The 574,340-nt window shown below is 47.3% G+C and overlaps 8 protein-coding genes and 3 pseudogenes across 17 annotated transcripts; 3 read left to right on the plus strand and 8 right to left on the minus strand.

The window, feature by feature from the left end:
- The first annotated feature begins 7,348 nt into the window (after positions 1-7,348).
- Positions 7,349-149,888, plus strand: CARD11 (caspase recruitment domain family member 11). Of its 3 annotated transcripts, none has more exons than XM_012455591.3 (25): positions 7,349-7,429; positions 97,763-97,893; positions 108,756-108,968; positions 110,583-110,720; positions 112,296-112,621; positions 117,027-117,206; positions 118,161-118,313; positions 118,928-119,053; positions 119,699-119,896; positions 122,086-122,262; positions 123,886-123,937; positions 126,320-126,402; positions 127,948-128,048; positions 129,824-129,876; positions 131,875-132,007; positions 132,884-133,085; positions 133,476-133,602; positions 136,518-136,758; positions 137,548-137,644; positions 138,438-138,533; positions 140,704-140,839; positions 142,243-142,422; positions 144,027-144,151; positions 146,102-146,217; positions 149,132-149,888. In XM_012455591.3, exons 2-25 carry the CDS (start codon positions 97,887-97,889, stop codon positions 149,334-149,336), a joined length of 3,465 nt encoding a protein of 1,154 aa, XP_012311014.1. In that variant the 5' UTR covers positions 7,349-7,429; positions 97,763-97,886; the 3' UTR covers positions 149,337-149,888. The 3 variants fall into 3 exon arrangements, with proteins under 3 accessions (XP_012311014.1, XP_021531654.1, XP_012311015.1); XM_021675979.2 differs by having other exon boundaries at positions 127,951-128,048; XM_012455592.3 differs by lacking the exon at positions 7,349-7,429 and adding an exon at positions 75,305-75,431.
- A 68,131-nt stretch (positions 149,889-218,019) lies between these two features.
- On the plus strand, positions 218,020-346,281 carry GNA12 (G protein subunit alpha 12). The gene is made up of 4 exons (XM_012455593.3): positions 218,020-218,490; positions 270,722-270,937; positions 335,488-335,538; positions 337,527-346,281. Exons 1-4 carry the CDS (start codon positions 218,182-218,184, stop codon positions 338,094-338,096), a joined length of 1,146 nt encoding a protein of 381 aa, XP_012311016.3. The 5' UTR covers positions 218,020-218,181; the 3' UTR covers positions 338,097-346,281.
- On the minus strand, positions 225,951-226,353 carry LOC105719503 (prefoldin subunit 4-like; annotated as a pseudogene).
- Positions 346,282-352,978: 6,697 nt separating the features above from the next.
- AMZ1 (archaelysin family metallopeptidase 1) lies at positions 352,979-392,546 on the minus strand. Of its 3 annotated transcripts, none has more exons than XM_012455595.2 (7): positions 392,500-392,546; positions 367,883-368,404; positions 365,502-365,669; positions 359,826-359,954; positions 359,370-359,539; positions 358,754-358,930; positions 352,979-356,103 (listed from the first exon to the last, which is right to left on the minus strand). In XM_012455595.2, the coding sequence occupies exons 2-7, from the start codon at positions 368,184-368,186 to the stop codon at positions 355,546-355,548; spliced, it is 1,506 nt and encodes a 501-aa protein (XP_012311018.2). In that variant the 5' UTR covers positions 368,187-368,404; positions 392,500-392,546; the 3' UTR covers positions 352,979-355,545. The 3 variants fall into 3 exon arrangements, with proteins under 3 accessions (XP_012311018.2, XP_012311017.2, XP_064232547.1); XM_012455594.3 differs by lacking the exon at positions 392,500-392,546 and adding an exon at positions 392,162-392,474; XM_064376477.1 differs by lacking the exon at positions 392,500-392,546 and having other exon boundaries at positions 367,883-368,453.
- Positions 392,547-398,817: 6,271 nt separating this feature from the next.
- BRAT1 (BRCA1 associated ATM activator 1) lies at positions 398,818-417,785 on the minus strand. 3 transcript variants are annotated; one of them, XM_012455597.2, is made up of 14 exons: positions 417,711-417,785; positions 416,624-416,766; positions 408,245-408,399; positions 406,510-406,654; positions 405,202-405,574; positions 404,815-404,934; positions 403,412-403,503; positions 403,016-403,134; positions 402,435-402,621; positions 402,120-402,193; positions 400,928-401,030; positions 400,686-400,784; positions 400,211-400,383; positions 398,818-399,729 (listed from the first exon to the last, which is right to left on the minus strand). In XM_012455597.2, the coding sequence occupies exons 2-14, from the start codon at positions 416,748-416,750 to the stop codon at positions 399,040-399,042; spliced, it is 2,457 nt and encodes an 818-aa protein (XP_012311020.2). In that variant the 5' UTR covers positions 416,751-416,766; positions 417,711-417,785; the 3' UTR covers positions 398,818-399,039. The 3 variants fall into 3 exon arrangements, with proteins under 3 accessions (XP_012311020.2, XP_012311019.2, XP_021531644.2); XM_012455596.2 differs by having other exon boundaries at positions 406,510-406,657; XM_021675969.2 differs by lacking the exon at positions 417,711-417,785 and adding an exon at positions 417,626-417,654 and having other exon boundaries at positions 406,510-406,657.
- LOC135275085 (uncharacterized) lies at positions 403,510-404,539 on the minus strand (annotated as a pseudogene).
- LOC135275143 (small nucleolar RNA U13) lies at positions 412,152-412,243 on the minus strand (annotated as a pseudogene).
- A 4,931-nt stretch (positions 417,786-422,716) lies between the features above and the next one.
- IQCE (IQ motif containing E) lies at positions 422,717-468,413 on the plus strand. Of its 3 annotated transcripts, XM_012455600.3 has the most exons (22): positions 422,717-422,948; positions 429,153-429,200; positions 430,974-431,019; positions 433,109-433,237; positions 433,789-433,923; positions 435,006-435,076; positions 438,993-439,106; positions 439,216-439,266; positions 442,764-442,834; positions 443,855-443,927; positions 444,198-444,247; positions 446,126-446,289; positions 447,742-447,797; positions 449,554-449,753; positions 452,344-452,448; positions 454,612-454,702; positions 457,906-458,073; positions 461,027-461,050; positions 464,418-464,528; positions 465,034-465,155; positions 466,275-466,378; positions 467,878-468,413. In XM_012455600.3, the coding sequence occupies exons 1-22, from the start codon at positions 422,727-422,729 to the stop codon at positions 467,991-467,993; spliced, it is 2,271 nt and encodes a 756-aa protein (XP_012311023.2). In that variant the 5' UTR covers positions 422,717-422,726; the 3' UTR covers positions 467,994-468,413. The 3 variants fall into 3 exon arrangements, with proteins under 3 accessions (XP_012311023.2, XP_012311022.2, XP_012311024.2); XM_012455599.2 differs by lacking the exon at positions 467,878-468,413 and having other exon boundaries at positions 466,275-466,824; XM_012455601.3 differs by lacking the exon at positions 433,789-433,923 and having other exon boundaries at positions 422,843-422,948.
- A 106-nt stretch (positions 468,414-468,519) lies between these two features.
- Positions 468,520-475,816, minus strand: HAVCR1 (hepatitis A virus cellular receptor 1). Its single transcript, XM_064376346.1, is given in 5 exon segments — positions 468,520-469,374; positions 471,971-472,014; positions 472,535-472,713; positions 472,715-472,854; positions 475,196-475,816. Coding segments are annotated over 5 exon segments (588 nt in total). The 5' UTR covers positions 475,242-475,816; the 3' UTR covers positions 468,520-469,195.
- Positions 475,817-500,378: 24,562 nt separating this feature from the next.
- On the minus strand, positions 500,379-525,214 carry HAVCR2 (hepatitis A virus cellular receptor 2). Of its 2 annotated transcripts, XM_064376480.1 has the most exons (8): positions 524,870-525,214; positions 522,152-522,490; positions 519,867-519,950; positions 515,228-515,271; positions 511,989-512,115; positions 506,412-506,448; positions 503,734-503,852; positions 500,379-502,476 (listed from the first exon to the last, which is right to left on the minus strand). In XM_064376480.1, the coding sequence occupies exons 1-8, from the start codon at positions 524,922-524,924 to the stop codon at positions 502,472-502,474; spliced, it is 810 nt and encodes a 269-aa protein (XP_064232550.1). In that variant the 5' UTR covers positions 524,925-525,214; the 3' UTR covers positions 500,379-502,471. The 2 variants fall into 2 exon arrangements, with proteins under 2 accessions (XP_064232550.1, XP_064232549.1); XM_064376479.1 differs by having other exon boundaries at positions 500,379-503,852.
- Positions 525,215-556,579: 31,365 nt separating this feature from the next.
- On the minus strand, positions 556,580-559,902 carry MED7 (mediator complex subunit 7). The gene is made up of 2 exons (XM_012455603.2): positions 559,808-559,902; positions 556,580-557,300 (listed from the first exon to the last, which is right to left on the minus strand). Exon 2 carries the CDS (start codon positions 557,281-557,283, stop codon positions 556,582-556,584), a length of 702 nt encoding a protein of 233 aa, XP_012311026.1. The 5' UTR covers positions 557,284-557,300; positions 559,808-559,902; the 3' UTR covers positions 556,580-556,581.
- Between the last annotated feature and the right edge of the window lie 14,438 nt (positions 559,903-574,340).

The raw sequence follows: 574,340 nt of genomic DNA on the forward strand, positions 1-574,340 counted from the left end.
ATTTTTTTTCTTTCCTGAAATTTCATGAGGCTATATCTAGGTACAGATCTTTTTCATTCATCCTGCTTGGCCCTCTGTGGTCTCTCTCCTCATGAAGAATCATGTCATTCTTCACCTCTGAAAAATATTATTGTTATCTCATGATTCATTCCATCCTCCACCTTCTCTCTTCCTGCTGGAACTCTTACTAAGTGGACATTGGTCTTCTGAATTGATCATTTATGTCTCAACTTTTCTCTGAAACTTTTTGGATTTTATTTTGTTCTCGCTTTCAAGCCCAGGAGATAGACTTCACAGACATCTCTTTCAAGCCCTTCTTTTGAAATTAAGATTTATTTTATTATTCAGACAACTGTATATTTAATTTCCATGACCTGTTCCTTTATTCAGGCAGCCTGTTTCATAGTAATTTGTTCTTATTTTATGGGTGTGATCCCTGCTTGAATCTCTCTGAGGATTCTTATTAGAGGATCTTTTTGGATCATTATGTTTCATTCCCTTCTCATCATTCTTCCCTTCCTACCCTTGGGAGATGATTGTCCAATTTGTTCATCTAAGTCCCATGTTTTCAAGCTGCTGATCTCTATCCATGTTTGGGAAGGTCCATGTTGACTCACGTGAAGTTTTCCTTGCCTTTTCCAACCTCTGTATGGAGGAGTGGCCAGCTGGGATATGGGGGGCAGGCGTGTTGTGTCAGCAGACAGCATTGCCTGCAAGGCTATGCTCTGGGAAATCCCACATCCTTCACTGCACCAGTCTGTACTGAGATAAGAGCAGAAATTGAGACTAAGCATTTAGAAACTTTTATAGCACTTTTGACATTGACACAATAACCAACCGTGATCAGCCAGCTTGTGTCTTGAGTATCTTTTTAAAAATTCTATTTCCTAGTAATTAATTTTTATTGTATTTCACAAAAGTATCAGTCTGTAACAGAATTTTTTTTTTAAAGGCAGGTGGGAGTAACAGATTAGAATTTTTTTTTTTAAAGGCAGGTGGGAGTGAGGTGTCTTTCACTGCAGATGGTTACAGAAGCCCTGCTTTTGGGAACCCAGGCAGGGAGGGGCTATCCTGGCTGCCCCTCTGCTACCACATGAGGAAGGGCTTTTTGGGCCCATGCCCCCATTCTAAGAGCACTTGCCCCTCTGAGCAGCTTTTCAAAAATTGATACATAATATTTTATATATTTATGGCGTATGTATGATTTTTTTTCTTTTGAGACAGGATCTCATTTTTGTTGCCTAGGCTGGAGTACAATGGCATGATCACGACTCACTGCAGCCTCAACTTCCTGGGCTCAAGCGATTCCGCCCCTCTCAGCCTCCTGAGTAGCTGGAACCACAGGTGTGTGCCACCACATCCAACTAATTTTTTTATATTTTTGTAGAGATGGGGTCTTGCTATGTTGCCCAGGCTGGCCTCTTAACTCCTGGGCTCAAGTGATCCTCCCACCTCAGCCTCCTGAGTAGCTGGAACCATAGGCACATGCCACCACACCCAGCTAATTTTTTAAAATTTTTTATGGAGATGGGGTCTTGCTATGCTGCCCAGGCTGGTCTCTAACTCCTGGGCTCAAGTGATTCTCCCACCTCGGCCTCCCAAAGTGCTTGGATTATAGGCGTGAGCCACCATGCTCAGCCTTTTGTTACATGCATAGAATGTGAAATGATCAGATCAGGGTATTTGGGGTATCCATCACCTTTAGTATTTATCATTTCTCCATGCTGGGAATAATTCAAGTCCTCTCTTCTAACTAATTTGAAATATACAAGACATTGTTGCTAGCTACAATCACCCTACTCGGCTGTCCAGCATTAGAACTTGTACCTTCCATCTAACTGCATGTCTGTACCCATCAAACCAAGAGTTTTCACTGGAAAGATCTCTCTGGCTTCAGCCTGGGGGAGAAGCTGAAGCACCACAGTGGAGGGCTGGGGGAGGGAAGTGGGGCGGCCATACCTGCCCCAGCAATTCTACAGATGATGCTCCTATCAGTCACTCAGTGTCTGCCCTTCCTCTGAGCCTGCCTTAGTTCAATCCTGGCAGATTTGAGGGATTCTACAGTGGGAGAGCCACTCCCAGCCTTGCTGCTGACTTCCTGCTGCAGGTTCTGAGCTGGGGCTCCTGTCCACTGCCTTCTGCCCCCAGAAATGCTTCACACCACTTATCTGCATTCTTCCCAGGCACCTTTTTATAACCTATCCCTTACTTTCTTGGCAGGTAAATTTTGTGTTTAGTTCACTATCTTTTTTTCTTAGACACAGGGTCTCACTCTGTCACTCAGGCTGGAGTACAGTGGTGGGATCATGATTCACTGCAGCCTTGACTTCCTGGGCTCAAGCAGTCCTCCCACCTCAGCCTCCCGAGTAGCTGGGACTACAGGCAACTGCCACCATGTCTAGCTAATTTTCTTGTATTTTTGGTAGAGTTAGGGTCTCCCTATGCTGGCCAGGCTGGTCTCAAACTCCTGACCTCAAGTGATCCGTCCGCCTCGGCCTCCCAAAGTGCTGGGATTACAGGCGTGAGCCACCCTGCCTGGCCTCTTGTTCCCGTCTTTGTATCTGTGATTCAAGAACTTTGGAATCAACTTCTCTCTGAGATCACAGAGGAATCAAGATACAAACTGTGTCTAGGCATAAAGGAACTCAGTGAGGTAATGGTAATGTTCTATATCATACCAGCTCCGCCCAATAGAAATAAAATGTGTAATTTTAAATTTCCTACTGGTAATACCAAAAAGAAACCAGGGAAATGCATGTTAATAATATATTTCATTTAACCCAACTTATCAAAATTATTATTTCAGCATGCAGTCAATATAAAAATTATTAATGAGACATTTTGCATTCTTTTTTACATACGAAGTCTTCAAAATCTGGTTTCCTTTACACTCTCAGCACATCAATGCAGACATTACATTTTCCTCGGAAATACTTGACCTGTATTTAGATTTCATTAACTTTACAGTTGAAAAAGTAGATGAACATGCTCAAATTCCTCCAGATGTACTTAAAAGCTTTTCAATAACAGAATCAAGTGTTAGTTTTTGGATTTAGGTTAAAAATAATTAAAATTAGCCAGGCGCGGTGGCTTATGCCTGTAATCCCAGCACTTTGGGAGGCCGAGGCAGGCAGATCACTTGAGGTCAGGAGTTTGAGACCAGCCTGGCCATCATAGTAAAACACCGTCTCTACTAAAAATACAAAAATTTGCAAGGCATGGTGTCAGGTGCCTGTAATCCCAGCTACTCAGGAGGCTGAGGCAGGAGAATCCCTTGAACCTGGGAGGTGGAGGTTGCAGTGAGCCAACATTGCACCACTGCACTCCAGCCTGGGCTATAGAGTGACACTCCATCTCAACTAATAATAATAATAATAATAATAATAATAATAATAGTGGATGAGAATTTAAATCTTACTTCCTATTCTCTCCAGCCTCCTGTCAAAGCACTCAACAGTCGAATGTGGCTAGTGGCTGTCACATTGGACCACACAGTTCTATGTCCTCATAAGGGCTTGGGTTACACAATATATACATTTGTCAAAACTCATTGCATCATATAATTTTTAAATCATTTATTTATGTGTGTATGTATTTATTTGAGATGGGGTTTTGCTCTGTCACCCAGGCTGGAGTACAGTGGTGCAATCACAGCTCACTGCAGCCATGAACTCTTGGGCTCAAGCAATCCTCCAGCCTCAGCCTCAGGAGCAGCTGAGACTACAAGCACCTGCCACCGTGCCCAGCTTCATTGCATCATATGGTTAAAATCTGTTTGTAAATTTCACCTAAACAAACCTCTTTAGTTAATGAGATGCATGATGGAATGTTTAACAGTGACATATACTGATGATGTCTGCAACTTACTTTGAAATACACTCCCCCCAAAAAAGACAGGAGGACTGATGGGGAGATAGATGGATAGATCTGTGATAAAGCCAATATAGCAAAATGCCCGTTGTAGAATCAAGTGGTGGTGTATATGGGGATCGTCATTAGATGATTTTTCTAAGAGCCTTGTCTTAATGAACTAGACCCTCATGCAATCCCATCCATAAAACTCGGAAACATAATGCTGAGTGAAAGGGACCAGGCTCCAAAAAGAACCCATACATGCTGCCATTACATACAGTTCACAAACAGGCAAATTGACTGATGCTGTCAGAGGCAGGAATGTGGCTACCCTTGGTTGGGGGGTGACTGGGACGAGAACCAAAAGGGCTTTCTGGGTAGCAGATGAAGTTCCATGTTTTGATAGCATGAAGTGCGGGTGTGGGTTACACTCACACTTAGGATAATGGCCTCCAGTTCCATCCAAGTTGCTGCAAAAATTCATCAGACTTTGCCGAATTTGTGTACTTTACTGCATACATGTCTTAATGGACATGTTTTGTTGTTTTGAGGCATTGACTACATTTCATATCTTGCAGGAGGGAAGTCTGAGCTTTCTTTCTGTCTTTCTTTCTTTCTTTCTTTTTCTTTCTTCTCTTCCTTCCTTCTCTCTTTCTTCCTTCCTTCCTTCTTTCTTTCTTTCAGACAGAGTCTCGCTCTGTCACTCAGGCTGGAGTGCAGTGGCACAATCTTGGCTCACTGCAACCTCCCTCCTGGGTTCAAGTGATTCACCTGCCTCAGCCTCCCAAGTAGCTTCGACTACAGGTGTGCGCCACCACATCCGGCTAATTTTTTGTATTTTTAGTAGAGACGGGGTTTCACCGTGTTAACTAGGATGGTCTTAATCTCCTGACCTCGTGATATGCCCACCTAAACCTCCCAAAGTGCTGGGATTACAGGCGTGAGGCACTGAGCCCTGCCCAGCTCTTCTTTAAAATGGCAGGCCAGATGCTATGACCCATGTCTGTAAATCCAGACACTTTGGGAGGCCTGAGCAAGAGGATTACTTGAGGTCAGGAGTTCAAGACCAGCCTGAGCAATGTAGTGAGACCTTGTCCCTACAAAAGATTAAAAAATCAGCCAACTGTGGTGGTGTGCACCTGTGGTCCCAGCTTCTCAGGAAGCCAGAGCGGGAGGATGGCTTGAGCCCAGGAGGTCAAAGCTGCAGTGAGCCATGATCAAGCCACTGCACTACAGCCTGGGTGGCAGAGCGAGACCCTGTCTCAAAAATAATAAAATAAAATAAAGTAAAATAAAATGCCACTGCCTGATTTAGAGGTTTCATGGAGTACAAGCAGCGTGCTTCCCTGGTCCGGGGTACACAGTGAGATGTGTCATTAGGGACCAAGGCCTAGAAGGCTGTGCGTCTTGGTGTTTATTTTAGAAGGTTTCTCTCTTTACGACCCTTACTTGCATTTCTGAATACACTTTACAGGAAGCAAAACTCGTGTCTTCCTTCATCCCCAGTGCATGTGCGCCAGTGCAAACATACTCCTCACTAGTATTTCAGGTTCTCGTGTGCTTGGACAAAATCCCATTTTTTATTTATCATCTTACTGAAAGTTTAATTTATTGAAGGCCTTTCCTTCTAGCAGCTCAAGGAACTTTTCTCAGAACACTTTAAACATGAAACAGAAGCCTTCATTCTCTAGCTGTAATGAGGGGATCAAAGAGAGGGAGAGAGATGAGAGGAGGGTGGTAAACTGAGGCAGCATAGAATGGGAGGTGCAGAGGCTGAGGAAACGGGGCGGGCAGCGGGAGGCAGTGGTCAATTGCAGCAAGAATAGAGAAACTAAGGTTTTCTGGATATGCACCATTCATCCAGACTTTTTTTCTATAGCTTTAGGGATTCATGCGGTTTTTGGTTACATGGACGAATTGTGTAGTGGTGAAGTCTGGGCTTTTAGTGCACGCTCACCAAATTAGCGTACATTGTACAGTGTAGGTTGTACCTAATAGGTGATTTTTCATCCCCAATCCCTCCTAATCTTTCGCTTCTGAGTCTCCAATGTCCATTATCCCACTCTGCCTGCCTTTGCATACCCATAGCTTAGCTCCCACTTTAAAGTAAGAACATGTGGTATTTGATTTTCCTCTCCTGAATGACTTTATTTAGGATAATGGCCTCCAGTTCCATCCAAGTTACTGCAAAAAACATTATTTCGTTCCTTTTTATGGCTGAGTAATATTCCATGGTGTGTGTGTGTGTGTGTGTGTGTGTGTGTGTGTGTGTGTGTGTGTCACATTTTCTTTCATCACGATTTTTGAGTCCACAAACCATGTAAACCCTGGGACCATCCCACCCACCACGATGACCTTTTGGGGTAAATTATTAAATTATGACATCCAGCTGGGCACGGTGGCTCATGCCTGTAATCCCAGCACTTTGGGAGGCTGAGACTGGCGGATCACTTGAAGTCAGGAGTTCAAGGCCAGCCTGGCCATCATGGTGAAACTCCATTTCTACTAAAAATACAAAAATTAGCCGGGTTTGGTGGTGGGTGCACGCCTGTAGTCCCAGCTACTCAGGAAGCTGAGATTGGAGAATCCCTTGAACCCGGGAGGTGAAGCTTGCAGTGAGCTGAGATTGCGCCACTGCACTCCAACCTGGGTGACAAAGCAAGACTCCATCTCAAAAAATAAAATCAAAGTAAAATGATGACATCCAAATCACAGTTTCTCTTACAAGTATAGTTCACTGGAATGTTGACCACACAAGTTGATTGTGAGTGTCTTGGGGCCCAAAGCGGGGGGGGGGGGGGGTGGTGGTGGTGAGGAAGGCTTTTGCAGGGGTGCTGACCACCGGGATGCCCAGGAAGCTTCCAGATCAAGGGCTGAGGGAAGAAAGAAGCTTGGGCTGTAGGAGGCTGCAGGATTTGATGTGGGGCACCCCATCCCCGCATTGCAGTGACAGGGCCTGGAATTTCTTCAGAAATTCGCCTTGACCTCTGGAGCCAGAGCCCTGGAGAACCTAGAAAGGGGATAGCCCCTCCCAAGGCCCCACCTGGATTCTGCCTGGGGTCACAGCTGGGTGGGCACTGATGCCCAGGCTGGTCCACCCTCACCTAGAGGGATGCGGGTGGCTTGGCCCCCTGAGACTGACCTTGGTCTCCCCATCCAGGGCTCCCTGATCTGTCCCCAAGCACCTCCGCCCCAGGCCATGTCCCCACTCCCACCCCCACCTCCTTACCTCCCTCCTCCCTGAAGCACGGACTCCGCCCCCTCCTTCTCTTCCTTATCTTTTTCTAACCTTTCGCATTTTTTAGTCTCATTTCCTGTCGGGTTTTGCATTTCCCTCCCTCGCCCCTCCCAGCCTATGACATACTTTCTCTGCTTTTTTCTCTCCTGCCTTCTCTGGCCTTCGGACTCCTGTCCGCGCCACCCGCAGCTCCCTCCCGCCCTGCAGCCCCTGGGCGGGCGGCGCCCCTCGGCGGACGGGTCTGGGCCCCCGGGGACTGAGGGCCCGGTCGCCTGGAGGAAGCCAGAAGCCTGCATGGAGGAGACGCCCCGCGCAGCTGGCGGAGCATGAGCGCCCCAGGTAGGCACAGCGGGGATGGGGGGCTGGCGGAGGGGGAGCACGAGGCAGGGAGTTGGGGAAAGAGAGGAGGACACTGGGAGGAGATGAGGGGCATCATTGAGATGACAGAGTGGAGGGGGCGTTCAGGGATGGGAGTGGCTCCTGCTGGCTCCAAGATGGGATGCTGGGGGCATCCTTCCCTCTCCATCTCTGTCCCCCTGTCCCCCTTCTCTCTCTCACTCTCCTCTCCCCTTTTTCCTTCCAACTCTTTTTCTTCCTCACTTTCCACCTCGTGTACCTCTCCTCCGTGTCTCTCTGAGCGTCTCTGAGTGTCACCGCTGATCAAAGCCCCCACCTCCTCCTACTGGACAGGAAAGAATCGGGGGTCAGGAGGCTGGAGCCCCGGAGGGCGCCCCTCGGTGCACCTGCCCCAGAGGGAGGAAGAGAAACTGTTCTGACACCTGACAGGCCCGGAAGTTTGCAGACCACAGCCCAGCCTGACTCAGAGGCTCCTGGGAAGGTGGGGCCTGGCTCAGGGAGGAAGGGCAACCCCACCAAAAGGGGGTGGGGAGCTGGGAGAGGACAGCCCCCCGCGGGGATTCTATTAGGAAGCGGATGGCAGGGGCACAGGATGGGGCCCAGGTTCCCCACTGAAGCCCGGAGCAGGCCCCTGAGAGCCGCCTTCCCCAGAAGGTCCCCCAGGCCCGATGGGGCCACCAGGCCTTCTGCTGAACCCCCTCTGCAGAGAGGGGCAGAGAGGGCGTTTCTGTCCCTGGGGGGCTCTGAGCACCGCTGGAGGCTGTCATGGGGACCCAGGTTCATGGACAGTGATCTCACTGAGAGCTTCGGGGCCACCCACACAAACTTGGTCTTGGACCAAACTGACCTCTCTCTGCCCAGCCTGCTCTCAGAGCCTTTGATTTGCAGTTCAAAAAATTTTCTCCTGGCATTCGTGACTCATCTTGAAGGTATAAGGTTACCAACCTACCAGAAAGGGGAGAAAAATAGTTGATCGGTCATTCCACGTTTATTGAGTGCTCAGCCTGTGCATAATACGTGCCAGAAATCCCGGGAGCTCGGAATTAATGTGAGGACAGGAATTTCTCCGCAAGTGTCCATTTCTGTGCTTTCCCCGAAACTCCAGTTCTCTCCCCAGCAAGGCATCTATAAAGAGATGATAGCCCTGCCTCAGGCCAGGGGTGCCCCGAGGGTATCAGTGACCAGGACTCAACGTAGTCAATCAAGGCTAGAGAATGCTTGGACCCGTGGAGATTTTACTTGTCTGGCTATCAGGCAGGCTGTGGCTCTACTGGCCCCAGCAGGCTTCGTTTCATGCATGAATGATCCTTTATGTGATTTTTAAAAAATCGTGGTGAAATACACATGACATAAAATTAGCTCATTGAACCCTTTTGAAGTGCACAGCTGAGTGGCGTCAAGCACATTCACCTTGTCTTTCAGCTGTCACTGCCATCCAGCTCCAGAACTTTCTCGTCATTCCAAATTGAAACTGTGTTCCCCGTTAAACGACAACTCCCTGCCTCCCTCCTCAGCCCCTGGCAGCCACCCTTCTACATTCTGCCTCTAGGAATCCGGTGACTCTCGGAAGCCCATCTAAGTGGGCTCATACAATTTATGTCCTTCCTGTGCTTGGTTTATTTCTCTGAGCCTCGTGTCCTCAGGGTTCATCTGTGTTGTAGCTTGTGACCAAATCTCCTTCCTTTTTCAGGATGAATAATGGTCTATCGTGCAAATAGACCATATTTTGTGTATCTGCTCATCCTTTATATGATTTTAAAAAGTGACTTCTGGCCAGGAGCGGTGGCTCACGCCTGTAATCCCAGCACTTTGAGAGGCCAAGGCGGGCAGGTCACCTGAGGTCAGGAGTTCTAGACCAGCCAGCCAAAGTGGCGACACCCTAATCTCTACTAAAAATACACATACAAAATTAGCTGGGTGTGATGGCATGCACCTGTAGTCCCAATTACTTGGGAGGCTGAGGCAGGAGAATCGTTTTGAACCCTGGAGGCGGAGGTTGCAGTGAGCTGAGATGGTGCCACTGCACTCCAGCCTGGGCCACAGAGTAAGACTCCATCTCAAAAAAAAAAAAAAGACTTCTAAACCTAACTCTTTAAAGATGACGATACTTGTTTGAATCCATCAGTGGGCGTGTGTGGGTGGCTTTGTACTTGGTGCCATAGGGGACGAAGGACGGATGTGAGAAACAGTGCTCCACCCCGAGTAGATTCATCACACAGTCTGTGTTCAGAGTGTTGCTGAGATCCACATGAGAAGGAAAAGAATTAGGAGGAGCAGGAGGGCAACAGGGAGTGAGGTTGGGAGAGGAGGACTCAGAAGGTCCAGAGATTCCTGGAAGGTTCCAGGCTGTGATGGTGCTGAAAATCTCAGGGAAGAAGGGCAGCCCCACCAAAAGGGGGTGTGGAGCTGTGAGATGAGACAGGACAGTCACCACAGTGGACACTATACTAGGAAGGGGGCAGCAGAGTCACAGGAGGGGCCCAGGTTCTAGGAGTCCAGGAGTTCAAGACCAGCCTGGGCAACATGGTGAAACCCTGCCTCTACTAAAAATACAAAAATTAGCCGGGCATGGTGGTGGGTGCCTGTGATCCCAGCTACTCGGGAGGCTGAGGAAGGAGAATTGCTTGAACCCAGCCGGAGGCTGCAGTGAGCCAAGATTGAGCCACTGCACTCCAGTCTGGACAACAGAGCAAGACTCCATCTCCAAAAAAAAAAACAAAACACCTTCCATTCCCTCTTGCCCAGTGCCTGCACTCTCTGCTTAGCAGGCAGTGCCCACAGTGGCATTCCATCTTTTGGGTTGGTGCCCGTGAAGGCATGGGTTTGAGGCATGACTACTGATCGGTGCTAGCCGTGTGACCTTGGGCAGGCTTCCTGTCACTGAAGCTCTCTGAGAGTCATTTCTCTAATGAAATCAGGATATCAATACTGATTATTTTCAGTATTGTCAGTTACACCAAGCATAACATGAGAAAGTACAACATATGACATAGGATTACCTTTGCTGCGATGACTGATATCTGGGGCAGATCAAAGGTTGGACTCTGGAGTCCAGACTCAGGGCTGCAGCGCCAGCCTCCCAACAAAGACCAGCTGGGTAGATCTCGTTACTTTTTTCTGGTACAGCATCACTTTCCTTGTCTGTAATCCCAATCTTACCGGGGAATTATGAGGCCCAAGGAAATCATAGACCGAGATGATGCTCCATCAATCTACCCTGTAGAAAAACCCTCACTCTTGGTGGTTGCAGTACCCAGTCAGTCTAGGAAATATCTTGATTGGCCAGGCACGGTGGCTCCTGCATGTAATCCCAGTACTTTGGGAGACCAAGGTGGGTGGATCCCTTGAGCCCAGGAGTTCCAGATCAGCCAGCCTTGGCGACATGGTGAGGAAAAAAAAAAAAAAAAAAAACCTAAAAAATTAGGCAGGGATAGTGGTCCCTCCTTACTTGGGAGGCTGAGGCAGGAGGATCATTTGAGCAGGGTTACAGAAGCTGCAGTGAGCCGAGATCGTGCCACTGTGCTCCAGCTTGGGCAACAGAGTGAGACCCTGTCTCAAACAAAAAAAAAGAAAAAAGAAAAAATATTTTGATCGACGGATCAAAATACAGAAACAAAAAGAGAAGGAAAAGGCAACTTCAAGGAAGCCCCTTCAACATGGTCTTCTGCTAAAGAAAAATTACAAGGCACAGATTCCAGATGCCAGCCTCATCCTGTGGCAGGCCACCCAAGATGAGCACGGCCAGGGCACTGCACGCTACATACAAAGAAAACGCCCCGTCCTTGTCCTCACTCTCTCCTTGAGGGACTGCCACTCTCTGGGTCAGTAGTTTTAATGGGGTGATTATTTTCGGGAGGGTAACCTTTCAGGTTGTGATTTGTTCAAGGGCTCAGAGATTATAATGGTCGCTGTCACATTTGTGTAATGGGTGTTGGTGGCCGAGAGCCAGAGGGTGATAAAAGTCCTCCCAGCCCTGCCCGTGTGGCTGTCACTTCTTCCCCTCTCCTGCTCCTCCAAGCACACTTTTGTTCCTCCAGAGTGCTGGGTTCCTCCTGGCTCAGCCAGGGCCATTCCTCCGTGGGCGTTATTCCTTGCAAGTGTGGGAGTCAGAAAGGGGCGTGTGCAGTATCCATACCCACAAACAGGGCTCCATCCTCCTTGGTGTTCTAGCAAGTCATCTTCCTCCCTGCTCCTCTGAGACTCAGGAATTTGCTCTCTTTGTACCCAAGTCTGATAGCAGCAGGGTAGGGGCTGTCCCATGCCACATCCTCGATCCTGGTGGTGTCAAAGGCAACACCTGCCAGGACAGTGCTGGTTACAATTGCTGCCGTCTCCTGGGACTGGCCTCATTCATTAAGAGGGAAGATTAAAAAAAAAAAAAAAAGCCAGGCACAGGGGTTCACACCTGTAATCCCAGCACTCCAGCACTTTGGGAGGCCAAAGCAGGAGGATTGCTTAGACTCAGGAGTTAGAAACCAGCCTGGGCAACACAGCAAGACCCCATCTCTATAAAAAATACAAAAATTAGCCGGGTATGGTGGTATGCACCTGTGGTTCCAGCTACTCAGGAAGCTGAGGTGGGAGGATTGCTGGAGCCCAGGAGGTTGAGGCTGCAGTGAGCCGTGATTGTGCCACTGCACTCCAGGATGGGCAACAGAGTAAGACCCCATCTCAAAAAAAAAAAAAGGCAAAGCGGCTTTCGGAAGAGATCTGCAGATTTAGAGCCCCGCAGACAGGGCGTCCATCCTGGCTCCACTGCCTGCAATCTCTGTGACCCCAACAAAGTCATCTGATGACTTTCAGCCTCAACTGCCACACGTGTAAAATGGGTATAAAATTACCACTCCTAGCCGGGCGTGGTGGCTCACACCTGTAATCCCAGCACTTTGGGAGGCCAAGGTGGGTGGATCACCTAAGGTCAGGGTTTCAAGGCCAGCCTGGCCAACATGGCAAAATCCTGTCTCTACTAAAAATACAAAAATTAGCCAGGTGTGGTGGCGGGCACCTGTAGTCCCAGCCACTCAGGAGGCTGAGGCAGGAGAATCTCTTGACCCGGGAGGCGGAGGTTGCAGTGAGCCGAGATTGAGCCACTGCACTCCAGTCTGGGTGACAGAGTGAGACTTCATCTCACACACACACATACACACAATACCACCCCTAGATTAGCACAGACCAAAGTGTTTCTGAACACCCCAAATGTGTCAAGGGGTTCTTCGGGCTTCTGCTTTTAAGTTTTACTTCTGACTTGGTTATTCAGAGGGCAGGAGGGAGAACAGAGAGAGATGAGTTAAATGCAAAACAGATTGTATGTGGCAAAGAGCTATTTCCTTAATTTACTAAGAACTCCTGTAACCCAATTAGACACAGGAACTGGCACACTTTTTCTTGAAAGCTCCAAATAGTAAATATTTTAGGACTTGTGAGCCAGAGAGTCTCTGTCAAAGCTACCAACTCTGTCATTGTGCGGTGGAGGCAGCTGCAGGTGGCAGTGAGCATGGCCACCTTTGGCACAGTGGATGATACAGGACAGGACCCTCAGTGGGAGTTTCCAGACCCCAGAATTAGAGAATTCAACACAATGGAAAAAACGGTGAAAGGGTACAAACACACTGAATATGAACAGGTCAGTCAACACGCTTCATTTATAATTAAATAAATGTGAAGTAATATAACAGGGACATAACGTTTTTCACCTGTCAGACTGGCAAACATCAAAAAGTTTGATAGGCCAGGCGTGGCAGCTCTCACCTGTGATCCTAACACTTTCGGAAGTCCAGGTGGGAGGATCACTTCAGCCTAGGAGTTCAAGACCAGCCTGGGCAACATAGTGAGACCCCACCTCTACAAAAAAATTTTTAAAAATTAGCCAGGCATGGTGACAAGCACCTGCTGTAGCCCCAGCTCCTCCAGAGGCTAAGATGGGAGGATTACTTGAGCCTAGGAGTTTGAGGCTGCAGTGAGCTATGATTGCAGCACTGCACTCCAGCCTGGGCAACAGAGCAAGACCCCATCTCTAAAAATAAAATAAAATAAAAAGAAAGGCAAAACTGTAAAAATAATCAGTAAAAATAATAATAATAATAATTTTTTAAAAGTAAGGCATAACACACACACAGCTTAAGCATACATACTGCGTGATGCGCTTTTACCTGCACTTCTGCAGCCAATTACCCAGATCAAGATTTGGGTCCTTTCTAGGTTCTAAGAAAGTCTCATATCCCCTTCCAGTCATTACCCCTCCGCTATCCCCTAAGTGAGAACGCTTCCAACCTCTATCACCATCCCTGTCCTTGAACTTCACATGGACAGAGTCGCATTCAATGTTTCTTTTTCGTTGCTACACAGTATCGCATGGTACAAATTTACTGCAATGGGGCTGGGTGCTATGGCTCATGCCTATGATCCCAGCACTTTGGAAGGCCAATGCAGGCAGATTGCTTTGAGCTCAGGAGTTCGAGACCATCCTGGGCAACATGGTGAAATCGTCTCTACAAAAATTCAAACATTAGCCTAGAATTTGTGGCTTGCACCTATAATCCCAGCTACTCAGGAGGCTGAGGCTGGAGAATTGCTTGAGCCCAGGAAAGCGGAGTTACAGTGAGCCAAGATGGTGCCACTGCACTCCAGCCTGGGTGACAGAGTGAGACCTGTCTCAAAAAAAAAAAAAACAAAAAAAACCGCAATTTACTTATTCAGCAGACCATTGATAAACATTTCTGTTGCCTGCAGTTCAGGACTATTATGATGAAAACACTGTGGCAATCGTTTTGTCTTTCTTTTTAGTTCTTATACATGTCTTGGTAGTGATGCCCTTTTAAAAAAAAAAAAATCTGGAGGCAGTCTGGGCACAATGGTTCCTGCCTATCATCCCAGCATTTTGGGAGGCTGAGGCAGGAGGATCACTTGAGCCTAGTTGTTTGAGACCAACCTGGGCAACATAGCAAGACACCATGTCTACAAAAAATGGAAAAATTAGCCAGGTGTAGTGGTAGAGAGAGAGTAGTAGAGAGAGACCTTGTCTCTGAAATATAACGGGCCTGTGCTAGCATTATTTGCAGTTTAGTAAATTGCTATGTCAGTGGATAAATGTTGGTGTGAAGTAAAACTGCATGTTGTTGGCATTAATGCTTCGTTGCCTGTCTCTGCATAAGGATGATGTGATTCGTTGAAGTCTTTTAAGAAGAAATGGCCTACTTTTAAAGGAATTCAAGTATGGTGGGTTCAGGGGGAAACACTCAGCAGAAAAATAATGATACATCACACTGCTTTCCGAGCCTCCTGACTTCCATTCTCAGATGCATTTGAAAAGCCAACTTGTTAACCTGCGGAGCGCCTCTGGGAGCTGACTCAGTCATCCCTGTTTGCTGATGAACAGGCACCGTGATCTCAGTTTGCTACCCTGAGGCACACAGAGGTTCCTGGCTCTTCGTGGGAAAGTTCTCGATCTTTGAAAAATATTTCTCCCCCTTCTTCTTAAAGGATATTCTTTTACAGGGCCCTGTTCCAAGTGTTCTGAACTTAGGGAGGTCTTAGATTGGTGAAGAATATGACCTAGAAGGGAAATGACCCAGCTACGGTACAAGCAGAAGGCTGTGCCGGGACGGATCACCCTGTCTCCTCCTTCTTTTTTTTTTTTTTTTTTTTTGAGAAGGAGTCTAGCTCTGCTGTCAGGCTGGAGTGCAGTGGTGTGATCTCGGTTCACTGCAACCACCCCTTCCTGGGTTCAAGAGATTCTCCTGCCTCAGCCTCCCAAGTAGCTGGGACTACAGTATATGATACCATGACCAGCTAATTTTTTTAATTTTTTGTAGAGGTGAGGATCTTGCTATGTTGCCCAGGCTGGTCTCGAATTCCTAGGCTCAAACTATCCTCCTGTCTCGGCCTCTCAAAGTTCTGAGATTACAGACATGAGCCACTGTGCCCAGCCCTGTATCTTTCTTAACTAATTTATACATATATACATATTATTTTAAAAAAATTATATATATGTAATTATATGTATAATTATATATTTATATATAATTATGTATGTACATGTAATTATGTATAATTATATTTGTATATATAATTATACAATTTACAATACAATAATAATTATATAATTTTTTTATAATTTAATAATTTTATATACATACTCTTTGTTTTGAGACAGAGTCTCATTCTTGTTGCCCAGGCTGGAGTGCAGTGGCATGATCTCAGCTCACTGCAACCTCCGCCTCCTGGGTTCAGGCAATTCTCCTGCCTCAGCCTCCTGAGTAGCTGGAATTACAGGTGTGTGCCACCACCCCTGGCTAATTTTGTATTTTTAGTAGAGACAGGGTGTCACCATGTTGGCCAGGCTGGTCTCGAACTCCTGACCTCAGGTGATCTGCCTGCTTCAGCCTCCCAGAGTGCTGGGATGACAAGTGTCAGTCACTGTGCCCAGCCGTAATTTTAAAATATATTTTAAAATCCAGGCAGAGTCAGACTAATGGGCCTCAGAGGCCCTCCCCGCCCTGCCCTGGTGGCCCCACTTCCTCCTCCCACCTGCCTGGTGCCTCCTACCCCTGCGCCTGGCACCTCCCCCTGTCCTGTGCCTGCCAAGGCCCACTCTGCACAGGCACCAGTGCCCACCTCTCTCCAGTCAAAGATGCTTCTCCAGCAACTGTCTTCTCTCTCTGCTGCATCATCCATTCTGCATTCCCTCTCTACGGGGACCATTCCTATCAGAGTGCTGCTGGTTTACTGCAATTTCACCCACTTTCAAACAAATGACAACCCTGGCTCTATTTTACATTCCCCTGCAGCCATCACGGCCTTTCTCTGCACCCCTTTTGTATTAATTTGCTGGGGCTGTCATAACAAAATCCCACAGACTGGGCAGCTGCAGCCACAGACATTTATTGCCTTGCATTTCTGGAGGCTGGAAGTCCGAGATCAAGGTGCTGGCTGGGCCAGTTCCTTCTGAGGCCTCTCTGCACAACTCACAGGTGACATCTTCTCCCTGTGTCCTCGCCTGGCTTTTTCTCTTGGGTGTGTGTCCCCTGGGTCTCTGTGCCTCCAATTCCCTCTTTGTATAAAGACACAGGTCACGGCCAGGCAAGGTAGCTCAGGCCTGTAATCCCAGCACTTTGGGAAGCCAAGGCAGGTGGATCATGAGGTCAAGAGATCGAGACTATCCTGGCCACCTGGGACTACAGGTGGTGGCACGCACCTGTAGTCCCAGCTACTCAGGAGGCTGAAGTAGGAGGATGGCTTGAACCTGGGAGGTGGAGGTTGCAGTGAGCTGAGATTGCACCACTGCACTCCAGCCTGGCGGCAGAGTGAGACTCCATCTCTAAAAAAAATAAGACACAGGTCAGATTGGATTAGAGCCTACTCCAATAGCTCCACTTTAATTTCATCACCTCTTTAAATACCCTGTCTTCAAATATCATTTGGTATTTGGGCTGAATCCTGTCCCTCTAAATTCCTATGTGGACATCCTAACCCCCAGGACCTCAGAATGGGACTGTATTTGAAGGCAGGTTCTTTAAAGAGGTGATGAAACTAAAGTGGAGCTTTGAATGTAATCTCAGCACTTTGGGAGGCTGAGGCAGGAGGATCACTTGAGGCTATGAATTTGAGGCCAGTCTGGGCAACATAGGAGACCCTGTCTCTACAGGAAAATATTAAAAAGCCATGTATTGTGGTGTGTGCCTGTGGTCCCAGCTACTCGGGAGGCTGAGATGAGAGGATCACTCAAACTCAGGAGGCTGAGGCTGTAGGGAGCTATGATTACAAGACTGCATTCCAGCCTGGGTGACAGAGTAAGACCCTGTCTCAAAAAAATAAATAAATAAATAAAACAAAAACACAACGTCACCAATGCTTTTATCTGATAGTCCATTCTCAGTCCTTATCAATCTTGACCTCAGCAGCATGGCATAAGGCCCATTCTTCTCTTTGAAACACATGTTCCTTTGTTTTGGGGGCCTCTCCCCCTTGGTTTTTTTCCCTCTTTACTGTCTTCTTCACCTCTGAGGTCAAACTGCCCGGAGCTCAGTCCATGGGCCTCTTCCCCTGGATGGTCTCCTCCCACCTCTCGATTTAAAAGTCATCTATATACCAATGACTCCCAAGTTTATACCTTCTGCCCAGGCTCTCCTCTTGAACTTAGACTTTAATATCCGACTGTCTTGACATGTCTGCCTGGACATAGATGAATCCAAAATCAAACTTGTGATTTTCCAAACCCTTTCTTCCTTCCTGCCTGAGGCTTGGGCTGAAGATCCTCGGAACTGTCTTTCACTTAGCTCTTGGTACTTTGTCCGCTTGCTGGGCACAGAAAAGAAAATGGACTCTGGCTAGGTCATGAAGAATGCCATTCTCATGCATCTTTTGATAGGGAAATCTTTTTGTTTTTTTGTTTTTTTTTTTGAGACACGTCTCACTCTTGCCCAGGCTGTAGTATAGCAGCATGGTCGCGGCTCACGGCAACTTCCGCGTCCTGGGCTCAAGCGATCCTCCTGCCTCAGCCTCCCAAGTAGCTGAGACTATAGGTGTGTACCAACATGCCCAGCTAATTTTTGTACTTTTTGTAGAGACAGGATTTTTCCATGTCACCCAGGCTGGTCTCAAACTCCTGGATTCAAGGTATCTGCCAACCTCGGCCTCCCAAAGTGCCGGGATTATAGGCGTGAGCCACCTTGCCCCGCCTTGATGGGGGGCTTCTTTCTGCTGCAGATGGGGCACCGCACAGTGCATTGGAGAGGCCACTGGGCTCAGAAAGATGGGATTTGGGTTTCAGACCACTGACTCACTGGGCAGTCTGAGACAAGTTCCCTTTCACTTCTGGGGCTTGGTTTTCTCATAAGTCAATTGAGAAGATGGACAGGGATTGGTGTGGTAAATAGGTTGTATCTGGCAGGCCAATTCCAATCAACTAGTAATGGCTTGCTGGAAGCACTGCGTTGAGGACACAAGCTCAGTGGTTGACAGCCGATGTTTGCCATGGGTGTGAATCTGAATGTGGAAGCCGGGCTGCCCCATTAGTCATCTGCACTTGCTCTGCATGACTAAGAGCCCTTCCAGCCTTGAAAATCCATGCTATAAAGACACATGCATGAGAATGTTCATTGCAGCACTCACTATTCATCATAGAAAAGACCTGGAATCAACCTAAATGTCCATCAGTGACAGATTGGATATAGAAAGTGTGGTATATATGTACACCATGGAATACTATGCAGCCATAAAAAAGAATGAGATCATGTCTTTTGCAGGAACATGGATACAGCTGGAGGCCATTATCCTAAGTGAATTAATGCAGATACAGAAAAACAAATACTGCATGTTCTCAGTTATAAGTGGGAGCTAAATGATGAGAGCACATGGACACAAAGAAAGGAACAATACACACTGGAGCCTCCTTGAGGGTGGAGGTTGGGAAGAGGGAGAGGATCAGAAAAAAAGTAACTATTGGGGGCTGCGCACAGTGACTCATACCTGTAATCTCAGCACTTTGGGAGGCCAAGGTGGGTGGATCACTTGATGTCAGGAGTTCAAGATCAGCCTGGCCAACGTGGCAAAATCCCATCTCTACTAGAAATACAAATTTAGCTGGGCATGGTGGCAGGCGCCTGTAGTCCCAGCTACTCGGGAGGCTGAGGCAGGAGAATCACTTGAACCAGGGAGGTGGAGGTTGCAGTGAGCCAAGATCGTGCCACTCTAGTCCAGCCTGGGTAACAGAGTGAGACTCCATCTCAGAAAAAAAAAACAAAAACAAAAACAAAAAAACTAACTATTGAGTACTAGGCTTAGTACCTGGCTGATGAAATAATCTGTACAACAACCCCCCATGACAATAGTTTACCTATATAGCAAACCTGCAGGTATACCCCAGAACCTAAAATAAAAGCTAAAAAAAAAAAAAATCCATGATGACCTTGTGACCTTGAGCAAACTGCTTCACTGTCCCAAGATTTTGCTTCTTCATGAATAAGATGGAAATAAATAATCCCTGTCTTGCCACTACCCAGAATTGCTCTCAGGACAATGTAAGTAGATGAAAAATGGCACTGGAGGTTTATATGCATCATTATATAAAGGGGAAGTTTTATTTTTATTAATTGACCTCTCTAGTTGTGGATTCCTATTGGTCATGCACTCCTCTGAGCCATCTGACTGGGTGGGTTGAAAGCCCTTGCTTTCCTTGTTAATGTATTACGTTTGCTACCTCCCACTCTAGCAAGACAATGTTAGTTGGATTTCCCTAGTGCAGAGGAGAAAGGAATTGATATAGATGTGGGTTGCGGGATGTGATCCTTCCATGCTTGGAAGATCTCAGCACACTTATTTTTTTTTCTTTAAGTTCTAGGATACATGTGCAGAACGTGCAGGTTTGTTATATAGGCATACGTGTGCCATGGTGGTTTGCTGCACCCATCAACCCGTCATTTGTTTTTTGAGACCAAGTCTTGCTCTGTCCTCAGGCTGGAGTGCAGTGGCGCATTCGTGGCTCACTGCAACCTCCAATTCCCTGGTTCAAGTGATTCTCCTGCCTCAACCCCCCGAGTAGCTAGGATTACAGGCACCCGCCATTGCTCCCAGCTAATTTTTTTGTATTTTTAGTAGAGACAGGGTTTCACCATGTAAGCCATGATGGTCTCGATCTCCTAACTTCATGATCCATCCTCCTCGGCCTCCCAAAGTGCTGGGATTACAGGCATGAGCCACCGCACCCGGCCCCGTCATCTAGGTTTTAAGTCCTGCATGTATTAGGTATGTATCCTAATGCTCTCTCTTCCCTTTCGCTCCACCCCTCAACAGGCCCTGATGTGTGATGTTCCCCTCCCTGTGTCCATGGATCCCAGCATTCTTAACACCCCCAGGCAGGTGGCAGCCTGGAGGGTTTCTTCAGGGTCACTCAGCTAATCAGTGACCAGAGGGTCTTGCACCACAGAACCCAGAGCTTCAAGTTCCCACCTACTGTTCCCACCACTTCTGTACAACGGGTGGGGACAAAAATCTTCCCAAAGTAAATTTTTAACTCCCTTAAGGGTTCTTTCTTGTTATCTAAATCTCTGGAGTTAAATTAATTCTCCAGTTGGGCAGCTAGGAGCAGTCGGTCTCCCTGGTGTGCTGCAGAGTGCAGCCCTGGTTAATTTCTGGAGTGGGGACATGCCCTGCAGCCTGTGAGAACCCAGCGGGGATATCCAGACGTATCTCTTTTTGTTATCTGATGAAAATGTCCCTGTCCCTAAATCTACAAGCCCTCTGTCTTTCACCTTGAATGTTGTTAATGCCTGTGTTTTCTGCCCAAATCCCAAACAGAGCCTCTCTCTGCAGCCTCCTGTATGTATTAACTTTTCCCAGAGACCCAGAGGAGCCATCTGTTCTTCTATTATTTGGTTTAAGCAAACCTTTGGGGCATTTCTTCTTGCCAGTGGTATATTCCGAGCTGGATTCATTACTCAGGCCCTTATTTATTAGCGTGTGTGTTTTATTGTAATGCGTTTCATTTCCTTCTGTCTTTTAGTCTGGGCTTCATCCTGGAGCCTCTGTCATGAACAGTGTTTGGTGCTGTATGAATTGAGATGCATTCAAAACCCTTGTAAGACATAAAGGGCTTTTTTTTCTGGTTTGATGATTTTTTTTTTCTTCTTCTTTTTTTAGTGGCAGATAAATAAAGGACTTGAGTTTCCTGTAGGACTGGAAACAGTGAATCAGATTTTTGTTTTGTTTAAAACCTGAAAATCTCAGGCAGGAGTTGAGAGTCTCTGGACGGAGCTGAACGCTGTGTTTAGGTATCTGAGGTGTTACCCCGTTCCCGACGGGCCATTCCATGGGAGAGGGGGTGTCCACCCACAGGGACTGATTTGACAGGTACCAGAAAGGTTGCCTGAGTCAAAAGGTGGCCTAGGGAAGAGTGGGCACTTCCTCTGTTGACTTGCTGTCCCAGGAGGGTATTTTAGTGATTCAGCGTCTGCTGTGATTCACAGAACAGCCAGTGCCATGAGTGCGTGGTCTGCTATGTGCCAGCCATGTGGCCTTGGAGGAGCCACTGAGTTGCTCAGCACTTCTCTTCCTATCTGTGACATGAGGATAGGACCAGCACCCTTCTCTTGGGAAATTAAATAAGACACTGGCCACTCATTAGCAGAGTGACTTAGAGCATCCTTTCCAATTCTTTCTTTTTTCCTTTTTTTTTTTTTTTTTTTTTTGAGACTGACTTTCACTCTTGTTGTCCAAGCTGGAGTGCAGTGGCACCATCTTGGCTCACTGCTACCTCCGCCTCTCAGTTTCAAGTGATCCTCCTGCCTCAGCCTCTCGAGTAGCTGGGATTACAGGTGTGTACCACCATGCCCGGCTAATTTTTTGTATTTTTAGTAGAACTGGGTTTCACCATGTTAGCCAGGCTGGTCTTGAACTCCTGACCTCAGGTGATCTACTTGCCTCGGCCTCCCAAAGTACTGGGATTACAGGTGTGAGCCGCTGCACCAGGCCTTTACAAAAAAATTTTTTTTTAATTTTTTTTAGATGGAGTCTCACTCTGTCTCCCAGCCTGGAATGCAAAGATAGGATCATAGCTCCCTGCAGCCTCCACCTCCTGGGCTCAAGTGATCCTCTCAATACAGCCTCCTGAGTAACTGGGACTACAGACATGCACCACCATGTCCAGCTAATTTTCAGTTTTTGTTTTGTTTGTAGAGACAGGGTTTTTGCCATCTCCAATTCTAAAATTAAGTGTGAACCCTTTACAAAGCCCTTAAACCTCTCTGCTAGTCCCCATTCATTAACACCCATTACTGTCATGACCCACTTAACACATACCCAGAGTCTACCATGTGCAGACAGTCTGTGAGTTGCTAGGGATAAAAAGAAAGACAAGGTCCCCACCCCAGCAAGCCTGTCCTCTGAGGAGGAAACAGACGTATAAACAGTCAGTTGCGAAGTAATGGAGTTGCTATAACGGTTGCTTGAAATGAAGACAGACCCTGGGGAAAGGAACAGACAGGTCTGCCTGAAGGAGTCAGGAAAGACCTCCCAGAGCCGACTGAAGCTGAAATGAGACTGGGAAAATAAATAGGTTTTTGCCTGGCAGGGCAGTCGGCGAAACGGCAGGCACAGAGCTGTGGTGGTGTGGTTACTGTCAGCGCTGGAAAAAAGATGTGAGGATGTGGAAATAGGGCAGGGGAGGCCACAGGAGCCCTGGGGTGCTGTGCCAAGGAGGGCAGATGCTGTCCTGCGGACAAGGGTGCGCCGCCGGGGTGTTCTGAGCAGCGGCTGCAAGCAGGATGGATGCACGAGTTACAGAGATCACAGACAGCAGAGACCACAACAGATGGGACCCTCAAGGCAAGAGGCAAGCCCTCCTTTAATGGGACTCGGGCCAGGGATAGTTTCATTGTGATTTTAGATAAACTTTGTGTTGAAGTATCGTGTGCACGCAAGAGACACACACACATCCTCAATGTGTAACTCAGTGGATTTTCACAAAATGAGCGCACCCGTGTCCCCCAGTGACACCCAGCTCAAGGAACAGAACACGACCAGCTAAAAAATAATATTGTAATATAATAATAATAACATCGAATAGCATAAGAATTTTTTAGTATAAGTACATCCCAAATATTGGATAGGACATTCTTGTGCTAAAAAAAAAAATTATTTGTGCTGGGCGCGGTGGCTCACGGATGTAATCCCAACAACAAGTTGAGTTGTTTCCAATTTTCAGCTACAATGAATGATGCTGCTACAAGCATTCATTCATTCATTCTTCTTCTTCTTTTTTGTTGGGGGTGGTAGAGTTGGGGGGTTCTCACTATGTTGCCCAGGTTGGTCTCGACCTCCTGGGCTCAGATGATCCTCCTGCCTTGGCCTCCCAAAGTGCTGAGACTAAAGGGATGAGCCGCCATGCCCAGCCAAGCGTGCATTCTTTTGTGATTTTTGGAAACATGTATTTGGCCACTCAAGAGCGGATGTGCTGCATCTTAGACAGGCAGATCACATAAGGTTGGGTGTTCGAGCCCAGCCTGGCCAACATGGTGAAACTCTGTCTCTACTAAAAATAAAAAAAGCCTGGCATGGTGGTGGATGCCTGTAATTCCAGCTACTCGGAAGGCTGAGGCAGGAGAATCGATTGAACCTGGGAGGTAGAAGTTGCAGTGAGCGGAGATCGTATCACTTCACTCCAGTCTGGCTTGGGCAACAGAGTGAGACTCTGTCTCAAATTAAAAAAAATCATTTGTTTTTAATTCAAAATTTAAATGTAATTGATTGTCCTCTATTTCTTCTGGCAACCCTAGCTTAATCCATGTTGTTGCTTGGAGCAGTAGTGCCTTCATTTTTTATTGCCAATAAGTAGTATAACGTTTTATTTATACTACTATTAATGGATATTTGAGTTGTTTCCAATTTTTGGCTACAGTGAATAATGCTGCCGTAAACATTCATTCTTCTTCTTCTTCTTTTTATTTTCTTTTGGATAGAGTTGGAGGGGGGTCTTATTATGTTGCCCAGGCTGATCTCAACCTCCTGGGCTCAGGTGATCCTCCTGCCTTGACCTCCCAAAGTGCTAAGATTAAAGGCATTAGCCACCATGCCCAGCCAAGCATTCATTCTTATGTGTCTTTTTGAAGCATGTGTTTGGCCATTCAAGAGTGGATTTGCTGGATCTCAGAATATGTTTATATTCTGCTCTAATAAATACTACCAAATAGTTTTTCAAGGATGTTGTTTCAATCTACACTCCCATTAGTAATGGATGACAGTTCAAGTTGCTCCTCACTCTTACTCACACACAGTATTATCTGTCTCTTAATTTTAGCCATTCTGGAAGGCGTTTAGTCAAAAAAATAATAATTTTGTGGCTTTAATTTGCATTTTGCTTATGACTACTTAGGGTGTATTTTCATGTGTTTATCGGCCACTTCAGTTAGCCTCCTTTGCAAAATGCCTGTTTAAGTGTTTTGCCCATTTTTCTATTGAGTTGTCTTTTTCTTATTGAATTGTAGTAGTTTTTTATGTATGATAGACATGAGTTCTTTGTTGGATATTGTATTTTAGATTTTTTTTTCAGTTTATGACTCACCTTTTTGCTCTCTTAATAATCTGCTGATGAACAGAAGTTCTTAATTTCAATGCAGTCCAATTCATGTATGTATTTTTTTCTTATAATTTGTTTTGAGTCCTGTTTAAGAAGCATTCACCTATCCCAAGGCTTATGTTTCCTTCTAAAAGCCTTATTGTTTCATCTTTCACATTTACATCTGTAATTCATCTAGAATGAGTTTTTTTCCTTTAAACTCAACTTTATTGAGGTATAATTTACATACAGTAAACTCACTGAGTTTTTATCAATGTATATATTCCACGTAACCACAATCAAGATTTAGAGCATTTCCATCACCCTCAAAAAGTTGCCTCATGTCCTGTTGCTACTCAGAGTATATTCCAGGGACCAGCATTAGACTCCCCTTGCAGCAGCTACCCTGCAGCAGCCCCACCCCAGACCTAGCATTTTAACTAGGTTCCCAGGTACACAGTATGCACACTAAAGGTTTAGAGACAATCTGTGCTCCTTTGGAGAAAGGTGACAAGCCAAAAATGCTGCTTCCATTGTTATAAATAGTGTAGCCTGAAGCAAGTCCAAGGTAAATGATAGATGATTGCATTTAGGGGGGAAAATGAAAGAAGAACTAAGTTGGGGAGAAATAGTGAAGTCATTACAAGGGGAATACCCTTTATTCCCTGCCAAACACCTATCCTCCCTGAGGCCTGGCCCCACTGACATGGCAGGGTGTGACACCTGCAGATTTGAGGGACAAGACTTTCCCCTGGAGAGACTATGGGCTCCCAGGGAAGCTGCTTCCTAGTCTTCGTTCTGGACCATGGTGTAGAAAGCCATTTCAGTGACCACATCCAGAAGAGACTTAATTTTAGGTTGCGGTTGTTTTCTTTAAGTTTGCTTCATATTTTTATCTAAACAATATGTGTACTTGGTTTACAAAAGTCAAACACAGCTAAGTGTGGTGGCTCCTGCCTGTAATCCCAGCACTTTGGGAGGCCAAGACGGTTGGATCACCTGAGCTCAGGAGTTCGAGACCAGCCTGGGCAACATGGCAAAACCCTGTTTCTACCAAAAATATACAAAAAAATTAGCCAGGTGCGGTGGCACACACCTGTAGTCCCAGTTACTCAGGAGGCTGAGGTGAGAGGATCACCTGAGCCTGGGAAGTTGAGGCTACAGTAAGCCATGATCATGCTACTGTACTCTAGCCTAAGCAACAGAGTGAGACCTTGTCTAAAAATAAAAATAGAAATAAAACATCAAATACTATCACATGGCTTAAAATAAAAAATAGTAGTCCTCTAGCCTGCCCCTCCCTACTTCTGAATCCCGTTCTTCCAACATTTTAATCACCTACCCTTCCAGATGGCACCTTATCCCCACACCTGTTGTCCCCATAATTTTCTGATGAGTAAACCTATCTTCTCCTATCAGGGTTGGGGAGGGAATCAGGTGGCTCACCTGCTCCTTTTACATTTCCTCCACTCATCTGCTGGCCTCAGCCCTGCCCTGCACACCACCTCCTGTAATACAAAGTGCTTCCATTTTCTGAGCCCTTCTGGGGTTCTGCAGAGAAAACTGTCTCTCTCCTCAGCTCTTCCACCGTTAGGCACTCAGGTTTCATCCTTCTGTAATGTTAAGTCTGTAAACGTTTTTAAATTATAAATTAGATTTCTTGAAAATTTCAGACAAATATATATACAGATACTCCTTGACTTATGATAGGGTTATATCCCAATGAACTCACATATTTTCACATATAAGTTGAAAATATATGAGTCAAAAATGCATTTAGTAGGCCGGGCACGGTGGCTCACACCTGTTACCAAGCACTTTGGGAGGGTGAGGTGGGTGGATCACCTGAGGTCAGGAGTTCAAGACCCCCAGCCTGGCCAACATGTTGAAACCCTGTCTCTACTAAAAAATACAAAAATTAGCCAGGCATGGTGGCAGGCACCTGTAATCCTGGCTACTCAAGAGGCTGAGACAGGAGAATTGCTTGAACCCGGGAGGCGGAGGCTGCAGTGAGCTGAGATCACTTCATTGCACTCCAGCCTGGGCGACAAGAGCAAAACTCTGCCTCAAAAAAAAAAAAAAATGCATTTAGTACACCTGCTGAACATCCCAGAGTAGCCTGGCATACCTTAAACATGCTCAAAACACTTACATTAGCCTACAGTTGGGCAAAATCTTCTCACAGGAAGCCTATTTTCTAATAAAGTGTTGAATATCTCTTGGCATTTATTGGATACCGGCCATACTGAAAGTGAAAAACAAAATGGTTATTTGGGTACTCGAGAGAGTTTTTACTAAATGCCTATCACTTTGCACCATTGTAAAGTCAAAGAATTGTAGGTCAAGCCATTATAAATTTGGGATGATCTGTATATAGATCAATACATCATAGGAAATGGTAGCAATAAGATTTCACATTAAAGTATAGGTATTTATTTATGTGAATGGCTTATGGGAGAAATCCAGTTAAATTTATTTCCAAAGAAATATCCAGTTGTTTTTTCAGCTGATCTTTTCCCCACTGATCTGCAATGTCAAGTTTCTTATATATCAACATTTCCAAATAATCATGATTTGAGATCTGAACCCAAGATCTGTTTTGTTCCTTAGATCTACTTATCCTTCTCTGAAAAAATACAAAGCTATCTTCCCCCAGCCTCGTTTTGTGACCTCTCAGGTGTTTTGTTGTTCTTTTCTTTTCTTTCTTTCTTTCTTTTTTGAGACAGGGTCTCACTCTGTCACCCAGGTTGGAGTGCATTGGTGCCATCACAGCTCACTGCAGCCTCAACCTCCTGTATTGAAGCCATCCTCCCACCTTAGCCTCCCAAGTAACTAGGACTACAGGCACACAACACCTAACCTGACTAATTTTTAATTTTTTACTTATTTATGTTATTTGAGACAGAGTTTCACTCTTGTTGCCCAGGTTGGAGTACAGTGTCACGATCTCAGCCCACCTCAACCTCTGCCTCCTGAGTTCAAGCGATTCTCCTGCCTCAGCCTCCCAAGTAGCTAGAATTACAGGCATGTGCCACCACACCCAGCTAATTTTGTATTTTTAGTAGAGATGGGGAATCTCCATGTTGTCAGGCTGGTCTTGAACTCCCGACCTCAGGTGATCTACCTGCCTCAGTCTCCCAAAGTGCTAGGATTACAGGCATGAGCCACCGCACCTGGCCTAATTTTTGTATTTTTTGTAGAGACACAGTCTCAATATACTACCAGGCTGGCCTCAAACTCCTGGTCTCAAGGATCCTCCAGCCTCAGCCTTCTAAAATGTTGGGATTACAGGTGTGAGCTACTAACCCAGCCAACTTCTCAGGTTTTAAGTGAGCATTTTATGTTCTCTCTTACCATATCAACTATATTTCTATTTAAATATTTTCAGTGGTTATCCTAGAACTTAGAAAATGCATTTTTAGCTAATCCAAGTTCACCATCAAATAACACTTTACTGTTTTACATGTAGTTAAGATACCTTGTAACAGAATTCCCAATTCCTCCTTCCTGACTCTGAGATGGCTGCCAATCACGTCACTGATCCATATGCTATAATTACCTACTATATCATTACTGTTACTACTTTAAAAATCGTTATCTTTTAGACCAGTTAAGAATTTTAAAAAAGATCTTATTTTACTCTTACTTATTTCTTCATTGTTATTCCTTTCTTTATATCATTTTTCTTCTGCTGAAAACCTTTTAACATTTCTTACAGACCAAGTCTGCTATGAATTCTCTCCATTTTTGCTTATCTTAGAAAGTCTTTATTTCTCCTTCATGTTTGAGGACCACTTCACAGAATTCTATTCTAAGTCAGTGGTTTTTTTCTGTCAATATTTTACTCCACTTCCTTCTTGCTCATATGGTTTCTGATGAGATGTCTGCAGTAATTCTTATCATTATTCACTTACAGATAAGGTAGGGTATTTTCCCTCTTTGACTCCTTTTGAGATTTTTCTCCTTATCTTTGGTTTTCTGCAGCTGGACAGGATATGCCTCAAGGTGTTTTGTTTTTTTTATCCTGTTTGTTGTTCTCTGAACTTCCTGGATTTGTGTCATTCATTTTGCAAAATTCTTGGTCGTTACTACTTGAAGTATTTCTTTTGCTTTCTTCTCTTTTCTTCTCCCTCTTCTTATCCAAGTATCCCTTACACATTTTTGATATTATTCACTATTTCTTGGATGTTCTGCTTTGACTTTTTTTTTATTTTTAGTTCTGGGGTACATGTGCAGGATGTGCAGGTTTGTTCCATAGGTAAACATGTGCCATGGTGGTTTGCTGTGCCTATCAATCCATCACCTAGGTATTAAGTCTGGCATGCATTAGCTATTTTCCTAATGCTCTCCCTCCACTTACCCCACCACCCAACAGGCCCCAGTGTGTGTTGTTCCCCTCCCTGTGTCCATGTGTTTTCATTGTTCAACTCCCACTTATAAGTGAAAACATGCAGTGTTTGGTTTTCTGTTCCTGCATTAGTTTGTTGAGGATAATGGCTTCCGTCTTCATCCATGGCCCTGCAAAGGATACGATCTCATGCCTTTTTATGGCTGCATAATATTCCATGGTTTATATGTACCACATTTCCTTAATCCAGTCTAACATTGATGGGCATTTGGGTTGATTCCATGTCTTTGCTATTGTGAACAGTGCTGAAATGAACATATGCATGTATATATCTTTGTAATAGAATAATTTACATCCCTTTGGGTATATACCCAGTAATTGGATTCCTGGGTCAAATGGTATTCTGGTTCTAAGTCTGAGGAATTGCCACACTGTCTCCACAATGGTTGAACTAATTTACATTCTACCAACAGTGTAAAAGTGTTCCTATTTCTCCACAACCTCACCAGCATCTGTTGTTTCCTGACTTTTTCATCATAGCCATTCTGACTGGCATGAGATGGTATCTCACTGTGGTTTTGATTTGCACTTCTCTAATGATCAGTGATGTTGAGCTTTGTTTCATGTTTGTTGGCTGCATGAATGTCTTCTTTGGAGAAATGTCTGTTCACGTCCTTTGCCCACTTTTTAATGGGGTTGTTTGTTTTTTTTTCTTGTAAATTTGTTTGAGTTTCTTGTAGATTCTGGATTCTGATTTTTTTTAAATTCTTTTTTCTCTTTGCATTTCAGTTTGGGACATTATATGAACCTGTATTCAAGCTCACTGATTCCTTGGCCATATGTAGTCTACTGATGAACTTATTGAAGGCATCCTTCATTTCTATTCTGTGATTTTTATTTCTAGCATGTCCTTCTGATTCCTTCATAGAGTTTCCGTTTATCTGCTTACTTTATTCATCTGTTCTTATATACTAATTTTTTTCCATTTGAGCCCTCAACATATTAGTCATACTTATTTTAAATTCCCTATCTGTGTCCTGTCTGAGTCTGGTTCTGATCATCAATTTGTCTTTTCAGAGTGTGGTCTGTTGCCTTTTGGTATACCTTGTAGTTTTTTGTTGACAGCCATACATGCCATATCGGGTAATATGATCTGAGAAAAATGAGCCATTAGTGTGAGGATTCTGTTAATCTTACTAAGATTGAGGTTCTGTTTAATGTTTGTTGTATTTCAAGGTGCTAGGAGCTTCAAACTCCTCAAATGTCCTTGCTTTTGTCTAGTCTCTTGACTTTGGGCTTCCCTGTATATTTCTCCTTGGAGCAAGTCTGTGATTTGCAGCTCTTTCAGCACTAATCCACTGTTATTATACTGGAGCCCTCTCAGTGTAGTGGTAAAGTGTGGGGGAGGGGAAATGTTTTATAATCTGTGATTACATTTAATTCTTTTAATGGGCCTGAGTTTCAGAGCCGTGTCCTCACATGGTGGAAGGGGTGGAAGAACTCTCTGGAATACCTTCTATAAAGGCACTAATCTCGTTTGTAAGGGCCCCACCCTCATGAACTAATCACCTCCCAAAGGTCTCTTCACCTGACACCATCGCCTTGAGGGAGAGGAATTCAAGCATATGAATTTGGGGGAAGACACCGGCATTGAGACCACAATAGTAGTCTCCCCAGAAATGGTAGTCTCTTATCTGTTTTCCATCTTCCAAAGTTTTGTCAACATCGCTCATCTACTGTAGTCTTTTCTGTTCTTTATGTTCATATGAAAACACACACACATTTCGTTTCTTAACTGGTGAATTGCTACATTTTCAGGAGGAAGCAGATATAAATGTATATGCATTTCACTGGAAATCCAGCTGGAAGCATTTTCTCCTGGTGTCCCTTTCTCTTACTCTTCAAAGTGTGGTCCTCAGACCAGCAGCACTGATGCCTCTTGAGCATGGGTCAGAAATGCAGACCCCCAGGCCCCACCCCAGACCTTGTGAATGACTTCAGCAAGAGCCCAGAGGGTTCCTACACGCAGTAAACCTGGAGAAGCTCTGCTCAATCCACAAGCTTCACCTGGGCCTCCTTTCACCTCCACTGCCTCTCCTCTCACCCTTCATGTGGGTCCTTGTTAAAGCCGGGGGCTCTGGTGGGGTGGTTTCCGGCCCTGCCTGCTGGTCAGAATCCTCTTTTAAAATTGCCATCGCCTGGGCCCTACCACAACTAATTGCTTCATTATCTGGGGCAATGGGTTTTTAAAAGCTCCACAAGTGTCTAACACATGCCAAGGAGACGCAAAGATAGCACAAAACAGGCTCTGTCCTTAAAAAGGTACCAGCCTGAATGTGGGAAAACATTCTGGAGATTAGGAACAGCCCTTTAGGGCAAAGAATAGATTTCTGCACATTTAACATAAATGACTTGTAGTTCCAGGAGCACAGAATTTTTTTTTCTTTTTTTGAGATAGAGTTTCACTCTTGTTGCCCAGGCTGGAGTGCAGTGGAGCAATCTCAGCTTACTGCAGCCTCCGCCTCTTGGGTTCAAGTGATTCTCCTCCCTCAGCCTCCCATGTAGCTGGGACTACAGATGCACACCATCATGACTAGCTAATTTTTGTATTTTTAGTAGAGACAGGGTTTCACCACGTTGGCTAGGCTGTTCTCGAACTCCTAACCTCAGATGATCCACCTGCCTCGGCCTCCCAAAGTGCTGGGATTATAGGTGTGAACCAGTGCACCCGGCCGCACAGAATTATTTTGCATTCAAATACTTGGACTTCTGGTAAAAGTCCCAGAACCTTGTTTTCCTGGGACCTCGGATTCAGCTCAAGCTCTCTATGTTTTGGGTCACCTGATGGGTTGCCAGGAGTTTCCAGGTTTGATGTGACTTCATGGTGCTCAGAGAGGAAGGGTCTCCCCTGTGCCCCCCACAGGTTCTCCCCCTGTGTTTCGTGTGCACCTGAGTCACAGTGTCTGAGGAGAGCCATGTTGTGTTCTCAGCCAGGAGCCTGCCCTGGTCACACACATTCATTTCCTCCCATGCCGTCATCCTCACTGGCAAGCTGATGATGTTACAGGAAAGGAGTCCCGATCCAGACCCCAAGAGAGGGTTCTTGGATCTCACGCAAGAAAGAATTCAGGGTGAGTCCACGGTGCAAAGCACAATCAAGTTCATTAAGTAAAGTGGTGAAAGAACAGCTACCTCCATAGACAGAGTAGGGAGGTCCCGAAATTAAGAGGAGGGATGCATCTGCCTAGGTACAATACTTATTTATATGTAGGATAAAAAAGCATCATGGAGAAATGTGCTCTGCTACAGGGGTTTGTGATAAAGGATTAATTTTCTTAGTTACTATCTTTTGCAAGAATTGATATTATCTTTAAAGCAAAATTAGGGATGCTTCTGTTCTCCAGATATCAGGGCCAGGTGCAGTGGCTCAAGCCTGTAATCCCAGCACTTTGGGAGGCCGAGGCTGGAGGATCACCTGAGCCCAGGAGATCAAGACCAGCCTGGCCAACATGGCAAAACTCCGTATCTACTAAACACATGAAAATTAGCCAGATGTGGTAGCATATGCTGTAGTATCAGCTAGTTCGGAGGTTGAGGCAGAAGAATCGATTGAATCTGGGAGGTGGAGGTTGCAGTGAGCTGAGATTGCTCCACTGCACTCCAGCCTGGGCAACAGAGTGAGACTATGTCTCAAAAAATAAATAAAAGTATATCAGCGGGCCAGGCACGGTGGCTTACGCTTGTAATAACAGCACTTTGAGAGGCTGAGACGGGTGGATCATGAGATCAGGCATCCGAGATCAACCTGGCCAACATGGTGAAACCCTGTCTCTTCTAAAGATACAAAAATATTAGCTGGGCCTGGTGGTGGGCCCCTATAATCCCAGCTACTCAGGAGGCTGAGGCAGGAGAATCACTTGAATCCAGGAGGCAGAGGTTGCAGTGAGCCAGGATTGCGCCACTGCACTACAGATTGGGCGACAGAGCTAGACTCCATCTCAGAAAAAAATACATAGATAGATCGATACATAGATAGATAGATAGATAGATAGATAGATAGATAGATAGATAGATAGATAGATGGATATCTCAGAATATCAGGACACTCCCAAGTCTGGGTCTGTTTAGTAAACGTTATCACTCTGTTCTCTTAACCGTAAATATCTAGAGGCTAGGAACACTTCAGTTTCTGGGAATGCAGCTAAGCAAGTCCCAGCCTCATTTTCCTTGGCCTCACTCAAGATGGAGTTGCTATGGTTCAAACACCTCAGAAAACAATACTGTCAAACCAAAATCAATCATTCCAGGAGACTTAGTGGGACCCAGGACTTATGTGGGAAGAAACATAAGAGCCCTGTTTCCTCCTGATGTTTCTCCTGGGCACTCATGGCTTGGCACCTCCAGCGTCCGGTTTAATCTACAGGGTCCAGGTCGTCCACATCCTGGGCAGCCTGAGCCAGGTGGCCAGTTCCCATCGGAGATAAAGCAGGACTCCACTGCCCACCCATCCCGCTGGCTTTGCATCCAATTTCTACCTTTTTCTACGAACCTTGTGGCATCCAGTAAAGAGGTAGAAGATGGGGGGTACTCGGAGTCTGGTTCTCCAGGACCATTTCTCGCCTGCTGATTGGATGCTCACCTAAATTTCCACTGAGATGCTGTGAGATTTCATGGAGGGTGCAGCGAGGATAGTTTTGTTTCCAGAAAGGAATCCAGATCCAGACTTCAAAGGAGGTTTTTTGGATCTCGTGCAAGAAAGAACTCAGGGTGAGTCCATAGAATAAAGCTAAAGCAAGTTTATTAAGAAAGTGGAGGAATAGGCCCGGCGCAGTGGCTCACGCCTCCCAAAGTAATCCTGGCACTTTGGGAGGCCAAGGCGGGTAGATCACTTGAGGTCAGGAGTTCAAGATCAACCTGGCCAACATGGTGAAACTCTGTCTCTACTAAAAAAAACAAAAAATTAGCCAGGCGTGGTGGCGGGTACCTGTAATCCCAGCTACTCAGGAGGCTGAGGCAGAAAAGTGCTTGAACCCAGGAGGCAGAGGTCGCAGTAAGCCGAGATCATGCCACTGCACTCTGGCCTGGGCAACAAGAGTGAAACTCTGTCTCAAAAACGAAGTTGAGGAATAAAAGAATGACTACTCCATAGACAGAGCAGCCCCAAGGGGTACTGGGTGCCCATTTTTATTATTTCTTGATGATATGCTAAACAAGGGGTGGATTATTCATGCCTCCCCTTTTTATACCATATAGGGTAACTTCTTGGTGTTGCCATAGCATTTGTAAACTGTCATGAGGTGGGAGGATCTCATGCAATAAAGAATTCAGGGTGAGTCCACAGTGCAAAGCAAAATCAAGTTTATTAAGCAAAGTGGTGAAAGAACAGCTACCTCCACAGAGAGTGTGGTGGGAGTGTAGCAATGAGGATGACCAGAAGTGACTCTCATCGCCATGTTGGCTTTGGTGGGTTTTAGCTGGCCTCTTTACTGCAAGCTGTTTTATCAGCAAGGTCTTTATGCCAACCTCCTATCTCATCCTGTGACTTAGAATGCCTAACCATCTGGGAATGCAGCCCAGTAGGTTTCAGCCTTACTTTATCCAGCTCCTATTCAAGATGGAGTTGCTCTGGTTCAAATGCCTCTGATAGTTTGAGATTCCTGGACACAGCCCCAGGGGAAGCATCAAGTGCCTAATGCTGCTATCTTTCCTTGTATTAGAGACAGGGTCTGGCTCTGACACTCAGGCTGGAACACATGTGTCATAGCCCATGCAGCCTCAGATTCCTGGGCTCAAGTGATCCTCCTGCCTCAGCCTCCTGAGTAGCTGGGACCACAGGTGTGTGCCACTACACCTGGCTAATTTTAAAATTTTTGGCAGAGATGAAGTCTCACTTTGTTGCCCAAGCTGGTCTCGAACTCCTGGTGTAAGCGATCCTCCTGCCTCAGCCTCCCAAAGTTCACAGTCATGGGCCACCACATGTAGCCAGCTGCTATCACAAGTAAGAGTCTCAACACATTCTGTTATTTCCCTGCATGGTTCTGGAATGAGAGTCTGGAAGTGCTGCCAGCCAGAGTTACCTGATGCAGCCAGGTGAGAAGGCAGGCCTGGGGCCACTCCAGTGCCAAAGGCCCTATGAGGGTGTCATGGGCTGGTGTCTCCCCAGATCCATATGTTGCAGACCTAACACCCAGGACCTCACCATGTGACTGTATTTGAAGACAGGGTCTTTAAATGAGGTCATGGGGGTGAGCCCTAATCCTGTGGGACTGGTGTCCTTATAAGAAGAGAAAATGAGGCCTGTAATCCCAGCACTTTGGGAGGCCAAGGAGAGTGGATCACCTGAGGTCAGGAGTTTGAGATCAGCCTGACCAACATGGTGAAACCTCGTATGTATCGAGATTAGCCTGGCCAACATGGTGAAACCTCATCTGTATCAAGACCAGCCTGGCCAACATGATGAAACCCCATCTCTACTAAAAATACAAAAATTAGCCGAGTGTCATGGCACATGCCTGTAATCCCAGCTACTTGGGAGGCTGAGGCAGGAGAATCACTGGAACCTGGGAGGCAGAGGCTGCAGTGAGCCAAGATCATACCACTTCGCTCCAGCCTGGGCGACAGAGCAAGACTCTGTCTCAAAAAAGAAAAAGAAAAAAAAATCAGAGAGAGATGCTCTCAGAATGACAGCCCTGTGAGGTCATAGAGAGAAGATGCCGTCTCCAGGCCCAGGAGAGAGGCCTCCTGAGAAGCCTACTGTGCTGCCTCGTTGATCTTGGACACCAGCCTGCAGGACCCTGAGATGATCAATGTCTGTTGTTGAAGCCGCCCTGTCTATGGCACTTTATTACTAACAGATGAATCCCAGGAAACTCCTCATCTAGGGGCTTGCTGGTCCCTCCCTGCTCTGGAGTGACTCCTGCCTCCACCTCTGTGTGAGTCCCGAGGATGGGAAGCAGACCCTGCGACTTGCTACCAGAAGTGCCGTTGCAAAGTTCCGTTTTCCCGCTTGCTGCAGTGCAGGCTTCGGGGGCTCAGCAGAGATGTTTCTGATGTGTGTGCAGCCGGCGGGTCTCCAGGGCAGCACAGAAGGGCCTGCCATTCCATCCTGTGCCCTCGCCACCGCCGCTGTTATCCCCCTTATTATCGAGTTCCTCTGTGGGCACAGTGCTGAGTTAATTTTTTTTAAATTGGCTCTGCCCGACCCACCGCGGGAGCTTCCGAGAGTTCATTTTAAAGTCAGAGAAAGAAGACACAGGAGCTGGCTGAGTCCCTGGTTCAATTGCATGTGAAACCTAGTTTGATATCCTCCCCACTCACCACATCGCTTTTATGACAGTTGGAAGCAGATGATGACAGTTCTGGGCACCCTGCCGCTGCACCGCAGGGTCAGGGCGACCAGCAACCTCATTACCTGGCCTCTCACCCGCCTGCGTTTTCCAGCAGATTCCAGGATGCACCCTAAAGGGAAGGGGCATGAGGTCTTCTGCAGGTGACCAGATGGTGGGCTGGGCCGGTGCCTGAGGCTGGCCTCTGCATAAAGGAATTCAACACCCCTCCCTGGCCGCCGTTATGTAGACTTCCCCGTGACTTTATGCACTCAAGCCCAGCTCTTTGCCCAGACATGGGTCGGCCCTTGCCCTCCCCAGGTCCTGCCTGGCTCTGCTCCTGTCTGACCACTGACCTGCCTGCCTTCCTCTCCACCCCGGCAGATTCCACCCTCCTGCACTCTCACTGACACCCGACGAACTTTTCCTTTCCTGGCTGCTTCCTCCGGCATTCCTGCTCCCTTCCTGGAATTTCTCTTGCATTTTGTGATTGAAGAAAAAATCATGGTATGAATGTAATATGGTTCGGCTGCCATGGAAAATAGCTGGACAGTTTCGGCAAAAGTTAAACACAAAATTACCATATGAGGCCAAGCATGGTGTCTCATACCTGTAATCCCAGCACTTTGGGAGACCAAGGCAGATGGACCACCTGAGGTCAGGAGTTCGAGACCAGCCTGGCCAACATGGTGAAACCCTGGGTCTATTAAAAATACAAAAATTGGGCCAGGCACAGTGGTTCACACCTGTAATCTGAGCACTTTGGGGCGCCAAGACGGGCGGATCACAAGGTCCGGGGTTCAAGACCAGCCTGGCCAACACAGTGAAACCCCATCTCTACTAAAACTACAAAAATTATCCGGGTATGGTGGTACATGCCTGTAGTCCCAGCTACTCAGGAGGCTGAGGCAGGAGAATCGCTTGAACCTAGGAGGTGGAGGTTGCAGTGAGCCGAGACCATACCATTGCACTCCAGCCTGGGTGACAGAGTGAGCTCTGTCTCAAAAAAATAAAATAAAATAAAATACAAAAATTAGCCGGGCATGGTGGCATGTGCCTGTAATCCAGCTACTTGGGGTGCTGAGGCAGGAGAATCACTGGAACTCAGGAGGCAGAGGCTGCAGTGAGCCAAGATTGTACCACTGCACTTCAGCCTGGGCGACAGAGACCCCATCTCCAAAGAAAAAAGTGCCGTGTCTCCTATGACGGGTATTTAAGATGGTGCCCAACCTTTTGCTGTCCTTTGTATGTCCATGGGAGTGCAGAGGGGTGAATGTTTCTCTAGGTTGGGTGCCAAATAGCAATTACCGGGCATCTTAGTCCATTCAGACTGCTATAACAGAATATTATAGACTAGGCAGCTTACAAACAACTCACATTTATTTCTTATGGTCCTAGAGGATGAGAAGTCCAAGATCAAGGCGCCAGTAGATTTAGTGTCTGATGAGAGCTCGCTTCATCATAGACAGTGCCTTCTGGCCGTGTCCTCCCAGGTGAAATGGGCAAGGGGACTCTCTAGGATGCCTCTCTGGGGCCTCTCTTGTAGGTGTCCTAATCCCCTTCCTGAGGGTTCAGCTCCTCGGACCTAATCGACTCCCAAAGGTGAGGAACTCTACGTCATCTCCTAAGACCACCTCCTTGGGGTTAGGATCTCAAAACAAGATTTTGGGGAGACACAACCACACAGCAGCACCTGGTGTCAGATGTGTGGTGGCGTGTATTCATGGATATTGCCAAATTGCCCTCAGAAACTGCTGGACCCATTTAGATTCCACCCAAGACAGTGGGAGAGTACTTTTTTTCCCTGCACCCTTGCTAAATATATATCCAGCTTGAAAACGTTTGTCACTCAGATGGTGGAAACATGCTGATGATGACAGCAACTACCTATGGCTTACTGGCCATCAATCCTGTCATTCACTTATTCACACAACAACCCTGTGAAATGATTTTTTTTGTTTTTAATTTTGAGACAGGGTCTCACTTCCATTACCCAGGCAGGCTAGAGTGCAATGGCGCAATCACTGCTCATTACTGCCTCAACCTCCCGGGCTCAAGCCATCTTCTCGTCTCATTCTTTGACTTTTTTTTTTTTTTTTTTTGGTAGAGATGGGGGTCTCCCTATGTTGCCCAGGCTGGTCTCAAACTCCTGGGCTCCAGCGATCCTCTGCCTCAGCCTCCCAAAGTGCTGGGATTACAGGCATGAGCCCCTGTGCCTGGTGGAGGTGAGCTCTTTTATCACTCCTGTTTGGCAGCTGCAACTCAAGTGCAGAATATTCAATATTCCAATTCTTTTCCTTATTAGTGAGTCTAATTATCACTGTCATGTTTAATGGTCATGTAAAGTTCTGTGAATTCCTGCTCAGTTTCCTTCTTTTCTTTCCCACTAGGTGCCTTGTCTCTCTCTTATTGACAGTCTGCACATTAATCTCTATATCATATATTACAAATGTTTTCCTGGACCATAACTTACATTTTAACTTTGTTGTGCTATTTTTCACCACATAGAAGTTATAAATTACAATGTACATGAAGGCATCAATCTTTTCCTAAATGACATTAGCACACAATGCCTTCTTTAGGAAGGCCTTTTCTATCCCAAGGTTATTGGCGTATTTAACAATTTTTTTCTTCTAATACTTGGGAATTTATTATTTCATTTGTAAGTCATTCATCTTTTTGCAAATTATGCAAAGGGGCAGAAAAAATTATGTTCCTACCTAATTTTTTCTGAATCGTTAGCAAATTATCCATCAGCTCTTGAATCCTCCTATTTTCCACCTTGGTTCGAAATGTCACCCTAATCATACACTAAATTTTTACACCTACACTGGTTGTCTGCTAGACTTTTGTTCATGATCTAATTATCTGTTTCTGTACCACTGTGGTCTGTAGTCTTATAACATGTTTTCATATCTGGAGAGATATAAGTTGACCTTGGATTTAGCCACCTTACTGCACTCTCTTATTGGTTCTAGCAGTTTCTGCTCTCATTATGGTTCATTTTTACATAATTTTAAATATTCTGGTTTATAGATTAGAGGGGCTATTCTTTTGTCATTTCAAAAATGTTATTATGTCTTTGTAAGCAAATATACCATGTGTTATTTTTGCTTTTCGTTATTGCTTGAAATTTCCTCTGTGGCTAATCCATGTTGAATTTTTGTAGAATTTCCATGTGTAATTGAAAAGAGTTTTTTTCTCCTATGTGTTGGGTACAGAGTTCTGTAGCTTTATTAGAGCAAACATATGAATTATTTTTATCATCTCTTCCCTGTACTTGCCATCCCTGTCTCAGGCGACTGCAGAAAGTCTCTTTACTGTGGCAATGTCTTACCGAGTTCTTCCTGTATTTCTATCGGTTTTTGCTTTATGTGCTTCAAAGACAGATTGTGAGGCATGCAAGCATTCATGGTTGTTAATAGGTTCCTCTTAATAGCATGAGAAGTGGCCAGGCACAGTGGCTCACACTTGTAATCCAGCATTTTGGGAGGCTGAGGCGGGAGGATTGCTTAAGCCCAGTAATTTGAGACCAGCCTGGGCAACACGGTAAGACCCTGTCTCTACAAAAGATTAAACAATTAGCTGGGCATGGTGGTGCACACCTGTAGTCCCAGCTATTCAGGAGGCTGAGGCAGGAGGATTGCTTGAACCCAGGAGGTCAAGGCTGCAGTGAGCCATGGTTGTACCACTACACTCCAGCCTAGGAAACAGAGCAAGACCTTGTCTCAAAAATAGCATAAAAATCTTACTTGTTAATTTTTCCTCAAATTCTGTTAGGTTGGTACAAAAGTGCTTTTTTTCCTCAAATTCTATTAGGTTGGTGCAAAAGTAATTAGGTGCTTTTTTTTCCTCAAAAGTACCTAAAATTAGCTGCTTTTTTTCCTCAAATTCTGTTAGGTTGGTGCAAAAGTAATTGTGGTTCTTACCATTACTTTAATGGAAAAAATTGCAATTACTTTTGTACCAACCTAATATATTCTCATAGAAGGGCAGCAGGGATATTGGATTAGGACCCCACTTAACTCTCATTTTAGCTTAGTCACCTCTTTAGAAACCTTATCTCCAATGACAGTCACATTCTGAGGAATGGAAGGTTAGGATTTCAACCAAAGATTTTAGGGGGATGCTGTGCAGCCCATAACAGGCAACTACGATTGTTCCTTATATGCTATTTCTTCCCCTGGAGTCTTTCTTCCTCCTTGCTGATGTACACTTTTGGTGATTGTTTCATTAAACGTCTATGGATGGGAAACTTTTTCAGTCCCTGAATGTGTGAAATTGTTTTTCTATGTTTATACTTGAAGTCATTGTCAAGCTCAATATAGAATTCTATTTTCAAAATTGTTCTTCCTTAGAATGTTAAGGATATTGTCTTCTTGGACCTTGTATGGCCAGTTGATCCATCTTATTCTATAGCTTTGCAGGTAACAGATGCCTGCAAGCTTTCAAGACTTTTTCTTGCAAGCCTGGTGTCTTTAGACTTCAGCATCATGTGAATCACTGTGGTTTTTTTCTCCTCATTCTTCCAGGCACTTTGTGCATCTTTTTGAGCTCAGGATTCATATCTTTTTTCAATTCTGGGAGCTTTTCTTCTAGAGTTGTGTTTTTTGTTGTTGTTGTTGTTTTTTTTTAGTTTATTTTCCTCTCTGTTTTTTTCATTTTCTCCTGCTGGGTCACCTGTAAGACAACTGTGGGAACTCCTGGATCTATCTTCCATGCCTCTTAACTTTTCTTTTATCCTGTCCAGGCCACCCCCAATGCCTTTTTTTCTCTTGATCGTGGAAGAATTCCTCAAATCTATCTTCTAGCTCAGTGATTTGGTTCTGCAAATTCAGTCCATCTACTGTTGGTTTTGTTATTGTTGTTTTGGTGATGTTTTGTTTTAATTTCTATTAGTGGAACCAATGCTCTCTTGCATCTTTCTGAGGACATGAAGCATGCACATTTTAATGCCTTGTTCTGCTGGCCCTGTGAACGCTTCCCTTGACTGCACTTGATTGTTTCTCTTATGGCATTGACTTTCCTCCAGTGTCTAGTGTTTCCTGGTGAGAGGACCATGTTCATGTTGGACATCTTCTTTAACTGATTTGCTCTGACTGCATTTGTGCCTGCAACCCTTTTGTGAGCATGAGACAATCCCTGCTGTGTTGTAGGGAACGATGCTTCAGAGACTCCTTTTCTAGTTTCTGAGGCTTCCTGTTCCTCCTGGGTCTCACCTGCACAGCCCAGCCCTTCCCCCCAGCACTGTCCTGCCTCTCTGACCACCAGGCTCACAGTCTGTCTTCGGGAAGGAAGACATCTCCCTGGGGTGCTGCTTGGCCCTGGAATAGAGGAGGGGAGTTTGCAGACAGTTCAACCCAGGTGGCTGTCCCTGTCTCAGGCAGAGCTCTAACTCGTCACCCTAGAGCTATCCTTTTTTTCTGGGATTTCCAGTCTTGAAGTTGATGTTTCCTGCAGCCTCCTGGACTTGGGTTTTCTCTCTCAACTTGATCCTGTCTCCTAGTGATAAAATTATTTCTCATAATTTTGAATCCACTGGGTTGGGAGTGGGAGAGAAGGGAAAAATTACAGCATCTACAGTTTGCCTTCTTCATATAATCTTGCCTTATGGTTTAAGTGTCTCTATTTAATTACCAGATCACATTGAACATTTAGTTAATTAAAAGCTAATTAATTAAACATTTAGTTAATTAACACATTTCTTTTTTCTTCCCTTTCCTTCCTTCCTTCCTTATTCTTTCTTTCTTTTCCTTCCTGTTTTCCTTCCTTCTTTATTATATGAACCATCTTTCCCAATTTTGTGTGACCTGTAAATCTGATAAAGTTGGTCCTTCCTTCCTTCCTTCCCTCCCTCCCTCCCTCCCTCCCTTCCTTCCTTCCTTCCTTCCTTGCCTCCCAGGCCTTTGCCATGCCAATTCTCCCCCATCCCCTCCTTGGGCAAATTTTTAAGGCAAAATTTAGCACTTTACATTTATTTCTGTTGAATTCCATCTTGTGGTTTGGGCCCTATCTTCTTGACTGTCAAGTCTTTTTGAATATTGATGAGTGCATTTATCATATTAACCATTTTTCCCAACTTTATGTGACCTGCAAATCTGATAAGGTTTCCTTTATGTCATCACACACATCATTGCCAAAGGTGTTGAACAAAACAGGGTCCAGAAATGAGCTCTTTGGTCTAACCCCTTAGACCTTCTCCAAGGTTTTTAAAATGTATTCAGCACAAAGATAACACTATTATCAATACTATTTAGGTAATGCTGTTCAACTGCCTGTGAGTTCACCCATCAGGAAAACCAGTCAGTCCCAATTCTATCATCTTGTTCTCAAGGTTATCATAGAAAATTGGCCAGAGGCTAAAATCAAGATGTATGATTGTCTTATTTTATGATTCTCTGGTGTATTGATTTGTGTTCCAAGCCCAAGTAAGAGTTTTTCAGAGGCAGGTATCAATGTCATTTCGTTCAATGTTGTTTCATTAAACATCAATGAGAAAAAAAAGTTGATTCCTGGCTGGGACCACTGCCTGCGTGGAGTCTGCAAGTCTCCCTATGTCTGTGTGGGTTTTCTCTGGGTATTGCGATTTCCTCTCATATCCCAAAGGTGGGCAATTAGGTTCATTCGTGTGTCTATATGGTTCCTGTCTGAGTGAGTGTGGGGTGTGAGGGTTGCCCTGTGATGGTGTCCTATCCTGGGCTGGTGCCCATCTTGTGTCTTGAGCTGCTGGGATGGGCTCTGGCCACCGAAGACCCTGAACTGCAATAAATGGGTAAATCATTACTTACTGTTTTTAATGAATCTTTCTTTGGCTCACATGTATTGCATGTATAATGCACATGGATTTCCATGTTTAATGCTAGAAGTGTTTCGGTCTTCAGACGTTTGGCAGGCCAGGTGCAATGGCTGATGCCTGAAATCCCAGCATGTTGGGAGCATAAGGCAGGAGGATTGCTTGAGCCTGGGAGGTCAAAGCTACAGTGAGTGAGCCATGGTTGCACCACTGCATTCCAGCTTGTGTTAACAGTGAGACCCTGTCTTAAGAAAAAAAAAAAAAAAGTTTGGCGATGTTTTTGTGAGTAGGAACTTAATTCCTGTTTGCATTCATTAGCCTATGGTAAAATTGGTTTCCTTACAGGTTGTTTTGCTAAGTTGCAGTTTCCAAGAACCAGTGGGTAATGCCATTTAAGAACTTACCGCATACCTATGCACATGCACTCACTGACATGGAAACCATTGCATTATTTGCACTCAGGACTCATATATTTTTCAATTCTGGGAATTTTTTTCTAGAGTATCTTTGAATGTATCTTCCTCTCCATTCTTTTAACTGTCTCCATCTGTGTTACCTGTAAGACAACTGTTGCAACTTCTCAATCTATCTTCCACTTCTCTTAACTTTTCTTTCATCCTATCCAGTTCCTCCCACCATCAAATTTTTCCTCTGGATTCTAGGAGAGTTCCTCAGTTTCCCCTTCTAGAATAAATCTATATAATATATAAATATTAACTCACCACCCACAGTGGAGGAGCTGTTATGGTTTTGATTTTATAGGCAGGGAAATGGTTGATGGTTTATTGTGCTCTGGGCCAGGCCACCCTACTGGTTGTGATAGAGCTTATTTGACCGTCTCATCCCAAGCCCTCTGCGCTTCCACCCACTCTTTTCCTCTTTTAGAATTTGGGAGCAGGCTCGGAAAATGCCATCCCCTGAAATTCCACCTGATAGGAATTGAAAAGAAATGAACGAGCAATTCCCAGAAGGGATCACTTGCCCTAAAAGATGAATTGAGCTGAGTTTATGCAGTGATTGGGTCCTTCCCACGCCTCATCAGTAGACTCCAAGCCAGAATGTAACTGAATGCAAAATGATCTCATTCATTGAGCTCATCCGTCATGGATATTGGCACCATGACAGAAGGGGCTGTTCTTGTCCAAGAGTAAGACTTGTGCATGTGCTTTTTACCTCCATTCTGCTGGGGAGGGAATGGCCTGATGTTACCGACCAGTCCTCATTCTCTGAACAGATGCATCCCCAGAGTGTACATGAGTTTACCTGTCTTCTCCAGGTTGATGGACACATGGCCTGTGATGATGTTTCTCAAAGTGTGTCACAGAACACTAGTTTGTGAGTTGCTCCCTGCCAAGGGTGCCATGGTCACATAAGCTAGGAAATGCTGCATGCTGCACCTCCCTTGGTGAGATACATGTGCTAAGGCTCTGAGACGTCTCCACAGGCTTACCAATCTATTTGGCCACACCACACACCCCACTCCTCACTGTTTTTTATCTAAACACAATGTCTCCTAGGGACAGAGTTCTGTGTAGTTAACAGGATATATTTATTTTCTATGTGGCAGGCCCTGAACTAAGCTTTCCTACGCATGATTTCATTTGCTTCTTAAAGCAACCCTATGAAGTTTATATATTGTCATGATTCCTATTCGACAGGTAGAGCATTCAAGGCTTGGAGCGTTCAAGCCACTTTCCCTCCTCACTCAGCCAATAAGTGGTAAAGCCACGTTCAGACCCAGGCCTGCCTCCCTCCAAAGTCCATTTTATCATGCTTCCCCAGAAGACAATGACCACTTACAATAAAAAAGTAAATTAGGGCCAGGTGCAGTGGCTCATGCCTGTAATCCCAGTGCTATGACACCAAGGCAGGAGGATCACTTGTGCCCAGGAGTTCAAGACCAGCCTAGGTAATATAGTAAGACCCCATCTCTACAAAAACAAATAATAATTGTTTTAAATTACCCAGGCATGGTGGTGACCACCTGTAGTCCTAGCTACTCAGGAGGCTGAGGTGGGAGGATTGCTTGAGCTCAGGAGGTCAAGGCTGCAATAAGCCATGATTGTGCCACTGCACTCCAGCTTGGGTGATAGAGCAAGACCCTGTCTCAAATAAATAAGCATTATGGTTTATGAGTCACCCTCTTAAGCATTCAGTGACCAGAAAGAAGGAGGAAGTAGTAAATTCCGTGAGCTTGCAAAACTGAGCCCCGTATCCTGAGTGTAGGGTGACCCCACTAAGGTGCAGCCAGGTTCCTGGACATTTTACTTACCTTCCTATGGCCATCCTCTGTTGTCAAAAGAAATCCAGCATGCTGCTAGGTTCATTAGAGTCCTACGTTAAGCCAAATGTGGTGGTGCCTTCCTGTAAGCCCAGCTACTCAGGAGGCTGAGGCAGGAGGATTGCTTGAGCCCAGGAGTTCAAGACCAGCCTGGGCAACACAGCGAGACCCTGTCTCATAATAAAATAATAATAATAAATTAAATATATATTTACATAATATTGATATATGTCAATGTTATGATATATATCAATATTATATATATTGAGTTCCTGTGTGGCAGGCCCTACACTAAGCTTTCCTATGCATGCTATCATTTGCTCCTTAAAACAATCCTATGAAGTTTATATATTGTCATGATATATATATACATGATATATAATATATCACGACTATATATAATATATAGATATATATCATGACAATTATATAGATATAGTATATATAATATATTATCATATATATATGAAGGCATGTCTTAGATAGCTGCAGAAGTGACTATTGAGGTTATCCGATGTGTCCCTACCCAGGAAGGCATGTGGGGTCTTTGCAGTGGGCTGTGGACTTAGGAGCTGGTGACCTCTTGGCTGAACCAGACCTCTGTGTTCTAGTCAAGGTCTGGTTTCTTTAGCTCACCAGAGTTCTGCTGTTGGTCTGGTCCTCCAAACGCTCAAAGATGCTACCCTTAGTTCTGTGCACGTCCAGCAGTTTTTCCCAGCTGCCTCCTTTCCCCTTGGCCTCTCTTGCGATTTCCTTCCCAGCCTGCGTGAACCTGTGTGTGGCCCCACTCTGGGTGGTCCTGGGTCTCACAGCCTCCCTTTGCCCTTGAATACTCCCTCACCCAGGGACTCTGTCCCATCCCAGTGGGGTCACCACATTCCGTCTCCCTGGTAACTGGCAGGAAGCTGGTGATGGATGGGGACCTGGCGTGGAGCATATTGCAGGCCTCAAATACCATCACTTCCCACGGAGTGAGTCCAGGCAGGGAAAAAGTGATTCGGGGAGTGGGGAAGAAGAGGTCACAGCAGCACCTTCTGGGGCTGATCAGACATGGAGACATCATTCCCATGCCCTTCTTGACTTTGGGTTCTTGCCAAAATCCCCGAGTAAGCTGATGCAGCCATGGAGTAAGGCTAGAGAAAGGCCCTTCTGGCAAGGAATTGTTCTTAATAGGCCAGGCTGTGATGATTAGTTAGGCAGGAGACTAGCAGAGCACCTTATGCCATCTGCTTCAGTGTTCATGGCCTCCAAATGACTGTGGGTGGCTCCTTTACCGTGGGGTTAGAATCATACCAGATTTCCACCCAGTTGGTGGTTTTTTTATTGAGCTCTGGGCCAGCCACTGGGAATATAAGAGTTGTCGATGTCAAATAAATTATAGAGATGAGAAGTTTTATTTGGGAAGTAAGAACTGCAATTCGGTCTGGGCATGGTGGCTCACACCTGTAACCCCAACACTTTGGGAGACCAAGCGGGGAGGATTGCTTGATCCTGGGAGTTTGAGACCAGCCTGGGCAACATAGTGAGATCCTATCTCTTAAAAAAAAATTAATTTAATTAGCCAAGTGTGGTGGCACACACCTGTGGTCCCAGCTACTTGGAGGGCTTAGGTGGGAGGCTCTCTTGAGCTTGGGAGGTCAAGGCTGCAGTGAGCTATGATGAGGCCACTGCACTTCAGCCTGAGCAACAGAGCAAGACCCCTCAAAAAAAAAAAAAAAGAAAAAGAATTGCAATTTTGGACACACACACAGACCGGGACAGTCTTTGTTATGTCCAAAGAATAAAGGTTAGAGGTTTTATTTTAAAAACCGAAGTGTTACATATCATTCTTTAAGTTCATTGTCAACAGTAAAGTTTCGGGGAGCTGGCAAGCTCCAATTGCTGAGTGATAGTGGTGGGTAAAACTAGTCTTAGAGACATAGCAGGTTGTTTCAGTAGCTGTTAGAGAAATCTGGGCCGGGCGCGGTGGCTCACGCCTATAATCCCAGCACTTTGGGAGGCCGAGGCAGGCAGATGATGAGGTCAGGAGATCCAGACCATCCTGGCCAACACGGTGAAACCCCATCTCTACTAAAATACAAAAAAATTAGCCAGGCATGGTGGCATGCACCTGCAGTCCTAGCTACGCAGGAAGCTGAGGCAGGAGAATCGCTTGAACCTGGGAGGCGGAGGCTGCATTGAGCCGAGTTGACTGCACTCCAACCTGTCAACAGAGCAAGACTCCATCTCAAAAAAAAGAGAGAGAGAGAAAAAACTGCTTTCAGGCTTGCAGAGAATTACATTTTTCAGAGCCATGTTATGTGTCCTGGGTGCTTTTTACCTCCTGGCCTCCCAGCTCTGTTTTAGGCGGGTGTGATAGGAATGACCTGCTTTGCGAGGCATGGGGGCTCACATTATTTTGGGAGGCCGAGTGATATGGCTTGGCGCTGTTTCTCCACCCAAATCTCAGGTGGAGTTGTGACTCTCAGTGCTGGAGGAGGGGCCTGGTGGAAGGCGACTGGATGAAGGGGGTGGACATCCCCCTTGCTGTTTCCTGAGAGTGAGTGCGCTCTCACAAGATCTGGTTGTGTAAAAGTATGTAGCACCTTCCCCTTCTCTCTCTTCCTCCTGCTCCTGACATAAATGGGCTGGCTTCCCCTTCGCCCTTCCACCATGGTTGTACGTCTCCTGAGGCCTCCACAAATGCTTTTTTTTTTTTTCTTTTTTGAGATGGAGTTCCACTCTTGTTGCCAGGCTGTGGTGCAGTGTCATTATCTTGGCTCACTGAAACCTCCACCTCCTAGGTTCAAGGGATTCTCCTGCCTCAGCCTCCTGAGTAACTGGGACTACAGGACTGTGCCATCATGCCCAGCTAATTTTTGTATTTTTAGTAGAGACAGGGTTTCACCATGTTGGCCAGGCTGGTCTCGAACTCTTAACCTCAAGTGATCCACCTGCCTCGGCCTCCCAAAGTGCTGGGATTACAGGCATGAGCCACCGTACCCAGCCTATATGTGATTTTATGTATTTAAAAACATTATTCTGAGCTAGGCACAGTGGCACACACCCATTGTCCCAGCTATTCAGGAGGCTGAGGCAGGAGGATTGCTTGAGCCTAGGAATTTGAGACTGTAGTGTGATATGATCACGCCTATGAATAGCCAGTGCACTTCACCCTGGGCAAGGTAGCAAGACCCCATCTCTTAAAAACAAAAATACCACTTTATTCTGGAAGTAGTCCCGGATGAGTTCAAGAAAATTACAAAGTGCTGCCCCTGAGAAAGGGCTTGCTCTGTTGGAAACACCCTGGGTGGTTCCTGAAGCGGAATGAGCGGCCCAGCCTGGGAGGCAGAGGACTGACCCATGGGAGTCCAGGTGGCCAAGGGAGGTGGCTGCCCAGAGGCCCAGGAGTGATGCTGCTGTTCTCAGGGCAGCCACAGAGCAGGACGAGGATGGTCATGTTCAGTCCTCAGTGGACCTGGAGGAACTTGAGTCGCCCTGGGGAAGAACAAGGGGAACAGGATAGCCAGAGAGTTCTTGGATTGCAGGAGATGGAAGGAATTCTGTTAGCCTGAATTTCTGGTGGTGAGCTGTCCCTTTCTCTACTTGAAAATCACTGGGAGGGAGAGTAGATGGAGAAAGTTCCAAGGAACTTTCTGAAATACACAGCCTGGCGGGTGGAGGGAGTGGGAGGGGTGACAAGCCATTCTTATCCCAGTGTAAGAAGGGAGCGCTTGATGTCAGAAAGGTGATTGAATAGATGCGAATTTCTATTGCAGAAACAAGCCGGGAAGGCACATTAAGAATGGCGTGTCAGCCTTCTCTATGCGTTCCCTGGTTTTATTGGTCTGTGTCATAACCTCGGTGTTACTTAAATGTAGTTTGGTGGTGGTTTTTATTACAGCCTCCCCTTTCTTTCCCCACGGCTGCCAATATTTCGTGTGGCAGCTCCTCACTCTCTCTTTACCCGTTATCTGTTACTGTCACCGCCCCGCCAGGGTGTCCTTGCAAGGGACTCTTAATGGAGCTGTCCTGGTTAAGGAAATTCAATGTGATTGAGCTGCAGTGAAGAATCAAAATCCAAGTATCTGGAAGGGATGAATAATAACTAGGTATTAAAGCATATTGGTTATTTATTATGGGCAGAAGGCAGGAAAACATTAGCATGTAAAAAGCTGTAAATTAATCACGGCTGGAGCTGGGGAACCTGAAGTCACCTCTATCTTTGTTAACTCTGTCTTGTCATTCCCGTGTGTAACTGAGTCTCCATTTCTGTCCTGTGATAGATTTTCATCCCCAGCTGCCTCGCTGCAGGCATGAAGGGGTGAGATTTTTAAAAATATGGTTGATCTACATCACCTAGTGCTCAGAAGAGGGCGGCAGGGGATTGAACGTGGAGGAGCTGACTTCCGTGCAAATCCTGGCCATTACACTCACCAGCTGTGGCCATGGGCACAATCCCGGACCTCTCCAGATGCTGTGTTTCCAATCTGTAAAGTACACGTGATTCTAGAGCCTTCCTTGAGAGTTGTTCTAGGATTAAACGAGATACCACCAGCCAGGCACAGTGATTCACACCCGTAGGCCCAGCACCTTGGGAGGCCAAGGTGGGCGGATCACTTGAGCAAGCCCAGGAGTTCAAGACCAGCCTGGGCGACATGGTGAAACCCCATCTCTGCTAAAAATACAAAAAATTAGCTAGGCAGGCATGGTGGTGCACAACTGTAGTCCTAGTTACTCAGGAGGCCAAGGCAGGAGGATCGCTTGAACCCAGGAGGTTGAGGCTGCAGTGAGTCATTATTGCGCCACTGACTCCAGCCTGGGTGACAGAGTGAGACCCTGTCTAAAAAAAAAAAAAAAAGATACTGCCTTTACATGTTTAATCCTGTGGGTAAGGGTGGCTGTTGGTAACAGACAAAGAGGCTTTGCTACTCAAAATACTATCAGTGCCACTCAGGAGGCTGAGGCAGGAGAATTGCTTGAACCCTGGAGGCAGAGGTAGCAGTGAGCTGAGATAGCACCACTGCACTCAGCCTGGGGGAAAGTGTGAGACTCTGTCTCAGAAAATTAAAAGAAAAATATGATCAGTGACTGGGTGCAGTAGCTCACGTCTGGAATCCCAGCACTTCAGAGGCCAAGGCAGAAGGATCACTTGAGTCCAGTTCAGGACCAGCCTGGGTAACAACAACAGAAACATTAGCTGGTGTGGCGGTACACACCTGTAGTCCTAGCTACTTAGGAGCCTGAGGCAGGACGATCACTTGAGCTCAGGTGTTCGAGGCTGCAGTAAGATACAATTGCACCGCTACACTCCAGCCTAGACTAGCAAATGAGACCCCATGTAGTTAGAAAAACAAAAACTCTGCGCTGGTGGCTCACACCACCAGTAATCCTGGGCTGGATCACACCCATAATCCCAGAATTTTCAGAGGCTGAGGCAAGAAGACTGCTTGAGCCCAGGAGTTCAAGAACAGCCTGAGTAGCATAGCGAGACCTTGTCTCCACAAATAATTTGTTTTAATTAGCTAGGTGTGGTAGGTGTGCGCCTGTCATCCCAGCTACTCAGGATCTGAAGGGAGAGGGTCACTCGAGCCCAGGGAGGTTGAGGCTGCAGTGAGCTGTGGTGGCACCAGTGCAGCGCTCTAGCCCGGGCATCAGAGTGAGACTCTGTCCTAAGTCACTGCAGCGCTCTAGCCCAGGCAACAGAGTGAGACTCTGTCCTAAGTCACTGCAGCACTCTAGCCCGGGCAACAGAGTGAGACTCTGTCCTAAGTCACTGCAGCGCTCTAGCCCGGGCAACAGAGTGAGACTCTGTCCTAAGTCACTGCAGCGCTCTAGCCCGGGCAACAGAGTGAGACTCTGTCCTAAGTCACTGCAGCGCTCTAGCCCGGGCAACAGAGTGAGACTCTGTCCTAAGTCACTGCAGCGCTCTAGCCCGGGCAACAGAGTGAGACTCTGTCCTAAGTCACTGCAGCGCTCTAGCCCGGGCAACAGAGTGAGACTCTGTCCTAAGTCACTGCAGCGCTCTAGCCTGGGCAACAGAGTGAGACTCTGTCCTAAGTCACTGCAGCGCTCTAGCCCGGGCAACAGAGTGAGACTCTGTCCTAAGTCACTGCAGCACTCTAGCCCGGGCAACAGAGTGAGACTCTGTCCTAAGTCAAAGAAAAAAGAAAAATCACATTAAAATGCAGATTTCCAGGCCCCGCCTCTCACCTCCTGCATTAGAATCTGCATCGAACAGGATCTCCAGCTGAGTCACGTAGACAGATGTTTAAGAAGGGCTGACAAAGCGTTCTTGTCCTTTTAGGGAATTTTTTGATAAACTAGAGAAATGGCCTTACATGTTACCATCAAACAAGGAAAATGATTCACTAATGTTGAAAGAATGCATTGACTATTTGAGCTGAAATGCATTTTGCACCTTGAGAGTTTGTTTGGAGGTTCTAGCAGGGAAGCACGCCTACCTGTGTACCCTTGACGGAAGACCAGTCCTCCTTTCTTGGGGATGGTTGTCCTCTTTGACCAAACATGCAGCCTCAGGAGGGATGCACGCGGAGTAGTTAGGGAGGAAGGGGACACCCTCCTAGCCAGCCAGATCAGCTGAATCAACCCTGGCAATCAGTGGGATGACAGCTGTCACAACCAGATCACCCTCACATCCTAAAGTGCACTTTGGAAGGGTTTAAATCCTGCTCCCTTTAACAGATGAGGAAACTGAGGCCCAGAGAGGTGAAGCATTTGCCCCAGGCCACAGAGAGGGTGTTCTGGTTGTGTGTTGTGTAAAAGCCACCCCAAAACTTAATGACTTCAAACAACAACAATGTATTGAGCTCATGGATTCTGCAGTTCAGGCAGAGCCTAGCAGGGAAAGCTTGTCTCTGCCCTATGTGGGGTCAACTAGGGCAGCTCAGCTGGGGCTATGGGATCCACTTCCGCTTTCACATAGCTGCAAAGTTCTGCTGGCTATTGGCTGGGATCCCAGCCAGGGAGGACTGGGAACCTTGATTTTTGTCCATGTGGCCTCTGCACAGGCTGCTTGACCTTCCTCACAGCATGGTGTCTGGGCTTTCTTTTTTTAGAGACAGGGTCTTGCTCTGTTGCCCAGGCTGCAGTGCAGTGGCACCGTCATGGCTCACTGCAGCCTCAACCTCCCAGGCTCAAGCGATCTTCCTGCCTGAGCCTCCTAAGTAGCTGGGACTACAGGTGTGCACCACCACACCCAGATAATTTTTTTTTTAGAGAGTGTGTCTTGCTATGTTGCCCAGGCGGGAGTGCAGTGGTACCATCACAGCTCACTGCAGCCTCAGCCTCCATAGCTGGGACTGCAGGTGTGCACCACCATACCCAGATAATTTTTTTTTTTTAGAGATTGGGTCTTGCTATGTTGCCCAGGTTGTTCTCAAACTCCTGAGCTCAAGTGATCCTCCCACCTCAGCCTCCCAAAGTGCTGGGATTACAGGTGTGAGCCACTGCGCCCAGCCAGGAAGCTGCAGTTTCTTAGACCCTGAGTTCAGTCACTGGTACAGTTACAGTATCACTTCCAGCTTTTTCTGTAGGTCAAGCAGTTACAGGGCCCGAATTCAAGGGAGGAGACAAGCCCCACCTATCAACGGGAAGTCATGTTTTTGGGAGTCGTGTTTTAAAACTGCCACAGATAGACTTTAAGACAGCTGGGATCTAAACATAGATTTTCCAGCACAGAGTTTGTTCTACTATCCCAATTTCAAACTCCTCCCTTAATCATTCTTTGGGGAAAGAATTGAACCCTATCAGCTTGATTCTGCATCAAACTCAAAAGACATCCATGATTTCACTTTAGAGTGTGAGCTGAGAGCCCAGGGCCAGGGCCACCATCCTGTTCCCCAGATCCCCTGGGAGCTGCCAGGTGGGACATCTCATTTCTGGACAGCTTGTTTTTAAACAGTCTCATTTCTGGCAGCCACTGCTGTCCCTGCTGTGGGCCTGAGCATCTCAGGACTGCCTCTCAGCTAACTCAAGCCCACAATAAGACTTAGAACTGAGCCATGCCTGGGGCCACTCGCCCACAACCACCAGCCTCCATCCTCGCCTGCCTCCCCAGTGGCTGAACTGAAAGGAGCTTCAGGATGACCCTAGCTTTCCCTCTCCTGAGAAACAGTGCACTGTCCATCTGCACCATCTGAGGCTCTCATTTGAGATTTGTTGGGGTGGGGTGGGGGTGGGGGGCCTTTTGTTTGTTGTTTGCTTTGAATCGGGCCAGCTCCAATGAGCTTTCATCAGATCTGAGATCTGCACTCCACACCACGTCTGCCACCCCAGACTGCGTCTTCATTTGCTTGCCCCGCCCCAAAGCAGTCGCTGAGATGAGGAGTTGAATTCAGCTAGTTCATTTGGGTGTTGCAGGGGATGAGGATCTTGGGGTGGGGAAGTGGGACAGGGACGAGGGGCAGCTGATAAAGGGTATGTTATAGAGCCCGTTGCTATGGTGAATGACAGGGACTCCCTTGGGGAGGCTGGGCAGATGGGCAAAACTCATGCCCAGGGATTCCCCCTGAGACTGAGGTACCAGGGTGTTACTCAACCCCAAGCAACCTTAATTGTTGCACTCTGGGCTTCGTGGTCTAAGATAGTCCCAGAAGGCCGGGCATGGTGGCTCACACCTGTAATCCCAGCACTTGGGAGGTTGAGGTGGGCAGATCACTTGAGGTTGGGAGATCAAGACCAGCCTGGCCAACACAGTGAAACCCTGTCTCTACTAATAATATAAAAATTAGCCAGGCATGGTGGTGCACACCTGTAATCACAGCTACTTGGAAGGCTGAGGCAGGAGAATTGCTTGAACCCAGGAGATGGAGATTGCAGTAAGCCGAGATCGTGTCACTGCACTCCAGCCTGGGCAACAAAGCAAGACTCTGTCTCAAAAAAAAAAAGATAGTCTTGAAAGAAAGGCCTCAGGCACAGAGATGGGAATAGTGGCAGCAGGTCTGCTGGTGTCACTTATGTCACTTAATTCCCTGTTTTTCTGTGCAACGAAACCAGGCAGTGGCAGCTTTGGGTGTGTGTGGGGTTGAGGGGAGCTGGGTAGAACATCACCTTGACAAGATTTGACAGACATCTGCAGAGCACCTTGATGACTGAGGCGCTCCTGGTGGCAAGACGGGTCTCCTGGTTTCAAGGGCAAATTGCCTAGTGAAGTAGACGAAAAAGCACAATCCCAAGTGACAAGTGCTAGTCTGAAAGTCACAGCTTGGGAGCGGTGGAGGAAGGAGGCGTGGAGCTGCCACAGAGTTCGGGCAGCAATGGCCCTGAGCCCCAAGGGGTGTGCCGTGTAATGGACATGATGGGTAGGGCATTCCCGGTGTGTGGAACAGCATGGGCGCGTGCACAGAGGCTGGGAAATGCTAGGTCATTCGGTGTGGCCGCTGTTTGAGCTCTGGGCCTATACCAGCAACAGTGTCACTGCATGAGGAAGAATGTAGATTCTCACCCTCTGTAACTGTTTCTCAAGCTTTAGAATTATAGCAATTCAGAGGAGGAAATTCCAGAAAACATGTGAAGCGATTGTCAAATTGTTGGAAATATTGTCTTAAAGGACTGTATGTTTGGATATTATCAGGTCAAGTCTCCTTTCTTAAAAAAGTCCACTTTGGCCCGGGCACAGTGGCTCATGCCTGCAATCCAGCACTTCGGGAGGCCGAGGCAGGTGAATCACAAAGTCAAGAGATTGAGACCATACTGACTAACACGGTGAAACCCCGTCTCTACTAAAAAATACAAAAAGTTAGCCAGGCATGGTGGCGACACCTGTAATCCCAGCTACTTGGGAAGCTGAGGCAGGAGAATCACTTGAACCCAGGAGGCGGAGGTTGCGGTGAGTTGAGATAGCATCACTGCACTCCAGCCTGGGCCACAGAGGAAGACTCCATCTCAAAAAAAAAAAAAAAAAAAAACTACTTTGGTTCGCACATCCCATCAGGACAGGGAGGGAACAGCAGGCTTGGTTACTGTGATGGACTGAGTAGTGTCCCCCAAATTCACATGTTGAAGCCCTAACTCTCAACGTGATTTTATTTGGAGACGGGCCTTTTTTTTTTTTTTGAGACGGTCTTTGTCGCCCAGGCTGGAGTGCAGTGGTGCATCTCAGCTCATTGCAACTTCTGCTTCCTGGGTTCAAGCAATTCTCCTGCCTCAGTCTCCCAAGTAGCTGGGACTACAGGCACCTGCCACCATGCCTGGCTAATTTTTATATTTTTAGTAGAGATGGGCTTTCACCATATTGGCCAGGCCTGTCTCGATCTCCTGACCTCGTGATCCACCCACCTTGGCCTCCCAAAGTGCTAGGATTACAGGTGTGAACCACCGTGCCCAGCCACATGGGGCTTTTTAAGGGGGAAGTGATTGTTTTCTTTTGGGAAATATTAGATTCAGGGGGTATATGTGCAGGTTTGTGACATGGGGATATTGTGTAATGCTCGGGCTTGGAATTCTATTGAACCCATCACCCAAAGAGCGAATATTGTATCCAATAGGTAGTTGTATTAGTCTGTTCTCATGTTGCTATGAAGAAATACCGGAGACTGGGTAATTTATCAAGAAAAGAGGTTTAACTGACTCACGGGTCCACATGGCCGGGGAGGCCTCAGGAAACTTAACAGTTATGGCAGAAGGCACCTCTTCTGCAAGGAGAAAAAATGCCAGATACTTACAAAACCATCAGATCTTGCGAGAACTCACTCACTATCACAAAAACAGCTTGGTGGAAATAGTCCCTGTGATTCAGTTACCTCCACCTGGTCCCACCCTTGACACATGGGGATTATTACAACTAGGTGAGATCTGGGTGGGGACAGAGCCAAACCATATCAGTCAGTAGTTTTTCAACCCTTGCCCTCCTCCTTCACTCCCTGATTTTGGAGACCCCAGAGTCTGTTGTTCCCATTTTTATGTCCATGCACTCTCATCATTTAGCTCCCACTTATAAGTGAGAACATGCAGTATTTGGTTTTCTGTTCCTCTATTAATTCACTTAGGATTATGGCCTCCAGCTGTATCCATGCTGCTACAAAGGATACGATTTTGTTCTTTTTGGTGATTGTGTAGTATCCCATGGTGTATATGTGCCACATTTTCTTTATCCAGTCCACCCTTGATGTGTAGCTACGTTGATTCCATGTCTTTGCTTTGTGATTAGCACTGCCATGAACATAAGAGTGTGGGTGTCTTTTTGGTAGAATGATTCCTTTTCCTTTGGGTAGACACCCAATAGTGGGATTGCTGGGTCAAATAATAGTTAAATTTTTATTTATCAATCTTAAGGAGGCAATTTTAAATAAGACCATAAAGGCGGGGATCTACTCCCACAGCACCAGTGTCCTTGTAAGAAGAGGGAGAGACACCAGGTTCACATGCATGGAGGTAAAGGCCATTTGAGGACACAGCCAGGAGGTGGCCACCTGCAAGTCAGGTAGAAGGGCCTCACTAGAAACCTGCTGGCCCCTGGATCTCAGACTTCCAGTCTCCAGCACCATGAGAAAATGAATTTCTCTTGGGTAGGCCACCCGGTGTGTGGTTAAGGCAGGCTGAGCAGACCAGCACTGTTACCAACACATAACCACTTTTAATGGGGCATCTTTATAAACGTTTTTGAAGTCTTCTGAGCCACTGTCTGGCAAGGCATTCCGATGTGTGGCCCATTCCAGTCAAGCCTCTAAATGCATCTTTTCTCATCTATAAACGGCGCTATGTTTTGAGGCCCCCTTTTCCAGAAATGTTCTACCCCACTCTCCCCAATACACACGCAGATCCCTGGAGCTTGCAGTTCCTGTGTTAGGAATAGCTATTTTCACTGTTCAGAACAGGTGTTTGTAGAAAAGGTGACAGCTTTAACACAGCCAGGCACTGAAACCCTAGTGGGAGGATTTAGAGGCCACCAGCCCTGCCTTGGGATCCGATGTGCATGAGTGAACGGGGCTGGGACAGTCCCTGCTGTGTGACCTTGGGCAGGAATCCAGGGCCCGGGGCCTAAGAACAGAAACACCTGCATCCCAGGTGAGGTGTGGGCATGCTCCACCTAGAGAAGGCAGCTGCTCACCATGCGCTTCGGCTCTTCGCGCCATTCCTGAAAGCAGAGTTGGACGGGACAAGATTTTTTCTTTTTTCTTTTTTTTCTTTGTTTAAATATTTATTTATTATACTTTAAGTTCTGGGGTACATATGCAGATCGTGCAGGTTTGTTACACAGGTATACATGTGCCATGGTGGTTTGCTGCATCCATCACCCCGTCATCTACATTAGCTATTTCTCCTAATGCTATCTCCCCACTCCCCCAACCCCCTGCTATCTCTCCCCCAGCTACCCCCCGACAGGCCCTGATGTGTGATGTTGCCCTCCCTGTGTCCATGTGTTCTCATTGTTCAACACCCGCCTATGAGTGAGAACACGAGATGTTTGGTTTTCTGTTCTTGTGTTAGTTCGCTGAGAATGATGGTTTCCAGCTTCATCCATATCCCTGCGAAGGACATGAATTCATCCTTTTTTATGGCTGCATAGTATTCCATGATGTATATGTGCCACATTTTCTTTATCCAGTCTATCATTGATGGGATTTTTTAAAACATAACGACCCTGAGCATTTGGTGAGCTAGAATGGAGACACCTCCAGACAAGAGGAGGCGGGGGCGGGAGCTTTGCAGGGAATGTCAGGGACAGGTTTACTGAGGCCAGTTCTGCATCAAAACCTGCCAGACGTTTCCGCTGCTGAAGATCAATTACCCATCCTGCTAAAGGTTCATTCTTCTGCAGAGAAAGCTAAATGGCCTAGACTCCTTCGTGCAGGAAAGGCAAAGGCAATTAAAAGCAGCTCCGACCTGGAGCACAGGGCCCACCTTCTGCTCTGTCCCTGGCTACAAGCTTCCCCCTGGCAAGTCCCCTGCCTCTCTTTCCCATAGACTTCACACGTGTCACAGGTGTGTTCTCAAAGCTTTTCGGGGCCTTGAGATTTTAGTGATGCCTCTGAGTGGATCAGATGCCATGGTGGTCACTAGAAATGCACTTTCTTCCCAAGAACCTCCAGAAATGCCTTCTCCATCCCTCATCTGGCGGGATCCTGGCCCCACACGCACATACGTCGTGTTCTTTCAGATTCTAATTTATGAGCTGCGTTTCCATGGCCCAGGCCTCCCTGTCCCAGACCCACACATGGGCTATTGAAGGCTCCCTTGAAGACCCAGGCCCTGTGCTCTGTTTTCACCTTCATTGAAACTTACCTGTGTTTTGGCCAGAGGGTGGACAGCAGTGGAGTGAATAATGTTGCCCAGATTTCATGCCCACCTGGAACCTCAGAATGCAGCCTTACTTGGAAATGGGGTCTTGCACATGTGGTTAGTTAATTTAAAAACAGATTATACTGGATAAGGGGATGGGGGCTGAATCTAATGACTGGCCTCCTTACAAAAAGGAGAATGAGAGGAGAGAGACTGGGCAGGCCTGGTGGTTCACACCTGTAATCAAAACACTTTGGGATACCAAAGTGGGAGGATGACTTGAGCCCAAGAGTTCAAGATCAAACTGAGCAACACAGCAAGACCCTATCTCTACCCCCCAAAAAATGTAAATTAGCTGGGAATGGTGGTGTGCACCTGTAGTCTCAGCTACTTAGGAGGCTGAGGTGAGAGGATTACTTGAGCCTGGGAGGTCAAGGCTGCAGTGAACCATATTTTCAACACTGCACTCCAGCTGGATGGCCGAGTGAGACCCTGTCTCTAAATATTTATTTTTAAAAAAATAAAAAAGAAATCAAAAGGGCTAGATGAGGTGGCTCAGGCCTGTGGTCCCAGCACTTTGGGAGGCCAAAGTGGGTGGATCACGAAGTCAGGAGTTCAAGACCAGCCTGGCCAAGATGGTGAAACCCCGTCTCTACTAAAAATACAAAAATTAGCTGGGCGTGGTGGCACGTGCCTATAATCCCAGCTACTCGGGAGGCTGAGGCAAAGAATTGCCTGAACCTGGGAGGCAGAAGTTGTAGTGAGCCAAGATCATGTCACTGCACTTCAGCCTGGGCTACAGAGCGAGACTCCATCTCAAAAAAAAAAAAAAAAGAAAAAGAAATGAAAGAAGAGAGGCTGTGCCACTCCCAGTCTGGCTTCATAATGCAGAAACTTAGATCATTAATTTTAAATTATTTCTCTTTTCTGATATGATCATCGAAAGTTATCAAGTCTTCCCTAAGCATTGCTTTAGCAGCATTCCACAAATTCTGATATTTTGTTTTTATTTCCATTCAGTTCAAAACATCTTCATACGTTCCTTCTGGTTTCTTCTCTAACCAATGGGTTATTTAGGACTGTGTCATTTTATTTCCAAACATCTAGAGAATTTCTAGGTTCCTTTTTATTGTACGTTTCTACTTCAGTTCCATTGTGTCAAAGAACATATTCTATATAATTTTAGTCCTTTTAAAGTTATTGAGACTTGTTTTATGAACCAACATAAGATCTTGGTGAATGTTCCACATACACTTGAAAAGAATATTTATGGAAGGGCACGGTGGCTCATGCCTGTAATCCCAGCACTTTGGGAGGCTGAGGCAGGTGGATCATGAGGTCAGGAGTTCAAGACCAGCCTGGCCAACATGGTGTAACCCCTCCTCAACTGAAAATACAAAAAAATTGGCTGGGCGTGGTGGTGGGCACCTGTAATCCCAGCTACTCAGGAGGCTGAGGCAGGAGAATCTCTTGAACCCAGGAGGCAGAGGTTGCAGTGAGCTGAGATCGGGCCACTACACTCCACCCCAGGCAACAGTGCAAGACTCCATCTCAAAAAAAAAAAAAAAAAAAGTATGTATTTTTCAACTGTTAACTGTAGTGTTTTGTAAACATCAATTAGGCCAAATTGGTTGATAGTATTATTCAAATCTTCTATAGCCTTCATTTTTATCTACTGGCTCTAACAGTTGGTGAAAAAGGACTGTCGAAATCAACAACCATCATTGTGGATTTGCCCAAATCTCCTGGTTTTATTTCTTTTGGCCTCATGTGTTTTGAAGCTTTAGAATTGGTGCATACACATTTAAGATGGTTGTATCTTCTTGATGAACTGACTCTATTTTCATTATGAAATGTCCCTCTTTGTCCCTGGTAATACACCTCTTCCTGAAGTCTACTCTTCTGATGTTAATATTGCCTTTTCAGTTTTTATGAATAGTGTCTCCATCTTTTTACTGTTGTTACCTCATCTACGTCTTTATGTTTAAAGTGTGTCTGTTATCGATGGCATAGAATTGAGTCATCTTTAATCCACACTGATCGCCTCTGCCTTTTCATTGAAGTGTTCGGTTCATTACCCTTTGCCATGTTTTCTTTCTGTTATATTCGCTCTTTGTTTTACTTTTCCTCCTTTCTTTGCCTTCCTTTGGATTAATCTTTTTTAGAAATTCCATTTTCTCCCCTCCACTGACTTGTTAGCCTGACTCTCTCTCTTATTTGTATATGTGTGTGGTTGCCCTGTGGCTTATCAAATGCATCTTTTAACTTATCACAGACTAGTTTGTATTAATATTATGTCACTTCACATATACTGTAAGAATCCTATAATCATGTTCTTTCACTTAGGCCTCTCTCATCGCTTGTGCAATTACTGTCATATACATGTTAAATATATATATGCCAAATATACATGTCAAATATATGTCATGTATATGTCAAATATGTGTGTGTGTGTATATGTATATATCTATCTTCAAATATACCTACACACACACACATATTTCTTTTCAAGACAAGGTCTCACTCTGTTGCTCAGGCTGGAGTGCAGTGGTGCAATCACTGCTCACTGCCGCCTCCATCTCCTGGACTCAGGCGATCCTCCCACCACTATCTCCCAAATAGGTGGGACTACAGGCACACGCCACCACATCCAGTTAATTTTTTGGTTTTTTGTAGGGATGGGGGTCTCACTATGTTGCCCAGGCTGGTCTCGAACTCCTGAGCTCAAGCAATCCTCCTACCTTGGCTTCCCAAAGTGCTGGGATTACAGGTGTGAGCCAACGCACCTGGCCTATCACCATATGTTTTATACCTATGTCAAAACTGCACAATAGACTTATTATTTTTGCTTTAGGTCATTATCTTTGAAAGACATTAAGAATGAGAAAAGTGGCCGGGCGTGGTGGCTCACACCTGTAATCCAAACACTTTGAAGGCCAAGGCGGGCAGATCACCTGAGGTCAGGAGTTCAAGACCAGCCTGACCAACATGGTGAAAGCCTGTCTTTATTTAAAAAAAAGAATGAGAAAAGTATGTTATTGACTCAGGCATCTACTGTTTCTGGTACTCTTCGGTCACTCACGCAGATCCATTCCGTCTGGTGTCATTTCCTTTAGTCTGAAAATTGTCCTTTAACATTTCTTATATTGCAGGTCTGCTGGTAGTACATTTTTTTGGTTTCTGGTTTATCAAAGAAAGGGCCTTTATCTCATCTTATTTTTGAAAGATATTTCACTGGATCAAGAATTCCAGCCGGGCGTGGTGGCTCACGCCTCTAATCCCAGCATTTAGGGAGGCTGAGGCGGGTGGATCACTTGAGGTCAGGAGTTCGAGACCAGCCTGGCCAATATAGTAAAACTCCATCTCTACTAAAAATACAAAAATTAGCCAGGCATGGTGGCGCATGCCTGTAATCCCAGCTACTCAGGAGGCTGAGGCAAGAGAATCACTTGAGCCCAGGAGGTGGAGGTTGCAGTGAGCTGAGATCGCACCACTGCACTCCAGTCTGGTGACAGAGCAAGACTCTGTCTCAAAAGAAACAAAGAGAATCCTAAGCTGACTTGTTTGCCATTTTGTTTCAGCACATTAATAATTTTTTTTTCATTTGCACTGTTTCATATTAAGAGTGAACAGTGATTCTTATCACTCTTCTGTTGTATATGTTTTTTCTCCTCTGTCTGCTTTTAGATTTTCTCTTTAGATTTGGTTTTCAGCAGCTTAATGAATATCTACCTATGGACGGTTTTACGTTTATTTTTCTTAGAGTTCATTGAGTTTCTTAGATCTGTGGTTAATATTTTTCATCGAATCTGGAAAAATTAGGTTGTTTCTTTTCTTATTTGGTCTTTTTTTTTTTTCCTTTTAGTTGTTTCTCTTCCAGAACGTGTCTGTCTTCTCCATCTGGGACTTTAATTACACGCCTATTAGACCACTGGATATTATCCCACAATTCACTGACTCCCTGTTTATGCTTTTCAGCCTTTTGTTCCTTCTGTGCCTTGGTTATATAGCTCCTGCTGCCCTGTTGTCAAACTCACTGGTACTTTCTCCTACAGTGGTCAGTGATTAAGTCCATCCATTGAATTTGTACCACAGGTATTCTGATTTTTAGTTACAGAATTTCCCTTTGGGCTGGGCACAGTGGCCCAAACCTGTAATCCCAGTGCTTTGGGAGGCCAAAGCAGGAGGATTGCTTGAGCCCAGGAGTTCAAGACCAGCCTGGGCAACATAGTGAGACCATGTCTCTTCCAAAATATCAAAAACTTAGCTGGGTGTGGTGGTGCACACCTGTAGTCCCGGCTACTCATGAGGCTGAGATGGGAGGATCACTTGAGCCTGGGAGGTCGAGGCTGCAGTGAGCTATGATTGCACCACTGCATTCAGCTGGACTGGCCGAGTGAGACCCTGTCTCAAAAAAAAAAAAGAATTTCCATTTGAGAATTTCATTTCTGCCCCTTTATTATGTTCATGTTTTCACTAAATCTTAGACATATTTATAATAGCTGTTTTAAAGTCTTTGCTGAAAACTCCAATATTTCTGTAATTTCTGGATTTCTTTCTGTCATCTGGCACTTCTGATTATGGGTCAAATTTGCCAGCTTATGATATGTCCAGTAACAAAACTGATTCTGTTCTGGTCATGGTGGATATCAAATTGCTGAGTTTCTGGATTTTGTTGTCTTTCCCTACGTTGTGAGAAGTCTTGATCTGGCTAATAGTTAATTTGGAGATGAATAGCGTTGATCCTCTTGAAACTTCTTTCTAAGCTTTGTCAGGTACATCTGGACTAATCCTTCTTCTAGAGTTAGAGTCACCCTGCTCCTAAGCTATAGACTTTTGGGGTCTTTGAATTCCAGGAAATTTAGAGAGGTCTCCCCAGCTTGGCTAGAGGGAACACCAACGCTTCTCAGTCGCGTGTGTCATCTGAAATCTCTTCTGTTCACAGTCCCTGGATAGTTGCTGTTTGCCAGGCTATGGAGTCTTGCCTGTGCCTGGATAGTTTAGTATGTAGCCAAACAGTCTATCTCTGTGCAGTTCCCAAATGCCAGCCACCTCCGCTGCCCTGATTGCTAATCTCTGTCCCCTTGGTTCTGCAAAGCTGCCTTGCTCTGTTTGGGCTGCATTGCTCTGTCTTGTGATGTCTAAAGTGGATCAGGGACACCGTGCTTATGCCTGGAATTCCAGCACTTTGGGAGGCCAAGGCGAGCAGATAGCTTGAGGTCAGGAGTTCAAGACCAGCCTGGCCAACATGATGAAACCCTGTCTCTACTAAAAACACAAAAATTAGCTAGGCCATGGTGGCATGCCTATAATCCCAGCTACTTAGAAGCCTGAGGCACAAGAATCACTTGAACCCGGGAGGCAGAGGTTGCAGTGAGCCAAGATCACACCACTGCACTCCACCCTGGGCAACAGTGAGACTCCATCTCAAAAAGAAAAAAAAAGAATAATTGATTTAAAGTTATTTAAGTTAAATGACTTTAATTTTTTAAAAAATCAAGTAACAGGCCAGGCGCGGTGGCTCATGCCTGTAATCCCAGCACTTTGGGGGGCCGAGGCGGGTAGATCACGAGGTCAAGAGATCGAGACCATCCTGGTCAACATGGTGAAACCCCGTCTCTACTAAAAATACAAAAAATTAGCTGGGCATGGTGGCGCATGCCTGTAATCCCAGCTACTCAGGAGGCTGAGGCAGGAGAATTGCCTGAAACCAGGAGGCGGAGGTTGCAGTGAGCCGAGATGGCGCCATTGCACTCCAGCCTCGGTAACAAGAGTGAAACTCCATCTCAAAAAAAAAAAAAAAAAAAAAAATCAAGTAACAGTCCAGGTGTGGTGGCATACACCTGTAGTCACAGCACTTTGGGAGGCCTAGGCAGGTGGATCACTTGAGGTCAGGAGTTCGAGATCAGCCTGGCCAACATGGTAAAAATCCCATCTCTACAAAAAATACAAACAATAGCCGGGCCTGGTGGTGCGCACCTGTAATCCCAGCTGCTCAGGAGGCTGAGGCATGAGAATCACGTGAACCAGGAGGCGGAGGTTGCAGTGGACCAAGATTGTGCCACTGCACTCCAGGCTGGGCAACAGAGTGAGACTCCATCTCAAAAAAAACAAAAGACTGGGCATAGTGGCTCATGCCTATAATCCTAGCACTTTGGGAGGCTGAGGTGGGTGGATCACTGGAGGTCGGGAGTTCGAGACCAGCCTGAACAACATGGAGAAACCCCATCTTTACTAAAAATACAAAATTAGTCTGGCACGGTGGCTCATGCCTGTAATCTCAGCTACTCTGGAGCTAAGGCCGGGTGTGGTGACTCATGCCTGTAATCCCAGGACTTTGGGAGGCTGAGGCGGGTGGATCACTTGAGGTCAGGAGTTTGAGACCAGACTGGCCAACATGGTGAAACCCTGTCTTTACTAAAAATACAAAATTAGCCAGGTGTGGTGGCATGTGCCTGTAATTCCAGCTACTTGGGAGGCTGAGGCAGGAGAATCGCTTGAACCCGGGAGGCTGAGGTTGTAGTGAGCCGAGATCGCGCCATTGCACTCCAGCCTGGGCAAGAAGAGTGAAACTCCGACTCAAAAACAAACAAACAAACAAACAAACAAAAACCAACAATAAAGTGGATGAGGTGAGAAGCCACAGTGCTGGCAGGGCTGATTATGTGGATTTATTAGATCTTCCATCAGGATCCGTCCTGAGCTAGCTGTCAGGCAATGTCTGCCAACAGCTGTTTTAAATGCCTGTCCCATTTTATAATTGCTGAATACTCTCACCTGTTACTTTCCGCATACCTCATGACTGATCTGAATTTATTAGGAAGCGGGTGTTACACAAGGTTAGCCGTGAGGTGGGATGTGTGGAGGGTTGGATTCACTGGGTATCCCGATCCCAAAGAAGACTGAGTACTGAAAAATCTTGTATGAAATATTACTCGATTTTTATTTTTTTAATTTATTTTTTTTTTGAATTTTTCAAATTTTTTTATTTTTAAGAAAATAACCAGCCAGGAATCATTTCATTTCTACTGTGGAAGAATTATGAATTCTTCAAGATCAATCTTTAATTGTTCAATGTAAATTAAGGTTTCACATGATTTGGATATAAAGCATCTTTGAGAAGCTAAATAATCATACTAACTGCTTGCCTGAACCTGGAACACAGAGGTTGCAGTGAGCCGAGATCACACCACTGGACAGCCTGGGCAACAGAGGGAGACTACCTCAAAAAAAAAATCTTACTAACTGCTGAATCTTTTACATTAACTAAGTTTAATTCTCACGTTGCCAGTTGTTTTTATTGCTTATATAATACTCGAACCGTTTTTTCAAAATCATTTGTAATGACTGAAAGATGAAGGTCTCCAATGTCAGATAAGTAAAATTATAGCAATTTAAACTAGAACACTTACCTTCTTCAAAAAAGTACGTTAATGGCTTAATCATCATTGTTCACTTTGACCATAGAATTGAGAAAATAAATTCACTTGCAATTTTTGTTTCTCTCACCTTCAATGTTGCTAGCAAATCTGCCTAGCAGCTACTCATCAGCCTTACACCTTAAGCATACATCCTGATCTTACTCTTCGGGGGGAGGTTTTACCATCTTGACATTGGGTAGCAGTGCTTCCCTGAGGCTACAGATTAAGAGAAGTCACCAACTCACTCCCTCCACTCTCATCTTGGCAGAGCAGGCCTACAGGTCATTTCCATCCATTTGCATATTCATCTGATCTGTAACAGTAACAAGGCCTGGATGAAAAGATCATTGAAAAAACAAACAAGAAATATTCCAAAATAGTTGTCCTTTACCTTCCATAGACTATCAGAGAGTTTGTATCTTTGAGACAGAACCCACACAGACTCAGATTTCTAAATATTTAATTTGTTTGGGGTTTTTAAAGAATTTTTTTTTTAATTTCTGTTGCTTTTGGGATACTAGTGGCTTTTGGTTACATGGACCAATTCTATTCTCTAGTGGGGGATTCTGAGATTTTGATAAACCTACCACCCGAGCAGCGTACACTGTTATCCTATGCGTGACCTTGTATCCCTCACCCCTTCCCACCCTCCTCTCCCCAAATCCCCAAAGTCCATTATATTACTCTGTATGTCTTTGTGGTCTTACAGCTTAGCTCCTGCTTAATGTTTTCTTTTCTTTAAGACAGAGTCTCACTCTGTCACCCAGGCTGGAGTGCCATGGCATGATCTCAGCTCACTGCAATCTCTGCCTCCTGCGTTCAAGTGATTCTTGTGCCTCAGCATCCCAAGTAGCTGGAATTACAGCCACATGACACCACACCTGGCTAATTTTGTATTTTTAGTAAAGACAGGATTTCACCATGTTGGCCAGACTGATCTCAAACTCCTGACCTCAAGTGACCCACCCGCCTTGTCATCCCAAAGTACTGGGATTACAGGCATGAGCCATCGCACCCGGCCTTAGCTCCTACTTATAAGTGAGAATTTGCAGTATTTGGCATTCTGATCCTGAGTTACTTCACTTAGAATAATGGCCTCCAGCTCCGTGCAAGTTGCTGCAAAAGACATGATTTCTTTTTTTTTTTTATGGCTAAGTAGTATTCCATGGTGTATCTATACCACGCTTTCTTTATCCACTTATCAGTTGATGGGCACTTAGGTTGGTTCCACAGCTTTGCAATTGTGAATCGTGCTGCTATAAACATGCGTGTGTGAGTGTCTTTTTGATATAATGACTCATTTTCCTTTGGGTAGATACCCAGTAGTGGGATTGCTAGAATGAATGGTAGATTTCCTTTTCGTTTGTTTGTTTGGTTTTTTGGTTTTGTTTTGTTTCACTTTGAGACAGAGTCTTGCTCTGTCACCCAGGCTGGAGTGCAGCGGCACAATCTCAGCTCACTGCAACCTCTGCCTCCCAGGCTCTAGCGATTCTCCTGCCTCAGCCTCCTGAGTAGCTGGGATTACAGGCTCACGACACCAGGCCTGGCTAATTTTTGTACTTTTAGTAGAGGATGGGGCTCCACCATGTTGGCCAGGCTGGTCTTGAACTCCCAACCTTAGGTGATCCGCCCACCTCAGCCTCCCAAAGTGCCGGGGTGACAGGCGTGAGCCACCGCACCTGGCCAGTGGGTCTACTTTCAGTTCTTTATACTCTTCAATTTTTTCCAAGAAACAATTGTTGGGCTTAGTCCTTATTTTGCACCTCACTTTGTAAAAGGAGAAGGACTAGCTACAAGTCAACTGTGCTCTTTCTTAACCCACTTAAGAGCTGGGAAGATGAGTTGGAAATCAGCGACAGATCTCAGAGCCCCAAGTCCAGGAAGTGGTTTCCAGGTGGAGCTGGCAGTTAGGCATGAAGCTAATGTTCCATGGAAGGTTTGCAGTGTGTCCGAGCATCTGCCACGTGAGGACCTGGGTAGCCTGGGGCTCAGTCACCCAGAGGAATCTCAGGTGTGTGGAGCTACATTGGGAAATCAGAAACACCATCAGTAGGCCGGGCGCAGTGGTCCACGCCTGTCATCCCAGCACTTTAGGAGGCTGAGGCAGAAGGATCGCTTGAGGTCAGGAGTTCAAGATCAGCCTGGGCAACATAGCAAGTTTCTATATCTACAAAAAATTCAAAAAAAATTAGCCAGCAGTGGTGGTGTGCACCTGTAGTCCCAGCTACTTGGGAGGCTGAGGCAAAAAAGATAGCTTGTGCCAGGGAGGTCAAGGCTGTAGTGAGCCATGACTGTGCCACTGCACTTCAGCCTGGGCAGCAGAGCAGGACCCTGTCTCTAAGAAAGAAAAAGAAACACCATCAAAGACCAGGCAGAGGTATGAGCCAAGAGGGATGGGCATGTGTTTCAAATCAAAGTCCTAAAACACTCAGGCAGGGTGCAAACCGGGAAGTCGACGTGTCTCTGCGCACGGGGACGGGTGAGTTGGAGCAGCGCTTATCGGTGTGTGTGAGTCACCTGGGGAACGTGTGAAACCGCGGGCTTTGTTCTGCAGGGCTGAGGTGAGGCTTGAAATGAGGCAGGTGAAGCACAGGCTCATGCTGACGCTGCGGCCGACGGGCGACACTTTGAGTGAGGAATTTGAGGCTGTGAGCAGGGGCGCGTGGAGGGTGGTTGCGTGTATGGGGAGTCAGCTCTAAACCCAGTCAATCGGGAGAAGAGAGTTTGATTTACACAAACTCAGCTTACCCGTAACATTTAATCCTGGAAGCCAGCCGCACCTGTTGGGGCTGATAGAGATACGTGAGGGGTTCCGACTCCAGCATCCCCAAAACCTCAGCCGTGATCCTAGGAGGATTCCCTGCAGAGGTTCCAGCAGCAAAACCTGAGCTGCTCCTACTCGTTCAGGAGCTGGGACCCAAATGCCTGCAGAATTGCAATACGCTTCTGAAAAAAAAAAAAAGCAAGCTGGCAAGAAAAAATTCCTCGAAAACTCTACTACCTTCTGTCGTAAACTTTTTACTAGAATATAATCCTGTGCTCCTTGACCACAGACTAAATCTAAAGTTTACATTGCAGGCTCTATCGGGGGGAGCGTGGCTCCCTGTCACGTCTGACAGGTATTGTGTTTTGTGGGGAGGGGTCTGGGTACCAGCTCCTGTGTGCACTACGAGTGCAGGCTGTCTGCACAGGTGTGACCTCTGTGCAGGGAGATGCCACGTCCCCACACCATCCACACACGCTGAGACTGTCAACCCTGTGTTGCACACACGGACACTCTTAAGTACATATTAACATTTGTTGGCACCGACCAGAGGCACTGGGTTTTTCCTGGCATGTTTGGGAAATTAACAGTCACGTTCTAACTTCAGCCTCCTGGATCATAGTCCGTGTCTTCTGCGTAGGACTTCAGATGTTACTGAGTTCGGGATCTGGGATTTAACTCATAAACTTGTGCAAGATGATGATAATAAAAGCTCCCGTTTATGGAGCTCCTACTGTAGGCCAGGCATGTTCTTGAGAAGTTTGTTTAATCATCACTAAAATCCTGCAAATTGGCCAGGCACAGTGGCTCACACCTATAAACCCAGCACTTTGGGAGGCCAAGGTGGGCAGATCACAAGGTCAGGAGTTCAAGACCAGCCTGGCAAACATGGTGAAACCCCATCTCTACTAAAGATACAAAATCTTAGCCAGCTAATTGGGAGGCTGAGGCAGGAGAATCATTTGAACCCGGGAGGCGGAGGTTGCAGTGAGCCAAGATCGTGCCATCACACTCCAGCCTGGGTGACAGGGTGAGATACCATCTCAAAAAAAAAAAAAAATTCCTGCAAACTATCAGCATTACTATTCCTGCATTCTAGGAAGAGAAAATGAAGCCAGGAGTATCGGGAGGAACAGGGTGGTCCTGAGGGTTGTGTGTTTTGTGAAGTGTGAAGGAGGAGCTATAGGGCTCTTCTGACCTTCTTGGGTTGTTAGCAGACTGGAAGTGACTACCAGGTAGACTGGCTGGTGGCGAGAAGGACTCCATAGCATCCTGTCCATTGTAAGGCAGAGTGGACTACGCTGTGTGCCCCCAGCTCACGGCCAGCATGGAGCAGAGGCACTGGGCGCTTTCTAAGCTACAGTGGCTTTCCCTTAAGCTCCTAAGCAGAGCCCCATATTATTCCCAGTGCTTCCCTTCTGCTGTGGACAGTGTTCCATCAGAGGGTTTTATTATTATCATTAAAGACAGGGTCTGGTTCTGTCGCCCAGGCTGGAGTATAGTGACGTGATCATGGCTCACTGCACCTTGAACTCCTGGGCTCAAGTGATCTTCCCACCTCAGTCTCCTGAGCAGCTGGGACCACAGGTACACACACCTGACTAATGTTTTACAATTTTTTATAGAGAGGTTTCACTGTGTTGCCCCACCTGGTCTTGAACTCTTGGGCTCAAGTGGTCCTCCCACCTCAGCCTCCCAAATCGCTGGGATTTCAGGTGTGAGCCACTGGGCCCAGCCTATCAGAGGGTTTTAAAGAGAAGACAGAAGCTGGGTCTCTGATCTGGGGCAGAGTATATTAGTCAGAGATGTGGAAACAATAGGATACATAGAGACATATATAAAAGGGGAGTTATGGGAATTGGATCACGTGATTATGGAGGCCAAGAAGCCCCGTGATTTGCTATATGCCAACTGGAGAATCACAGAAGCCAGGGCTGGAAGCAGTGGCTTCCACCTATGATCCCAACACTTTCAGAGGTCAAGGCAGGAGGATCACTTGAGCCTAGGAGTTCAAGACCAGCCTGAGCAACATAATGAGTCCCCATCTCTAAATAATTTTAAAAATAAGCCAAGTATGATGATGCACACCTGTAGTTCCAGCTACTCAGGAGGCTGAGGTGGGAGAATCAGTTGAGTTCAGGAGTTCAAGGCTGCAATGAGTCATGATCGTGCCACTGCACTCCAGCCTGGGCAACACAGCAAGACCCTGTCTCAAAAAAAGAAGAAGGAATAAAAGAAGGAAGGAAGGAAAGAAAAGGAAAGAGAGAGAAAAAGAAAAAGACAGGAAGGAAGGGAGGGAGAAAGAGTGAGAAAGGAAAGGAAGAGGGAGGGAGAGAGGAAAGGAGGGAGGAAAGAGGGAAGGGAGGGAGGGAAGGAAAGAAGGGGGAGGGAAGGAGGAAGGAAAGAAAGAAAGAAGAGAAAGAAAGAGAAAGAGAAAGAAAGAAAAGAAAAGAAAGAAAGGAGGGAGGAAGGAAGGAAGGGAAGAGAGAAAAACAGGAGAGAGAAAAAAAGAAACCCAGTGGTGTCATTCAGTCCTAGTTTAAAGGTCCCAGAACCAGGGGAGTCCACAGTATAAGTCCCAGAGTTCAAAGGCCCAGAACCAAGAGCTCCAGTGTCAGGCGGCAGGAGAAGATGGAGAGGAGAATTCTCAAAAGGAGAATTTTTCCTTCCTGTGACCGTTTGTTCTATCAGGACCCCTCGACAGATTGGATGGTGCCCACCCATACTGGGGAGGGCGGATCTTCATAACTCAGTCCACTGATTCAAATGCTGATCTCCTCCAGAAACATCCCCACTGACACACCCAGATGTTTCACCTGCTATCTGGACATCCCTTAGCCCAGTCAAGTTGACACAGAAAATTAACCGTCACACAGCGTGCACAGCTGCTGTGCCCACAGCTTCCTGGAGACCCAAAGAGGGCACATCTGAGCTGCATCCCACTCTACCTGAATGAGCAGCCCCTCCTTGTCCTTCCAGGCCAGAGGTTGCCCCTCTGCAGCTGGGCCCATGTGGCCTGGGAAGGACCCAGTGAGGGGCAGCGGGAGAGGAAGGGTTAAGGGGGCAGTGGCTTCCATTGCCTGCAGGTGTTCAGTTCCCTCTGCCTCTCCAGGCTGGCTTCCACGGTGACTTCATTAGCAGCAGGCTGCTAATTAAATTTCATATTTATGATCAGAAAATAAAATCACTGGACCTTTTTGAAAGAGGATTTTATGAGTTTTGGCTCCGGCAGCTGAGTCAGCAGTCAAGGGCCTGCCTGTTTGGTACTACAGCTTCAAGGCGGAGATAAAGAAAACAAATAGTGCCAGGGAGGATGTGGGATCCCAAGTGCTTAGATGGGCCTAGGCCTGAACTGGTCTGGGGGCCTCAGGAGGACAGGCCTGGCTTCACTGAAGGAGCATTAGGAAAGAGGACTCCTGGCCGGGCACGGCAGCTCACACCTGTATTCCCAGCATTTTGGGAGGCCAAGGTGGGTAGATCACCTCAGGCTGGGAGTTCGAGACCAGCCTGGCCAACATGGTGAAACCCCGTCTCTACTAAAAATACAAAAAATTAGCTGGGCATGGTGGTGCGTGCCTGTAATCCCAACTACTCAGGAGGCTGAGGCAGGAGAATTGCCTGAACCCAGGAGGCAGACGTTGCAGTGAGCTGAGATCGTGCCATTGCACTCCAGCTTGAGTAACAAGAGCAAAACTCCGTCTCAAAAAAAAAAAAAAAAAAATTCAAAAATTAGCTGAGCGTGACGGTGCACTCTTATAATCCCAGCTACTCAGGAGGCTGAGGTGGGAGAAATTGCTTGAACCTGGGAGGCAGAGGTTGCAGTGAGCTGAGGTTGTATCACTGCACTGCACTCCAGCCTGGGCAACACAATGAGACTCTATCGTCTCAAAAAAAAGGAAAGAGGGCTGCCTCCCAGCCCCTTTGTTGAGGCTCAGGAGTCCAGGCTAGGGCTCAAACCCCAAAGCCCCTAAGTCCACATCGTGTCTGCCCCATCTCCAGGGCTGCCAAGCTCTTCTGGGGCTGGCTTATTGCAGAACCAGCTGTTTTGTATTTCATGTTTCTTGCCATACTAGAAAAATCACTCCTCACCCACAAGCTCAGGCTTGTACCTCGCTGGGCATGCGTGCTGGAAGCTCTCAGATGCCACTTCCTTTTTGTGTGTGACTTAGTTACTGCCACCTCCTCCGAGGAGCCCTCTCCTCTGTGGCCTCAGGTGACCCCTCTTCCCCGTGCTGCCCATGGGAGGACTCATCTCCTCCCACCCCATGGCGCTGGTGATCCTGGCCACCCTCCCTGGACAGCCCAGCAGGAATCTTCTCACCCTCTTGCGGAGAGATGGGAATCAAGCCTGAATTCTACCAGCCATGTTTTTTGTCTCTCTGATGGGATGTGTTTCAGAATCCAAAGTTGGAAGGGACTTACCTCCAGGGAGTCTGTCCCCACCTTTGAAGGTGTTGACATCTTTTTCTCCTGAAATTGCCAGCCCCGGGTTGAATCGGCTGCCTTCCGCTTCTTTCTGATGGGTTTCAGCCTCCCGATGTCACCATCACTACCTCTCCCGTCTAAACCAGGAAGGATGGGTTCTCCCAGAGGGTAAGAGGAGACAGTGCTAGTGCTGGAATGATCGGAGCACAGGTGTGAGGAGATCAGCGTCATCCCTGCTGCCCCCCTAATTCTCCGTGGTGGCCCTGGGCTGGGGGCACCCTGTCTTTCTTCCCCAGACAGTCCTACTCCAGGATGTTTACTCAAAAGAAATGACAAGATGTCCACATGAAGACCTCCTGTACAAGAAGGTCCCAGTCAAACAGGAAACAACCCACATGTCCAGCGACAGACACACAAGTCAAGAAAATATGGGGCACACATCGATGGGATACTGGCCAGTAACAGACAGGACCACGTGACTGACACCAGCCCCAAAACGCTGTGTGGAAGGAACCAGACCCTAAAGAAGATGAATGTCCCAGCTCAAGAGGGAGAATTCTTCCTTCCTCCAACTTTCGGTTCTATCAGGGCAGATTGGATGGCACCCACCCACACTGGGGAGGGTGGGTCTTCTTGACTCAATGCACTGATTCAAATGCTGAAAAACAACCTCAAGGACATGCCCAGAAATGTTTTTCCAGCTATCTGGGCATCCCTTAGCCCAGTCAAGTTGACGCAGAAAATTAACCATCACACAGAGCACACAGCTATGGTGTCCAGCTTCCTGGAGACCCAAGGAGGGGACGTCTGAGTACAACAGCATTATTCTCCTCTCCTAAGGCTCAAGAAATGGCAAAGCTGATGAAAATCACAGTAACAGTTGCCTTTAGGGGCCACAGGGGGATGGAAAGGGCCATAAAGAACTTCTTGTCGGGGAGGATCACCATGCTCTGTATCATGATTGGGGTTTTGGTTACGTGGGCATCTTCCTAACTCATTGAACTGTGTACTAAAGATCCATGCAGCTCACTGATTGCACCTCAATTTTTTGGAAGAAAAGAGGGGGAACACAAGCATTCTTGCGAATCCTATAGGCTGGGAAATAAGGAGGAAGCTAAGATAGTAGATTTGGGTGCTATTGCCCAGGGCCAGGAAGCAAGGGCCGAGAAACTGGAGTTCACTTGTATAGGAGCGGAGGGTACGTTGACAGCTTTGGGGAAGGAATCACTCACCTGCATGCACAGGACACTGAGATGGGTGGTTTTCATGCATTGCCTCCATTCATTCCCGCAACTCTTGTTGCCGCCATTCGCTGGTGAAGACACGATGTTCCAGCCCATCTGCCCCTCCAGGCGTCTACACCACAGGACCTCCCAGGGAAATGAGGCCGTCAGAGTTCTACAGGTAGCCTGCCAGGCAAAGACACAAAGAGAAGACACAGGTTGTCAGAGTAGGTTAGGGTTCAAGGTAGATTCCAGGTAGGGGCAGCAGATGGTGGGGGTGTCCAAAGCACTTTAGGTCCACACCCACTAACAAACTTCAAAGAGAGAGAGGAGAAAAGGGTATGTATCATGTGATGCATGCTCATAGAAGAGTGTTCCCTGGGATGTCCGAAGCCCCACGCTTCCTGCTGACCAGTCTTCCTCCTCTGTGGAATTGAGGAACCTTCTCAGATGCCTTTAAGGGATCCCGGGGGGAGGGGAACGTCCCCTTTGGGGTCCCCAGTCCTACTGTCTCCTTGGAAAGCTCCTTGCCCCACAATCACCTGTTTGTGGGCAGGGGCTGGGCCTTGGGTGCCCTGGTGGACACCAGCAAGCCCACAGGCTCATTTCTCAGCATTTGCAATCTCAAGAGATCCCAGAGGAACCATCTGGAAGGTGCAGAGGAGGCCAGAGAGGCCCCCTAGGTGAGGTCTGGTGTGGCCTGGGGCCCAGTGGGGAGAGCAGAGCAGAGCAGAGGTGCGCACGGTGACTGACGATGCTGGGCTCCCACCCTGTGCCCCCCAACCTGCCCTCCTGGCCCTGATGACAGACGCACCCCTTTCCCTGCAGTTCCTGCCTGCCCTGCACAGCATGGGTCCCTTTCTGCTCTCAGCCTCCCCGTCTTGTGAGTGGAAAGTCACCCACAGATTCTGCTCAGAACAAAAAAAAAAAAAGAGGGAAGTAAGGCAGCCCACCCCCAGCCCCCACTTCTGCCCCTGCTAAAAATAGAAGCAGCCTCTGAGTGGGGTGTCAGCGTGGGCTTCCGGGGAAGGTGGCTGCTCTCCCGCAGCCCTGGTATTTTCTGGGGAACCAACAGGAGGAGAGAGAATTTGAGAGGGACGCGAGAGACCCCCAGGACCTAGCGGGCTCACCACCACGTGAGTACGTTTCCCAACTGGCCGGACCCCTGATGGAGGCCCACAGGTGCAGAGCTGGTGAAGCCCTGTCCCGGGGGGCTGCCATGGGACCCCCTCTCCCCAGCACCTGGCCCCCTTGTCCTGTCCATGCCCGTGTGTTCTCACGGCTTCATGCATGCCCCTTTGCATCTCCTAATTTCCTAAACCAGATGTGGAGTCCCAGTAGCAGGTGCTGGGGCGACTGTTTGATGCCGTGGCTTGGATTGCACAGAGCTCCATGCATCCGGCCCGCAGGTGCTCTCTATACGTGCCAGGTGACCCACACGGGCCGGGATACTCCCACTGTCATATAGCACTGGGTCTTATTTTCTTCTGACTGGGACAGTGCCAGAGGCTGGAGAGTGGGGCTCAGTGCACAGAGTGTGACTCAAGGTCTCTGATGCCCGTGGTCCCCAGCCAGGTGGAGAGGAAGTGTGTACGGGGTCTGTTTCCAAGCCACTGGAGTCTCTGGTTCTGGGAAGTGTTCGTGTTCCCCACCCCTCAATGCCACAAGCACCTTTCAGCTGGTTCCTGTGGGATCTCTTGAGATTACAAATGCCAAAGAATGAGCCTGTGGCTTGCTGGTATCCACCAGGGCACCCAAGGCCCAGCCCCTGCCCACAAATGTGATTGTGGGGTAAGGAGCTTTCCAAAGAGATAGTAGGACTGGTGACCCCAAAGGGGATGTTCCTCTCCCCCAGGATCCCTTAAAGGCATCTGAGTAGGTTCCTCATTCCTGGTGAAACACTTTGGGAATTCATTCCTTAAGTCACGGGCTTGAAGAACCTCTGCAGCCCCTTGGGAACTTTTGCTTGTGAGAGACTACGGCCTTTTATGGGGCGTCACTGACTTCAGTGGTTTGCAAATGTCAGCCAGACCTCAGAGGCCTCCTTTAAAATGAGAAACGGAATGATAGGCTCTTGGTCTCTCGTTCATGCAGTGTGTAACATCCCCAGGTGCAGCGATTTCAGGGTCATCCCCGGCCATCACTGCCTGGTGGGTGGAGCCCTACCTGCAACACGTTCCTGTCACCTCGAAGCCTGGCTTCTTAAGTGGGCTTCTCCAGAGCTCTCTGCACACAGGGAAGAAGAGACAGATGATCAGAGAGCAGCCAGTCACTTCCTCTCCGCTGCTGCGGAAACTCATTCTAACAACCTCACGTCCAGACTGATGGACAGTTTCTGGGTGCAGTTTTGACGGCTGCCTTATTTCATTAGTGGTGATTGTATCATTTGGCACAAACGTTAAAACGACTTCCCTGTTTCCAACTCATTTATCATCTCCCACTTACACGGCAGGAAGGTAGAGATGATCTCTGTGCCTGAAGAATCCCATGGTCTTCTCGCTGTTGCTGGGGAATGGATTTCCATCACCACCATGCTGGGAGAGGGATAAACATTGGAAAAACATGGCCTCTTGTTTGCAGGTCTTGTGTTTTCATAGAGAAAGTAAAAAGAAATGCCCAATCCAGCCACCAAGCCCAACAAATTCATTTAAAGACATTTTTACACAATAGAAGCATTAAAAGAGAGGGTGGAGGCACACCATGGGAGCCTGCCCCCTTAGAAGAAGAAAAACCGGTGCATTTTGAGATGTGTTTGGCTCCTCTTACCTTGCATGGATAGGCGGAAAGTGTGAGTCTGAGTATTTTTAAGTTTCAAGATCACTGATGGGTTGGAAACAGGTGAGCCAGCCTCTGGGAAATTAGTCAAGTTCCTGAACAAGTTGCTTGCAGTCCCGGGAGCTCTCAGGAGAAGGGGTGTGACCCGAGAAGGTGACAGCCCCCCCACCCACACCCGACCAGACTGCCTTCTCACTTTCTCACCCTGCACCCTGTGCCCCCACCACCGCCCCCCCCACCTCCTCCAAGTTGCCATTCTTCATTTCTCTTTCCTTTTCTCAGCTCTGCACCTGTGGGTACAACATAAAACCCTGAGTTCTTGTTCCCTTTTCTGTCACAAGGCCCCTGCCCTGCCGTCCTCTCTTCTCCCACTCACCCTACCTTCTTTCTCCCCCTCTGTTTCTATCCGCTCTTTTCCTCTACCCAGCGTCCTGTAAGGGCAGGTCACGAGGTCAGGAGTTCAAGACCATCCTGACCAAATGGTAAAACCCTGTCTCTGCTAAAAATACAAAAATTAGCCAGGTATGGTGGCGTGCACCTGTAATCTCAGCTACTCAGGAGGCTGAGGAGGGAGAATCACTTGATCCTGGGAGGCAGAGGTTGCAGTGAGCCGAGATGGCACCACTGCACTCCAGCCTAGCGATAGAGCAAGTCTCCATCTCAAAAAAAAAAAAAAAAGTCATTCCTGCAATTCCCATGTGGACTGTCACCTCCCATGACAAGTACACAGACTCCCCTCCAGGGCTCAAGTCCCAGCTTCCCCAAAACCTGTCTCATCCCTTGATATCCCCTCTACAAGACTGGGAAGCCTCAGGTCTTCACCAGAGATGATCATAGCCTCCTGCCCAGGCTGATTGGGGCTTGGAGTCACTGAGGGTTTAGGGCCTGGCCCCTGCTCAACTCAGCTCAAGAAATTGTAGCTGTTTTGGGTTTAGTTTAGTTTAGGTTTGAGACAGGGTCTTGCTCTGCTGCCCATACTAGAGTGTCGTGGTGCAATCACAGCTCACTGCAGCCTCAAACTCTTGAGCCAAGCAATCCTCCCGCCTCAGCCTCCTGAGTAGCTGAGACTATAACACGCTCCACTACACCTGCCCAGTCTTTATTTTTGCCGAGATGGGGTCTTGCTATGTTGCCCAGACTGGTCTCAGACTCCTGGGTTCAAGTAATCCTCCTGCCTCAGCCTCCCAAAGTGCTGGGACTACAGGCATGAGCCACTGCACCCGCCTGTTTCTATTTATTTATTGAGATAAGGTTCACATAACATAAAAGTCACCATTTTAAAATCAATAATCTGGTGGCATCTAGTACATTCACAATGCTATGCAGCCACCACCTCTATCCACTTCCAGGACACTTTCATCACCCCAGAAGGAAACCTCGTCCCATTACCACTCACCCCCTCCTCCATTCTTCTCTCCCCACAGCCCCTGGCACTCACCGGCCTGCCTTCTATCTCTATGGATTTGCTTATTCTGAGCATTTCATCTAAATGGCATTCTACGTAAAATACCACACAAAAAGTGGCCTTGTGCGTCTGGCTTCTTGCACTGAGCGTAGTGTTTGCAAGGCTCATCCGTGCCGTAGTGTATGCCAGTCCTGCCTCATCCCTCTGTATGGATGAATACTATTCCATTCTATGGATAAGATGTCGTGTGTGTGTGTGTGTGTGTGTGTGTGTGTGTGTGTGAGAGAGACATAGTTTTACTCTGTCACCAAGACTGGAATGCAGTGGCGCAGTCTCAGCTCACTACAACTTCCACCTCCCAGGTTCAAGCAATTCTCCTGCCTTAGCCTCCCAAGTAACTGGGATTATAGGGGTGCATCACCACACCCGGCTAATTTTTGTGGTTGTTTCTTTGTTTGAGACAGAGTCTTGCTCTTGTCACCAGGCTGGAGTGCGGTGGTGCAATCTCAGCTCACTGCAACCTCCACCTCCTGGGTTCAAGCAATTCTCCTACTTCAGCCTCCCGAGTAACTGGGATTACAGGAGTGCGTTATGGCACCCAGCTAATTTTTGTAGTTTTCATAGAGACAGGGTTACACCGTGTTGGCCAAGCTGTTCTCGAACTCCTGACCTCAGGTGATACACCCACTTCCACCTCCCAAAGTGCTGGGATTACAGGCATGAGCCACCGTGCCCAGTCTGGTGTCTTCTATTTTAAATGTCACTGGCAGGAAGGGTTCAGGGCTTCAGGGACTAGTGAAGGGAGTGGGGCAGAGAGAGAAGGAGATGCCTTTACAGCACCAAATGCGGCAGAAAAAGCAGACTCCAAATATCTCAGCCCCTCTCCCTCATCATCCCACAGAGCGGCTCTGTCTTATTGATGAAGGCTGAGTTCCAAGCCAACCCTTCCAGGAGGCCCGTTAGAGGAATGCAGCAGCTTCAACCACCCTTCCCAAGCTGCAGCTTGGCTCTGCTCCTGAGTACATTATAACAATTAATTACAGCCAGTCCTGGGTTATCTAGAGTAATAGGGGACCCGAATAACAGAGCTAATTGAAACGTGGACCACAGGGGTGGCAGGAACAGAGAGGGCCCCGTTTCATGACAGAGCGGTTTATTTTGTAGTTAATTGTAAGTAAAGAGACCGTTTTGTAATCCCCCCTCTCTCTTCGTCTTTCTCCGTCTCAGATGCCCCACATTTAATTGGATGCACAAACCTGTTTTGCTCCTAACATAGTGGTGCTCAATTAATGCATTTTAACTCACTTGCTCCCCTGGCATCTCTTTGGCAGAATGCTCTGAGATAGAAAATCCGAGTGGTTTGAATTCCGTTTCTGTGCCCGCCTAACCTCAGATGGAGACACTCATTGTTAAAATAATCGTGGTAATAAGAGCGCCAGATGTAGGCTTCATGCTTTATTCTAGAAATGCCTCCTCCTGTAAATGGTGATGTTATCATAAGACACACAGCAGAGGCTGGGTGCCGTGGCTCACGCTTATAATCCCTGCACTTTGGGAGGCCGAGGCAGGCGGATCCTGAGATGAGGAGATCAAGACCAGCCTGGCCAACATGGTGAAACCCCATCTCTACTAAAAATACAAAAATTAGCCAGATGTGGTGGCAGGTGCCTGTAATCCCAGTACTTGGGAGGCTGAGGCAGGAGAATCACTTGAACCCAGGAAGTGGAGGTTGCAGTGAGCCAAGATCGTGCCACTGCACTCCAGCCTGGGTGACAGAGCAAGACTCTGTCTCAAAAAAAAAAAAAAAAAGACACACAGCAGAAGGTGAAATTGGACAAATCAGAAATCTGGGACCTACCCCACTGGGTCGCCAGTCCCTGGGGATTGAGAGGTGATGGGGTTACTCTTTGAGGTCTCTTGAGAGCCCTTTCCTGAATGGGCACATGTGCTTAAACATTGAGATGCTGCTTTTATTTTATATTTATTTTATTTTATTTGAGATAGGATCTCGCTTTGTTACCCAGGCTGGAGTGCAGTGGTGCAATCACAGCTCACTGCAGCCTCAACCTCCTGGGCTCAAGTGATCCTCTCACCTCAGCCTCCTCAAGTAGCTGGGACTACAGGTGTGCACCACCACACCCAGCTTATTTTTGTATGTTTTGTAGGGACGGGGTCTCCCTATGTTGCTGAGGCTGGTCTCAAAACTCCTGGATTAAGCTCTGTGCCCACCTTGGCCACCCAAAGTGCTGAGATTGTAGGTGTGAGCCACCTCGACTGGCCTCAGACATTTATTTTCCTGCCTAGTTAAAAACTAAAAATCTCTATCATGTCCTGAAGCTTTCCATCTCCAGCATCTTAATTATTCATTTTCCTTCCTGGAAGCCCAGCTACGGCCTAGAGTAATCCTAGTGAGGTCACAGACAGCCCAAGCAGGACCATCCAGAACACGGGATGGGGGCTTCCCAGCTGTCTGCACGATGACAGTCTCCTCTTAGAGGCTGTGAGTGTCCACCTGTGTGTCTGTCTAGTGGGTTTGGTTACTGAGACATTCTGTTCTCTTGCTCCGAGGTTGACTGAGTGCCCACTGTGTGCAGACACCCACTGCACAGATAAATTGCGTCCTGGTTGTCTGGGAATATGTCCTCCGAAAGTCACCTGGTGATGAAATTATACCCTCACTCCCTTACACAATGACAGAGTGATGTGTTGAGTATCATCCCAAAAGTGATGGCTGGTATGGGGTTCTCAGTATCCCACAAACATAGCTGAACTCCAGATACACCCCAGTGGACAGAATGGACTTCCTTGCTTTTGGGACAGGATTGCAGTGGAGCAATCGTGGCTCACTGCAGCCTCTACCTCCTGGGCTCAAGTGATCCTCCCACCTCAGCCTCCTGAGTAGCTGAGACCACAGGTACATGCCACCATGCCTGCCTACTTTTTTATTTATTTTATTTTATTTTATTTTATTTATTTATTTATTGAGACAGAGATTTGCTCTTGTTGCCTAGGATGGAGTGCAGTGGCGTGATCTCGGCTCACTGCAATCTCCGCCTCCCAGGTTCAAGCCATTCTCCTGCCTCAGCCTCCTGAGTAGCTGGGATTACAGGCATCAGCCACCACACCAAGCTAATTTTTGTATTTTTAGTAGAGACGAGGTTTCATCATATTGGCCAGGCTGGTCTTGAACTCCTGACCTCAGGTGATTTATCCGCCTCGGCCTCCCAAATACTTTTTAAATTTTTCTGTAGAGACAAGTTCTCACTATGTGGTCCAAGCTGGTCTCCAACTCCTGGGCTGAAGCAATCCTCCCACCTCAGACCCCCAAAGTGCTGGAGTTACACGCGTGAGCCACAGTGTCCGGCAGAATAGACTTGCTTTGATGGGGAAGAAGACCTTTCAGATTCTGGAAGTTGCCCAGGGTGGAAGCAGGTGGCAAATATGTTCGTTGTTGCCATAACACTGATGTTTGGGGACCCTGGCAAATGAAGAGCTCTCCTGGTGGGACGTAGGGCCAGCTGGCCTGTCTACATCTCACCCGGTAAAGACAGTTTGTGCCTTGGAGGTCAGAAATCAGAAGGCCATCTATTCTATGCTTCTAACCCATGAAAATTGAGAGTGCAAATGGATTGGGGCGTACCTCCAAACCTCAGGCACAGTGGAACCATCTAGGTGGGAACAGCAAGCGCCGGAAAGCAGTCACGGTGAAAACTCTCCCCACACAAGGGGAGGTAAAGGTCTGATCGACTGAAGGGAGGGAGAAAGCCAGCATTCAGCCATTGGAAATCAATTACTTGATAAATATGAAATGCCGATTTATGGAAGACACTTGCTAAGTCAGGGTATACAAGGAAATACGAAGTATCTCCCTGCCCAGAGGTACGTGGCAGACACAGAAAGATGCCAACACCACCGGCTGGGTGAGTTTCTAACCCTTCCAGATGGAAGGGTTGAGGGTAAATCGTTGAACTTTTTCTCTAAATTCTGCTTGGTATGGAGGTAATTATACAGGAAGAGGATGTAGTGACTTCTTATTTCTATCCTGAGTTTGCTGCTAGCTTCTGACGGGGGGGGGCGGAGCAGCTACGTAGCATTTGCCCACTGTACGTGCCACAGTGGCCTTAAAATGTTACCGCTATGTGTGGTTGGACGCAGTGGCTCACGCCTGGAATCCCAGCCTTTTAGGAGGTCGAGACCAGTGGATCATTTGCAGTCAGGAGTTTGAGACCAGCCTGGCCATCATGAAAAAAACCCATCTCTACTAAAAATACAAAACAAAGAAAAATGAACCAGGCATGGTGGCACATGCCTGTCATCCCAGCTACTCTGGAGGCTGAAGTGGGAGGATCACTTGAGCCTGTGAGGTGGAGGTTGCAGTGAGCCAAGATAGTGCCACTGCACTCCAGCCTGTGCAACAGAACCAGACTCCATCTCAAAAAAAAAAAAAAGTTAATGCTACTCATCCAATAAAAAGGGGTTCAGAGAGGGTAAGCCACATGCCCAAGGCCACACAGCAAGAAATGGCAGAACTGAAGTTTAAACCCAGGGCTCTCTAATGGCTGGACCACATCCTTCCCACTAGACCACAGAGGGGAACTGCCATTTTTATCTCTTTATGCAAATTGTTTTGTTTGTTTGTTTGACTTTTTGTTTGATTAGAATTCTTGCAATCCTTTTCCCTACACCCCCTGCCCTTTTTGGAGGGAACAATGTCACTTCATGCCAACAAGCGCAACTTACAATATGTTAACCTCCTGAGTTCAGGAGTCATGGCTTCCTTATTTGTAGGAGCCCTGCCCATGAAACCCCGGCCACCCAACTCTCTAAATCTACAACAGAAGGCATCCTCAGAGCCTGCTCATTTTAACAAAGGCACTCAAGCCTAGCCCTCAGAAACCACCCCACTTCTTTTTCTTCTGCTGCCTGGAAATCTGCCCACTGAACCTGATACATGAGAAAATGCAGTGTTGACCTCAAGGCTTGAACACCTCGGGTTAAAATAAGGAAGTCCAAGACCTAAATAAAACCCAGATCTGGCAGGGCATGGTGGCTCACACCTGTAGTCCCAGCATTTTGGGAAGCTGAGGCTTGAGACCAGGAGTTCAAGACCAGCCTGGACAATGTAGTGAGAGCCCCATCTTTAAAAACTAAAAATTTTTTAAAGTAGCCCAGTGTAGTGGTGTACACCTGTAGTCCCAGCTTCTGGGGAGGCTTCAGGTGGGAGTATCACTTGGCCCCAGGAGGTCAAGGCTGCAGTGAGCTCTGATTGCACCACTGCATTCCAGCCTGGGTGCAAAGTAAGACATTGACACACACACACACACACACACACACACACACGTGGTTGGTTGGTTGGTTGGTTGTTTTGAGATGGAGTTTTTCTCTTGTTGCCCAGGCTGGAGTAAAATGATGTGATCTCGACTCACTGCAACCCTACCTCCCGGGTTCAAGCGACTCTCCTGCCTCAGCTTCACTAGTAGCTGGATTACAGGTGCACACCACCATGCCTGGCTAATTTTTTGTATTTTTAGTAGAAACAGTGTTTCACCATGTTGGCCAGGCTGGTCTCAAACTCCTGACCTCACGTGATCCACCCACCTTGGCTTCCCAAAGTGCTGGGATTACAGGTGTGAGCCACCATGCCAGGCCAAAAAAATGCTGCTTACAGAACCCTCAGGTTGACCAGACCTGAAGGACTTTCTAGAAGGAAGAGCTGGGAGCCCCATGAAGCTCCAGGGAAAGACACACAGACCCCTCCTCGGGCTCCTCTGCTGTGGTTGAAGTGACTTTCCCTGACTGCACATCATGGTGGAGCCTGGGACGAGAATGAGGGTTAGAAAGCTGGAGGCAGAAGCCTCCCCCACCACATCCCCGTCACCATGGAAGAAAACCTGAAATCTGTATTTTTTTTAAAAAATGCTAACCTTCTAGCTGATGGGAAAAGTTGGCAGAGTTACTTTCAAACACTTGGAAATGTGTTTCCAAGCCTGGCTGCATTTTTCCGTTTGCAGGGTATTTCATAAAATAGATGGCCCCACAACTAGAAATGCATTTTAAATTGATCACTGCATCAATTCTCAGTGTATTTCCAGTGTGTCTTATAAATGCAGAAGGCAGCAACAGGTGCCTGGTGTGTGTCCTGCTGCCTGCTGACTCCTCAAAGGAAGCTTGCGATGCAGCCGGGGCCAGCTCTGGGCCCTGGATATAACTTCATTTGAGCTGCAGGTGGTGACCCGAGTGATCACGCTGCATTCCCTGGGTAAATCACTGTGCTATAGCTCTGATTTGCATTCTTTGAGCTAATGCCTGACTTTAAAATACAGGCCAGACTGGGGTGGGATCCAGGCTTCCTTCTTTCCTTCTATCTCCTTCTCATTGCTCCTCAGCACCAGTCTTTCTGGCTGCTTCTTTCCTCTTCCAGTGAGTCTGGGGTCTCTTTTGAACACCTTTCCTCCAAGTTTCTGTTTCTCTGCCTCTTTTTCTTGGCTCTGAACCTCCCATATTTGTCATGTGTGGTGTATTCTTACCTGTCATTTTTTTGTTCCCTGAATCTTGTCATAGTCAAAGTTTCTTCTTATCTTTTGCCTTCTGCATTTAGGAATGGTTTTTGAATTAAATGAGTGAGTCAGTGAGTGAGTGACCAAATGAATGAATGAATAAATGAATTAGTGAATGAATGAGTGAATGAGCAGATGAGTGAGTGAATGAATGAGTGGATGAGTGAGTGATTGAGTGAATGAAAGAGTGAGTGAGTGGATGAGTAAGTATATGCATGAGTGAGTGGATGAGTGACTGAGGGAGTGAATGAGTGGATGGATGAGTGAGTGAATAGATGAATGAATGAGTGGATGCATGAGTGAGTGAATGAATGAGTGAGTGAACAAGTGAATGTGCAAGCGAGTGGACATGTGGATGAATGAATGGGTGAATTAGTGAGTGCATGGGTGAATGGGTGAGTGGATGAGTAAATGAATGAGTGAGTGGATGAGTGAGTGAATGGGTGCATGAGTGAGTAAGTGAATAAGTGAATGAATGAGTGGGAGTGAAAGTGTGAGTAAATGAATGAGTGAATGTGTGAGTGAAGGCATGAGTGAGTGAATGAGTGAGTGAATAAGTGAATGAGTGAGTGAGTGAGTGGATAAGTGAGTGAGTGAATGATGTATGAGCAATTGGATGTGTGAGTGGATAATAAGTGGGTGAATGAGTAAGTGCATGGGTGAGTGAGTGAGTGGATGAGTGAGTGAAAGAGTGAGAGGATGAGTGAGTGAATGGGCGAGTGAGTAAATGAGTGAGTGAGTGAATAAATGAATGAGTGAATGAATGAGTGAGTGGGCATGAATTCACGAGTGAGTGAATATGCGAGTGAGTGGGGCCCCCCTCCCCGCAGTCTCTCTAGAATATCCTCATTACTACGCTTTTCAGACTTTCCCTGGGGTTGACATCCAAAGGCATCCGGCCTGGCCTGGCCTAACCCTGTCGCAGGCTCCCTGGGGATTCTAGTGCCAGCGAGTGAGATGAGAAGAAGATAATAATGAAGATTTAAGGTCTGACTGTGGCTCCCACAGAGTCTTCCACCTCTGGTTCTTGGTCGTTCTCAGAGCGGGACTCATTTGATGATAACTGGTGACCTTTTCTACAAAACTCAAGGGCCCATCTCTTTCACTGAGAAGATTCTCGGGGCCGCTGGGCCCACCCCACACAGTCACGTGTCAGCCCCAAGGGCTCCCCAGGGGCAGGATTCTGCTTGCTAATGTCCAGGTCTCCCGCAGTGCCTGTCCTGTGTCTGATTTTGCGCCTTCCAAACTGTCTCTTAAATTCCCAAAACCAAAGAGTAACACAATTTCCTCCCACCTCTCTTCTTCCCAAATTTAATGTATGCACAAAAACACACACTCTGTACCCCACCTTGCAGTTGCTTTTGTGTCAAATCTCCAGGCTAGACGCTGGAAGGAGACTTGTTTATTCAGTCACTCTACAAAGGAGGGCCAGGCACTGTGCTGGAAGGCGCCGATGCGTACATGTGAGGCCTCTTCCGAGGAATTCACAGCAGGTTGTAGGAACAAGCAACGGCAAAGAGAGTAAGAAGCACAAACCGGGCCCAGCAGGCTGCCTCATGCCGGAAACCCCAGCACTTTGGGAGGCCAAGGCAGAAGGATCCCTTGAAGCCAGGAGTTCAAGGCCAGCCTGGGCAACACAGCGAGACTCCCATCTCTTAGTGGCATGCACTTGTAACACCAGCGCTCTGGGAGGCTGTGGTGGAATGATCACTTGAGTCCAGGAGTTGGAGGCTACAGTGAGCTATGATCACGCCACTGCACTCCAGCCTGGATGACACAGCAAGACCCCATCTGTAAAAAAATTAAAAATTTTCAAAAGAAGTAGTACAAAAGTTTGGCCTGTGCCCAGCATGGCACACAGGTGGCACGAAGGGAGGGTCCTCACTCTGCTGGAGCAGTCAGACGAAACTGCAGAGCGGCCATCCTGGGCCCATCACAGCACTTAAGCTCACTACGTTCTTCTTGGTGGACTGATATTGAATGTAATTCTGTGACGAGGGAGTGTTTTTGTTTTTTTGTTTGTTTTTGAGATGGAGTCTTGCTCTGTTACCAGGCTGGAGTGCAGTGGCACGATCTCAGCTCACTGCAACCTCTGCCTCTCAGGTTCAAGCTATGTCCCCTGCCTCAGCCTCCTGAGTAATTGGGACTACAGGTGCATGCCACCACGTCTGGCTAATTTTTTGTATTTTAGTAGAGATGGGATTTCACCATGTTGGCCAGGATGGTCTCAATCTCCTGACCTTGTGATTCGCCTGCCTCAGCCTCCCAAAATGCTGGGATTACAGGAGTGAGCCACCACGCCTGGCCAACAGAATGTTTTTATCACAAAACATCACAGCACTCAATTTAGCAAATATTTATTAAAAACTCACCCCATGCCAGATAGTGTGGCCCTAACAAGTCACGACGCTGACATACAGAACCCAAAGAGGGACAATGGACACCTCAAGTTGCTTCCAACCCAGACAATGAAATGACAGCCAAGACGCTGAAGTACACAACAGTGAAAAAAATTCCATCCAGTGCACAGATGAAGCCAAGGGCCCATCTTTGAAAGCACAGAGACGTCTTGAATTGGAATCAGCTGGTCTTCTCAATTGCTTGTCAGTCTCCTGTGGGGAAGGCAGATTTGCTGACCAGGCTTCGAAGGCAACAGCAGGAAAGAAGAGTATTTCCTTATCAAGGTCAGGGTATCCCCCTAGCCAGTCCTGTAGTAAGTCTGACTTGACAGGCATCCGCGAGGGTGACCTCACTCTGGGATTTGGGTCTGACTGAGTGGGTCCCGTCATGGCTCCTGGTGGCCATCAGAGCTGTCAATCAGCCCCGTGCACAGACCTGAAATCCAGATGGGGCCAATGCTCATAAAAAGTGGACGTGATGAATTGATGCACATTTCAGAACCATTTGAATCTGTCACTTCTAATTGGGCTTTTATCAAAAGCTTTTCTGCAGTGGTGTTAGAAAAAAGGGGACCCAGGAAGCAGTGTCCTCTGGTAATACAAGGGTTGCGTGCCCTTCCACACTTCACTGTCTTGGTACAAATCTGAAGCCACTGCAGAATAAGCGTGGATTTATTCCGGGGGACTGATGTTGGGTGGTGCTCTTGGTCCCTGGGTTCAGGAAACACCAGCCCCTCCTAACTTCCTACTGCTGCTCTTGCCTTTCCTAAAAGGTATCAGACTGAGACTTTTTTAAATTTTTTTTGAGATGGAGTCTTGCTCTGTCACCCAGGCTGGAGTGCAGTGGCGCTGTCTCAGTTCAGTGCAACCCCCACCTCCCAGGTTCAAGCAATTCTCCTGCCTCAGCCTCTTGAGTAGCTGGGATTACAGGTGTGCACCACCACGCCTGGCTAATTTTTTGGCATTTTTAGTAGAGACAGGGTTTCACCATGTTGGTCAGGCTGGTCTCGAACTCCTGACCTCATGATCTACCTGCCTCAGCCTCCCAAAGTGCTGGGATTACAGGCGTGCGCCACCATGCCTGGCAAGCATAGACATTTATATCTTCAGGAGCCACTGACCTGTTGCTTGCGTCAGCTAAAAATGATATTGCCTCTTGGGGAGTTTCAGGTATGAATATTAGAGGCAGGCTGGTACCCGAAGGGATGCTTGGAGTGGCGGGCAGTGCTGTGGACCAAGGGGCTAGGCCTTGCTGGGGACAGTGGCCAGGAAGCTCAGTTGTGATGAGATGTGGGGAGGAGATTGGGTGCATATGAAAGAGTGAGAGTTGATGCGAGGAGAAACGCAGCCCAGGGGACAAGGCATAGGCTGGAGAAGTGACGCCATTGACTGCACAGTGAGGAGCATGCTGGGGATTTGAAGTGGGGCACAGCAGGCAGGTGAGATAAATCGTCCTGCCTACACGCCAAAAGCCTGGAATGGCTAAACCAATAGATGAGGGTGTCGTCCATGAGTTACAGTTTCCTGGGCGATCCTTATCTTCTTGTGGTACTGCTCACCCCTCAGAGCCGCGCCACTTGTTTCTGTCCACTGCAGCACTTTAGACATGGGTAGTATTAAATGCGTAGTCCTTATTGACCACTTGCCAACTCTGGTTTTGTCTCTGGGAGAAAGGAATGGGAAGGAATAGATCGATAAGAGAGTTTCTGTGATTTCAGGGCCCAGGGGTCTGTGGCCATAACCAATAGGACTTAGAAAGTGTGGGTTGTATGTGGTACTTGTCTCTGTTAGGACTGTTTCCAGCTGCAAATAATAGAAATAGAATCAGATTTCTTACGTACTAGGGATTTTACTCTTCTCATGGACCAAGAACTCAAAGGTTAGCTGTCCAGGGCTGCCATCAATGACCTAGGTTCTTGTAGCATCCTAGTGAGTCATCCTTAGAGTATGGCCCTGTCTTCACAGTCACAAAATAGCTGCTATCCCTCCAGGCATCACACCCACATTCCAGGTGGGAAGAGAAGGACAAATAAAAGATTATTCTCCTCTGAATCTGCCTCCTTTTAAAGAGCCTTCCTAGATGTCTCATCCAGAAACTTCCACCTACATCTCATTGGCCAGAGTGGTGTCATGTAGCCACCTAGCTGTAAGGGATGCTGGAAATACAGGTTTTTGAATGGACACAGTAATGCCCCCAAACAAAACTGGTGATCTGTCAATAAGTAAGAGAGAATGGGGGGGCTGGCAGCTGGCAGTGTCTGCCACTCTACTGTGAATTTAAAATGGTAATTGTTACTTTCAAAATATGTATCAGTGAAGCTCTGCTGATTGCTCTACACATGTTAATTGATGGGAAATATTATCTCACAATTTCAGTTGAACGAGCTGAGAGATACAGAGGTTAAAAAGTTAACTGGGATACCAGGCAGTAGTCTTGCAGGAGGAATTTTCTATCTGCTTCTGCAAGTGCCCTCTTTGTAGGAATGAAGGGGATGGGGCAGATGGTATATGAAGGGACGGTTCTGGCTCTTCTCCATCAAGCTTTCATTTCAGGGCTGTAAACACTGAGGATGACTGGAGTCTGGGCATGTATTCATGTCTCCTTAGTCCTTTCTCATGTGCGGTAGATCATCCTTTTAAATCATCTCTTTCCCTTTTTTTGCTAGAAGCCCTTTCAATTAAGTGGAGGTTTCATTGGAATAATTAAACCCTGCATTGCAAGCCGTTCACTCCAATCATGCAGACAAATCAATTAACCAGAGATGCATTTATCTAACTGTTTATCACCTCCTGGTCCCAGAGCTTTTGCACTGGGACAGCTCTTGGAAAAAAGAGGGGTCTATCCCCCAAAAACAACTCATTTCCAGAGGGCTCCCTGGGTTTGAAGCAATGGAAACCTTAATGTTTATTTTATTCAAGATTTGATATTTATTTGTATTTATCCGCTTAACAAATATATATATTGAACACCTACTAAGAGTGTTAGCTGCATCCTAAGTTCTACTAGGGATACAGAGATGAGATAGACATGTGGCTAGTTGCTGGAACTCTCTGTGAGTGCCTCAGTTTCCTCTTCTATAAAATGAGGAGTGTAGGAGTATCTACCTCATAGAGTTGTTTTGTATATTAAATGAGATAATCCACATGGAGCATTTAGCAAGATATCTGGCAAATAGCTACTCCATATGCCTTTTCAGAGGCAGCTATTCAAGTATACATTCCAGCAAAATGAGGGCTTAAATTAATAAAGAGGCTGGGCACAGCAGCTCACATCTGTAATCCCAGCACTTTGGGAGGCTACAGCGGGAAGCTCACTTGAGGCCAGGAGTTTGAGACCAGGCTGAGTAACATAGTGAGACCCTGTCTCTACACACACACACACACACACACACACACACACACACACACACACGGTAATAAAGAGGAAGATTTGAAGCTCAAGAAGCAGGGAATATAATTGGTTCCATTAGATGCTATGCTTATCAAACATTAGCTGGGATGACTGCTAGTTTAATTAAGATCAGACAATGTTGAGTTCAGGGAGCTGAGTAGGAATCTCTGCTCTTCCACTTATTGGCCGTGAGTTCTCACCCCATTATTGAACTCTCTGATTCTACCTTCTCATCCATAAAATGGGAGTAATAAAACCCACCTAACTGAGCTTCTGCGAAGATTAATCAAGGTGATGTCTGTGAAGAGGCAGGTACACAGTCAGCAGTTTCAGTTTAGGAAGCGGTGAGCTGACTCACAAGCATTGCAAAGGATGGAACATAGCGTGTATGCAAAGACTGAAGATAACTATTTTGTTCTTCATACTGAAATGCATTATCCATATTTCCAATGACTGACATGTGTTTTTTAAATGTTTTATTTTTTAATCAAAGTAATACATGAGTCATGCAGAGGAGCAAAATACCTTGCCAGGCATGTAATTCCAGCACTTTGGGAGGTCAAGTCAGGTAGATCACTTGAGTCAGGAATTCAAGACCAGCCTGGGCAACATGACAAAAGTCCATCTCTATTATATTTTTTAATTAAAAAATTAAAAATAAGAAAGCAAAATGGGCTTGTAAGGAAAACATTAGTCCCCAACCCAGCCAACATCATCCCCTATCCTGATCCCCAGATGACAATCACTTTAAACTCTTCTTCAGGCCAGATGCAGTGGCTCATGCCTATAATCCCAGCACTTTGGGAAGCCCAGGCGGGTGGATGGATCACTTAAGGTCGGGAGTTTAAGGCCAGCCTGGCCAATATGGTGAAACCCCATCTCTACTGAAAATACAGAAATTAACCACACATGGCACATATGTAATTTCAGCTACTCGGGAGGCTAAGGCAGGAGAATTGCTTGAACCTGGGAGGTAGAGGTTGCAGTGAGCTGAAATCATGCCCCTGCACTTCAGCCTGGGCAATAGAATGAGTGAGACTCCATCTCAAAAAAAGAAAAAAAAAAGCCAGGCACGGTGGCTCACACCTGTAATCCCAGCACTTTGGGAGGCCAGGGTGGGCAGATCACGAGATCAGGAGTTCAAGACCAGCCTGGCCAACATAGTGAAACCCCATCTCTACTAAAAATACAAAAATTAGCTGGGCATGGTTGCAGGAGCCTATAATCCCAGCTACTTGGGAAGCTGAGGCATAAGAATCGTTTGAACCTGGGAGGCAGAGGTTGCAGTGAGCCAAGATTGTGCCACTGCACTCTAGCCTGGGCAACAGTGCGAGACTGTCTAAAAAAAAAAAAAATAGTAAGTGTTGTTTTCTTCTATTATTTCTTCTGTTGTTTACCCACTAGGCCTAAATAATGTTTGCCTTGCTATTTGTTGATACATTAGTTTTAAGACATCATTGATTCACATATTGTTAGGTAGATGAGAATTTAGCTCTTTTTTACTAATAACCCATTCAAAGCACTTCCCCTTCCTCTATTCTCTCATTACATTAGGTCACAATCTGTTGTGTTGACTCATCTGTGGTGGTTATATTATTATAACTAGGTAAATATTGTTAACATTAAGGCAAGTTGTGTGCTGTGATTTTCTTTCTTGTCTGTGCTTTTGTTTTTTCCTGGAGTTAATATTGCCTCTATTTTTTTTCTTTGCACTTGTTCAGGATTTCTTTTAAATGTACCTATTCTTCATTTTCTCCCATCTGACTCTCAGATCTGTTATTTGCCTAACAATGTGATTTCCTAAATTATCAAATATATCAGAAAATTATTCTGTTTTTGCCCTGGCAACCTCTCACTTGTGGACCCTCCATAATCTTGCTGCAATCTTGGCCAATTGCTCCTGGCCACTTTGCCTTCATCCTGGGACTTTTCTTGCTGCTTCCCCAAGTAGATTCCTTGCTTTGCGAGCTCCATACCCTCCTCTTTATTGCTTACTCCCTCATTTTGCTGGATCATATCCCCTAGTAGCTTTCAATGAAAAGGTGCATAGGAGACAAATATTCAGAGTTCTTGCTTTTCTGAAAATAATTTTATTCTATTTTCACACATAAAAATTTGGGTGGATATAGGATCCTAGGTAAAAAAGTATTTTCCATCAAAAATGTGAAGGCACTGCTTCATTTTCTCCCAGCTTCCAGTTGTTGTTTGAGAAGTTTGGTGCCACATATGCTTCCATTCGTCTTCACATGGCCTGAGGTTTTCTCTCTGGAAGTTTGTAGAGTTTTTTTCTTATTCCCTGGTGGCCAGAGTTTTTGAAACAATGTGCAATGAGAAGGTTCTTTTCCACTGATTGTACAAATATTCAGAGGGCCAATTAAGTCAGAAGTGTTATGTTCTTACATTCAGAGAATTCTCTAATATTAGTTTCTCTGATAATTTCATCCCTCGCTTTATATTCTATCCCCAGAAGATATATAACAAGAAGACACAGTCTTTGTAATCTCTTTTTAGGATTTCTATTTATTGGATATTAGACCTTCTAAATTGATCTCGTTCCCTCCCTTCTTTTCTTTCTTCTCTTTAACTTTTTATTTAACTTCACGGGAAATTTCCTCAAGTTTACCTTCCAAGACTTCTATTGATTTTAAATTTCTGCTGTCTTTTTTTCAATTGCCAAGAATTTCTTGTTCTTTGATTGTTCCTCTTCTTAGCACCCTACCTTTGCTTTATGGATGCAATGCTTCATTTCATCTCTCAATGATTCTTAATTATCAGTTTATATTTTGGGGATTTCTTTTGAGAAAGGGTCTCACTCTGTTGCTCGGGCTGGAGTGCAGTAGTGCAAACATGGCTCACTGCAGCCTCCATCTCCTGGGCTCAAGCAGTCCACCTGCCTCAGCCTCCTGTGTAGCCAGGACTACAGGTGTACATCACCATGCCCAGCTAGTTTTTTTATTTTTTGGAGAGACAGTGTCTGGCTATGTTGCCCAAACTGGCCTCAAATCCCTGGGCTCAAGCAATCTTCCCACCTTGGCCTTCTTGGTTTTTTCTTTGGAAGCTTCTAGGGTCTTTTCTTATTCCCTGGTGGTCAGAATTTTTGCAACAATGTGCACTGAAAAGGCTCTTTTCCAGTGATTGTACTAATCATCAAAGGGCTGATTAAGTCTAAAGTCTCATGTTCTTACATTCAGAGAATTCTCTAATATTATTTCTCTGATAATTTCTGGGATTCCCAGAGTACTGGGATTATAGGTGTGAGCCACGGCACCAGGCCAGGTTATGTTTTTAAAATTTTTCTCTTATTCTATTCATTGTCTGCTTCTAGTAGGTTCCTTGTGTCCATGTGACCCTTTTGATCTCTGCCTTTCATGTGGAGACTTTCCTCAACCATCAATTGATCCTTGGCTCTCTATTTATTCTTAAGTGAGGGGCAACAAAAACCAGCATTTTCCAGCTCGGTGCGGTGGCCCAGCCCTTTGGGAGGCTGAGGCAGGCAGATCACGAGGTCATGAGTTCAAGACCAGCCTAGTCAAATGGTGAAACCCCATCTCTATTAAAAATACAAAAATTAGCCAAGCATGGTGTTGCATGCCTGTAATATCAGCTACTCAGGAGGCTGAGGCAGGAGATTCACTTGAACCTAGGAGGCAGAGGTTGCAGAGAGCCGAGATCACACCACTGCACTCCAGCCTGGGCAACAAGAGCAAGACTCCATCTCAAGGAAAAAAAAAAAAAAAGGCCAGGCTCAGTGGCTAACATCTGTAATCCCAGCACTTTGGGAGGCCGAGGCAGATGGATCATGAGGTCAGGAGATCGAGACCATCCTGGCTAACATGGTGAAACCTTGTCTCTGCTAAAATACAAAAAACTAGCCAGGCATGGTGGCATGCACCTGTGGTCCCAGCTACTTGAGAGGCTGAGGGAGGGGAATCACTTGAACCCAGGGGACGGAGGTTGCAGTGAGCCAAGATCATGCCACTGCACTCCAGCCTGCGCAACAGAGCAAGGCTCCACCTCCAAAAAAAAGAAAAAAAAAGGAAAACTAGCATTTTGTTTGTCAAAATGGGCATTGTGGGGTGAATGGGCATTGATTGTGCTTGGAAAACACCAACACGAGGCGTCTACAGTGCACTAAGCAATTGATTCCTCTTTTGAGAAGCAATAGTTGTTCTTTTTAACCTTGAGCCAATGTCTGCCAACTTAGAGCGCAGTTTTCACTCTGTCTTAAGCTCGTATGTTAAATGACATTTCAGGGAGCTTTTGCACATATACTTTCTACTTACAGTCCTTTAAAAAGGTAAACTTGAAAAAGATGCTATATAGTAGCGATCAAGGGGAAGTCAGAGAACCTTGGGTCCAAATCCTACCTTTATACTAGTTATGTGAACTTCAACCTCCTCTTTAACCTTTTTTTTTTTTTTTTTTTTGAGACAGGATCTCCCTCTGTCACCCAGGTTGGAGTGCAGTGGTACAATCTTGGCTTAGCCTTGACCTCCCAAGCTTAAGTGATCCTCCTGCCTCAGTCTCCCAAGTAGCTGGGACCACAGGCATGTGCTACCACACTGCTACTTTTCTGTATTTTTTATGAAGACAGAGTTTCACCGTGTTGCCCAGGCTGGTCTTGAACCCCTGAGCTCAAGTGATCCGCCCGCCTCAACCTCCCAAAATGCTGGCATTACAGGCATGAGCCACCACGCCCGGCCCTCTCTAAGCTTATGTTTTCTTGGTTGTAAGGTGGTGGTGGTGATGATGATGATGATGATGATGATATCACCTACCTCAAAGAGTTCTGAAGGTTCATCACTGGTGCCTAACAAAGTGTCTGGCACACAGCGGATAGTCTGTAAGCAGGAGGGTTGCTGTTTGGTCAGTTGCATGTTATACCTATGAGCCAGTCTTGCAAGTGGTCAAGAAATTGACTTTTAATCCTAGAAATCTTCCCTGACCTGAGGACCAAGTTCCCAAATGCGGTCCTCAAAATTCTAAGGGCAGAAATAGCCCAGCCTCAGTATTGGTTTTCTTGTGCCTCAGTTTTCCCAACCCATTGACATAGTGAGTGGAGGGTGGAGTAGAAGAACAAGAGTAGTTGTCCAAGCCTGTTTCTCCTTTCTTGTAATGAAAATCTTTCTTTTCTTTCTCTTGGAGACAGAGTCTTGCTCTGTCATCCAGGCTGGAGTGCAGTGGCGCAATCATAGTTCACCGCAGCCTCAACCTCCTGGGCTCAAGCCATCCTCCCACCTCAGCCTCTTGAGTAGCTGAAACTACAGGTATATGCTACCAGGCCCAGATAATTTTTTTTATTATTTTTTGTACGTTGCCCCAAGCTGGTCTTGAACTCCTGGTCTCAAGTGATCCTCCCATCTCAGCTTCTCAAAGTGCTGGGATTACAGGCATGAGCCACCATGCCTGGCCACAATTAAAACCTTCCTTACTATTTTTTCTTTTTTTTGGAGTCGGAGTCTTGCTCTGTCGCCAGGCTGGAGTGCAGTGGTGCAATCTCAGCTCACTGCAACCTCCGCCTCCTGGGTTCAAGCGATTCTTCCGCCTCAGCCTCCCAAGTAGCTGGGACCATAGGCGCGTGCCACCACGCCCAGCTAATTTTTGTATTTTTAGTAAAGACAGGGTTTCACCATGTTGGCCAGGATGGTCTCGATCTCTTGACCTTGTGATCCGCCCACCTCGGCCTCCCAGAGTGCTGGGATTACAGACGTGAGCCCCTGTGCCCGGCCCCTTACATTATTTTTTTAAAGCCTTTTTTTTTCTGATGATAGACACATTCTCTTTTTTAAAAAATGCAGATGGTATAATTTCCCTTTGTGTTTGCTGACTAGCCTGTGGACGGCTCTGCCGCCTTTGCAGAGGCCCTTGGCTCTGTGATTCCCCTCCCTACCCAGCTCCAGCCCACGGCCCTGTCCCAGCCACAAAGCAGAGAGCCCATGAGAAGACCAAGGAGATGGTGTCCTCTGGAGATGCCTCCCTGGGGCTGAGGGCGTCTGACAGTTCACTCCAGCCCCAGCCAATGCCCAACAGGAACAGCTCCTGGCAGCCCCGGGAGACCTCATGTCACCTGTGATTAGTCTTCAAAGCTAAAACCAAGCAAGCCCCCGATTAAACATCAGTGTTCCAGGGTCCCTGTCACTCCTGAATGGAGCCGTCCTAGAGCAGCAGCCTGAGGCCCCCCCACCAGGTTCCAAGCATCTTTGGGGATGGGTGTAAGGCTCCTTCCACCATACCAGGGTTTAAACCCCACCTTTCCCTCTTACCATGATTGTGCCACCTCACTGCAGCCTGGGCAACAGAGTGAAATCCTGGTCTCCTTTCTCCTGAAGGAGAACTGAGCCTCCCCAAAAAATGCAAACCCTTAGCTGGACTCCTGGATGGCTGAGCAGGGCATTAGCGGTGGCCTTGTCAGTTACTATAAGGAACACCGCCCTTGGGAAATTACAGCGTGTATAGGCTATGGCGTGTTCCTGCCCAAACCCATGGCAGGCTGGAGGCTAAAGACATAATTCATAGTGAAGGAAACTCTTTGGGGTTTGGGAATGGGGTTTACTGCTTTTGACCTAATGAATTAGCAGCTGATTAGGGCAGTTCCAGTCCGCAGAGGTTTCCATCAAAGCCTTTTCCATCAAAGATCTTCCACACTGACCACGAGCAAGCCCAAGGCTGCCATCTTCTCTCCTCCCCACCATCCCCAGGGGTCTCAGGACCTGTGTCAGTGGCTTCCCAGGCTGTCTGCTGCACTGGGTGGAATAGAAGCCCTTCTCCCTCTCCAGGCCCCTGGTGTGGTCCACTCTGCCAGTGTCATCTAGGGTGACATGCCCCTCAGGACTTCGTGGCCTTTTCTTCCAAAGCAGAGCATCCCTTTGATCCCAGAACGATTCCCTTTCTCTCCAACCTCTGCCTCCTGCTCCAAGGCATATTATCTTTTCCTTTTCAGGTTCCAGGCATTGCAAGTCCAGATGCAACGGGAGCCTGGCTCGAGGGAAGACAAGATCCGGCTGGAAGGCGTAAAAGTCACATCCCAATGACAGGATAGCAACCCCTGTTGTGAGCACTCCTCCATGCCAGGTACTTGGCATCTGTTACCCCTCTGTACTTCTCTATATATTATGTAGAGACAGGGTCTTGTTCTATCACCTGGGCTGGAGGGCAGTGATGTGATCATAACTCACTGCAGCCTCCACCTCCTTGGCTCAAGTGATCCTCCCACTTTAGCCTCACAAGTAGCTGGGACCACAGGCATATACAACCACATCTGGTGAATTTTTAATTTTTTTGTAGAGATAGGTTGTTGCTATGTTGCCCAGACTGGTCTCAAACTCCTGGGCTCAAGTAGTCCCCCTGCCTCCACCGCCCAAAGCCCTGAGATTACAGGCATGAGACACTGTACCTGGCCATTCCTTTATATTGGGAAAAAAGCAAATGAGGGTGACCTGAGACTTGGCAGAGGGGCGAGGGTGGTGGGGGGAGGGAAGAGCAAGAATCAGACTGACAACAGTTAGAGCTTGGGAGATAATCAGAGAAAATGCTGGCGGGCCGGGGATGCAGTTGTGATAAGATTGTGGGACTGGCAGAAGACAAACCTCACAGGGCCTGAAGATCAAGATCAAGATGTTGAACAGGGGCCAGGCATGGTGGCTCACACCTGTCAATTCCAACATTTTGGGAGACCAAGGCGGGCGGATCATCTGAGGTCGGGAGTTTGAGACCAGCCTGGCCAGCATGGCGAAACCCCGTCTCTACAAAAACTACAAAAATTAGCCAGGCGTGGTGGTGGGCATCTGTAACCCCATCTACTCAGGAGGCTGAGGCAGGAGAATCTCTTGAACTCAGAAGGCAGAGGCTGCAGTGAGCCGAGATCATGCCACTGCACTCCAGCCTGTGCAAAAGAGCAAGACTGTCTCAAAATATATATATATATATATTGACCATGGCTTGGTATGGTGGTCATGCCTGTAATCCCAACACTTTGGGAGTCCAAGGTGAGAAGATCACTCGAGCCCAGGAGTTTGAGACCAGCCTGGGCAACATAGCAAGACCCCATCTCTATAAAAATAACTTTTAAAATATTAGTTGGGCATGGTGGTGTGTGCCTGTGGTCCCAGCTATTCAGTAGGCAGAGGCAGGCAGGACTGCTTGAGCTCGGGAGGCAGAGGCTGCAGTAAGCTGAGATCAGGCCACTGCATTCCAGCCTGGGCAACAGAGCAAGGCTCTATCTCAAAAAAACAAAAAAAGATTGGAACTTTATGATAACAGCAAGAGGAAGCCACACTAGAGGCCTTGAATGAGTGAGTAGGGACATGAGGCCAGCAGCTCTCATGGAACTCATCCTCGGGTGGGTCATCTCCTGGTCCTTTGCTTCCCAGGAAAGGTGAGCAACATAGCACTCCTGTGGAGCCTGGCCTAGGGGCCTGGCACTTGCTTTTCAGCTGTTTGCAAAGAGACTGGTGTGGCCTAGGGCCTGCCTCACACTGGAAGTCAAACCCTGCCAAAAGCTGGGTCCAGGTTGAGACAAGCTCCAGGTAAGACAGGTAGGGAGGGACCATCCAATCTGCAAGCCTGTTAAAAGTTCAGAGCCTCGAGGTCTCCAGGCGCATCTCTGAGAAAAATGCTTTCAAAGAAACTGCCTAGAGCTTGCCACCGCAACTGGGTTCAACCCCAGTGATAGGGCTGGGTCAGGCTGAGTTATAGGGAAGTGTTAGAAGGGAAAATACATTTCAAATCGCGTCTGAGACTTTTTTTTCTTTTGAGGCTAGCTACACTCTCTGTAGATTTTTTCCATGAATTATTTCATATATATAAATACATATATATAATGTGTATCTGTGAGACAGAGAACAATGAAACAGACACTCATGTCCTCAGTTGAAACATAATTCCCTGTATCACCAGTGTCCCCAGGGGACCTTCCGAGGTCATATCTGTCTGGCTGCCCCTCCCCAGGAGAAGCTACCAATCTGATCTTTATCAGTTCCTTGCTTCTTAGTATAGTTTTGCTGTATATTCTTAACAGTAGAGTTTCATTTCCTATGTTTTAAAAAAAAATTTTTTTTGAGACAGGGTTTTACTCTGTCTCCCAGGCTGGAATGCAGTGGTATGATCATAGCTCCCTGCAGTCTTGACCTCCTGGTCTTAAGCAATCCTTCCACCTCAACCTTCTGGGTATCAAGGACTACAAGCATGCAACCCCACACCCAGCTAAGTTTTTATTTTTTGTAGAGATGGGGTCTCGCTATATTGCCCAGGCTGGCCTCAAACTCCCAGTTTCCCATCTCGGCCTCCCAGAGTGCTGGAATTCAGGCATGAGCCATCTCATTAGCCTTGTTTTATTTATTTATTTATTTATTTTTTGAGACAGAGTTTTGCTCTTGTTGCCCAGGCTGGAGGGCAATGGCATGATCTTGGCTCACTGCAACCTCCACCTACTGGGTTCAAACAATTCTCCTGCCTCAGCCTCCCAAGTAAGTGGGATTACAGGCACCCGCCACCACGCCCAACTAATTTTTTGTACTTATAATAGAGACAGGGTTTCACCATGTTGGCTAGGCTGGTCTTGAACTCCTGACCTCAGGTGATCCACCCACCTCGGCCTCCCAAAGTGCTGGGATTACAGGTGTGAGCCACCGCGCCTGGCCTTTTTAAAGTTTTTTAGAGACTGGGTCTCGCTGTTTCCTAGGCTGGAGTACAGTGGCACCATCATAGTTCACTGCTTCCTTGACCTCCTAGGCTCAAGTGACCCTCCTGCCTCAAGAGTAGCTGGGACTACAGGCATGTGCCACCATGCCCAGCTAATTTATTTTTATTTTTTGTAGAGATGGGGTTTTGCTGTGTTTTCCAGGCTGGTCTCAAATTTCTGGCCTCAAGCAATCCCACATGGGGCTCCCAAAGTGCTGAGATTATAGTCATGAGCCTGTTTTTGAAGTATTTATAGACAGTTTTTTTTGTTTTTTTTTTTTTAAGAGATGGGGTTTCACCATGTTGGCCAGGATGGTCTCGATCTCTTGACCTCGTGATCCACCTGCCTCGCCTCCCAAGGTGCTGGGATTATAGGCATGAGCCACCACGCCTGGCCTATAGACAGTTTTATATCATGCATCTTCTGTAGCTTGCTTTTTCATTCAACATCATGTTCCTGAAGTCCCCTTGTACTAATGCACATGGTCATATTTCTTTCCATTTTCACAGCTGTGGAGTGTGCCAGCATTGAATACACAGGTTATTTACCCATGCTGTTGCACTAGATCTGTGTGTGGTTTCTGGTTTTGGATACATGGTGCTGCTGTTGAACATTCTTGCACAGGTGGCTGGATGCACACGGGTAGAATTTCTCTAGGGATCATATCTAGAAGGAACTCCTGGCTTGTGTGGTCTGCATGTTCAACCCTACTAGGTGAAGCCAACTTGTTTTCCAGTTCTTGCGTTCTTTTCATCCAGTAACAAATGTCTGCAGGTGAGCCCCTGTTGGGGACAGAGGTGCAATAGCATCCTTATTCTGTCCCTCCAAGTGAGAACAGATGCTCCCGGATCGTGGCTTTGGATCTTTGTGATATGAACTCATCCTTCACCTGCCTGCTATATCTTGCCTCTCCCTCTGCAAAGCAAACTCCCATTCAAAATGCTCCCTGCTGTCCAAGAAGGGGAACCTCAGGGAGATCTTTACGTGGAGGAGGCCTGGGCTGGAATCCCTGACTTGCTGTGTGGCCCTCAGCAAGTTGCTAGGGCTCTCTGCTTCTTGGTTTCCTTGTCTACAAAACAAGGGTGAGCGTGTCCACCTCTCAGAGCCACTGTGATCCTTAAATGAGATGATTTCTTTCTCTTTTTTTTTTTTGGAAACAGAGTCTTGCTCTGTTGCCAGGGCTGAAGTGTAGTGGTACGATCGGGGCTCACTGCAAGCTCTGCCTCCTGGGTTCAAGTGATTCTCCTGCCTCTGCCTCCCAAGTAGCTGGGACTACAGGCGCCCACCATCATGCTCAGCTGATGTTTTGTCTTTTTAGTAGAGACGGATTTCACCATGTTGGCCAGGCTGGTGTCGAACTCCTGACCTCAAGTGATCTGCCTGCCTCGGCCTCCCAAAGTGCTGGGATTACAGGCATAATCACCACACCCAGCCAAATGAGATAATTTCTATAAAGAGTCAGGCACGGTGCCTGGTGCAGCAGCCCAGAGAAGCAGAGGGGAAGCACTTCCTGTTCTGCAGCAGGGTGTGTGGCTGCCCTCTCTGCAGGGTTCCAGAGGATGCTGTTCCTCCCACCGGGGCTTGTGTGGGCGGCTGACTCTTACCACCAAACTCTGAGCAGCTCACTCAGGGGCTGTGTGGGAAATGTCTTTGCACCCTCTGTACCCAGCACAGTGCTCAGCACAGAGCCAGTTCTCACCCAAGTCAGCTGAGGATGAAGAGGCTCTTTCACTCCAGGCACCCACTAACTGGTCTGCATTCCCAAGTTCACCTTCACCTCTGGTTGCTAAGCAACTGTGCTGCACAGGGGCATTAATGATGGGGCAGGTTTCAACGAGATCCAGGGTCTGTGATTTCATTGCATCTGAGGTAGGAGGATCCCTTAGCTGGGCACGGAGGTGTGGACCTGTAGTCCCAGCTGCTTAGGAGACTGAGGTGGGAGCATCGCTGGAGCCTGGGAGGTCAAGGCCGCAGAGAGCTACAGTGAGGTAGGAGGGTCCCTTTCATCTCTGCTTTGGAAAGAAGATTTTGCCCAGTTATTTCCTGCTTAGCTGACAGGCTGCTGAGGTGGCTGCACCGGGTCACCCTAGTCCCTGGAGAAAGGCTATGTCCCTGAGCACTCTTATAACAGGTGGTTGGCAGGTGCCAACTACAACCTCCTTGTCCATGAAGGCTGGTAAGAAGTGCTTCTTGGTCCATCCAGACCTGCCTGTCTTCCTGCCTTGAGCTGCTGTTTAATTCCTAGGCACGTGCCTTCTCCTTAACACCTGACTTTCGGCTCTCTTGTGCATTCACGGTGCTGAGCAAATCTTTGTACTAAGTAGATGCTTTCATTAGTTAGGAGGCTTCGGGCTGCAAATCACAGTAGGTCCAACTTCACAAGGCTTGGGACAAAGAGCATTTATATCTTGAGGGTGAATCCTCAGGATGGCAGAGCAGAGAGCTGGAAAGACCTTCAGTGTTTAATGTCACCAGAGGGCTACAGGCTGAGGTGCAGTGACCCAAACCACCACATCTACCTTTACACACTCACAACTAAAAGCCAAAGGACAAGGAGTCCCTTCCTGGGGTTCCTGTTAAAGATCAAGGAAAATCTCCAGAGCCACCTCCAGTGCATGTCTGCAGGTTGCATGGCCAAAAGCACTTGACATGCTTGTTCCCAGACCACTGGTACAGACCAAATGAGGGCTGCTCTGTGCAACTCAAAAGATATGCAGCCTCGCTGAAGCATCAGACTGCCTGGTTCCTGCGGGGGCAGGGCGGGGAAGGATTCTGTTAGCAGGAAGTCAGGGCGTAGTGTGGAGAGACACCAGCAATGCCTGCCACCTAGTCAATAAATAATTCATTGAATAAAATTCTTAGGCTGTCCACTTCTTGAAAATAAGAAAAGCAAGTACATTTTTCTTTGTGAATGCAAATGATCACGTGGTCATGTTGTCAGAATGAGCAGTTGTCATGGCATGTCTATGGTGTTGCTGGCTGTGACTCAGGTAGCTAGTGCCATGTGTTAGCAAAAGGCTCATAGAGGTCAGGACTTAAGGCAGTGAAGCAAAGAGGTTGTCATCTATGCAAAGTTCATTGGATTGAATGGAGACCAAATCCTCATTTTTGATTACTTTAAATCTAGTTTTGTTCATAACAGCAAATAGGTATTTTTACTCAAGGCACTTTGGTTGCAGGGAAGAAAATCCCACTTGAAATACCTCAAATTGGCTAGGCGTGGTGGCTCATGCCTGTAATTCCAGCACTTTGAGAGGTTGAGGTGGGAAGATCATTTGAGGCCAGGAGTTTGAGACTAGCCTAGGCAAACTACAGCATGGTGGCACATGCCTGTAGTAAGACCCTGTCTCTATAAAAAATGTTTAAAATAGCCAGGCATGGAGGCACACACCTGTAGTCCTAGCCACTCAGGAGGCTGAGGTGGGAGGACTGCTTGAGCCAAGGAGTTTGAGGCTACCATGAGCTATGATTGCCCCCCTGCATCCCAGTGTGGGTGGCAGAGTGAAACCTTGTCTCTAAAATAATAATTTAAAAAAAAATTTTTAATAGCTCAAATTAATGGGGAAGGTGGAGGTATGTTGAAAGCCTACAACAAAGACCACACACCACAGAAGCCCAAGGCTCATGAGGATGGGAACGGAGTTATGCACCAAGAGAGGTGACCCTGGCCATCCACTTCTCATGGAACCTCATGGTCTCGCCATGGCGCCACTCAGCAGACCAGCTTCCTCCACTTGCTTATTTCTTCTCTGCCCTGATAGTCTTGACCTGCCTGCACGTCTCTTCACCCTGGCTCAGCTCCAACATCCGTGGCTACATCAATGCCACCTTTTAGCTCAATTGCCCCCAGCACACTCACCCATCCCACCATATACGAAATCTCCAGGTCCAGGAATTTGTCTGTGGCTAAAGAAGAACATCTCATATTAATAAAATGGTCAATCCACTGGGAAGCTATAAGAGTTATAAGCATATGTACCTAGCAGAGCCCCAGATACATGAAGCAAAGACTGACAGAACTAGAGGGATAGACAATTCAACAATAAGAGTTGAAGACATTATTACTCTATTTTCAATAATGGATAGAACAACTAGGCAGAAGATCAACAAAAAAGAGACTTGCACAACACTATAAACAAACCAGACCTGGCTGGGCGCAGTGGCTCACACCTGTAATTCCAGCACTTTGAGGGGCCGAGGCAGGCAGATCACTTGAGATCAGGAATTTGAGACCAGCCTGACCAACATGGTGAAACTCTGTCTCTACTAAAAATACAAAAATTAGCCAGATATGCTTGCTGGAACCCAGGAAGCGGAAGTTGCAGTGAGCCAAGATTGCACCACTGCACTCCAGCCTGGGCGACAGAGGGAGGCTCTGTCTCAAAAAAAAAAAAACAAAAAACACACACACACACACACACACACACACACTAGACCTAACAGACATCTGTAGTACATGCCATCTGACAGCAGCAGAATAATACATTAATCCATGAACTACGTTCCTCCCCAAGTTAGTTTGGCCTCTGCCCAGGAATGAACAAGGACAGCCTGGAGGTTAGAAGCAAGATGGAGTTGGTTAGGTCAGATCTCTTTCACTGTCAGAATTTTCTGCTATAATTTTTGCAAATTATATATTTTGCAAATATATTAAAAAAGGGAGGAGATATAATTTTACCTACTCCCTTACAAATGTAGAAAAAGAAGAGCTAACTAAACCTAAAGCAAGGAAAAGAAAGGAATAATCAAGACTAGAGCAGAAGCAAATGAACCTGAGAAAAGGAATACCGAAAATTAATGAAACCAAAAGTTGGTTCTTTGATATAGCAACAAAATAAGAGAGAAGATGCCAATTACTAGAATCAGAAATGAAAGAGGGGAAATTATAACTGAACTTACAGATATAAAAAGAATTATGAAGGGAACTATGAGCAATTGCCAATAAATTAGATAACTTAGATATAATGATATAATGGACAAATTCCTGGAAACACACAAACTACTGCAACTGGCTCAAGACTGACAGAAAATATGAACAGACCTGTAATAAGTAAGGAGACTGAATTTATAAAAATAATAATCCTCAAAGAAAACCCACACCCAGATGTCTTCATTTGTAAGTTCTACCAAACAAATGAAAAATACCAATTCTTAAAAGCCTCTTCCAAAAAGCAGAAGAGGAAGAAACACTTCCTAATTCATTCTGTGAAGCCAATATTAAAACCAGACAATGACATTACAGGAAAAGAAATACCCTGATACACCCTGATAGCAAAACCAGACAATGACATCACAGGAAAACAAAACTCCAGACCAATATCTCTTATGAATATGAATGCAAAAATCCTATTTTTTAAAACTAGCTAATTGAATCCAGCAGCACATCAAAAGAATTATACACCATGACTATGTGGGATTTATGCCAGGAATACAAGGTTGGTTTAACATCTGAAAGTCAGGTAATGTAACCATATCAATAGAATAAAAAACAAAAACCACATGGCAGCCTTAATAAATGCAGGAAAAGCATCTGACAAAATCAAGAACGCTTTCAGGACAAAAACATTCAATAAACCAAGAAGATAAGAAAACTTCCTCAACCTGATAAAGGACATCTATTTTACAAACAAAAGCAAAAGCCTACAGTTAATGTCATACTTGACAGTGAAAGATTGGATGCTTTCCGTTAACATCAGTAACAAAACAAGGATTCCTGCTGTCAACACTTCTATCCAACATTATACTGGAGGTTTTAGCAAGAGCAATTAGACAAGGAAGAGAAATAAAAGGCACCCAGATTGGAAAGATAGAAGTGAAACTATCTTCATCTGCAAATGACATGATCTTATATCTAGGATATAGTAAGATATCTACTAATAAACTATCAGAACTAATAAATGATTTCACAAGGTTGCACAACACAAGATCAATACACAAAAATAAATTATGTATCTATAGACCAGCAATGAATATTCCACAGATGAAATTAAGAAAACAACTCCCATTTATAATGTCATCAAAAATAATGAAATACTTAGGAATATATTTAACAAAAAAAGTGTAAGACTTGTACACTGAGAACTATGAAACATTGCTGAAAGAAATTAAAGATTTAAAGAAAGACATCCCTACATTCATAGATCAGAAGATCTAATATTGTTAGGTAGCAGTACTCCCTAAATTGATCTACATATTCAGCAGATTCACTACGAAAATACCAACTGCCTTTTTTGCAGAAATTCACAGCCTAATCCTAAAATTCATAAGAATTGTAAAAGGCACCTAATAGCCAAAACATTCTTGAAAAAGAATAAGGTTGGGAGACTCATACTTCCCAATTTCAAGACTACTACAAATCTACAAATCTTCAGTAATCAAGACAGTGTAGTACTAGCATGAGGATAGACATGTAGATCAATGAAATAGAATTCATAGTGCAAAACCAAATGTTTACATTTATGGTCAGTTGATTGTCAACAAGGGTAGCAAGATCAATCAATGGGGAAAGAATAATCTTTTCAAACAAACTGTGCTTGGACAACTGTACATCCACACATAAAAGAATTCAGTTGGACCCCTACCTCACACCATACACAAGAATTAACTCAAAATGGATCATAATCCTCAATGTAAGAGCTAAGGTAAAATATTCAAAGGAAAAAAACAGGAGTAAGTCTTCATCATCTTGAGGTAGACAATGGTGTTTTAGACACATGCCATGAGCACAAATGGAAAGAAAGAAAAAATAAATAAATTACCTCAAAATTTAAAGCTTTTGTGCTACAAACAATGCCTTTAAGAAAGTGAAAAGACACCTGACAGAATGGGAGAAAATATTTGCAAGTCATATATCTGATGAGCAGCTTTCATCCAGAATACATAACAAAATCCTACAACTCAATAATAAAAAAACAAACAACACAATTTTAAAATGGGCAAAGGGTTTGTATAGACATCTCTCAATACACAAATGGCCAATATACACATGAAAAGATGCTCAACATCGTTTGTCATTAGGGAAATGCAAATCAAAACCACAATGAGATGCTACTTCACACTCAGTAGGAGAGCAGTAATAAAAAAAGACAGACAATAACAAGTGTTAGCAAGAATATGGAGAAATTAAAATCCTCATGGCTTGCTGGTGGCAATGTAAAATGATGCAGCTGCTTTGGAAAACAGTTTGGCAGTTCCTCAAAATGTTAAATATAGAGTTGCCATATGGCCTAGCAATTCCACTCCTATGTATCTACCCAAGGGAAATAAAAACATACAGTCACACAAAAACTGGTGTATGAATGTTCATAGCAGCATCATTCATAATAGACAAAAAGTAGAAACAACGCAAATGTCCGTTAGTCAGTGAATAAACAGACAAGCAATATGTGGCGTGTCCACGCAATGAAAAATCATTGAGCAATTTAAAATAAATGAAGTTCTGATACGTGTTACAACAGGAAAAACCTTGAAAACTTGCTAAGTGAAAGAAGCCAGCCATGAAAGACCATAAATTGTAGTATTTCACTTGTATAAAATGTACAGAAAAGGCAGATCTATACAGACAGAAGGTAGATGAGTGGTTGTACAGGGCTGGTGGGGCAGGTATTAAAGGGAAATTGAGAGTGGCTAATAAAGGGTGAGAAACTTCTTTTTGAAATGATGGAAATATTTTTAAATTGATGGTGGTGATGGCTGCACAACTCTGTGAATATACTAAAATCATTGAATTGTACACATTAAAAACATAACTTGTATAGTACATGAATTATATCACAATAAAGCTGTTTTTTAAAAATGAATGAGTTAGATCTACATGTATCCACATAGATAAATCTCAAAAAAAAAAAAGTGTGGTAGAAAAGGAAACATACAGCAAGACCCCATTTATGTGAAATTTTAAAACAAAAACGAGTAGTATATATTGTTTAGGGAACTATATATTTTTAGTAAGACATAAAAACTTGGATGGAAAGGGTAGACTCCAACCGCAGGATTTTCCCTCTCTGCCCTATAAATAATCTTTTAAAAATTTTATGGCTTAAACTTCCATTGTTTATGTTTAGTATATAAGAAAACACATATTTTTATATTCATACCCTCTTTCTTAGATAAAAGGTAAAATGCCATATATACTTTACTGTACAGGACTTTTTTTTTAACTTAACAATATATTCTAGAGATCACTCCAGAGGAGTTTATGGAGCTGTTCCGGTGAGACTCTTTTATTAAGCTTGTTGGGGTTTATGTCTAAAAGGAGGAGGGCCAGAGATGGATGACTACATGGAGACGCTGAAGGATGAGGAGGACGCCTTGTGGGAGAATGTGGAGTGTAACCGGCACATGCTCAGCCGCTACATCAACCCCGCCAAGCTCACGCCCTACCTGCGTCAGTGTAAGGTCATTGATGAGCAGGATGAAGATGAAGTGCTTAATGCTCCCATGCTACCGTCCAAGATCAACCGGGCAGGTAACCTTAGGACCTCTTTGTGGGAGTGGGAGGGCTACCACACATGGCAACTTCCAGACATATCCTTTGGTAGCTACTCTAGGTCAGGGATTTTTCAACTGAGGTCCACAGACCCACCCATCTGTGTATAGAATTCAAACTGTCTCTGTATATGATTCAAAGGATCCATAAACTGGGAGGGGAAAGAAATGACATCTTTATTTTACCAACCTCAACTGCAATTTAGCATTGCCTTCAACTGCAAATGTCAGGAAGCCACAAATCACAGTCGTGATTAGTAATTCCTCTGACTTAGGCAACAATGAAAATTACAGATCTCTCCATATCACTACAGCGATTGCAGATCTCTCAAAATACCATTTACACTCATCTCTCTTTGAAAATTACAGTGCTAATTAGACCTGCCAAGGGGGGGTCTTATTATTTAATGCATTGATGAAGAAGTATGCTTATTACTGAAACACAAATTTATTTAACATTTGATAACTGGATTTTATTACAATTGTCTTCTTTTGTAATCTGATATACTTTATCTGTTTAAAAATATTATTCTGAGAAGGGGTCCACAGGCTTTTCTAGCCTGACTTTGGGGGTGGGGGGCAGTGGGTATGACACTTTATCATATTCAGTAAAGGTAATAAACATGATTTGTGAAGCTTGTTTTAATTCTATATCATGTACATGTGTGTACACGTGTATTTGTAGACATATCTTTGTTTATGGTCACTAGGCCACGATGTTAAATGTTTTTCTTTCTGTGGATTAGTTTAAAAGGTTTGAGAATCGCTGTCCCCCAGTGTGGCTGGTGGTAAGTAGCTCATCAGCTGCGACTCTCTGGCATCCATGGCAGACATCACTAATCAGCACGCTTTCCCACTGAGCCCGGATGTAACTTTGGAATGTTTCTCAAAAACAGTGCTCCAGACAGCTTCACCAAACAATCAGGGTTGATATATAATTTTTATTTCTTCAGTCCGTCCTAGGGAAAAGGTAGAGTTTTAAGACCTACCTTTCTTCTTCTATATTTCAGAAGAAATATCCAAAAATAAAATGTTTAAGAAAGGACCCAACAATGTAAGCAATAAGTGGAATTGGTAGTAGAGAAAGTGGAACCTGCTGGAAGAATTACATTTAGGTTAAAGATGTTTCCAGGTTGTGTAGTAATCCCAAAGAAAAATTTAGAACTATTCCTGCTTCCTATTTTCCTAGCCCTTCACCCAAATATGTCTTCCTGTTCTCACTCCCAGATAACCATATATTATTCCATAATTTTTGTCATGCTTCCAAGCTCCCTGTCACAGAAGAGCTGGTGCCTACATGGTTCATTTTGGCCGTGGTCAGTTGGGAAGCTCTTCAAAATTGGGGTGGCAATTCCATTTATCTTGGCTCTACCAATTTATTAAAAAAAGAAAACAAACGCTCACCAAATCCCTGCAGAGGGCCTGGCACTTCGATTTCTGTCATCTGGGCTCCAAGATACAACTCAGATGTGATAGAATGTGGGGAGACTGTCTTAGAGTTGATTGAGGGACACAAGTCCAGGATGAGACCAGCCACAGAGACTTGCATTCCATCAGGTATGTATTCTCACAGAGTGATCTGCTCTTTCCCCAGGCCGCTTGTTGGACATTCTGCATACCAAGGGGCAAAGGGGCTATGTGGTCTTCTTGGAGAGCCTGGAATTTTATTACCCAGAGCTGTACAAACTGGTGACTGGGAAAGAGCCCACCCGGAGATTCTCCACCATTGTGGGTAAGTGCTTTTGCCATTGGGAACATCTGGACGCTAATAGGAGGGTGTGTGTGTGTCTGTGTGTTTGTGTGTGTGTGTGTGTGTGTGTGTGTATGTAGTGGCATTGTTCTAACACTATGAATCCATGACATTTAGAACTGGGGTCTGTCAACTGTCAACAACTTATTTTGCTTGATGATGAAAGACAGTTGACGGGGGCAAAGTGAAGCAGGAGCCAAGAGAAGTGGGTGTTCACGGATCATCCCCCATTAATGGCGCCAGGGTGGAATAGAAGTTCACCCTACCCTGTAGATCCTGTCCTTGCCTTGGCCACATTCTTTCAAGTGTCTCATGGACCAGAGCCCTTGAGCATCTTGCCTTCTTCATCTTCTTTTCTAAACATTCTTGAATCAGTCTTCTCTCCCTCCCCAACACTTCCTACAGCCCAGACCCCCACAACCCTGTCAACTCCCTATATCCATTCCCGATCTGTATCAGTCAGTGCTTTCTCCATTCTTCCTCCCCTATTTAAAACCCTCTGGTGGTTTTTCATTGTTTCTTTGTAAACACCCAGGTCTTGGCCAGGCACAGTGGCTCATGCCTGAAATTCCAATGCTTTTGGAAGCTGCAGCCATAGAATTGCTTGGGCCCAGGAGTTCGAGGCTGCAATAAGCTATGATCATGCCCCTGTACAACTCCAGCCTGGGTGACAGAGCTAGACCCTGTCTCAAAAAATTTAAAAATAAATTTTTTTTTTTGAGACAAACTCTCGCTCTGTCGCCAGACTGGAGTACAGTTGTGCAATCTCGGCTCACTGCAACCTCTGCCTCCCAAGTTTAAGTGATTCTCCTGCCTCAGCCTCCCAAGTAGCTGGGACTACAGGTGCACAACACCACGTCCAGCAAACTTTTTTTATTTTTAGTAGAGATGGGATTTCACCACGTTGGCCAGGATGTTCTCTACCTCCTGACCTCGTGATCCACCCATGCTGGCCTCCCAAAGTGCTGGGATTACAGACGTGAGCCACTGCACCCGGCCAAGACCCAGGACCCTTCATGGTCCAGTCCCTGCTGACACCTCCAACATCGCCTTTCTCTTCTATCTCTCTCCTTCAGCCACCTTGGTCTTCCTTCAGTTCCTGAAATATGCCAAGTTCGTCCCGCCTCCCCATATGGCCTTAGCAATGCTGTTCTTTCCTAGAATGCCCTTTCCCTCTCGAACTTAACATTTTAGCTCAACCATCAGGAGCCTTCTCCAACCCCTTCCGCCCATGAGGCTGCATCTGGGCCCCTGCTACACACTCTCATAGCCCCATCTACCTTTACTTTGTGAAATTATCACAGTCTGTAATTCTGTTTGTGATAATCGTTTGATTTTTTTTTAATGTCTTTCTCTTATTACACCATAAGCTCTCCCGGGGCCAAGGCTGTGAGTCTTGCTCCCTCTGAATCCCCAGTGCCTCGTGGGGAGAGTGAGTAAGAGCTCGGTACAACGTTGGTGAGTGAGTGAGTGAATGAATGGCACTTGCCCTGCGTCTGGAACCTCCTTTTTCCCCTTCCCAGCCCTCAGGCCTGACTGGGTACCCCCTCTCCACAGTGGAGGAGGGCCACGAGGGCCTCACGCACTTCCTGATGAACGAGGTGATCAAGCTGCAGCAACAGATGAAGGCCAAGGACCTGCAGCGATGCGAGCTGCTGGCCAGGTTGCGGCAGCTGGAGGATGAAAAGAAGCAGATGACGCTGACGCGCATGGAGCTGCTGACCTTCCAGGAGCGGTACTACAAGATGAAGGAAGAGCGGGACAGCTACAATGACGAGCTGGTCAAGGTGAAAGATGACAATTACAACTTAGCCATGCGTTACGCACAGCTCAGTGAGGAGAAGAACATGGCGGTCATGAGGAGCCGAGACCTCCAACTCGAGGTGAGGGGTGCCCAAGGGTTACTTCGCCAGGGTGAGCCGGGGAAAACAAATGTCACCGGGGCTCAAGTCCCCTATAAAGCAGATGCAGGCACGTGCACATAGTCTGCCGGAGCTCTGTGCCCAGCCAGGTGAGAGGGAATAAAGGACACAGGGCCTCTGGAGGTCCTAGGTCCGCCATGCGCCTGTGCATGTACCCACAGTGCTTAGCGCTACCGGTTCGGCTGCCTACATCCCCTATGTGCATGGGCAGACATGCGCACAAGGACTGAACCAGTGCGGCTTTCCACCACCGGCTGGGGCCCAGACCCACCTTGCGCATGAGCAGGCAGACCCGGTAGGGCTACCAGAATGGCTCGAGATCCGTGAATGAGTTAAAGAGATCTGCATCTTTCTTTTTTCATTTCTTTTTTTTTCTTTTCTCTTCTTTTCTTTTCTTTTCCTTTCTTTTCTTTAATTTTTCTTTCTTTCCTTTTCTTTCCCTCCCTCCCTTCCTTCCTCCCTCCTTCCTTCCTATCTTTTCCTTCCTTCCTCTCGCTCTCTCTTTTCCTTCCTTCCTCCTTCCTTCCTTCCTTTCTTTTCTTTCTTTCTATTTTTTTTTTTGAGACAGGGCCTTCCACTGCCCAGGCAGCAATGTTGCAATCATGGTTTACTGCAGCCTTGACCTCCTAGACTCAAGCTATTCTCCTGTCTCAGTCTCCAAAGTAACTGGGACTGCAGGTACCAGGCTGTTCTTCTAATTTTTTTGCAGAAAAGTGGTCTCGCTATTTTGCCCAGGCTGGTCTGGAACTCCTGGGCTCAAGCGATCCACCTGACTTGGCATCCCAAGATGGTGAGATTATAGGTATGAGCCACTGCACCCGGCCTTATTCATTCTTTCTGTTTATTGAATGCCAGCATGTACCAGTCTTTTTTTTTTTTTTTTTTTGACAGAGTCTCAGTCTGTCACCCAGGCTGGAGTGCAGTGGTGCAATCACAGCTCACTGTAGCTTTGGCCTTGCAGGCTCAGGTGATCCTCCCACCTCAGCCTCCCAAGTAGCTGGGACTACAGGTATGTGCCATGCCAGCTATTTTTTTCTATTTTTTCCTACCTCCCGCTCCTTTTTCTATTTTTAGTTGAAACATGTTGCCCGGACACATGTAGACCCAGTAGGGCTCCCAGAAAGGCTCACTCCACAAATGAGTTAAGGATATTTGCATCTTTCTTTTTCAAGTTCAAGACCTCCTGGGCTCAGGCGATCTGCCCACCTTGGCCTCCCAAAGTGTTGGGATTACAGGTATAAGCCACCACACCTGGACCCCAGGCTCTTTTCCAGGGATACATAGCTCAATACTAAAACCCTACTGTCGTGGAGCTAACATTGTAATCAGAAAACAAATGCATAAATAGTTAGTAGTAATGAGTGCTATCAAAAAGAGAAGACAGAGTGTGAGAACAGAACCTGAGGGGTGCTACTTTAACTAGGGTGGCCAGGAAAGATCTCCGAGAAGGAGACACATGAACAGAGATCTGAAGAGATGAAAGGAACCAACCATGCCAGTCTCAGGGGGAAAACACAAAGGCCACAAGTAGGGGCATGTTTTGTTTTTGTTTTTGAAGAAGTAGCAGGAAAGCTGGGCTCAATGGCTCACACCTGTAATCCCAGCACTTTGGGAGGCCAAGGCAGGAGGATCGCTTCAGTCCAGGAGTTTGAGACCAGCATGGGCAACATGGCAAAACCCCATCGCTACAAAAATTAGCCAGGCGTGGAGATATGAGCCTGGAGTCCCAGCTGCTTGGGAGGATAAGGCAGGACGATCGCCTGAGCCCAGGAGGTTGAGGCTGCAGTGAGCTATGCCTGATGAGAGAGAGAGAGAGAAGAAAAGAAAGAGAGGAAGGGAAGGGAAAGGAGGGGGATGGGAAAAGGGAGGAAAAGAAAAGAAAGAGAAAATAAATGGTAGGAGTCAGTGGGTCCAGAGCCAAATAAGCAACTGGTGCAGAGGGAGTGGAAGGGATGGCCGGGGTCCAGATCCTGAGGGCATGGTAAGAACTCTGGGATTTATTCTAGTTGTGATGAGAAGCCTCTGAAGGATTGAGAGCTGAAGAGTGACAATTGATTTATATCTGAGAAGGATCACTCTGGCTGCTGGGTGGAAAATAGACTCTCAGAATATTTATTAAGCACCTGCCACGTGTGAGGCACTGTGCTAAGCACTGTGGGAGACACGGGGATAAATAACGCAAGCTGTGCTCAGGTCACTTACAATTTAGTGAAGCAGACAGATCTGTAAACAATCCACCGGAATTCAGGTGAATTGAGTCAGTGGCGTAGCAGGCAGCAGTGTTTTGGTTAAGGGCATGAGCTTTTTAAGTCCTGTAGTTTGGAGTTGAAATTCTGGCTTTCTGCTTTACTACTTACTTAGCTGTTGGCCTCAGTTTCCTCCTTTGCAGATGGCAATAATGAAAGTAATACCTATGCCACAGGATTGCTGGGATACTGAACCGTAAGTCTTGGGCAGAGTGGCTGACCCAGTAAGCACCCCGCCATGCTAGCACCCCATGCCTGCTTGTGTGGAACTCGGGAATTAGCACAGGACTGGATGCTTGGGTTGAGCTTTGAAGATGTGGAGGAGCATTTTTTTTTTTTTTTTTTTTTAATGAGCAGGAAGAGAGGTTTCTATGCTGTTTTTACCTGGGATTTGGGGAAGTTACCCTGTGGCAGGGACTTACAAGTTTCTCTCCTGGAACTTTCTCCTGTGTTATGTTTCCCTGGGGATATATGAACAGTGAGAAAGTGTAAGTAGAATTTGGAAGAACATCTGGCCAGCAGAGTCCCTGGCTGGTTTTCTTGGCTTCAGGCTGTTTCCTGCATGCCCATTTCTTCACTGTCTCAGGCTAATCACGGGTGCAGCAGCCATTCTTTTCTTGCTGAAGCCACTGCTCTCTACCTGCCAGATTCCTTTTTTAAATTATTATTATGCTTTAAGTTCTGGGGTACATGTGCAGAACATGCAGGTTTGTTACATAGGTATACATGTGCCATGGTGGTTTGCTGAGTCTATCACCCCGTCATCTGCATTAGAGAGGGGAACATCATACACAAGGGCCTGTTGGGGGGTGGGGCACTAGGGGAGGGGTAGCATTAGGAGAAACACCTGCCAGATTTATTGAGACAATTCTCCCTCCAAGACTAAGATTTGAAAGTGACACCCTCCCCTCTGGTGACTCCTTTCTTTATAGCCCTTGAATGCAACCTTCTTGTTTGGGGTATTTTAGCAAGGCCAGTGTGTTTGGGGAAGCACACAGGCTTAGCCACACAGGTTGAAGAAGTCTTCTGCTGGTTGCAGTTCCTGACACTAAACTCTTGAGTGTGAAGATCAGCACATCCTTACTTGTCTTATTTCCAGATGCAATAGCTGCCTCCTCCAAGAAGCCACTCTTTTTGCAACTAAGTCCAGGAAGTTCTTTAAGCCAAAGATCCTGTGAAATTACAGTTCAGTGGCTTTCAGGCTGTCTTCTTCATCTTCTCCTCCTCCTTCTTCCTCTTCTTTTTCTTCTTTCTTCTCCTCCTCTTCCTCCTCCTCCTTCTTCCTCTTCTGCTTCTTCCTCCTCCTCCCCCTCCTCCTTTCTCTTCTTTCTTCTCCTCTTCCCCTCCTTTTTCTGCTTCTTTTCTTCTTCTCTTCCTCCTCCTTCTTCCTCTTCTCCCTCTTTATCTTCCTCTCTCCCTCTCCTTCTTCCCCCTCCTCTTCTTCCTTTTCCTCTTCTTTCCCTTTCTCTTCTTCCCCTTCCTCTTCTTCCACTTCTTTTTTTCTTCTCTTCCTTCTTCTGCTTTTTCTTCTTTCTTTTTCCTCTTCCTCCTCCTCCTCTTCCTTTTTAGCAACAATGCTAGTTATCCAAATAAAATCTTGTGTGAAACCCAAAAGAACAAACCATACAAGCAGAGCTGTTCTGGGATGTGAAGTCAGGGTGGACACCCAGAGCCCCGATTTCTCAACCATCTCCTCCTTCCCCCTGGATAACCCTGGGATTCTTCAGGGGAATCCTTGGTTCTGAGGGTCAGAATTTGAAACCCATCAGACAAGGGCGTTGAAGTGGAAAACACCAGCTTGGATCTCTTTTATCCTAATCCGTAACCTGTTCCACCTGAAAAAGTTTGAGGGAATTTTCTCTGAGACCCGTAGCCCCTTTAAAGCTACTCTAAATAGACTAATAGCTTTAAAGCTATTCTAATAGACTCTCCCTCAACAGGGAGATAACGGTTTGTTTTACTGGAGACGGCTTCCTGGAGCCCTTCTCTGCCCCGGAAGAAGGAGAGACGGGCATACCTCGGGTTATGCTGCAAACCCAGTGGGCTCTGGGGAAGCGTTGCCTTTTCTGAGTGTTTCTTACTACCTGCCTTCTCCCCTCGGCACCCTTGGGGTGTTTCAGATCGATCAGCTGAAGCACCGGTTGAATAAGATGGAGGAGGAATGTAAGCTGGAGAGAAATCAGTCTCTGAAACTGAAGAATGACATTGAAAATCGGCCCAAGAAGGAGCAGGTTCTGGAGCTGGAGCGGGAGAATGAGATGCTGAAGACCAAAAACCAGGAGCTGCAGTCCATCATCCAGGTGAGGGCCTGGGGGCGGGGACAGCGTGGGCAGCAGGAGGATGAGGGCTTGGGGTTGCGGAGACAGATGCACCTGCCGGGGTGTGAGTCCCAGAGCCTCACCTACACCGTGGTGACCGCAGGATCATAGACATGCGTGCCCCCCTTGGGCACCTGTGCCTCCTCCTCTGTAAAGCAGTGACCTCCACCACCCCTGTGTCATCGACATGAGATAATACTTGAGAAAACATGTCCTTATTTGAAGCACTCCAGGAAAACCACCATCCACGCGGAAATCGATGCTCTGGGCACTGTGGAAGGAGAAAAGGACATCCAGGAAACCTACATGCCCTTAAAGATTCCAAGAAACTCAACTCTAAGCTCCTCACCACTTGTTGCAACCTCAGATGCCTCCCCACACTAGTCATCATGGAATCATTTATGGGCACAGAGGAGGAAGTTGCTGAGGAGTGACATCCCAAAACATATCTGCAGAGCAAGAGAAAAAAAAACACTCTCTTCCTCCCTCCAGAACAATTCCCCCCAGGAGCAGCTGCCTGGTGTTTAAGGCTGTTTCGGAGCAGAGGATGAACCCAGCTTTACCAGAACACATTCCTGGGTATTTCAGGGGCGGCATCTAAAAAGCACATCCACCATCCCTTTGCTGTCGCCTGTGAAGTGTTTAGGGTCCAACAGTTGCTTCTCTGGGCTCTGATAAGTGCCAGGGAGAACAAAAGGCCCAGGATACTCCCAAGCAGAAGCCAGTTTTATGCTTCTTTCCAGGTGATAAACTTCTTAAATGGTAAGCTTCTTAGAGACCCCAGGGGACATAGGTCTCTTCTTGCCTCTATCTTCCAGGCACAAAACCTTCTTCTCTGTCCGTGTCTGTTGCTGGCTCTTCTGTCCCCTGCCTTCCCAGACCACCTGGCTCCCCACCCCCACCCTGACCCTGTTAAACCCTCTCCCTCCCACCCAGGCCGGGAAGCGCAGCCTGCCGGACTCAGACAAAGCCATCCTGGACATCCTGGAACACGACCGCAAGGAGGCCCTGGAGGACCGGCAGGAGCTAGTCAACAGGATCTACAATTTGCAGGAGGAGGCCCGCCAGGCGGAGGAGCTGCGGGACAAGGTGGGAGCGGGTCCCCTTCATACCAGGGGGCAGTGATGTGTGTCAGCAGGACCTCCCTGACCCCACACTCCTTTCGGGGGACTAGGTCAGACCCCTGGCACAGATCCCCTGCACTTCCCAGTATTCAGCCCCTTGTAGGAGCTACAGTTTACCAACCAGGTGAGGGCCTGGGGGCGGGGCAGTGTGGCAGAGGGGAGGCTGAGGGCTTGGGATTGGGAAAACCAACATACCAGCCAAGGTGTGAGTCCCAGAGCCTCACCCACACCTTGCAAACTGCAGGATCCCAGATGTGCAGGCCACGCTTGGGCATTTACGAGCTATTGCACCAGCTTAGCACCTGTGTCCCCCTCCTGATTGAGGCCACGCTGTCCTCCCCTGTGTTTCCTGGTGTGTAGTGGTTTCACGACAATGCTGGGTTGATTGGTCTCCTACCTTGAGCCCCTGTGGTCAGATAGCCAGTTCTCAGAAGGACAGGCTGTGTCCTGACCATGCCAGCTCAGGGAGGGACAGGCCAGCTCCAGCCAGCTGGCGGGAAGGCATGAGCAGAGAACAGCTGTCAGCCCTGACCTATTGATTGCTTGATGCATGTATTGATTTCTCTGTGTTGCTCACAGTACCTGGAGGAGAAGGAGGACCTCGAGCTCAAGTGCTCGACCCTGGGGAAGGACTGTGAAATGTACAAGCACCGCATGAACACGGTCATGCTGCAGCTGGAGGAGGTGGAGCGGGAGCGGGACCAGGTACAGGCACCACCTGCAGCGTGCAGGCGGCAAGGCTGCACCGTGGGGCCCACGCCCCAGACCACTGGGTCTTTCGGAGAGTTTTGTCCAGTGCAACATCACTGACGATGCAGGGATTACTCTGAATCCATCTTTTCCATTTCTGTTCCAAAGATGAGTTCTATCCCACAGGCATTTGGGTATCGAGGGTCTCTGAGCTGGGCTCCAGCAGCTCCCACAACCAAGCATGGTTCTTAAATGTTGTCTGGTCTCTCGGGTGAGAGGGAGGGGTTCAGATCCAGCCCTGTCATTCCTAAGATGTATGCCCATAGGCAAACTGCCACCCCTGTGGAACCTCAGTGCCCTCCCCTGTAAGATGGAAATAATTACAGTAGCGCCACCTCACAGGGGCAGGCTGCGGCCTTCAAGGGATACCGCATCAAAGTTCTCAATACAGAGCCTGCCACTAGCAAGGGTCGGACCAACGGCTCTGTGACCATGTTAATGAAGATGGTAGTGACTGACACGCCCAGGAGTCAGGCTCCAGACTAGAGCCTCAGGTGACGTGGCTGGCCCCTGGGATGAGGACGATGCCTGTCCCTGGGCCCAACCAGATTCGGCCGAGGTGCAGCCCCAAGCAGCCTTTGTCCCGCTTCTCCCCGGCAGGCTTTCCACTCCCGAGACGAAGCCCAGACACAGTACTCGCAGTGCTTAATCGAAAAAGACAAGTACAGGAAGCAGATCCGCGAGCTGGAGGAGAAGAACGACGAGATGAGGATCGAGATGGTGCGGCGGGAGGCCTGCATCGTCAACCTGGAGAGCAAGCTCCGGCGCCTCTCCAAGGACAGCAGCAACCTGGACCAGGTGGGGCAGGACGGGCAGGGCCGCGCCTGAAGTCAGCTGTCCCCTGGCGCCCGCTGAGGGCTCTGGCCAGTCGCTGCCTCCACCTGAAATGAACGGCTCCCTGTCCTTTGCTTTTCTTTTTTTTTTGAGACAGAGTATCACTCTTACCAGGTTGGAGTGCAGTGGCACCATCTCGGCTCACTGCATCCTCTACCTCCTGGGTTCAGGCAATTGTCCTGTCTCAGCCTCCCGAGTAGCTGGGACTGCAGTCATGAGCCACCATGCCCAGCTAATTTTTGTATTTTTAGTAGAGATGGGGTTTCACCACGTTGGCCAGGATGGTCTTGATTTCTTGACCTCGTGGTCTGCCTGCCTCGGCCTCCCAAAGTGCTAGGATTAGAGGCATGAGCCACCGTGTCTGGCCTTGTTTTTTGTTTTTTTGTCTTTTTTTGAGTTAGGGTCTTGCTCTGTCACCCAGGCTGCAGTGCAGTGGCACCATCACAGCTCACTGCAGCCTCAAACTCCTGTGCTCAAAAGATCCTCCCACCTCAGCCTCCTAGGTAGCAGGACTAAGGGCACACACCACCATGCCTGGCTAATTTTGTATTTTTTTGTACAAGGTCTCACTATTTCCCAGGCTGGTCTTGAACTTGGTCCTCAAGCAATCCTCCCACCTTGGCCTCCCAAAGTGCTGGAATTACAGGCGTAAGCCACTGTGCCTGGTCGGCTCTTCATCTACTTGAAGCCAGAAGTTCCCTCCCACACCCAGAATAATCCACATCTTTCAGCCTTGTGTTTGTGTCTGGTTAGTGATGAGTAGAAACCACTCATTTTGAAGTTGGTAGGGCTGGGCCCAGTGGCTCTTGCCTGTAATCTCAGCATTTTGGGAGGCTGACGTGGGAGGATCGCTTTAGGACAGGAGTTCAAGACCAGTCTGGGCAACAGAGTGAAAATTTTTTAAAATTTAAAAAATTAAAATTAAAAGTGTAAATAAGAAGATTTAGGGTCAAGCCTGACCCGGCCACTTCCTTGCTGGGCAGCCTTCCACTTAGGATCCTCAGCGCCCTCTCAGTTGACTACACACAGCTGCTGGCCTCCCACTGGGGTTCCTCCGCACACCTGAACCGTCACTGGGTTTAAGATGCCCGTGTGAATTGCAGAGTGTATTTCCCAGCAGGGCCCCAGGCACTGAGAAATGAAGGAATGCTGCCACCAAGGTAGATCTTATCACTATGGTAGCTCTGGGTTTACCGAGCGCTGTCACGGGCAGGTGCCACGCAACGTGTCCTCTGTGCATTACCTCATTGACCCCACAGAACTGTCCTGCAAGGAAAGCATGCTTAGTGTCCTCATTTACAAAGGAAAGGACCGTGACCAGGCGCCTTGGCCTACGCATGTAATCTCAGCACTTCGGGAGGATCCATATTCCCTACCGCAGTTACAGCATGAACATGGCCTGGCATGCAGCCTACCAGCAGCCCATGACTGGCGCTTCCACCCACCCGCAGAGTGGGAGTCAAGGAGCAGCGGCGGGAGGGTAACGGGGCACACCAAGGTGGGCTGTGCACACCAGTGAGCTCTCTTGTTGTCTGAGCCCCTGAAGGATTTTGCACTGGGAGTGAGACAAGAAGCTTTGAGTTTGGAGGCAGCACAGCATGAGTGAGGGTACTGTGTGGCTTCGTGGGCCACAGAGAAGCTCCATCATGCCACGGCACTCCGCTTCCTATTTTGTAAAAGGTGATTATCAACAACCATCTTACTTGTCAGGAAGGATTCAATGAGGTGGCGGCTATGAAGCACTCCAGACAGTACCTAGCACTGTTGTTGTTGTTTTTAGCATCATCTAGTCATTCTGAATATTTTTTCTACTTTTAGCGCAGGCACAGGGCTAGAAATTGGAAATGTAATGGCAGCAGATGAGATATAAGGGGCTGAGAGCCGTTAGGAGGCAATGCCTTTACCATGGTACAAGAAGACCGGGGCTTGCTTAGGAGACTGGCCCAGAAGCCTGTGAGGAGGAGGCGTCATTAGGCTGGAATGATGGGGCTCAGCATCTGGGGGTATGGTCAGGGTCAGGAAAGAAGAATGGCTGAAGTGAGCTTCAAGCTCGAATGGCCGACGGAACGATGGCACCATCAGCCCAGCCATCCTGTCCACTGGTGGCTCGTCGCCAAGCGTCATCACTAACGCCGGCTTCTCTCTGTCCCCAGAGTCTGCCCAGGAACCTGCCAGTAACCATCATCTCTCAGAACTTTGGGGACGCCAGCCCCAGGACCAATGGTCAAGAAGCTGACGATTCTTCCACCTCGGAGGAGTCACCCGAAGACAGCAAGTACTTCCTGCCCTACCACCCACCCCAGCGCAGGATGAACCTGAAGGGCATCCAGGTGCATGGGTGTGGAGGGAGGGGGCGCAGGTGCAGGGCAGGAGGACTGGGAGGCGGGGGCCCCTGCAGGCGGCAACAGGGCAGCACCACCACGCCCACTTCTGGGTAGGTCTTGGGTGCCCAGACTGTGACTCAACCTATTTCAACCCTGTAAGTTGGAAATCATGCCCACTCACTCATTTGTATGTTTTTACTGATTCCTTCTCTCTTATAAATGTAATATAAGTTAAAAGAGAGAGAAAGAAAGAGAGGCTGGGCATGGTGGCTCACGCCTGTAATCCCAGCACTTTGGGAGGCCAACGCAGGAGGATTGCTTGAGGTCAGGAGTTCTAGACCAGTCTGGGCAACATAGAAAGACCCAATGTCTCAAAAAAATAAATAAAGGAAAAAATTAGCCAGGCATAGTGGTACACACCTGTAGTCCCAGCTACTCAGGAGGCTGAGGCAGGAGGATCATGAGCCCAAGAGTTAAGAGGCTGCAGTGAGCTATGATCGCACTACTGCACTCCAACCTGGGCAACAGAGCAAGACCCTGTCTCAATAACAAAAGAAAAATAGAGAGAGAGAGAATGAAATAAGCATTATTTCAAAATTCAGGCTGGGCACAGTGGCTTATGCCTGTAATCCCAGCACTTTGGGAGGCTGAAGTGGATGAATCACCTGAGGTCAGGAGTTTGATACCAGCCTGGCCAACATGGCAAAATCCCATGTCTACTAAAAATACAAAAATTAGCCAGGCGTGGTGGTGAGCACCTGTAGTCCCAGCTACTCGGGAGGGTGAGGCAGGAGAATCACTTGAACCCAGGGGATTGGAGGTTGCGGTGAACCAAGATCATATCACGGCACTCCAGCCTGGGTGATAGAGCAAGACTCCATCTCAAAAAAAAAAAAAAAACAAAAAGCACCAATTTATTTGTTTATTCATCACATATGTACTGAGTACCAATCACATGCCCATCACGTGTCAGGCATCATCCTGGGAGCTGGAGCTAGCAGTAATCCTGTCACTTTGCTCAGAATCTCATGCAACCCGAAGCCCATGACAGCTCTTGATGGGGAGCGAATGGGTGAATGAATGAAGTGAGTGAAGGAGTAAATGAATGAGACAGCACAGCAGAGCCTGACAGTGCCTCCGTCTCTCCCAGCCTTGTACACGCTGAGCCTGAAGGCCTGAGGCAGCACATCTGAGCTGATTGGGCCCCCGTTAGCACCCTGGGCCGAGGCACCTGCCCAAGCAGCCTCACCCTCTTCTGAAACCCCCTCCGTGTCATGTACCCAGCTCTGCTCAGCCTCACACTCCCCGCGAATCGTGCAGTCCGCTCTGCCGCTCTTGGCTCCTGTCCTGTCTTCTGCCAAGAGCCATATTGCACGGCCGCCCTGGGAGGAGAGCTTGTCTGTACCAGCAGTTGCCTGATTTGAGCCCAGGGGAGCTGCATTGTCTTTTAGTCTCGGCCAAGGGAGATGCGCGTTGGTCCATGTGCGCTCCGGGCCAACCCAGGCGGCTGTGTGACAAGGGGCAGGATGGTTGGCCTCGCTTTATTTTTTTCTAAGCTCCGGTGACATGCGTCTAGGGTCTTGTTTGATTTGTGTCCTGTCTTGTTTCTTCCCCTCCCCTCCCTGTTAGCTGCAGAGAGCCAAATCCCCCATCAGCCTGAAGCGAGCATCAGATTTTCAAGGTTAGTGAGACGCCCGGATCTCTCTCGGCCTGTCTCATCTGTCACTCTGTCTCTCTCGGTCCATCTGCTTCTCCCACTGTATCGATCAATCCTGCGGGGTAAACATGGCAGGGCCTCAGGGGTCTCGGGTTGGTGGGGGTCCATCCATACAGCAGTTAACGTTCGTTGTCATTCAAAGCGGGCAGGAGCCCCGATCGCTGAAATGTCCCTTCTGTGGTTCCTTCCACGCCTCCCTGCCTCTCCCGGTGGGTCTGTCCGGAACCTCTGGTGCATCAGCTGAACGTTGTGCCCATGGCTTCTCAGTGAGAGGACTGTTTGACCCTCTTCCAAGACTTTTGGCCAAGTGGTCCCCGACAGGACCTCACGGGAGGCTGGTTCATCCATCAGTCCCTGGTTCTCCGAGACACACTGCCTTCAGAATCTTCTCTTTAGTTCTCACCATGTCTCTGGGAGTGACAGATCAGCTAGTAGGGTTTGCCTAAGCAAATCAAGCACCTACTGTGTGCCAAGTGCTGGAAGGCCAAGTAGACACCCATAGAGACCACACACTCAGGCAGGGCCATAGTCAGGAGGTAGAAAGTTCATGGATCCCAAGAGTGATTGGAGAAGGATCCATCAAGAAGGGCACATTTCCTGGGTGTAGTGGCTCGAGCCTGTAATCCCAGGACTCTGGGAGGCCGAGGTAGGTGGATCACCTGAGGTCAGGAGTTCAAGACCAGCCTGGCCAACATGGTGAAACCCTGTCTCTACTAAAAATAGAAAAATTTGCCTGGCATGGTGGCAGCCGCCTGTAATCCTAGCTACTCAGGAAGCTGAGCCAGGAGAATCACTTGAGCCCGGGAGACGGAGGTTGCAGTGAGCCAAGATCGCACCATTGCATGCCAGCCTGAGTCACAGAGTGAGACCTTGTCTCAAAATTTAAAAGTAGTGGGGGAATATTTAAACTGGAACTGGAAACGGGAGCCTTTTGGTGGAGGGACACAGTGTCCGGACGGACTCCTCAGGTCAGAGAAGGGCCCATAACACAGGTGTGGAGACCAGGAGGTGCACGGTATGAAAGCCACGCTGGTGCCCCAGAGCACAGAGGATAGCCCTGGGCTGAGGCAGTGGGTGCTCGCTGAAGACATGGACTAAATCCTGCATGGCGAGGATGAAGCCTCCCCCAGGTGGCTTTGGGGAGGGCAGGAGAGTGAAGAGTGCAGACCCATGCCTAAGGATGTTCTCTCTGGTCACAGAGGGGAGGGGAGGGAGGTCAGGGCAGCAGGTGGCAGGGACATCCAGCTCCTTCATGGCCACATCTGCTGTCTCAATGGCCTTCTTTATCAGAAGGGAGGTGCAAAGGGCCTGGGGCCTGCAGGAAGCAGAGAAGGGGGTTGCACCAAAGGGAAGGGAAAGGACGTAGTGGCCATGGGGTTTCTTTGCTCCTCATCAGACCTTAACAGGCTGCCCAGTGCCAGGTGCTGGGGGCCCAGGGAAGGACAGCGTATGGTTCCTCCCTGAAAGGCGTCCACTGATGGGGGTGCATGTACGCATAGCTATCTGTGCACACAACACAGGCACACGAAGCAAGGGTGGGAGCAAGGAGGGGACACAGATGGCAAAGCCATCACAGCAGGGCTGAGAGGATGAGCACACGGTCCCCAGGCAACCCACAACAGAGCCAGGGCTTGGGGTGGAGACACCAAGGGAGGCTTCACTGAGGAGGTGGCAGACTTGGCCCCCAGTTTGCCAGCCCTCTTGTCAGGGAGAGGCAGAGTCCATTCTGATGGCAGAGAATTGGACAGGAAGACTCATGCCCGGTTGTCCATGGTTCACAGAAAATGCCAGCCAGGGACCCCACACAAGTCCTCAGAGACACATGACATTGTCCAGCTTTGACCCAGGCTGCCCGGGGGTTGACCCTCACTGGGAGCTGGGATATGTTGGCAAATGAGACCCACCCCCCAGGAGCCTACTGTGGTGGGGGGAGATGGGAAAAGAAGAGATAGTTTTATGCCTGTGATACCAGCACTTTGGGAGGCCAAGGTAGGAGGATTGCTTGAGGCCAGGAGTTCAAGACCAGCCTGGGCAATATAGCAAGACACCATCTCTATAAAAAACTAAATTTAACAAAAAACAAGAGGAGGTTTTTGAGGGCTCTTTCCCCAGCAGATGCCACAGAGAGGAGAGTGAGCCCCAAGGGGGAGAAGAGGCCCTATACCCCCTTGTTCGGAGGAGGTTTGGGAGATGTCAGACAGAAAGCCCCATACGCCTATTGACCACAGGGCTCTGACTTCACTTGCCCCCCTTTTCGTTCCCTCCGCTCTCTCTCTTCCACCTCAAACCCTCCCTGGCTCCCTTCTCCTTTCTCTATCTCTCCCGCCTCGTCTCCCGTGAGAACAGCCAAAGGACACGAGGAAGAAGGCACGGACGCCAGCCCCAGCTCCTGCGGCTCTCTGCCTATCACCAACTCCTTCACCAAGATGGTGAGCTGCGGCCTCCCCCTACCTGGGGTCCCCTCCATTGTCTCCCCTGCAGAACAGCATCCTGGCCCTAGCTCATCCCAACCACCCGCTCTCCCTCCAGAGTGTCATCCCAAGAACCCCCAGCTCATCACCACCACCCAGTCCCCCTGCAGAACACCATCCAGGGCCCCAGCTGTCCCCTGGATTTTTTTGTCCATTTTTGATGGCAGAGAATTGGACAGGAGAATTTGGGAGGCCAAGGCAAGAAGATTGCTTAAGGCCAGGAGTACGCCATCCAGGGCCCCAAATGGTCCCCACCACCCAGTACCCCTGCAGAATACCATCTGGGACCCCGGCTCATCCTCACCACCCAGTCTCCCTCGAAAGTGCTGTCCCAGGGCCCCCAGCTCATCCCCACCACTCTCTCTCCCCACAGAATGCCGTGCAGGGCCTCAGCTAGTCCCCACCACCCTCTCCTGCTGCAGAACACCGTCCTGGGCCCAGCCTTGTCCACCCCACCAGCCCCAACCCACCTCACCTTCCTCCCCCAGTCCCAGGCTCTGAGCAGCACTGCTGCCTGCTCTGAGCTGCAGCCCCAGCCTCCTTTATGTTTATTTAGAGCGGTTTCCACAGCCTCACAATGTATTTACACCTTCCTGCCATCTCCTTTCCCAATTTAACACTTGGTGGGAGGAGGAACTGGGCCTCCCAGGGGCTGTTGCGCACATGGCACAGGCGGTGAAAATTCTGCCGCAACTTCTCAGCCCCTGGCAACTCCCGCAGCCTGGGGAGCGGATGGCAGGCAGGGCAGGGGGCGGTGAGCAGCTGGAACCACCGCAAAACTGAAGCTCAGGGCACCCCCAAGCCCAGAACCCCCACTGGGGCAGAGCCGGGCAGGGTCCCAGCCACTGCATCCAGAGCTGCCCACCTCCCGCCAGGCAGCAGAAGGCCCAGGATTAGAAGTTCTAACCCCAGGGGAAGCCCTGGGAAGCTTATCAGCTCAGCTTCCAGAATCAGGCCCTGGGGGAGGCAGAGATTTTATGATGAATGATTCCTGTCTGATGGTGGCTCTGGGTGGCAGAATCCCAGGCTCTTATTAAGGGCAGCCCTGGCCAGGAGCCAGCAGGCCTGGTTTCAAAGGTCACCCTCCAGCAGCTGTGCCATCCAGGGACACGGTTGCCCTCCCCCTGCCCCAGGCCCACACTGTTCACCATGTCCAGAGCAGGTGCCCACACCACGTGGAGCCCGGAGGCCTCTAGCTCAGCCTGTGCACCATGGCGAGGCAGCGCCCCAGTCCCCCAGCCGGCCGGCTCCCGCCTGTGTCCTCCCTGTGAGCAGATGTGAGAACAGATGCGCTCCAAACTCAGCGGCTGCGGCCGCTCCAGGCTGAGCATGAGCCTGCTTCAGCCAAGGTCGCCGCTGAGAGCCGGCTCACTGCCTCCACGCTGCCTAAGCAGGAGGCGGGCATGATTTTGCATTGAATGTAGTCCCTGCATGTGTAATATTTATGCACCCGTAACGTGTGTGTGTGTGCGCGCGCGCGCGTGCGTGTGTGTCTGTCTGCAGCAGCCCCCCCGGAGCCGCAGCAGCATCATGTCAATCACCGCCGAGCCCCCAGGAAACGACTCCATCGTCAGACGCTACAAGGAGGATGCACCCCATCGCAGGTGGGTGGCAGGTGAGGGAGGACTGGGCATCTGCCCCATCCCATCAGCCTCCTTACCCTGTCTCCGAGCCAGTCCAAGTTTGCTGACTCAGCCGTCCTCAAAGCAACCTTGAAAGGCAGGGTGCTGCTCACTGTACAGATGAGAGGCTGAGGCTCGGAGGAGGGAAGTGGCCTCCCCAGGTTCACCAGCTACCTATACAAGGATAAAACCCATGACCCGTGGCCCCATGCTGCCCAGAAATCAGGTTCCCAGGCCCCACGACCCCAGAGCTTGGCTTTTTCTGCCAAAAAATAAGAAACTCATGGCCAAGCACAGTGGCTCACACCTGTAATCCCAGCTGTTTGGGAGGCTGAGACAGGAGGATCACCTGAGGTCAGGAGTTTGAGATCATCCTGACCAATATGGTGAAACCTCGTCTCTACTAAAATTACAAAAAATTAGCCAGACATGGTGGCATGCACTTGTAATCCCAGCTACTTGGGAGGCTGAGGCAGGAGAATCCTTTGAACCTGGGAGGCAGAAATTGCAGTGAGCTGAGATTGCGCCACTGCACTCCAGCCTGGGCAACAGAGCAAGACTCTGTCTCCAAAAAAAAAAAAAAAAAAAAAAAGAAACTCAAGAATGGCTTCTCCACTCTCCTCTCCCACCTTCCTTACTTCCTGAAAACCATTAGTGTCCTCACAAGGAGAACCGCAGTAGAGGTATGCCTAGGCTACAGTTGTTTCCAGTCTGCCAGGATTTGGCACATCACCTACAAAGTCAGAGGTTGTTGGGCAGTTTCCAGAAGGACAGATAGCAAGCAGTGTCCAAGGAGGCTGGATTCACACCCCTAGTCCCTCTGGGGCCTGGGTTTGGGTTTCTCTGTATGGCCTTCCCTGGCTGACTCCAGAGATCAGCCGCAAAGACCCACGCCAGGCCAGGTGCAGTGGGTCACGCCCGCAGTGGGTCACGCCTGTAATCCCAACACTTTGAGAGGTTGAGGTGGGCAGATCACCTGAGGTCAGGAGTTCAAGACCAGACTGGCCAACAAGGCAAAACTCCATCTCTACTAAAAATACAAAAATAAATAATTAGCTGGGCATGGTGGCACACGCCTGTAATCCTAGGTACTGGGGAGGCTGAGGCAGGAGAATTGCTTGAACCGGGAGGCAGAGGTTACAGTGAGCCGAGATCACACCATTGCACTCCAGCCTAGGTGACAGGAGCGAAACTCCATCTCAAAAAAAAAGACCCATGCCAGCCCTTCCACCAGCAGCTGTGTTGGGGGGACTCCCTCTGGCCAGCTGGGGACAGGTGTTGAAAGCAGCTTTTGGAAACCGTTATGGTGTCTGCACCAAAGCCACCTCTGCCTTGAAGCACTACTGCAAGAACCACACACAGACAATTGCCTGTCCGCTCCAGCTGAGGGGCGCTCAGCTCCCAGACCATCACACAGGGTAGATGGATCTCAGTCCTGCACTGTGTCAGAGAAGAGTGAGAGAGAAGTGAATGGCAGGTGGGGCCCACAGGGTCTCTCTTCACCTGCCCTAGCTTTCCTCCTCCCCTGCTGGAGGACACAACCTCCAAGACCTCCGGGCCGCCCACCCTCCCCAGGAGCCTCCTGCCTCCTCCACGCCTCCTTGTCCCAACCTCTTCCACCCACATTGTCCTCTCAGAAGCAAGGCCGTTTGGAAACCCAGAACTTTCTGGAAGCTTCCCCCTCCTCTGCCTGCATACACACACACACAGTCACACTCACATGCATGCTTTCCCCATCCCTCCCTTGTATCTTGCAGCACAGTCGAAGAAGACAATGACAGTGGCGGGTTTGACGCCTTAGACCTGGACGGTACGTGCCTCTCAGATCCGGGAGGGTCATGGGTAGGACAGGTCACAGAGGGCCACAGGTGGAGGGTCACCGGTGCCGTTCTGTGAGAACAGGGCCACCGCACACATGCCTCTGACCAACAGCTTTGTACATAGTAGATCCTTAAGACCTACTGTGTGGAATGGACTCAGAGTCGCTCTTGAGCACAGAAGATAAGCCTCTGTCCCTGGTGGGATGCCCATGGCCAAGAGACACCCTGCAAGCTTGTTCTTTAACTTGTAGGTAATGGGGGTCTATCCACCTGATGTGCAGAGAGCCCAAGCCAGGTCTGGGCTTTTAAAAAGAGTAGCTCTCACTTACTGCAGCCAGGCACGTGGAGGGGCTCAACCTGCATACCTGATCCAGTTTAATGTCAGCAACCACTCTCAGAAATGTTACTGTTACCCTCATTTTATAGATGAAGAAAGGAGCCTCAGCGATGGGAACAAACAGGAGGGCAGAGTAGGCTGGGAGCAGGGAGTCCTCATAAGAAATTCATGTATTAAGCTGTTAACCAGCCTGTGCGAAAGGAGTACAGAATGCAGATGGAGAGGACGGCATTGGAGGGGCAAGACAGGAGGGGGAGAAATAGGGAGGGTGAAGGCGGGCTTGCAGGATCACTGCCTACGAGCCTGTCTCAGCACCATGGGAGCATGGCAGCATCCCCTGGCCCCAACAGAGCTGGCAGCAGTAGAGACTGTGGCTCAGAACCCTCCAGGTGTGCCCTGCCAGCCCCCTCTATTCCAGGGCTCCCCCAGCCCTTGCCAGCTAAGGCTGCCAGCCGATGAAACTAAAGATGAGCGGTCCTCCTTAATGGGGCACCATCAGAGCTATCAAGTGTTAAAGAGAGGTTAGCACCTAATCGAGGCTGGGTAATGAGAAGAATTGAAAGAGTTTTGGAAAGGGGAGAGAATCCTGGGCAACCGTCCAAAGTATTTTGCAGTGTCGGGAAAAATTCGCTTTGCAGAGAAGCCTTTGTTATCAGCCCCCAGCAGCGTCTGCAGTTCCTCCCGTCCCAGCCACGTCGAGTTCTGCGCAGTGGGTGTCTTTCCCCCAGGTGTTTTGGGTCCACCTGGGGTGAGAAGATAGGGAGGGGTCTCTTATCGGGGCCAGACCCTCCTCTCCCAACCCTGCTTCAGGCCTCTGCAGGCTGGGAAGCTGATGGATGATGGTGAGACTTTAGGGTCCCAAAATGAAAATCTGGGGTTCCAATTCAAAAACAGAATGAGGCTGGCCATAGTGCCTCATGCCTGTAATCCCAGCACTTTGAGAGGCCGAGGCAGGTGGATCACTTGAGGCCAGGAGGGGAGACATAGCAAGACCCCCCCCTAAAAAAAAATTAACCAGGCATGGTGGCATACGCCTGTAGTCCCAGCTCCTTGGGAAGCCAAGACAGGAGGATGGCTTGAGCCCAGAAGTTCAAAACCAGCCTGGACAGCATAGTGAGACCCTGTCTCTATAAAAAAAAAATCTTTTTTTTTTAATTATCCGGACATGGTGGCACACACCTGTAGTCCCAGCTACTCCAGAAGCTGAGGTGGGAGGATCACTTGAGCCCAGGAGATGAAGCTACAGTGAGCTGTGATCACACCACTGCACCCCAACCTGGGCAACAGAGCAAGACCCTCTTTCAAAAAAAAAAAAAAAACTAGAACAAGTAACTGCTAATGGAAGGCTCCCCTTTCCAGATACAGAAAAAAAAAAACAGGAATCTTAAAAACCAGATGCCTGATAAGGCTTCCTACGACAAGGAAACTCCTGGAGGCTGGGGGACGTCTGTGTTGGAGACGTTAAGTGCAGGGACTCAGCCATCTGCGCCAGACAACCTCAGAGACCCATCTCCCGGGAGGCTGGCTGGGAGGAGCAGGGCAGGAGGGCTCTGAGCCTGCCCCCAGTGCCGGGGCCACCCCAGCAGGTCTCGGGACTGTCTCTGGATCTCCCCGTCACCCCTGGTGCTTACGGGCCCTCATGCCTCTGCAGATGACAGTCACGAACGCTACTCCTTCGGACCCCCCTCCGTTCATTCCTCCTCCTCCTCCCACCAGTCTGAGGGCCTGGATGCCTACGACCTGGAGCAAGTCAACCTCATGTTCAGGAAGTTCTCTCTGGAAAGGTACCCTGGTGAAGGGAAAGCCGGGGTTGAAGGTGGGATGGGATAAAGACCCCTCGCCTCCTCACCCCTTTGCTCACCTGTTCTCCTAGAGCCGGTCCCACAATCCTGGCATTTCTCAGTCAGAAATCACTTCCTGGCCGGGCGTGTTGCTCACACCTGTAATCCCAGCACTTTGGGAGGCTGAGCCAGGAGGGTTGCTTGAACCCAGGAGTTCCAGACCAGCCTGGGCAACATGCAAGACCCCATCTCTACAAAATAATTTAAACATTAGCCAGGCATGGTGGCACACACCTGTAGCCTCAGCTACTCAGGAGGCTGAGGCAGGAGGATCACTTGAGCCCAAGAGGTTGAGACTGCAGTGAGCTATGATTACACCACTGCACTCCAGCCTGGATGACGGAGCAAGACCCCATCTCAAAAAAAAGAAAAAACAAAATCACTTTCTCTGACCCTCTAATTGTTCAGGTGCAAAAATCGAGGCCCACAGAGGGAGGGGCTTGCCCACGCAGCAGAGGCAAAGAAACGGGACTCAGATACCCAGGAGGCCCCGTCCATGACACTGGAGCCTTCTGGGCCATGCTCAAGGAGCCCCTTTTAACATTGCCCACACCAGTCCTAGCACAGCCGCTGCAGGCCAGGGAAGGCACCTCCGCTCCTCTCCTCATCTGCGTTTCTCACAGCAGCAGCCGCTTGTGAGCTCTCACTTCCCTTAGCCATTAAGGGTCATTCTCGGAGCCACGACACCCAGGTGCCTGACGACCACAGAAGGCCATGCCACTGGGGTCCCCGTGCGCGCCACCAGCCCCCGGTGTGTCCCAGTAGGGCTTTTCTCTTTTCAGCCCAGCTGCCTAACTGCCATTCTGTCTCCCGCTGCAGACCCTTCCGGCCTTCGGTCACCTCCGTGGGGCACGTGCGGGGCCCAGGGCCCTCAGTGCAGCACACGACGCTGAACGGCGACAGCCTCATCTCCCAGCTCACCCTGGTGGGGGGCAACGCACGAGGGAGCTTCGTGCACTCGGTCAAGCCTGGCTCCCTAGCCGAGAAAGCCGGCCTCCGAGAGGGCCACCAGCTGCTGCTGGTGAGGGGCTGGCGGCAGGGGAGGTGGCTGCAATTGTAGTGTCAGTGGTGACATTTAGGAGCCCCTAAGCCTTGCATTCAGCCACAGATCCCTGAGCGGGAGGAGGGAGCTGGAAGGTGGTCAGGCCATCAGCATCTTGGGGGGCCCTTCTCTCCCCAGCTCCCTGCCCGTGTTTCTGCAGCCTGTGCAGAGGCACTGACTCCTGTAAGCTCCCAGGGTGCAGGCAGGAGGCAGGTTCACCCCCAAGCGAGATGCTTTCTCCCCTCATTGCCACTGAGCTGGTCTTTGTTCGGGGAGAGATACTTTTTTCCCAATGTAGAGAGAGCGGTCTCGCCCCTGCGGCTCTGCTGCCCTTGGAGCCGGGAGATGAACGTTGTCTCTGCTCTCCAGCTAGAAGGCTGCATCCGAGGCGAGAGGCAGAGTGTCCCCTTGGACACATGCACCAAAGAGGAAGCCCACTGGACCATCCAGAGGTGCAGCGGCCCCATCACGCTGCACTACAAGGTCAACCACGAAGGTGAGACCTCCCTCGGCCGTCTGGAGCAACCCCTGGCCAGGGAGGCAAGTCCCTGACCTGGACGAGTGACCTCACCACTTAGAGCCTCCACTTGCTCATCTGTTCAGTGGAAGGCATGGGCCCCTCCCGGCAGCATCGCAAGGTGCAGAGGGCAGGTCTGAGAGAGCAGGCAGGGATGGCAACGGCCGTGAGCAGGGCTCTGCTGTCTCACACTGGCGCCTTGGCCACATCTGCACACACCTGCCCAGGTACCTCAGCCGCCGGACGGCATCCCTAGCCTCCAGCACACTATTGGAGCCCTGGCGAGCCCAGCTCAGCCCTCTCCCTGGCAGGTGAAAGTTGCTTCCTCTCTCAGGCTTCCCGTCCCTGATGTACATAGGCAGTAGCTCTGGCATCAGTCTTCCCACAGACTGGGCATGGAGAAACAGAGTTTCCCTGTCGGGTCCTGCTGGGGGATTCCTGGCTTTGCTCAGCCCATCTCAGAAGCCTGCCCACCCACCAGGCCAGGGACCCTAGCAAGGGCTACCTGAGCTCTCTGCCTCCTGTGAGAACAGAACCTACAAACAGGACCTGCCGAAGTGAACATTCTTTCCCTGGAATTGCAGACTGCAGGACTGTGCTGCTGTACAACTCTGGGGGGCGCTGCTCACACCATATTCTGTGCCACTGCTGGCCAGGGGCCCAGAGATTTCTCCACCCAGGAGCAAGACCATGGAACCACACTCTGGGCCCCAGGCTTCTTGCTCTGTGATCCCCAGCTGCGGGGCAGGCCGGCCTCACCCTCCCTTCTCACCAGGCCCCCAGCATCCTTTGAATGGGATCTCCTCCTTCTCGGCCTGGGCGGTGAGCTCTGAGCTTTGTTTTCTGCTCTGAAGGAGTCTGAGTTCTTGTTCTCACCTCTGGGTTTTTCTACATGATTATCTCTGTGGCTGGATCTTATTTTTAACCTCCAGGGCTCATGAATGTTTCAGCAGAGCATAAATAGCCAGTTTCTCTCTATCCGCTCTCCAGAGCTGCCTGCTCGAGCTCCTTCCCGGCAGTGCCCTGCCCGTGCAAAGACAATGATGATGCTCCATTCCTACTTGCAGGACAGGCTCCTCCCCAGTCCTGCACCCTGATCTCCCAGCCCAGCAGGAAATCTGTGGGTCCGCAGACTAGGATAAGCGCCCACCAGAGTTGTGCAGCAGCACAACCCTGCAGTCTGGAATTCCAGGGAAAGAAGTTCATTCCGGCAGAGTCCTGTGTGTGCAGGTTCTGTTTTTATAGGAGGCAGAGAACTCAGATGGTGATCACAGCAGCCCCTGGCCAGGTAGATAGCCAGGATCCCGCAGATGGACCCGGCATGGAATCCCTGTTTCTCCATGCGCAGTGGGTGGGAACATTCATCAGGTAATCCAGCTGGCTGGTATGGCCCTGGAATGTGGTGTGGACATTTGACAAGCTGCTCTGGCTGTTAGAACCATTTTAGCTTCTGCAGTATTATACAGGCCTCAGCATGTGAAGCTGATTTGAGGGTGTATATTATGGTTTTATATCATAGCAGAGCTTGCTGCATTTATTGTGTTCATGGTTCATGCCCCACTCCCTCACAAAGTATTTGCAAAACTTTACTTGGGAGGATGATGACATTTAAATAAGGTGAAAACAACGTGTACCATGGTCTCTTTGGGAAACCATTTGGCAGGAAAGGAAAGAGAAAGAAAGGAAGGAAGGGTGAGAAAGAAAGAAAATTGATAGATGAGATGATAGATAATTGATAGATGGATGATAAGATAGATAGATAGATAGATATTCTATGACCAAGTAATTCCACTTCTGTGTGTGCACCCAAGAGAAATGAGCACATATATCCACAGAGCAATAGATGATTGATTGATAGATGGATAGATGATTGATCGATGATAGGTAGATAGATCATAGATGAATAGATAGAAGATAGATAAATGATAATGGATGGATGATAGGTAGATAGAAGATAGACAAAAATTTAGATAGATACATAGATACATAGATATGACATGACCAAGTAATTCCACTTCTGTGTGTGTACCCAAGAGAAATGGGCACATATATCCACAGATAGATAGATAATAGGTGTGTAGATAATAGATGATAGATAGATAGATATTCTATGACCAAGTAATTCCACTTCTGTGTGTGTACCCAAGAGAAATGGGCACATATATCCACAGAAAGTAATGTGTACAAATAACTCATAGCAAAGTTGTTCATAGTAGCCCAAAGCTGCAAACAATGCAAATTACAAGTGGGAGAATGGATAAAGCCACAAACCGTGGAATACTATACAGCAGTGAAAAGGAGTGCCCTCCTGCTACATTGCAGCATCACAGACAAATCTCACAGGCAGAATGTTGAACAGTGGAAGCCGGAAGTGAAGAGAGCACATACTGCTTGGTTCCGTTTACATGAAGTGAGATTCGGCTCATTTACAGCAATGTCAGTTAGGATGGTGGTTCCCCTTGGGAAAGGTACTGACAAAGGGGCCTCTGGTCGTTGCCGCCCACACATACACATTTGTGAAAATTGACTGAGCTGAGTACTTAAGAATGTATGCAGTTTACTATATGTGTGTTATGCATTAGTGAAAAAAATGAAAAACAGCCATATAATGGTGGGAAAATATGAAGATTGTATCAGGAATGCTAGTAAAGGTGATCATTGCAACTTGGCAAAAAATTTAGCTCTGAGCTTCCTGGCAGCCAAGACAAAGAGGAAAACTGGTAAACGACATGGCTACCCTTCATTGGGGAGGTAGAGCTTTCCCTTAGGTATGAGCTCTAAGAGGAGCGTATTGCACAGGCACATTGGTGGTGAGGTAAGGTACTCTAGGAGGTGCTCTGATGGTCGGGGTGGCCCCACGCCAGTAGACAGCTGGTGCATCTATCCCTCCACAGGGTACCGGAAGCTACTGAAGGACATGGAGGATGGCCTGATCACGTCGGGGGACTCGTTCTACATCCGGCTGAACCTGAACATCTCGAGCCAGCTGGACGCCTGCACCATGTCCCTGAAGTGTGACGATGTTGTGCACGTCCGTGACACCATGTACCAGGACAGGCACGAGTGGCTGTGTGCACGGGTCGACCCTTTCACAGACCATGACCTGGACATGGGCACCATACCCAGCTACAGCCGGTGAGGACAGAACTGGGTGGGGTCTCTGTTTCCCTGAGTGTATGACGGACCAGGCAGGGGGGCTGCAGATGCCATGAACGTCAGCAGAGGGGCTTATAGAGAAGCCCAGGCCAAAGAAGGCCACCGTGTTCCCTGTTTCACAGCGAGGTCCCCCAGGCCCTCCTCCTCCAGGAAGCCCTTCCCGCCTCCCCAAGGACCTTTCTCTCGACCTTCACGAGAATCCCATAGAATCCCCTTCTGTCTGGTAGAGACCAGACCACTTGGCACTCAGTTCTATGCTCTCTTGCTGGGTTCACTCGTCGTTCCTTTTCCATAGACCCCATCCCGACAGCAACGTTGTCATTATAACAGCACCAGCCCCCGAGGACTGGGCACAGGTAGTGTGTCAGGCACACAGCAGGCATCCACAGCTTCTGTAAGACTGTGCAATTACATGTCCATATCGCGACATCTGTAAGACCATAACACCACACCTCAGGCCACTCCTCCAAGGAGTGCATCATCACACCAGATTTACAGGGGAGGAGACTGAGGCTCAGAGAGGTTCACCCACTTTGCTGCAGCCTCACAGTGAGCCAGTGCTGGAGGTAGGATCCAAACACAGATACGAGGAGCCACATCTTCTCCCTGGGTGCCCCTTGGGCTCAGAGCTCACACCAGCCACAGGGCCATCCTTACGCAGAGTCGGACCCACACCCCACCCATGCCGGTGTGGTGCTGCGGCCCTGCTGGCTTCCAGTGCTTGGCCTTTGAATTTCAGCCCCTGAGGCTCCTCTCTTCACTCCCCAGAGCCCAGCAGCTTCTCCTGGTCAAACTGCAGCGCCTGATGCACCGGGGCAGCCGGGAGGAGGTGGACGGCACCCACCACACCCTGCGGGCACTCCGGGTAGGTCTGCCAAGCTCCCTGTGGTGGTAGCAGGGGCAGGGACCTCGCCAGCTTCAAACCTCACTCCTGGGTCTTTTTTAGAGGCAGTAACAAATGCGAGCCATCTGTACTGGGATGATGAATGCCAGGGGACTCGGTTCCTTAGGAATGGAATGCTGCCTGTAGGAGCCCTGACCTCTCATGCCCTCCCACAGGTCCTGAGTTTCCAGGACAAGGGGTTGGTGTCTGGCCGGGTGCGGTGGCTCATGCCTGTAATCCTAGCACTTTGGGACACCAAGGTGGGCAGATCACTTGAGGTCAGGCGTTCGAGACCAGCCTGGCCATCATGTTGAAACCTTGTCTCTACTAAAAATACAAAAATTAGCCAGGTGTGGTGGTGGGCGCCTGTAGTCCCACCTACTCAGGAGGCTGTGGCAGGAGAATCGCTTGAACCTGGGAGGCAAAGGTTGCAGTGAGCCGAGATCGCGCCGTTGCACTGCAGCCTGGGTGACAGAGCAAGACCCTGTCTCAAAAAAACAAAAAGGAGGGTGAGCCTAGGTTTCTGGCTCCGGCTAGACTGTAGGCCTTTGCTCTACCATTCCTGGTCTCTGTTGAAGCAAGTCACCAATCTCCCAAGTCTCCAGGACTCCTCTCCCCTACCCCACCTCGCCCCTTGCCTGCAGCCCTTTGATTTCCCTATGGAAGTGTTAGCACAGAGGGGCTTGAGGACAAGTCTCCAGTTCTGACCAGCATCACTGTGTTCCCGCCTCCTGTAACCCCAGCAGGGCCTGACTGATTGATAAATCCATTTCAGAACACCCTGCAGCCGGAAGAGGCACTTTCAACCAGCGATCCCCGGGTCAGTCCCCGTCTCTCTCGAGCAAGCTTCCTTTTTGGCCAGCTCCTTCAGGTAAGGCTCTCCGGAGTGCCTGCTGACTTTTCAGTCATATTCCGCTATGGCCCTGCCCTCTCCCCACTGAGAAGAGACACCCGAATCAAAATAACCATGCTTTGTGTTTGTACACCACTTGCAACTCTTCACAGTGCCTCACATCTCCTGTCCCATTTCATCCTTTCAGTGACAGGCTAGAAGACAGTCTCTGTGCCTGTGGGAATCAAATCCCACTTTCATTAAAGATTGAGGAAACTTATGGTGAAAAGAGACTTAAGTTATCTGTTCAGATACTAATAGAAGGATCAGAAGCAGTGTATCAGGAGATGAAAACAAACATCCTAAATGTCTAGGCCAGTTTAGGTCCTCATTAATTGAGCATTCAACTTATCTGAGCATCCCAGCAGTCTAAGGAAAAAGGGAACCCAGCAGATTCTTTCAATCTTATCCGTCTTAAGAAACATTTTAGCCATCAGGAACAGAAAGGACTTTTCTACTTAATTCTAAAAGGGATTTTTTTTTGCATGGATCATTGTACAAAAAACATTGACTAGCATTGTGTGTGGTATCTTCAGAAATGATTTCTCACAAGTGCAGAAGCACACTTTGTGATCATTTCTTGCATCACCAGTTGACAAAAACCAAGGGAGTTATATGAAATGTAGCGCCATGGGCTTGTTCCTGTGTAGCTGCCTCACTCGTTAGACCCGAGTGGAGACAATGTTATTATCCGCTGCTCTATCTTGATAGTGGAACAGGGAAACCCAGAGAAACTGTGAGCAGCGTGACCCTAAAATCCAGGTAGACAAGAACAAGTGGCAGAGAGACACCCAGGTGGGAAGGAGCCCTGGCAAAGCCTGAGGGCTTGGCAAAGGCAGGGCCATTTGAGATGACGCATTTTTACACCCAAATGTCATGTAAGCGTGAAATCTTGGGGCCAGACACGGTGGCTCACGCCTGTAATCCCAGCACTTTGGGAGGCTGAGGTGGGCGGATCACCTGAGGTCAGGAGTTCGAGACCAGCCTGGTCAACATGGCGAAACCCCGTCTCTACTAAAAATAGAAAAATTAGCCAGGTGCAGTGGCAGGCACCTGTAATCCCAGCTACTCAGGAGGCTGAGGCAGGAGAATCGCTTGAACCCGGAGGCGGAGGTTGCAGTGAGCCAAGATCACACCACTGTACTCCAGCCTGGGCCACAGAGCAAGACTCTATCTCAAAAAAAAAAAAAAGCGAAATCTAAAGCCCTGCAGCTGGTTAACAGAGAGTCGGCTGACTTCCCAGATGCCATGCATTTTCCTTCCTGCAGAAGGAGGGGTGTGGACAGGCTCAAAGTAGCCCATTCTGTGCCCACTGCTGGGGCATCCATTTCTGCCCTTCAAGACTCACCTCTGAATTGTAGAAAAAAGTGGGTGTCCCCCAGAAAACTTAGGGATACTGAGGCAGAAAGTCATGATGAGCACAGTGTCAGAGGGAGGTGACATTGTCCAGCACATGCCCACCAGGGGGGCAGTCTGTGGGCTGTCCCTGCCCACAGGGTCTGCCAGGGCAGCTCAGGTCCCACAGTGCCCACAGAGCTGTGCCTGAGGCTCCCATGGGGGTGCAGATGGGCTTGACATGAGACTCATCCAGGGCCTGGCCAGGGAAGACAGCCTGGCCACTGATTCACTCATCTCCCGACTCAGGACTTCTCTCCAGTGGCTAAAGGGCTCGAACCACCAGCTAGGAGTCTCCTGCTTTTGTAGGGGAAGTGACTGGCCCAGGAACCCCCATGGGCAGAGTGGGTTGAACAAAAATCTGGCTTTCCCTGGGTTGAAGGCAGCACCCGGTCTGTTTAGAAGTGGAAGCAGGGCTGGGCACAGTGGCTCATGCCTGTAATCCCAACACTTTGGGAGGCCAAGGTGGGTGGATCATGAGATCAGGAGTTCAGTACCATCCTGGCCAATATGGTGAAACCCCATCTCTACTAAAAAATACAAAAAATTAGCCGGGTGTGGTGGTTCATGCCTGTAGTCCCAGCTACTCGGGAGGCTGAGGCAGGAGAATCGCTTGAACTCGGGAGGTGGAGGTTGCAGTGAGCTGAGGTTGTACCACTGCACTCCTGCCTGGGCAACAGAGCAGGACTCCATCTCAAAAAAAGAGAACGGGAAGCAGCACAATCCTCCCCCGACCCTCCCTCTGCTCCTCCAGTTTGTCAGCAGGTCCGAGAACAAGTACAAGCGGATGAACAGCAATGAGCGGGTCCGCATCATCTCGGGGAGCCCGCTGGGGAGCCTGGCACGGTCCTCGCTGGATGCCACCAAGCTCTTGACTGAGAAGCAGGAAGGTACATGGGGACCGCCCGGCCCCTCCCACCACCCTCAGCCACAGTCACACGTGCCTCACCCTCACCTGGGGGCACATCGGTCCTCGTGAGGGGGCCTGGAAGTCCTCAAAAGGGAGAGGAGGGTGGACACAGGTGGCTCGTGCCTGTAATCCCAGTGCTTTGGGAGGCCAAGGCAGGAGGACTGCTTGAGGCCAGGAGTTCAAGACCAGCCACGGCAACATAGTAAGCCCCCATCTCTATGAGAAACATAACTATATAAAATATATAAAAACATTAAAAATAAATTTTTAAATATATAAATAAATAAATAGGTACGCATGGTGTCACATGCCTGTGGTCCCAGCTACTCGGGATGCTGAGGTGGGAGGATCACTGGAGCAGGAGGTTGAGGCTGCAGTGAGCCCAGATCACATCACTGCAGAGTCACTCTTGTCTGGGCCATACAGCAAGACCCCTAGCTCTAAAAATAAAAATGAAAGACAAAATTAAATTAAAAGGGTGAGGGAGCCTGGCCTTGGCTGTGAGGACCAGGCTGCCTCGGGGCGACGTCCCGCCAAGCTCACACGCTAACGACCTCGTTGTGGTTGCTTCACGCCCGGGTGCCCGTGTTAATTGGGGCTGTTTGCTGTGAAGTGTTCATTTTATTGATTTCTCTACCCACTGAGTGCCTCTTGCCATTTATCAAGCCGGTGAGGAGCCGCCGTCCCCCACCCCGCTGGCCCCAGCTGGCCCTGCTGAGGGAAAGGGAGGCCACAGCCTGGACTAGATCTCAGAGGAGGCCCCGGGGCGGCTCCCCAGGCTGGCCTTTGGGAGTTGGAGCAGCCGGGACAGGAGATGATAAAAGGCACATGGGACAAGGGACAGGCTGCCCGTTTCTGGGAAGTGTCTCCTCAGGCCGCCTGTGGGTAGCTTCATCAGAACCCCGGGCTTCTGTGTGGCTCCCCAACCCCAGCCAGAGAGGGACTAAGAAGGCCAAGCTGTCCCTCCCAGTGCTCCTGGGAGATGCCCAGGGCCTTGCCCACTGACCCTGGTGCCTTGTGGGTACCCACCAGCATTTGTTTTCCTTGCCCTTGCCCTCCGCTCTGTTAGGCTGTACCCAGTCCATGCCCTTCCTCTGAGAAGCCCTCCTTGATCGTCTGCCAAGGCAACCTTTCCCTCCAGAGCTCAGTCAAGGTTCCTGCATTTGCCACACACTCTGCCTGCCTCCCACCATGCCTCCCCTCCCCGGCACACGAACCCCAAGCAGTGCCAGCCCGAGGTGACCTCAGAAACCAATGCCTGGGGTGGCAGCCAGGCCTCCACACTGATGGTGGCCTCCAGGACCCAGTCCAGGGGTCCCAGCCTCCCTGGAAGGCCTTCAGAGCCTCAGGGCTCTGACCACTGCCCTCTCCTGCCCCTGCCAGAGCTGGACCCTGAGAGCGAGCTGGGCAAGAACCTCAGCCTCATCCCCTACAGCCTGGTGCGTGCCTTCTACTGCGAGCGCCGCCGGCCCGTGCTCTTCACGCCCACTGCACTGGCCAAGACACTGGTGCAGAGGCTGCTCAACTCGGGGGGCGCCATGGAGTTCACCATCTGCAAGTCAGGTGAGCGGTGAGCCGCCCCGTGGGAGCCATGGACAAGGATGACTTCCCCTCTTCTCTTCCCTCCTCCCTTTCCCCCTCTTCCCTCTTTCCTTTCCTTCCTCCTCCCTTCTCCCTCTTCCCTTCTCCCTCCTCCATCTTCTCACTCCTCCCCTCCCCCTCCTCACTTCCATCCTCCCCTCCTTTTCTTCCTCCTCATCCTCCACTTCCTCTCTTCCCTCCTTCTCCTCCTCCTCCCTCCTCCCTATCTCTCCTCCTCCCCCTGGATGGGTGGATGCATGGATGATGGGTGAATGGGTAGGTGAACAGATTGATGGATAGATGGGTGAGTGGGTGAATGGATGGATGGGTAGATGAATGAGTGGATGGATGGATGGATGGATGGATATGTAGATGGGTGAGTAGATGGATGAGTGGGTGGGTGAATGGATGGATGGGTAGATGAATGAGTGGATGGATGGATGGATATGTAGATGGGTGGGTAGATGGATGAGTGGGTGGGTGAATGGATGGATGGGTAGATGAATGAGTGGGTGGATGGATTGGTGGATGGATGGACAGATGAATGAGTGAGTGGGTAGATAGTAGATGGATGGGTGGATGAATGAGTGGATAGGTGGTTGGGTAGATAAGTAGGTGGGTGAACAGAGGAGTGGGTGGGTGGATGGATGAGTAGATGGATGGATGGATGAGTGGATGGATGGATGGATGGATGAGTGGGTGTGTGGATCAGTGTGTAGGTGGATGGGTGGGTGGGTAGATGGATTGGTGGATGGATGGATGAATGAGTGGGTGAGTGAGTGGATAGTAGATCGATGGGTGGACGGATGAGTGGATGGATGGATGGATGGATGAGTGGGTGTGTGGATCAGTGTGTAGGTGGATGGGTGGGTGGGTGGATGGATGGATGAATGAGTGGGTAAGTGGGTGGATAGTAGATGGATGGGTGGATGGATGAGTGGATAGGTGGTTGGGTAAATGAGTAGGTGGGTGAACAGATGAGTAGGTGGGTGGATGGATGAGTGGACGGATAGATGGATGGATAAGTGGGTGTGTGGATTGATGAGTGGGTAGATAGATTGGTGGATGGATGGATGGATGAGTGGGTGAGTGGGCGGATGAGTGGATGGATGGATAAGTGCATGTGTGAATGGGTGTGGGTGGATTGGTGGGTGGGTGGATGGATTGGTGGATGGAGGAGTGGATAGGTGGTTGGGTAGATGAGTAGGTGGGTGAACAGATGAGTGGGTGGGTGGATGCATGAGTGGATGGATGGATGGATGGGTGGGTTAAACAGGAGATTTATTCATGATTGGTGCCCAAGCTGCTTTGTCCAGTGAAAGGTATTGCTGAGAAGCCAAACCATGAGTATTCGCCAAGCACCTGCTCTATGAGCTGCTGTGGGGAGCATGAAGAAGGTTCACTTCAGCCCTGCCCTCAAAGAGCTTCACAGTCTAGTAGAGGAGAGACGAGATTCATTTAAACATAGCTGGAAGCGGATGGACATTGAGTTGTGTAGAGATCAGAAGGTGGCAAGCAGGGCCTGGGTGGGATGGCCAACTCAAGGCCACCCATACTGCCCTCAGGACTGGCCCCTCTCTCTGCAGATATCGTCACAAGAGATGAGTTCCTCAGAAAGCAGAAGACGGAGACCATCATCTACTCCCGCGAGAAGAACCCCAACACGTTCGAATGCATTTCCCCTGCCAACATCGAAGCTGTGGCTGCCAAGGTGAGGCGAGGGCTGGGAGGTTGGACGGGGCCGGGACCTTCCATGATGATCCTCATGAGACCACCTGGGCCAAGGACAAGGGTGGGATGAAGAGCCACTTTCGCCTCCACGTGGCCAGACCTTTCCTCCTTGTCCCAGCAGCTGCCCCGTGTCAACTCCCTCTCCGCCCCTTTGTCCCCTGGGCTCCGACGTGAGTTTTTATTTTGGAGCTGCTTTCTATTTGTGGTGGCTTCCTGAGCTGGTGTGTGTTTGCATTGTTTAGGTGTGTGTGTGTGTCTGGTTGTGATAACAAGGGCCAGAGATAGAGAACGAGCTCATCAGGGCGAGAGGCAGAATGAACGTGAAGGTGACAGGTATCCCATTCACCAAACAAGGGGAAAATGGGACGTCACAAGCGTTATTGGCGACGATGCAGAGATTGTCTGTGTGCATTATAGAGTCTTTGAGGCAGACGACGTGACCTAAGCATTGAGTTCTTCCTCATCCCAGCGCCGGATGAAGGAAGGGCTGTCACTCTGCATCAGTGGCGTGCTCCCCCAGCTGCCAGGGGCTGGCTCCGTGGTGGACGCTGACCTTGGGAACGCCAAGAGCAGGTGGTGGTGTTTTGTTTTTTAAAGTCTGGGCCACAGCAATTTAGGAAATTCTGACAGCTGGAGTGGATAGAAAGCGAGCAGGCAGGGCTGGAGCCGAGATTGTTTTTAGTCGAAAAGAAGATCCGACGGCTGTCCCACGGATCTGTGCTATTAGAAATGTAGGCCATGGTCCTGCTGGCAGGGAATGGAGGGCAATGGTCTGCAGGAGGCTCAGCGGGGCTCTGGGCTGGCCATTCCCGCCTCCAGACACGGATGCTAGTTCCAGGCTGTGTTCAGTGTGCGAAATTCATTGAGCTGCGCACTTAGAACGCTCTATTTATGTTCCACTCCAATGCAAAGTTTCATGTTTTATTGATTTAGAGACAGTCTCGCTCTGTTGCCCAGGCTGGAGTGCAGTGGCACGATTACAGCTTACTGCAGCCGCGACTTCCTAGACTCAAGCAACCCTCCCACCCCTGCCTCCCGAGCAGCTAGGACTACAGTTATGCACCACCATGCCCAGCTAACGATTTTTTAATTTTTTTAGAGATAGGGTCTTGTTATGTTGCCCAGGTCTCAAACTCCTAGTGTCAAGCCATCCTCCCACCTCCCAAAGTGCTGGGATTGCTGGCATGAACCATTGTGCCCAGCCAACGTTTGGTGGAATTTTTTTTAAGCAATGCCTTCAGCAAAACATAGATGGTCCTTTCTCAAAATGACGAGCTCCTGGTTGAGGACCCTTGCAGATATTCTTGGGACTGGCCAGCCTGGCTGCCTCACCCATGTGTTCCCTACCCTCTTACTTGAAGGCTGGCTAGGGTAGCAGGTGTTTAGGGGGTTTCATGTCTGTGTGTGTGTGTGGAGGGGGGGCACCATCTCAGCTCATTGCAACCTCCGCCTCCTGGGTTCAAGCGATCCTCATGCCTCAGCCTCCTGACTAGCTGGGATTACAGGTGCACACCACCACGCCTGGCTAATTTTTGTACTTTTAATAGAGACGGGGTTTCGCCATGTTGATCAGGCTGGTCTCAAACTCCTGACCTCAAGTGATCCGCTCGCCTCGGCCTCCCAAAGTGCTGTGATTACAGGCGTGAGCCACCATGCCAGACTGGTAGCAGGTGTTTCATTCAAACTCATTCACACCACCTGGTTCACCCCAGCCGGGGCCTCGTCTCTGCCCATGAACAGCACTGTGGTCAGCAGAGTCCTGGAGTATCCAGACTCATGGAGAGTCTTATCTCCTGGATCAGTGGCAGGTGGCTTTCAGGGCTCCCACCCCACTATCGACCCCAACCCTGCATCCAGGCCCCGCCACAGGCACCTTCACAGGAGCAGGAGGTGGGTGGGCTGCTGCTGACTGAAGCCACTGTGCCCGCAGAACAAGCACTGCCTGCTGGAGGCCGGGATCAGCTGCACGAGAGCCTTGATCAAGGCCAACATCTACCCCATCGTGCTCTTCATCCGGGTGTGTGAGAAGAACATCAAGAGGTTCAGGTAGGGCTCCGAGACCCCTAGGGGCTGCCCCTCCTGTCCCTAGCACCCCACAAAGCCTCAGTGGAGGGCAGGATGCCTGTGTGCCCCACCTCATGCACCCCTTAGTAAACCTCACCAAGTACGGGACTGTCCTTGCAGAGCTGATGCTGAGGGCAGCGGCCAAGGTGGTGACTCACACACATGGGACACATCATGGGGGACAAGAGCTAGGAGGGATGGGGCAGAGTACACATCACCCGGGGTGGTCAGGGAAGGCCTTCGGGATGCATCAGCGAGACCCATGGCAGTGAGTGAGGATCCTGTCTGGGAGGCGATGAGAGGCAGTCCAACTCTGGACCCGTGTTCAGGGCCGAGCCTGCAGGATTCAGGAAAGGGTTCACTCTGGGGTTCCAAAGAACGAGAGGCCGGGCACAGTGGCTCACACCTGTCATCTCACATTTTGGAAGGCCAAGATGGGCGGATCAGCTGAAGTTGAGAATTTGAGACAAGCGTGGCCAAGATGGTGAAACCCCATCTCTACCAAAAATACAAAAATTAAGCTGGGCACGGTGGCTCACGCCTGTAATCCCAGCACTCTGGGAGGCCGATGCAGGTGGATCACGAAGTCAGGAGTTTGAGACCAGCCTGGCCAATACGGTAAAACCGCGTCTCTACTGAAAAATACAAAAATAAGCCAGGTGTGGTGGCACACGCCTGTAATCCCATCTACACTTGAATCCAGGAGGTGGAGGTTGCAGTGAGCCGAGATTGTGCCACTGCACTCCAGCCTGGGTATCAGAGTGAGACTCTATCTAGAAAAAAAAATACAAAAATTAGCTGGATGTGGTGGTGCACACCTGTAGTCCCAGCTATTTAGGAGGCTGAGGCAGGAGAATCACTTGAATATGGGAGGTGGAGGTTGCTGTGAGCTGAGATTGCACCACTGCACTCCAGCCTAGGCAACAGAGAGAGACTCCATCTCAAAAAAAAAAAAGGATGGTGCTGAGGTTTGGAACCCGGGTGCTGAGGACAGACTGGCCCCTCCTCACACACACCTGCAAAATAAATGTCCTGCTGCCACTTTACAGAGGGAATAACTGAGACTGGGAGGGTTAGGCCTCTTCATTCCTTTTCACCAGATACTTACTGAGCTCATGTGAAGGGTTAGACTCTGGGGAGCCCAGCAGTAAGCAAAAGAGACAGACATCCCTACTCAATACCTCACACCCTTTAGGCTGGCCAAGACCGAAAATGCAGAAACTGACAAGTGTTGGTGAGGAGGTTAGACGTCAGAACCCAGCGCACTGCTGCTGGAAATGCAAAATACAGCGGCCCCTGTGGAGGACGGCATGGCGGTTCCTCAAAAATTAGAAATAGAAGACCACAGGATCCATCAACCCCACCTGTGGGCATATCCCCGAGAGAATTGAAAGCAGGGTCTCTAAGAGATGTTTCCACACCGGCATTCACACCAGCGTCACTCCCAATAGCCAAAACCTGGAAGTCACCTAAGGATCCATCAGTGGGGAGTGAATACACACAATGGGGCCCGTCCACACAGGTTAGGAAGGTGGTAAGAGCTGAAAACCTTGCAAACTGTTAAACAAAAAGAGTTGAAACAAGGAAATCATAATACATGTTAATGTAAGAGAAATCATAGCCTGGTACATACCCCCTTCCCCATCCGTCCTGCCTGGAAATGTGTTTGTGCTGCAGTGTGTACTGCACCAAAAATGCTGTATGATTTTTTGGGTTTTTTTTTTTTTTGAGATGGAGTCTTGCTCTGTCACCCAGGCTGGAGTGCAGTGGCGACATCTCAGCTCACTGCAGCCTCCACCTCCCAGGTTCAAGTGATTCTCCTGTCTCAGCCTCCCAAGTAGCTGGGATAACAGGTGCCCACCACTATGTCTGGCCAATTTGTGTATTTTTACTAGAGATGGGGTTTCACCATGTTGCCCGGGCTGGTCTCGAACTCCTGACTTCAAGTGATCCTCTCGCCTCAGCCTCCCAGAGTGCTAGGATTACAGAACGTGAGCCACCATGCCCAGCCCATACAGTGGAATATTATTCAGCCTTCAAAAGGAAGGAGATTCTGACACCCACGTCAACATGGATGAAACTTGAGGACGTTATTCCCAGTGAAATAAGCCAGGCACAAAAACACACATGCTGTGTCTGATTCCGCTTATATAAGGTCTCTAGAGCAGTCAGATTCCTGGAGACAGGAAGTAGAAGGGTGGTTCCCAGGGACTGCAGGAGGGAAGATGGGGAGTGAGTATTTTATTGGTCCAGAGTTGCAGTTTGGGAAGATGAGGAAGTCTGGAGATTGGTTGCACAGCAGTGTGAACATACCTCATGCTACTGAATTATTCACTTAAAGAATAGGTAAAATGGTCAATTTTATTTTATGCATATCTTAGCACAATTAAAAATTAAAAGGATGTGGCCAGGCGCGGTGGCTCACACCTGTAATCCCAAGTTTGGGAGGCTGAGGCGGGTGAATGATTTGAGGTCAGTAGTTCGAGACCAGCCTGGCTAACATGGTGAAACCCTGTCTCTACTAAAAATACAAAAATTAGCCAGACATGGTGGTGCATGCCTATAGTCCCAGGTACTCAGGAGGCTGAGGCATGAGAATTGCTTGGACCTGGGTGACGGAGGTTGCAGTGAGCTGAGATCACGCCACTGCACTCCAGCCTGGGCAACAGAGCAAGACTCCATCTCAAAATAAAAATAAAAATAAAAAGGATGGGTTTGGAATTTCCAGTGAACAACATGAAGGGGCACAGTCCCTAGCATTAAGAGGCATGGATGATATAAGGGAGAAGCAAGGCAGGGAAGGAACGGGGACTGCGGCAGTGAGGGGTGGCCAGGCAGGTGGTGCCACACCAGTGCCACGGCAGCCTCCCCACAGCCCGTGCATGTCTCCTCCCAGAAAGCTGCTGCCCCGGCCTGAGACGGAGGAGGAGTTCCTGCGCGTGTGCCGGCTGAAGGAGAAGGAGCTGGAGGCCCTGCCGTGCCTGTACGCCACGGTGGAACCTGACATGTGGGGCAGCGTGGAGGAGCTGCTCCGCGTGGTCAAGGACAAGATCGGCGAGGAGCAGCGCAAGACCATCTGGGTGGACGAAGACCAGCTGTGAGGCGGGCACCCCTGGCAGAAATGCTGTGGGCATGGGTCATTCTGTGAGGCGGGCACCCCTGGCAGAGACGCTGTGGGCGTGGGTCATCCTGTGAGGCGGGCATCCCTGGCAGAGAGAAGCGGTGGGTGCGGGGGCATCCTGCAGCCCACAGAGCTGCCCTGGCGGATGCTCTGCCCCTCGCAGTGATGGAGCCTGGGGGGACAGATGTGCCCGGGGAAGAGCAGGGCACAGTCCATTCCCCCAGCCCCGGCTGACCTGGCCCAGCGGTTTGGCCCTGCCGGCCTTCGCAGGGAGACAGAGCCGAGCAAAGGACACCAAGCCAGAGCCCCGGGGCCAGCCGGCCTCTGGAGAACCAGAGCAGCAGTTGAATGTAATGTGTGGGACAGGTGTGCTGCCACCAGTAGAGCAGGGACCCTGATAGCCAGGCGTCCACCAGTCTTGGGGACACACTCACCCTAAACACACTCCCAGACAGGACAGATCGGGGAAGCCGGTGTGTACCAGGCTATGATTTCTCTTGCATTAAAATGTATTATTATTTCTTTGTTTCAACCCTTTTTCTTTGTTAACAGCTTGCAAGGGTTTCAGCTCTTGCCACCTTCCTAACCTGAAAACTATGTCCAGCAAGCTTAGCTGGGGACTCAGGCCCCATGTTTCTGTGTAGGGTGAAGGTAGGGTGACCATACACCCCAGGGTCCCAGGACAGGTCTGATTTATCCCTGGGATTAGGGTGACACTTGCTAATTGTACCCCATGGACTCAAATGCATCCTGATTTGGAAGATCAATAAATTGTCTTGTCACCTTGGGAAGGGCCCATCCTCTCACAGACCCTGGGGACCCTTGCGGTCTATACCTGGCCTGCCCCGTAACTCCAGCCCTGAGGCCAGGCCCCCATCACTCAGCTCTTCCCTACATGTCATTACCCCTGCCACAGTACATTCAATGTCCCTAGAGGGCAGCCTGACTTCCTCCTGCAGGTCAAGAGCAAGCATGTGGGGTACAGCCCTCTGTGGGGTTCATATCTCACTGCCCAGGAGTTTGGGGGTGCAGGAAAGCCATTCCCACTCCCCAGCAGGTAGCAAAGGCCCTAGGAGTTCTAGAACCATTCTTCTCCTTCACCCTCTTGTTGCAAACTTGCCAAGTATGGACCCGACAGACACAGCCAAACCAGGCCAGGTTGCACCCTTGGCAGGGCACCACGGTGCATGTGCAGGAAGCTGCTAGGTGGCAGGCTCGGATTCAAACCCAGGCCTGTGTGTCTGTGGGAACTCTGGGAGCAACTGCTCGCTGACAACCTAATACTCAGACTTCCTTCCTTCCTAAGAGCACCTTGACTTATCCTGGGAATCTACATGCACAACTCAAAGACCATATGTCCCAGCTCCCTTGCAATCAGGGAAATATAAGGGGAGGTTTGGGGAGAGACAAATGGTGCTTCCTGCAGTTTTCTGCTGGGATGCAGATACAATGGCTGGAGCATCAGCAGTATTCTTGCATCTTGAGGTGACCATGAGGATGGAAACCCCACTCGGAGGATGGTAGAGCAGAAAGAGAAGGAGCCACAGTCACTAATGACACTTGGGGGCCTAAGACTACTCCTTGGGTTTCTTTTACATGAGACAGAAAGAAATTTGTATCTTGTGTTAAATGACTGTTATTTCAATTCTCTGTTCCTTGCAGCCAAGAGCAATTCCTAACAGATACAGGGAAAAACTTTATTCTTCATAGTTTCAAATACCGTGGGCATGGGTTGATCCTCTGCTAGGTTTCCCCACCCAGACGAGGTATGAATTATTAATAAAAGAATTCTATTAATAAAGATCTCTTCTAAAAAACCAAAAATACCGTGTGGCCTGTAGCGTTTTCTGGCATTTTGACCCACAGAACACAAATTAGCACCAGAAATCTCTGGGAGGTGGGAGTGGATGGATGGGGGTCCTAAGAGGACGCCTTGTTCTCACCTCCTCCCTGACAGTCCATCTCTGCACCACCGGCTCTGGGTCTGTCAGGGAGTGTGACACCTTGAAAAACAGAATGTCTCCCTCCAAGAGCCCGTGAGCAATGCTGCTTTTTCCAAGACAGCCCCCAGAAACAAGCTAGATGCGCTGGGTTTAGAGAGCCGAGGTGCAGCTGCCGTTATTTAGGGCCAAATAAACCAGCACAGGAGGCAATGCTCTGGCCGGAAGGCCTCCTGCTTCCATCTTGTGAAAGCCTTAAGTTAAACTGTAAATTCCCCCAAGCCGAGGCCTTCGTGTTTCCGCCTGGAAGCTGTGCTTCCTTGTAAAGCACCCTGTGCTGAGTGGACAGACGTGACCGGGAAGGAGTCTTGGATAAAAGGCCAGTTGATTGATTTATATCTAGTTATTTGACTTCAGAACTCTCCGGCAGCTGAGCAGAGTAAGCAAACGTGTGGCTTGTATACCCTTTGGGAGGGCAAGTGGGGTGAAGGTAGGCAGAGCATGAGGAAAGATATCTGAAAAGAATTTGTGGTGGGGTTTCTTTTCCCCCTTGCCATGCCCACGTGATTTTAAGCAGGTTCTAGACTGCAGGGCTGCGGGGTAGATATTTGCTAATAAGCTGGAGGAGACGGGGGCCGGCCGAGGACTGGAGTGAGGTTCCCTGTTCCCGTCCCTTCTCTGATGAAACAGTGAAGTCAGCAGGGGAATGGGGTTGGCACCCCGAGGACTGGTCCACGTGAGGATTTCCAAGGAGACCCCTGGCATCATCGGCTTCAGCCCCCAGGTCCTGCCTTCAGCTGCCACCAACCCCTGTGTCTGCCTGGAGAGCCGAGTGGGGCCTGCGAGGCCAGGGATGGGCAGCATGGAGCTCCCTGCCCCGTCTGGCTACAGCTCCAAGTGTGTATTGCACAAGGGTCTGCAAGCTGAGTTTTGACTGCAGAGCCAGCCCAGGGCTCAGCGAAGCTCCCCACACAGCAAAACCTGGAGCCCGAGGCTCTGGAAGCCTATGCCAGGCTGATAATGCCATAACAATGCTTGGTTCACACCACGGGCACCAGCCACGCAGCCCAGAGCCACCGGAAATCATGTCATATGTGTAGACGCACACCTTTCTGGGGAGAAAGTCCGGGCTTTCTCAGATTCCCAAAGGGTTCTGCAACCCCAAAAAGGTGAAGAACCATTGCTCTGGGATTCGGCAAATATGAGCAAATGTTTTTTGAGCTTCTGCTCTGTGCCAAGCACCTTGTAAATGTTATTTTACTTATCCCCAAACCCTTCTCCGTGTTATACAGGAGAAAATTAAGGCTCAGAGAGGTTAAGTGACTTGTCCAAGGTCACACAGCTGGTAAACTGGAACTTCACCCAGGTCTGGTGATTTGCAACTGCAAATCTGGGCTGGATTTTCCAATTCTGAGGTGCTGTTTGGGGTCCTGGTACCTTTGGTTATGTGTCCCCTCTGCTTTTCTAGGAACCAAGGAAGTGGTTGGTGTCCCAGGCAGTGGCTGGCTGGGGGCTGAGTGGCTGGGTGACACAATGACCACATTGAGAGGATGTGAATTTCCCCTCTTGTTTGTGGTTTTTTGTTTGGGTGATTTTCTATTTTTTGAGACAGATTCTCATTCTGTCAAGGCTGGAGTGCAGTGGCATGGTCTTGGCTCACTGCAACTTCTGCCTCCCGGGTTCAAATGATTCTCATGCCTTGGCCTCCTGAGTAGCTGGGATTACAGGTACGCACCACCACCATGCCTGGCTAACTTTTATATTTTCAGTACAGACAGGGTTTCGCCATGTTGGCCAGGCTGGTCTCGAACTGCTGACCTCAGTTGATCCACCTGCCTCAGCCTCGCAAAGTGCTGGGATTACAGAATTTCTTCTCTTGGAAGAGTCCATCTGTTCACCAATGCGTAGTGCTGGCCCAGCTGCCCTTGGCTTCTACCTAACCAGGTCACAATTCTGGGAAATGCTGGCTTTCTCACCCAACCCAGGAAGAGGGCTGCTTTGGGGAGAGACTGAATGGAGGAGAGAGATGTCTTTGAGTCCCAGCATCATGCCACCATTCTGTTCTCAGAAGCCATCACAGGCTGGGTGTGGTGGCTCACACCTGTAATTCCAGCAATTTGGGAGGCCAAGCATATCACTTGAGCTAACACCCCGGCTGGAGTGCAGTGGTATGAACATGGCCCACTGCAGCCTCAACCTCCTGGGCTCAATCCTCCAGCCTCAGCCTCCCTCGTAGCTAGGACTACAGGCACGCAACACCATGCTCAGCTAATTTTTAAACATTCTTTTTAGAGACGAGGTCTCACTACATTGGCCAGGCTGGTCTGGAACTCCTGACCTCAAGGGATCCTCCCGTCTAGGATTCCCAAAATGCTGAGATTCCAGGCGCGAGCCACTGCACAGCCTCTCGAATTCCTTTTGACGGCCATGTGATGCTCTGCCAGTGCTGGCCTGTCCTTCTGTCACCAGTCCTTGCTGGTAGACAGCCAGTCAATTCCAGGGCATCACTACTGAGCATCATTTTGCCCAGTTCTCTGCAGGATAAACCCCAAGAGGGGCCATGCACTGATTTCCTTGAAGGGAGCCCCACAGCCCTCCCCTGAGGGTGCATGCACACAGACAGCGGCTTTGTGATGGCTACAGCAGGCTTGCAGCCCTGGCATGGGACATTCCATGTCAGCCCGTCCGACCATAGGGATGGGGTCCATGTGGATGGTGGACTCACCTATCTCCGTTACAGCTCTGGGAACCTGGCCCCAGGGCTACTGTAAAGGTTCTTTACTGTAGAGCAGTGCATGTGGTTTGTGAATCGTGGTGGTTCTCCCCAAGGAGGATCTGGGGAGACGTTTGGTGCTGGGACCCCACCACCTCTGCTACAGACTGATCCCCACCCTCCATCCTATGGGAGACAGTGCTGGGACCCCACCACCTCTGCTACAGACTGATCCCCACCCTCCATCCTATGGGAGACACTGGTCCAGTCCACACAAGGCCTAAAACCCACTCACCCTGTTACCCCCACACCAGCCCCTCTCCTCCCCACCCCACCCCTAACTCAGTCACTCAGCCAGAAACCTGGGTAACACAGGCATTCTCTCTGTCCCCTCCCCTCTCCTCTCAGTCTGTACAGGCAACTGTACACACACATTTACAGCAGCACTATTCACAACAGCCAAGTGTCCATCAAGTGGTGGATGGATACACAAATTATAGTCCATCCATATAATGGAATACTACTCAGTCATGAAAAGGAATGAGGCTGGGCATGGTGGCTCACGCCTGTAATCCCAATGCTTTGGGAAGCCAAGATGGGGGATCACTTGGGCCCAGGCATTCATAACAAGACCCTATCTCTACTAAAAATAACAGGCAGGACACAGTAGCACACACCTGTAATCCCAGTACTTTGTGAGGCTGAGGCAGGCAGATCACCTGAGGTCAGGAGTTTGAGACCAACCTGACCAACACAGTAAAACCCTGTCTCTACTAAAAATACAAAAATTAGCTGGGTGTGATGGTGCATGCCTGTAATCCTAGTTACTCAGGAGTCTGAGGCAGGAGAATGCCTTGAACCCAGGAGGCGGAGGTTGCAGTGAGCCGAGATCGCACCATTGCACTCCAGCCTGGGTGACACTCCATCTCAAAAATAAAAATAAATCTAACTGGGCGTGGGGGTGCATGACTATAGTTCCAGCAACTGGGAGGCTGAGGCAGGAGAATAGCTTGAGCCTAGGAGTTCAAGGATGCAGTGAGCTATAATTGTGTGTCACTGCACTCCAGTCTGGGCAACAGATCCTGTCTCAAAAAAGAAAACAAAGGAATGAAACACTGATATGCACTGCAACCTAGATGAACCTAGATGAACCTGGATGAACCTAGATGAACCTGGATGAACCTAGATGAACCTAGATGAACCTGGATGAACCTGGATGAACCTGGATGAACCTGGATGAACCTGGATGAACCTTGAAAACATTGTGTTCAGTGAAGCCAGCCACAAAAAACAAACATCGTAGGATTTCGTTTATATGAAATATCCAGAATAGGCAAATCCCTAGAGACAAAAAGGAAAAAAAACAAGACTACCAGTTAGCAGGAGTCAGGAAGGGAGGAATGGGGAGTGACTGCTTAAGAAATTCGGGGTCCTGCTGGGCGCAGTGGCTAACACCTGTAATCTGAGCATTTTAGGGGGCCGAGGAGGGTGGATCACCTGAGATCAAGAATAGCCTGACCAACATGGTAAAACCCTGTCTCTACTAATAATACAAAAATTAGCCGGGAATGGTGGTGGGTGCCTATAGTCCCAGCTACTCAGGGGCTGAGGCACAAGAATCACTTGAACCCAGGAGGTGGAGGTTGCAGTGAGCCAAGATCGCGCCACTGCACTCCAGCCTGGACAACAGAGCGAGACTCTGTCTCAAAATAATTAACTAATTAATTAAAAGAAGTGTGGAGTCTCTTTCTAGGGTGATGAAATTATTTTGGAACCAGACAGTGATAGTGACTGCACAGCATTGTGAATGTACTGTGTTGTACCCTTTAAAATGGCTAAAATGGTGCAGTTGATGTTATGTGTATTTTTGCACAACTTTTTAAAAAAAGAAAAGGCATGAGCAAGTGCAAATCTTTCCTCTCCTGCTGGCTGCAGGAGGTAGAAGGCTGTCAGAGGGGCAGCCTGCAGGGCCCCCATGAACTTTTCTTCGCTTGCTCTAACAGTCACTCAACAACCAATTTCAGGGCATCCTCAGGGTGGACACGCCCCATGAAAAGGGGTTCTAGTGAAAGTGTAGGAAAGGAACGATCAATTCTGCCAGGGGATCAAAGCGGGAGGGTCAGAGGCGAGGCCTGAAGGCTGTGTTGGTTCTAGCTGAGTGTGTCCTCGCAGACTCTGTGGGTAGAGGAAAAGCAGAAGCTGAGGTGTGACGCCTAGAGAGAGTGGTCAGGGACCAGCCAGGGATTCAGCCGCTCATGGCCTTGGCAGAGCTGATCCATTGGGAAAAATACTGGATTCTTTCAAGCCACTATCTGCCTCCCTGGCTCTGTAACCCTAATAGGTTTGTGGCCTGATGCACACAGCAGGTCAATATACAGAGACACCAGGTCACAGCAGAGAAAGGGGTTTAGTCACAGGGTCGCCCAATGTCAAATCCAGCTCCCGGAGGAATTTGGGGTTTGGGTTTTCAAGGGTTTGGGTGTGGGCTGAAATGTGGAGATCACTGATTGGTTGAAAAGTGCAGGGTGAAGTCCTGGGATAGGGAGAGGAAGAAGCTATATTCTCATTGCTGATCCCAGCCCTTGTGGGGGCCTCCAGGTTGGTTGCTGGAATTCGGGGTCTTAAAAACATCTTGCCGGGTGTGGTGGCTCACATCTGTAATCCCAGCACTTTGAGAGGCCAAGGCAGGTGGATCACCCAAGGCCGAGAGTTCAGGACCAGCCTGACCAACATGGTGAAACCCCATCTCTACTAAAAATACAAAATTAGCCAGACATGGTGGCACACGTCTGTAATCCCAGCTACTAGGGAGTCTGAGGCAGGAGAATCACTTGAACCTGGTGTAAGGTCTGTTTTCACCGAAGACGAAACGGAGAAACTGAGGCCAGCACGAAAATAATCCAATGCAAGGGAATTTATTCAGGCTCCCGGACAAGGTTCTGCAGTCCGGACAGGAAGGGCCGGAGAAGTCGCACGGACTCCTCTCAGGCACGGGATTTTATAGGGAGTGGAGGCATCCGATTGGCTGTGGCCAAGGTGGGTGGGACAAAATGGAGGGGAGTGGGACCCGGATGGAAGGAGGCGTGTCTGAACTCCCGGCGAGGGGAGGGGGCGTGTCCGAACTCTCCACGATGTGGCCAACCTTACACCTGGGAGGCGAAGGTTGCAGTGAGGCAAGATCGTGCCATTGCACTCTAGCCTGGCAACAAGAGCAAAACTATCTCAAAAAAAAAAAAAACTTAAGCAATTTAAGTCTTACTTTGTCGCCCAGGATGGAGTATAGTGGCATGATCTCAGCTTACTGCAACCTCCACCTCCCCAGTTCAAGCAACCCTCCCTGCCTCAGCTTCCTGAGTAGCTGGGACTACAGGCACCTGCCACCCCACCCGGCTACTTTTTATATTTTTAGTAAAGACAGGATGTTGCCATGTTGGCCAGGCTGGTCTTGAACACCTCAGGTGATCCACCCACCTTGGCCTCCCAAAGTGCTAGGATTACAGGCATGAACCACCACACCCAGCTGCCTTAAGGCAATTGCTAAACAAAAGCCTTCTGATTCAAATGTCACAAATCCTGCCTATGGGAACAATGGGGATGCAAGTCAATTCTTAAACAGTCTATGATCCTGATGTCAGAGACTCCATCTGTAGGATCACTGGTGATGCAATGGTCAGGATTTAGTGGCACGTGACCTTTAGCAACAAGGAAATGGGTCAGAGTTCAGCCTGACATTTGCTTAATTATATCTATATTTCTCCCCAGAACCCGGCATGCAATTCTTGTCAACCCTACAGGGATGATTTCAGCTTTGCACCTCCTACAATCCAGCAACTGAAGTGTGAAACCCTGGGCAAGTGTCCCTTCTGCCCAGTAGAAGCCTGGTAGGTACCTGTTATAAATGTTCTGTTATATTGTTGACCGAGAATAGCATAGAAAAAAAAAGAGAGAGAGAGAGAGAAAGAAAAAAGAAAAAGAAAAAGAAATGTTCTGAACATCGCCCCAGAAATAACCTGATAAATTACCTGTAAGTGTCTCTGTGGGATAACCTGCAATTTGACTGTGTCCAGCTGTGAGTCAGTGACTGCTGGAGCAGAGGGTATGGGTAGGCATGGAGGAGGTGCCACGTGAGCCCTGTCTGGTTATCAGTTGCTGCATGATATGGTTTGGCTGTGTCCCCACCCAAATCTCACCTTGAATCATAATAATCCCCACATGTCAAGGGAGGGACCGGGTGGAGATAATTGAATCATGTGGGTCATTTCCCTCATACTGTTCTCGTGGTAGTGAATAAGTGTTATGAAATCTGATGGTTTTATAAATGGGAGTTCCCCTGCACACTGTCTTGCCTGCTGCTGTGTAAGACATCACTTTATCCCTTATTCGTCTTCTAACATGATTGTAAGGTCTCCCTAGCCATGTGGAACTGTGAGTCAATTAAGCCTCTTTCCTTTGTAAATTACCCAGTTTGAGATATATCTTTATTAGCAGCATGAGAACAAACTAATACACTGCATAACAAACTACCCCCAAAGCTAGTGGCTTAAAACAGCATCCATTTTATTAAATCTCCCTATTCAGTAGGTCAGGTATGCAGGCAGGACTCAGCTGGGTGACTCTTCTGTTTATTGTGTCTACAGAGGTCACTGGGTGGTTATCTATGGTGCTGCCGTGGGGATGACTGACAGGCTGGGCTCAGTGGGGGCTGTGGATGGGGGTACCCATAAATGGTCTCTCCAGCATTGTGGCTTCAGGGTATTGGATTTCTCACATGGCAGCTCAGGCATCCAGAAATGGTGTCCCAAGAAGCTACTTATGACCTAGCTTTGGGAGTCCCAGAACATGTTCATAAGTGAGTCATGAAGACTAGCCAGCCCAGATTCAGGAAAAAGGAAATCAATTCTGCCTGTAGTGGAGGAGTCCCAAAGAATTTACAGCCTCATCCCCAAACCCCATACTCTGGGAACTCATAGCTAAAACAACAGTAAATGTCCTCAGCCAGTTACAGAGCCAACAGAGTGTCCTCTACAAACCTCTCCCTGGCCCCTGCTCTAGTTGCTCGGGATAAAATTTTACCTGGACGACAAGAGGTCTCCTTTTGCTCATAAAGGCCAGCGGAGGAGGGAAGAGAAAACACCCTCGGTGTCTAGGATCACGTCTATCCACCACCTTCTCCACCAAACAGCTCTGAAAACAGGATCAGGAAACAGCTCTGGAAGCTACAGAGAGATGGACTTGGTTCTCTACCACACTAATGGTAGCCATTAGCCACAAATGGCATTTAAATTTAAATCAATTAAAAGTCAATAAAAATCCAGTTCCTCAGCCACATGAGCCACATCTCAAATGTTGAAGAGCCTCATGGGGCTAGTGGCTACTCTACAGGGCAGAGCAGATTACAAAACATTTCCATCATTGCAGGCAGTTCTATGGGCCTGCCCTGCCTTGGACAGTTGCTGAGTTCCTGCCATGTACCTGGAACCACAGGGATGGGTCCAAGAGCCCAGAGACCTATCAGCCCCAGTCCCTATTCTCAAGGTGCTGGCAGCTTGTTGGGATAGGCATGCAATTAAACAAGTTATTACATTATAACTGGAGTTGCCCAGGTGCCAGCAATAATGTAAATGAGTGAAATGGACCAGAGTAATGCAACAGGGACCGGGGGTGGGGGGGACCATGGCAAATTGGAGAGCTCATGATCCAGCTAAACCGGGGCAGCTGGTACTCGGCCTCAATTGCTTGGTGCCATGCAGGAAACAGGCTATTTCCGGCTAGAACTGATTGTTCAAGAAAACTGTTGGTTTTCTTTGTCAGGTAGGTTGCCTCATATCACAAAATAGCTGCCACCAATCCAAATATCGCATCCTCACATGCTGGTGCCCAAAGCAAAAATGGAGGACTTCCTCCTCAGGTAGCTTTTCAGAGACAGGGTCTTACTCTGTCACCCAGGCTGGAGTGCAGTGACACAATCACGGCTCACTGCAGGCTGTAACTCCTGGGCTCAAGCAGCCTCCCACCTCAGTCTCCAGAGTAGCTGGTACTACGGGCACCTGCCACCACACCTGGCTAATTTTTAAAAAATATTTTATACAGATTCTCACTATGCTGCCCAAGCTGGTCTCAAACTCCTGGCCTCAAATGATCCTCCTGCCCTGGCCTCCCAAAGTGCTGGGATTACCAGTATGCACCACCATGACTGGCCAAGAAGCAAAAGCCTTAGAGTTCCTTTTCTTGGTTGCTGGGCTGTGTTTCTTAGCTTCAGACACTTCTGAGAGACTGGCCTTGGGTCACATCTTTGGAGGGGCAGGTAAGATTCATGGCCAGAACTTCTTCACCTCGGGCCAGCCAGACTTCTCCCTGCAGCAGCCACTGTTTCTTGAGGAAGAAAGACATGCAGTGTGGTAGAGTGGGAAGGGCTTGGTGTGAACCAGGTGAACTAGGTCCTGGTCCTAGCTGCAGCCCTGTGTCATTTCTATTTTATTTATTTGTGAGACAGAGTCTCGCTCTGTCACCCAGGCTGGAGTGCAGTGGCAGGATCATAGCTCACTGCAGCTTCGATCTCCTGGGCTCAAGCCATCCAACTCCCTCAGCCTGCCTCCTGAGAAGCTGGGACTATAGGTGTGAGCCACCGTGCCCAGTCCTATGTCACTTTAAATGAGACTTTCCTTTTCTAAGCCCCAGTATCTTCATCTGCAAAAGAGAGGGGTGGGATAGATTATTTATAAGATCCCTTTCTGCTGAGGACTCTATGCGGCTAAGTCCCTTCTGGCTGAGTTCTACAGATAATTCCCAAGTCCCAAGCACTCTTTGTGCCTTGCTAGGGTTTCTCACTCTGAATCAAGTTCCTCGCATACAGCCTCTCTAACCAGTCCCTTCCTCAGTCCAGGTTCCGCCCAGCCGAACTTCTGTGCCAAAACTGGTTGCCTGTAATTTGCTTGTCAGTATAGTTTGTGCCCTGCTATTCCTGTTACTGTATGAACAAACTCACACGATGATGTGCTGTGGATTAGAGTAACTACAGAAGGTGAGTGCAGGTTGGGGCCATACAGACCATTGGTCTAGGTCTAAAGTATGACAGCTCCACACATCCTCACCCACCGACCCATTACAGCAATCAAGGCCACAGCACAGGAACAGACCCGGGCACTCCACAGAATGGCGATGTTGCTGATGATTTCTTGGCAAGAGATGCTCTCCTGGAGGGCTGGGGCCTTGAATTAGTCGCCTATATATTCCTAGCCCTTAGCAAAGTGGCACGTGATAACAAATGGTACTTAATACATACAGGTGGTTGAGTGGGTGAGTGAGTGAATGAAAAAATACCCACGGAGGTACGTCATCTCAGTCATGACTTCACAGTGGCCTTAATCTTCATCTCCTTTCTGATCTTGGCTTTAGATCCAGAACAGGAAGTGCCCCATGGTGGTGCTGACTTGACTCCCTCCCCAAAAAATATGACAAATCATGTATTCCCTCATTTATCTTTTGTAAGTCAACATCCAAAAGCTTATATCAAAAGTTTACATAGTTAATATAGATATACTTTTCAATTGTTATAAATATTAAATTTTTACAATAAAATTATTCAGTCACATGTTTACATCATATATCCAATGGTAAATAGTTGCCATAAATATTTGATACACAACATCTCACATTAAAAAATTATTTAAAAAAAAATCATGGCCAGAAAGTGGACAGCTGCCAGGCCCCAGGGGGATGGTGAAACCATCAGAACTCTAGACTACACCCAGCCCAGACCAGCAAGAGCCAATTGTGGGCACATCTTCCCAAGTCCCTATTCAGTGACTTTACAGGGACAGCTTGATATTGACGTGATGGGGGTGTTTACACCAGGGAGTTGGCAAAAGCCATGAATCGGGATGCTTCCCGGGAGAGCAGGGAACCTTTACTAGCACGTCTGTCTACACCTGTCTCCCAGACTGGGGACACCTGTTTCTTCTCATCTCTGCCTTTCGCTCAATGGGATCTCTCTCTCCTCCTCTCCGAGTCGGCTTCAAGTGACTGTTTTTATATTTGGCCCCCATATCCATATCCACGTGGCTTCCAGCCCAGTACTGCAGAAGGAATCTAATTGGACCAGCTGGCTTCCAGCTTGACCCACTGCAGCCCGGGCAGGGTCACATGGCAGACAGGTGGCCGCCCAGACCTGTGTGTTCAGCTGGGTTGTGGGGACTGGCCATCCTCAGGAAAGAGGTCAGCAGTGGGGGACACACCAGGGACACCCACTCCCGAGAGCCCACAGGGCCCACCAGCTCTGTGATCCAGCCTTTTCTCAAGGCCCGTTTCATTCCCCCAGGCCTTCACCGACCAGTATGCTGAGAAGGAAAACAAAATCAAATTTGAGAAACACCAGAGGGCTCATAGGGACCTTTAGGCAGGTTGGAGACACAATTAGGAGACAGAGGAGGGGCCAAGAGAACTGTCAGACAGTTCCCTGGGCAACCCTTCCTCCGGTCATACCTAACTCTTCTCCCGATCCAAGGATTTCATTGAATTTGTATGCATTAAAAATAATTGGCCGGACGTGGTGGCTCACGCCTCTAATCCCAGCACTTTGGGAGGCCGAGGCGGGTGGATCACCTGAGGTCCAGAGTTCAAGACCAGCCTGGCCAACATGGTGAAATCCTGTCTCTACTAAACATATAAATATTAGCCTGGCATGGTGGTGCATGCCTGTAATCCCAGCTATTCAGGAGGCTGAGGCAGGAGAATCACTTGAACCCAGGAGGCAGAGGTTGCAGTGAGCCGAGATTGCACCACTGCACTCCCAACTGAGTAACAAGAGTGAAACTTCGTCTCAAAAAAAAAGAATAATAATAATCAGAAACTGAAAGCAGAGCTCACTTTTGCTGATGACCAGCTCATGGGGGCCTCTGGGGAGGTGGGTCTAGCGGTGCTTCGCCTAAGAGGTCAGAGGGCCTCCCCTCTCCACGGGACTGGGTCCTTTGCCATCAGCAGCTCCCCTCTCGCCCCAGCACCTGGCCTGGCCTCTTGTTATCAGATCTCTGTTTATGCATCAGAGCAGCAACCCTAGGGCTGGGGCAGCCACGGCCCTGAGCAGGCAGCTGCCCGTGTTCCCATTGATCTCCCATCACATCTCATTACCATCACTGCCTCGCGAATGCCCCTGAGCGCCTGCTTCAGGGGAGCGGAGTGGGGATTGCAGCTCCTTTTGCTTGAGGCCTCTGGGTCTTCTAACCTTGAAGGTGACCTCCAAAGTAGGCCAAGAGAACTGTCTCCTCCAGCAGATGAGGGTACCTACTGTGCGCCCAGCCCATTTATACCTGGTATTTCCAAACCTGGCATGGTCGTGCTGCCCTGGTGATGGTCACTGCCACTTTACGGATGGGTAAACTGAAGCTCAGAGGGGTCTCATATCTGGAAACAGAGCTGAGATTTTAAGAGGTAAAACTCCAGCTGGGCACGGTGGCTCACACCTGTCATTCCAGCACTTTGGGAGGCCAAGGTGGGAGAATCACTTGAGGCCAGTTCAAGACCAGCCTAGGCAACATAGTAAGACCCTGTCTCGGGAGGGGAGCGTCACACATTGGGGTCTGTTGGGGGGAACTAAAGGAGGGACAGCGGGGGGGCAGGGAGTTGGGGAGGGATAACATGGGGAGAAATGCCAGATATAGGTGACGGGGATTCAGGCAGCAAACCACATTGCCATGTATGTACCTATGCAACAATCCTGCATGTTCTTTGTATGTACCCCAGAACCTAAAGTGCGATAAAAATACACACACACACACACGCACGCACACACACATATATATATATATAAAAGACCCTGTCTCTACAAAAAAAAATTAGCCAGCATGGTGACACACACCTGTAGTCCCTGCTACTCAGGAGGCTGAGGTGAAGGGATCACTTGAGCACGGGAGTTCAAGGCTGCAATGAGCCATGATGGTACAATCCAGCCTGAGTGACAGAGTGAGATACTGTCTCTAAAAATAATAATAATTATAATAATGAACAGGGGTTCGAGGGCTTCTCACAGCCACCTCGGGGCTTACTTGATATAGGCATCACTAGGGTATGCATCAGGTCCAAGGACAGAGGTCAATGTCAGGCAAAATTCAGGAAGACTGGAGTTCCTGGAGGCTCAGGAGGCAGTGCTGAAGAATGAGAAGGGTGGGGGGTCTCAGGCAGATACCTGAGGTTGGGAGTTTGAGACCAGCCTGGCCAACATAGTGAAACCGCATCTCTACTAAAAATACAAAAATTAGCCCAGTGTGGTGGTGGGCACCTGTAGTCCCAGCTACTCGGGAGGCTGAGGCGGGAGAATTGCTTGAACCTAGGAGGCAGAGATTACAGTGAGCCGAAATCTTGCCACTACACTCCAGCCTGGGTGACGGAGTGAGACTCTGTCTCAAAAAAATATTTATTTTAAAAAAAGTTTAAATTTTTTTTAAAAAGAATGAAGGTCGGGCTTGGTAGCTCACGCCTGTAATCCCAACACTTTGGGAGGCTGAGGAGGGTGGATCATATGGTCAGGAGTTCAAGACCAGCCTGGCCAATATGGTGAAACCCCATCTCTACTAAAAATACAAAAATTAGCTGGGCATGATGGCGCGCACCTGTAGTCCCAGCTACTGAGAAGGCTGAGGCAGAAGAATCACTTGAACCCAGGAGGTGGAAGTTGCAGTGAGCAGAGATCAGGCCACTGCACTCCAGCCTGGGCAACAGAGGGAGACTCTGTCTCAAAAAAAAAAAATGAGATGGGTGGACCAGCAATATTGGGTCATAGGCAGGGGCTTGGCTCGAAGTCCTGGTGCCTCTTCCCTGCAGACTCAGGTATGGAAAGGTTGGTCCTGGCTGAGGGTCCCTAGCATGGCCCACTTCCTGCATTGCCCCTGGGGTCAACAAGACCTCTGGTGCCAATAAGGCCCTCTGCCCACAGGAGCACCCCAGCCTGGGTCCCTGAACTCCCCGGCCTCATCCTTCCCCAGCAGCCGAACAGCATAACAGCCAGGGCCCTTGGCAGGAAGCTGGGGCTCACAGTGTGGGCAGGAGCTGCAGCTGCATCTGGGAGCGGGTGAGTGACGAGGGGGTGTGGAGAAGAGAGAGGAGAGAGGACTGGGGGCTCTCTGGTTTGTTTGGTTGTTTATGAACAGAGGGCCAAAGGCTCACACCCTCTCCTCTCAGCATGGTCTGCTTTGAAACCCCAGGTGCCTGGCTAAAAATTGTATTGAAAGTTTCCATGCGGCTTGGGGTGACTGGAAATGAGTCTCTGATACAGGAATGTCTGTCTTAATCACATGTCACATTCGGTTCTGATCTTGTTTTGACTGACGCTGTGTGCCTCCCCTAGCTCATCTGATGGGTGGGATATGAACGTAGGTATGAGGCTATAAAATTGCATTTGCTTCCGTGTGTGTGTGTAAGACAGAGAGAAAGAGGAGCAGGGGAGGAGGGAGGGAGGAAGGGAGGGAGGAGGGAGGGAGGAAGGGAGGGAGAAGGGAAGAAGAAGGAGACACAGAGAGAAAGGAAGGAAGAAGGAAGGGAGAGAAGACGAGGAGGTAGGGAGGGGAGAGAGGGAGAGACAGACAGAAACAGGAAGAGGGGAAAGAGAACAGAGAGAAAAAGAGAAATAGAAAGAAACACACACACAGAGGCTTTGAGACCCACTAGCTGCTTGGCTATTACCAGCCCAGGCCCAGCACGGAGTGGACATTAGGTGTCTGGTTTTTTTCTTTTTTCTTTTTTTTTTTTTTTTGAGACAAGGTCTTGCTCTATCACCCAGGCTGGTGACATCACAGCTTACTGCCAGCTTGACCTCCTGGGCTCAGTCTCCTGCCTCAGCCTCCTGAGTAGGTGGAACCACACACATCCACAACCATACCCCGATAATTTTCTTTTTTCTTTTCTTTCTTTTTTTCTCTTTTTAAGAAATAGGGTCTCACTATGTTGCCCAAGCTGGTCTCAAACTCCTGGGCTCCAGCGGTCCTCCACCTCGGCCTCCCAAAGTGCTGGGATGACAGGCATGAGCCACTGTGCCTGGCCTGGAGTCTTGGTGGCAGAATAATCGGGCCCCCAGCTGTGCTGTCCTGTGTAATTTCATGGGGAGGAGTCCTAGGGTGTCTGTGGGCTGGGAGATCCCTGTGACGTGGGATGACATGGAGCCCCAGGAATGGAAATGGGCACGTCTGAGCTCTCAGACAGCTTTCTGTAACCCCAGGGAGGTAACATGAGACTAGAAAGCATGAGCGATGAGACACAAAGTCGCTGTGAGGACCCAATAAGGCCATGCCAGGGGACCCCCACCTAGGCCCCTCCAGCCCGCCTGTTAAATGGCCAGCCTAGTAGAGACAAGTCCCTTTGGCTTATCCGCTCGGATTTCCCCAAAGTCAGTGTCCAAATTCAAACAAACCAGCTGGGCGCAGTGACTCACACCTCTAATCCCAGCAGTTTGGGAGGCCAAGGTGGGCAGATCACCTGAGGTCAGGAGTTTGAGACCAGCTTGGCCAACATGGCCAAACCCCATCTCTACTAAAAATACAAAAAAAAAAAAAAATTAGCCAGGTGTGGTGGTGGGCCTCTGTAATCCCAGCTACTTGGAGAGGCTGAGGCAGGAGAATCGCTTGAACCCGGGAGGCGGAGGTCATAGTTAGCCAAGATAGTACCACTGCACTCCAGCCTGGGCGACAGAGGGAGACTCCATCTCAAAAACCAACAAATCCAACACTTTCTCCCTGGAAAGAGGAAACCTGTCCCTCTTCCCTCTTGGCCAATGGCATCCCCACCTGCTGGTCACTCAGGCTAGAAGCCCAAGCCTCAGCCCCGGTTCCCAGCTGAACCCCAGCAGACACCTCAAATCCCCTACTTTTCTCCAGTCCCACCCTCTGCCCCATCTGAACCATGAACACCCTGAACCTCTGAAAGCCCAGAGACCCCCTTCTCAAAATAACATTTTTAAATGCATAAAATCAAACACACAGGATTGCAAAGGAAGCCAAAAATATTTTGGCGTTCTTATCAAAATATTTAAAGGGCAAATGGGTAATCCGGTAATTTGCATGATTTTTTTTTGTGAATGCATTAAATCACAGGATTGAGTAACAAGCTCCAGCAGCGGAGCCAACAGTTTCATTATTCCGGAGTCCTGACAGGCATGCGCGGTGCTTCGCGCTACCTGCGGCAGTTGCCGCGGGATAGGAAGACCCACGTGTTTCTACCGGTGACCCTGTCCCAGAGCCGCGACACGCCCCTGCCGTTTATGTTTTTGTTTTTGTTTTTCTTCCATTCATTCATAATGCAATGAAATGCTCACTTTCCATTAGGGAGTAGGGAAAATAAAGATGTCATTTTTTTTCCCCATTCAACATTCACAGATTCTCTGAATTCTCTATCCATGGATTTGAGTGACGAACATCCTGATGAAGGGATCTTTCTGGAACACAAATTGGAATATCACTCTGATAATTGAGACCTTCCCATTGGAAGTTACTTTTTTTTTTTTTAGATGGAGTCTTGCTCTGTCACCCAGGCTGGAGTGCACTGGCGCCATCTCAGCTCACTGCAACTTCTGCCTCCCAGGTTCAAGCAATTCCCATGCCTCAGCCACCTGAGTAGCTGGAATTACAGGCTAACACCACCATGCCTGGCGAATTTTTGTATTTTTTTTTTAGTAGAGATGGGGTGTCACCATGTTGGCCAGGCTGGTGGTCTCAAACTACTGACCTCAAGTGATCTGCCCATCTCAGTCTCCCAAAGTGCTGGGATTACAGGCATGAGCCACTGCACCCAGCCTGGAATTACTATTTATTTATTTATTTAGTAGAGAGGAGGTCTCACTATGTTGCCCAGGCTAGTCTTGAACTCCTAAGATCAGGTAACCCTCCTACCTGGGCCTCCCAAAGGAGGGATAAGAGGCGAGAGCCACAGAGTCCAATCCCCTGCTGTTGGAAATAAATGAGAACAATTTGCCCTGCCTACATGGCCTGGCCCCTTCCAGAACCTTCTTCCTCCTACTGGCTACATTCAGCCATACTAACCCCCTGTTGGTCCCCAAAACTCTTTCTGTGCAAGGCCTTTATGGTAGCATTCCCTCTGCTGCCCCTTCCCTTGCCCACCCCTTCTCAGCCTGTCTCCCACTTCCCTCCCCTCCTCCCCCGGTTGGGAGCTCAGGCCCTCCTCGGCCTGTGCATTTTCTCCCTTTGCTGCTGCTGCGTGGTTTTCTTGGACTAACTGGTCTACATCCCCCTGAAAGATGTGCTCAAGTCCCCAGTGCCTGCGACTCTGGCCTTATCTGGAAATAGGGTCTTTGCTGACATGATCAGGTTAAGATGAGGTCATACAGGATTCGGGTGGGCCCCAAATCCAGTGATGGTGTCCACATAAGAGAAAGAGAAGGGAGTGGGGTGCAGTGGCTCACTCCTGTAATCCCAGCACTTTGGGAGGCCAAGACAGAATGATAGATTAAGGCCAAGAGTTCAAGACCAGCCTGGGCAACATAGCAAGACCCCATCTCTACAAAAAATACAAAAATTAGCTGGGCATGGTGGTGCCCACCTGTGGTCCCAGCTACTCAGGAGGCTGAGGCAGGAGGATTACTTAAGCCCAGGAGTTGGAGGGGTCAGTGAGCTGTTATCACACCACTGCACTCCAACCTGGGCAATGGAGCAAGACCCTGTATAAAAAAAAAAAAAAACAGAGGAGGGAGATTTGGATACAGAGACACAGAGAAGGCCAGAGGAAAGATGGAGGCAGAGGCTGGAGTGATGCAGCCAGGAGCCAAGCAGCACCAGGAGCCACCAGAGGCTGGAAGAGGCAGGAAGGACCCTCCCTGAAGCCTTCGTAGGGAATGAGGGCTGGCAGACACCTTGCCCTCAGCCTCCTGGCTTCTGAAACTGTGAGGAAATACACATCTGTTGTTTAAGTCACATGGTTTTCAGTGATTGCTTATGGCAGTCACGGGAAACTCCTATCAGAATGTAAACATCAGAGAGCAGGGGCCCTGTCTTCCTAGGAACTGCTATACATAGGCCTGGTACCCAGTTGGTGCCTAATAAGTGTTGTTGAAAGAATGAATGTGTTCTCAAAACTGCAAACCTGTGTCCAGGCATGAAGCACTGTTTTTCTCTTCCTGGGCCCCAGTGCTGACCACTGCCAGCTGCTCTGTCCACCTCATTACTGGTGTCTGCAGGCAAGGTAGTCTTAGCGGCCCCCACTCCGTCGGAACCCCCTCCTGAATCTCTTGCATCCACAGAACCTGGAGGGTGTAGGAAGTGCTTGATCAAAGAATGTTGCAGATACGGGGTCCTGGATGGGCAGACAATGAGGCCAGAAAGCCTGGCCCTGCCTCCACCATAGACCATAGGATCAGGGTCTAGTGCGGGAAAAGCCCTGAGCAGCCAGGACCCAACGTGGACATGCTCTGGATACAAGGCCTGGTGACAGCTGAGGGTTCCATGGCAGCGTCCCCTCCAGCTATCTCACAGGCAGCCCTGACCTTGAGAATGCCCGGATATAGGCTGCTCCAGAGCCCAGGGTAGTGAGGAACAAGGACCCTCAAACAAAACTGGGCCTGGGCAGTCTGGCCCAGAAGTCACCTCCAAAACAAGCCCATCTGGCATAGCTTGCAAATACTTTCTCCAGATGCGCTTGTTTTGGAGGTGACTAATATCCAGGATCTATAAGGAACTTAATAAGAAAATAAAACAAGGCCAGGTACAGTGGCTCACACCTGTAATCCCAGCACTTTGGGAGGCCAAGGCAGGTAGACTGCTGGAGACCAGGAGTTCGAGACCAGCCTGGCCAACACGGTGAAACCCTATCTCTACTAAAAATACAAAAATTAGCCAGGTGTGGTGGCTGGCTACTCGGGAAGCTGAGGCAGGAGAATCACTTGAACCCAGGAAGTGGAGGTTGCAGTGAGCCAAGATCGCACCACTGCCCTCCAGCTTGGGTCACAGAGTGAGACTCTGTCTCGGAAAAAAAGAAAAAAAAGAAAAACTCCATTAAAAAGTGAGCAAAGGAAATGAACAGACACTTCTCCAAAGAAGACATACAAGCGGCCAAGAAACATATGAGAAAATGCTCAACGTCACTAATCATCAGAAAAATGTGAATCAAAACTGCAACGAGGTAGCGTCTGACCAGTCAGAATGGCCATTACTAAAAAGTTAAAATGCAGTTGCAGGCAAGGCTTCGGAGAAAAAGGAACACTTATACACGGCCGGCGGCGGGGGTGGGAGGGTGGGATGTAAATTAGTTCAGCCCCTGTGGAAAACAGTTTGGGGATTTCTCAAGGAACTAAAAATAGATCGGGCAGACACGGTGGATCAGGCCTGTAATCCCAGCATTTTGGGAGGCCGAGGCAGGAGGTCAGGACCTGGAGACCAGCCTGGCCAACATGGCAAAACCCACCTCTACTAAAAATACAAAAAATAAAAATAGATCTATAATTCAACACAGCAGTCCCACTATTGGGCGTCTGTGCCAAAGGGAAAAGAAATCGTTCAATCAAAAAAAAAAAAAAAAAACAGCACCTGCAATTGTATGTTTATTGCAGCACTATTTACAATAGCTAAGACACAGAGTCAGCCTAAGCTCCCATCAATAATGGATTGGATAAAGAAAATGCAGTGCATATACACCATGGAATACTATGCAGCCATGAAAACAAATGAAATCGTGTCCTTTGCAGCAGCTTGGATGCAACTGGAGGTCTTTATCCTAAGTGAATTAATGCAAAAACAGAAAAGCAAATACTTTGTGTTCTCCCTTGTAAGTGGGAGCTCAACAGTGGGTACACACAGACACAAACGGAAACAACAGATGCTGGGATTCCAGAGGCGAGGAGGAAGGGAGTGGGGGAAGGGTTGAAAAATGACCTGTTAGGTACAATGTTCACTGTTTGTGTGATGGGTTCAGTAGGACCCCAGACCTCAGCATCATACAATATACCCGAGTCACAAACCTGGACATAGGTCTCCTGAATCTAAAAATTTTTTTTTCAAATGAGTCTCGCTCTGTCACCCAGGCTGGAGTGTAATGGTGTGATCTCGGCTCACTGCAACCTTCGCCTCATGGGTTCAAGCAATTCTTCTGCCTCAGCCTCCCAAGTAGCTGGGATTACAGGTGCATACCACCACACCCAGCTAATTTTTTGTATTTTTGTTAGAGACGGGATTTCACCATGTTGGCCAGGCTAGTGTTGAACTTCTGACCTAAGGTGGTCCACCTGCCTCGGCCTCCCAAAGTGCTGGGATTACAGGCATGAGCCACCACACCTAGCCTAAATTTTCTTTTCAGATGAGTCTCCCTCTGTCACCCAGGCTGGAGTACAGTGGTGGGATCTCAGTTCATTGCAACCTCTGCCTCACGGGTTCAAGTGATTCTGCTGCCTTGACCTCCCAAGTAGCTGGGATTACAGATGTGCACCACCCTGTCCGGCTAATTTTTTTGTATTTTTAGTAGAGATGGGGTTTCACCATATTGGTCAGGCTGGTCTCGAACTTCTGACCTCAGGTGAGCCACCTGCCTCAGCCTTCCAAAGTGCTGGGATTACAGGCATGAGCCACCTCACCTGGCCTGAAATAACTTTTAAAAGTTAAAATTTAAAAGCCCATCTTTTCCTGTCCTTGGAGACCCTGACAGCGAAAAATAACTGCACAGACACCCACATTTGCCATTGGCCGTGAATGAGAACAAAGGAAGCTACCTTGCAAACAGGAGCCAACTGAAATCAGCTGGTGCTGGTCCTGGCTCCCCATGAGCAAAGGTTGGGGGTATAGGGTGGGGTCCCTTGCTGCAATTGTCCCTGCTGGGACTGAGCAGCAGACCCCAAGCAGGGGAGGGGCCAGCAGCCCAGCCATGGCTGGGATACCAGTGGGGCTTCTGGCCTAGCAGAAAGAGACTCTGGCAGGCCCAATTCCCTGCTGCAATTCGGGTCACCATTGGAGAACCTGGGACAGCTAAGATCCAGGGGTGTCACCATCAGAAATGTGATTTCTCACCCAACCCCCGCCCCGTGCAGCTCTTAGTGGTGCAGAAAGAAGTTAAAAGAGGGGTTTGGAGGCCGGATGCAGTGGTTCACACCTATAATCCCAGCACTTTGGGAGGCTGAGGTGGGCAGATCACTTGAGGTCAGGAGTTCAAGACCAGCCTGGTCAACATGGTGAAACCCCATCTCTACTAAAAATACAAAAATCAACTGGGCGAGGCGGCACGTGCCTGTAATTAGCTGGGTGTGGTGGTGCTCGCCTGCAATCCCAGCTACTCAGGAGGCTGAGGCACAAGAAGCGCTTGAACCCAGGAGGCAGAGGTTGCAGTGAGCTGAGATCATGCTACTGCACTCCAGCCCGGGCAACAGAGTAAGACTCTGTCTCAAAAAAAAAAAAAAAAAAAAAAAAAAAAAAAAAAAAAAAAGAGTTGGGACAGAGGTGAACATGATACCCACAAACCTACAGCAGGGGCCAGCTCGGGGTGCGAATGTCGGGAAAAAGTCTCAGTGTGGCTTGTTGATCCGGGAGGCAATATCTCGGTTAATCTGGCACCGTTCTGTTCATATTTTATTATTATTGTTATCAGCCTCCAGGATTTACGGGTGTCGTCAACTTGAATTACTATCAAGGGCTGTATTTTTCTAGAGATTTGCTTTTCTTTTTCTTTCTTCCCTTTTTTTTTTTTTTTTTTTTTTTTCCGCCTCTGTCTTGAGTGTCCATCCATTTCAGCCAGTGAATTTCTGCTGGGAAGACTTCTAGCACCCTCTAGCGGTGGGAAGGACTCCCCGTCTCTCCGTGTGAGCACGTGTGTGTCCGCTTCTGTGTGCGTGTGTGATACATGTGGAGAGGTATACACGTGTGTGTGCACATGCACCATGTCTGTGCACAGCAGGGGGTGTCAGGTCTGTGGTGAGGCACACATGAGTGCAGGATCCTCACTGTGGTCCCACGCACTTGCACGTGGAGACCCCACCCCTGACTGTCCTCCCCACCCTGGCCCCACTGGTGGCCTTGTTCCCTGCAGGCTGTGACAGCCAGCTGTCTTCCAGCTGTACCCCACCACCATCTTCACATCCCCTCAGACAGGCCTAAAGCCAGTTGGGCAAACCCAGCCCTGTGGCAGACCCTCCCTCTCATGCCCATTACCCCACCTTTCAGCCAGAGCAACAAGGAGGGGTGACCAGGACCTCCTTTTCCTCACCTATAGTTCTGCGATCCTTGGTGACATAATTCTCCCAGGATTAAGCTGTTCCCTGCTCTGCAGAGAAGGTGCCCCCCTCCCCCGCCCTGCCCCAGTCACCTCATGGGCCATAGCGTCATGGCCCAGCCTGCTGGAGCAGGGAGGTATTGATTTCCTTTCTGCAAAAGAACAGGGAGTCACAGGGCAGGCTCCTTGCACATTCTCCCCTCCCGCCCCATGTGACCCTGGCCCCCACAGTCATGGAACCATCCAGCAAGTCCCCAGGCCGTAAGTCATTCCGATAAATCCAAATGTCCTTATCCCTGACTCAGGGCAGCCTTTGTGGAGAAGGAATGTATCGCTGGGGCACCACCACCCACGGCCACTGAATTCCCCCATGAGAGGGACTTCAGAGGGAGGATCCCAGGGTCTGAGCCCAGCTCTGCCACTCACAACCAGTGCACATGAGCAAGTGGCTCAGCCCCCTGGGCCGCAGGGTTTCCAACTACAAAATGGGCACAGATCTATGAAGTTGAAAAACAATACTGCATATGTTATTTATGGTTATGTACATATGCAATAACAGTATAAATTCATGCAAGGAAAAATGAATAATCAACTGAGAACATGGCTCTTCTTCAGGAGGGAGGGAAGGGGAAAGGACTGGGCTGGAGCGTGTAGGGAGTGGGGCTTCAGTAACATCTGTCATGGTCTGTTTCTTCATAAGATACCAAGAAAGTACCTGCATACTGGGACTGGATGGGGCTGGAAGGCAGGTACCTGGCGGATTCATTCTGTTACTCTGCAGTGTTCTGTATGTTTGAATTATTTTATAAGAAGATACAGCTGGGCTCGGTGGCTCACGCCTGTAATCCCAGCACTTTGGGAGGCCGAGACAGGTGGATCACCTGAGGTCAGGAGTTCAAGAGCAGCCTGGGCAACATGGCAAGACCCCGTCTCTACTACAAATACAAAAATTAGTCAGGCGTGGTGGCGGGCACCTATAATTCCAGCTGCTAGGGAGGCTGAGGCAGGAGAATCACTCCAGCCTGGAAGTCAGAGGTTACAGTGAGCAGAGATCAAGCCACTGCACTCCAGCCTGGATGACAGAGTAAGACCCTGTCTCCAAAAAATAAAAATTAAAAAATTCTTGCAGGGCGTTGAGCTCAGTGCCTGGTGCTCAGCCAGAGCTTGTTCCACCCCATCCCTGCCACCTGCTGCCAGCACCCCACCTCGTGGCACCTGCCCAGCCCCAACCCCCAGCCACAGTCACCATCAGAACTCAGCTATCCACCATTCCACCTCCAAATCTCAGGAGAGCAACCTGATCAGTTAATCCTCATGAGCAGGTTTGCTTGCACTTCAGGTTTGCACTTTTTTTTTTTTTTTTTGAGACAGGGTCTGTGTTGCCCAGGCTGGTCATGAACTCCTGGTCTCAAACAGTCCTCCCACCTCGGCCTCCCAAAGTTCTGGGATTACAAACCTTTTACAATAATGTTATACAAATATAAAGTATGTATATCCAAATATGCATATACATCATACATATTTATGTCATAAATGTTATAATAATATAAGATGGGGCTGAGCATGGTGACTCACACCCATAATCCCAGCACTTTCGGAGGCCTGGGTGAGAGAATCGCTTGAGCCCAGGAGTTCAAGACCAGCCCGTGAAACCCCATCTCTACAAAAACACAAAAAGATCAGTGGGGCACGGTGATGCATGCCTGTAGTGTCAGCTACTCAGGAGGCTGACGTGGGAGGATCGCTTGAGCCCAGGAGTGGGAGATAGTTATGATTGCACCAGTAGATTCCAGCCTGGGCCACGGGGACCCTGTGTCTGGGGGGGAAAAAAGTGCAAAATGTATTGGAGACGTATTTATTTTTGTGTTATCATCTATGTTTGGCAAGCAGTGCCGGCTGCCCATAAATCATGGCCATAAAATTTCCTTTTATAATCTGTTTGTTTAAGTTGGGGTCAGGAATGGCACATTGGTGTCAGTCAGGGCCCTTTGCACACAGCCAGGGGTCCCAGCGGGCTAAACCCGGCCTGTGCCTGCTAACTGTCCATACACCCTAGTGCTGGATCAGTCCACCCAGAGGATGCGGCGTCTTTTTCCATGTGCAGAGGCATCGCCTGCTCACTAAAAATCATAAGGGTAGAATTTGAAGTCTAGGAAAGAAGAGAGGGATGGCTAGACACCCAGCCTCCTTTCTGAGGACCCAGGAGCAACCTGCGTCTTCCATATCCTCCTCCTTTCAACTCTCCCACTCCCTTGCTGTGTGACCTCAACCAAATGCCTGTCCCTTTCTGGGCCTGGGTAGTCTCTCCACCTGGAAATTGAAAGGTAGGAGCGAAAGATTTCTCACGGGTTCTAAATGCATCCCCGGCATAGTCAGTCTGGGAGTCTCTCTTTCCCCCAGTCTCTCTCCTGCGCACACACCCTGCGTCTAAACCGATGGATTCACTTGACAGATCCGCCAGCAGAAAACAATTTCCACCAGCAGCTGAAGGATTTATGCCTTGCTCATCAGCCGCAGCCTGATCAACCTGTCCTAAGTCACTGAGGGAGGCAGCTGCCTTCCAGCCCCGCCACAGGCCCCACCACGGTGCACATGGGCAGGGCTGGGAGCAGTACTGGCCAGGAGGCCCCCAAGAGCCATGGGCCCCAAACTTGGATGCCAGGGCTTGTGGGTGGCACAACAGGCACAGCACGGGGTGGGGAGGGGTCCACAGGTCCTCAGGAGCCAGAACAACCCCCCACTTTACTAACGAGGTACCTACAGCCCTCAGATGACACCAGGCATCCAGGGTCACACAGGAAGGCACGAGAGGGTCCAGAGACATGTCCGGGGCCCTGCTGGGGCCACCACAGTGGGGAAGGCAGAGAACAAGCCCTAGATATTGTTCCCAGTCTCCCAGGCAAGTTGGGAGAGGTCTGCAGCACCCCCCTTGCCTGCCTCCTCGGCCCATCCATTCAGCCACAAGGGAGACCCTGGCCCTCCCAGCCCCTGCACCGGCAGGCACAACCCTCGCACGGGAACCCTGCTCCCAGGATGCCCTGATGCCCCTGGCCCCTCTGTGAGGCCCCCTCCTCACTGGACCCTAAGGAGACCACTGTTCTGCTGTGGCCGTGGGCATGGTGTCCTGGTAACCATCACCCCCACCCCCAGCTGGCCCCCAGCCCATTGCACCGTGAGCTCAGAACAGGGTCTGGAAAAGCACCACTGCAGAACTGCGGCTCCTGCAAACTTCCTGTCCCCCTTCAGATGCTCTGGGCGAAGGTGTGCGCCTCATCTCCAGCTTGCAGATGCAGAAACTGAGGCTCAGAGGTGGGAAGTGGCTTTCCAAGGCCAGGAAACATGCAGCTGGGATTGGCAGCCGGGCCAGCCCACCCCCGAGCTATGGCCCCTCCGTGACCACCCAGAGCAGGTGCACACAGACAGGAGGCAAAGGCCACACAGATGCCCATGGAGCATCACCCGGCACTTGGCAAGCCTTTGAAAGCCCCATGCTATGTGTGGAAATCGGGGCTGGGCGCAGTGGCTCACGCCTATAATCCCAGCACTTTGGGAGGCCAAGGCGGGTGGATCACCTGAGGTCAGGAGTTCAAGACCAGCCTGACCAACATGGAGAAACCCCGTCTCTACTAAAAATATAAAATGAGCTGGGCGTGGTAGTATGCACCTGTGTTCCCAGCTACTTGGGAGGCTGAGGCAGGAGAATCTCTTGAATTCGGGAGGTGGAGGTTGCAGTGAGCTGAGATCATGCCATTGCACTCCAGCCTGGGCGACAGGAACAAAACTCCGTCTCAAAAAAAAAAATAGAAAAATGTGGAAATCAGGTGCAGCAGGTTTTCATGTGTCATCTGGGAAACTTGGAGAGGTGAAGGAGCTGGGGGCTCCCAATAAACCCCACAAATCATTACTCACCCCCTCTCCCAACCCTCCCCCAACCTGTCAGATCTCCTAGACCCACAAGGAAGAGCCAGGGACTCCCCTTCACTGAGCACCTGAGCAAGGCAGGAATAACCAGACAGGGGCTGCACCCTGACCAGAGCCCACACTGCCAGGACCTTGAAACTCTGGGGTGCAGATGCCCTCCTGGGTGCCCAGCCTGCCCTCCTGTAGGAGTTGGCTGGAAACTCCTCTTGCAGAAGGAGTCCCCATCCTGGGGCTGAGCCCACCTCTGCTTGGGCACACCCTTGCCCCCCACCTTGGACTGAGATATAAATTAAAATTCAATTTCATTAAAGGCAGTGAGCAATCAATCCCTGGCTGGGGCTAACAATGCCAGGCAGGGGACCTCCGCTTTCTCTCAGGCTGTAATTCACTCGGCCTCCCCCGCTCTTGTTCGCAAACTGCTAGAGCTGCACTTTCCGCCCAAATTTATGGCGCTGGCAGCGTCTGGGGCCTGAGTTACAGCTGCAGGTTTGATCGGGGACTGCATTATTCTGCATCTAATCCTCACGCCTTGACAGCCCGGGAAGGGCCTGTTGTTCCCTGGAGCCGGGCATTGTCCTCTGGTTGGCCAGGCTGGGATGTGGAGGCCGGGTTCTGGGCTCGTGCCCTGAGCCACCCACACCCAGGTGGGACCTCGAAATCAGAGAACTCAACCCACATCTCACCAGCACTCTTTCTCCTTTGATCCTGCAAAGGAGGAAGGGCTGGAATCCATCTCACAGATCAGCAAACGGAGACACAGAGGGGTCATCTCAGGACCCAGCAAGTGACTCTAAGCCTCTGCACCTAGAACTCCGCCCCCAAGGGCTCAGCGATGGTGCCCCAGGTACCCCCTGCAGTGTGCCTTGTAATAGCCCAACATTAGAAAAAAAGGACAGACCAGGTGCGGTGGCTCATGCCTGTAATCCCAGCACTTTGTGAGGCCGAGGCAGGCAGATCACTTGTGGTCAGGAGTTTGAGACCAGCCTGAACAACATGGCGAAACCCTGTCTCCAGTTAAAATACAAAAATTAGCCGGACATGGTGCCAGGCCTCAGCTACTTACTTGGAAGTCTGAGGCAGGAGAATCGCTTGAACCTGGGAGGTAGAGGTTGTGATGGGCCGAGACTGCTCCATTGCACTCCAGCCTGGGCAATAGAGCAAAACTCCATCTCAAAAAAAAAGAAAAAAAGGAAGGCCAGGCTCAGTGGCTCACACCTGTTATCCCAGCACTTTAAGAGGCCAAGGCAGGTGGATCACGAGGTCAGGAGTTCGAGACCTTCCTGACCAACATGGTGAAACCCTATCATTACTAAAAATACAAACATTAGCTGGGCGTGGTGGTGGTGGGCCTCAGCTACTTACTTGGAAGGCTGAGGCAGGAGAATCGCTTGAAACTGGGAGGTGGAGGTTGTGATGGGCTGAAATCATGCCACTGCACTCCAGCCTGGGCAACAGAGCAAAACTCCATCTAAAAAAAAAAAAAAAAAAAAAAGCCAGGCACAGTGCACAGTGGTTCACGCCTGTAATCCCAGTAATCCCAGCACTTTGGGAGGCCGAGGCAGGTGGATCACCAGGTCAGGAGTTCGAGACCATCCTGACTAACATGGTGAAACCCTTTCTCTACTAAAAATACAAAAATTAGCTGGGCATGGTGGCGGGTGCCTGTAATCTCAGCTACTCGGGAGGCTGAGGCAAAGAATTGCTTGAACCCAGGAGGCGGAGGTTGCACTCCAGCCTGGGTGGCAGAGAAAGACTCTGTCTCAAAAAAAAAAAAAGGACAAATGACCACCAATAGGTCACAGAGCAACTGGATATGGGACCCATGGAATTCTGGGCTCATGGAAAACAGCAAAGCAGCCCTGAGGTAGTGGCTCGAGAGGCAGCTGAGTGTAACAGTATGGGCGGTCCACGTGGGAAACTCAGACGGTAACTGCACAGGCTGAGTGTGCACAGAAACGCTTGCAAATGTGGACTCCACGCTGCTACTTCTGGGAACCATAACGATTTTTCAAGACCCATATTTCTCTCCACTGCAGAGCAGCTGGCTGCATCTAGAAGTTTCTGCACCTCCATCTGGGCATCAGATGTTTACCTCTGGTCTGGGGGTAGGAGGATGAGCTGTCTGCCTGCCACTCCCACGTGGACTGGGGCAGCCAGCCCAGACTCCTCAACCTCTGACCTCCTTGGCAGGCTTGTGGGAGGAGCTGCGGGGTAGAGAGGAGGGCAAGACCAAGAGAAGCTGGGATTCGTCCCAAGTGCAGCCCCAAGGCAGCACCTCCCACCCTCTTTCAGAGCCACTGTGGATCCTGAGCCATTTCTGGTTCTGACTGATGGGGCTAGTCCTCCACTGTTGCCTGCAGCCTCCATGACATGGGGCTGAACTAGGTATCTTCCCCCTGTAAGGATCAATAGAAGGCAGTTCCCTCCCATTTAGCATTTTTTCTTTTTTGACTACTGGTATCATTTCAAGCCTCTTTGGTATCCCCAAGGGCTACAAGCAATTTTCAGACACCATCCATGCCTCATGGGCTTGGAAGAGAAGCAGGATCAACATGTGTGGGAGAGTCCGACGGGGACCCAGGGCAAGCTCATGCCAGCCTGGCCAGAGGCCCAGCCCAGGAGCCCAAGGGACAGTGGCCACTTGAGGGGGACCCTGGCCAGCCTCTTGTCTGAATGCACCTCACAGCCCCTTTCTCTCCATCATCGCCCCACCCGCAAGGCCAGGCCACGATCACCTCCCACTGGATACAGCCTGGGTCTCCTCCTGTCCACTCTGGCTCCCTCCAACCCACTCTCCCCTCTGTTCCCAGAGGGGTCTTTATGCAAATGTGGGCAGGAAACTTCCAGCGCTCCCTGCTGCCCTCTGTAGCCTGGTTTCCAACGCTCTGCAGTCTGGTCTCTGCTTCCTGTGCTGGCTTTACCACCTTATCCCTACACACACACAAATGCATGCACACACATGCATACGTATGCGCACACTCACATATACATGTACAAATACGCATGTGCTGCACACATGCATATGCCCACATGTGTGCACACATTCACAGACACATGCATATGCAAATGCATGTAAACATGCACATGTGTAAATGCACTCATGCAGATGCACACATGTACACTCACAAGCTCACATAGACATGTACAAGTACACTTGTGTGCTGCACACAGGCACATGGTCACATATGCCCACATACACACATACACACACATATACCTATGCACGTGCAAATGCACTCAAGTCACACGTGAATACATGCACACATGCACATGGTCACATATGCCCACATGCACACACATATGCATATGCATGTGCAAATGCACTCAAGTCACACACGGATACATGCGCACATGCACATGGTCACATATGTCCACATGCAGACACATCCACACATATATGCATCAACCATGTGCAAATGCACTCGTCATGCAGACACATGCACACTCACATACATGTGCATATACACATACATGCTGCACGCCAGCATGCACACATGCACATAGGCCCACATGCACACACATTCACACACATATGCATATGCACGTGCAAATGCACTCAAGTCACACATGGATACATGCACACATGCACATGGTCACATATGTCCACATGCACACACATGCACATGTATGTGCAAATGCACTCAAATTGCACGCGTATGTATGCACACATGCACATGGTCATATATGTCCACATGCACACACATATGCACGTGCAAATGCACTCAAGTCACGCACAGATACATGCACATTCACACATACATGTGCATATACACATATGTGCTGCAAACAGGGATGCACACATGCAGATGGCCACATATGTCCACATGCACACACATTCACACACATATGCATGTGCTAATGCACTCAAGCCACATGCAGATACATTCACGTATGCACATGGTCACATATGTCCACATGTGTTGGAAACATGCTCAGTGCTGCAAAGAAAAATTAGCACTGAGACAAAGGATCTCTCAGCAAAGCAATTTTTACTTCCTGCAGGAAGGGTGCCCTTGCTAGCCGTCTTGCCACAAGAGTACAACAACTAAAGGAAATGCAAACATATTTATCCCTTATGCATTTGGGGTTGTCCTTACTGCTGTGTCTGATCTCCATTGGTTGGAGCCAGACCTCACAATTTAAACTAAGACCTGATTGGCTAACAACTTAAAACTTTTCTAAACAGGTAAAAGCAACAGAGAAGTCCAGATAAGGAAGGGGCATAAGCTGCTAGCTGGGACATGTCTGTGAGCACGTGTAGCACAGATATCTTAAGGTACAAGGACACAGAATGTATACGTGCCTATAAGCATGTCTAACAGCTACATAGGATAGGGTCTAACAAAAAATTATTAGCAAAAAGCAAGAAGGATTTATTCTTTTACAAAGGAAATTTTGAAGAGAAACTTTTCTACTTCCCACAGCATGCACACACACATATGCATCATCCACATGTAAATGCACTCAAGTCATACACAGACACATGCATACTCACAGACATACATGTGCATATACACATGTGCTGCGCACAGACATGCACACATGCACATGGTCACATATGTCCACATGCACACACATTCACACATATGCACATGCATGTGCTAATGCACCCAAGTCACATACAGATACATGCACACTCCCAAGCACTCACATATACATGTACTATACACATGTGCTACGCACCAGCCTGCACACAGCCACACATGCACATGTGCACACACAATCAAGTCACACAGATGCACACATGCCAGATCAAGGTGGAATTGGCCATGAGGGACCCTCCAGTGCCGGCTCCCCTTTCACAGACTGGTCCACACCAAGAGGGGGCACTAAAAACCGAAGGACAGCTGCCCCAGGGCTTTGCACGGACCCACAGCTAGGCTGTGTGACCAAGAAATGAAGCTTTGACATTCTAAGAGACTTTGACTTCAGAGCATTTTTTACTGTGTCCACCCCCACCACAAAAAAAGGCTAGATCACCATCCTCTGGTGCCCAAAACCCTATACTCCTCCATGAGCAACCTCCCCTCATCATCCTAGGACCTCCTGCACACACATCACACCTCCACCCTGAACAGCACTAAGCTGTAAATTCATGAAGAGCAGAGGCTAGTCTTGTTGGACATAGAACCTCTGGCAGGGCCCAGCAGGGAGGAGGAGTTCAGTAAGTGATGTGGAATGAATGCATGAATGAATTAAGAGTTGGAAATAGAGTTCGGGTACAGTGGCTCATGCCTGTAATCCCAGCACTCTGGGAGGCCAAGGTGGGAGGATCGCCTGAGGCCAAGAGTTTGAGACCAGCCTGGTCAACATGATGAAACTCCATCTCTACAAAAACACAAAAAGATTAGCCGGGGCTGGGTGTGGTGGCTCACGCCTGCAATCCCAGCACTTTAGGAGGCCAAGGCGGGTGGGTCACTTGCAGTCAGGAGTTCGAGACCAGCCTGGCCAACATGGTGAAGCCCCATCTCTACTAAAAATTTTAAAATTAGCCAGGCATGGTGGTGTGTGCCTGTAATCCCAGCTACTTGGAAGGCTGATGCAGGAGAATCACTTGAACCTGGGAGGCAGAGGTTGCAGTGAGCCGAGATCGCTCACTGCACTCCAGCATGAGCAACAGAGCAAAACTGTGTCTCAAAAAAAAAAAAAAAAAAAAAAGATTATCTATGGTGGCATGTACCTGTAGTCCCAGCTACTCAAGAGGCTGAGGTGGGAGGATCACTTGATTTCAGGAATTCCAGGCTTCTGTGAGCTATGATTGCACCACTACACTCCAGCCTGGGCAACAGAGCAAGACCCTGTCTAGGAAGGAAGGAAGGAAGGAAGGAAGGAAAGAAGGAAGGAAGGGCAGAGGGGAGGGGAGGGGAGGGAGGAGGGAGGTGGGAGGAGGGAAGGAAAGAAGGAAGGAAGGAAGGAAGGAAAGAAGGAAGGAAGGAAAGAAGGAAGGGGAAATAGATAGAACTGGACTTTGAACAATGGCTGGAAGAAAGTGTCTATACAGAGATCCCCTCACAAGCAAAGGCAAGGGGCAGAGAGGAGACAAAGAAGGAAGGTGCTGGGGGCCACCTGGCTGGGTGGGGCATGCAAGAGGTGAGCCCGGGGGACTTAGGGCGAAGGTCTTTGCTCCATATTTCTTTCTTTTTTTTTTTTTTTTTTAGTTGAGATAGAGTCTCACCATCTCCCAGGCTGGAGTGCAGTGGTACAATCTCAGCTCACTGCAACCTCCACCTCCTGGGTTCAAGAGCTCCTTCTGCCTCAGCCTCCCTAGTAGCTGGGATTACAGGCATCCACCACCACACCCAGCTAATTTTTGTGTTTTTAGTAGAGATGGGGTTTCACCATGTTGGTCAGGCTGGTCTCAAACTCCTGACCTCAAGTGATTTGCCTGCCTCAGCTTCCCACAGTGCTGGGATTACAGGCGTGAGCCACCATGCCCGGCCCTCCATGAGTATTTCTGAGAACTCATTGAATGTGACCTGTGATGCCTACTCCTGCATCAGGATGCAATCCCAGGACCTGGTCCCCAGCCTGGAAGTTCAGGACCCATCTCACTGCATTGGCAGGGCGCAGGCCATGACCAGCCAGAACACAGACCAGGCTCAGCTCCACGGGGCAACCAGCAGTCTCACCCTCTTGCACTGGGCCCTGGCACTTCCAAGGTGACATCCTTCCCAGTCCTGTATGCCCTTTGGTGGGATGAGGGAAGGCAGCCTCTCCCTGAGGGTGACCCCTGGAGGGGCCGGGCTATTCTCTGCTCTCTGCTAGCTCACTGGGCTTCTTTGTGAGTTGAAATGTATTTTTTTTTCTCTTTCCTAATTAACTCCCTGCCACCCCACTTGCAGTAAAGGCTGATTTATTTCTGGTTCTCTGCATTCCGGGGACGGGCTATTTAATCTCAGCCACGTGGACTCCAACCCACTGTCTCAATGAAATGCAGATCCTTCATCCTGCCAGCATCCTGCCAGCCCTACTCCATTCTCTGCTGCCCACAGGCTCGGCCAACACAAGCTGCCGCTGCAGTAAATCACATGAGCTCTCTTTTATAATAACACCCTTTGCCCTTTGGCCACACCTATCAGCACGGCTTGGGACTCTGCCGGGCCACAGCCAACTGCTCGCTTCTATGGGCAAAGCGGGCCTCAGGCAGGCCCCCACTGGGAAGCCAGCAGCTGCCCCAAGGCATCCACCTGCCTGGTCCCCTGAGGCCCACGCTCTTGGTGCTCAGCCAAGCCGAGAGGTCACCTGCAGGCAGTCCCCACATGACCCTGCCGGGGTGTCCTCAGACCAGGACCACACACAGCCCGTTCACAAGACAGGCCAGACCCATCTTTCCTCCCATGAATCGGCTCACTCTACTGCTCCCGCACCACGGGAGACTGATTGACGTGGAGAAAGAAGCCTGATTCGTAACATCCACCGATGTCTGTGGTGTCAATACTCCTGCCATGGCTGATGGCCAGGCAGCGATGTGATGACAGCGAATGCCACGTAGGGAGGAGAACCCCACAGGTCCAGGACACCGCCGAGCAGGAGGGGGTGGGTCATGCTGCAGCTCCTCACTCCTCACGGGGGTGATTCTCAGGCACGTTCCACACAGCCTCTCGGAGGGAAGGGTGCCACCAAGACTGAGCCCCAAGTGCCTGTATCTACAACCCTCTCTTGTGAGTTGAATTATGTTCACCAAAAGATATGCATAACTCCTAACCCCTGGTAACAGCAAACATGACTTTATCTGGAAATAGGGTCGTTGCAGGTGTAATCGGTTAAGATGAGTTTACACTGGAGTAGGGAGGGCCCTGGCCCTATGACTGGAGTCCTTACCAGAAGAAGGAAATTAGCCAGGTGCGGTGGCTCACGCCTGTAATTCCAGCACTTTGGGAGGCCCAGGAGGGCGGATCACTTGAGACCAGGAGTTCAAGACCAGCCTGAAAAACATGGTGAAACCCTGTCTCTACTAAAAATACAAAAATTAGCCAGGTGTGGTGTTACACCCAAGCGAGTTAGACAGAACAGCACCACGCTGTGAGTTTGAATCATGAGTCCTTTATTAATTAGCCAGCAACTGAGAGACAGCTGATGCTTAAAATTCTCTCGGCTCTGAGGAAGAGGCTGGATTCCTTTTTAAACCTTGCTTAAGGTAGGGGAGGGGGAGCCTAGCTGGAGCAGAGTGTACAGAAGCAGAACAAGCAAGTTAGATAAGGTGGCTGGTAACTAGCAGGCAGTAGGTTCTCATGATTGTTGATTTTTTAAGGAGGATGTACACAAGCAGTTCCCATGATTGCTGGTTACCAAGGAGGGTATTTGGTACGTGTCATATAATCAATCAAGGGGGGGCATTCACAATGGCAAGTGCACTTGCCAAGCAGGCCATGGTTACGAAGGTTATATGTTTCTGTAGTTCTAAGTACAGCATGACCCAGCACAGTAGCAAGACCTGGGTATGCACTTAAGGGAGGAGTGGCAGGAGGAGTGAGGCAGAGGTCAAGATGGAGTCTATCTGGCTCTCAGCAAAATGGAGTCTGTCTGGCTAACACAGGGTAGGTTAGCACAGTGTTGGCAGGCGCCTGTAGTCCCAGCTGCTCAGGAGGCTGAGGCAGGAGAATCGCTTGATCTGAGGTTGCAGTGAGCTAAGATTGCACCACAGCACTCCAAGCTGGGTGACAGAGTATTAAGTATTAAGTATTAATATTGTGTCTTAAAAAGAAGAAGAAGAAAATGTAGACCCAGACACACAGAGAGAATGCCTTGTGAAGACACAGACACACCCATGCATGGGGTAAACGGCCACATGTTGACAGGGGCAGAGACTGGAGCGAGACATTCTCAAGCCAAGGAATGCTGGGAGCTGCCAGAAGCAGGAAGAGGCAGGACAGATCTCCCCTAGAGCTTCCGGGAGGACGGGGACCTGCAGAGACCTTGAGTTTGGGCTTCTGGCCTCTAGAACAGTAAGAAAACAAACTATGCTTGTTTGCAGCCACTGCATTTTGATTTGTTACAGCAGTATAAGGAAGTTCACATGCCTTCCATGTATTACCCTTAATAGTCTTCCTCCCGCCCTGTCTCAGCTCTCACGCCTTTACGGTGTTCCTGGGGTCCACCTCCCAAATAAACCACTTGCCTTGGCTGGGGAGTCAAGGAGCACCCTGGACTCACAATCTGAAAGTCCTGCTCCAGGTCCAGCCTCACCAAGCCAGGGTGTGGCACCATGGACAAATCACCCACCACACCTCACCCCTACCTCATCGTCTGTTAAGTGGGACATGAAGGACACCAGTATGAGAAGGTCGCTGTGTTGGGGGGTGCAGTGGCTCACGCCTGTAATCCAGCACTTTGGGAGGTCAAAGTGGGAGGATCACTTGAGGCCAGGAGTTTGAGACCAACTGGACAACACAGGGAAACCCCATCTCTACAAAACTTTAAAAATTAGATAGGGGTCCAGGCACAGTGGCTCACTCATGTAATCCCAGCTCTTTGGGAGGCCAAGGCAGGTGGATTGCTTGAGGTTAGGAGCTCAAGACCAGCCTGGACAACATGGTGAAACCCCGTCTCTACTAAAAATATAAAAAAATTATCTGGGCATGTTGGCGGAAGCCTGTAATCCCAGCTACTTGGGAGGCTGAGGCAGGAGAATCGCTTGAGCACTGGAGCTGGAGGTTGCAGTGAGCCGAGATTGCACCACTGCACTCTAGCCTGGACAACAGAGCAAGACACCATCTCAAACAACAACAACAAAAAATTAGACAGGGGTGCTGGTGCGAGCTTGTGGTCCCAGCTACTTGGGAGGCTGATGCAGGAGGATCATTTGAGCCCAGGAGTTTTAGGCTGCAGTAAGCCACGATGATGCCACTGCACCCCAGCCTGGGTGTCAGAATGAGACAGTCTCAAAAAGCAAAACAAAATTAAAAAAACAAAAAAGGTCACTGTGAATGAAAGTGTTGTGACCTAAACAGACATGCAGTTGTGCTGATAGCCTGTCCCAGCAAAGCTTGCATCAAAAGCTCACCAGCCAAGTAAACTTGACCCTCCGTTCTCCTGTGGTCCTCTGAGTCCCTAAAGGATGACCGCCATATGTGCCTCCCAAGTCCCCACCCAACATTGCCATTGGCCTGCCCTTGACCTCTGATGGCCTTTGGGGTGTCCTCCTATAGAAAGGGGACTTGATCAGCCTTGGCCAGGTAAGCTGTGTCACTCCCTGAGAAGGGAATGTCCTGTACTTCACTCCCACAGAAGGAAGGGCAAAGCAAGGGTGGAAAAGAAGGTCTCAGTCCAGCCTGCTGTCATCATCAAAGTCATTGTTCCATCTTCCACAAAGTGCTTCCTGAGTTTTCCCATGATGCCCAACTCTTAATTATCGTGACTTATTTTTTTTTTCCTTGAGGGGCCTTTTGCTCCTCCCTACATTTGTCTTCCATTGCCTGTACTTCTCTACCCCATCTGACACATCTGCATATGTTGAAAGCCTGTTCGGACGTGTGGTTTAAAATTCTTTCCCTGAGACTCCTGGGACATTGCAAATCAGAGGCATGTGGCTAAAGGCAGGAGGAGCAAACAGGAAAACAACAGAGGATTTTCTAAGTCCATAGGCCAGTCAAGACCCTGCACATCAGTCAGCTTTGGCTGCATAACAAAGAGCTGCAAAAACCTCAGCTGCAGAAAACAATATGTATTTCTTGTATCCTGGTGATTTAGACTGAACTCCCTAGGCTTGGCTCCAAACTGCAGGTGAGGCTCACACCTGTGGCCTGGCAGGCTAGCCCAGGGACATTCTTCTTGTGGCAAAAAAAAGGTGGGCAAGGAGGCAAGGCCCACTAAGAAGTGCGTGTCAAGCCTCTGCTCCTGCTACATTTCCCTTAACAGCCCACTGCCCAAAGCAAGTCTCTTCGCAGCCCAAACTCAAGGTACAAGGAAGAGAATTGTCATGAGTGATAAAACTACCTGCCACTCCCCACAACATATGCACATCACAGAATTTGGTGCTCCAATTCTCATCAAAGCATAAACTTGCTGACTGAGTTTGCAACAGTTGAGACCAGACGTGATTGACTTTGCAGGAAGAAAGCCTGGCTTCTCTCTACAGAAGTGTCACTCCAGTCTGGCTTCTTGCCAGGATAATGGAGGTCATCCCTGCTGTCACTGTGATGATCAGCGTCTCTCAGCCCCAGTCCCTGCTGACATATCCTGAGAACCATACTATACTGGACCTCCCAGTGAATAATCAGGCGATGAATAATCAGACCTCTTCCCGCCATGACTACAGCCTAACTGAGGAGACTGGTAAATCCTGCCATCCATGCAGAAACAAAAATGAGCACTAGAACAAGGTACAGGCCAAGTGTCCTGTACACATAAGGATGGGATAAGCACACAAATGGGAAGGAGAGGACATTTGGGCTGGGTATCAAAGGGTGAATAGGAGTCTGACAAACAGGAGAGGAAGGACACATCCTGAAGAGAGCAAGAACAAGGCCTGAGCGTGGACAACTTATATGGCGTTTTTGGGTTTTTTTTGTCTGTTTCAGGAACTGTGTGCAGAGCAGGACCATCTTGCCGGAAACATGCTGTTACCATGGCACCCAACACAGCATCTGGTGTTACGCGAACATCCTCATCTGACTGCAAACAGATGGGTGGATTGTTTTTCCAGAAGGATGAGCTCTATTTCATGATGAGCTCTATTTCATGATGAGCTCTATTTCACCCAGGTGTTTTTTCACAAATCATAAGTTGAGTACCCCAGATGCATTTTTTACTGAAGGCTCTGGCCACATTCCTCACAGCCTAGAGGCCTGATATGCTCTCTGTCCCCATTCAGCCACTTTTTGGGTGTGGGACTCAGAGTGAGCCTCATCCCAAGTCCCCACCCATGTAGAATGAGGAGATTGCACTAGACCAGTGGTGCTGCTGGCTTACAGTTCACTCCAGACTGTGACCTGGAAACCTTGCACTGGAGAGAAGGTTCTTCAACCTCATCCTAGGGCATGCACCCATTCTCTCAGGGGAGAATCTCACTCTGCCAGACCTGACAATGAATAATCAGGCAATGAATAACCTGGTCCCTCCCACCATGGCCACAGCCTAACTGTAGAGACAGGGGAGCCTGCTCTCCATGCAGGAACAAATATCAGTGCTAGAACAAAGGCACGGGTCACGCTGTATGTGGCAGGAGTCGACAGAATACCAGAGGGAGCTCAGGCAGCATTCCCAAGGCAGGCGGTAGACCCAGGGCCCAGTTGTGTGCTCAGTCAGTGGCAGGGGTTTGCTTTGAGCTGGAATGAAAGTGGGCTGGTACACGGGGCCAAAATCCCACATACATCCCTCGGGCTCTCCAGCTTGGCCCATGCCACATTCACTGCTCCCGCAAGCCACGACTCTTACCCTCAACTTGCTCTGGGATACTGCCCTCATCCAGTCCCCGAGAAATGATCAGCCTCAGGGCCCCTGCGTAAGCCCTGCCCTCTGACACTCAGGCCCCATCTCCTTTTCCCTGGGAGTGTCTCAGGTGTCAGCCCCTCTCCAGGAAGGCCCCTGGTCAGTGCTTTTCTTTTTTGGTGGAGTTTCACTCTGTAGTCCAGGCTGGCATGCAGTGGTGTGATCTCAGCTCACTGCAACCTCCGCCTCCCAGGTTCAAGCGATTCTCCTGCCTCAGCCTCCCAAGTAGCTGGGACTGCAGGCATGCACCACCACACATGGCTAATGTTTGTATTTCTAGTAGAGACAGGGTTTCAACATGTCGGCCAGGCTGGTCTCAAACTCCTGACCTCAGGTGATCCACCCATCTTGGCCTCCCAAAGTGCTGGGATTACAGGCGTGAGCCACCACGCCCAGCACCTTGGTGAGTTCTTTGATGCATGTGCCACATCAGCCTTTGTGACACCATCAGGGTGGCCCTGGCAATGCACAGCTCCACTTTCCCTCTCAGAATCACTCTCCGTGGGAATGCAGTAGCACCTGGGGCCTGGCAGCACCTGCCCCACGCAGGACCTTGCTAGAGCTCCCCATGGGCCTGGAGAGGACTTTCTTACAGCTGCACTGCAGCCTGGGGCCCCTCCCACTTAACCCTCCTTCCTTCCCCTTCTCCTCTTGCAGACACACCAGGCCCGCGTTGCGCTCTGAAGGGGGTCCTGGCCTACCCTCCACCCTCTCCCTGTATCCTGCCCCAGCATTGTGTTTCGTCAGTCTCTTGCACATTTCCTCTGTTTCAGTGTCTGCTTCCCAGATGACCAAACTGACATAAGTAACAAAATGAGTCTCTAATGAGCTCCCTCAAGTCCTCCTCCTCCAAGGACTGCCAGCTCCACAAAGGCAGGCCCTGCATCTCTCACTCATCACTGACTCCAGGCACCTGGCAGGGCCTCACAGGTGCTCCATAGCGTCCTGTCCCGCCCAGGCAGAGAGGAGCAGGCAGGGAGGGTCTCACACTCTGGGGAAGGGGTGCTGCTGCCTTTGCAGAGTTGAAGCAGAGAATGTAGGGGGTGCTAGGGGAGTCCTGGGAGACCATCAGCCACTCCCTGTGCAAGAGGGAAAGGGGGGCCCAGAGAGGACGGGAGGACACAGGGTGCGAACAGCATCGGAACCCACAAAGCACTCCTGGCCCACAAAGGTAAGGTCTGCTGGCTTAAATATCGCTAAAAGCCATGGAGTGGGCCGGGCATGGTGGCTCATGCCTGTAATCCCAGCACTTTGGGAGGCCAAGGCAGGCGGATCACCTGAGGTCAGGAGTTTGAGATCATCAGCCTGACCAGCACAGAGAAACTCCATCTCTACTTAAAAAAAAAAAAAAATGCCGGGCACGGTGGTGCATGCCTGTAGTCTCAGCTACTCGGAAGGCTGGGGCAGGAGAATTGTTTGAACCTGGGAGAAGGGGGTTGCAGTGAGCTGAGATCATACCATTTGCACTCCAGCCTAGGCAACAAGAGCAAAACTCCGGCTCAGAAAAGAAAAATAAAAGCCACAGAGTGGATCACTGAGTCCAACAGGGCCCGGACCAGGTGCTCAGCTCTCCCTGGGTCCGAGTTCCACCTTGCCTCTGCCGAAGCTGTAGCCCTCTGTTGGGGGTGGGCAGGCGGGGGGCGGGGGGGCAGGCAGCCAGGTGCCTCCACTGGGACACACAGGACTTCCACAGCCCAGCGCCCTCTTTCTACTCCAGGCAGGGTGGACTCTCCTGGGTGGAGACCAACATGGCGAGGCCTTGTGCCTCACCCAAATATCATCTTTTTTATTTGAGACTGAGTCTGGCTCTGTCGCCCAGGCTGGAGTTCAGTGGTGTCATCTCAGCTCACTGCAGACTCCGCCTCCCCAGTTCAAGCGAGTCTCCTGCCTCAGCCTCCCAAGTAGCAGGGATTACAGGCGTGCACCACTACTTCTGGCTAATTTTTATATTTTTAGTAGCAACGAGTTTTCGCCATGTTGACCAGGCAAGTCTCAAACTCCTGACCTCAAGTGATCTCCCCGCCTCGGCCTCTCAGTGTGCTGGGATTACAGGCTTGAGCCACCCCTCCTGGTCCCAAATCTCATCTTGAATCATGATCCCCATAATCCCCATGCATCAAGGGAGAGACAAGGTGGAGGTAACTGAGTCATGGGAGTGGTTTTCCCCATGCTCTTCTCCCAACAGTGACTGAGTTTTCATGAGATCTGATGGTTTTATAAGAGGCTCTTCCTCCTTCGCTCAGCACTTCACTTTCCTGCCACTTTGTGAAGAAGTCCTTCACCTTCTGCCGTGATTGTAAGTTTCCTGAGGCTCCCACAGCCATGCTGAACAGTGAGTCACTTAAATCTCTTTCCTTTATAAATTACCCAGTCTTGGGCAGTTCTTTATAGCAGGGTGAAAGCGGACTAACAGACCTACCCTTTGAGCCACATTACTGTTGCCAAAGATGTGAAGAGGTCCAGGTTACAGGACCACACCCCTGTGTGTGTGTGTGTGTGTGTGTGTGTGTGTGTGTGTGTGTGTGTACTCGCATGTGCATGTGTGACTCCATGTAGTACATCCGTGTGTATGTACATATTTGTGTATGGCTTCAAAAGGCCCCACCAGAACTGGAACAGGGCATGGGGAATTCCCTAAAGGAAATTGGAAGCCTCTGCTTTAAGAGTTATGATATGTTGGCCGGGCACGGTAGCTCATGCCTGTAATCCTAGCACTTTGGGAGGCCGAGGCAGGCAGATCAAGAGGTCAGGAGATCAAAACCATCCTGGCCAATATGGTGAAATCCCATCTCTACTAAAAATACAAAAATTAGCTGGGCGTGGTAGCGCATAGCTGTAATCCTAGCTACTCGGGAGACTGAGGCAGGAGAATCATTTGAACCCGGGAGTTGGAGGTTGCAGTGAGCTGATATTGAGCCACTGCACCCCAACATGGCTACAGAGTGAGACTCTGTCTCAAAAAAAAAAAGAGTTAGGATATGTTAATTCATATGTGTTTAATCATTCTACAATGTATACATGGATCAAAGCATCACACAGTATCCCATAAATAGGCATAATTATTATTTGTCAATTACTGAAAGAAAGACTTGCCCAAAATTAATTAACGAATGCAGCATTTGCTAGCGAACTAGGAAATAATGTGGAGAAAACAAAATTTAACCCTTATTTAGATTGAGACATCTTGTATTTTGAAAATGCAATCAAGTATTGTATTTTTAGTAGAGATGGGGGTTTCACCATGCAGAGAGTAGATTTTAAGTGTTCTCACCACAAAAAATAATAAGCATGGGAGGAATGCATATGTTAATTCACTTGATTGAACCATTCCACAGGTATGCATATTTCAAAACATGTTATACATGGTAAACATATCAATTGTTATTTGTCCATTTAAAATAATATAAATAGCTGGACATAGTGGGTCACACCTGTAATCACAACACTTCGGGAAGCCAAGGCAGGAAGATCACTTGAGCCCAGTAGAACAACATCAACTTGGGCTACATAGTGAGACCCCATCTCTACAAAAGAATAAAAAAAAAACAAGGCCGGGCACAGTGGCTCACACCTGTAATCCCAGCACTGTGGGAGGCTGTAGCAGGGGGATCACCTGAGGTCAGGTGTTCAAGACCAGCCTGGCGAACATGGTGAAACCCCTCCTTTACTAAAAATACAAAAATTAGTGGGGCATGGTGGTGCATGGCTGTAATCCCAGCTACTCGTGGGGCTGAGGGAGGAGAATCACTTGAACCCAGAAAGCAGAGGTTGCAGTGAGCTAAGATAACACCACTGCACTCCAGCCCAGGCAACAGAGCAAGATTCTGTCTCAAAAAGAGAAAAAAAAAGTGTGTGTGTATGTATATATATCTATACATATATATACACACACACATATATATTTTAAATATTTCACAAATTTTTCATATATGTATATATAAAATACACACATATCTGTACATATATACATATATGCACACATATATACATATACACACACAATTTTAATGTATATGTGTATATATATATACGTGTTGGGGTGTGTGTGTGTGTATAGAGAGAGAGGGTGGGCACGTGGCTGACGTCTGTAATCCCAGCACTTTCGGAGGCTGAGGCGGGTGGATCACCTGAGCTCAGGAGTTCAAGACCAGCCTGGCCAACATGGTGAAACCCCGTCTCTAGTAAAAATACAAAAATTAATCCTAGCTACTTGGGAGACTGAGGCAGGATAATCACTTGAACCAAGGAATCAGAGGTTGCAGTGAGCCAAGATCGTGCCACTGCACTCCAGCCTAGGCGACAGAGCAAGACCCCATCTCAAAAAATAAATAAATACATAATTTTAAAAATAAATATGCATACACACACACACACACACACACACACATAACATAGAGAGAGAGAGAGGCATTTAACAGGAAGAAAAAGAATGCAAAATTGTGACCACTATGTTAAAAAAGAAAATGTGGTTCCAGAAAGATTTAGGAAGAAAGTGAGGTCTGGAGAACCAACTGTCCTTCCTTCCAAGTGGAGGATGAGAGAGGGGACAGGCAGGAGGCACCTGGTGCTAATGGGGGCTTGAATGTGGGTGGAAGAAGCCCACAAGGGCTGGAGCCCTGGGGACAGGTGGTGATATGGCTTGGATGTATGTCCCCTCCAAATCTCATGTTGAAATGTGATCCCCGGCATTGGAGGCAGGGCCTGGTGGGAGGTGTTGGATCATGGGGGGCAGACCCCTCATGGGTGGCTTGGCGGCATCCGCTTGGTGATGAGTGAGTTCTTGCTCAGTTAGTTTACATGAGATCCGGTTGTTTAAGAGTCTAGGGCCTCAGCCGGGTGCGGTCACTCATGCTTGTAATCCCAGCTCTTTGGGAGGCCAAGGCGGGCAGATCACGAGGTCAGGAGTTTGAGACCAGCCTGTCCAATATAATGAAACCCTGTTTCTACTAAAAAATACAAAAATTAGCTGGGTGTGGTGGTGCTCGCCTGTAGTCCCAGCTACTCGGGAAGCTGAGGCAGGAGAATTGCTTGAACCTGGAAGGCGGAGGTTGCAGTGAGCCGAGATTGTGCCACTGCACTCCAGCCTGGGTGACAGAGCAAGACTCTGTCTCAAAAAAAAAAAAGAGTCCGAGGCCTCCCCTTTCTCTCTCTCCTGCCTCCCGTCCCTCCCACCATGACTGGAAGCGTTCGGAGACCTCACCAGAAGCAGAGGGCAGCACGGCACTTCCTGTACAGCCTGTAGAATTGTGAGCCAATTAAACCCCTTTTCTTTATCAATTACCCAGTCTCAGGTACTCCTTTATAGCAATGTAAGAACAAACTAACACAGATGACACCCTGGGAAATGGTAAGTCAACGGCACCTCTCACTAACACAGGAGGCACCTAGCAGGGGGGCCAGGGAAGACAGTCCCCAAGTTTCCCACAGCCCCCAGAGGAGCACGGGAAGATGAAAGGCAGGGAAATTAGTCAGGGACTGCTATCAGGTTGCAGAGAAAATGCCCTCTACAGAGAACCATGCATCTCTGGGACAACCAGCATGGAGGGTGGGGGACAGCATGTGACAATGTCCCTCCAAGAGATGCGGGTGTCAGAGGGGAAACTGGAGCCTCCCTAGGACCATAAGTTTATCCCACCCCCTAGAGTATACCTGCTACCTCAGGTGAGCAAAGGAATGCTCTGAATTGAGCTTAAATGACCAAGTTCACCTGGAATTGGCCAAGATGATATTTTCTGCCATCAGTCAGAAAAGGAGCTAGAAATAGCGGTTACGTTGAGTTATAGAAAAACACAGTCCTGGCTGGGTGCAGTGGCTCATGCCTGTAATCCCAACACTTTGGGAGGCCAAGCTGGGTGAATCATGGGGTCAGGAGTTTAAGACCAGCCTGACCAACATGGCGAAACCCTGTCTCTACTAAAAACACAAAAATTAGCTGGGCATGGTGGTGTGGGCCTGTAATCCCAGCTATTTGGGAGGCTGAGGCAGGAGAATCGCTTTAACCCAGGAGACAGAGGTTGCAGTGAGCCAAGCTCATGCCACTGCACTTCAGCCTGGGTAACAGAGTGAAACTCCATCTCAGAAAAGACAGAAAAAAGAAAAACAGTCCTGGCCGGGCACAGTGGCTCACGCCTGTAATCCCACTTTGGGAGGCTAAAGTAGGAGGATCCTTTGAGCTCAGGAGTTCAAGACCAGCCTGAGCAATATGGCAAAACCCTGTCTCTACCAAAAAAAAAAAACACAAAAAATTAATAAGCTGGGCATGGTGGCATGTGCCTGTGGTGCCAGCTACTGAAGAGGCTGAGGTAAGAGGATCACTTGAGCCCTGGAGGTTGAAGCTACAGTGAGCTGTGATCGTACCACTGCACTGGGCAACAAAGTGTGTGGATCACTTGAGGTCAGGAGTTCAAGACCATCCTGGCCAACATGGTGAAACCCTGTCTCTACTAAAAATACAAAAATTAGCTGAGCGTGGTGGCGGGTGCCTGTTATCTCCAGCCTGGGTGACAGAGCGAGACTTGGTTTCAAAAAAAAAAAAAAAAAAAAAACGCAGTCCTGGTTTTGCTTCACCCAAGTACATGGAGTGAGAAATGTGTGCCCACTGGCCGAGTGACCCTCCCACAGAGGTCAGGAAGCTTCTAGAACCCAGTTATGTAAGCTGAAGGCAGGAAGGGCCATGTCAACCTCAGTGTGATATTGAGAGGGCCCCTGGGGCTGGAAGCATGCACCCCAAACTTAGACCCTGGCAAAAGGAGTAGGGCAGATCCCCATGCAGTGCAGGCAGGAAGCTGAGTTTGCTGCTGGGGGCATGCGAGTGTTCCTGGAGGACGGGTGACCTGGGAGGGGCGTCTGGTGGCTGACGCTGATGAATGGCTATGCCAGGCCAGCCTTACCTGGGCAGCCAAGGCCAAAGGTGGGGAGCGGCAAGGGGAGTGGCAGTGACAAGGCTGCAGCTGAATGGACTCCAGGGCCTCAGCCCCAGCGTCCCCTCCCGGACACCGTACAAGCTGCCCATGTTGGGGTGGGGGGGCCTTCAGTCCACAATGCTGCTCACATCTGTCTGGCTTGGTGGGAGGAAATCCAGAGCCTAATGAGAACAAATGGCAGCCTGGAGAACTCATTTGTGGTCACAGATGAGATTTCCCCACCCCTGTACCCCTAATTCAGCAAAACACATCCATGGGTTTCCTTATGTGGCGTGAGCGACACCTGGTGGTAACAGGTGGGAATTTCAAGTCATGTTCTTCAGACTACTTGGGACAGCCCACCTGGACCCCATCCCACTCTGGGCAAAGGAAGACCACCGCTGAGCTCAGGGTGCACCTGAGACTTGGCTGCAGCAAGGAGGTTATAGATACAGGAGCGACAGCTTCCAGACAGAAGGTGTTTCATTCATTCATTCATTCATTCCCCCAAGCATTTAGAGAGTGCATACCAGGTATTAGGGAGAGATGAACAAAACGGTTTTGTGAAGGTTGCATCCTAATGGGGAAGGCAGATAGCAAGCATGTAAATATCAGATAATTCCTCACTGTTAAGTGCTGTGAGCATTCACAAAGTTGAGAAATTGAGTCCAGAATCTTTCTCAGCATGCTCAATAAGCCTCATCTCAAGCCAGCACAGTGGCTCACACCTGTAATCCCAGCACTTCAGGAGGTCGAGGTGGGCTGATCGCTTGAGGTCAGGAGTTTGAGACCAGCATGGTCAACAGTGAAACCCTGTCTCTACCAAAAAATACAAAAATTAGCCAGGGGTGGTGACATGTGTCTGTAGTCCCAACTACTCGGCTGAGGTGAGAGAATCATTTTAACCTAGGAGGTGGTGGTTGCAGTGAGCTGAGATCTTGCCACTGCACTCCATCCTGGGTGACAGAGTGAGACCCTGTCTCAAAAAAAGAAAAGAAAACAGGCACGGTGTCTCATGCCTGTAATCCCAGCACTTTGGGAGGCATAGGCAGGTAGATCACTTGAGGTCAGGAGTTTGAGACCAGCCTGGCCGACATAGCGAAACCCTGTCTCTACTAAAAATACAAAAAAAAAAAAAAAGCTGAGCATGGTGGCAGGCACCTGTAATCCCAGCTACTCAATAGGCTGAGGCAGGAGAATCGCTTGAACCGGGGAAGTGGAGGTTACAGTGAACTGAGATCACTCCACTGCACTCCAGCTGGGTGACAGAGTAAGACTCCATCAAAACAAAACAAAACAAAACCTGTAAGCCTCATCTCAGCTGCATCTCTGGACACTCTCCTTGCCACAGGTTGTAGGCCCCAACCTCAGGTACTTTATATGGACTTTTACGAAAGTGAGGAGGTGGAGTATGACTAAGGATGATGAATGTGGAATCAGGAAGACTCTGGGTTCCAATCCTGACTCTGCCACCTCCTAATTTGGTGGCCTTGGGCACCTCACCTAGCTTGTCTCAGTCTCAGTTTCCTCAACAGAGAAAAACGAATTACAACAGGACCTACCTCCTACTTACAACACTTAATACCATAATGTCAGAAAAGTGCTGGGAGCATCTTCAGACAGAGAACCACTCACAGTAAATATTAGCTGCTATTGTTATTGATATTACTATTGTTCCGATACTCCAGCCCTTCTCCTCCTCCTTCTCCTCCTTCTCTTCCCCACTCCGCACACCAGAATCGAGGGAGGAAGAGGAAGGATCGCAGCCAGTTCCCCCACAGCCCCCCTCCTTACCCAGGGCTCTCTGGCCAAGGCTCAGCCAGCCCTACAGCGGTAGACAAAATGAGTGTGAAATTGCATGTGAGATGGGAGTTTTAGACTCAACCAAACTGGCCTTTCTATTGCCCAAAAGTGTGGCTAAGGGACAGGAAGCAGAGATTGGAAAGGGCAGGGCTGACGGGAGTGAGTCACGGATGGGGAGAAAATGAACCACTTCCTGTGTGTTCCCATAGCGGTCAGAGCCCTCAGCAAACAGCTACAGACTCGTTTCCGGGTCTGGAGGAGGCTGGGTGCCCAGCGTCTCTGGAGGACTGGCTCTGCCCTCTGCCTGGGGAGTTTGTGAGCCCCAGACACGGTCCCCAGGGAGGGACCTCTTGGCCTCTTGCCCCAGATTCCCCCAGCACTCACGCTCTCGGGAGGCTCAGGGTCTACACTGAGAAGGGGCCTTGCTTGGCGTGATGCTCTCCTGTGGCTGTTTTGAAAGTCGTAATACTTTTTGGACAAGAGGCCGCCCATTTTCATTTTGTGCAAGTTATGTAGCCAGTCCTGGAATCATTCCTTACTTTGCAAGGTCACAGCCAGCAAATGGAGCCAACTCCAGGACTCCTGCACCTCTGTGCCCCACAAGTACCTCCTGGGGGTCTCTGAAGGCAGGCACCCTCAGCCTCCTCCTTCCCCGGGACACAGGCCACTCCTGCCCACTTTGCCACTGCTGCACCCTGAGTGCCATGGTCTGTGCAGACCACCAGACGAGGGCTCTCGGGAGCCAGGACAGGGCACGGAGGATTCTTGTTGGGGGCAGGAACATGGTTACTGGTCCCCTAGAGCAGAGAAGCCTGCAGGAAGTGGGGAAACCTACCAGACAGCCACCCTCAGCAAGGAGGGAGACAGACCTGTCATCCAGTAGCAATAAATGCAAGTTCCCTGGTGGGCCAGTAGTTAGGGAGGGAAAAAATGCCAGCACTTAGCAAGCACTGCCAAGGTGCCTGGCACGTTCTGAGTTCCTTCTGTGCATTTACCCCTTTATCTTCATGGAAGTTCTAGGCTCCACTCATTAGCTTTCATTTTACAGAATAGAAAACCTGAGGACTGGGTGTAGTGACTCACGTCTACGATCCCAGAACTTTGGAAGGCCGAGGATCATGAGATCAGGAGTTCAAGACCAGCCTGGCCAACATAGTGAAACCTCATCTTTACTAAAAATACAAAAATTAGCCAGCCGTGGTGGCAGGTGCCTGTAATCCCAGCTACTCGGGAGGCTGAGGCAGGAGAATTGCTTGTACCTGGGAGGTGAGATTGTGGTGAGCCAAGATCCCTTCACTGTACTTCAGCCTGGGTGACAGAGTGAGACTGTCTCAGGGAAAACAAAACAAAACAAAACAAAACACCGAGGCACAGGGAGGTAAGGAAGTTGTCCAGGAGCCCACAGAGCTAGTGCTTGGCATAGCTGGGGTCTACCCAGGATGCACTTTGTGCTCTGTCTGTTCTCCATACATTAATCTATCCAATAACCCTACAGCACTTATTAGCACTGATCAAATATCTGGGATGTCTTCAGGGTAAGTGGTAGGGTGGTACTTCCCGGGGCCTTAGTTGGGAGAGGCACAACTAATACTGCATTAGTTGGGGTTGGGGTTTTCCAGAGAAATGAAACCAGTGGGAGATTTTTTTTTTTTTTGAGACTGAGTCTTGCTGTTTTGCCAGGCTGGAGTGCAGTGGCAGGATCTCAGCTCACTGCAACCTCTGTCTCCCGGATTCAAGAGATTCCCAGCCTCAGCCTCCTGAGTAGCTGGGACTACACACGTGCAACCACACCTGGCTAATTTTTTGTATTTTAGTAGAGACAGGGTTTCACCATGGCCAGCATGGTCTAGATATCCTGACCTCATGATCTGCCTGCCTCAGCCTCCCAAACTGCTGGGATTCAGGCATGAGCCACCACGCCCGACCCAAGATTTTATATATATATAATTAATAAGTTATGTATGCACACACACACACACACACACACACAGCCCCTCATAGCTGCAAGTTCTACACCTACAGATTCAATCGACCAGGGATGGAAAATATTTCTTAAAATAACAATACAACAATAAAAAATAAACACCTTACAAATACAGTTTAACAACTATAGTTATTTATTTATTTTCAAGACAGAGTCTTGCTCTGTTGCTCAGGCTGGAGTACATTGGTGTGATCTCAGCTCACTGCAGGCTCCACCTCCTGGGTTCAAGCGATCCTCCCACCTCAGCTTCCCAAGTAGCTGGGATATAAGTAAGCATCACCACAACTGGCTCCATTTTTTTTCTTTCTTTTTTTTGAGACAGGATATTGCTCTGTGGTGGCATGTGCCACCACACCCAGCTAATTATTTTGCATTTGTATTTTTATTAAAAACAGGGTTTCGTCACGTTGGCCAGGCCAATCTCAAACTGTGACCTCAAGTGATCCGCCTGCCTCGGCTTCCCAAAATGCTGGAATTACAGGCGTGAGCCACTGCACCCAGCTGCTGTTATCTTTTTGTTTTTTTTGTATATTTTTCTTTAGTGGAGATGGAGGGGTCTCACTATGTTGCTCAGGCTGGTCTCCAACAGCATTTACATTGTATTGGGTATTATAAGTAATCCAGAGATGATGTAAAGTGTACAGGAGGATGTGCGTAGGTTATATGCAAATACTACACCATTTTATATTAGGGACATGAGCATTCAGGGATTTTGGTACCCATGGGGGGTTCTGGAACCAATTCCCCATAAATACTAAGGGACAACTGTAATGTATTTATAGTTATTCTATAACATATAATACAATACCTAATATGTTAATGATATTATATATTTATACACACGTAAAGGGATTTATTTTAAGAAATTGGCTCAGCCGAGCATGGTGGCTCACACGTGTAATCCCAGCACTTTGGGAGGCCAAGGCAGGCAGATCACCCGCGGTCAGGAGTTAGAGACCAGCAGCCTGACCAACATGGAGAAACCCCGTCTCTACTAAAAATCCAAAATTAGCCAGGCATGGTGGTGCATGCCTATAATCCCAGGTACTCGGGAGGCTGAGGCAGGAGAATCGCTTGAACCTGGGAGGTAGAGGTTGCGGTGAGCCGAGATCACTCCACTGCACTCCAGCCTGGGCAACAAGAGCGAAACTCCATCTCATAAAAAAGACAAGAAATTGAGAAATTGGTTTACACCATCTTGGAGGCAGGCCAGTCTGTAGTCCGCAGGGTCGGATGGCAAGCCAGACACCCAGGCAGGAGCTGGCACCACAGTCTTTATCTGGAGGCAAAATTTCTTCTCCAGTAAGCCTTAGTGTTTGCTCTCAAGGCCTTTTGATGAATCAGATAAGGGCCACCCACGTTATTGAGGGCAACGTCCTTTACATAAAGTCAAGTGATTATGGATATTAACCAGCCCTCGCAGACACCTTCACCACAATGCCTCGATTGGTATGTGATTAAATAATTGGGTAGGGGGGCCTAGCCAAGAAGACACACGAAATTACTCAGCTTCACTCTGTCCAGTACACTGGGTGTGGAACTCGAATGTCACTTGCAGGCCGTGCACCTGTCCATGCAAAACCTTCCTGAGCTCTTTCCTTCCCTCGGCTCAGTGGCTAATGACATTCAAGATAGTAGCTGCTGCGTCAGCCTGGATCCTGGGGTGAGATGACATGGAAGAGAGTCCCCAAACCAGAAATAAATCTTGGGTGTTCAAAGCCATGAAAAGGGTCAAACGGGATAGCTCATGTCTGCAATCCCAGCAGTTTAGGAGGCCGAGGCTGGCGGATCACTTGAGGTCAGGAGTTCGAGACCAGCTTGGGCAACACGGTAAGACCTTATCTCTACTAAAAATACAAAAAATTAGCTGGCATGATGGAGGGGCACCTGAAATCCCAGCTACTCAGGAGGCTGAGGCAGGAGAATAGCTTGAACCTGGGAGGAAGAGGCTGCAGTAAGCTGAGATTGTGCCACTACACTCCAGCCTGGGCAACACAGCAAGACTCTGTCTCAGGAAAAAAAAAAAAAAAAAAGCCATGAAAGGCAGCTCCCTCCTTCGTCACCACCTAGCTGATCTTACTCACACCACTCCCACGTGGCACGGAGTATCACAGTTCAGAACATGGACTCAGCGCCGCCTGTCTGTCTTTGAATCCCGACTCTGCCCAAAACTGGCTATATGATCCTAAGCACATTCCTTAACCTCCTCATCTGTAAAATGGGAACAATAATAATACATACAATAGCAGAAAAGGACTGAAACCAAGATCCAAGGAAATAATTCCCATAAAATCCTAAGGAGAACGCCTGGCACAAAGTAAGCTCTTGAAAGATGTTAATTATTATCACTATTATGATCTTCATATCACACGAGATACAAATGACACAACAATATGAAATCTCTCGCTCAAAATCACACTTTCCATTGGACGCAGTGGCTCATGCCTATAATCCCAGCACTTTGGGAGGCTGAGGTGGGCAGATCTCCTGAGGTCAGGAGTTCGAGACCAGCTTGGCCCACATGGTGAAACCCTATCTCTACTAAAAATACAAAAATTAGCCAGATGTGGTGGTGGGTCCCTGTAATCCCAGCCACTTGGGGAACTGAGGCAGGAGAATCTCTTGAACCCAGGAGACGGACATTGCAGTAAGCCAAGATTGTGCCACTGCACCCCAGCCTGGCCGATACAGCAAGATTCTGTCTCCAAATACATATATATATGAGGTGATTGAGCCAGAAGGCTCTGCCCCACAGGTGGGATTATAAAAGGGTGAGTTCAGCTCCTTCTGACTCTCTTTGTCCCTCTGCCATGGGAGGTTCCAGCAAGAAGTCCCTTGCCAGATGCTGCTGTTTTATTTTATTTTACTTTATTTTTTGTGAGATGGAGTCTCGCTCTGTCACACAGGCTGGAGTGCAGTGGCACAATCTTGGCTCACTGCAACCTCCACCTCCTGGGTTCAAGCAATTCTCCTGCCTCAGCCTCCCACATAGCTGAGACTACAGACACATGCTACTGCACTCGACTAATTTTTTGTATTTTTAGTAGAGACGGAATTTCACCATGTTAGCCAGGATGGTTTCGATCTCTGAACTTTGCGATCCACCTGCCTTGGCCTCCCAAAGTGCTGAGATTACAGGCATAAGCCATCACACCCGGCCCATTTTTTAATTTTTCTTTTTCTTTTTTTTTTTTTTTGAGACAGAGTCTTGCTCTGTCACCCAGGCTGTAGTGCAGTAGCACAATCTTGGCTCACGGCATCCTCCGCCACCCGGGTTCAAGCGATTCCCCTGCCTCAGCCTCCTGAGTAGCTGGGACTACAGGCAAGCGCCACCACACCTGGCTAATTTTTTGTATTTTTGGTAGAGACGAGGTTTCACCATTTTGGGGCCAGGATGGTCTCTAACTCCTGATCTCGTGATCCACCTGCCTCGGCCTTTATTTTTATTTTTTTAGAGACAGGGTCTCACTCTGTTGTCCAGGCTGGAATGCAGTGATGTGATCATAGCTCACTGCAGCCTCAGGCTCCTGGCTTTAAGCAATCCTCCAGCCTCAGCCTCCTGAGTAGCTGGGACTCTGGGCACATGCTACCACCCCTGTTTTTTGTTCTTGTTGTTGATTGTTTGTTTAATTTTTTGTAGAGACTGGGTCTCACTATGTTGGCTAGGCTGGTCTTGAAATTACTGGCCTCAAGGAATCCTCTCACTTCAGCCTCCCAAAGCACTGTGATCATAGGTGGGAATCATCATGCCCAGTCAGATGCTGGCGTTTTAATCTTGGACTTCCCGGCCTCCAGAACTGTGAGGAAATGCATTTCTATTCATTATAAATTCCCCAGTCTCGGGTATCCTTTTGTAGCTTCACAAATGGACTAAGACACTGGCCATGAGCATGACAGGTGGGACCGGCCCCCTTGGCATCTCCTTCTCAGTTAATAGGCTCCTCTTCATACTTCTTTCCTTCATGGCTGAAGCAGGTATTTGTTGAGGGGCATCTGCCGGGGATAGTGGAGTGCTTCTGAGATGCTCCTATCCCCTGCCTGTCCTCATGCCAGCTCAACTGTGCACTAATGCATGTGCCTTTTAAAGGGACCGAACACAGATCTGGCACTTAAAAGAGATTCAAGGGCTTTGCATATTACAGATGACGAAACTGAGGCTCTGTTTCTGACAAAGGGCTTTGAAGGGGTGCAGCATCCATTCTTTGGGGTTGTTTTTGTTGTTGTTGTTTTGGTTTTTTGGGTTTTTATTTAAAACGGAGTCTAGCTCTTGTCACCCAGGTTGGAGTGCAATGGCGCTATCTCGGCTCACTGCAACCTCTGCCTCCTGGGTTCAAGTGATTCTGCTGCCTCAGCCTCCCAAGTAGCTAGGATTACAGGCCCCTATCACCACGCCCAGCTAATTTTTGTATTTTTAGTAGAGACAGGGTTTCACCATGTTGGCCAGGCTGGTCTTGAACTCCTGACTTCAGGTGATCCACCCACCTGGGCCTCCCACAGTGCTGGGATTACAGGTGTGAGTCACCACCCCCTGGCCTCTAGGGGTTTTTTTTTTTTGGCTTTAGGATGAACCAGACAGAGGCAGTGCACAGGGATGAAGAGCCACAGTGGCAAACACACAGGGGACGCAGACAGTCAGGGGACGCTGCAAATATCCATGGAACACAGCAGATCTCAGCAAGGGGCCTGGCTAGCAGTGAGCACAGTCTCCCTGGAGACACTCAGCTATCCTGAGTGCACCTTGCAGGGGCTGAGGCCCCTCAATTATCTAGGTGCTGGTTTCCATGGCAACAGAAATCAGGAGGTAAAGTCAACAGGACTTTGTTTATTCTTGCAACCTGTGAATCCAGGGAGAATGCAGGCAACACCAGGGTATTTGATTCAAAACAACATCCCATTCCCCAGACAGGCTAGATAACAAAGCAGCTCCTGGGCTGCCACCTTTAACACAGGGAAAGCCTTTCACCCTAGAACTACAATTGCAAAGAAATCAGGTGATAGATTGTGTATTCATCAGGCCAGGCGTGGTGGCTCACATCACACCTGTAATCCCAACACTTTGGGAGGCTGAGGCAGGCGGATCACAAGGTCAGGAGATCAAGACCATCCTGGCTAACACAGTGACACCCCATCTCTTCTAAAAATACAAAAAATTAGCCAGTGTGGTGGCTCGCGCCTATAGTCCCAGCTACTCAAGAGGCTGAGGCAGGAGAATCATTTGAACCCAGGAGGCAGAGGTTGCAGTGAGCTGAGATTGCGCCACTGCACTCCAGCCTGGGCAGCAGAGCGAGACTCCATCTAAAAAAAATAAAATTAGATTATTAAGGATAATTCCAGAGCTGGGCTAGCCAAGCAAAAAGGGGGCCAGCCATCCAGTCATGGAGCTGGCAGGCTGGAAACATAGCTCAGCTTCCATGAGTTATTCTGCTTGCCCTTAGTTAGTCCTAGCGTTGGCCAACACCCTGCAAAGGGTTTGGTTTGCACCTACCTGGTGCTGACATCATTAGAGATCTCACACCTGACTCACTACGTACTCCTGAGCCTCTTGTACCCTGTTAGCCTTTTTTCTTCATAAGTTTGTTTTGCCGTTCTTTTCTTTTCTTTTCTTTTTCCAAGACAGAGTTTTGCTCTTGTGGCCCAGGCTGGAGTGCAATGGCGCGATCTTGGCTCACTGCAACCTCCACTTTCTGGGTTCAAGCAATTCTCCTGCCTCAGCCTCCCAAAGCTGAGATTACAGGCATGCATCACCACACCCGGCTTATTTTTTGTGTTTTCAGTAGAGATGGGGTTTCCTCAGGTGGGGCAGGCTAGTCTCATACTCCCAACCTCAGGTGACCCACCTGCCTTGGCCTCCCAAAGTACTGGGATTACAAGTGTGAGACACTGTGCCTGGTCTGTTTTGCTGTTCTTTTTTTTTTTTTTTTTTTTTTTTTGAGACTATCTCACTCCGTCACCCAGGCTGGAGTGCAGTGGCATGATCATAGCTCACTGCAGCTTCAACCTCCCCAGCTCAATAGATCCTCACACCTCAGCCTCCCAAGTAGCTGGGACTATAGGCATGCACCACCTTGCCCAACTTAAGTCCTTATTTTGCATGCTGAGCTCAATAATATGCAACCTTTCTTCTTTTATAATATAAATCTGTAAGCCTATGAATTTCCCACTAATTTCAGCCTTAGCTGCATCATGCATGTTTTGATATGTAGCAATTTCATTGTTGTTCCTTCTTAAATACATCAAATTGTCTTTACATTTCATCTTTGCTTGATGAATTTATTTAGAAGTGTATTTTTAATTTCTGTATCTGTCGAGTTTTTAGAAGATATCTTTTTGTTAATGGTTTCAGATGTAATTGCGACATGGTCAGAGAATGTGGCCTTTATGATGCCATTCCTTTAAAATGTATTGAAACTTGCTTCATGTCCTAGTATTTGGTCAGTGTTTGAAAATGTTTCTTGTATTTGAACAGAACATGTATTCTCTAATTCTTGGATACTGTATTAATCTGTTATCACACTGCTAATAAAGATATACTGAGACTGGGTAATTTATAAAGGAAAGAGGTTTAATTGATTCACAGTTCCACATGACTGGGGAGGCCTTACAATCATGGTGAAAGAGGAAGGGACATCTTATATGGTGGCAGGCAAGAAGAACTTGCATAAAGAAACTCCTCTTCATAAACTAAACCATAGAGCTAGTGAGACTTATTCACTATCATGAGAACAGCATAGGAAAGACTCACTTCCATGATTAAATTACCTCCCACCGAGTCCCTCCCATAATACATTGGAATCATGGGAGCTATAATTCAAGATGAGATTTGGGTAGGGAGGCAGCCAAACCATATCAGATACACAGTTCAAAATGTATTTATTAGGCCAAAATTGTTCACTGTTGCTTCAGTTATCCATTGGTGTGTAACAAACCACTACAAATTTTAGTAGCTTAAAACATTTTATTTTGTCCTGAATCTGCACCCTGGACTGGGCTCAGTTGGGCGGTTCTGCTAGTCTTTCATATGACTGTATTCAGCTAGCAGATTGAATGAAGGCTTGGCTCAGCTGGGACATTGGAATGGGTAGACTCTCTCCTTCCCCAAGTACTCTCAGGCCCTTTACCTTTTCCCATGATCTCTCCAAAAGGGTAGCTGAACTTCCTACATGGCTTACAGGGCTCCAGGAACACAAAAACGGAAGCTCTCAGGCTTTCTTAAGCCTTAGACTCGGAACTGGTAGAATATTACCTCTAACACACTCTATTTGTCAAAACAAATTCCAACCCAATCCAGATTTAAGTGGATGGGCTACTCAAGGGAATGGATACCAGGAGAAGCGGTTCATTTGGGGACTACTAATATAATAGACTGCTACAATTGTAATTTTCAACTGTTTGAACTATTAATTATTAGAAGAGGTATACTTAACCCACACTTACACCCCAGCAATGAGGATGAATTCCTCAGTTTCTCCTTGATGTTCTCTTATTTTTTGGCTTTAAATTTTTCTTTCTTTCTTTCTTTTTTTTTTTTTTCTTCAGATAGGGTCTTGCTCTGTCTCCCAGACTGGAGTACAGTGACACAATCACAGCTCACTGTAGCCTCAACCTCCCCAGTTCAAGTGATCATCCCACCTCAGCCACCCAAGTAGCTGGGACACAAGCATGCACCACTATGCTTGACTAATTTTTTAAATTTTTGTAGAGACAGAGTGTCACTATATTTCCTGGGCTGGTCTGAAACTCCTGAGCTCAAGCAATCTTCCTGCCTTGGCCTCCCAATGTACTAGGATTATAGGCATAAGCTACTGTAGCCAGACTGCCCTAAAATATTTGGGGCTATATTATTAGGTACATACAAGTTTAGAATGGTTATACCTTGCTTATGAATTAAACCTTTTATTGTATATATCACCCTCTCTATCACTAGTAATTCTAATTCTTTTAGACTTAAAATCTATTTTGCCTTCTATTAATATTGATATGCCATACTTATTATAGTTAATATTTGCATGGTAAATCTTTCTCCCTTCTTTTACTTTGATCTTTTCTGGATCCTTAAATGTGTCTCTTTTTTCCTTTCCTTTCTTTCTTTTTTTCCTTTTTTTTTTTTTTGAGACCAAGCCTTACTCTGTCACCAGGCTAAAGTGCACCAGGCTAATGTAGCTGGACTTTGTGGGGTTTTTTGGTTTTTTGGTTTTTAATTTTTTGAGATAGAGTCTCTCTTTGTCACCCAGGCTGGAGTGAAGTGGTGCAATGTCGGCTCACTGCAACAACCACCTCCAGGGTTCAAGAGATTCTCCTGCCTTAGATTCCCAAGTAGCTGGGATTACAGACATGCGCCACCATGCCCAGCTAATTTTTGTATTTTTAGTAGAGACAGGGTTTCACCATATTGGTCAGGCTGGTCTTGAACTCCTGACATCAGGTGATCTGCTCACCTCAGCCTCCCAAAGTGCTGGGATTACAGGTGTGGGCCACTATGCCTGGCCAGAAGGTCAGATTTACAAGAGTTCTGCAGATCCCCTCAAGGCAGCTAGAGGCCTCACAATGTGTCAGTTTAACTCTGAATCTCTGCTTTCACTTTGATTTTGGTCTTTGAGGCTTTCTTATTCAGCTCAGTAACACTTAAAAAAAAAAACTTTTGAGTGGTTTGTACAGCATTTTAAATTGTTGCTGCAGAAGGGTTGATCTGACTGTTTTGCTCACTACACTGTTAGAAAAGAGAATCTATTATTTCTTTAAATACTTCCTCTCTTGGCCAGGCACAGTGGCTCATGCCTGTAATCCCAGCACTTTGAGAGGCTAAGGCGGGCAGATCACAAGGTCAAGAGATCCAGACCATCCTGGCCAACATGGTGAAACCCCGTCTCTACTAAAAAATATAAAAATTGGCTGGGCGTGGTGGCAGTCGCCTGTAGTCCCAGCTACTAAGGTGGCTGAGGCAGGAGAATTGCCTGAACTCGGGAGGCGGAAGTTGCAGTTGAGCTGAGATTATGTCAGTGCACTCCAGCCTGGCGCCTGGCAACAGAGCAAGACTCTGTCTCAAAAAAAAAAAAAAAATTCCTCTTCTCCATCTCTTTTCCCTTCCTCCTTCTGGAACTCATAGTTCACACATTAGAACTCCTGGATCTCTCCTCTAACTGTCCTCTCCTTCCTCTTACAATTCTTATCTCTTTATACTTTTCCTCTGGGTTTTGAGATTTTTTTTCATTTTATCTTCTAGGTCTCTCATTTTATTGCCAATGTTTACCATTCTCTCTTCTATTAATTTTTTAAAATTATGATTTGCTGTTGTTATACAATGTCTTTTTTTTCTTTATTTTTTTTTTTTGAGACAGATTCTTGCTCTGTCACCCAGGCTGGAGTGCAGTTGTGCAATCTCAGCTCACTGCAACATCCATCTCCCAGGTTCGAGCAATTCTACTGCCTCCGCCTTATGAGTCGCTGGGATTACAGGTGCGCACCACCACAGCCAGCTAATTTTTATATTTTTAGTAGAGACAGGGTTTTGCCATGTTGGCCAGGCTGGTCTTGAACTCCTAACCTCAGGTGATCCACCCACCTCAGCCTCCCAAAGTGCTGAGATTACAGGCATGAGCCACTGGACCCAGCCAAATACAATGTATTTTTATGCCATTAACAATTCTCCTAAGGTGAAAACGTGATAGTGATGGTGGTAATAATAGTGATAGTGGTGATATGATGATGGTGATGGTGATAGTGATGGTGATATGATGGTGGTGATAATAGAGCTGATAGTAATCATAGTGATATTGATGATGGTGATGATGATGATGTTGGTGATGGTAATAATGATATGATCATGGTGATGATAGTGATGGTGATAGTGATGGTAGTGGTGATGGTGATCATGATAGTGATGGTGATAATGGTGGTGGTGGTGGTGGTTATATGATGGTGATGATGATGGTGATAGTGATGGTGGTGATTAGTGATGATGATAGTGATGGCGGTGATGGTGTTGGTGATGGTGATGATGATGGTGATAGTGATGGTGGTGATAATAGTGATGGTGATAGTAAAGGTGGTGATGATGGTGGTGTGGTGATGATAATGATGGTGATGGTGATGATGCTGATAGTGATGGTGATGATGATGATGGTGATGATGATAGTGATGGTGATCATGGTGATGGTGACGATAGTGATGGTGATAGTGATGGTGGTGATGATGGTGGTGATGGTGATAGCGATGGTGGTGATGGTGACAGTGATGGTGGTGATGATGATGGTGATAGTGATGATGATGGTGATGATGGTGATGGTGATGGTGGTGATGATGGTGGTGATGGTGACAGTGATGGTGGTGATGATGGTGATGGTGATGATAGTGATGGTGGTGATGATGGTGATGGTGATAGTGATAGTGATGATGATGATGGTGTTGGTGATAGTGATGGTGGTGACGATGATCATGATGGTGATAATGACAGTGATGGTGGTGATGATGATAGTGATGGGGATAGTGATGATGGTAATGGTGATGATGATAGTGATGATGGTGATGGTGATAGTGATGGTGATGATGATGATGGTGTTGGTGATAGTGATGGTGGTGATGATCATCATCATGGTGATAATGACAGTGATGGTGGTGATGATGATGGTGATGGTGATGATGATAGTGATGATGGTGGTGATAATGATGCTAATAGTGATGGTGATGATGATGGTGATGGTGATGATGGTGATAGTGATGGTGTTGATAGTGACGGTGGTGATGATGATGATCATAATCATGATGGTGATAGTGATGGTGGTGGTGACAATGATGGTGATGGTGATAGTGATGGTGGTGATGATGATGGTGATGGGGATAGTGATGGTGATGATAATGATGATGATGGCAATATAAAGTTTCCATCCATTTACCATTATGTGAGATATCCTACTTTCTCTTCTTCTTCTCTGGCACCTCGGTTTCCTTAAGTATATTGACATTCTCTTTTTCTCACTCATAGCTCTTTGGCTTCCAGGGGAAGCCTTTAGGGTCTCCTATGCAGTGGAGAAAGATAAGGTAATAGATAGGATGCTATTGCTATGATGAGCACCAGAAGGAAGTCTCCAGGTCTCAGAGCTGAAGTTGTTGACAGCTCCCATGTTCAGGGATGGGGGAAATCTCCCAGTCCTCTCACCCCCCAGAGCTCTCACACTGTATTAGTCCATTTTCACACTGCTGATAAAGATATTCCTGAGACTGGGCAATTTACAAAAGAAAAAGGATTAATGGGCTCACAGTTCTACATGGCTGGAGAGGCCTCACAACCATGGTGGAAGGTGAAAGGCGCTTCTTACATGGTGGCAGACAAGAGAATGAGAGCCAAGTGAAAGGGGTTTCCCCTGATAAAACCATCATATCTCATGAGACTTATTCACTACCACAAGAACACTCTGGGGGAATCATGGGGGAAATCACCCCCATGATTCAATTATCTCCCACTGGGTCCCTCCCACAATATGAGGGAATTATGGGAGCTACAATTCAAGATGAGATTTGGGTGGGGACACAGCCTAACCATATCACCTACATTCTCCCCAGGCCAGAGAAGCCCTACTAGGACCTCATAAGGAGACCACATGCATGGGACCCAAGGAGATCCTGTCCTTCTAGGGAATCCCAGAGGCCTGGGCCCTATACCGGACCTCTGAGTTCCTGAACCCCTCACTGCCACCCTGCAGGAGAGTGAGAGTCCCTGTGGCTGTTTCCTTTCCTAGGGATTTCAGGTGAGCTCACTGTGTCACATATATGTTTCAGGCCCTGCCATCAGACTCCCTCTTCCTGGCTGCTGCTTAGCTCAGGAGGTGGAACTAAATACAAGCTGGGAGGAACTTTCAGTCTACTCCTCCTTCTCTCTACCAATTTTTTAACAGCTGGTAGACCAAGAAAGCATGTCTGTGGGCCATCTGTTTGCATATTTTAATCTTGCATATTCTTTTAAGGAATAATATGTTATTTTGTTTGTTTGTTTGTTTGTTTGTTTTTTGAGACAGAGTCTTGCCCTGTTGCCCAGGCTGGAGTGCAGTGGTGCGATCTCAGCTCACTACAACCTCTGTGTCCAGGGTTCAAGCAATTCTCCTGCCTCAGCCTCTCGAGTAGCATGTGCCACCATGCCTGACTAATTTTTGTATTTTTAGTGGAGACAGGGTTTTACCATGTTAACCTGGCTGGTCTCAAACTCCTGACCTCAGGTGATCTGTCCACCTTGGCCTCCCAAAGTGCTACAATTACAGGCCTGAGCCACCATGACTGACCAGGAATAATATGTTATTGCACCTATATGGATGTACCTTAATTTATTTAACCAGACCACCTCCCAGGTTTTAATTTTTAATATCAAGCCATACAATGTATTGTCCTTACAGATTCTTATTATTCTTACTTTGTAACACCTGATTCCCAAAGCTCCACAATGATAATAATAACAACAATAATACTACTTACTGAGTGCCTGTTATGTGCTAAGGCCTAGTGCTAGGACCTTATAGGTATTAACATATTTAATGTGTCATACAACCTTATTTTCATCCTGATTTTACAGACAAAGAAACTAAGTCTCAGAGATATTGAATGACTTGTTCATGGTCACACAGCTGGTAGGCGATGGAGCCAAACATCAAAGTTCTCATGTTTTTCTCCATCTCATTATACAGAGAATGCCCTGTGTCAGGCTTCCAGTTTGGGGTTTGCAATGTACTAACCATACTTCCCTCACCAAGCGAGGTTAGCTGCCTGGATTCAGATACTTCTATGACAGTCACCTCTGCTTTACCTCCCTACCAGTAGTGTAGAGAGGACAAATGAGATATTGTACGTGTAAGCACTTTAAAACTTTTAGCATGCCATACAAACATAAGGGATATTGCAGAGTATGCAGGCAACCTTGTTTATTTCAAGCACCTTAGCCCACATGTGGAGATGTCCAGAGGTCAAATCCTCAAATCAAATATTGCTAACAGCACAATAATTTCTCCTATAAAATGCTATAATGTGTCATTTAAAAATGTAACTAACTCTTGGCCTGGCACGGACACTTTGGGAGGCTAAGGCAGGTGGATCACTTGAGGTTAGGAGTTTGAGACCAGCCCAGCCAACATGGTGAAACCCCATCTCTACTAAAATACAAAAATTACACAGGCATGGTGGCGTGCACCTGTAATCCCAGCTACTTGGCAGGCTGAGGCAGGAGAATTGCTTGAACCTGGGAAGCAGAGGTTGTAGTGAGCCAGGATCACACCACTGTACTCCAGCCTGGGCAACAGAGCAAGACTCCATCTCAAAAACAAAAAAAAAAACTAAATAACTCTTTTAAATGTTTAATGAATACGTAAACACAATGCTTAAAGTCATTTATAACGATTTTTTTAAAAAACAGAAACAGAGTATTGCTCTGTCATTCAGGCTGGTGTACAGTGGTACAATCAGAGCTCACTGCAGCCTCAAACTCCTGGACTCAGCCCTCCCACCTCAGCTTCCCATCATGCCTGGCTTATTTATAAGGATTTAAAGTTACGTGTGAATGTTGTCTGGAGCACTTGCTGAAACTGTTTTGTGAATCTGTTTCTTCAAATTTCTTGAAACTGAATGAGGAATGAACCCTGCATGAACTGAATGAACTAGTCCACTCTTCAGTGGTTCAAAATTCCCTATTTCTGCTGCAGAAACATTGTTTTCTTTGGATTCTCCAATTTCTCCTCACTTCTATTTCAATACTAGTGTTTAGCCTTTTACTTTTTTTTTTTTTTTTCCTTTTTGAGAGAGTCTCGCTCTGTTGCCCAGGCTGGAGTGCAGCGGTGTGGTCTCAGCTCACTGCCACCTCAGCCTCCCGGGTTCAAGTAATTCTCATGCCTCATCCTCTCAAGTAACTGGAATTATAGGTGCCCACCATCACACCTGTCTAATTTTGGTATTTTTAATAAAGATAGAGGTTTTACCATGTTGACCAGGCTGGTCTCAAACTCCTGGCCTCAAGTGATCCACCCACCTCAGCCTCCCAAAGTGCTAGGATTACAGGTGTGAGCTACCATGCCAGGCCTAGTATTTGGCCCTTTTTTTTCTTGTTTTGAGACAGAGTTTCACTCTTGTCATCCAGGCTGGAGTGCAATGGCGTGATCTCAGCTCACTGCAACCTCTGCCTCCCCGGTTCAAGCAGTTTTCCTGTCTCAGCCTCCCGCGTAGCTGGGATTACAGGCACCTGCCACCATGCCCAGCTAATTTTTGTATTTTTTAGTAGAGATGAGTTTTTACCATGTTGGACAGGCTGGTCCTGAACTCCTGACCTCAGGTAATCTGCCTGCCTCAGCCTTCCAAAGGGCTGGGATTACAGGCATGAGCCACCAAATCCAGCCGTATTTGGCCTTCTATGGGAGGTCATTTCCACAAACAAGCAAGACTTTCTAGTCATTTTTCAAGGATTACAAAGTCTTGACTCATAAGTAATACAAATTCATGCCATGATTTGTAGTATTTGTAGCAAATGACAAGTGATACATATTATGTGCATTCAAGGTCCCCAGGAAGTTGATTTTTGTTTCGTTTTGTTTTGTTTTTGAAGCAGGGTCTTGCTCTGTTGCCTAGGCTGGTGTACAATGGCATGATCATAGCTCACTGCAATTTTGACCTCCTTGGTTCAAGTGATCCTCCCACTTCAGCCTCCCAAAGTGCTGGGATTGTAGGTGTGAGCCACTGTGCCCAGCCTTCCAGGGAGTTTAGATATGTGACTCAGCAAAAAGAACAAATCTGGAGGTATCACATTATGTGGCTTCAAACTATACTATAAGGCTATAGTCACCCAAACAGCATGGTACTAGTATAAACATAGGCACATAGACCAATGGAACAGAATAGAGAACCCAGAAATAAAGCCAAATACAGCCAACTGATCTTCAACAAAGCACACTAAAACATAAAGTGGGGAAAGGACAGCCTATTCAACAAATAGTGCTGAGATAATTGGCAAGTCACATGTAGCAGAATTAAACTAGATCCTCATCTCTCACCTTATACAAAAATCAACTCAGCATAGGTCAAAGACTTGAATCTACCACCTGAAACCATAAACATTCTAGAAGATAACATCGGGAAAAACCCTTCTAGACATTGGCTTAGGCAAAAACTTCGTGATCAAGAACCCAAAAGCAAATGCAACAAAAACAAAGATAAATAGATGGGACTTAATTAAACTAAAAAGCTTTTGCACAGCAAAAGAAATAATCAGCAGAGTTAACAGACACCACACCGAGTGGGAGAAAAACCTTCACAGTCTGTACATCCGACAAAGGAGTAGTATCCAGAATCTACAAAGAACTCAAAGAAATCAGCAAGAAAACAAACAATCTCATCAAAAAGCGGGCTAAGGACATGAATATACAATTCTCAAAGGAAGATATACAAATGGCCAAAAAGCATATGGAAAAAATGTTCAACATCACTAATTATCAGGGAAATACAAATCAAAATCACAATACCACTTCACTCCTGCAAGAATGGCCATAATCAAAAAAAATTTTTTAAAAATAGATGTTGGTGTGGATGTGGTGAAAGGGAACACTTTTTTTTTTTTTCTTTAAGTTTCACTCTTGTTGCCCAGGCTGGAATGCAATGGCGTGATCTCAGCTCACTGTAACTTCCACCTCCCTCACCCGCCTCGGCCTCCCAAAATGCTGGGATTACAGGCATGAACCACCGCACCTGGCTGAGAACACTTTTATGCTGTTGGTGAGAATGTAAACTAGTACAACCACTATGGAAAACAAAGCGGAGATTCCTTAAAGAACTAAAAGTAGATCTACCATTTGATCCAGCAATCCCACTACTAGATTTCTACCCAGAGGATAACAAGTCATTATATGAAAAAGATACTTGCACACACATGTTTATAGCAGCACCGTTTGCAATTGCAAAAAGATGGAACCAGCCCAAATGCCCAACAATCAATGAATGGAAAAAGAAAATTCTATTATATATAGAGAGAGATCATAGAATACTATTCAGCCATAAAAAGGAACGAAATAATGGCATTCACAGCAACCTGGATGGAATTGGAGACCGTTATTCTAAATGAAGTAACTCGGGAATGGAAAACCAAACATCCTATGTTCTCACTCATAAGTGGGAGCTAAGCTATGAGAACACAAAGACATAAGAATGATACATTGGACTTAGGGGACTCCGGAAAAGGTCGGGGGTGGCGACAGAGAAAAGACTACATATTGGTTTCAGTGTACACTGCTCGGGTGATGGGTGCACCTAAGTCGCAGAAATCACCACTAAAGATCTTTTTCATGGAACCAAACACCATCTGTTCCCCAAAAACCTATTGAAATAAACAAATAAAAATAAATAAATCCTTGAATACCGTGATTCTATGGCAGAAAGCAAGTGTTTAGTAAGAAGTATTTCATCTCCACTTTGCCCAGTGATTTGAGCAGTCTGGCCCCCTAATGTGTAAGTTTCGTGATGCAAAGTTTGCAGCTTTTCCATCTTCAGATTCCTCTCCAGAAATCCCCCGTGACTGGCGTTTTAATGATGATTCAAAAATTATGTATATAATTGAATGGAATCACATTCACTAATCACTTTTTCTATTGAGTGTAGCTAGTTAGAAGGAGGATATAGTAAAAGAGCAGAATTCTGGTTGGCCCTTAGGTGATGTTGTTTTTCTGCTAGTCTTCATTGTATCCACCTGTAGATGGTAGCAAGGGAACTTGGGGCAGGATAATCCTTAAAACCATGATTCTTCAGTCTGGCCAATCAGTTGGAGCTCTTAAGGGATACCTGAACTCCTTCTAGGAGGTTCTGATTCAGTAGATATGGGACAGGCAAGAATGTGTAATCAGGTGATCTTTATCAAGAGCTGATTTTGGGCTGGCTCACATGCTGTTTTGCAAGTTCATGTTTTCAGTTTATATCTCCATGACGATTTGAGCAATGCCAAGCCTGACCAATGTCGTTATTAACACCTCCGTTTTACAGGTGAGGAAATTGAAGCTAGGAACACCAAAAAGATGGGGAAAGCTGCTTAAAACGTTATGCAACTAGTACAACTAGTAACTGGTCGACTGGAGATTCCAACTCAGGCCCAGCAACTCCAGACCCCACTACCTCAATCACTGGGCGGCATAAGACTTTTGGGGCAGCTTCTGGTGATTTAGGTGATTAGTCAGTTAGCTTTTGGGAAAGCCTCCTAGAGGCCCATGCAACTATCAAAGGGTGCATGTGATTGAAATTTGTGGCCCATCCCCCTCCAGTGTTTCTGGAAGACCATCGGAGAGAACCCGACGAGCAGCTGAACCTCTTATCAGTATTTCCCAGCCTTAGGGGAACTCCGCGAGGTCCTGGTCTCACAGGCAGACCCAATCTGGGAACCAAGCGAGACTCTTTCTGTACACCTGGCACTTCTGGTCACGCCCCGTTCCGCGAACACCCAATCACACCTCAGTTTTCCATGATTGACGTCCACTCAGAGCAATTATAATCGACCATGGCGGACGGTCGCTCCGCCTCCCGGGCGACCCCGCCTCCCTTTCATTCTGAAAGAAAGAACCTCGGCCTGGGGGTCCAATGAGAAGCGCCTTCACCTCAAAGATCCTGCCTCTTTCGGCGTCGACCCCGCCCCGAGGCCGGAAAGGCCGCCCGCCTCCCTTGGCAGGATGAGCCAATCGGAGGGCTCTCATGGCCGGATGGACGGCAGCCGACCCAATCCGCCGGGCCTCACGCGGCGCCGCCCCGCCCCTCCGCCGGGCCCGAGTGGCAGCCGGGCGACGAGTGCGGGCCTCGGAGCGACTGCAACGGCGGCGGCGGCGGCGGCGGCGGCGGACGCGGCCTGAGGCGAGCGGCGGGGCGTGGGGCGGCGCCTCGGCCCGGGCTCGCCCTCGCCGGCGGGAGCGTCCATGGCCCCCGGGCGCCGGCGGGGCGCGGCCGCGGCCTGAGGGGCCATGTCCGGGGTGGTGCGGACCCTCAGCCGCTGCCTGCTGCCGGCCGAGGCCGGCGGGGCCCGCGAGCGCAGGGCGGGCGGCGGCGCGCGCGACGCGGAGCGAGAGGCCCGGAGGCGCAGCCGCGACATCGACGCGCTGCTGGCCCGAGAGCGGCGCGCTGTGCGGCGCCTGGTGAAAATCCTGCTGCTGGGCGCTGGCGAGAGCGGCAAGTCCACGTTCCTCAAGCAGATGCGCATCATCCACGGCCGCGAGTTCGATCAGAAGGCGCTGCTGGAGTTCCGCGACACCATCTTCGACAACATTCTCAAGGTGACGCGCGCCCCCTCCCCCAGCACCTGCACCCAGGTGTGCCGGGCGCTAACCCCCGCCCGGGCCCCTCCGTGGTCCGGGCCGCCGCTCGGGCGGGGACCCCCGGGGCGAGGATGCTGGATCCAGCCCCGCCTGCACTCCACTCCCCCACCCGTTCCCCGGGGCCTGCTGGCGTCGCCTCTGCCCACCCCCCCAGCGTTTTTTGAGATGGAGGTCTCACCCTGTGTTGCCTAGGCTGGAGTGCAGTGGCGCTATCACAGCTCTTTAGAGCTTCTACCTCCTGGGCCCAAGCCCTCCTCAGCCTCCCATAGTAATGGGATTACAGGTGTGCACCAGCAGCCCAGCTAATTTTTAAGTTTTTTTGTAGAAATAGGGTCTTGCTGTGTTGCCCAGGTTGGTGTCGGTCTCCTGGCCTCAAGTGACCCTCCTGCCTTGGCCTCCCCCAAGTGCTGAGATTACAGGCATGAGTCATGGCACGCGGCCTACCTCTGCCCTCTCTAGGGTGCCTGTGCACTACGGGAGTGGGAACTCGGGCCAGCTTCTGGGATTGGGGCGTGGGGGGCTTGGCACTTAGCCCCTTCCTGGATGTGCCTTAGCAGAATGGCATCTGCCCGTTTCCCACTGGAAGCTTTCTGGGGTAGGAGTGCAGCTTGCCCTGCCCTCCAGCTGAGCTTCGAATAAGAGCAGTGGAGACTGGACGGGGAACCAGTTCCTTTTTGTTTGTTTTTAAGAAAGGCTCTCACTGTTGCCCAGGCGGGTCTCAAGCTAATGGGCTCAAGCGATCCTCCCACCTCAGTCTCCCAAAGTGCTGAGATAACAGGTGTGAGCCACAGTTTCTAGTAGGAAAACTTAAAATATTTGCAGAAGTAGAGAAAATAGTAGAATGACTGTGAAGTACCCACCCCCCAACTAAAGCAGTTATCAATTCTGTGCCAATCCTATTCACCTGTGTCCTCCCCCGTGGTCTCCAAGCAAATCCAACTTTGTGTAATTGCATCAGGAAACTGCAGTACAATTAGCAAACCAAAAATTAGTAATAGCTCAATATCACCGGATATCCAGTGTTCAGAATTCCTCCACTGTGGAATAATTGTTTTGTTTGAATCGATATAGATTGTAATCTCCAGATTCTCCTTGTATCTCTTGCTTCCTTTTTTCTCTTTGCCATATTTGTGAAAGAAACTGTAGAAGTCAGCCAGGTGTCATGGCTCATGCCTATAATCCCTGCAGTTTGGGAAGCTGAGGCAGGAGGATCACTGAGACCAGAAGTTTGAGACCAGCCTGGGCAACATAGTGAGACCCCAGTGCCACAAAAATGAACACATTAATTGGGCATGGTGGAGTGCACCTGTAGTCCCAGCTATTTGAGAGCTGAGGTAGGAGAATCGCTTAAGCCTGGGAGGTCAAGGCTACAGTGAGCTGTGTTTGGGCCACTGCACTCCAGCCTGAGTGTCAGTGAAAAAATAAAGAACTATAGCATTGATAAAGTCAGGGTTCTAGTTTGAGTACTGTCAGCCTGTGTTAAAGGGCCCCAAAGAAGGAAATCTGGAGAAAACAGATGATGAGGGAATAGTGGAACCTTGCTTACACCTAAATAGCGTCGTCTTCTCCTTCCCTCCCTTTTTCCTTCCTCCCTTCCTTTCTTTTCTTCCTTTCTTCCTTCCTTTCTTCCTTTCCTTCCCCTCCCTCCCTTTTTTCCTCCCTTCCTTTTCTTCCTTCCCTTTCTTCTTTCCCTTTCTTTCTTCCCTTCTTTTCTTCCTTCCCTTTCTTCCTTTTTTTTCTTTCTCCCCTCCCTCTCTACCCTTTCCTTATCCCCTCACCGCTTTTTTCCCAAGCCCAAGTTAGAGGCAAAGAAAATTATCTCAAAGCAGAGACGGAGAGAAGTTTGCCATGCCAGAAAAGTTACCTGGAGACTAGGTTTTCTGGTGCCTGGGAGATTTTAAATTTAGCAAAGCCCTGTGGAAACCTATTCGGTACATTTCTCTCACTTCACCCATAAGGACCCTTGCCTCAGCCCTAGAGATGAAGTAACTCCTTACTGGGTCTCTGTGCTGGAGTCCAGACTTCCAGGCCAGTATTCCCACTTGACGGATTCTCACGGAAATATTTCATTTTAATAGAAATAGCTCCTTTAGGATTGTGAAGGGAAGAAAATAATTTGATAAAACCCCCTTTTTCATATTACCTCTTTGCAAAGCCTTGGTGAGTCAGAGCTCTGGTCAGATTCTTCCTGAACTTGAAAGACTAGGTGCTCAGCGTAGCTCACTGGGATCGATTTTTTGAAAATTCCCCACAGCGTCTGTGACAAAGTGTGTTTGGTTGTCTCAGGTCCTTCCCTTTAACTTCTCTGTTAAAGATCCTGATTTTATTTTTGCTGATTGCCCAGACCTCAAAACCAGGCAAGCAAAAAAGTATAGCAGTTTGGCTATCTGGTTTCTTTCAACTCAGGAGGTGGACAAAGTATTTAGAAACATAGAATCTTCAGTCTAAATCAGTGTATGAAGTGCATTTTAGAAAACTCAACCTGGTCGGGTGCGGTGGCTCACGTGTAATCCTAGCCTTGGTCAGGAGTTTGAGACCAGCCTGGCCAACATGATGAAACCCCATCTCTACTAAAAGTGCAAAAAATTAGCTGGGCGTGGTGGCGGGCACCTGTAATCCCAGCTACTTGGGAGGCTGAGGCTTGAGAATCACTTGAACCTGGGAGGTGGATGTTCCAGTGAGCCGAGATCTCGCTACTGCACTGCAGTTGGGGCGACAGTGGGAGATTCCATCTCAAAAAAAAAAAAGAAAATTCAACCTTAACCTTCTCCTGATGCATAGAAAGATTAACTTTCACTGACTTTCTTATCAACAGAAACAAAATGTGTTAACTAGTGTCCTATCTTCCTTTCCAACTTCATTTTTTTACTGATTATAGTTCCATATTAAACTCACTTTATCTGTTGTGACCATTTCAAAAACAAGTTAGAAATTCATCTTTCAAAAATCCTTTCCTCCTCTTCACCCCCCACCCACGGATTTTTCTTTGAACAGATCACTTTGGAAAGAGACTATTTTATTTTTTAATTTTTATTTTTTGAACAGAGTCTCATTTTGTCACCCAGGCTGGAGTGCAGTGGCATGATCATGGCTCACTGTGGTCTTGCCTCGTGGACTCAAGCAGTCTTCCCACCGCAGCCTCCTGAGTAGCTGGGACTGCAGGTGTGCACCACCACACCCAGCTAATTTTTGTAGACATGGGGGTCTCACTAGGTTGCCCAGGCTAGTCATGAGCTCTTGGACTCAAGCGATCCACCTGCCTCAGCCTACCAAAGTGCTGGGATTACAGGTGTGAATGCCTACATCCGGCCAGGGAAGAGACTTTTAAATAGATTGCTCTGCAGTGGTTTTAGTACTGGACATTTGAATGATGCTGTTTAGAATAATATTTGTGTCTATGTAGAGGTTTAGTGTTGACAGGCCCGTTTTAAAATACCGACTGTGTGTTATGCACATTGTGCCTGACCCTTTCAGATATGGTGTTTAATTTTCATAATGTTTCAGATGGTATTACCTCATTTAGTGAATGAGGAAATTGAGGATAGAGAGTTTAAAATCTCTTCAAGGTCAGCTACCTAGTTAGAAGATGGCAGAGCTAGGAACTAAACATGTTTTTTTAAAAAATTAAACTTTTGGATTTTGAGATAATTATAGGGTCCTATGCAGTTCCAAGAAATACTAGAGATCCCATGTACCCTCTGCCAGCTTTCTCTCAATGGTAATGTCCTGCGAAACTATAGCACAATCTTACAACCAGGATATTGACGTCAGTGCAGTCAAGATACAGAGCATTTCCATCAGAAGAGTCCCTCAAGCTGCTCTTTTGTAGCCTTTCTCCCCTCCCGTCCCAGACCCTGGCAATGAATATTCTTTAATTCTATAATTTTGTCATTTTAAGAATGTCATATGGCCTGACACAGTGGCTCATGCCTGTAATCCCAGCACTTTGGGAGGCCAAGGCAGCAGACTGCTTGAACCCAGGAGTTCAAGACCAACCTGGGCAACGTGGTGAAACCCCGTCTTTACAAAAAATACAAAAATTGGCCAGGTGCGGTAGCAGGTGCCTGTAATCCCAGCTACTCAGGAGGCTGAGGCAAGAGAATCACTTGAACCTAGGAGGCTGAGATTGCAGTGAGCAGAGATGTGCCACTGCACTCCAACCTGGGTGACAGAGCAAGACTCCATTTCACAAACAAATTAGCCAGGTGTGGTGGTGCATGCTTGAACCTGGGAGGCAGAGGTTGCAGTGAGCCAACATTGTGCCACTTGCACTTCAGCCTGGGTGGCAGAGTGAGACCCCTCCTCAAAAAGAAAAGATTTTCCTCTTATCTTTCTTTTGTTGATTTCTGGTTTGACTTCACTATGGACAGAGATATACTGTGTATGATTTCACTTCTTTTAAATTTGTTGGTTTGTTTTGTGGCCTAGGATATGTAGTCTTTTTGGCAGATGTTCTGTGGTCTTGTGTTGATGAATGTTCCATAAGTACATGAAAAACGCGTATTCTCTTGTTTGGTGGAATGTTCCACGTATGTTGGATCTTGTTGATTGATAGTGGTGTTGAGTTCTGTATCTTTGCTGATTGTTCAGTAGTTATGTCAGTTAAGAGTCCTCAACTATAATTGTGGATTTGTCTATTTCTCCTTGAGCTTTATCAGTTTTTGCTTCATATATTTTGAGGTTCTGTTGTGTGGTGCATAAATGTTTAGGATTATTATATCATCTTGATAGATTAACCTTTTTTTATTATCCGTAATGTCCTTTTTTTTCCAGCAATTTTCTTTGCTCTGAAGTCTCCTTTATCAGATGTTTTAATACAGCCACTTCTATTTTTATTAATGTTTTCGTAGTATATATTTTTCCATTCTTTTAATACCCTTGTTTTGAAGTGAGTTTCATGTAGACAGCATATTGTTGCATCATATTTGTTAATCCACTCTACATTTAAGGTAAAGTCATTATTATCATTGTTAACTGTTATTATCTTCAAGACAGGGTCTTACGCTATTGCCTAGGCTGAAGTGCAGTGGCATGATCATGGCTCACTGTAGCCTTGACCTCCTGGACTCAAGCCGTCCTCCCACCTCAGCCTCCCTAGTAGCTGGGACTACAGATGTGCACCACCACACCCAGCTAATTTTTAATCTATTTTTATTTTCTGTAGAGACAGGGTCCCACTATGTTGCACAGGCTGCTCTTGAACTACCGGCCTTAGCAATCCTCCTGCCTCAGCCTCTCAAAGTGCCAAGATTACAGACATGAGCAGTCCTCCCTGGCTGATTGATTTGTTTTGTGTTTTTAGTATAATGCTTTGTATTATTTTCTTGGTAGTTGCTTTAGGTTTACAGTGTACATATGTAACTTATCCCAGTCTACTGGCCCTGGTGTTTTACAACTTTAGGTGAAGTGTAGAAACTTGACTTCCACTTAGGTCCATTTACCCTCCCCACTTAACTATAAATGTCGTAGCATTTCTAACAGACTTTGAATGCCACCTCAGGTGCTTTACTTCAGTCATCAACTGGGATTTTAAAAACTCATTAGAAGTAGGATATTATATTTATATCATCTTTTCCACTTTTTACTGAATAAAATTGTCCCTCTTTTTACCTATTCTGGTGGTCTTCTTTTCTTTCCGAAGTTCTAAGCCTTCTTCTGTTATCGTTTCCTTTCTGTTGAGAGACCTTTCTTTAGCCATTCTTTAAGGATCAGTTTGCTTGCTCAGATTCTCTTCGCTTTCTTTTGTCCGAGAACATCTATTTCCTCTTCCTTCTTGAAGGACGTCTTCACATTGTTTCAGAAGAGAAATCTGTCGTTTGAATTGGTCTTCCTCTCCAAGTGAATGCATTGCTTCTGTCTGGCTGCTTTGAAGATTCTTTGTTTTTAGTTTTCAGAAGTCGAATTATGATTTGTCTTGGCATAGGCTTCATTCAGTTTATTATATTTGGGGTTTGCTTAGCTTCTTGAATCTGTACATTTATGTCTCTTGCCAAATTTGGGAAGTTTTCAGCCATTACTTCTTAAATGACTGTTTCAGCCCCTCTCCTCTCTTCTCCTTCTGGGACTCTGCTCACTTTTGTTAATGACCTCTGGGTCCCTGATGCCCTGTTGCCTTGTTGCGTGGGGTTGTAACATCAACTCCTCTCTGGGCCTTGCTGATTCTAGGGAATGGGAGAGGGTAGCAAAGCGACAATTAGTCTAGCCTCCCACCCTCCCACCTCCTCTTTCTGCCTCATGGTGGGAGCGCACTTCCCTGCTGGGCCCTACTGACACCTCCCCAGTGAGGAAATTGGAGCACCTCCTGCTTCTTCCAGGTAGAGAATAGGAGGTGAGATTCCTGTTTCATTCAGGCAGAGAATGGGAGGTGAGGTCCCTGCTTGGCCCAGCCAGCACTGCTAGAGGCGCCACTTGGAGCATGTCACCTGGTTCCTTGAGGGCAGGAAGGGGGTAGAGGAACAATTTTCCACTCAACCCCACTGAAACCTCAGTGAGTGGTATATGCAGTTTCTCTGCTGATGTTTTCCTTGTGTTTGTTTGTTTGAGTCGGAGTTTTGTTCTTGTTGCCCAGGCTGGAATGCTATGGTGCAATCGCGGCTCACTGCAACCTCTGCCACCTGGGTTCAAGCAATTCTCCTGCCCTAGCCTGCTGAGTAGCTGGGATTACAGGCGTGCGCCACCACTCCCAGCTAATATTTGTATTTTTAGTAGAGACAGGGTCTCACCATGTTGGCCAGGCTGGTCTTGAACTCCTGACCTCAGGCAATCCACCCACCTTGGCCTCCCAAAGTGCTGGGATTACAGGCGTGAGCCACCGTACCCGGCCTTCTCGTTATTTGGAATAGGGTGGGCATTGCCAAAAAGGTCTGCTGTTGTAAGATCATCCTCTTCCGGGTCCTTTGGCCAAGAACAGCCTCTTCTTGGAGCTGTTTTTCTTTGTAGCTTGTGGCCGTTCCAGCTTGGAGGCTTCTGCAGCACCCAGCCTGGACAGGTAGGAGGCAATAAAGACACCCAGGGAACTCACTGCCTTGTCATTCCTCAAGTCCTGAGGGTGCTAGGTAGCCTGCCTTCTTTCCACTTTCTTTCTACGCTTGATAGTTGTGTTACATTCAGAGCTTTCTTTTTAGCTGTGAGGGGCTGACCTGGGAGGGGCGGAGCTGTTACCTCATGGAAGTCTCCATCATCCTGGTCTTTTTCCTCAGTGTCTGGCGCTTTTCCCTCTTGATCACAGTTGTGCCTGAATTTGAACATAGGATTTCTGTGACTTCATTGCCTCACAATATCCTCTGTAGCCTATGATTTGAATCTACTAGTTGCTTTAATTCCCTGTAAAAATTGCCAGCAAGACTTTCTAGTTTATTCTTTTTTCTTAAACAATATTCAAGTCTGTTAAACAAATTTTTTTAAGTATTATAAAATGTTTAACTTTCATCAGCCTCAAGGTTTATGTGGCTCCCAAATTTTGATACAACTGAACTTTCAAATCTGGTAACACCCGCTGATTTGCTTCCACTTTGGATTCTAAGGTGTCAGTTTCTTCTTGCAAATTTTTATTTGCTGCTTCTAACATTTCCTGTGTTTCTTCTTGAGAATGGCTAATGGAGACATCACCAATTTGATAAGGCATCTTTAAGTAGTCATCATCTGCAAACATGCTATCATCATAAGCATCTTCTAAGTTTTGGAGTTGTCTCTTTTTTACACCTATTTCTTCCTTCAGCTCTGTGATTCTGCTTGTATTCTGTGCAAACTTATTTTCTTTTGTTGATCTTCAAAAGTAACATTGACATCTTCTGCAGCCATCGTCTTCATGGTGACTGCCATCTTGGGACTGGAGTACAGCATGAGGCAACGGTGCACTTTGCCCCTGAGCGCGCGCTTGCTCCCCGTTGGCCCAGAATTCCCCGGCAAATATAACCCTGTCTCTGCATTCCCTTCCCTTGGACCTATGTCCTGTGATCCCTAAAAGCTGGGACACAGGGAGGAAATGTCACCTGGAAGGACTTGGTACGTGTCAGTTAAAGGGACAGGCAACCCCCTTGGGCTGACACAAACGAGGCAACAGCCTAGTTTATTCTTTTTATTTTTCTAGTTCTACAGATGATGTTCTCTCGCTTCCTGACTGGGCTGTCCTTAAAGTTTATGTACTTGGTGTTTCCGAAGTTGTGTAATAATGTCTCTGGTGGTGGTGTGTGCCTCAACTGATGAAGGCATCAAGCCAGCTTAGATTTATCTCACAGTGGTTCCCTGATGCATGTATGATGCATCAGGGAATGGAACATGAATCAGGGAATGGAACCACTAATGCATCAATCCAAGAGCATTTTAATTACTAAATTTCACATCCAGTCAGGAGTGAATAAAATGTTAGCTGTCTGAAGGTTCCTCGTTATATGGACTCGAAGTCCTAACCATCCACATAATAGCATTGGTGCAGCCTTAAGCAGCCCCAAGGTAGACTTGCCTTATATGTAAATGCATAGTCATGCATCGCTTAACGACTGGGATACATTCAAGAAACGCATAGTTAGGTGAGATCCTTATGCAAACATCCTAGAGTGGACCTACACAAACCTAGATAATACAGCCGACTGTACACCTAGGCCTATTGCTCCCAGACTGCAAACCTGTTACTGTACTGAATACTATGGACCATTGTAGCACATGGCCCATAAAACATAGAAAATGTGCAGTAAAAATCAGGTGTTATAATCTTATGAGACCACCGTCGTATATGCGGTTCCTCTTTTACCAAAACATCATTATGCAGTGCGGGACTATTTTGCTGAGTTTAGAAACTTTTTGAAGAATTAGATGATTAGAATGGGTAGTCTCTTGTTGCCACTGAAAAAAAAGATCAAGTTCAACAAAATATCCAAGGCATTGTGCTAGATGCTGGTGCAGAAGGGATATTCAGTGAGTACTGCACAGTCCCTATTCTCCACTCACACTCTCAAGCTGGGGAGACAGTGGCACAAGTGACTTTAACATACAACGTGAATGGATACTGTGTTAAACGCCACTGTGGAGGTAGAGAGGTGATGCAGTAGGGCAGTAGGGAAGATGAGTTCTGGCTGAGGTATCTGAAAAAGCCTTGTCTAATTGTGATTTGAGCTGGCCTTTGAAGGCTCAGTAGGATTTCAGCAAGTGGAGAAGAATACACAAATGAGAACCATCTTAATGCCTCTGCGATTGTCTGTCAGCTAAGACAGAACATTCTGTTGGTAGAGAGATTTAAAAAAATCAGGAGCTAGCTGGAACTCTAGTCCACAGGAGTGGTCATAATGTGGTGGCTTGCTTTGGACTGCAGTCATAGCACTCTAGCTGAAGGCTGCGGGCCTTCTCCCCACAAAATTCATATATCTGCATATAGTTCCAGGGAGGTTTTTTGGATATCCTAAATCCCAAGAGTGGGCCTACTAGTGGCCTGTGGACTGCAGATTAACAACTGTTATTGTAGAATATCTAAGATTATGTAAAAATTTTGGAAATTAAATTTTTTTTTGAAAGAATTGTTTGCTGTATCACATGTACTTTTTGCCAAGGTATATGCAACTTTGAAGAAGCTGCCACTGCTGTTTTGGCCTTTGAGTCTCTGTTTCGGGGGTTCAGAAGCACCTCTTAGGGCTTGATGCCACAATGGGTTTGCGTGACGCTGGAAGCATATGTTTGCTTTCGGGATCTGGAAGCACAGTTGGATTTTTATTTAAATTACATTTAACAAGTTTACCTTACATTTGGACATACGGGGTTGGTCCTTTTGTAATACCAAAAAACAAATGCAAAAACATATTTTTTCATCAGCTAAATAGATCCAGAGAGACCCCTCTGGCCATTTTGGGGGATTCAGAGCACATGAATGATTGGTCTTGTCCCACACCTTTCAAGTTTACTTGTTGATCATTTTAACCAAAGCAATTAGGGAGAGCAGGGTTTGACCTTCAGTCATCTGTCATGAGAGATTTGGAGTCTAGCTGTGCTTGATGTGAGATAGTGTTCTGTTGACAGCTCATAATTATTTTCTGTTCTTACTCAGTTGAGAGTGGGTTCATGGATTGTATTGGTTTTAAATGGAACTGAAGATTTAAACTTCGGGCTTATCTAGAGATGTAATTATAGGGTGAGGTTCAAACCAAAGACGCTGATGTTGTGTAATGGACCTAAGGCTTAAAACTTGCATCACCTGAAGGACAGAGCCATCCCATAAGGACAGGCCGGCTCATTTCATGCTGTAACTATTATGGTTTGTTTGTTCTTAAAAGAAATGGAGGCTTCAAGTGGGCTGGGTAGAGCAGCTGCTCAGCACCACCGGCTTGCCTTTTAATCCTAAAAGCTGAGTAAGAATATTAGTTGCTGATGATGTGATGGGTTGGTCTTTCTCTGTGTTAGCATAAGTGTTCAGGTGTGTCCCAGGCTTTGCAGAATGGCAAACATGACTTGTATCCTGTGTTAGCATATCCATTAGAGAAGCCCATACTTCTAGTTGGTTCAGTTGGCCAAATGTGTTTGGAACTTCACGTTTGGAAATGCAGCATCCAGAAGACAGAGAAGCAGCAATGGTTACCCTTGGGAGTGCTTGCAAGCAGATAGAAAGGTGCTGGAGAGCAGCACATCCGGCCACTCTGGATGTCAAGGGGAAGAAAACGTCCCTGATCCCCGCTGCTTAAAGAAGCAGCGGTCACGTAGATGGCAACTCTCTCTGAACGTCAGCCTCTTTTTTCCTGTCTAGTCTGAAATCCACAGCACCAACTTTGGCACATGGTCCTGTTACATCAGACCCTGGCAGCAGAGAACCAGCAGCCTTAGTGGGTATTTGCTGGTGGTAGTGCACCAGGCCCTAGTAATCAAATCGCCACTTGACCTGAGCTGAGCAGAAACTAAGCCCAAGGAGCACTGAGACCCAAAGAATCTGTGTTAATTCTCTTGTCACCGTGGTGGAGCATTCCAGTGACAGTGCGTGGTATGGACTCCTCACAGCCCTAGAGTTCCTGTTTGAGGCAATCAGTGGGGGTTCCCTGGTCACACCTGGGAAAGGCCAGGCTAGATGCCAGGTCCACAAGAGGAACTGCTCTTCGTTCAGAGCTAGGCTTTGTGCTGTGCTGTGTGTATGGTAGTGAGTAGAAGAGACACAGTCCTGGCCTTGTGGGGCTGATTCTTAGTTGGCTTCTCTGGGGACAGGAAACACAACGAACGGGAGGTCAGGGCGTGAGCTGGGACATCACTGGGAAGGTGACTTGGAGGACAGGGAAGCCCTTGTCTAGCGTAAGAGGCCATTCGACTGTCTATAAGATACATGAAGACATCCATCTGGACTAGTGTAGCTGTTTCCCGAGGCCAAAATCAGTGATTCAGGCTGCAAAGGAATTTGTTACAAAGCAGTTCGATGCTCAATCAAGGTGAGATACCAGCAGTCACTGACAACTCCATGGGATGCAAATTGCATTCATCTTGTCTACTGTGTAGACAAGATACACAGTATTCCAAGCCAAACCCTTGAGATAACCAGGGAAGGAAGGGAGTCATTACTTAAAGTCTCACCTGCCTTCCGGTTTCCATCACAAGTGAGAGGGAATAGCTGGTTCAGATGTTTATTTGTATAATACTTGTTAACAGGACTTTTCATCTGTGTTTTCCACTCATACTCAGTTTTATATCTACAGTTCTTGGTGCACATGAGATGACTAATAACTATTTATACTTTTGTGACCACTTGTGTTTTTTTAACAAAATGAAGTTCCATAATTTTAGTTTTAGAGTGGGGAGGGGAACTTTTTCCCTAAGGTTCTGATGACTTGATTAGATACAGATCGAAAACTCTATTAAAAGTATGGAGTGATGTGGAACAGGAGGTGAAACTCTCTGGGAGATGAGCTGGTCAGAATTGAGAAATAGAGAACTAGTCATTTACCTTCTTATCAGTACTTATTTGGTATGACTGTAACACAGTTCGACTGTTTTTAAACATGCCAGGACTACCAGAATGTACTAGTTAAAGTAGATGTCTCATTAAAAGTAATCATCTTGGGACACCAAGTCAACAAATGCCTATTAAGTGGGTGTTTATGTGCTAGGCACTGTGGAAGCTGAGGAGATGAGAAGATCGTCAACCTGAAAGGAGTGATACTTTCTCTGAGCATTGGGAGCTTTTGGTTTTTGTTTCATTGGGGTTTTTTATTTAATTTTTTTAATTTTTTTATTTTTTTAGACAGCATCTTGCTCTGTCACTTAGGCTAAAGTGCGGTGGCGCAATCACAGCTCACTGCAGCTTGGACCTCCTGGGCTCAAGTGATCTTCTGACCTCAGCCTCCTGGGTAGCTAGGACACAGGTGCACACCGCCACATCCCGCCTGGCTTGTGTTTTTGAAGCACCTTATCTGTTATGTCTTTGATTCTCCGAGTAAGCCTGCAAGATCAGGGTGGGATTTACTTTGATGGGAGTGATTCTCACTTTCCTAGCCTCATGTTTCCTTGCAGAGAGATCTCGGCTACCATGATTCTCTTTCCTTCTCCTGCCATCCCTTATCCCCCTTTGCTTGGGGAAGGAGTGACTTGCTTGACTGGTTGGTTTTGGAGAATGGTGGGTTTTGGAGAAGGTAGTAAGCAGGCAGGGCTCAAGCCCTGTAGATTCCCTCCATCTTTGGAAGCTGCCCTGCCCACAGGGAGCATATCTTCCTCCTGCCAGAGCTGTAGGGGCCACCTCCCTTGCGTTTGTCCCACTATGGCAGTGGTCAAGAGCCTTCTTGGCTGCAAACCCAAAACCAAACTCTTTAGTCAGAAGGCCAGTATTTTCATCTCTATCCACCTGACTCCTGTTTTGATATCCAAATATATTCTAGACTTGGGAGCACAGGAAGAAACACTGTGACTTGTATGAGCATGAACACAGCAGCTGAAGCAAAAAAAGATTCTAGGGTGTGTAGTGCATTTCCTGACCTCAGCCCCAGCCCTCAAAAGTAGTATGGAGGAAAGAAAGAGCTGTTGCAGCCCTAAACATTCTGATACCTTCCATCTATAGAGAAACAGACCCAGAGTTGGGAATAGAAGCCCAGGGAAAAGTTCCGGGAGAACACTTGAAAGGGCCCTTGGTGGAGGCAGGAAGTGTGGAGGCATCCAGAGCTCTGTACTGACCACAGCTCAAGGCGGGAGTCCACTGGAGGTCGGGGCACTTTCCAGCTAGCAGGAGAAAATCCACTAGCCCCAGACCAAGTTCCCAGCTGTCATCACCTTCCTTTCCTCAGACAAGGATTGAAAGCAGCGTCCATCTGTCAAACTCTAGCTTTGGTCTGAGAAGACAAAGAAGGTAGAAATAGAATCAGGGAAAATTGGCCTCAAGCTCGTCTGAGAACAGGCTGGTGGAGGGCTAGCATGGGGACCCAGGAAAGGGACGACATGGCAGCTCCGAAGCACTGTGTCCCAAAAGAAAAGAGGGTGGGAGGAAAAATAGCACCAAAAGACAGATGAAAAACAGGAGAAGGGAAACTATGACAGAGAAGTAGCCTGCCCAAGAGTGCTTTATGTTGTATAAGAATAATAAGCATGTAGATTATATAAAACAAGAGCTCCAGGATATGAGAAAGCATTAAGAGGAGATGCAGAGGGAAATGGCAGAGTTGATGAGATAAATGGAAAACTCAGATAGCATCGCCACAGATCTCATAAGTACGTGGGAGACAGGAAGGAACCGAATAGTCGAATAGTAATTAACGACAATGCCTGGGGATGTGTCTGAATCCTGCCCACTGTCAGCATACCCCCCAAGCCCTCGGCTACTGTAGAGTTAGGAGTTAGAGAGACACTGGACTCCTTCAGGCATTTGCCCAAAATACATGTACCTAAACGTCAGTGTTCAAAGAAGCCTTAGTGTTTCTTATCTATCCCTGCAGAGGGAATAAAGGTGGAGTATTTCGCAATTCTAAGACTTTCTCCTCTCCAGTCCCTGATTTTAAACTGCTTGGGGCAGGGACCTGTTTGTCAGGGCCGATGGCTGCAAAGGGCCTCTTGTACAAATAGCGTCTCTGCTCTCACTGTGGTGAACCCTTTGTACTTCATATAATGAGCAGACCATTTTCTTTTTTCTTTTCTTTTCTCTTTTCTTTACTTTTTTTGAGACAGGATCTGGCTCTGTTGCGCCAGCTGGAGTGCAGTGGTGTGATCTTGGCTTACTGCAACCTCCACCTCCTAGGCCCAAGCCATCCTCTCACCTCAGCCTCCCAAGCAGCTGGGACTACAGACACACCACCACATCTGGCTAACTTTTAAAAACTCTTTGTAGAGAAAAATTAAGATTTTTGTAGATTTTGCCATGTTCCCCAGACTGGTCTCAAACTCCTGAGCTCAAGCAACCCACCCACCTCAGCCTCCCAAAATACTCGGATTACAGGCATGAGCCACCATGCCTGGTCAAGCGGGCCATTTTCCTGTGGGTGTATCCACTAAAGAACACGCCTTTGGAGTAGAGGGAAGTTTATTTCTTTGGCCACCTGCTAAACTGAAGTCCCTAAAGCAGGAATCCTTTTGTTTGTTTTCCTGGTGTTGAATGTAGCGCATTCAGGTAATGTGAGTTAGAAGACTTGGGGGCAGGCACCTACAGCCAGCTTGGTAGGCAACACTTTGATCTTTCTCCAGCTGCCTCCCTGTACCATATTACAAAACTGGCTGGATGTGAAGGCTCACACCTGTAATCCCAGCAGTTTGGGAAGCTGAGGCAGGAGGATTGTTTGATTGCAGCAGTTCAAGATTACAATAAGCTATGATCGTGCCACTGCACTCCAGCCTGGGCGACAGAGTGACACCCTATCTCTAAAAAAATAAAAACAAATATATTTTCTGCAGCAAACATTAGTTTAGAAACTGCATTGGTGATAGTGATATTATAGTACAAATCCTTAGGAATATAATTTAGCTGTCCAGTAGTGATTATTTAAAGCCTTTTCTCCTTGTGTGAATTCCTCTGCAGTTTTCAGGAAGTTTTCATTTTGAATTGCAGGTGTTTTAACTGAATTTCTGGTTTGACTCTTGCTTTAACATTTTTGTAATCTTGAATATTTTTAGAATGTGTAACTATCTGCCAAGGAGACCACAACATCTTCGGCATTTTCTTTTTTTAATTGGAAACTTGTCTTGTTTCTTCATTTTTGGTAACTTCAGGAAAAGAGCCACCAACTTGCCTGAGTTCTTTCCTGTTATCTGGAGCAAAGTAGAACTCTCCTGGCAAAGTAAGATGCCCTATCTAGTCTTTCATTAATTAAAAAAATTAACAGGCCGGGCGCGGTGGCTCATGCCTGGAATTCTAGTACTTTAAGAGGCTGAGATAGGGGGATCACGAGATCAGGAGTTCGAGAGCAGCCTGACTAACATGGTGAAACCCTGTCTCTACTAAAATTACAAAAATTAGCTGGGCGTGGTGGCGGGTGCCTGTAGTCCCAGCTACTCAGGAGGCTGAGGCAGGAGAATCGCTTGAACCCAGGAGGCAGAGGTTGGAGTGAGCCGAGATCACGTCACTGCACTCCAGCCTGGGCAACAACAGAGGAAGACTCCATCACAAAAAAAAAAAACGCCAAGCAAACAAAAAATATTGGGGGTAGGGAGAATGTTTTAAATGTAGGTGTTTTTGAAGTAGGTTAAAAGATTTTCTTGAGTCTTCTGCAAAAATGTGCACGATGCTTTTGTAGTTAATAAGCAATACCTCATGATAGATATACATGGATATTTATTTTCTTTGGTATTTTTTACAATAAATAGGTTGTTTCCTTCATTATAACTCCTGTTTCTGAGTGGTTTTGACATTGATCCTGCCATCTGGCCTGTTCTAAATCTAGTCCTGGTGTCACTGCAATCGGGAGTCCTCTTCTCTCCTCTGCACTGCTGACCGGCCAGCCCAGCCCCACTGTCCCCTCTTGGTTATGCAGAAGCCCCTGTGGTTCTCTCACGGCAGTTGGTTTGGTGGTTATTCCCTCAGTTTAGGTGCCATCAGTCTGGCCCACAGTGTTTGAATTGCTATGAGACATTATAAGCTTCACTTGACCAGTGGAAGTTTCATTAATAAGACCTTTTTGTTTTTACTCTGCTTTTTAAAATAATCGAGGTAAAATTCACATACCACAACGTTAATGATTTTGAAGTATACATTCAGTAGCATTTAGTACATGCACTGTGTCGTTTACTCACCACCTCTATCAAGTTCCAAAACAGTCTCATCACCCCAGAAGGAGATCTGGACACGGAAGCAGTCACTCCCCATTCCCTCCCGCTCTCAGTCCCCGGCAGCCACTCATCTGCTTTCTGTCTCTGTGGATTTGCCTATTCTGAATATTTCATGTAAACTGAATCTTATAACATGTGATCTTTTGTGTCTGGATTCTTTCATTTATTTTATTTTATTTTTTATTGCATTTTAGGTTTTGGGGTACATGTGAAGAACATGCAAGATTGTTGCATAGGTGCATACGTGGCAGTGTGATTTGCTGCCTTCCTCCCCTTCACCTATATGTGGCATTTCTCCCCATGCCATCTCTCCCCAACTCCCCACCCCCGACTGTCCCTCCCCTATTTCCCCCTAACAGACCCCAGTGTGTAGTGCTCCTCTTCCTGTGTCCATGTGTTCTCATTGTTCAACACCTGCCTATGAATGAGAACGTGCGGTGTTTGATTTTGTGTTCTTGTGTCAGTTTGCTGAGAATGATGGTTTCCAGGTTCATCCATGTCCCTACAAAAGACGCAAACTCATCGTTTTTGATGGCTGCCTAATATTCCATGGTGTATATGTGCCACATTTTCCCTGTCCAGTCTGTCATTGATGGGCATTTGGGTTGGTTCCAGGTCTTTGCTATTGTAAACTGTGCTGCTATGAACATTCGTGTGCAAGTGTCCTTATAGTAGAACGATTTATAATCCTTTGGATATATACCCAGTAATGGGATTGCTGGGTCAAATGGAATTTCTATTTCTAGGTCCTTGAGGAATTGCCACACTGTCTTCCACAATGGTTGAACTAATTTACACTCCCACCTACAATGTAAGAGTGTTCCTATTTCTCCATATCCTCTCCAGCATCTCTTGTCTCCAGATTTTTTAATGATCGCCATTCTAACTGGTGTGAGATGGTATCTCAATGTAGTTTTGATTTGCATTTCTCTAATGACCAGTGATGATGAGCATTTTTTCATATGTTTGTTGGCCTCATGTATGTCTTCTTTTGTAAAGTATCTGTTCATATCCTTCGCCCACTTTTGAATGGGCTTGTTTGTTTTTTTTCTTGTAAATCTGTTTTAGTTCTTTGTAAATTCTGGATATCAGCCCTTTGTCAGATGGGTAAGCTGCAAAAATTTTTTCCCATTCTGTTGGTTGCTGATTCACTCTGATGACTGTTTCTTTTGCCGTGCAGAAGCTGTGGAGTTTGATTAGGTCCCATTTGTCTATTTTGGCTTTTGTTGCCAATGCTTTTGGTGTTTTGGTCATGAAGTCCTTGCCTACACCTATGTCCTGATGGTTTTGCCTAGATTTTCTTATATGGTTTTTATGGTGTTAGGTCTTATGTTTAAGTCTTTAATCCATCTTGAGTTAATTTTAGTGTAAGGTGTCAGGAAGGGGTCCAGTTTCTTCTTTCTGCATATGGCTAGCCAGTTTTCCCAACATCACTTATTAAACAGGGAATCATTTCTCCATTGCTTGTTTTTGTCAGGTTTGTCAAAGATCGGATGGTTGTAGATATGTTGTGTTGCCTCCGAGGCCTCTGTTCTGTTCCATTGGTCTATATCTCTGTTTTGGTACCAGTACCATGCTGTTTTGATTACTGTAGCCTTGTAGTATAGTTTGATGTCCGGTAGTGTGATGCCTCCAGCTTTGTTCTTTTTGCTTAGAATTGACTTGGCTATGCGGGCTCTCTTTTGGTTCTCTTTCAGTTATTTTAAATTAATATACTTTATTTAGAGTAATTTTAGGTTTACAGAAAAACTGAGCAGAAAATACAGATTTCTCACATACTCCATCTCCTCCACACCCGCTTTCCCCTATGAGTACATCTTGCATTAGTGCGGTACACTTCTGAAAATTGTGAGTGAATATTAATATTATTAACTAAAGTCCATAGTTTGCATTAGGATTTACTCATTGTGTCGTAGAGTTCTATGAGTTTTGACAAATGTCTCTAATATTACAGCATCATTCAAAATAGTTTCATTGCCCCTAAAAATCCCCCGTGTTCTACCAGTTCATCGCTCCTTCCCTGTCTCCCCTCAACCGCTGACAACCACTGAGCATTTACTATATCCATCACTTTTCCTTTTCCAGAATGTCCTAGAGTTGAAATCAGGCAATGTGTAGCCTTTTCACACTGGCTTCTTTCACTTAGCAATACATTTTCAAGGTCTCTGTGTCTTTTCATGGCGTGCTAGTTTATTTCTTTTCATTATGGAGTTGTATACCTTTGTCTGGATGTACCATACTTTGTTTATCCGTTTACCTGCTGAAGGACATTTCAGTGGCTTCTAAGTTTTGGCAATTATAAATAAAACTGTGGTAAACACCTCTGTGCAGGCTTTTGTGTAGACACGTTTTCAACTCATTTGAAATGCAGTTAATTGCTGAACCATATGGTACAAGTATGTTTTTTTTTATTTTGTTTGTTTTTTTGAGAGAGTCTTGCTCTGTCGCCCAGGCTGGAGTGCAATGGCGCAGTCTCAGCTCACTGCAACCTTTGCCTCCCAGGTTCAAGCGATTCTCCTGTGTCGGCCTCCTAAGTAGCTGGGATTACAGGTGTTCACCACACCACACCTGGCTAATTTTTTGTATTTTTAGTAGAAATGAGGTTTCACCATGTTGACCAGGCTGATTTCGAACTCCTGACCTTAAGTGATCCGTCCACCTCAGCCTCCCAAAGTACTAGGATTACAGGCATGAGCCACCATGCCCGGCCTGAGTATGTTTAGTGTTATAAGAAACTGCCCAACTGTCTTCAGAGTTTCATTCCCAGAGCAGGGAATGAGAGTTCTTATTGCTTCACGTCCTTGCTACCATGTGGCATTGTCTGTTTTGGATTTTAGCCACTCCAAGAGGTGAGGAATGGCATCTCATTGTTTTAATTAGCAGTGCCCTCGTGACATATGGTGTGGAACATCTTTTTATATGCTTATTATCACCTGGGTGGTGGGAATGTCAGGATGAACATTGGAATGAACGTGCTCTAAAGACTTGTTCTTTTTAGCTGCCGCAATTGCTTTGTGTCCGCAGTTCCACCACAGCCATTTCCCTGGCTTCTCTGCCCTGCATACTTCTTCCTTCAGTGTCCTGGACACAGACGCCAACACACGCTTTCTCAGGCATTTTTCGTAAGGCTGCTTTCCTGTTTACAAAATTACAACAGCCCTCAACCTCCCATCAGCTCAAATACCTTCTCAGCCAGAAACGACCACAGCAGCTGTATGCTGGCACAAACGCACTTCTCCTTTCTAAGATAGCTCCCTTTCTCCAGCACGCCCTTCCCTAGTTTACATTTTCTTCCTGGCATCTTAATATTATCCTGTCAAATGAAAACACCCTGCTTTTGGGAAGAGAAAAAGCATCTTCATACACTGCTAGGGGTGCACATGCTGGAGAGCTTCTCTCCGCCCCTTTCCACCCTCTCTCACCGCCTCTGGCCTTCCTCTGGCCTTGGGACTGACCTGTGTAGATTGTAGCAGCACGTGTTGTGCTTTCTGGCTTCTGGTTGGCCAGTGGGGAGTCCTAGCAACAGCTCGGAGGGAGTGAGGGAAGAGAGTGAGGTTCAGTATCCCCTCCACTCCCCTCTCCTCCACTCCCCTCTCCTCCCCTCCCCTCCCCTTCTTGTGCTTACCCCACACCTTTGTGAATAGTTCCTAATTTGAGTGTGCTGTTTGTTTCCTGTTGAGTACCTGGATTTAGGGTGTAGATTGTCGTAACCTCTCTTCTGGGGGCAATCTGATGTTTAGAGTTGGTCATGGAGTCTTGGGTACTGCCCAGGATGAGGTCTAGAAGGAGACAAGCCAGGTGTCTGTCCACCCGCAGGTGCAGACCTCACCCTTACAGGACCTGAGGGAGAGGGGCCTTCTTGCTTGTCATTCATCGGAAAGTGCTTCTTGGACTTGCTGTCCTGTTAAAATGCAGGTTCTATTCAGCAGGCCTGGGATAGGGCCTACAATGCTGCCAGTCTGTAAGCTCCTAGGTGATGGCCATGCTGCTGTCGGTCCTTAGTCACACTTTGAGCAGCAGGGATTTTTACTGCAGTTTGGTTTGCATTGTTAAAATTCTGGAACGACCCAATTGTCAACTGTCAGGGATAACTGATTGAATTGTGGTGTGTGACAGACACTACACAGCTTTTAATAAGTCAGTTAATCAACTATATTTATTGAGCACCTTCTCTGTGTCAGGTGCCCAGGATACATTATTAGAAACAAATCCTTGCTGCTAGAGCTTACTTTCTAGTGTGGGAAACATCCATAGGGTAAACAGGCATGTCTTAGGAAATATTAGAAGGCAACAAGTGCTGGGGGCAGGAGAAAGCAGGATGAGAGTGTGTCCATGTCAGGGGTGGCAGGGAGTCACCTGCAGAGGTATCGGGGAGAGCACTCCAAGTGCAAAGGCCTCAGCAGACCCAGAGGAGCCAGTGTGGTGGCTGTGCAGTGAGGGAGGAGACCCCCACCCCGAACGGGCAGAGGCCGGTGCAGACCCCGTGGGCCTTGATTGTGTATAGGGGGCTCTTTGTCCCTGAGGATTTCTGCAGAGGAGTGGCAGGATCTGATTTGGACATTCACAGGGTGGCTCTGGCTATTGCCTGCTGAGGGAGACCAGGTGGACGTAGGGACGGTGAGAGGCCGTCAGTGATCTATGGGACCAGCGTGTTAGGAGTGGAGATGCTGGGAAGCGGTCAGATCCTGGAAATGTTTTGAAAGCGCTGATGTTGAAAATACCATTTTTGAGACAGGTGGACGTGGGTGTGATACGTTTAACTGGAAAAGGAATCAACAGTCTTTTAGGAACCATGTTTTGAATGTGAACAAAAAAATTATGGTGCTGGCGTATGGTAATGATACTAACATGTGATGAGCATTTCTCTGTAAAGGGGATTTGTTTTTATTACCCTTATCTCTATGTCCTAGAATGCACATTATTTTTACAGGAAAAAGAGTCTTAGACTCTGCTTCTTTCTTTCTCTATGTAATTTTACTGCATATTCTTTATTCCATGAAGATTACTCATTTGCATTGGGTTTTATAGATAACTAATGTGTAGTTTGTGCTTTATTATGTCTACAGCATGCTTTTTTAATTTTTAATTGTTTTTCGTTAGTTTTGTTTGCCTAGCCAACTGGAATGCAAGATCCTTTGACGTTGAGGATTGCATTTTTTTTTACTGTATTCCAGCTTGTAACAGACTCTTCCTAAATGCTTATTGAACGAATTGTTCTAATTCTTTTAAGTAATGACTGGCCTCTTCCAAAACAGTTTTATTTTGCTAAATCTGCAGAGGGTTATTATTAGCATGCTTGAAAGACCAAAGAATGATCGTCTAATTCTTTAAGGTTCTCGTTTATTCTACCTTATACCGTACGTTCCTGTTACCTTCCCCAAGCACTCTTCCTGCAGGCCATCATAAAGTTCTGAATTGGGGCTGCAGTAGAAGTTGGAGTGTCAGAACACACTTTTGCCTGACTACTATCTTCAGTCAAATAAGTAGCCTTTTATATAAATAGTTCCTTCCCTCTTGTCTCTGTGGAGCTGGGGAAAGCAGGTCCCTCGGGTTTGTGTGTGTGCTGGATGAAGCTGAGAGGAGGGTTCTTAGGGGCATGAGGCTGTCTCTGGACTACACCAGGAAGTGTGGAAAAGGCCCTCCAACAAAGCCTGCCATAGATGGCTTGGACCCCACATTTTTGGTTACAAATAATGTACGAATAGTTACTGATAATTAAAGTTATTTTTTTCAAGGCCATCAGAGTGGTTGGTAACTAGTGTCCCTGAAAGACTTGACGTCTTTAATCTCTTAAACCATGTTGAATTCCAGCAATGGGAGGCCGGGGCATGGGCACAGGACTCTGATAGTGAATCCATGGTGCACCTTTTTGTCACGTTTAGGAGTGGGCTTAGCAGACACTCTCAGGGACTGGGGGAGTTGAGTATCATCTCATTCAACACCTTTGCAACTCATTGTCTTTAAATCTTTCTTTTGCAAACAGAGTCTCACTCTGCCACTCAAGCTGGAGTGCAGTGGTGTGATCATAGATCGCTGCAGCCTTGACTTTCTGGGTTCAAGTGATCCTCTCAATTCAGCCTCCTGTGTAGCTGGGAACACAGGCACATATCACTACGCCCAGCTAAGCTTTTGGAGCAACGAGGACTCACTATATTGTCCAGCCCGCTCTCAAACTCCTGGACTAATGCAATCCTCCTGCCTTGGCCTTTCAGTCTTTTTTCTTTTTATTTTGATTGATTGATTGAGGCTGGTCTCACACTCTTGAGCTCAAGCAGTCCTCCCACCTTGGCCTCACATAGTGCTGGGATTGCAAGTGAGAGCCACCGTTCTTGGCCCTTCAATCTTTATCAGGGTTTAAGAAAGAGACTTCCATAAGATGTATATTGGATTGGGGAGGCGAGAGGGTGCCAGGTCTCAGGCCCACATAACTCAGAACTACCACTCTTGGTTACTGGACAGTCTACAGATACTAGTTCCAGTAGGTAGATCTCTGAATTCCGAAGAAATTTCCCCCAGTGAAACCTGATTCATAGGTTTTTCAACCATACAGCGATAGCATTCCAATTACTATCGCTGTATAGTTGAAAAACCTATGAAGAAGAACATCTCAAAGGAAGCATAGCTTCCAATAGAAACTTCAGAATTGTAGGTTTAGGTAAAAAGTTAAAAGACAGAATGGGAAGGCTGAGTAAAATACATTCTAACATTTTTTAGCTGGATTTGTTAAGAAATGTTCATGTTAATCTGAATCACCCTTGTTTATGTGGATATCACATTTACATAGTTCTAGTCATCACATCCTGGAATGTCAGCCTAGGCGGGCATGCAGGGGCCTGGTCCAATTCCCCCCTGTGTCCCTAGGGCCTGGCACCATGCCAGCACATAGTAGACACTTGAATATTGTTGGATATATAAATAAATTCTTGTAATAAATACAGGAAAAAGGTCTTAGAGAACTTGAAAGCCAAATTTTAATATTGATGCTCTTGTCAACAAAATATTTTTCATGTTTTAGTAACATGAAGGTCAGGATTCCACTGAGCAGGCATATAGTGTAGCTTCGTGTTTTCTTGGCAATTAGCCCTTCACTGCTAGACTTACCTTACCACAAGAATCTAAGGAGCTTACTAAGTTCATCGCTGTCTTGCTAAGGTGGAGGGAAACAAGGAGCAGGGAGCTGAGAAAATAGAATAACTGGAGGAATTTCCATTGTCCATAGGGGACACCGTTTGGGGTGAATTGTTTTGCTTGGGGCCACCCAGTGAGTTAGTTTGGAGTTGCAAGCCGCATTTCCTTATATAGAGTCATTGATAGAATTTGAGAGTTTCCTGAGTAGATGATTAAAGCAGTTCTGTATTCATTCTTCTCTGTAAGTGCCAACACCTGGGTATGATTTCTCTGCGGTCAGCTGGAGACTGACATCCATTTTCTCACACTATCTCTATCTACGATGGAAGGGAACCTTGGTTGGTTAATTCATTCTTGTGGTCTTTCTGCCTGGGTCAGCAGCAAGACAGTCACCTAGCCCCAGGAGGCAGCACATCCCCACTGGTAAAGAAGCAGGGAGTCTCCCCTTAGGATGCAGTGGGAGTGATCGGAATGATTCTGTTTCTCAGCCTGTCATGCAGTACATCTGTAATCTAAGCAATATCATACAGATTCTTAAGCCAAGAATAAGCAGAATGTTAACCAGAGAATAATTGATTGGCATCTTTCACCTAGACAACATTTTTGTAAAATGAGAGTGATTCCTGTGGAGTTTTGTCCATGTTGATGAAAACATGGATGCAAGCTGGGTATGGTGGCTTGTGCCTATAATCCTGGCACTTTGGGTGTCCAAGGCAGGAGGTTTCCTGAGGCCAGCAATTGAAGACCAGCCTGAGCAACATAGTGGGATCCATCTCTACTAAAAGTTTTTTAAAAATTAGCTGGGTATGGTGGTGCACACCTGTAATCCCAGCTACGTGGGAGGCTGAGGCAAGAGGATGGCTTGAGGCTGCAGAGAGCTATGATTGCACCACTTCACTCTAGCCTGGTGACAGAGTGATTCTGTTTCTAAAGTGAAAAATTTTTAAAGACATAGTGGAGTTTCCTGTTTGGAAGGTTACAAGGCAGAGGCCAGAGGGGTCAGTGAACCAGGAGCTGGTGACTGGCTGGTGGATCAGGTCTGGAAAACAAGCAGCTGGCACACTTAGTGTCGCTTCGATGCTCCGTGCTTTACGGCACTGGGGACTTTCTTTTTCAACTTTTTAACTTCTTAAGTTTATTTTTTATTTTTTTGTAGAAATAGGGTTTTGCATGTTTCCTGGGCTAGTGTCAAGTGATCCTCTCACCTCAGCCTCCCAAAGTGCTGGAATTACAGGCATGATCCACCATGCCTGGCCTCAACTTAAAAAAAAAAAAAAACAGCTTTATTGAGCTGTAACTCACATAATCATACTATGCACTCATTTAAAGCCTACAATTCAGTAGATTATAGTCTATTTACAGAGTTGTGCAACCATCACCACAGTCAATTTTAAAGCATTTTCATCACCCCAAAAAGAAACCCTGCATCCACTGGCAGCCACTGCACTTTTTCCACCCACTTCCTTCCCCAGCCCCAGGTGACCACCAGCCTACTCTCCATGCCAGTGTTTTGCCTTTTCCAAACATTTTATGTAAGTGGAATCGTACGGTAAGTCGTCTTTTGTGACTGATTTCTTAGCATAGTTTCTTCAAAGTTCATCCATGCTTTTGTTTATCTGCGCCTCAGTCAGTGGACATCTAGGTTCTTTCCATCTTTTGTCTGTTATGATGTTGCTATAAACATCCGTGTGCAGGTTTTTGTGCAAACATGTTTTCATTTCTCTTGGGTATATACCTAGGAGTGGAATTGCTAGGTCAAATGGTTATTGTGTGTTCAACATTTTGACAAGCTACCCAAGTGTTTTCTGAATTGGCCAGACCATTTCTGTTCACACCAATAACGTCTGTGGGGTCGAACAGCGCTTGTGTTTGTCTCTCCTTTGGATTCCAGCCATCCTGGTTTCAATTTGCATTTCCTTGATGGCTGATGAGGTATACCATCTTTTCATGTGCTTATGGACCAAATGGGTATATCTTCTTCGGAGATATGGCTATAAAGATACTTTGCCCATTTGTTTATTTGGATCATTTGTGTTTTATTATGCAGACTAGGGAATTTCTTCAGGGGACTGCTTTTGATTATTGAGTTTCTCACTTATAAACTCACCTTTCAGTAATGAGGCACAGCTGTTTTGGTTTTCTATTGCTGCTGTAACAAATTGCCACAAGCTTAGGGCCTTAAAACATTTATTTGTTAGCTACTAGTTGCTTGGGTCAGAGCATGGCTCCTAGTTGCTCTGGGCACAGCATGGCTCAGTTGGATGCTCTGAGAGTCGTGAGACTGACAGGAAGGTGCCAGCCAGACCGTGTTCCTTTTTGGAGGCTCTGGGAATGCATCAGCATCCGAGGTCATTCAGGTTGTGGCAGAGTTCAGGTCCTTGCAGCTGTAGGACTGAGGTCCGGTTTCCTTTCTGGCCTCCCTTGGCTCCTAGAGGCCTCCCTCTGGTCTTGCTTGCAGCCCCTGCATCTCGGAACTGGCAGCAGGTCACTAGGAACCTGCCAGACTTTTCCACTTTCCGCGTCTGCTTGTAAGGACTGGTGACTCCATCAGACCCACGGGGTAATCCAGGAAAATCTCCCCATTTTAAGGTCAGCTGATTGGTAACCTTAATTACCTCTGCAAAAGCCTTTCACCTAGATTTCTGATTGATGAATACCCAGGATCATCTTTAGAATTCTGCCCATCCCAGGGGCTTGTGGCCCTCCTTACAGCCTTCCAGTTACAGGGGACCACAAAAGGGTTGTGAGGCTGATCAGAAAGAACAAATGGAAACAGAAAATGAAACCTGTAGGAAAGGCTGGTTTGATCCACCTCCCTTTTATTCGCTCGTCCTTTTCTTTTCTTTTCTTTTTGAGACAAGATCTCACTCTGTCACCCACGCTGGAGTGAGGTCTCAGCTTACTGCAACCTCTACCTCTTGGGTTCAAGTGATTCTTACACCTCAGCCACCTGAGGAGCTGGGACTGTAGGGGTGCGCCACCATGCCCAGATAATTTTTGCATTTTTAGTAGAGACGGGGTTTCAACATGTTGCTCAGGTTGGTCTCGAACTCCTAACCTCAGGTAATCTGCCTACCTTGGCCTCCCAAAGTGCTGAGATTACAGGCGTGAGCCACTGTGCGAGGCCTCTTGTTCTTTCTTTATTATAAGTTGTATTTTCTTTATTACAAGCTGTAGTTTGTCTAGCCTCTAATAGTGGTTCTCAGCTGGGGAGACTGTGCTCCCCAGGGGGACATTTAGCAGCGTCTGCAGACGTGTTTGGTTGTGACACTGATGGGTGCTGCCAGCATTGATGGGTAAAGATGCTGCTGACCATCCTGCAGTGCGCGAGATGCCCCAAAACAGAATTCCCCAGCCCCAGAGGTCAGTACCGATGGGGTAAAGAAAGTTTGTTCTATGTCAGATGGCCAGTTTTTTAAAGGCAGAATTACACTATTATGGAAATAATTGATGTTCTTAATGATAGCTGTGTAGAGAGTCATTCTGTGTTCATTGAATTAATTTTAATATGTTATAGTGAACTGTAGTCCCATTTGAAACATTAAGAGCAATCTTACAGTGTTCTAGTACTTTTTTTTTTGTTTAGTTTCCTAACTATGAAAGCAGGTGTTCTAGTACATTTGAAGCTAATTAATGTATAGTGTACGTATGGAGACTTAAAAATAAAACTAAAGAGGCTGGATGTCGTGGCTCACGCCTGTAATCCCAGCACTTGGGAGGCTGAGGTGGGCGGATCACGAGGTCAGGAGTTCGAAACCAGCCTAGCCAATATGGTGAAACCCCATCTCTACTAAAAATACAAAAAAAAAAAAAAATTAGCCAGACATGGTGGTGCACGCCTGTAGTCCTAGCCACTTGGGAGACTGAAGCAGAAGAATCCCTTGAACCCGGGAGGCGAAGGTTGCAGTGAGCCCAGATCACACCATTGCACTCCAGTCTAGGTGACAGAGTGAGACTCCATCTCAGAAATAAATAAATAAATAAATAAAACTAAAGAAAGGAAGGGAGGGAGGGAAAGGAGAGAATAAGGAGGGAAGGAAGAGATAATTAACAACAAAGTATTCCTTATTCATAATGAATAGGACAACATTTGTCATACTTTAGATATTTCTTCTATATTCCATTTTCCTCCCCAGTCCTAATACTGGAACCAGACTGCTTGGACTGGAATCCTGACTTCACCCTTCCTGGCTCACTGACCTTGGATCAGCTGCTTTCATTCATTTGTTCCACATCTGAGTGCCAAAGCGCTCTTTTCAGTATTGGGAATAACAGCAGTGGCCAAAACAGACAGAGATCCTTGTCTGTGTGATGGTCAGGTTAGGGACAAATAATGAATAAGTGAAGAAATACATAATGTCTCCACAGAGACAGCGGAGCGGCTGAGATGTGGGCAGAGCAGAGTGAACGAGGGCGAGAAAGCAGGTGGACATGCAGTGGCCAGGGTCGGGGAGGATATGCAGTCTTGCAGGTTGTATAAGGGCTTCTCATTTAAAGTGGAGTATGGGCTAGGTATGGTGGCTCATGCCTGTAATCCTAGCACTTTGGAAGGCCAAGGCAGGTGGATCATCTGAAGTCAGGTTCAAGACCAGCCTGGCCAACGTGGTAAAACCCTGTCTCTACTAAAAATTCAAAAAATGAGCTGGGCATGGTGGTGGGTACCTATAATCCCTGCTACCAAGAGGCTGAGGCAGGAGAATCGCTTGAACCTGGGAGGCAGAGGTTGTAGTGAGCTGAGGTCACACCATTGTGCTCCAGCCTGGGCAACAGAGTGAGACTCCATCTCAAAAATAAATAAATAAATAAAAATAGTGGAGTATGATAGGAAGCCATTGGAAGGTTTAAGTAGAGAGGTGAACTGACCCAACTGTGTTTTTAAAAGGACCACTGTGTGCTAAGTGGGGACTGTAGACCAAAGTGTAGACCTCCTTCAGGGTTAGGAGGTGGAAGTGGGCAAGAATGAGAGCAGGGGCATCAGTGGAGAGTGGCAAAGACCAGACTGACTCAGCTGGGACCGAGGAGATGGTAAGAAGTACTGGGGTGCATTGCACTTTCTCGATCATTTCTCTAGCCTGAGTTTTCTCATCTGTGAAATGGGGACAGTAATCATGCCTATCTTCTGGCTGCTTTAAGAATTGAAAGAGTTGCCGGGCGCAGTGGCTCAAGCCTGTAATCCCAGCACTTTGGGAGGCCGAGGCGGGTGGATCACGAGGTCAAGAGATTGAGACCATCCTGGTCAACATGGTGAAACCCCGTCTCTACTAAAAATACAAAAATTAACTGGGCATGGTGGCGCGTGCCTGTAATCCCAGCTACTCAGGAGGCTGAGGCAGGAGAATTGCCTGAACCCAGGAGGCGGAGGTTGCGGTGAGCCGAGATCGTGCCATTGCACTCCAGCCTGGGTAACAAGAGCGAAACTCCGTCTCAAAAAAGAAAAGAAAAAAAAAGAAAATGAAGAATTGAAAGAGTTAATGTGTGCTAGACTTGTGCCTGGACAGAGGAGGTGTTTAGTGAATATTAGCCTCAATATCATTCTCACTGCCACTGCTGCTACTGCCATTCCTGCTGAAGAAACCCTGGCGTGAGCTGGATATGTATGTATTCAGTTTGTGTTCTGTGCATGTTTTGAGTCCATAATCAATATATACTTTACTTGTTTTTAAGAATTTATAAGAAATGATATCATTTTGAATATATCGTTTAAAAAATGGATTTGCTAGGCTGGGCACAGTGGCTCACACCTGTAATCCCAGCACTTTTGAGAGGCCAAGATTGGTGGATTACCTGAGGTCAGGAGTTCGAGACCAGCCTGGCTAACATGATGAAACCATGTCTCTACTAAAAAATACAAAAATCAGCCAGGCATGGTGGCAGGCACCTGTAATCCCAGCTACTCGGGAGGCTGAGGCAGGAGAACTGTTTGAACTAGGGAAGTGGAGGTTGTAGTGAGCCGAGACCGGGCCATTGCACAACTGCAGCATAAGTGGCAAGATTAAGACTCCATCTCAAAAAACAACAAAAAAATAGATTTGCTGAGCAGCACATGTGTGTGCTGTCCGTGTGGGTACATGAAGATCTAGTTCACTCCTTTCCACCATCAGATCACTTACCATAATTGCTGATCCATTCCCTGCGAATGCATATTTAGGTTGTTTACCATTTTCACTGCAGCCAACAGTGCTACACTGTGTGTTCATGTCCACACCTCCATGCATGGCAGCCAGGGTCTCTCTGGGATGTGTACTTAGACGTGGAGTCGCTGGGTCAGTTCCACGCAGGCCCAGTTTTGCCAGGGGCTGTCAATTGTTGCTTCTCATGGAAAGTCTCGGTTAGCAAGGCTATTAAATTAACTAAAAACTATCTCCCTTATTTTCAGATGGATGAAAAATTGACTGTGTAGATGGAGAGGAGCAGAGGAGTAATGGGAAATGTCTCTGGGATTTGACATCATCAGGTGACTGTTGTGAGGAAGGAGCTTGTGCTCACAGATCCCTAGAAACAGGAGGCCCAGCACATGGGGCCCGACGGGGAGCACCAGGCTGGGTCAGGAGACAGAGGGAAATGGACTGGTGGGCAAGAGTCTTGATTGTGGTTTCTGAAAAGAAATGGACAAGGCAGCATCTGCGGTTTAGAATTGGCTGGTTTGAATAATTTCCCCAGGCTATGGACTATCAGGGTGGTCCCTGGTTGTCCAGTGTTTGGTCCCGCAGTAGTTGGCAGAGGCATATGGCTGCCTGCAGCATGGAGCCTGGGCCTCCAATATAGTCCTGCACTCTAAGCTGCACCAAGAGTCACCTCTCCCACACGTTTCAGCCTCTCCCATGTTTTCTTTAGTGTTTCAAAATTGTGAAGCTTAGGGCCTTGCTGTGCAGTTGGCCCCTCCTTAATGCCGCCTCCTGAGCTGCCTTCCCCAACAGCCCTCACAGAAGCAGCCCCCTTTACTGTTGGTCTGCTGACTGGCTTCCTCCTTGAGACCACAGACACAGTGCTGCACTGCAGACACTTCGCCGATTTGCCTGTCAACTTGCTTTTTGTATTGCTCCTTCCCCAGTGAATGTGGAAGCCTCATGAGGGCACAGCCTTGTCTGTCTGGTTCTCTGTTGTGTTCTTGGAGCCTGCCACAGTGCCAGGCACATAGTGGCTTTGACAGAGGGACCGGATTGGGTTGAAGGGGCAAGATTAGACATGGATATGGTGATTTTCTTGTCGGCCTCGCTGAGTGAGGCGCGCCTACTGTATTTTAGCCACTAGAAATGAAACAGAGAATGTGTCCCAGGCCATGCCTAGCAAGGATGCCTGGCAGTTGTTTCAGTGCTGTGGAGGGGAGCGGTGCACACCTGGTGCTGTTGGGACCAGGGGAAGGGTGCTTGGGAGCAGCGCGGGGCCCAGTCCAGGAACCCTTTCTAGGACGTGTGTCAGACAGGCTGATAAACTTCTGAGGAAGGCTATTATATACAAGGAGTTCACATCTAGAGGGTTACTGGCCCAGCCTTTTAGAGTTCCTTCCAGTTCTGAGATTCTGTGCCACGGAAAAAAAAAAAAAAAAAACCAGGAAAAGGAAATAAGGAATTTTTTGGTGGGGGTTGCAATTTTAAACAGGGTGGTCCGGTAAGGCTGCATTGAGAAGTCTTTCAAGTAAAGACTTCATGGGTACAAAATAAATTTCCTAAAAGTCTTGGGTTGTGCCTTTGATTTTATTTGTGAGCTTGGAGGAACTTGAGAAGGGCTTTATTCCGATGTCTTTAACTGTCTTTAATTCAGGTTATAGGAATTCTTAAATGTTGACTTGCAGGGTTCAGGAAGCATACCAGATGGAAACTGAAAGTGCGGCCATTTTGAGCACATACTTGTTGCACACCTGGGGTCCAGGGTGAGTCTTACTCAGTTCAGTGCCTCAGCCACAGGTCTCCTTGATCTCAGTCAGGGTTCTGCAAGGAAGCGCAGCCAACAGGATATATAGATGTATAAAAGGAGATTTATGATGGGGAATTTCATTCACGTGATTCTGGAGGCTGAGAAGTCCCACAATCTGTGTGGCAAGCCAGAGACCCAGGGAAGCCCGAGGTGTGATTGAAACTCAGCTCAAGTCCGAAGGCCTGAGAACCAGGGCAGCTGATGGTGGACATCCAGAGCCAGAGCAAGAGAGGATGAGCTGTCCCAGCTCCAGCAGCGAGGCAGGAAATGAGGGGTGAGTCCTCCTCCCTCTGCCATTCTGTTTAGCCCCTTGAGGGACTGGAAGATGCCAAGCCACTTGGAGAAAGCAGGCCACCTTTTGAACCCACAGTCCTAATCCTAACCTCATCACGAGCACCCCTACAGATAGGCCCAGGAACAGTGTTGCATCAGGCACACTGTGGCCCAGTTAAGTGAAATTAACATGAAATTAACATCACAATCTCTGTGTTCCAACACCTTCTGGACAAGGGGTCTTTGCAGATGGGCAGACGGAGGCATGGCCCCAGATTCCCAGATCTTGTAACATATGTGCTGTTTCCTGCTTCTCCAGCTGCACCCTGGCAGCTCACATGGGGGGATTACCTCCATTTCCATCTTCGTTTCCTTCACAGATTGGTCTGCTCATCATCCGGCATGTTTTGTTTTTTTCCCACCTGAGAGCTCTCCCAAATGACTGTCGCTTTGTCCCCAGCCTCTCCTACTGGAGGTATAGCAGATATTGTAGTGCCTTCCTGCAAGGAGTGCTGTGCTAGCATCACTCAGTGATAGCTCCTTACACAAACTCCACTGCTGGGGAAGGGAAGGTAGGGGGAGACTCTTTCCTGGATACCCCTTAATACCCTGTGAAATTTCTACTATGGGCATGAATTCATCTATTTTTAAAAATAATCTAAAAAAAGGAAAACATGACTGTGGAGAAAGCCATTCAGTTTCCTCAAAGCTCAAAAACGTTTACAGTTGGAAACTTTGTTTCATTTTAGAGCTTGAAAACATAAACTGTAACCTTTTGTTATAGAAGGGGAAGCAATTACCTTTTAAAGGTTGCTGGAATCTTGGGGAGGCCAGGCAGGACGATCGCTTGAGGCCAGGAGTTCAAGACCAGCCTGGGCAGCATAGCAAGACCCTGTCTCTACAAAAAATAAAATGAGCTAGGTGTGGTGGTGGATGCTGGTAGCTCCCAGCTACTCAGGAGGCTGAGCCTGGGAATTTGAGGCTACAGTGAGCCATGATCACACCACAGCACTCCAGCTTGGGCAACAGAGCAAGACGCTGTCTCTAAAAATAAAATTTTTAAAAAAATTAAAAAGTAAAGGTCTCTGGATTATTTTGATTTTTATATATGTGTTTATCCTTAAACCCATCAAAAAAGTCCAAATATGCTTTGTTTACCAATTTTCTCATTAGAGGTAGGGTTTCCTAGGCATCTAGACAGATGCTGAGTCTGATAAATGTCTACATCTTCACGCGGGCCAGGTGCGGTGTCTCATGCCTATAATCCCAGCACTTTGGGAGGCCAAGGCGGGCGGATCATGAAGTCAGGAGATTGAGACCATCCTGGCTAACACAGTGAAACCTCATCTGTACTAAAAATACAAATATATAAATATATATATATATAAAAATATATATATATGTTTTTTTATATATATAAAAATATATATATAAAAGCTGGGCGTGGTGGCATGTACCTGTAGTCCCAACTACTGGGGAGGCTGAGGCAGGAAAATCGCTTGAACCTGGGAGTCATAGGTTGCGGTGAGCCCAGATCGCGCCATTGCACTCCAGCCTGGGCGACAGATTGAGACTCTGTCTAAAAATAAAATGGCTGTGACCGATAGGAGCACAAACCCTCTGATTTTATTTATTTGTGAGATGGGGTTTCGCTTTGTTGCCCAGGCTAGAATGCAGTGGCACAATTTCAGCTCACTGCAACCTCTGCCTCTTGAGTTCAAGTGATTCTCCCACCTTAGCTTACCAAGTAGCTGGGATTACAGGCATGTGCCACCACACCCAGCTAATTTTGTATTTTTAGTAGAATTGGGGATTCATCATGTTAGGCTGGTCTTGAACTCCTGACCTCAGGTGATCCACCCACTTTGGTCTCCCAAGGTGGTGGGATTACAGGCGTGAGCCACCATGCCTGGCCCACCAAGCCCCTGATATTAGCAAATCACCAAGGCCTTAGGACTCTGCCCGTGTCTTAGCAGCTTTAGAAGAAAAAGCAAGCCAAGAAAAGCACTAAGTTATTTACCATAATTCTGAGGAAAAGCAAATGAGAGTCTTTAAGGGAAGAATTCAGACTTTCTTGAAACAAATTAGTTTTTTCATGGAATTAGTAACACAGGGACTCACTTGCCCGGTTTTCAGGGTTTTGGTGAGGAGTAGCCTGAAACTGATTCTGTTAAGAGATTTTTCATGAAATTAGTAACACAGGGACTCACTTTCCCAGTTTTCAGGGTTTCGGTGAGGAGTAGCCTGAAGTGCGGGTTTTGGTGAGGAGTAGCCTGAAGTGCGGATTCTGTTGAGCACTCACAGTCCCTTCCCACTATCCCTGAGGAAGCCGTGGTGCTGCCTCTCTTGGGAGACAAATAATGGCTGCTCTGTACATGAAAAAACAGATTTCCTTTCGTTTTATAAGATGGATGGAAAATGGGACTTTTCACCTGGTTCTTAATGGAGGGGCTTTTTGAGAAGTGGACACTGGTTTCCTACATGGCCTGCCGGACTGTATTTTCAGCTGTCAACAGAATCCCTCTGAAGGGAGCACCAATTTCGGCAATGTCTGTGCCACAGGGAAGACGTGGCTACATCAGAGGCCAGCACGGCTGCAGATCAGACTGAGCAGAGCCCTTGGGCAGTGTTGGTGGCTAGGGTTTAACGGAGCCTGTCGGTGGAAGTTGTTCTGGTTTTGCAATCCTTCTTTACTCCTTTGCCACCTTAAGAAATCTGTGCAGTGTGGTTTCAAGTAAATGGATTTCACTTCGAGGCCTCTTCTCAAATGATTTTTTTAGAAAGTCTATATAGTAAACAAAAATGTGATAAAAGTTACTTAATTGTTCATGACATAAAGTTTATCTGGGTAAGAAGCAGCAGCGCGCTTACTCTTCCACACTTCTGGAACGTGTCAGCACTCTAGTTGTCCTGGGCTTTCTCTGCCAAGGCTGAGAAACCAGAGTTCTGGTAGCTTTGTTTCTCCTTTGTCTTCCGTTTAAGTTGTGGTGACATCAGCCAGCTCACCCCGCTTGCAGCACAGTCACTGTGCTATGGGCACCCGGTGGAGTGGGGAGCTCTGGTTGTGCGCAGAGAGCCAGGCGTAGATGCCGTGCACCTGCAGTTAGGCTGAGCCATCCTTCCTGGACCTGAAATGGTTCCCCTGGAGCCCACCTGTGCCCAGCCCGGGGGCTCTGGGCCAGGGTTTCTTACAGTCTGTATTTTCTTTCCAATTCTGATCTCCTTTTTGCTGTTGGGAGATGAAATCCCCTCACTTGGTGACTCAGGAAGCATCTGTTTTTTCTGATTCTTGGGACTTGCCATCTCCAAAGGCTGAGCTGCGTATCCCTGTTGAATGAGACCATTTCAGGGCCTCCTTCCACAGATTTTCTCATTATCGGGTTTTTTTTTTTTTGTCGCTGTTGTTGTTGTTGTTGTTGTTGTTGTTGTTGTTGTTGTTTTTGTGAGGCGGAGTTTCCTCTGGTCACCCAGGCTGGAGTGCAATGGCGTAATCTTGGCTCACTGCAACCTCCGCCTCTGGGTTCAAGCAGTTCTCCAGCCTCAGCCTCCCAAGTAGCTGGAATTATAGGCATCTGCCACCATGCCCACACCTGCCTAATTTTGTGCTTTTAGTAGAGACAGGATTTCATCATGTGAAATTCTGAGGTAATCCACCCACCTCAGCCTCCCAAAGTGCTGGGATTACAGACATGAGCTACTGCGCCCAGCCTTTTCTCATTATCTTGCCAGTGACCGTGGGGTCTGTCATTTGGAATCCAACTTAAAAATATTAACAAAACCCAAGAAATAAGTTCCTTCTAAAGGATGTAGCATGGTTTTTATTAGCAGTAGTACTAATACTGTTATTATTTTACTCATTTGCAGTGCTGTGGTCTGAATGCTTGTGTCCATACCAAAATTCCTATGTTGAAATCCTAACTCCCAAGGTGATGGTGTTAGGAGGTGGGGGCTTTGGGGAGTGATTAGGTCACAAGGGCAGAGCCCTCATGAATGTGATGTGTCCTTATAAAAGGGACCTTACTGAGCTTGTGTACCCCTTCTGCCATCTAAGGACACAGTGAGAAGTCACCATCTAGAAGCCAGAAAGTGGGTCCTCACCAGACACCACATCGGCCAGGGCCTCCATCTTAGACTTCCCAGCCTCCGGAACTGTGAGAGAGAAATCTCTGCTATTCAAGCCACTCATCTGTGAGGTTTTGTTATAGCAGCCCAGACTGATATGTGCAGCAAACCCTGAAAAATTCAGCTATGTACCTCATAAGTGATCCTCTCCCCTCTTGGAGTTGACCCCTTTCTAATGTCAAACGATTTTCCTCTAAGAAGGTGACTGTAATGATAATAACTGTTGACTGGGAGAATGTATGATGCTAGAAGACTGTTCCAAATTCAGTAATGCTTTTAAAGGAGTATCTGTATTGTATTAATCATAGAAATTTTTACTATGAATTTATTGCTAAGTAATATTTACATAGAAAGTATTAAATTTTTGAATTGAAGATAAGTAATACACAGATGTGTGAAAATTGCTTCTTCTATTAAACTCTGTCAGTTGCTTGCAGTTTTAATTTACCTGCCACAATAAATTAAGCTGTTGTGTTTTTGCTTGATTTTTTCCTGTCAATAGGCTTTTTCATTTTTACTTTACCTGCTCCTCAGGGAGCAGGGCTACCCCAAAGGCAGTGTACCCAGAGTAGCTAGCTTTTTAATTTTGTCTTTGACATATGAAAAGGAGGTAGTTTTAAGAGGAATTTTCAGACCCATTGTACAACTAATTTTTTTTTTTTTTTCAAATAAAGTATGGGCCAATATTTATGTATTAACCTCAATAATGGGTCATCATAGGGTGGGGTTTCCAGTGAAAAATACATTGAAATGTTTGGTTTGTATATTTTTGATCAACTTTGGTACAAGGCAGATCTAATTAATATCTAATATAAAATGCCTGCTACTTCAGTGTTTTTCACTGCGGCCTGTGAGGTAGAAGGACTGTTGCCCTTACTTTGCGGATGAGGAGCCTGGGGTCCCTTAGTTCATCCTGCCTGTAACAGGGAGAGCCTCTGTTGTGTGCTGGCCCTGGGGACATGGGCATGAACAGAGCAGAGTCCTGTCCTCGTGGGGCGTACACTCCTGGGGAGAGAAGCGTACAGGAGATGCTGAGTAGACCGAAGGCGGGTAGCTAGCCGGAAGTGGCCAAGGAAGTAAAGCAAGGATGGAGCGTGGGAAGGATGGGCCTGGGGTGCAGTTTGGGATAAGATGGCCAAGCCTGAGAAGCTCCCCTGCCCCAGTCCTGGCTGAGCATTGAGGAAGTAAGCCCTGCAGCTGTCTGGGGTAAAGGGTTTCAGTTGTCAGGAACCAGAAGTGCAAAGGCCCGAGGCAGAAGTGAGGAGGCTGGTTCTGCGCCTCTGAGGACTGTGTTTTGTGAATGAGATGGGAGCCTTGCAGGGTTTTGAACAAAGCGGATGATAAGAGCTAACTTAGGCTTAGCAGGCTGACGTGGCCGCTGGTTTTGAGAATAGACAAGTGTGGACATGAAGGAACCAATTAGAAGGCTTGCCATAATCCAGTGAGAGAGGGTGGTGGCCAGACCCAAGTGAGAACCATGGGAGCAGTAGGAAGTAGGCAAATTCTAGCTATATCTGGAAGGTGGGGCCACAGCATTGGCTGTCAGTCCAGGCCAGAGTTCAGGAGGGTGCACCTCCCCTAGCTGCAGGCTGCTGCACTCCAGCCTATGGGGAGTGAGGTCCTCCTGTCCAGCCCAGGCCCCGCTCCATCCCATCTGAATTCAGGACCACAGCGTGGTCCAGGGTAACCCAGAGCACCTGGGTGCTCCCTTACTACAGCCAGTGGCCAGCCCACAGGGACAGACAGGCTCCAAGGCCACAGTCAGCTCGGCCCCCGCCCTTGCTGATCTGCAGAGGGTACAGAAGCAACTTTTCCAGGCAGCATGGGAGCAGCGCCCATGTAGGCCAGCTGTGGCTTAACCCAAGCGCAGGCCATAAGCACTGAAGGCACTGCTCTAGGTGGGTGTCAGCACTGCCTGTGGTGGTCACTGTTTACAGGAGGGAGTGGGGTATGCGTGAGAAGGAAACATGTTCACAGATTCCCAGAATAGATACTGAAAATTGCAGAGACCAACTCTGTAATTGCAAATTAAGCATAAATTGGGATTTTCCTTTTAGTTATCTAAATAGTTACCCAACCAGTCCATAGAAGAGATGGGTGCCTGAAGAGCAGGACTTCATTAAGCAGCAGCCTGAGTCCTGTGAAGAAAGTGCCCAAAATGATCATAGAGCTGTTGGTACTTTCACCTAAGAATTCATCGTAGCTCCTCCACGGGGCATAGAGCAGTTTCTGCTACTACGAGTTTATCAGAGCCTGCTCTTCTGGTTGTGTTTGTGCCTAAGGCTGGCCCCTTAATTTAAAATGCGAGAGCGTCTTGTTTAGTGAGGCTGCCTGATGCTGATGTTTAATTTATTGCCCCGTCCAAGTGCATTTTTGGTGCTGTTTGTTACCATTGAGTTTATTTTCTGCAGTAGTAATTTACTACTTAAATTAACTTTCAGCTTTTTTCCAGTTGGTCTTATCGCCAAGTTTGAACTTTCCTCCAGATAGTTTTAGAGGCATGGGATGAAAACAGCGAGCAGGCTGCTGTGTTATCCTGGCTAGTTTTTTTGTTTTTTTCTGTCTTATAGCTTATTTTAATGCTCATTAATTCAAGGATATTTCTGTTTACGTAGACAGTAATTAATAGTAAATCTCCCATCCAATTCAAGGCTCTTCTGATTTTGAAACTTCTAAGAACTCAGACTAAATGTTTTAAATTGTTCTTTATACCTTCATGTGAAAAGTTTTATTCGAAGTGTTGACAGCCTAGTTTTCTTGTTAGAAACAAGAGACTAGAAATTCAAATATGCTTGTGAAATTTAAGCATTTTTATTACTAATTGTTACTTTATTTTATTATAATGGGACTTACAGGAAAATAAATATAAAAATCAGTATAAAAGCTTATTTGGGCCAGGTACAATGGCTTATGCCTGTAATCCCAGCACTTTGGGAGGCTGAGGCATGCAGATCACGAGGTCAGGAGTTCAAGACTAGCTTGACCAACATGGTGAAACCCTGTCTCTACTAAAAATATAAAAAAATTAGTGGGACATGGTGGCATGCACCTGTAATCCCAGCTACTCAGGATGCTGAGGCAGGTGAATTGCTTGAACCAGGGAGGTGGAGGTTGCAGTGAGCCGAGATCATGGCACTGCATTCCAGCCTGTTCAACAGAGCGAGACGCCATCTCAAAAAAAAAAAAAAAAAGAAACTTAAGCTAAATGTCTATTCATTTTCCATTTTTTTCCAACCTCGGGTTGTCAGTATACATACAATAAATTTGCCTCATTTTCAATTGCTAATTATCATGATTTCTCTTAGAACTGTTGTTTGAGGATATGACTGCTTAGATATTTTTGGAGAACAATTTTCATGAAGCAAATAGATCAACTAAAAAATAAGTTGGGGAAAATTAAGTTACTAAACAGAAATGTGTAAATTGGCACAACCTTTCTGGAGAACAGTTTAGTAATATTTATCAAAAGCCTCAAAAATGTGTGTATACGTTTTTTGACACAGCAGTTTTATAATTCAACATCTAGGAATTTGTCACAAGAAAATAGCCATATATGTGAAAATAGGGATATATCAAGGAGTTCCTTGCATTGTTGTTTATATTCTCCATACACTGGAAAGAATTCCGACATCCAGCCATAGGGGTTACCTTAAGCTCAGCGTGTCCCACAGGTTGGACTACTATGCAGCCATTACAGATCTTGGAATCTTGAAATATTTAATGACATAGGAAAGTGTTTATGTTGCATTGCTAGAAAATTTTTTAAGTGTTAAAAAATATTCTGTAAAGAATAAGACATAACATTACTGGATGTTAATTTATTTCTAGGTAGTAATATTTTTAAGGATTTAATTTTCTTCTTTATGCATTTCTAAATTTTGTCTATTTTCTGCACTAAACAATACACATTTTTATAATCAGAAAGACATTCTTTTTTTTTTCTTTTTTTTTTTTTTTTTTGAAGACAGAGTCTCACTCTATCCCCCAGGCTGGAGTGCTGCAGTGGTACGATCTCAGCTCACTACAACCTCTGCCTCCCCAGTTCAAGCAATTCTCTTCCCTCATTCTCCTGAGTAGCTGGGATTACAGGCGTGTGCCACCACGCCTGGGTAATTTTTGTATTTTTAGTAGAGATAGGGTTTCACCATACTGGCCACGTTGGTCTTGAACTCCTGACCTCAGGTGATCCGCCCGCCTTGGCCTCCCAAAGTGCTGGGATTACAGGTGTGAGCCACCGTGCCCGGCTGCACTTCAAATTTTCTAGTAGTCACATTAAGGAAAAAAGATGAAAGAAAATTGATTTTAATAATATATTTAATCCAGTATATCCCAAATATTACAATTTCAACATGTTATCAATATAAACAGAAGAAGTTTACATGTTCTTTTCGTGCTAAGTCTTTGAGATCCAATATGTATTTATAATACATCTCAATTCAGCCGGGCCACATGTCCACTGCTCAGTAGCCCTCGTGGCTGGGACAGAGCCACCATTAGATGTTCTCTTGCTGGGCTGCTGAGATAGTGTAGATGAGTGAGGTGTTTTCAGTGTCTGGAGAGATTAGACTCAAGTTGTGTCTGAATTCACAAAATTTCTTCTAAAGTAGCCAGGCTTAGCAGCATATCCCATACTTTCAGATTTTAATTACTATTTAAAAAAAAAATCTTCTAGAGAATATCAGAAATGTTGGGTCCTCAGAGGTCAACTGAGCTCTGGCTCTAGTCTCCATGTCTGCTGTAAGCTGCGTGAGAGCAGGCAGCAGCCCAGACATCTTCTGCCTGCTGCCCATTTCTCCACTCCCTTATCTCTCCAGATGCTCTCATAGCATATAGAACAGAGCTGAAAAATCTCTAGCTTGAGCCTACGAGGTCAAGGCTGCAGTGAGCTTTGATTGCGCCACTGCACTCCAGCCTGTGGGATACAGTGTAACCCTGTCTCTATTAAAAAAAAAAAAAATCTCTAGCTTAAACTCAGTCAGCCTTGATAGCTGTGTGATTTTTTTAGCTTTCGTTTTCTCATTTGTAAAATGGGCATAATACTATCCCTCGCAGAGTTATAAAGACTAAATGAGCTAATGGACGGTGAGCACTTAACACAGTATCCTTCATGTGGCAGGCGCTTAGTCCCATGAACAATGCATATTGTTATGACTTCTCTGAAGCAGCCTTTTGGTTGATAGACTGGCATGAATTTTACGCATGTCTACCTCTGTTCATTTATTTGGCACCTTGGTCAGTATTTAAAGGCTTTGTGGAAAGGCTCTGAGCCTTTATTTACCACAGTGTGCTGAGGGCCCCAGCTGGATCAGGTTGGATCAGGAGGAGCATTCTAAAGAACACTGCATGGGGGTGCCACAACTACCACGCACTGCACACATCATGTTTGATCACCAAAAGTCAGTGTTTCTAAAATGAACATTAGCTGTGTATGCTCTTCAATGTCCTTTATTTATTTATTTATTTTAATAGAGACAGGGTCTCCCTAAATTTCCCAGGCTGGTCTCCAACTCCTGGGCTCAAGGGATCCTCCTGCCTCAGCCTCCCAAAGTGCTAGGATTACAGGCATGAGCCATCACGTGCAACCCTCCTCCATGTGTTTCTTTAGTGGTGGAAAATGTTGAGTGGTAGCTCTGTGGTTCCCAGACGTCACCGTGCAATCCAAGATGGCCCCAACAAATGGACCAAGAATATGTTTAATCAAAACCAACCTAATGCCACTACCCACAAATGATGGAAAATGTTGAGTGGTAGCTCTGTGGTTCCCAGACGTCACAGTGCAATCCAAGATGGCCCCAACAAATGGACCAAGAATATGTTTAATCAAAACCAACCTAATGCCACTACCCCCAAATGACAAAGATTTCACCATTTTCTCACACCTCCTCACACAGCTTCTTTGCAGTCTGTTATCAGTTCTTCACAAAACTCAACTTGTTACTGTTTGGACTTTTGACACTCAGCCCAGTCCTATTGGCTTTGAAGTGGTGGGACACGAGAAAGCCAGCCTTGTAGCAGGCTCATCTACAAGGGTCTGGCCCAGTGGCACTCAGACCATAGCCCACTGGAACCAAACCCAGTGTGTGTACGTGTATATGGCTGTCCCTCCATATATATGGACATCAATTTTACCTAAAACAAATTCTGTGGAACACTTACCTTTATTATTTGCAGTCTATTTAGTTATTTACCAGTATATTCTTTTCCTTTTTAAAATGTCTACTAAATTATTTCACAGTGCAGATCCTGACTTGAGTTTCGAAAACACTGAATTAGCATATGAAGCTGTTACCTGTTTGTAGTGTGTGCAGGCTTCCCCCCCTTAGAATGATATTTAGTGTTTGTTCTCAAGTTTTGCTAATATTTTCTGTACTTAACAGGACGATTTTGTTTCCCCTTGTACTGGTGCTTGTCGTGTAGTGAAATTTTTTTTTTTTTTTTTTTTTTTTTGAGACGGAGTCTTGCTCTGTTGCCAAGCTGGAGCACAGTGGCGCAGTCTTGGCTCACTGCAATCTCTGCCTCCCGGATTCAAGCGATTCTTCCACCTCAGCCTCCCAAGTAGCTGGGACTACAGGCGCGTGCCAAACGTCCGGCTAATTTTTGTATTTTTAGTGGAGACAGGGTTTCACCATGTTGGCCAGGATGGTCTTGATCTCTTGACCTCGTGATCCACCCGCCTCGGCCTCCCAAAGTGCTGGGATTACAGGCGTGAACCACCACGCCTGGCCGTGAAATTTTTAGTGAAAGAAGATTCAGAGGTTTATCCTGACCCCCGGAAGAACAGGAGAGGAAGAAGGTCTGTCCATGGCCATGGCTCCAGGGGAGACGGGGCTGGGGGAGGATGATTTCAGAAGTTTCCAGCCTGCTGGCACTTGAGTTTTGAAACAGACTGGGGATTCACTTTCCAGTTCAGGAGATCTGGGGAAATCTGGGTTGGTTTGGAGTTCTTTTTTTTTTTTTTTTAATTGACTTTCAGGAAAACCTTTTCAAGCCAGCTGAAAAAAGCTAATGATGATAGTTTGCTTCTCCTGTGCCCTTCCCAGAGTTTTCTCTACAGTTCCATCTCTTCTTGAAAAGCTTAGCTTGGATTTCCCACTGTCCCATTGAAATTAAATTTGTTGAAAACCTACCTAAATGTCACCCCTTCCAAGCCATTCCCTCCTGTGGACCTGACTCGGGGTCAGGGGGAATGGTTGGTATTGTGCTTACATGACACGGCCCTCACTGCTCTCCCAGCTCTGCAGGTTTGGTGAATTCCTGGTTTGGGATCTCACCATCTTTTGTTGAGAGCACTTGGAGTGAGAGCACTTGGGGACTCCTGATCACTCTCCTGCTTTAGCTGCTCCTTCTCTGCCGCCCATCCCACCCACCCTGGGACCTGCAGGCAGCCTCTCACCTTGCCATTCTCCTTTTCCAGAGCCTTTGATTATCCTGTTTCTTACAGTGTAAATTCCAGATTTCTTTTTTTGAGATGGAGTTTCGCTCTTGTTACCCAGGCTGGAGTGCAATGGCACAATCTGAGCTCACCGTAACCTCCGCCTCCTGGGTTCAAGCAATTCTCCTGCCTTAGTCTCCTGAGTAGCTGGGACTACAGGCATGCACCACCATGCCCAGCTAACTTTTGTATTTTTTTAGTAGATACGGGGTTTCACCATGTTGACCAGGATGGTCTCGATCTCTTGACCTTGTGGTCCACCCACCTCAGCCTCCCAAAGTGCTGGGATTATAGGCATGAGCCACCACGCCTGGCTCTAAATTCCAGATTTACTAGCTCTCCACAGCCTGTGAGCGAGGCCTCATCAGCAGTGGCGATTCTGGCTGTCCTCTGACGGTCCTCTCCTTCCGGTTATGGGGCTGGCCTCTGGCCTTTGCATCTGAAGCTGTCGCCTATCTGCTTGGACCCTATAATGCTGCTGCGCTTGTTTCGAAAGTTCTCCCAGAGCAGGAGCCAAGTTTACCACCTTTTGGGTTTTTCCTCATTTGTTACCCAGCACTTTTCTTTGCGTGAGGTGAGCCCTCAGTATAGTCACTGGTAGAGCGAAGAGTAGGCTTTCTTAGAGAAGTAATGCGCCTGACCCGGTACAACAGTGCACTTGTTCCAAAAGGCAAACCTGCAGAGTTATGGTGGGGGCAGGGCCGTGCTGTGAAATAGCAGAGGCTCTGACGACTACTTCCCCGGCTTCCTGCCTCCCTTCTTCAGTTTCTCTCTGACCTTTACATTAAAAGGTATCCTGCACTTCAGTTTTCCAGAGGAACTAAGAGGCGCTGTCTTTGCTCGCTGGATTCATCAACATAAAGAAATGCATCCTGTTTACGCTTCTGGCAGCGTTTCTTTTATTTGGATGGTGGCCAAAGGCAAACAACTCAGCTGAGTGGGTTTTTAAAAAACAGCTTTCCAAGTCTACATGCCTTTGCCTGAGTGAACATCCAAAACCTTCCATTTGTCTTAATGTAACTGTTTCATCTTGTAGAAAAGGCTCATATTATCTTACAGCATTTTGCATCTATCCTAGCTTTGATATTTATTATGAGAAGATTTCACTAAGGAATGACTAATCTTAAAAGATTTAGTTCGATTAGGGGCTAAACTAACATAATCTGTTTTGAAATGAGATAACAGGATTTGCAGTTTTTGGTCTTCAGCAAAAAAAAACTGAACCCCACCTCCCCCAAAAAATCTAAATCCCCAGCAGACAGGGAATCTGTTCTTTGACTAGAAGTTTAAATTGCTGGATTTATTTAAGTTGTCTTAAATATGTGCTCTCTGAACAGTTTGAAGTGTGACATTGTATTGAGATGAAGTCATCCAACTGCTTGAGACTTGAACTGTTTATATTTGGGGAACCGAGTAAAATGTATGGTTGTTCAAACAATTAATACTTCAGTAACATCATTACTGAAAGAGGATTTTTCTCTTAGCCATTAAAGAGACTTAAGTAAGTTGTCTTTGTTCTTGTTTTTTTTTTTAAGTGTATGTGAGTCTTAGGATTTTCTTGGCTTTTGTGTTTTAGAAAGTTGGTCTTTTATTAGAAAAGGATAGGTGTACAAGGTTTATTATTACAATATGCCTCCTATCCTAGTATTTTACTTGTAAGACTTTAGCAACTCTATGTAATGATGGCAAAATGTGTATCTATCAGTTCTACAGAAGTACGGTAAATACATTGTTACTATAGGCTTTAAACTCCACAGAGAGCTTACATCTCTAAAAAGGAAAAAAGGGGGACTCAGAATTTAAGCAGATGTCCCCAAGTAGAAAACTTCCCTGGAACTCAGATTTGGATTTTCAGAACAAAGCTGGCAGAGAGCAGTTTTTGACTAGAATAAATGTAAAAGGGCAAAAGAGAGACATCTTTTTTTATGCCTTTTTTCCTTCAAATGAAGGGGAAAAGATATAGAAAATAACCTGTAGTTAACTCTTGTAATTCAAAGCTCATCAGCAGTTTAGCCACCTTTCTTGGGTTTTGAAAAGGAGAAATAAGGAGTCTTTTCTCGTGGTTGGGTGCAACAGTTCGTTTGGATCAGCTCCAGCCTGCTTGGGCAGATTGTGCGGTGGGAATACAGACTACTGTTGCGTGGGCTGGTTTTGCCTGTGTGTGTTTTTAAGCTAAGTCTATCTATGCTCACCCCGATAGTTGGGAAAGGCCTGGTTTGCATAGTGCTGCAGTCTTCATAAATGACCTTTGGCCTTCCAAGTCTCCCTTGGCCCCCAGACTTCGTCTTTGACATATAAAAATGAAACTTCCTAGGGGTTATTGATTTGATTTAACTTCTGAGTAAGGTTGTATTCCTTGTGAAGCTAAACATTTAATTTGTAAAAGAGCCCCCAATTTCTGTATTTGAGTTGGATGAGCAGGGCCTTCCCGGATAGCGGGAGGGTTGGTGACCCGATTGGGAGGGCAGTGGAGGCTGAAACCCATCCAAGCCACCGTTGCCAGGCTTAGCCGCGTCTGCCTGGATGAAGGAGAGGCTTTTTTCTGATTTTACAAAGGCACTGAGATCCTTTGCCTGAGACCTTGTAGAAAGCACGTGGGGTGAGAGCACTTAGGGGTTCCTGATCGCACTCCTGCTTTAACCACTCCTTCCCTGCTAAATCCCTGTGCTGCCTTCCCTGTGCTTAGAAAGTTTTTGTTGTGCATAGTAGGGAAAAGAGGAATTGCCTTTGTTTCCTTGGGTTCTTGAACCTTTTTGGTTTTGTCCTTTTAGAAAGGCAAGAGTTTAGTGTGATGTAGTCAAAGAAAGTGGGGAGGTAAGGAAGACTCAGGAGGAATCAAAGTGGGAGAAAGGAAAGTGGAGAGTTTATTTAAGTCACATTTTCCCTCTAGGGAAAATAGAGACTAGGAGATTCTAGTCCACCGTTGACACTTGGTCAGATGAACCCACACTTCTGAAAGTTCAGTTTGAGACCATCTCCAGTTAGGATTTTAGCAAACCTCACCTTTTCCTACTCATCTCTTTCCTTTGGCCTCTGCTAACCTTCCCTCCCCATATCACATAGTTGGAACTTATATTGCCGTGGTTGCTAGTTAACTTTTTTAAAACTTTTTATTTTTAAATAAGTATAGGTTCACAGGAGGTTGCAAAGATAGTGCAGAGAGATATGCAGTTTTTCCCAAAGTTAGGACACACATAATTTCAGTATGATATTGAAGTCAGGAAATGGACTTTGGAACTATGTGTTTATGGTTCTGTGCCTTTTCATCACCTATGTAGATTTCTGTAACCACCATCACAGTTGAGACCACAAAGATCTCTTTCTAGATGCTGCCCCTTTTAGTCACTTCTCCCCGTCTTTCCCATTACTAACCCCTGACAACTGTGAATCTGTTGTCCATCTCTATAATTTTGTCACTTCAAGAATTTATATAAACAGAATCACATAGTGCACGATCTTTTGAGATGCACTTTTTGTTTAACATAATGTCCTAGAGCTTCATGCAGGTTGCTGCATTTCAGCAGTGAATTCCTTTTTATTGCTGAGTGATAGTCCATGGTATGGGGTATCACAGTTTGTTTCCAGTTTGGAGCTATGATGAATAGAGCTGCTATGAACATTACAGGCTTTTGTGTGGACTCAGCTTTTATATTTCTGAGATAAATACCCCAGAGTACATCTGCTAGACTGTATGGGAGTTGCATTTTTAGTAACTAACTCAACAGACCAGGTGCAGTGGCTCATGCCTGTAATCCCAAGACTATTTACAAACACAATAGTTTGTAAATTACAAACTATTGTAATTTATAATAGTTAACTACAGTGCATATACAGTTGGGTATAAATCCACCCAATTGTTTTCTAGTTTGTACCATTTGACATTCCCACCAGCAGTGTATGGGAGTTCTGGTATGTCTGCATCCTCACCTCCATTTGCCTCCATTTGGTGGTGTTGCTGTTTTTTGTTTTGTTTTTAAGCTGTTTTAATAGGTGTAGAGCAATATCTTACTGAAGTCTCGATCTGCTTTTTCCTGACGTCTGGTGATCTTGAACATCTTTTCACTTGGGTATTTGCTGTTTGGTTCTCAGTAAAATATCTCATCATGTCTTTTGCCCATTTTCTTTTTAAAATTTCTCTTTTTTCCTCTCTTTATTCATTTCATTCCGTGACCTGCTGAATTTTGCCCATTTTCTAACTGGATTGTTTGCTTTTTAAACTATTGAGTATGTATGTATTTATATTTGTATGTCAGGATCTTGCTCTGTCACCCAGGCTGGAGTACAGTGACACAGTCATAGCTGTAACCTCAAACTCTTGGGCTCAAGCAGTCTTTCCGTCTCAGCCTCCTGCGTAGCTGGAACTGTCGGCATGTACCACCATGCCTGGCTAATTTTTTTATTTTTTCTTAGAGACGAGATCTCACTGTGTTGCCCAGGATGGTCTCGAACTTCCGGCCCCAAGTGATCCTCTCCCCTTAGCCTCCCAAAATGTTAGGATTACAGTTGTGAGCCACTGCACCTGGCCTAACTGTTGAGTTTTGAATGTTCTTTATATATTCTAAATGAGTCCTTTGTCAGATATGGCAGATGTATGGTTGGCAAATATTTTCTCCCAGTTCATAGCTTCCTTTCAGCCTCTTAAGAGGGTCTTTGGCAGAGCAAAAGATCTTAGTTTTGATAAAGTTCAGTTTATTGATATTTTTCTCTTATGAATCATGCACTTGGAGTCACATCTGAGAACTCTGACCATACCCTACATCCGGAAGATATTCTCCTATGTTATAGTTTTACATTGTGATTTGATTTTGTATAAGCTGTGAGGTTCAGGTCAAGGTTCTTTTCTTTTTCTTTCTTTTCTTTTTTTTCCTGATTTTCTTTGCCTATGGAAGTTCAGTTTCTCCAATAGCATTTGTTGAAGACCAGTCTTCCTCTTTTTAATTGCTTTTGCAACTTTACAAAAGTCAGCTAACTATATCAGGGGCTATCCCTGGGTTCTCTATTACGTGCCATTGATCTGTGTGTCTGTCATCTCACCAGTACCACCCAGTCTTGATTATCATAGCGATATAGTAAGTCTTAACATTAGATAGACTGATTGTTCCCACTTTTTTTTTTCAGACTAGCTTTGGCTAATTCAGTGCTTTTTCATATAAATTTTGGAATAAACATATTTCTATCTACAAAAGATCTGGCTAGGATTTTATGGAAATTGTACTAAACCTGTTTGTCAATGTAAGGATATTGCTACTGTGTTAAATCTTCCAATTCATGACCATGGTATATCTCTCTATTAGATTTTAAAAATTTCTTTCATCAATATTTTGCGGTTTTCAGCACACAGTCCTATACATATTTTGTTAGATTTATACCTATTTCATTTTTTTAGTGATTGTTAATGGTATTGCATTTTTCATTTCACTTTCCACATGTTCATTGCTGTTGTATAGAAAGACAATTGAATTTTGTGTGTTGACTTTATATTCTATAACCATGCTGGATTCATTTGTTTATTCTAGGAGTTTTTTTTGTAGATTACTTTGGGATTTTCTACATAGATCATCTTTTTATCTGCAAATAGGTTTAGTTGTGCGTTTTCCTTTTTTTTTTTTTTCTGTCTCATCTGTAATTTCTTTTTTTTTTCCCTCCTACTTTTCCTGAGTTGTATGATCTTTTATTTCATTTTCCTACCTTATCACACTGGCTAGAACTTCCAGTACCATGTTAGATAGCAGTGGCAGAAGTAGGCGTCTTTGTCTTTTTCTAGTGTTGGAGGGAAAGCATTCAATCTTTCACCATTAATTATGAGGTTAGCTGTATGATTTTTGTCAGTGTTCTTTATCAAGTTGAAGAATTTCTCTATTCCTAGTTTGCTGAGGTTTTTTTTTTGTTTTTTTTTTAAATCATGAGTAAGTGATATTTTTTAATCCATATATTTGTCTTTCTACCCAGACTCTGAGTTTCTGGGTGTCAGATACTTCTTAAAGTTTGTTTCTCCCACAGTGCCTGGTCCAGTGTTTTGCCATGAATAAGCATTGGACAGATATTTGTGAATTGGTAGAACTAGGCACGATCTCCAATGGCAGACAGACGAGGTCCTGAGGCAGAAATTATGAGAACAACTCTAACCAGACCATCCTGGTCAGCTGGGTCTGGAGGGGAGAAGTTTAACTACTCTTTGGTCATCGTTACACTGACTCAGTGGTTCAAGGCAGAAGCAGAAGTTAAGGCACCAAATTGATGCTGCAGCAGAGAGATGACAGAGGCAGAATGGATTCATCTACTCTGCCCTTAGAAATGAAGCTTTTTAGGATGAGTGCCAACTAAAAGTTAAAAATGAAGCTTTTTAGGATAAGTGAATTGTATACTTTAAATCAATGAGTTCTATGATACATGGATTATAGCACAGTAAAACTGTTACTTTAAAAAAAAAAAAGGCTGGATGCAATGTCTTACACCTGTAATTCCTAGCACTTTGGAAGGCTAAGGCCAGAGGATCACTTGAGTCCAGGAGTTTGAGACCAGCCTGGGCAACATAGTGAGACCCTGACTCTACAAAAATTTAAAAACTAGCCAGGCATAGTGAGGCATGCCTGTGGTCCCAGCTCCTTGAGAGGCTGAGACGCGAGGATCACTTGAGCCCAGGAGGTCCAGATTGCAGTGAACCATGTTCATGCCACTGTACTCCAGCCTGGGTGACAGAGCAAGACCCTGTCTCCAAAAAAAAGAAAAACATAGGTAAGTGCCTAGTGGGCAGTTGACCCTGGTGCTCTCTGTACTGGCGGACAGGGTGCCGCTCTCAGCTGGGAACTCAGGTTCCCCAGATTGCTGTGAGATGAGAAGCCTTTTCCAAATGGACAGACATGCCTTTGGTCGCCTTCTCAGGGCCCTTGACCACTCTGCACACACCCCAGTGTGGACCATGCAAAGAAGTATGCAGTGTGCCCCTCAGAAGAACGCAGAAGTTCCAATAGACACTGCCTTGCTGATTTTGAAGCCTTAGTCTAAGAATGGTAAAATAGACCTCCTGACTGCTCGTGGGGGCTGTTTTAGCTGAGACAATATTTTCCAAAGGCTGGCTGCATTCCCTAATACTATTTTAGTTTAGGTTATTTCTTCATCCCCTTGACCCTGTCAGGTAAGAAAGGGAAGAAAAATATTAACTTTATTTTTAACAATGAGGAAATGAGCAAAAGAATGAAAAGTAGTTTCTCATCATCACAAACAATGGTGGCGTTAAAACTAGAACATGATCCCCTGGCTCCCGTTTTGGTGGGCGGGCTACTTGGCTTGTCGTATTTTAGTCTTTTCCTGTCTCATGACTGCTGACTGCCTGGATTTGTGTTTTTCCCACCCGTTTGAAGCTGGAAGAAGCAGTTGTATCTTCTGGAATAGAAGAGCTGCCAGATTTCGGTAATGATGACAGTGTAGCATGGGTAGGACTCAAAGCAGTACAGTAATCCCCCTCATCTGCAGCAGCCACCAACTGAAAATAGGTGAGAACAGTAGTACCACATTTGAGAGAGAAGGAGAGGCCACATTTACATAATTTTCATGACAGCATATTGTTATAATTGTTGTATTTTATTTTTAGCTATTGTTAATCTCTTACTGTGCCTAGTTTATAAATTAAACTTTAAAAACAATACAGATGGGGTTTGGTACCATTCAAGGTTTCGACATCCACTAAGGGTCTTGGAACCTATGCCCCAGATAAAGGGTGGGGCTTACTATAGTTGTTGTTAAAGTGTTGGTTTTTGGTGGGAGGCTGAGGCAGGCGGATCAGCTGAGGTCAGGAGTTTGAGACCAGCCTGAACCACATGGTAAAACCCTATCTCTACTAAAAATACCAAAATTAGCTGTGCATGGTGGTAGGTGCTTATAATCTCAGCTAAAAAGACAAAAATTAGCCAGGCGTGGTGGCAGGTGCCTATAATCCCCACTACTTGGGAGGCTGAGGCAGGAGAATCACTTAAACCCAGGAGGCAGAGGTTGTGGTGAGTCAAGGTAACGCCATTGCACTCCAGCCTGGGTGACAAGAATGAAACTCCATCTCAAAAAAAAAAAAAAAGTTGGTTTTTTACTGATACACTTCATTGTCCAGTGAAATTTTCTGAATTTGTTGCCACCACCTCCTCCCTCAGTTGTCTCTTTTCCAGTAACTTTGCAAACGAGTGATAGTAAAAGGCAGACTTCTTTCTATGGTGCTTAGGTACATATGTTTTCTTTTCTTTCTTTCTTTCTTTCTTTTTTTTTTTTTTTTTTGGAGACAGGGTCTGGCTCTGTTGCTCAGGCTAGAATATAGTGCTGCAAAGGCTAGACATGGCGGCTCATGCCTGTCATTCCAACACTTTGGGAGGCTGAGGCAGGCAGATCACCTGAGGTCAGGAGTTTGAGACCAGCCTGACCAACAAGGAGAAACCCTATCTCTACTAAAAATACAAAATTAGCCTGGTGTGGTGGTGCATGCCTGTAATTCCAGCTACTCAGGAGGCTGAGACAAGAGAATTGCTTAAACCCGGGTGGTGGAGGTTGCGGTGAGCCGAGATCTCGCCATTGTACTCCAGCCTGGGCAACAAGAGTGAAACTCTGTCTCAAAATGTATGTGTGTGTATATATATATATATATTTAGAGAGAGAGAGAGAGCATGAGAGCGAGCTGCAATCATAGATGACTGCAGCCTTGACCGCCTGGGCTCAAGCAATCCTCCCCACTCAGCCTTCCCACTCAGCCTCCAGAGTAGCTGGGACTACAGGTAAGCCACAACCACGCCCAGCTAAGTTTTTAATTTAATTTAATTTTTTTGTAGAAGCAGGGTCTTGCCCTGTTGCCCAAGCTAGTCTCAAATTCCTGTGCTCAATCGATCCTCCCTCCTTGGCCTCCCCAAGTGTTGGGATCACAGTGTGAGCCACTGCCTTCGGCCATGTTGTCTGTCTTGGTGATGCTATGTTCCTAGGAGTTAAGGCATTTCACACCAAAACAAACCAAGAGACAAACTCTGGCTGCACATTGGCTAGCTTGTGAGGTTTCTGCGTTATGACAATTGATGCCCATTTTGAGGTTTTCTGCTGTGGTTTAGTCTTTGGAACGCAATTAAATCCTCTATTTCTTTTATTTTCTAGGGCTCCAGGGTTCTTGTTGATGCACGAGATAAGCTTGGCATTCCTTGGCAGTATTCTGAAAATGAGAAGCATGGGATGTTCCTGATGGCCTTTGAGAACAAGGCGGGGCTGCCCGTGGAGCCTGCCACCTTCCAGCTGTATGTCCCAGCCCTGAGCGCACTCTGGAGGGATTCTGGCATCAGGGAGGCTTTCAGCCGGAGGAGCGAGTTTCAGCTGGTGAGTGAGTGAGCTCTCTTTCTGGGCAGCTGATGGTGTGTTTTTTACACGACTACTTTGGACCTTTAGTTGAATTTCCTTAAAAACCGTGTAGCAGTCCAAGCAGGCTCTAAATCACCGTAAGTTGTAATGATCAATAACTAAAACACAGGACGGAGGCAGACGCTATATAAAAGGCTCAAGAGGGAGCAAGAGCCACTTGGGCAAGATCAATAGCTTTCTTCTGAGAATATTGAGGGTTCTTAGAAAAGTCAGGACTGGTGCAACCCAAGGAATTTGAGTTTTTTAGAGAGCTTTGTTCATGGTAGGAAATAACACCCCCTCACTACAGCTTCCCAGCTTTGGACCTGTGGATATGGGCAAATCACAAACGTTTTCAGAACAACACCTCAGAAGCAAATCCGACCCCGCCCAGTTGTTCCCTTCAGATTTCTTCCCTTTTTTTTTAAGGGTTAAAAACTTCACAAAGGCCAGTTATTGAGACTCATTTAGGGTCTGAATCTGTAACCAGAAAATTTGGGGGGTTTTGCCTGTTTGCCTTCTGTGTTTTTCCTACCTTTCAACATTAACCATAAAGTAAAATGTACAATGTTTCCTATAACCAGCATAAATGTGCACAGATGAAATTAATATATACCCAGGGTATCTGGAAATGCCTCTGACTCTCACAGCCCTTTGCCCCCTGAGCACCCAGAGTCAAGTTGAAGTCTTTAATTCTTTGCCCTTCTTATGATTTTGCCATAACTACTATTTGTAAACATGACGGTCTTGAGTTTTACTGATTCTTAAACTGTATATAAATTGTTTCATACTATATATATGCTTCTGTGACTTACCTTTTTCACTCAACATGTTGGAATTTCTTCAGGCGATGCACATAGCCATGGTTCTTTCCTTTTCACTGCCCTCTGATGCTCCATTTTAGAAAGATACTGGGATCCATTCCTTCTTTCATTGAGGTACCTTTGAATTGATTTTCATGTTTTGCTATTGAAAACATCTTTTTTTTGAGATGGAGTCTCGCTCTGTCATCCAGGCTGGAGTGCAGTGGTGCCATCTCAGCTCACTGCAACCTCCGCCTGCGGATTCAAGTGATGCTCCCACCTCAGCCTCCTGAGTAGGTGGAACTACAGGCACCTGCCACCACACTGGCTAACATTTTTTTAGTACAAATGGGGTTTCACCATGTTGGCCAGGCTGTCCCTGCCCTATTCATATCTTTTACCCATCTTTGTTCTGCAGAGTAATTTTTATTTTTCCTCATTCATCTGAGAGGTGCTACATAGTCTGCTAATAGTCCTCTCAATTCAGTTTCCTTATATTCTTCCCCCAATTCCCTCTAATGTTAACATGCAGGGTGTCAGTGCTGGAAGGGACCTCCCAATTTAGGAAGTCAAGCCCTTGTATTGTCACCACATGGAAATAAGCCCACACCAGTTATGATGTGCCTCAGGCCACATCTTGATAATCATGGTGAGAAATTTGGGCCTGAAAGTCGTCTGCTTGTTTCTCCCTTTGTTCACTCATTCACTCATTCATTCATTCATGGAGCATCTACTGTGTGAGACACTGTGCTACATGCTGGGATATAGCCGTGAAGAAGACCAACAATGAGCCTGTCCCCAGAGCACGAGCTTTTAATCTAGACGTGAGCTTGGTGTATGATTAGGGTAAAGTGGACGCAGGTAGGTCAGTAGTCATATCTTTGTTTCGATCTTAAGCTTCAGACCATGAGACTTTGAAGATACAAAAAATATACAGTTGAAGTCATTAATGCATTTGTAAAGTCTATGTTAACCAAATGCAAAGATGATGATAAATTCTTGTTTATTGGGTAGTGGGTACATGACTGTTATTACTATGCTTCATACATTTGTGCTTCTTTTTATTCAGAAGAAAAATGGAGCATTTTATTAAAATAGCTAGATAGTAGGACCCTAATAGTCATTTTTGTCAAAATACACAATTACAGCAAAATTTGAAGAACACACTCACTAAGTTCACTGTTACCAGGGCTCCCCTCCCTCACCCCTTCAGTAGAGCCTTGTTTCTCTTGGAATTTTTTCCTGAGTGTCAAAAGCTTTTCTTTGACTTGGAAGAAAAGTCAAAGAAAAGTGAAAGATCCACGTGGTTGTGGTAGAAAGGAAATTTTAATCTCCTAAAGAGCAGGGATATAAGAAACAATTTGGAAATACATGTCAGTATCTCAGTGTGAAATTGAGGTTTACACCTTTTCCCCATAAACTCACAGAGTCTGGGAAAGAAGATTCTCGTTCATTTAGAACTTGGATAGAAATTGAGGATTTTCCAAAGAATGAAACAGAAACATGAGGGGCCTTGTTTTTTGCTTTTTTTCTTTCCCTGCTAACACCCATGACAGTCTCCTGTGAAGAGCTGTAGCTGCTTTGAGAATTGCTGTCGGCCAGGTACTAGGCATCTCCCTGTCCCCTCTGCTGTCTTGCTGTTTCTTTCCATTCCAGTCAGAGACAGAAACAAAAAGTGGAGGAAAAGCCTGTGTCTGGTGCTCACCTTGTGATGGCCCTTTCTCCTCTGAGAGGAGCAGGGTGGGCCGTGGTTGGGGGCAGGCGGGGGTGGAAATACTCCCTTTCCTAAGACTAGGCAGCCTGGCCTTCTTTTCCACTGGCCTCTTGCCATGCATGGCCACTGCTGTCCACTGCTGGTCACAGGCAACAGACACCCCATGGCCATCACTTCTGTGGCTCAGTGCAAAGGAAAGGAAGATGACCTTGACACATTAGACCTCATCTTCCAAAACACAGTTAAGTAAGATGTGGTAGGATGCTCAACAGAAAGGCTTTGGCCATCAGTATAACTAATATGGATATTATCTTCTTGTCTGTCCTCCTTTTTAATAAAATACAATTTAGTATTTTTAAATATAGCTTGCACATTAACTAATGTGCTTATAATAGAGTATGTGGATGGTATTGCCGTGAGTTATCTGCTTTCAAGTATACCTTTTATTTCTTTTTTTTTAGAGGCTGCCTTGCTCTGTCCTCCAGGCTGGAGTGCAATAGTGTGGCCATAGCTCACTGAAGCCTCGAACTCCTGAGCTCAGGTGAACCACCCACCTCAGCCTCCTGAGTAGCTGGGAATACAGGTGTGCACCACCATACCTGGCTAATTTTTACTTTTTTTTTTTTTCATAGCATTGATATCTAACTATGTTGCCCAGGCTTGTCTCAAACTCCTGGGCTCAAGCGATCCTCTTGCCTTGGGATCCCAAAGTGCTGAGATTACAAGTGTGTGCCACCAGGCCCAGCCTTAGTGTACCATTTAATTTTAGGATCTCGTTAATTAGAATGGTGTGGCATAGATACATGAGTGTCTTTGATGTGAAGCTTGTGACCTGGATTTGTGTGTCATAGTCCTTCTGTGCCACGTCGGGGGTATTCTTTCAGTGAGCCCTTTCTGTGTGCCAGGCCCTGTGCTGAGGTCAGGACTCATTTCCTCATGTAGCTGGTAGGACACATAGACATGCAAGCAAATCATTGTAATAAATGTGATAAATATAATTGAAGCCAGGCAAGGTGGTATGTGCCTGTAGTCCCAGTTGTTTGGTGGCTGAGGTGGGAAGTTTGCTGGAGCCCAGGGTTCAAGGCTACAGTGAGCTGAGATTGTGCCACTGCACTGATTGCAGCCTGGGCAACAAAGCAAGACCCTGTCTCCAAAAAAAAGTATAATTGAAAAATAATCAGACTATATTAAGCATAAAGGAAAAAAGCAGACAATTCTACCTGGTGGGTGGAGGTCAGAGGTGCTTTGGAGGAGACTTCTGAAGGCAGGTAGGGTGACCCAGGGGCTGATCATGCTGAGTGAGACAGTGCAGAGTAAGGTGGCAGAGGGAGCAGACAGAGGCAGAGACTGGGAAAGCAGCCAGCAGGGCAGACATTCGTGCAGCCAAGGGCTGACCTGCAGAGTCGGGCAGGCTTTAGGCAGGAAGGGTGTGCATCAGTTGGCATGCTTGTAGATGCAAGCGCAGAAATCCCAACTCAAGTGGCTTCACCAAAGGGGCTTTGTGAGCCGAAAACTGACACAGGTGGGAGCTTTCTGTGCAGTGTGAGCTGTTTCTCTGCCTTTTCCTGGGCTTTCTCGGGCTTCTCTGTGCTGGTTCCTTTTGGGCCTGGCCTCCTCTGCAGTTGCAAAATGATGGCAGCAGAATAAGTCCTCACAGTCACACGTCACCACCAGGAGCAAGGAGGGGACCTGGCACGTGGCCCAGGAGATGCTGCGCGTGGTCAGTTTAGGCATGGATGAACTCTGCATCCCTGTCCTCACCGCTGGAGAAGTGGGGGCCGCCCAACTAGAGCGGTGGGTGGGATGTTCCCACCCAGTTTGTGTGCTGCACACTGGGTACAGGCGGGTCTTGGAGGTCACAGACAGCGTTCTCTGTAGCCACATGTACCACACCAAGCAGTTTAAACTCACCTGTGACAGTGAGGCACAACTGAGGTGTCAGAGCAGTCAATCACAGATCTGAGTTGTTATTTTTTCCGAAACTACTGTGAGTCATGTAAAAGGGACTGGGCACAGTGGCTCACACCTGTAATCCCAGTGCTTTGGGAGGCCAAGGCAGGTGGATCACCTGAGGTCAGTTTAAGACCAGCCTGGCCAACGTGGCAAAACCCCATCTCTACCAAAAATACGAAAGTTATCCATGCATGGTGGTGGGCGCCTATAATCCCAGCTATTCTGGAGGCTGAGGCAGGAGAATTGCTTGAGCCCAGGAGTCGAGGTTGCAGTGAGCAGAGATTGCACCACTGCACTCTAGCCTGTGCAACAGAACAAGACCCTGCCTCAAAAGAAAAAAAAAAAAAAGAGAGAGAGATGAGACAGGGCGAGGCCGGCTGCTGGGCTCTCCCGGGCTCCGCAGAGAAGCAGTGTGATAATCGAGGGCAGAGGTGGTCTTGGTCCTTAGCCTCATGTCCTACTGTTCACCCCCACTGGTTGCTTCTTGACTAATCTTGTGCACAGCTCTTTGCTTCTTATCTCGTTAATAATAATCCTCACTACTTAACTTTCCTCTAAACATGGCCTATGAGCAGGCCAGTAACATCTCTAGGTACAGAATTGCCTGAATAAGTAGAACTACTTTTTGTTGTTCATAACTTACTCTTGAAATTGTGGCCAGTCAATTAAATGTGGTAATGAAGTTGTGAATATAGGTTGTGTCTTTTCTTGCTCTGTCCAGACTTCTCCCAGTGTCCAGGTGTGCACTCCTGTTCTCGGCTGCATTACAGCCCAGGAGGGTGGGGAGGGAGAGCTCCCCTCTTCCTTTTAGAGGGACTTCCTAGAAGTGCCATCCAGCACGTCCTCAGAAGTCTCCTGAACAGGAACGCAGTCACCTGGCCACAGCAACAAGGCAGGCTGTGCGGTGTGGACTCACAGCCAGCAAACTGTCCCTCCTGGGAGGAGGTGTCGAGCAGCTTGGGGGAGCCTGGATGGATCCGTGGGGCGGCCATGGGAGGCGGCTTCCACACATTCTTGGCTCTCCTGGTATTCGTTTTTTTGGTTGTTTTTGAGACTCGCCCTGTTGCCCAGGCTGGAGTACAGTGGCACAATCTTGGCTCACTGCAACCTCAGCCTCCCCCAAGCAGCTGGGATTACAGGTGCCTGCCACCATGCCTAGCTAATTTTTATATTTTTAGTAGAGATGGGGTTTCACCACATTGCCCAGGCTGGTCTTAAACTCCCGACCTCAGGTGATCTGCCCACCTCGGCTTCCCAAAGCACTGGGATTACAGGCATGGACCACTACGCCCGGCCCTGGCATTTGTTTTCTCTCTGCCATGGTAACAGAGTTGAGCCAATGACTACAAATCTAGATGACATTTTCTGTCTTCTTGTGGTTTAGCATAGCCATGGGACTAAGTGCTGGGTCTTGCTCTACAGGCAAAATGACCCTTACCCCCAGCCACTCCCCCTTCCCAGTGGCTGGCCAGTGTCAAGAATCTGAGCAGAGTGGACCCACAAGCAGAAGTGGCCTTCCGCCTGTCTTGTTCAAGCCTCTGTGTCGACGGCTTTAGCTCTCACTAACGTAGCTTCCCAGAGTGGCACTTACCAGAAAGCTCAGGCAGTAGGTGTGTAGGGGAAGGGAGAAGAGTTTTCTAGCTGGAAGAGTGGCAAGTGCAGAGGCTCTGAGGTGGGAGCAGCCTTCGTGCTCCAAAGTGCAGCAGGAAGGCCGACAGGAGGCGGGCCAGAGTGGTGGGTGGCAGGCGACAGCTCTCGGTGCCTGTGGAGGGACCCCTGAGGGCTGCCGGAAGGACTTAGGAATTGGCCAGAGACGTACTATGGTTTGACTTACACTTAAATAGGACTGCCTTGGCAGCCATGTTGATAATAAAAGTGGGGGACCCGTGGAGGCTCTTGAAGTACATGTAAGTGACTGGGATGGAGGCGATGATCTGTGGTCATTTCTGGATACCCTAGAACCGGGATGGATTCGCAGGCCGCTTTGCCGACTGCTCATGCAGCTTCAGGGTTCCTGGTGCATCTGCCCTGAGGGAGAGTGAGCTCCAGGATTGTTGGTTCTGTCTGTAGATTTGGGGTGCTTGCTGGGGAGCCCATTGCTTGTCTTTTTGTGTATGCCCTGCTGCCTCTTTGTGTCTGGACCCTGTCCCTGGGGGACAAAGCATGCAGAGTTGAACCCTGTGCTCATGGTGTCACCCACAATGGCATCTGGTGTCTTCCTTCCCTGGGGCCTTGCTCTCTGCCAAGAAACATGTTTCAGACCCATAGTCCCCAGTCTCCCTATGAAGTCCATCACCTCTCATTCCTTCAGGTGTCGAGATGGATATGCTGGGTCGGGGTTGCCTAGAGTCGCCATCTTGAGTGGAGTAGAGAGAGGTTATAGCAGCTCAGAGACACCCACCCCAGGGACAGCATCAGTCCCGGTTTCTGCTGGTCAGGGACTAGCCGACTTCTCAAGCGTTCAGTTAGTGTTTAATTAGTGAAAGCTGAAGTCAGCAAATTGCACCAGCCCCTACCAGGTGTGTGAGAGGATTTTCCCCTTGCCCTAGCCATATGGCTTTAAACTTCTATATGTTTAGTCTTAGACAGATAGATTGAGAGAGATATATAATACGTTTAGTTTATATGTTTAGTTTTCTATAAGTTTTGCCAGCTTGGTAAGTCAAACTTTTCATACTTATTGGTTCTCTTCATGTTTTTGGCCATTTACATTTATTCTCTTGTGAGTTGGCTATTGACATTCTTTGCTGCTTTTTTCTCTGACAATAAACATCTTTTGATTCATACCACTCTATCACTAGGTGCCCATTTTTTCCAACTCCCTTTTCCTTTTTTTTCAAATTTTCATTTTGACCTAATTATTGATTCACAGGAAGTTACACAGATAGTCCCCTGTATGCATCACCGGGTCTCCCCTAGTGGTTACATCCTACAGGATTATAGCAGAGGATGAAAACCAGGAGACTGACATCGGTGAGTGAGTGCTTGTAGTTTTGTGTCGCTTTATTACATGTAACACCACAGTCAAAATACAGAACCACCTCCCATGGCCTCCCTCATGCTACCCCTTTCCAGTGTACATTCTTTTTAGACCAAGTGTCACTCTGTCGCCCAGGCTGGAGTGCAGTGGTGCCGTCTCAGCTCACTGCAACCTTCACCTCCTGGGTTCAAGCAGTTCTGCCTCAGCCTTCCAAGTAGCTGGAATTATAGGAGCCTGCCACCTGGCTAAGTTTTTTTTTTTTGGTATTTTTAGTAGAGACAGGGTTTCACCATGTTGGCCAGGCTGGTCTTGAACTCCTGACCTCAGGTGATCCTGCGCCTCAGCCTCCCAGAGTGCTGGGATTACAGGCATGAGCCAGGGTACCTTTTTATTTCTGAGTAGTAATCACAGGTATGGAGGTACCACAGCTTGTTTATCTGAAAAATATATTTCTGTATGTACACACACGCACAGGTACAATGCACATACTTAAACATGAAGACTGCATCATTTTTTAGCTCGTAGGATAAGTCACAATGTCAGAAATGGTGAATAATTTCTAGAGAAAATAGAGTTATTTCAGATACTAAACCATCAGAAATGACTTTCTTAGTTTTGGTTTGGTAATGTGTGTATGTGTGAGTTTTTAACCTTCCACACTAAATTAACTTCTATAGTGTGATTCAGAGCTTTCTTAGAACTATTAAAGTCAGAAGGACCTGAGAAATTCCCTTACCAAGTCCTATTTGGTATTGACACCATTTGAGGCCTGAGACTTGAAGAAATTTGCCTGACGTGACAAAGTTAATGAATGACCCAGACAGGCGTGAGAAGAACTTAGGGTAGCCTGGGTAGTCTAATGCTTATTTGGGTGCTGATCCCAGCTCTGGAGCGGGTGGGACACTTGCTTTTCCTCTGGGGTGGCTCTTGCCTGAGGACACAGAAGCAGGAAGCTGAGGTATTTGCTATTCTTGGATCCTGCACTGGTGAGAAATGTAATGTGTTTCTGCCTGTGATGTTGGCCTTTCCCCTTCATTTCATTAATCATGAAGAGTATTATATACTTATAAACCTCTAAAAATCTACTCCTCTAGGGAAAGAAAATGAAGTGTGAAGTTTTTTAACGTTGGTAGCCCAGGGTAGAAATTTGTGATGTAACAGAGTTAATAATGAAACACTTTGCATGGCAGTAAGACCAGAAACCCCAAAGGAAAATAACGATGAATTTCATTACGTAAACGTTTTTAACATCTCTATGGCAAAAGTCAACATAAATAAAATTCAGAGTCAAATGACAAATTAGGAGAAAACTGCGACTTGCAACAGAGTGTTTTCTGGACGCTAAAGGAGTGAGAGAGCGCTTGCAAATCGGTACATGAGGGATGCATCCCCAAGATAAAGCGGAGGAAAGAAGGAATAGAGTCATCAGCCATACCACTAATTGTGGAAATGCAGATTAAAGTCATGCTGAAAGAACTTTGTCAGCTAGGTTGAGTGATTTTAAAGAATAATGCTTTGGGCTGATCGGGTGTCAGGAAATAGGTACTATCATACATAAAAGGTGGGAGTATACAGTGATGAAATTCCACAGTATGTCAGAACATCAAGTGTTATTCTATTCTTTGGCAGTAATTCATCATCCCAGAAATTTATACTAACACAGTAATTTTAGGATTTCTAGCTTGGCTGGGCATGGTGGCTCACAGTTGTAATCCCAGCCCTTTGGTAGCTGAGGCCAGCATATCGCTTGAGCCCAGAGTTCAAGATCAGCCTAGACAACAGGGCAAAACCCTTTCTCTACCAAAAGTACAAAAAGATTATCCAGGTGTGGTGGCACATGCGTGTAGTTCCACCTACTCAGGAAGCTGAGGTGGAAGGATCCCATGAGCCTGGGAAGCTGAGATGGAAAGATCCCATGAGCCTGGGAAGCTGAGGTGGAAGGATCCTATGAGCCTGGGAAGTTGAGGCTCCAGTAAGCCATGATCACGCCACTGCACCTCAGCCTCAGTGACAAGGCAAGACCCTGTCTCAAAATAATAAATTTAAAATTTTTAATTAATGAGTTAAAATAACATAAAATTATTTCCAGCTTCTAGTTACAGTTATCTAAAATAATAGATAACTGCTGAAAACAATTTAAAATGCTAGATAGAATGTTAAAAATAAATTTATTAGGCCAGGCGTGGTGGCTCACACCTATAATCATAGAGCACTTTGGGAGGCTGAGAAAGGTGGATTGCTTAAGGTCAGTAGTTTGAGACCAGCCTGGCCAACATGATGATATGCCATCTCTACTAAAAATAAAAAAAAATTAGCTAGGCATGGTGGCGGGTGCCTGTAATACCAACTACTCTGGAAGCTAAGGCAGGAGAATCGCTTGAACCCGGGAGGCAGGGGTTGCAGTGAGCTGAGATTGCCCCACTGCACTCCAGCCTGGGTGACAGAGCAAGACTCTGCCTCAGTCAATCAATCAATATTAAAGCCTCTAAGTACTGACAGGATTGTAAAGCATCACCAGGAGAAACCCCTAAGAGAGCCTTGTGGGAGAAGCAGAGCCTGAGCTGCGGTTTCTGACAGATCTTTTGCGGTCTCAAAGTGGAGGTGGAAGCTTAAGATTGTTAAAGTTGGGGGATCTGATAGGAGACTCCCCTGTAATGAGTAGGGACCTCAGAGGGTGAGGATGAATGGAAAGAATACACATAAAGAGGGGACAGCAGAGAAGCAAAGCAGGGAGAGGGAGGAGACAAACTAAATCCCACCCATCGGCCAGCTCCCTGGGGACCTGTCACTCACATACCCAGCACCATGGCAGTCCAGGCAACCCCTGTGCGGTGGATCCAATTTAAAGTGACATCAAACAGGTAACGTACCCAAGTACTGGTAGAAGCCAGCAAAAGCCACTTTAACCCTCATCCGTGAAGATTCCCCACAGATAGTTTCTTAAGGACAGGGGCATCACAGAGACAGCCAGACTCCCAGGGACACAGCACAGCATCTGGAATCAAAGGCTGCAGCACACAGTGGTGTCAGACCCACACGCTTCAGATACTGGACTCAGGCACAGATCTTCAAACAGCTGCTCTGTTTAAAGAGAAAAGTTAGAAAACTGGATGCTACTTAAAGTGACATGGCATATGTTTAAAAGAAGAAACTAGACATTCTAGAATTGAGCATTTAAAATTTAAAAACTCTGCCGGGCACGGTGGCTCACGCCTGTAATCCCAGCACTTTGAGAGGCTGAGGCGGGTGGATCACGAGCTCAAGAGATCGAGACCATCCCAGTCAACATGGTGAAACCCCGTCTCTACTAAAAATACAAAAATTAACCAGGCATGGTGGCGCGTGCCTGTAATCCCAGCTACTCAGGGGGCTGAGGCAGGAGAATTGCCTGAACTCAAGAGGCGGAGGTTGTGGTGAGCCGAGATCGCGCCATTGCACTCCAGCCTGGGTAACAAGAGCGAAACTCCGTCTCAAAAAAAAAAAAACTCAATGGCTATGTTAGACAACAAAGTATTAGTAAACTAGAAGAATTAGTGGAAGAAAGTATCAAGAATATAGAACTGAGAGACAAAAAGAAGGAGAATATGAAAGGTCAGGAGGATGGAGGATGGGGTCAGAAGGTGTAATGCACGTTTAACACAGAGTCACAGGAAGAAAAGTCTGGGGGTTGCACCATGTTTGAAGTGATGGTGGCTAGTAAATCACATCAAACACAGAGTGAGGACACCCAGTGAATCCCAAGCAAGATTATATATGTGTACAGAGTGAAGACACCCAGTGAATCCCAAGCAAGATTAAAAATATATATGTGTGTGTGTGTGTGTGTGTGTGTATACACATATATATATAACTAGACAAAACTGCAGAAAACCAAACACAAGGAGGAAAATCTTAAAAGCAGCTACAGAAAAGGTAGACGTGAACTTTCAAGGAGTGACAGTTTGACAGCTTTCTTCCCAAAAGCTACAGCAGATGCCAGAAAGAGTGGAATGTTAACTCAAGGTGTTGTCTTCAAGAGAGCTTAACTCTCAGTTTGGAATTTTGTAAAACTGAGGGCAGAACAGAGACATTTTCAAACACAGAGAGTTGATGGGTAGCAAATCCTGACAACAGGAATCATAGGAACTATACTTCAAACAGGAAGAAAGTGATACCAGATGAAGGTTTGAAACATAAGAAATAATATGAAGACTAACATCTCTTTTTTTCTTTTGTTTTTACTTTTGGTGTCAAAGCTAAGAATTCATTGCCAAATCCAAGGTCATTAAGATTTACACTTACATTTTCTTTTGTTTAAGTTATTCTTTTCTATTTAGGTTGTTGGTACATTTTGAGTTAATTTTTGTATATGGTTTGAGGTAGGGGTCCAAATCCATTCTTCTACATGTGGACAGTCAGTTGTTCTAGCACAATTTGTTAAATGTCTCTTCTTTCCCCAGTTAGAATAGAATTCTATTCTGTTCTCTAAATTCTATCTATGCTTATGCCAGGAACACACTACTTTGTTTACCGTAGCTTTGTAGTAAGTTTTCAAAGTGGCAAGGGTGAGTCTTTGAGCTTTGTTTTCCTTTCCTCATTGTGGTTTTAATTTGCATTCCTTTGAGGAGTGATGATGTCAAGTTGTTACTGATCAAAAATAAAATGGAAGGGATTTGCTCTATCACAGAGATTAGCAAAACTTTGGCCTGGAAGCTAAATTTCACATAGCTTTTTTTTGTGTGTTCCCACCCATGAAATAAGAATTCTTTTACGTTTTTCAAGGCTTGAGAAAAAAGAATATGCAGTAAAGACAGCTACATGTCTTTAGACCCACAAAGCCTGAAATATTTATCATTCGGCCCTTTACTGAAAAAGTTTACTAACCCTTTCTCTGATTATCAGATATTAAGATTTATCTTTTTAAAAACTTCAATACAGTGGAGGTATTGGTGTAGAATTAGATAAGTAGAGTGGACAAACCACATTGAGAACAGTGAAAATGGACCACACACAAACACACAATTTCAAATGGATTAGAGACCAAATTTGAAAGGCAAAACCATGTATTTAACATGTATATATATGAGAATCTTCGTGATCTTGATATAGAAGAGAATTTATTAAGGAACTAAAAGTACAAATGCAAGAGGAAAAGATTATTAATTTGACTCCTATCAAATTAAGAACTTCTGGGCTGGGCGCGGTGGCTCACGCCTGTAATCCCAGCACTTTGGGAGGCCAAGGCAGGCAGATCGCAAGGTCCGGAGATTGAGACCATCCTGGCCAACATGGTAAAACCCCATCTCTACTAAAAAATACAAAAAAATTAGCCAGGCATGGTGGTGCACACCTATAGTCCCACCTACTCCAGAGGCTGAGGCAGGAGAATCGCTTGAACCTGGGAGGCAGAGGTTGCAGTGAGCCAAGATCGCGCCACTGCACTCCAGCCTGGCGACAGAGCGAGACTCCATCTCAAAAAATAAATAAAATAACTTCTGTATATCCAAACATAGCACCAGCTGTGACAGTGAAGTTGTTTGCCATCTGTAACCTACAGAGGTGTGAGTATCCAGAATATTTAATGAACTTCCACAAATCTGCAAGAAATAGGCAATTCAATATGAGTTAAGGGTTTCAATGGGCATTTCTGAGAAAAGAAAATGATATTACGATATACTCACAGATTTGCAAAAACTAAAATATCTGACAATTCCAAGAATTGGCAAAGATGTGGAATAACAGAAATGCTCATACATTGCAGTGCTGGTGGGAACGTAAGTTGGTTTCTTCAGTTTGGAAAACAGTTGGATATTATTTACTAATGTTAATATATGTGTTCCCTGTGGCTCAGCAGTCCCACTCCTAGGTATGAAAAGCCATGTAGGTAAATGTTCATAGCATTATATACAATTGGAAACAATCCAAATGTTCCTCAACAGTAAAATGAGTGAGTAAATTGTTTTTTTTTTTTTTATTTCTGAGCACTGCAGTAAAAATGAACAGAGGACAGCGCTCAGCAATATGATCAATCTCACAAACATTGAGATGTTGAACCAAAGACATCAGACACGAAAGAATAGATATAGTGTGTTTACATTCATACACGAGCACATGCATAGTATGATTACATTGAAAACTCAGCCACATTGTTGAAGAGTACACACACACGAGATCAAACTACTAGACAGGGTACCACCAGCATCAAGACGGTGGTTGCTTCTAGAAGAAGGAGCCAGTGTTTTGATAAGGGCACTTCTGAGGTGCTGGATGCAGTCTATTTCTTGACCTTGATGATTGCTACTTTATCTTAGTGCATGTATCATTTATGCATTTTTTTCTGTATTATAATTTACAATAATTTAAAGGGAAATAATCATGAATATGCAAAGATTATTTATAAAGATGTTAATTGTATTGCTTATAAAAGCAGAAAACAAAAAGGAAACCTAATTATTCACCAGTAGGGATTGGTTGACTAAATTAGAATACTGACCATATGATCGAATATTATCCAGCAGTTAGAAATGCTAAGAGAACTATATATTGACGTGGCAAGAAGTCCCTGGCACATCAAGTGAAAAAGCCAGTTAAATAGCAAAATATATATCCTGTTTCTGTTTAGAAAGAAAAACAGGCATATATATATATAAATGCATAAAAAGTCAATACCTGGTATAAATACATCCACTGAGTTATCTCAGTTGTTCTATTTCTTTTTCGTATTTTTATGTATGTTTATGAAAACATTCACTTTCTGAATTATTTTTAATTGTGGTCAAAACATGTATTATTGGCCAAGCGCACTGCCTCACTCCTATAATCCCAACACTGTGGGTGGATCACTTGAGGCCAGGAGTTCGAGACTAGCCTGGCCAGCACGGCAAAATTCCATCTCTACTAAAAGTACAAAAGTTAGCCAGGCATGGTGGTACATATCTGTAATCCAGCTACTCAGGAGGCTGAGGAATGAGAATCACGTGAACCCAGGAGGCTGAGGTTGTAGTGAGCCAAGATCACACCACTGCATTCCAACCTGGGTGACAGAGCAAGGCTCTGTCTCAAAAAATTTCAAAAATTTAAAAAATTAAGTGTTTTTGTAATCAGAAAAGGCCATGAAAATAATTTTAGAGTGAATTATAAAAATTAATGTTGACAGGAAATTTATTTATTTTTTTGAGACAGGGTCTCACTGTGTTTCCCAGGCTGGAGTGTAGTAGCATGATCTTGGCTCACTGCAGCCTCAAACTCCCAGATTCAAGCAATTCTCCCACCTCAGCCTCTCGAGTAACTAGAACTACAGGTGTGCACCACCACATCCAACTAATTTAATTATCTATTTATGAGAAACCAATTTAATTATTTATGAGGATCTGGCTCTGTCACCCAAGCTGGATTATAGTGGCTTGATCTTGTTTCACTGCAACCTCCTGGGCTCAAGGAATCCTCTCACCTCAGCCTCCTGACTAGAAGGGACTACATGCATGCCACCACACCAGGCTATTTTTTTTTTTTTTTTTTTTAATTTTTTTGTAGAGAAACAGCATTTCACTGTGGTGCCCAGGCTGGACTTGAACTCCTGGTCTCAAGTGATTCGGCTGCCTCGGCCTCCCAAAATGCTAGCATTACAGGCAGGAGCTGCCACGCCCAGCCTCAGCTAATTTATTTTTACTTTTTGTAGAGACAGTCTCACTGTGTTGCCCTGGCTGGTCTCAAACTCGGACTGAAGCAGTCCTCCTGCCTCGGCCACCCATAAAGTTTATGTATTATTCCTGAAAGAAGACTTATAGCTGAAATAATTCTGGTTAAATATAATATACTATTCATCTGAAAGTTTCAAAGGGTAGTAGTATCAACCCCATTCCCCACCCACTTGTACCAGATTTCAACAAATGTAATCAGCTTCCACAAGAACTGAGTAAAGCCCAGTGAATGGGAAGAGCCCTGGACTCCCACCATTTTGACTACATATTATTGAAGCTTCAGTCCTTAGCTACCAAAGAAGGCAGTATTATTACCCTCCTTTTACACTGACTCTGAGAGAGATGAACACATTTAGCACCATGTGTAGCAAGTAGTATTTGTCCACCTGCCTGGCTCCCTGATTGAGAATTTCTTTTGTGCTCAGCAGTGGGCTATGAGCTATAGAAAGGAGCAATTTTCTTCCTTTCATCTCCCTGAGAGCCAGGGGTCTGGACTCCTAAAGTGGGGGCCTGTATTATACAACTTGTGGAGAGATGATCAGAATTTAGCCTCCAACCCCATGTGAATGGGGAGCTGTTGGTGTGAGTGTCATGGAGGAAGTTAGACTTTAACTGGGTGGTTTTGAAAGATAGATGAAATTCTCAAAAGAGATAGCGGGGAGGTGGCACAGATGGGCTGATACAATCCGTAAGTCATGATCAGACATTGGAAAGCCGGGCTGCTCTTGTGAAAAAGCAAGGCCCATCCTATTCTGGCTGTTCTTAGGAGAGCTTTTCTGAGAATTTTGCATTTAAGCCAAATGAAATGGTTGATTTATTAACTTGTTATGACTTTTTCTTTCTTTCTTTTTTTTTTTTTGAAAAAAAAATGTGGTGAAATATGCTTTTTTTCTTTTTTAAGTCTCTTCTCACTAAACCTTGTAGCAGACCAGTATAACAATTGGACACATGTGTCCCAGCAAGTCTTGGAAAAAGCTCAGGCTAAAGCGGCATAGTGTAGCTGGTGTGAGCATTTCTCTGAGACATTCCTGTGTTGTGAGTGCAGTTGTGATTTGCCATTTGGTAAATAAGAGATTGAAAGGGCCCTCCTCTTCTGAAATTAGAAGACATCTTTGCTAGGATCACCAGGGACACCTCAAGTTTTAATTATCTTTTAAAAATTTCCTTGTTTATGAGTTCAAGGTTTAGAAACAAAGCTGAGTTGTTACTTCTGAGCCTTATCTGAGTGGGCAAATTCCACAGGAATAGTAGTATCATCATGTTTTCTCTCTCAGCTGGGGCGGCCATAACAGAGTTCCACAGACTGGGTGGCTTGAATAATAGACATTTATTGTTCACAGTTCGGAGACTGGGAACTCAAGATCAAGGTGCTGGCCGGTGGGGTTCCTGATAAGGGCTCTCTTCCTGGCTTGCAGACGGCTGCCTTCCTGCTGTGTCCTCATGTGGTGGAGAGAGAGAAGCTCTGGTGTCTCTCCCTTTTCTTATAAGGGCACTAATCACATCATGCTCCCTCCCATGATCTCTTCTAATTGTAATTACCTCCCGAAGACCCTGCCTCCAAATACCATCCTACTGGGGATTAGGGATTGAACATGGGAATTTGGGGAGGACACAGACATTCCATTCATAAGTGTTGTGATATTGTGAAGTATACATTTGGTCTTCATTTCCATTTCCAAACGTGTAGCTTTGCCCTTTCAGGCATCTGGTATAATTGAAGTAAGAGACAATATCATCTCTTGTTCTGAAGCTTCTTTTGAGGTATTGCTATACCATTAGATTTGTCTCATATGGCCCATTTATTCATTCCTTTACCCTCTGCTACTGGTCCTCCTTCTCTTCATTTATACCCAAGCTTCCACCTTTGAAAGGAGCATTAGGTTCAGTCACTGTGCTGGTCTGGATTGCAAGCAGCAATAACCCAGCCAGTGTCTCCCCTCAGTCCACTCCCGTTCAGATAAGGCAGGGCTACACAGGTGCAGGACTAGGGGGCTGTATTTACCACCAGGCACTACAGCTGCAGTCACTGTGAACCCCAGTTTTGCCAGATGGGGTGAAGGCACAACCCATCCCCATCAGGTCCTTGGAATTCCAGTATAAGGTTCATTATTATTTTATTATTGAGACAGAGCTTCTGTCACCTAGGCTGAAGTGCAATGGCGCCATCACGGCTCACTGCAGCCTTGAACTTTTAGGTTCAAGTGATCCTCCCACCTCAGCCTCCCAAAGTCCTAGGATTACAGGCATGAGCCACCTCTTCTGGCCCCAACATAAAGTTTAAAAATAGTTACGATTTCTTACTTAGGAACCAGCTCTGCTTCCAGCACTGGGGTTGCAAGACCTGGTCCTAGGACCACTGCACCAAATGGGAGCAGGGTGGCCGAGCAGAGGCAATTCGAGGAAGGAAGAAAAAGGGTAATCCTTATGCCAGCCTGCTCCTCTCTCAGCAAGAATTATGTAGTCACAGCAACCTCCCCAGCCCCTCTTTCCCTGACCCAGAAAACAGGAATGTCGAGTGGGGGTGTCTTGTAGCCACACTCATGTTGAATGTGGGTCAGCCCTTCATGCTTTCATCTCTCCTGTCTTAGACAGCAGGGTTGTAACCTCCCATTCCACTGCTCTGTCAGACTCTCACTCCGAGGAGAACACCTCTCTCTGCTTGTTGTTGGACACGGTGGGATGCACAGTGTGTCCCCTGATCTGAGGAAATGATGGTCAGTGTCCAGATCCAGGCAGTGTCTTCTGTTCTATTCTTTCTATAACACTCTGAGCACTGGCCTCTTCTGCCAGGCAAGCAAAGCCCAGTCCAGAGTCAGGGTTCACTCTGCTTAAGTCTCATTTGTTGCCTGGGCGCTGTGGCTCACACCTATAATCCTAGCACTTTGGGAGGCTGAGATGGGAGGATCACTTGAGCCCAGGAATTCAAGACCCACCTGAGCAAGAATCACTTAAGCCCAGGAGGTCTAGGCTGCCATGAGCTGTCCAACCCGGATGACAGAGTGAAACCTTGTCTCTAAAAAAAAAAAAAAAAACAAAAAGACCCCTTGTTAGCCCCCAGGTCGGTGGGGGCGGAGGAGGTGGAGGGCTCTGCCAGCTCTGTGTGGGAGGCTCGTTAGGTGATTCTGAGAGCCACTGACAGGCCTCTGAGGTCTCTTCCACTCCTGATGTGATTTGGAGCCTGGTCCCTCTACTTTAATTCATAGGCAGAGTTTGATGGCAGTTGTCTTCTCCTAAGAAAGCCCACCACTTTAGAACAGGCTGTTGGATAGGACACAGGCATTTAGTGTCCAAGTTTCTCAGATGCCCATAGACCAGGCAGCTCTGTTCTCTGCTGCTGCGTTTATGAATACAGCTGGCAGAATGTGTCAGCTCCAGGCCTGTTTGAGACACTGGGCACGACGGTCCTCCTGAGCTTCTGTGGCTAAGATAGAAGGGATTGGGAATTGAGGCTTTATTTGCAGATGATTTTCTTCCACTCTGTTCTTCCTTCCCACTCTTCATCTTCCAGAACCTTTTTAGACCCCATGACTTCAATTCTCATTCAGGCTGGCGGTGTCTCATTCCATCAACTTAATATGACCGTATCTAACCCTAAATGAGGTTGCAAAATAAAAAGCAGCATACTAGCACCACAGAAAGGGTAACTGAAGCCTATTCAAATAAAACCTAAACACCCTGGAAGCTAGCTGCAGCAGCTACCTACAGAGAGTAGAACTGGGGAGCTGAGACACTGGTTTCTCTAGCATCTTCCTCCCCTCTTACCAATTTTGTATTCTCTGCATATATTAGCTATTCAAAAACTTTGATTTAAAAATGTTAGGAATCTATAATAGAGGGGAAGTAACTCATAACATAGTGAAAAGTCCAAATTGTTTAACTCTTTAAGCCAAGTCTGTTACCACCAAATTTGGAAGGGATGTCAGTAAATTGTGCAATTGATACTCTTCTTAGAATATTATTACTGGTTCTTATATCTTGACTACCTGCTGTGCCAACCACTGTGCATGAATAAACCCAACCCCAGGAAAGAAGGTGGCTCAGTCACACAGATAGCTGCATAAATATGTAGGACGTGTTTAAAAGGGCGGAAAAACTAGTAGCCTGGGCTTTATGCATAGTTTTGTTCTTACACATGCTTGGTTTTATTCACCTTTGAAAGAAGTTACATAAAAAGGAAGACAAATCTGTAAGTCTAAAAGGAATAAATATTCAGTGACGTGTTGATTGTAGGTTCTCAAACCTTGTCCTTTTTTGACCCTGACATCATTAAAGCATCCAACACAGCAGTGGCCTGGACTCCCCTTTGTCTCGGCAAGCCCATCTCCCATTCCCCCTCTTCTCCATCACTGCTGCCAGCACACAGGTTTCCTGCTGCTGCTCACACAGTCTGGGCCTCCCGGTGCCATCAGGGCCCTTGCACTTGCCGTCCTTTCTGCCTGGAATGCACTTCCTCCTTTATCTCATAAAGGTTTTCACTCAGATGTTATCTTCATGAAATCTTACCTGGCAATCTTGATTAAAGTCAAAACCCCACCCATCACTGCCTGTTACCTTTCCCTATATCATTTAAAAAATGTTTTCGTTGGAGAAATATATGTATACACACCCATATATATATGCAGGCATATGTGTATATATACATATACATGTATAGAAATAGCACATATATATTAATTGGTTTTCACAAACTGAGTACGTTGTGTGACCTGCAGCTAGCTCAGGAAACAAGGACTGTGCCCCAGAACCCCTTTCATCTTCATTCATACCACCTTCTGCCCTCCAGAAGTAACCAGTTCTGACAGTGAACAGCATAGAGTGGCTGTTTCTGTGTTGCTCCTTAATCTGTGGCATCACATGGTATTTATTCCTGTGGAACTGGCTCCTTTCCTTTGCCGTTTTGTTTTGTGCTGTTCATCTGTTCTGCGGCACCTTTGTCCTTGTTGCTGCATGCTGTTCCATTTTGTCAATGTCCCACAATTTAGTTCCCTGCACTTGTGATGGGTATCTGGGTAGACACCAGCTCAGAGTCATTACAAAAGCGTTACCGTAGATATTCGAGAACTTTTGGTGAAGAGATGTAGACATTTCCCACAGGTATATCCAGAGTAGAATCGCTGGGGCATCCAGGTGTGCCTGTGTTCAGTGGTCGTGGATTTTTCAAAGTGGTTGCATTTGTGCCCCACCAGCAGAGAACAAGTTCCCATTGCTCTACCTTGCCACCAACAATTGTTCTATTTTTCAAGTAGCCATCTGGTGACTGTGTAGAAGTATCTCACAGTCTATTTTTCAAGTAGCCATCTGGTGACTGTTTTTCTATTGTTATCTATTTTCAAGTAGCCATCTGGTGACTGTGTAGAAGTATTTGAGACAATCTTGCTCTGTCGCCAGGCTGGAGTGCAGTGGCACAATCTTGGCTCACTGCAACCGCCACCTCCCGGGTTCAAGCGATTCTCCTGCCTCAGCCTTCCCAAGTAGCTGGGATTACAAGCGCCCGCCACCACACCCAGCTAATTTTTGTATTTTTAGTAGAGACGTGGTTTCGCCATGTTGGACAGGCTGGTCTGGAACTCCTGACCTCAGGTGATCTGCCCGCCTCGGCCTCCCAAAGTGCTGGGATTAGAGCTGTGAGTCACTGTATCCAGCCTTGTTTGTTTTTTTTTTTTTTGAGACGGAGTTTCGCTCTTGATACCCAGGCTGGAGCGCAATGGCGCGATCTCGGCTCACCGCAATCTCCGCCTCCTGGGTTCAGGCAATTCTCCTGCCTCAGTCTCCTGAGTAGCTGGGATTACAGGCACGCGCCACCATGCCCAGCTAATTTTTTGTATTAGTAGAGACGGGGTTTCACCATGTTGACCAAGATGGTCTCGATCTCTTGACCTTGTGATCCACCCGCCTCGGCCTCCCAAAGTGCTGGGATTACAGGCTTGAGCCACCGCGCCCGGCCTGTTTGTTTTAATTGAAGTATAATTTCCATGTGCAAAATGCACAAATCTCAGGTGTATACAACACAATGAGATTTACATGTGTATCGACTCACACAACCTCCACCCACATCAAGAGAAAGAACATCTCAGCATCCCACAAAGTCCCTCCCACTGCCTTCCCATTGATACCACGCCTGGTGATTGCACTGGTTTGACTTCCATCACTGTAGATGAGTGTTTTGCCTGTTTCTGAAGTTTATTTAAATGGAATTGTTTAGTATGTGGTCTTCTATCTGGCTTCTTGGTTAATGTAATGACTGTGAGATTAATCTGTGTTCCTACATGTATTGGTATTTTGTTCTTTTTTCTGTATAGCCTTCCATTAAATGAATGCACCATAATTTAACTATTCCTTCTCCTGTTCACAGACATGGTGTTTGTCTCTCGTTTTTGGCTATTGTGAGGAAAGCTGCTTTGAACATTCTTGTACACATCTCTTAATGGATGTATGCACTGATGTCTCTTGGGAACATACCTAGGAGTAGGGATTGCTGGGTTTGTAGGGAAATGTGGAATATTTCTCCACACTGGCTGTCCTGATTTATAGTCTCTCCAGCAGTGTGGGAGTTAGTCTACATTCTAGCCAACACTTGGCATTGTCCTCCTAGTTTTAAGCCTCCTCGTAGGTATCCCATTGATGTTTTACTTTGCACTTCTAAGTAAGAACTTTCCTGACTAAAGTTCGGCACCTTTTGTACATCTGTTGGCCAGTGGGATATCCTCTTCTGTAACAGGTTTGTGCAAATCTTTTGCCCTGTTGAGTTGTTGGTCATTTTTTTGGGAATTCTCGATATGAGTCCTTTGTCAGATTATCCAGAATATGTAAAGAACTCTCAAAACTCAAGAAAACAATTTTTTTAAGAGGACAAAAGATTTGAACAAAGAAGAGATTCCTATAGCAAGCAGCACATGAAAAGATGCTCAGTCAGCGTTATCAGTCATGATGCATGTGCAGATGAACGCCACAGTGAGACACCACACACTCTCCTAGGAGGCTGCCCTTTGGAAGGCAACCACACATGGCACAGTAAGGGCACAGGGGAACTCAGGCCCTCAGGAACACTACCCTGGCAGAAATGTTAAATGGGACTGCTGCTTTGGAAAAGCGGGCACTTTCTTAAAAGTTAAACATACACATAGAAAAATTAGCTGGGCGTGGTGGCGTGCACGTGTAGTCCCAGCTACTTGGGAGGCTGAGGCAGGAGCATTGCTTGAACCTGGGAGGCGGAGGTTGCAGTGAGCTGAGCTCACGGCACTGCACTCCAGCCTGGCCCCTGGTGACAGAGCAAGACTCTGTCTCAAAAAAAAAAAAAAAAAAAAGTTAAACATACACTTAGCACATGAGCTAGCCCTTTCCCATGTAGATATTGACCAAAGAGAAGTGAACGTGAACATATTTGTCCACACAAAGACTTGCACACACGTTTATGGCAACTGAACATGAGGAACATGGCCATCAACAAGTGGATGGATGAACAGGCCAGGGTACACCCTTCTGTGGGGGTACTGCTCAGCCAGGAAAGGGAGCACACTGTGACCTGCAGTGTGCAGGTGAGTCTCAAAAGAATTATGCTGAGTGCAGGAGGCCACACAAAGAAGGGAGCGTCCTATAAGATCTGACTTACGTAAGAATCTGGAACATGCAGACCTCGGGTTGCCTGGGCAGGAAGAGTGCAGGGGAGGGGAAGGGCTGATCACAGAACAGCGGGAGCTATTTGGGTATCTGCTTATGATCTTGGTAGTCCTGATGGTCCCAAAGCTGAATGCGTATGTCAAAAGTCATCAGATCGGGCAAGTTCACTATGTGTAGTTTCTTTTTTTTTTTTCCTTGAGATGGAGTCTCACTCTGTCGCCCAGTCTGGAGTATAATGACTCAGTCTCAGCTCACTGCAACCTCCGCCTCCTGGGTTCAAGTGATTCTTCTGCCTCAGCTTCCTGAGTAGCTGGGATTACAGGCACCTGCCACCACGCCTGGCTAATTTTTGTGTTTTCATTAGAGACAAGGTTTCACCATGTTGTCCAGACTGGTCTTGAACGCCTGACCTCAAATGATCCACCCGCCCCGGCCTCCCAAAGTGTTGAGATTATAGGCATGAGCCACAGCACTTAGCCTATGTGTGGTTTCTTGTATGTCATATATACCTCAATAAAGCTCTTTGGTTTATATATAAAAATATATATGTATATAATAGATTAAATAGATTAAATATATATTTTTTTATTGCATTTTAGGTTCTGGGGTACATGTGAAGGTCATGCAGGATTGTTACATGGCTACATACATGGTGGTGTGGTTTGTTGCCTCCATCCCCATCACCTATACCTGGCATTTCTCCCCATGTTATCCCTCCCCAACTCACTACCCCCCACTGTCCCTCCGCTAGTCTCCCCCAACAGACCTCAGTGTGTGATGCTCCCCTCCCTGTGTCCATGTGTTCTCATTGTTCAACACTCGCCTACGAGTGAGAACATGCAGTGTTTGATTTTCTGTTCTTGTGTCAGTTTGCTGAGAGTGATGGTTTCCAGGTTCATCCATGTCCCTACAAAGGACATGAACTCATTATTTTTGATGGCAGCATAGTATTCCATGGTGTATATGTGCCACATTTTCCCTCTCCAGTCTATCATCGATGGGCATTTGGGTTGGTTCCAAGTCTTTGCTGTTGTAAACAGTGCTGCAGTGAACATACGTGTGCATGTATCCTTATAATAGAACAATTTATAATCCTTTGGACATATACCCAGTAATAGGATTAGTGGGTCAAATGGAATTTCTATTTCTAGGTCCTTGAGGAATCGCCACACTGTCTTCCATGAATGGTTGAACTAATTTACACTCTCACCAGCAGTGTAAAAGTGTTCCTATTTCTCCACATCCTCTCCAGCATCTGTCTCCAGATTTTTTAATGATCACCATTCTAACTGGTGTGAGATGGTATCTCAATGTAGTTTTGATTTGCATTTCTCTAATGACCAGTGATAATAAGCATTTTTTCATATGTTTGTTGGCCTCATATATGTCTTCTTTTGAAAAGTGTCTGCTCATCCTTTGCCCACTTTTGAATGGGCTTGTTTTTTTTTTTTCTTGTAAATCTGTGTTCTTTGTAGATTTTGGATATAAGTCCTTCGTCAGATGGGTAGATTACAAAAATGTTTTCCCATTCTGTTGGTTGCCGCTTCACTCTAATGGTGGTTTCTTTTGCTATGCAGAAGCTCTGGAGTTTAATTAGATCCCGTTTGTCTATTTTGGCTTTTGTTGCCAGTGCTTTTGATATTTTAGTCATGAAGTCCTTGCCTATGCCTATGTCCTGAATGGTTTTGCCTAGGTTTTCTTCTAAGGTTTTTATGGTGTTAGGTCTTATGTTTAAGTCTTTAATCGATCCAGAGTTAATTTTAGTGTAAGGTGTCAGGAAGGGGTCCAGTTTCTGCTTTCTGCACATGGCTAGCCAGTTTTCCCAACACCATTTATTAAACAGGGAATCATTTCCCCATTGCTTGTTTTTGTGAGGTTTGTCAAAGATCAGATAATTGTAGATGTGTGACGTTGCCTTCGAGGCCTCTGTTCTGTTCCATTGGTCTATATCTCTGTTTTTGGTACCAGTACCATGCTGTTTCAATTACTGTAGCTTTGTAGTATGGTTTGAAGTCAGGTAACATGATGCCTCCAGCTTTGTTCTTTTTGCTTAGAATCGACTTGGCTATGCGGGCTCTCTTTGGTCCCATATGAAGTTTAAGGTGGCTTTTTTCCAGTTCTGTGAAGAAAGTCATTGGTAGCTTGATGGGGTTAGCGTTGAATCTATAAATTACTTTGGGCAGTATGGCCATTTTCACGATATTGATTCTTCCTAACCATGAGCATGGAATGTTTCTCCATCTGTTTGTGTCCTCTCTTATTTCCTTGAGCAGTCGTTTGTAGTTCTCCTTGAAGAGGTCCTTTACGTTCCTTGTTAGTTGTATTCCTAGGTACTTTATTCTCTTTGTAGCAGTTGTGAATGGCAGTTCGTTCTTGATTTGGGCTCTCTTTAAGTCTGTTATTGGCGTATAGGAATGCTTGTGATTTTGCACATTGATTTTGTATCCTTCAGCAGTTTTGCTGAAGTTGCTTATCAGTTTAAGGAGATTTTGGGCTGAGACGATAGGGTCTTCTAAATATACAATCATGTTATCTGCAAATAGAGACAATTCGACTTCCTCCTTTCCTAATTGAATACCTTTATTTTTTTTTTCTTGCCTGATTGCTCTGGCTAGAACTTTCAATACTATATTGAATAGGAGTGGTGAGAGAGGGCATCCTTGTCTAGCGCCAGATTTCAAAGGGAATGCTTCCAGTTGTTGCCTATTCAGTATGATATTGGCTGTGGGTTTGTCATAAATAGCTTTTATTATTTTGAGATACATTCTGTCAATACCTAGTTTATTGAGAGTTTTTAGCATAAAGGGCTGTTGAATTTTATTGAAGGCTTTCTTTGCATCTATTGACATAATCATGTGGTTTTTGCCTTTGGTTCTGTTTATGTGGTGAATTACATTTATAGACTTGCATGTGCTGAACCAGCCTTGCATCCCTGGGATGAAGCCTACTTGATCATGATGGATAAGCTTTCTGATGTGCTGTTGCAATCGGTTTGCCAGTATTTTATTGAAGATTTTTGCATCTATATTCATCATGGATATTGGCCTGAGGTTTTCTTTTCTTGTTAAGTGTCTGCCGGGTTTTGGTATCAGGATGGTGTTGGTCTCATAAAATGATTTGGGAAGGATTCCCTCTTTTTGTATTGTTTGGAATAGTTTCAGAAGGAGTGGTACCAGCTCCTCTTTCTATGTCTGGTAGAATTCTGCTGTGAACCCATCTGGACCTGGGCTTTTTTTGGTTGGTAGGCTATTAATTGCTGCCTCAACTTCAGACCTTATTATTGGTCTACTCAGGGTTTCAACATCTTCCTGGTTTAGGCTTGGGAGGGTATAAGTGTCCAGAAATTTATCCGTTTCTTCCAGGTTTACTGGTTTATGTGCATAGAGTTGTTTGTAGTAATCTCTGATGGTGGTTTGTATTTCTGTGGAATCTGTGGTGATATCCCCTTTATTGTTTTTTATTGCATCTATTTGATTATTCTCTCTTTTTTTTTAATCTGGCCTAGTGGTCTATTTTGTTGATCTTTTCAAAAAACCAGCTCCTGGATTTGTTGATTTTTTTTTGAAGGGTTTTTTGTGTCTCTCTCCTTCAGTTCTGCTCTCATCTTACTTAGAAATTTCTTGTCTTCTGCTAGCTTTTGAGTTTTATCTTGCTCCTCTAGCTCTTTCAATTTTGATGATAGGGTGTCAGTTTTAGATCTTTCCTTGCTTCTCATGTGGGCATTTATTGCTATAAATTTTCCTCTAGACACTGCTTTTAATGTGTCCCAGAGATTCTGGTACATTGTGTCTTCGTTCTTATTGGTTTCGAAGAACATCTTTATTTCTGCCTTCATTTCATTGTTTATCCCGTCAACATTCAAGAGCCAGTTGTTCAGTTTCCATGAAGTTGTGTGGTTCTGAGTTAGTTTCTGAATTCTGAGTTCTAATTTGATTGCACTGTGGTCTGAGAGACTGTTCGTTATGATTTCCGTTCTTTTGCATTTGCTGAGGAGTGATTTACTGCCAATTATGTGGTCAGTTTTAGAGTAGGTGTGATGTGGTGCTGAGAAGAATGTATGTTCTGTGGATTTGGGGTGAAGAGTTCTGTAAATGTCTATTAGGTTTGCTTGGTCCAGGTCTGAGTTCAAGTCCTGGATATCCTTGTTAATTTTCTGTCTCGTTGATCTGTCTAATATTGACAGTGGAGTGTGAAAGTCTCCCACTATTACTGTGCAGGAGTCTAAGTCTCTCTGTAGGTCATTAAGAACTTGGTTTGTGTATCTGGGTGCTCCTATATTGGGTGCATATATATTTAGGATCATTAGCTCTTCTTTTTGCATTGATCCTTTTACCATGATGTAATACCTCTTCTTTTTCTCTTTTGATCTTTGTTGGTTTAAAAGTCTATTTTATCAGAGACTAGGATTGCAACTCCTGCTTTTTTTTGCTCTCCATTTGCTTGGTAGATCTTCCTCCATCCCTTTGTTTTGAGCCTGTGTGTATCCTTGCATGTGAGATGGGTTTCCTGGATACAGCACACTGATGATTTTGACTTTTTTGCCAGCCTGTATCTTTTGATTGGGGCATTTAGCCCATTTCATTTAAGGTTAGTATTGTTATGTGTGAATTTGATTCTGCCATTTTGATGCCAGCTGGTTGTTTTGCCCATTAGTTGATGCAGTTTCTTCATTGTGTCGATGCTCTTTACCATTTGGTATGTTTTTGGAGTGGCTGGTACTGGTTGTTCCTTTCTATGTTTAGTGCTTCTTTCAGGAGTTCTTGTAAAGCAGGCCTGGTGGTGATGAAGTCTCTGAGCAATTGCTTGTTCATAAAGGATTTTATTTCTCCTTCGCTTATGAAGCTTAGTTTGGCTGGATATGAAATCCTAGGCTGAAAGTTCTTTTCTTTAAGGATGTTGAATATTGGCCTCCACTCTCTTCTGGCTTGTAGGGTTTCTGCCGAGATATCCGCTGTGAGTCTGATGGGCTTTCCTTTGTAGGTAACCCGACCTTTCTCTCTGGCTGCCCTTAGCATTTTCTCCTTCATTTCAACCCTGGTGAATCTGACGATTATGTGCCTTGGGGTTGCTCTTCTTGAGGAATATCTTTGTGGTGTTCTCTGTATTTCCTGGACTTGAATGTTGACCTGCCTTGCTAGGTTGGGGAAGTTCTCCTGGATAATATCCTGAAGAGTGTTTTTCCAGCTTGGATTCTTTCTCTCCATCACATTCAGATACATCTATCAAACGTAGATTAGGTCTTTTTACATAATCCCATATTTCTTGGAGGCTTTGTTCATTTCTTTTTACTCTTTTTTCTCTAATCTTGCCTTTTTGTTTTATTTCATTAAGTTGATCTTCAACTTCTGATATCCTTTCTTCTGCTTGGTCAGTTCAGCTATTGAAACTTGTGTATGCTTCGCAAAGTTCTCGTGTTATGTTTTTCAGCTCCATAAATTCATTTATATTCCTCTCTAAGCTGTTTATTCTCGTTAGCATTTCATCAAACCTTTTTTCAAGGTTCTTAGTTTCTTTGTATTGGGTTAGAACATTATCTTTTAGCTCAGAGAAGTTTGTTATTACCCACCTTCTGAAGCCTGTTTCTGTCAATTCATCAGACTCATTCTCCATCCAGCCTTGTTTCCTTGCTGGTGAGGAGTTGTGATCCCTTGGAGGAGAAGAGGCCTTCTGGTTTGGGGTATTTTCATCCTTTTTGCACTGGTTTCTTCCCATCTTTGTGGATTTATCTACCTGTGGTCTTTGTGGTTGGTGACTTTCAGATGGGGTCTGAGTGGACGTCCTTTTTGTTGCTGATGAAGTTATTTCTTTCTGTTTCTTAGTTTTCCTTCTAACAGTCAGGCCCTCCTGCTGTAGGACTGCTGGAGGTCCACTCCAGACCCTGCTTGCCTGGGGATCACCTGCAGCAGCTGCAGAACAGTAAGGGTTGCTGCCAGTTTCTTCTTCTGTTATCTTTGTCCCAGAAGGATACCTGCCAGATGTCAACCTGAGCTCTCCTTTATGAGGTGTCTCTTTGGTTATACAGGTGTCTGGAGCTGCTTGAGGAGACAATCTGTCCCTTATAGGAGCTCAAGTGCTGAGCTGTGAGCTCCGTTGTTCTGTTCAGAGCTGCTGGGCAGGTATATTTAAGTCTGCTGCAGGGGAACTCATAACTGCCCTCTTTTCCCAGGTGCTCTGTCCCAGGAAGGTGGGGCTTTATTTGTAAGTTCCTGTCATCCTGCTGCCTTTTTTCAGAGATGCCCTGCCCAGCGAGGAGGTAGCCTAGTCACAGTCTGCCAGAAGAGGCGTTGTTGAGCTGCTGTGGGCTTTGCCCAGCTGCTATGTGAACTTCCTTGCAGTTTTGTTTATAGGCGTATAGTTAGAACTGCCTCAGTAATGGCGGACTGCCTCGGTAATGGTGGACTGCCTCGGTAGTGGTGGACTGCCTCGGTAATGGCGGTTGCCCTTCCCCCCCACAGAATTGGACCGTCCCAGGTCCAGCTGTGCTTGCTGTGAAACTCTCAATCCAGAGCGTTTCAGATTGCTGGTCTTTGTGGGGGTGGGACCAGCTGAGCCAGATCACCTGGCTCCCTGTTTCAGCCCCATTTTTTTCAGTTGAACGAGCGACACTGTCTCCCAGGTGTTCCAGTTGCCAGTTGAAATGGCACCCAGATTTGTGTGAGTTTTCGTGCAGAGACCCGCTGCGCCAGCTGAAACAGCCGTGCTGGAGACTCGTGGTGCTTTTCCGCCCGGGAATCTCCTGGTCTGTGGGCAGTAAAAATTCATTTGGAAAGGTGGTGATCACTCACCCTCTGCGTTTTCGCTGGGAACTGCAATCCAGAGCTGTTCCTGTTCAGCTATCTTGGATACTCAAGCATCGTTTGTTTTTTTTGTTTTGTTTTGTTTTGTTTTAATGCTCTTAATTCACTAGGAGCATTTCTTGCATCAGGTTTTTAATGGACTGTTTTCCTGGTACCACATAAAGGTAACTCATTGAAAAGAGTCATCTCTGAATGTTGCTGTCTTGTTTTAAATATTGAGTCCTGCAAGCCTTGGGGTGTGACTTGATGGTGATTGGGGAGAGGAAGGACAGATAGCCTCTATAGAGCTCCTGGAACAAAGCATCTCCCTTAGGCACAGCTGTCAGTTCTGAGGATATCCCTTTTACACAGCCCAGGGCACCCCAGGCCCATTGAACCTGATGACTGCCAGGCCACAGAAGCGTTTGTACCTCTCAGTTTAATAGCACATTGTAGTGGCATTCTCTGAAGACTGACTAATACTGTCCTTTTAAAGCTTAAGCCTGGCTGTGCCAGTCAGTGAGAGTAGTCTGCTGAAGCTGTTTCATCAAGCAAGTTGCATTAAAGTTCCTTCATATGACAAGAGCCACAGAATTTTTATCCTTAAAGGGGAAAGTATCATGCAAAAGTTGGAACTTTTGGTACCCATTGGAAGAATCTAATCTATATATTTCTTCTTTCTTACCCTTTCTTCCTCCCTTTTCTTCTTCCCTTTTTTTTTTTTTTTGCCTTTTATGGAAAAGAAAGACGAGCCATGTATACATGGAAGACAGAGACATTTCATTAGGAAGAGATGAGGAAAGGGAGGGTGAGAGCAACAGTACATGATAAAACAGTGTCCTCATCTTGTCATAATTCAGTTTACCTGCCCTAAATGGTAGGCCAGTCATTTTGCACCTTTAGGCACAGGAGATGATGCTGTTGTATGTTTGTCTAGCAAGCTGAAAGGAACATAATTTGCATCCAGCAGGTTCCTGAGCTTTGTGCATCAGCCTCTTTTCTTTTTGTTTTATTTTTGTTTTTTCGAGACAGTGTCCGAGCTGGAGTGCAGTTGTGCCATCTCAGCTCACTACAACCTCCGCCTCCCGGGTTCAAGTGATTCTCCTGCCTCAGCCTCCTGAGTAGCTGGGATTATAGGCATGCACCACCAGGCTTGTCTAATTTTTGTATTTTTAGTAGAGACATGGTTTCACCATGTTGGCCAGGCTAGTCTTGAACTCCTGACCCCAAGTGATCCATCTGCCTCAGCCTCCCAAAGTGCTGGGATTACAGGCGTGAGCCATTGCTCCTGGCCTTTACTTTGATTTTAATAATTTGGTTTACTAAGTCCATTCCTTGTCCATTTGCTCTGCAAGGAGTCATCAGAGCCTGGCATTGCAGTACCTGCAGGTCCATGTTTAGACGATCTTAAAACATTGCCAAAATCCTGCATAAGGCCTGGCCCTTAAACAGGCAATGCCACTATTCCTGTGGTATACAGTGAAGGGGCATTCAGCTTCAGTAACTCTGATTTGTAATGGTCCTACACGGAGATACGAAGTAAAGAGCACACGATTCCATTAGCTCTGGGACCCAGTGAAGCTGCCATGTTGTTTTGTTTTTTTTATTTTTCTTTCTTTTGTTGTTACTATTGTTGTTGTTGTTGAAATGGAGTCTCACTATGTGGCCCAGGCTGGAGCTCAGTGGCTCTTCTCAGACACTCCTTGTAACTCACTCACTGCATCCTCAAACTCCTGGGCTCAAGAGTTTCCCCCACCTCAGCCTCCTGGGTAGCTGGGACTACAGGTGTGCACCACCACACCTGGCTAACTCTAACATCTAATGTCAGCTTCGATGGACCAGTGTTGCCCTCTCACAAGCCTAGCTGAACTATGTCAGAATTGAACTCTGAGCTTGATATGGTTCTAGAGGCTACTGAGCCTCAGTTTGAGCCTAAATTTAAAATCATGTGATCATTTAATTTAATATCCAAATGGGACATGTTTATAAATAAAACAAGACCGTATTAAATAATTTTGCCAAGATGACTGACTTAAATTGGGACTCTCCAGGGCAAACTGGGGCATATGGTTATCCTGTTTATAGTATATTATGGCAGTGAGCATCAGTAAAGTCATGCATTGTAGGTTTATTTGTGGCTATCTATGCAGTTGAATGATGTTGGGAATATATTTTATTTTCCTCACAGTACCAGGCCGGTTTGTAGCTTGAATTGAATCTTATCTCTGCATGTCACCATGATCTATTCTATTGTGACTTTCTATTATAAACCTTTTATTTTATAAAAGTAAATATGAAAATACTTGCTCCCTCCCCATGATTAAAAAAAAAGAAACACCTAGACTTAAAATGTAATGACATATCACTTTTCACTCATCAAATTGGGAAAAAAATTCAATTGATAATATCCAGTGTGGTAAGGGTATAAAGAAATGAATATCTTAAACCCTTGTTCATTAGCATATAAATTGGTACAACCTTTTTGGGAGAGAATTTGGCCAGAGCTGTTTAAAAAAATTAATGTGGCCGGTCGTGGTGGCTCACGCCTGTAATCCAAGCACTTTGGAGGCCAAGGCGGGCGGATCACCTGAGGTCGGGAGTTCAAGACCAGCCTGACCAACATGGTGAAACCCCGTCTTAAAAATAAATAAATAAAAGTAAAAATAAAAAAATTAATGTGAATATTCTTTGACCCAGCAGTTCTATTTACAGATACCTAGCTCACAGACACAATTATACATGTTCCAGAAGCGGCGTGCATGAGAATAGTTTCTGCAGCGTTGATGGTAGTAGCAGAAATTAAAATTCTGTAAATACTTACCAGTGATGCTATTTAAGAAGAATAACCAGATGGCTGTTAGAAGGAATGAAGGTCCACATGGAAATATCTCTAAGGTGCTGGGCACAGTGGCTCATACCTATAATCCCAGCAGTTTGGGAGGCCAAGACAGGTAGGTCACTTGAGGTTAGGAGTTCAAGACCAGCCTGGCCAACATGTTGAAACCTTGTCTCTACTAAAAATACAAAAATTAGCCAGGTGTGGTGGCGCACACCTGTAATCTCAGCTACTCAGGAGGCTGAGGCACAAGAACTGCTTGAACCCGGGAGGCAGAGGTTGCAGTAAGCTGAGATCATGCCATAGCACTCCTGCCTGGACCACAGAGCAAGACTCCGTCTCATATAAGAAAACAATAAAAGGCAGAAGCAACCCAAATGTTTATCAATGAACGAATGGGTAAACAACATGTAGTATATATATACACAATGGAATATTAGCCAGCCTTAAAAAGGAAAGACTATAGCTGACATATTAGCTACAACAGAGATGAACCTTGAGGATGTTATGCCAAGTGAAATAAGCCAGTTGCAGAAGTATGATTCTGCTTATATGATAACCTAAAGTAATCAAATTCATAGAAACAAAAAGTAGAATGCTGGTTACCAGGGGCTGGGGACATGGTGGAAAGGGAGTTGTTTAATGAATGCAAAGTTTCAGATTTGCAAGATGAAAAAAAGTTCTGGAGATCTGTTTCACAACAATGTTAATATGCTTAACACCACTGAACTGTACATTTTTAAATGATTCAGATGGTAAATTTTATGTTAATATGTTTTTTACCACAATTTTTTTTTTCTGAGACAGAGTCTTGCTCTGTCAGCCAGGCTCAGATGCAGTGGCACGATCTTGACTCACTGCAACCTCTGTCTCCTGGGCTCAAGCAATTCTCCTGCCAAGTAGCTGGGATTACAGGCATGTGGCACCACGCCTGGCTAATTTTTGTATTTTCAGTAGAGGAGGGGTTTTGCCATGTTGGCCAGGCTGGTCTTGAACTCCTGACCTCAGGTAATCCACCCACCTCGGCCTCCCAAAGTGCTGGGATTATAGGCATGAGCCACTGTGGCCGGCCCACAATTTTTAAAAAACTAGATATGTATTGTATTGTAGTAATAAGGAACAGAACATACACGATATGTTGTGATAAACAGGATACAGGTTGGGTGCAGTGGCTCATGCCTGTAATCCCAGCACTTTGGGAGGCCGAGGTGGGTGAATCACCTGAGGTCAGGAGTTTGAGACCAGCCTGGCCAACATGGTGAAATCCTCGTCTCTGCTAAAAATACAAAAATTAGCCAAGTGTGTTGGTACACGCCTATAGTCCCAGCTACTCAGGAGGCTGAGACAGGAGAATCGCTTAAACTTGGGAGGCAGAGGTTGCGGTGAGCCAAGATCACACTATTGCACTCTAGCCTGGGCAACAGAGCAGGACTGTCTCAAAACAACAGCAACAATAAAAACAGGATAGAGAACTCCCTACCTGGTTTTGCCGGTTTTCTTTACCTTTAATTAAATGTTGGCATCACAGAATTCGGAAGTGGAGCTCTCAAGTTTACACAGCACCCCCTCTTCCCTACCTACTCATTCATTTAAGAAAGTCTTCCTATTATATTGACTCTTGCCATCAGCCTGTGATTTTTTTTTTCCTTAGATTTTAATACAAGTGATGATGAATGTCAAGGATTAAAATTTGGGGGAGTTATTTGGGATTCCTTGGATCCAGATTTCTGAAATTATGCTTCCTTTCCTTAAGGAAAGGTTTTCATTTTCTTCATAATACAGAAAGCAACCAGGTTATTACTCTTCCACCATACAAAATGCAGTTGACCTACCTCAACGCTTCGTTCATTCGCCTGAACAGAAGCATTCTGGATAACGGTGCTTTAGCCTCTGAGAATCTCAGTCCCTAAGAGGACGGGTGATGCAGGTCCAGCTGTGGTCAGTCTTGGTGTTCCCTTCAGGGTCTGCCAGCTCACGCTGGGAGAACACAAGGGACTTCAGAAGCTGCCTCAGGTCCCAGCTGTGGCTGAAGCTACTGGGTTTTCCCAGCTCGCCTCCAGTTCACAGAGAAATAAAACTCAGATGCATTTACACAGAACCCCACCTCGAGGGCAGCCTCAGTTCTGACGGGCCCTGGCTCCCTAAGCCATGGCAGAGGAAATAATTCCTTCACATGTCAGAAACAGCACCCACGAGTCTGGATTGTGAAGTAAACGCTGAGCCTGACTACACCCACTGTGAAAACTGGGCTATTGGGGCGTTTTGGAGGGTTCAGGTAATTGAATGAATAGACTTCATACAGAATCTCAACCCCCCTCTAGTCAGCAAAATCCCACATTATAAGATGTACTTCTTGGTGAATAATAAACCAGACTGCCCAGGTGTGGTGGCACACGCCTGTAATCCTGGCACTTTGGGAGGCTGAGATGGGAGGATCACTTGAGCCCAGGAGTTTCAGACCAGCCTGGGCAACATAGTGAGATCCCATCTGTATTAAAAAAAAAAAAAAATAGCTAGGGGTGGGTGGCACATGCCCATTGTCCCAGCTACTTGAGAGGCTGAGGTGGGAGGATCACTTGAGCCCACTTGAGTTCAAGGCTGCAGTGAGCCATGATTGTGCCACTGCCCTCCAACCTGGGCAACAGAGTGAGACCCTGTCTCAAAACCAAAATAATAAAAAATACTAAACTAGACAGAGGACACCAGCACAGCAACCTTAGGGAGACTTCTAGATAGTATAGGCAAGCCTCATGCCCTTTTACTATACTTGGGGCATGCCCTGTGCTCATGCCCCTGTAATGTTGTTATAGGAAAGAAGGGTGCATAATCTAATTCATTTTAACCGAGACTAAAGCAGCAGCTCAGCTGAGCTAGCTCGCTCGCTCGTTCTCACTCTCTCGTGCTCTCTCTCTCTCTCTCTCTCTTTCCTTCCCCATTTCCCTCGCTCTCTTCAGGTCATGGAGGCCACTGAGTGGGGGTCTCAGTGCAGAGGCCCCGCCCTGGCTGGCCCAGGGAGCTTTCTTGTTCCAGGTGACGGGAAAAGCAGAGCCTGTGGTGGAGACAGTTTGTGTTCGGAAGGCACATTTAGAAGAAGCTTTGGTTTCCTGGACAAGTCCAGGCTTTCTCATTCTCACCTAGTGGAATAGAATCTCATGGAAGAAGCTCTGAGCGGGCATTCGACTGTGGCCTTTCTGGAAGTCTCATTAATCACCTTCCCCAGGCCATGTTTGCACTCATGCCCCTGAACACAAACTGTCTCAGATTATACTCTTCAAATTTTCTAAACTTTTTTGTCTTGAGATACTTCATACTTACAGAAAAGTTGCCAGAGTAGTTCTGAGAACTCCAGCGGCCTCTCCCTTGGCCTGTGTGCCCACCCTCCTCCTCCATCCCTCCTTCCCTCCCTTCCTCCTCTGTCCCTCTCTCCTCCTTCTCCTACCTCTTCCTTCCCCTCCCTCTACCCGGTTCCCCCACCTCTCCCTCCTTTTTCCTTCTCTTCCCACTTCCTTCCTCTCCCCCCTTTCCCTCCACCTGTCTCTCTCTCCCCTTCCCTCTCCCTCTGTCTCCCCCTCCCTCTCCCCACTTCTTCTCCTTCTCTCCTTCCTCTCTATCCCCTCTTACCCCCTTTCCCCTTCTCCCTCTTTCCCCCTCTCCCTCTCTCTTTCCCTCTCCCATTATTCCCCTCTCCCCCTTCTCCCCCTCTCTATCCCTCTTTCTCCCTCTCCCTCCCTTTCCTTCTCTCCCTCTTCTCCCTCTCCCTTTATCCCTCTCTCCTCCCTCTCTCTGCCTCTCTTTCTCCCTCTCTCCATCTCCCTCTTTCTCTCTCTCTCTTATTCTGTCCTCCTCCCCCTCCTCCCCTTCTCTCTGTTCTATATTGTTTTTCTGACTGATGTCTCCTAATCCTTACCATCTCTGTACCTCACAGTTTTAGGATATCTTGATATACTTGCAGTCAGACACCAAATGTTCTAATAAATTATAAAGATCATGATTTTCCTCCTTTTCTTCAGAAAGGCTCATTGCAAAGAGGCTTTTTTTTCTAACTCTTAAGAGGGAATAAAGAAGTTTTGGTCATATGTGAAAAGGATTTTGACAGTGAATAAATTTGAGAAAAAATGACTTAAACCGAGCTACATAGCCAAGTGGGCAGCAGCGCAGGGTGGAGTCGGCCTCCAGGAAGAGGTGATTTGCTTACTCCCTGACCTCAGCAAGGAGGTGCCTGGGTGCCCTTTGGGAAGCCCAGTCGAGCACCAACACCCCACCAGGACCCTGCTCCGCCTTTCTTCCTGGGGGCTCTCTGAGGCCAGACTCCCGCAAGCACAGGAAGGAGGGTCCGCTTCCTTCTCTGCATTAACAGCGCTGGATGGGCCGGTCCGCCCTGCTTTGCATTTACTGGGGAGCAGCGGCGCGCAGGCTGTGAAGTTCCCTGAAGCCCCGGCTCCGGGAGGGATGCTGTGCTCTGGTTTCCTTTCCCTTGCCATTCATGCTCCGCCCAACTTCCTGCCGCGATTTTGTTAAATAACTGATGATTAGTCAAGATGAAAACAGTCCTGGAACAGGCCTTATAATTGGAAATTTACCTGTCCTGAAAAGTTTGAGCATCTGATATAATCTTAGACCTGACCCAGTGTTAAACTACCTAGGAGTTATTAAATGGGAGATGATTAATTCTCGGTGGGAGCAAAACAGGGGCATTCTTAAGTAAATCACTTGGTTTTTTTAAGTGAATATTGAATGACTTTTAGTAAGTTTACCAAGTCTTGCAGCTATCGCCATAAACCAGTTTAAAACATCTCCATTCTCTAGGAAGGCCCCTCCTGCCCTCAGCCCTGGCAGCTCTCATCCTCTCTGTCTCGCTGGATCTTCTGGATGTTTTCTATACGTGGTATTGTGCAGTATGTGGCCTTCTGTGCCTGGTGCCTTTCACTTAGCATAATGGATGTGAGGCTCACTCACATTGGAGCATTCATCCTGTGTCAGGATTCTGTTCCTTTTTGTAGCTGAATAGCATTCTGTTGTATGGATAAGCCACATTTTGTTTTATCTCTTCACTAGTTGTGTGATGGACATTTGGGTTGTTTCCACTTTTTTTTTTTTTTTTTTTGAGACAAGAGTCTCACTCTGTCACCCAGACTGAAGTGCTATGGCATGATCTCGGCTCTCCTGGATTCAAGCAGTTCTCATGCCTTTGCCCCCTGGGTTGCTGGGACTACAGGCATGTGCCACCATACCTGGCTCATTTTTGTATTTTTAGTAGAGACAGGATTTCACCATATTGGCCAGGCTGGTCTTGAACTCTTGGCCTCAAGTAATCTGCCTGCCTTGGCCTCCCAAAGTGCTGGGGTTATAGCTGTGAGCTACCATTCCCAATCGATTTCCACTTTTTGTCTTTTAGAAACATTGCTGCTGTGAACATTCTCATGCAGCTTTTGAAAGATAAATGCATTAATGGTGCTGACAAGAGCTGGAATTTTGCTCTATTGGGGGTGATTTTACAATAAATAATATTTTTTCATTTTCCTTCATATCCAACATTTTATAAGAATCCAGATATTTTAATGATGATGAGCTTGATGATCATTTTAGTAAAAGTCTGTTTTTGGAGAGGAGTCTTTCTTGGTAAACTTGGTATAGAATTATGAAGTTGGTGAAGAGTGGGCCACAGAGTGAAGTTTCCTCAACCATGTTGAGATTTTCCTCTTTTTCCCTTTATTTCAGACTCAGCTGAGGCTGGTCACCAGGAACTGCTTTTGGTGGGTTTTTAAAAATTGTATGCTTTTTGCTTCTCAATGAATATTCTTTTTAAAAGAACTTCATTTACTGATTTTAATGTAGGTTGCATAAAATATTGTATCTTCCCTGACAAGCTAAGAACTGAGCTTCCAGAAGCAAAATTCACTTTAGTACTGAGCTGTAAAAATTTTCAGAAATACCAAACAAAATCCTCCGAGAAGATGGCAAACCTGCTGCTAGGAGAAAGCAGTTTATTGGCACCTTCCAAGTGTCCCCTTTGCCTGAGGGACTCCTGCTGCTTGTGCTGCCATGGCTCGCGGGTGATTTGCCTGTTCCTGAGCAAGTCCCCAGCATTGTTCTAGGGAGGCTTCCCAAAAACGTGTCCATGTGCTCACAGCCTGTTCCAGGAGGGACAATGCCTGCAGGTGGCATTCTGCACGCACAGGTCCCAGTTCCAAGATCTTCATGGCTGGCACCAGTTCTTGAAGAAAGCTGATCAGATATTTATTACACATCCCATTTTCTAATGCAGAGAAAAAAGAGAGGGAATTGATCAAGAAGCTTGGTTACTGGTTGAGGTTTGATCTCTGATTTCTTGGTCAGTTTCACAGAAGTCATTTCATTGAGCCCTTCACTTTCTGCCTTAAACCATCACATCCCCAGGTGATTCTGCGGGGCTCTTCTTGGACTCAAGTTTTCTCCTTTGGTGACTGACTAGGACATTTGCTTTATCCTGATTTGTTCGGTAGGTAATTTATTTTTTATGGCTGACGTTAACTAATGGGAGTTTTTTTAGGCTAATTCTGAGTAGTCAGGGAAAATGCCAAATTTTGAAGTATGATGGCACAATTAGTGATAAACAGTGATAATCAATAATGGATGGCACAGAGGCACAAGGGATGCCAGCATCAGGGATCTTCCTTAGATTCTTTCCTTGGGAAGTGTAAATATGTTCCCTGCAGCTTTTTTGGCGTATTTTAGACCTGAAAATAAATCGTTTTTTGTTTCGAGCTAGCCTTAAATTGTAGGGGCAGTGAGAATTGAGACATTGCTTGGGACACGGACTGGAGCTTCATCCTCAGCCACAGAGCAGCACTGTTGCCAGTCTTGAGGGAGCTTGAGGAGCTTTTCTAGACAAGGCCTTTACTCAGACAGTTGGCAGGGCTGAAGGAAGAGCTGCCCTGTGGGCTCCCCGAGCTGGAACTCTGCCTTCTCCGCCAGATGAAGCAAACACACGGTGGCGAGTGCACACCAGTATTTGTGCCGTTAGCAAGCCAGGCTGTGTCTAAACCTCACAGCACTCCTCCCACAGGCTGTGAGGAGGCAAATGTGTCCTCTGAACTGCATTGAGACCACGTGTGTGTGTGTGTGTGGTGAAGTCCTGCTAACCTCTTGTCAGCAGAATATTCGAGAAATGCTTCTGAGAAGAGAGAGAGGAAGATGACTTCGGAGGCTGCTTGTGGTCTCTCATCAAAGCTGGTGGGGAGCCCTGGTCTGCGTCCTGGAGGGACAGCACACTGAGTCCTGGGCCTGTGGCCGGCAGCACTGTCGGCAACCACAGTAGCCAAGAGGCAGCACAAGGGCTCTTTCTGAGGAGCAGGAGACCCTGGCACGGGCCCCACGGGAGTGTCTGGGGTGTCCCCGCCTGTGGCCTCTTCTCCCGGCCACAGCACCAGTGGCTCCATGAGCAGGACTCAGAGCTGGCCCTGTCCTGCTTCGGAGCTGCACTGTCTGGGTGTGTGGCAGATGGGAGGCCGCCCTGAGTGCCCCTCCTCCCTTTCGTGCAGCCTAGGTGGGGAGGACAAGCCTAGTGTACTTCCCATCGGAAGGAGGACGTGGGGCCCCCTTCCTTCTGGTGCTCCTCCAGCCAAGCAGCCTGGTTTCCAAATGATTGATCCTCTCATCGTCCTGCGCTCTGTGCTCCGTGGCATTGCGGTCTTATTAGGAATAGGATTACTGTCCTTTTTCAGATTTTTTTTTTTTTTGAGACGGAGTTTCGCTCTTGTTCCCCAGGCTGGAGTGCAATGGCGTGATCTTGGCTCACCGCAACCTCCGACTCCTGGGTTCAAGCAATTCTCCTGCCTCAGCCTCCCAAGTAGCTGGGACTACAGGCGTGTGCCACCACGCCCAGCTAATTTTTTTGTATTTTTAGTAGAGACGGGGTTTCACCATGTTGACCAGTATGGTCTTGATCTCTTGACCTCGTGATCCACCCACCTCAGCCTCCCAAAGTGCTGGGATTATCTTTTTCAGATTTTTTTTTTTTTTTTTTTTTTTTGAGACGGAGTTTCGCTCTCGATACCCAGGCTGGAGTGCAATGGCGCGATCTCGGCTCACCGCAACCTCCGCCTCCTGGGTTCAGGCAATTCTCCTGCCTCAGCCTCCTGAGTAGCTGGGATTACAGGCACGCGCCACCGTGCCCAGCTAATTTTTTGTATTAGTAGAGACGGGGTTTCACCATGTTGACCAGGATGGTCTCGATCTCTTGACCTCGTGATCCACCCGCCTCGGCCTCCCAAAGTGCTGGGATTACAGGCTTGAGCCACCGCGCCCGGCCCTTTTTCAGATTTTTAAATGCAGTTTTCAGGAAATGCCATTGGATTTAACTCCAGAACAGAAGCTTGGTAGAACCACTTTTATAGTTGACAGTCAGACTTCTCAAGCCTCAAGCCCTGCACACAAGTGGGTTAAGAGCCTGGACTGGCTGGGTGCAGTGGCTCACGCCTGTAACCCCAACACTTTGCGAGGCAGAGGCAGGCGGATCACCTGAGGTCAGGAGTTCAAGACCAGCCTGACCAACATGGAGAAACCCTGTTTCTACTGAAAATACAAAAAACTTAGCTGGACGTGGTGGCGCGTATCTGTAATCTTAGCTACTCGAGAGGCTGAGGCAGGCAATTGCTTGAACCCAGGAGGCAGAGATAGCAGTGAGCCAAGATTGTGCCATTGCACTCCAGCCTGGGCAACGAGAGCAAAATTCCATCTCAAAAAAAAAAAAAAAAGAACCTGGACTTTGGAGTGAAGTAGCGTTTTTGCCTTTGGCCAAGTTAATGTCTCAGCTTTGGTTTCCTCAGTGTGGAAAGTGGAAACCATCGTACTGTGTCTGAATTCAGTGGGATCGTGTCTGTCCAGCAGCACTCTCGCAGTACCTGGCATGAGTGGGGGGTGCACACCGGCCCTGCCATGTGCGCCTTCTGTGACTACCCTAAGTCAGGTCTGTTGGGTATTTATAACAGTGCAGAATGCGAAGCCCTTATAACTTCTAGAAATGAAACCTATGCTACCCCCTCCACCTCCACCTCAGGGTCAGAGCTTTTGGTGTTTGGAATCAATATTTTTGGCCTGTCTTGTTTTCACAGGTTTCTCTACTGCTTTAGCTTTTCTCTGGAGGGACTGGAGGTAGACAGTAATTACGGTAAGGAATGCAGATCAACCTCAGATCTCTGCGAGTGTTCTGTGTGTGAGTGCTGGAGGTCTCAATGCAGTCAGGCTATGGCGCTGGCTGGACTGGTGGGCGGCTGGACACTCCACATTTTCCCCTTACATTTGGGCATTTTGTGGATGCAACAGATGGAAAATGAATTTTAAGTTGTTATCTAAAGAGCTGTTTGGTACTCAGCACTACCCAAAGTATGAAAGCAGTATTAGTTGGTCATCTCTTCACTTTTTTCACTTTTTTTTTTTTTTTTTTTTTTTTTTGAGACAGAGTCTCGCTCTGTTGCCTAGTGCGATTTCGGCTCACTGTAACCTCTGGCTCCTAGGTTCAAGCGATTCTCCTGCCTCAGCCTCCCAAGTGGCTGGGACTACAGGTGCATGCCACCACACCCTGCTAATTTTTGTATTATTAGTAGAGATGAGGTTTCACCATATTGACCCAACTGGTCTCGAACTCCTGACCTTGTGATCCACCCACCTTGGCCTCCCAAAGTGCTGGGATTACAGGCATGAGCCACCGCACCCCGCCTCTTCACTTTAATTATAGCAGTGACAACGATCTTTTCCTTTTCTAGTAGTCCATCCTGTCAACTCTTCATTGTTTAAGCAAATTCAAGGATTTGGTCAAAGAAGAACCAGTAGCTGTGAATTGGAAATCATGTGAAATTGTCTTTGGGTTCGGGAACTGTTTCTGTCCTTGGAATTCAGTAGATGAGATAGTGATGATTCTGGAGGGCAATGCTGTACAGTTTCAGCTCTTTTTAGTCAACCTGAATTGCATCAGAAAAAAGGTTTCAGAAAAAAGTTTCTATCTTCTTTATTTTTACTAGCCTTCTGAAATATCTCAAATTCTGCCATGAAGTCAGCCGTCCTTGGGAGTGTGCGTACCACACGTCTGGTTTCAGTGAAATCACAGCTGCCATTTGCAGGCCTTCCCCATGTCATCCCTGCACTTGGCCAGCAGACAGCTCTACAAGTGTGGGGTTGTGGCTGTGACTTCATAGAAGAGGAAACTGAGGCCCAGAGAGGGGCTGTGCCATCTACAGTTGGAAGGTAGCAGAGCGGGGGGCTGCTGTGCCGGGAGCTTGCGTGCCCACTGTTGTGCATGGTGGCTCAGAGAGGTGGCTGTTGTTGTCTCCTGTCAGCATAACTCTAAGAGGAGCCCAATAGCCGAGATCCAGTGTGTAGGAAATGCTTTCTGTGAGGTACGTGCTACATTTGTGACTCCGTTCACATTTCGTTGTTTGGGGTCTAAAACAACACACTGTCCCAGAACAAGCCATGAACTGTGGGGACCAAGAGCAAGCTGACTTCATCAAGACTGGGGGAAGGATGTGGGGACTGAGAGCAAGCCAACTTCATCAAGACTGGGGGAAGGACAGGAAGAGCTGGAGTGGGGAAGATGCCAGCCGCAGTCGTACCTCTCCACCAAAGGAGCCACACTGCTGTGAGGATGTGACAGCTTCTGTTCTTCGTGTCGCCAGCCTCTTACAGACTAGCAAACCTCTGGTGACTTGGTAAAACCATGTGGCTGGGACGGTCCCAGCAATAGGGAGCTCGACGCCGTCCCTAGGGGAAAGATCAGAAATGGTGGTAGCTAAACTTAGCTCTGGATAAGTTGCCTGTAGAAGGAAACGGAGATGGATTTGTTGGAGGGAGGAGGTTGGGAAGGCTTAAAGGGACAGTGACAGGTCTGTCCTGCTTTAGGGATGTGTGTGGACAAGGCTTCTCAGGCTCTTGTGCAGTGCCCGTCAGGGACGTCCTGATGTGACATGGTGCCATAGCTATCTTAGGTCTTCGGGATGAAGAGTAGGCTGTGCCCAGAAATAAGTGAAGCCATGGTGATGTGATGGGCAGAGGGCCTGTGTTCTTCTCAGGTGCTTCCTGTTGCATCCAGGAAAGACCTCTGACATTGATCGCTTTGATCTCCTGGTGATTGGCAATGAGCCAGCTCAGATCCTCTGACTTGGTGTCTGCCTGGGGTGCTGGTAAGGTATTCTGTGGAGTTCAGCCTGTGCAGAACACAGCAGGTGTGGACCTCAGGAGGCAGCTCTGCTGGGAGGTGAGGCTGAGCAGCCCGTGCTGGGGCGTTTCCTCCTCTGGGACACTGCGTGTGCGGGTTGTCTTCACTCTCCACTCCTTCCCTAGGCAGAGACGGGCCCGTGCTGGGGTGTGCCCTCCTCCTGGACACTGCATGTGCTGGTGTCTTCACTCCTTCCCTAGGCAGAGGCAGGCCCGTGCTGTGGTGTACCCTCCTCCTGGACACCTCGCATGTGCAGTGTCTTCACTCTCTGCTCCTTCTCCAGGCAGAGGCAGGCGATGGGAAGAGTGCATGTCCATCATGTGGGGCTCTCTTATCCACATACCCAATCTACACATTGCCAGCAGAGGCCTTTGAGCTTTTGACCTTTAGTTCCTTAACCTTGATATCTTAGTGTTTTTACATTTTAAAAAAATACTTTTGAAACTGGGTGTTCCTGTCATTTTTATGCGTTTGTGGTCATGTGACAAAGCCACTGATGACTTCCAGCCCACGCAGCCTGCTTGGCAGGAGTGGGTGGCAGAAAGCAGGGAGCAGAGCCCTTTTAGAAGGACGTCAGCCAGCCATGGGGCTCTGAGATGGGGCAGGCAATCACATTGGATGGCATCTGCTCCCGTTGAAGAAACTGCCTGGAGGGAGCACCCAGCCCTAATGACTGTTTTTTTCATGCCCTTTACTCTTTTTCTCTCTCTTGCTCTTTTTAAAATTATGAAATATGTACATATCTCCACTAGCTGTATGACAATGGAAGAGGGTCTGAAAACACAGGCACAGCGTGAAACATAATGAACAAACACCTCTGAACCTGCCGCTCAGATGAAAAACGTCAGCGGTCATTCATAAACCCTGTGTGCGCCACTACCGCCACCCCAGCATCACCATTGTTCTGATTTTTGGCCAGTTACTCCTTTCCTTGTCTTTTTACCACATATTCCTAAACAGTAGTAACTTACCACTTGGGCATGATATTCAACCACTCTCTCTCGGTCCTACCATCTGTCAGATGGAGAGAACAGTAACACACACCGCAAGTATTACTGTGAGAATGGAGTTGATAGGGGGAGGCCCTCAGAACAGTGCCGGCACATGTTCTAGGTATGTGAATTCTTACAGCTAGCATTGCATTTCCTTGTAAATAAGGACAGTATAACCATTTCATGAGTTATTTCTTCAGCATTATTTTGAGATCCATCATGGTTTTTTTGTTTGTTTTTTTTTTGTTTTTTGAGACTCTTGCTCTGTTGCCCAGGCTGGAGTGCAATGGTGTGATCTCGACTTACTGCAACCTCCACCTCCCGGGTTCAAGTGATTCTCCTGCCTCAGCCTCCCGAGTAGCTGGGATTACAGGCATGTGCCACCATGCCTGGCTGATTTTTGTATTTTTAGTAGAGACAGGGTTTCACTATGTTGGCCAGCTGGTCTCAAACTCCTGACCTCAGGTGACTCACCCACCTCAGCCTCCCAAAGTGCTGGGACCATAGGCGTGAGCTACTGTGCCTGGCTGAGATCCATCATGTTGATACATGCAGTGATAACCCTCTCATATCCATTCTTTGGTGTTCTATTAGATGTATAAACTGCACTTGATTATCCACTGAACAAGAGGTGGGCACTGGTCGCTTCCAGCCTAGGGCTGTGACCCTGCTGTTAGGGGCACGCTGCTGCACAGGCACCAACCTCTTTAGGTCTACGGTTCTCCAATTGTGCTGTGGGGGCCCCCAGACCCTTTTAAGGGTTCCACCCGGTTCCTTGAAAGGCTCCTTTGATTAGATCAGGCCCATCAAGATCACCTCCCTTTGACTTAGCTGAAAGTAGCCCAATCACAAGAGAGACATTCCGTCACAATCCCAGCTCCCTTCTCTGCTGCAGGGGAAGGAATTGCATGGGGCCTGTGTCGTTGAGGCTCATCTTAGAATCCTGACAGCACAGAGTACAGCATAAAACTGCTGAGACAGTATCTGCCCTTGATACCTTCTTTCACTTGCAAGCCTACAGTAGAGCTTTTCAGAGGCCACATGACGTAGGAGGATGTCATCACTCAGATGGCAAACAAGATAAGTGTTTGCAGACCTTTGTTTTCTTAAAGTGCTAGGATTACAGTGTGAGCCACTGTGCCCGGCCCTAAAGCCTTATTTTCTTAAATGCTCTGGGTTTTCATTTGTAATACTGTAAACATTGATAGTTCAGGAGATGTTGAGTTTTTGGGTTTTCGTCTGTTTTATTTAAGAATAGGGTGGTAAAAATAGAGGTGCTTTCCATAAACAGCCTGAAGCAACAGCTGCTGACTCATCTTGTTCGTTTTGAGTTAAGGAGTGACTCATGCCCAAGCCAGAGGTTTTTCAGACGTTTATTAGGTCTGTGGAGCTTGTGTTCTATGTTAACCAGGCAGCTCCATTTGTAGGGGGAGGGAAGAATCATTCCTCATTATTGCTATTCTGATGTGGGGACAGTGAACAGGAGTCAGAGAATCACTAAGCTATTAAAGGAAAAAAATATTCAAGCTGCCATTTAAGAAGTCAGCTTTGAAAAAACACATATCTTCATTTACTCAACAAGCGTTCAGTATGTACCAAGTGCAAGAGGTCCCTGGGGCTGACACTGTGTAGGGAAGGTGACATTTTCCTTTATGCTTCATGGTTTTTTGCCCTAAAAGCCAAAGGTTTTCTGTTGCTGGATGAAAAGATTACCACCACTTAGCAACTTAAAACAGCACAGATGTAATGATCTACCGGTGTGAGTGAGTCAGGAACCTGGGCATCCTGAGTTCCCTGGGTGCTCTCCTCGGGACCTCGCAGGCTGGAGGCTGAAGGCTGGTGTACCTGGGCCATGTTCTCATCTAAGGCTTGTCATTCTTTTTCAAGCTCCCTGTACTGGCAGAATTCATTTCCTTGCAGTCGTTTGACATCCCATTTTCTTGCCAGCTGCGAGCCGGGGCCTAGCTCCTAGGGGCGCCCTTACTTCCTTGCCACGTGACCCCTCCACTCACAACATGGCTGTATGCTTTCTTCCAGGTCAGCAGGAGAGCACCTCTTTTAAAAGGCCCACCTGATTAGATCGGGCCTGCCAAGATCAACTCCTTTTTTTTTTTTGTCATTTGAGACAGAGTCTCGCTCTGTTGCCCAAACTGGAGTGCCACTGGCACAATCACGGCTCACTGCAGCCTTGAACTCCCCAGCTCAAGAGAACCTTCCACTTCAGCCTCCTGAGTAGCTGGGACTACAGGCATGCACCACCATACCCAGCTACTTTTTAAATTTTTAATAGAGATGAGGTCTCACTGTGTTACTCAGACTGACTGCAAATTCCTGGGCTACCCCTTGGCATGAGCCACCACATCCGGCCCAAGAGTACCTCCTTGTTGACTAACTTAAAGTAACCAAATCACAAAACTGATGTCCCATCATATTCCCAGGTCCCTTCCACACTCCAGGGGAAGAAATTATACAGGGGCATGTGTCATTGAGGCTCATCTTAGAATTCTGATAGCACAGAAATCTTTTCCTAACTCAAGATCACAAAGATCCTCTCCTATGTTTTTGTTTGTTTGTTTGAAACAGGGTCTCACTGAGACTGTAGTGTAGTGGCATGATCATGGCTTACTGCATCCTCAACCTCCCAGGCTCAAGAGATCTTCCTGCCTCAGCCTCCTAAGTAGCTGGGACTGTAGGTGTGTGCCACCACACCTAGCTAATCTTTAAAAACTTTTTCGTAGAGATGAAGTGTCACTATGTTGCCCAGGCTGGTCTCGAACTCAGAATTATAAATGTGAGCCACCGTACCTGACTTTTTTTTTTTTTAAACAATATTAGGCTTTGTGTTTTGTGTTTTGTTTTGTTTTGTTTTTGTTTTTTTTGGTTTTGGTCTATGGGTTTGTTAGGTGAGGCAGTTTTTGTTTTTATTTTGGCTTTGTATTCCAAGTGAATGTCAACACCTGACATCCTATGTTTTTTTAAGTCCAGTTTTAGTGCCAGTTTGAATTAGATTTATATAGAAGATTAGAGTCAGTGTCCTTTTTTTAAATTTTTTGATCCTCCAAACGAGAGAGTTTTTTTTTTTAAGTTCTGTGAAGGTCACCAGTTTTTCCAGCACCATTTGTTGAAAACCTTTCCTTTCCTCATTTGAGTTGCCTTGACAATTTTTTAAAAATCAATTGGCCATATATATATATATGGGGGGGACCTGTTTCTGGACTCTCATTTCTGTTCAGCTGATCTATATGTCTTGTCTTTTGCCAGTGCCAAACTCTGTCACTTTCTGGCAAGTTGAAATTAGTATTATAAAAACTTTGTTCTTCTTTTATAAAATGGTTTGTTATTCTGTGTTGTTTTGAAGAGATCAATTTTAAAATGAGCTTGTCAATTTCTGCCCAAAAAATGCCCACTGGGGTTTTTATTGAGATTGGTGTTGAATCTGTAGATCAATTTTGGGAGCATAAGCAACAATTTTGAATCTTCCAGTTCATGAATATGACATAACTCTCCAATTATTTAGGTTTCAATTTTTTTTGCCCAAGTGTTCTGCAGTTTTCAGTAAAGAGATTTTTCACATTTTAAAAAAATTTCCTGTTTCAGCCAATGCAGTAAGACAAGAAAAGAAAATACAAGGTAGACATATCAGAGAAGAAGAAATACAATTGTTTCTGTTGGCAGATGGCACAGAAAATCCCAGTGGATCTACCAGAAAAGTCATAGACTAGTGAGTCAGTTTAGCAAGGTTACAGGATACAAGATCTATATACAAAATATAAATTTTGCTTCTATAGACTAACAATGAACAATGGACACATGGGAACAGAAATTTAAGAGGCATTACCATTAACAGTCATTTTAAAAATGAAATACTGTGGTATAAATTTAACAAAACATTTAGAGAACTTGTTTGATAAGAAGCACAAAACACTCACTAAAGAAATCAGAGATCTCCACAAATAGAGACGTGTTATGTTCATGGATTGGAAAATTCAACACTGTAAAGATGTCTGTTCTCCCCTAATTGATATACAGATTTGACACAATTCCTATTAAAATTTCAGCAAGATCTTTTGTACATATAGATGTGATTATTCTAAAATTTATCTGGAAAGGCACTGGAATGGCCAAAAATGTTTGAAAAAGAATAAAGTAAGAGGGGCCCTCTCCCTGATTCCAAGGTTTGTTGTATACCTGCAGTGCTCAGGCCTGTGTGGTGCCAGCGCAGGGAGAGATGCGGAGGTCAGTGGGATAGACCCTTGGGTCACTCCCCACCAACATGCCCAACTGATTTCAACCAAGGGCAGAAGCAACTCAGTGAAGAAGAAGAGCCTTTCAACCAAGGGTGCTGAAGTAACTCTGTCTCTTTAGGGAAGAAAAAGTGAACCTTGACCTAAATCTCTTATCTTACACAAAATTAATTCAAACCAAGTTACAGATTTAAATGTAGAATGCAGAACTCAAGCACTTGAGAGAAAGTTACAGTAGAAACTCCTTGGGGCCTAGAACTTGGTGAAAAATTCTTAGACACGATACCCTAGTGATCCATAAAAAATCAAATTTTGAAAAGTAATTTTTGTTTTCATCAAAATTTGAAATGATCTTTTTTTTTTTTTTTTTTTTTTTTTTAAGATAAGATCTCACTCTGTTGCCCATACTGGAGTGTAGTAGTGTGATCGTAGCTTACTTCAGCCTCAATCTCCTGGGCTGGAGCAGTCCTCTTGCCTCAGCCTCCCCTAATAGCTGGGACTACAGGAACGCAACACCATACCCAGTTGTTTTTTTTTTTTTTTTTAAGTACAGATGAGGTCTCACTGTGTTGCCCAAGCTGGTTTTGAATTCTTAAGCTTAAGGGATCTTCCTGCCTTGGCCTCCCAAAGTGCTGTGATTACAGGTGTGAGCCACCACACCCTGCCTAGATCCTCTTAATAAGAGCATGAAAAGACAAGCTACAGACTGGGAGAAAAATATTTGCCAACTACATATCTGACAAAAGACTCATTATCTAGAAAATGTAAAGAACTCTCAAAACAGAACTCAACAGTATGAAAACAATCCAAGTAGAAAATAAGCAAAAGATGTGATTTCAGCAAAGAGGACATGCCAATGGCACATAGGCACATGAGAAGACACCCGTCCTCCCTAGCCATTGAGTCACTGTAAATGAAGGGAAATGCAAACTCAGACTACCTGGAAATGGTAGTATATACCTATTAGAACAGATAAAATAAAAAACAGTGAAAATAGGCCAGGCGCAGTGGCTCATGCCTGTAATCCCAAGCACTTTGGGAGGCCAAGGTGGGTGGATCAACTGAGGTCTGGAGTTCGAAACTACCTTGGCCAACTTGATGAACCCCTTCTCTACTAAAAATACAAAAAAAATAAATAAATTAGCCAGGCATGGTGGCGGGCACCTGTAATCCCAGCTACTTGGGAGGCTGAGGCAGGAGAATTGCTTGAACCTGGAAGACAGGTTGCAGTGAGACAAGATGGTGCCATTGCACTCTAGCCTGGGAGACAAGAGTGAAACTCCATCTCGAAAAAAAAAAAAAAAAAAAAAAAGTGAAAATAACAAATGCTGGTGAGGATACTGAGAAACTGGATCTCTCATTCATCACTGGTAGGGAGGTAAAAGGGTACAACTCATTCTGGAAAATTTGGCAGTTTCTTTAAAAAAAAAAAAAACTAAACATGCACTTATGCAACCCAGCAGTCGCACACATTTCACCCTAGAGAAATGCAGCTTACATCCATACCACACCTGTACATGAATGCTCCTAGAGTTTTGTTTGTAAAAGCTAAAATACAGAAACAACCAAAATGTCTCTAGATTGGTAAATGGTTAAATAAACTGTGGCCATTCAGACCATGGAATTCTACCAGCAGTAGAAAGGAAGAAGCTACTGACACATGCAACAGTGTGGGCAAATCCTAAGGACATTATGGGGAGTGAAAAAAAGCCCATTTCCAAAGGCCACATGCTGCCAGATGCAGGGGCTCACACCTGTAATCCCAGCACTTTGGGAGGCCAAGGCAGGAGGATAGCTTGATCCCAGAAGTTTAAGACCAGCCTGGGCTACATAGCAAGGTCCCGTCTCCACAAAAAATTAGCCAAGCGTGGTGGCATGTACCAGCTACTTGGGAGGCTGAGGCAGGAAGATCATTTGAGCCTGGGAGGAGAGTTTGCAGTAAGCCATGATCATGCCACTGCACTCCATCCTGGGCAACACAGTGAGACCCCGTCTCTTTAAAAAAAAAAAAAAAAAAAGCCACATGCTAAATGCTTTCACTTTACACTCTAGAAAAGGTAAAACTATAGGAACAGAAAACAGATCAGTGCCTATACATTCTAGAGATGGAAATCTGATTCATGGTTTCCAGGGGATTAGGGATGGTAGAAGGTGGCTGTGACTGTAAATTGGTAGTACAGGGGAGACCGTTGTGATGGTGGGACAGTTCTGTCTCTCGATTACAGTGGTGGTTACACAAATCTAAACAGGTGACAAAGTGCATGGAACCACACACACATTGTACCAATGTCAGTTCCTTGGTTTTGATATTGAACTATAAGTACTAAAGATGTAACCATTGGGAAAAATCATGACAGGTCCACCTATACCTCTCTATGCAATCTTTGCCACTTCCTGTGCATCTATAATTATTTCAAGATGAAAAGTTATGGCAAAAAAAAGTTTCATGTTTCTTAGTACTATTAGAAATGGAATTGCTTTGAAAATATTTATATTCCATTGGTTTATTGCCAGTATATAAAAATATACTTGATTTTTGTACATTAATCTTGTATGTTGTGAATGTGTTAAAACTCACTGATTGATTCTGTTGTTAGCTTTTTTATAGCTTCCTTAGGATTTTGTGTTTGAACAGTTAGGTGATCTGCAGATTGTTTTATTTCTTGCTTTTTAAGCGTTAGGCGTTCTAACTGTGTTGACCAGAAGCAGTAAAAGTGGGCATTCTGGCCTTAAACCAGATGTTAGGGTGAAAGTATTCCACCATGACTTAGGATGTTAGTTGCAGGGTTTCCAAGATGCCCTGTATCAAACTAAGGAAGTTTCTTTCTATTTGTAGTCTGGTGAGAGAGTCTTTTTTTTAAAGCCCTGAATATGTGTTGAATTTTTTCACATGCTTTTTTTTCCGCATCTGTTGAAACATTTGTATTTTTTCTTCTTAACTTTGTGAAAATAGTGTCTATCTCCTACTGACATTTTTTTTGTAGTTAGGTTTAAATTGCTAAGGTTTTGTTAAAGATACTGTGTCTGTTTTCAAGCGGGGCGGGGGGATTGGGCTGTAATTTTTTTTTTTTTTTTCTGATGATCTTGTCACTTTTGGTACCAGGATTATGCTGGCTTCATAAAAGGAGTTGAAAATTATTTCTTCCTGTTTGATTTTCTGAAAAAGTTTGCATAAGTTAGTGTTAGGTCTTCTTTAAGTGTTTGATAGAATTCACCAGTGAAGCCATCTCATCCTGGAGTTTTCCTTTGGGGAAGTTTTGTTGTTCTTGTTGTTTTATAACAAATTCAGGGTTTTTTTGTTTGTTTCTTTTTGTTTGTATTTTTTTTCTTTTTTTATTTTATTTTTTTTTTATTAAAGATGGGATTTCTCCATGATGGCCAGGCTGGTCATGAACTCCTGACCTCAGGTGATCCACCCACCTTGGCCTCCCAAAGTGCTAGGATTACAGGCGTGAGCCACCGCGCCCGGCATGTTTTTTTTTTCTTTACAAATTCAGTTTTTTAAAGGGCTATTCAAAGTTTCTATTTCATACAGTATCAGCTTTGGGAAATTAAATTTCTTAAAGCAGTTTGTTCATATCATCTAAAATGTTCAATCTCTTAGCATAAAGTTGTTTGTAACATTCTGTATATATTTTGATGTTTGAAGGAGCTGTAGTATAACTTCTTCATTCCTAATATTGGAGATTTGTTTTTTTCTTAATTTCCTTAGTTAGAAGGTTATCAATTTTGTTGACTTTTTTTTTTTTTTTAAGATCCATTCTACTACCTGAGGGCAGAATGTTGGCAGCATTTTTAAAGAACCAACATTTGATCTTGTTCATTTTTTCTATTGCAAAATTCATTTTCCATTTCATTGATACCTCACCCTTGTTATTTTCTTTCTCCTACTTACCTTGGGTTTAAAGAGCTCTTCATTAAGCTCTTTGAGGTAGAACCTTTGGTCAGTGACTTTGGATCATTTTTTTTTTCTCTCTTCTGTAAGTCTTTCTTTTTTCTTTGCAACAGGGTCTTGCTCTGTTGCCCATACTGGATTGCAGTGGTGCAGTCTTGGCTCACTGCAGCCTCGGCCTCCTGGGCTCAATCGATCCTCCGACCTCAACCCCGACCCTGGCCGAGTAGCTGGGACTACAGGCACATGCCACCATTCCTTCCCCGCTAATTTTTGGATTTTTTTTTGAGGAGACAGGGTTTTGCCACATTGCCCAAGCTGGTCTTAAATTCCTGGCCTCAAGCAATCTGCCTGCCTCGGCCTCCTAAAGTGCTGGAGTTAAAGTGTGTGCCCCCGTACCCGGCCCTAATGTAAGCTTGTAAAGCAACAGATTCCTTCCCTAAGTGCCACAGTAGCCACATCTCAAAATAAAAATGTTAGCATTTTAACATTGTCTTTAAATTCAAAATACTTGCTGATTTACTTTGTGAATTCTTGATTTTAGCATGTCTGGGTACCGCTCCTGGTGTGTGCGTATCTCTTGCTTCTGTTCCCATCTGTCCTTGCAAAGCTGCCCACCTTTCCATTTGCACCCTCAAATTAATTATAGTTATTTCCATTCCCAAGCTGATAACTCTAAAGCCTTCGCCGTATCCGAATCTGGTTCTGAGGCCTCACTTTGTCTCTTCACTGTGTGTTTGTGTCTGTTAACAAGTGGTACAGTAGTCCCCCTGGTCTGTGGCTTCACTTTCCATGGCTTCAGTTACCCACAGTCAACCATGGTCCAAAGGCAGTTGAATATAGTACAATGAGATGCTTTGAGAGACCACATCCACATAGCTTTTATTACAGTGTATTGTTATAATTGTTCTTTTTTTAATTGTTTATCTTACTCTACCTAACTTACCAGTTAAACTTTATCACAGGTATATGTGTATAGGGAAAAACAATATAGATGGGGTTGGGTATTATTCAAGGCTTCAGGCGTCCACTGAGGGTCTTCTAATGTGTCCCCGGTGGATAAGGAGGGGACTTCAGTATTTTTTTTTTTTTTTTTTAGAAGCTGGGCAGGGTCCGGGCAAGGTGGCTCACGCCTGTAATCCCAACACTTTGGGAGGCTGAGGTGGGTGGATCACCTGAGGTCAGGAGTTTGAGACCAGCCTGACCAACATGGAGAAACCCCATCTCTATTAAAAACACAAAGTTAGCTAGGCATGGTGGTGCCTATCAGTAATCCCAGCTACTCGGGAGGCTGAGGCAGGAGAATTGCTTGAACCTAGGAGGTGGAGGTTGCAGTGAGCCAAGATCACACTATTGCACTCCAGACTGGGCAACAGAGCAAAACTCCATCTCAAAAAAAAAAAAAAAAAAAAAAAAACTGGGCATAACATGTCAGTTGCAGGCTCTAGCATCATCTTCTGTTTCTGGTAAACTGTGATTCTCTGTATTTGCCTATCTGTCTTTCCAGTTTGGGGGCAGCAGTGTGTCCTGTGATCTCAGCTTTCTGATGGGTCTAAGCAGAGCTGTTGATTTTCAGTTTGTTCTTGCTATTGTTGCTGTTGTGAGGATGGGAGTGACAACTTCCAGGCCCTTTACATGTCAGACCAGAAGAGTCTGACTTCTTTGACCTGTGGATTCTTCAGAAGTATGTTATGTAGTATCCTTGCTATGAGTTTCTTCATATTTATCATATTTGGAATTCGTGGAGCTTCTTGAAATCTGTAAATGTATGTCTTTCACCAAATTTGGAAAGCTTTCTGCTTCTAAAAACATTCTCTGCCACACTCTCTTTGTTCTCTCCTGTGAGATTCCAACTACTTGTGTATGAGGCCTTTAGGAATTGCCCGCAAAAATGCCTGCATCTCATTCATTCTTTTTTTCTTCTTCTTCTTTTTTTAAGATTGGATCATTGGGTCATCTATATTAATCCAAATTCGGTGGTCACTAATTTTTTCCTCTCTCATCCCCAGTCTGTTATTAAGTTCATCCAGTAAATTTCTAAATTTCAGATGTTGTATATTTTAGTTCTAAAATTTTCATTTGATTCTCTTTGTTTTCTGTGCATCTGCTAAGATTTTCTATATCTTTATTCATCATGAGCATTTTTAACCTAATTGAGCCTAATTATAATAGCTGCTTTAAAGTCTTTGTCAAGTCATTCCAATATCTGGGTTATCTGAGTTGATAACTTCTGATTATTTTTGCCCCTGATGATGAGCACCTTCCATGTGTTGAATAATTTGATTGTATCCTGGGCATTATGGATGTCGTTTTAAGACTCTAAGTCCTGTTCATCCAACTAATGTTGATATTTTTGCTTTAGCAGACACTTAACTTGGTGAGACCCAAACTACCAACTTGGTCATGCCTGTGCTGGTGATTGCTCAGATCACAGCAGAGACCACTGTCAGTCTGCCCCTCTGGTTGAGGGGTCACCCAAGCTCTTGGGCAGAGTTGATGCACAGAACTCGATGTCTCCCTCCACTGGCTCTCTTCTTCCTGGAGTTCCCACCTTAGCCCCTTGGCAGTCCTGGTTGCCCCCGCTCCGTCCTCTTGTTCTCCTAACGAAAAGGATGGTAGGCTTTCCATCCCAATATTACTATTGCCACATGCCACCATGCCTGTGGCTCACAGGTGATGCAATTGTGCACCTGGAAAATTCAGAAGAACCTACGGGTGTATTATTAGAATGAGTACAGAGCTTAGAGTCACTAGGCACAAACCAATATGCAGAAATCAATTGTATTCCTATTCACTAGCAACAAAGCATTAGAAAATGGAAAAATGTTTAAAGATACCATTTAAGAAACACCATAAAAGATTACATACCTAAGAATAATTCTAAGGAAAATTGTGCAACACTTGTGTGCAGAAAATTTATAAGCATTACCAAGAAGAATTAAGGACCTCATTCAAACTCAAAACACCACAGATGTTTTGGGGGGACAGGGAGGGTAGAAATTGACAACTGATTTTAGAACTAATATGGCAATGCAAAGGGCCAGCGAGACTCAATGCTCTCTTCACTTTGAGCACCAAAGTAAGCTAGGATAGAGGTGAATTACAGCCCCTGGAAAACAATAGCATCTGTGAGTCCTTGTAGACAGCGATGAGATAAACAAAAGGAAGGGGACTCTTGTTGACCGGTGAACGTCATCCACAGACCGGCAAGCGTGGAGTGGCGCTGACTGGAAAATCATCCCAAAACTGTCATGTTAAAACACTGGAAACATTGCAGAAACTCCAAGGGCGGTGGGAGGCAGCTCTGTTCTTCAGATATCTCAGTGTGGGATGGATGTGATGGCTCACACCTGTAATCCCAGCACTTTTGGGAGGCTGAGGCGGGCAGATCACTTAAGTTTGAGACCAGCCTGACCAACATGGCGCAACACTGTCTCTACTTAAAATAGAAAAATTAGCCAGGCATGATGGTGCACTTCTGTAATCCCAGCTACTCAGGAGGCTGAGGCAGGAGAATCACTTGAACCTGGGGGGCGAAGGTGCAGTGAGCCGAGATCGCACTACCACATTCCAGCCTGGGCGACAGAGAGAGACTCCCATCTCAAAAAAAAAAAAAAAATTCAGTGTTTCAGATGAAATTAAACCAAAGAGGCATGACAACTACATGTAAATAACCTAAATTCTGTGCTGGAGGAGGAAAATGATCTAATATAGCCATATCTGTATATGTTAGATAATTCCCATGTCTAATGCATGGGAATTATTAGATAGCTATCCTACATTAATACTCTTATCCTGGCAGCATCTTCCTGAAGCAGTGCCTGAAGTTGCTGTGGTTGTAGAAGCAGGTGTCCTCATTCTTAGGACATACCCACTGAAGTAGTTAGGGGTAAACAACTTGCTCTCAAATGATGACAGATTTTCAAACATCTGTGTATTGAAAGGGAATGAACAAAGGATAAAGCAGATGAGAGAAGATGTTAACAGGTGAATCTAGATAAAGACTGTATGGATGCTTTGTACTGTTCTTGAGACTTTCCACACATATCTCTATCCTAGCCCCAATGAGGCTCGGAATTAGGGTTCTGGCCACTGCAAAGGCTGGAATTCTGCTATGAATTTCCCCTAAAAGTAGAAAGGTGACAGACAGCTCAACTGTGACATGCCCAGTCCCTCATATGCTGGGTTTTAGGGATTCTGTGGTTGAAGCCTCTAGAAATTGGGTGAGCTCTCCCCACCCCCCAGCACTGTTATTTAGGTTTTTGGGTTTTTGTTTAAGAGACAGTGTCTCACTCTGTTGCCCAGGCGGGAGTGCAGTAGCGCAATCATGGCTGACTGCATCTTCAACCTCCTGGGCTCAAGTGATCCTCCCACCTCAGCCTCCCAAGTAGCTGAGACCACAGGTGTGCACGCCACCATACCTAGCCTAGATGCTTTCTTATCTAGAGGCAAGGGAAAGTCTTAAAACATGCTATAACATTTCTTGTAGCTAATTTTTCTATAATGATCCCTGTGATACCAATGAAGAATTTAAATCTATAGTTTTAAGGACTGAATCGTTAATTTGAACTATTAAACATCTTAGGAAACTGTTTAAGAATGAGCGCAACAGATACTCCTAAACCCACTGCTCAGTATTAATATGTGTTTACATTTCACCATTTTTGCCTCTGATAGATGAAAATCCACAAGTTCATAATTGTATTTATCAGCTCAAGCTGCCTTTACAAAATACTCTGACTGGGTGGCTTAAACAACACAAATTAATTTTCTCAAAGCTCTGGAGATTGGAAATTGGAACTTGGGGTGCCAGCACCATCAGGTTCTGGTGAGGGAGGGCTGTCTTCCTCGAATACAGACAGCTGGCTTCTCACTGTGTCCTGACACAGGAGGGAAGGAGAGGGAGAGCTCTCCGATCTCTTCTTCTAAAGGCACTATCGTATCATGAGGTCCCTGCCTTCATAACCTCATCTAATGCCAGTCACCTCCCAAAGGCCCCATCTCCAAATACAATAACACTGCAGGTAGGGCTTCCACACAGGAATTCTGGGAGCATACGCACATGCAGTCTATAATGATAATGATACAAATAGAACCACCTAGAAAAGATCACAAGGAATCGCCAGAAAACATCACACTGAGCTATCACTTCACAGCTAGTCAGATGGCTATAGTTTTCAAAAACCAGAAAATAACAAATGTTAGCAAGGATGTGGATACACTGGCAATTTTGTTCATGGCCCATGGGCCTGTAACCTGGTGCAGCCACTGTGGTAAACAGCTTGGTGGTCTTCAAAAAGTTAAGCATAGATTTACCAAAGGACGGCCGGGCATACTGACTCACTCCTATAATCCTAGCACTTGAAAGGCCAAGGCAGGTGGATCATTTGAGGTCAGGAGTTCGAGACCAGCCTGGCCAACACGGTGAAACTCCATCTCTACTAAAAATACAAAAATTAGCCAGGTGTGATGGCACACACCTGTAGTCCCAGCTACTCAGGAGGCTGAGGCAGGAGATTCACTTGAACCCAGGAGATGGAGGTTACAGTGAGTGGAAATCGTGCCACTGCACTCCAACTTGGGCAACGGAGTGAGACTTAGTCTCAAGAAAAAAAAAAAAAGAATTACCATAGGATGCCATAATTTCACTCCTAGGTGTGTACTCAAAATAAATGAACACAGATATTCAAGCAAAAATTTCTACACAACTGTTTGTAGCACTGTTCACAATGGCCGAAAGTTGGAAACAGTCAAAATGTCCCTCAACTGACAAATGGAAAAACAAATCCCATGTCCATACAGAGGCATATTATTTGCCATAGAAAAGAATGAAGCACTGGCCCCTGCTACAGCGTGGGTGAACCTCGGAAATCCTGCGCCAAGTGAAAGAACCAGACACAAAGGGCTGCGTGCTGTGACTGCACTCCAGTGAGAGATCCAGAACAGGCAAATCCATGGAGACAAAAAGCAGATTCGTGTTGTCGGGGCTGGGCCGGGGCAGTGGGAGTGACGGCTGATAGGCTGTAAAAGTGGTAGCTGTATAATATTTTGAATGTAGTAAATGCCACTGAATGGTTCACTTCAAAATGGTGAGTTTTATGTTATGTAGATCATACCTAATTAAAGGAAGAACCCAGGCAAGGGGGACCTGGTGCTTTAGGGGCCCTGAGTGGCTGGCGCTCCCATGGCTTCACCTTTGCACCCACCAAGAACACACCACACGGAGCCTGAGCTTACAGGTATAGATGCTGCTCCAGGCCTAAGGACCCTGTGCAGCCCTTCCTAGGGTCTCACTACTGTGACCAAGGGGTGTCTGTTTGCCAGGCTTAGAGACGGCCACAAGGCCACACACAGGGCAAGGTGGCCAAAGTGTGGCCAGAGTCACGGGCCAGCTCCTCTGCATTTTCACATTCTGGCAAAAAAAAAAAAAAAAAAAAAACAGGAGGAGGCCAGAATTCTAGGTTCTGCCTCTAACCTTGGAATCCTGTTAGATTCATTTGCTTTCGTTGGGTTCAATTTTGAGGGTTGGTTTTGATATAATTTTTTTTTAATTACGGAAGGCATTACATGGTTCCAAAGTCAAACACACTCAAAGATGTCTACTCCTCTCTCTGTCCCATCCCCCATTCCCTCTCTCCCTAGAAGCCGTAATTTTTATCTGCTGCTGGCGTATCCACATTTCCTTTTCCAAATATAAGCAAATAGAGTATGAGTTTTAGTTTCCCCGCGATTGCTTACATAAAAGGAAGCACCCTGCGTTGTGTTTTGTGCCATGTGCCTTTCCTTTGGCAGTGGGTATGGGAAACCTCTCTACAACCGTGGAGCTCTTCTCACTCCTTCACTGGTACCACAGCCCTCGACTGCATGGAGATCACAATTTATTCAACTAGCTTCTCTTACTGCACGTTTGCTGCAGTGAACAGCCTTGTGCCTACTTCACTTTGTATTTCTGCCAGTGAATCTTTTTTTTGTTTCTTTTCTTCCTTCCTTTCTTTCTTTCTTTCCTTTTTTTCCTTACTCTGTTGTCCAGGCTGGAGTGCAGTGGTGCAATTTCAGCTCACTGCAACCTCCGCCTCCCAGTTTCAAGCAATTCTTCAGCCTCCTGAGTAGCTGGGATTACAGGCACACGCCACCACACCTGACTAATTTTTGTATTTTTAGTAGAGACGGGGTTTCACCATGTTGGCCAAGCTGGTCTCAAACTCGCGACCTCAAGTGATCGCCTTGGCCTCCCAAAGTGCTAGGATTACTGTCAGCCACCACGCCTGGCCCTTTTACCTAATATTTTAGGATTATAAATTAGCAACAGACAATTCATAGATACCCAAGTTAAAACTTGAAAAGCTTCATTTTTATAATGTATATTGATACAGCGCTTTCTCTCTTTTCCAGAACATTTTCACAGCTGTGATAATCACTTCATCTCATACTACCGCAGTGAGATGTCACAGGCATTCACTTAGCAAAGCCTGAGTTCAAAATGAGGATTTCTTTTGGGCAACTATATAATATTTTTTAAAGTATTTTGAAAGATTCTCTGTTGTTTGGTTAGCATCTCTATTCAGTGGAAATCAAATGCTAACTTTAAGTAATGAAATTGGAAACCTAGCCTTTGGAGTAGTTTGCTATTGTTTTTAATATACAGCAATTTTAAAATTTGTCTTTGTAATTTGTTGAAGTGAGTGAACTAGATTTTGGAATCTTCTAGCTTACCATTGACAAGCCCTGTTTTCAGTCAGTGTGAATGACCCCGTTTTAGGATTTTAGAGTTAACTTCACTAAATGCAGAAGCTAAGACAGGGCTGGGGGCACACTCTGGGAGGCCGAGGCAGGCAGGTCACCTGAGGTCAGGAGTTCAAGACCAGCTTAGTCAACCTGGTGAAACCCCGTCTCTACTAAAAATACAAAACTTAGCCCAGCGTAGTGGTGCACACTTGTAGTGCCAGCTACTCAGGAGGCTGAGGCAGGAGAATTGCTTGAAACCAGGAGGGGGAGGTTGCAGTGAGCCAAGATCACACCACTGCACTCCAGCCTGGGTGACAGGGTGAGACTCCATCTCAAAAAAAGAAAAAGGGAAACTGAGACAGCTCCTGAATGGGCAGATAGGGTTTAAACTAAAAGGCCCTCTGGCCAGGAGCTGGAAGTTGGTGTTTGTTTTCTTTGTAACCACTCTCTGGTCCTTGATCTCTCCCTACCTTGACCCTTACAACTTAGACCAATCCACAGTTACCTTTGTTCCCTCTCACACCCCCGTGGGATCCACACATGGGCTGTCTTTCATGCATACCCTGTCAGTCTGTGACATTGACAGAGGCAGGAACTGAACCAAGCATGTGTATAGAAAGGCTCCAATTAGGAGCAGAGGACAAGAAGGAACCAAAGTCAGCCCCTCGTATACTGATCTCGAGGGGCTGGTCTTGTGCAGGGTTGAAAGATTTGAGGCTTTTTGCTTGTGGTCCTAAATTAGCTGAAGGAAGTGCGTGCGGCCAGCAGAGGTCTGTGAAGGGCAGCTTGCTGTGTGCAGAGACAGAGGTGATGGGCGAGGCTGCCCAGGGCGTGCCTGACGGTGCTGATGGAGCTCTGAGTGGCAGTGAGCCCAGTGTGTCTCATCCTCTCACCGGAGGTGTGGGTGACAGGTGCTTCCAGAGACTGCTGAAGGCTTCAGGCCTCTGCAGAAAGGTGGTCTCTTCATGGATATGTGTTGGCTTAGGTCCTGCCCAAAGTCACGACGTCCGTCACATCTGCCCGGCTGTGCCCAGGCCCCAAATTAACCTGCTGCTGCTGCTTGAAACAGACAACCCCTCTTTCCCTGCCCACCAGCCCCTGCTCAGGTTCATCCCTTCTGCTGCTCGTGAGCGGACAGGCATGTTCCTGGGACAGTTGAGGCAGAGGACAGGCCTCTGTCAGGTGTGTGCTCAGTGGCCTCTGGTCCCAGCCCAGTGAATTCATTTCATCTAATCCACAAGTCCAAGTTTGTGTTACTCTTGAGCAATGTAGGTTTTTCATGCCCAGGAGAGTCCTGAAAGCCCACTTTTGATCCACTCGTGTTTGCTAGATCTCAGGACTGCAGCAGCCTTCGAGAAGACTCTGGCTCATCTTGGCATGCACAGTGCCTCTTTATAAACCCCCCAAGCAGTTAATTTCATGTGGACATCTCAGTTTCTACCACATGCTTTTTCTCTAAAGAAATGACTGAATTCTCCAGGGTTGAAAATGCATGGGATTTTAAACCTGGCCCTTTTAATGAGCTGGTGCTGTGAGAATGGAGGGAGTCTGTCGCACATGATCTTCCCATGGGCTGCGTGCCAGATCAGTGGGCGCATCGTCCAGTCTCTGGTGGTAAACCGCAGTGCACCAAACCTCAGGGACAGCAAAGAGTGCAGACGTGGGTGACAGCATTCTGGATCACACGGGGTTGCTCTGTGTCCCCTTCTTCCCTCCACTCTGGCCCCTGTTAGAGAGCTTGTGGCATGGTCCCTGGACCTTGCAGCTCAGTGGTCGCTTTCCCATGGACCCCCTGGGCTGTTTCTCGAGATAAGGCTGTCCTGGCATGAAACTAGATCTGATTCCTCTCTTCCACCAATCATGCAAGATGACCAAGAGTCACAGATAAGTTATGTCCATTCCAAGTAGTAAAAAACAAACTGCTGTGGTAAGTGAGCCATGATCATTCAGAGTCATTGGAGAGAAAGCAACAGTAAAGATATCTTAATGTTAGTGGTGGCTGTGTTGTAAAGTGCAGTTGGGTGATTGATTTCAGACTCAGTAGGGATGTTTAGATTCACACTGGGGGAAACGTCCTTCCTGTTTCCTGCTTCCCATCTGGCAGTCCTGATTGTGTCCTCTGTGGCACTTTTCCCCTTGTGTCCACACTGTCTGGGTGGAGCATGTGCATCCAGGGCTTTGCGTCTTGTGGTGATAAGAGCACTGGCTGGGGCATGTGCGCCACTGTGATTCTCCATGCCCGGCCCCCCGCAGGAGAGGTTCATGCCTAGAACCCCACAGGAGAACTGCCTCTGCTTCCCTCATGCCTGGTGCCACCACCTGCCTAGGAATGGGCAAGGGTGGCCCGGGCTGTGAGCTGCTGTCACTCACAGCTCCTTGGGGGAGCCTGCGGCCACAGGAGAAGTGGAGATGGCATCTTGATGCTTCGTGTGCTTGCATGGCACCTCCCAGGACCCGGGTGAGGGCAAGAAAGGGGGAGGAGGCAGGAGAGAAAGGTGCTGGGGGAGGAACTTGTCATAAATATGGTGAGTGAGTGCTTCCAGCAGCTTCTCCCAGCTGCTTCCTGTCTGGGTATGGGAGGAGGCAGATGTGCAGAGGAGCAAGGGACTTGCCATAGCCGCAGGAAGGTGGGTGCCACACAGGCCTGACATTGGCTTCCCACATCGCAGGGGCTTGGTGAGGAAGGGCGAGAGCGAGCGCAAGAGGTCAGTCATGCCGGGTGCTCGGGGTGCCTTCTCTGCTGCAGAGCTGGGCCTCTGCCTGGGGCTCTAGAGAGCAGGTGGTCAACAGGTGCCGGTGCTCACCCCATCCTGCCACAGAGGAGGAGTAGGAGGTGTGCTGGCTCACACAGGCAGCGCTGGGATGGGGAGACGTGTGTTTCTCTCCCCTCAAACCAAACACTCACTTTGGAAACATCGAGGCCTTCATTCTAAAGTGGGAAGCCAGGCTCCTCACTAAAGGAGCTTCCTCTCTGCTTTCCCCTCACAGTCTATCTGGGACAGAGGAGGAAAAGATAGAGCAGATGCTGGCCACCTTTCTCCATCCCTTAGGATGTCACGAGCTTTGGCGCCATCACCTAGTCCATTCCAGTGACCTTCCCTCCTTAAAATTCTCCCGCATCGGCTCACCACGTGTATATGACCGTGCCCCTGTACACTTCCATGAGAGCGCAGAAAGTGCCTGCTCGTCCCACAGTCCTGATGTCGAGGCAGCCTGGAAGCCTATACTCCGCCTGCTGGTGTCTGTCTTTAGAGCAGGGTTCAAAGTAGAATCTTTTAGAAAGCGGTAGAATTGGTTTTTAACATTCTGCATTTTAAGGCAGTCTTGTGCATACCTGTTCGTGTGTGGGCTGCTTTGTGGTTGGGGGTTGCATGCCCTCCCAGTTCCTCCTGTGCCCCATGCATGCCACGCGTCTAGTGGCTCAGCGCTTCCTGAAACGGGGCCCTGGGTGATTCCGCGGGGCCCTTCTCTACACGGAACATGTCTCAGATTGTATCGATGTTTAGTCCAGGAGAAGACTGGCTGACATTCCACCACAACAATCCAAATGGAAGATTCCCCTGTGTTTGCTACTGTAAATCAGGTCATAAAAATGTGGGAAGGAATAATGGACTCTTTCTGGAAACTGGAAGATGTTTTGCCATATGCGCAAAACATCTTCCAGTTTCCAGAAAGGTCCATTATTTGTTTAAAGACAATATCTTGGGTCCCTTGGGCTGTCTTTGACAGAAGCAAGACTGGACCCAGGAGCCGAAATCTAAAATCCTATTCTAGTCTCACCTTCGCGGCAGCATGGCCAGGAGTGGGCCAGCCTTCATGTCTGGAAAGAGAGTCACCTGTCAGAGGGCCCGGTATCCCGCCACGTACCAAAACCCAGCAGGGAAAACTGAAAAACAGCCAGAATTTAAATATGGGTGTTGGAGCTAAAGAAACTGCATTAAAAATTTTCTTTAATTGTAGAGGTTTTTTATTTTAGAAAACACACAGACACTCTTTGCCCTTTTGCTTCGCTTTCCTGTTCATACAGAGGCAAAATCCCACTGCTCTTACCTTGTTAGGTTCTTGTATTTGCCACATCAGGATTCCTCTATCAAGACTGAGCTGTGAATATTCTTCCTTCCTGACAGGGGGAGTCGGTGAAGTACTTCCTGGACAACTTGGACCGGATCGGCCAGCTGGTGAGTAAGCACCCCCACCCGAAGAAGCTGAGCTCCAAGATTAGAAAACATTTGTCCAGAGACCAAAGCAATCCATGTCGTGAGGGCACTGTTGGACTTATAGGCCAAGCTTGTTCTATTAAATTACCATGAGTAGCATTATAACATGCTCTCTCTTAGATCTGAGCTTCGTATCAGCAGGGAGGGGGAGGAAATTGCCCTGTGAGAATGCTTTTCCCCAGGTTACCGTAAAGGAGACAGACGGAGGAGTTCTTGAGTGAAAAAAGGAGGACTTCGTTTATCTAACAGAAAATTCAAACATTTACAAAAACAAATAGTCTAATGAAACCCCAGGTGCAACATTATCACTGATTGCCAGTCTTGTTTCAGCAGCCCTCCCCCCACCTCCAGGAGCAAATGCACGGCCATGTCGTTTCACTAATAATATTTTAGAGTGTACCTCTAAAAGATGACTCTCAAAATCTTAACCACAATACCGTATGCCTCCTGAAAAATCAGCAGTAATTCCATAATGTCAGCCTAGTCAGTTTGGAGATTTTCCCTGTTGTCTCATTAATGTTTTTCTTGTTGATTTTGCTTTATTTTAGCAATTTGAATCAACAACCTAATAAGGCCCATGCATTGCAGTCAGTCAATATCGCTTAAGTTTTCATCTGTCTCTATCCTTTTTCTTTCCATGTATGTATTGGAGTAACTGGATTATTTATCCCGTAGGGTTTCTTACTATCTGGACTTTGCCCTTACACCCCTGTAGTGTTACTGAAGATGTTTCTCTGTCCCCTGCATAACCTGTGGGTGGTGGGCAGACCTCTAGATCGAGGCTTGATCCTGTCCCTGTTGCTCTTTTTGCAAGACAGCTGCCTGAGTGGTGCATGCACTCATCACAAGAGGTGGGTTTTTTGTTTTTTGTTTTTTTTTTTTTGAGACAGGGTCTCACTCTGTCACCCAGGCTGGAGTGCAGTGGTGCAATAATAGCTCGTTAGAGCCTCAACCTCCTAGGCTCAAGCCATCCTCCTGCCTCAGCCTCCCAAGTAGGCTGGGACTACAGCATGTGGCACTATGCCCACCTAATGTTTTTACTTTTTGTAAATACGGAGTTTTACTATGTTTCCCAGGCTGGTCTTGAACTCCTGGGCTCAAGCTATTCCTCCCACTTCCCAAAGCACTGGGATTATAGGTGTGAGCCACCATGCCTGGCCTGGAGGATTATTAATAATGTAAAGTCAAAGTGGGTGAAGAGTGACTACGGTTGCCTGTGTGTTGCTAAAGACTTAAAGATTTTTTCTTTTTTCTTTCTTTCTTTTTTTTTTTTTTTAATTGAGACGAAGTCTTGCTCTGTCGCCCAGGCTGGGGGGTACAGTGGTGCTATCTATCTCTTAATATTTGTATTTTTAGTAGAGATGGGGTTTCACCATGTTGGTCAGGCTGGTCTCGAACTCCTGACCTTAGGTGATCTGCCCACCTCGGCCTCCCAAAATGCTGGGATTACAGGCGTGAGCTACCATGCCAGGCCCAAGACTTGAAGAATTTTCTAAGAATAACAAATATATTGCAGACTGAATTTAAATCACATTACAAAACCTAAATTAGTTCACACTAATTTAGTTCACCTAAATTAGTTTTGGAAGCTATAAGCTCTGGAAGTTAGAAAAATAAAAAGGTATCTCTGGTATGGAAACAAAAAAAAAATCGTAAATTCCCTCTGGAGAAGAAAATGGATGTGATTTTCAGCTGGGGCCTGTCCATGAGTGTTCTGATCATTCGTCCACAGACTGGTGAGCCTCTTTTCGTTTTGAAATAAAGTATTTGATTCTTCCACTTTCTGTTTCACGGCCAGTTGATAATTTTATAAATGAAATTTGCTTTTGGTATTTGGTTCAACCTCTTGCAAAAGTCGATCTCTTTCCTTCCACCCTTTTTGCCATCTTTTTATTTTCATGTGTTCCTTCTTGCCCTCCTAAATGTCTGCCTCATCCTGTGTTTTACAGAATTACTTTCCTAGTAAGCAAGACATCCTGCTGGCTAGGAAAGCCACCAAGGGGATTGTGGAGCATGACTTCGTTATTAAGAAAATCCCCTTTAAGATGGTGGATGTGGGCGGCCAACGGTCTCAGCGCCAGAAGTGGTTCCAGTGCTTCGATGGGATCACGTCCATCCTGTTCATGGTCTCCTCCAGCGAGTACGACCAGGTCCTCATGGAGGACAGGCGCACCAACCGGCTGGTGGAGTCCATGAACATCTTCGAGACCATCGTCAACAACAAGCTCTTCTTCAATGTCTCCATCATTCTCTTCCTCAACAAGATGGACCTCCTGGTGGAGAAGGTGAAGACCGTGAGCATCAAGAAGCACTTCCCGGACTTCAGGGGCGACCCACACCGACTGGAAGACGTCCAGCGCTACCTGGTCCAGTGCTTCGACAGGAAGAGACGGAACCGCAGCAAGCCGCTGTTCCACCACTTCACCACCGCCATCGACACCGAGAACGTCCGCTTCGTGTTCCATGCTGTGAAAGACACCATCCTGCAGGAAAACCTGAAGGACATCATGCTGCAGTGAGCGAGAGAGCCCCAGTTTCCAGCGTCCGTCAACAGCCTCCGAGGCTGTGGCTCGGGCTCTGTGGTGTGTATCGTCTCTGTGGTCCTTGAGTGGGTTTCTCGGATCCATGCCCTCAAATACCTGGCTCCAGAATGCTGTCAGCCCAGCCCAGCCAGTGAACTGCAGGCAAAAGGACATGGACACTGTCATGTTAGCTACTGAATCCTGGGGACGAGTAAAACTACTGAAAATCCAAGGGATCATTGTGTTATTAATACGAAACATCTAATAACACTGCTTGCTTTTCTTTACAGAAATGTTACTCTTTTTCTGACACAATTTAATTGAGGACTCTGTGTGTGTGCGTGTGTGTGTGCACGCACTCACGCTCTCTCTTTAATGACAAAATCACAAAAACCAGCTGGCCTTGCAGATGGCTTTTCTAACTCGCAAGTCTTCCCTGAGAGCTTTGCCTAATGGTAGCTTGTAGAGATCCAGTGCACGCCAATGCTGCTAAACTCAGTGCCTGAGCCCGGCCCTGCAGCCCCAGCCGCAGTGTCTGAAGGCCACCTCCCAAAGGGAGCACGTTGCCTTTGCAAACTCTCGTGCCAGTTTTCCGAAGAACCCCTCATCCAGCCTTTTAGATAAAGCTGAGGAGCCATGCCTAGGATCCCCTCCCAGCTCTGAGGACAGGATGGGGGGCTCTGCAGGTGTGGATTCACCTCAATGCCCCTGCAGGGGGCTCAGTCCTTCCTGCCCTGCTAGATGCCCAGCAACACAACATGGAGTGAGACAGGATGCCTGCGGCGACTGCTGCTCCGTCCGTGCGCACACAGCGGTGCTCTTCACCCCTAGCCACCCCCGCCCAACCTGATGGCAAAGACAGAAACCAGGTCGCCTTGCAGATGGCTTTCCCATCCTGCAAGTCATCTGCTCACACGCAGTTGGCAGCACATAGCGCTTCCTTCTTTCAGAAACATTCCTCTTCTGGGGCTTCAGAAAGCTGGCAAGGCGACCAGCGGAGCTTTTGTTAATGCCCCAGCTGCTTGGCGAGCTAACAGCTGACCTTTCAGCAAGCCCACAAATGCTGGAGGAATCTGGGTTTCTCCACACTGCCACTCCACCAGTGCCTTCGGTTTCATTAGGAACGGCCACGCCTGTTCTCAGCTCTCCTAAGGCTGATTCTCATCAAGGCCCCTCGCTTCTGTGACTGCTTACAGAACAAGTAAACACTCTTGGATGCCGCTGTTCTGGGGGAGTCCACCCGAAGCCTGTGAATGTTGATGCGAGCTGGCCAATCCTGGGCCCAGCTCACTCATCCAGCTACCTGCCAGGTGTCTTTCACTGTGTTTAAAATACATTGCATTCCAAGCTGGTCCCCTCTGTGTATCACTCTACTGAGAAATCCTGCCTAGTATGTTTGGGGATGTGTCCTAGCATTAAAAGCAAATGAAAAGCTTCCTCTTAATTGGCACCCGAATGTTGCTGTGGCTCAGTAACACATCCCAGGGCCCTGTCCCGAAGCCATGCTGCCCCTGACCCCAAGCCCCTCTGCAGCTCACTCTGGGCTTGTTTTCCTGCAAACCCGATGAACAGAAGCCCTGGGGCAGATGCAGAAGCAGAAAGAGGAGGGAGGGGGACCTGCCTCTGGGTCACCCTGTCAGCACAGCGTTTTCATTAGGAGACAGCGTGGACTCTCTCTCTTGTGGTGCTCAAGGGTGTGCGTCAGTGTTTGCTGGGCTTACAGCTCTTACTTTGGCTGGATAATGAAGTGCTGTTTTTGTACTGCTTCCTTTGGCTCTTCACAGATCTAAAGGATGTGACCAGGGATTAGTGCCAATGACCACATTTTAAAGGAGAAAGAAAACTCTTGGTGGGTCCCTTGGGATGGTCTCGGGTCACATTTTCAGTTTGCAGCAGTGAAGTGCAGCTCGGTCCACAGCATAGTGAGCTTTGTGTGCTGCCCGAGTCAGCTTTCACTATCCCCCATGTTTGTCAGGACCCAGAGCCTAGAGGAAGTGCAAGCGGGTCCTCCACCAACTTGGAGTGCCTCTTGGTGGCGCTGTTGGAGGCAGCACCACCATGATTGGCGTGGCAGGGGAGTTGTTTGAAACACCTTCTTGAGTAGTTCAGCCTGGTCAGTGAGTGCTTGTTTTCCTTTAAACAGTCTGACATATTTACTAATCGCTTTCAAACCGGAAGCATGAGAGTAAGGAGATGTTGTGAGGTCTGTTTAACTCGATAGAAAGCGCGGTGGAATTACCCCCGGCCCAGGTTCTTGACTCACTCAGCCACTGACCCCACCACCCTGGCCTTGCTGAGCTAGACTTCCTCCTCTTCCTCATGACCAGGGTGAATTAGGAAGTTTTTAAAGACACCCCCTTCCAAATTCTGTAACGCATTGTTATTGGAGAAGGTAACTCTTTGCAAGGCTAAACTATCATCATTTACAACTTTTCTACACATAGTCATTTTTGTCTCCAGAACATTAGGCTTTTGTATTTTTTAATTTTAATTTCACTGTTAATCTTTATTGTCTTTTTTATTAAGATGTTGGGAAAGCAGGAGGTAGTTGTGCCTCGTCAATTATTGCTAAAATGTAACAATAAACTTCCTCAAAATAAGATATGTTCCTCATAGCTATACTGTTTACACATAAGAATGCATGTAGGGTTTTTACTGAAATCTATTTTAAGCTCTTCTGTTTGTTGAGATATTGTTTCAAAGATTTTGTGTCATAGGTCTATAATTTATAGAGATCTCTAGAATTCTTATTGTAATTTTCCTACTTTGATAAAAATGAGTCAGATTACTTTAACTCCAATATTTTAAAAAAAAAACTCTTAGAAGATGATTAGTTAGAACTAACTTGGGGGTTCTGGGAACAGAGATCTACTAATCTGGTATTGTAAGGTGGAGGCTCCCATTGGAACGATAGTGGTCCAGGTCAGTTGCTCGTGGTGTAAGCTTTGCACAGTGTATTAGCAATGGAAGGGTCTGGCTTGAAAATTTGGCCACCCTCAGCCTCTGGGTGTTTATTAAAATAAATTTAGTCTTTCTTTGCTCAATATAAAATATTGCTAGGATTCAAAACCAACACTAAACTGATTTTTCAGTCCCAAAAGTTCAGAGCGAATCACTCTAACCCTTTTTTTTTCTGAGACAGTCTCACTCTGTCACCAGGCTGGAGTGCAGTGGCGCAATCTCGGTTCATTGCACCCTCAGCCTCCTGAGTAGCTGAGACTATAGGCGTCTGCCACCACACCCAGCTAATTTTTTGTATTTTTAGTAGAGGCAGGGTTTCACCATGTTGGCCAGGATGGTCTTGATCTCTTGACCTCGTGATCCACCCACCTCAGCCTCCCGAAGTGCTGGGACTACAGGTGTGAGCCACCGCACTCGGCTGTAATCCTAATTTTATTTGAACATGGTTTGTTATTTATTCATCACGGTTATTATTTCCACATACCAAACAAAGCCTGCTATGTAGGAGAACCACTGTAAATAGTATTTTGGGCTGGGTGTGGTGGCTCACACCTATAATTCCAGTACTTTGGGAGGCCAAGGTGGAAGAATTGCTTGAGCCCAGGAGTTTGAGACCAACCCAGGCCACAAAGCGAGACCCCCATCTTTACAGATAAACAGAATCAGCTGGGCATGGTGGTACGTGCCTGTAGTGCCAGCTACTTGGGAGGCTGAGGCAGGAGAATCACTTGAGCCTAGGAGCTTGAGGCTACATGAGCTGTGATCACACTCTCCACTCCAGCCTGGGCAAGAGAGCAAGAGCCTATCTTAAAAATACCTGAAGATGTGTTCCAGAGGCTTTCATTCAAAACACTCTTTATTTTTAAAGCATGATAGCAGCATATATACCTGAAAACATGCATGTGAGCATGAGAGGCCCCGCTCTCTAAGATGGAGAAGCTCGGAGGGGAAGGACCTTGATGTGTTCTGGAGACCAGAGGCACCCGAGGGGCTAGCAGGTGGAGGTTCTGTCCTTGCAACCTTTGTGGTTATCATTCCAGCCAGAAAGTGAGGAGACCACTCCTAGGAAGCATGGGCACTGTCCGGTCCTCGGCATAGTGTGACTGGAGCTCTCCACGCCCAGGCCTCCACTGGAACTTGCTATTCAGCATCACTGGGCATCTCTCCTCTTTCCCAAACAAGCAGCTTTCTGGAAAGAGGAGTGGGGATGCCGCTCAGCACCATTGCCCGTGTGTGGCCAGTGGGGCCTTGAACTGACCACAAGTAGGAAAGGCAGAGAGCGTGCCAGAAAAACACCCGCCCTGAGCACACAGTGTGCTCTGACTGTGGGCTGAGCTCTGGGAGCCTGGATGTCCTCACATTTCCATGCTGAATGGCCTAGCGGCTTTCTGCCCTGGGGACACAGTCGATCACCTGAGGCATTCTCACTCAGGTAGTGTGCTGAGCCACCAAACCCGAGACACCAGCTCATAAGTGCAGGTTTCCCCACGTCCCAGGTGGTTCTGATGTCAGCCACGGTTGACAGCCACTAAAGGGGCCAGCTGGGAGATTCCTTCCAGGCTTGGGGACATCCATGTTTAGCATGGCGCGGATTGTATTTCACCGTATAATGCACTACCAGGTCTTCTCACTGGCCAGCACCCTGCCTTGAGAAGAAGTGCAGGGATGGTGGGTTTTCTTTTGTGATTTAAGGGCAGAGAGGAAATCCTTGCTAGTAAGTGTTTCATCACATGCGTGCAGCCTTTTCCAATCTCTTGGCGCCATTTCTCTGTAAGGTGCATCACATGCTTAGCAGCCTCATTCGATCCCTTGAAATTCGGGAAACTTTGCTTTGAAGAGGTTAGACCACTTTAAAGCTTACTTAATTGGTACAGCAGCCCCAGGGAGAGATGGTCCTTAAATACGGGATCCTGTTGTTTCCTTGAAGCCTTGGCATTCAGGGAAGCTGGCCCAGGCCTGAGAATTGGCAGGGGACTGCAGCGGGCATGCTGGACGCCTTACAGAAGCACCGGGGGAGGGTCTGGCACCGCGCGCCCTGGAAGGGGATGGTTCACTGACGTCAGCCTTTCAATCTTGTGCTCGTTTTGTGAGGTGTTGTTATTGGACCTGGAAAAGTGTTAGGTTTCCCAAGAAAGGAGCTGAAGCTACCTTTTGACCAGGCCTCAACAGCAGGTGACAGGCTACCAGGGAGAGACAGAATCTGTGGCTTGGGTGGTGACTGAGTTGGGACTGGAGCCCACGGGCTGGGGATGTGCTGCTCTTATCTCCAGGTCTCACGTTCACGGCCTGTCTCACTCGTTCTGGAGGAAAGTCTTCAGATCACCAAGACCTCCCCTTGCAACTCCTCCCTTACTCGCTGCTCTGTCTCTCCCTCCAGAACCTGTAGAACTTGGAGGCGGGTTATTTTTGGTGTTCAGGGCAGCATTTTGAAATAAATGCATCGGATTTCTGGGCTGCAGTATTGCCATGTCTGGGTGGAAGCTGACTTTAGACCACAGACAGGTCACCACTCACTGGAAGCATCCTTCGCACTTCCCCTCGTGTGGCTGTGTCTGTCTGCTGCTGCGGGCCCAAGGCAGCCCCTTCAAGGAGATGCCGGCGTGGTATGGTTCTGCTGACCACAGGCCATGGCCGTGGCTCCAGCCCATGAGCCCGGAGGACCTAAAGGCTCAGAACAGCCATGCTTGGCATGTGCTGGGCCTTGCCTAACCCACATCCCACTGAACTAGTCCCTGGGAGATGAGCTTTTCTCAGTATTTGAATTTCCCATTCAAAGGGTGTGCTTGCAGAACCCAGCAGGAGGAAGCAGGAGGTTCCTAGAAGGGAGTGAGTTCCCAGATACCCTAGCATGGCGGACACTGCTAGAAGCCAGTGTCCATGTGTGGTGAGGGGTAGGAAGTGGATGGAACTCTGAAATAGACCATAGTGCTCCTGCCCAGAAAAGCAGACCACCCACTGGGCACAGGCTTCTCTGTCCTGGCAGATCCGGGTGTAGAGGGGACGAGAATTGCTCCCACACTTAACCCTGACATTTGGAAATCCTTCCTGGAAGATGACACTCTCACAAGTCCAGCAGCCTCAGCACCTGGCTGACAGTACATTTGCTGGGAGTCGTGTTGAAAATCAGCTCTGTGGCTGACTTCCCAGTACAAGTAGAAATTTAGCTCCACCCAAAAATCAGGTGCTTTCTTTTGAGCAGGTTCCAGGCAGTCATTTTCTCCTGTTGGTTTCCTTTCGGATGTGTGTGTAACATGAACCAAAGCAGGACACGGGTGCTGTTATCGGGGGTGGTGGCGGGGGAGATGTCAGCCTGAATTTCCTGCTGGGCCGACACAGCCTGGCCCTCAAGTGAGTGGGGTAGACAGGGTACGGAGAGGCACCAAGGGCCGTGATTGGTGGAAAGGCTTCCCTTCCCTCGCCTGGTACTGTTGTTGAAAATGAAGGGCTCTTGTTCCAGGCCTGTCACCTCAGCATCCTTTAATTAACAATGAATTCACTTCATTCTGTGTTTTTTTTTTTTTAAGGCAGAGTCTCGCTCTATCGCCCAGGCTGGAGTGCAGTGGTGCAGTCTCAGCTCACTGCAACCTCTGCTTCACAGGTTCAAGTGATTCTCCTGCCTCAGCCTCCCAAGTAGCTGGGATTACAGGTGCGCACCATCATGCCTGGCTAATTTTTTGTATTTTTAGTAAAGACGGGGTTTCACCATGTTAGCCAGGGTGGTCTTGATCTCCTGATCTTGTGATCTGCCTACCTCAGCCTCCTAAAGTGCTGGGATTATGGGCGTGAGCCACTGCACCCTGCCCATTCGGTGATTTTAAAAGCTGATTTATTTTACCCAAATGAATGTAACCCCAGCAATTCGTCATCGAGGTAGAGCATTCCTGGGGGACCACATCTTATCAACTTGCCCAGCAAATGTGTGGCCCTAACTGGCTTGGACTGGGCGGCTCACCTGTTAAAATCTGACCAGAAGTCCAGACGAGGGAAAGTTTATCTCCACAGAGACAGATGTAGGGGCGGTCGAGAGCCATGGCCCTCCGTGAGGAGGATATAAACGTCCTCCATGCCCAGCTCTGGGGCCTTCTGGTACTAGCCCCAAGTGCAGAGGGAGGCTCTGAGAACAGGGCTGCTGGAAGAGCTGAGGCCTGACCAGCAGGCCTAATTGTTGCTGTCTGCAACTTCAGCCTCTGCCCTGGAGCTATGGTTAAAGCTGATCTGAATCATCCCTGAGAGCTTGGGGAGCACTGAGGGGTCATGCAGGGCTGTGGCCATCAGTGCCCCTAGCAGTGTGAACCCCTTGAGTCTGTGGCACGCACCCCTCCTCCTCCATCCCACAGCTGGCTCCCGAGGAACCTCCCACAGCCTCGGGGTGATGCAGGAGGTCTTCGCCACCAATGTCTTTCCCATCTGTCCTCCCCAAAAAAAGTGACTATAAACTAGGCCAAGGACACTGGGTCAGGTAGGAGACTTTGAAACTTGGGCGTCGAGAACTGAACCAGACTTGTATCTGGAAATCACACGAATGCGGTGGGTTATTTGTGGCTGTCACTCACCCGAGCTGTCAGGATGAACCCGGGTGTGTGTTTCCACGTTCCCCTGCAAACAGGTGCCAGCAGCTCTTGTAACGTAGCTGTGGGTGACAGGTGCTGAAGACGTGTCTGCAGCAGAGCTCCCACGCAGCCCGCAGGCGCTGTGGGCCGTGTGCTCTGTGGTACTTTGCAGTTAGGAGTCAACGTGTTAGATTTGTTTTTTCCTCTTTTATAAAATGTAGTCAAGTCATGTATAATTTCCACACTACTCACTGGTATATAACTACCATGCAAATGCATTTCAAATTTACTTTTTTTTTTTTTTTTTTTTTTACAGAGTGAACCTTCTTGATTTTTATTTTATTGTTTTATTTTAAAATGTAGGGTCTTGGGCAGACGCGGTGGTTCACGCCTGTAATCCCAGCACTTTGGGAGGCTGAGGTGGGCAGATCACAAGGTTAGGAGTTCAAGACCAGTCTGGCCAATATGGTGAAACCCTGTCTCTACTAAAAATACAAAAATTAGCTGGGTGTGGTGCATGCCTGTAATCCCAGCTAGTCAGGAGGCTGAGGCAGAAGAATCACTTGAATCTGGGAGGTGGAAGTTGCACTGAGCTGAGATCACGCCACTGCACTCTAGCCTAGGCGACAGAACAAGATTCTGTCTCAAAAACTAAACTAAAATAAAATATACGGTCTCACTCTGTGGCCCAGGCTGGAGTTCAGCAGTATGATCATAGCTCATTGCAGCCTTGAAACTCCTGGGCTCAAGCAATCGTCCCACCTCAGCCTCCCAAGTAGCTGAGACCACAGGCATGTGCCACCACCCACACCTGGCTAATTTTTACATTTTTTATAGAGATGGAGTCTCACTGTGTTGCCCAGGCTGGTGTTGAACTCTTGGCCTCAAGTGGTCCTCCCGCCTCAGCTTCCCTGAAGTGCTGGGATTACAGGCATGAGCCACTGCACCCGGTCTGGATTCTTTAACAAGCCTATTTATGCAAAATTTAAAATCTCTATTGAGTCTGTCAGTCTCTATCATCTCCAAAAATTACCTTTTGACCTGTCAGGCAAATTGGTTTAAAACATTCAAAAATGTCCTCTTTCTTAACTCCGTTTGAAACAGCTCACATCGATGCGCACAGTATTGTGTGCTGACACAAGCATTGCCAGGAAATTCTGTGGTCGTAAGCTCAGGACCTGCGCGTGGCCCCCGAAAATGGCTCATGGCCACTTTCCTGTGCTCAGCTCCCAGCCCACGCAGCAGGAGGACACACTGCCAAAGGGACCAGTCAGGTGGCCTTCTGGCTTTAGCACCCAAGTCCTTTGGGGCCTTAAATACAGAAAGGAACCGAGTGCTCTGCACAGCCCCTCCCCGACGGTCACTGCATGCCAGCACCACCTGTGCCAGGCCATCCTGCTGTGACCGGACTCACTTTAGAAATACAGTGTGCTAGGTTAAGATATGATAAAGTGTAAAAATGTATAGCCACGGTGGTTTAACATGTTTTGTATATATGATCTTTATAAATCTATTAAAATTTGCCTTAAATTACACCTGTCTTCCTGACATGTTGTGCCCCTACCTCCCTCACCATCTTTGAGAAATGGGGCCCCTGAGTGTGGCACCCACCCGCCGCTTTCAAACAGAAGATTCTGCCGTGTGCATCGCATCCACAGGCTTCCGGGGTGCATTCCACCACAGGGCAGGCACCTTTCCGGAAGCAAAGGCCACCTCGCATCTTCCACGTGTCTGCAGTATGTGGCAGGAGAGGGAGGTGAGCACTCAGCACAGAGCCCAGCTCAGGCCTTAGACCCTGTCCTTCCTCCCCTGAACTCCATCCTCCCCTGGCTTTGCCATTTCTGGGTTGTTCTTCCCCTCAGCATCAGCAGGAACCTCCCATGCTACCCAGTGTTTCTTCAATAGAGTCGGTCATTTTGCAGCTGCTGGTCACCACCGCCAGACAGACCTATGGGCATAGGGGACGCGCACAGGCAGCCAGTGATGGTGGCCCACAGGGGCACATGAGAAACATGCTGTAAGTGATGTTTGTATAAACAGAAATAACGGGCTGGGCATGGTGGCTCACACCTATAATCCTAGCACTTTGGGAGGCTGAGGTGAGTGGGTCACTTGAGGTCAGGAGTTCGGGACCAGTCTGGCAACATGGTGAAATCCCATCTCTACTAAAAATACAAAAATTAGCTGGGCGTGGTGGTGGGCATCTGTAGTCCCAGCTACTCAGGAAGCTGAGGCAGGAGAATTGTTTGAACTCAGGAGGCAGAGGTTGCGGTGAGCCAAGATCATGCCACTGCACTCCAGCCTGGGTGATAGAGCAAGACTCTGTCTCAATAAATAAATATTCAACAAAAATAATGATCCCCTCCTCCCCTATAAAACACACACTAGCCTTTCCTTTTTGCCACAGCACATGAAAAATACCCACTCTGACGTGGGGAGATGTGAAATGGGGAGTGAATGTTTATGAAGTGACTCTGTTTGATAGGTGTTTTAAAGGACTCTCGCAGTGACTTTGTGGCTGGGCGTCCACATGGGCAGATGAACCCGTCCACGTCAGCAGAGGAACCAAGTCTCGGAGGGGAGCAGCGCCTTTCACAGAAAGCTCCCGCAGCAGTGAGTGGCAGCCCCGTAGGGAGGGTCCTGTGGGCTCCTTGCATTCTTAAATGGAGGGAATTGCTTATCAAACTCAGTCAATACATTCCCCTTTCCATTTAGACTCCCAGAATTTCATCCTCTTCCTTTAAGCCCTTTTCAAAATTTGGGGTTGATCACATTTAATTTTGAGGATGAAAATGTAATATGTAAGCATTATCGAAAAACTGAGTAACAGTTTATTTTGTATATTGGAGTCCATCAATCATTGCAGTACTAAGATGCCCCAGGTGTATTTCCACTTGGACTGGACTTTTTTTTTTTTTTTTTTTTTGAGGTGGAGTTTCGCTGTTGTTACCCAGACTGGAGTACAATGGCACAATCTTGGCTCACCGCAACCTCTGCCTCCTGGGTTCAGGCAATTCTCCTGCCTCAGCCTCCCAAGTAGCTGGGATTACAGGCACGCACCACCATGCCCAGCTAATTTTTGTATTTTTAGTAGAGACGGGGTTTCACCTTGTTGACCAGGATGGTCTCGATCTCTTGACCTCGTGATCCACCCGCCTCGGCCTCCCATAGTGCTGGGATTATAGGCGTGAGCCACCAAGCCCGGCCTTGGACTGGACTTTTAAAAATAACCGTGCCATATGATCAAGTGGTGATTAAAGCTCACGTAACCAGGGCAAAGTCATACCCATCGGAGAGGCTACTGCAGGGCCACGGGATGTGTCGGGCCAAGGGGTGCTCTGGGCTCTGCTGTCGGGGCAGAGGAGGGAGCTCTGCCGGGTGCACTCGCCTTTGCCTCCCTTAGGTCTCACTCCTGCTCAGGGGTCCGTTACAGACATCAGGTCATGCCATCAAAAGCCCCAGTTGAAATAACTGCCTCCAAGTGCTCCAGGCAGGAGAGGCAGTTGGAGGAGGGCAGGAATGAAGAGGAGACACCCCCCCTTCTGACAGGCGCTCCCTGCAAGCCCCAGGAGGCCGTCATTCTGTCGAAGGAGTTGGGGTGGCAGCACTCCGCCCTGCCCATCCAGAAAAGGCCTCAAGCCCTCACAAGTGGGCACCCAAGGGGACAGCCACCACCTACCCAGAGGGGTGCAGGTGGAATGTGGTGGAAGCTTGAGCTCTCTTCAAAGGAAAAAAAAATGGCCTGTTCCTGTGGCTTCCCTGCGTCTTTCCTTCCTACTCATACATTTGGAATAAGCGGCCAGAGCTCACCTCTTACCCCTGCGTAAGAAAACTGCGTTCTCTACTCTAGGGCTCTCTGCCTCTTCCACCAACCCACTCCACCGCCCATGGTTTCTGTGACTCCCTGTTCCCAGAGACCTACCCCAGGTGAGCAGAGCACAGGGAGAGGAGGCCGCTGAGAGACGGACGCAGCTCAGCCCTGGCCTGCCCGCTGCTCCCTGACCACCAGACCAAGCCTGGCTACAGCAGTCCCTCAGGCTCCACAAGCCCCGTCCTGTTAGAATGGCAGTGGCGCTGCAGTGGAAATGGAGCTCCTATGTGAGACAGTGTTGGAAGAAATGAAAAGTCCACCACCTTCTGCTGCCAAAAGCCTAATCGCGGAGGGGCGTCAGCCTCAGACCGGATCCCACGCTGCCCCCAGGAGCCGTCAGCCGCGCTCATCACCTTTGTCCACGTGCCAGGGGAGTGGGCACCTGCTGATGCCACCAGCATGCAAGAGTCAGGGCTGAACAAAACACATCCCCGTTCATTCCTGCTGGTGACAGACCACCGAAGGAGGCCCATGAAGCAGACTCACAAAGCGTGGTGAGGGCCTTTGAACAGAAGATGGTCTTAGACTAGCAGGGGGACAAAGACATGTTGGCCTTTGCTGAGAAGTGACACTTCAGTCATGCTGTATCCAAAAAAATAGGTACACTGCGGCGGGCAGAGCACCCTGTCTGAGAGAGAAGATGACCACTGGACCCATAACCAGGAGAGCCAGAGCTCTTGGCAGGGTGGAGCCACGTGACTCCCGACCTAAGCTCAGTTTCCACACAACAGAATTGTGTTCATTAAAAACCCAGGGACAGCCAGGCACATGGCTCACACCTGCAATCCCAGCACTTTGGAGGCTGAGGCGGGTGGGTCAGCAGAGGTCAGGAGTTCGAGACCAGCCTGACCAACATGGTGAAACCCCCATCTCTACTAAAAATACAAAAATTAGCTGGATGTGGTGGCACACACCTGTAATCCCAGCTACTTGGCTGAGGCAGGAAAATCACTTGAACCCAGGAGGCGGAGGTTGTAGTGAACTGAGATCAGGCCACTGCACTCCACCATGGGTGACAGAGTGAGGATCCATCTCGAAAAGCCCAGGGAAGCCAGGCATGGTGGCCTGTAATCCCAGCACTTTGGGAGGTTGAGGCAGGCAGATCACAAGGTCAGGAGTTCAAGACCAGCCTGACCAATATGGTGAAACTCTCTCTCTATTAAAAGTACAAAAATTAGCCAGGCGCGATGGCAGGCACTTGTAGTCCCAGCTACTTGGGAGGTGGAGGCAGAAGAATCACTTGAACCTGGAAGGTGGAGGTTTCAGTGAGCTGAGATTGCGCCACTGCACTCCAGCCTGGGCAATAGAGAGAGACTCCATCTCAAAAAGGTCCAGGGAGCAGGCATTTAGGGAGGCCTCGGTGGTAAAATCTGGCGGATGTCGTCTTTGGCTAATCTTGCAAGAGCTCGGGTTCCTCTCAGAGACAGCAGGAGGTTGGACAGGCCTTGCTCCCTTGACCCTCTCTGAGGGCCGTTCCTATGCAGCCGTGTGGGCAGGGGCCGCTACATTCGCTTGACTCTGGTGAATATTTGGATTGCCTCAGATCATCAAGGGAACACTGCAGCGGGAAGAGTTGGACTGAATGCATAGTGACCCCAGGACGCTTCTTGGAAATTGCTTTTTAAAATAAACCCCTGCCATCAGCCTGTTTTCATTTGCCTCCCTACCCCAAGAAGCTGAGTTCAAACATAAACCTCCATGCTTCCGGGTTCTCACTCATCAGGTGCTGCTGTAAGATTTCAGGAAAGGGAAGGCTGGTCCGGCATCTCCACCCGCGAGCTGCATGTTTTTAACGGCGTTCAGGCCGAGGCTCTTTTCAGTCAGGCAGGAAGTGTTTCCTAGATTACTCTGCAGTGTTTATCTTTGACAGCCTGGCGTTCCAAGAGCCATAAATTCGCTGTTTCCTTGGGTTTTCTTGAAACTGGGCGCCTCTGTGTGCAGTTGCCCCCACAGGGATCGAAGCTAGATTTCAGCTCTAGAGCAGTCTGCGTGCGGGGTGAGCTTCTGAGAGCCCTTGGGTGCGGGGCGAGCCTCTCCCAGGACGGCAGCCAGCCTCCCTCAAGTCTCTACCCTTGCAGGACCTGCAAACCTGGCCTAGAAGGTGGGCCGTTTGCTCCCAGCACGCACAGGCAGGCCCAGGTCAGATCTGTGAGCCCTGTTGTGAAGCCCTGATTCTGTCTTCAGGGGGATAAAAATATTCCTGTCCGGGACTCGCCCTCCTTCTATAAACAAATCTGAAGCCCCAGCAACCCCGGGTGTGTTGTCGTTGGCACCTTCACGTGAGAGTGCCGGCCACCCACCCAGGCTGCTGCTCGCAGAGAGAAGGGGCTGCGGTGGCCAGAAAACCTCCTGGTAATTGGAAACAAGGGGGTGTGGGGGCTGCTCAGGGATCGGGGTGCAGGCCTCCCAAGTCGGCGCACCCTTTTACTCTCTTCCTGCTCAGACCTAAGTTGCTTTCCCGAGAAATCTACACGACAGCGGAACAACGCGGGATTCAAACCGGAACACACTGCGCCTCAACTTCAGCTCTGCCGCTTCTGAGGCTCCCGCCTTTCCCAGTCCCATCTCAGCAGCCACAGCCGTACAGTGGGGATGCAGGCATCTGCCTTGCACGTCATTTTGAGACAAAGATGACGATGTAAAAAATTCCGTTACTTAGGAGGGACCCCGTACGAGGTGGAGTTGACCGACGAGGGAAGATGTGCCTGTCCAAGTGGACCTGGGCAGGGCAGCGGGTCCCCCCTCCCTCCCTCCGAGCCCTGGCCCTGCCCATTAGGTCTGCAGAGCAACTTTCTTGGCACGGTTCAGAGACCCTCTACGTGTGGGTGTCTCCCTGGAATGTTCTAGCATCCCTTTTGAACTTGGTGGGATCTAAATTTGGACTCCCAGCTTTATCACTCGTGCTTGACTAAGCTATCTTATGTTTATTTTTTCAAGGCTTTTGGAGATTTCATCAGGGAAAGGTCTGAAGTAGATGTCCCAAGGGACAGTATTAACAGGTCGGCACCCCTCCCTCCTTACCCATGCTCGGAAAGTGGGGGTGGGGGCAGCGCTCAACTCACTTTCCTGTGCCCTCAGGGCTCACACCTCGGGCAGGAGTGGGGATGATTCTCCTCCCCTCTAACCCATCTGACGATGAGGATTTGGGGAGGAAGAGAGGGAAAAGAATGAGGTTTCGAGGACTGTGGGGCTGCCTGAAGAGAGATTTGCCTCTCAGCGGGGACACTGCTTCTCACCCCTTCATCGAAGTGTGGCTGTGACGTGGGAGTGTGTATTCTAGCTTCTTCAGAAGGCACGTTAGCTTCCCCAGCCTCATCGCACACACAGCAATACAGATAATGTATGTCATGACTTGAAAATATTTTTAGCTCCATGAGGCCCTGCTAACCTGACCTACCCAGATAAGTGAGGCTCTCAGAAGTCATCGCCATACTAGAAGATCCATCCTTGTGAATTCTGGGGCTTCTGACAGATAAGGAGACAAGAAAGCAATCAGGTAGGCTTTGCACATTTTTAAAAATTGAAAGAACCATGGTCCTGTGTGTCTTGGAAACCATCATCTCTAAATTTCATCTCATTTCAACTTTGGCAGAAAGACTCGTGAGCTGTGACTTTCCTCGAGAAGGCAGCACTCATTACCTCTCCTCTGCCTTAGCGTCTTCCTGGCAATGTCCCAAATTACTGTCCACTGAAGGCAACACAGAACCTGGGGCTGACACTAGGAAGAGGAGGGAGACCTGATTTCTCTCCCTCAAAATTGCATTTCAAAACAGTCCTCCCAACAGCTGTCAAAAAATTTCACTCCCATCCGCAACTTGGTAAGGCTGTGGATAAAAGGGTTTTTTTTAGCGGTTTGCTCCTTCCCACTTCAAAGCGCTTTTTTGGGACATGCATCGCAGTTGAGGGTCAAAGGACTTGGGTACAGAGAGACAGCGCAGAGGCTTTGGTCATAATCCCGATGAGCTCCTACCCTCAGCCTGAGCCAGGCTGTTCTATCACTGCTGTTTAATCTCACATCACTCCAGTGGTGAGCCTTCTGCAGAAGGTGAAGGAAATCAGAAAACAGGTAAGGTCACCTAGCAGGTGCACCAGCCAAATCCCCACAGTGAATGCCGTGTGGGGCTGTTCATGAATGGTCACAGCAATATTTTGCTGTCTCACGTCCCTGCCACATCCCCTCCCCATGAACCCAGGGTGGGGTCCTTGTCACTGCCTCAGTAGAGTGCAGGAAAGGTGACATTGTGATGTGAGGCCAAGTTATGAAAGGCCACAGAGCTTCCATCTGACCCTCGGAATGTCCACCTTAGGAAGGCAGCCACCATATTGTGAGGAAGCCCAGGTCACTTTCTGAAAGGCCTGGCTCTTCCTCTCCCCGCTTCATTCTATCACAGTTACCTCCCAGGTCACTGTCATGCCTCTTAGAAGCTATGCAAAAGAGAACGGGATGGAGGAAGGCCCTAATGCTACTTTTGAGCTGCATCTTTGCTTCTCTGACGTCCACACATACTTGTCCTTTTGCATTTTCTGGGACCAGGACCAGGAGCCTGTAGTCTCACAGGGAAGCCTCAGCCCTCCTCACCTGCACAGCCCTTCTAGTTTTTGTGTTGTGTTTTGGATTTTCTTAGAAGCCCTCCAAAACCCTATGAGCCACCCACCCACAAAATGTCCAAGTTGCCCTGTTCTTGCGTCTTTCCAGAGGAGAGCGTGCGCTATGACCCCGCCCTCATCACTCCGCAGGGATTCTACTCTCAGAAACGGAAGTGTCTCTCCCTGGGACTCTGCACTGCAAGCTGAGGGGGAATGTTTGACGATGGTAAAAGGGTTAATTCATCATGAAGACACAACAGTCAAATGTGCATGGACATAAAAGAGCTTCAAAATGCAGGAACCAAAATTCGGCAAAATTAAAAGGAGACAGATAAAATGCTCGGCCCTGGCTATGGAAAAAACACCCCTCTCCCAGCAATGGAAAGAACTAGACCAAAAGAAAAAGGAAAGAGACCATCTGATCACCACCTCCACCTGCTCGGCACTGACAGTGCAGACGCCTTTGCCAAGAAACTTCCCCAAAACATCGCTGCAGTTTGCTTTCCCCACGGTGAGTGGCAGCCGCCTCAGGAATGAGGGAGCCTCTGCCCTCAGTGCACATCAGCTCCCGCAGCGTTGGTCAGAAGAGATGGCAAACCCCAGAACTTCCACGGAGAGCCCATGTGAATTCCGTAAGGGTAAGATGCCATTAGCGCCACAGAAAGTGACCCTTCCTATGTGTATGTGGTTGACACTTGAGACAGAAACAAATCCCCATCGCTCCCCCTTTAGCAGGGAGACCTAGCCTTGGAAGCTGGGTTGCAGCGTGGAGCCTGTCTGCCCCCAGGGTCACTCCTCATCTGAGCTGGCCTCTCCAGCTTCCGGCTATAAATAACTGAGGGGCAGGCCCGCAGCCTGGAAGGAAACAGGACACACGCTGCTTCCTTCTGCCTCTGTGGGTGAGGGGGCTCTGCCCCACCCCCAGCACAGTCCACCTTGTGCTCCATGAGAAGTGCCCAGGAGCAGGGAGGCCTCTTTGTGTGTGCAGGCCCCTGAGGGCTGCTGGCTGGGATACAGGAGTTGAAGGAGCTGCCTGATGATGATGATAGGTGTTCTGTGGCTTTTCCAAATAACCTTTCCTTTTTTTTTTTTTTTGAAACAGCCTTGCTCTGTCTCCCAGGCTGGAGTACAGTGGCGTGATGACAGCTCACTGCAGCCTCGACCTCTTAGGCTCAAGCTCTCCTCCCACCTCAGCCTCCCGTGTAGCTGGGACCACAGGCAGGAACCACTACATCCAGCTCATTTTTAAATTTTTTTTTGTAGAGGCAGAATCTCACCATGTTGCCCAGGCTGGTTTCAAAGTCCTGGCCTCAAGCAATCCCCACACTTGGCCTCCCACAGTGCTGGAATGACAGGCCTGAGCCACTACCCAGCTAGACCCTTCCTCTGAATCCCTGGCAGGTGGGAAGTGGCCCCAGCTACTGGACAGTGATGGCCAGCATCCTAGGGAAGGAGATGCAGGGTGGCCCCCGCAGTGTTAATTCTCTCCCCCGTCCCAGGAACAGGGGGCCGACTCTGCTCTGGAGAGTTTTCGGGCACTCAGCTTCCTCCTCAGGGAGGAGAACTTGTCCCCTAGTACCTTACGCAGCCCCGCACTGTCCCTGCTGCAGGGAAGTTCCTGCCTGGTGGCCGGGAGCTGGCCAGTGAACATCTCCCAGCGGTCGAGGGCATCCACGGCTCTGTCCACCTGTGCCAGCTCCTCCTCCACCCCTTCCCGCTGCAGGGCCTGGATGCACATGGCCAGCCACCGTTCGTGCTCCTTGATGGCCTCCGCAGGGCCCCCAAGTGAAGGCGGAGCCTCGGAGGCCTCCAGGGAGCTCAACCCATCCTCCTCTGGCTCCAGCCCTGAGGAGAAGGCATGACTCCAGGCGTCAGGGGTGAGGGGCTCCGACGTGCTGGTGCCAGGCTCTGAGTCACTCTCGAAGCACATGCCTGAGTCGGCACTGATGGGCGGAGTGTCCTCCCACACCGATGGCTCCCCTGCCTCCTGGCTGGGCCACATCCCTGCCACCGCCTGAGTCCAGGTGTAGAGTCTCTAAGAAGGAGAAACACAGGCTAAGTTTACTCCAGACCAGCCCTTGTCTAGACAGGAAACTGCCCGGAGATCCAGCTCCTTACCTAAGGGGACCCCAGTGTCCTCAGTTGCGCAGGAGTCAGACTGGTTATGTGAGGGCTCTTCTGACCAGCGGCCTTTTGAGGACTCACGTCCAGGCTGTGCCGGAGTCAGAGGTGCCCACCCCCAAGAGCCCACCATTCAGGAACTTTGCCAGCTACTTGTTTTCCAAAGTTAAAGAACAGAAAGCTTGGCCGGGCGTGGTGGCTCACACCTGTAATCTCAGCACTTTGGGAGGCCAAGGTGGGCAAATCACAAGATCAGGAATTTGAGACCAGCCTGGCCAACATAGTGAAACCCTGCATCTACTAAAAATACAAAAATTAGCTGGGCGTGGTGGTGGGTGCCTGTAATCCAAGCTACTTGGGAGGCCGAGACAGGAGAATCGCTTGAACCCAGGAGGCGGAGGTTGCAGTGAGCTGAGATTGTGCCATTGCACTCCAGCCTGGGTGACAGAGTGAGACTCTGTCTCAAAAAAAAAAGCTTTCTATATCCTTTTTTCTCAGCTCACTGCAATCTTCGCCTTCCAAGTTCAAGCAATTATTCTGTCTCAGCCTCCCAAGTAGCTGGGATTACATGCGCCTGCCACCACACCCGGGTAATTTCTATATTTTTATTAGAAATGGGGTTTCACCATATTGGCCAGGCTGGTCTCAAACTCCTGACTTCAGGTGATCCACCTGCCTCGGCCTCCCAAATTGCTGGGATTACAGGCGTGAGCCACTGTGTCCAGCCAGAAAGCTTATAATGCATTAAATAAAATTTTAAATTTTAAAACAAAGATCTGGGCACAGTGGCTCACACCTGTAATCCCACCACAGGGAGGCAGAGGCAGGAGGATCACTTGAATCCAGGAGTTCCAGACCAGCCTGGGCAACATAGTGAGATCACAAGGGAAAAAGAAAATGTAAAGCAAAGGAAATACTTGAAACTCACTTCCTAAATGTTTTCTACATTTCACTCTTAACTCTGCTCTCAAGATTACTATCCTCTCCTGCATCTGTCCAGGGGACATGAAGTTTAACACGGTCCCACCGCATGCCTCTTCCTGACTCGGTGCTCACTGACATTGTGTTGGGAGCTCATATCAGCCATGGTGAGACTTCATACCACAGCAAGTGGCAGAGACCACAGGTCGGGCTCGCTCTTCTAGAGGCATTTCACCAATTGCTCTCGATGGACAGCAGTGACCTTTTCTGGTCAGGCCGTTGGTCAGCTCTCCAGCACCTGCCAGAGTCCTCAGGAGCTAGCCCAGGGACAGCAGGTGACCTCACATCTGCACCGCCACCCTCCCTACCACAGCCAGGAGAGCCAGGCCACCCTGGAGTGCCTTCACCCTGGCCCTCTTCCCTCCACAGCCATGGGAGATGGTGCTCGTGGAAGTTCAGGCAGATCCAGGCTATGCCATGTCAGATGGTTGCACAAGACCCCAAGTGAAGGCATCAAGTGAGAGCTCATAACTTTCTGCAGCCCAAGCTGCCCCTCACTGCCTATACAAGGTACTAAGACCTGCGCCTTGACTGGGCACAGCTGGCAGCAGCAACCTTTGCAAGGCGTCACCAGATGCCGATCAACCATCACGCTGCCTGCACCCTCAGGAGACGCTCCTATCCTCAGCCATGGCTGCACCTGGGCTCCGCCCTAAGTCACAGGCTCCCAGCCTTCCACCTGGGAAAGCCATGGCCTCTGTGCCGGCTTCACCTTCCCTTTACTGCCCGAGTCCCTGCAGTGAGGCGGTGCTGTGATCTGGAAGTACCCCAGTCTCTAGGTCAGCAGTATCACCTGGGAGCCCTGCAAGATGCAGCTCCTCGCTCTGCCCCAGAGGGAAGGAGGGCCCAGCCCTGCCCTGCAGGGGATTCTGACAGGCTCAGTCTGGAAACCACGCCCCCACCTGCCACCAGCTCCTGGGCCCAAGACTAGGAGGACGACACAGGGGTTCCTAGCACCATTTCATTCACAGCTTTTGTGCTTTTGCACAGTGACACCTTCTAAGTTGTTTTCATCCAAAGCTGGGTTTAAAGAAAAATTGCCACCATTTGCCTTTGCACTAAAGCTGCTTCTGAGTTTGCAAACACATCTTCCCCCATGAAGACGGACAAGCCCTTTGCTCCACAGCCACAGCAGAGGGGGTTGGGAACAGAGGCCGCCTCCAACACAGCCTTGTTCTGGCAGCTCCCGCCTCTTCCCAGGGGGCCTGTGCCGCCTCGAGCGGCAGTGACCCAAGTGTTGGTGATGAGAAAGAGAAGAGAAAGTCGCCCTGGGAAGAAGACCCTCCCGGCTGGGGCTCCAATCCCAGCTCTTCCTAAGGGAGAAAAGCTCTTTGCTCCCCCTCCTCCCCACCCAACCCCGCTACATCCTCCCAGGTACTCGCCACAAGCAGGCACTGGCAGGACTCGCCCTGTCACCGGTGAGACCGAGCGGAGCTGGACTCCAACGCGGGTCCCGGGCTCTGCTGGGCTGGAGCTTGGCAGTTGACAAAGTGTGTGCGCAGTCCCTGTGCCCCGCACGGTCTCCAGGTGGCGCTCGCGGGCCTCTGGAGTGCCGGTCCCAGCAGCCAGGCTGCGCGACTCACCTGGTACCTCTCGATGAGCCTGAAGCCCAGGACGTGCTGCAGCTTCCGCAGGCAGATGGGACAGAGGTCCAGGGGCCGCCGCAGGGCCTCGTCCAGGCTGAGTGCGCCCTGCATGAGGCAGCGGAGCCAGCGGCAGTTCCCTAGACCCAGGAGGTGGCAGAGCTCGTGGCACGTGACCTGGGGGAAAGGCCATCAACCACCTTAACTCACTGCCTTGTCCCTGCATCGGGCAGATCCCCAGGCAGTCCCAACAGGACTGAGATGAGGTCCCTGCAGGCGCCCTAGGACCTGGGTGAGGTCGGAGGGCCAGGAGGTGGTCCAGGCACCCCACCCCCTGCCCCAGGCAGCACAGGATGGCCACATCAGGGCCCCAGGGGAAAGGTGAGTCAGGGTGGGTGGCCCTGGGGAAGCCACACAGGACAGGGGTTGGGAGCCAGGCAGACTCAGGCTCTAATATCTACCCTGCTTCTTCATAGCTCTGTGGCCTTAGTTTCCTCATTCTGTAAAGTTAGGGGTTGGTCCTCTTCATGGTGAGGATGGGGCAATGTGACAGAGCGACGCAGCACAGGCTCAGCCAGCACCCTCCCATCCCCTCTTCCCAGGCCCCTCCACCCACCTTGCAGCACTGAACCATCCCCAGGGCACTGAAGCACAGGGCCCAGCCTCTGTCCTGCAGGGGGGCCTCAGGGCCGTCTGTCACCGCCTCTCCCAGGGCCGGATCAGGGGCACTGGGCCCCAACTTTGGGAATTCCCCCGAGAACCGGGCGAAGCTGCAGACACCCACTTCTGGAGAGAGATGGAGAGAAGGGCACTCTCAGGGGTCAGCCTTGGCTCCAGGGGGTCCACGATCAAACCCACCTTATGCTCTCGTGCAACCTGGCCACGGCCCGAGGACACACTCGTCCTGGGCAGCCCTGTCTTGCCCACGCGTCCATGTGAAGATGAGCCCTGGGGCAGAGGAACAGCTCCTATGCCATTCCTCCAGAGCTGGAAGGTGGCACCTGTTCCCATGCATGGGTGTTCACTTCCACCAGCAGGGTTCTCCCCCCAGGCAGAGGGGGCCCTGGCTCACCGTGCCCTGGAAGGAACTTGCTGAAGGTGAAGCTCCAGGCCTCATGCGGGTAGAGGTCGGACAGTGTGAGGCCCAGCACGCACAGCGCATCTCCGGGCTTGTTGTTCTTCAAGAAGGACAGGATGCCATCTGTGGGGAGAGGGCCAGGGAATGGGGTCAGGAGGCACTGGAGACGCCCATCTTCCAGGCTCAGGCCAGCAAACCTTGTCATTCTCTTCCTCTCCCTGGAACCCGTCCCCTCCCAAGTCAGGCATGGGCCAGCAGCCTCTGGTCTGACCCGAGGGCGCACAGTGCCCAGAGCTGCATGATGTGAAGTGAGGGCTGGGGCCATTTGGAGATCAGGACATAAGTCTCAGGCGCCATCGACAGCCCAGTGAGGATGCTGGAGAGGCAGCCGGGCCAACAAGACTCACGCTTGTAGCCCCAGGAAGGATAAGCCACCGCGGCAGCTGAGTGACAGTCCCATCAATGTCCACGTCCCAGCCCAGGGACCTATGAATCCCCACGGCAAAAGGGACTGCAGATGATTAAAGATCTTGGGATGAGAGGTTATTCTGCATCAGCCAGGTAAGCCTGAGGCTGGGCGTGGTGGCTCACGACTATAATCCCAGCACTTTGGGAGACCGAGGTGGGCGGATCACCTGAGGTCAGGAGTTCAAGACCAGCCTGGCCAACATGGCAAAACCCCATCTCTACTAAAAATACAAAATGAGCTGGGCATGGTGGTGCATGCCTGTAGTCTCAGCTACTCAGGAGGCTGAGGTAGGAGAATTGCTTGAACCTGGGAGGTGGAGGTTGCAGTGAGCCAAGATTGCACCACTGCATTCCAGCCTGGGCAAAAAGAGCAAAACTCCATCTCAAAAAAAAAAAAAAAACCCGATTAGAGGCAGCAGAGGGTCTGGGTGAGTGCAGGAGGCCTGAGGGTGCTGCAGGGCTGGCTCTGAGGAAGGGGAAAGGCCGTGAGCCAAGGACACGGGTGCCTCTAGAAGATGGAAAGGGCAAGAAATGGATTCTCCCTGAAGCTTCCACAAGGAACCAGCTCTGCCGACCCTTGACTTTAGCCCAGGGCACTCCTGACCCACAGAGCTATAAGATCACAGTGGGTTTTCCGAGCCAGCAAGTTGTGTAACTTTTTAGCATGGCTCCCAGGAGCGTGAGTGTGGGCAGATACAGGAGAGGCCCAGGGGCTGAGCTTGGACACGATGACATCAAAGCCAGGAAACTAGGGAGGGAAGGAGGCAGAGCAGCCGCCACGGTCCCGGAAAACCCAGAGAGGGTCTCAAACTGGCAGAGAAGAGGGTTCAGGGCACAGACATGCGAGGAGAAAAGTGTTTTCCAAGGAGTTCCACCTTAAAAGGAACAGATTGGCAAGGAGGTTTTTCTGTCTTTTTTGAGATAACATCTCATTCTGTCGCCCAGGCCAGAGTGCAGTGGTGCAATCATAGGTCACTGTAGTCTCAGCCTCCTGAGCTCAGGTGATCCTCCCACCTGAGCCTCCTGAGCAGCTGGGATACAGGCATGAGCCACCACAGAGAGCTAATTTTTAAGTGTTTTGTAGAGACAAGATCTCACTATGTTGGCCAAGCTGGTCTCAAACAATCCTCCTGCCTCTGCCTACCAAAGTGCTGGGATTACAGGTATGAGCCACTGCGTCCCACCTAAAAATGTTTAAATTAGGAGTTTTTTGCATGGCCTTTCATATTAACTCTTCAGTTCCAACATGCATTTTACATTCACTGCACATCTTATTTGAGACCAGCTACCTCTGTTGCGTTCAGAGCCACATGGGACTAGTGCCTTCTGTCTTGGACAGTGCACGTCGAGGGCATGACCTTGGGAAATGCGTGATGGCTCTTGGAGGAGAGGCCAAGGAATTTTTGCCAACAAGGTGACAATGATGATTGTTGTGGATCAAGTTATGTCCCTCAAAAACATAGGTGGAAGGCCTCACCCTGGGACCTGTCATTTGACCCTATTTGGAAACAGAATCTATGCAGAAGTAATCCAGTTAAGATGAGGTCATTAAGGTGAGCCCAGGCTGGGTGCGGTGGCTCATACCTGTAATCCCAGCACTTTGGGAGGCCGACGTGGGTGGATCACCTGAGGTCAGGAGTTCCAGACCAGCCTGGCCAACATGGTGAAACCCCATCTCTACTAAAAATACAAAAATTAGCCAGGCATGGTGGCACACACCTGTAATCCCACTACTCAGGAGGCCGAGACAGGAGAATTGCTTGAACCCAGGAGGTAGAGGTTGCAGTGAGCCAAGATCATGCCACTGTGCTCCAGCCTGGACAACAGAGCAAGATTCCATCTCAAAAAAAAAACAAAGGTGAGCCCAGTGACTGGCGTCTTAGAAGAGATGCGGAGGCATATGGGGTAAAGCCCACATGAAGTCAAAGGCAGAGGTTAGAGTTGTGTAGCTGCAGGTCACAGAGAGCTGGCCAGTGCCAGTGCCCTCCAGAAGCTGGAGGCAGCAAGGGAGGACCCTCCATGGAGTCTTGAGGCCACGTGACTCTGCCAAAACCTTGGTTTCAGCACTGCGGGCTCCAGAAATGTTAGACAGGAAAGGTCCCTAAGCCACCCAGTTTGTGGTACTTCGTCATGGCAGTCCCAGGAAAGTGATCCAAACCACGCTACTCTCTGGGGAAGATGGCAGGACCCCATCTCTACAAAACTAAAAATAATTAGCCAGGAGTGGTGGCACATGCCTGTGGTCCCAGTTACTTGGGAGGCTGAGGCGGGAGGATCGCTTGAGCCCAGGAGTGCAAAACTGCAGGGAGCTGTGATTGCGCCACTGTGCTTGAGCCTGGGTGACAAAGCAGGACCCCATGTCTAAAAAACAATCTAAAACCATGCTGATCTGACCACATAAATGCAGCCCAGCACGCCCTTTGGGTTCCACCTGCTTTTGAACCTTCCCGAGTGCACATCCTTCCCCCGCAGCCATTTTTCCGAGGGCTCCACCGTGCACCTTCTGAAGTGTGAGGCTGGGGGAAACAGCAGTTCATTCACTAAGCAGAGGGGGTGAAAAGCGCTGGAGTGACCCTTTTGGACTCATTGCTGGGCTGTCTCTGAGCTACCACAGTCCTGGCATAGACAGGATGGAGCTATGATGGAAGCCATAACAGGTGAGATACACCGAGTACAGCCTGGGGGAGGTGAGGAGAGCTGAGGCTACAGAGGCCGAGCCTGAGAGGCACGGGGTTGCTGGCTCTATTTCAGGGTCAGGGCCAAGACAGACCAGACAGTCCCCAGACCCCACTCCAGGACCTCAGGGTCTGGGGAAGCCTGTGGAGTATAGGCTGTGACACAGAAAAGAAATGTGCCACCCAGGGGATGGCACCCCACCCCAGCCAGGGGGTCCCTGTCAACCCAGAAATCTCAACAGTGGCTGCTCCCTGTAACAGTTCAACTACCCTGCCAAAAGATGGCCAGACAGGCAGAATGAATGACAAAGAACAGCTGCTTCAAGCACCCAAGATGGGAAGGAGCAGATTACAGAGGGTTACAGAGGAATAATTATATAGGGGTGGAGAGCCACCCTATATATGATTATGGTGTGGGCTACATGATGTATACATTTGCCAAGACTCAGAACTGTACACTGAAAAGGATGAATTTTACTATCTAAATTATACCTCAATAAATAAGGCAGAGACCAAACGAGAAAACAAAAACAGGGAGGATTCGAGCTCAGACAGATGAAGCTGGGCTGTTTGGATGACCCTAATGACATGCCTCCTACCTGGGAGAGATGCTGAGCCCTGGGGACCATCAGAACTACCCAGAAAAGCTTCACGTCTTTGTCCCACAATCAACCCTTATGTGTCTGGCAGAAGGAAAAGAAAATCCCCTGTGGGGATTTTTTGACCCAGACCAAGAATTCTTCTCAAAGTTAAACTAACTTTTCCAGTAAGATGCCTAACTAACAATCAATAACAAGGCACGATAACTGAGACAAAATTAGCAGAAGTAACAAATACAGACACATGGGCCCTCCAGATAGCAGAATCATCAGACATACTGTCAAGCAACTATGTTCATGGACGTCAATGCTGAACTTAAATCTCACAGGCAACTGAGACCTATAAAAAATTGACACTGCTAATTTGAAAAAGAACTAGAAACTATAGAACTCAAAAATGTGGCAAATGAAATTAGGAACACAATATATGGGTGGTTTTTGTTGATTTTTTTTTAACGATGGGGTCTTGCTCTGTCACCCAGGATGGAGTGCAGTACTGTGGCACAATCACATCTCACTGCACTTTCAAACTCTCAGTCTCAAGTGATCCTCCAACCTCAGCCTCCCAAAGTACTGCGATTACAGGTGTGAGCCACCATGTCCAGCCTCAATATATGGATTTAAGAGTCCCTTAGATGTGACTCCAGAGAGAGTCAGCTGAAGGATGAGAATAAATTCAAACTAAAGCATGAATAATCAAAAAAGATATAGAGAAGAGAGTAAGATGGATTAATATACATTCAGTTGGAGTCCCAAGAGAGAAGAGAATGGGACAGAGGTGATATTTGACAAAAGAAGCAATTGCTGAGAGTATCCCAGAACTGATGAAAGCTGACCATCTAGTCATTCAAGCCCCGGCCCCTTCCTGAGGACCTCCCTAAACTTGAGCCAAGGTCTCCTATCCACCTAAGAGCCCTTACTTCATTTCTGCCTCTCGACCCAGCCTAACGCTCTCCAGCTGCCAGTGACCCACAGGGAAGGGGCAAGGGCTTGAGGGTTTGGGGTCTTCTACACATGGAAAGTACTTTGCAAAGACAGAAGGTTGGTGTGATGCTGAGTGGACTGAGAAGCGTTCACTTCAAGCCAGTCACAGTGGCTCACGCCTGTAATCCCAGCACTATGGGAGGCTGAGGCAGGCAGATCACTTGAGGTAAGGAGTTCGAGACTAGCCTGGCCAACATGGTGAGACCCCGTCTCTACTAAAAATACAAAAATTGGCCAGGCATGGTGGCTCATACCTGTAATCCCAGCACTTTGGGAGGCCCAACACAGGCAAATTCCCTGAAGTTGAGAGTTCGAGACAAGCCTGACCTGAGAAACCCCATCTCTACTAAAAATACAAAATTAGCCAGGTGTGGCGGCGCATGCCTGTAATCCCAGCTACTCGGGAGGCTGAACTCGAAGGAGAATTGCTTGAACCCAGGAGGCGGAGGTTGTAGTGAGCCAAGATTGCACCATTGCACTCCAGCCTAGGCAACAAAAGTGAAACTCAGTCTCAAAAAAAACCATTAGCCAGGTATGGTGGTTCGTGCCTGTAGCCCCAGCTACTCAGGAGGCTGAGGCAGGAGAATCCCTTGAACCTGGGATATTGCAGTGAGCCGAGATTGTGCCACTGCACTCCAGCCTGGGAGACAGAGTGAGACTCCATCTCAAAAAAAAAAAAAAAAAAAGAAGGGCTCACTTTTCCTGCTCTGCATGCTCTGGCATTTTCCCGTGGACACTGGCTGTATATGGTTACATCCCCAGACACTCCTGGGTAGGAAAAAGGAACCCCCTGTTTCAGTCTTGCTTCCCAAACACCTGGGAAATGGACGTTTCCCACCAAAAAGGAAGAAAAGTTTCCTTTCCTCTCCTGGGCACCTTCCTCCCACCTCTTCCTTCCAGAGAAGCCTGGCTTGGCCTGAGCCACAGCTGCCGTCTTAACTCACCTGTGTGGAGCTGGAGTCTGTCAGAGTCCCGGCTGGGGCGTGAGGAGCAGCGGATGGACGTGGCCGCCACTGAGGGCAGGCACTTGACGTGCAGGCCCAGGAAGAAGGCCTCCGTGCAGCTGCGCAGCTGGTGCAGCAGGGAGCTTCCCACCGGCTCCTCACTCAGGTCTGGTGGCAGAGCATCGCTGTGAGCCCCATGGTGCCCCTGCCCACCTGGGACCCTCTCCCCTGGGAGTATCCGCAGGCACCTGCCTGCTGGGTGAATGAGGTCCATGTGGACCTACCCTGACAGCAAGCAGAGCATAAGGCTTGGAACAGAGATGGAAAGCATGACTTTTTCAAAAGGGCAAACACCAAGGGACATAGAAGAAAGGTTCATGCCCAGATGAAAAGACAGCAGTGATGATCATGTGTGAGGTCAGGGAAGGGGTAGGCAGGGCCTCACCTGGGGACAGGGACTTCTAGAGTTAGTGCCAGGCACTGTGGCTGAGCAGGCAGCACACAGAGCCGGGCTGCCTGGGGCAGAGAGCAGGACATAGTGGGGTGCAGTTCAAGGCTGGAAAGGCAGTGGGGGCCTCCCAGGGGATACACACACCAGATCACACGTCAGGAGGACAGATGGACAGGACCAAGGGTGGAAGCCAGGAGACCAGTGAGAAAGCGGCTGCAGGGACCCCAGGCAGTGGGAAATGCAGAGCCCAGCCCAACCCAGGCCTCCTGACCCGGCCCCTACATCTCAAAAACATGCCCAAGTATCTGCACATCAGAGCATGAGACACGAGGCTCTGTGCCCTTAGCAGGGAGCTGGGGGAAGCGGGTGGTTCCCAAGCTGCTGGATTGGCTGCTGTGGGGTGGTGGACGCTGAGACCAATGGACACCACAGGGTTTGGGTCCTGAGGATCGGGAAAGGGGCTGCATGGACCACCAGGGCTGGCGACAAGCCTGCCTGCGGCGAGGCCAGCTGAGGTCCGTCCCTGCTCTGGCTTGCCGTTGAGATGCCAAAAGGCATGGTGTGCTGGCGTCAGATGTGGACGCCAGCCCTTTTCTCCTCTACAAGCCCAAGAGCCCCTGTCCTGTGTGCTGTCTCTGCCAGGCTGCCCTTGACATGTGAGAGGCACAGAGGCTGGCCCAGCCCCTCAAGCTCCCCACACCTGCCTGTGCCGTTCCCTTCTGAGCACAGATGCCTGTTGTCTCCGCCCCCAGTCTACCCTGGGTCCCCCAAACTCTGTCAGACAGAGACTCTGAGGAGAGTGACCACTCTGGGCCACCCTGCTTAGCCCAGACCCTCCCAGCACAGCATCAGGATGAACAGCCCAGCCCCAGGGTCAAATAGACCTGCGTTCCAGTCCCTACCAGTGACCAGCTCTGCAACTCAGGCAGGTCAAGGGACCACTCCTGGCCTCAGTTTCCCTGCCTGTGAAATAGGCTAATCCTAATTTCGGCACACCCAATGAGGAAGTGATTTATTATTATTTTTTTTGAGACGGAGTTTTGCTCTTGTCACCCAGGCTGGAGTGCAATGGCGCGATCTCGGCTCACCGCAACCTCCGCCTCCTGGGTTCAAGCAATTCTCCTGCCTCAGCCTCCCGAGTAGCTGGGATTACAGGCGCGTGCCACCGTGCCCAGCTAATTTTTGTATTTTTAGTAGAGACGGGGTTTCACCTTGTTGACCAGGATGGCCTCGATCTCTTGACCTCGTGATCCACCCGCCTCGGCCTCCCAAAGTGCTGGGATTATAGGCGTGAGCCACCGCGCCTGGCCAATTTTTTTGTTTTTGAGACTCACTCTGTCACCCAGGCTGGAGTTCAGTGGCATGATCTCAGCTCACTGCAACCTCTGCCTCCCAGGTTCAAGCGATTCTCCTGCCTCAGCCTGCCGAGTAGCTGGGATTACAGGCACATACCACCACACCCAGCTAATTTTTGTATTTTTAGTAGAGACGGGTCTCACCGTGTAGGCCAGACTGGTCTCAGACTCCTGACCTCAGGTGATCTGCCTGCCTCAGCCTCCCAAAGTGCTGGGATTACAGGCGTGAGCCACCGAGCCCGGCCTGGAAGTGATCTTTATACAGCACGTGGCACAGTGCCTGGGATGGCTCTAGAGGCCTAGCCAGGACCGTGCACATCTGGATGAGACCACACCTGCACGTGGACTGGTCCCAGAGCCTGGGCTGTCTGAGCACAGTGTCATGATGGGGGTGGGGAGGAAAGAAGCCTGGGCCCAGCCAGGACCTCCCTCTGCCTCCACCCTGGCCTCCCAGACACCCAGGGCCCTCTTCCCTCGTTTCCATCCTGCTGGGGGGCTATGCACAGATGCCCCCACCTTGTGCTCTATCCAGGCTGGCCCCCGGGAGCGCGCTGATGGCTGCAGGTGCCCCGTACCTATTGGCTGTAGGTAGATGTGCTTCCGAGCCAGGCTGGGCCTCCGGTGCTGCAGGGAGGCGTGGAAGGTCTGGAAGTCCTCGGGGGGCTCAGGGCGGCTCAGGAGCCAGTCGAAGGCCGTGCGGATAAGCAGCGTGCAGAAGAGTGTCCTCTGCGGGTTGTAGGCCTCAGCCAGGAAGAGCCGCTCGGCAGGGGAGAAGGCGGAGGCGTACAGCTGCTGCAGGGCCGAGTCGGTGGAGACCAGGGCGTCCTTCAGGGCCCGGGGCCCAAAGCTGAACTCCTGTGCCGGTCTACACTGCAGCATGGTGCGTGGGCAGGGCCTGGCCACTCCTGGGAGCCCCTGCTCCCGCCCATGGGCCACCACGGGGACGGCCACGATCTCGTCCAGAATCTTCCCTGGGGCTGATCAGAGCGGCTACCAGGGGCTCCCCACAGACGAACGCTGGTCCGAAGGCCCTCAAGGCCCAGCTCTGCCTGGTCCTGGATGTCCTCAGGCATGGGTACTTCCGGGTCCTCGGCACCCTGTGGGCGACATGAACAGGTGTCCCCTCACTGCCAGGCACACACGGCCCCCTATCCCAGGCAGGAGATGGGGCTGCTCCCTCCAAGGCCTCATGCAGCTGTCTCTGCCCAGGCCTGGGGAGAAGCTCTACAGAGAACGAGGGCATTGGAGAGAGTCCCGGCCCTCCAGGACACAGCACTGCCACCCAGTCAGCTTGGAAGGACCCTGCCAACCACTTCCTCTTCTCTAGCAGATTGGGTTTCATGGACCACCCAGGAGATGGCCACAGTCTCTTCCAGAAGCTTCCCTTATCCAGAACTGGGTATGGGGAAGTACTTTGCACTTGAAGGGGCTCCCAAGCCGATTTTCCATTCCCTCTCAGCAGCCGACTCTGTCAGCAGCCCTTAAAAGGAGAACTCCCCTGCTCTGTGTGGAGCCCCTGCAGAGCTAGAAAGGCCCCTCCAGGTGAAAACCAAATGCTTCTCTCCCAGGCATGATCACAAAGTGATCACCTGGGCCCCCCATCACCTGGGGTTCCTCCTCACCCAGGGCCCCCATCATCTGGGGCCCCCATCACCTAGGGCCCCCCCAAACACCTAGAAACCTTCATCACGGCAGCTCTTATCCCAATTACAAGCTTTCTTGACAGGTCCCTATGCGCCCAGAAGCATATGTTGGGGGGGGCGGGCACCCCCAACAGCACCCAGACGTCCCCAGAACACACGTGAGGGTCCTGAGACCGAGAAGCAGTAAGAGCAGGTGTTCATGCCAAACCCCACCAGCTAGAAGCAGGGAGATGTGGAGAGGCAACAGCAGATGTTAATGCCCAGGACAGACCAGGTGGGGAGGAGACAATGGGGGGTGGGGGTGCTGGCAGAACCACAACAAAGTCGCCCTGCAAACCAAAGGCTCCGACCCAGAGCAGCAGCTGCGCATCCCCGTACTCATCAGGAATACGCCTGGGAGCCGCCACTGCATGCTTGGCTCTGGGCAACGCTTATGTCTCAGTCCTGAGCCTGTGAAACCTGCAAGGGCAGGTGGGGAGCGGGCCTAGTAGGGGAAGCCTCACAGAACAGATAAAAGCAAAGGGGTAGTTGTGAGAGGAGGCTAGAAATGAACCAGAAACCAGAGAAGTGAGATGCACAAATAATGCAGCAAGGCAGCCACAGCTAAAGACATATGAATATACGCTTATGAATCAGCAGCCCTCAGACCAGGCTTCCTCTAGAGAGCTGAGCTAGACACACAAAACCCACTTCTCTGCAGACCATCAAGTTGCAAGACCTGCCAGCCCTAGCCGGAAAACCAGCCTTTTTTTTTTTTTTTTTTTTAAAGACGAAGTCTTGCTCTGTTGCCCAGGCTGGAGTGCAGGGGTGAGATCTTGGCTCACCGCAACCTCCACCTCCCAGGTTCAAGCAATTCTCCTGCCTCAGCTTCCCGAGCAGCTTGGATTACAGGCACCCACCACCACACCCAGCTAATTTTTGTACTTTTAGTAGAGACAGGGTTTTGCCATGCTGGCCAGACTGGTCTTGAACTCCTGGCCTCAGGTGATCCACCCACCTCAGCCTCCCAAAGTGCTGGGATTACAGGCATGAGCCACCACACCCAGCCTAACAGCCTTGCTTTTGCAGGGAGAATGAACAGCCCCATACTCTCTTTAACCCCAATTTCTTTTTTACAGATGGGTCTCGCTGTGTCATCCAGGCTGGAGTGCAGTGGCACAGTCATAGCTCACTGCAGCCTCCAATTCCTGAGCTCAAGCAGTCCTCTCACTTCAGCCTCCCAAGTAGTTGGGACTACAGGTGTGTGCCACCATGCCCAGCTTATTTTTTATTTTTTGTAGAGATGGGGTCTCACTATGTTGCCCAGGCTGGTCTCAAACTCCTGGGCTCAAGCGATCCTCTCTCCTCAACCTCTTGAAGTGCTGGGATTACAGGCATCAGCCACTGCACACAGACCCCTCCCCACTTCTTCTTTTTTTTTTTTTTTAATGGAGTCTTGCTGTGTCACCCAGGCTGGAGTGCAGTGTCGTGATCTGGGCTCACTACAATCTCCACCTCCCGGATTCTAGCAATTCTCCTGCCTCAGCCTCCCAAGTAGCTGGGATTACAGATGCCCACCAACACGCTTGGCTAATTTTTGTATTTTTAGAAGAAACGGGGTTTCACCATGTTGGCCAGGCTGGTCTCAAATTTCTGACCTCAAGTGATCCACCTGCCTCTGCCTCCCAAAGTGCTGGGATTACAGGCATGAGCCATCGCACCTGGCCTTTTTTTTTTTTTTTTTTTAAAGAGAATGGTTCTATCTGTTGCCCAGGCTGGAGTGTAGTGGCACAATCACAGCTCACAGTAGCCTCCTGAGTAGTTGGGAGCACGGGCACTCACTACCATGCCTGGCCCATTAACTCCAATTTTACACATTTGTCTGGAAAATACATGTATATGTGCTCATTCATAGAGAAATTTTATATATGTAATTTATACGTTTTCTTCTGGGAAAATGTGACACCACTGTATATACATGTGTGCACACAAATATACACATAGGTATATTTTTTCCAGAGGAACATACCAGCTTAGATGAGGAGAGGGGCTGGGACTGAATTTCCTCTGCGATCACTCCCAACCCAGAGCTTTCTACACTTTCTTTCTCCAAACATATTTCACAAATCTAAGATCCAACTGCATATATAATCTTTTATCTTTTTGTTTGGTATATCATGAGCATTTTCCAAATCGTTAAACATTCTACAAAAATGCTATTTTTGGCCGAGTTGCCGTGGCTCATGCCTGTAATCCAAGCACTTTAGGAGACTGAGGCAGGCGGAGCACTTGAGCCCAGGAGTTTCAGGCCAGCCCAGGCAATGTGGCGAAATCTCATTTCTAATAAAAATACAAAAAATTAGCTGGGCATGGTGGCGTGTACCTGTAGTCCCAGCAAATTAGGAGGCTGAGGTGGGAGGATCACCTGAGCTCAAAAAGTGAAGGCTGCAGTGAGCCAGGATGGTGCCACCACACTCCAGCCTGGATGAGACAGTGAGACCCCATCTCAAAAAAACACTTTTTTTTTTTGAGACAGAGTCTCTTCTGTCACCCAGGCTGCAGTGCAGTGATGCAAACTCAACAACCTTCATCTCCCAGGTTCAAGGTTCAAGCGATTCTCCTGCCTCCGCCTCCCAAGTAGCTGGGATTACAGGTGCCTGCCACCATGCCCGGCTAATTTTTGTACATTTAGTAGAGACGGGCTTTCACCATTTTGGCCAGGCTGGACTCGAACTCCTGACCTCAGATGATCCACCTGCGTTGGCCTCCCACAGTGCTGGGTTTCAAGTGTGAGCCACCATGCCTGGCAAAAAAAACAACAAATTATTCAACCACTGCGCAAAACACTATGATGAACATCTTTGTACGGAACTCTACATTTCCATCTCCTCGGGACAGATTCCTAGAAAGGAAAATTCTGCATATGGATGTTTGAAGGATCTTGATTTGTATTGCAAATTGCTTTGCAGAAAGGTCACACCAGTTTACAATCCCACCAGCCCTCAAAGTATTTGTTTGTTTTTTTCTTTTAATTGTATTTTAGGTTCAGGGGTACATGTGAAGAACATGCAAGATTGTTGCATAGGTACACACATGGCAGTGTGATTTGCTGCCTTCTTCCCCTTCACCTATATCTGGCATTTCTCCACATGCTATCTCTCCCCAACTCCCCACCCACCGCTGTCCCTCCCCTATTTCCCCCTGACAGACCCCAGTGTGTGATGCTCCCCTCCCTGTGTCCATATGTTCGCATTGTTCAACATATGCCTATGAGTGAGAACATTCGGTGTTTGATTTTCTGTTCTTGTGTCAGTTTGCTGAGAATGATGGTTTCCAGGTTCATCCATGTCCCTACAAAGGACACAAACTCATTTACAGAACTCTCCACCCCAAATCCACAGAATATACATTCTTCTCAGCACCACATCACACCTACTCTAAAATTGACCACATAATTGGAAATCACTCCTCAGCAAATGCAAAAGAAGGGAAATCATAACAGTCTCTCAGACCACAGTGCAATCAAGTTAGAACTCAGAATTCAGAAACTAACTCAGAACCGCACAGCTTCATGGAAACTGAACAACTGGCTCTTGAATGTTGACTGGATAAACAATGAAATGAAGGCAGAAATAAAGATGTTCTTCGAAACCAATAAGAATGAAGACACAATGTACCAGAATCTCTGGGACACATTTAAAGCAGTGTCTAGAGAAAAATATATAGCAATAAATGCCCACATGAGAAGCAAAGAGAGATCTAAAATTGACACACTATCGTCAAAATTGAAAGAGCTAGAGGAGCAAGATCAAAAAAACTCAAAAGCTAGCAGAAGACAAGAAATAACTAAGATCAGAGCAGAACTGAAGGAGATAGAGACACAAAAAACCCTTCAAAAAAATCAATAAATCTAGGAGCTGTTTTTTTGAAAAGATCAACAAAATAGACCATTAGCCAGATTAATAAAAAAGAAAAGAGAAAATAATCAAATAGATGCAATAAAAAACAATAAAGGGGATATCACCACAGAGTCCACAAAAATACAAACCACCATCAGAGATTACTACAAACAACTCTATGCACATAAACCAGTTAACCTGGAAAAAATGGACAAACTCTTGGACACTTCCACCCTCCCAAGCCTAAACCAGGAAGAAGTCAAAACCCTGAATAGACCAATAACAAGGGCTGAAGTTGAGGCAGCAATTAATAGCCTACCAACCAAAAAAAGTCCAGGTCCAGATGGGTTCACAGCCGAATTCTACCAGACATACAAAGAGGAACAGGTACCACTCCTTCTGAAACTATTCCAAACAATCCAAAAAGAGAGAATCCTCCCCAAATCATTTTATGAGACCAACACCATCCTGATACCAAAACCCGGCAGAGACTCAACAAGAAAAGAAAACTTCAGGCCAATATCCATGATGAACATAGATGCAAAAATCTTCAATAAAATACTGGCAAACCGATTGCAACAGCACATCAAAAAGCTAATCCACCATGATCAAGTAGGATTCATCCCGGGGATGCAAGGCTGGTTCAACATACGCAAGTCTATAAACGTAATTCACCACATAAACAGAACCAAAGACAAAAACCACATGATTATCTCAAGAGATGCCGAGAAGGTCTTTGACAAAATTCAACAGCGCTTTATGCTAAAAACCCTCAATAAACTAGGTACTGATGGAACATATCTCAAAATAATAAAAGTTTTTGTTTGTTTTGAGATGGAGTCTCACTGTGTCCCCCAGGCTGGACTGCAACGGCATGATAGCGGCTCACTGCAAACTTCACCTCCTGGGATCAAGCAATTCTCCTGCCTCAGCCTCCTGAGTATATGGGATTACAGGCATGCACCACCACACCCAGCTAATTTTGTATTTTTAGGAGAAACGGGGTTTCATCATGTTAGCCAGGCTGGTCTCAAACTCCTAACCTCAAGTGATCCACCTGCCTTGGCCTCCCGAAGCACTGGGATATAGGCATGAGCTACCACACTCGGCATTTTTTTTTCTTTTTAATGAGACAGGATCTTCCTCTGTTGGCCAGGCTGACGTGCAGTCGTGCACTCATGGCTCACTGCAGCCTCCAACACCTGAGCTCAAGCAATCCTCCTGCCTCGGCCTCCTGAGTAGCCGAGATTACAGGCATGCATCAACACACCCAGCCAATTTATTTTTTGTAGAGAAGGGTCTCACCATGTTGCCCAGGCTGATCTCGAACTCCTAGACTCAAGCGATCCTCCCTTCTTGGCCTCCGAAAGTGCTGGGATTATAAGCCTGAGTTACCGCATTAGCCTGAACACACAGATTTTGTTTTTTTTTTTTTTTGGACGGAGTCTGGCACTGTCACCAAGCTGGAATGCAGTGGTGCCATCTCACTCACTATAACCTCTGCCTCCCAGGTTCAAGCGATTCTCCTGCCTCAGCCTCCCAAGTAGTTGGGACTACAGGCGTGTGCCACCATGCCCAGATAATTTTTGTATTTTTAGTAGAGATGAGGTTTCACCACTGTTGGCCAGGATGGTCTCGATCTCCTGACCTATGTTCCACCCACCTCAGCCTCCCAAAGTGCTGGGATCACAGGTGTGAGCCACTACAGCCAGCCTACACACAGATTTGCAAGAACCATGGTTCCCATCACTACCGGAAGCCAGGCCTCACCTTGCTGGGATCACTTGGGTTCTACACAGACCAAGCCTGTGCCCAGACCCCCATGCCCACCACCAGACTTCAGCATGAGTCCCACTCCTGTGCCACCTGGAGTGCACAGGGTGGTCCTGGCGGGTTCACACTGGGATGGAATTCCTGCTCCTGGACTCCTGGAGTGAACAGGGTGGTCCTGGTGGGTTAACACCAGGGTGGAATTGTTGCTCCTGGACCGCAGGGGAAGAAAAAAACATCAGATGCACAGATGATGGAGAGGACCAGATCCCGTGGCCCTGGAAAGGGCCATAGTGGGCAAGTTTTGCAGGGGGCCAGAGAGTGAGCAAGAGGGAGCCATGAGGACAGACCCAAGTAGGCCAGAAGCAGCTGAGAGATGCGTGATCAGTGGTTCTGAAAGAGGCCAGTGGAGGGGGGGTGGTCCCCGGGTAGGCCCACCCAGGTTCATTCATTTATCCAATATATATAAAATAATAGGCTGGGCACGGTGGCTCACGCCTGTAATCCCAGCACTTTGGGAGGCCGAGGCAGGTGGATCACTTGAGGTAAGGAGTTCAAGTCCAGCCTGGCCAACATAGTAAAACACTGTCTCTACTAAAAATACAACAATTAGCTGGGCACAGTGGTGGGCACCTATAATCCCAGCTATTTGGGAGACTGAGGCAGGAGAATCGCTTGAACCTGAGAGGCAGAGGTTGTAGTGAGCTGAGATCATGCCACATACTGTAGCCTGGGCAACAGAGTGAGACTCCACATAAAAAAATAATAATAATAAGCATGTTATAAATAACATATATTAATATTATATTCACTAAATCTCATATAAAATCTTTTTTTTTTTTTTGAGATGGAGTTTCGCTCTTGTTACCCAGGCTGGAGTGCAATGGCGCGATCTTGGCTCACCGCAACCTCCACATCCCAGTATCAAGTGATTCTCCTGCTTCAGCCTCCCGAGTAGCTGCAATTACAGGCACGCACCACCACGCCCAGCTAATTTTGTATTTTTAGTAGAGACAGGGTTTCTCCATGTTAGTCAGGCTGGTCTCAAACTCCTGACCTCAGGTGATCCACCCACCTTGGCCTCCCAAAGTGCTGGGATTACAGGCGTGAGCCACTGCGCCTGGCCCTATATAATCTTATATTAAGATTATATATAAGATTATGGCCAGGTGCAGTGGCTCACGCCTGTAATCCCAGTACTTCAGGAGGCAGTTGGATCACCTGAGCCCAGGAGGTCAAGGCCAGCCTAGGTAACATAGAGAGACCCCCATCCCTACTCTATAAAAATAAAATAAGGGCCAGGCACAGTGGCTCACACCTGTAATCCCAACACTTTGGGAGGCGGAGGTGGGCAGATCACTTGAGATCAGAAGATCAAGACCATCCTGGCCAACAGGGTGAAACCCCATTTCTACTAAAAAATATATACAAAAATTAACTGGGCATGGTGGCAGGCACCTCTAATCCCAGCTACTCAGGGGGCTGAGGCAGGAGAATTGCTTGAACCAGGGAGTCAGAGGTTGCAGTGAACCGAGATCATGCCACTGCACTCTAGCCTGGGCAACAGAACAAGACTCCATCTCAAAATAAATAAATAAATACATAATAAAATAAGGATTTATTATGAAAATCGGCTCACAGGACCACAGAGGCTGCGAAAGCCTGCAGCATGCTGTCTACACACCAGAGACCCAGGGAAGCCCGAGGTGTGATTGAAACTCAGCCCAAGTCCGAAGGCCCGAGAACCAGGGCAGCCGATGGTGGACATCCAGAGCCAGAGCTAGAGAGGATGAGCTGTCCCAGCTCCAGCGGCGAGGCAGGAAATGAGGGGTGAGTCCTCCTCCCTCTGCCATCTGTTCTATTCAACCCCTTGAGGGACTGGAAGATGCCCAGCCACGTGGTGAGGGCAGGCCACCTTTTGAACCCACAGTCCTAATCCTAACCTCATCGTAAGCACCCCCACAGATACGCCCAGGGACAGCATTGCATCAGGCATGCTGTGGCCCCGTTAGATGGATCTGTGACAGTGACATCTGTTGTTGAGGGCTTCCTGGGTGCTGGGCCCCGTGCCAGGGCTTCGCCAGCATGAGTGGACAAAACAGAGGTCCCTGGCCCCATGGAGCTTAGATCCAGAGCAGGAAGGCAGATGGCAAAAGTGCTATATGGTAGGTTACAAGGTGACAGGTTCTACCGGAAAAAGAAAAGGCTGGCCGGCTGCAGTGGCTCACGCCTACAATCCCAGCACTTTTGGGGGCCAAGGTGGGAGGACTGCTTGAGCGCAGGAGTTCAAGACCAGCCTGGGTGACATAGTGTCTCTACCAAAAAAAAAAGTAAACATTAGCCAGGCCTGGTGGTGCACACCTGTAGTCCCAGCTATTCAGGAGGCTGAGGCAAGAGAATCGCTTGAACCCGGGAGGTGGAGATTGCAGTGAGCCAAAATCATACCACTGCACTCCAGCCTGGGCGACAGAGCGAGACTCTGTCTCAAAAAAAAAATTTGACTTGGTGTGGCGGCACACACCTGTGGTCCCAGCCACTCAGGAGGCTGAGGTGGGAGGACTCTGCAGCCCAGGAGTCCAAGGCTGCAGTGAGCTGTGATCGCCCCACTGTACTCCAGCTTGGATGACAGCAAGACGCTGTGTCAAACCACAACAAAAACACCACCTCCCTGAAGAGCGGGGCAGGGGCGGAGGTGTGCCAGGCCCGCACTCCTACTTCTGAGAGGGTGATCAGAGTGGGCTCTATTGAGGTGGGATCTCTGAGCAAGGAGGCAGCGGGGAGGAAGGGTGGACTGTCCCAGACAGAGAGGGCTGTGCACAGGCCCATGGCAGATACGTCTGGGGGATCCAGGGACAGCCAGAGGAGGCCAGTGTGGCTGGAATGAATTAGGGGAAAGTAAGGGGACAAGATTGGGGAAGATGGAGCCATGTCACACAGAAGCTGGGAGGCTGCTGGAAGAGCTTTAACCTTTTCTCCGAGCGAGATGGGGAACCACGGCTGAGCTTGTGGCAAGGGGTGGGATGCAGAGCTCCACAAAGCCCATCTCCTGCCCTAGCAGGGTCGAGTGTCAGGGTGTGGAGGCAGCGCCCCCAGCAAGATCTCAGAGTTCCCTCAGGGACTCCACGGAAGAGGTGCCCAAGAAACCCTTGAAGCCGGAAAGCCCTCCTCAGCCCCGGGGACTCTGGCATGAGCTTGATCCTCTTTTGTTTTTTTAAAGAGCTTTTTTTTTTTGAGATAGAGTCTTGCTCTGTTGCCCAGGCTGGAGTGCAATGGTTCAGTCTCAGCTCATTGCAACCTCTGCCTCCCAGGTTCAAGCGATTCTCCTGCCTCAGTCTCCCGAGTAGCTAGGATTACAGGTACCTGCCGCCATGCCTGGCTAATTTTTGTACTTTTAGTAGAGACAGTTTCACCATGTTGGCCAAGCTGGTCTCGAACTCCTGACCTCGTGATCTGCCCGCCTCGGCCTTCCAAAGTGCTGGGACTACAGGCATGAGCCACCACACCCAGCACGCTTGGTCCTCTTTTAACCCCACTGTGCCTCAGTTTCCTCCCAGGTAAGATGGGTGTGGTCCAACCTGCCTTCCTCCCAGAGCCCAGCTGTCCCAAGCAGGAGCAGGAGGCTCTCAGCCAGCCCCTGAGCATCTGACACCATACGAGACTCACCAGCCTATTTCTGTCTCTGGGTGCTGGTCACGCGACCTGCTCGCTGGCTCGTCGCTCTCAGACCTTCCAGTCACCAGCACCGCCACTTTTGTGGAGCAAGCACCGTCACCACCCAGTTACCTCCAAATCATTCCCCTGGTGCCATGGCCAGCTCAGAACGATTTGTTCTGTGGAGAGGGGCCTATACATTATTTCTCTGGAGCAGCCCAGGGCCTTCCAGATGCCCAGGAGGTCTGTGTCCCAGCTTTCCAGAGGAGGAGCCGGTAAAACAGATACCAGTACCTGCAGGCAACCTGGACCGGCCCTGGCCAACATCCCCCGTTCTGTGTCTGCCACCTTGCAAAGCCGCAAAATCACTTTCTGATGCAACACCTGTCCGACCTCCATGGCCATCCTGGGATTCACCCATGTCATAGCCCAGGAGATGGGCTCAGAGAGGAAAGCCACTTGCCCAGAGTAACACAGCTCACCGGCATCTTGACTTCTAACAGTGACCCCCCCAACTCCGGTCCTCACGCACGAGGAGGCTTTCCTGCCAGCACCCACACCCCCTGACCACCTAAAGACCCTGGTCAGGAGCTTCCCTGCCAGCAGACCCTCCCACTCCAGGCAAAGTGTCAAGAAATAAGAAATGCCTTTTTTTGCCTGTCACCAGGCTGGAGTGCAGTGGTGCAATCTCAACTCACTGCAACCTTCTTCTCCCGAGTTCCAGCTATTCTCATGCCTCTGCCTCCTGAGTAGCTGAGACTACAGACGCATGCCATCATACCAGGCTAATTTTTGTATTTTTAGTAGAGACAGGATTTCAACACGTTGGCCAGGCTGGTGTCGAACTCCTGGCCTCAAGTGATCTGCCTGCCTCGGCCTCCCAAAGCGCTGGGATTACGGGGATGAGCCACTGCACCCGGCTGAGAAATGCCTTCTTCTTACCAAAAGTTCACAAGCCCTACTACATCGGTCCCAGGTGTGACTTGGGCCCAAACTGCAAACCTCAGGCTCATCTAACTCATTCAGGGAGGACCAAATCCTGTAGAAACAGGAAGGTACCCAGCAGCAAGTTTTCCAGGGGGCCAGAACACGAACGCAAAGGAGCCATGACCATAGAAAGTCATTTGCACACCTGCAAGCAGTGTTGAGCACACAGGTAACTCAGAACATCTACTCGAGAAACTCAGCCAGAGACACAACACCGAGTCAGCCGCCCTGAGCTGCCCAGGAAGGCATGGTCAGGCCAGCTCCACACTGGCCCCGCTGGAGAAGCAACAGGACGTGAGAGGCAAGGTCTAAAAATAGCCACCTCCTGGGACTCCACACTTGAGTCCAGGAGTTTGAGACCAGCCTGGGCAACACAGTGAAACCCCATCTCTACAAAACATTTTAAAAATTAGCTGGGCAAGGTTGGGCGCAGTGGCTCACACCTGTAATCCCAGCACTTTGGGAGGCTGAGGCGGGCGTATCACGAGGTCAAGAGTTCAAGACCAGCATGACCAACATGGTGAAACCCCATCTCTACTAAGAATACAAAAACATTAGCTAGGCATGGTGGCACGTGCCTGTAATCCCAGCTACTCGGGAGGCTGAGGCAGGGGAATCGCTTGAACCCAGGAGGCGGAGGTTGCAGTGAGCGGAGATAGTAACACTGCACTCCAGCCTGGGTGACAGAGCAAGACTCCATCTCAAAAAGAAAATTATCTGGGCATGGTAGTGCATGCCTGTGTTTCCAGCTACTAGGGAGGCTAAGATGGGAAGACTGCTTTAGCTCTGGAGGTCGAGGGTGCGGTGAGCTATGATTGCGTCACTGCACTCCAGCCGGAAGACAGAGCAAGACCTATCTCTCTCTGTCAGACACACACACAGCCACCTCCCAATGTAGACCAGAGAATGGTGTGACAGGCTCCAAGCTGGGCATGCTAACACACAGGTCCCTGCATCCCTCAACACAGGTGCAGCTCTCGGGTGTCCGGGGCATGTCTGCCCAGACAGCATTTCCTCTCAAGAAGTCTTGTGACCACAGTCATCTTTGTGAGTCATTCAGGAAAATCCTGGTCCCCACTGTCAGCCACCACCTGAGTCCTTCCATCCTGCCAGGTCATTTCTGCACGAGAGCACTCCTCACATAGAGCCAGAGATGCATGTGAGCCCTGGGGGTACCCACGGGGAGGGAGCTACAGTTACTGCGGGTCAGCTTCCTGGCACCCTCTGGCACTCACCAGCCCATCCATGCCCCAAAAAGGAGACTCTCCCAAATTGAGGTCCCTCTCTGTTCTTTGGGCCCTGACACAGTCTGTCCCCCTCTTCTGTTAATTATGGTCATGACAGCAGCCAACAGGTGCCATGTCTGCATCCTCCAAGCCACACATGGATCGCAGGTGCCACTGCTGTGTTTCAGGTGGGGAAACTGAGGCTTGGGATATTATGTGACTTGCCCATGGTGACACAGCTGGGGGGCAGTGGGGCCTGGTTTCAAAGCCATGCCTCACATTGGAACCCCAGCTGCTTAGCTCCTGAAGCAGAGGTGTTCCAATGGGGCACAGAGGGTGGGACGTCTCCTCTCCCAAAGCACGCATGTTCCTGCCCTGCTGTTTTGTTTTGTTTTGTTTTTTTTTTGAGACAGTTTCACTCTCGTTGCTCAGGCTGAAGTGCAATCTCGGCTCACTGCAACCTCCGCCTCCCAGGTTAAAGCAATTCTCCTGCCTCAGCCTCCCAAATAGCTGGGACTACAGGTGTGCACCACCACACCCAGCTAATTTTGTATTTTTAGTAGAGACGGGGTTTCTCCACGTTTGTCAGGAAAATCGCTTGAACCTGGAAGGCAAGAGGTTGCAGGCTGGTCTCCAACTCCAGACCTCAGGTGATCCGCCCTTCTCAGCTGGGATCCCAAAGTGCTGGGATTACAGGCGTGAGCCACTGCACCTGGCCCCTGCCTGCTCTGAATACCGTGGGGTAAACTTCTCAGTGGCTTCTCCTCTTGTCTCTCTTTTTTTGTCCAAAGACTAGAAAAGGCACATCCATGTCCTGCCCCCACCCACCCCCCTGGGAAGGGTCTGCCACTCTAAGCAACAGGGACCACCAGGTTGCCCCAGTAACCAGGTATCCAAGGTCAGGCTGCCCTAAAACGCACAGCTCCGGGCCCTCCTTCTCCCCCATCTGATCACACAAATGCCCAGCCTTCGGGCAAGAAACCACTCTAATTCTCGCTATTCTGAATGCGCTTTGCAAAAACCTCCCAGCAGCTGCATCGAGCTATTCATTAGCTGACAGCCCAGACCTCAGGCAGCCCCACGCAGAACGAGACCAACGGGTTCGGGGTTTCATACCTCTCAGAAGGTTTCCATTCGCTAGGAGGGAAATGAGGGCTTAGACCACAGGGGCAGTGGCCTCCGGGCCAAGCGCTTGGCTTCCTGTATCTCCCCTCACCTGCGAACCCGACTCCTCTCCCAAGTGTTTCCCTCCCGTGATGGGGGCAGAAAGGACCCACTTCACTGCTCTCCCCGGCCCTGGTGGCCTTTGTAAAGTTTGCCGTTTCGACTTCACCCCTCCCTTGCTTTTCTGGTTTTGAGACCTGTCTTACTTTCCTGCAGGGGTAATATCCAACGCCTTCTTTCTCAATCAACTGGGTGAGGGAGCCTTCTCCCTCCCCAGCACACACAAAGGCTGCGGGGAGCCCTGGGCGCAATGAGATTCTCTGCGCCCTGGAGGCTCCCCGGGGACGTCCCGCACCCACCTGGCTCGCCCCAGCCCAGAAATGCCTTCTTTCGGGGCGCCTGGCCCCGGATTCGCGTCCTGGCCCCAGTTTGATCCCATCGGGAAGCGCGCAGGTCGCCCTGGCCTGGGGGCCGATGGCGGGGAGGGGGCGCGTGCCCCTTCCCTAGCCCCTCCTTCCCTCTGCGGGACCGGCCCGGGCTGTGCCGACCCGGCGCGGCGCTGGAGCAAATCCTCCCTGGCGCCGGGCTCCCCTGCTTTGGCCAAGTGCGCCCTTCGCGTCTCCGCGGTCCCTGCGCGCTCTTAGCCGCCGCCGCCTGGGCGTCTTCGGGGCTTGAGCACGGAACCTGGAGCTGCCCCTGCCCACCTGCCCAGGCACTGGGGTCCCTCCCGGCCCCGCGCCCCGGAGTCCTCCCTGCGCGCCCCTACCTCGCAGTCCCGCGCCCTCGGGAGCCGGCAAACGCCTCGTCGGGCACCGCGCCCCGGGCAGCAGCGTGGGCAGCTCGGGCTGCTGGGCCGAAGGATCGAGAGGTCCCGGTGACGTCAGCGCGCGGGGCAGGGACTGGGGCCGGTGAGGGACTGCGGGCGGAACCGGAGGGCCACACCCCTCTCGGGCTCACCGTCCTGCCCCACGCCCTCCAGCTGCCCGCAGTGGAGCTCACGTGGGACACGCCAGCCTCTTAGAAACACCCAGGCAGGGGCCTCAGACCCTAAAGCCAAGCAGGTGAGGGAAGTCAGTCAGCCTGGGTCAGTTAATGACTTCCCAGGTGAGGGGAGTCAACTAGGCTACCAGGTAAGGCCCCAGGTGAGAGGGGTGAACCAGAACAGCTGGTAAGGCCCTGACATCAGGGCTACCCCAGCAATCTGGGGTGTACCCCCGGTGGCCTGCCATCACTCCTCCTGGGCGTCCCCTTCATCTTACACCCCCTACAAGACTGATTCATTTCGGCACTTTTTTTATTTTTTGATAGTGATGGGGTGTCACCATGTCACCATCTCCTGGTCGGGTCTCCATCTCCTGGGCTCAAGCAATCCTCCGGCCTCAGCCTCCCAAAGTGCTGGGATTACAAGCGTGAGCCACCCTGCCCTGGCCCATTTATTCTTTCAAGAAACACTTGCCTCCCAGCACTTTGGGAGGCCGAGGCAGGTGGATCACGAGGTCAAGAGATCGAGACCATCCTGGTCAACATGGTGAAACCCCGTCTCTACCAAAAATACAAAAAATTAGCTGGGCATGGTGGCGCGTGCCTGTAATCCCAGCTACTCAGGAGGCTGAGGCAGGAGAATTGCCTGAACCCAGGAGGCGGAGGTTGCGGTGAGCTGAGATCGCACCATTGCACTCCAGCCTGGGTAACAAGAGCGAAACTCCGACTCAAAAAAAAAAGAAACACTTGCCAACACCAGCTCTGTGCCAGGACTGGGAGACAGGGCAGGGCTGGGGTCTGGGCTGGGCAGGGGCTGGAGTGGCCGGGGTCTCCTCCCACTCACACAGCAAACCCACTCCAGTTGCGCCCTGAGTTAAGACGCTGGGAGTGGCTTTCCTGACTAGGGCATAGCTCTGCGCTTTGCCTCAGGGCCCCTCACCTCCTGGACACCGCAGGGACCCCATTGGTGGTGGCACTGAGGGAGAGAGGGTAAGTCCTGGAATGGCCTCTCCCTCACCCCGTCACCCATGGGGCCTTAGCACAGCTGGGGAGGGGACCCCGGGGACAGTCCTGGCACGAGTTCCTGCGGGACATGCCCTGAGTGACAGGAGTGTTCCTTCTGGGCTCAGGGCACCTCCCAGGGTCCTCAGAGCCTCCAGAGGGTCCAGGCCTCCCCCAAGCCCAGGCCACAGCAGGCCTGGTGCCCCTGGTCCCTCCCTCCCTTTGGGGCTGCAAATGCCATAAGCCCGACTCAGCGGAAAGGCTAGTGGCTCCATTCTCCGGCACTCTGCCCTGGGGTCTCTTCCCTGATGCTTATTTTAAGATACGCTTGCCAGCACCAGCTCTGTGCCAGGACTGGAAGAGAGGGCAGGGCTGGGATCTTGGCTGGGGCAGGGCCTGGGGTCGTCGGGGTCTCCTCCCACCCACACAGCAAAACCAGATGTGCCCTGAGTTAAGAAACACTTGCTGGCAAGTGTTAAGAATAGATGGGCCAGGGCAGGGTGGCTCACGCCTGTAATCCCAGCACTTTGGGAGGCTGAAGCGGGAGGAGTGCTTGAGCCTAGGAGATGGAGTATGAGCTGGCATATCCACAGCCCAGTTGGGTCCTGTGCCCATGTCCGCCACATCCCAGCAGGAGGCACTTAGCGGAAGAAGAATCACCACCCCTCCACCGTCATCGGGAGGTGGGCTAGCTGTGCAGTTGCTGAGGGGCAGCCCGGTGTCTTGGACCCTGGTGTCCAAGACAGATAGTCACTAACTCAGACAGAACTGGTCCCAGCTCTGCACCGGGCCCCAGGTTAGGAACAAGGAGACCAAGTGAGCCCATGAAGGACCCCACACCATCCCCAAGGCCACCTGGGTGGTCAGGAGGAACCCAAGGGGGACTCTACCCTCAGCCCCTCTAGCTGGGGTGGGGCTGTCTCCCAGCAGAGCTTCCTTAACCTGCTCCCAGTCCCTGCTGGGCGAGGGATTGGGAGGTGGGAGTCTTCCCTGGGGTCCACCCACCTGCTGCTGCCACCTGATAGGAGGTCTCTGACCAGTCCCACTAGGTAGTCCTGCAAGGGTTGGGCAGGTGGGAGGTGCTGGCCCGAAGGAGGGAGGCCTCCAGCTCCTGGTTCCAGGCACTCACTGCGGCCTCTTGTTACCCCACGGTCAGTGGCCCTGAGGATGGGTGCCCTGCTCTGCCCTGGCCAACTGCGAGTACAGCCCCGACCCTGTGCCAGCCGCCCCCGAGATGGAAAGTGCAGGAGGATGACCAAGCCCAGCCCTGGCCGTGAAGTCCAGCAGGACAGCTCCAGATGGAGCCCAGAGGCCTTTTTCTCAAACTGCCCTTTTACTCTCTGCAAACCCTTCCCTCGGGCTGGCAGGCAGCCACCCACCAGCTCTGCCTCACCGTACAGAAATGCCCCCACGCCCTCAGCAGTGCCCCGCAGATGGCTGAGGGATTCGTCACCATCGTCCCACACCATTGCAGAGGAATTCTTTTAAGCCTTAAGAAATAACAACACTAGGTGTCCAGTGTGCAGAATTTCAAAAATTATGAAAAATAACAAAAAGAAGACCCCATAAGCCAATTGTCAAGAGGTAACCTCTCTTACCCTCTTGTCAGACATCCTTCTGATCATCTTTTCCCCCACATTGAAATATGTATTTTTAAAATTTTCTTTTGAGACAGGGTCTTGCTCTGTTGCCCAAGCTGGAACACAGCGGTGCAGACACGGCTCACTGCAGCCTTGACTTCCTAGGCTCAAGCAACTCTCCTGCCTCAGCCTCCTGAGTAGCTGAGACTACAGGCACACGCCATCACACCTGGATAATTTTGCAACTTTTATATAGAGATGGGATCTCACTGTGTTGCCCAGGCTGTTCTCAAACTCCTGGGCTCAAGCGATCATCCCAGTTCAGCCTCTCAAAATGTTGAGATCAAAGGCATGAGCCACCATGCCCAGCCTAAATACGTATTTTAAGGGATTCACACCACATAATGCATTCTACAGGTGGCCCCAACACTTTACACTCATCAGTGGCCAGAAGTCAGCCCCCACCCCGATGGTCTGTGCTGGATTCCGTGTCATGGCTCTGTCACCTGGTTTGGGACATTTTGGTTTCTCGGTGTCTCACTAGCTTATATCACTGTGATAAACATCTTGTTTCCACAGATCTTTGCACAGGTATGTGGATCCCCCGCAGCTCAGGATAAATTCCTACAAACAGATTCTGGCTCACAAAGCTGCACTTTTGGACATATGTTGCCACGGGGATTTTACAGGTTATTTTCTTTTTTTTTTTTGAGACGAAGTCTCACTCTGTCACCTAGGCTGGAGTGCAATGGTGCGATCTTGGCTCACGGCAACCTCTGCCTCTCAGGTTCAGGCAATTATCCTGCCTCAGCCTCCTGAGTAGCTGGGATTACAGGCATGTGCCACCATGCCCAGCTAATTTTTTTGTATTTTTAGTAGAGACAAGGTTTCACCATGTTGGTCAGGCTGGTCTCAAACTCCTGACCTTGTGATCCACCCACCTCGGCCTCCCAAAGTGCTGGGATTACAGGCGTGAGCCACCACACCAGGCCTTTACAGGTTATTTCTGTTGGGGACAGAGAACCTAGAACCTAATAAAAGATTAATGTTTTTTTTTTTTTTTTTTTTGAGATGGAGTCTAGCTCTGTTGCCCAGGCTGGAGTGAAGTGGTATGATCTTGGCTCACTGCAACCTCCGCATCCCAGGCTCAAGCGATTCTCCTGCCTCAGCCTCCTGAGTAGCTGGGATTACAGGTGCCCACCACCATACCTGGCTAATTTTTGTATTTTTTAGGAAGGACAGGGTTTCACCATGTTGGCCAGGCTGGTCTCAAACTCCTGATCTCAACTGATCTACCCACCTTGGCCTCCCAAATTGCTGTGATTACAGGCATGAGCCACGGAGCCTGGACTAAATGTTTTGTCCTAAAACTACTTATTACAAAGAAGTTGTGGGAGGCCAAGGCAGCTGGATCACCTGAGGTCAGAAGTTCGACACCAGCCTGGCCAACATGGTGAAACCCTATCTCTACTAAAAATGCAAAAGTTAGCCAGGTGTGGTGGCATGTGCCTGTAGTCCCAGCTACTGGGGAGGCTGAGGCAGGAGAATCACTTGAACCTGGGAGGTGGAGGTTGCAGTGAGCTGAGATCACACCACTGCACTCCAGCCTGGGTGACAGAGTGAGACTCCGTCTCAAAAAACAACAACAACAAAGCACAGTTGTGGACTATCCTCCCCACACCCCTTCCTGAATAGTTACAGGGGTGGGATCCACTGGAAAAGAAATTCTGTGTTGAGCCTGGAGTGACCGTTCCTCCTCTGTGTGTTGGGTCAACCTGGGAGATTCGAAGCCCAAATGAACAGGGCCCCTCCTAGATGCCCCAAGATGGGTGGTACTGGGGCCGGTGCCAGGACCCCTGGAACACAGAGGCAGCCTGCTGATGACCTGGCCCCCGCCAGCCAAGGCTTCAGGCAGCCAACACCCTGTCCGCCCAGCCACCCTGCACCCAGGACACACTGGTCTCCACGTCAGCAGACTGCACACCCTTCTCTGGTTGAAGCCACCTCATCAGAGTCTATTCTATAAAGAGGCAGTGATATGGGGACCCCTGTCCTTTCAGTGATGGACAAAGGGGCCCACTCCCACCTTCATCCTCATCACCATCCTCTGACTGGGGCAGACCTGGGGTCAAAAGAGAGCTGTGTGGCCTGGGGAAGCAGCTTCACCCTCCCCTGCCTCAGTTTCACCAGAGTGGGTTAAATAGTGGCTCCCAAAAGATGTGCCCACTTGCACCCTCAGAATGGAACCTTATTTGGAAACCGAGTTTTTGCAGATATAAAGGATGTTAAGAGGAGATCATCCTGGGTCGGGGGGGCCCTAAATCCAATGGCAAGTGACTTTATAAGAGAGAGAAAGAGGCTCCCCATTGGAGAAACAAGACAATGTAAAAAATAATAACAATTTGGTATTTTTTTTTTTTTTTTTTTTTGAGACGGAGTTTCGCTCTTGTTACCCAGGCTGGAGTGCAATGGCGTGATCTCAGCTCACCGCAACCTCCGCCTCCTGGGTTCAGGCAATTCTCCTGCCTCAGCCTCCTGAGTAGCTGGGATTACAGGCACGTGCCACCATGCCCAGCTAATTTTTTGTATTTTTGGTAGAGACGGGGTTTCACCATGTTGACCAGGATGGTCTCGATCTCTTGACCTCGTGATCCACCCGCCTTGGCCTCCCAAAGTGCTGGGATTACAGGCGTGAACCACCGCGCCTGGCAGTTAACAATTTGGTTTTTTTTTTTTGAGACAGAATCTCACTCTTTCACCCAGGCTGGAATGCAGTCACATGATCTCGACTCACTGCAACCTCTGCCTTCCAGGTTCAAGTGATTTTCCTGCCTCAGGCTCCCAAATAGCTGGGATTACAGGCACGTGCCACTACACCCGGCTAATTTTTGTATTTTTAGTAGAGATGGGGTTTCACTGTGTTGGCCAGGCTGGTCTTGAACTCCTGACCTCAAGTGATCCACCCGCCTCAGCCTCCCAAAGTGCTGGGATTACAGGCATGAGCCACTGTACCCAGCCAACAATTTTTTTAAAAGAAAGAAAGAGGCTGGGCGAGGTGGCTCAGGCCTGTCATCTCCAACACTTTGGGAGGCCAAGGTAGGAGGATCACTTGAGCCCAGGAGCTGCAGAACAGCCTGGGCAACATAGTGGGACTCCCGTCTCTACAAAAAATTTTAAAAACAGGTAGAAAGTGGAAGACACAGAGACACAGAAGAAGGTGGAGATGAGAGTGGTGCAGCCACAAGCCAAGGACACCTGGAGCCCCCAGAAGCTCCAGGAAGAGGCAAGAAGGACCCTCCCCTGGAGCCCTCGGGGGAGGTTTGGCCCTGCCCCAGCCTCGACTTTGGACCTCTGCCCTCCAGAACTGACAGTAAATGTGTGCTGTTTGAAGGCATGCCATTGTGGTCATTTGTCACAGCAGCCACAGGAAATTCATCCATATTGGAAAAGAGGAAAATGCTTCGCACAGGTTTTATAAGGATGAGAAGCACTCTCGCAGGGTGCTTGGCACACAGAGTCCTGAGAAATGGCAGCTGCTCACTCGGCAAACTCGAGCCCTTGCATGTGCCGGGCGCTGGGCCGCAGGACAGGGACTTGGCCTCTCTGCAGCTCGGCCCTGCTCCAAAGCCAGCAGGCAAGGGTGTGGGCAGATAGCGCTGTGGGGACAGAGGAGGATGGAGCTGAGGCTGGCTTCACTGCACAGCAAGATGAGCCCGGGTCAAGGGCAGAGATAGGGGTGTGCCAGGTGGAAGGAACCGAGTGAGCAGAGGCCTGCCTGTCAGAATTGGTGCAGGGCTCTGGGCAAAGATGGGTGCAGGAAGTGGGGCAGCGCCAGAGAAGCTGAAGAAGAGAAGAGGCCGCCTCCGGGGACAGGGCTGCTGAGGGCCAGGGGCTGGGGGGTGAAGGGGCTTGGAACACAGCAGGGGAGCCGTGCATGGCCCAAGCAGGGGTTTCCTCGGCCTGGCACTGGGGTCTCCTGGGTGCAGCAGGTGATGTCCAGGTGGGAAGCAAAGGGGTGTGAATTCTGGCCCAGGCAGGGCACACAGGGCCGGACTCCAGCACTGCCTGTGGGACTTGGGGTGTCCTTCCACAGAGCACAGTCGAGGCCTCCTCCCTGACATGGGCTCCCTGCCCATGCCTCAGTTTCCCCGGGCTTTCCTGGAGCTGTCATTGTAGCACTGTAGGAATGCAAAGCAAAGCTAAGGACCCTCCCATCGGCCTGACACCTCCCGGGCAGCCACTCTTCAAGGGACTGTGTGCTGGGGGTCCACCTAGTGTCATCAGTGCTGGACACCAAAGCCCCTGACTGCTGGAGCTACAGTACCCCCCGCACCCTGTCCTGGGGTAGCTGGGGACCATCTCAGACCTGAGGGGAGAACAGGAGCCCCCCCAACACCAGGAGCATCCCACTACAGGGTGGGGGCCGAGCAGGGCAAGTTCCCAGACAGGCTCAGCTGGCCCTGGCCCCGGCCCAGCCTCCCCGTGCCCAGCCTGTGAGGTCGCCCTTTGAGCTTCTGGATTAGTATTCATGTCGGGTCCCCAGCACTGAAAGCCCTTGTTCCCTCCGGAGAACAGCCAGGGTGGCTGGGGCTGGGGGGAACTCAGTGCAAAGTCACAGCCCCAGCACATACACTGGGGCCCTTAGCCCACTCCCCCAGGACCCCTCCCCCACTGTTGGGGCTCCCTGTGGACTCAGCCAAGGCTGGGGGCCGGGGGCCAGGGGCCGGGGGAGGGGCCGTCTGCCCATCTCTCTGTCTCTCTGTGTTTGTATCTCTGTCTATCTGTCTTGGGGCTCTCACTCTCTCAGTCTCTCTCTCTGTCACCATCTCTCTCCTCCTTCCATCCCCATTTCCTACCCTCTTGTGCTGTGTGTGGTCAGGGGCCCTGGGAGAATCCCGACATGTAGCTTCTCCAACAGGGAAAGACACACACGGGCCAGGCACATGGGAGTGAATCTCCGATGGCATCTCCCTGCAACCTCTGTCCCTCTCGGGGTCTGTCTTGACTCTGAGTTGCCTGCAGACCTCCCCACAGCCCTGCAGTGGGACCCTAACAACAAGAATAACAAAGGCTTGGCTGGGTGAGGTGGCTCACACCTGTAATCCCAGCACTTTGGGAGGCTAAGTCAGGTGGATCTCTTGAGCCCAAGAGTTCAAGAGCAGCTTGGGCAATATAGCAAGACCCACCCCCCATCTCTACAAAAAAATTAAAAGAGTATCTGGGCATGGTGGCATGCATCTGTAGCCCCAGCTGTCCGGGAGGCTGAGGTGGGAGGATCACCTGAGCCCGGGGAGGTAAAGGCTGCAGTGAGCCGTGATTGCACCACTGCACTCCAGCCTGGGCAAGAGTGAGACCCTGTCTCAAAAAAAAAAAAAATAAAGAAAGAAAGAAAAAAGAGTAACAGAAGCTGTGTTGATGGTGCCCACGGTCAGGCATGCTCGGGCCAGGCCGACTTGGGGTTTTCAGGCCTGAGTCTCACCTAGTTCAGCCGTGCCCCCTCCAGCCCTGCATCCTCAGCTCTGAAACGGGGTTCTAAGATGGATGGGATTGGCCACGAGGGGGCATCCGCGGGCAGGTACACAAACAATGGGCACTCAGGGTCCTCGAAGGTTTCTGACCTGAAGACTGCGCTGCCTGGTGCCTGTGGGTCAGCACCGTTTTGGCGGATGCAGGGGTCCCAAAGGCCTGGTGTCTGGTGATTTGGCCAGGGTGCTCACCAAGGCCACACCATGGAACTGGGAAACGCCCTCAGAGTCCTCAGACATGCCTGGCCCAAGGCTTGGCCAGTAGGGTTACCAGGGAGGCCCAGCAGCATCCATGGGGGGCGCGCCCTGGGAAGGAGCCCCCAGTGAGTGCATGGGCCTCGCCGGGCAGGCCTGCGAGGTGCATGAGAGGCCCCAGCTCTGTGGCCAGCACGAGGTGGCCGAAACCCCCCGCCCAGCGGCATCGCCGAAGTAGCCAGAGCCAGCCTGCAGCAGCCAAGACCTTCCTGAGCCATCACCTCTGCCTCTCACACCCCCAGAGCTGGGGTCGGGGTGAAAATGAGCAGGGAGCCCCTACTCCTTGGAGGTCTCCAGCAACCCCAGCCGCAGAAGGTAACTTGGGCAACAAGGAACAGCCAGGGGTGCCAAGGACATGCCCTGCCCCCTCTGGAGGCTTCACAGCTTGAAGCTGCTGGGCGTCTGGGCTCCCAGGGGTGCCCGAAGAAGCCCTACAAAAGCCAGGATCTCCAGCGCCTGCTAGGTGCGCTGCACACCCACCCAGCCTGGCAGGGCTCAGGGAGCCTGTGGGGCCGGAGACCCAGGCAGGTGCCCAGAGAGCCAAGCGCCTGTTATGGGAGCTCCAGAAGCAGCCCCCTGGTGAGACAACTCTAGGGGTGCCACAAGCACCCAGACCTTCTCCCTCAGCACCTCCCATCCCAGGAATCCCCATCATCCCAGCCCTACCCTCCTCCTCCAAGTGCCACTGTCACCAAGGAACATCTAATCAACCTCCAAAATAGCTTTCAACTGCCCCCCCAACCCAGGCTGGCTGCAGACTCCTCGGCTTGCAGACACCCCTTTCCAAGCCACTTGCCCCCAAGAGGAAGCCTTTCAAAGACCACATCTCACCAGCGCCAGCTGTCAGCTGCGTCCCCCTGGCTCTGTCTGCCCTGGTCTCACATCCCTAGTTCCTGCCTCCAGGGTCCCTCTGCCTAGAAGGCACCCTGCTGTCCTGGCACCCTGCACCCCTAGCTGGGCCTCCTCCACTCAGATTAAGCCCCAGCCTCCTTCAGGGCCATGGCCCCTCACTGCTTCTCCTGGGCTCCAGACTCTGTCCTTTCCTCCCTGGCTTCCCAGCCCTTGCCTGGGCCATGTCTTCCACCTGAACCACCGGCCTGGATGCCTCTCACCCCACATTTAGGCTTCAGGCCCCACGGCCATCTCTTCCCAGGACCCTCCTGGCACGCACTTTGGCAACTCTTACACATACCTGTTCAGCGTCAGCCTTCGCCCAGGACTGCAGGCTGGGGACGAGGGCAGCAGCCACCTCTGCCAGTCCTGTCAGCACCTGGTGCAATGTCCAGCCCACAGTGGGTGCTCAATCCAGGCAGCTGTGCTGCTGCAGGTCACAGCAACACTCAGACACCCCCCTGCCCACAAACACCCTGCACCGGCCCACGCGGCCATCACACTCAGAGCACACACGCCCCGATGCGGCTGCACTGTTGGTACATGCACAGGCACGCACACACCCACACGCACATGCACACACGTGGCAGCACGCACGCTGGGGAGCCCCGACCTCCCCGCACGCCCTCCTGCAGCCACCTGGCCTCTGTCCCCACGCGTGTCACACACGGCCGGGTGTGCTTGCTCACACCACCGTCCCACGACGTCGCTCCAGCCGGCGCCCGGAGCTCGATCAGGAGAGCTGCTGTTGGCCGCCTCTGCCTGCCAGCGTTTGCCAAGCGGTTTCCATGGCGACATATCTTGGCTCCGACAGGAACCAAGAAGTGTGGGGAAAAGGGTCCCCACGGAGGGGGCGAGGTAGGAGGTCTCTGCGTCTTCAGGCTCCCAGCAGGCATGAGAGGCGCCCACAAGTGCAGACACCCGCCACCCCAAGCCCGGCTTGGCTTGCACCCCAAGAAGGAGGCTCTGGGATGGTCACTCTGGGCTGCCTGGCACAGGAACTGACTTAGGTCACTCAGTCATTCAACAAACTTTTTGGAAGACCCACTCTGTGCTGGCAGCTGGGGCTGTGATGCTGCCCAAGACATGGGCTTGCAGGAGGCTGAGTCCTGAGGCTAAACTGACATCTGGCCACCCCACTGAAGGCCCCATCTAGCAGGTTGGTTTGTGGCTCCCTCAGCCCCAAGGCCCAACCACTCACCTTCTCAAAGGGGGTCTCCCCTCTGTGGTAGATCAATTACAAAAGTGACCCCGATGCCCCACTCCTCCCTGAATCACCATGCCCTTTGCCCTGTGACTGTCCCAACTCTTATCTAGAGGTGGAGTCTACTTCCCCATCCTTCAATCTGAGCTTGTCTTATGACTTGCTGTAGCCAATAAAAGGTGACAGCAGTGACATTGCTGGCTCTAAGCTTAGGCCTCCAGGGACATGCGTGCCTCTGCCTGCTTTCTCTGACTCCTGCTATAGCATGAGAACGAGCTGGGCTGCTTTGCTGGAAGGCAAGAGGGCGTATGGAGCCTGGGTCACCCGAGCGGAGGCCATCCTGGACTAGCTAGCTCCCAGCTGCCCACAGATGCGTGAGTGAGCCCAGCCAGGACATGCCAGGCCCAACACTGAGAGCAGTACTGCCTGGCCAGCCCATAGGCCCTTTAATACTAAGGAAATGTGAAGCCATGCATTCGGGGCTGTTACCCAGCACTAACTGATACACCCTCTCTCTAGGGCTCTGGCCAGCAGCCACCCAACCTCAGTTAGCATAGGCCAGAGGCTCTAAAACTTCCCAGGGTTGCTGAGAACCAGGTCAAGAGGAGAGCTGGATTCCACAGGCTAACAGTGCCCCAGGGCAGCAGGGGCAGAACCTGTGGGAGGGGTTCCCACGTCAAGCCCACGGCAGGAGCTACTAAAGCAGAAGCACGAGTCTCTACTGCCTTTGTTTGCCTCGGTTCTTCCCCCTGTGAAATGGGCCCATCGCCCTTTCCTGCCTCCTGAGGCCATCTGGTAAGGTAGTGTGTGTGGCAGCTGGACACAGACCCACCACGTGCCAGCTTCGGGCTGCAACCTAGGGACGGAAGTCCATCGCTGCCTTCTAGGTCCCCACAACTGAGAAGGCAGTGTCACTAATCCCAGCTTAGACAGGAAACGGGGAGAGGATGGGTGACTTGCCTAAGGCCTGGGACACACAGGAGCAGGTAGGCGTGGTCACAAGCCCCAGCTGGGTCTGAGCTGGTCGTTATCTTCATGTTTTTCTCCCCATAGTCGTCTTTCTGTTAATATTGTACTTCCTGAGCTAACTGCACTTACGAGGTTATGATTGGTGTGTCTGCAGTCTTTTTTTCTTTTTTTTTTTTTTGGATTTTCACTATCTCCTGTAATGGCTATAAGCAATTTTTTTTTTTTTTAAATGAGACAGTCTCACTGTTTCCCAGGCTGGAGTGCAGTGGTGCGATCTTGGCTCACTGCAATCTCTGCCTCGTGGGTTCAAGCGATTCTCCTGCCTCGGCCTCCCCAGTAGCTAGGATTGCAGGCACCCACCATCATGCCAGCTAACTTTTGTATTTTTAGTAGAGACGGGTTCTTACCATGTTGGCCAGGCTGATCTTGAACTCCTGAGCTCAAGACGTCCACCCGCCTCAGCCTCCCAAAGTGCTGGGATTATAAGCATGAGCCACTGCGCTGGGCCCTGCAGTCTCTTTTCATCAGGTACCATGGTTCAGCGTTACTGTCTAGGGGGCAACTGATCTGCAGAGCCCCTCCCTCTCTGAGCTCTCCCACGCCAGAGCCGAGAGCCAGGTTCCCTAGACCCCTGTGGCAGGGCCTTGTATCTGAGTCCAATTTACCTCCAGCACGAGGCCTCGCAGTTAGTTGCCTGCTATCTTGTCAGCTGTTCAGCATTGCTGGAGTGATGGCCTTTAGATACTTCACCCAGCATATTTCATTGTCTTCAGGGAAACAGCTGGTCCAGGCACCCCGCCTGCTGTCACCGGGAAAGGACATGTGCCCAGTGGTGGGGCTGATGTCACTGCTGCATCCCGGTGGGGCAAGCCAGTCCATGGCTGTGCTGCCTGGGAGGTGCCCTTTTGTTAGAGGGCATTTGCCAAAACCAGCAAACTTGGGTTCTCATTCTTTGGCTTTGTGGGGCCAGGGGGCAGAAGTCGGGGCCAGTCCTCCCCAAAGTGGGGACCATTATAGAAAACCCTTCCCATCTTAACCTGAACACCTAAAGGGCTATACTTTTAGGGTAAGAATGAATTGGAATTAGCCCTGCTCCCCCAACAGGAAAGACTGCCTTGGTGCTAAGAGAAGCAAAAAGTTATTGAGAAGTTAGAGCTACTGGTCTTCTCCAACATAGATTTGAGGCCCAGGAATGCAGAGAACTCCAAGCACTAAATGTATTTTTTGTTTTGACATAGGGTCTCTGTCACCCATGCTGGAGCACAGTGGTGTGATCACAGCTCACTGCAGCCTTGAACTCCTGGGCTCAAGCAATCCTTCCACCTCAGCCTCCCAAGTAGCTGGGACTTCAAGTGCATACCACCATGCCCAGCTAATTAAAAAGAAAAAAAGTAGGCCGGGTGCAGCAGCTCATGCCTGTAATCCCAGCACTTTGGGAGGCCATGGCAGGTGGATCAACTGAGGTTAGGGGTTTGAGACCAGCCTGGCCCATAAGGTAAGACCCCGTCTCTACTAAAAATACAAAAATTAGCCAGGTAAGACCCCGTCTCTACTAAAAATACAAAAATTAGCCAGGTGTGGTGGTGCACACCTGTAATCCCAGCTACTGGGGAGGCTGAGGCATGAGAGTCACTTGAACCTGGGAGGCAGAGGTTGCAGTGAGCCGAGATTGCACCACTGCACTCCAGCCTGGGCAACAAGAGTGAAACTCTGTCTCAAAAAAAAAAAGTGTAGAATGGGGTCTTTCTATGTTGTCCAGGCTATTCCCAAACTCCTGGCCTCAAACAATCCTCCTATCTTGGCCTCCCAAAGTGCTGGGATCACAGGCATGAGCCACCATGCCCAGCTCTTTAGGAGGCCAGTATATTTGGTTTGTAGTGGCCTCCAGTGGGTACTGCCCCAACTTAACTCCTCCCTAGTGGACTCCACCTTTATCCTAGGCCTCAAAGAATCTTTCGATCAACATTTTTCAAAGCCAACAAGCAGCCCACTGTTAAAGATGACCACAGGGAAACAAGACATCATGAGTGACCTGCATAGGCCTCAGACATGAGGGCGGTTGTGCACCATGCCAGACACTGGGATGGTTGTGTGCTCTGACCGACACTGGCCAGATGGTCCTGTTGACTTGTTTCCAGGGACCTGGCCTAACTGGGTAGTGTGTGTGGCAGCTGGACACAGACCTACTATGTGCCAGCCCTGGGAGGCAACCTAGGGATAGAGGCCCATCGCTGCCTTCTAGGTCCCCACAACTAAGAAGGTGGTGTCACTAATCCCAGCTTACAGACAGGAAACGGAGGAGAGGATAGGTGACTTGCCCAAGACCCTGGACACTCACAGGAGCAGGTGGGCATGGCCACAAGCCCTGGCTGGGTCTGAGCTGGTCATTATCTTCATGTTTTTCTCCCCATAGTCACCTGTACTTCCTGAGCTAAATGCACTTACCAGGTAATGATTGGTGTGAGTTTCCAGTCTCTTTTTTATTTAATGAGGCAGAGTCTCGCTGTGTTGCCCAGGCTGGGGTGCAGTGGTGCAATCTTGGCTCACTGCAACCTCTGCCTCCTGGGTTCAAGTGATTCCCCAGAATTCTTCATAGCTGGGCAGGGCCACACGGCTAAAATCTAGATGATGGAATGTGCATGATAATGACAGGAGTAACCTCCATTCCTAGCCCATAATAACCTCTCAAAGAAGTTAGTTAAGGGAAGGCTGGGTGTGGTGGTTCATACCTGTAATCCTAGCACTTTGGGAGGCCAAGATCAGCGGATCACCTGAGGTCAGGAGTTTCAGGCCAGCTGGCCAACATGGCAAAACTCCATCTCCACTAAAAAATACAAAAATTAGCCTGGCATGGTGGCGCGCACTTGTAATTCCAGCTACTTGGGAGGCTGAGGCAGGAGAATCACTTGAACCTGGGAGGCAGACGTTGCAGTGAGCTGAGATGCCGAGACAGCACCACTGCACTCCAACCTGGGTGATACAGTGAGACTCTGCCCCCCCACCCCCAAAAAAAAAGGAAACGGGGAAGAGAAGATGAGAGGAGAAAGGAGAGAATATTTGGAAGGATACTGGCTAAGAATTTCCCAGAACTGAAAACCACTGATCCACAGATTCAAGAATTCCAGTGAATTCCAAGCAGAATAAATAAAAAGAAACTCTCACCTACACATAATAGTAAAATTGCAGAAAACCAAGAACAATTCAAAAAAACATCTTAAAAGCAGCCAGAGGAAAAAGAGGTTACTTTGAAAGACCAGATGCTAGACTGCCAGCCAAACTCCTGAACACAGCAACGGAAGTCAGGGGATGCGGGGATGTGCTGAAAACCTTCAATGCAATACAAGATAATAACTGCTTGACTGGATGTGGTGTGGTGGCTCATGCCTGTAATCCCAGCACTTTGGGAGGCCGAGGTGGGTGTATCACTTGAGGCCAGGCTGGAATCAAACTCCTGATCTTATGTGATCCACTTGCCTCGGCCTCCCAAAGTACTGGAATTATAGGTATGAGCCACTGCGCCTGGTCCCCAGGAATAACTTTAACCAAAGAGGTGTACACTGAAACTGTAAGACACTGATGAAATAAACTAAGAGGACACAAGTGAATGGAAGGATATCCCATGTTCATAAATGACAATAACTAATCTTTTTAAAATGTCCATACTACCCAAAGTGCTCTATAGCCTCAGGCAATTTCCATCAAAATTCCAATGGCATTTTCCACAGAAGTTGAAAAAACAAACTAAAATGCATATGGAACAACAAAAGACCCCTAAGAGCCAAAGCAATTTTGAAAAAGAACAAAGCTGGTGGCATCACATTACCTGACTTCAAAGCATACTACAAAGTTATAGTAAGCAAAACAGTATGGTACTGGCATAAAAACAAACACACAGACCCATGGAACAGAAAAGAGAGTACAGAAATAAACCCTAACGTATGTGATCAGTTAGTCTTTGACAAGGGCACCAAGAATACACACTGGGGAAAGGACAGTCCCTTTAATAAAAGAGGACCAGACTACTTAGAAGGCTGAGGCAGGAGAATTGGTTGAACCCAGGATGCAAAGATTGCAATGAGCTGAGATTGAGCCATTGCACTCCAGGCTGGACAACAGAGTGAGACTCCGTCTCAAAAAAACAAATAAATAAATAAAAGAGGACCAGCCTGGACAACATAGGGAGACTATCTCTACAAAAAATTTAAAAATTTGTTGAGTGTAGTGGTGAGTGTCTATAGTCCCAGCTACTTGGGAGGATGATGCAGGTGGATGGCTTGAGCCCAGGAAGTTGAAGCCGCAGTGAGCTGTGATCGTGCTACTACACTCTAGCCTGGGCCACAGAGCAAGGCCACATCTCCAAAACACTAAAACACCGCTGGGCGAGGTGGCTCATGCCTATCATCTCAGCACTGTGGGAGGCTAAGGCAGGCAAATTACTTCAGCTCAGGAGTTTGAGACAAGCCTGGGCAACATGGCAAAACTTTATCTCTATAAAAAATACCCCTGAAAAAGTAGCCAGGCATAGTGGTGTGTGCCTGTAGTCCTAGCTACTTGGGAGACTGAGGTGGGAGGATCACTTGAGCCTGGGATGCAGAGGCTACAGTGAGTTGAGACTGCATCACTGCACTTCAGCCTGGGTGACACAGCAAGACTCTTATCTAATAAGTAAGAAACAAAAACAAAAATAAAATCAATAGTGCTGGGAAAACTGGATATCCACATATGAATGAATGAAACTAGACCCTTGTCTCAGACTATTATTATTAAATTAATTCAAAATGGACTAAAGATTTCAATGCCATTTATTTTGAGTAGGAAATGAGTCGTTTCTTTAATACATCAAAATGTGGGATTTCTCGACCTTGCTTTTCTCCTGGTCCTGGCTTCCCCGGAGGATTCCTCAGACAGCTGGGCTGGGCTGGAGCCCTGGAGATAGCAGCGTCCCACAGAAAGATGAGGTGCAACCTCCCTCGGTCCTGGGCCCCAGTGGCAGACTCCAGCTCTGCTCAGTAGCAGTCGGCCTCATCCCCCTGCAGGAAGCCCCCCGTGGCCAGCATGTCCTGCAGGAGGGACTGGGGGCTCTTCTCCACGTGGTCACTGCTCTCGGCCAGCGTGCTCCGCAGGCCCTCCAGGTCTAGGGACCTCAGCATGGCCAGCACAGCCTCAGGCTCCTGGTCCCCTCGGGGTTGGGTCTGCTCACCTGCCGGCCACCTCCACAGGGCAACCTCCATGGAGTCGGTGTTGGGGCTGGCCTCCCGCAAGCTGTTGTATGAAGCAATCTTGTCCCTCAGGAAGAGGAGGAGGTCACAGGACTTCTGGGCCACAGGGCGGTCGCAGTCAAACAAGGCACGAAAGGCAAAATCAATGAGCCCCACGTGGCAAAGAGCCCTCAATGTCTCGGTGAGTGGCTGGGCTGGGGCCGCCTCTGGTAGGGCCACGGCGTAGGGGCAGTGGGTGCGTGGTGGCCCCAGTGTCTGGGCCAGGAACACCAGAGCCAGCTCCAGGCCCTGGGCGCGGACCTCCCAGTCCAGGTCCCGGCTCACCACCTGCAGCACAGTGGCCACAAACTGCTTTGTGTCCCGGGCCACATCAGCATGGCCGTCCCGTAGCCACTCGGTGAAGACCTGCATAACCGCCCTCCGTGGGAAGCCCTCCGAGTCTGCAGAGAGGATGCACAGGAGCTCCCGGAGCAGGCTCTGGGGGACAGCGGGTGGGTGGGGATGGTCAGTGGGGTGGCAGGAGTGGGGATTCCACAATAGGACCCTGGGTACATTAGGGCGGCCAGCCCCAGCCATGCAGCCTAGGGCCACACCCCACCCTGGCACCTTCCTGTGCTGAGCTGTGAGCATACTGCCCTCCAATCCTCAGTTTATCAGTCTGCCAAATGGAGGTAACCATGTGTAAGTGGAGGGGTGCTGGGGAGACAGAAGGCAAAGAACACAGGGCCCCACGCCCAGCAGAGCCCCAGGGCCTCGGCAGTAGCTCCCACAGGTGCTGGCCACAGCAGCAGCTGCTCCCATGCTGGATGCTGGCCGCTTGCCCACCCGCAAGCAGACAAGCACACACAACGGCCAGGCAGGGGCTGCTGGCCAAGGAACCCGCTGCCTCCTACCTGTCGGGCCTCTGTGTGCTAGAGGCTGGTGGGGGTTGCCAACCGAGGAACCCACTACTTCCTACCTGCCGGGCCACTGTGTGCTGGGGGCTGGTAGGGACGTGCAGGCCCCGGCTAGAGAGTTGCCCTGTGGCGGTCACTGCGCTCGCTCGGACGTAACTCTCAGGGTCCTGGAGGAGCTGCCAGGCCAGCTCAGGTACTTCTGAAGCCAGGAGAGCGCATCTGAAGTCGGCCTCTCCTGGGGGTTGAAGTGGCCACATGCGGCTGTGACCAAGGACCCAGCCTCATGGCCTTGGCCTCGGCCTCCACCCCTCATGCAGCTGTGACCAATGGCTGAGACTCTCTGACTCAGCCTCTGCCTCTGCCCCCCACACAGCTGTGACCGAGGGCCCAGCCTTGAGGCCTCAGCCTCTGCCTCTGCCCCGCTGTGGGTAGCCCACGTGGCCCAGGTTTCTAGAGCCAGCAAGAGGCTGCCGGTGTAACTGGTTGGTGAACCCCCAACAGGCGGGGAAGGCGGCCCTTCCACCTGCCAGCACTCACCTCCCCAGTGTCTGCTTAGCTGGGTCAGGAACTCCAAGGCGGAGTCCCTCACCTCCCAGCAGGGGCTGCACAGGCGTTTCTGCAGCACAAGGAACAGCTCTGAAGCAGGAAGGGGTGGGTCAGGGCGACCTTAGGGCCAGGCTCACCCTGCCCTCGGGGCCAGCCGAGCCTTCCCATCCAGCCCCTGCTGCCTCCCACCCCTGTGACTCCAGCTCTATTCACCCCTGCGAGGGGTGGGTTACCTCTGAGGAACTGCGGGATGTGGGAGCCAAGATCAGAGCAGCTGGGGGTCTTAGGTGAGCTCAGAAGCCACCTGAGCGTGGCCTGGAAGGCCTTCTTCAGAACCTGGAGCAGACAGGGTGGGCTGTAGGGCCACAAGAGGCGGAGGGGCAAGTTGTCTGCCTGTCCTCCTTGCCTGTGCCACCCTGGCTCCAGGGACAGAGATGGGGACAGGAGGTGGAGGAAGAAGGGAACACTGGGTTTCCTTTTTTTCCCTTAGAGAGAGGGTCTCACTGTGTTGCCCAGGCTGGACTACAGTGCAGCAATCACAGCTCACTGCAGCCTTCACCTCCTGGGCTCAAACAGTCCTCTTGCCTCAGTCTCATGAGTAGCTGGGGCTTGAGGCACACATCACCACGACCGGCTAATTTTTGCAATCAAATGCTCTACCCATGAACGATACCCCTGGGGCTAATTTTTAATTTTTTTGTAGGGATGGGATCTTGCTGTGTTGCCCAGGCTGGCCTCAAATTCCTGGGCTCCATTGATCCTTCTACCTCGGCCTCCCAAAGCCCTGTAATCACAGCTGTGAGCCCTGCGCCCCTCCTGGGCTGATTTTAATAAGGCAGAATCCACTGCAGAACTGGTTTCCCAGACTATGAACAGGAGGAGGCGGCAGCCCTCACCAGGAGACCTACTACCCAGGCAGTGGGATTTCTGCATTAAAACATGACCAATTATCCAGGGCACTTTTCCTTAAGATCCCAAGAAGCCCCAGGCCCTTCCTCCAAAGTTGCCTGCTGTCTGCTCAGCGGCAGGTGGTACAAGGTCTGTGCCCGCCAGGACCCGGCTCCTCAAGGGGCTGTGCAGTGGGCATGTTCATAAGCGGTGCTTAGGAGGGCCTGGAGCCCACGCCCTGGGCCATCCTGGTGCCACTTCATTTCCCTTGTCCAGAATTCCCTGTAGGCCACCGGCCAGCGCCCCTTCTCCCCACAGCCCCACACACCCCTGCGCACTAATGAATCTTCACCAACAAAAGGCTCTGGGTCCAACACATGCAGCCACCTGTGTCCTGAAGCTCTTTGAGCAGTGACTCCGTGGTCCTGTGTAAGGGCCCTGTCCCCAGAGGCCTCCATGGGGCCGGGACGGAGTTGGGGGTGGATCCCACTGCCTCTGCCTCCCTCCTCTCTTCGCTCCCTAACCCCACCACTGTACCGTGGGGCTGGAGTCAGGGCTCTCGAGGCACTCCAGGAGGACAGCAAGTGCCTGCATCACCAGCTCCTGGGGGCCTGAGACAGAGGTGAGCAGATAAACCACCCATCCCCATCCCAGGACCCTCCCTGTCAACTCGGGGAAGAAGCAGGACAAGGCCTCATTTGCCAGCTGAAACCTCCTGCACGGCCCCTACACCCCCAGCCCCCACAGAGAAGAAACACAGGGAGACGGCAGTTCCCAGTTGCCTCCAAGCAGAAAGAAAGACTTGGGGGCTCGGGGCTCACCCAACGCGAAAGCCATGCAGGACACACTCACTCGTCCCCTGTGACAGCATCCCCAGGAAGTCAAGAGCTGCTCGTTGGACCCGGATGCAGCCTGCCAGGGTCCCACAGAGGTGGCCCCCCACACTGGAGATGGGGGTAGCTGAGCCATCGCAGAGCCGCAGGACAGTCACTGCAGCCCCAAGCAGGGGCGCCTGGGGCCACGGCGAGGGGCGCTGGGGCTGTGAGTGAGGAAGGCATCAGCCAAGGTTGTGGTCCCACTGCCAGTGTGGATGCAGGGTGTTGGGGCTTCGAGGCACATGGGGTGGGGGGCATCAGCCATAGTTGCAGTCCCAGTGCTACCATGGGCGCAGGGATGCTGGGCTGAGGAGCAGGGGGCATCAGCCGGGGCTGTGACGGGGTGGGGGGCATCAGTCAAGGTTGTGGTCCCACCGCTGGCATGGACACAGGGGCGCTGGGGCTGCAAGGGAGGGGGGCATCAGCCAAGGCTGTGATCCCACTGTCAGCATGGACACAGGGATGCCGGGCTTCGAGGGTGGGGGGTATCAGCCAAGGCTGTGGGCCCACTGCTGGTGTGGTTGCTGCCGGGCTGCATGAGGGCCAGGCCACACCTACCAGTGGCTGCAGCTCCTCCAGGTGAGCCAGGGTGCGGCACAGGAGGCCTGCACAAGAGGATTTGGAGGCCAGGAGAGCGTCCACCGTCATGGCGTCATCTGCCATCCCGTCCAGCAAGCCTGGGGGCCAAGCCGGAAAGAGCTCTCTGAGAGGGCACTTCAGCCACCCCATGGTCACCAACCACCCCATGGTCACCACCCATGGCAGAGGCTAGGACCTGGGTGCAGAGCAGCAGCTCACTAGGGGTGATGGCCACGGCTCTGGTCCCCTTTGCTCTTAGTAGGAGGCCTGGGTGTGATTAAAGTGGGGCAGTGAGCCTGGTACCCACCTCCATCTCCCTTCCCCCAACCACAGGGACCCAGATTCTGCCCTCCCAGCCCTTTCTGAGCAGTGTACCTGGGGGTCCAGGGGCCTGAACCGTGGCCTTCAGGACACAGGCCAGGGGCTGGAGGAGCACCTGGAAGGCCTGGGTTCTCAGTGCCTGTGGACTGGAGACAAACACGGTGAGTGCTATTTCCTTGGCCACGAGGCAAGCTGGCTGTGCTCCTAACGTGCCCAACAAGCCTGGGGCAAATCAGCCAGGGGGTCGGGACACCCCAGAGAAACAGTTTCTAGGCAAGCCACTGGCCAGGGGATGCTATGAGACAGAGGGTGGAGCAGGGGACAGGCCTGACAAAAGAAATGGGCCTGACACTGCTGATGTCCTTAGGAGTAGACAATAAGGGGCCTCCAGGAAGGCCTGGCCATGTGCCCAGAGGGGCAGTGCCTGCTCAGGGGGACAGAGATGGGGCACCCCCAGCTTCCCGGGTGTCACCAGGTACGCAGAGCATCCACTCTGTGGGAGGGACCTGCCCTCAGGTCTGGGCCCAGGCAGGGGCAGTGCCCACTCAGGGGGTCAGGGACAGGGGCCCCCAACCTCCCAGGTGTCCCCAGGTATGTACAGCGTCCACTCTGTGGGAAGGACCTGCCCTCGAGTCTGGGCCCAGTGGGGGCAGTGCCCACACAGTGCATTCTGCCAGGGCCGGGCCTGATGCTCTATCCTCCCCCAGTCCACTCTTTCCTAAGCATTTGGGGACCCTGGAGTGCAGAGCCGGGCTCTCACTGTACCCCTGAGCCCTTGGACAGCGGGTCCTGAGGTCACCTCCACCCCTAATATGAGCCCACCTAGAAGCCTGGCAGGCCATCCACAGCCTTCCCACCTGTCCTGACCCCAGGCTCTGCTGTTCCAGTGCCCCCAGGACCAATCGAATGGTGTGCATGCTGGGAAGCTTCAGCACCCCCAACCAAGGCTGTAGTGGGGGCAGGTGGGAGGGCAGCAGAGCGCAGGATGGGGGCAGGACCATCCTGCTCTGAGCAGAGCAGCTCTGCCATCCTTCTCACTTCTGGGGATCTCACAAAGCTTTAGTCTGAAACAATTATTCTGTCACTAAAGATCCTGCAGAAGCCACCTGCCTGCACAGCTGCCACGCATAACTCATGCACGGCCCAGTCATGCCCCACACAGCTGCTGCTACACGCAACCCAAACACAGCCCAGTCACACCCTACACGGCCTCCACGCATAACTCATGCATGGTTCAGTCACATCCCGCACAGCCGCCACAAGTTACCCACGCACAGCCCAGTCACGCCCTGCACAGCTGCCACACATAACCCACGCACAGCCCAGTAACGTCCCACATGGCCACCTGACTGTCCCTGGTGTCTGGAACTCCCCTGCACGAGGGCCACGCTCTCAACCTCCCTGCCTACCCTGGCTCCCAGCACCCGCCTCGGCATGAAACACACCCCAGCCCATACCAGTGCTCGAGCTTCAGGATGCCCAGAGCCAGGGGTCCCACATGGGAGGGGCCCAGGCAGCTCAGAGCCTGTGCCACCATCTCCCACAGGCTGCTGTTGGACGAACCGAACACAGGAGAACTGCAGGGAGACCACAGAGAGAGAAATTATTCCCCCAGCCCCCAAAACCCCATTCGAGGCCTGGCTGAGACTATCATGGTCCTGGGGCTGGAGGTGCCCAGCCCAACACAGGCCTTTCCCCATGAGGGTTTCAGGGTCACCTGGGTGTCCCTTCACTGAAGGCCATGTCCTCAGGGAGTCTCTGGCTGCCAATGGGACATGCCTGGGCATCATCTGAGGAAAATAATTGCCCACCCAGGCCCCCCAGCTGCATCCCTGGGGCCTGACCGAGCCACACAGAGAAGCAGGTCCACGAGCGAGTGTGCGGCGGGGATGGGGTCTCTCTTGAGCAGACAGGTCACGCGGGCACTCAGTCGCATCCACAGGGCTTCCGTCCAGGGGCTCTGGCAGCGCCCGAAGGTTGTAGTCAGGACGTTCAGAGCCTGAGTGACCTTAGGGGTGGCTGTGGAGCACAAGGACTCTTCAATGTGACCCACGATCTTCTGGGCACACGTGGGCCAGTCATCCCCCTGCAGGCAGGGCTGCTCCTCGGCTCCACCTCGCATGGACAAAGCCAGGACGTGCACCAGGAGCTGACTGGCTGCCGAGGCCACAAACAGGCTGGAGTCTCCCTGCAGGGAGAAGACAGTGTCCACCGAACCTGGGTAGGGGGCAGGAGAAGAAAGGAAAAAGGGGCAGGCAGACAGCAACCTTAATCCACGGCTCCAGGGCCTCGGGGAAGATGCAAACAGCAGAGGGCACCCCAAGATGCCCCCAAACACCCCTGAACCCAAAAGTAAAAGAGAACATGAACCGAAGCTCCCAGGAGACAAGCACCTCCTCCTCCCGAGCGTTAAACACACACAGCTTGTGATGCTTCCCAATTCGTTTTATTTGTTTTTTTTGAGACAGAGTCACCCAGGCAGGACTGCAATGGCGCAATCTTGGCTCACTGCAATTTCTGCCTCCCAGGTTCAAGCGATTCTCCCACCCCATCTCCCACCCCACCTCAGTCTCCCAAGTAGCTGGGACTATAGGCACCTGCCATTACGCCTGGCTAAATTTTGTAGTGAAAAGGGTTTCACCATATTGGCCAGGCTGGTCTTGAACTCCTGACCTCAGGTGATCCATCTACCTCAGCCTCCCAAAGTGCTGGGATTACAGGCGTAAGCCACCATTGCCCAGCTTTGTTTCATGTTTTTTGAGACACGGTCTTTCTCTGTTGCCTAGGCTGGAGTGCAGTGGCTCAATCACTGCTCACTGCAGCCTCGACCCCCTGGGCTCAAGGGTCCTCCTGCTTCAGCCTCTCAAGTATCTGGGACTATAGGCGTGCACCACCACGCCTGGCTCCCAAATAGTTTCAAAGATTGAGTCCTCATGACTGATCTGTAAGTGGCTGAGGAAGCCACCCTGGCTCCTAGGGCCTGACCTACAAACCACAGGACACTGACACCCCTACTGTTACTCGCATTCATCGCAACAATCCTGTGACATCACACAGATAAGATGCCCAGATTCAGCAAGGTGCAGTGACTCCCCTGGGGTCACACAGCATCAGGCAGGACAAGAGATGGGGCAGGGTGTGGGCATACTCACCATGGTCAGCCAGAAAGTGCAGGGCGCTAGGGTGCTGTGCCAGGGAGCGCAGGCCCTGGATCCAGCCGCTGCGCACGGTGGGCACGGCCCAGGCTGCTTGGCCAAGGGGTCCTGTCTCCCCAAAGAGCTCTGGTAGCAGCTCCCCCTGCTGAGAAGCAAAAAAAGAGGTAGGGAGACCTGGCAGGTTTCCAGGGATGTGGAGTAGAGCAGAGATGGGTTTTCAGTTTTCTAGGGCTGGTGGAGGCACTTCTGGAGGACACTTTTTTGAGACACAGTCTCACTCTTTTTCTCAGGCTGGAGTGCAGTGGCATGATCTCTGCTCACTGCAACCCCCGCCTCCTGGGTTCAAGCAATTCTCCTGTCTCAGCCTCCTGAGTAGCTGGGATTACAGGCGCCCACCACACTCAGCTAATTTTTGCACTTTTGGTAGAGACGGGGTTTCACCACGTTAGCCAGGCTGGTCTCAAACTCCTGACCTCAGATGATCTGCCCACCTCAGCCTCCCAAAGTGCTGGGATTACAGGCATGAGCTACTGCGCCTGCCTGGAGGACACTTTCATACCAGCTGCTGACAGACAAGGGCCCTCAGATTCACTGGACAGCAGTGGCCTAGGGTGTCTTGGAAAGTCTGTCCTACAGCAAGATGGTGCCTGGCTGGGCAGCTAGGGAGCCTGTAGGTGCTAAATTGGAAGGCACCATGAATGGCAACCTAATGGTACTGGATGTGGCTTCGGGCAACCTGGCAAGGGCCTGTGGGGCACCAAGAAAAGCTATCATGCTAGATGGGCAAGGGCCCTGAAGCTCATACCAGGCATCACCTGACAGACTCAGAGGTGCCTGTATGGGGCTCTTGAAGCTGGAAGACACAACTCTGGAGAGCTGTCCGAGCTCCCATGCCTTGTTGCTGTGCAGAAATTATTGGCTGAGTGTAGTGACTCATGCCTGTATCCCAGCACTTTGGGAGGCCGAGGTAGGAGGATCACTTGAGGCCAGGAGTTCATGACCAGCCTGGCCAACATGGTGAAACCCCGTCTCTACTAAAAATACAAAAATTAGCTGAGCGTGGTGGCACATGCCTGTAATCCCAGATACTCAGGAGGCTGAGGCAGGAGAACTGTTTGAACCTGGGAGGCACAGGTTGCAGTGAGCTGAGATCATACCACTGCACTCCAGCCTAGGCGACAGAGCAAGACTCCGTCTCAAAATAGTAATACTGATAAAATAAAAGTATATAAAATTAGTTAATTTTTTTTTAAAAAAGGCTTTTTCTCCTCATTGGTATAGTGGTGAGAATCCCCACCAAAAGAAAAAAAAAGACATTCTCATTAGTCATTCATTCAGTTGCAGGCTGGGTAGCTGGAGGTACAGAATGTGCAGTCTTGTTTGGTCCTCACGACACCCCCACGGCACAGCTATGACTCCTGTCTCTGTCCTAGGAAGAAACTGAGGCTTGCGGCTATAGGGAAGGTCAGCTAGCAGGTCAGAGCCAGGAGCCAATCCCAGTCATCTTATTCCAGAAAACTTCAAATCCTTAGCCCCAACATCACTCCAGTTGAATTTTTCAAAGGGGGCTACAGTCAGGGAGCAAAAAATGTGCAGTTCTAGTGAGGACACAGGGTCAGGGCAGGCTGCTGGGACTTGGGATGGTGATGGCTACAAATGCCCCACCTGGCTGCGAGAGGAGAAGGCTGCCCACCTCTCCATGGGACACTCAAGTGGGAGGCCCCAGGCTCACCTGAAGATACTGGAAGCAGTTTTCCTGGGCTGCGAAGATTCCTGCCAGGCGGAGTGAGAAGGAGAGGACCCCGGGACTCAGGTCCTGGAGTTTCAGCACGTGGGACAGCAGCTCCACCAGGCAGGGATGCTCCTGCAACAGCAGGAGACTGGATTCTGTGGGAAGGGGCCCAGCCCAGGGGTCACCAGGGGCATAGCACCACATGTGCCCCTGGGCGACTGCTCTTCTCCTAGGAATTCCCAGACCCCTTTCTTGCAGGGTGTTAGATTTAGGGATCCAACTGGGAAGAAGTATTTGCAACAAATATGGCAAATGACTCATAATTTTAATTCAATAAGGGCAGGAAAACTAGAAAGCTGACACCTTACCAATAGGTGAAAGGCAGAACTAGAAACATAAATTGCCAAAGATGCTAAAAAATGTTCTGTCTCACTGATCATGAGAAGTAAATGCAAATTACAGTGAAAGACCAAGCCAAGTGTGGCGGCTCATGCCTGTAATCCCAGCGCTTTACAAGGCTGAGATGAGCGGTCAGTTGAACTCAGGAGTTCGAGACCAGCCTGGCCAAGATGGTGAAACTCCATCTCTACTAAAAATACAAAACATTAGCTGAGCATGGTGGCTCACATCTGTAATCCCAACACTTTAGGAGGCCAAGGTGGGAGGATCACTTGAGCTCAGGAGTTCGAGACCAGCCTGGCCAAAAGAGTAGAGTTAAGTAGAGACAGAAGCCCTGTATCTACTTAAAATACAAAATATTAGCCAGGTGTGATAGCTCATGCCAATAGTCCCAGCTAATTGGGAGGCTGAGGCAGGAGAATCGCTTGAACCTGGGAGACAGAGGTTGCAGTGAGCCAAGACCACATCATTGCACACTCCAGCCTGGGCAACAGAATGAGACTCCATCTCTATAAAACAAAGAAAACAAAAAGTGAAAGAGCATTTTCACTTCTCAAATGAATACTTTTTCTTAAACAAAGAGTGCTCTGTGCAAGGAGGTACAATGGAACAAGCATTCCTCTGCAGACCTGGCATCCTATATTTCTATACCCAGCTATACTATCACTCAAAAGCACCACTGGGAGAAAAAGACATTTTGAGGCAAAGGCTGAAAGAATTTCCCAGTGAGAGGCGGTTGTGGAAAGAATATGGTTCAGTAAGGAGCATGCAGAGAAAGAGAACCAGGCTAGGACCCAAAAAGCACTGAGTCTACCTGAATAAGCACTGCAGGCTGGGCGAAGTCATCATGCCTGTAGTCTTAGCACTTTGGGAGGCCAAGGCAGGAGGACTGCCTGAGCCCAGGAGTTCAAGACCAGCCTGGATAACATAGCAAGACCCTGTCTCTACAAAAAATAATAAAAAAAAAGCCTGACGCACATCTGCAGTCCCAGCTACTCATGAGGTGGAGACAGGAGGATTGCTTGAGCCTTGGAGTTCAAGGCTGCAGTGAGCTATGATTGTACTCCAGACTAGGTGACAGACAGAGGCCCTGTCTCTAAGGAAAAAAACAAAAAGAGGGCTGGGCACGGTGGCTCATGCCAGTAATCCCAGCATTTTGGGAGGCTGAGGCAGGTGGATCATGAGGTCAAGAGTTCAAGACCAGCTTGACCAACACAGTGAAACCCCATCTCTACAAAAAAAAAATACAAAAATTAGCTGGGCTTGGTGATGTACGCCTGTAAATCCCAGCTAGCTGGGAGGTTGAGGGGAAGAATCACTTGAACCCGGGAGGCAGAGGTTGCAGTGAGCCGAGATGACACCACTGCACTCTGGCCTGGCCAACAAAGCAAGACTCTGTCTCAGGGGAAAAAAACTAACAACCTCATTGAGTTCAGAAATTAAAAAATCATTGCTGAAGGGTTTTGAAACAAAACAGAATTAAAACACAAAGCAACTAAACAACAACAACAGAAGGTTGTGATGGCTTGAAGTTAAAGGGCTCTGAGATCCTTCAGTTGTCTGGATAGAGGACAGAGAGTCTAATTAACTTCAGACTTTTAAAAAAATCTAGTTCTCATGTTATAAATGTAAGGGTAGCCACTAAAGAACATAAATAAGCTTGCAGTCCCAGCATCTTGCGAGGGAGAGGTGGGCAGACTGCCTGAGCCCAGGAGTTCAAGACCAGCCTGGGCAACATAGGGAGATCCCATCTCTATAAAAATTCCCTGAGTGTGGTGGCACACATCTGTAGTCCCAGCTACACTGGAAGCTGAGATGGAAAGCTGAACCCAGGAGGTCAAGGCTGGAATAAGCCATGATTGCACCATTGCATGCCAGCCAGCCTGGACAACAAAGCAAGACCTTATCTAAAATAAATAAATAAATAAATAAATAGAACATATAACTTAAAAACCAGAAGAGGAAAGCTTTATCAATCTGATCAACCTGTTGAAAGGCAGAAAAGGAGGATAAAGGCACAAAGATAAGGTACAGGAAATTAAAAAATACAAAAGAATTCAAATCTAACAGAGGCCTCAACAAATTAAAGAGATCAAACTTATCTGTTAAAAGAAAGAGTTGCTGAGATTAAATTAAATACTAAAAACGGGCAATATAGTGTTTCTAAGAAGCAATAAAAAGTATGATGACAGGAAAGGCTGGGAGCAGGGGAGAAAAAGACACAGTAGGCAAATTCTAACTTTAAAAAAGCTGGTGTAGCAACAGTAATATCAGACAAAATGTACTGTAGAGCAAAAAGCAGTATTCATGCAAAAGAAATTTTCGCTGATCACAGAGAGAAACTCCAGAAAGACACAACCTTCCTACATCTATTTGTGCCTAACCTAACTTCAAAACATACAAAGCAGCCTGGGCAACATGGTGAAACCCTGTCTCCACAAAAACACACAAAAAATTAGCTGGGTGTGGTGGTGTGTGCCTGTAGTCCCAGCTATCCAGGAGGCTGGGGTGAGAGGATCATTTGAGCCCAGGAGGTTGAGGCTAGAGTGAGCTGTCATCACGCCACTGCACCCTAGCCTGGGTGACAGAATGAGACCCTGTCTCAAAATTTTTAAAAAAATGCCAGGCACAGTGGCTCACACCTGTAATCCCAGCATTTTAGGAAGCCAAGGCAGGCAGATTACTTGAGCGCAGGAGTTTGAGACGAGCCTAGGCAACACAGTGAAACCCTGCCACTACAAAAAATACAAAAAATTAGCCAGGCGTGAGGGCCGGCTCCTGTAGTTCCAGCTACTAGGGAGGCTGAGGTGGGAGAATTCATCTGAGCTCAAGAAGTTGAGGCTGCAGTGAGCCGAGATCACACCACTGCACTCCAGTCTGGACGACAAAGTGAGACTTGGTCTCAAAAAAAAAAAAAAAAAAAAAAATTTGTAAAGCAAAAAAAGTATTCATTTCAAAGAAAAACTGTTGAATCCATGATCTTGGTGTAAGCTTTTTACACACCTCTCAGAAACAAGCAAACAAATTAGCAATAACATAGCAGGTTTGAATAATGAACAATTGTGGAAACTTGATACATAATTTGCATAGCATGCAATTCACCCATTTAACATGTACCAGATCCCTTAGTAGTTTATAAGTGTGATCATTTTTTTTTTTTTTGAGACCAAGTCTTGCTCTGTTGCCCAGGCTGGAGTGCAGTGGCACGATCTCAACTCACTGTAACCTCCGCCTCCCGGGTTCAAATGATTCTCCTACCTCAGCCTCCCGAGTACCTGGGATTACAGGCAGATATCCTGTAAGAGTGGAAACTACACTCTTTCCATCAAGCACAAGGCAGGAGAAATAACAGAGGCTGGGAGGGAGAAGGAAACAGATTCACTGCAAATCAGGACTCAGTTTCTTTATGGGGAACAAAATTAGATTGTGCTGATGATTTCATAGCCCTGTAAATTTACTGAGAACTGTTGAATTGGTACCATTTATTTATTATTTTGTCCTTTTCTCATGTCAGACAGGTCACGTGCTGACCTCATACCATGGTTCCATGATGCCACATCTCACATGTGCACCTGAACACACAATTATCATGCTTAGGCTGTGTGTGGTGGCTCTCCCCTATAATTCCAACACTTTGGGAGGCCAATGTGGGCAGATCACCTGAAGTCAGGAGTTCGAGACCAGCCTGGTCAATGTGGTGAAATTCCATCTCTACTAAAAATACAAAATTTAGCCAGGTATGGTAGCATGCGCCTGTAATCCCAGGTACTCAGGAGGCTGAGGCAGAGAACTGTTTGAAACTGAGAGGCAGAGAACTATTTGAAACTGAGAGGCAGAGGTTGCAGTGAGCCAAAATTGTGCCACTGCACTTCAGCCTGGAAGACAGAACAAGACTTGGTCTCAAAAAAAAAAAAAAATTATCACATTTGCAAAAGGATTTGGTACCCGTTAAATGGGTGAATTGCATGGTATGCAAATTATATCTCAATAAAGCTACTGAAAAATACTTCTTAAAATTTGACTACAGGCAGGGCATGGTGGTTGGCTTCTGTGATCCCGGCACTTTGGGAAGCCAAGGCAGGAAGACTGCTTGAGCCCAGGAATTCCAGACCAGCCTGGGCAAGATGGTGAGACCTCATCTCTATGGGAAAAAACAAAATAGCTGGGCATGGTACACACCTGTGATCCCAGCAACTTGAGAGAATGAGGCAGGAGGATTGCTTGAGCCCAGGAGATCGAGGCTACTACAGTGGGCTGTGTTCATGCCACTGCACTCCATCCTGAGTGACAGGGAAAAACTCTGGCTCAAAAAAAAAAAAAAAAAGAAAAAAGAAAAGAAAAAGAAAAGTAAAGAAAAATAAAACTGACTACAAACTAGTCCAGAAGGTAATTGAAGACCTTCAAATACCAAAACATCAAAATCTACAGTGAAATCTCTAGAACATTAACAAAACTTGCCTGGGTCCTATGTTTCAATAAAAGTCTCAACAGCCATAAAGATTCAAAACATAGATTATATTTTCTAACCTCCATAAAATAAATTAAAAATCAATAATAAAAATACTGGAAATATCAAATAGTTTCATATTTTGAAACTAAAAGATACTCTTTTAAATAACTTGTGGGTGAACAAAAATCGTAATAAAAACTATGAAATACTTAGAACTAAATTACAACTCAAGTACTGCATAGTAAAACTTGTAAGATGTAGCTAAAGCCATACTTTTAGAGAAATTTATAGTAATATATAAATATAAATATATACATAGATTTTTTTTTTTTTGAGACAGAGTCTCACTCCATTGCCCAGGCTGGAGCGCAAGGGCACGATCTCAGCTCACTGTAACCTCCACCTCCCAGGTTCAAGTGATTCTCCTGCCTCAGCCTCCTGAGTAGCTGGGATTACAGGCATGGACCACCACGTCTGTCTACTTTTTGTATTTTTAGTAGAGACAGGGTTTCACCATGTTAGCCAGGCTGGTCTCCAACTCCTGACCTCAAGTGATCTGCCTGTCTCAGCCTCCCAAAGTGCTAGGATTACAGGCATGAACCACCAAGCCTGGCCTTAAATGTATATATTAGAAAGCAATGAAGACCGAGATATTTAGCTCAAAAGAAGGTAAAAGGCACTTTGGGAAGCAGAGGCAGATGTCCGAGAACAGTGTTGTCAATATAGTGAGACTAAAAAGAGTAAAAGAACAGAGTAAAACAAAAAAAAGAAGTAAAGAATAGCAGAAATTAACAACATGTGATCTATCCCAACACAATTATCAACCATGAGAAAAAACATTTAAACTCAAGAATATTTATGTAAAAGGAAAGCCATTATGACACTACTGTTTTTGAGATGGAGTCTCGCTCTGTCACCCAAGCTGGAGTACAGTGGTGCAATCTCAGTAATCTCAGTTTACTGCAGCCTCTGCCTCCTGGGTTCAAGTGATTCTCCCACCTCAGTCTGAGTAGCTGGGATTAAAGGCGCACACCACCATGCCCAGCTAATTTTTGTTTTTGTTTTGTTCTTTTTGAGATGGAGTCTCACTCTGTCGCCTAGGCTGGAGTGCAGAGATGTGATCTCCATTCACTGCAACCTCTGCCTCTCGGGTTCAAGCCATTCTCCTGCTTCAGCCTCAGAGTAGCTGGGATTAACGGCGCGAACCACCATGCCCGGCTAATTTTTGCTTTTTGGGGTGTTTTTGAGATGGAGTCTCGCTCTGTCACCCAGGCTGGAGTGCAGTGGCATGATCTCACTAATCTCAGCTCACTGCAGCCTCCGCCTCCTGGGTTCAAGCAATTCTCCTGCCTCAGTCTCCGAGTAGCTGGGATTAAGGCACACACCACCATGCCCGGCTAATTTTTGTTTTTGTCTTGTTGTCTTTGAAGAGTCTCACTCTGTCGCCCAGGCTGGAGTGCAGTGGTGCAATCTCAGCTCACTGTAACCTCTGCCTCCTGGTTTCAAGCAATTTTCCTCTCAGCCTCTTGAGTAGCTGGGATTACAGAGCTATGTTGCCCAGGCTGGTCACACCTGGATAATTTTTGTGTTTTTAGTAGAGACAAGGTCTCACCATGTTGGCCAGGCTGGTCTCAAACTCCTGACCTCAAGTGATCCACCTGCCTCAGCCTCCCAAAGTGCTAGGATTAGGTGTGAGCCATTTCACCCAGTCTATGACACTACTTAAAATGATAAAAAAGGAGAAACAGAGGCTGAGTGCAGTGGCTCACCCCTGTAATCCCAGCACTTTGGGAGGCCGAGGCGAGTAGATCACGAGGTCAGGAGTTCAAGACCAGCCTGGCCAAGATGGTGAAACCCCGTCTCTACTAAAAATACAATAATTAGCTCGGCATGGTGGTGCGTGCCTGTAATGTCAGCTACTAAGGAGGCTGAGGCAGTTGCCTGAAGATGGGAGGCAGAGGTTGCAGTGAGCCAAAATCATGCCACTGCACTCCAGCCTGGGCGACAGAGCAAGACTGTCTAAAAAAAAAAAAAAAAGAGAGAAACATAAGCATCTAATAATAAAAGAGTGGAGTGATTAAATGAATTATGGATTATAATGGCAAGAGAGAAAGCAAGACATCAAAACTGTATTTATGGTATGACTTTTTTTTTTTTGAGACAAAGTCTCGTTGTCACTAAAGCTGGAGTGCAGTGTCACGATCTCAGCTCGCTGCAACCTCCACCTCCAGGGTTCAAGCAATTCTCCTGCCTCAGCCTCCTGAGTAGCTGGGATTACAGGCATGTACCACCACACCTGGCTAATTTTTATATTTTTAGTAGAGATGGGGTTTCACCATGTTGGTCAGGCTGGTCTTGAACTCATGACCTCATTATCCACCCATCTCGGCATCCCAAAGTGCTGGGATTACAGGCGTGAGTCACTGCACCTGGCCCTCCTCTTTTTTTTTTTTTTTTTTGAGACAAGTCTCTATGCCCCAGGCTGGAGTACAGTGGTGAGATCTCAGCTCACTACAACCTCTGCCTTCCAGGTTCAAGAAATTATCCTGCCTCAGCCTCCCGAGTAGCTGGGATTACAGTTGCACACTACCACACCTGGCTACTTTTTGCATTTTTAGTAGAGACGGGGTTTCACCATGTTGGTCAGGCTGGTCTTGAACTCCTGACCTTGTGATCTGCCTGCCTTGGCCTCCCAAAGTGCTAGGATTACAGGTGTGAGCCACCGCGCACAGCCGACCTCTTCCCCTGCCCCCCCAGAAAAATACAGCTTTATGATGTGTTAGGAAAAAGGCTGGGAGAAAATTAAAAGGTTGATGGTTTAATTTTCCTCTTTACTCTTTTTTTCATGTTTTAAAGAACATGTATTACTTTTTTTTTGAGACAGGGTCTCACTCTATCGCCCAGGTCAGAGTGCAGTGGCACAATCATAGGTTACTGCAACCTCTACCTCCTGGGATCAAGGGATCCTCCCACCTCAGCCTCCAAAGTAGCTGGGACTACAGTCGTGCTACCATGCCCAGCTAATTTTTGTATTTTTTTGTAGAGATGGAATCTCGCTATGTTGCCCAGGCTGGTCTCGAACTCCTGGACTTAAGCAATCCATCTACCTCGGCCTCCCAAAGTGCTGGGGTTACAGGTGTGAGCCACTGCATCCAGCCCCCACTTTCATAATCAGAAGGAAAACAAACCTGATGTCTTAAAATAAACACACTAAATACAAAGAGAACAACAACAAAATAAGTCTGTTCACGCCTTCTGCAGAACTGAACCTTGGGATGCCCCAATCATGGCTAAACTGGCTAAGAATTTCAGGTTCTAACTCTCCAGCTCGTTCTCTCAGGCTTCATCTTGACTTGTCCCCAGTCTGCCACAGATAATCTTCTGGAAGTGAAGGAAAGACATCGGAAGGGCAACTCCTGCCATTCCTCTGGGACAGAGGAGCCCCCACCCCGCCCCTGCCCCCTGTCCCAGGCTCTGCGTGCATCCTCTGGTCTCTGGATGGACAGTAAACAGCAGCACCACCTCCTCACCTCCCTCAGTGACCGTTTTAAACCAGTCCAGCAGCTTCTCTAAACAGGTGTCATCTGCCACCGGCTGCCTGGGGTCTACCAGAACAGCACAGAGAGCCGGGAGCAGCCGGGAGCATTCCAGGTCCATGGTGAGGCTGGGGTCCCTGCAAAGGCAATGTAAGAGCCAAACCTCAATGCCCACTCCAGACCCTGCTCGCCCTAGTCACAGCAGCCCACCATGCCTGCTCAGGCCTGGGAAAAGGCCCCAGAGCTTTCCTCTCAGGCCAAGAGAACTATGATCCGCACACCAGAGGTCTGTACTGCAGGGATAGATGCAAAGATGTGGTCTGGGTGGGGCCCTGAGCGCTGGTGGCAGGGCTGGAAGGGGCAGCTAAGAGTCTGGCTGAAACCGTAAGGCCTCTGGAGCTCAGTCTGTCACCCTTGGGCTTTGGTGCAGTCGGAGCAACGGCGTGGTGCTGGCCCAGGCTGCAGGTGGGACAGAGTCAGGGGCATCTTTGAATTCCGGGGTCACCCATGTGTGCAGGGGGAGTCTATCCATGTCCCAGTGCTAGTCTGGGCTGGAAAGTGTCGGTCCCTCCCAGCGTCAGTGGTGGCTGCATTTGACGTCCTGAAGCCAGCAGGGGGGTGCGGAGGGGAAGGGGCGCCTGTCCCTGTGTCTGTTCCTCACAGGGTCAGTGGTGGCTGCATTTGGCGTTCTGCAGCCAGCGGGGCGTGCGGAAGGGAAGGGGCGCCTGTCCCTCCCAGGACCGGGGTGTACTTCGGTGCGTCAGGCCTGGAGGGTGGGTGGGGTGGTCAAGGGCTCTGTCTGGCCGGGGCATCGTCTGTCCATGCCCAGGGAGGCTGCGTCCCAGGAAGAGGAACCCTCTCCACAGTTCAGTCAGTTTTAGCCGCGGGCGCCAGGCCCGAGGGTCCAGAAAGGGGCGCCACACCAGGTGGCCTCAGTCGGGCTGGGAAGCGAGTCCAGGTCGCGAACGCTTCAGCCTAGTCGGCTCCTTGGCTCACCTGCCCGCCCTCGCCCTCCGCCCGGCCTCGGCCTCCCTACGCCCCACCACAGCGACCGCGACCCCACAGCCGACGCGCGCCTCACCGCTTGATTCCTTCCTCCGCCGCAAGCCCCGCCCTTCGCCCGAGGCTCCGCCCCCGGACAGTGCCACCTGCCAGGCCTGGAGGAGGCAGAGGACGGAGACAGCTGTCGTGGGGAACTAAGCGCCCCTGGAGGCCGCTCTGGAAGACTCGAGGGCCAGACTTGAAGGAAGGAGGTCAAACTGAGAGGGGCTGGGGACAGGCAGGCGCCAAGCATGTCGCTCAGACTGATCACCCCCGCCAGGCGCCTGGTGGTACATGCTGAGCATCCGGTGGGTGGGCGGGACGTCCCGGGGGCGGGAATCTCTGAGGAAGGAGCTTGGCTGTGTTGGGAGGGGCGGGGAAACTACGGGCCGGAGAGAAGCGTCCGGATACGTGCACCAAAGCCGTTGCTCCTTTGGCTTCAGGTTCCCAAAACTAGGTCCTCGGCGGCAGCGCTGTGGCTCCTGCCTGCGATCCCAGCCCTTTAGGAGGCCCAGTTGGGAGGATTGTTTGAAGCCAGGAATTGAGACCAGCCTAGGCAACAAAGCGAGACCCCATCTCTTAAAATTAGAAAGAGAGAGAAAGAAAATCAGCCAGACGTGGTAGCACATGCCTGTAGTTCCATCTACTCTGGAGGCTGAGGCGGGAGGATCGCTTGAGCCTAGAAGTTGAAGGCTGCAGTGAGCGATGATCCTGCCACGGCTTTCCTGCCTGGGCAACATAGTGAGACCCTGTCTCAAAAAAAAAAGAGGAAAAAAAAGGAAACAAGCAGAAAAACTGGGTCCAAAAAATTGGGTTCAAAACACCAACTGTGTGCTGGAGAGTCTCAAAGCCAGTGGATAGTCAAGGCTTGTGTTCCTAAAGCATTGTTTTACAGCAAGATGTTGGGGGCAAACCAGAAGTATATTAGGAAACAAAGCAGAATTCCTATGGGTATTAAAATTGAAATGGGTTGGGTACGTCTTTGTAGCAATGTGTAAGAAAAAAAGTTGAAAAATTAAAATGGGACTTTAAAAACATTGATTTTGCCAGGTCACCTTGTTTTACTTTATTTATTTATGGAGATGGAGTTTCACTCTTTTTGCCCAGGCTGGAGTGCAATGGCGTGATCTCCAGTCACTGCAATCTCTGCCTTCTGGGTTCAAGCGATTCTCCTGCTTCAGCCTCCGGAGTAGCTGGGATTACAGGCGCTCACCACCACACCCGATTAATTTTGTATTTTTAGTAGAGACGAGGTTTCACCGTGTTGGCCAGGCTGGTTTTGAACTCCTGACCTCAGCTGACATGCTCATCTCGGCCTCCCAAAGTGCTGGGATTACAAGCGTGAGCCACCTCGCCCAGCCATGCTGGATAACCTTGGACAAGCAACTTCCCTGACCCTTGCATGCCCCACCCCGCCACACACACACATACACCCTTAGAACTACATGGGTGGGGAGAGAGATTCAAGATGGCTGATGATTAGCAGCTCGGGCACGTACCTCCCAGTGAAAGCGCAAAGAACGAGAGGACGCCACACTTTCAGACGAATATTAGTTGCTCACGGACCAGGAGATTCCCAGTGGAAGAGCTCCACGGGTCGCCAGGGCGACTCTTGTGGCCGGCGTGGCGGTTTTGCTGGTGCCTTAGCACGCCAGTTCTTGGTGTAGAGTCCGGAGATTCCCGGGCAGAAAAGCACCATCAATCTTAACACCGCTGTTTTGGCCGGCTCAGTGGATTGCTCAGATTTCGGCGCAGGGAATCAACAAGTTGGACGTCAGAGACCCAGTTAGAAAGTCGGTAATTATAAAGACGACAGACAGACAAATATATAATGAAGGGAAGAAACCAGCGTAAAAAGGTAGAGAATACTCAAAATCAGAATGCCTCTCCCTCTACAGGGGATTGCAATTCCTCATCAGTAACGGAACAAGGCTTAATAGATTACACGTGTGTTCCAATAACAGAAGCAGGTTTCAAAACGTGGGTGATAAGAAACTTCTGTGAATTAAAAGAACTTGTTCTAACCCAATGCAAAGAAACTAAGAACCTTGAAAAAAGGTTTGACGAAATGTTAACGAGAATGGACAATTTAGAGAAGAATATAAGTGAATTGATGGAGCTGAAAAACACAACACGAGAACTTCGCGAAGCATGCACAAGTTTAAACAGTCGAATTGATCAAGCAGAAGGAAGGATATCAGAAGTCAAGGACCAGCTCAGTGAAATGAAACGAGAAGACAAGAATGCAGAAAAAAGGATGAAAAGGAATGAGCAAAGTCTCCAGGAAATATGGGACTATGTGAAAAGTCCTAATTTACGTTTGATAGGTGTACCTGAATGTGATGAAGAGAATGAATCCAAGTTGGAAAATACTCTTCAGGATATCGTTCAGGAAAATTTTCCCAACCTGGCAAGGCAGGGTAATATTCAACTCCAGGTAATACAGAGAACACCACAAAGATATTCTTCAAGAAGACCAACCCCAAGGCACATAATCGCCAGATTTATTAGGGTTGAAATGAAGGAGAAAATACTAAGGGCAGCCAGAGAGAAAGGTCAGGGTACCCATAAAGGGAAACCTATCAGACTTACAGCAGATCTCTCAGCAGAAACCCTACAAGCCAGAAAAGAGTGGGGACCAATATTTAACATCCTTAAAGAAAAGAACTTTCAACCCAGAATTTCCTATCCAGCCAAACTAAGCTTTATGAGTGAAGGAAAAATTAAATCTTTTGCGAACAACAAGTACTTAGAGAGTCCACCACCACCAGGCCTGCTTTACAAGAGCTTCTGAAAGAAGCACTATACATATAAAGGAACAACCAATATCAGCCTTTCCAAAAATATATCAAAAAGCAAAGAACTTTAACACAATAAAAAATTTACATCAACTAATGGGCAAAACAGCCAGCTAGCATCAAACGCCGGTATTAAACTTATATATATTTTAATTGGATAAAAAGCCAAAACCCATCGGTATGCTGCATCCGGGCCCATCTTACATGCAACAATACACAAAGACTCAGAGAGAAGGAGGAAGATTTACCAATCAAACAGAGAGTAAAAATAAACCAATAAACAAAAAGCAGGAGATGCAATTCTCGCCTCTGATAAAGTAGACTTTAAAGCAACAAAGATCAAAAGAGGCGAGGAATGACATTACATAATGGCAAAAGGATCAATGCAACAAGAAGAGCTAACGATTCCATAGATCAACGAGATAGAAAATTAACAAGGATATTCAGAACTTGAACTCAGACCCGGAACAAGTAAACTTAATAAACATTTATAGATCTCTCCACTTCAAATACACAAAACATACATTACCACCTCACACCTATTCCAAAGGTGACTATATAATTGGAAGTAAATCACTCCTCAGTAATCGCATAGCATTTCATAGGTTTAAATTAAATATTGGTTGGCTGTTTGTTTGTTATCTTCTTCCCTTATTTCTTCCTGACTACATCATTAAGTATAATTATCAGTATAAAAGAGGTTTTCAATACCCATTACTAAATTGCATTCTAGCAAAAAAAAAAAAAAAAAAAAAAAAAAAAGAACTACATGGGTGAAAAGGTTTGAAATGCACGGTTACCTTCCCTGAATTTTGGTTCCTCATTGTGAAATGAGATACTAATATCCTCCCGGTTAGGTAGTTGTGGAGAAAAGAAAACTTAAAATAGCACTGTGCTAAGTGCTTCACTTACTGTAAACTCATATGATTCTATACCAACTGTCATGTAGAGTACTACCAGCCCATCAGATGAGGAAACTGAGGCACAGAGAGGCTAGCTCATAAGGTCTTAGAGCTAGTGGGTTGGCACAGCTTGGATTTGAATCCAAACAGTCTGGCTCCAGATTTGAATACTGTATTGTACAAATACACAATTTTTTGTTTTTGTTTTTGAGACACAGTCTCACTCTGTTGCCCAGGCTGGAGTGCAGTGGTACGATCTTTGCTCACTGCAACCTCCATCTCCCAAGTTCAAGCAATTCTCCTGTCTCAGCCTCCTGAGTGGCTGGGACTATAGGCACCCACCACCCCTGGCTAATTTTTGTATTTTTAGTAGAGACGAGGTTTCACCATATTGGTCAGGCTGGTCTCGAACTCCTGACCTCGTGATCCTCCTGCCTCGGCCTCCCAAAGTGCTGGGATCACGGACATGAGCCACCGCGCCCCACCACCCTCAGTTTCTTATCTCAGACTTTTGGGGACAAATGTTTTTTCAGAATTCAGAACTGTTCAGATTTTAGAAATGTACATGGCACATGGACACTGAATAGGAGATTACCATCCCAGCAGGGTGTGATGCAGCACCCCATAATTAAACGTATTAATAGTTATTCAGTGAAACTCACTTATGTAAACCCCAGTGGGATAAATAAGCATTATAAATAGCCTCGGCTCAGTTTTCCTCCTGAAGATTTGAGGTTAGGACAGGTCTTGCCTTCAAATAAGTTATGAAAGGCTTTCGAAAGTTTGTGGAATTCAGAATCACAGATAAAAGGTCGTAGATGGCTCTATAAATAAGAGAAGGGCAAGAAGTTTGGGACGCCCAGGGGTGGGAGAATGGCAAGAGATACTCATGCACAGGGAGCAGAGAAAGCGAATCGCCCTGGATGAGACCCTGAAAGCAAACGGAAGTTTCTATGTGTGTTTGTTTGACTGAGACAGGGTCTTGCTTTGTTCGGGAGGCTGGAGTGCAGTGGTGCGACCATGGCTCACTGCAGCCTCGCCCTCCGGGGCTCAAACGATCCTCCCACCTCAGCTTCCCGAGGAACTGGGACTATAGGCGTGCACCACCATGCCTGGCTTTTGTTTTTCTTTTATTTTATTTTTAGAGAGACGGGGTCTCGCTACATTGCCCACGCTGGTCTCAAACTCCTGGGTTCAAATGGATCTCCCGCCTCAGGCTCCCAAAGTGTTGGGATTGCAAGCGTGAGCCACAGCGCCCAGCCAGTTTTTTTTCCCCGTCAGCCTCGCGCTCCGCCCGGGGAACTCAGGGAGCGCTTCTGGTCGGCCGGCTGGCGCCCGCGGAATCTGCGCACGCGCATGGTTGCCCCGGGGCATGCCGGTCACGTACGGAACCCGGCGCGTCGGCGGCGCGGTTGCCATGGCAGCCGGGTTCCGGGCTGGCGCGTGGGAAGGCCCCGAGGCTGCTGGCTGCCAGGGATGCCCGTGGAGCCCAAGACCTGGACGCCCGATCCCGCAGCGCTGAGGGGCGACTGGGCCGCCACCATGTTCCTGGGCACCGGGGAGCCAGCCTCGGAGACGGTAAGGACGGACGGGCGGGCGTCCGCGAGGCCTGGGTGTCCCTGCCGTCCGCAGCCCCGGGGCCCCGCGCGGTGGCCGGCCCGGGGCGTGAGAACAAGGCGCAAGGCTGGGTGACAGCTGCCATTATTGTTACTGCACAAGAGTGCGCTGCAGGTCCCGCGCCGCCTGCAGCGTCGTCCGTCCTCGTAGAGGCCGCCGCTTCCAGGAAGCCCTCCGGAACCCCGCGCCCTCGCCGCTGGGCCCCTGCGAGTCTGCGGCCCGCGGGTGATCGGAGCTCACGGTGTAAGTGCCTCCGGGCATCCCCGAATCGAGGCCGGATCCACGGATCCGGCGTGGCCCCAGGCCGTCAGGGTGGGAGGGAGGCAGCCCCAGGGTCTGGGAACCCAGTTTGGTCAGAGGAGACTTCCTGGAGTAGGATGGTGCCCTATATCCTTCCCAGGGCTAGGGTGCACGGGTCCTCGGTTGCTTCCTTTGTCTGGTAAATACCTACTGTGTGTTAGAGACACGGGAATAAGCTGCATTCCAATGGGGGCGGAGGGACAAGGCAATAGGTAATTAAGATCGTGTCTGAAAGTGAGAGGTGCTGTGCAGAAAATGAAAGAGGCCCATGTAGCCGGGAGCTGTCTCAAAAAAAGGAAAGCCCTTTGGGACGGGGACAAGGGGAGTGAATGGAAGGTGGGCATGGGCTTGATTATGGGGGGGAGTCTTGCTGGCCATACAGGGAATTTGGATTTTATTGAAGATACAAAGGCAGCCTTTGGAAGGTTTCACATGGAGGGAACTGTGCTCGCCTTGCCTTCTCCTAACAAGACCACAGGGCTCAGCACAGCTGCACCCACGTTAGGGGGCTTGGTGCTGCTGGCCAATTTGGAGCAGCTGAAGTTACCTACTTGTTCCTCAGGGCACCACGTCCAGTCTCATCTGGAGGGCCTGCCTGCTTCTTCATCTTTAAGAAAAGAACTGCTTATTGTGATTATAAAAATAATTTGCATGTATTATTATTATCATGTTTTGGACGGAGTCTCGCTCTGTCAACTCAGGCTGGAGGGCAGTGGTGCCATCTCGGATCACTGCAACCTCCACCTCACGTGTTCAAACGATTCTTGTGTCTCAGCCTCCCTTATAGCTGGGACTACAGGCACCAGCCACCACACCCAGCTAATTTTTGTATTTTTAGTAGAGATGGGGTTTCACCATGTTGGCCAGGCTGGTCTCTAACTCCTGACCTCAGGTAATCTGCCCGCCTTGGTCTCCCAAAGTGCTGTGATTACAGGACTGAGCCCCCTCTCCCGGCCCTGTGTAGATCTTTAACTTCTTTCAATAATAGTTTATATTTTTTAATGCATAAAGCCTATGCTTTTGTTACATTTATTCTTAAGTACTTAAATTCTTTTTGATGTTATTGTATATTGAATTTTCTTAATTTTCAGCTTATTTACTGCTAGTATCTACAATGATAATATTTTTATATGAATCTTACCTTGCAACCTTGCTAAACTCATTATTTTTAATAGTTTTTTAGTAGATTCATTAGGATTTTCTAGGTATAAAATCTTGTCTGTGAAGACAGATAGTTTTACTTCTTCCTTTTCAATCTGAATATCTTTTTATTTACTTTTCTTGCATTAAATTCCTGGCTAGAGACTCAGGTATCATTTGAATTGAAGTGATGAGAAAGGACAGCCTGGTCTTCTTGCTGATATGAGAAGGGAAACATTCCATCTTCCTCCATTAAATATTGTGTTGCACTGGATTTTTGTAGATGCCATTTATTAGGTTGAGGAAATTCTCTTATAGATTATGGAGTATCTTTATCATGAATGTTACATTTTGTCAAATGTACCTTCTATATCTTTTGAGACAATCATGATTCTTGTTCTTCATTCTATTAATATGGTATATTATATTGACTGATTTTTGTATGTTAAATCAATCTTTCATTCCTGGTCTTGGGGGATGTGTGTGTGTACCTAAATATATACCATGACCAATTAGGATACACACACACACACACACAGTCCTTTTCATGCTTACTAGCATTGTTGAGGATTTTTACACCTGTATTCATAAAGAATGTTGGTCTGTAGTGTTCTTTTCTTGTGATAGTTCTTTGTCGCTTTTGGTATCAGGGTAATATAGGTCTCATAGAATGAATTGCGAAGCGTTCCCTTCTTTTCTGTTTTTTAGAAGAGTTTGTAAAGGATTGGTGTTAATTATCTTTAAATGTTTGATAGAATTCACCAGTGAGACCATGTGGTTCTGGGTTCTTCTTTATTTCTATAAGGTCAGTAATGAGGCCCATCTCTCTCTCTCTCTTTTTTTTTCCCTCTATTTTGGTAATTTCTTGTCTTTGGTTTTTTTTCTTGGCTTAAGGTTTGTCAGTTTTGTTGATCTTTTCAAAGAACCAACTTTTGGGTTCATTCTGTTTTCTGTTGTTTCTATTCCCTATTTCATTTATTCACTCTTAACTTTTATTCCTTTCTTTTACTTTGAGTTTAGTTTTCTCTTTTCTGGTTCTGAAGGTGGAAAAATCTATTGACTTGAGATTTTTCTTCTTTTTTATTTTTATTTTTAGATTTTTATTTATTTATTTATCTTGAGATGGAGTTTTTCTCTTGTTGCCCAAGCTGGAGTGTCATGGTGTGATCTCGGCTCACCGCAACCTCCGCCTCCTGGGTTCAAGCAATTCTCCTGCCTCAGCCTCCCAAGTAGCTGAGACTACAGCACCACCATGCCCAGCTGATTTTGTATTTTCCATAGAGATGGGGTTTCTCCATGTTGGTCAGGCTCGTCTTGAACTCCTGACCTCAAGTGATTCACCTGCCTTGGCCTCCCAAAGTGCTGGGATTACAGCTGTGGGCTACCATGCCCGGCCTCTTCTTTTTTAATGTAGGCATTTGTAGCTACAAATTGCCCTCTAAACACAGCTTTTGTGTTTCTGATTGCTTGTTTTTGTTTTTTAGAGACAAGACCTCACTCTGTTGTCTATGCTGGAGAGCGGTGGCACATTCACATCTCCCTGCAGCCTCAAACTCCTGAGCTTGAGCGATCCTCCTGCCTTGGCCTCCCAAGTAGCTGGGACTATAGGTGTGTGCCATCATGCCTGGTGAATTTTTTAATTTTTTGTAAACACTGGGTATCACTATGTCACCCAGGCTGGTCTCAAACTTCTGGACTCAAGCAGTCTCAAGCAGTCCTCCCTCCTCACCCGCCTCGGTGCTCAGCCTGCTTCTGTTTCTTTGGGGCTAGAGTGCAGTGGCGTGATCATGGCTCACTGCAGCCTCAACTTCCCAGGCCCAGGTGATTCTCCCACCTCACCCTCCTGTGTGATTAGGACCACAGACATGTGCCATGATGCTCAGCTAATTTTCTGTAGTGTGTGTGTGTGTGTGTGTGTGTGTGTCTGTGTGTCTGTGTGTGTACATACAGGGTTTCTCCATGTTGCCCAGGCTGGTTTTGAACTCCTGGGCTGGGAGTCCCAAAGTGCTAGGATTACAGGCATGAGCCACCACACCCGGCCCTGCTTTTGTTTTTTAAAGTGAAAGATTAGGTTACTGATTTGATGTGATCTTTTAAAAATACAGACATTTACAGCTGTATGTTTCCCTTTGAGCCCCACTTTAGGTACATCCCATAAATTTTGATTTTTAAAATTCACTCATCTAACTTTAAATTTCCCTTGTGATTTCTTCTTAGAGCCATTGATTCTTTAGGAATTTATTGTTTACTATCCAGGCCAGGCGCAGTGGCTCACACTTGTAGTCCTAGCACTTTGGGATACTGAAGCGGGCGGATCACCTGAGGTCAGGAGTTTGAGACCAGCCTGGCCAACATAGTGAATGCAACTTCATTTCTACTAAAAATACAAAAATTAGCTGGACGCGGTGGCAGGCACCTGTAATCCCAGCTACCCGGGAGGCTGAGGAAACAGAGTGCAATTCTGTCTCCAAAACAAACAAAAAAATCTACACATTCATGAATTCGTTTCTTTTGTTGATTACTGATTTCTATTGTTGTCAAAGAATATAGTTTGAATGATTTTTCTCTTTTAATTCATCGAGATGAATTAATATAATTCTCTTTTAATTCTTCTGGTTTATGTTAATATACACTTGAGAAGAATGTGTATTCTGCTGTTGTTGGGTGGGGTGTTCTATAAATGTCTGTTAGGTTTTTAGTGCTTGCTGATCAGGTCTCTCTAACTCCTTGTTGATCTTCTGCGTTAGCTGCTCTATTAGGAGCTTGGCCCTACCAACACCTTGATTCTGGACTTCCAGCCTCCTGAACGGAGACAATTCATTTCAGTGTGAAGCCACCCCGTTTCCTCTGTTACAGCCACCCTGACACAGGCCGAATGAGCTTAACCTAGTGTGGAAATAAGTGGCAGCCTCAGATAGCGCTTGAAGGAGGCAGAACAAATTGGCCATTGTGTACATGCGTGTGTGTGCTGTGTATGGTTGTATTCTGCTGACTGGAGGTGTGGATCCTGGAGCTGTTGTGTGATTTCAGGTCCTGACTGTGTTTCGCCTCTTCCCTGCATCATGACCGGCAGGCTGGAGGCAGCATAGCTGGAAGGGAGTGATGAGGGGAGAGGGCAGTCATTGTGGATGAGGTCACTGAATTTTGTTTACTACACATAAAATTGCATTCCTTTGTTGAATTTTAGGTCATTCAAAAAGTCTTCAAGATTTTATTCACAGCAAGGAATAATGACAGATGTTTGCAAAGACAGTTGCTGCTGCTTTTCTATACAGTTTTCAACAGGTTCCCATGTGTCCTCTACAGGCATATCCGTGTGATGCCCTGGGCAAACTGACTTGGCTTTTCTGATCCCCTGCAAAACTTCTCTCTATAATTGTCATATGCTGTTTATGCCTTAAAATGTCACCTATTTAATGATATAAAGCATGTCAGTCAGTGGCTGATTTTTAAGATTCCATTTATTTGCAATGCTCCCTCTTCCCTTTGCCTCTGGAAATGCAGTCCCACTGCACCTGTGACCGGATCTCTCTGTGTTCAGGGGCACCAGATCGTTTTAGTTGCACCTTATCCTTGTTACCATGCAGCTATGTATTTCTAATACAGTTTCACACTGCCTGCAAAATTGGCGCTTCATGTACTATTAACCTTGTAGAGAATATGTTTGCTTTTCAGAATTCAGCAGCATCCCATTATGATACTACACAGATTCAGTATACCAGTGACAGGTGGCAGCAATGTCATTACCTCCACTCCTGAGCTGTAGTGCTATTGGTTCATCTTAGGGGCATTCAGTGCTAACTTCCAGTGCCAGCGTTAGAAAGCAGCCATACGATCTTCCCAGGGAGCTTAAACTCTTCATGCTTTTTGGATTTCAATTTGAGAGAGAGAGTTAATACAGAAACATTTTTGTTTTCAATAAGTTTTGTTTTTTTCCTTGCCTTCCCAGTGCTGACATCAGACTGCGAGTTTTACTTCATTCCATGGGCCAGGACAAAGTCACTGGAATAAGAAGGGAAGAACCATTATAGGCCCAAATGCCTTCTCATTATTATGCATCTGTTTTGTTTTTTGTTGGTTTAGGGGTTTTTTTTTTGAGCTGGGTTCTTGCTCTGTTGCCCAGACTGGAGTGCAGTGATGTGATCGTAGCTCACTGCATCCTCGACCTCCTGGGCTCAAACAATCCTTCCACCTCAGCCTCCCAAGTAGCTGGGCTACAGGTGTGTACAATCACAGCCTGGCTTATTTTTTAAATGTTAAAAAATTTTTTGTAGAGACAGCGTCTCGCCATGTTGCCCAGGCTGAGTATGCTTTTTAAAGATGAATCTGACCAGCTCTTACCAGGAGACAGTCGTAGATATGTTGTGCTTTGATATAAAGATGAATGAGACTATCTAAACAATGTGAAAATGAAACGCTTTCATCAATAACTGTTTTTTTTTTAATCAAGACACAATTCTGTGGGAAACAGTGTTACGAGATTTGCAGGCAGTTGCGTGCCTTCTGGGCGGCGTTGTGTGTTTTGTTCCCCCTCCCACCCATTCCCTCTGATGAGATGGAAGGAACTGGCCGCTGCCCAGCTGGAAGTGTTCTGAGTGAACTCAGAGCTGGATTTATGGAGTTTCTGTTTCAGCGCTGTGGATGGGCTGTTTCGCTTTTGTAAATGTGACTGTTAGAAGCCCAGCAGGTACCTTCGAGTTACAGTGTTTGCATCTCTTCTTTCAGGGAGATGACACTCTGTCTGCAGTCACCTTTGACTCTGACTTGGAGACGGTGAGTGCTGCTGGGTGTCTGCCGTGCCTCCCAGGGCTGGTTGTGCTGCCCTTGCTGACGTCACTCGGATGCGTGAAATAGGCCGCCCTCCACAATACTGTGTGATGAGCTGGAATGCAAATTCTGAATGCTACTTGGTGTTTGAAAAGTCTCCATCCCTTAGTTGGATTTAAATACTTGTGGTGATAACTTTATAACCTTTATCCAGAAATGAACCCGGAGCAGAGTTCACGTGAGGCTGATTGCTGGTCCCTGGCCTGCGGCTGGTTTTGCCCGATACCACCCACCCCCATCCAGACACTTGAGGGGAGGAGGGGATCTCCTGCCGATGCCATCAGAAGGACCTGATGGGAGAAAGCAGACCAGGGCGGCTGCGATCCCAAGCTGAGCCTCCGCCCGGCCTCCCAGACCAGAAGAGAGAGGGGCCGGAGCACTGTCCGATGGCCGAGTGGCACACTGTGGCTCTGGACGTGGGCTTTGGGTTTGTTTGGCAAGCTGTGCTGGGTAGAAAAGAAAACGTGCTAATTGCTCTTACTGTGTTTGAGCAAAAGCAGCTTTTCTTACTGCAGGCACAAATCTAGCCACACTGCAGCCGGCAGCACGAACCCAGCGTTGGCAGATCTCGGTTCCATGTTTGCTCTGTGGACTCAAGGTGGAGTCTCACAGGTCCGCTGTCTCCCTCCAGGGACCTCTGTCTGCAAAGTTAAGGATTTTCCCTCCATGTCATGGAGGGCAGGGGATGCTCCCCAGAGGAGGAGGGATCCAAAAACCCCTGGGGAAAATTCCCCCATGCAGAACCTGGGGCTTGCTGTTTCTGCTGGAGGGGAAGTGAGGGGACCTGGCCGCAATGTCTCTACCTGCTCGGTCTAGTGCGGGGTAATGAGAAAGTTAAAGTTGGAAGCGTTGCAGCATCTTCCCCAGGCCATAGCAGGACAGGCTGAGTGTCCCTGATCCTGAATCCAAAATGCTCCAAAAATGGCAACTTTGAGCACCCTCATGAGGCCACAAGTGGAAAATTCCACACTTAAGTACTTAACACAAGCTTTGTTTCATTCATTATTAAAAACACAATATAAAATTCCTTTTGGGCTATGTGTATAAGGTAGATATGAAACATAAATGAATTTTCTGTTTAGACTTGGGTCCGATCCCCAAGATACCTCATTATATGGATGCAAATATTCCAAAATCCAAAACACTCTTGGTCCCAAGGATTTCGGATACGGGACAGTCACCCCGCAGGAAACAGTGGAACCAGATCTGGATCCCGTTCTGTGTTTGGCATCGTGGTTGTCACAGGAGACCACCTTCCAGACAGGGTCTCCCTTCGCTGGGCCTTTTTCCTTAGTGGGCTTTGCAGTTGACTTATCTACAGGAATTTCATCTCACCCCATCCACCCGAGTGGACAGAGGTGTGCCCTGGGGCTCCCGAGCTGGCTGAGCAGATGGTGTGGGTAGGGGCAGATACGCCATTAGTGTAGGATCCTTAGTCTGAATGTCAAGAGCCCAGGCCCGATTGTTTTCTGTGACTGGAACTTGTGCTCTGAGAGCCCAGCCCCAAGCACTGCTGCGAGTGCATTTTTCTGGGGTCTCCGTCGGGCCCTGTGTGTCCTCCTGTGCCTTGACTCTCCTTACGTCCCCGTGAGCTCATGTCTTCTCTCTGCTCTTACACGCCCCCTGACCCTTTCCGAACACGGCAGGGTCTTGTGACTGGGGCCCCGGTGGGAGCTCAGCAAGCTCAGCAAACCTTATACCATTTCTTCTTTCTTTCAGAGAGCAAAAAGGAAAGCTTTCCACAATCCTCCAACCACATTGCCAAGTAAGTATGACCGGGCCTGCCTTCCCTCTCACGCCCACACTCCCTGGTGTCCTGGGGAGAATGAAGGGTGTTTGCTTTGCACATTTAGGTAGCTGAGACCTGACACCTCAGCCAGTTGGCCCCATTCACGCTGGGGTCTCCCCCGTTGGTGCTGGGGTCTCCCCCAGCTGGGGTCTCCGGGAACACCGTGCTCCTGGAGTCCCTGCCGGTGCCAGAGTAATGAGCGCTTCCTCCCGCCACCACCCCCAAGTCTCCCCCCTCCACAGTGCCTCTAGGCCTTCTGTTTTCTTTTTCTTGCTTTCTCAAAGTGCTTACCTCTTCTGAATGCTGCCAGAGTGAAAGGATTTTTGAACTGGGATTTGCTCCTGAGAGTCAAAGCTACTGAGCAGGTGTAGTTGGTCCAGGACGGGTGGAAAGTTCACCTTTTTTTCTCCCTTTGGATCGCCCTGGGCTTATTTTGCTACCAGGGTTCTGTTCTTCCTCACCCTCCGTAGGAGGAGGGCAGCTTTGGTCACCCTGCCTGTCTGGGAGGATGCCGCAGAGATGGGATTAGTCCAGGTGACCCCGAGGCCCCTCGGTCTCTAAGGCCGCTCTCCTACACAGTAGTCCATGTGCCAACCTTATGTGTATGAACGTGTTCATGACCCTGTAAATCCCAGGCCAGTGTCCTGGGCTACCCCAAAGTCTGTGGCCTTCCCTGGCCGTGTCATCTCTAGATGTGTGTCTATTTTATATATACTTATGTATTTCAAACATTGAGTCATGTATATGACGCACTCAGAGAATATAAACAAACTTTCCTACTGGCCCAAGGAAAACATAATTAGAAAGGTAAATTCCTGCAAAGAAAAGAATGCATGTTATATGTTACAAATCAACATCAACACTAGAAGGATATCATCTAGTAATTTGAATTTTTGATGTCCTTTCTCTCCTTCCATGGAGAACATTGAGAATTGATACAAAGTAAAAGGCCAGGATCAGGAGTGCCTCCTGACTCACACTCGAGACCTGTTTTTCTATCTGGGTTTCTGGTGCCGTGAGTGTAGGGACCATGTCTGTCCTGCTCACGTAACAACTGTTTTTCTGGAATGCCTGGTCAATCTACTTGTAGGTTTGCAGCTTCCACCACGTTCCGAGGCTTTCATCCTCCTGGTCACTCTGTGAGGAGGGCGAGGCAGGCGATGATGTTTTCATTCTTTCCGAGTTTGTCGTTTTCCGGGCAGTATCAAACACTGGCACCTCTCCACCACCCTGTCTCTGTCCTCAATTCTTCTCTCCCGGGTCTCACTCTGTTACCCAGGCTGGAGTGCAGTGGCATAATCATGGCTCACTGTAGCCTCGACCTCCTTGACTCAAGCAATCCTCCCACCTCAGCCCCCTCGAGTAGCTGGGCCCACAGGCGTGAGCCACCACACCCAGCTAAATTTTAGATTTTTTGTAGAGACAGGGTCTTGTTGCATTGCCGAGGCTGGTCTTGAATTCCTGGCCTCAAGCAATTCTCCTGCCTTAGCCTCCCAAGGTATTGGTATTACAGGTGTGAGCCACCATGCCCGGCCCCATTATACTATATTTCTTTATAATAAAAGTTAAAGGAGAAATGTCAGTATATATGTTAAGTAAGTAATTTTTTTCTTTCTTTTTTTTCTCCTTTTTTTTTGAGATGGAGTCTCGCTCTGTCTCCAGGCTGGAATGCAGTGGCGCCATCTTAGCTCACTGCAATCCCCGCCTCCCAGTTCAGGGGATTCTCCTGCCTCAGCCTCCCAAGTAGCTAGGACTACAGACATGCACCACCACGTCCAGCTAATTTTTTGTATTTTTAGTAGAGATGGGGTTTCACCATGTTGGGCAGGATGGTCTTGAAATCCTGACCTCTTGATCCTCCCGCCTCACCCTCCCAAAGTGCTGGGATTACAGGTGTGAGCCAACTCGCCAGGCAAGTAAGTATTTTTTCATTTTTGCCAGTGTTTGACTAGAATCACTCGCGCTTGTGGACTGTTTTGTTTTCTCATTTCTGTCTTTCTGAAGCTCATGTGTTGAGCATGTGTTGCTATCCGGCACCTCTGGATCTATGCGTTGACTTTTCTAGAGTCACCTTACCTCTCTAAGCCGAGAAAAATAGCCTCCTGGAGGTCCCTCAGGACGACAGGGAGCATGCCTCTGAGCGGTCGAGTGTCCCTGACCCCGCAGAAGCTGTGGCCAGGAACTGCAAAACCAGGTATGTGGTTGCTGCACTGGAGGCCCTTCCTGCTTCAGAGAAGAGTTTGAGAAATGTCAGTGAGGAGTGGTTTGAGATGGAGTTTTTCATATTCCTTGAATTATATTGTCTTTAATCTTCTCAATGACACTGAATATACACATCGTAGTTTTACGTCATGCATAAATGTGGTTTTGCCAAGTGATGCCTTAGCCTCCTTTGGTCTTGTGTGGCCTCTGCGTGGGAGTGGTGAGTAGGAGCCAGCTCCAACGGTCTTGCCAGAGCCAACTGTTACAGTCTTAGGAGTTTTGTGGGCTGGCTAGTGTCACACTGACAACCTGAAATTAGACATGGTAGAAATATTTATACTGTGGAAACGGGCAAATACTGTAGTCAGGACTTCATTAATTTCTATTTGAGAGCTGGTTGTTAACCATTTACTAGCACACCATTGACAGCTGGTGTCTACCAGTGATGAAGCTTTCTTTAAGCCAGGAAAGTTGATTAGAAACAAAACTTCCCACTGCGTGTGCTTATACCTGTCATATTAAACCCATGCACATTCAAACCAGGAAGTCTGACCCCAGCCCTGAACTCACACCTCACCTGGGAGCACGCGTGGACCAGCACCCCTGGCGGCACTTCTGACTATCTGACAGATGCCTTAAGAGTGAAGAGGCCACATCTCAGGCGCTCTGCCAGCCACGGTGAGCATGCCAATGGTGGCGAGGCCGAGGCTAAGGCAGAGCAGAAAGGAAAGCACAGTCTCTGGCCTGGAGGTGTCCTTTGTCAGAAGTGGGATTTCTGGCTTTGTATGTGAGCTCCGTCAGTGGGAGGTTTTGGGAGGTCAAGGGAACAGTGACTCACGAAAGCCCGTCTGCCCAGAAGGTGGCTTTCCTCGTGGGTGCAGGGACGTCTTGCCAGGTGTTATTTGTGCCTCCCTCCCTAAACATAGAGGCTTACTTAAATTTATTCATTGAATAAATGATAGTAGGAACAAATAATAATAAATAAATAATGATAAAAAGTCCAAATTGCACTGAAGAGAGTCAGCTTGTTTCTGTGTTTATGTTCCTGTCTAGTCTTTTTTTTTTTTTTTTGTAGAGACAGGGTCTCATTATGTTGCCCAGACTGGTCTCAAACTCCTGGACTCAAGTGATCCCCCCACCTTGGCCTCCCAAAGTCCTGGGATTATAGGTGTGAGCCACCATGCCCGGCCTCTCTCTTTATCCACATATTTCCCACCTATCCTCCTTAAGGAAGGACAGCTTCCAGGGAATATTGAAAACCTCCTTACTCTACCCCATGAATTGATTACCTTCCTGCTTTTACTGGTTAGGAGTTATCTTTTAGGCTTACATTTAGATATTTAATATACTAGGTATCATTAAAACCAAAATAAGTCTGACTTTATGTTGGAATGGGTGTTGAGATACTATGTGCATTTTTTGTGTTTGGCATTTGTTTTGCTATTAAATCTGAACATGTCCCTCCGCCTTCTGTGAGTCCCTTCTTTCATCCTTTTACTGTCCTTAAACTTGGTCTTCGCATCTTTATTTATTTACTTTTTGCTTTGTCTCTTTATAGAGAAAGAAAACCATTTTTGGTTTTCTTGCTTTTTGGGAAAGTATCATGATCAGGCTAACAAACATGGAATTATTTTTGCTTTTTTATTTTCTTCTTTTTTAAAAGGAAATGTTATTAACTTCCAGATTTTCCTTAAAGTATAACCAAGAATTCTTTCTACTTTTTAGATAGTCTTTTAAAAGATTTCTCTGTTTTTCTCTAGGTCATGTCCCTGGGACTCCTGTCTACAGAGAGAAAGAAGATATGTATGATGAGATTATTGAGTTAAAGAAGGTAGCATTTCGGTTTGTTCTCTATTGATTTGAAACAGTGAAAGCCTGCTGTGACAATCTATTGGGACATCAGTGCCTGTGCTGGGAGGTGCCCACATGGGAAGCACGGGGGCGTTAGGATCGAACCTGAGTCTGAGCCATGGCGTGGTGCCCTAGGAGCTGGGTGTTCCTGGTTGAAGGCTGTAGCACCAGCATGTAAAAGGCAGCAGAGCTCAAGTTCTGTGTGTGCTCTGCTTCTCCAGCGTAATGGGGAAGACTGGATGAGGACTAGATTCACGTCAGAGTCCCATTGCGTCCTGAGATTGGGTGCTGTGATAGGGTCACTGATAGAGTTATCAGTAACCTTCCATGCATGTCATGCTTTCATGTTATCAAGACAGCTTACAGGCCCTATCTCAGTTGCCTTCTACAGAAGCTCTATGGGATAGGCAGGGCCACATGTCACAACCACCATCTGCTGATGAACTTGAGACTCAGAGACATTAGTGGTCTGTCCAAGGTTAACCAGTAGCAGAACCAAGATTCAAGGTCGCCTGCCTCCCAAGGCCAACACTTTGTATTACTCCATGGCCCCTCCCATTCGTGAAAGCATGAACTTCATTGAGCTATACCATCACTGTCACTGCCACCAGCACCATTACTATTACCCTGGCTTTCAATATCCTTAAATGTCTGCCCCCAGAGAAGTTATCTGCGTTCATTTCCTTCCATAATTTTGGTCTGTTTACAGACCTGCTGTCTCTACCAGTTGATGTGTGTCTGAAGCACTGTGTTCAGTTGGGGCACCAGAGGGCAATAGGGCATTGGCAGTCTCACCCCAGAGCATGGGGTATCTGGAAGGGGGTCTGGAAGCCATTTCCCCTGGAGATCTGGGAAGAAGCTGGGGAACCTGGTATAGGCCATTGTACAAAAGACAGCGCCTTCTCTGTTGGCCAGAGAGAACAGTCAGACTTGAGGCTATGTGAGGACACTCTAACCGCGAGAGCTGTCTGGCTGCAGCAGTACTCCCTAAGTGTGCGCCCTGGCCTTCGAGATGTTGAGCAAGGTGGCAGCTACGTGTCAGGAGTATTACAGAGGGGACCCTCATTCCGGGCGGAAGTCTGCACTGAATGAACTCAGGTGTGGATTGAGGGGATTATCTCGTTTGGGTTTTCTCAGCCTCTTGAATCTGTAGGTTTGTCTTTTGTCAAATCTGGGACATTTTCAGCCATCGAGTCTTGAGATGTTTTTTCACCCTCACCCTCCTCGGTGCCGGTTGCTCAGGTCCCTGGTCTCTGTTCAGTGTTTCCCCGTCTCCCCTTGTGAAGATTGGATGACTTCATGGTTCTGTTCTCGAGCTCACAGTTGCTTTCTGTTGGCCTCTGCATCCTGCAGTTGAGCCCGTTGCTGGGTGTAACCTGACCGTCCTTACTGTCTCTGTTCATTTCTGAAATCTCTGTGCGGCTCGTTCTGTCTGGGTCTTCGCCTCGATGCCCGCCCTGCCTTTTCCCTGTTTCAAGCATGTCTGTCATCGGTCACTGGAGCATCTTTGTGGCGGCTGCTGTAAGTCTGTGGGGGATTCTAATGTCCGGCCATCTCAGTGTTGGCGCTGTGGCTTGTTTTTCCTCATTCAGGTTGAGCTATTTATTCTTGGTGCTTAGAATCACAAGTGATTTCCCTTGAAACCAGGACGCTCTGAGGGTTTCATCGCGAGACTCTAGCTCTTGCTCAATTCTGTGCTGTGGCAGGCCTCCTGCCACACTGCCCTGTGGGTGAGGGGGGCACCGCCGCGTTACCACCCGCCGGGGTGGAAGTCCAGCTCCTACTCAGCCGTCATCAACACCTGCACGGGGGTGGGGGGTGCTCCTCATTCCTGCTGGGCAGGGTGGGAGTTCCAGCCCCTTACTCAGCCTTTGCTGATGCCGCCCTAGCTGGGAGGGAAGGGCCGCCTTGCACAGCTCCCACTCAGCATTTGCTGATGCAGGAGTGGCCTTGTTGCTGCCAGGCAATGATGGTCCCGACTCTCCACGGTCTCCTCTGGAGCCCTGCCAGTGCAGGAGGGGAGGGGCCCAGGTGCAGCCGGGCAAGGGTGAGCCTGTGCTGCGGGGAGGCCTGCGGCGTTTTCTGTGGGCAGCCTGGGGGAGAGCGGTTCCTGGCTCAGTTTCTGTATTGGTGTGTTCTTTTCCCTGTCCTCTGGTTGGAGAGAAGAGGCTTTGCTTGGGCTTTTGTTGTCTGTGCCCATTGACTTTTTTAGGCTGTTGGCTCCTCCAGCATCCAGCCCAGACGAGGCAGACAGAAAACGAAGGAGCTCCCTGCTGTATCGATCGTTGGCCCCCAGCTCCCGGCCTGTCTGCCTCCTTCTCTACCTTTCTGGTCTTATGTTGTATGACACACGGAGCGCAGCATGTTTAGTGGCACTGACAGGAGGAATTGAGAGGAATGAATCTACTTCATGCTCTTGGAAGCGGCAGTCCCATTACTAGAGCACCAGTCTTCCTCGATGGCTGGGCCTTCACTAATTTACTCCATGAACACTCGTTGAGTGCTGGCTGCCATTATGCCTCCTGAATCTATGGGTTTGTCTGCAGCGATCCTGGAGTCTTACTAGCTGTGGACGTGGCTGAAGTGCTGAGCCACCCCGTGGGGCATGCAGTCAGATTGCCTTTTGCTCAGAAGTCCAGTCTCTGGAGCGCCACAGTCTTTTGCAAGAAGAAGGCCGTTTGTGAGGATGGCTGGTGGTTAGATGCAGGCTGAGGCTGGGAGCCAGTGAGCTGCATGTGGCACAGCCCAGCCTAGGTGCTGTTTCTTTTCTGGATTTTATCTACCACCAAAGTCCAAAATAATAGGAAGAACATAATTTCAAAGTACAGTGCTGGGATTACAGGCATGAGCCGCTGTGCCCAGCCCCAACTACAGTCTTTTTTGTCCCCCTCAGGTTACCACAAATTGGTAAAGAATTTGTCCACAGATAAAGATTGGGAAGCACTGCCTTCCACCTGAGCCACAGTTGAGGTTAAGCATTTGAAGTGCATATTACCCTTGGATGAGTTTTGTTGATTAAAATACGACCACGATGGACTTTCTCGTGTGGTCCTGGGAGAGAGCGTGTGGTGTGACCCGTCCAGCCCTGGGGTTGGTGCCATTTATTTGCTGGTGCATCCTGTGGGACAGGGTTTCTCGGCACGGGTGCCGTTGGTATCTTGGATGGGAGAGTTCTTCTCTGAAGGGGGTTTCCTGCCTATCCAGCCTCCCCTGTCCCCACCCACTAAATGCCAGGCATGCCCTCCGGTGCCCTCATGTGACATCCAGATCTCCCCCCAGCCACCACACACAGCACCCTGAGTGGGAGCCAGGCAGCTTTCCAAGTCCCCCAGCTCAGTGTTTCCCTGGGCCTGTGCATGGTGGTGTTTGTGTGGCGTGTGTGCAGCAGCATGTGTGCATGGCTGTGTGCATGGTGGCGGTGTGTGCATGGCTGTGTGTGTGGTGGCAGTGTGTGCATGGCTCTGCACATGGCTGTGTGCACAATAGTCTGTACGTGGCTGTGTGCATGATAGCGTGTGCATGGCTGTGTGTGCAGCGGCGTCTGCGTGTGTGTGTGCGCGGTGGTGGCATGTGCTTAGGTGTGTGTGCGGTGGCGGCCTGTGTATGATTGTGTGCATAGGTGTGTGCACAGTGGCAGCGTGTGTATGGCTGTGTGCGCAGCGGTGTGTGCATGTGTGTGCGTGGTGACGGCGTGTGTATGATTATGTGCATAGGTGTGTGCACAGTGGCAGCGTGTGCATGGCTGTGTACACAGTGGCATGTACATGACTGTGTGTGTGGCGGCGTGTGCATGGGTGTGTGTGTGGTGGTGTATGCATGGCTGCGTGCATGGTGGCATGTGTGTGATGTGTGCGCAGCGGCATGTGCATGGCTGTTCATGGCCTTCTTTTCTTCAGACATTGCACATGCAGAAAAGTGACATGGACCTGATGAGAACGAAGCTCCGGCGCCTGGAAGAGGAAAACAGTAGGAAGGACCGGCAGATAGAGCAGCTCCTGGATCCCAGCCGAGTAAGCTCCTGATGCTTCACGGGGGGCTGTTGCCTTGGGGCATCTGCCAGCCAGTCCTGCTGGGGGCCACACCGAAGGCCATCTTCATGTCTCAATCTGCTTACCACAGGGCACAGATTTTGTTCGGACTCTGGCAGAGAAAAGGCCTGATGCCAGTTGGGTGAGTATGGTCTCCACAGGACAAAGCCTTTCCCCAGATGCTAGTTACCAGGGACAACCACAGTGGAGATGCCTTTCCCTGCAGCACCCACGGTGGAAAGTAGCAGGCAGGGGAGGAGGCGGCGGGCCCCCAAACCCTTCTCCACTGACGCCTGGGGACACCATGGGGAGCGGGCCAGGAGGCTCACCACAGAGGCCAAGCAAGACACTATAGGAAAGACCAGTCACAATGGGCGACTTCCCCCTTCACACCTAAGAAAATACATTAAGCTTAACAAGTGCTTCTAGCACCTTTCGAGGCCAAGGCAGGCAGATCACTTGAGGTCAGGAGTTCAAGAGCAGCCTGCCCAACATGGTAAAACCCCATCTCTACTGAAAATACAAAAAGAAAAAAAAAAAAAACCAAATAGCTGGGTGTGGCAGGGCACTCCTGCAATCCCAGTTACTTGGGAGGCTGAGGCAGGAGAATCACTTGAACCTGAATGGTGGAGGTTGCAGTGAGCTGAGATCACGCCACTGCACTCTAGCCTAGACGACCAAAAAAACCAAAAAACAAGTGCTGCAGATGTAAAACAGGGAACCAGGGCAGCAATAAGTCCTTCAGATAGATCCAGACCCCCTCCGATACTGTGTAACGATATGTAAAAAGTTGAGTGAAATGAAAGGAGGGAAGATGGAGCCATTATGTGGGTAATGGTGTGGTAATAAACTATAGCGCCTGGGGAAAGATATATTACAATAAACTTCCTAGGAGTCAAGGAAGTACTTTTTTAAAGTGGGAAATGCTGGAAGAAAACTGGAAGGGATACAATTTTGAGATTATTTAACACAAAGTATAAAATAATAATGTTGTGATTAATGGATTCAACAATATAGAATTAAAAGTTACATAATAAAAACCCATGGGACTAAGACAGCCACCAAATCACTGTAATGGGGGAGGGGAAGAATATTATGGATCAATACAACAAAGTTTTCTGTTTAGAATATAGAAAAAACTATAAATCTCTAAAGAAAAAAGCCATCTCCTCTGAACTATGTTGCAGATACAGAATATAGAAAGATTGTGCAATTATTGCATATTTAAAGTAGATGGTTAAAGCCTGGTTCTGCACCGAGGATGGTGCAAAGTAAATCCTTAACAAAGGCCTGTAAGTAATGGGTACTTTTATAAAGAAAGGGCTTCAGTTTTTATTGTTCTGGTGCTGTGTGTGTGTCTGTTTTTGGTTTTTTGTTGTTGTTTGTTTTTTGTTTTTTTGAGACAGGGACTCACTCTGTTGCCCAGGCTCGAGTGTAATGGCAGGATTATGACTCACTGCAGCATTCAGCTTAGGCAATCCCTGGCTCAGAGGATGCTCTCACCTCAGCCTCCTGAGTAGCTGGGACTACAGGCGCACGCCGCCACACCTAGCTAATTTTTTTTTAGTTTTGGTAGAGATGGGGGTCTCGTGAAGTTGGCCAGACTCATGTGGTCCTTCTGCCTCGGCCTCCCAAAGTGTTGGGATTACAGGCCTGAGCCATCATACCTGGCCAGTTTTTTTTTTAAATTAAGGTTGATTTAAAGTAGGAAGTCTAGATCCTAGGGTACATGCAGTATTCATTATAATATGGCAAATTGTCGTCAGAGTGGCTGTGCCCTGTGTTCTGCCATTTCTGCTTGTCATCACCTGCCTTGAAGAAACATTTGCAGATGTGCATGAGGAGGCCTGGCCAAGGATTTAGATTGGAGGATTGATCATAATCACAAAAATGGGCTACAACTTAAGTATGTGTCAGTAGGCTACCGTGATAGATTTTAGAGCATCCCACAGATACTGTGGGATGTTCCTGCTGCGGGAAATAGTGTGGATTCATAGGTGCCAGCAGGGACAGAGCACCAGGAGGGTGTGTTGAATGTTAATTTTAAAAAAATAATAAATTTTTTAAAAAGATGCAGAGGGATGTGCATGGCAGAGCCCCGTTTCTGTGAGAACAGACGGCCCGACTCCCCGGGTGCACACACACAGACAGGCACAGAACCGGGTGCTAAGGGGCATGCAAGCGGAAACAGGATTTGGTTGGCCAAAGAGGGAGGTGGCCAGTTCAGAGTATTTTAGCTTCTACAATGTCTTCAGTTTTTTTTGTTTGTTTGTTTTTTGGTGTTTTTTTTTGTTTTTTGTTTTTTTTGAGACGGAGTTTCGCTCTTGTTACCCAGGCTAGAGTGCCTCAGCCTCCCAAGTAGCTGGGATTACAGGTGCCCACCACCACACCCAGCTATTGTTTTTGTATTTTTAGTATAGACGGGGGTTTCACCATGTTGGCCAGGCTGGTCTCAAACTCCTGACCTCAGGTGATCCAACCACCTTGGCCTCCCAAAGTGCTGGGATTATAGGTGTGAGCTACCGCACCCGGCCCAACTTCTTCATTTTTTTAAAGAAAATATATTCATATGTGACTAAGGTAATTTATTTGTTTATTTGTTTATTTTGAATTTTCCTCTGTTGCCCAGGCTAAAGTGTGGTGGTGCATCTTGGCTCACTACAGCCTTCACCTCCCCGGTTCAAGTGATTCTCCTGCCTCAGCCTCCTGAGTAGCTAGGACTACAGGCACTTACCACCACACCCACTAATTTTTGTATTTTTAGTAGAGATGGGGTTTTACCATGTAGGCCAGGCTGGTCTCTAACTCCTGACCTCAGGTCATCCGCCCACTTCAGCCTCCCAAAGTGCTGGGATTACAGGTATGAGCCACTGAATGTTATTTAAAACTTTAAAATTCAATTTTAAAGTTGCCTATTCAAACCTGGTGTAGTGGCTCACACCTATAATTCTAGTACTTGGGAGGCCAAGGCAGGCAGATTGCTTGAGCCAGGAGTAAAACTCTAGCCCGGGCAACATAGTGAAACTCCATGTCTTTTTAAAAGTTGTCTATTCAGAAGAAAAGAATGTTCTTTAAGGAATATAAGGATGTTACTTCCCGCAAGCAAGACTTTCACAGAGAAGGAGGTGGGAAGGCCGCTGGAGCTGTTCTCCCTTACCCAGATGGTGGGTTGCGGCTTCTAGCCGTGGACACCCCACGGCCATGCTATCTTCCAGCCCCACTCACTGCCCCATGAAGACTGAACTGGGCAGACCTAGGGGTTGGGGCCAGCTGGTGATGGGGCTGCTTCTTTTATTTAACATGACCAAGGGCATACCCTGCTCTGTCCCCCAAGCGTGTGGTGTGCTCGGGGAGGGCTGCTAGTTGGTCAGTGTGCCCACTGTGGCTGCAACCTCCTGCTCCAGCGGGCGTTGCACCCCTGCCACTCACCCAGTGAGAGGACAGCACAGTGGGACCCTCCCTCTTCCCTGGGCCCGTAGTCTAGAAGAGAGGACACCCTGGAGGGAGGAAGGACAGCGAGGTATGCACGCGGAGGGAGGAAGGACAGCGAGGTGTGCACGTGCTCTGGGAGGAGGGGACAGCAGCGTCTCCCAAGGGAGAGCAGGGGCAGCCCGCCTGATGGGTGCATTCCCCGGGCAGGTCATTAATGGGCTGAAGCAGAGGATCCTGAAGCTGGAGCAGCAGTGCAAGGAGAAGGACAGCACCATCAGGTAGGCACAGGGCCGCAGGCCGTGGTCTGGGATTGGGGCTGCACCCCCTTCCCTGCCTCCCGCCCCCCTGCTCTGCTCACTTGCTCGGACTCCAGCCTTTGTTCCACCCCCACCCCTGTCCTGTGTCCCTATTCCCACCCCAAAGCCGAAGGTGAAGGTTAGCTGCCTCTTTTTCATTTTTTTTTTATGATCTATGTTCCCTCCAAATATTTCCCTTTAACTTCTTGTTGTATTTAAGAAATACTTTCTCCCCTACTTGTGTAGACCTCTGTATCTTTCCAGGATGAAGGTTTTATGCCTCGGTCCCGTGCCATCCTTGTGCTGCTTTTGGTGTGCTACTTGCATTTCCTTACCTGCCTTTCAAGTGTGAAGGGGGAGTCTTCCTGGGCTGTGTTTTGGTTTCTTTAAGGGAAACAGAGGCCACGTGTCCATTGCCTCCTGTCCCTCATGTCTGCTGGTCTTATAATAGTTCCACCCTCGTTTCCTGCTGAATGTTGTCAACTTCAGTTTGCTGATTTCTTCTGCTTCAGTGCAGAACCTGCATGACTTTGCTTTCGTTTCTCTCTCAGTGTCTCTGTCTAAAGTGTACAGTCTGCTGAGAGCGAGGGGAGAGCCCTGACAGTGCCAGGAAAAGGTGATTCTCTCTTCCTTAGGAAACTAACCACTCAAAGATGGCTTGTCCTCTCTAAGCTCCGAGGTCTTTCCTCACCATTAATCTAGTCTATTAAAGACAACGTCTTACCTGGAGGAGAATATCTCTAGGGAAGCTGTTTACTCACCTTGGGAAGCAGCTAGTCTACACAGGGGATGCTCTCTGGTGTGAGGAATTTTCTCATCAGGCTCAAAACGAGTCACTTGTTGAAGGCACAAGCCAAGTGAAGGCCCATTGAGGCTTTTCCCTCCCATCCCGGCTCTCTTCCAAAGCCTCTCTTCCTCTGAATGTTCTGGGAAACGCTTCCTCTTGCTCTCTCCCCTTGGAACACAGGCATGGCCCTGTTAACGCTGAACTTGGGTTTTCAGCAAACTCCAGACCGATATGAAGACAACCAACTTGGAAGAGATGCGAATCGCCATGGAGACGTACTATGAGGAGGTACACTGTGCTGGGTGGTGGGGCAGAAGGCGGGCACCGAGCAGGAGGGGACCAGGCCTGGCCCCGGGTGGTGGGCTGAGCCCGGGTGGCCCAGAGCTGGGTTCTCAGAGCCTGCTTCTGCTTCAGCCCGACCAAAAGGTGAAGTGTGGCCACTTCGTTCCTGCTTCCAGCCGTAGGCAGCGGTCAGGACTGTGATGATGGTCTTTTCAGAGGAAGGTCTTCTCCGTGCTGGCCTCGTGTTTTTAATGCATTTCAATTTGGCATTTACAGATACATCGTCTCCAGACTCTCTTGGCAAGTTTTGAAATCACTGGAAAGAAGTACGATGACCGTTTGGGAGCTGTGTTTTGTGTGTTGCTGTCACATTGTGGAAGCTCCTTTGAGAGCGGTGTGGCTGTCACGTGGGAGAAGCATACACTGCCCTTAGCTTGGCAGCAGTGCCAACACCGCCCCTGTTCTGTTCAGGGTTAGAGTCGATAACCTTTCAATTTGTGGTGTTCACAGACGTTCCTCATAGTGACCACGTGTTGATGGCTGATGCTTGTTCAATGCTGCCTGTGTTCATTATAGATTTTATATACTGCCTTCCAGCTTAGAGCTAGGAAGTGCTGTTTCAAAGCAGATCCACCTTTTTAGGAAGACGTTTCATACAAGGACAAGTTGACTTTGCCACATCAAGTTTTTTTCCCATATCCCTTTCCCAAAGGGTGCAACCCCAGGCTTCCATCCGGTTCTGGGTGACTGATCCCTTACTGTGGCTTTGGCTATGTCACTGGTCTCTGCAGCAGCTTGCTGACGTCACACACTGCTTTCCTTTTTCTTTACCCCTAATCCTTAAAACTGGTTGGAAAACTTGTACTGTAAAGGGCCAGATACTAACTACAGTCAATTCTCATTATCACGGTTATAAAGTCCCTGTAAGATTCCATAGTGTAGTAGTTATCACGTCTGCCTTACAGAGCTATAAAGTCTCCATGAACACGGAATGAGTAAATACTAAACCACTGCTCTTAGAGAGGTACGGGGCTCCTAGGAGCTTCTGGTCACAACATTTTTTTAATTTTATTTTTTGGAGAGACTCTCAATCTGTTGCCCAGGCTGGAGTGCAGTGGCATGATCTCAGCTCACTGCAACTTCCACCTTCTGAGTTTAAGTGATTCTCCTGCCTCAGCCTCCTGAGTAGTTGGAACTACAGGCACATGCCACCATGCCCGGATAATTTTTGTATTTTTAGTAGAGACAGGGTTTCTCCATGTTGGCCAGGCTGGTCTCGAACTCCTGACCTCAGGTTATCCACCTGCCTCGGCCTCCCAAAGTGCTAGGATTATGGGTATGAGCCACTGCGCCCAGCCTGGTCGCAACATTTTTATCAGCCAGTCAATGTATAACCTGGCTAATGTGTGTTTCTGTTTAAAGACACCCTATTTAATGGCGATTGTGGATTCTCATCAAACTCACAGCTGGCCTGAATGAGGCTTCCTGCGCACACATAAGCGTCTCCGTAGCCTTCCTGAGCTTAGAGGCACTGGATGGCACTCAGCACTGCAGTCCAGGCCAGGCCACGCAAGGCAGCACTGTCACCAGCAAACAGCAAAGATACGTGAGAGTAGGCTGCAGAAAGCACGCTTGTTTTTGCATGAGCTGAGGCGAGGAGGCCGAGCGCCACCTGTTTCAGCTGCAGCTGGGAACGTGCGTGCCAGCAACTGGCATTTTTCATCACCTGTGCACGTGCAAGAATTCCCACAAAACCCCCGTGAGTACTGATTTTGGGCTGATGGATCCATTTTAGCAGCAAGCATATTTGCAAATATGGGTCTGCAGATAATGAGGATCGACTGTACTTTAGACCTCGTGGGCTGAGAGGCAGAATGCAAGCTGTTCTGCAGGCACCTGGTATAACAGGATACATTTCCACAACCCTTCTAGTGATGGCGTGGAAAATATAATACTGATACTTGAATACGGTATTTTGTTACACAGGTTTACCTTGCATAAGAATGGGGTTCTATTTTGGGTGCTAATGTTTTGCTTATTTGGCATTCAGAGTTATTGCCTGTTCGATTTCAAATACTCACCTGCCAAAACCACTCTGAGCTCATGATCAACAGAGCAAGCTGTGATTCACCTGCCCCTCATTTCAAGCATGTATGAAACCAGCTTAGCAATGCAAACCTCAGCCCATGATTTGGTTATTCCAGGCCCCTGGGGGAGAAGAAGACAGGCGCCAAAAGGCAAAAAAAGGTGGGCAGTGCCCTCCTGAGCTTGTCCCGGAGCGTCCAGGAGCTCAAGGAGGAGAACCAGAGCCTGAAGGAGGACCTGGACCGAGTGCTGAGCACCTCCCCCACCATCTCCAGGACACAGGGTACCTTCCCAAAAGCTACTCCAGGAGGGAGGCCAGGGAAGGGTGGGGTGCAGCCACTGGGCAGGCCCTACCCAGCACAGGCACCACGAGGGCAGATGTGAACCGTTGGGTGATGCCAATTATGTGTGCCAGCACCTGCCTCAGGCCGCGTGGTGTCCTGCCCTGGGAATGGAGCTGAGAACAGCAGCTCGCAGACATCCCTCAAGGAGACAATGCCATGGGAGGGAGGGAGGAGCTGGGTTAGATGGTGTCACATGTGTGTCAGATGGCCATAAGTGCCATGGAGAGCAATGGAGGAGGAGAGGAGGACACATTTTGGGGTGAGGCAGGTGGTGCATGCAGCTACAAGCAGAGCTGACAGGAAGGCGCCCTGAGACAGTGACAGCTGAGCAGGACCTGGAGGGGCGAGGCAGCTGTGAAGATGGCAGCAGGGGTAGGATGGGCAGGGCAGGGCTGAGTGCCTGGGAGACACATGGAGTGTGGCCCCTGAGGCCCGATGGGGTGGAGCAGGGTGCTGTGGGAGCTTTAGTGGTGCCATGGAAGCATTAGAAGGTAGAGGGGGCCGTGCTGCTGTCCTAAGCCCCCGGCTTCTGTGCAGAGACAGTGATGGTAGCAGGCAGAGCCTTCTGCACCTGTCTAGTGGGGCTGCTGGTGGCCCGAATGAGGGGAGCCGTGGATGTGGTGAAAGCTGGTCAGGGTCTGGATGTATCTTGAAGCCGGAGCTTAAGGAAACTGCAGAAAGGGTGTAGGATCTGAGAGGGAGGAGCCAGGCTCCAAGGCATTTTGTCCCAGCATCTGAGAGGACAGAGTTGCTATTTCCTGAGATGGGGAAGGCAGAGGGGCAGGTTTGGGGGAAGGGCCACGAGAGGTCTGAATGCACGGGAGTGCAGACCAGGCAGTGGCTGTTTGCGGGTGCGGGGTGGAGGCCTGGGCTGGAGAGCTGAGCGTGCAGGTCACCAGCACTTAGGTGGATCAAGTGAGGTCACTGGAGTAAGAGGAGCAGGGGTCAGGCACTGAACCTGGCGGTGTACGGGGGGCGAGGGGCAGCTAACGAGGCAGAGGGGAGGAGCAGCCAGCGAAGAGCTGTGCACACCAGGAAGCAAGTGCAGGCCAGGGACAGGCCGAGAACCAACAGTTAGTTTGGCAGAGTGACAGTCATCAGAGATCTTGATGAGAACCATCTTAATGGCTTGGTGAGGTGGATTCGGGAAAGAATGTCACCCTGAGACGCTTGAAGGCCATTACTACAGACAACTGTTCATGGTCCAAGGGGACAGAGACTGGATCGGTGCTGTTGAAACCCTTGGGTGGCCAGGACCTGTTGGTGTGGCTCTGGGGCCCCTCAGGCTGCTCCAGCTGTGGAAGAAGAGCCTCAGGCTGTACCTGAGAAGGGTGGCCCTGCTGGCAGTGCCCACCAGAATGGCTGTTTTGAAACCGCATTGCTTCCATCAGGTTATGTGGAGTGGAGCAAGCCCCGGCTGCTGAGGCGCATTGTGGAGCTGGAGAAGGTGAGCAGGCATCTCAGTGCCACTGTTGTTGACGACCACGGGCCTCATGCCATAGGGACAGCTCACAGGGTGGGGAAGGTGGCGCTGAGCATGGCAGTGGCTGTCTGCCAGGCAGCGCCACACACCGACCACAAGGAGGCTTCACTCAGGTCTAGACAAGGCTGAAGGTAGCTCTCACGCCCCTCACTGGGCTGTGAGCTTCTGGGCATGGCTGCAGGCAGATGCTTCACACTGAAGCCCCTCACAGTCCAGTCCGCCCATGCAGGCTGTGGGCTGTGCACTGCCCGCCGACAACCAGGCACTACTTCCCACCACTCGAGTCATGTTGGAATCCACAGAGAACTGTTCACCTACACCTGGCCAATTAGAAATTCTGGGCAATAAACATTTCCCCATATCCCCTACGTGACTTTGCAAAGGAGGAATCGGGCTGCTTCTGTTGAAATTGGACCTTTGTTTTCTGGGTTTTTTTTTTTTTTTTTTTAAGATGGAGTCTTGCTCTGTTGCCCAGGCTGGCATGCAGTGGTGCAATCTCAGCTCACTACAACCTCCGCCTCCTGGGTTTAAGCAATTCTTCTGCCTCAGCCTCCCGAGTAGCTGGGATTACAGGTAACCGCCACGACGCCCAGCTAATTTTTATATTTTTAGTAGAGACGGGGTTTCACCATGTTGGCCAGACTGGTCTCGAACTCATAACCTCAAGTGATCTACCCACCTCAGCCTCCCAAAGTTCTGGGATTATAGGCATAAGCCACCGCACCCAGCCTGGACCTTTATATTTTAAATAGTAAGTTAGAGCATCTGTGTTGTTTGGCCAAGCAGAGTAAACCTAGAGGGAAAAATGTTTTTTAAAAATAGTTTTACATATTTACAACGTAGAAAACCAGCCAGGTGCAATGGCTTGCACCTGTAATCCCAGTACTTGAGGAGGCTGAGCTGGGAGGATCACTTGAGCCCAGGAGTTTGAGGCCAGCCTGGGTAACAGCAAGAACTCATCTCTCTTTTTTTTTATTATTTGTTTGGTTTTTTGTTTGTTTGTTTGTTTTTGCAAGACCCCATCTCTACAAAACTAAAAACAATTAGCTGGGCGTGGTGGTGCACACTTGTAGTCCCAGCTACTTGGGCAGCTGAGGCAGGAGGAACACTTGAGCCCAGGAGTTCAAGGCTGCAGTGAGCTGTGATTGCCCTCCAGGCTAGGTGACAGAGCCAGACCCTATCTCTTAAAAAAAAAAAAATGTTTCTATAAATTGTGGGTGTTTAAAATATAAAACTTGTTGGGAAGTCAAGGCACCTGGAGGTACAGTGGACAGCACATCTGAGAGCTGAGAAGCAGGAATGGAGGGCAGGGACAGGCTCAGCAGCACTTTGCTGGCAACACCAGAATGTCACTTGAGATGGAGAGCATGAAGGTTGAAAATGTCGGCAGTTCTAGAGGGACAGGAGGGTAGATGATCACAAAGTTGTTTGACTTCTCTCCCCTTGTACTTTCCTCTCTTTTACTGGCTTCTGCCTGTGCTTTGCCTCGGGGGTGGTCTGTGGGTACCCTGCTTCTGATTAAAGAGAGCCGAGCAGGGAGTGTGCTCTTCCAGCAGCCCCGTGCCCTTTGGCGTCTCCAGCTAACTCGGGTCCCCTCAAAGCTTTCTTGTGGCCCTGCTGGAGATTCCGTTCACCTTGTTTCAATGTCTCTTTTCTGGGTTTGGTAAATAGAAAGTAGAAATGAGAACTAGCATCTAACACATGCCTGTGTTGCCTCCAGAAACTAAATGTGATGGAGAGCTCAGAATCACACATCGCAGAGCCAGTCAGATCACACCTGCCAGCCCGCCCTGCATCCAGCTCTGCACTGCACAGACAGCCACGAGAGGACCGCCATGATGACCATGAGCGTCTCCGAGGGGCTGTGAGAGACCTGAAGGAAGAGCAGACCGCCCTGCAGGAGCAGGTGCTGCAGAGAGAGTAAGACCCCCTGAGGCCCTGCCAGCTGCCCCACAAATGCAGCTGCTATGGAGAGAGTGGCCCCAGCAGCAGCCTCATCAGGGAAGCAGCTCTCACTCCCTGTGGAAAGTGATTGTTGCCAGGTTAAGCAGTTGTGAATTTGGAAAACTATTCAGCTCGTAATAGTCACTGCATAAATATTTTTATATGATTCTAAAACTTCTTACATTTTGGTTGTGAAATAAAGGCAGCTTTAGTGATTAAAAAAAAAGACACTAACTGACCATATTACATCATTAAAAGCATGAGGGGCCAGGCATGCCTGTAATCCCAGCACTTTGGGAGGCCAGAGTGGGAAGATTGCTTGAGGCCAGGAGTTTCAGACCAGTCTGGGCAACATAGCAAGACTCCATCTCTACAAAAAATTTTAAAAATTAACTGGGCGTGGTGGCTCATGCCTCCCAGTTACTTAGGAGGCCAAGGTAGGAGGATCCCTTGAACCCAAGAGTTCAAGGCCGCAGTGAGCCATGATTGTGTCACTGCACTCTAGCTTAGGCAACTGAGTGAGACCTCAACTCAAAAAAAAAGTGTGGGGAACAGTGGGAGAGCACTTTTAAATCTCTCCACCCTGAATTCCAGAGGGATCTTCAAATTGTCTATTAGAGAGGAATTTACTACTTTCATTGATTTCTATAAAAGCAATTAGATTTTATGCAGCATGGTCTTAATTCAGTAATATGTTTAATGGCATATGATAAATTAATACATATCAAATAAAGCATAAACACTCCAGCCTGACACTGTGGCTCACACCTATAATACCAGCACTTTGGGAGGCCAAGGTGGCAGGATTGCCTGAACTCAGGAGTTCTAGACCAACCTGGGCAGCATGGTGAAACCCTGTCTTTACAAAAATTAGCCAGTCATGGTGGCTCAAGCCTGTAATCCCAGCTATTCGGGAAGTTTTGGTGGGAGAATCACTTGAGGCTGGGAAGTTGAGGCTGCAGTGAGCTATAATCGTACCACTGCATGCCAGCCTGGGTGACGGTGAGACTTTGTCTCAAAAAGAAAAGCAAAAGAAGACATAAATGCTGTGAAATACTTGGTGTGACCACAGGGTTGGGAAGGGAGAGCCTCACCGGCTGCTCTGGAGCTCCACAGTCTGTGGCCACATAACACCCGGCCTGGCTCCTGTCTTCGTCCTGTTCGTGGCTCCATCATGAGTCAGCCATCTCCATCGTCTTTGGAATGATGTTTCTCTCTGGTTTGCAAGAACTACAGTGACTTGCCTGTCAGAGAGGCCTGTGAAGCCAGCAGCAGCAGCTGGGAGCTGGTTAGAATGCAGGAGCCCAGGCCCTGCCCCTGGCCTTCAGAATCACACTCTGTGTCCAATGGGATCTGCAGGTGATTTTTTTTTTTTTTTGAGACAGAATCTCACTCTGTTACCCAGGCTGGAGTGCAGTGGCACAATCTCAGCTCACTGCAAACTCCGCCTCCCGAGTTCAAGTGATTCTCCTGCCTCAGCCTCCTGAGTAGCTGGGACAACAGGCACACACCACCACACCTGGCTAATTTTTGTATTTTTGTTGAGATGGGGTTTTGTCATGCTGGCCAGGCTGAGTCTCAAACTCCTGATCTCAAGTGATCCACCCACCTTGGCCTCCCAAAGTGCTGGGATTACAGGCGTGAGCCACCGGCCCTACAGGGGATTTGTGTACACCTCAGGGTCTGAGGAGAACTCGGCTAGTGCCTCCCAGCCTGTTAAGTTCTCTGCTGCCTGCTGTGAACAGCAGAAGACCAACCTGTCACCACTGTCCTTTCCCCCATATGAGGTCTCAGAGCACATTTATGCCAATTGATTATGCCTTTGTAAAAATTAGTATTTCACGACAAGCTTTTCCAGTTAAGCTCGTCATTACAGAGATCATAGACATCAGGTTAAAAAAAAACTTTAAGGTAGTCATTGTGAAAGGTAAATCACTTCTGGAATTATCTATGAAGCTGTCAAGTGACATGACAAGAGCCACCTCTTATGAGCCCTTACTGTGTGACAGGGGCTCTGCTAAGCACTCTAGGGTTTCTCTCATTTAATACCAAGATTCACAGGCCCAGAGCAATCAGGGCTCACAGACAGTGTACCGTCCATCTGAGACACAGACACTAGTCTCCATCGAAGGCCAGGAAGTGGCCATTGTGCCACATGGGACACAAGAAACGCATCTGGGAGTGGCTCAGCTCAACCCCGAGCAGGCAGCGCTATGGTCTAGGCAGGGCTGGCCCTGCCCTGTTCACTGACCAGGCGCCTGCCTGCAGCTCCCTTGGCGCGAGGTCCATGCAGATGCATGGTGGCTGGAGGGGCAACTCCCTGTTATATGGCTTAGTCCTGTTGATCCCCTGCATACAGCAGGTGCTGGGTTCAGAGGAGGCAGGGCCCCGAGGTCTGTCCTTGGTGCTGTGTGATTAGAAATGGCCCTTTCGGGCTCCTCCTGCCTCACCACCCACTGTCCTAAGGAATCGTTGAGCACTGTCACTTTTCTGAAGTGCCTTCCTGCTCTGTCACAACCTCTGTTTTTTTGTGAACGCTGACGAGTATCCCGTTCTGTGTGTGCAGTTTGGAAGTGAAACAGCTCCTGCAGACGAAGGCCGACCTGGAGAAGGAGCTGGAGTGCGCCAGGGAGGGCGAGGAGGAGAGGAGAGAGCGAGAGGAGGCTTTGAGGTACGTGACCCGGGTCAGAGCTGGAGAGAGGATCCAGGCAAATTCGCGCTCCGGCCGTCACCATGGCCTCCCGCGGCATCTCAGCCTCACTGCCAGCCAGCTTTTTAGAAAGGCCATACCTGCCTGCAATCTTTCCATGATTTTCTGTCACCCCAGCTCAGGAAAAACCTCTTGGTGCTGAACAAGGCCTGCCCTCCGACATTGTGGCCACGCCGCAGGGGCGTCCTCTGCTCTGGTCACTGCCTTCCCCTTCCCAACCAGCCATCTCACTGGCCTCTGGTCACAGCAACCGGGGGGGTGGGCCGCATCCTCTGGAGGGGCCGCCCTCAGCCTCAAAGTAATGCCGTTCTCGAGAGCCAGGATGTAGCGCCCACTCCCCGGCCCATCAGCTGCTAGTGGAGAAACACCCTGAGGTCGACCATGTGGAGGCGCAGAGCGGGCGGAAGCTCCAGCAGGCCTGGCCCGGGGATCCTCAAAAACATGGTGCTTGACAAAGGAAGCCAGACACAAAAGGCCGAGTAGCACACGATTCCATGTGCAGGAAACGTCCAGGAGGGGCGACCCACGTGACCAGTGCTGCTGCTAGGGACTGGGGAGGGGAGTGGGGACTGCTGATGAGCATGGGTTCCTTTCTGGGGTGATGCACATGTTCCGGAATTAGATAGTGGTGGTAGGTGCACAACATTGTGAATATGCGAAAATTCACTGAATTATACACTGTAAAATAGGGAATTTTATGTGATGAATCTTAACTTTTTAAAATGCACAAAAAACTAGGTTAGAAATCTGAGCAGACATATTTAGCACTTAGAATAATTAGTAAGACATAGATTACTGGAATGAAGAAAACATTGGTCGGGCACAGTGACTCACACCTATAATCTCAGCCCTTTGGGAAGCCGAGGTGGGTGGATCATGAGGTCAGGAGTTCAAGACCAGCCTGGCCGAGTTGGTGAAATTAAAAACTATCTAAATCAGCCAGGTGCAATGGCAGGTGCCTATAATCTCAATTTACACAGGAGGCTGAGGCGGGAGAATCGCTTGAACCTGGGCGCAGAGGTTTCAGTGAGCTGAGATTGCACCACTGCACTCCAACCTGAGCAACAGAGTGAGACTCTGTCTCAAAAAAAAAAAAAAAAAATTAGGCTGGGCATGGTGGCTCACGCCTGTAATCCCAGCACATTGGGAGGCCTAGGCGGGCAGATCACCTGACATCAGGAGTTCAAGACACGTCTGACCAACATGGAGGAAACCCTGTCTCTACTAAAAATACAAAATTAGTCGAGTGTGGTGGTGCGTGCCTATAATCCCAGCTACTCAGGAGGCTGAGGCAGGAGAATTGCTTGGACCTGAGAGGTGGAGGTTGCAGTGAGCCGAGATCGTGCCATTGCACTCCAGCCTGGGCGACAAGAAACTCCGTCTCAAAAAAACAAAACAAAACAAAAATTTAATTTTCAAGAGAAATCTGACTAAATTCTGTCAGAGGCTAGAATTAAAGTAAATCTGAAAGGGCACATGTACAGAAATGAATTATGATTATTATTTTTTGTCTTTAGTACCTGGAATGAAGATATAAATTGCAATGCTTTCCTTTCATACTGTTTACTAAAAGCCCAGCAATCCCTGCTTATTTATCTTAAATGCGTGGGCTCAAGCCATTCTCTGATCTTGGCCTCCTAGAAGGCTGGTATCAAAGGGGTGAGCCCCAGCGTCCAGCCTCCTACTTACTTATTATTCATACAATAGATTCTTTTTTTAGGTCTTAGCTGTTTCAGGAGAGATGCTGGGCCTGGGGGTCCTCAGCCCCGGCCTCATGGGGCTTCCAGCCCAGAGCAGGAGACAGCAGGAAGCCTCGCCCTGCCTTGGGGTTTCTGATAGTCAGGTCATAGCTGGGGCTCAGTGGCTCAGGCAGATGTGGCCCCGCCAGCTCTCTACTGGCTGTCTGGCATACCCCTGTCTCAGCGTGGATCACCTGCCCCACCCTGCGTTGGCGTTTCTGGTATAGTCAGGTCATAGCTGGTGTCCAGTGGCTCAGAGATGTGACCCCGCCAGCTCTCTACAGGCTGTCTGGTGTCCCCCCGTCTCAGCATGAATGCACTCTGCCTTGTGCTAGCCTTCATCACAGTGACAGGTGAGGTGTCATCTTTTCCCTTTCCGCCTTAGGGAGGAGATTCAGACACTTACCAGCAAGCTCCAAGAACTGCAAAAAAAGAAGAAAGAAGAGCAGGAGGATTGCCAGGAAGTTCCTCATAAGGTATAGCGACCATTGGGTTTCATCTCCATTCATCTCCATCAGGTGCGGCGCGGCAGGACTTTTGCTGGTTGTGATGGTTCTGACCATTGCCCTGCCCAGAGTTTTTTCTGACCATACACTGAAAATCCCACTCCCTTTTATCATCACAATTGATTCCTATAACTCATGTCATGTGTATCGAAGTCCTGAGTTTTGGATTAATTGACTCTCAGCAAATTGACTTCTCCAACTAATATTTGAGTCTCAAGGCTGGTGAGTAGAGTGTCCCAAAAGCTTGGCCATGCAGAGGGTATAGTTATGCGGCTGGAGCTGTCACCAAGAGGCAGGAGGGGCTTGGGAAGGCTGCGGGGGAAAAGGACGAGGGCTCAGCCAGGCTCCTGCGTGGACCTGGGCGTGCGTCCTCTCCTCTCATTTAAGTTCCAGAACACGAGGCTGGCAAGGCCTCAGCAGGCACTGCCCTCTGGCCTCCTGTGCCCTTCCTGCCATCACTCAGCTGTGCACTGGCTGAATGCAGAGTGACTGTTAACAGGGACCCTAGGCAGATGCCCTCCCTGCCCCTCCACTTCCTCAGCATATATGGATACCACCTGGGGGCAGCTGGCCGAGGCAGTGCCTGTGGCTCCCCGCTGCCTCCCTGGAGGGGTGACAGCCATGCTCTGGTCGCCATTGGCTGGTGCTGCCTGCACTTGCACTTCCGGGGGCAGAAGGCCTCCTCACAAATCCCTTTCCAATGGGTAGGATCCTTCAGAGGGCAGGTATGAGCAGGGAACCTGGTGTGACCATCCTGAGGCTGCACTTTGCTCCAAGAGGAGCGATAAAACCAGTGAGAAGCCACCGCCTGTGGTCCCAACTGCTCGGGACACAGCGGGGGAGGATCGCTCGAGTCTAGGTGGTTGAGGCTGCAGTAAGCCAAGATCGCACCACTGCACTCCAGCCTGGGCCACAGAGCCGGACCCTGTCTCACTAAAAAAAAAGAAAGAGGAAGAAAAATGTCTGAAAAGAGAGAGAAAGAAAAGACACATGTCTAAAAATACTGCCAAAATATAGCGTCTTCTGTGTGGTGGGGTTATAAGCGGTTTTTTTTTTTTTTCATTTTATTTTAGTATTGTCTGAATTTTTCGTAATGCATGAATTAGCTTTGTGTTTTTTCCTTCTCAGGAAACGTTTCTATTTTAGAGAAAAGGAAGAGTGGGATTAATTGAGTGTTCAGCGCCCCAAGTAGGGGAATCAACTCGCAGCATGGGAATGATTAATTGTAGATTAAATGGAGTGACGAGTCAGTTTAAGAGTTGCCTCAAGGAATGGATAAGCAAGTGAAAATGTAGATTTTTTTTAGCTGTTTGTAGTTGTGTGAATAAATATTCCATTTGTCTTCTGAGGAGCTGATTTTACCTTTCTGATCACACTGGCATGGGCCATATACTAACAGATGATCTCACTGTAGCGGAACAGAGGCCTGAAAATGTGTCAGGACTAAGGGAAGATGAGGCTCTCCTTAGGCTAGCAGAGTCGGAATGTGGAAGCCCAGGGCCGGAATGCTGGTGCCAGGCAACTTGGTGCCACAGCTACAGGGATCTGGAAACAGCTGGCTGTGTGTATGTCCCCAGGGTTGTCTTCGTAAGGGATGCTAAGATGCGCAGACACGCAAGTGACCATCCTAGGAAGTTTACACTCCCAGGTCCCTAGGAACAAGAGGCAGGGCACGCAAGGCCACACAAGAGTGGTGAGTCAGCCAGGAGGCAGCAGGGACGCACAGAAGGCCCAGGCCAGGGCCTTTATTGTGGGAAGGATCAGGCAAGGCAAGGTGAGCCAGCTGGTTAGGGCTGGTGGGTTCAAATCTTTCCAGCAGGCTGGAAACTCGAAAAATTTCAACAGGACCTGGGCCACCAGGTGGTCCCAAGCTGTCCCGCGCCAGGCCTTGGGTGATTAAGGCTGAGAAGTATTGTGTCCTGGAGTATGGCGCCCAGTGCAGGAGGTGATTCTGAGTGTGGGCACTGGATTGGCTGCTTGCATAGGAAGGTTGTGCCCGAAGGCAAACCCTTCACTGTCTAGGAATTGGCCAGGCCCAGACGGGCAGCAAGGCCCCAGATGCCCAAGCATTGGAACACATAGAAAACGTAAAGCCAGACCAATTGTTCTGTGTTTGTTCAAGTCTGTGGCAGGCCACCTGCGCCTGGCCTCCGGCCCAGTACGCAGACTTGTGGTAGTCTTGTGTCTGCCTCTTGGGAGGGCTTTCTACAGCAGTGCGTTCTGCACTGACCTTGCATGCTTGACATGAGAGTCCTTTTCATCTGTATTGCGTAGCGTCCTGTGGATGATACATTTGGAGCCATCAGTGTTAGAAATCATAATTTTTCTTTTTTTTTTTTTTTTTTTAGAGACAGAGTCTCACTCTGTTTCCCAGGCTAGACTACAGTGGCACAATCATGGTTCACTGTAGCCTTGACCCCTGGGTTCAAGCGATCCTCCTGCCTCAGCCTCCCGAGTAGCTGATACCACAGAGGTGCACCACCACACCCGGGTATTTCTTACATTTTTTCATAGAGATGGGGTCTCTATATTGGCCAGGCTGGTCTTGAACTCCTGGGCTGAAGTGATCCTCCAGATTGGAGGGATTGCAGGGATCCTCCAGATTGCTTGGCCCCCAAGCGATTGCTGGGATTACAGGTGTGAGCTACTGCACCCAGCCTGAAATTATGGTTATTTCAGTGGTCATTACAACAATATTGGTTTCCTTCTACCTTAAAAACCATGCTAGAATTATATTGCCTTTAATCCCAGAAATCCCATTTTTATAATTTAGAGTGTTAAACTAGAAAACAGAAAAGGACCCCAGAAAAACAGTTCTTGCAAGAACAAAATGCGACTGGGCGTAGTGAGTGTGTGGTGGCCGTGTGAAGAAGGGTCCTCTCTCTCTCCCGGGACTCTGCAGTCAGACGGAGTTGAGGGAGTTGAAGAAGTGCGCCTGCACCAGTGTGCTCACTGAGACGCTGTTTGTGCTCGCTGAGACGCTGTTTCTCGGCAGTATGAGAGACCGCCGTCGCGTGGCACGTGGGTGTGTGGAACAGATCTCTCTTCCGCGTTAATAAGTCTCAACTGATAAGCCTGGCCGCACCTTACCGATTAATATCCTGTCCCCTTGCCTGATACTGATCGTCCCTGCCCTGGCTTTATCGTCCTCTTACTCCCTCAATTTCCTGCAGGCTCAAGAGCTCCCAGCTCCCACTCCCAGCCCCGGGCGCTTGGAGCAAGACTGGCCGCTGGATTCCAGTAAGGAGGGGCTCCTACCGCCCTGCTCCCCATGCTCTGATAGGAGAAGAGACGCTGCCGCCAGGGTCCTGCAGGCCCAGTGGAAGGTATACAAGCACAAGGTGAGGCTCCCCGAGGTGACCTGGGCTGCTCCCTCTGAGTCTTCATGCTCCAAGGCAAGCTGCTCTCTCTCTAGGAATGACGAGGCCTGGAGGGCCAGCGGGGCCTCAGGTGTCCGAGCACCATAACATGCTGAAATAAAAAACCTCATTCACACACTGACTCATCCGTTCTGGGTGCATTTTGTTCAGTAGTGAACATCTCAGAGCCAGATTGCTTTTCATATAGCTTTCTTCCAGAACTATTTGAAAGTAAGTTTTAGACTTTTCAAAACATCAGCATGTGTCTTCTAAGAAAAAGTGTCTTCTCTTACCTGACCACAGCACTGTGATTGCACCTAGGATGGTCACAGCAGTTTCATATCCTCACCTAACGGTCTTTCCTATTCACATTCTCCAAACGCCCAAGATGCCGCCTGCAGCTGTCTATTTCCTGCCAGCGGTCGGTCACAGCGGTTTTCGACCCACGTCCCATCAGAGCCTGGGAGTTGGTTGGTTACATCTCCTTTCTTTTTTTTAACCAACAGTTCATTCTGGCTGATTTTTGTTTGTTTGTTTTTTTGAGATAGAGTCTTGCTCTATTGCCCAGGCTGGAGTGCATTAGTGTGATCTTGGGTCACTGCAAGCTCCACCTCCCAGGTTCTAGCAATTCTCCTGCCTTAGCCTCCCAAGCAGTCGTGATTACACGTGCCCACCACCACAACCAGCTAATTTTTGTATTTTTAGTAGAGACGTGGTTTCGCCATGTCACTTGGTCTCGAACTCCTGGCCTCAAGTGATCCACCCACCTTGGCTTCCCAAAGCACTAGGATTACAGGCATGAGCCACCATACCCAGCCTTTTTTTTTCTTTTTTCATAGAGACAAGGTCTCACTCCATCACTCAGACTGGAGTACAGTGGCACCATCACAGCTCACTGCAGCCTCGATCTCTCCAGCTTAAGCAATCCTTCAGCCTCAGTCCCCCAAGTAGCCAGGACTATAGGCAGGCACCACCACACCCTGACAATTTTTGTAAAGACTGGTCTTGCTATGTTGCTCAGGCTGGTCTCGAACTCCTGAGCTAAAGCCATTCACCTGCCTCGGCCTCCCAGAGCACTGGGATTGCAGGTGTAAGCCACCACACCTAGATTTTTTTCTTTTTTTTTTTTTTGAGATGGAGTTTCCCTCTTATTGCCCAGGCTGGAGTGCCATGCAGGGTGATCCAAGCTCACTGCAACCTCTGCCTCCTGGGTTCAAGTGATTCTCCTGCCTCAGCCTCCCAAGTAGCCGGGATTACAGGCGTGCACCACCACGCCCAGCTAATTTTTGTATTTTTAATAGAGATGGGGTTTCACCACGTTGGCCAGGCTGGTCTTGAACTCCTGACCTCAGGTGATCCACCTGCCTTGGCCTCCCAAAGTGCTGGGATTACAGGCATGAGCCACCGTACCAGGCCACATTCAGTCTTTTAGAATGACCTGCAGTTGTTACTGGTTATAATGCTCAGATCGTGAGAACCTGGCCACCGGGCCCCTCGGGTCTGCTCCTGGGCTGCTGTCCCGATGCATGCGTCCTCAGTTTTTGGCACAGGCAGGTGCGGCCTCCCTGTGCTTTCCTCTCCCCAGACCTGGATTTCGCCATTTTTGAGCCATTGAGTTTTTAGAAGCAACTGGCACTTCCTCTTCCCCTTGCATAATTATAAAGATAAACCTCAGGCAAAGATAAAAAGATATGTGCCAGGTGCCACAGCAAGGCTCGCCCCCACCCTCCACCCTGCTTGTGCAGAGCAGGTCAGGCACTGAGGCGCTGGGGCAGCAACCCTCCCAGGCCGCCGTCTGCGCCTGGGCTACACTTCACTAGGCTGGGATGCCCTCTGGGCCCCGGAGCCACCTTTGCCGTCGCTGCCTCCGTAAGCTCAGTCTCGCATGCTCTGACTCAGGCTTCGTTTCTGTAAGCAACGTCGTTGCTGTGTCTCTGGTTTCCTTGAGTCCCACCCCATTTCCCTTCGACTCACCTTCTTTGTGCTTGATATTTGGACTTTGTGCATTCTCCAGTGCCCCCGACCCCCAAGCCTGGCCATTGTCTGTCCCTCTCATTGAGACTCTCTTTGCTGCACTTTGTACCACTTTTATTCAGTGTGTATTTCTTTTTCTTTTTGTTTTTTTTTTTGAGACAAAGTCTCGCTCTGTGGCCCAGGCTGGAGTGCAATGGTGTGATCCTGGCTCACTGCAACCTCCGCCTTCCGGGTTCAAGCCATTCTTCTGCCTCAGCCTCCTGAATAGCTGAGATTAGAGCCATGTGCCACCATGCCCAGCTAAGTTTGTATTTTTAGTAGAGATGAGGTTTCACCATGTTAGTCAGGCTGGTCTTGAACTCCTGACCTCGTGATTCACCTGCCTCAGCGTCCTAAAGTTCTGGGAGTATAGGCGTAAGCCACCTCGCCCGCCTTATTCAGTGAATATTTCTTTGCTTCCATTTTATATTCTGCTGGTCCTTGTACTCAGTTCCTCCTTTATCTCCCAAGGGACAGATCCTTTGTAGAGTAGTACAGATGTGGGTCGTGCACTCTGATTACTATGGGAAAACATCTATAAGAACACGTGCTCCGAGGGATTCTCTCTCCTGACTGTGATATGGCGTGTGTCAGCTGCAGCCTGAGAAACTTCCCAAGACAACCTAGGGTGACTCTGATGACCAGTCAGGTTGGGGCCAGTGATCCAGACCCCAGAACCAAACCTTCGTCACATCCCCGTCAGGCAGCCTCAGCCTCCGAGTTCTGGGGCTTATCCAGAGAGGACAGCGGTCTGGACACTCTCCCTTTGGTCCTCCTTACAAAGGTAGCACGGGAGGGAGGAGCCAGGGTGCCCAGGCCTCTTATTGGCTTGATCAACACCTGTTGGCAGGATCAAGGAAGGAAACCCTGTGTGGGGAAACATTCATCTCGTGGTAATTCATATTTTTGTTCCTTATTTCAGAAAAAAAAGGCTGTTCTGGATGAGGTAAGCAAGGTTTATTTCATCATTTTCAAAAAACGGATTTGTACTTTGTTATAAAGTAGGTAAGGGGATATTTAAAGATGCGTCGAGTTCTTTTTTTTTTTGAGACAGAATCTCACTCTGTGGCCCAGGCTGGAGTGCAGTGGCACAATCTTGGCTCACTGCAACCTCTGCCTCCCAGGTTCAAGTGATTCTCCTGCCTCAGCCTCCCAAGTAGCTGGGACTACAGGCGTGCACCACCACACCTGGCTAATTTTTGTATTTTTAGTAGAGATGGGATTTCGCCACGTTGGCCAGGCTGGGTTCTGAACTCCTGACCTCAGGTGATCTACCCATCTTGGCCTCCCAAAGTGCTGGAATTACAGGCATGAGCCAAAGCGCCTGGCGAGTCCCTATTTTCATGAAACCAAACCAGACCCCAACATTAAGTATAAAATATGTAAGCAATAGAAACATCAAATATTTGGATAATTTCGCACTTTCAAAACCTCTTCATTTATTCATTCTTCATTCTTATTCATTCATTCGTTATTTCCATGCACATTCGCTGATCACCAGCTCTGCATAGGGCAGTCTCAGAGGTCCTGGGATGCAGAAGTTCAGACACACAGGTGAACAAGTTACAGCCCAGGGTGACTGGCCCTGCACACAAAGGCCAGGAAGTCCCTGCGAGGGGTGACATGCAAGGCAGGCCTCTCAGGACTTGTCAGAGCTCGCTGGACAGGGAAGGGAGAGGAGGGCATCCCAGCAGAGCCGGTGGGACGAGGAGTCTGTGCGATGAGTGAGGGAGTGGAACTGGAATGGAGGTTGAGTGCCACCCATGGCTGAGAACTGACAGAGTGATGAACAGTTCAGTTCTAAGACATGAGCCTTTTTAGGGAGGAGCTAGAAAGTGAGAGCTTTATTTTGCTGGAGTCCTAGTGGCCTCTGAGATGCTCCTCTCTCCTCTAGGGCCCCTTCGGGGACAGCAGTGTATTTTCACTTAGACGTAGGAGAGGCTTCAGCCCCACTCACTCAGAGTGGGTGCTGGGCCACTGCCTTCTCACTTGCCCAGAGCCACTTCTCAGTCACAGGGCAGACCCGGCATCTGCTTGTCCTCACACTCCCTGAATATGTCTGATGCCAGCAGGGTTGACAGCTGTGCTATCAGGGCGGGGGTTGCCTTCCCCTGCCCTATCCACTGTCCCTTCCCCTTGGCCGCATTCCTCATCCACAAGTATTTGCTGGGCTCGTGCCATGTGCTGGGCACCAGGGGAGCTTGTAACAGACCAGCCAGACACCGTCCAGACTTCACGGGGTTGACACTCTCCAGTCAGGACAGCCAGTGTGGTCGAGAGTGCAGGCGGCGCATCAGGTTCGGTGGCCTGCGTGCAGCGGTAGTGGAGAATGTTGGCATCTGATGGCGAGGCCAAAGCCACGTGAGCGCCCTCTGTGAGCAGGTAGCCAGACTGCCCACATGGCCTACCATGCTGCCCCTGAGGAAGGGCCCTCCGTTCACCACTGCCCTGGTTCTCCAACTTCAGTTCTGCAGCCCCTCCCTGCCTGGCCTCCCAGTCCCTAGACCTGCCCCATGGCCACACCCCCTTGACCATACCCATCTTACCCATCTGCAATGGCAACTTCCAACAGTGCTGTCTCTGACAGTCCCTCCCATCCTCCAGCAGCCCTCAGGCCCTCACCCCAAGGTCTCTAGCACATCAGCCTCCCACCTGCCCGCCTGCCCACCACAGCCTGCCAAGGCTCCCAGCCCTCGCAGCCAGCCATGGTTCCTCACAAGCACCCCTGCCCGATGTCTCACTTTATGGTTATTCTTGCCGGCCTCCTGTCGGAAGGCAAGCTCTGTCTTTGCTACCATACCTCTGGTGCCTAGACTAGCGCCTGGCATCTGGGAGGCATTCAGTAAATGCCCTCCAGTGAGCGAGGGGACCTGGGGCTCCTCGGCGGATGTGCCAGTCAGTGGTGGGTGCCGTCTCCCCATCCTGCTTCTCTCCCCAGCGTCCCCCACACCTCCGGGTCCCCATCTCTAAGACAGCAGTGAGGTCACCTGTGTGGGGTTTACCAGTGTATGCGTAGTGTGTGGCGTGATGGATATGCATGCCCCTCTCACCCCTCCAGCTGGCGCAGAGTCCCAGCACCTGGCAGCTGCTTTACCAGAAGCTTCTGGGAAGCCTCCATGTGATCACCACACTCTGGTGGGTTGTTCGTCCTTAATAGCTGGCGCTGCCTTGCCCTCCTTTGCTGAGTTCGTTTTCCACTCCCATATTCTTCCCCTTGTTTAAGATAAAACAGAGGTGCTCTCTTCCAACAGCGGCAGGCCCACTAAACTCACGTGGTGTGGGGCTCGATGGGCACACTCATCATTCTAATGTGTTTGAGAGCTGGGAGGGTTCACAGGGCTAGAGGCAGATCATTCAAAAATAAGTGCTTCTCCAAAAATGGAGCATGGACTTCAGACCTCACAGAGCTTCCCTGTATATTTATTTTTTAATTTAATTTTTATTTTTTTGAGATAGAGTCTCACTTTGTCACCCAGGCTGGAGTGCAGTGGCGTAATCTTGGCTCACTGCAACCTCTGCCTCCCAGATTCAAGCGATTCACATGCCTCAGTCTCCCGAGTAGCTGGGACTACAGGTGTGCACCACCATGCCTGGCTAATTTTTGTATTTTTAATAGAGATGGGGTTTTACCATATTGGCCAGGCTGGTCTCGAACTCCTGGGCTCAATGGATCCTCCCACCTCAGCCTCCCAAAACACTGGATGACAGGTGTGTGCCACACCCAGCTGATATTTTGTACAGACAAGGTCTTGCTATGTTGCCCAGGCTGGTCTGAATTTCCTGGCCTTAAGCCTCCTAAAGTGCTGGGATTATAGGCATGAACAGCTGCACCCAACCACATTTCTTAAGAAAATCACTTAAGATTAAGCCCAAAGGATAAATAATTCTAAGATCATTTTAGAGGTCTTCTTGCCCCCTGCTTGACTTAGAAGATATATATGGAAACTAGATGAAACCAATACACTATTCCAACCCAGAATAAACTCTGCCACATGAAAACATAACTGTGTATGAAATACCAGCTCCTATTAGCAGCTGGAAGGGACTGCACTGAGCAGCAGGCTGCTTCCCATTTCCAGAGTCCACTCACGTGGTTATCAGGTGCCGGTTCTGTGCTCCCTGGGGCGCTGGCTAGTTTCCCACGGACTGGGGTGAGTGGGAGTGAGGACAACTCTTTGGGAGACTGGCTACGCTGAGGTGAGGGGTACCGCATTCCCTGCTGCCACATCATAGCTCTTCCCTCTGCGTCTCCCTCTCACCCACCATCGCCCTGGGCACTCACACCTGCTTTTCTCTCCTTCCTTCCCTGACAGGTGGCTGTGGTGCTTCAGGCAGCTTTCAGGGGACATCTGGTGCGGACAAAGCTTTTAGCAAGCAAAGCATGTGGCTCAGAGGTGCCCAGTGTGCCAGGCCTCCCAGACCAGGTAACTTCGGGGCACAGGCCATCCCAGCAGCTGTCTCCAGAGCTGCCTCTCTCACACTCCATCCACCGAAAAAGCGCAGGGCACCGCTCAGCCTCCACATCCCGTCTTGTCAAGCAGGCGTCCCTTGCGCTCCATCCCTGGCCATACAGGCCCCTTTTCACAGGTCCTGGATGGGTGTGGCTTTAGGGCCAGATTGCCTTGAGCTGCCTGAGAGTCAAGTAGTTCCATAAAGATGTAGCTAAAAACTACTAAAGCCTGGCGCAGGCCATGCTGGCCCCTCCTCTGTAAGGAGGACAAGTGTTTGTTTCAGAATCTCTACAGTTTAAAACTTCAGAACCTGCTGCCAGGAGGTCTCTCACTGACCAGCAATTCCCAGGGGGCAGGGCCACCCAAAGGGGAAACAGCTCTTCCGGTCTCCCTGACACCCAGGGTGCACTGGGGGCTGAGTTCTGGGAGCCGGTAGGGGGCTGCCACGTGGTCGTCTTCCCTGCTGTCCTTGCACCAGAGCTCTCCCGTGCCCCATGTTGCGAGCCCCATTGCCCAGGCCGACGGCAGCCCTGCACAGGAGGAGGCCATCGTCATCATCCAGTCCGCTCTTCGGGCACACCTGGCCCGGGCCAGCCACAGGTGAGTTGGGGTCACAGGGACGCGCGACACAGACGCCGCACAGGACACTGCCTGCTGCAGTGGGCCTATAGCACTGAGCACAGGACCTGTCACAGGAACTGGAGCAGTGCCTGCCACCTGCCAGCAGGACTTCAGTTTGGGGCCAGAGTAAAGGCCTCATGTCCTGAGGACTCCCTGCCACGCCACAGACATGGAGTGGACTGGAAGTTCTGATCCTCAGGGAGAGGCCTTTCCAGAGTCCCTTCTTCCCTACTGGGAGGAGACCAGCCGAGGAGCTTCAGACACCACAGAGCTCAGGTCACCATCCATCTGTGGCCTGGCTTTCAGCTGTGCTGATACGTCATCCCTTTATAAAGAAAACTGTGATGTGATCTCATTGTTGGACATGGCATATGATAGGCGACTCGTGCAGGGTCTAGATGGCAGCCCTCCCACTGGCTTCCTTGGCAGATTCGCTAGGACTCTCTTGGTGGCAGAAAACCCCTTGAAGTGAACCTGGGCAGAGGGGGAGTTCAGTAAGGGGAAGAGATGGCCCCGCTCCCTGACCCCTCTGCTTCACCTCGTGTGGGGTTCATGCCCCTCTTACCATGGACATTCTGGTTCTCAGCCTCCGTAGCAGAGCCGCACAACCAACCAGCACTTCCAAGTGGGCAGTTTCCCCCTACAAGGCTGCATCTGCATCTCATGGTCCCGACCCCATGTGACCTGGAACATGCTATGGATTCAGCTGAGTCGGGGACCCATCCCTGGGCAGGGAGCCCCAGCCAGGACGTGGAGGGCCATGCAACTTATGACCACATCCCCTGGGAATGGCAGCTGCCTGATCCAGACAGGAGACAGGGAAGGGAGCTGTCAGAAGCCCTTTATAAAACTGGACTGACCTGACATCAACATGGGCCCTGAGGAGATGGACAAGGGACATGCGTGTCTGAGGCTCTTCACGACCAGACGTGTCAGGATCCTAGGCACATCTGGGGTACAGGGCTGGCCTCGGGGCTGGCCGTGTGTTTGCTTTTATTGGAATACTTGCCTCCAGGCAAATTACTGAGCCCTGCTGTAAACCTCAGAGAGGTCTGTATTCTCTAAAGTCAAAATCAACTGGAGTTTTCTTTTGTCTAGCGCTACCAGTAAAAGAACCGCCACCTCAGCTTCTGCTAAGAGGAGATCGGCTTCAGCCACACACAGGGACGCCTCCTTGCCACCCTTCCTCGCAGCTCCTCCTGGTAATAATTTCATTCATTTGAATTATGGCACGAGGGCAGCTGTTCTACTGAGGTCTAAGCCAAAGAGTAGCCACCTTCAGGAAGCCTGGGCTGTGTTGGGACAGAAAGGAGGAGTGTCCCATCTGGAGCTGCCTTGAACTAAGCATCGCCTTATGCCAGGAAGGCCCCTGACAGGGCCTCCCTTGGCCCAGCTTGCTCCTTGTCCCTGGGACTGTAGAGGTCCTTGCTGTCTTTCAGCTCTCAGCTCCATCGGGACCAAGGCAGCTTTCTCCTTTGGGCCAGCATTTCTCTCATTTGTTCATTTGTTAAGTAAAACTTTGTTATTTCCTCTTCTACTTTGTTAAAGCCCAAAACCACTCAGTGAAGAAGTCCCTGTCACTGCAGGATGCCACACCCTCATATGAGACCTCATCCCTGCTCTGCCCAGAGCTGACAGGGGATGCCCCAGCAGGGCCCTGCCTTTCTCCGGCCATCAGTCCCCTCATGTGCAAAGTAGCGAATGGGCTAGACAGCTTGAAAGCCACTTTTTTTGTTTTTAAGACAGAGTCTTTTACTTTGTCACCAGGCTGGAGTGCAGTGGTGCGATCTCGGCTCACTGCAATCTCTGCTTCCCGGATTCAAGTGATTCTCCTGCCTGAGCCTCCCAAGTAGCTGGGACTACAGGCGTATACCACCATGCTCGGCTAATTTTTGTATTTAGTAGAGACAGGGTTTCACACCAAGTTGGCCAGGATAGTCTCGATCTCTTGACCTTGTGATCCGCCCGCCTCAGCCTCCCAAAGCGCTGGTATTACAGGCGTGAGCCACCACACCCAGCCAAAAGCCCCTCTCCACCCCCAAATTTCTGCTGCTCTGTGTGGACTTGAGATTCCGTTCTTATTCTGCAGTTAGAAACCCCTCACTGACACTTTTCTGTAAACAGAGGCTGTCAGGAGATGGACAGGTGCATCTTGAGACCCTGTAACGAGTGTGGCGTGCAGGGCTGTCTCACATGCAAAGTGTCAGGCCAAGGGCTTTGCCGTGTGGAGCCCTTAGGTCTCCAGAGTGGAGTTGGGGAAGGACAGGGGAGGAGACAGGACAGCAAGAAAAACCACAAAGGAAGTGGGTCTTCTGAGCCCAAAGGGTGAGGGTGAGGAGGGCAAGTGGGCAAAGGAAGGATGAGGCCTGCCTGGGACCACGTGCCTTAGTTTCATTGTCCCTGCAGGACAGGCCCAGGGAGCCGGCAGCCCCTCAGCACCACTCGTTAAGTGTGGCGGGCGGAGGCCTCGCTTTCCCAAGGAGATCCCTCCTGTGATGACACACGGAGTCGCAGGAAGAGGCCATGCCTGGGCCTGCAGCAGACCTGGAGGCCCCAGTGCCTTCCCTCCCCAGGGGGTCCCATTAGGGGCTTTGTTTTAGAGAATCTCCTGCATGAGCTAAGACTTTTACACCACAATTTGTCCTGGAAATCACCATGTATGAAATTACATTTTATTAATTTCAGTCATTTCTTAACCTAGTTTCGTCAGAGCTAGAAAACTTTGAAATTCTCTCCAAAATCTCCATTTGTGAAGCTCAACAAAAAGATGACCGGCCCTGGGGTTTCAGGGAAAATGTACAGACACGCAAAGCCTGAAAAGCCGCTGAGCCTGCCTGTGACTCTCGGGCTCTGCAAAATGCCGTGAATTGTTCTCCAGGAGCCGATTCTGCCAGCCTCATCAGACTCTGCACAGCCTCACCAGACTCTGCGTGGGTGACCTTTAGCAGCTTTGATCAGGGCTAAAGCCTGCGTTGATGCTGCCCTTTTCTCTTGCTAAACGCAAGTGATTTTAGAGGGGCAGGCTCATCGTCCTGCCTGAAAGCACCATCACGGTGCCCCAGGGATTCAGCTTTACCGACCTAAGGAAGTGTCTCTGTGAAAAGTATAAATCAAGCTTTTGTTTGAGCTGATTTTTTTTTTTTAAGAGAAAAAGGAGATGATAGACTTGAAAGCTGTTTTTAATTTCATAAGGTTCCCTTTACAATTCAAGAGAACAAAGACCAAAACCTGACTCAGCCACTTTCTATCTGTGTAAATTTCTTTATTCTTTCTTTTCTTTCTTTTTCACTCGTTACCCAGGCTAGAGTGCAGTGGTGCCATCATGGCTCACTGCAGCCTTGACCTCCCAGCCCCAAGCGATTCTTCCACCTCAGCTTCCCAAGTAGCTGGGACTAGAGGCATGCACCACCATGTAGAGACAAGGTCCCACTATGTTGCCCAGGCTGGTTTTGAACTCCTGGGCTAGAGTTATAGGCCTGAGCCATTGCACCTAGCTTCTATCTGCATAACTTCCAACAATCAACTTTTAGACTCTGTCTCAGTTCTCACAACTATAAATCACACTACAGTGGATATAATTAACCTATGTATTAAATGCATAAAGCATGATGTCTAGTACATGGAAAACTAAATGTTAGCTTCTTCAAAATCAAGGTCTGCCTTCAGAATGGACTAAGTGATCTCTTCAGAGCTCTTCTTGAAGACAGAATCTCATTATCTGACCCTAGTTCTCTGGCATTCCCTGTGTTTTCATCATACCTAAGTGAGTCAGATCCACACTATCCCCATTAATGTCCTACATCAGTGGTCCAGCTATTTTTGGTTAATAATTTGAGAATCTGATAAAAAGCTATGGGTCCCCTCTCTCCAAAAAAGCTTAGTGGTACAAAAGATGCTTATAACTTGGGAGCTGAGGAGGATCACAAACCCAGAGACCTTGAATGAAACCCAGGTACACCTCTCACTCTAGACTGTCCTTCTGCCTTAATGCAGTGCCCTGGATGGGCTGCAGCTCCTCATTAGAAGGCCTCTGGGCTCCCAAACACATCTGTTTTACCTGGTTCATGGTTTTGCGTGGGCGATGGCATTGGAGGAGCAAAGGCAGAGACTATCGTCGTTGGAACACTCGTGGTCGTTGGAACAGTAGTGCTCATTCTAACAGCTGAAACAGTCGTGACAAATGGAGTAGTGACCCTGGCTGGAGTGAGAAATCAACATGAGAGTGAGCGTGAGTCAAACAAGAAACAAGAGCCTCAGGCTGGAACTGTACCCTAGCACACCAATGACAGACTGTCCCTAGGTGGTATTATCTCCCCTGAACTCTCAATCTTGGTCATTGCCCAGCTAGAATCTGTGACAGGGAAGAGCTTTGGAGACATGCCCCTCCTCCCAAAGGAAGAGCAGACGTATTGAAAGGTGTATATTCAGCAAATAAAAACAGACACCTCATATTTGCATAGGAGCACTTTTTTTAGGTCAGGGTCTCTGTCATCCAGGCTGGACTGCACTGGCATGATCAGCAGCTCACTGCTGCCTCAAACTCCCAGGCTCAAGCAATCCTCCTGCGTCAGCTTTCCAAGTAGCTGGGACTACGTGCAGGCGTCACCACACCTGGCTAATTAAAAAACAAAACATTTTTTTTGTAGAGGCTGGGCATGGTGGCTCATGCGTGTAATCCTAGCACTTTGTGGGACCAGGGTGGGTGTATTACTTCAGCTCAGGAGTTCAGAGTTCGAGACCAGCCTGAGCAACAGGGCAAGACCCCATCTCTACAAAAAATAGCCAGGTGTGGTGGCACATGCCTTTAATCCCAGCTACTCAGGAAGATGAGGCACAAGAATTGATTGAACCCCAGAGATGGAGGTTACAGTGAGTTGAGATCAGGCCACTGCACTCCAGCCTGGGAAATAGAGTAAGATCCTGTCTCAAAAAAAAAAAAGAATTGACCTGATTCTGCTCACCCTTATAAGGGAAACAATCCAAGTCGAAAAGCTAAGAGACTGGGGCTGTAGCCTTCTGACCCCAAAAAAAAAAAAAAAAAAAAAAGCTAAGAGACTGCAAATTAAAGTTCCTCTTAATTAAAATGAAAATAGAGACAAAGTTTATTAAGGTCATAGGTATTGGGTTCTATTATCATTCTAAGACCTTAGTGGAAGAAGATTCATTAAGAAAAAGCAACAGCCAAGTGTGGTGGTTCACGCCTCTAATTCCAGCACTTTGGGAGGCCGAGACCAGCCTGGCCAACGTGGTGACACCTTGTCTCTACTAAAACTACAAAAATTAGCCAGGCATGGTGGTGGCGCCTGCAGTCCCAGCTACTCTGGAAGTCGAAGCAGAAAAATCACTCAAACCCGAGAGGCAGAGGTTGCAGTGAGTCAAGATCATACTACTGCACTCCAGTCTGGGCGACAGAATGAAACTCCATGTCAAAAAAAAAGAAAGAAAAATAGAAAAACACTAGAAATGAGGAAATCCTCAAGAACCAAATTCTTTCCTCAAATGGTAAGAAAAATTAGTATGGCCACATAAAGATGATAAAATAGAATGTTCCCAGATTTTGGATTTCATGAACTTCTTAAAAACAAATGGTAAACAGGTGTTGGAATGGAAATGGTTCCATCTAAGGTCACTTTAATTTTGAGAAAAGCAATTTTTGTGACATGATGCGAGACATGCTTCAAAAAATCCAAGTTTGGGCCATGGGGAAGACAAAACCATAAGCTTATACAATGTACGTGGTCAGCAAGATTGAGCTGACAATTGTTAAAGCTGTTGATGTATCTACAAGCAGCAACTTAAAATTTCCTACTTTTTGTTTGAACTTCATTATAGTTTTTAAATGTTAAAGAAAAAAGACATTTTAACATTCTTCTACAACATATCTCATGAAAAAAAAAAGACGGTTCCTAGACCAGGTATAGTAGTAGCTCACGCCTGTAATCCCAGCACTTTAGGAGGCCCAGCCTGCTGCCTGGGCAACAGAGTAAGACTCCATCTCAAAAAACAAAGACAGTTCCTTAATTTTTAATTTTTTTGAGATGGAATTTTGCTCTTGTCCAGGCTGGAGTGCAATGGCATGATCTTGGCTCACTGCAACCTCTGCCTCCTGGGTTCAAGCAATTTCCTGTCTCCTGAGTAGCTGGGATTACAGGCATTTGCCATCACACACAGCTAATTTTGTATTTTTTAGTAGAGATGGGGTTTCTCCATGTGGTCACGCTGGTCTCAACTCTGGATCTCAGGTGATCCACTTGCCTCAGCCTCTGAAAATGCTGGGATTACACGCGTGAGCCATCCACTGTGCCCGGCCAGGACAGTTCTTTAAGGTGAATAAATAAAATTCACTGCATTTTACTATGGAACAGTAAATGCTATTTTCATGGACCAACTACTACGTTTGAAGTACATTTGGCCCTCCATATTTGTGGGTTCTATATCCATAGATTCAACCAAGACTTTGGATGGAAAATGTATGGGGGGAAAAAGAAGGATATGTTGTCTGCTGTACTGAACAAGTATACACTTTTTTTTGCTTGTCATTATTCCCTAAATAATGCAGTATAACAACCCATTGCATAGTATTTACATTGTATTAGGTGTTATAAGTAATCTAGAGGTGATTTAAAGCATATGGGACTATGTGCATAGTTTACCTGCAAATACTACACCATTTTATATAAGGGACTTGAGCATCTGCAGATTTTGGTATCGAAGGGGTCCTGGAACCAATTTCCCATGGATATCAAGGGACAATTGTACTGCTGTAGGAGATAGTTTGCTGATTCTAGCCTGACCTTGAATTATGCTTGGTCTTGCAATTTCATCCACACAAGTTATTCTATTTCCCAAGAACAAGAGTTTATTTAAAAACAGGATTTATGGCTAATGCCCTTTTCGGCCTTAGCCCACCTGCACCCAGGTGAATTACAAAAATAAAAAATAAAATAAAAAAACAGGATTTATAGGAACCTCCTGTTTCCCTATTAAGAAAAAAGAGGGCCGGGCGTGGTGGCTCACACCTATAATCCCAGCACTGGGAGGCTGAGGCAGGTGGATCACGAGGTCAAGAGATCGAGACCATCCTGGTCAACAAGGTGAAACCCTGCCTCTACTAAAAATACAAAAATTAGCTGGGCATGGTGGTGCGCGCCTGAAATCCCAGCTACTCGGGAGGCTGAGGCAGGAGAATTGCTTGAACCCAGGAGGCGGAGGTTGCGGTGAGCCGAGATTGCGCCATTGCACTCCAGCCTGGGTAACGAGCGAAACTGCCTCAAAAAAAAAAAAAAAAAAAAAAAAAGAAAATTACTACCAAACAGAAATTTCTATTAACCAGCAAGAAATATCAAAGAAAAACTTACATGGTATAATCTCCAATGACATTCACCTGATTGAACCATCTCCTGTGCTCAACATGGCAACAGTACAAGCCACTGTCAGACACAACTGTATTTTGTATAGTCAAAGAGACATTCCTTTTTGAAAGGCCCCCCAGTAGCTGATAACGTGAGTTTTTCCAATAGTTGACGTGGGTTCCATTTTGTCCAGACAATGCTATTTGTGCACAGCCAAGTACATCCGCCTCTCTTCCAGCACATGGATGTGACTGCTCCGCTGTAGCCTCAGGGTAGCGTGACAGAACGACCTGCCACTGCACCAACACTTACAGAAATTACAGCATCTTCAATAAAGAAAAGAAACTGAGAATGAGACCTCAATATTTCCTCTCGGCTGGGCACCGCAGCTCATACCTGTAATCCCAGAACTTTGAGGCCAAGGCAGGCCGATCAACTGAGGTCAGGAGTTCAAGAGCAACCTGACCAACATAGTGAAACCTGGTCTCTACTAAAAATATAAAAATTAGCTGAGTGTGATGGTAGGTGCCTGTAATCCCAGCTACTTGGGACACTGAGGCAGGGAGAATTGCTTGAACCCAGGAGGTGGAGGTTGCAGTAAACCGAGATTGCGCCACTGCGCTCCTGCCTGGGCTGACAGAGCAAGACTCTGTTCTCTGATGCAAAAAAAAAAAAAAAAAAAAAAATTTTTTTACTTGTTTTATTTTTTTGTCTTTTTTTTGTTTTTAATTTTTTTGTTTTACTTTTAAAAAATATATTCATTTTTAAATTTTTTTTTTTTGAGACAGAGTCTCTCTCTGTCACCCAGACTGGAATGCAGTGGCCTGATCTTGGCTCACTGCTACCTCTGCCTCCTGGGTTCAAGCAATTCTCATGCATCAGCCTCCCAAGTAGCTGGGATTACAGACAAACACCACCGTGCCCAGCTAATTTTTTTCTGTTTTTAGTAGAGACACGGTTTTGCCTTGTTGCCCAGGCTGGTCTCAAACTCTTGGCCTAAAGTGATCTGCCTGCCATGGCTTCTCAAAGTGCTAGGATTACAGGAATGAGCCACTGCCGCCCTACCTTTATTTTACTTTTTAACTTATGTTTTAACTTTTTTCTTTGTATAGTTTGTTCTATAAATTGACTTCATTTCATTTTATTATTTATTTATTTATTTATTTTGAGACCGAGTCTCACTCTGTTGCCTAGGCTGGAGTGCAATGGCACAATCTTGGCTCACTCCAACCTCTGCCTCCCAGGTTCAAGCGATTCTCATGCCTCAGCCTCCCAAGTAGCTGGGAGGCTAATTTTTGTATTTTTAGTAGAGACAGGGTTTCAATATATGGCTCACGCCTGTAATCCCAGCCCTCTGAGAGGCTGAGGTGGTTGATTCATGAGGTCAGGAGTTTAAGACCAGTCTAGCCAAGATAGTGAAAATATAAAAAAATTAGCCAGGCATGGTGGTGGGAGCCTGTAATCCCAGCTACTACTCAGGGAGACTGAGGCAGAGAATTGCTTGAACCCAGGAAGTGGAGCTTGCAGTGAGCCGAGATTGGGCCACTGCACTCCAGCCTGGGCAACAAAATGAGACTGTCTCAAAAAAAAAAAAAAAAAAAAAAAAAAAGAGCCAGGTGCAGTGGCTCACGCCTGTAATCCAGATGCTTTGGAGGCCAAGGCGGATGGATCACCTGAGGTCAGGAGTTCAAGACCAGCCTGACCAACATGGTAAAACCCCGTCTTAAAAAAAAAAAAAGAAAGAAAGATTGCCCAATTGCACTCCAGACAGAGTGAGACCTCATCAAGAAAGAAAGTCCGGGCATAGTGGCTCACACCTGTAATCCCAGCACTTTGGGAGGCTGAGGAGGGCAGATCATGAGGTCAGAAGATCCAGACCATCTTGACCAACAAGGTGAAACCCCCATCTCTACTAAAAATACAAAAATTAGCTGGGCATGGTGGCATGTGCCTATAATCCCAGGTACTCAAGAGGCTGAGGCAGGAGAATCACTTGAACCAGGGAGTTAGAGGTTGCAGTGAGCCAAGATTGTGCCACTGCACTCCAGCCTGGAGACAGTGAGACTCCATCTTTATAAAAAAAGAGAGAGAGAGAGGAAGAAAGGAGGAAAGGAAGGAAGGAGAGAAAGAGGAAGAAAGAGAGAGAAAGAGGGAGGAAAGGAAGGAAGGAGAGAAAGAGAAAGAGGGAGGAGGGAAGGAGGAAGGAAAGAGAAAGAGGAAGAAAGAGAGAAAAAGAATTGAATGTAGTTGAAAAAAATCAAAAGGCACAAAAGAATACAATGAGGGTTAACTCTCCCTCCGGCTCCCATCCTCCACCCCATCCCACAGTACCCACAGTTACCATTACATATATACGTGTGTCTATGCATATACATCTAGCCATTCCTTTTTTATTTAAACACAAATGGCCACATGTGACACACTGTGCTGCATCTTGCCTTGTTCATTTAGCCATGAATGTTGTAATTCATAGCAGTTAAGCAATTTCTTTGGCATAAAACTTTATTCTGGTCCTGCTCACTTGTTAACTCATAGTCATCCAATGGTGCCCAAAGAACATCTACATTCAGCCGCCACCACCATCCCCTCCCCTTCCCCTACCCCATCCTCTGGGCTTTTAACCCCCCTTTACTCCCTTCTTCCCACTGAGGGCATGTACTCACTTACCTGCTAGAAGTAGGATGAGGCTTAAGACAACCACTTGAGGATGCATTATGGGGTTGACCTGAAGGAAAATGAGCAGGCAGACTGGTTGGTACCCTCCACCAGATGGTATCTGATCAAGTCTTAATTCTCAGATTCCAACTTCTCTTTTCACCCAACTAGATGATTTATATGAGCCTGCTCTGCTGGGAATGAGACAAGACCACACACAAAACAGCTTCAGAGCTTGGTTTGTTAGTTTTCTGTGGCTGAGAGCTCTGTCTCTTCCAAAGGACAGGGAAAGCTGTCCGCAGAAACAGCCCCCGATTTCCCAGCTTCTTCCCCACTTAGAGCCTCCAAACTGACTCCTGGTCCTGATACAGGAAATTGGGGAACAAAAAGGAAACCGGAAGCAGAGAACCAGTGTGGCTCAATGGCAGCACGAGAGCTAAGACCAGCCTTCCAGTGGCAGAGATGTACTTGCTTTTCCGAGTAAACTGGGCCTCTAATGGACGCGGGGCTCTTCCTGCTCAGTCGCCACAACTCATCCCTAGTCTTAACAGTCACATTACCAAGTTTGCCATTAGCAAGAGGAATTGAGAGTGAATGTGAATCACTGCACCTAACATTTCATCCTCCAGACAACGATTCAGACTGCACCTTAACAAGGGATTTCAAGAGAATACTTCAGGAAACTGGAGCAAACACATTCAGATCCAAGCTCTCTCACAATGCTGGGTGACCCTGAGAGTTCCTGAACCTCTTCAAACCCCTATTTCCTCAGTTGTAAAATAGCACTAAAAATACTTCCTCTGTCTCCCACCGGGGATTGGTATAATAAGCAGAAACAACCATGGAAGAACTTCGAAAACTAAGCCTACATAGGCACTAATAGCACTAGCTAAGGATTTTGGAGAAGTTATTATATAGCAGGCTCTATGTCAAGGACCCACACACATTAAATCTGGCTGTTGAATTCTGCTCTTAATCATTAAACCATACAAACATGAGTAAGCTTGCCTAGTACTTCATTAACTCCTCTTCAGGTTTAAGAATTCAGCAACTTCCAAGGAGGCAGTGGTGCTCTGTATCTTGCAGCTTATGACAGGCTTCGTGGGAAAGTAGATAGTCTTGGCATACTGTGGCTGTGGGTCACAGGCCACCGAGGAGTGGGAACCCCTGACTCCTGCAGCCTCTGTACTCTGACATGATATCTGATGCTACTAACTGGTGACCCAGATGAAATTTGGCCTGCAAGTGTTTTGTATGGCAGCGTTTAAAAATGCATTTCTGACTGGGCGCAGTGGCTCATACTTGTAATCCTAGCACTTTGGGAGGCCAAAGTGGGTGGATCACCTGAGGTCAGGAGTTCAAGACCAGCCTGGCCATCATGGTGAAACCCCATCTTAAAATAAATAAATAAAAATAAATAAAAAAAGAAAAATGCATTTCTTGGCCAGGCGCACTGGCTCACGCCTGTAACCCCAGCACTTTGGGAGGCCGAGGCAGGTGGATCACCTGAGGCCAGGAGTTCAAGACCAGCCTGGCCAACATGGCAAAACCCTGTCTCTACTAAAAATACAAAAATTAGTTGGGCGTGGTATCAGTTGCCTATAATCCCAGCTCCTTGAGATACTGAGGCAGAAGAATCGCTTGAACCTGGGAGGCAGAGGTTATAGTGAACAGAGATCACGCCACTGTACTCCAGCCTGGGAAGCAAGAGTAAAACTTCATCTCAAAAAAAAAAAAAAATTAAAATAAAAATTCATTTCTTGCTGGACACAGTGGCTCATGCCTGTAATCCCAACACTAGGGGGCTGAGATGAACGGATCACCTGAGGTCAGGAGTTTGACACCAGCCTGGGCAAAACATAGCAAGACTGTCTCTCTGCAAAAACCAAAAAAATTAGCCAGGCCTGGTGCTTGACGCCAGAAGTTGGAGGCTATGATCATGCCACTGCACTCTAGCCTGGGTGATGGAGCAAGACCCTGTTTCTTAAGGGAAAAGAAAGATTTTTTTTAATTTGATGTAATCCAATTGTACCACTTATTACTAATACATTGAGCTAATGGGACATGACTCAATATACTAAGGACATGAAAAATCCAGAATTGTGCCATCAGGCAGACATGGGTAAGTAACTAACTAATGAAATCAGAACGAGGTAAATATATAATCAGACCACGTCATTCCCCACTTAGAACCCCCTCATACCTCTCTCAGAAAAAAAAAAAAAAATCCTAAATCTTTACTGAAATTACTGAATCCCTAGTGATCTGGCTCTGACCTACCCCACAGATTTCTTCTACCACTCTCTCCCCTGCTCACTCAGCCCCAGCCACTAGAGCTTTCTTTCCAATCTGCCTCAACCCGATGGCCTTTTTCCTGGCTGTGTTCTCCATCTAGCTTCCCCCATCCCACTATTTTAACTTTTTTCCTTTTCATTTTTTATCCCGGCTTAAATGTTACCTGCCTGAACATTTCACTGGCCCCTCAATCTAAAGTAGCCAAGCAGTCCCTCTCACTATTATTACCTTATTTCCCTTAATCCATTTTATCTGTGTGTGTAATACATGTGATGTCTGTCTCTATTCCCTCCTGTAGAGTGCTGTCCAACAGAATTTTGGTAACGGAGTTATTCTGTGTGAGTGCTGTTCACCACAGTAGCCACTAGCCACATATGACTATTGAGCACTTTAAATGTGGCAAGTGCAACTAAGGCAATCTTTTTTTGTTTTGTTTTATTCTGAGACACAGTGTCACTCTGTCACCCAAGCTGGAGTACAGTGGCAAAGCCTTGGCTCACTGCAACCTCTGTCTCCTGGATTAAAGTGATTCTCTTACCCCAGCCTCCTGAGTAGCTGGGACTACAGATGTGCGCCACCACGCCTGGCTAATTTTTGTATTTTAGTAAAGACGAGGTTTCACCATGTTGTCTAGGCTGGGCCCAAACTCCTTGCCTCAAATGATCTGCCCACCTTAACCTCCTAAAGGGCTGGGATTACAGGTGTGAGCCTCCATGCATGGCCTAAAATTTTTTATTTAATTTTATTTTAATTAAAATTTTAGATTGTTTGAGCCCAGGAGACAGAGTCTTCAGGGAGTTGAGATGGCACAGCTGCACTCAAGCCTTGGATTACAGAGCTTCCAAATAAATAAATAAAATTTAGGCCAGGCACAGTGGCTCATGCCTGGAATCCCAGCACTTTGGGAGGCTGAGGCAGGTGGATCACCTGAGGTTAGGAGTTCAAGACCAGCCTGACCAACATGGAGAAACCCCATCTCTACTAAAAATACAATATTAACTGGGTGTGGTGGTGCATGCCTGTAATCCCAGCTACTTGGGAGGCTGAGGCAAGAGAATGGCTTGAACCTGGTAGCTGGAGGTTGCAGTGAGCCAAGATTGCACCATTGTACTCAAGCCTGGACAACAAGAGTGAAATTCCATCTCAAAAAAATAATAATAAAAATAAAATTTAAATTGCCACACATAGTGACTGTGTTGCATAGCACCCAACTCCAGACCATAAACTCCTTAAAGGCAATTTAAGTATTAATTCAGGCCAGGCACAGTGGCTCACACCTGTAATCCTCCCAAAGGAGGCTGAGGTGGGAGGATCACTGGAGGTTAGGAGTTCCAGACCAGCCAGGGCAACATGGTGAAACCCTGTCTCTACTAAAAATGCAAAAATTAGCCAGCCATGGTGACGGGTGTCTGTAATCCCAGCTACTTGGGAGGCTGAGGCAGGAGAAACGCCTGAACCCAAGAGGCGGAGGTTGCAGTGAGCAGAGATCACTCCTCTGCACTCCAGCCTCAGCCACAGAGTGAGATTTAGTCTCAAAAAAAAAAAAAAAAAAAAAAAAAAGTATTAATTGAGGCTGGGCGAGGTGGCTCATGCCTGTAATCCCAGCACTTTGGGAGTCCGAGGTGGGTGGATCACAAGGTCAAGAGATCAAGACCATCCTGGCCAACATGGTGAAACCCTGTCTCTACTAAAAATACAAAAATTAGCTGGGCATGGTGGCATGCGCCTGTAGTCCCAGCTACTTGGGAGGCTGAGGCAGGAGAATTGCTTGAACCTGGGAGGTGGAGGTTGCAGTGAGCTGAGATCGGGCCACTACACTCCAGCCTGGTGCCTGGCAACAGAGCAAGACTCTGTCTCCAAAAAAAAAAAAAAAAAGATTAATTGAATAAACAAATGGAAACACAAACCCATAGGGAAAGATCATTCATTTTGATGACAGCTGGTGGGGGGGTGGGAAGAATTTCTAAAAAAGTGACATTTGAAAAGAATGGGTGGAAAGTGTTTCAAGTGGAGGAAATGATGGGCCAGAGAGCGCCAAGACAGGGACGTGGAGCCAAGGCTCTGAGATGCTACATAACTGTGCAATCCCATAGGATTGAACCTTCTGACACAAGACTATCTCCCATGAGAGATGCCTGTGTCCTAAAGACTCCCAGATAATATAGCAGAGTGGACTCTTTTCTTTATGAGCTATACAACCTCCATGAATCATACTCTTTAGGGCCAACTTCATAACCCCCTGAAGGATGCATCCCAGTTTCGGGGTATCCTTCGGGTGGGGCTGGAGGTGACAATACTTGGGAACCAAAGCTGAATTTCCAGTCACTCACTAGAAATCTGCATTGGTGTAAAGCAAAATTAACAGCAGTGAATTGAAATGATTCAGAACCTGGGCCAGGCACAGTGGCTCACACCCTTAATCCCAGCTACTCAGGAGGCTGAGGCAGGAGAATCACTTGAACCCAAGAGGCAGAGATCATAACAAAAATTAGCTGGGCATGGTGGCACATGCTTACAAGTCCACCTACTAGGGAGGCTGAGGCAAGAGAATTGCTTGAACGTGGGAAGCAGAGGTTGTAGTGAGCTGAGATCACACTGCTGCACTCCAGCCTGGGTGACAAAGTGAGACTGTGTCTCAAAAAAAAAAAAAAAAAGAAAAGAAAAGAAAATATTTAAAAATACCAAAAGTATACTTGTTTAACAATTATTTGTTGACGATCTGCAATATTTTAGAAACGATCGGCCGGGCGCGGTGGCTCACGCCTGTAATCCCAGCACTTTGGGAGGCCGAGGCGGGTGGATCACGAGGTCAAGAGATCGAGACCATCCTGGTCAACATGGTGAAACCCCATCTCTACTAAAAATACAAAAAATTAGCTGGGCATGGTGGTGCGTGCCTGTAATCCCAGCTACTCAGGAGGCTGAGACAGGAGAATTGCCTGAACCCAGGAGGCGGAGGTTGCGATGAGCCGAGATTGCGCCATTGCACTCCAGCCTGGGTAACAAGAGCGAAACTCCGTCTCAAAAAAAAAAAAAAAAAAAAAAAGAAACGATCTATTCATATGGAATGTACTAATGAACCAAACACCCCTGGCCTCATGTAACTTACTTTTTTTTTTTTTTTTTTTTTTTTTGAGATGGAGTTTTGAGCTTGTTGCCCAGGCTGGAGTGCAATGGCAAGATCTTGGCTCATTGCAACCTCCATCTTCTGGGTTCAAGTGATTCTCCTGCCTCAGCCTCCCAAGTAGCTGGGATTATGGCCGCCTGCCACCATACCCGGCTAATTTTTAAAGATGGGGTTTCACCATGTTGATCTGGCTGCTCACAAACTCCTAATCTCAAATGGCCACCTTGGCCTCCCAAAGTGCTGGGATTATAGGCGTGAGCCACCGTGCCTGGCCTCACATAACTTACATTTAACTGAAAGATAAATATACAGATTTTTAAAACATCACAAAAATGTGATTTATCAGCATATTACAAGATGAATGCTAATGCAAAAAAGGGCAAAAGGATACACAAAGCAGGGTGAAGGTGGTTGGGAAGGGTTGAGGAGGTGCTGAGTTGCAATTTTAAATCAGGTGGTCAGGTTTGAATAGTGTCTACTACTTTTACCAAGAAGGTGATTATTTGAGCTAAATGAAGAACAAAGTAGTTAGCCAAGACAGGAAAAGCTTTCCATGGAGACAGACAGAAAGGGCAAAGGCCTTTAAGACAGGAGGCTGCCTGGTGTGTTCACAGAGCAGGAGAGGCCAGCATGACTGGAACAGAGCGAGGGACAGGGAGCACAGAGGAGTAAGGGCAGAGGACAGACACATGGCGCTTAGGAGCCATTTTTTGAGGACACAGGCTTTCATCCCACATGAAAAGAAGCATCACTGAAGGGGCATAGGGTAATGGGACATAACTTCCTTTGAGAAGGACCGCTGTGGCTGCTAGACTGAGAAGCAGGGAGACCTGTCAGGAGACTATGGCAAGGTTCCAGAAGAGATGGGTTAGCTGTGGAAGTGGTCAATGAACTTTCCTCACTCAAGCTAGAGTAGCCAGATAGAAATGGCTCACAGCTGTAATCCCAGGACTTCGAGAGTCCAAGGCAGGAGGATTGCTTGAGCCCAGGGGCTCAGACCAGCCTGGGCAGCATAACCAGACCCTGTCTCTATTACAAAATATATTAGCCAGGCGTGGTGGCATGCAACTTGTAGTAGTAGTCCCAGCTACTCAGGAGGCTGAGGCAGGAGGATGGCTTGAGCCAAGGAGGTGGAGAATTTAGAGCAAATAGAATTTCCCATAGGATATGAGGAGAAAGGGCCTAGGATGACTCAAAGGATTTCACCCTGAGCTACTGGAAGAGCTGGAGGTGCCAACCAATTGAGACAAAGAAAGCTGCAAAGGCTGGGTGCAGTGGCTCACAGCTCTAATCCTAACACTTAGGGAGGCCAAGACCCTCTCACCTGAGGTCAGAAGTTCAAGACCAACCTGGCCAACATGGCAAAACCCCATCTCTACTAAAAATACAAAAAATTAGCTGGGCATGGTGGTCGGTGCCTATAAGCCCAGCTACTCAGGAGGCTGAGGCAGAAGAATTACTTGAACCCAGGAGGCAGAGGTTGCAGTGAGTTGAGATCGTGCCACCGCACTCCAGCCTGGGCAACAAAGCAAGACTCCCTCTCAAAAAGAGAGAAAAAGAAGAAAGCTGCATGACAACAGATTTTGGAGGAAATATTCTGGGTTTGAAGTATGTTGAGTTTGACATGTCTTAGACCCAAGTGGAGACTGCTGGAGTTCAGGAGAAAGATCGGGGTTAAGATACACAGTTAAGAGTTATTCGCTTAGAAATGGCTTAGGAATTCAAAGGATGAGATTCAAAGGAAATGTCTGATGCTAAGGACTAGGTCCTAGGACCTTCCAGCAATAAAGTAAGGCCAGGCATGTTGAATCATACCTGTAATCCCAACACTTTGGGAGGCCAGGGTGGGCTCATCACTTAAGGTCAAGAATTCCAGGCCAGCCTGGTCAACATGGTGAAACACCGTCCCTACATAAAAATTTTAAGGCTGGGCGTGGTGGCTCACACCTGCAATCTTAGCACTTTGGGAGGCCAAGGTGGGCTGATCACTTGAGGTCAGGAGTTTTAGGCCAGCCTGGCCAACATGGTGAAACCCCATCTCTACTAAAAATACAAAAATTAGCTGGGCGTGGTGGTGTGTGCCTGTAGTCCCAGCTACTCTGGAGGCTGAGGCAGGTGAATTGCTTGAAACTGGGAGGCAGAGGTTGCAGTGGGCCGAAATCGCGCCACTGCACTCCAGCCTGGGCGACAGAACAAGACTCCATCTTAAAAAACATAATAATTAATTAATTTAAAAAATTATTTAAGGTTCAGTTGGAAGAGGCACCAACATAGAAATAGAAGAAGCCCAAGGAAGTAGAGAAAAAGCAAAAGGGTCCTGGAAGCCAAGTGAAGCAAACGCATCCAAGAACAGGCAGCAATCACGAGTCAAATGCTGCACAGGGAAGGGATGAGATTTGTCATAGACTGAGCAAACTGGAAATCATCAGTGATCCCAGTATTTTATACTGCAGTAAAAAGTTTACAGGGGCCGGGTGCTGTGGCACGTGCCTGTAGTCCCAGCTACTAGGGAGGCTGAGGTGGGAGGATCGCTTGAGCCCAGGAGTTCTGGGCTGTAGTGCGTTATGCTGGGTGTCCGCACTAAGTTCAGCATCAATATGGTGAACTCCTGGGATCAGGGGACCACCAGGTTGCCTAAGGAGGGATGAACCGGCCCAGGTCAGAAACGGAGCAGGTCAAAACTCCTGTGCTGATCGTTAGTGGGATCACGCCTATGAATAGCCACTGCACTCCAGCCTGGGCAATGTAACAAGACTCCATCTCTTAAAAAAAAAAAAAAGTAAAAAAAAAGTTCACAAGGAAGAAAATTAGAAGATAATTGAAAACAGGAAATACTTTCAAGGAGTTTGCATTTAAAAAAATTAGTTGGGCATGAATGCCTGTAGTCCCAGCTATTTGGGAGGTGGAGGAATCACTTGAGCCCAAGAGTTTGAGGCTGCAGTGAGATATGGTAGCACTACTATAGTCCAGCCTGGGTGACAGAGTGAGTCCCTGTCTCCAAAAAAAAATAAAAAAACTTTTGTAAAAATGGAAGGAGAAAATCCTGGGTGTTTAAGTGGTAAAAATAACAGCATGTTTGTATGATCTGGAGACAATCAAGAGGAAGAAAGGGAAAATTTGCTGGGGCAACAGGTCAACAGAGAAGTGTGATCCACTGCCCAATTAGAAGATTCCAATTCGCAACCAGGGGTATCTTACTGGTGCCCACGCTAAGCGAGCACATATGTATGGGGAAGCTCCGGGTTGATTGCTTCCTCAGTGAAGTAGGAAACAGTTGAAAGTTAGCAGTAAGGATGGGGAAGAGGTTTGAGGAATTTGAAGAGAGCTTTAGGAGAGCAAATGAAGTAGGGACAAATGCTCCACCATCTGGCAGCACTCACGTATCACTGGAAGTAGGAGGTCACGAGGTTGACGCTCTGCAGCTACCCGCAGCTGCAGGCTATGAGGGACGAAGAAGACCCACATCAGCAGATAACTTCAATATATTTCCAGGTATTTCTCTAAACATCCCTCCCACTTTAGAGGTATTTAGTGGCTTGCCAGTGCCTTCAAGGCAAAGTCCAAACTCTTAAAGCTGCCCACCTTCCCAGGCTGGTCACGCCCTATCATTCTAAGCCTCACAAAGTTCCAAACAAACCGAATCGCTTATACTCATTAATCTTTGCAAGCTCGATAATTTCAAACACATGAGACTACTACAAACCTTCAAAAATTAGCAGCCCAGCCTGGCCGGAGTGAGTCCCCATCTCTACAAAAAAAAAAATTAAAAAATTAGCGGTGAGGCCAGGCGTGGTGGCTCATGCCTGTAACCCAAGCACTTTGGAGGCCGAGGCAGGCAGATCACCTGAGGTTGGGAGTTCAAGACCAGCCTGACCAACATGGTGAAACCTCGTCTTTAAAAAAAAAAAAAAAAAAAAAAATTAGCGGTGAGTGGTTGCACAAGTATGTGGTCCCAACTATTTGGAAGGCTGAGGTTGGAGGACCAATTGGGCCCGGGTCAAGGCTGCAGGGAGTCATGATTGCACCACTGCATTCCAGCCTGGGCGACAGAGCAAGAGCCTGTCTTTCTTTTTTTGAGACGAAGTTTTGCTTTTGTTGCCCAATCTGGAGTGCAGTGGTGCCATTTCGGCTCACTGCAATCTTCACCTCTTGGATTCAAGCTATTCTCCTGCCTCAGCCTCCTGAGTAACTGGGATTATAGGCAGGTGCCACCAAGCCCAGATAATTTTTTGTATTTTTAGTAGAGACGGGGTTTCACCGTGTTAGCCAGGATGGTCTCGATCTCCCGACCTCAGGTGATCCACCCGCCTAGGACTCCCAAAGTTCTGGAATTACAGGCATGAGTCACCGCACCCGTTGAGTAAGACGCTTTCTCAAAACAAACAAAACAGCCAGGCGTGGTGGCTCGCGCCTCTAATCCCAGCACTTTTGGAGGCTGAGGCAGACAGATCACTTGAAATCAGGAGTTCCAGACCAGCCTGGCCAACATGGTGAAACCCTGTCTCTACTAAAAATACAAAAAATTAGCCAAATATGGTGGCAAGCTTCTGTAGTCCCAGCTACTCAGGAGGCTGAGGCAGGAGAATCAGTTGAACCCAGGAAGCAGAGGTTGTGGCTTATGCCTAGGTCGAGGCCCTTAGGAGGCCAAGGCAGGTGATCACTAGAGTCCAGAAGTTCAAAACCAGCCTGGGCAACATAGTGGAACCAAATCTCTATAAAAATGTTTTGAAAATTAGCCAGGCATGGTGATGCACACCTGTAGTTCCAGCTACTCAGGAGGCTGGGGTGGGAGGATCTCTTGAGCCCAGGAGTTTAAGGTTACAGTGAGCTATGATCAAGCCACTGCACTCCAGCCTGTGCAACAGAACAAGACTGTCACAAAAGTCAGCAACCAACACTAGGCTTTTGATTTACTGAACATTATCTTTATATGAGTTTTTTTAATAATGTTTTTTGAGACAAAGTTTTTTGGCTCACTTTATCCTCTGCCTCCCAAGCTCAATCCATCCTCCTGCCTCAGCCTCCCCATAACTAGGACTGCAAGCATGTGCCACCACACTCAGCTAATGTTTTCTATTGTTTTGCAGATGGGCTCTCACTATGTTGCCTAGGCTGGTCTCAGATTCCTGGGCTCAAGCAATCCCCCTGCCTTGGCCTCCCAAAGCGCTGAGATTACAGGCATGAGCCACCACTCCCAGTAACAAATATTTTTACTTTACAAACCATAAAACTACTAACAGTTATGCCCTCAACACATTTCCACATTATTATGTAATACCTGTAAGGTCTGTTCTCGCCGAGTTTAAAGTGAAGAAACTGAGGCCAGCACAAGAAGATCTGATGCGAAGGAATTTATTCAGGCTCCCAGACGAGGTTCAGCGATCCGACAGAAGGGACCAGAGAAGGCGCATAGACTCCTCTCAGACAGGGGGTTTTATAGGGAGTGGAACAGCTGGATTGGTTGTGGGAGAGCAGGACTGCTATTGGGTAAGTTACAAGTCTTTACCTAGGACTTGGCTTGTTGTTGGTTGGAATTACTCGGCTGCTATTGGTTGTTAAGACTTGGCTGCTATTGGTTGTTAAGACTCGGCTGTTATTGGTTGTTAAGACTCAGCTGCTATTGGTTATTAAGACTTGGCTGCTATTGGTTGTTAAGACGCTAGGGTTACCACACCTTGTTTGCATACTGGGCTCTTTTAAAGGAAGGTCAGGCTGTGTGAGCATGGGAGAAGGGAAAAAGCCTGAGCATTTCTGAGCTTGCCTGAGCTCGTCAGGGCTTGTCCGAGCTTTTGAAAAGAAGCGGGGCGGGGTCTGCGTCCGTGCTCCGGCCTTACAATACCCATTTTACAGATCAGGAGAAGCTCAGCAAAAGTATGTGTTGAGCCGAAAGTCACAGTTTCAAGCCAGCCTGAATAAATATAGCTCAACACAAAGGTACCACATAATTTTCTGCAGTTTTATTTCTTCTTCCTATTTCTCACGCTAAACTTGCCCAGGTAAATAAGGCCACTATGGAAGTCCATGATTCCATTTAAATAAAAGTCAGTTTCTCAGGCAATCCAAAAAACTCTGTTTTATGTAAGTTTCCCCTAAATTTCTTGGCTCAATCATTATTGTCCTTATATCTCATATAAAACTACAAAAGTCCAAGCAGCTATATCCTGGTTTTCTCTTTGTCATAAGTTTCCAGAGGACTGCACTTACCAGTTAGTTAGGAGGCCGTTTTCCGGCTTCTCTTCCTTCCTTCCGGTCTGTTTGTAGCTCTCCTCCAAAGATCTTTGTAGATAAAGACAACTTTCTCCCAGAATTCCATTCTTTATCTCTTTGCCACGCCCTTACATAAGAATGGGAAGCACGTTTGAACATTACATTTCTCCAGTAGGCCGATCTTTTTGCTAGATTTGATCCACTTACAAATTTAAAAAGATTACAGGGAGATTATTAGTGGGCTGGAATAGTACTTGTTCTCTGCTGGGCTTTTTTTTTTTTTTTTTTTCCTTTTTTCAGACGGAGTCTTGCTCTGTCGCCCAGATCGGAGTGCAATGGCACAATCTCGTCTTGTTGCAAGCTCCCCCTCCCAGGTTCAAGCAATTCTCCGGCCTCAGCCTCTCGAGTAGCTGGGACTACAGGCACTTGCTACCAGGCCTGGCTAATTGTCGTATTTTTAGTAGAGTCAGGTTTTCACAATGTTGGCCAGGCTGGTCTCTAACTCCTGTACTCCCGTTATCCACCCACCTTAACCTCCCAAAGTGCTGGGATTACAGGCGGGAGCCACGGCGCTCTGCTGGGCTATTTTTAAAGATTCAGCCAAGATCTGGATGTTAGGTCAGACTCCAGGCTTGAAAATTTTTATTTTATTTGAGCTGGAGTGCAGTGGCCCAATCTTGGCTCACTGCAACCTCTGCCTCCTGGGTTCAAGCAATTCTCTGCCTCAGCCTCCCGAGTAGCTGGGATTACAGGTGCCACTACGTCTGGCTAATTTGTGTATTTAGTAGAGACAGGGTTTCACCATGTTGTCCAGGCCGGTCTCTAATTCCTAACCTCAGGTGATTCTCCCACCTCAGCCTCCCAAAGTGCTGGAGTTACAGGTGTGAGCCATTGCGCCCAGCCAGTAGTTTAGTATTTTAGACTCTACTAAAAAATAGAAAAAAAAAAAAATAGCCAGGCGTTGTGACACATGCCTGTAATATTAGTTACTATGGAGACTGAGGCACAAGAATTGTTTGAACCCGGGAGGCAGAGGTTGCAATGAGCCAAGATTTCATCACTGCACTACAGCCTTGGTGACAGAGTGAGACTCTGTTTAAAAATAAAAAGAAAAGAAATATTTCCAGGAAATATTAAATTAGGCCAGGCGTGGTGGCACGTGTCTGTAGTCCCAGATACTGGAGAGGCTGAGGCAGGAAGATCGCTTGAGCCTAAGAGGTCAAGGCCGCAGTGAACCATAATTGCACCACTGTACTCCAGCCTGGACGACAGACCCTGTCTCAAAAAAATACAAAAACAAACAAGAAATATTAGATCAAAAAAACAACATGGTGGCTCACGCCTATAATCTCTGCAGTTTAGGAGGCTGAGGTGGGAAGATCATGAGTCCAGGAGTTCAAGACCAACCTGGGCATGTGAGACCTTGCATCTATGAAAAATAAAAGTTAGCGGGGTATGGTGGCAATGTGCCTGTAGTACCAGCTACTTGGGAGGCTGAGGTGAGAGGAAAACACAATTTAATACACACACACAACAACCACCACCTATTTTATAGGAATCCAGTTTTGCAAAAACACTGCAACAAAATGACAGCATATGTTGGTATGTATGCACATGTGCCTATATGGAAAAGTTACAGGAAAGAACCTACGAAACTAGTCAGGTCAGAGTATCCTATCTGGTAGGGAAGCAGGCTGAGACAAGAGGGACTTTCAGTTTGAGGCTAGATATTTATGTATCATTTGACTATTTTACAAGAATGTGCCAATATGCTGTTAATATAATGCTTACAAAGTGTTTTAACAACAACAACAAAACGCAAATCACAATCCCAAGACTGTAAATTCTTGCAAAAGTAAAGTCCTTTATTTTGGTGGGGTGGGGGGGACAGGGTATTACTCTGTTCCCAGGCTGGGGTGCAGTGTCACAAGCACGGCTCACTGTAGTCTCAACCTCCTGCGCTCAAGCAATTCTCCCACCTCAGTCTCCTGAGTAGCTGGAACTACAGGAACATGCCACCAGCCACCACACCCTGCTAAATTTTTTTTTGTATTTTGTAGACACAAGGTCCCACTATGTTGCCCAAGCTGTTCTCGAACTCCTGGGCTCAGGCAATCCTCCTGCCTTGGCCTCCCAAAGTGCTGGAATTACAGGTGTGAGCTACCGCACCCAGTCATAAGTGCAAGTTCTTTTACATTTACATAATATACTTCATTTTTCATAGCCTAATTACAATCATCCTTTTCTTTAACCAGGAAAGACAGAGAGGAAAGACAGAGAGAAAAGGCAGCAACTTAAGTTGCTAAAAGCTAAACTTGGACATCGGCAAGCATCTAGAAAGACGGAAGATTATAAAATAATGCTTCTGTTTGTTTGCTTTTGTTTGTTTTTTTTGAGACGGAGTTTCGCTCTTGTTACCCAGGCTGGAGTGCAGTGGCACGATCTTGGCCCACCACAACCTCTGCCTCCCGGGTTCAAGCGATTCTCCTGCCTCAGCCTCCCGAGTAGCTGGGATTACAGGCATGCGCCACCACACCCAGCAAATTTTTGTATTTTTAGTAGAGACAGGGTTTCTCCATGTTTGTCAGGCTGGTTTCAAACTCCTGACCTCAGGTGATCTGCCCACCTCGGCCTCCCAAAGTACCAGGATTACAGGCATGAGCCACCGCACCTGACCAAAATAATGCTTTGATAAACATAAAAGCACTATACCACAAAGCGCACGTTCTTCTACAAAGTAGAAAATACATCGGGTCACTATAGTTGACCCTTGAACAACATGGCTTTGAACTGCAAGGGTCCACTTATTTGCAGATTATTTTCAATAAAAGTTATACCGAGTGTGCCTGCCTTTCCTGCCTCACCTTCCATCTCTACTTCTGCCACCTCTACCACCCCTGGGACAGCAAGACCAACCCCCCTTTCTCCTCCTCCTCCTCCTTCACAATGAGCTTACTCAATGTAAAGATGATGAGGACAATCTTTATGATGAGTGGTAAATATATTTTGTCTTCCATAGGATTTCTTAGTTCCATTTTCTTTTCTCTAGCTTAAAGAATATAGCATATATTCTTAAAGTAGGGACAAATACAAAACCATTTATTATTAAAGTAGGGACAAATATAATATACAAAATCATATATATTATATGATTTTTAGACTGTTTACATTATCAGTAAGGCTTCCTGCCAACAGTAGGCTATTGGCAAATTTTTTGGAGAGTTATACACAGTTGGAGCAAGGTGGTTCATGCCTATAGTCCCAGCACTTTCGGAGGCCAAGGCAGGAGGATCACTTGAGCCTAGGTGTTTAAGACCAGCCTCGGCAAAATGCCAAAACCCTTCTCTACAAAAAATACAAAAATTAGGCAGGCATGGTGGCACACACCTATAGTTCCAGATTCTAAAGAGGCTGATGTGGGAAAATTGCTTGAGCCTGGGGAAGTCAAGTATCCAGTAAGCAGTGATCATGCCATTGCACTTTAGCCTGAGCAACAGAATGAGACTGTCTCAAAAAAAAAAAAAAAAAAAAAGAGAGAGAGAGAGAAAAGTTATATGCTTATTTTCAACTGCACAGGGGATCAGTGCCCCCATATTGTTCAAGAGTCAACTCTATATTTATTTGAGGGACTGCTGTTACAATCGACGTCACCTGTGTCACGTCCTGCATTCATCCATTTATATTTACTGAGCACTTGCTATGTGCCAGGCAACCTTATTCTATGAGACTCATTTCAGGTTTTAGAGTTAAGCAAATGCTAAAGCTAAGGATTTGTATTTTCAGAAATTTTTATTTAACGACATCCCCAAAAAAAACCCTTTTCTGTATCATTCAGAACCTAGTGTGTGGGTCTGCTGTATGCTTATTGCCTTTTATTATAACTAATATCAGGCTGCCTTGCTGTATTCTGACTTCCCTGAAGAAAAAACAAACCTTTTTGTGGTGCCTGTGTCACAGCTTGTGTTTGCAATACAGCAGGCATATGTTTATTCATCCAGTCAGTCTACAAATACTTATTTCATACCCGCTGTAAGCCAAGCATTGTACTAGGCCCCTGGGATAAGACATGAATGATAGAGTTTACTTTCTAGTTGAGGGTTGGGGTAGATAGATCACACACATAGAAAAATGCAAGCAAGAGAATTTCAGATTGGAACAAACTATGCAGGAAATAAACTGAATTAGAGATGGGAAGATCGTTACTCGGATAGGGTGGTTGGGGGAATGCTCTTAGATGAGATTTAAGCTGCGTGCGGTGGCTCATGCCTGTAATCCCAACACTTTGGGAGGCTGAGGCAGACAGATCACTTGAGGCAAGGAGTTTGAGACCAGCCTGGGCAACATGGTGAAACCCTCTCTCTATTAAAAATACAAAAAAAATTAGCCAGGTGTGGTGGTAGGCGCCTGTAGTCCCAGCTACTCGGGAGGCTGAGGCAGAGAATCACTTGAACCCAAGAGGCAGAGGTTGCAGTGAGCTCAGACCGCGCCCCTACACTCCAGCCTGGGTGACAGAGCAAGACTCAGTCTCAAAAATAAATAAGTATAATTAAAAACTAAAATTAAAAAAAAAGAAATTTAAACTGGAAACCAAAAGATGAGAAAGAGGAAGCTTTCTATAGTCTGAGAGAAGTATTCCGAAGAGAGGAAATGGGCATCGAAAAGGGGCTGGAATCAGGAAGAAGTTGGGCTGTTCTAGAAATAGAAACATCAGTGTGGCTGAAACACAGAGAATAAGGAGATGTTGGTGAGGTCAGCAAAATTTCAGTGCAAGCTATTGAAAGGTTTTAAATAAGAGTAATTGAATCCAGTTGATGATTTAAGAAAGAAAACTAAGGCCAGGTAGGTGGCTCACGTCTGTAATCCCAGCACTTTGGGAGGCTGAGGTGGGTGGATCACAAGGTCAGGAGTTCGAGACCAGCCTGGTCAACATAGTGAAACCCCATCTCTACTAAAAATAGAAAAACTAGCTGAGCGTGGAGGTGCACGCCTGTAATCCCAGCTACTCAGGAGGCTGAGGCAGGAGAATTGCTTGAACCTGGGAGGCAGAGGTTCCAGTGAGCTGAGATTGTGCCACTACACTCCAGCCTGGGCAACAGAGCGAGACTCCATCTCAAAAATAAGGAAGGGAGGGAGGGAGGGAGGAAGGGAAGAAGGAAGGAAGAAAGGGAGGGAAGGAGGGAGGGAGGGAGGGAAGGAAAGGAAAGAGAAAATACCTAGGCTACTGTGTGAGGAGAATGAACTACCAGGAGAGCAAAAGTGGACTAGGTGGCTACCATTAGGAAGCCATTTCTTGGTTGGATGCATGGACACATGGATGGAAGGAAGGAAGGAAAGAGAGAAGGGAGGAAAAGAATAAACAGATGAATGAATGATAAAAATAACTCTGATTACAGGTTGGGCCCCAGTAGCTCAGCCTGTAATCCCAGCACTTTGGGAAGCCAAGGCAGGTGGATCACTTGAGTTTAGGAGTTCAAGACAAGACCAGCCAACATGGCAAAACCCTGTCTTTACAAAAAAAATACAAAAATCAGCGGGCTGTAGTGAAAAGCACCTGTAGTCTCAACTACTTAGGAGGCTGAGGCTGGAGGATTGCTTGAGCCCAGAAGGCAGAGGTTGCCATGCCATGATCAAGCCACTGCACTCCAGCATGAGTGACAGAGTGAGAGACCCTGTCTCAAAAAATAGAAATAACTCTGATTACAAAAGAGCAAGCTTCATGAAAGTTACTTGACCTAGATTTTTTTAGCTTAAACTGGTTTTTCAAAAAGTAAAACCAAATTATTTTTAGTGAAGGAACATGCTGGAATAAAAATATGGTTTTCTAAAATGATTGACTTGAAACAGATGGTATGTATTTAGCTATACACTTGCTGGCATCTTGGTTTAAAATATATATTGTTGTTTTATAGTCATAATACTTCCATCAGGATCATACCCTTTGACAAAGCAATTCTATATCTAGAACTCCATACTTGGAAAATACACAAATGTGGCTGGGTGCGGTGGCTCATGCCTGTAATCCCAGCACTTTGGGAGGCTGAGGTGGGCGGCTCACAAGGTCAGGAGTTCAAGACCAGCCTGGCCAATATGGTGAAACCCCATCTCTACTAACAATACAAAAATTAGCCGGGCACGGTGGCCAGTGTGTGTAGTCCCAGCTACTGGGGAGGCTGAGGCGTAGAATTGCTTGAACGCAAGAGGCGGAAGTTGCAGTGAGCCAAGATCACACTACTGCACTCCAGCCTGGGTGACAGAGCGAGTCTCCATATCAAAAATAAAAAAAGAAAATACACAAATGCACATAAGTTTTTTGTATAAAGGATGTTCTTTGCAGCCTTATTTGAAATGGAGAAAGAAAATATCTGTCAATAGTAAAATGATTTAATAGAACATACATGTTTATTCTACTCAATACTATATAGCTATCTAAATAAAAGGTATTCTCCCAAATATTCTGACATGGACTAATAGCCTTCTGCAAATAGTGAAAAAAAAAAGTGAGTTATAACCTATATCTGTTTGTGTATATGTGAGAGAGAGACAGAGAGAGAGAGGGCACGGTGGCTCACTGTGACTCATGCCTGTAATCTAGCACTTTGTTATTTTTGAAGGTTTTGGTTTTGATTTTTTTTTTTTTTTTTTTACTTCTATCCAAAAGTTACTATGCAATCTCAGCATTTAGGAGGCTGAGGCAGGAGGGCCCAGGATTTTGAGGCCATCCTAAGAAACATAGTGAGACCCCCATCTCTATTTTTAAAAAATAGGGCCAGGTGCAGTGGCTCATGCCTGTAAATCCAGCACTTTAAGAAGCCAACGTGGGCGGGTCACTTGGGGTCAGCAGTTAGAGACCAGCCTGGTCAACATGGTGAAACCCTCTCACTGCTAAAAATACAAAAATTAGCCAGGCATGGTGGCGGGCAACTGTAATGCCAGCTACTTGGGAGGCTGAGACTAGAGAATCACTGGAATCTGGGAGGCAGAGATTGCAGTGAGCTCAGATCGTGCCATTGCACTCCAGCCTGGGTGACAGAGTGAGACTCCATCCCAATAAAAATAAAATATAAAATAAAATAAAAATAAAGGAGAGTGAGAAAGAGAGTGAGAACAGAATTGTCAGCTGGGCATGGTGGTTCATGCCTGAAATCCCAGCACTTTGGCCGAGGTGGGTGGATCACCTGAGGTCAGGAGTTCAAGACTAGCCTGACCAACATGGAGAAACCCTGTCTCTAAAAAAAAAGAAAAAAAAAATAAGAGAATGGTGTAGAACTGTGTTGACTAAAACTGTAGCCACTAGCAACATGTAGCTATTGAGAACTTAAAATGCAGCTAGTCAGAACTGAAATATGCTTTAAATGTAAAGTGCACTCTGAATTTTTACCAAATTCTGAAAACTTACAATGAAAGAACACAAACCCTCTCCCCCCATTTTCTTTCTTTCTTTTTTTTTTCCTTTTAGCATGTCCTAGAATCTCTCCCCCATTTTCTTTTTTGAGACAGAGTCTTCCTATGTCACCAACGCTGGAGTACAGTGGCGTGATCTTGGGTCACTGCAGCCTTGACCTCCCAGACTCAAGCAATCCTCCTACCTCTCAGCCTCTCAAGTAGCTGAAACTACAGGTGCACATCACCATACCAAGATAATTTTTGTATTTTTTGTAGCGATGGGGTTTTGCCATGTTGCCCAGGCTGGTCTCAAACTCCTGGACTCAGGTGATCTGCCCTCCTCAGGCTCCCAAAGCGCTGGGATCACAGGTGTGCACCATCACACCCAGCCCTCATTAATTATCTTTATCTTTATTCCATGTTGAAATGATAATAGTTTAGATGAATGGAGTTAAATAAAATATATTTTTAAAATTAATTTCACCTGCTTCTAGGAGAAATGGTGACTACAGAAACTCTCTGTACTATGATTGCAATTTTGCTGTGAATCTTGAATTGTTTCAAAATAAAAAGTTAAAAAGCATCAATAAGGGAAACCACCAGTCTGATAAGTTGTCTTCTGCTTAAATAGAGATTCTTACATGGGGTCCCAACGTACTACTATAAGGCAACGGACTATTTGGCTGTCTCACCCCGGAGTATACCTTGTAAACACATTTGTTTGAAATAATTTCAAACAGATTGTTTGAAATAAGGCAGCTGGCCGGGCTTGGTGGCTCACACCTGTAATCCCAGCACTTTGGGAGGCTGAGGCGGGCGGATCACGAGGTCAAGAGATCGAGACCATCCTGGCTAACATGGTGAAACCCTATTTTTTTAGAAAAAAAAAAAAAAAGAAATAAGGCAGCTATATAGTAACTAATGTCATATTTCTTGCTTTGTCAATTCGGATAATTATTTTCTGAAATTCTGTCAATTCTGATAATTATTTTCTCTAATGGTGATTAGGAGCTGCTTAACTGCTGCTTATGTAATGGGGATTTTGTTGGAGTACGAGGTTGTTGGGAAGAACAATGAGAAATGCAGGGAACTTCACTAAGGCCTGGGCAGCAGGCAGATTTCAGAGCCCCCTCAGGGTTGGCTCCTTTCTTCTTTTTCTTATTTTTTTCTGTTTTGAGTTGTCGCTCTTGTTATGCAGGCTGAAGTGCAAAGATGTGATCTTGGCTCACCAAAACCTCTACCCTTCCCCACCCCTTGCGTTCAAGCAATTCTCCTGCCTCAGCAGCCTCCGGAGTAGCTGGGATTACAGGCATGTGCCACCATGCCCAGCTAATTTTTGTATTTTTAGTAGAGATGGGGTTTCACCATGTTGGTCAGGCAGGTCTCGAACTCTCGACCTCAGGTGATCCGCCCGCCTCAGCCTCCCAAAGTGCTGGGATTACAGGCATGAGCCACCACTCCTGGCTGGCTCCTTTTTTCAACCCTCAGATTTAGTTAATACCAAGGTCAAAAGACTTTTGCTAAGACCTAGAGTTAAACTTCGGGATAAAGAAATGAATCAAGAAACCTCTATTATTAGAAGAAAAATGTGTGAGATAACCTTTCCTATATTTACATAGTTACTACTTTTTATTTAAGTGTTTTCTGAACAAAAACTAAATTCAGCCAGGCGCGGTGGCTCACGCCTGTAATCCCAGCACTTTGAGAGGCCGAGGCGGGTGGATCACGAGGTCAAGAAATCGAGACCATCCTGGTCAACATGATGAAACCCCGTCTCTACTAAAAATACAAAAAATTAGCTGCGCACGGTGGCGCGTGCCTGTAATCCCAGCTACTCAGGAGGCTGAGACAGGAGAATTGCCTGAACCCAGGAGGTGGAGGTTGTGGTGAGCCGAGATCGCGCCATTGCACTCCAGCCTGGGTAACAAGAGCGAAACTCTGTCTCAAAAAAAATAAAAAATAAAAAATACTAAATTCAGTGTGCAACTGAGGAGTCATGGCAAGTAAAACCGTGGATAATAAAATTAGAAACAAATTAGATATAGTTATATAGACATTTGGACATACCAGAGCCAACAAAAGAAGATAAACACTGCACTGGAGTGCAAAATATTTGTTTTACATGAACCAGATTTAAAATGAATGAAAAAGTGCAAATACAAAATATAGAAATTACAAAGACTTATCAGCTTATCATGAAGCAAATTGTTGTTTCTTTGTTTTTTTGAGATGGAGTCTTGCTGCACCACCCAGGCTGGAGTATGGTGGCATGATCTCAGCTCACTGCAACCTCCACCCCCAGGTTCAAGTGATTCTCCTACCTCAGCCTCCCGGGTAGCTGGGATTACAGGCTCACACCACCACACCTGACTAATTTTTGTATTTTTAGTAGAGATGGGGTTTTGGTATGTTGGACAGGCTGGTCTGGAACTCCTGACCTCAAGTGATTCATCCACCTTGGCCTCCCAAAGTGCTGAGATTTTAGGCGTGAGCCACCGCACCTGAGATCATTCTCGGCAAACTGACACAAGAACAGAAAATCAAACACCGCATGTTCTCACTCACAGGTGGGTGTTGAACAATGAGAACACATGGACACAGGGAGGGGAGCATCACACACTGGGGTCTGTCGGGGAAATAGGGGAGGGACAGTGGGGGGTGGGAAGTTGGGGAGAAATAGCATGGGGAGAAATGCCAGATATAGGTGATGGGGAGGAAGGCAGCAAATCACACTGCCATGTGTGTACCTATGCAACAATCTTGCATGTTCTTCACATGTACCCAAAACCTAAAATTTAATTTAAAAAAAAAAGAGCCGGGTGTGGTGGCTGACGCCTATAATCCCAGCACTTTGGGAGGCCAAGACGGGTGGATCACGAGGTCAAGAGATCGAGACCATCCTGGTCAACATGGTGAAACCCTGTCTCTACTAAAAATACAAAAATTAGCTGAGCATGGTGGCGCACGCCTGTAGTCCCAGCTACTCGGGAGGCTGAGGCAGGAGAATTGCTTGAACCTGGGAGACGGAGGTTGTGGTGAGCCGAGATCGCGCCATTGCACTCCAGCCTGGGTAACAAGAGCGAAACTCCGTCTCAAAAAAAAAAAAAAAACAACAAAAAAACAAAAAAAAGAAGAAGAAGATACAGAGGCTCTAGCAGATTGATGCAAAAGTTATTTTACTTTTTTTTTGCCATGACTTTTGCCATCAAAAGTCATGGCAAAAACCACAATAACTTTTGCACCTACCTAACAGAAGCCTGAAATTGACATTTCTGATTGATAGTGCTCTCTTGCACAGGTTTCCCAGTGAAAATCAAGCAAAATCCAAGCCCTCCTCAAGCTTAAGAACCTCCCAGACAACTGGTTAGCTGCCTCTCTCCTTTGCCCCACTTTCCAACTGAGTTCCAGAAAATTGTGATAGAAAATCTTAAAATTGACTGCTCTAGGGCATCTCTACTTACCTCTAGAAGCATCCAGACTTTTTCAATAGAAATCTGGAGACAAAATTAATTTGTGTTCAGTTTAATTTTTTAAATCAATAAATTAGCATTGGGAGTAGACAGGAGGACCCGTTGAACTTCAAAATATATTTTGAGATGGTGGAAATGCTTTATATCTTGCTTGGGGTGGTATTTACATAGGTGTATATTCGTTGAGTTTAAATCGTCTGCTTGAAATGAGAGCATTTTGGCTGGTCATGGTAGCACACGCCTGTAATCCCAGCACTTTGGGAGGCCGAGGTGGCCAGATCACTTGAGGCCAGGAGTTTGAGACTAACCTGGCCAACATGGCAAAACCCTGAGGCATGAGATTAGCTTGAGCCTGGGAGGCAGAGGTCGCAGTGAGTAAGATGGTGCCACTGCACTTTAGTCTGGGAGACAGAAGGAAACTCTGTCTCAAAGAAAAAAGAAAGAGAGCATTTTATTGTATGTAAATTATACCTGTTTAAAAATTTATCCACATGACTGAAGAATGAAAAAAATTAATAATAAAAATTCAATAGGCAATTTCCATATATACACTCTCATAACATTAAAAAATGGGAAAAAAACAATTTTCATTTATATAAATTGACTTAATGTTGTCTGAATCAATTAGTGAGCAACTGAACTGTTTGGAATTTCTGCCTTGGGAATTTTAAATCTAGAAATGATGAGCAGATAAAACATAATAGACCTTACTTTTTTCAGTCTAAAAAGATCAGGGACTCTCCCCTTTTTGAGAACCTGTGGGAGTTCTGTGGGCAGCTCTGGAAGAAAAATCCTAAGGCATTTCTAAAAGCAATCCACACATTTAATCTTATTGCACTGTTTTTAAGTCTCTGAGTTACCAATTGCCATCTCCTGGGCCCTCTGTAGTAATTCCCCTACCTTTTTTGTTTTTCTGTATCCATCTTTCCCATTCCAAATACTTGGTGTAGAGTCAGATTTCACCTTGAAAACCAGGGTTCCAGTCCCGGCTTGCCGCCATACTCTACTACTGCCCTCAGTCTTGACCTTGACCTTGTCTCCATTTATTTCTTTGATGAGGAGGACAGACAGAAAAGCACTGCTATAATGCTTGAATTTACTTTTTATTACAAAACAAAATGGAGAAAATAAACTATAGCAGAAACATGAAAAACGAAAAAGTGAGTCTTCACCCTTTGTCTCCGTCAGTAACCATATTCATTTGGGTATATTCTTCCATATTTTTAAGGCAAAAAAATTCATCAGTTGTATAAACTATTATGGAACCCTTTCCCCCCCACCGTCCTTTGAACTTAACTACATAGCATTCTCCTCTGATAAGTAATATAAGCTCCATGACAGCAAGGATTTTGACTGCTTCATTCATTGCTATATTTCTGGAGACCAGAATAGTGTTTGGCACGAAGTAGGTGCCAATAAATATTCACTGAATGGGCTGGGCATGGTGGCTAATACCTGTAATCATAGGACTTCGTGAGGCCAAGGAGGGCAGATCACTTGAGGCCAGAAGTTCAAGACCAGCCTGACCAACATGGTGAAACCCTGTCTCTATTAAAAATACAAAAATTAGCCCGGCATGTTGGTGCACGCCTGTAATTCCAGCTACTCCAGTGAGTATCTGCGCAGGAGAAGTGCTTAAACCCAGGAGGCAGAGGCTGCAGTGAGCCAAGATTGTGCCACTGCACTCCAGCCTGAGCAACAGAGTGAGACTGTCTCAAAAAAAAAGAAGAAGAAAAAGAAAAAGAAAAGGTACACACACACACACACACACATTTTTTTTTTTCACTGAATAAACAAAAGGACATGAATCCTCCTTCCTGTCAGATCAACTAGGAGTTCCATGGAGCCAGGGATGTGTCTATTTGGTCCCCTTCTGTGATCCCAGCACCAAAGAAAGTATCTGGCACACAGTAAACACTTAATAAGTATTTGTTAAATTAGCAAAAAAGCTTAATGATAAAACCGCCTAATTCTTTTTTTTTATTGCATTTTAGGTTTTGGGGTACATGTGAAGAACATGCAAGATTGTTGCATAGGTACACACATGGCAGTGTGATTTGCTGCCTTCCTCCCCTTCACCTGTATCTGGCATTTCCCCCCATGCTATCTCTCCCCAACTCCCCACCCCCTGCTGTCCCTCCCCTATTTCCCCCCAACAGACCCCAGTGTGTGATGCTCCCCTCCCTGTGTCCATGTGTTCTCATTGTTCAACACCCACCTATGAGTGAGAACATGCGGTGTTTGATTTTCTGTTCTTGTGTCAGTTTGATGAGAATGATGGTTTCCAGGTTCATCCATGTCCCTACAAAGGACACGAACTCATTGTTTTTTATGGCTGCATAATATTCCATAGTGTATATATGCCACATTTTCCCTGTCCAGTCTATCATCGATGGGCATTTGGGTTGGTTCCAGGTCTTTGCTATTGTAAACTGTGCTGCAATGAACATTCGTGTGCATGTGTCTTTACAGTAGAACGATTTATAATCCTTTGGATATATACCCAGTAATGGGATTGCTGGGTCAAATGGAATTTCTATTTCTAGGTCCTTGAGGAATCGCCACACTGTCTTCCACAATGGTTGAACTAATTTACACTCCCATCAACAGTGTAAAAGTGTTCCTATTTCTCCATATCCTCTCCAGCATCTGTTTTCTCCAGATTTTTTAATGATCGCTATTCTAACTGGTGTGAGATGGTATCTCAATGTAGTTTTGATTTGCATTTCTCTAATGACCAGTGATGATGAGCATTTTTTCATATGTTTGTTGGCCTCATGTATATCTTGTTTTGTAAAGTGTCTGTTCATATCCTTCACCCACTTTTGAATGGGCTTATTTTTTTCTTGTAAATCTGTTTTAGTTCTTTGTAAATTCTGGATATCAGCCCTTTGTCAGATGGGTAGACTGCAAAATTTTTTTCCCATTCTGTTGGTTGCCGATTCACTCTAATGACTGTTTCTTTTGCTGTGCAGAAGCTGTGGAGTTTGATTAGGTCCCATTTGTCTATTTTGGCTTTTGTTGCCAATGCTTTTGGTGTTTTGGTCATGATTCTTTTTACTCGCAGCTGTGTATTGGCATAACACTATAATCAACCATTCCCTTATTGATTGTAAAAAATCTCCGCAAACACCATTGCAATGATCAGCCTTTTACATATACTGTTGTTTAAAGATTTGGGTAGGATAAGAATCTCTTTTGATGAGGACGATTGACCTGCTTCAAATATGTCCTGAAGTTTCTTCTTACTAGAATTTCATGACTTTAAGAACTTATGGGCTGGGTGCGGTAGCTCACGCCTGTAATCCCAGCACTTTGGGAGGCTGAGGCGGGTGGGTCACATGAGGTCAGAAGCTCAAGACCAGTCTGGCCAACATAGTGAAACCCCATCTCTACTAAAAATACAAAAAATTATCTGGCTGTGGTGATGTGCACCTGTAATCATAGCTGCTTGGGAGGCTGAGGCAGGAGAATTGCTTGAACTCAGGAGGCAGAGGTTGCAGTGAGCCATGATCGAGCCATTGCACTCTAGCCTGGGTGACAGAGTCAGACTCTGTCTCAAAAAAATTTTAAAAAGACACTTAAGATTAATTTTTTTAGCCTGTATGAGAGCTGCTACCTATAATTAATTTTGCAAAATGATCTCCCTTACATACCTACCTGTAGAATGCCAGTGCCTCCCAAAACTATCTAGATGCAGCCCCAACACTCTCATTCACACAAGACTGTCAGAAAGACTTATAGAAACAGACAAGCTGCCTACAGCCTTGTTGGCCAGCATCTTCTACATGCAGGACTGTCACAGCTTGCTTGGTCATCACCTGGGGAGGAGCAGTTTTTAGGTGTTGATAGGTCCCTATTGTTAATTCATTCCTATGTGCTGAGGATGGCTCAGAAGAGAGGGAAATAGACAAAAGAGTAAGACACCAACAAAGGCCTGAGCTGAATGACGTTGGGAAACACAGGCCACTTTGGCCTGGAAAAGAGTGAGTACAGGAGATTCCAGGTATGTGTGAGTTCTCCAAGAATGAACTTGCAGAGTCACACTCTTATCTGAGCTCTGTAATGAAAGTCTTCCAGGAAGCTACCTTTCTGCTTATTTATTTTTTTCGCTCCAAAAAATATTTAGGCTGGGTGTGGTGGCTCACACCTAAAATTCCAGCACTTTGGGAGGTCAAGGCAGGGGAGATCGCTTAAATCCAGAAGTTTGAGACCAGCCTGGCCAACATAGTGAAACCTTATCTCTACTAAAAACATACAAATTAGCCTGGCATGGTGGTGCATGCCTATAGTCCCAGCTACTGGGGAGGCTGAAGTGGAAGGATAAATTGTGCCCAGGATATCAAGGCCACAGTGAGCCTAGATCAGGCCACTGCGCTGCAGCCTGGGCAACAGAGTGAGATTCTGTCTCAAAAACCAAACAAAAAAAAGGGTAAAAAAATCCTTTAGTAACTTTCAATTGTGTGTCAGAGTTGTGCCAGGCACTGGGGGCAACAATAAGCAAGACAGACCAAGTCTTCACCACCTCGAAATTGAAGTTTAGGGATCACTTTCCATGTAAGGATCCAACGCTGGCAATATAGATTGCTGAAAGCCTTTGCCTTCTTTCCAGCAGGAAACAGAATTTGTGTCCCAGTCACTGCTTCTTCTTCTGTGAAAAATACAGCTTCAGTTTGGTCCATGAATAGAGAAGTTGGTCAGAGATATTTTCTTTCTAGTGCACAACAAGCAAAATTTGGTGATACACACGGATTGAATGCACTTCCTTTTTCTCCAGGAGCTCCTGCCACATCTCAGGCCCGCAGGTCAGTCTTCGTAAGAAAGGCAAAAGAGAGCTGTGTGCTGGCACTTACAGTTGGACAGGTAATGCTCAAAGAAACCTAAAGCTCAACATTCTGAGGGAATCTTCAAGATCAAGGTAGACCCGGTCCAGTCATCTCTTAATCATTTAAGGATCACTGGCCAGGTGCGGTGGCTCACGCCTGTAATCCCAGTGCTTTGGGAGGCCGAGGCAGGAGGATCACAAGGTCAGGAGTTTGAGACCAGCCATCCCACCTACTCGGGAGGATGAGGCAGGAGAATCACTTGAACCCAGGTGGCAGAGGTTGCAGTGAGCCAAGACCATGCCACTGCACTGCAGCCTGGGCAACAGAGTGAGACTCCATTTAAAAAAAAAAAAAATTTTTTTTTATTTAAGACAGGGTTTCACCATGTTGGTCAGACTGGTCTTGAACTCTCAACCTCAGGTGATCCGCCCGCCTTGGCCTCCAAAGTGCTTGGATTACAGGCGTGAGCCACTACGCCCGGCCAAAAAAAAATTTTTTTTTAAAGGCAGATCACGAGGTCAGCAGTTTGAGACCAGCCTGGCCGACATGGCAGAACCTGATTTCTACCTAAAATACAAATATTAGCTGGGTGTGGTGGCGCACACCTGTAATCCCAGCTACTCAGGAAGCTGAGGCAGGAGAATTGGTTGAACCCGGGAGGCGGAGGCTGCAGGGAGCTGAGATCATGCTGCTGCACTCCAGCCTGGGTGACAGATCAAGACTCTGTCTCAAAAAAAAGGATCACAGATCTCTTCGAAAATCAGTGGCCCCTTTAGACTTTCTGTGCCAAAAAAGGTATGCATTCATCTCAGCACCCAGTTTTCCCTAGTTTATCTGAAGTTTTATGGATATATGATGTGCCCAAATTTCTTGGAGCTCCAGAGACTTCATGTCAATAATTCCTAGTGTATATAAAAGCCTGTTTGAGCTCTAACATCCATGATTAACAGTCTCTGAGTTGGGTAACTCTGTTGGCTTAGATACAGAGATAATGACATGCCTGTTTAAATTCAGTGCAGGTCACAGTTGAATTCCCATGTGAGTCATTTTGCGAAAATGGGAAAACTCTGCTCCCTGGCAGTGGACAGAACCTCTAAAACCAGTCAGCTGACACAGCTTATAGTTTCTGAAAAAGGCAATACCAAGCTCAAAAATAAAATGGTTGGATCTATGGCATTGCAAAGCGGCAACCCAAAGGTTGTGAGGGTTGCTGCCTGCTGCTGACAGAGCAGTAATACTCACTGGGCTCCTCTATTTCATACACGTTCTCCTCAATGGTATAGATATTTTCTTCTGAGCGAATCCCCTCTGCTGCTGCATTTGCCAACCCTGAGGGAGGGAGGTTGGCCAAAGTGATGAGGCTGTGGAAATAAAGTGTCACAGTTGAGTTAAGCCTTTCCCAGGTAACATGGAATAGAGTTAAGAGACTAAGCTTTCCCAAAGAGACAGCAACTAAATACAGTGTGTGATCATTGATCAGATGCTGAACAAGGGGAAAAGCCAAGAAATAGCAATAAAATACTATGGGGAAGCAATTGAGAAAATTTCCATTAATTTTAATTTTCTCAGGTATAATAACAGCATTGTGATATCTGAAAGAATATCTTTATTTCTAGGAGTTGCAGGCTGAAGTTTACGTGAAGTGTCAAGATGTCTGCAATTATGTACACATTATTTAGATTTTTAAAAAATGGGCCAAGCACAGTGACTCATGCCTGTAATCCCAGCACTTTGGGAGGCTAAGGCAGGCAGATCACCAGGTCAGGAGTTCGAGACCAGCCTGGCCAATATGATGAAACCCCATCTCTACTAAAGATACAAAAAATTAGCCAGGTGTGGAGGCACATGCCTGTAATCCCAGCTACTCAGGAGGCTGAGGCAGAAGAATTGCTTGAGACCAGGAGGCAGAGGTTGCAGTGAGCTGAGATTGCGACATTGCACTCCAGCCTGGGCTGTCTCAAAAAAAAAAAAAAAAAAGTCTCCAACATTCTTAAAAATGGTTCAGCAAAGAATTATGCATATAGAGAAATAGGTAAAGCAAAAGTGTCAAAATGTCAAATGAGGAGTTTAGATGAAGAGTACTATTATTCCATGTACAGGTTGATTCTTCCTTATCTGAAATGCTCACAACCAGAAGTGTTTCTTTTTTGTTGTTGTTGTTGAGAGAGAGTCTCACTCTATCGCTCAGGCTGGAGTGCAGTGGTGCCATCTTGGCTTACTGCAACCTCTGCCTCCCCGGTTCAAGCAATTATCCTGCCTCAACCTCCCAAGTAGCTGGGATTACAGGCACACACCACCACGCCTAGTTAATTTTTGTATTAAAGTATATTTTTGTATATAAAGTAGAGATGGGGTTTTACCGTGTTGGCCAGGCTGTCCTCGAACTCTGACCTCAGGTGATCCACCCACCACAGCCTCCCAAAGTTCTGGGATTACAGGAGTTAACCACCAGGCCTTGCCAAGAAGCATTTTAGATGTCAGATTTTGGAATATTTTCATTATATATACTTACAAGCTGAGCATCCCTAATTCAAAAATCCAAAATGCAAAATGCTCCAATGAGCATTTCCTTTTAGTGTCATGTCAGCACTCAGAAAGTTTCAGATTTTGGGTTGGGCGCAGTGGCTCACACGTGTAATCCCAGCACTTTGGGAGACCAAGGCGGGCAGATCACAAAGTCAAGAGATGGAGACCACCCTGGCCAACATGGTGAAACCCCATCCCCATCTCTACTAAAAATACAAAAATTAGCCAGGTGTGGTGATGCATGCCTGTAATCCCAGCTACTTGGGAGGCTGAGACAGGAGAATTGCTTGAACCTGGGAGGCGGAGGTTGCAGTGAGCCGAGATCACGCCACTGTACTTCAGCCTGGGCTACAGAGTGAGACTCCATCTCAAAAAAAATAAAAGAGAAAGAGAGAGAGAGAAGAGGTCTCACGTTGTCCATGCTGGTCTCAAACTTCTGGGCTCACGTGATCCTCCCACCTCAGCCTCGCAAAGTGCTGGGATTAGGCGTAAACCACAGCACCTAGCCCAGAGTCGTTTTTTTAATCCAAACATATTGCATTCCATTCATGTGCCAAATATCACTAAAAGTCTAAAAGCTAGGCTGGGCGCGGTGGCTCACGCCTGTAATCCCAGCACTTTGGGAGGCTGAGGTGGGCGGATAACGAGGTCAAGAGATCGAGATGATCCTGGCCAACATAGTGAAACCCTGTCTCTATTAAAAAAAAAAAAGTCTAAAAGCTAGTAAGTTCTGTAAGCTATATCTATTTGAAATGGATGTGTGTGTGTGTGTGTGTGTGTGTGTGTACTCAGTAATTAAGGTTAAGCCAGGAGTCTATAATAGACTAGTAGTTCTCAGCCCTGATTGTTCACTAGAATCACCTGGAGAGCTTTTAAAACAATACCTGTGCTAGGCCTTATCCCCAGAGATTCTGATTCAGTTCCTCTGGGATTGGCCCTGCATTAGTACACTTCAGTGCCTGGGTGATTCTGATAGGAAACCAAAGTTGAAAATGCCAGGGCTGGTTTACAGAAACGCTGAGAACAGATGCTAGGTTTCCTGCTCACTTCTGTAATGCCAAAGTCCAGCCCAGACCCTGGATATAATAAGATCTCAATCCGCTGAAGTTTCAGTTCACTGAAAAAACCATTAATATCAAGATAAATAAGCATGTTGTATTATTAGGGAGATAAATTCTATACCTTAACTTTAGAACTAAAGAAGCTAGAGGTATCAGGAAGTAAACACAGCAGCATGTTATATTTTCACTTCATAATTAGACCTAGAGAAAAAAGGAAGTATAAGCTCAGATCCCAAAGCCCCAGGGCAGGACTCCTCAGATAAACATCAGACATATTAGAGTAGGGACCTCCAAGATTGTCCCCTTTCCCCAACTCCATTCCATTACTCTTACCTTAAATTCTGCAACTTCGCCTTGCTATGAGAATACCCTAGGTAACGGGGAAAGAAAAGTCAATAAAAATGCCTTCATAAAATAAGTGGGACAAGCAATCAAATAGGCTCACTGGAGGCATGCATCGTTTAGGGAAAGCCGGTCTCACCTTAGATTGAATTAAATGAAACTCTCAGTGTGTGCCTGAGATAATTATATGAACTGTGCTAGAAAATAATAATAAAGATGGATTTTTCCTATTTAACAAATATGATGAGGCCTCTACTATGTGTCTGGCAGTTTGCTAGGCACAAGGAACACAAGAACATAAAAGCGGATTGTGAGCCCTAATTTCATGACTTGCGTTCTCCCTCAGGAGACCAAAGAAATAAAAGAAAACAGTACTCCCGACCTGAGACCAACCTAACCAACATGGAGAAACGCCGTCTCTACTAAAAATACAAATTTAGCCGAGCGTGCTGCCACACACGCCTTTAGTCCCAGCTACTCAGGAGACAGAGGCAGGAGAATCGCTTGAACCCGGGAGGCGGAGGTAGCAGTGAGTCGAGATTATGCCACTGCACACCAGCCTGGGTGACAGAGCAAGACTCTGACTCAAAAAAAAAAAAAAAAAAGAAAACAGTAAATAGGAAAAAATAATTTCAAATTATGATGTATTATAAAGGAAACCAACATCATACTGAAACAGGTAATACAGAGGTTGGTCAGAGAAGAACCCCGAAAGATGATCTTTAAGCTCATTTCTGAAATGAGTTAGCCAAGTAAAAAGCAGAAGGAGCATTCCAGGATGAGAGAGCCCCTGGTAAAGATCTTGGTGAGTGTCTGAAACGGAAAACATGGCTGGACTAAGGGACTGACCCAAGATTAGGTCGGAAAGGTAAACTGAGGCTAGGTGCAATAAGACCTTTCCAATCATAATCAGGAGTTTCGATTTTATTCTGGGACCTGTAGAAAATCTTATATTTCCTTGAAGGGCAGAGATATGATCCTTATTTGTTTGGGGTTTCTTTTTTAGCAGCTGAAAACAATATTTGTTATCTCATCATTTCTGTGTTGTGGTCAGGAGTCCAGGTGTGGCTTACTGGGTACCTCTGGATCAAGGTCTTTCATGATGTCTTTCAAGGTGTCTTCTGGGGATGCAGTTTCAAAAATCTGAAACTTAAAATTTTTCTTTTTCTTTCTTTTTTTTTTTTTGAGACACGTTCTTGCTCTGTTGGCAAGATCATATCTGATTGCAACCTTGAACTCTTGGGCTTAATGGATCTACCCACCTCAGCTTCCTGAGCAGCTAGAACTATAGGTGCACACCAGCACAGCTGAATAATTTTTTTTTTTTTTGAGACGGAGTCTCACTTTGTCTCCAGGCTAGAGTGCAGTGGCATGATATGGGCTCACTGCAACCTCCACCTCCCGGGTTCAAGCAATTCTCCCACCTCAGCCTCCTGAGTAGTTGGGACTACAGGTGTGTGCCACCATACCTAACTAATTTTTTTGTATTTTTAGTAGAGACAGGGTTTCACCACTGTTGGCCAGGATGGTCTTGATCTCCTGACCTCAAGATCCGTCCACTTTGGCCTCCCAAAGTGCTGGGATTACAGGCGTGAGCCACCAAGCCTGGCCTGCTGGATAATTTTTTAAAATCTTTTTGGGCCAGACACAGTGGCTCATGCCTGTAATCCCAGCACTTTGGGAGGCCAAGGCAGGCGGATTTCTTGAGCTCAGGAGTTCAAGACCAGCTTCGGAAACATGGCAAAACCCCACTTCTACTAAAAATACAAAAATTAGCCAGGTGTGGTGGCATGTGCCTGTGGTTCCAACGACTTGGAGGCTGAGCCAGGAGGACTGCTTGAACTTGGGAGGCAGAGATTGCAGTGAGCCATGATTGCACCACTGCACTCCAGCCTGGGCAACAGAGCCAGACTGTCTCAAAAAACAATTATTTTAATTATTTTTCCTTTTTTTTTTTTAGAATCTCAATATGTTGCCCAGACTGGTCTCAAACTCCTGACCTCAAGTGACTCTCCTGTCTTGGCCTCCCAAAGTGTTAGGATTATAGGCATGAGCCATTGTGCCCAGACATTGATTTTGGTTTTAATATTGGATTTGAAGGAGGAATAAAGAAATGAGAAGATAAATTAAGTAGAGAAAATGGTGCCTTGGAGTAAGATAATGGCCAAAAGAGATGCAGAATAATGAAAAGACTTTAGATATATTTTGGAGAAAGACTGTAGGAATCTTTTTATTTATTTTTATTTTTTAAAGATGGGGTTTCACCATATTGGTCAGGCTGGTCGCGAACTCCTGACCTCAGGTGATCCGCCCACCTCAGCCTCCCAAAGTGCTGGAATTACAGGCATGAGCCACCGCGCCCGGCTTAGGAATCTTTTTTGTTGTTGTTTTTCTTTGAGACAGTCTCTCTGTGTCACCCAGGCCCGAATGCAGTGGCAAGATTATAGTTCACAGCCTCAAACTCTTGGGCTCAAGTAATCCTTCTGCCTCAGACTCTTGAGTAGCTGGGACTACAGGCGTGCACCACCATACCCAGCCCTAAGGAATCTCAACATCTAAGGATCAGGCAAAAGAAGCACTGAAAAGCAAGGGCCAATCAAATAGGAGAATGCCATTTTAGAAGCCAACAGAAGGAAGACTTTCTAGAATGAGTGATCAACTTAAAAGGTTGACTACAATAAAGATAAAGATATCAGGCCTGGCGCAGTGGCTCATGCCTGTAATCCTAGCTCTTTGGGAGGCCAAAGCGGGAGGATAACCTGAAGTCAGGAGTTGGAGACCAGCCTAGTGAACATGATGAAACACTGTTTCTACTAAAAATACAAAAATTAGCCAGTTGTGGTGGTGCATGCCTGTAATCTCAGCTATTCAGGAGGCTGAGGCTGGAGAATTGCTTGAACCCGGGAGGCGAAGGTTGCAGTGAGCCAAGATTGTATCATTGTACTCCAGCCTAGGCAACAAGAGTGAAACTCCATCTCAAGGAAAAAAAAAAAGATAATGGTATCTATTAATATTTAATTTAGAAAAATGAAGGTCACTGGTGTGACCTTGACCATTTTCATGGTGCTTTGGAGTAGAAACTAGATGATGGTTGGTCAAGGAGTGCAGACGGATAAAAAGTAGGGACAACTACTTTGAAAAATACAGCTGTGATAAAGAGTTGAGACATGGGAGCAGCTGGAGAGGAATGCATGGACTAGAACATAAACAGAAAACGAGAGAGATGACTCAAAAGACAGGGATAAAAAGAAGGATGAAGTCTTGGCCTAGGCAATGGAGATGAAACAGCCCTTTGGCATTTCCTCAGTTAGGGAGAGGGGCAAAGAAGGTTTGAGCAGCAGTGAAGTATGGATGGTCATCTAAGAGTGTACTAGAAAGACGGAAGATTGTGGGGCATTATTGGGTGCCGATTTGTTTTTGTGAGTTCATGACTTAAAAAGCTGTCACCCTGATTTTCATATTTTCTCCAGCAATTTCCAGGGAAAAGATTGGAAACTAAACAGGACTTTCTTATCTGTTCTTCTCAGTCACCATGTTTTTTGGAGTGGCATAAATGTATGTGTACAAAGCATCAGATTTACTCCATGCTCCGTTACTCTTTATACAAATTAGAATAATTGCTAATACGTATAAATCATGGTCCCTAATATATATATATAAAGTGGTCTCTAATATGTATAATAGTAAAGCTCAAAGTTTTACTTTGAGCCTTGGCAGAACTCAAAAAAGTAGTGGGTGTTATCATTGCTCCTTAACATTCCCTAGGCCGTTTTCAAAATACTTATGGGAGGCCGGGCGCAATGGCTTATGCCTATAATCCCAGCATTTTGGCAGGCTGAGGTGGGAGGATTTCTTGAGGCCAGGAGTTCCAGACCAGCCTGGACAACATAGCAAGACCCCATCTCTATTTTCAAATATGTATATATTCATCATGCCTATAATCCCAGCACTTTGGGAAGCTGAAGTAGGACGATCGCTTGAGCTCAGGAGTTTGAGACCAACCTAGGCAACATGGCAAAACTCCATCTCTAACAAAAAAATAAACAAAACCTAGCCGTATGTGGTGGCCCATGCCTGTAATCACAGTTGCTCAGGAGCTGAGGCACAAGAATTGCTTGAACCCAGGAGGCAGAGGCTGCAGTGAGCCAAGATTGCACCACTGTACTCCAGCACCTGGGTCACAGAATAAAACTCTGTCTCAATAATATATATACATATATATATTCATGTGATCAATTCAAAAAATCCATGGCTATCTCTGAATAAATCCAGGTAAGTGTGGGTGGGGTAGTTTCTTTTTCTGAATAATCCATTTAACAATAATGACTGAAACCATAAAGGTGAGGAGCAGGAGAGCCCTGGGTTCAAATCATGTATCTATCAATTAACTGTATAAATGCAGACAAGTGACTTAACCTTTTAGCACACTGATTCTACATTAGAAACATATTAGTACCTATCTCATAGGATAGTTATGAGAATTTAATGCACATAAAGCACTTGGCAGCTTTAGTCTACAGTTAGTGGGGTGATCAACTCATCCCTGTTTTTCTTGGACTGTTCCAGTTTTAGCCCTGGAAGTCCCAAATATCTTAGGAACACCCTTTAGTCTTTTTCGTTTGTTTGTTTTGTTTTGTTTTTGAGACAGAGTTTTGCTCTTGTTGCCCAGGCTGGAGTGCAATGGCGTGATCTTGGTTCACTGCAACCTACACCTCCCGGGTTCAAGCGATTCTCCTGCCTCAGTCTCCGGAGTAGCTGGGATTACAGGCATGAGCCACCATGCCTGGCTAATTTTGCAATTTTAGTAGAAATGGAGGTCTCATCATGTTGGCCAAGCTGGTCTCGAACTCCTGACCTCAAATGATCCACCCGCCTCAGTCTCCCAAAGTGCTGAGATTACAGGCGTGAGATACTGAGCCTGGCCTGTTTTTTGTTTTGTTTTGTTTCCTTTTTTAAAGGACAAGTAACTTTAAAAAAAAAAAGCTATGTGCTAAGTACCATGATGGAGGAAAACATTCTGTAATACCAATCATGACCCAGTGTTAAAGAGACTTGAAATCTACTCCCAAAGAGCTATGCCTGAGAAACCAGTAACAGACAAGTGCACATCAGGAAGTGTCTTTTTGTTGCTGTGTTCCCTAACAAACCTAGACATATTAATCAGTTAAAGAGATTAGTTTTCTTAACCAAAAATAAGAGAACAGGTACTGGAATCGGCCTGCCTGGATTTGAATTCCGGTTTCTGCCAGGTACTGATGTTGGAACCTTGAGAAGGCAGCTTACTCTAAGCTCGACTTCTCTCCATTGTAAAATGGGGATGGTACTACTACTTATCTGGTAAGACAGCGATGATGATAAAATGTACGTGAAACATTTAACCCAGTGCCTACCTGACACACAGTAAACAGTAAATAAAAATTAGCCATTATTGTTAGAGTTGGATGGACAAAAGGGTTTTTAGTCTAATCATCTTTAAGTATAAACATGAATTTGCATTTCTATCTAGGTTTTTAATGGTTCCCATTTAAGAATTTGTTATCAGAGGGAGAGAGAAACAAAAAAACTTACATTTGAAAATTAAAGCGCCAAAGATAAGAGCCAGAGCCAGCCCAGCAGAGACCCCTGCTCCGATGTAGACGCCTATTCTGATGGTTGCTCCAGCGTCCTGTAACTCATGGGCCAGTGTGGATAGTTGCTATAGAAACACAAACAGGATTTAAGCAGCAAATAGCTAGAAATCGCTTGTGCACTCAGTCTCATGATTTGTGAGTTGGACCATCCCTTTTACAACATCACAGGATCGCAGGGTCCTTGAAATCACCCTTGATCTGTCATCGTGTAGCCAAGACTCAAGCCAACCCAAGGAAGGCATTCGCTTAACCTTTGGAGTTAGCCAGGAAACAAAATGTGCCCTTCTGTGTTGTGGGTGGAGAAGGAGCTCTTTGTAAACAGACCCTTTCCCTGCCCCTAGAGTGAAGTCTTGTTGGTTCAAGATCCCCTAATATTCCCCAGAGAGTTTTACAGTAGTCCACACTTGGTGTCTTACTGTGAAACCCCTAATTTTCACAAAAAGACAGTGATTCAGTAGCCAAGACTTTATAGCCAGACAGTCCTGAATTCAAATCCCAGCTCTGAGTTCAGGCACAGTGACTCACACCTGTAATCCCAGCACTTTGGGAGGCCGAGGTGGGCGGATCACCTGACATCAGGAGTTTGAGACCAGCCTGGTCAAAATGGTGAAACCCCGTCTCTACTAAAAATATGAAACTTAGAGAGGCGTGGTGACACGTGCCTGTAATCCTAGCTACTGGGGAGACTGAGGCGGGAGAATCGCTGGAACCCAGGAGGCAGAGATTGCAGTGAGCTGAGATCGTGCCACTGCATGCTGGCCTGAACAAAATAAAACAAAAATAAATCCCAGCTCTGCCACTAAAAATCCTGTAGAGTTATCAGGTAAGCTAAGTGACAGAAAATATAAGCAGTAAATAGCACTCCAGCCTGGCAAATAGCACACCACTGCATTCCAGCCTGAGTGACAAGAGGGAAACTCCATCTCAAAAATAAATAAGTAAATAAACAATAAACAGTCATTACAGGCCAGGCTCATGCCTGTAATCCCAGCACTTTGAGAGGCTGAGATAAGAGGATCACTTGAGGCCAGGAGTTAAGGACCAGCCTGGGCAACATATTGAGACCCTATTTATACAACACACACACACACACACACACACACACACACAAATAATTATAAACATTTTTAAAACAATGATTTAAGGAAGTTAAATCTTCCATTTATTCAATACACATTTACACATTTATTCAATACACATTACTCCTGCAATAACAGGAGTCCTATATACAAGGTATTGGGCATTAAGCATTGTGGGCATATAGAGGTCCTTAAAAAGCACTGTTTGATTGCAAAGAGAGACGGAGCAAAGACAAGTTGCTAAGCATCAGTTGTGAATACACAAGCAAGAAACTGAGTCATTAGAATATTCTCAGGAAAAAAAGAAAAAAGAAAAAAGTTAAAATAAAAAAAAAGAAACTGAGTCAAATGAATGCGGACTCCCATATGTCCCCAAGCAATTTTTTTTTGAGACAAGGTCTCACCCTGTCACCTAGAATGGAGTGCAGTGGCATGATCACAGCTCATTGTAGCCTCGACTTCCTGGGCTCAAGTGATCCTCCTGCCTCAGCCTCCCAAGTAGCTGAGACTATAGGTATGTGACACCACACCTGGCCAATTTTTAAAAATTGTTTGTAGAGACAGGGTGTCACTATGTGGCCCAGGCTGGTCTCGAACTCCTGGTCTCAAGCAATCCTTCCACCTTGGCCTCCTAAGGTGCTGGGATTACAGGCATGAGACACTGTGCCCGGCCTCCTCAAAGAATTTTTAAGTCACTGCCGCAAGTTTGCTTTCTAGTGGTATTTCTTTTACTCTTTTTTTTTTATTTGAGACAAAGTTTCACTCTTGTTGCCCAGGCTGGCACACCCTTGGCTCACTGCAGCCTCCACCTCCTGGGTTCAAGTGATTCTCCTGCCTCAGCCTCTGGAATAGCAGGGACTACAGGCACATACTACCACACCAGGCTAATTTTTTGTATTTTTTTTTTTTTTTTTTTTGAGACAGAGTTTCGCTCGTTACCCAGGCTGTAGTGCAATGACGCGATCTCGGCTCACCACAACCTCCGCCTCCTGGGTTCAAGCAATTCTCCTGCCTCAGCCTCCCGAGTAGCTGGGACTACAGGCACGCGCCACCATGCCCAGCTAATTTTTGTATTTTTAGTAGAGACGGGGTTTCACCTTGTTGACCAGGATGGTCTCGATCTCTTGACCTCGTGATCCACCCGCCTCAGCCTCCCAAAGTGCTAGGATTATAGGCATGAGCCACCGCGCCCGGCATTTTTTGTATTTTTAGTAGAGACGAGGTTTCACCACGTTGGCCAGGCTGGTCTCGAACTCCTGATCTCAGGTGATCCACCCTTCTCCACCTCCCAAAGTGTTGGGATTACAGGCGTGAGCCACTGTACCCTGTAGGTTTTTATTTTATTTTAATAAGGTAGCAGGGACAGTAAAATTAAGATTAATTAAGGTATGGCTTTATTTACAGTTAAATGTATAAACTCTTGGCTTTGAATATTTCTGATTGGTGTCTTATCATATATAAAGAGGCAAATTTAAATAATCTTTCCCATTAGGACTGCAATGGAATCAAGAAGAAAGGTATTCTAGGGAGATGAAGAATCTTTGAAACTTCCACAGGGTAGACAGTTGTGAAATTGAAGAATAAGAGGGACAAAATGCTAATGTTTCTTCTTGTGGTTTTCAAGCTTTTACTGTGTGTCAGGAACTTTACATGCATCATCTCAGTCCTTCATTACAACAAGCCTATGAGGTTAGAACTTCATGAACATGTTACAGCCTAGGAATCTGAAGCTAAGGGAACTTAAGGCTTTTTACCCCAAGAAAAGGGTGGGCATGAAGGAAGTCTAAAGCCATACTTTTTTTTTTTTTTGAGACAGATTTTTGCTCTTTCTACTCAGGGTGGAGTACAATGTGTGATCTCAGCTCACTGCAACCTCTGCCTCCGGGGTTCACGCGGTTCTCCTGCCTCAGCCTCCCGAGTAGGTGGGACTACAGGCGCGCTCCACCACACCCAGCTAATTTTGTATTTTTGGTTGAGACAGGGTTTCAGACTCCCAAAGTGCTGGGATTACAGGTGTGAGCCACTGTGCCTGGCCCTAAAGCCATACTTTTCCCTTCCAAGTTGAGCACAACATAGCTCACAAAAAAAGGTTACTTACTGTGAGATTTTTATCATGAAGGATCTCCAGTGTCTGTGTCTCTGCTATAAAGAGAGAGAGAGAGAGAGAGAGAGAGAGAGAGAGAGAGAGAGAGAGAAAATAGCCAATAGAATAGTTAAGAATGTTTTCCTTTATCTAAGGTTTTTTTTCATCTTAAAGATGCCTATGATCCTATTTGAAACAAATTCTACTCCATACTCTTCACAATAATTAACTGGGAGACCAACAAAATTTACTGAACACCCAGGAATCAACATTAGGATGGTCACATTTTTTCATAATAAATAAAGCTACTGTTTCATGAAATAGAGACTTCTGCCAGGAAGTTTTACGTTAAATATGTGGTTTGTTTTGTCCATAGGATCCTAGTGGGTTCTACAAAATCCAGCAATATTGATAATATTCAGGCATTATTTATTTATTTATTGACATGGTGTCTCGCTCTGTCACCCAGGCTGGAGTGCAGTGGTGCAATCTCAGCTCACTGCAACCTCTGCCTCCTGAGTTCAAGCAATTCTCCTGTCTCAGCCTCCCGTGTATCTGGGACTACAGGGGCACACCACCACACCCAGCTAATTTTTGTATTTTAGTAGAGACAGGTTTTGCCATGTTGGCCAAGCTGGTCTTAAACTCTTGACCTCAAGTGATCCAACCTCCTCGGCCTCCCAAAATGCTGGGATTACAGGCGTGAGCCACCATGCCATACCCGGCCTCCGTTTCCTTAAATAAGTTTTGCATTTACTCATTAGAAGGGAGATAGGATATTTGGTTGCCTATAAATGAAAATAATCACCGTGGCCACAATGTAATAGGAGCCAGGCCTTGTGCTAAACTCTTTTAGTGAACTATCTCATTCAAAACCACTCTTCTAAAGTAGGGACTATTAGTCCCATTGCACAGATGAAGAAATTAAAATTAGGGAAGTGAAGTGACTAACCCAAGGTCACACAACTTAGCAAATGACAAAATGGCCTTCCAATTTAGGTCTGCATAGCTTTAAACGCACATTCTTAATTATACTGCCTTTAACAGGCTTTACCTCAGTGCTGTCATCATGAAGAGGGTCACACTGCCCAGCCACCTGCTCACCATCTTTCCTTTCTGTTCATTTATTTCTTCATCTGCTCATCCTTTCCATGAATATGCACTACGCCCTTACTCTAGGTACAGGGGACACAGCAGGGAACAAGAGGGGCACAGGCCCTGACCTCATGAACCCTGAAGTCTAAAAATAAGTATATTGCCAGCTTTGGGGAGATTAAGCATGCTTACTCATTTTTCTGGCTGAGTCAGAGATGTCGAAAATCCTCAAATGTCACAGACACCTTCTGGAAGCCTAAAAGTCTAAACCCTTTCCTGTGTATAAAGGGTTTGACTAAATGCTGGTTTAACAAACTATAATTTAAATATTTTAAAGGCATACCCTCAGCCTAAAATTATTGAAGAAAAAAAGATGATGTTCCACTTACTTTGCCCTAATTACCAGAAAAAAATTTAAAGTATAAAACCACATCAGTACAACTGCTAAATAAACATGAATCTGAACTGCACATAAGATTTTCATATGTAAATCCAGTTTCAGCTTCCCTATAATTATTTTTCTTGATAAAAATGGTAAAACTAACTTTTTTCAACTACATTTTGCTATGAAAATGATCATTAAAATCAAGCATGGTTGTGTCATTACAGCTTTTTTTCACACAGATTCGGCCACCAACCAAGATGGATGGGACAGTTGGAGGGAGTGGCAATGTTTTTTCTGGAGAACCCAAGATTTGCCTGGGCGGGGGTGGGGGTTGGGGGTGGGCAGGTAGCAGTGGAGGTGAGATGTGACGGCCTTAACAGTGTATAAATTTAGTAGTTACCAAAATTAAAGAAAAAAAAACAAAAAAAGAAAAAAATAAATACATTTAGTAGTTACCATTTATTCGGTACTTATTATGTGCCAGACATGGTGCTCAGCACTGTACACATAGAATCTCATTTAATCCTCACCAGAATAAGTAGGTACTACTACTATTTTTCCTGTTTTTCAGATAAAGATATTGACTCTGAGAGAGCCACTTTACCCAAGATCACCCAGCTATTAACTGGGAAACCTAGGATTTAAAGCAGGTCTACAGCAGAGCTGAGGCTTCACTTGTGACCCAGTCCTTCCTCCTTCAGGTAGAAGAGAAGGCGCATTTGTTCTGTGTTCAAATTCCAAGCCCTTGGATCTCTTATTTTTAAAGGCTCCACCCCATTTTTTCCCCCCTCTGAGAAAGAGTCTTGCTCTGTTGCTCAGGCTTGGAGTATAGTGGCACCATCTCAGCTCAGTGAATCGTCAATCTCCTGGGTTCAAGAAATCCTCCTGCCTCAGACCCCCGCCAAGTAGCTGGGACTACAGGCACATGCCACCATGCCTGGCTATTTTTTTTTGTTTTTTTTAGACAGTCTCACTCTGTTGTCCAGGCTTGAGTACAACGGTGACATTTCGGCTCACTGCAACCTCCACCTCCCAGGCTCAGACGATTCTCCTGCCTCAGCCTCCCTAGTAGCTGGAATTACAGGCATGCACCACAATGCCCAGCTAATTTTTGTGCTTTTAGTAGAGATGGCGTTTCACCATGTTGACCAGGCTAGTCTTGAATTCCTGACCTCAGGTGATCTGCCTGCCTCGGCCTCCAAAAGTGCTGGAATTACAGGCATGAGCCACTCTGCTCCTACTTTTTTGTATTCTTAGTAGAGATGGGGTTTTGCCACGTTGCCCAGGCTGGTTTCAAACTCCTGAGCTCAAGTGATCTGCCTGCTTTGGCCTCCCATTGTGCTGGGATTATACAGGTGTGAGCGACTTCGCCCAGCCTCATTTTTATATTAAATGCTCCCACATCCCACATTTAGAGTTGGTTTGCCAGCAGCCTATTTACATAATGTTACATATTATAGACAAGCCATTAAATATTCATTGATTTCAATTTTTTATTTTATTTTCCTATTTTGGAGTACTGCCCTACTTTTGGTTGTTTCAGTAATTTTTCTCAGGCCCTTGAGAAGCTCAGAGATTCAAGGTATTGTGCCTATATTCCCATTTTTGTTGCCCTAGACTAGGGAAGGAACTAACAAGCAAAAGCTAAAGGGAAAGCCTGGTGTGGTGGCTCACACCTATAATTCCAGCAATTTGGGAGCAGATCACCTGCAGGCAGATCACCTGAGGTCAGAAGTTTGAGACCAGCCTGGTCAACATGGTGAAAACCTGTTTCTACTAAAAATACAAAAATTAGCTGGGCATGATGGCAGGATTCTGTAATCTCAGCTACTCGGGAGGCTGAGGCAGGAGAACTGCTTGAACCCGGAAGGCGGAGGTTGCAGTGGGCCGAGATCACACCACTGCACTCCAGTCTGGGTGACAGAGTGAGACTCTGTCTCAAACAAAAAAAAAAAAGAAAAACTAAAGGGAAGAAGATATCCGTCTGTGGTGGAGACAAGTATAAGGAAATGCATCACCTTGACAGGGAGTGAACTCCTTCTACAGCAAATGCCCACTCAGTGGTGATGTGGTAAAAAGTACTGAAGCACAGGATGGGAAAGTGAGATTAAATGACCCTTGAAGTCCCTTCTAGGTCTATGGTTGTAGGATTCCTTAAAATATAACAATGGCAGCTGGGCACAGTGGCTCACACCTATAATCCCAGCACTTTGGGAGGCTGAGGCTGGTGGATCACGAGGTCAAGAGATCGAGACCATCCTGGTCAACATGGTGAAACCCTGTCTCTAAAAATACAAAAATTAGCTGGGCATGGTGGCACATGCCTGTAGTCCCAGCTACTCGGGAGGCTGAGGCAGGAGAATCGCTTGAACCCAGGAGGCGGAGGTTGTGGTGAGCCAAGATTGCACCGTTGCACTCCAGCCTGGGTAACAAGAGCAAAACTCTGTCTCAAAAAAATAAAAATAAAATAAAAATAAAAATCTCATAAGGTGTGAATTATGAGATTTATGATATTATGAGGTGGGACTCACCTATTAACCTCATTTTACAGGGGATTTAAAAAAAAAAATGGAGCTCCAGAGAGATTAGGCGAGACCAGGACACTGACGGGAAATCACTTTAAATGAACCTCCATGATCGTTGTGACCTGACTTCCTCTTTCTGCCCAGTGTTCTCTTCTGGAGCACCCTGGGTATGTCCTTGCTGAATTACATAAAGAATTTAGCTACGCCTTCTGAGGTTAAAATCCAGGGAAGCTGATGGGCTTTATTCTAGCTAGAAGGCATCCTAGAAATCACCTAATCCAACGTATCAGTTCCCAAACACAGACTGGCACCAATTCATGATGAAACATCACCAGTACAGAGTATATCAGAAAATGTAGACACTGTAATGACTATTTCATTAAATTTAGTCAATATTTAAGTAAAATAAAAGACTATAAAGTTTATTAACATTTTTTAACATTAAAATTTTAAGTAATCCTAATCCAGAGCATCTTTTTCCCAGCATGGGGGTGTCTCTACCGCTCCCCTCTTCTCAAACACTGTTTCAGGTGCACAGAAACATCCCTCCTCCACTCTCACACTGTTTTCTCATCTTTTTTCCCACATTCAAAATCCTCTGAATTCAGAGCCGGCTAAAGATTTCCTCCTCCGCCCCATGCATAGTTACCTGGGCCATGATCCTCGGTGGTAAGCATCCTTGGAAAGGCTGCAGTAGAGTCTCTCGGCAGAGTCGGTGCAGGGGTGACCTTGGCTAATGTCAGAAACCAACATAAAGATGAAAATTATCTGAGAGCAGAAAGCTTATTTCAGGGAATCAAAGGGGCAGCAGGAAAAAAATGTGAAAGACAAGGAAGAAAGAGATACAACCTCAGTTTTCAAACCGGCTTGGATACCCACATTGAGAATGTTTCATACACTTCAAATGTTTGACAAAGGTAAGATTCAGTCATCATGGTTACATTCTGATTTTGAGTTTTTTTGGATTTTTTTTTTTTTTTTGAGACAGAGTTTTGCTCTTGTTGCCCAGGCTGGAGTTCAATGGTGTAATCTCATCTCACTGCAACCTCTGCCTCCTGGGTTCAAGGAATTCTCCTGCCTCAGCCTCCCGAGTAGCTGGAATTATAGGCGTGCACCACCACACCCGGTTAATTTTGTACTTTTAGTAGAGATGGGGTTTCTCCATGTTGGTCAGGCTGGTCTCAAACTCCCGACCTAAGGTGATCCATCCGCCCCGGCCTCTCAAAGTGCTGGGATTACAGGTGTGAGGCCACCACACCCAGCCATTTTTTGGATATTTTAGTATCTGCACTATACTTATACTCCAATGAGCAGAATGCTCCAATGAGCATTTCCTTTGAATGTCATGTCAGTGTCCAAAATGTTTTGGATTTTAGAGCATTTCAGATTTTGGAGCATTTCAGATTTTACATTTTCAGATTTGGGATGCCCAACCTATAAATGCTTTTCATAAAATATTACCACATAAAATCCTTCTAATGGCCCACATGATAGGTATTATTGTCATATTTTATAGAGAAGGAGGTCACATCATTTCAATAACTTACCCAGGATTATATAACTAGTAAGAGGCAGAGTTAGATTTAAACTCAGCTCTCTCTGGGCACAAAGTAGATGTTATAGAAATCTTAAAACACACAAGTCTGTTCCCCTCCCAGCATATACGCACAACCCAGCGGTTCACCGTGCTGGCTGCACATGGGGTAGAATCACCTGGGATAGACTCTGCAAAAAGCTAATGCTTAGCATCTACCTCCAGAGATGCTGATTTCTCTGGTTTTTGGTAGTGGCTTTTTTTTCTTCTTCTTCTTTATTTTTTTTTTAAGACAGGGTTTCACCATTTTGGTCAGGCTGGTCTTGAACTCCCGACCTCAGGCGATCCGCCTGCCTCGGCCTCCCAGAGTGCTTGGATTACAGGCGTGAGCCACCGCGCCCGGCCCTTCATCTTCTTCTTTTTAAGAGAGGGGGTAGTCACACTATAGTGGCCAGGCTGGTCTCAAACTCCTGGCCTCAAGTGATCCTCCTGCTTCAGCCTTTCAAAGTGTTGGGATTACAGGCATGAGCTACCATACCTGGCATTTATAGCTATTTAAAAACTCTTCACATGATTCTAATGAGCAGTCATGGTCTCTAACCACTGATCTAGGTCTTTTTTCCCATCTAAAATTTCACCCATGAGGCTTTTTTGTCTTTTTTTTTTTTTTTGTGATGGAGTTTCACTCTTGTCACCCTGGCTGGACTGCAATGGTGTCATCTTGGCTCACTGCAACCTCTGCCTCCCAGGTTCAAGTGATTGAACCTGGCCGAGGTTGGCCAGGCTGGTCTTGAACTTCTGACTTCATGATCCACCTGCCTTGGCCTCCCAAATTTCTGGGATTACAGGCATGAGCCACCATGCCCGGCCGCACCATTACTTTTATTTTTGTTTTTGTTTTCAGAGTCTTACTCTGTGCCAGGCTGAAGTGCAGTGACACAATCTTGGCTTACTGCAATCTCTGCCTCCCAGGTTCAAACAATTCTCCTTGAACTACTAAAGGGGGATTTCCTTGAATGAAATGTACCCCTCCCAAGTAGCTGAGACTACAGGCACATGCCACCACGTCCAGCTAATTTTTGTATTTTTAGTAGAGTTGGGGTTTCCCCATGTTGGCCAGGATGGTCTTGAACTACTGACCTCGTGATCCGCCCGCTTCAGCCTCCCAAAGTGCTGGGATTACAGGTGTGGGCCACCGCGCGCCAGCCACCCATGTTTTAAAACAGATGGAAGGTGTTAAATATCACTGAGCATCACTGATGGGGCTGTTAAACTTTAGGTTTAGGGGGCCCACCTTCAGGGCTATAATTAGGGAGGTCAGAGGTGAGAACAATCAGTACCTTTAATATGATCTACAGATAAATCTTATTCATAAAGAAGACATGCAAAGGTCCACTCACCTGGTTTGATGACCAACTTCAGGTTAAATTTCTTATCATTCATTATGCCTGGGATTTGGACCCGGCAGCAGTAGATTCCACTGTCTTCTAGAGTCACGTTATCTATGGCCAGGGTTACATTTCCTTTGTGGAAATCCCCCTTTAGCCAGTATCTGCTGGATGTCCGATAACTCACATCCCTTTCATCAGTCCTGAGCACCACGTTGCCACACTCAAACACAGGACAGGCTCCTTTGCCCCAGCATACAGGCACGAGGTTCCCTGGAGTGTCCAGAGTGTAGAAGCAGGGCAGATAGGCATTCTGACCCACCTCCACTATGTATTCCTCTTCCGAAGACCCTGAATAGAGAGAGCAGGAGAGTCAAGACTCAGGCAGTGAGTGAGGTTACTCAATTTCAGGAAAACTGCAAGCAATGCCCTTATAGAATAAAGAGGAAGCCACTACTGCAGTCCTGTCTGGAGGATGATTCACGTGAAGGCCATCAGAATCACTGGGAAGCCTGGTGAAAACACAGATTGCTGGCCTCAACTGCTCGAGTTCCTGACTCAGCTGGTCTGTGGAGGAGCCTGAGAACTTCTAACAAGTTCTTATGTGTTGCTGAAGTGGCTGGTCCCAGAACCTCACTTTCAGAAACACTGCCCTAGAAGAGAACTGTGGCCCAATTCTGTGAGCACAGGAGGACAGAGCTGATGGAAACAGACAATCAGAAAATGGGTCATGGTCAGCCAGGAAATGGCCCATCCATCGGGGCTACTTGTCTGTTCATCAACAAAGGGAGGCTCTCCTAACATAAATCTCTTTTTAAGCAGCAAGTGCACAGTAAATAAAAACCCTTGGTTAAATATGAATCTTGTGTCTTTGAAACTACTCATGGAGTTGTTTTAAGGTTTGAAGTTGTGAAAAGAAACTAAATTTTGGTACTCCAGACTCCAAACTCATTTAGCCAGAGGAAAAAGTCAAGCTGGGAATGGGGTCATGGAAACCCGCCTCCTCCTTTTGATTCCTAAATAAGATGGCTACAAGATGAAAGGCTACAGGCCTCCCCCATATTTTGCACACAAGGAAATTCCTTGTCAGCTATGCAATGCGATCTGATAGCTTATCTTTACAGGCTCATCACCTCGGCCATATCTGACTGTTCCCCTACCCTATTTTGTCTGTGTTATCTTATAGAAAATGCAGATTTCCCATATTTTTCCTCTGCCCCCTTTCTTTATGTGAAAACTGAGTGCTTCTCAATATCCCACCTTGTCCCCTTTAAATTTGGAGTGCTCAAAATCGTCTTCTGAGAAAGGCATAGACCTGTCTCCCAAGTGCCTCCTTAACTTTGGCAAATAAATCTTCTAAAATGATTGAGACTTGTCTTATCATTTTCCTCAATTGACAAAGTTAATTCCTTTAAAAAAAAAAAAAACGCTGTAGTCCCAGCTACTCGGGAGGCTGAGGCGAGACAATTGCTTGAACCCAGGAGGCGGAGGTTTGCTTGAACCCAGGAGGCGGAGGTTGTGGTGAGCAGAGATTGCACCATTACACTCCAGCCTGGGTAACAAGAGCGAAACTCCGTCTCAAAAAAAAAACAAAACAAAACTATATATACATATTTTACATATGATAAAACATACATTATATATTTTCTTTTGATTTTTTTCTTTCCCCTTGGTTTTCATATGACTCAACTACAGTAAAAACATTCAAACACGCCGGGCACAGTGGCTCACACCTGTAATCACAGCACTTTGGGAGGCCAAGGTGGGCAGATCATGAGGTCAAGAGATCGAGACCATCCTGGCTAACATAGTGAAATCCCGTCTCTACTAAAAATATAAAAAATTAGCCAGGCGTCGTCGTGGGCGCCTGTAATCCCAGCTACTCAGGAGGCTGAGGCAGAAGAATTGCTTGAACCTGGGAGGCTGAGGTTGCAGTGAGCTGAGTTGGCACCACTGCACTCCAGCCTGGGCAACAGAGCGAGACTCCATCTCAAAAAAAAAAACAAAAAAAATTCAAACACTATCAAAGGCGTATGAAAAAGTTGCCTGGCGTGGTGGGTCATGCCTGTAATCCCAGCACTTTGGGAGGCTGAGACAGGCAGATCACTTAAGGCCAGGAGTTTGAGACCAGCCCGGACAACATGATAAAACCCCGTCTCTACTAAAAATTTAAAATATTAGCAAGGCATAGTGGTGCGTGCCTGTAATCCCAGCTACTCGGGTGCCTGAGGCAGGAGAATCGCTTGAACCCGGGAGGTGGAGATTGCAGTGAGCCGAGATTGCGCCACTGCACTCCAGCCTGAGTGACAGAGTGAGACTCCATCTCAAAAAAAAAAAAAAGAAAAGAAAAATATGCCTCACTCTCCCAACTCTTTACCATTCTCTGGTTCCTTTTCCTAGAGCCTATACATTAAAGAAATGTCCACATATTCCTGCTCCCCAATAATGTGCACACACAAATAGAAGTCTAATATATGCATTATTCTGCACCTTTGTTTTTTTAAATAACATTGTAACTTTGAGACATTCTATACCAGTGTGTTTAGTCAGCCTCACTGTTTGTATCACAATTATATCACATTTATTTACCCACTCACTCACTGATGGACGTTTAGGTTGCCTCCAAACCTTTGCTATTACAAATAACATTACAATGGCCATCCTTGTATCTCTCCCTTGTCCTCTGGACAGCACCATTATCTCACTGTCAATATCCATGCCCAGACTTACTTGTAAGTAGCAGCAGCAGCAGGAGGACACAGTCAAAAGGAAGATGTGAAAACATGGGGCTTGTAGAAGAAAAGTCAGAGGACAGCTCTGTTAGGTGCAGTTTTTTTTTCTTTTTCTTTTTAAAATTTAAAGATACAGCTGTAGAGGCGCAGTTTTAACTCTCCAAATGAACGGGGCACTCCTTCCAACTGTTATCCCACAATCACATGAGCGGTGGCCGCACCCACTGAGTGCTAGCTCAGCACACCAGGGTGTCTAGGGTGTCTGATTACCAATGATTCTTATATTAACACTGCCCGGTCTACAGGCACATTAAAGGAAACCCAAGTTCTCTATTGTGCCGCACTACACACATCCTGTAAGTGTTCTGATGTTTGTCCTGTGATACCAACAAAGAGGAAGCAATACTTCAGAGGAAGAAAACGCTACTCGGTCATGGCACGTAGAGAGAACTCTCTAACATAATATCTCAGATGAGAGAGCCCTGAAATGAAGCATGTATGGGTTCATCTGATTAGCAGGGAACACAAACTACAGAGGCACCATCCATGCATTCACTCACTCAGATCAGTCCCACCATCAGGCCTGTGACCAATGTTTATGAAGCCCCCACTTTGCACCAGGCACTGGACTAGGAGGTGGAACACGACAGTGAATGGCATGTTCCTTATCCTCACATTTAGAGACCATTGCAACTCCCATCGTGAGCCTAACTCTCATCCTTCTTCTTTTTCTTTTTTTTTTGAGACGGAGTTTCACTCTTGTTGCCCAGGCTGGAGTGCAATGGCACAATCTCAGCTCACCGCAACCTCTGCCTCCCGGGTTCAAGCGATTCTCCTGCCTCGGCCTCCGAAGTAGCTGGGATTACAGGCATGCACCACCACACCCAGCTAATTTTGTATTTTTAGTAGAGATGGGGTTTCTCCATGTTGGTCAGGCTGGTCTCGAACTCCCAACCTCAGTGATCCACCCACCTTGGCCTCCCAAAGTGCTGGGATTACAGGCATGAGCCATTGCACCCGGCCTTCTTTATTACTTATTCTTTATTACAACTATGTAGATTCCATCAGATGAACACACTGGGTCAGGCACAGTGTGCACAGAGTGTAACTCTAATTATGCAAAATTAGAGTTACACCTTTATAGATAACTAAAGGGCTACTTGACAAAATTCATAAAGTGGAAGTTAGAACCAGATCAGGAGACAGAAAAACCTGGGTGATTTAGATGGCAGTACCTGGAAAATCTCAGTCCAATAGGATCTTCCCTACACAATTGGGAAGTGCAGTGGAGTAGATACTGGGGAGTAACCACAATGACCACTTAAGGTGGGGACCCTATATGTACTTAATTTGGGTTGATAATAAACTTAGTTAAATCACATCTTGATTACACTACATAGACCTGAGATTAATTCAAAATTTTACAAAGGAAGAAGGTGAGGTTGCATATTAAAAGTAAGAGGTTAAATTAAGCAATTGTGAGCTAGTTGTTATGACTTCCAGATTGTAACTAGCCACGTGACTTCCCATGCAGAGCACTGTCACCTTGTGTATTTGTGTAGTACTTTAAAAACCTTTTTAAAAAATTAAATAAATCACATTAACTGTAGAAAATTTTGAAAACTACGAATTAAAGAAGAAATAAATAAAACAAATGCCATAATCCCAGTACCTTGAAATAGCCACTTTCAACATAATGAATCCTTTTTCAGATGGATTGTTTATTTTTTGAGATGGAGCTTTCCCTCTTGTTACGCAGGCTGCAGTGCAGTGGTGTGATCTCGGCTCACTGCAACCTCCGCCTCCCGGTTCAAGTGATTCTCCAACCTCAGCTTCCCAAGTAGCTGGGATTACAGGCATGAACCACCATGTCTGACTAATTTTTTGCATTTATTAGAGACAAGGTTTCACCATATTGGTCAGGCTGGTCTCAAACTCCTGACCTAGGGTGATCCGCCCACCTCGGCCTCCCAAAGTGCTCGGATTACAGGCGTCAGCCACTGTGCCTGGCCTTTCAGATGTTTTTCTATATACCCCTACATACACACAAACATGTAACTCCTTGTTAATATCAGTACATCCCATGGGTACACAACCAGAAAAAAAAGTTTCACTCCTGGAAAACCACGAACATCATGAACATACATGGGACCCAGGAGAAGGTACAAAACATTTATTTACATTCTTCATTAAATCACCCATCAGCTCATGGGCCATACCTCAAATGGAAGCACTTTTATTTTTGTGGTCTTAAGTCCTCTCATTTGTGTCAAATTAACTTGCTTTTTCTTTTTAATTTTTTTATTTGGGACAGTGTCTCACGCTGTCACCCAGGCTGAAGTGCAATGACACAATCACAGCTCTCTGCAGCCTCTGCTTGCCAGGCTCAAGTGGTTCTCCCACCTCAGCCTCCTGGGTAGCTGGGACTACAGGCATGTGTCATCATGTCTGGCTGATTTTTTGTTTGTTTTTAAACATGGGGTTTCACCATGTTGTCAGTCAATCTTGTCTCAAACTCCTGAGCTCAAGTGATCTGCCGGCCTCAGCCTCCCAAAGTGCTGGGATTACACGTGTGAGCCAACATCCCTGGCTCTGGCTAATATATTTCTATTTTTTTTGTAGAGATAGGAATCTCACTATGTTGCCCAAACTGATCTTGAACTCCTGGGATCAAGGGATCTGCCCATCTCAGTCTCCCGAAGTGCTGGGATTATAGGTGTGAGCTGCTGTACCCAGCTTAAGCCAACTTTCAACACTTTTGACCCCCTCACCAGGTCCCATCACTAAGAGGGCTACATCAGACCACCAAGATCCCAGGCATACCTGGAGGAAACTTCAGATCTTTCAGGGTCTTCAGAATAATATATTTATAAAGCTAAATAAATTTCTCCTTTGCTATTGACTGCCTCTCACAGCATGACTATGGTGTGTTCTTCTACTGATTTTGATGTGCTCATATGCCAACAAAATTCTCTTACCAAAGACCCAGTACTTTATTATGCTGCCAATGACGGAAAACCAAACTCCAGCTGGCTTCAACTATAAAGTGAATTTATTAACTGAAATTATGGAAAAATCCAGGTTCAGGCAAGGCTTGATTCAGTGGCTCTCAGAGAGGTCATCAAGAACCTAGTTTCTGGCTGATGTCAACATTCAGTTGCCTCCAGGGCTGGCTCTTTTCTCATATTCTACACAGTGTCCTCTCTTGCACCCATAGAGAACACATCTGTGTGGGTCACTCCCCTATGGGTCAAAGGATTTACACTCTTCCAGAGGCCCAAGTCTGGGTCTGAGTCACAGACCCATTCTTGAAAAATCACTGTGCCGAAAGGGTCAAAAAGCATTAATAGGCTTAGGCTTGGGTGACCTCCCCACACTTACGTTCTGAAAGTGAGAGACGAATGATTCCCGCACATAAAAACTGCAGTGCCTTTCAGGAGGAGAGATAGATATTGGACAAAAAAACACAAATATCCACTAGAGACCCCTTACACAAAAAGGGATGAGGCAGGAGATGGAAAAAGAAACTTTCTCTTCCAAGTTTATATGGTTTTCTTTTTTTAATTAATTTTTTTTTTTGGTGCCGTGACTCGGATACGAATATATGGTTCTTTTTCTTACCTAAAAATGACATTTTACTAATGCAGTGTTTTTTTTAAGTTACAAGGACATGCTCTTCACAGCCCTGAAGAGATGATAAAGGGTTCTTGTGTTTACAGAGTTTTTTATTTAGTAACCATGGATGGATGCCGGAGAGATTAAGCTTGAGGTCACAGTCAAGTGAGCATAAGGCCATCTTAGAGCCCCCTCCAATATAGAAAACAGTGGCCCGGGAAGGACAAGTCAGCATTCTAAGCTATCACAACACTTATCCAGCAAGTAATTTTTTAAAAGTTATTTTAGAGACAGGGTCTTTCTCTGTTGCCCATGCTGAAGTGCAGTGGTGCAATCATTACTCACTGTAGCCTCAAACTTCTGGGCTTAAGCTCAATATTTATAGTTTCTAAGTACTTACAAACTATAAATTTATGTTACATAATGTTCTTTATTCTGTTATAATTTTCCATTAAACAACAGTTTAACCTTAAAGCCATATTGTGGCATCTACATATCCATTGTTTTGGACAAAATGAAGAACTCTGATGGTACTAATACTGGAAGTGGCATGGAGCAAGATAAATACTTATCTTCCCATTTCAGCCTCCTGAGCAGCATGAGCTACCTACACCCTGTTTGTTATTTTTATTTTTGTAGAGAAAAGCTCTCCCTTTGTTGCCCAACCTGATCTTTAACTCCAAGATTGAAGCAATCCTCCCACCTCAGCTTCCCAAAGTTCTGGGATTACAGGCATGAGCGACCGCACCCAGCTTTATCCATCAAGTAACTTCTAAGGAAGTAGATGCTGCTCCTGCCTGAGTAAATGTCTTTAGAGTAGAGGAAATGGAGAGGGTGTAGAAATACTACACCCTTAATAGCTCAGCTAGGCTCCCAATGACAAAACTGAACAGAATGAAAAGGTGTTCCTCACTGAAAAAATTCAGCTGGGCTATGTGAGTCATGGTGGGAAATCTTATCTGCAGTCTCATCTTGAAAGTGGAGGTCCCACAACCTCCTACAGAGGCCCGACTGGTGCACTGGTGGGGGAGCAGCATGAGTGGTCTCTCATTCTGAGCATGTTCGCCAGTGTGACATCTCTCCTTTTTTTTTTTTTTTTTTTTTTTTGAGACGGAGTTTCGCTCTTGTTGCCCATCTAGAGTGCAATGGCGTGATCTCGGCTCATCGCAACTTCCGCCTCCTGGGTTCAAGTGATTCTCCTGCCTCAGCTTTCCGAGTAGCTGGGATTACAGGCATATGCCACCACGCCCAGCTAATTTTGTATTTTTAGTAGAGACAGGGTTTCTCCATGTTGGTCAGGGTGGTCTCAAACTCCTGACCTCAGGTAATCTGCCCACCTCGGCCTTTCAAAGTGCTAGGATGACAGGCGTGAGCCACTGTACCTGGCCATCTCCTTTTTTTCTGTTTGCTGGTTATTAGCCTTTTACTCCAGGTTCAGACAGTTAAGCTTATTATACTCTTAATACATAGACATACTCATCATCAGTCCCTTGAGGTCCCTTGTGGTTCCTTGCTTGTCTTTTTCACTTTGCTATTCCTCTCCACCCATTCTTGTTGTTCTCTTCTCATAGGTATCTGCCTTACAGGGAAATGTTGAGCAACTTTCAAAAGGTCACATTCTCACCGACAGTGTGAACTCTTCTGATGTTCCATGCTGCTGTCAATGTAAGTACCATCAGGCTTTTTCATTTTTTCCAAACCAGTGGGATGTAATGATGTCACAATATGGCTTTAAGGTCAAACTACTGTTTAATGGAAAATATAACAGAGTATAGAACATTACATAAACATAAATGTATAGTTTGTAAATACTTACAAAGCAAAAACTCAAGTAAGGAGGACTCCAACAAAAATAAAACATTGCTAGTCTCCAAAAGTCCCTTCCGTTCCCCACGCCAAGATCACGTACTTCTTCCTGATCACAGAGTCTTCCTGCTAGGCACAGAGGCTCATGCCTGGGAGGTTGAGGTGGGAGGACTGCTTGAAGCCAGGAGTTCAAGGCCAGCCTGGGCAATATGGCAAGACTGTCTCTTCAAAACAGAGTAGCTAGGTGCAATGGCTCACACCTGTAATCTCAGCACTTTGGGAAGCCAAAGTGAGAGAATTGCTTGAGGCCAGGAGTTCAAGACCTAGACAGCATAGTGAGATCCCATCTCTACAAAAAAAATTTATTTATAAAAATCTTCCTTCTCTCCTACAGGTAATCACCCTGAATGTTGCAACAACAGTCTTTTTTATAGCTTTACCATGTATGTGTGTTTCCCAAAATTATATGTATAGTTTTTCTTGGTTTTTGAATATTATGTGAATAAAATCATATTGTCTATGGTCTTTTGTGTTTTATTTAACTCAACAGTGTATTTGTGAAATCCATTCATGCTATTTTGTATCCCTGTAGGTTGTTTATGTATTTTTACTAAACAGTTTTCCTGGGAATTAATATACCTCAAATTGTTTGTTCATTCTACTTTATTTATTTTGAGACATAGTCTTGCTATGTCTCTCAGGCTACAGTGCAGTGGCTTAATCTCAGCTCAGCACAACCTTCACCTCTCAGGTTCTAGTGATTCTCCTGTCTCAGTCTCCCGAGTACCTGGGATTACAGGCATATGCTACCATGCCCAGCTAATTTTTATATTTTCAGTAGAGATGGGGTTTCACCAAGTTGTCCAGGCAGGTCTTAAACTCCTGACTTCAGGTGATCCACCTGCCTCGGCCTCCCAAAGTGCTGGGATTATAGGCATGAGCCACTGTGCCCGGTCGTATTCATTCTACTTTAGATGGACACTTCATCTTTTGTTTAGTTACCATAAACAATGCCATTCTGCACATACTCATGGATGAATCCTGGTACACAAATAGAGAAGCTTCTCTGGACTGTATTTCTAAGAGCAGAATTACTGTGTCAGAAGGTATAAACATCTTGAACCTTACTAGAGAATGTCTAATTAGTTTCCAAGACTCCCAGCAGCAGTATACAACCATTTGTTTTATCCTACATTCTTATCAACACTTGGTATTATCAAAGTTGGCTTTTTTGTCTTCTTATTTTGTTTGTTTGTTGCCAAATTGGTAAGGGTATAATAACATCTCACTGTGGTTTTAATTTGAATTTCTTTTTTTTGAGATGGAGTCTCACTCTGTTGCCCCAGCTGGAGTGCAATGACGTGGGTCTTGGATCACTGCAACCTCCACCTCCTGATTCAAGTAATTCTCTGTCTCAGTCTCTGAAGTAGCTGGGATTATAGGTACCCGCCACCACACCTGGTTAATCTTTGTATTTTCAGTAGAGATGGAGTTTCACTATCTTGGTCAGGCTGGTCTTTAACTCTTGACCTTGTGATCCACCCCCTTCAGCCTCCCAAAGTGCTGGGATTACAGGCATGAGCCACTGCCCGGCCTTCAATAATCTTTTATTTTTTATTTTTATTTTTTCATTTTTGTTTATTTTTTGAGATGGAGTCTTGCTCTGTTGTCTAGGCTAGAGTGTAGTGGCACGATCTCGACTCACTGCAACTTCCACCTCCCAGATTCAAGCAATTCTCCTGCCTCAGCCTCCTGAGTAGCTGGAATTACAGACGTGTGTCATCACGTCTGGCTAATTTTTGTATTTTTAGTAGAGATGGGGTTTCACCAAGTTGTCCAGGCAGGTCTTAAACTCCTGACTTCAGGTGATCCACCTGCCTCGGCCTCCCAAAGTTCTGGGATTACAAGCGTGAGTAACTGCACCTGGCCATTTTTTTGTTTTGTTTTCTTTTTGAGATGAAGTCTTGCTCTGTTATCCAGGCTGGAGTGCACTGGCACAATCTTGGCTTACTGAAAGCTCCACCTCCTGGGTTCAAGCGATTCTCCCATTTCAGCCTCACAAATGGCTGGGACTATAGGCACCCGCCACCATGCCCTGCTAAGTTTTGTATTTTTAGTAGAGATGGGGTTTTGCCACGTTGGCCTGGCTGGTCTCGAACTCCTGACCTCAGGTGATCTGCCTTCCAAAGTGCTGGGATTATAGGCATGAGCCACCAGGCTCAGCCAGGATCTTTTAATTTGTTTATGAACAATTTGGACTTTTTTGGACAAATGTTTATTCACATCTTTTGCCCATTTTCCCATTGAATTTCTATATTTTCCTTATTGTGTTATCCAAATAATTTATATATTCTGATACTAGTTATCTGCTGGTTTAATCTGTTGCAAATATTTTCTCCCACACTGAGGCTTTTCACCTTACAGTATGTTTTCTTTTCTTTTTTCCTTTTTGCACTATCCACCTGGAGATATATGATGTGTTTTCTTCAACTTACTTAATTTTAATATAGTAAAGTTGACCAATCTTTTCTTTTCTGAGTAGTACATTAGTATTTTTTAAGACATTTGTCTCTTATCCAGAGAATATAAAAAATATTTGCCTTTAAAATATTAGCTTTAAAATCTTTATAGTTTTGTCTTCCACACTTAAGTCTCTTCCTGGAATTTATTTTTGCATGTTTTATCCCAGCCCCATTTATTGGAAATTTCATCATTTTCCCACTACTTTGTAATGACATCTCTTTTGTATTTCAGAAATCATATGACTAGAGATACCTGGCACTCATCTCCCCTGTAAGAAAGGAACAAGGGAATAAATAATAGCTGAGATATGACCCGATGTCAAAGGGAGAGCACTAGAGTACAGTGGGAAAGTAGAGAGGCACCTGTGATGACTGGAAGCCCAGAAGGACACTATGGAAGCACTCAGCTTCTGCAGCTTGGCCCAGACTGGCCAAGAGACAGGAGAGACTTTCCCTTGAAAGCAAAAGGTAAGCAGAAGAACCCCAGCAGCCCCCACTGCCACCAAAAATACCTATAGTCCTTACTATAGGAGAATCCTACAAAGTCCTCACAAGCCCTGAGCCCAGTTTAGAGAGGTGCAAGGAATTAATGCAGCGGTGTGCTCCGGATTAGGATATAAGGTATGTATTCCCCACCCCCTACCCGGTCCCCCCACTGGGTGTGAGCCAAGCTGGTGCAGCACAGTGCCATCTTGAGACCAGAGCCACATCTGGAGCGCATCCTCCTCTGGGGGCCAGTAGCCACTACATCTCTCCAGCAGGCTCTATCTTCATTCTGCCAAGCCCACACAGGTGATTAAATGTCACAACCCCAACTCTGCAGAGACTGGGCCTAGGATCAGCTCTGACTCTGGCCCAGCAGAAAAATCAACCCCTGCTGCTCACATTTTCAGTTAGATAAATAGTCTGGCAGTCCCGCCCAGGGCAAACTCTCCCTAAAGCCAGCCAAACTACTATAGGTCCTCCCTTGAGCAAGAGAGGTCCCTGAGCCATTCAACAGCTGACACATCTATAGGCTAACAGGGTGGCTACATGCCTGCACTCAAAGCCCGAAAAACAGCCCTGTAGCATCTAGCACCCCCTCCTACAATTGCAGACATACCCGTAGCCTACCCAAAGGCCCTGCACCCCAAATCAGGACCTCAAAAATAGCCCTGTTGCCTGCCATGGCAGGTGCATACCCAGGCAGGACAAGGAGCTGTGTGACCATGTCTCAGGCTTAGGAAACAGCCCACTGAGCCATTCCTGACATGCAAGCCCCCAGGCCAACTGAGCAGCTGTGTACCCACATCTTGGGCCAGAGAAACAGCTCCACAGACCACTCCTGGCTGGCATGCTCCCAGGCTGACTGATCAAGCTGCTGTATGCCCATGTCTGGGGCCTAAGAAATAGCCCTGCAGGCTGCTCTTGGCAGATACACCTTCAGGCCAGATAGGCAACTGTGTTTCCCCTCACATCCTAGGCCTGAGAAACAGCCCCATGGTCCACCCCCATCAGACACACACCCAGGGCAACTGTGCAGCTATGCACACCATCCTGGGCCTGAGAAATAGCCCTGTGGTCCACCTTCACCATACATAAACCCAGGCCAGCCAAAAAGCCATATGGCCACATCCCAGGCCTGAGAAACAGCCCTGTGAACCATCCTAAGGAGACACCCCCAGGCCAGCCCAAATACCTTTTACTCACTTCTCAGAACTAAAAAACACCTTCCAAGGACCACCCTCAGGAGACACACCCCCGCCCAGGCCAGCAAAGCAGCCTTATGCCAGTGTACTGGATTCAAGAAATAGCACCATGGGCAACCCCTGGATGATCAGCCTTCAGACTAGCTATGAAACAGCACGCTGATGCCCCTAGTTAGAGTAAAAGCTCTGTGGTACCAACCCTGATGAGTGAGACCCCAAGTTGGCCAACCCACCATGTGCATGTAGACACACTGACCTGAGAAATAACCTGAAAGCCCACTTTCAGCAGAGCTGCACCACCACTGCCACAAACTCTCTTAGCCTATGCCACAGAGACACATGCAAATATCACTAGCATGGATTACAGCTGAAGAAACTACATGAAGAAACTACCACATCCACCTAGAACCAAAGCCAATGCACCTCATTTAACCAACACCCCAAGACTCATCTATGCAAATAAGTTTTTGCCTACTAAACCTACTGCATAGAATTGGAAGAGGCAAATGTTTCACCACTTGCATAGAAATCAATGTAAGGAAGAGCAAGGAAACATGACTCTTCCCAAAGAACACAATAATTCTCCAGTAACAGACCCCAATACTACAGAAATATTAAAAATGCCAGAAAAAAATTCAAAATAATAACTCTAATAAAACTCAGTGAGATACAAGAGAATACAGAAAGACAATTCTATGAAATACAGAAAACAATTCATAATTTGAATGAGAAATTCAATAGATATACATCATTTTAAAAAGAACCAAATAGAAATTAGGCCAAGCATAGTGGCTCACATCTGTAATGCCAGCACTTTGGAAGGCCAAGGCGGGTGGATCACCTGAGGTCGGGAGTTCAAGACCAGCCTGACTAACATGGAGAAACCCCATCTCTACTAAAGATACAAAATTAGCCGGGCATGGTGGCACATGCCTGTAATCCCAGCTACTCAGGAGGCTGAGGCAGGAGAATCCTTGAACCTTGGAGGTGGAGGCTGTGGTGAGCCGAGATCACACCATTACACTCCAGCCTGGGTAACAAGAGTGAAATTCTATCTCAAAAAAAAATATTCTAGAGCTAAATAACTCAAAAATAAAAAATGCAATTGAGAATGTTGACAACAAAATATAGATCAAGCAAAAGAAAAAAAAATCTCAACTTGAAGACAGGTCTGTTGAAATAATACAGGCAAACAAAAAAAAAGAAGAGAGAGAGAGAAAGAAAAAAAAAGAATAAAAAAGAATGATGTCTGGGTGTGGTGGCTCATGCCTGTAATCCTAGCACTTTGGGAGGCTGAGGCAGGTGGATTACCTGAGGTCAAGAGTTCGGGACCAGCCTGGCCAACATGGTGACACCCTGTCTCTACTAAAAATATAAAACTTATCCAGGCATGGTGGCACATGCCTGTAATCCCAGCTACTCAGGAGGCTGAGGCAGGAGAATCGATTGAACCTTGTGGGGTGGAAGTTGCAGTGAGCTGAGATCACACCACTTCACTCCAGCCTGGACAAAAGAGTGAAACTCTGTCAAAAAAAAAAAAAAAAGAAATATAAAAGAATAAAGAAAGCTTACAGGGTTTATGGGACATTACTAAGCAAACAAATACTTGCATTATAGGCATTCTGGAAGCAGAAGGGAAAGGTATTAAAAAAAAAACTTAATGAAATGATATGAAAACACTCCAAGTCTTGGGAGAAAGGTGGACATTCAGATCTAGGAAGCTCAATGAAATCCAAATACATTAGACTCAAACAGGTCCTCTCAAAGGCACATTATAGCCAAATTTTCAAAAGTCAAAGATAGATACAGAAGTCTAAAAACAGCAAGAGTAAAGTACTGCATCATATATAAGAGAATCTCTATAAGACTAACAGTGAATTTCTCAGCAGAAACTTTATAGGAAGGAGAGAATGATTTAAAGATTTGAAAGGAAAAAAAAAAGGCTGCCCGCCAAAAATCTCATACCCAGCAAAGCTATCATTCAGAAATGAAAGAGAAATACAGTATTTCACAGACAAGCACAAATTGAGGGAATTCATCACCACCAGATGAGCGTTACAAGAAATGTTCAAGGGAGTCTTAAATCTGGAAGTGAAAGACAATAACTACCATCACGGAAACATACAAAAATGTAAACTCATCGGTAGAACCAATATCCAAAGAAGAAATAGAAAGGAATAATGCTTTATCACTAGAGAAAACCACTCAACTGCAAAAATACTAAGAGAGAAATTAAGGAACAAAAGATACACAAAAAAAATCAATAAAATGACAGGAATTAGTCCTCATTTATCAATAATAATCTTGAATGTAAACTAATTAAATTCCATATTTAAAAGATATAGGCTGGCTGAGTGGATAATAAAACAAGACCCAACTACAGGCTTCCTATGAGAAACTCATCTTACATATAATGACACAGAATGAAAATGAAAGAATTGGCCGGGTGCGGTGGCTCACGCCTATAATCCCAGCACTTTGGGAGGGCAAGGCGGGTGGATCACGAGGTCAAGAGATCGAGACCATCCTGGTCAACATGGTGAAACCCTGTCTCCACTAAACATACAAAAAATTAGCTGGGCATGGTGGTGCGTGCCTGTAGTCCCAGCTACTCGGGAGGCTGAGGCAGGAGAATTGCTTGAACCCAGGAGGCAGAGGTTGCAGTGAGCTGAGATTGCGCCATTGCACTCCAGCCTGGGTAACAAGAGCGAAGCTCTGTCTCAAAAAAAAAAAAAAAAAAAGAAAATGAAAGAATTAAAAAAGACATTCTTTTTGCCTTTGGACAAAGATACTTGCTTAAGGAAAAAGATATTCATTTTCTTTTTTACTCCTGCTTGCTTTCGAAAAGCAAAAAGCAAGCAGGAGTAGCTACACTTATATCAGACAAAACAGACTTGAAGTCAAAAGCTGTATAGAGAGACAAAGAAGGACATTATACAATAATAAATGAATCAATCTAGCAAGAAAATATAACAATTGTAAATGTATATATGCACCCAACACCATGCACCCAGATACAGAAAGCAAATATTATTAGATCTAAAGAAAGAGATCAATCCCAATACAAAGCAGTCAGGGACTTCAACACTACACTCTCAGTATTGGGCAGATCTCTAGAAAGAAAATCAACAAACACTGGATTTAAATTGCACCATAAACCAAATGGACCTAACAGACATTTACAGAACATTTTACTAGATAGCTGTAGAATACACATTCTTCTCATCAACACACGGAACATTCTCCAGGATTGTCACCCAGGTTAGAGTGCAATGGCATGATCTCGGCTTACTGCAACTTCTGTCTCTGAGGTTCAAGCAATTCTCCTGCCTCAGCCTCCTGAGTAGCTGGGATTACAGGTGCCCACCACCATGCCCAGCTAATTTTTTTGTACTTTTAGTAGAGACAGGGTCTCGAACTCCTACCCTCAGATGATCCACCTGCCTTGGCCTCCCAAAGTGTTGGGATTACAGATGTGAGCCACCTCACCTGGCTAAAAAAAAAATTTCAAAATCAAAATCATATCAAGTATCTTACCTGACTACATGGAATAAAACTAGAAATCAATAAAAAAAAGGAATATTTAAAACTATACAAATAGAGGGAAACTAAAAAAACATGCTCCTGAATGACCAATGCATGAAGGAAGAAATTAAGAATAAAATTTTACTTATTTATTTATTTATGACCAGGTCTCCATCTGTCACCCAGGCAGGAGTGCAGCAGCGTGATCATGGCTCACTGCAGCCTTTACCTCCTGGGCTCAGGGGGATCCTCCTGAGTACCTGGGACCACAGGTGTGCACCACCACACTTGGCTATTTTTAAATTTTTTTTTTGTAGAGACAGAGCCTTGCTATGTTACCTAGGCTGGTCTCAAACTCCTGCGCTCAAGCAATTCTCTTGTCTCAGCCTCCCCAAGTGTTGGGATTACAGGCATGAACCACTGCACATGGCCAAGAATGAAATTGTAAAACAAATAAAACAAATTAAGGAGGAAATAAAATGAGAGAAATTAAGGAACAAAAGATATATAAAAAATATATCTCTCTTAGCTGGGCATGGTGGCTCATGCCTGTAATCCCAGCACTTCAGGAGGCTGAGGCTGGTGGATCACCTGAGGTCAGGAGTTTGAGACCAGCCTGACCAACATGGTGAAACCCCATCTCTACTAGAAATACAAAAAATTTAGCTAGGCATGGTAGTGTATTCCTATAATCCCAGCTACTCAGGAGGTTGAGTCAGGAGAATCGCTTGAACCTGAGAGGCGCAGGTTGCAGTGAGTCGAGATTATGCCACTGCACTCCAGCCTGGGCAACAGAGTGATACTCCATCTCAAAAAAAAAAAAAAAAAAAAGGATATATCTCTTTGTGTTTCCTTGAAACAAATGGAAATAGAAACACATATCAAAATCTATGAAACACAATAAAAGCAGTATTAAAATACATGGGTTTTTTTTTGTTGTTTTTGGGGGGTTTTTTGAGACAGAGTCTCCATTCTGTCACCAAGGCTAGAGTACAGTGGTCTGATCTTGGCCACTGCAACCTCCATTAAGAGACAAGTTTATACTGATAAATGGCTATGTCAAAAAACTAGAAAGAGTGCCAGGCATGGTGGCACACATCTGTAATCCCAGCACTTTGGGAGGCCAAGGTGGGAGAATTGCTTGAGGCCAGGAGTTCAAGACCAGCCTGGGCAACATAGTGAGACCCTATCTCTACAAAAATAAAAAAATGTATTAGCTGGGCATGCTGGTGCACACCTGTAGTACTGCTACTCAGGAGGCTGAGGTAGAAGGATCCCCCGAGCCCTGGAATTCAAGGTTGCAGTGAGCCATGATTGTGCCACTGACTCCAACCTAACAGAGTAAGAACCTGTCTCAAAAAAAATAGCAATACTAAAAATTTTTTTAAAATTAAACTAGAAATATTTCAAATATGCTATCCTACAAAATAAATTCAAAACAGAGAAGAAAAACAGAAAGATTTCAAATAAACAATCTCATGATATATCTCAAAGAACTACTACAGGAACAACAAACAAAATCCAAAATTATTAGGAAAGAAATAATAAATACCACAGCAGAAATGAAAACACAGAAGATTAATAAAAGTTGATTTTTTAAAAAGATAAATGAACTTAATGAGCCATTAGCTAGACCAACTAAGGAAAAAAAAGAGAGAAGACCCAAATAAAATCAGAAATAAAAAATGAGATGTCACAATGAATGCCACAGAAATACACAGGATCATTACAGCCAGGTGTGGTGGCTCACACTTGTAATCCCAATACTTTGGAAGGCTGAGATAGAACAATTGCTTGAGGCTAGGAGTTTGAGAACAGCCTTCAGCCTGGGCCGCAGAGTGAGACTCTATCTCTACAAAAAAATTAATAAATAAAAATAAATAATATTTTGTCGTTGTTTTGTTACGGAGTCTCACTGTGTTTCCCAGGCTAGAGTGCAGTGGATGATCTCAGCTTACTGCAACCTCCCACTCCCAGGTTCAAGTGATTCTTCTGTCTCAGCCTCCCAAGTAATTGGGATTTCAGGTGCCTGCCACCATGCCTGACTAATTTTTGTAGAGATGGGGTTTCACCATATTGGCCAGGCAGGTCTTGAACTCCTGAACTCAAATGATCCCCCTGCTTCAGCCTTCCAAAGTGCTGATATTAGAGGCATGTGCCACCGCACCCAGCCAAAATTTTTAAATAGGATCATTAGAGATGACCGATAACAATTATATGTCCCTGAAAGCAAAAGCAAGCAGGAGTAGCTACTCTTATATCACACAAAACAGACTTTAAGTCAAAACCTGTATAAAGAGACAAAAACCTAGAGGAAATGGATAAATTCCTGGACACATACAACCTATCAATACTGAACCAAGAAGAAACAGAAAACCCAAACAGACCATTAGCAAAGTAACAAAACTGAATCAATAACAAAAATTATCCCAACAGACTGGGTATGGTGGCTCACATTTGTAATTCTAGCACTTTGGGAGGTTGAGACGGGAGCACCACTTGAAGCCAGGAGTTCAAGATCAGCCTGAGCAACTAAGCAAAAGCCCATTTCTAAAAAATAAAGATAAAAATAAAAGAAGAAGAAGAAGAAGAAAGCAAGAAAAAAAGAGAGAGGAAAGGGAGGAGGAAGAGGAGGGGGAAGGGTAAGGGGAGGGGAAAGGGGAGGAGGAGGGGGAAGGGGCGGGGAAAGGGGAGGGGAAGGGGAGGAGGAGGGGGGAAGGGGAGGGGAAAGGGGAGGGGAAACGGGAGGGGGAGGGGAAAGGGGAGGGGGAAGAGGAGGGGAAACGGGAGGGGGAAGGGGAGGGGAAACGGGAGGGGGAAGGGGAGGGGGAGGGGAAAGGGGAGGGGGAAGGGGAGGGGAAGGGGAGGAGGAGGGGGAAGGGGAGGGGGAAGGGGAGGAGGAGGGGGAAGGGGAGGGGGAAGGGGAGGGGGAAGGGGAGGGGGAAAGGGAGGGGGAAGGGGAGGGGGAAGGGGAGGGGGAAGGGGAGCGGGAAGGGGAGGGAATCCTTCCAACAAAGAAAAGTCTAGAACCAGATGGCTTTACCATGGAATCGTGAGACCTTTAAATGAGAATTCATACCAATTCTTCTCAAACTATTCCTAAAAATTAAAGCAGAGGGAACTCTTCCTAACTCATTCTATGAGGATAGTATAACTGATAACAAAACTAGACAAGTACACAATAAAAAAAGAAACTACAGGTCAATATTCCTGATGAACACAGATCTAAAATCCTCAACAAAATACTAGCACACTGACTCCAACAATACTTCGAAAAGATAATACACCATGATCGAGTGGGATTTACCCCAGGGATGCAAGGCTGGTTCAACAAATGTAAATCAATAAACGTAACATATTACATTAACAGAATGAAGGGCAAAAACCACATGTTCATCTAATAGAAGCAGAAAAAGCATCTGATAAAATCCAACACATCCTCATGACAAAAACTCTCAATAAATTAGGTATAGTAGAAAAGTACCAGGCTGGGCATGGTAGCTCATGCCTGTAATCTCAGCATGAGTCTAGGAGTTTGAGACCAGCATGGACAACATAGTGAAACCCTGTCTCTACAAAAAGCTTTTTAAAAGTTAGATGAGCATGGTGGCACATGCCTGTAGTCCCACTACACAGGGGGCTGAGGTGGTAGGATCACCTGAGTAGAAAGCAGAGGTTGCAGTGAGGCAAGATCACGCCACTGCACTTCAGCCTGGGCAACAGAGCAAGACCCTGTTTCAAAAGATACATAGACTTCCTTGAGAACTACTGGGATAAAAAGTAAAAAAAAAAAAAAAAAATTAAAAAAAAGATAGATAGAGATAGATAGATAGAAAAATGTACCTCAGCACAATAAAGGCTATACATGACAGACCCACAGCTAACATTATACTGAATGGGGAAAAGCTGAACGTTTTTCTTCTAATAATTGGAAAAAGACAAGAATGCCCACTCTCACCAATCTTACTAAACATAGTGCTAAATACATTCAGTAAAGTTGCAGGATACAAAATCAACGTACAAAATTCGGTCACATTTCTAAGCAACAAACTCATCAACGACATTAAAAAGTCAATCCCTCTCACTTAAATTATTGCTGTCAGATGTGTAAAAAGAAAAAAAAAGGGCCGGGCGCGGTGGCTCACGCCTGTAATCCCAGCACTTTGGGAGGCTGAGGTGGGTGGATCACGAGGTCAAGAGATCGAGACCATCCTGGTCAACATGGTGAAACCCCGTCTCTACTAAAAATACAAAAAATTAGCTGGGCACGGTAGCACGTGCCTGTAATCCCAGCTACTCAGGAGGCTGAGGCAGGAGAATTGCCTGAACCCAGGAGGCGGAGGTTGCGGTGAGCTGAGATCGTGCCATTGCACTCCAGCCTGGGTAACAAGAGCGAAACTCCGTCTCAAAACAAACAAACAAACAAACAAACAAACAAACAAATACTGCACATCAAAGGAAAAAATCAAAAGAGTGAAAAGACAACCTAAAGAATGGGAGAAAATGTTTGCAAGCTATTCATCTAATGGAGGATTAACGTCCAGAATATACAAGGAACTCAAACATCTCAATAGCAAAAAATAAACAATCTGATTTAAAAACGAGCAAATGATCTCTATAAACATTTCTCAAAACAAAACGCTCAACAACACTAATTATCAGAGAAACGCAGGCCCAGTGTTGTGGCTCATGCCTGTAATCCCAGCACTTTGGGAGGCCAAGGCAGGTAGATCACTTAAAGTCAGGAATTTGAGACCAGCCTGACCAACATGGTGAAACCTAAAAATACAAAATTAGGCAGGCGTGGTGGCACACACCTGTAATCCCAGAGGCAGAGGTTGCAGTTAGCCAACATCACGCCATTGCACTTTAGCCTGGGCGACAAGAGCGAAACTCCATCAGGTATCATCTCACCTCAAGACGGCAATTATGAAAAAAAGAAAACATAAATGCTAGTGAGGAAGTGGAGAAAAAGGAACTCTTAAACACTGTTGGTGGGAATATAAACTAGTAGAGCCACTATAGAAATCAGTATGGAGGTTTCTCAAAAAGCTAAAAGTAGAACTACCATGTGATCCAACAATTCCACTGCTAGGCATTTATCCAAAGGAAAGGAAATGGAAATCAGTATATCAGAGATCTCTGCACGCCTATGTTTATTGCAGCACAATCACAATAGACAAAATATGGAATCAACTTAGGTATCCAATAACAGATAAGTAGATAAGAAAATGTGCTATATATACACAATGTAATACTATTTAGTCATAAAAAAGAATGAAATCTTGTCATTTGCAGCAATGTGGATGAAACTAGAGGACATTATGTTAAGTGAAATAAGCCAGAAATAGAAAATTAAACACTGCATGTTCTCATTCATACGTAGAAAATAAAAAATGTTGATCTCATAAAAGTAAAAAGCAGAACAGAGGATACTAGAGGCTGGGAATGGCAAGGGGAAGATGAATAGGGACAGATTTGTTAAAGGATAGAAAATTACAGTGAGATAGGAGTAAGTTCCAGTGTTCTACACCACTGTAGAATTACCATAGTTAACAATTTTATACGGTTTCAAATAGCTAGAAGGAGGATATTGAATGTTTCTAATAGAATGAAATGATAAATGTTTGAAATGATGGATATGCCAATTATACTGATCAGGTCACTATAACAGTGGTCCTCAACCTTTTTGTTACCAGAAACCAGTTTTGTGGAGGACAGTTTTTCCATGGAAAATTGGCTGGGGGGATGGTTTTGGGATGAAATTGTTCCACCTCAGATCATCAGGCATTAGATTCTCATAAGGAGTGCACAACCTAGATCCCTCACATACACAGTTTACAATAGGGTTTGTGCTCTTATGAGAATTTAATGCCACTGCTGATCTGACAAGAGGCAGAGCTCAGCAGTAATGCTCACTCACCTGCTGCTCACCTCCTGCTGTGTCGCCCAGTTCCTAACACACCATGAACAGGTACCAGTCCACGGCCAGGGGTTTGGGGACCCTTGCAGTATACAGTATATGCATCCAAATATCCATATGTACCCCATGAATATGTACAATTACTATGTCAATTAAAACATAAAATAAACCTATGCACAACAACGTGTAATCCTAGCACTTTGGGAGGCCAAGTTGGGAGGACTGCTTGAGGCCAGGAGTTCAAGACCAGCCTCAGCAACATAGCAAGACTCCATCTCTATTTTTTAAATTTTAAAAAAGTAAAAATAAAATAATAAATATTCATTACCCACCCCCTGGGAGGGGAAGGTAACCATGTAAAGAGATGGATCTGCTCATTAGCTTGACTATAGTAATCAGTTCACCATGTATATATATATATCAAAATATCATATTGTATACCTTAAATATACAACTTCTATTATTTATTTTTTTAAGAATTTTTTTTTGAGACAGAGTTTCAGTTTTGTTGCCCAGGCTGGAGTGCAGTGATAAGATCTTGGCTCACTGCAACCTCCGCCTCCTGGGTTCAAGTGATTCTCTCCTGTCTCAGCCTCCCAAATAGCTGGGATTAGAAGCATGGGCCACCACACCTGGCTAATTTTATATTTTTAGTAGAGACAAGAGTTTCTCCATGTTGGTTAGGCTGGTCTCGAACTCCTGACCTCAGATGATCCGCCCACCTCAGCCTCCCAAAGTGCTAGGATTACAGGTGTGAGCCACCATGCCTGGCCACAACTTCCAATTTTAAAAATAGGACTGAATAAAACAGTCATAGGTATAGATCTATTTCCTGGCTTTCTAGTCTGTTCCAATCATATATTTGTCTATTTATCTGCCAATACAGCATGTTTTAATTTCATAGGAATCTTCATATTTCAAAGGAATCTGGCTATCTGGGTACTTTGTATCTCCTATAAATTTTAGAATCACTTCAGCAAATTCTTTTTTAAACCTGGTGAGAATTTGATTGGCTTATGTTGAATCCACAGATCAATCTGGAATAAATTTGACCTCTCTACAATGTTGAGTATTCTAATCCATAAACATGTTTTCGCTTTCTTTATATTTAGGTTTTATGTATTTATTTATTTTTATTTTTAAATTTTTTTGAGACAGAGTCTCACTTTGTCGTCCAGGCTGGAGTACAGTGGCATGATCTCAGCTCACTGCAACCTCTACCTCCCAGGTTCAAATGATTCTTGTGCCTCAGCCTCCCAGGTGGCTGGAATCACAGGCTTGGCACCACCACACCTGGCTAATTTTTCGTATTTTTAGTAGAGATGGGGTCTCGCCATATTGGTCAGGCTGATTTCAAATTCCTAGCCTCAAGTGATCCACCCACCTTGGCCTCCCAAAGTACTGAGATCACAGGTGTGAGCCACCATGCCCAGCCTGGATTTTCTTTAATAGCCCTTAATAAAATTTAAAATTTTTCTCAATAGAAACTTTCCATTTTTAAAAATTTATTACTGGTACTTCATATTACTAATTCTATTGTATGCAGTATCTTTTCCCCCGCCCAAGACAGGGATTCACTCTGTTACCCAGGCTAGAGTGCAGTGGCGTGATGATGGTTTACTGCAGCTTCAACCTCCCAGGTTCAAGTGATCCTCCCACCTCAGCCTCCCAAGCAGCTGGCACATACCATCATGTCCAGCTAATTTCTTTATTTTTCATTTTATAGAGATGGAGTCTCACTATGTTGCCTCGGCTGATTTTGAGCTCCTGAGCTAAAGCAATCCTCCTGCCCAGCTGAGATTACAGGCATAAGCCACCACTCCTGGCCTAGTATCTTATTTTTAAGTTATTGTTTGTTGCTGGTATACTGAAATAAAATTTATTTTTGAATATTTTTTCCTCAGCAATCAGTTGACTCATTAATAAGTTATCTGTGGGTTATACTGAATTGTCTATGTTAACAACCATTTTCTGCAAATAATGACAGTTTTGTTTCTTCCTTTTCAGTGCTACCTTTTTTTCCCTTACCATGCTGGTTAGGAAATCTAGTACATATTTAATAGAAATTTTGATAGCAGGCATCCTTGTTTTATTCCAGCTCTCAAAGGAAAAGTTACAGGTTTTCATCTTGAGTATAATACATGCTATAGGGTTTTTTATTGATTTATTTATTTACTGAGATGGAGTTTTGCTCTTGTTGCCCAGGCTGGAGTCCAGTGGCACAATCTCAACTCACCACAACATCTGCTTCCCAGGTTCAAGCAATTCTCCTGTCTCAGCCTCCTGCATAGCTGGGTTTACAGGCATCCACCACCACACATGGCTAATTTTGTATTTTTTACTAGAGACGGGGTTTCTCCATGTTGGTCAGGCTGGTCTCAAAACTCCCAACCTCAGGTGATCCGCCCACCTCGGTCTCTCGAAGTGCTGGGATTACAGGCGTGAGCCACCGCACCCGGCCCATGCTATAGGTTTTAAGGAGCTACTATTTATTATATTACAGAAGTCTCTGAATATCCGAAAGTTTCTTTCTTTTTCATGAATAGATGCTAATTTTTTTTTTTTTTTTTTTTTTTTTGAGACAGAGCTTGCTCTGTGCCCAGGCTGGAGTGTGTGGTGAGATCTCAGCTCACTGAAACCTCCAGCTCCCTGGTTGAACCAATTCTCCTGCCTTAGCCTCCCAAGTTGCTGGGACTACAGCCATGGGCTACCATGCTCAGCTAATTATTATTATTATTTTTAAATATTTTTAGGAGAGACAGAGTTTCACCATGTTGGCTGGGCTGGTCTTGAACTACTGACCTCAAGTGATCTGCCCACCTCAGCCCCCAAAATCCTGGGATTACAGGCATGAGTCACCACACCCAGCTGATGCTAAATTTTATAAGTGCTTTTTGTATATCTTTTGAGATGACCAAGTAATTTTTCTTCAATTTATATAGTTGTGAACTATTATTTATCTATTCTACATTCCTGAGATAAGCACAGATTAACCATAATACATTACCTTTTATTTTTACATATTATTGGGTTCAATTTGCTAATATTTAGTACTAACCTCATAAAAAGAGCTGGGACATATTTCCTGTTTTTCTGTTCTCTGAAAAAGTCTGTATAAGACCAGAATCTGGCTGGGCGTGGTAGCTCACACATGTAATCCCAGCACTTTGGGAGGCCAAGTTGGGTGGATCACCTGAAGTCAGGAGATGGAGACCAGCCTGGCTAACATGGAGAAACCCCGTCTCTATTTAAAAAAAAAAAAGAGAGAGACCAGAATCTTAGACCAGGCATGGTGGCTCATGCCTGTAATCCCAGCACTTTGGGAGGCTGAGACAGGCAGATCACCTGAAGTCGGGAGTTCAAAATGAGCCTGACCAACATGGAGAAACCCTATCTCTAAAAAATATAAAATAAAAATAAAATAAGTAAAATTAAAATTAAATAATCTTTTTTTTTTTTTTTTTGAGACGGAGTTTCGCTCGTTACCCAGGCTGGAGTGCAATGGCGCGATCTCGGCTCACCGCAACCTCCGCCTCCTGGGTTCAAGGAATGAATTCTCTGCCTCAGCCTCCCGAGTAGCTGGGGTTACAGGTGCCTGCCACCACACCCAGCTAATTTTTTTTGTATTTTTAGTAGAGACGGGGTTTCACTAAGTTGGCCAGGCTGGTCTTGAACTCCTGACCTCATGATCCGCCCACCTCAGCCTCCCAAAGTGCTGGGATTACAGGCATGAGCCACCGTGCCCGGCCTTAGAATCTTTATTTATTTATTTGTGTATTTTTTTCTGGCAATGTTTGGCAGACTTGCCAGCAAAGCTATTTTTTGTTTGTTTGGTTTTGTGGTTTTGTTTGCTTATTTGTTTTTGCTAATCAGCCGACTTTAAGATTCACCAGTATAGCTGTTTGAACTTTGAAGTTTTCTTTGTGAGAAGATTTTGACTATTGATCCATTTTATTTTAATTGTTAGAGAATTATTGTTTACCTGTTCCTCAATCTGTATTGTTAATTTTCTAAGAATTTGTCCATTTTGTCTAAATTTTCTAACTTATTTTAAAAATCCATGTTTTTTTACTATAATAACTATAATAATGACCCCCTTTCATTTCTGCTATTATTTGTGCCTTCCACTTATTTTTTTTCTTTATCACTCTCCCCTGCAAGTAGTAGTGACTCAAAGCCCCAGACTCAAGCACCAGTTCAGCCTTTAGGGCACTCCTGCTGCCTTTCTAGAGCAGATGCTTCTGCACAGGTGTTTAGCAGGCCCTGAGTATGTTGCTTGGAGGCAAATGAGTTTCAGAAAGAATTAGGGTGGGTCTTCTCTCTCATTCTCACCATTAGATGCTACTTATGCTATGGGGAGATGCGGATTATGTTTGCCATAATTAAGGAAGTTGAGTTTTATGGAAGTTAATATACCAAACCAAGATACACAGCTGATTAAACAGTAGAGCCCACATTCTAGGATTCTAGGGTGCTTTCCAACACCAACCACTTCTCTAATTCAACAGAACAAGTACGTATCTAATGATTCAATTTAATTCTGATTCTAACTCCCCAGAGTTAGGGTCAGTTAGGGCAGTACCCCTGGGTTTCTTCACTTTAGTCTCCTCTACAACCAGCTACAGTTCTTAAACCTGAGGTAAGAGTGCCACTTACTGGTAGCCTTATTACAATGCAATTTGGAACCCACTCACAAATTTAATTCTGTGCCAGTAGTATGCAAAAGACAAAAGGCTCAGTAGGGCATACATATATTAAAATATCACATTATACCCCACAAATAAATAAATAAATAATTTGTCAATTAAAACTTCAGTGCTTTGTAGTCATTCTCCTGTTTAATCCTTAGAACAATCCTATGAATAAGTTTCTGTAATTTTTATTTCTGTGATTTTTATTAGTAGCTCTGTGAAAACAACCCAAAGTTTAGAATCCAATCACCCACCAGCCAAATCCAGCGTGTAGTCTGATTTTGTACTCTTACATCTAAGAATGATTGCACATGCTAAACAGTTGAAAAAAACCCCACAGAATATTTCACATGTGAAAATAATTGAAATTCAAAATTCAATGTCCATATGTAAAGCTGTATTGGAACCGAGAACTCTTGTTTATGACTTATCTATGGCTGCTTTTGAGCCACGGCAGTTGAGTAGCTGCAGCGGAAACTGTACAGTACTCAATGCCTAAAATATTTACTCATTGAATCTTTACAGAAAAGTTTGCCAATTACTGACCTAGATTCCAATCTGAGCAAACCTAAACTCTAATCCTCAATTTTCATTACTCATAAAATGGGGATAATACCTACTAAGAATTTTGAGGAAGATCAAGAGTTATAAGCACAGCATCTCCTTAAGATACTCATAGAAGTCTAAGCTAAGACTTAAGCACCTTAATATGTTCAAAGGGAACTCATAATTTCCGTCTATTAATCGGCTCAGTCCAGTATCAAGTAGTATTTACAAGCATGGATTTTAGGGTCAAAATATTGGGCTCCACTCTTGGTTTCACTATTTATTTACCCATATGACTTATTAACAATATGAGGGAATGGAGAAGCAATGAAGTATGAAGATCGAGTTCTCAGGCTTTGAAAACTAGAATGCCTACTTCCCATCCTGGCTTTGCCACTCACTAGTTGGGTAATCTTGGGTAAATTACATAACTTCTCTGAGCCTCCACTTCCTCATCTGAAATATGAGTGTAAAAAGAATACTGATTTCATTCAGTAGTTTATTTAAACAGTGATTAAAACATTGCCAGCAACTTCAGCCATAAATCCCATCAGATTTAGAAGGGTCTTCATGGGATTATTCTAAGGATAAAATAAGAGAATGGCTACAAAGCCCTTAGCACAACTTGTGGTACTTAGAAAGCTATTAAAGGACAGCTACTACCCTTCCTACTGATTCTCCATATTTTAGTAAAATCTGATGAGAAATCAAGTGCAAACATAATTTCTCATCAGATTTCAGATAAAAACCCAACTCCTTCCCTTTGCCCTCTAAATCATGTACATCTGTTCTCCATGTGCTTCTCAAGCTCCAACCTCCTTCCTCACTATATTGCAACCATAATAGCCTTTCTCATCCAAATTATGCCAACTTGTGTATCTCCTCATGAGATATTTGCACCTGCTGTTCCCAGTAACCTCAGGGCTCAGTGCATGAGCTGAAGCTGCCTTCTTTTGTTTTTGACACAGAGTCTCGCTCTGTCACCCGAGTGGGAGTGCAGTGGCATGACCACGGCTCACTGCAGCCTCAAACCCCTGGACTCCAGTGACCCTTCTACTTCAGCCTCTAGAATAGCTGGAACCACAGGCGTGTGCCATCACGTCCAGCTAATTAAAAATAAATTTTTTTGTAGGGGCCAGGCGAGGTGGCTCACACCTGTAATCCCAGCATGTTGGGAGGCTGAGGCAGGTGGATTACCTGAGGTCAGAAGTTCAAGACCAGCCCTACCAACATGGTGAAACCCCAAGTCTACTAAAAATACGTAAAATTAGCCAGGTATGGTGGCTGGCACCCGTAATCCCACCTACTCAGGAGACTGAGGCAGGAGAATCACTTGAACCCAGGAGGTGGAGGTTACAGTGAACTGAAGGTTACAGTGAGCCGAGATTGCACCATTGTACTCCAGGCTGGGTGACAAAAGCAAAACTGTCTCAAAAAAAAAAAAAAATTTTTTTTTAAACTTAAATTTTTTTTGTTGAGATAGGAATCTCCCTATGTTGCCCAGGCTAGTCTCGAACTCCTGAGCCCAAGTGATCTTCCTGCTCAGTCAGTCCCTCAGTGGTGGGATCACAGGCATGAGTCACCACACCTGCAAAATTGCCTTCTAAACAAATTGCCTTCCTTAACAAATGTGAGGCTAGGCATGGTGGTTCATGCCTGTAATCCCACCACTTTGGGAGGCTGGAGGATTACTTGCACTCAGGAGTTTGAAACCAACCTGGGCAACATAGTGAGGTCTCTATTCTACTTCAAAAAAAAAAAAGTTTGGTGACTCACACCTGTAATTCCAACACTTTAGGAGGCCAAGGCAGGCAGATCCCCTGAGGTTGGGAGTTTGAGACCAGCCTGACCAACATGGAGAAACCCCATCTCTACTAAAAATACAAAGTTAGCCAGGCATGGTGGTGCATGCCTGTAATCCCAGCTACTTGGGAGGGAGGCTGAGACAGGAGAATCACTTGAATCCAAGAGGCGGAGGTCGTGGTGAGCAGAGATCGTGCGATTGCACTCCAGCCTGGACAACAAGAGTGAAACTTCGTCTCAAAAAAAAAAAAAAATGTGAACACACACATATACCTTGAAAAGAGAAGATAATGTGGACAAGGTGCTTTGAACAGGCAATAGGAACATAACTAGAAGCGAGATTCTTCTGAAGGTGCTGTAATGGCTGAGTGGTTAAGACACAAACTTATCATCTTGAACAATTAATTTGTCTTCTTATGGAGAGGACCACAGTTAAGTACTCACCAAATGAATACCATGAATAAATGAATAGCTGGAGGAAAACTACTTGCATAAAGAGAATACAAATTTGTACAATCTGTTTATCTTTGCTATTAAGTTTACACGTGTGGCCAGGTGCTATGGCTCACGCCTGTAATCCCAGCACTTCGGGAGGCCGAGGCGGGTGGATCACAAGGTCAAGAGATGGAGACCATCCTGGCCGACATGGTGAAACCCCATCCCCATCTCTACTAAAAATACAAAAATTAGCCAGATGTGGTGATGCATGCCTGTAATCCCAGCTACTCAGGAGGCTGAGGCAGGAGAATTGCTTGAACTCAGGAGGCAGAGGTTACAATGAGCTGAGATTGGACCACTGCACTCCAGCCACTCCAGCCTGGACAACAGAGTAAGACTCCATCTCAAAAAAGAAAAAAAGTTTACATGTGCCTAATTTGTAATGGACAGCTGATGATCATTAGCTCAGCACCCCTTCCTTCCTCTGAGAGACAGACTGACTCTTCTATACATGGACATAGTGGGGACTGTCAGATTCTTAAGGGATTCAAGTCCCAGTTGGAATCAGGTATGCAACTCCTCATTCCTTATGTCTAGCTGATTAATTAACATCCCCTTATTTTTTTTTAAGTTTGTATTTGAGAGAGAAGGAACTGCCAGACAGAGGTACACACAGAAATACTTAACACTTGGGAACTGTTAGCCACCATGTCCTCTACCTACATCATTAAAGAAGTTCATCTGTAAAAAGAATGACACTAACAGGAAGGATGGTCTCCAGGTCTACTAACTCAAAACTCCACCCAGACACTTCTGTCCTCCTCATGATTTATATATTCAATTTATCCTTCAGTCAACATACCCCATGTCCTTTCTTTTTTTAATTAAGTTGTAATAGAGAGGAGGTCTCACTATGTTGCCCCAGTTGGTCTCAAACTCCTGAGCTTAAGTGATCCTCTCACCTTGGCCTCCCAAAGTGCTAGGATTACAAGTGTGAGCCACCACACCCGGCCCATACCCCATATCCTTTTCATAAATTCATCTTTTTGCTTAAACTAGTTAAAATAGGGTTTTCTCTAACAAAGCACTGATTAATGCAACATTCTGTGACCACTGTACAAGGGAATCATCTTCAGATTTCTTAAAACTAATGCTACCACTACAGTTCAAAAAAATGAAATCAGAATCTCTGCGGTGTGCGGTCTGGGCATTAGTCATTTCAAAAGCTGCTTAAAAGGTGATCCTTCCAGACATTTCGCTTCAGTAAATCAATCTTTTGAGAATATTCATTATAAGCAGACGTGCAGAGATATATTCTAACACAAGATTAAAAGACCTTACATTATGCTTTTAAACTTGTGTCAACCATCAGACCACTAGAGCTTCTTCATTCCAGTCTAATAGCAACAGTTCACATCAGAACCCTTTAGGAATGTATGTCCGGTCCCACTCACAGATCTGCAAGACCAGATCCTCCCCAGTGGCATTTTGTTATTGTTGTTGTAGAGACACAGTCTCGCTATGTTGCCCAGGCTGGTCTCAAACTCCTGGCCTAAAGACATCCTCCCACCTCGGCCTCCCGAAGTGCTGGGGTTATGGCATGAGCCACTGTGCCTGGCCCCAGTGGCATTTTAGTCCCTCAATGCCCACCCCCCACCCCACCCCGCCCAACACACATACACGTTCTCATATATAAGTAGTGTTGTGGCTCTTACTTGTTTTTGAGATGCAGTCTCGCTCTGTCACCCAGGCTGTGGAGTACAGTGGTGCAATGAGCTGAGGCTCACTGCAACCTCCGCCTCTTGGGTTCAAGCAATTCTCTGCCTCAGCCTCCTGAGTAGCTGGGATTACAGCCACATGCCACCATACCTGGCTAATTTTTGTATTTTTAGTAGAGATGGGGTTTCAACATCTTGGTCAGGCTGGTCTTGAACTCCTGACCTCGTGATCCACGCCCCCACCCCCAGGCCTCCCAAAGTACTGGGATGACAGGCGTGAGCCACCACTCCCAGCGGTGGTTCTGTTTTTTACATGCAAAGATTTTCAAAGTAGCCAAAAACTGGTTTTGCACCTCAGTCCAACACCTTCCTCAAGGTTCTCAAAGTAAGAGAATTTTCTTTGGAGAGCTGCTCAAGTGCTATGCAATGTCCACCTTTCTCCCTCACAAGGGGATGCTCTCCCCGCTACAGTTTAAGCTTGAGAGCCTGAACTATGTCCTCTGGAGTCTCTGAGGTGGAAGATCTATACCAAATACATTACATGCCAGAAAAAAACAAAAGTTGAGACTAGCCAACTAACTGCCTTTCTGATAAAGAGGTGTCTACCTAGGGACAGCTTATACTCCCTGGATCTGTGAAGGCACAGTATGCACATTTCATAGAGAAGTGACCTGTAGTCATATTTTTTTTGAGACAGAGTTTTGCTCTGTCACCCAGGCTGGAGTGCAGTGATACAACCTTGGCTCACTGCAACCTCCATCCCTTGGGTTCAAGCAAGTCTCAGGCCTCAGCCTCCTGAGTAGCTGGGATTACAGGTGCCCACCACTATGGCCGGCTAATTTTTGTAATTTTAGTAGAGATGGCCATGTTGGCCATATTGGTATTGAACTTCTGACCTCAAGTGATCCACCCACCTCAGCCTGTCAAAATGCTGGGAGTACAAGTGTGAGCCACTGTGCCCAGCCTCCTATAGTCAATTTAAAGTGAATTTTGCTAGTTCTAGGACCAATTAAAGTCTAATGGAGCAAATCCCTATGCTAGAAACCAGGGGCTAAGGAAGAAATCGAAAAGTAGACATCTACGGAAAGGCATTGCCTCTCAATGGTTTTTTGTTGCTTTTTTTTTTTTTTTGAGAGTTTTGTTTTTGTTGCCCAGGCTGGCGTGCAATGGCACGATCTCAGCTCACCACAGCCTCCGCCACCTGAGTTCAAGCAATTCTCCTGCCTCAGCCTCCTGAGTAGCTAGGATTACAGGGATGTGCCACCATGCCTGGCTAATTTTGTATTTTAGTAGAGACGGGGTTTCTCCATGTTGGCCAGGCAGGTCTTTTTTATTTATTTATTTATTATTTTTTTAAAAGACGGGGTTTCACCATGTTGGTCAGGCTAGTCTTGAACTCCAGACTTCAGGTGATCTGCCCACCGGCCTCCAAAATGCTTGGATTACAGGTGTGAGTCACCATACCCGGCCGGCCAGGCAGGTCTTGAACTCCCAGCCTCAGGTGATCCACCTGCCTCAGTCTCCCAAAGTGCTGGGATTACAGACGTGAGCCACTACGCCTGGCCTCAATGGTTCTTAATCTTGAGACTGTATCATAATCACATAGGCTTCTTAAAATACAGCTTGCTGGAACCCATACCTAGAACTTTCTGATTCAAAGGTCTCGGATAGAGTCAGATAACTTTTTTACTTTTCTGAACCTATGGATTATACTGAAACTTTTATTTCTAGGAAGTCCTCAGATGATACCGATGCTGCTAGTCTAGGACCACACACTTTGAGAAGCATTGGCCTACATTAAAAAAAATGGCAGGGAGAGAACCTCAGATACACAGTCAACTCTACTAATACCTTGGTGGAGGAGGTGATGGGCACTGCGGGGAAGAAGAGAAGAAAGTGCTCATATAAAGTCCAATTAGCTAGGGGTAGTGTGGAGTTAACAAAAGGAAGACTTAGTCCTCACAGTCATTCAAAGACTCAGACTGACAATTTTTGCCATCTTCAGTGGCTTCCAAACCTATCCCGGATATGGCCATCCAACCAGCAGAGAGAAGAAGAGAATGAAGGACCATTCAAGAAATGTTTATGAAGCAAGCCTGGATTCTTATGCCCACATTTCACTCCCTAGAACTTAGTCACATGTTCTCACAGAGATGCTGGGAAAGCAGGGAAATGTCCCTGGCTGGGTTGCTGTATCTCAGCAACTTATCTTCAAAGAGCAAGAATCTTTAGTAGGCACCTAGCAGTCTGCCACCAAACCCCTATCCCATTGTGGACTTAAGCAAGTCTGACTTTAGCTTTAAAGAAAATGTGTTGTAGTCCCAGCTACTTGGGAGGCTGAGGCAGGAGAACTGCTTGAACCCAGGAGGTGGAGGTTGCGGTGAGCCGAGATCGTGCCATTGCACTCCAGCCTGGGTAACGAGCAAAACTCCGTCTCAAAAAAAAAAAAGAAAACGTGTAGCTAATAACATAGACATCTTAATTACTAAAATTAATGTCTGTAACTTAAAGTAACCAAAGGACTTATTAACTGAGTGACTAGAGAAAAAAACAATCCATGGGACTTCCCTGCAAGAGTCCATTTAGGATAGAGAGAAAAGACTGAGATAGTGGGTTTATAGGAACAGTTATGAGGAAAAAAAGTTTCTGTTTTATAACTCTACTGGGTTCCTCTGTATTAACATGTCATACTACTTTCTGGAGCTTAAGCAAAATTTTTAATTGATTAAGTCTAAAGATCTCATAGTTTTACATTTATAGAGCTTGATGTCTATTACTTATCTGTCATTCTTTTTTTTGTTTTTTGAGACAGAGTTTCGCTCACGTTACCCAGGCTGGAGTGCAATGGCGCAATCTCGGCTCACTGCAACCTCCGCCTCCTGGGTTCAAGCAATTCTCCTGCCTCAGCCTCCCGAGTAGCTGGGACTACAGGCTTGCGCCACCATGCCCAGCTAATTTTTGTATTTTTTAGTAGAGACAGGGTTCCACCTTGTTGACCAGGATGGTCTCGATCTCTTGACCTCGTGATCCACCCGCCTCGGCCTCCCAAAGTGCTGGGATTATAGGCGTGAGCCACCGCACCCGGCCCTATCTGTCATTCTTAAAGCAAATGATAAATCCCCGTTTTAAGGATGAAAACTTTGCTATTATTGAGGTTATCATCAAAGTTTTACTGCAACTTCAAAACATAGGAACGTCCTGTACAACAGCAGCTAACACTTTGCTTTCTAAAGTGATTATTCTTAGTGCAGGGGTACTCATTTTCCTATGCTTGTTACACAGCGAAATTACTGCCTATGACATCTCATAATTGAAAAAACTGGAGTCAAGATTAAAGCTGTTTACATTTTTTGTGAAATCTCTCTTAAGACTGTCCAAAAGAAAATAATATATGATGCTATTTATCAAAAGTAAAAAAGAAAACAGAAACATCTTTCATGGTCTTTCATTCATTTCATCAATTAGGACACACAAGGCAGCATCTTTCTCTATAATCTGATCTCTCCTATGACCTGAATTTTCTCTTTCTTGTTCATTCTGTCCAGTACAATTGTTGCTATCATCAGCATCCATTGGTTCAGTTTTTACTCTCATTCCTGCTTCTGAATGAGGCAAATCATCAGGCAAAGAAGCCAAGCAATTCTGAATCATTTCAATTACTCGTTCCAGGTGCTTTTGAAACCTCTCAGCTGTTTCAAGCCGTTGACGTTTCTGGACCTCCATCATGACTCTCAAGGTCTCTCTTGCTTGGTGGGGTCGGTATTCATTTATAAGATGATGCACATGTACAAAAAGCAGCTTAAGATCTTCTAGTTTCTCTTCTCGTTTTATACTCCCAGGGCTTCTTATTAATATATCTAAAAGGTCCAAGAAATTAATAAGGATAGACATATTAAGTTTTCTCAGTTCTTTCTTGTGATCAAACTGCATAGGATGAAGCCGTTCGATGCCCTGACTTTCCAAAGGGCGGATGATAAGATCATCACATTGGAACTGATTGCCAAACATCATATAACTGTCTTTTATTGGGGGGGGAGGCTTGGGAGCTAAGCCTTCTTGAATATTTTCATCTGTATATTCTTTGATATATTGCATTGGAGGTGGTGGGAGTGCACTCACTTGCTGTGGTTCACCCATTGTGGACTATCAAGAACCTACAGACACAGACCAAAGATTTATTAGAGTAGAGCCACGAAACGAACCTGTTACATTTCGTTAACTACAGAAAGAATATTTTCTTCCTTTTCTTCCAGTTGTTTGGGGCCCAAGACAAGACGATCTCCTTGGTTTCTAAAACTAACATTTATGATAGGGAAAGTCTGCCATCTTTTCTAAATAGGCATTATATTCTCAACCATTCACATATTTTCCATTCTCTCCCTAATAATTTCATCAGCATAAAAAAAAATGTAGCATCTTGTCATCTTTAAAGAAAATCTTCTGGATTCCACATCCCTTACCACTTATGGCCCATTTCTCTACTCCTCCATAACCAAACTACACACGTTGTCTCCCAATCTCAGGTCATAATCACTTTTGCTTTATGTTACAGATTAATTTTTAATAGCAAACATTTACTTGTATCTCTCACAAACACTCTTGACAAAATTAACATTGCTAAATCCTAAACACCTGGTATGATCCAAAGTTCCTGAATGGAATGATGATTCAGTTCCATACCCTTTTTGTCACAGTGTACTATGCAATTTTATACGGACACATTAACTTTTGGTTTTTGTTTGTTTTTTTTTGAGATGGAGTCTTGCTCTGTTGTCCAGGCTGGACTGCAGTGGTGCCATCTCAGCTCACTGCAATCTCCAACTCCTGGGCTGAAACAATTCTCCTGCCTCAGCCTCCAGAGTAGCTGGGATTACAGAAATGTGTCACCATGCCCAGCTAATTTTTGTATTTTTAGTAGAGACAGAGTTTCACCACGTTGGCCAGGCTGGTCGCTGACTCCTGACCTCAGGTGATCTGTCCGCCTTGGCCTCCCAAAGTGCTGGGATTACAGGCATCAACCACCATGCCTGGCCAATATTTAAAAGCTTTTAACATAAATTCAGATTACGGAAAAAGTGCATGAATATACAAAGAACACTTCATATTCTTCACTCAGATTCTCCAAATGTTAACATTTACCTTCATCTGCTTTATTGGTTTCTCATTCCTTTACCCCTAAATACTTCTGCTGTGTGTTTTCTCATAACAAGAAAGTTTTCTTCTAACCACAGCACAATTACCAAAATCAAGGAAGTAACACTGATCTGGTACTGCAAAATACAATTTTTGACAGCTCACGTTTCATCCCACTCAAATCTTTTTAGGTGGGGAGTGCTGCTCTGTACTTTGCTACACCATGTGCATTCCTGTATTTCAGTTGCCCTTTTCCTTAGGCCAACTATACGTTTTGTGGCCTAACATAATCTTCACAACAAGTCCATGAATTAAGGTTTTTTTGGGTGGTTTTTGTTTTTGTTTTGAGACAGGGTCTCAATCTGTCTCTCACGCTGGAGTGCAGCGGTACGATCAAGGCTCACTGCAACCTCTGGCTCCCGGGTTCAAGGGATTCTCTTGCATGAGCCTCCCGAGTAGCTGGGGACTACAAGTGTGCGCCATCACGCCTAGCTTTTTGTATTTCTCAGTAAAGACAAGTTTCACCATGTTGGCCAGGCTGGCCTGGAACTCCTGACCTCAAGTGATCCGCCCACCTTGGCCTCTCAAAGTGCTGGGATTACAGGTGTATGCCACCATACAGTGCCATGAATTAAGTTCTATTATCAATTTCATTTTAGAGGTGAGTATCCCAAGTCTCAATGAGGGGAAGTGTTGACCCAGATCAATAAATGATACAACAGGAATTCTTATTCCAGGTCCCTTTAGTTCCAAAGGGCAGGCTGTCTTATATCCCTAAGCCGTGAAGTATCTACACAATAAGAACTTGCATATTACAAAAATTATATGTCTTTCTCTACTGTCTAGATGGAACTTTTCAAATAAATTCATTTATTTTAATAAAACCAGAGCCAAGCATCGTAGCCGGTTCTGACTCAAGATCCACTTCGTGTTTGTTCTACTGAGGGAGAAGGAGCTTCACCAGAAGTCGACAGGTATTCCAGGGTCTCAGCCCCAGAGACTTTATTCATTCTGTCTACTGTGAATGGGCCCCGGAATGTCGCTTTAAAAACTTCTCCAGATAGATCTGACTAGGCTTGGGATCTACCGCCCTCGCCTGCCCCCATGTATCAGATGTTTCACAACTGCTACCAGAAAAAGGAAAGGCAGGGAGGGCTATTCTCATGTTACAAAGGGCCAGAGAGGGCAAAAGACTTGTCCAAGACCACATAGCTTAGAAAAACAGCGGCGCGGAGACTAGACACCGGGTTTCTCAACCTCCACTCCGGCTCGGCGTCCCCACATGGAAGAAGCCCCGAGCTGGCCGCGTTCAGAGCCCCCTCCTCCAGAATGTCCACCCCGAGGCCCCCACAAGTGGAGGGGAGGCCACGCTCTCGGAGAGACTCGGAAGAGAAAAGCGAGAGAGCGCCTTCGGAGGCAGAACTCCGCCATACCTTCCCAGTTCCCAGCCCAGCACAGAGGAAGCCGCGGGGTCCGGAAGAAAAAAACGCACACAGGCGGGGGCCCCAAGCCGTAGCCGCCCACTCACCTCAGCTCTGGCTTTACACTGGTAGCCGCCTTCGCCTCTGCAGCCGAAACCAATTTCCGGCCTCCTTCCGGAAGAAGCCACCGACTCTGTTCTTGATTGGCTACAAGAGCTGTCTTTTAACGAGGTTCTAGATCCGCCTCAGACTGAGCGCTTGCTCTTGCGCCTGCGTACATCCTACTCCTCCCAACTCGATCCGTTCGACAGACTCGAAAGTCCCAGTTCCAGGTTGTGCTTCTTTTTTCGTTTCTTTTTAAATTTAAGGCATAAAGTTTAACAAGATACCTTATTGCTTTATTGTTCATCGACCCCTTATTGACCAGAAACAATCTTATATTTTAATATGTAATATGCTCTTGTAAGACTTCCATGAATTTAGGAATTTATGACACGAAAAGGACCTCCAAAAGAAACGCTTGCTATTGCGCTTGCCTTACGTCCCCCGCCCCCTGCAGCCATTACCGCACTTACTGACTTAGTCGCAGCTGGTAGTTCTATTCCTTTTGTCTTTTTAAATTTAACGCATACAATTAAGGCATCTTACGTACAAATTCGAAAATATAGGTATGCAGGTTTTTTAGTTGTTTCTTTCTTTGAGACGGAGTCTCGCTCCGTCGCCCAGGCTGGAATGCAAGGGCGTGATTTCAGCTCACTGCAACCTCAGTCTCCGGGGTTCAAGTGAGTCTCGTGCCTCAGCCTCCCAAGAATCTAGGATTACGGGCGTGTACCACCACATCCAGCTAATTTTATTTTTATTTTATTATTTTATTTTTATTTTTAGTAGAGACATGGTTACACCATGTTGGCCAGGCTGGTCTCGAACTCCTGACCTCAAGTGATCTACCCGCCTTGGCCTCCCAAACTGCTGGGATTATAGGCGTGAACCATCGCGGCCCGCCTCCCCCATCTTAATCCACCACCCCCACCACCCCGCCCACATATCAATTTATTTGTTGAAGAAATCCATGCACATTGAGCATACCCCAATCCAGCTTTTCTCCTCACCACTAACCCCAATATGTCCTGCGCCAGTGACTTCCAATGGTCATTCTCAGCCCTCATGTTACTCCATCTCTCAGCAGCATTTGGCACATTTGATTATTTGGATTGCCCCAGAACTCAGTTCTCAAACCATTTCTCAGTCGGATATCTCCAGATGATTACATGTAGGCCCTGGAACACTGTTTCCTCTGCACTCCAGACCCTCATATCCAGTGGTGACAGACTTCTTTACCCAGTTGCACTTCACTCAATTGCAAATGTTCAATCTAAGGAATCATCTTTTTCTCCTTTCTTCCATACTCCACCGAAACTACCATACCAGCCTTCTGCATTTTAAAAATAAGTAAATAGGCCGGACGCGATGGCTCACGCCTGTAATCCCAGCAGTTTGGGAGGCCGAGGCAGGGGAATCACCTGAGGTCGGGAGTTCGAGACCAACCTGACCGACATGGAGAAACCCCGTCTCTATTAAAAATACAAAAAATTAGCCAGGCGTGGTGGCCCATGACTGTAATCTCAGCTACTCGGGAGGCTCAGGCAGGAGAATCACTTGAACCTGGGAGGTGGAGGTTGCAGTGAGCCAAGATCACGCCATTTCACTCCAGCCTGGGCAACAAGAGTGAAATTCCGTCTCAAAAAAATAATAAATAAATAATAAAAATAAGTAAATAAAGTTCCAAATATGACTCACCACGGTCCTTACTGCTGTGGTCCTATTCCATGCTGCCATTATCTCTCACCTGGACTTCTGCAGTAGCATTGATTTTTGTCCTCCCTTGGTCTATTTACCACACCTTCTTAAAATGTAAGACTGGTCTTATCACTCCTCTATTCAAAATCCTCCAAGGCTTTCTATTACTTTTAGAATAAAATCTGATGCCCTCCGCCTGGCCTGTATAATAGGCCTTACAAAAGTACAATCTGGCCTTGGGGCCAATGCATTTGCCTGGAACTCTTTCTATAGATATTCACACGTCTTATTTCCTCATTTCATTCAGGTTTCTGGTCAAATGTGACCTCCAAGAGTTCTTCTGGGGTTACACTACTCTATACGAAATAGCGCATCCCCAGTCTTTGTCTTGGGAGATGCCCCCAAAACTCTTACTATGTATTATCTTTTTTTTCATAGAACCTCTCATCATCTGAAGTCATCTTATATACTATATTTATGTATTTTATTGCCTTTCTTATCCTTCAAAAATATCAAGTTTATGAGCATGGGACCTTTGTTTCATTCACTGCTATATTCTTTGAAACTACATACAACAGTGCCTGAAATTGGCAAATACTCAATGAGCATTTATTGAATAAGTAACAAAATGAATACAATAATCACTTTCAAATAAATTCATAGTATGACTTTGGTGGCTATACCACAGTCTCTTCAGCCAAAGCCTCATTGTGTTAAATTATTTTTCTCCCAATTTTTGCCCAATAAGTACACAGGATGATAAGCATCCCAGTGCATATATGTTTGTGCACGCGTCCAGTTTTTTCTTTGAAATAAATTTCTAGAAACAAAATTACTGGGCCCAAATGTGCAGTGTCTTACAGTTAGTAGCAGAATCAAGGCTAGAATCTTGGACTCTTAGACTCTCAGTCTAGTTTCATATAAACTTCAAATAAATAATAGCTATGAAGTCCATATCATGAGAAAGGCTAGTGATAATATAATGTGTGATAAACATTTAATTATGTGACTGTGTTGCAGAATCTCAATGGAAAGCTTATTACTTAAAGATGCCTACTATAGCTTAACAAGGAGTATGCTCGGTCAATAAATCTGTATTGTATGTCTGTTGTGCTAGCCCTGGTCTAGAAGGTTAAAAAGACATATAAAAGCCGGTAGGGCTTTTTAAGAAAGTGTTCTCTCTATAACGTGTTCTAGAGAGACACAGACAAGAAGTAGCAAACAAGTAAAAACTTAAAGTAGTGATAAGGGCTGTAGGGGAAAATATAACACAGATTAATGTGATAGTGACGTGGGTTAGGGGATAGCTACTTTACACAGAGTGGTCAGCGTAGCCTCTCACAGGAGGTTAACTTTGGAAACAGGACATGAATAAGTGAATTGTGCAGAGATCTGGGAGGCAGCACGTGCAAAGAGCTTGGGACTGCCATGATCTTTCTGAGTTAAAGACAGGAAGGGAGCCTGTGTGCTCCATAACTAGTGAGCAAAGGAGAGAGTCGGGGAGATGAATGGGTAGAAATGGGCAAAGATACACGGTAACTGACTTCTTGCCTCCCTTAGGATTTTGGCACATTTTCAGAAACATTGCTGTCATTTGAACCTAAATGGCAAGCAGAAATATTTAGTTTCCACCCTACTGATTTTTTTAAGTTTAGGTTTCTTAAGGTAATTTTACATAGGATAAAATTCACTCTAGGTGAATAGTTAGATGAGTTCTGATAAATACATACTGGCATAAAACCACTACTACCCTGATTAAAATGGAAAATATTTCATCACCCCAAACAACTTTTTTTTGTTTCAATTCCTTCCCTTTATTCCCATCCTCTAGTAACCACTGATCTGATTTCTGTTCACATAGTTTTACCTTTTCTAGAATGTCATATAAATGAAATTAGAAAGTATATAGGCTTTGGTGTCTGGTTCCTTTCACTTAGCATAATACTTTTGAAGTCCATCAGTGTTGTTCAATGTATAATCCTTTGTTCCTTTTTACAGATGAGGAATATTCCATTATATGAATATATTATAATTCATTTATCCATTCACTGGCTCATGGACATTTGGGTTATTTCAGTTTGAGGTGATTATTAATAAAGCTGCTATAAACGTTCCAATGCAAGTCAATTGTATGGACATGTTTTCATTTCTTTCTTTTTTTTTTTTTTTTTGATAATCCCAAAGTGCTGGGATTACAGGCATGAGCCACCGCACCCGGCCTGTTTTCATTTCTTTTGGATAACAACACAGTGATAAATTGCTGGACCTAATAATACTCATATGTTTAACTATATGAGAAACTACCAAGCAGTTTTCTAAAGAGGCCGCTTATTTTTTATTTCTCAGCAATCTATAGGAGGTATAGTTGCCCTCAATCTGCAGTTGGTGTTATCCTTTTAATTTTACTTTTCACTATTCTAATATCCGTATAGTGGTTTTAATTTGCATTTCCTTAGTATTAGGTATCTTTCATGTGTTTACTGGCAATATGTATCTTTTCTTTAGTGAACTGTCTGTTCAAAATTTTTACCCATTTTTAAAATTGGCATTTTTTTTTTACTATTGAATTGTAAGGGCAAACATACACACATGCACACGCACACAGGATATAAGTCCTTGATCAGATATGTCTTTTACAAATATTTTCTCCTTGCCTGTGGTTATTCGTTTCATTTTCTGAAGTGTCTTTCAGCAAGCAGAGTGTTTTCATTTTGATGATATCTGGTTTATCAATTATTTTATTTTATGGCTTATAGTTTTTGTGTCCTTTCCAAGAATCTTTGCCTGACTCAAAGTCACAAAGATTTTTCCTATTTTCTTCTACAAGTTTTCTAATTTTAAGTTTTACATTTAGGTCTATGATCCTTTGGAGGTTAATTTTTGTATTTGATGTCCGGTAAGGGTCAAAACTCCTTTTATTTGTTTACGCTTATGGAAGTCCAATTGTTACAGCAACTTGTTAATTTTGTTGGCCTTACTACCTCTGTCATTGGTAGACAGGTTCATAAACAATAATCTCTGAGCCTCTGTTAGTCAGTTACATTGTATCTTTGGCTTACTGATCAGCCCAGGCAGAATAATTGGAAGATAGCAAGTAAAAATTTTTATCTCTAAGCTGGGCATGGTGGTATGCACCTGGGGCACCAGTTACTTGGGAGGCTGAGGTGGGAAGAATCCTTGAGCCGTGATAGCGCCACTCCACTACTCCAACCTGAGCAACAGAATGAAACTCTGCCCCCCTCCCAAAAAAAAAGGGCCAGGCACAGTGGGAGGTCGAGGCTGGCAGATCACCTGAGGTCAGGAATTCAAGACCAGCCTGGCCAACATAGTGAAACCCTGTCTCTACTAAAAATACAAAATTAGCTGGGCGTGGTGGTACATGCCTGTAATCTCAGCTACTCGGGAGGCTGAGGCAGGAGAATCACTTGAAACTGGGAGACAGAGGTTGCAGTGAGCCTAGATCATGCCATTGCACTCCAACCTGGGTAACAAGAACAAAACTCCACCTCAAAAAAAAAAAAAAAAAAAGAAAAAGAAAAGAAAAATTTTATCTCCAGCCCCTGCTTCTTCCTGTCATGTGATTTTTATCAGCTCATATACTTTATATGGTTTTTTTGTTTTGTTTTGTTCTGTTTTTTGAGACAGAGTCTCACTCTGTCACCCAGCCTGGAGTGCAGTGGTATGAGCTCACTGCAGCCTCTGCCTCTCAGGTTCAAGTGATTCTCCTGCCTCAGCCCTCCGAGTAGCTGGAACTATAGATGCACGCCACCACGCCCAGCTAATTTTTGTATTTTTGTAGAGAACGGGTTTCACCATGTTGGCCAGGCCAAACTCCTCAATTCAGGTGATCCACCCACCTCGGCCTCCCAAAGTGCTGGAATTACAGGCGTGAGCCACTGCACCTGTCCTTAATGATGCACTTTGGGTGAGAGTCATTGCTAATGTATTTTTCCGCCTGTATTCTGCAGTATAGTTTCAATTCCTAATCACTATTTTGTTGTTGTTGTTGTTGCTTCATGGGTGCTAATGACCTTATCGCTAACAGTATCAACAGTCCAGATCCGTGCGCGGTGGGAAGAGTGCTTGTGGTTTGCTTTGACTACAACACTTTTTTTCTTACCAGCAGAGGGAAGCAGCAACCCTGCCCTTTGGAAATAATCCCCAGTTTAACTTTCCCTTCAGAAAGATTTGTGTCCCACATATTGGGTCCTGCCGAGAGACATTGTCAGTTATCACATGCAGGCCGAAGAACTTAAAATGAATTTGTAATTCTACAAAAAAGCAGATAAGCCCTTTTGAATTATTTGTTGTAGCTGTTATTGTTAAAATCTGCATTTACATTATATGGAATTTCACCAGAGGAAAAAAATAGCCATCCCATCATCATACCTGTTCTTTGAATTATCACAAAATATATGCATTATGGCCAGGCACAGTGGCTCACACTTGTAATCTCAGCACTTTGGGAGGAGGAGGCAGGTGGATCACCTACGGTCAGGAGTTTGAGACCAGCCTGACCAACATGGTGAAACCCTGTCTCTACTAAAAATACAAAAATTAGCCAGGTGTGGTGGTGTGCGCCTGTAATTCCAACTACTCAGGAGGCTGAGGCAGGAGAATCGCTTGAACCCAGGAGGTGGAGGTTGCAGTGAGCCGAGACCGCACCACTGCACTCCAGCTCCAGCCTGAGCAACAGAGCAAGACGCCATCTCAAAAAAAAAGAACAGGCTGGGCACGGTGGCTCACGCCTGTAATCCCAGCACTCCAGCACTTTTGGAGGCCAAGGTAGTGGATGACGAGGTCAGGAGATCTAGACCATCCTGGCTAACATGGTGAAACCCCGTCTCTACTAAAAGTACAAAAATTAGCCGGATGTGCACCTGTAGTCTCAGCTACTTGGGAGGATGAGGCCAAGGCCAAAGAATCGCTTGAACCTGGGAAGTGGAGGTTGCAGTGAGCTGAGATTGGGCCACTGCACTACAACCTGGGAGACAGATCAAGACACCATCTCAAAAAAAAAAAAAAAAAAACCACACACAAAAAACAAAATTTTTAAAATAGTTTCTTTTTTTGAGATGGGGTCTCACTGTGTTGCCCAGGCTGGAGTGCAGTGGCTATTCACAGGCGCCATCCCACTACTGATCGGCACGGGAGTTTTGAGCTGCTCCATTTCCAGCCTGGGCCGGTTCACCCATCCTTAGGCAACCTGGTGGTCCCGCGCTCCTGGGAGGTCACCATATTGATGCCGAACTTAGTACGGACACCCAATGGGCATAGCAAACTACAGTCCAGAACTCCTGGACTCAAGCAATCCTCCTACCTCTGTCTCCCAAGTAGCTGGGACTACAGGCAGATGCCACCTCGCCTGGCAAAAACATTTTACTATACACTTCCCAAAGGATCTGGGCTCCATCCAATTCATTTAAGGTCCCTCTTTAAGATCCATCTTAAATGTGGTCTTTTCCAAAAGGTTTCTCTAAGTTCATCCAAATAGAAGTTACCTCTCACCCACTCAAAGCCTCTTTCCTTTACTTCTTACAGCACTTCTCTAGCTAAAGTTGTAATTATGTGCCTGCTTTATTTCTATGGCTACAGCTAAGTTCCTGACTTATCTGGGTGTGCACCTGTAGTTGGTTAAGGGCATCCCCTTAACCAACCCAGGAATTACCTCACACGTGGCCAATGCTGAATATATTTTTGTTCAAAGACGGATTTGAACAAAAGTAAAAGAAAGAGGAAAAAATTTTCTGAATGGTATGTGCATATGTGAGCTACCTGCTTTCAGTGTAGCTTCACATCAGGATCAAGACTAGGTAGAGGTGTGTAAGGCACATGCCTCATGTACAAAATGAAGGAGGAGCAAACTCAGTAATCAAGATAAATAATATCATAATGCAATATCTTAAATAAAATAAAAAAATTAAGAGAAAAACTCATGATCTACAAAATATTACAGTTTTAATTAAAGACAGGATTAGTAGTTCACATACCACCATTTAAAGAGGACAGGTTTTTCATGCAACTGTAAAAGGCCAGCAGCATTTTCCTGAGGGTGTGAGTAGTAGTGTTCTTAGACAGGATTTTAAAGTTTAATGATGAGTGTATTTTCTAATAAATACATTCATTCACCCCCTATATATATATATTATATATCATATATCATATAGTTTGCTATAGATTTGTAATATATATTACAAAAATATAATATATTTATATATTATGTAATATATATATATTTTTTTTTAAGACAGAGTCTTGCTCTGTCACCAGGCTGGAGTGCAGTGGCACCATCTTGGCTCACTGCAATCTCAGCCTCCTGGGTTCGATTCTCCTGCCTCAGCCTCCTGAGTAGCTGGGGGTACAGGAATGCGCCACCATGCCCAGCTAATTTTTGTATTTTTAGTTGAGATGGGGTTTCACCATGTTGGACAGGATGGTCTAGGTCTCCTGACCTTGTGATCTGCCTACCTCAGCCTCCCAAAGTGCTGGGATTACAAGCGTGAGCCACTGCGCCTGGCCAACCAGTCTACTTTACTTTTTTAATAGACAATTTTTTAGAGCAGTTTTAGGTTAACAGCAAAGTTGAGTGGAAAGTACGAAGAGTTCCCATGTACCCACTCCCCCGCACACTCACAACCTCCGCTATCATTGACGTCCTGCACCAGAGTGGTACATTTGATTTTGATGAACTGACATTGACGCATCATTAGTACCTAAAATCCATAGTTCACACTGGGATTCACTCTTGGTGTTGTACTCTATCGGTTTGACAATATATAATGACATGTATTCACCATTATAGTATCATAGACAATGGTTTCACTGCCCTAAAAATCTCCTGTACTCTGGCTAGTCCTCCCTCTCACCAAACCCCTGGAAATCATTATCTTTTGTTTGTTTGTTTGGTGGTTTTTTGTTTTGTTTTGTTTTATTTCATTTTTTAGATTCATAGTCTCACTCTGTTGTCCTGGCAGTGGCACAGTCATAGTTCACTGCAGCCTCAAATTCCTGGGCTCAAGCATTCTCCCACCTCCTTCTCCTGGCCAGCTGGGATTACAGGTGCACATTGTCATTCATGGATAACTTTAAAATCATTATTATTATTTTTTGAGACAGGGTCTCACGCTGTTACCCAGGCTGAGGTGTGGTGGTGTGATCATAGCTCATTGCAGCCCCAACCTCCCGGGCTCAGATGATCCTCCCACCTCAGCTTCCTGAATAGCCGGGACCACAGCAGGCATGCACCACCGTGTCCAGCTTTTTTTTTTTTTTTTTTTTTTTCCAACAGATGAGGTGTCACTGTGTTGCCTAGGATGGTCTCGAACTTCTGGGCTCAAGGAAGGGATCCTCCTGCCTTGGCCTCCTGAAGTGCTAATGTTATAGTGCTGGGTGTGAGCCACACACCCAGCTGACTTTTTATTGTCCCCATCATTTTGCCTATTTTATCAAAAATCATACAATATATAGCCTTTTCTGACTAATTTCATTTTATTACTTAACACTCTTTCATTGTTGGGATGTACTAAAGTTTATCTATTCACCTACTGAAGGACTTGGTTGATTCCAAGTTTTGACAATTATGAATACAACTGCTATAAACTATGTGTAAGTTTTTGTTTAGATGGAAGTTTTTGACTCATTTGTGTAAATACCGAGGAGCCGGATTGTTGGATCACGTGGTAAGAGTATGTTTGGTTTTCTAAGACACTACCAAACTGTCTTCCAACATGGCTGTACCATTCTGCACTCTCATCAGCAATGAATAAGAGTTCTTGTTGTTCTATATCCTCAACAGCTTTTGTTGGTCGTGGTGTTTTGGATGTTAGTGGTTCTAATAGTTATGCATGACATCTCATTGTGCTAGGCATGATGGCTCATGCCTGTAATCCCAGCGCTTAGGGAGGTCAAGGCAGGAGAATCACTTGAAGCCAGAAGTCCGGAGACACTTCATTGTTGTTGTAATTTGTTAATAGCATATGATCTTGAACATCTTTTCACGTGCTTATCTGCCATCTGTATAGTCTTCTTTGGTCAAGTGTCTATTGAAATCTTTTGACCATATATTAATCATGTTGTTCATCTTCTCATGGTTGAGTTTTAAGAGTTATTTGTATATTTTGGACAATAGACTTTTATCAGATGTGTCTTTTATAAATATTTTCTTCTAGCCTGTAGCTTGTCTTCTCATCCTCTTGTCCTTTGTTTTATAAAGAACATGAGATGGTTCAAGCAGCGTTTTTGATTTTAATGAAATCAGCTTATTAATTCTTTCTTTCATGGATCATTCCGTTGGTGTTATATCTAAAAACTGATTGCCAAAGCCAAGGTCATCTAAATTATCTCTTATGTTGTCTTCTAGATGTTTTATAGTTTTGCACTACATTTAGGTTGTGATTTATTTTTGTGTTAATTTTTGGGACGAGTGTAAGGTCTGTCCCTATATTCAATTTTTTGCACATAGTTGTCGATATGTTCCAGCACCACTGGTTGAAAAGACTCTCCTTTCATCATTGAACTGCCTTTGTTCCTTTGTCAAAGATCAGTTGACTATATTTGTGCAAGTCTATTTCTAGTCTCTCTATTGTTTTCCACTGACCCATCTGTCTATTCTTTCACCATACCACACTGTTCCAGTTTCTATAGCTTTGTAGTCTTGAAGTCTGGTAGTGTCAGTTCTCTAACTTCATTCTCTCTCTGTATAGTGTTGGCTATTCTGGGTCTTTTGCTTCTCCATGGAAACCTTAGAATCAGTTCGTCAAATTTCCACAACATAATTTGGTGGGTAAATTAAGATTTTTAATTTGAGATACTTATAGATTTGCATGTAATTGTAAGAACTAATGCAGAGAAATCTCTTGTACACTTTGCCCAGTTTGCCCTAATGGTAACATCTTGCAAAACTTTAGTACAATATCACAACCAGGATATGGGGATATGGGGGAACAGAGTAAGGCTCTGTCTGAAAAAAAAGAAAGAAAGAAAGAAAGAAAGAAACTACCAAACTGTTTTCCTCATTGGCTCATTGACTTACTTTTACTTTAGATCCCCACTAGCAATGTGTGGGTGATATAGTTTCTCTGGTTTTACATCATAATTTGATGTTGTTCCTTATTCATTATTTTTATTTTAATCATTCTAGTATGTATATAGTATTATTTATATGTGGATAGTATTAAACCATTGTGGTTTTAATGTGCCTTTCCCTAATGACTAATGATGCTGAATGCTTTTTCATGTGCTTATGTACTATCTGTATATACTCTGATAAAAATTTCTCTTGATATCTTTTGCCTATTTTCTAATTGGACTTTGTTTTTTTAAATATTGAATTTTGAGAGTTCCTTATATATTATACATACTAGTCCTTGATGGAATATGTAGTTAGTTTGCAAATATTTGCTCCAGTTTTTAGCTTGTCTTTATTCTTTTCCCTGGGTCATTCATAGAGCAAAAGTTTTTAATTTTGAAGGAGTCTAGTTTATCAATATTTCCTTTTATTAGTTATGCTTTTGGTGTTGAGTTTAATGACTCTTTTCCTAGTCTTAGGTCCCAAAGATTAGCCCCCATGTTTCTTTCCTAAAAGTTTTATAGTTTTCTATTTTTTAAAGTAAGTCTGTGATGTACTTTGGTTTTTTTTTTTTTTTTTAATGCAGTGTGAGCCTAGGTCAAGGTTAATGTTTTTGCCTATGGATGTCTGATTGCCTTTGCACCATATGTTCAAAAGTCTATTTTTTTCTTTTGAATTACTCTTGCACTTTTATTTTTAAAAACCCATCAGCCATATTTGTATAGATCTATTTCTGGGTATTCTATTCAGTTCCATTTAGCTATCTATTTTATCCCTCCATCCATAACTTACAGTCTTGATTGCTATAGCTATATAACTAGTCCTAAAATTAGGTAGACTGATTCCTCCCACTCTATCCTTTTTCACAACTGTTCTATTCTTATTTCCTTCCCATTCCTTATAAATTTTAGAATAATCACATCTAAATCTACAAAATATCTTAACTAGGATTTTGATAGAAATCATATTAAATCAAATTAATTTGAGGAAAACTGACATTTTTACTATGTTGAGAGGCCCAATCCATGAATCTGATACATTTCTCCATTGACTTAGATCTTTTTACATTTCTTTCCTCAGGTCAGGCATGGTAGCTCATGCCTGTGATCCCAGCTCTTTGGGAGACCAAGGCAGGTGGGTCATCTGAGGTCAGGAGTTTGAGACCAGCCTGGCCAACATGGCAAAACCCAGTCTCTACTGAAAATAGAAAAATTTGCTGGGCATAGTGGTGTGTGCCTGTAGTTCCAGCTACTTGGGAGGCTGAGGCAGGAGAATCTCTTGAACCTGGAAGGTAGATATTGACAGTGAGTCAATATCGCACTACTGCACTCTAGCCTGGGCAACAGAGTGAGACTCTGCCTCAGAAAAAAAGAAAAAAGAAAACTTAGGCTGGGTGTGGTGGCTCATGCCTGTAATCCCAGCACTTTGGGAGGCTGAGGCAGCCGGATCACCCAATGTCAGGAGTTCAAGACCAGTCTGGCCAACACAGCAAAACCCATCTCTACTAAAAAATACAAAAATTAGCCAGGTGTGGTGGGTGCCTGTAATCCCAGCTACTGAGGAGGCTGAGGCAGGAGAATCACTTGAATCCAGGAGGTGGAGGTTGCAGTTAGCTGAGATTGCACCACTGCACTCTAGCCTGGGCAATAGAGAGAGACTCCATCTCAAAGAAAAAAAATTATTTTCTCAGTGTTGTATAACTTTTACCATAGAAGTCTCATACACATTTTCTTTTTTAGATTTACACATAACTATTTCCCTTTTGAGCAATTGTAAATATCTTTTTTGGTGCTAATAAGGACATATCCAAGACTGGGTAATTTATAAAGGAAAAAGGTTTAATTGACTCACAGTTTAGCATGGCTGGGGAGGCCTCAGGAAACACAATCATTGCAGAAGGAGAAGCAAATATGTCCTTTTTCACATGGCAGCAGGAAGGAGAAGTGCCAAGCAAAAGGGTGGAAAACCCCTTATAAAATCATCAGATCTTGTGGGTACTCACTCACTGTCATGAGAACAGCAGCATGGAGGTAACTGCCCCATGATTCATGTATCTCCCACTAAGTTTCTCCCACAACACGTGGGGATTATGGGAACTGCAATTCAAGATGAGATTTGAGTGAGGACACAGGCAAACCATATCAATCTTTAAGTATAATGTTAGCTATAACAGCAAGGAATATCACTATTAGGGCAAAAAAGTCTAATGTTATCTGTGTTTTGTCGATTCTCTTTATCTAATTGAAGAAGTTCTGTTTCTATTTATCTGAGGAGTTTTTTTTTTTTTAATCATGAACAGGTATTGAATTTTGTCACATACATTTTCTTCATCAGTTGATATGATCATGTGATTTTTCTTCTGTAGCCTCTTAATATGGTAAATTACATTAACTGATTTAGAATGTTGAATCAGCCTTGAATCTCTAGAATAATCTCCACTTTTTCATTGTGTATAATTCTTTTATATAATGGTGAATTCTATTTTCTAATATTTTGTTAGAAATGTGTGTGTCTATATTCATGAAGGATATTGACTTGCTTTTTATGTCATCTTTGGTTTTGGTATCAGGATAATATTAGTTTCATAAAATGAATTAAGAAATGTTCTCTTACTTGGTTGATCCTGCCAGTAGTAAAAGAAAAAAAAAAAAAAGGAAAAATTCTCTATTCTAGCCTCTGAAAAAATTTGTGTAGATTGGTGTTAATTCTTCTTTAAACAATTGATAGAATTCTCCAACCATGTTGGCCCAGAGATTTCTTTACATGGAATTTTTAAATTATGATATCAATATCTTTAATAGTTTGTTACAGGTCAATTCATATTATCTATCTCATATCGGTTCAGCTGTGGTGGTCTGTTTTGTTTGAGGAGTTGGTACATTTAATCAAAGCTGTCAAATTTGTACATGTAGAGTTGTGGTATCTCTTATTATTATTTTCATTTTGTTTTTTTGAGACAGAATCTCACTCTGTCCCCCAGGCTGGAGTGTAGTGGCACGATCTAGGCATACTGCAACCTTCACCTCCTGGGCTCAAGCCATTCTCCCACCTCAGCCTCCCAAGTAACTGGGACTACAGGTGCACTTTGCCACACCTGGCTAATTTTTTTTTTTGTGTGTGTGTTTTTAGTAAAGACGAGGTTTCACCACATTGCTCAGGCTGGTATCAAACTCCTGGCCTCAAGTGATCCGCCCACCTTGACCTCCCAAAGACCATATCTGCATGAGCCACAGCACCTGGCCTCTTATTTTTTTGATGTCTGCAGGGTCTGTAGTGATATCCATGTTTTTCATCTATGATAGTAATAATTTTCATCTCTACTTTTTCTTTTTTAATTTTGCTACAGATTTATTAATTTTATGACCTTTCAAAGAGCTGACTCTGTTCGTTTAATTTTCTCAATTGCTTTATTTCCAATTTCATTGATTTCTGCTCTTATATTATTATTTTCTCTTTCTTGAGGTTTGGTTTTATTTTTCTTGACTTAGGTTTATTTTTCTCTTTTTTTCGTGGTTTTTGAGGTAGAGGCTTGTATTGCCAATTTAAGACTCTTTATCTTAGGCTGAGTGTGCTGGCTCATGCCTGTAATTCCAACACTTTCGGAGGCCGAAGTGGGCAGATCACTTGAGGTCAGGAGTTCCAGACCAGCCTGAGCAACACAGTGAAACTCTTTCTCTACTAAAAATACAAAAATTAGCCAGGTGTGGTGGTGCACGCTTGTAGTCTCAGCTACTCAGAAGGCTGAGGTGGGAGGATTGCTTGAGCCTGGGAGGTTG

The sequence above is a fragment of the Aotus nancymaae genome, unplaced genomic scaffold (assembly GCF_030222135.1).
Source record: "Aotus nancymaae isolate 86718 unplaced genomic scaffold, 86718_ANA_hifiasm-v0.15.2.pri h1tg000015l_0, whole genome shotgun sequence".
In the NCBI taxonomy this organism is placed as follows: Eukaryota; Metazoa; Chordata; class Mammalia; order Primates; family Aotidae; genus Aotus; species Aotus nancymaae.

Coding starts and splice junctions, on each gene's coding strand:
- CARD11 (XM_012455591.3), top strand. Junction 118,314..118,927: donor CGGAGGAGCTGCGGGACAAG/GTGGGAGCGGGT, acceptor TGTTGCTCACAG/TACCTGGAGGAGAAGGAGGA. Junction 136,759..137,547: donor ACCATACCCAGCTACAGCCG/GTGAGGACAGAA, acceptor TTCACTCCCCAG/AGCCCAGCAGCTTCTCCTGG.
- GNA12 (XM_012455593.3), top strand. CDS start 218,182: ATGTCCGGGGTGGTGCGGACCCTCAGCCGCTGCCTGCTGCCGGCCGAG. Junction 218,491..270,721: donor TCTTCGACAACATTCTCAAG/GTGACGCGCGCC, acceptor TTTATTTTCTAG/GGCTCCAGGGTTCTTGTTGA. Junction 270,938..335,487: donor GGAGGAGCGAGTTTCAGCTG/GTGAGTGAGTGA, acceptor CCTTCCTGACAG/GGGGAGTCGGTGAAGTACTT.
- AMZ1 (XM_012455595.2), bottom strand. CDS start 368,186: ATGCTGCAGTGTAGACCGGCACAGGAGTTCAGCTTTGGGCCCCGGGCC. Junction 359,955..365,501: donor CAGACTCCAGCTCCACACAG/GTGAGTTAAGAC, acceptor CTCTCCCCACAG/ATGGCATCCTGTCCTTCTTG. Junction 356,104..358,753: donor GGCTCATCGAGAGGTACCAG/GTGAGTCGCGCA, acceptor TCTCCTTCTTAG/AGACTCTACACCTGGACTCA.
- BRAT1 (XM_012455596.2), bottom strand. CDS start 416,750: ATGGACCTGGAATGCTCCCGGCTGCTCCCGGCTCTCTGTGCTGTTCTG. Junction 406,658..408,244: donor ACTGCTTCCAGTATCTTCAG/GTGAGCCTGGGG, acceptor TTTGCTTCTCAG/CAGGGGGAGCTGCTACCAGA. Junction 404,935..405,201: donor CTGCTTCTCTGTGTGGCTCG/GTCAGGCCCCAG, acceptor GTCTCCCTGCAG/TTCTCCTGTGTTCGGTTCGT.
- IQCE (XM_012455599.2), top strand. CDS start 422,727: ATGGTTGCCCCGGGGCATGCCGGTCACGTACGGAACCCGGCGCGTCGG. Junction 433,238..433,788: donor GCCAGGAACTGCAAAACCAG/GTATGTGGTTGC, acceptor CATTCAAACCAG/GAAGTCTGACCCCAGCCCTG. Junction 458,074..461,026: donor GGAAGGTATACAAGCACAAG/GTGAGGCTCCCC, acceptor TCCTTATTTCAG/AAAAAAAAGGCTGTTCTGGA.
- HAVCR2 (XM_064376479.1), bottom strand. CDS start 524,924: ATGTTTTCACATCTTCCTTTTGACTGTGTCCTCCTGCTGCTGCTGCTA. Junction 522,491..524,869: donor GCTGCTGCTGCTACTTACAA/GTAAGTCTGGGC, acceptor CTCTCTATTCAG/GGTCTTCGGAAGAGGAATAC. Junction 519,951..522,151: donor GAAGTTGGTCATCAAACCAG/GTGAGTGGACCT, acceptor TTCTGACATTAG/CCAAGGTCACCCCTGCACCG.
- MED7 (XM_012455603.2), bottom strand. CDS start 557,283: ATGGGTGAACCACAGCAAGTGAGTGCACTCCCACCACCTCCAATGCAA.